At 42.3% G+C, this 576716-nt stretch overlaps 6 protein-coding genes, 1 long non-coding RNA gene and 1 other non-coding gene across 20 annotated transcripts in view; 5 read left to right on the top strand and 3 right to left on the bottom strand.

Annotated features, from left to right (window-relative positions):
* Window positions 1-63925: 63925 nt before the first annotated feature.
* C6H14orf132 (chromosome 6 C14orf132 homolog) lies at window positions 63926-99300 on the bottom strand. The gene is made up of 2 exons (XM_075029892.1): window positions 99202-99300; window positions 63926-65859 (listed from the first exon to the last, which is right to left on the bottom strand). The coding sequence occupies exons 1-2, from the start codon at window positions 99226-99228 to the stop codon at window positions 65635-65637; spliced, it is 252 nt and encodes an 83-aa protein (XP_074885993.1). The 5' UTR covers window positions 99229-99300; the 3' UTR covers window positions 63926-65634.
* A 55772-nt stretch (window positions 99301-155072) lies between these two features.
* On the bottom strand, window positions 155073-336665 carry TUNAR (transmembrane neural differentiation associated intracellular calcium regulator). Of its 4 annotated transcripts, XM_075031061.1 has the most exons (5): window positions 336215-336665; window positions 231643-231762; window positions 185935-186229; window positions 177871-177986; window positions 155073-156578 (listed from the first exon to the last, which is right to left on the bottom strand). In XM_075031061.1, exons 4-5 carry the CDS (start codon window positions 177955-177957, stop codon window positions 156393-156395), a joined length of 273 nt encoding a protein of 90 aa, XP_074887162.1. In that variant the 5' UTR covers window positions 177958-177986; window positions 185935-186229; window positions 231643-231762; window positions 336215-336665; the 3' UTR covers window positions 155073-156392. The 4 variants fall into 4 exon arrangements, with proteins under 4 accessions (XP_074887162.1, XP_074887164.1, XP_074887165.1 ...); XM_075031063.1 differs by lacking the exon at window positions 177871-177986; XM_075031064.1 differs by lacking the exons at window positions 177871-177986; window positions 185935-186229.
* A 6091-nt stretch (window positions 336666-342756) lies between these two features.
* GLRX5 (glutaredoxin 5) lies at window positions 342757-350892 on the bottom strand. Its single transcript, XM_075029893.1, has 2 exons — window positions 350519-350892; window positions 342757-344955 (listed from the first exon to the last, which is right to left on the bottom strand). The coding sequence occupies exons 1-2, from the start codon at window positions 350826-350828 to the stop codon at window positions 344777-344779; spliced, it is 489 nt and encodes a 162-aa protein (XP_074885994.1). The 5' UTR covers window positions 350829-350892; the 3' UTR covers window positions 342757-344776.
* Window positions 350893-351249: 357 nt separating this feature from the next.
* LOC142031961 (uncharacterized) lies at window positions 351250-356555 on the top strand. Its single transcript, XR_012650681.1, has 2 exons — window positions 351250-352332; window positions 354036-356555. It is a non-coding gene; the product is annotated as an uncharacterized LOC142031961 (long non-coding RNA).
* On the top strand, window positions 353447-353720 carry LOC142032483 (small Cajal body-specific RNA 13). The gene has a single exon (XR_012650845.1).
* Window positions 356556-365932: 9377 nt separating the features above from the next.
* On the top strand, window positions 365933-440988 carry SYNE3 (spectrin repeat containing nuclear envelope family member 3). 9 transcript variants are annotated; one of them, XR_012650679.1, is made up of 20 exons: window positions 378286-378718; window positions 389781-389938; window positions 392862-393034; window positions 393476-393785; window positions 397606-397767; window positions 398507-398851; window positions 400024-400160; window positions 402109-402256; window positions 403012-403194; window positions 403461-403604; window positions 404589-404723; window positions 405687-405848; window positions 406590-406753; window positions 407709-407832; window positions 408009-408164; window positions 408859-409008; window positions 410328-410366; window positions 425909-426125; window positions 437023-437150; window positions 439371-440988. XR_012650679.1 is itself a non-coding variant. In XM_075029895.1 (19 exons), exons 1-18 carry the CDS (start codon window positions 378637-378639, stop codon window positions 426104-426106), a joined length of 2970 nt encoding a protein of 989 aa, XP_074885996.1. In that variant the 5' UTR covers window positions 378286-378636; the 3' UTR covers window positions 426107-426125; window positions 437023-438063. The 9 variants fall into 9 exon arrangements, 8 of the variants coding, with proteins under 8 accessions (XP_074885999.1, XP_074885998.1, XP_074886000.1 ...); XM_075029895.1 differs by lacking the exon at window positions 439371-440988 and having other exon boundaries at window positions 437023-438063; XM_075029898.1 differs by lacking the exons at window positions 378286-378718; window positions 437023-437150; window positions 439371-440988 and adding an exon at window positions 365933-365978 and having other exon boundaries at window positions 425909-436954.
* A 33182-nt stretch (window positions 440989-474170) lies between these two features.
* Window positions 474171-554487, top strand: CLMN (calmin). Of its 2 annotated transcripts, none has more exons than XM_075029902.1 (13): window positions 474171-474323; window positions 527665-527726; window positions 530324-530419; window positions 531958-532041; window positions 534642-534734; window positions 536029-536219; window positions 538033-538226; window positions 539230-539312; window positions 540204-541517; window positions 542534-542715; window positions 544251-544311; window positions 545367-545428; window positions 547017-554487. In XM_075029902.1, the coding sequence occupies exons 1-13, from the start codon at window positions 474242-474244 to the stop codon at window positions 547168-547170; spliced, it is 2658 nt and encodes an 885-aa protein (XP_074886003.1). In that variant the 5' UTR covers window positions 474171-474241; the 3' UTR covers window positions 547171-554487. The 2 variants fall into 2 exon arrangements, with proteins under 2 accessions (XP_074886003.1, XP_074886005.1); XM_075029904.1 differs by lacking the exon at window positions 474171-474323 and adding an exon at window positions 476580-476729 and having other exon boundaries at window positions 547017-554486.
* A 7082-nt stretch (window positions 554488-561569) lies between these two features.
* The window catches only part of DICER1 (dicer 1, ribonuclease III), a 66737-nt gene continuing 51590 nt past the window's right edge, over window positions 561570-576716 (top strand). The window contains 1 exon segment of the mRNA XM_075029905.1: window positions 561570-561721. The gene's annotated coding sequence lies outside the window, so the exon portion shown is untranslated.

Consider the following 576716-nt stretch of genomic DNA (forward strand, 5'->3'; position numbering starts at 1 on the left):
TTAAATTCACAGACAAGTGCCAAGTCCTGCATCTGGGCTGGAACAACCCCATGCCTCAGTACAGGCTGTAGGTGGGCTGAGCAGGTAACAGCCCTGCAGGAAAAGACCTGGAGGGTCCTAGTGAGTAGCAGGTTGAACATGAGTCAGCAGTGTGTCCTTTCAACAATGAAGTCTTGCAGCATACTGGTCAGTTACCAGAACAATTTTTGGAGGGCTGTGGCAAGAATTCTGATATTTGCAGGAAATTCAGTATTCAGCAGAAAAGTCAGTGTTCAGCAGCATTCATTCAGTTTAAACTGAATAATACATACTTTCTGCCAAATTAGATTTTTAAGTGGAAATGCATTTGAAGAAGAAATACAGACCCATCTTTGGAAGACATGTGCTTGTGTTAAAAATAAAACTCTTTTCTTCATTATTTAATCTGTATGAGTAGCTAAGTGAAAAATCAGGCATTTTTAAAGATCAAGCTCACTATTTTTTCACTTTTAAAAAACTGATTATTAGCTTTTCAGCACTTCCACCAGTTTCTTTCTGATCACTCCTCCCTTATTTAATGAAATAAGAGAGATTTATTACCCTGGTAATCAGTTGTAATGAAAAAATATGAGCAAACTTAAACATGTTCAAGAAAATTATGACCGAACTGTAGAAAGTCCAGATGACTGCAAAACTAATTTTGCTAATAGTTTAAAGGATAAGGATGGGAAGATGAGTTTATCTCTTTATATTTTCCCTTTATAAATCTCACTGGAACAAAAGCTGCTCGAGTTGTTGTCACTTGTTCTTGGATTTTTATGGAGTTCAAAAGTTGAGGCCTTTTGATCGTGGTATGAGATGTACCCTTAGAAGGAATAAGTATGCTGGCTGCAGTCTCTCTCTGGTTGGTGCTGCTGCACGCTAATGTGTATACACCTTCCCTGCTTTGCCTTATGTCTGTATGGGGGCAGGGTAGGCAACTGCTCCTTTTTCTTTCCTCTGATAGGGGACTTCAGCTCTGAAGGGTTGTGTTGGCAAGTGGATACGGGAACACTACATGTAACTGCTACTATAGCAATGAGCGCAATGCTATATGGTATCTCTGGGGAGGATGGGATTTTCCTTAAAAAACCCAAACCAAAACAAAAATGAAAAGAAAAGCATTTCCGCCCTTTAGATTTCATGGCCTTCACAGTTAAAGGCAGCAGTATCATCCTAATTCTATGATATTTGGGAGTTTTAATGACCTGCTCAACAAATCTGCAGAACATCAAGGGAAATTACTCGCATCTTCTCTGTCCAAGTGTAGACTTTCAAAATCTTTTATCTAGGGGAGAGTGTCTGTGAAGTTTCACTTGTGCTTTTTGCTTTTTACAAGTAACTTGAGTGCCTCATGCAGAACCCTAGAATATCTAGTGTGCCTCTATCTGTGCATGTGTAAAGAAACTTAAGCTGATTCTTCACAAGTGTAAAGATGTTATAAAATGCTGGCATACAGTATCTCCCTCAACTTTTCATGACTTTAAATACTGCAGTTTCTCTACCTATTTCTCTGGCATTACTCTGATTTTACCAGAGTTGCAGTTCTTCTCCAAGTTCCTTTCTGAAGTTTGATTTGTCTTCAGCCCTGCTTGATGGCATCTCCGGTTCAGCCTTTGCTCTGAGTACTTAGTTTCCCTAATGATTTCCATGCAGTTCTTGAATACCTCTGGCTCCTATCTGTTTATTGTGTCCTTGTTTCAGCATTCAGATAATTCTATCAAATAAGAGTAGAAACTGAGTATTTCCTAATGATTTTCACAGTAGCCATCTCTGACCCAGTAAACTTTTACTGAATAGAGTGGGAATACGGGGTCTGCTGATAACTGTGCAATACTGAGATAATTTTTTTTTCTCTTGTGGGTGAATGGTGTGTGGACGTGCTAGTTAACTAAGGGGGGGAAAACCAAAACCTTTTATACTGGATCAGGGAAGTATTGCCTGAGCCATACCTTTTTCTCTATGAGTCTAAATCAGGATAATTCCACCATCATCCATTTCCACTGAGTTCTCCAAGAGTAGTGTCAGCTGAGTGCAGTCCACACAGAAATGCCATTTTACTAGGTGGCACTCTGTTTCTCAGCTTGCTTTTTTTTTTTTTTTTTTTTTAAGTGTAATTTTAAAGGTTAGACTTATTCCTGGTTGAGAGACAGTATTCTTTGTTGGAGCAAGGAGGACAGGTTCAGGAAGTAAAGACCCTCTGGAAGACAGAGATATCCCCTTTGCCTATGAATTGGTGTGTGGTTTGCTTAACAGGACCCCTTTTTAGTAATCCATTGAAGAGAATGGTCCATGTGAATTTATCAAGAACAAAGTGTCTTGAACTGATTTTATTTTCTTTGGCACAACTTACAGATAGAAGCAACAGTGTAGTCCTATATTTTGACTATGGAGTGTCAGGCAAAATCTTGCATCATGCTTGCTCATAAACAAGCAACAGAAATGTGATCTGGATGAGTAAAACTCCTGTAATGTACTTTGAAGAGTTATCAACAGAACGCATTCGAAATGGTAGGAAGAGCTGAGTGGTGTTCTCCAGGGCTCTGCTCTACACTCAGTTCTGGTCAGTGCTTTGTAATAACACTGGTGCTGGAAGGCACATATGCACACACACATGCACACAAAAAAAAAAAAAGGCAGAACAGGGAAAGACCCCTCAGTATGTTGGAAGAAAGACACTTTATTAAAGCTGAGTTGCAGTATGCCTTTTCATTTCAGCAAGGACAAGAATAGGGAGCTACAGCTGGTCAGCCAATTATTCCCATCTAGCCAGCAGCTCCATGTGAAAAAATAGAAGGCAGGGAGTATAGTGGTTTAAGAGAGAAACATAAGGCAACCACGTTGTATGAAAACATGTGAATATCCTGGGGTATATTAAGGAAAACATATCTAGCAAGACGTCCACAAAAGAATTATTTATCATTCAGGCAGTGGTAAAGCTCGAAGCAGAGTAGTGTCAAGTTTTGGGTGCTCTATTTCAAAAAAAATGTGGATCGAATAAATAACCAGCAAGAGGAAAGCAGTGACAACAATCAGAGTTCTAAAAAAAAACAAAACAAAACAAACTATACAGGAAACTGAAGGAATTTGAGTTCTTCATTTTTAGGAAGAGAAAGGAAGAGAAGCCTGAGCTTTCGAGTAAGTAAAGGGTGTTGCAAAAAGACATGGGAGATTCTCCCAATTTTAGGCTATCAATAAATCATGGATGTAAATTGCTGCAAGGAACATCCAGGCTGAATGTTAGAAAAATCTTTCTAATACTAAAGGAAGTGAAATACTGATGTGTTTTTCATAGGAAGACATCGTCATTTTAGGAACAGCTATGTCTGATTGGTTGGGAGGAAAGAGGATTGTCTTAGATGGTCTCTGGAGGTCCCCTGCAGTCTTGTGGACATGACTGTTCAAAGACATTTGGTTTGTTTTCAGCTTTATAACAACAAAGAGGATGTAGGCGACTTGACCTAAAATCAGAACCATCCTCTAAATGCTTTGAGCTGATCCTAGAGTGCTATGCCTCCATTAGCTTTTAATGCTGGAATTAAGGGCCATAGTAATAAAGCATGTGTTTCATTGTTTGAGATGCCAGAAGGAACGTGTGGAGAATTCACTAGTTGAATTTCAATCTTTGCTTAAAGCAAAAAAAATAAATCAGTATTTCTGTTACAATATACAGATTAAAACCTGTTGTAATTGAATTCTTCAGCATCCTCTTTCAAGTAGAAAATAAGTTTATTCTGAGATACTGCATTTCCCACTTTAGCTCCTGTCTGTTCTAGCAGGGTTGGAGCTATGACTGAGAGATGTGGTCTGACAATTGCTAGGGTTGCAATACACTCTTTTTCAAGCATCTTTCAGTATCGTTAAAATATGAGCATCTCTTCCAACTAGTCAAATTTTGTCATCTTGCACAATGACTTCTCTGCAAGCCAAAAATAAAATATAGCCTGTTGTACCAGCTGTTGAGGGAAACACAAGCATTTAGATGAAAGCATACATGGGGACCATCTGGAAGCCTTTTTGTAAGCCAAGGAAAAAACCTGAATATGAGTGGCAGATGTTAACCAGGTTGTGAGCATTGCAGTAGAGTTAAGGAAAGCCTTTAGAAGTAATGTTTTAAAGTGTTGCCATTCTTTCCTATAACACTGATGTCATTTGTCTGGATGTATTTTTGTCACTCATTTAAGAAATAAGGAATCCTTTCTACTAACATTGGAGATCTGACTGTTTTCCAGCAATCATTCCTATTCCCTGAGGATGTGGGAATCCCTGCAGAGGAATAAACTACCATATCAAGTAAAAGTCAGCTTTGGGAGGTGGACTTGTTGCTGGAAGAGCAGTGCTGCAGGCCTGATCCCACACTGTTAAAGGAAACTAATTTTAGTGCTCAGGATAGTAGGGTTCTCTTAGGTTGCACCCTCCAGTGTGGTATCTGTGATCTGTGGTATCTGTGATCTTCTGGTTTTTCCCCACATTGGTTATTGTCAAACACCTATTTTTTAATACAGAATTTCATGATATGTCGCTGGTAGCCTCTGTAGTTTCTGCCGTGCAAGATAGGTGAAACCGAACAGCAGGGGAGATTGCTCTGAAAATAGAGTGCACAGTAGTTTGCTTCCTAGATGAATGTATTTGTTTAAACACCATTATGACCCTCTCTTTGCATTCACTTGAACTCTAGGATACCCAGGCCACTTTGGCAACCATGACAAACTCTAAAAATCTTCTCTGAGACCACGTCTCTTCCTGCCAGGCATGAAAGAACTGCATCACTCATGATCTCTTGGTGAGACTGAGCTGAGGATGTCCAGCAGGGGTTACTCACATCTCAGCATGTTCTCAAGTGCATGGACCTCTCACATGGGGGAAATGGCCTTGCTCCTCCTTTGTTTCCTGTGACCACAGCACTCTTATTCAAGAAAAGGGGACAATACCACACAGAAGGCGGCCTTCTTGTGGCTAAAGCACTGCATTGATAATCTGGGCCCTTGTCTGAATCTACTGTAGATCTTATGAGACGTTCATTAAATCTCTTACTGTCTGGTATTTTCTCTTGGCGTTTTCCCTGTTGTAACATTCTGAATGTTGCTGGAGTTCATAAAAAGACTGTGGATTTAACACTGGTAAAAAGTTGTGAATTAGTTTAGAGATGCCCCCTAAACAAGTAAAGAGCAGTGACAGAGAAGATGCAGGCTTGGCCTTGCTGACAAAATGAACAGCTTTTGGTAACGGCAAAGAAAAATCTACTGAATATCTGAATATGCAGTAACAGTCAGTTTCCTGCCCAGTTATCCTTGGGGGAATGATTAATAAGGGACAGAAATCTAGTTTACAAGTATGCATTGGCTGTAGGCTACAGCCAACTGGTTTGAAACACATTTCAGATAGACATCTGCTATGATGGAGATGTTAAAAGGTAGCTGCATTTCAAATGAAGATATTTGTAGCAATAACTTCACTTCTGGCACAGTTAACTTACCCTCCTACTTTTGGATGCTAATTAGTGGGAGACAAATAATGCCTGAAAAATAACGTCTGTTTAATGACAAAATGCAGATCAATATATGGGTGCTTCAGAAGGATGCCTCCTTCCTCCCTCCCTGCCCCAGCAATCTGATGTATGAAAGAAAGCACTGCTATAACATATTTTTAACTGAACACATACAGGGCTGAGCAGACTTGTATGTCTCCATCCAGCACATGGTGCTCATGCTGTCTGCACTGCCTGTACCATTCCCATGAGACTGAAAATTGTGCCTTTCTCACTGTTGCACAGATGTATTTTGAATCTTGGGGCAAAAAGATCTTTTGGGATGGACATAGTAGTTCAGCAGCACAACATTGTAATGGCTGATGCATATATATGTATGTGAAATAATTTCATTGTATGCTTTGGAAAGCTGTTTGAAAGGAAGCAGGTCTGGAGAAGTAGCAGCTTAGCTGAACTTAATTTGAACTCAATGAACAGAAATATTCAGAGAGGCCATCAAAGACGTTTCTTGAGCTACTGAAGAATATTTACTAGGTCAACTTTAAAAATTTCTGGTAATAACAATTCAGTCTCTCTGAGGGGTTCACTTCAGTGACCCTGTATATGTGTGTGTGTGTATGAGATGATTGTGTCTTCTTTCTTAGCAAGAGAAAGGTGAGATTGAATGAATTCACCCAATTAACCCTCTTTGCTTACTCTCTCCCCTAGATAGTTTGCATTAAATCATTTGTTCTTCTAGGTCTTCACAACCATTTATAGATTCTCCTTTTGGTGAGGCCATGGTGAATTTGAAAATGATAGGCAGTCAGGTTTTGTTACAACTAATAGCAGTTGTATTACCTGGATGTGGGCCACCAAACCACTCTTAGACACATTGCAGAGTATGTTCAGGATACCTGAAGCCTACCATGTCCTTCCAAAAAAAAAGAAAAAGAAGTTCCCTCGGCTTCTGTTGGTGTCAATATCTTAAACTGGCTCACACTTCTGAGGCTGAGTGATTTATAATGATCACAGTCTAGTGCTGAAGGCAGAGATATAACAATATAGCAATCCCAATCTAAGCTGAAGGTAGAACCTCTTCTGAGATGTTGTCCTCTAATAAAACAAAGTTTAGAAAAAATAGTACAAAATAAGATGTTAATGTAAACCAAGATCAACCTTATTTATTTTTCTTGTAGCTGAGTATGCAAATCTGTCCTCCTCACTTCATTCACTAGTGCTCAGGTAGAGGCTATTAGGTGAAAGAAGGACAGAGAAATAACAGTGTCAGGTAAAGTGAATGGTGTTTGGTGATGGATTTAATTATCCTGTGTACAACAACTTACTTTAACTGCTCTCCTTTTTGTTGGTTTATTAAGGAATGTGTGAGACCTAAAGCATCCTGTTCTATATTATCCTAATTTTACCCATGTGTTAAGGAAGATAATGAAATTTTGGATCTTTCAGGTTAGTGTTTTATGCCTGAGGCCCCATATGTTTTGGGAACAAAAAGCACAATATGTTCATGACTGCCATTTTAAAGCAAAATCCCATACTTGGGAAGGAAGTGGGGTGGGTAGGGGGAGGGGATTAGGAGGGGGCTTTGGACTAGATGACCTTTAAAGGTCCCTTCCAACCCAAACTATTCTATGAAATTGAATCCTAATCCAAGCCTCGTGATAACCAGACCCTGGATCTGGCTGGCTGGGACACGTCTGCCCCAAGGCTGAAATTTGACATCCTGCTACTTACAGCATTGCCTATCAGCATGTCCAAACCTCCTCCTGCTCATTCCTGTCCCTACAACAGACAGTGCTGCCTTTAGTTGCTCAGGCACAACTGTTTGCAGCAAGTCTGGCTGAATTTCTTTTGCAGAACTGGTCTGGTTGGACAGCCCCACAAAACTTACATAGATTTCCCTCTCTGCATCACGCTATGAGCCATCCAAACAGTGTTTGCCATCCCCTTGGCTGCCTCAATGCTACAGTGTAGGGCAACAGGAATGGGGAAGGAGGTTGGATTTTGAGTTAGTAATGCCACCATGCTCTCAGCAAAGACTGCAAGACCGAGCTTTACTTTGCATCTGTTGTTGCAGCAGTTGGGTGGAAAAGCAAAAGTTTTCTTTGTGAAGTGAACAAACTGGTGTAGTTTCAAGCTGAACCAACCTGAATAGAAAATCTTTGACTAGAGCCCTGCAGGCAGTTTCTGAGGGACTCTGACAGGCTTAGGAAGGGAAGGACTTTCGTGGGACTGTTGAGCCATGAAGACCCTGCCCTTTTCTCCAGTCAGCAAGGACTGTTTAGCTAATTGCAAATGTCTTAGAGGGATGTAAGAGACAGATTATTACAAGTGTAGATCAGGCCTGTAAAAGCTATATGAATGCTGCCTAGAAGACCTTGAAACAAACCAGTTGGCTTACTGGTACCTGGTGCCAAATGTGCTGCTACTGTCTCTACTGTTGCAAAGACCTGTCAGGAAGCCCGTGAATTTGCCTTAACAATTTTCTGATGTTTGAGCCAACAGTGATTTGAACAGTGATACAATGACAACCTGTAAATGCTACTTTGGAGCAAACCCAGGTTGAATTTATTCACCTCACAAAAGTACTCACTCTCAAATTACAAGAACTACTTTTTAACACAGCAAGTATTTGAAAATTTCATAGTCTAAATCTCTGTATTGCTACTGTGTATGAATTGTTGAAATATCTAATTCAGAATTTAGTGGAGTTTGTGCTTCTGAATGTGCTTAAAAACAAGCATCTGTTTGTTCATATACGCAGACGTGTGCATGTACATACATATATGTGTTTGTATATATATATCTTTATAAGCAGAGATATCTCTGCAGTATTCTGTGGAGATTAGATATAAGGTTGTGTCTTTGTGATTATACAACCAGAAACGTATGTGCACCCTGATTCTTTTCCTCCTAACACTGTATGGCTTTGACCATTAGTCTGATCTTATTCCTGTCCTCTCCAATTTGGACTTGATGCACAAAATCTAGAAGATGATCCTTAACACCTTTAAGAACCAGATCAGACTTCAGCTTCTGAGTTTGCATAGAAAGTAATATTTCTGCTCTCAATTTGGAGACCTCCTTTGATCTGGTGGCAAGTCTAGAGTATAGCTTCAGAGACCTAAGCTGAATCTGTACTTGCTAACTCAAATCTCAGCCCAACAGAGATGCTTAAACTGGTTCAAGAAGTGCTACCTCCAAACTGCTGAGTCTTGCTAAGATGGCAACTGCATCTGAACTACTGTTTTGCCTGCATGAGTCTTCATCATGCTGTGTGGTTTCATTAGGTCAGGGCTACTAGGTGGGGAGCATTTGCCTCAGCTTTCTCTGAGTAGTGACATCCATTGGCTTCCTTGTAATTTTCTTGAGAAGGGGGTCAGAGGTGGGTAAAGATGAACATTTGAGTGAGAAGGACTGAAAGGGATTTCTTTTGTTTTCATTTATATTGCTCATGTTTATACAGATGATGTAACCTTCTCTTGAAATCCAAAGAGAGCATTAGTGTGACTTGTGTATGTGTATAAAAGTTTTCAGGTCTCTCCAAACATTAATCCAGTACCAATGTTCTGGAATAATAGGAATATGAGTCTTGCAGGCAATAGGAGCTGGTATCCTTGCTCTATAGAGCACTAGTTGATCACCAGATGTTCAAGTCCAAGTCTTGAATGCAAGGGAATGGCTTTCTAACCAGCCTCAGCATGAGCAAAGAACCACAACTGGTTTTGTCTCTTGCAGAGAGTGAATTGCGGCTAGAGCTTCCCTTGCCCTTTGGCAGAGGCAGTTAGTCAAACTTTCCTTGGAGTGAGTTTGCAAGTTTCAAAGTGAAAGCATGTGTTAATTAAAATGCTATCACTATTTCTTTTTTTTTTAATTCATGAGGTTTGTTCCTGCTGGGAATATATTTTTGTTTTGTGTATAGACAACTAGATAATTGTTCTTTCTGGCTTCTATTTGAAAATTATACAATGCGCAAAGAGAACAAATTCAACAGTGAATCAAAATACCTCTTTACCAAGAGATGGTGTTAAGGAAGAGAAAAATCTGGTATTTTTCATCCTAAGTGTCTGATTGAGAAGTGGATTAGTTTGAGTTAGGAACATGCTGTTGTGCATCTGCTCTGTCCTGCCCATTCTGCAGGGATATCCGAGCTGCTTGTCAATCGCGGTTGGAAGTGCTACAGCTCACAGCTCCAGAGGTAAAGCAAAACACAATTAGTGATGGAGTTGTCTGGCAACATGGGGCTCTAAAGGCCGAGTGGCTCGTGACCAAGCAGCTCATATGTCTGTGCAGTATGGGCAGACAGCTGATGTGGTAACCTTGTTAATTTTCCCAAAATGTTGCCTTCCCTGTTGGTTATAGCCTGAAGCATACAAAGCAGTTGTGTGCATATTCTACCTAAGGAAAAGTTTAGTGATGTGAATTGCAAAACATTTTGGGGAAAAGATAATAATGAGTACGAATCGGCAAAGCACTAATATCAGAGAACAGTTAGGGTGGGCATAATCGAAGTAACTTGAATTTGTCTTTAAAACAAGCTTTTGAGACAGCTCTAATTTTCTTTGAATCAAAATTACTGTGGAAAATATTGAGTAGAACATTTCACCTCAACTGTTATTATTGAGTTCAATTTTAGTTTAGTATTTTGAGTGTATTTCTCTGTGGCAAAATAATGGCATGTTCTGCTTCAGAATAAGTGATCATGGATCCTTTGAATTTAGGATAACAAAATGCTAAGATAATAATCTTTTGATATTCTGGCCATTTTAAGCCTAGGTCACGTCATGTCAGTATTTCAGAATGTCTTTTCATCCTTTATTTCAGCAATGCAACTTGGGTTTTTTAGTCCTGATTTGCAGGAGTGGAAATGGATTTATATGGTGTCCTAAATTAACATTTAAATAAAAATTGAATTTCAGTGGATCTAAGATTCATCCTTAGCTACTTTGAGAAGTGTAGATAGGGTGGCTAGATAGTGGTCGTTGGAAGGTCCAGTTACAGTGGAGTAGCTGCTTTATTTTTCTGTTACTTCTCTAATTTATATTATTAATAGTAAATATTCACTGTGCAACTAGGTGGAAAAGAGCAATTTATTAAAAAAATAAATAAAGCAGTTGCAAGAGAAAAGAGTTCTGAAATTATTACATGTGTATTACAGGATAAACACAACTAATTACTCCTAAGTAAGGATTCTTACAGCTGAGTGAATTCTAATATCAAAGCTAGAAGACAGCTCCAGCTCATGGCTGAGCTATTGTCATCTGTGTTGAAGAAAGGAGGACAGAGGTCTGCTTAGGGATATGAAAATTAACCTGTAAAAAAAAAAAAAAAAAAAAAAGCATAGTCAATTATTGAAAGGAATTAAATATGTCATTAAGAGCTCTTCTGTTAATTAAAGTTATTTTGTTATACATCAGTCTCCTGTGTAGAAAGACAAACTTATGGCCTGGAGGATATATTGTAGAAATGTGGGGTGGGTCAGATGATGCTATTCATATCTGCTCTCTGACTTTCTGCTTGAAATTTTGCCAGATAGGTTAATGTGCTAGTGCCATAAGTTATCTCTGCAGGTATTATCTCAAGGATGCACTGCTTATAATACTCAGATGACTCAATTTTCTGTAGTTCTCTCTCTTTTTAAACCCTTTGCATCAGTAGCTAGAAAGAGAAGAGTTCTGTTAGCTCTTGGTAACCACCCTTAAAGCTGACAGTAAAAGTTGGATTAATAATATACTGACTACTGGATAATTCACTGTGGTCAGATGTTAATGTAAATTTTGCTCCTCCAGTCTTTTAGAGAAGACAGAGGCAGACAACAGTAATCCATCACCCATTGATGAGCACACCAAAAGGAAAACAAGTGATGACTTCTTACACAATTCTACTGCTGGTGCAGTCTCAAATGCTAGATGTGCCAGTTATAATAACATTAATACTAATAGGACCATTTTCCATGTGTTGAATGGAATAAGCAGCCTCCATGTGATAGATGGACATTTTGGACAATTTTAGCCCAGTTTCTCTTGTATGTTCTTGGCAGAAGTACCATGTTTTTTCTCAGTTCCAGTTGAGGAACTGGATGTTAGTAAACCAATGATGACTGTTGAGAGAGATCTGCTAAAGTAATTATGCTTACCAAGGGTTTGAACAATGCCAGTAGGAAATGGGCCTTTTATCAATTCTTTTGCATCTCTCCCATCACAAAAGGCAGCTTAGGGTCTCAAAGAATGAAACATGATTATCAGAAGTCTGTCATCTCCTTTTGTTTTGGAGAATAATTTTTTTAGATATTCGTGTTTAACACTTGGGACTCACTTAAAATTTGCACGATACACTCCTTCAGCTAAGGAGCTAGGTATACCTGACAGTTTCTCATGTGGGGAAAAACTGGGGTGGTGTGAAGATGTTGCACCGAAGAAAATGCAAGGGATTAAGAGAAGTCAAACAGTAGTCATCTCCCTGTAGAATGAGATATGTTCAACACAGGCATATGTAATGCAGGCTGGAATGTAATCCAGTGATGTGTTCTTAATTCAAATCTAATCTCAAATGAAATCTGCAATAGTGCCCATGTTAATTGCCTGTGTTCTCCACTCTTCAAACATGTCAAGGACTTGGCTTTCATCATTTGGCCTTTTCCTTCCGACCTCCATGTGAGTAGTTACAAACCGTAACAAGCCAAAGTAATAAATGCTGTCCCACAGCTGGTGTTTCTCAGGCTAAAACCCTGAGGCACTCAATTGTACCAAAACATTTACACCAGAAATTATTCCTTGTGTATTATAGGATAAACACAAGGTAGATTTTATGAGGGAACATAACTAGCTCCTTCAAGACTGAAAGAATGTTTGCGTGCTTGACACTAAGTCACAGATGGAAGTACATGTTTGGTCACACACCTGGATATTGTTAAAAATACTGATGTATACGTTCCTGTTGTCAGAGATGTGTTGGCAATGTATGGCGATGAAATGTACTAGCCCATGGGCAGGCACTAATGCTTGTCTCGGATTTCCAATGCATAGAATAGTGGTTGCTGAAGAAAAACCATGAGTTTAAGACACCGTTTCACTTACACTAATGTTCACTTACCAGAAATGAGACTTGTAGTAATATTCCTATTTCACGCTGGTAGCATTTAGGGACAGTAGAATTTAAAGGACTTTTATTATAAGTACATGCATTTTTTTATGATCCATGTTCAGAGGATTTATAATCCACATAAACAGGGTAGCCAAGAGTTAGTAGAAAAATCTTACTGTTTGCATTTTACAGGTAAGGGAAACAAAACTCCAATTAGGAAATTTGCCCAAGTCTTTAAAAGACATCTGTTACATGGCTTAGAATTGAATGTGATAATCTGACATGTCAGTTAGATAACTGATAGAGGTAAAAGTAGAAATTATGTAACTTAAATAAAAATCATGTGAAGATTTAGAGCTAAAGTGATGCAGCAGTAGCTATGTTCTCATTCAATAAATCAAAATTGCAGCAGTTAGATGGGATGGCCTTCTTGGGGCAGTTGTGACTGTGCTGAGGCAGTGCAAAGGCAATGCCAATGCCAGCTCAGGGTGATGTATGGGGCTGTGTATGGCTGCCTTGCTTTTATGGCTTTGTCCCCTAATTGGCAGATGCCTCTCCTAAGGCAAGGCCTTGAGGAAACTGCTTAGTAAGCCAAGAAGGGGAGAGGTGAGAACTGCATTTAAATTCATGAGTGCTCTGTTGCCACGGTTTTAGCCGCTTCAGTTTTCTTCCTGTTTACAGTTAATTTTTAGTACTTTGAAAGGCAGGCAATTTTTAACTCTCATATGTGGTTGTACAGAAAAGTCCAGGAATCTCAGTACCACCTCCTTTTAAACTAATACACTACTGTTTCTTTTGTTTTGCCTTTCCCCATAGGGCTCTCCTCGCTGTACTCGTCTTGAGTACTGCTCCCGCTGTCAAAGTATGTATCTTTACTGTAGCTGCTGTCACTAGAAGAGGTGGAATTGCATGGCTGGCAAATGCAAGCCAGGTGCTGAGGTCCTTGTCTTTTCTGGTTTAGTTGCTGAGGGAAGGGAGGGGAAAATAGCTAAGAGGCATCTGTATCAAAAAGTAATAGTCAAACATGGAAAAATAATTACTTTGTATAAATATGTATTTGTATTTTGTTGTCTGTTCTTGTGGCAGACACACACTGCCTTCTGCAAGTTCTGTTTCAGCTAGAGGAGAGGAAAACAAACCTGCTTTAAAATTCCCCCAAAATATAAAGGGACCAAAGCAACATTTTTAGTGATACTTCCAGATTAATTCCATTTTCTAATTGCGTCTGGAGGCAAGTGTCTTACACAAGCTAAAAATGTATCAATTTTTTAAAAAATTATCAATTTTTAAATCTACCTTATGGTAGATTTATAAAGAAGACTTTTTTGTAAAGTTGGTGTATAACCTAGGTTTTGTTATTTTCAGTCCTGGGTCACTCTGTCATCCCAGTCATCAAGGTTTTCTTGACAAGATTTTGTCATCACTTTAGAAATAAGACATGCATTCTGAAGTCTCTTTCCAGCTGAGAGCAGACTTTGTGTCCTGTTTGGCAGCTGGCAGTACTGTCTGCCTACTAGCAAATTCTTTCCACTGACTCTCTTGGGATGGAGATCAACAAACTTCAGTCACTTCACAGTTATCCTTGTAATTTATCTGTGGCAATGTCTTGTTCCTGAGGGCCAGATAAGTGCCACAGCACCTGGTGCACTTGGTGTCTCCAGCCCAAAGAACCTAAGGCATTTCTTCATCCTTTCGCTTTCACAAAACACCTATTGCTTGTGCACTTAGTACAAACACATGTGTATAAAAGCAGATTTGTACACAAAGAACAGCAAATAACAAAACAGTTTAGCATAAGGTGAATTACCTTTCTCTACTCTCCTGCAAATGTAGAGTGGAAGGATGTAGAGCAGTTGTTCAAGGTGGCATATGGATGGAATTAAGCTGGGAGAGAGGGAGAAATGTGAAACTGTTGTAACTGTTGTGGTGCTGACAACTCTTTTCCTAGTTTTGTGATTACTAGTGCTTTCCTGAAAGCCTCAGATCCTGGAAATAGGAAGAAAATATATGCAAACCTTAAATTTCATATGGAAAAAAAGATTTCTATCTCCCATGGAGACATATATCTAGACCATATTTTATGATTTTAATGTCAAAAGTGAAAAACCTGGAGACAAACAAAAAAAGATGTAGCTGTTTATTTTAAGCCAGGTGTATGACACTTGGATTTGGTTGCACCATCTTTGTGTGAGGATATTCCATCACAAACACATGGCCTCTGTGCCACAGGGAGCAGGATAGATCCATCAGCATGAGCATTTTACATAGGGATTGACTCTGCCTCCATTTTGGATGACTTCCCTCTTCTCACTGCCTTAAGCAGCAGTCAGAACATCCTACCATAAGTAGATCATGCTGATAAGTTCTAAGTCAAATGAATTAGTTCATCAGTATAAGGGATTTAGTGCAATAGCTCTTTCAAATAAGTCTTGGTAAACTAAGTACGTACCACAGCTGCTTTGAGGATCAGGATACCAAGGCAGAAAGAGCTCAGCATGCCAAGTTACCCTTATATTCATGCAAACCAACAGAGAAAGCTTTGAACTGGAACAAAAAATAACCTAGAATGATAAAAAATGTCAGCCTACTTCACGGTAAGCTGCTCAGGATGACTCACTTAGAGCCCTTAGGGAGGGGGAAAGTGGAATTCCCTGCTCAGTTTATAGTGTATAAACAGGCTGGCTGATTTTTATTATTTTTTTTTTTTACTCTCATGTTGGATTTGTTTGTGGTCATATTGGTGAACAACACGTGTTTCCTTATTTAGGCTTCTTTTCTTCATTAGTTTGCTGTCTGTTCTTAAAGTTGCCTGGAGCATAAGATGTTTGTAGTTGAGACAACAATCTGCGCAAATTTGAAGAAACCAAAACACCTCACGTCCCTGTCCCGTGTCCCTCCCCCCCCCAAAAAAAAAAAGAAGGGGCAAAAAAGCAAAATGACAATGACAAAAAAAGCTAGTTAAAATGAATAAGAGACAGGCTGGGATTCCTTGAATCTGTGTGTTGCTTCATAGGCAGTGCAATTGCAGTGGTGGGATGGCTAAGAGACAGCATATAAACCAGATCCCTAATGCCATCTTAATATTGCTTAGGTGCATCTGGGAGAAGTAAATCTAAGGAATAAGCAAATTGCTTTCAGAGAGGTCAAAATGACTTCTATCAGCCTAAAGTCATTTAATACTGTAGCCCATAATTTCTCGTTTCAATGGCTGCACAAGCTTCAGGCCAGACACAGCAAGCTGGGAAGGGAGTACCCTAAGTTTCAATGAGAATCTCAAAGATACAGTTTACTAGCAAAAGCAGGAAGGGGAAATCTCCTTTTCCTCTTTTCTATGTCAGTGCTAGAATTTCAGGCTTTGTAGAAATGCTTTTTGGTTTTTTCAAGCAGGGACTTTTCCCACAGAATGAATCCACTGAGCCTCAGGAAAAGAAGTAGATGAAATTCTGAACTCCTAGAGAACAAAAGGAGAGACTCCGTTCTCTTCCAGGGGTACAAGATTTTACTCAAAAAGTCTGAGCTGCCATATGCTGGGCAGGGGCCAGGAGATGTGACCTGAATGCACACTGATTTCAGAAGGCAGGGAGCTGAAAAGTGGCACATTTTACTTGCATTTCAATTCTGATCAGGTAATTTAGATATTTCTCTTCCTCTCTAAAACTCTTTCAAAGACATTTGCTGGTTTTCAAGCCAAACTGTCTCTGATTACAGATTGGAAAAGTAGGATCTCAGCTCCTGGAAACTTGTGGAAGGTAATGAATGAAATGAGGGTACAGAATTGCTCATGAAAAAATGTGGAGTTAGAACTGCAATTCTTATTACCTTTACTTGTCTCACACTGTGCTACTGACTTACCTTTTGAGACTGCACAGGAATGAGGGCAGTCAAAGGAGGTGTGGGGCAAAGATGCAAGCCTTAGAATTTGGGTTGTCTATGCCAGCCATAGCAACTAGTAATAAAACAGAAATGAAAAGGGAAAGCTGATGATCTTTTGTTATAGTTAATTGGCTGCACATACAACTACATCTACTATGCATCTCCTTCATATCAGTTTTCATTTGATTTCTCCCCCCTCTATCTGCCATATGTTGTTGTGAGTCTGGACTAGTGTGCTTGGGTCTGTGAATAAAGCTATAGGGAGTCCTGGAAAAGAGATGTGGGGTCTGGAAGGACTTTCTAGTCTGGAAGAAAAACTAACTGTGGATAGTTTAGCTATACAGCAGCCAAATATAACACAATTCTAGGCACTTTATTCAAAAGGCATAAACACTGAGAAGAAAGAGCAATTTAAGATGATCTAAAACAATTATGAAGTAATAGAATCACACAGGCATTTTGGATACACACTGTAGAAGTATCAAACCTGAGATTTATTGTGTTGGTAAACAGTCTTCCCATGACAGGAGAATGAAGATTCACATACTTGGTTTTAATTGGCAAATATTTGATCTGGAACTGTTCCGAAGTAGGGGAAGCGAATATTACTGAAATGTGCTCAGGGGAAGAGACAGCATAGAGACTGAGATCACGACATGAGCAAAACTTACGCACTGAATCCAAATGTGCTGCTCCTTGTCAGACATAGTCTTTCGCAGGAGACATCCGAGAGCTTGCAGAGGTTGTCACTGGTTGACCCCAAACACCCGTTAGCTGTTTGCAGAAGCAGATGTGGCCCAGCCTGAACAACTGAATGCCTTTCTTCCGTCAAAGCCCAACTAAAATTTAGAAATGAGAAGTGGTAACCCCCCTCGGGGGGCGTGGTGGGGTCATTGCAGAGCCTGACCTGGTAGGCTTCCTCAGGGCGTTTTCACATCCCCCCAGCCTAGAGGCTCCTGACAAAATACAACTGAGGCACTTTTGCTCTTAAAATGATACTACCAGAAGGATACAAGGGAACTTTTAAGAAGGACTTGCTTCTAAAGCACTGCCCTAGGAAATGAGCAGGCTTCCAAAGTGTAGTTCTCCCACTCAGAAATTAAAAGCCTTATCTGACCCTTCCTGTGAGTGTTTCCCAAACATCAGTGTTTGGATGCACTTGGAAAACTTCTTTCACAGGAAGGATTACTAAATACAAGATTCATGAAACCAGGAAGAGAGAACATGACCATGCATTCTAGTTGGTGTCTATGGCACTCACTTTGATAATGGGAAAATGTTTCCATAATCACTGCTACTGTTTTTAACTTAATCATAGCTTCAATGTAAAATATAGAAAATGTTCTAGTGCTGCAAGCAAGAAATCTTTGCCCAGGTACAGTAAAAAGAAAAGAATAAACTGAGCTTAATTTTCTCACAAACATAGGTGCTTTCTCTTAGATCTGGCTGCTGGCAGGTGAGAGGTAGAAGGTGCCTGCCTGGAACTCCAGCTGCACCCTCAGCATCAGTGGGTGTAGTGACCATTTTGGTGTTCACAGGCTAGCTGTGAAAACGAAGGTCTGGATTAGCATGAGATCACAGCAGAAGTCACTGGGAAAGCCTAAGTGTAATATCCTGGCTTCCAAAACTCTGCTCAGATCAAGCACAATGGCTCATATGTGTATGTATGTTGAAAATAGACAACTGTGTAAATATCCTTCACACCTCAAATGCTTCTCTTGCCTCAGAGCTCCTATGGTGCCAACAGGAAAATAGTTTAAATGCATCCTTTTTCCTTTGAACATCTAATGGGAAGTTAACAACCCTGAACTGGCTAAGGCAATAAATTTACACATCCAAATAAAGTGCTTTATCTTGCCATCATAATATTTGTTCTTTCTGTAGTCTTACACATCTGCTAGTCCCTGTAGGAAAGAAGGGAGGCTATTTAGGGAGTTAGTATTAATATCTTATTTGCCAGGTGAAAAGTTAAGTGAGAAATTAAGAAATGAGGAAGAATGCGAATAGGAATGGAATGAAGAATTTGTGTTAAATCTTCTTTCTGCCATAGAGATTTCAGATGTCTCCATAAATCTTGGAGCTTTAAAGAATGCTATGGCTATAAACAGCAGACACAACGTTAATTAACTAGACATGCCCACCCAAAGCAAGAAACTAATCACAAAACCCTCTGTTGATATGATGCTGGATCTGAAAGATGTCTGAGACTTGCTAGCAAGTTCTTTGGGATCATATCTATCTAAATTAAAGAACTGGCAAATTTCTCCATGCTGGAGGACCATTTCCCTGCTAGTTAAGAGCCAAATCCCTAATACAGTCAACAGACTTTATAGAGCTAGTTTTCTGTAGTTGGCCTGACTTCTCCTCTACTCCCTTCTTCCATCTATGCAGGGCAGACTAAGCAGCAAGCCTTCTGTTTTATGCTCCTGGAGGCTAGCTGAGCTGCCTTTTGTGCCAGCTGTAGCCCATGGGACTTGTGCTGACCATCCACAGCTGATCTAGAGTCCCTTTTGCAGCCTGTAATTGAATTACTTTCAGATGGGTTTGCTGGTTTTCCAGTGGACAAAGGGACTGAGTTATTTCCATTTAAGTTGACAGCATCTCTATGATGGTAAAAATGCAATTCTGGTTTTGTGTCAACTGACTACAGTGGTTTTGTGCATGAGTTTATGAATTTATTGAGGCTAGGGTGACTGAGATCAAAAATAGGGGTCAAGTCAAATACTCAATATTAACCTTTTAAGATCTTGTAACTATGGCTATTAATACTCATTAATACATAACTGCATTGCTGCATTAAGATAGAGTAGCTACTTAATTATTCTTAACACCAGCTGCCAAAATCACAAAGTCTTTAACAGGGCTCCTGGATGGATGCTTACCAGTCACAAATCGTAATGTCATAAGGTTATTTTAACCAGAAAGGCTGTTAGTGTGGCTGTGAGCTCTACTGTGCTGATTCTTGTGCTCGATTCCCTCTGAAAAGAGAAGTCACTGAGCAGCTTCTGTGCCCAGGGAGAGCCAGCTGAAGTGTGAGAGTAATCTCCTGGCTCTCTTCATTTGAATGTTTTCCTCCTTGTGTGATAACTCCTTGTTAAATAAGGGAAGCTTCAGGTGTCCTATCACATTACAAGTCCTGCAGTTGAATATGCTGCAATGGGCAAACTTGACAAGGTGAGAGGTTAATATTACTTAGGGATAAGCAAGAAAGATGATTGTGGTTGAACTAGTCAAATTTGAGAGGGCAATGAATAGTATTAAGCCCAGAGGGTAAAAGAGAGCTACTCCTAATGGAAGTCAGTGGAGTGAAATTCTCATTACATTGAGCAGAGATACAGAACTGAAAACGGAGGTTAACAGAGAGCACAAAGCAACTGTGAAATATAATTGCAGTTAATCAGTCCAAAGTGAGTTTAATTAGACTAGCTAACTACTCAGTTTTCCTTCACATTCATTTGAACATAAGACCTAGTATTGGAAATTAGTGACTAAAATTTTACATAATGTCTTGGACTTTTGTTGTTTTGTTAAGGGGAAGAGGGAGAGGAAAGTTGAATGTGTCTATGAAAACAGAATGAAGGCACAATCATTAAGTCAGCAGTCATTGAGAATAAATGAGTGGAGGAAGGCAAGTGAATAGATCCTTACAGACTAAACAGAGTTTTGTAAGGCAATAATGTTCTGATGTCTGATTAAGGGGTGGAGGGGAGATGTTTTAAATTATAGAGCAAGAAGTGGAGGAAGTAGCATCATGGCAGTAAAAAAAATTAATAGCTGTCTTTGGACGTGACAAGTCCAAAGTGACTTGAAAGTCACTTGTACAGTGAATACTTTTTGTTGTATTTGCTTCACTGGTAAAGTGGGATACAATCACACCTATGACTTGTATGTCTGCTTCAAACCCAGTGTGGTGGTTGGAAGTTCAGAAAGGCTTTCCGAGTCCTGCATCTAATGTCTTGATGGAAACATAACAACAACTTTAAGGCCTCCCAAGCTTGACCTGTAATGATAGTCCCTTGTGGGTTGCTAGAAGAAGCAGTTCTGAATGGCTGGAGTGAGTGCTGCTGTGCTAGGATAGTTGAGGTTCCTACTGATTTTCCTAATTGCAAATGGAAGTGAGGACTGCCTAAAATTTTTTTTCTTTTTTAAATCTAAATATCTTTCTCCAGTGTTTTCAAACAGGGTGTGTTAAAACTGCTAATTTTTGTGGAGTTGCATCCATAGACAGTGTAATGTCATGGAGGATCAAGATGGACAATTAGTTGCAAATATGTAACTAATTGTAGAATGAACTGAAAGACAGATGACTAGGGAAAGTCCCAAGCATGGATCTGTGTGATGCTCACTAAATAAATATCTCATCGGTTGCCTCTACGTGCTTGAACTTCATCCAAATTGCCACTGTTTCCGAGCTATAGCTTTAAGTAGGGTTTGCTGAGAAACTGTTTTATCCGGTGCTCACAAACATGAGCGTCTTTAAAGAAACAAATAAATGAAGGAAGGAAACTATACTCAATATCCATAGCATGAAACTGCTTTTGTGGTCATGCCACAATTTGACAGGGTCAATTGGCAAATGGATAAAAGGAGTGGAAGTTGGAGCCTTTGCCAGCACTATTTAACATATTTTCTTCTGTCAAGGGAAATTGTCGTGATCTCTCATCCACAGGAAAACTGTTACTGCTTGCAGTATGGAGTAGCCATCACCTTTTCCTGTGTTATATTTAAGGGGAAGTAATACTGGAAAAAATATTTATCCACAGAAAGGTGGGAGTTTAAAAGAAATAGCTGTTGCTTTGAGGCAGATTTCTGGTCAAAGAAAGAAACGAGCTGAGTGATACTTCTGTCAGGGTTCCTCTGGGGCTCCAGCTCTTAAAAATTCAGCTATTGAGAACAACAGGCACGTTACTTTGCTCAGTTTGGGCAACGTTGAAATTATAAGAACAGTTGGTAGATTGTAAAAAAAAATGCTGATAACCTTGATCAGAAGATTATCTGAGATGGTAGGTCGAAGCGGATAAAATTCTGAGGGCAGTTAGTCAGAGTTAAAATGAAAACTGCAGCGAGTGTTAGAGATGGTCAGTACAAATGGCAAAGGTGGATGTGGGGAGGAAATGAAGTAGTCTGTTAGAGCTGGCCAGGAATTTCCTTTGGGAAATAACAAGTTGCAGTGATGGTGTTGGTTCCAAGTATCGGATAGGGTCAACTTATGAATAGTACTGCAGAAGGCAAAAACAAATTACTTGGACTGAATGAAGCAAATATTTGTTGTCAAGTGGCAGATTAGACAGCTGCTTAAATTATGTTGACCTCCACACTTTATTTCTTCAGATACAGTCCCTTCAGCACTGAGCAGATTTGATATTATAGGCAGCTGTGAGGAGCCTTTGTCCTTAAATCTGAAAGGACTGCACGTCTAGTATGTGTACCACACTACTTTGTGGGAAAACCACCTCATTAATCACGGGACTTCCAAAGACAGGGTCATGAGCAAGGCACCTGGGTGATTGATCCAATATGACTGGGGACTAGCACAATTCCCACCCCACAGAGCTCAAGGACTAGAGATGAGTGAAGTGTTGTACAAGAAGAGGTAGGAAGTGCAGGCTGAAGTAGCAGTAAATTCCACTTTTGTTCTATGTACCCTTGAGATGGGGAGTGGAGCGAGACTATACCCCACTTAACTAATTTGGGAGGTTATGAGTGCAAGGTAGGGAGCCGGGTAAGAGGACTATCTTTCTTGATACTGGTTTTAGAAGGCAGGCCATGAGAGGAAAGACTATGAGACTGGGAATTGCGTGTGTTGGGGGGCTCCATGGGGTTTTCCTTGTTTGGTTGGTTTTATTTTTATTTGTTCTGGATTTTATTATTTTTTTCTTTTTTGGATCTGCATACCAGATCACTTGTTTGAAGTACGAGGGCGAACCAGTTCATAACAGACTTATCAAATGAATCCAAAACTTCCTCCTACCCAGGATTGCTCAAGGGTGCTTGTTACTTAATATTTGTATCTACAGTTTAAAAGTCTGCATGTGGGAGTTCTAAGATGTATGCTTTCTTGACTCAGTCTTTTCTTGCAGTGAGTAATTTAAAAACTGCTTTTGTGGGTGTCTCTCTTTTTCTGGACTTGTGTTTAAAGTTCCAGTAAGTAACAGTTGAAATCACATGGTTATATACTAGGAAAAACACATTTGTTTACATACAGAGCTAGACTCTGTGTGTGTGTGTTAAGATTTACTAAAAGGGTATCTCTCTGCTCTCTTGTGAAGAGTGGGAGGAAAGAGAAACACATCAGGGAAACTGATTTCAGACTTTGAACAAAGCATGTTCTGAAGTTCTTGGTTAAAAAGCACAAGTCCAGTGTTAATTCTCTGCTCAGACACAAAACATATTACAGCATTTCCTTCCAGAAAGATGGAATTGACTTAATTTATTGATGCTGAATTTCTTTGGGAAAGAGGGAAACTTAATTACAACTGTATTTTACCTGAGAGAAAGGTACTTGTCTGGCTTTGCAGGCATTGTAAATATTGATAAACTGATGCATTTGAAAGTCTTGATTCTTTTATTCCCCTCCTCCCTTATGCAACACTTGCATTCCCTCAGCCTATAGGCTTTTTGAAGGAGAGTTCACTAGTTGGCAAAACCTGTTCACATGACAGTGTGTTGTCATGATAGACTGTTGTTTCTCCCTTTAGCAGCTAAACAGAGTGTGACCATAATGCAAATAAGTGAACAATTGGTAGTTTGATTTGGAGACAGGTCAGATAAATATTGTTTGCTAATACTTAGTTTAGTGTTTCTGTTTAGCTATTCTCTAATACATTGTGCAAAAGGCATAATTTTCTGCTAAAAACATAAGGTAAGACCTATCTGTGTCCTGTTTGTTATGGCACAGTTTGCTCATCAGTGGGGCCACTAAGTAACATGCACCTTGAGTTGCTCACTGAAGAGTGTACTTGCTCCTACGGTAACAGCCAAAGCATTTTCATGCGCTGTCGCAACAGTTGCTCCCATTCAAAGGCAGGGCTTGCTTTCTTCTGATGTGCCACACGGGATGCAAGAGCACGCATGTAACACTGGTGCTGGAGAGAAGAGGGAAATGCTGACACTGGTCATGGGCTACCTGCACTGACTGGATTTTCCCAAGCTTGCGTGAGCTCAGGTTCCCAGGGACACCGTCTCAATCTCCCTCCTTCATGCTGTTCATGTAACTTTTAGGGGGCAAAGGAAACTGCAATGAGGAGACAGAACTTCTCTAAAACAATCCGCTGGACTCTGACATTACTATTGGGAGCATTAACGTGTGGCATCTCCACCTCTTAAAACGTTAAATCTGTCTCTTATCTGCTTTTCTACACAAATTTCCTCCTGTTAGGAACAGGAGGCACCGTTTGCTGCATTGATCCATTCAGATTAGTTGTGCTAATAAACTCAGTCATTTGACATTCATTCAAGGAAAGTAGAAATATGGACTAAGCAGGATGAAACTCCACAGCCACTAGTACATAGGAAGCTGAACTAGAGCTACTGGTCACTTTGGTCACACAATCCAGGAAGATGCTGCTGAAGTGGTGGTCTATCGGTGATTGTAGACCAAGGCCATGTTGTGGAAAATTATTTGCGGCGGCAGTCACTTGACTTAATTAAGTCTCTCACTGTTTGCATCTAAATTATCAGGAATTGTTTTTATCAGATATGAACATCTATTGCAACACTTCACTTTTGTCATTGAGCACAGGGCTTTGAGGAATGTGAACATTCAGCTCATTGAGGTCAACTGGAAAGGTTTTCAGACCACCTGCCTTAAGCTCTGAAACATGAAACCTGCTACAGATTGAAACAGCAAATGGATTTTACTTGCATTAACCTTCCTCTAAAAACATGTATATAATGAACTCTTTTCAAATGTATTCAAAATCTAAACAAATGTTTGCTTATTTCTATTAGGGAAACAACTTTTTTGCTGAAAGCAAAATGGAAGTCCATTTGCCATATAAATAAGAGAAAACATCACAAGCTTTTCACTTTGCCAACAAGAAAGAGAACACATTGTCCCAGTGCTTTTGCACACAGGCCTTGGCCAAGGGGGTAATACAGCAAAAAGACAAACTGGTTTGAAAATGTTCAGAGAATAGGAAACAAGATACTGTTATTAATGGATCTCCTTGGGTTTTTTACAGTTAAGTAGTTGTCTTATTTATACAAACCATTGTAATGGAAACGTCAGTATATTAGCAGAGGGCATTGGATTTGAGATGTATCCCAGGATTAATGGCAAATGGATGCCTAAGGTATAATGCAAAAGTTGCTGGGCTGGTAGAAGGCGTGTCAGCTGTGACCATTCATTATCGGGAGAAGTGTAGGTTTATAGGATGCAGCCTTTTTTTTCTTGACTTCTTACATAGAACAACAAATAAGGAAACTGCCCTTCGTGGGATGGTGGTGGTGGAATATAGTCTTTAATGTGCAGTAAGGAAGTGAATGAGGTGGAATCTTACCTTCACATTTGAACCCTGCACAGGGAACACAGTGCTTACAGAAAATTTTGACCTTGTTGGAAGTTCTGTTTAGAAAAGGTCCACTGTGCAGCAATGGACATAACTTCAGAAAAGCCTGGATCTTACAAATAAAGATCTCTTGGGCAAATAGTTACATGCTTACCCACGGAAAGCATTTGGCTAAGGAATTGTCTTCCCTGTTAAGGGTACATCCTATTCGGGGTAAAGCAACTGGTGGGTTATGTTAATTTTTAGCAGCCTCTTAATCATTGCTTTTAAAAGATTGATCTTATTTTAGTGAGAGTGGGTTAACAGGCAGCTTTGCCTCACAGTTCTGTAAGTTCCTAGAAGCTTCTCACTTCTGTTTGGGCAACCATGAGACATAGAAACACTCGCTTCTTATTGACCAGGATAAATAAAGGCCCTGACTAAAACAAATGAGATTTCAGAATAAGTGATAAATTAATGTACTAATTTCTAAACTATTTTAGTACTAAGGAAGGTGAATAAATAGTAGCTGAATATACTTTATTTTAACAAATTAGAAAAAGATCACAAACACTTTTAAGTGCTACTTAATACAACTTAGGAAATTAATAGCAATAGTAAAAATAAACCTCGCCTCTTGGGAAGCATCTGGAGGTTCACCTATTCTTTGTTCCTGAGACCTGTCTTCCCTGCTTTTCTTACACAAGCAGTGTCAAGAGGTTACTTGTGCACCTAAGTGACACAATCATTTCCAAACCAGTGCACACATCTCCTTTTCCTCTGCTGTGCAAGTCTGAAGTTGCCTGACACCATCATTAGATCTCTGTTCCCTTACTACATGCAAATATTAAAATATGGGTAAGTTATCCAATTTTTCTAGAGGTTATAGGGTGGCTATATGTTGCTAGATGGAAATAAGCCTTCTCTGACAGCTTGGTTTCTATTTTTCCTTACTCTCCTCCCTTTATTTATATCTTTGCCTTGGGCTGAGTAAGGTGATCCAAAATCCCATAAGAGAAAAAAAAGCAGCATGCACAAGAGTAAAGGAATTTTTGTCTCTGGTACCAAACCACTGTAGCATGATAGATAGGCAAAGGCTGAAGCCTTCAAAGCACAGATCAAGAAGACAGGGTTCAGATCCTTGTGAAAACAAAAGGCCCAAATAGATTCGGGCTTTAGATCACATAATAAATGTTACCGGTAACTTCAGTAACATACTAAGCGTTACTGATGGTCAGGCTATCCTAAATTCTTCTCATATTAGCTTTCTTATCTGGGGCCCATATCTGTCTTCCTATTGTGTCTGTTTTAGGAAAATTATTATATGATGGATCTACTAGTGACAGCAGGAGACTGAATAAAAGGTCTCAGGAGTTATTTAGGTTCCTGTCTTCACTTTGCTTTTTCTACTCCTTCCCTCAGTGTGTTTATTTATGGAACAATCAAGTCTGCATGGCACTCGGAGTGCCATGGAAAGGCTGGAGGTACTTTGCAGTTCTGAAGGAAAATTTAATTTCTTTAGGCACAGGATCCCTCTTGAGAGGCCTGAAAGTATACTGAATGGATTTAAAGCCTTATTCTGCTTTATATTTTGTTGTTGTTGCCAGTTTTCTCCAAGTAGAATGTAATAAATAATAGTAATCCCTACCCTGTTAATAGAAGGGTGATCTCTAGTTCACAGTCTAAATGGAAATATATCTGCACTTCTGCATTAATTTGATCTGCTTTCATTAACTTCAGGGTCAGTTAGCTTATTTTTTCTAATTTATGATATTTTTATTTTTAGCATCCATCTCTTCCTGTCTTTGGGGCCCAGATCAGATAGGGTTCTTATTTATACATCTCTTATTGTATGATTATGTATTTTTTTTTTTAAATAAGCTTTTCCTGTAAAACATAAACGTTAAGTGATTGTACCAAACAATTGGGAGAGACCAGAAACAGAGGATGTGACAAAGCAGGATAAGGGTGCATGCAGCACAGTCACCACATGAAAGGACATGACTATTCTCTTTATCCAGCACTTGCAAAGCTGCATCTGGAGCATTGTTTCCAGTTTGGGGCCCCACAGTATGAGGAACACACTGACAAACTTGAGAGGTTCAATGGAGGGCCAATAAGTTGGTTAGGGGGCTGGAGTACATGAGGATGGTTAAATTCAAAACCGAAGCTGGACAAGGCCCTGAGCAATGTAATAGAGTTAGATGATCTCTAGAGGTGACTTTGAACCTGATTTCCATAATTCTATGATTTATGCAATCCAGATTAACAGGATAACTTCTAGCAGGCTCTGTGTTGTCCAAAATGTTTACAGTAAATGGTGAGGTAGAAGAAATAGTTTTAAGGTTTAATGGTTTTAAGGAAACTGGGAGAGAGTAGGTAAAAAGTCCTCAGTGGTGAAAACCAGGGGCTCTGGCTTGGTGCAGTATAAAGACAGAAGACAAAAGCTCTTGGAGAAGAATATCTGTGCTTAGAGCACAATTTTTGAGTGTTTCAGAGGGATTCAGTGGGTGGAGATGAGTGAGTGTCTTGGCCTGTAGTCCAGGAGTCAAAGTAAGTCATTGAAATCCTAGAATTTCTGGACATCATATTATTTCTTCTGATGCCCAAATGTAAACATATTATCCTATCATTTGACTAATGACTCTGTTAACTGTGTAAAATATATATGTACATGTATACATCACATATACATATATCACTAGTATTGCTGATCATACTGTTATTAATTTAATGTGATGCAGTGTTGAACATGCCTTTCCTAGGTGTGTCTTTGTTCCTATTTTTGGTTTGCATTTAAATACATTAGGCCACAAAGAAATTCCTGCGATGAACCACAAGGCTACATTGAATTATCAGCAGACACTTTTTACTGGCAAGATAACTAAATGAAGAAAGTAATGTCTAGCAGTGATGGTAATACTGCTTATAATACTGCGTAACTCTCACCACAAATCCGGGAATGCTAAATATTCCATTAGTCTGTTTCAACAAATTATTGATTAGAAGCCACCTGAAGTTTGGATTCTGACTTCTGATTTACAGCAAGACATGTCTGGTGAGATGAGGCAACCACCAGAGCAGTGTGTTCCCTCATGTTCTGGAAATGGTCCAGTTCATATCCAAATTCCAGTGCCCAGTTCTGAGGTAAACAAAGATCTTCATTACTCTTCTTAAGGAAAGCCTGATATATGTCTTGCTAATCTTCTTGTCAGGATTTTCTTGTCAAATAATGGATCTTGGCAAAGTTAAGGCTTATTACATATGCTAGACATTTTGTTCTATCATTTTTGTCCTTGTTTTGGCAAAAGAATTCGGATATTTCTAAACATTGGAAATCCCTTCATGTCTCAATTTTATTACGCGGTCTAAAAATTAATGAGTAAGGCTGCTCCTGAGGCAGAATCAGCATATGTTTCATCCACAAGCTATCTGCAAGTTCAGAGGGGATTTTTTTATTTGTTTCTTTTTCACCAGACCTTAATCATTCTGAAGACCCTGTACCTTTCTCTCTAAGGCATCAAAACCCATTAAACCCCAAACCAAACCCTAAACCAAAGAGCCACAATTGGATTTCCAAAATTTCATGTCATACCCAGGTAGTAGCTCAACTACAAGTTAAAAGTCTGTGAGGTCGTCATGACCTGTGTCATCACCTTCTCTTGCCTCTTAGCAGGCTGGAGAATGGGCACGAGGGATGGCAGCGCGGATGCTCTGCCTTGTATCACTAGCACACACCCCAGAAGCCTGTGCCGTCCTCCAGCTCAGCAGCCCCTGCCCCAATATGTGTGCACACACACGCAGACCACCAGACCTTCAAGGGTGTATGTGCACATATGTACACACACACACACACGCACGCTTAATCAAGATTTATAAGATCAACTTGATAGCATTCATAGCACAGAGAAGAACTTCCATGCAATTGTCTGACCTGTGGAGATGGTCCATTGTGAGTACCAGGGGTGAGAGTCCCAGTATCTACAAAGCTCCACTGAATGGCTCTACAAACAATACAAATTTGTGGTTCAGAATAAAATCTTGATGTGGGATTTCTTCAGGCTTTTTAACAGGGCTTGATGAAATGTTTACATCTGGTTTTGGAGAGGTGTTCCCAAGGGAACAAAAAACGGGAAGATAAAAAATGCTCTTCAGCCATACAGATCTTAGTAGAATTCTGGGAGGTGCTGTGTTAAGTGTTTAGTGTTGGGACAAGGCAGTTTTGTTCAAAACAATTTAAACTGATGAATGTGCTGCTCCCAAGTGGAGCAAAGTTGATGAAACTGGAGAATTAGAAGACTTGAAGGACTAGGACAGGAAAGCTGTGATAAAGTGAAGGTTGTGAACAGAAAGCAGTCTGTTCCCACTTGTCAAAGCTTTTCTTAATCATATATGTCTTGTTGCTTGCATATAGGAACGGCAGCTGCCTAACCTGGAGTTTTTTGTTGCCATCAAGATAATGTTTTAGCCACATGCTCCTTAGGACTGAAACAGCAATGTCTGACAATTTTTAACTCCTAAGTTGCACATGGCTGGGTGCTGGAAAAGAACTGCTTCAGGATCTGTGTGCATCTCACCTTGGGGCAGGAGCTACTTCTGCTGCTTGTGGTTGTGTAAGGTTTGGATTAGTGAGTGCTCTGCTCCGTGCCAGGTTCCCAGATGATAACCAGGTCAGCAGTGGACAGCATCAGATCATCTAACCTAAGATATCTCCTCCTGAGAGAAGAATGGGTGTTTCATTGATATAAAGCAGACCCGTCTTCCACCCATGACAATCAATTTCTGTCTTTGGTGGCTGTCCAGCTTACTGTGATAATTAGAGCTTGAAACCAGACAAATTTACACATCAGGTTTTGATGCATGTGGAACTGGTTATCAGTCAGGCCAGAAAGTCCTGAACAGGGTGAACTGTGAGTTACAGGGCAATCTGCTTCAGTCACTACTGGAGGTGTGTCGGAGTAGCTCTTACACTGGGTGTGCTTTGCAGGTACCTGTTGAATACAGGGCAATTGACTCCGAGGGCTCAGCTTCCCAGGCAATGGGATGCAGTTGCTGCAAAGCAAATCAGAGTCCCTGTGGACTGTGATATCCCTTTTATAAATGCTTCTTTTCTCTCTGCACGGAAAAATGAGCAATGGTTTGTAAATATGCTGATGATCTGGGGCTGGGGAAAGAATTTGTGCCTGCTGGTGACTACATGGTAAGATCCTAGATGCAGGCACTGAAAACACTCGAGTGCCTGATGTGTGAGAGCGAAAAGGGGCTGAGGACTGCTGCTCAGTGTTTAATTCAATGAATTTTCAGCCTGTTGGCTATGCCCTGTCTGCATCTGTCATTCCTGATGAGTGGTATCTTTCCTGTAGAGAGCTTGTCTGCCTTTGCTTGTTTTTCACTGCTCCCACTGTCCTTGTATTAAAATGTGACTGGTTCCTGTACCACCAGGGAAAAAGGAGGATTGCAGCAAGTGAAGAATAAGCAGCAGTCGTGGCCGAATGCTTCATCTTGACTTAATGCAAATATCCAAACACAAAAATTATCAGTAACAAAGAAGGAAAAAAGCTCATAGCAACAAAGAGCAGAATCTAGAAACTGTGAGACAGGACGAGGTAGCATTTCTTTTATTATCTCAGTGTGCTTCGAGGGACCGTTTTTGCAATATGCATAAAAGGAATTAATACAGTGTAGAAATAATAACAAATGTTATGTAATATTTTAATTTGTATGCAGTCTCTCACCTTCCACTCCAGGGAGCTATGTAAACACATTTCATTTAACCTCCTCACTTATGTGTGAGGTGGTTAAGTACTGTCTCTATCTCATGCATGAAGAAATTATGATACAGGGGCAGATTTGAAGGAAGCAGCTTTTGCAAACCTTCTGGGTCCTGTTTCTCTGCAAACTCTGGCACCCTCGGATGCTAACAGCCTAGCTGGCTGCTGCTCTAAGGCTGGGCAGGGAGGGCTGCTTCTCCGAATTGCAGAGAAGCCAGAAAGAAGGTGGTAACTGAGGCAAGTCAAAAGAGATTCAACAGTAACTTTACTGCTGGTTTTTGGTTTGGTTTGTTTCCCCTGCCCTGCCCCCCCCCCCCCCCCCCCCCCCCGGCCCCAGGTTTTATCGTTTTGTTCTCTTAAAGCAGACTTTTTCAGAACTGAAGCTGCATTCCCTCCCTTCTTACTGGGTTGTTTTTGCAGCAAGACTAGAAGTCATGCCCCAGTGCTGGAAGTTTCAGGGATTTGTTACGCTTCTTATCTAGTAATACTGTTCTTCAGCTCCACAGCAAACACTGCTGTTTATAGCAGGCATTGCTGCTCAGGTCCTGCCATTGGGTGCTTGGGCATAATCCTCCTCGGGTTAGTATCTGTCTCAGAACAGCAGACCCCAGAACTGTCTCAGCAGTGTATGCAGAACTGAATTTCACTATGCTAAAGACTAGGCCGGGGCAGGAGAGCGTGGCAGCTGGTGATTTTGCAGGAGGAGCTGGGTCTGCTAGCAGTATCCTTCTCCCTACACTCCTGGAGCTTTCAGTTGCTAAAAGCAACATCTAGCCTTTTCGCAGTTCAGCTGGAGGCAAATGCACATCAGAGGCATCGCTGCTATGCTGCCTTAGGTAACTGCCTACTCTGCCTGTGTCTAGAGCTGGTCTTGGTCTGACCAGTGGTGAATAAGAAGGAATGCTGCAGACCAGTTTCTCCTTCAGTAATGTATGCTTTGAGGGTCTTTCTTCTGAGCGACAGAAATAAGGCCACAAACTTCACTTGGTGTCCAGTTGTATATTTGTGAGTACAGATGAGGGCTGTGTGCGTCCTTGTGAGAGATGGACAAACCTTCCACTTGCTTTGAAATGTATGTCAGGCTTGAGTTTTTTCATAGCAGAAGTGATGCTAAAAAGGAGGTGAGGACTGACCTAGCAGTACAGTGGGCTTACGTGGCAATAAAGATGGTATGACTCTAGTCCTAGGAGAAACATCACAAACATCAGGAGCACCCGAGAAAAATGTAAAGCAGCTGGTAAACTCAATTTCTACAATATGTCAGATTCTGCAGTCCCCTCCATACGGGATGGAGATCCTTCATTGCATTGAAGAACAGCTGGTAAGGAGCAAATTGACCAGTCTTTGAAGTGTTATTGTTTAATTATTATTCCCAAAGACTGTGTGTCTTGGCACACCATAGTTCTAAGAGATGAAGGAGCAGACCACATTACAATTAATTTGGCTTCAGTTCACTGTATACCATAAAGAATATGTCTGTCTTGTTTCTCTTCTTTTGCATGTTTCTATTGCACAGAACTGATGACATTTTTCCATCTTACTGTTGTTAAGACTGTTGGCAAAGACTGATAGTCCTTTTGTCTGGTTTCCTATTTTTCTCATTCCTTTATTTATCTTTGTTTCAAATGGTGGTTTCACATTAAGAGGTCTTTGGCAATTATAGTGGCGTACAAAGCTCATACCTGACTGCTCATTTGCCACTGTACATCATGGTGCTATGGTTTCCAGAGGTCAGTGAAGCCCATTAACCCTGAAGAGGTACAGTCCAGTGAAATCAAATGTGTTGCATGCCACCTTTTTACCCTAATCTCCTGATTTTCCAGTGCTTCTCCATCTTTGGAAAAATCTGGAATGGAGTTGGAAAAAATATCTGCAGCTTTGCCATACAGTAACTTGCAGAAAGATGGGAAAGACTTTAAATGGGAGTAAGAAATAGGGGGTATGTGTATGTGGGATGGACCAGTTGCTGACTATTTTCTTCAAATCATTTTGTCACTCAAAAATTTTGGCAAAATTTTCTTGGAAAGTCCCACTGCAGTGATGCTCTTGCATAACAGTTAGTCAACCACTTCTAGCAAAAGAGAAAGGGAAGGGGCCATGTGGAAAGACACATGGAGGATTCACTGATGATTCCTCCAAGTTAGTGTTTTTTTGTAAAAGGTTTGTCCACAGTGTTCCATCTAGCTTGGAAAATGATTCATTAGCACTAAAGGCAGTTGAAGATAATCATCAGATAAGGAAAGGGAGAGAGATGATGTTTAGTGAGGAAAAACTGTGATGGCATATGCCAGTAACAAACTGTTCCACGCTGATAAAATTTAAAGGTTAAACACAAGTTATTGTTATAACAGTTGACCACAGCAAATCATCAGTGAAAGTGTACCTAGAATGCTCTGGAAAAAAGCTTAACACTATCTAGTATCTCTTCCATATTTGCAAGTACATTTTAAAAGCAGTACATAAAAAATTATCTCTGTCTTAATGGGGAAATCAATTCAGGAAATTAAATTGAAATTCTGAATTTTGCTATGAAGCTGCTCTCTGCTTTTCCTCAAAAGATTGAAATCAGTAATACTCCTTTTTATGACGCACATCTCAAAATCCCCATTGGCCACAGGTTAAAATTTTGTTGCTAGGGCTTTTTGCTGTTGTTTCAGGAGGGGAATGATGACCTTGATTAAAATTTTAAGTTTCCATACATACATCTGCACCTCCAGCACAGCTGCATAGACATGTCAACCTGAAGATTTTCAATAGTGTATTATAAGAGTCACAAAATAAATTAAAAGATTTTTCAGCTAAGAAGGTTGAGGGCCAAACTTAATCCACATTTATTATAAAACTTTCATTAATATCTGTGATGCATTGGTGGAAGTGTTCTGAGGTCTGAACATTGAACCTATGTAGGATCAATGTTAAAAAAAAAAAAAAGAAATATTATTAGTCCACTGTTGCAAGACAGCATGGCAGAGACAAAGAAGCCTTGTCAAGGGGAAGTAACAGGTTGGTTTGAAAGCCAGTGTCACAGCTAATGTTGGACACTATACTGCTGTCCCTGTGGGACTGCTTGTCAAATCACAACGAACAGAATCAGGTAGATGCTACAGCTCTATCTATGATATTGTTCATACTAACCTCGTACTCTGTCGTGTGACACCTGGCCCAGTGTGATGTTCCCTTCCCTGGGGACAGCATGGATAAAGCAGAACATTTCTGCGATGGTCTCAGCTGCCAGTGAGGAATGGGTACGGGAGAGTGGTGCTCTTCAGGCTGAGGACCTGGGTCTGAGGAGAGTGCTGAGGGCAGGAGGACCTTGATAATAAATTCTGTCATGCTTGGACCTTGCAGTGAAATTTTTCAGGATAAATCTCCCTTTTCTATCCGTACTCCTGAAAAACAGCTGCAGGGAGGCACACAGTGCTAATAGACGTGAAGGAGGAAACTACCTCTCTCAGTCTTTGAAAGCCCTGGATTCTTTTTCACCCAGCGAAGTATCCTCGTTTGTAGTACTGTTATATGAAGTAGTGTTACTGTAACAGTGCACTGATCTCAATATCCCTATGTTTCAGGCAGTAGCACTGGTTACAAAAAAAAGTCCCAAGCTTAGAAACTTCATTCTATTCATCTGCTAGAATCTTGCTTTGTCTTTTATTTCCCTTCTCAGCACCATCCAAAAACCAAAGAGAAAATAACATTATGTATGTTCATTTCTAAAGGAAAAACAAACCCAGCCTGTTTTCTGTGTACTTTAAAATGCCTGAAGCCTGTAAAACATTGCAAGTGTTAAGCAGCTGCAACAACCATCAGTCACTGCAGCAAAGAAACCTCTATTCCTGTGGTAGGATTTTTAATCTAATATCTTGCCAAATAAGCATCAACTGTAACAACTCGATGGGTTTTGACTGAATGTCAGCTGAGCAAAGGAAAGATGACATCTCTGGAACTTCAGTCTTCAAGAGCTGGTGAGTTGATACTTCTGGAGGGATAAGAAGGCTAAAAGGCAATGAAGCAGAAGGCTGATGTAAAAATGAAGTTGGCCTTGGCAGGATTGTTTGTCAGCATTTAACTGCATAGCCCACTGGGGGAGGAAAGGGAAGAAAACAGAGAACAATAGCAGAGAGACTCAGTCAAAACCAGAACTACTAACCAGCTTATTTGTGTGTTCTGCTTGATGCTCAGTGCAAAAATCAAGGGGAAAAACTCGCGCAAAAAAGTTTGTAATACAAAGAGGCTGCTTCCCTTTCTTTTCCTGCCAGCCTTGATTTTCTTGCCTGTGCGCCACTTTTTCTAATCTGTTCACAACCCACGTCCTCTAGTTCTGTGCTCCCTTCTTCATCCTATCTCCTGTGATACCTCTGCTGCTGTAACTCCATCCCTCCTAGCTCCCACTCTTCTTGCCTTTTGTCTCTTTTTCCATACCCCCTATTTTGACAATTTAAATCGCTTAAAGGGGTCTGTAGCTGAGGGACAAGGAGGGGATGTCTTCCAGCAAGGGCATAAACAAGGACAATTAGAAGCATTTAAAATCTGGCATTTCAAACAATGATGCATGTTTCCCCTTACAGGGCCCCCCTGATTCCCTGCCTTCTTCTGCCAGTATGCGATTGTGGGAGCTGGCTGTAAAAGCTGTAGTAATAAATATGTTTAGAAGCCATCTAAGCACATGAAGGCTGCTTCTGTCTTTCTGAACTTAGGGACAAGTATAAATGCCTTCCACAACCTTGAATACAAGAGCCTCTGGAGCGATCCCTGGTTCTGCTCATGGGCGCTCTGTGCAGGCGAGAGTCTCGCCCTGCACTGGTCAGGATCTCACCCTCTGCATGCAGGGGCATCGCTGCTCGAGTGGCCAGTGTGGAAGGGAGAATGTAACAGTCCGAGTACTCAAATATCCTGCCCATGAGTGTCTTGCTTATACCTTTGCTGGGGTGTATGGTGTCCTGAGACATTTTAGGAGGAGGGAAACCAGTCCAGTTGTCAGGGTAGTAATCTTGGACTCCCAGTTCCCTGCTCTGCTGCAGGCTGAGGCAAGTCTTTGTAATTGTGATAAGGAAAGTGCTGAAGCCTTCAAACCCACTGGCATACTAGGACTTGGGGGTATTTTCCATTAAGGTTTTGTGTGTTTGCTTTTAAGTCACTGTTGCTTTTTCAGTGAATAATGGAAAGTCTATACCTATCCCTGTTCTTGAATACTATATAGAAAATATAATTTGTGCAGAGAATAACTTTTAATAACTAGGTCTTTTTGGTGGTGAAAGCTTGTTAAAGACAGTTGTTGAGAAAATGCACAGCTCTAAATAATTTTTTTTTTTTTTTAAATGAGCTTCAATGGTATTTAAGTGATGGGTTACAACCTCAAGGAAAGACTTTTCTATAGCACCCTGTGAATATTAAATATTTATGGTTAATACTCATGAAAGGTGTGTGCAGAGGAAAAAGCAAGAGTGTGTGTGTTGGTGTGGGGGAGAAAAATAAGGTTTTGTTTGTTGTTCATCCCTCAAATAATTTTAACCTCCTAATATACGTGAAGTACAAACACTTGTGAAGCAGAGCACTGGGTATGGTCGCAGGGGAAGAAGAGCTGTTCATGGCTTATGTGCTGCCTGCCCAGTGACATGGAGCAGGTAAATGATGACTGTAAGGAGGTGGGGGTTGTCCTGCCTGCTCAGGATCCAAAGGTCAGTGAGATTTTGTGTATCTCCTCTGTGCTCCAATAACCCTAATATGTCATTTAGTTCCAATTTAAGGAGGGAAACAAAAATTAAAGAGAAAAGATTTTATTTCTAAAACTTTAAAATTCCAAAGGGTTTTCCTTTATAATTGATCTGTTTCTATATTCTCACAGAACCTGGAGAACAGAAAAATATTGGCAGTTTTAGTCATGTGTAAAAGTTCTGATTTCTAACAAACCTGGGGATAACAAGTGTCTACCTCTTTATGAAATGTGACCTGGATTTCAGGATTCTGCCTTTGGGATGCTGAGGAGAGGAGAACTGCACTTCCATGTGCAAATTCAACCCTGGAAAATCAGCTTCGAGCTGTTTTGATGCAGTGGTGCTTCTTGCTGTGCTCAGTAGCGTTTGTTGGCTTTTTTGCTTTAAGTGAGATGAGAGTGAGAGACAATTCTGAGTGACTTGTGAAGAAGCTAAGGATTACTGGTGCTCCTTTTCTTTTTTTCTTTTCTTTAAATAGAGGTCAGACTGCATTTGCTTTATGACTTCACGTGCCTTATTCTTTTTGTTTTCATGTTAAATGAAAGAGTCTTCATGTTGTAGCTTTTGTTCCAAAAAGTGAATGGTTAAAGGAAAAAGTTACAGCTGAAGTACATGAGAAATCTGCCCAGTCCTCCATCTGTAAATATGTGTTCAAAGTATTTCTGAAGTTAAAAGCTAAACCAAATGATCAGCTGATATTAATGGCATGGATTTTTTTTCTTACTGAGATGATACAAAAGCCTTCCTTGCTCTCTACTCCCCTCTCTCTCCTTCCAAATAACTTTTCTAAGCCAAAACCAGTGTATGTTATTAAATTATAAATTTTGAAAAAGTGAAAGCCCGTGTAGGCATGTTGATGGTCTGCCATTTTAGCAGGTGTATCAATCCTTGAAATCATCCTAGATGAGCTTCTTTGGACAAGCAGTTTCTCCTGTATTCAACTGGAACAGACAGGCCCTTGTTTAATTAAAACTCTAGTAATTATCTGCTCGAGAAACTCCAGTAGCAGCAGAACTCCTGCTGGAGACCACAGCAAGGTGCGGCAGAGACTGCCTGCTTCCACTTACTGGAAGCTTGTAGCCAGATGAACCACCTTCTGCCTCACAGGTTGGCAGATCTTGGATGCTTCAGTGTCACTGTGTGGAGAAATCCCCCAAACCAGATGCGTGTGCCACACGTGACACCTATGCAACGTTGCTTGCTAAGAACAGGCCAGAGCCATGATTTCGGTTTCAAACTTGAATTCTCTCCGAGCGGGAAGAGCTGCACACTTTGGTTTGGATTCACCTTTGTTGTGACTGTCTTAATTTGGGTTGGTGGACTGCAAGGACAAGGAATTAATCACTTGTTCTTGAAATCTTGTCTTATAGTCATACTATGGTTGTCCGGGCTGAAAATGGCCCAGGGGATGAAGCTGGGCAGTTGGTTCCAAGACATGATGTGAAGATCCTCCATGGGATACCCCAAAGAGTGCTTGCACAGCTGAAACAGTGAGCATGGAAGGAAGGGTGCAGTTTTATTACTGGTGGTCTTAAAGGTATCCTCAAGTTCCTTGAGTTTTGAAAACAACATATGGAAAAAAAATTTACATTTATTTTTACTTAAGAGGTTAATTCTCTGTGTGGAGCTTGAGGATGCAGGAAATGAAACTGTGCAGGGAAATGTCCTTCTTTTATTTTCTACAAGTGACGTACTGACAGTTGTGTCCATCCCCTTCACTTCTGTAACTGCATTGAAGTGTAGCTCAACTCCGCTACACCCAGATTTCTGGGCCATCACCCGCTTGGCCATGACCTGTTGCGGGGGTATCTACGTGCTTCGGGAGGGGTGGGCAGCGTTAGTAACGTTCAAACACTGCAGTTCAACAAGGTTATCCTAAGAAAATGTAAAAAGGTTGGGGTTTTTTTCCAGATTTGGGTATTGAGATAGAAGTAAATAAAAAGAAGTTAAATGACTTCTTGTTCCTCTCTCCCTCCCCCCCCCCCCCCCGACACTTTCCTCAAGTAAGTTGTGTTGGAAAACATTCTTAAGGATCCTTATGACACTTGAGAAGATCTCCCAGTTTGAGAATAATGGCTTTGAATTACAGCAACTTGCATCTTTACTGGTCTGTGAAGAGTAGTTTATATTTAAGATTAAAATGGTCACTTGCTGTTATCTGATGGGCTCCTGTTTTTTCCAAGAGAAGGCTTATAGTGCTTCACTCCAGCTGTTGTGTTCCCCATGAAATTTTTAAAGGCAAACCAAAATTACAAGAAATAAAACCAAATCAGAATCTGATATTTGAGGAATTTCTTGCTTTGAAAAAAGAGGAAAAAATATAAAAGAAATGTTACAAAATGCTAAAATGTCCTGTTTCAAACTACTACTTACATTAGAAATTGTTTTGATTTTTTTAAAATTTCAAACAAAAATTTGTTGAACTAATTATCTACAAATATGTTGCCTCAGGGTAGCTGTAATTTGAGAATTTTATTTTGTCATTAAGGTAGTCTTTAACAATCTGAATGTGTGATAACCCCAATATATAAATTGAAACTTGCTGTCTACATGTTCTATCTGATCTGGATCAGTCACTTCAATGTCAAAGAATTCACATCTATTTGTGTGTAATTCATGATCTCAGAAAATAGTTGAAATAGTTACAGCTGAGAAGTCAAAGTTATAAACAGTTAAAACTTGTGTCTTGTTAGCGCTTTCCACTACTCCCAGGGGCAAAGCTCTTTTTCCCCCCTTTTCTCCAAATATTTTGTTTCCTTGTTTGTTTAAATTAAAATGGATCCTGTCTTCAACCTGACTTTGGATAGGGTTTTTGTTTGCTTTGGTTTTTTGGTGTTGCCAAAGAATTTTGCTCAGAAACTGTCCCAGTGCTGCTGGTGAGAAAAAATTATCTCAATCCATAAATGTTAATGAGTATGAAATGGATTTTTTATTTTTTCTTCTGTGCACTTAGTGTCAGGTTTTTGTATAGCATAAAGAGGTGATGAAGACAAGATGAAGTGTAGATAAGAACAGTCTCATCCAGACTGGTGCAGCCCTTGTTACATATGCTAACTGCAAAACTAACTGTGGCTCTCTTCTTCCAATACTTTCTATTAAAATAAAACCTATAGATAAGCTATGCAGTGACTCATTATTTCCACAGGTTCAGTATTAACTTGCAGACATGCAGTCTGCATGACAGAGATTTTTCAGGCAACAATCTCCCATGAGAACAAGAAAAATGTTTATGAAATGATTTATTGTCAGATTGAGTGCTAAAGATTATTTTGTGCCTTGCACTGGGGAGTTTTTCTGCAGGGCATGGTTACTCATATCAGCAAAAGTTAAAACAGAAACATTCTTTACCCATTACGTGTATTTCCAGTGCTTGTAGCTCCATTAGCTTCCAAACTCATTCATTGTATATGTTGCTTCATTGTGTTTTCCATAAATTCAGCACTGTAATAACAGAATTTCCCTATTCCAAGGACTGGATTTGTGATACTTGGTTTCATCTATGGTAATGTAGGCCAAATCTTGGCACCAGCCATGAAGAATCGGTCATACTATCTTGTTTAAATACACCCTCAGAGTTTGGTGAGATTTTCAGTCTTACTTGTGACTTCCTCTATAAGCATTAATCCTAAGTATGTACTTTGGGGGACTATTTCCAAGTAAATATAATATATCTATAGGGAAAAATTAGATTACCTGGAGGGTTGGCATGTTCTAGAAAGAATATGCAAGAATTGCCAATGTCTTTCAGTTTTCTGACATTTGAACCTGACAATGTACATCATCTGTAATTGGTAGCAACTTGTGTGTACAGCTTTCCTCAGTGCATATTCCTTGTGCATCTTACATATGGTAAAATATTAGATAATTTAACATTTCAAAAACATCTCTATGATTGAAATAGCGCTATGTCACGCATTGCTGACAGTGCTCAGCCATCATGGTTTAGTTGATAGAATTTAAAGTGTAGTACGAGTGCCCACAGTGCAACAGGCAAATGTAAGTTCCCGTCTCCCTTGAAGGGCTACCCCTTCCACAGCACATGCTCAGCATCCATCACCACTGAAATGCTGGGGCAGGTTTACAGCTGCAGCTGAATTTGCATTTACCTGTCAGCAAGGTCAGGATCTAAAAGCAGAGTGATTTCATGCAGTCCAAGTGTGCAAGCAAACCCAGGTAGCAAAGGTGACAAGGAAAAAGGTAGGCATGCAAAAGTGAAAAGCAAAAATGGAAGATTATCCTGGAAGAGAATACTTCCTGGTACAAAAGCAGATTAAAGTTTTATAAGTTGATTTGATCATTTTGGCTTGCTGCACAGTGTTAGTTTATTTTTTTGTTGTAGATTATCAGTAAAGAACTTTGTAGTGGGTATGATAGTTTATTATATCCTGGGTATTTAGTCGCATCTGTGACTGTTAGTCTTTTCAGTTGTTTTTCTATTAAAAGTAATTTCTCCTTCTGAGGTTACTTTTGCTTGGGCTGTGTCACTGAGGGCCGACCAATAGTGTGCTGCACCTGAGCTGTCCTCTTTGGTGTAGATCTGTATCCATTTTGCTCATGAAGGGTCCCAGTAAATATTTTTAATTGAGAGCAACTGCAGAGCCTACAGGGCAGAGAAGTGTCTTGCATTTCCATTCAAGCAGAATACTTTTCCCCAGGGCTGTTGGAATGAAATAAAAATTTATTTACAGTTTAATCTTGTTTTATGTCAGATAAGGCTGGTCATAAGGGCAGGTTTGATATTCTGCAATTGAAAGTTGCTCACTCCTCCCTCATGCTGTAAAAAACTGGAGACAGTTCTTGGCCATCTCCTGTACGCTTGAGGTTTTTTTTTAAAATACTTTGATACCTTCCCATGCAAGTTGCTCTGTGCCTGCGAGAAAGGGTTAGGTGGTTCAGCTACCCTGGTGGATTTGGCAAAAATCCCCAGAAAACCTATGGCATCTGCTCAGCATGGTGTGCCCTTTTAGGCTGGACCCAGGGAACTTATGTGCAGTAAAGAAAACTTGAGGCAGGGCACCTTCAGGCTGACTGTCTCTGGCTACCAGAACGCTCCAGTGAGGCAATCAGTGATCAGCTCAGTATAAATTAAAGGAAAGCTGAGATTACTCTGAGTACGAAGAACCTACGGTTGGAGTTTAACAGTAGTGCCCTGTTAGAAAAAAATAAACAGGGCTCTACCTTGAGACATAAGCCCATCTTCATTAGGACAGTCTCTAATAAAACCATCTGACTGAGCTGCTAGACTGTACCCACGTACAGCTAGGGTTTTCCACACCACTGTGAAAGTCAGTCTTGCCAACACCCAGAAGCAGTATGTGCACCTGACTGCATTGCTGAATTCAGCTGAGAAGCAGGGGCTGGTGCTGTGTGCCCGCAGAGCTGGCATAGCTTGTGAGTGCCAAGCAGCACCCAGAGCAGGGCATGCATGCAGGAGCATGAGAAGTGGTGTGCAGCTTCAAATCAAAAGTCAGTCTAGACACTCAACACCATCAGCCACTGCTGTGGCCAAACTTAGAGGAAAAAAATAAGAACAGTAAAAGTGTGGATAATTCTTCCCAACTTCAGCAGTTTTAGGATTTCCTAAACCGGTCTCTGTAGCTATATAATCTTACTAAATAGCTCTAAATAAATCTGTCCCCATAAATGTACCTAGTATACACACTGGGGGAGAGTAATCATACCCAAGGCATGTAAATGTTTTTGACTTGAATTTATTTCTAAGAATTGTTTAGAGGGCTTGGGGTTGTTTTTTTCTTTTTATTTACAATTCCCGCAATCAGTATTTACAGCAGAAATATTTTTTTATTTTGCTAATTATTTTATTTTCTGTGTGGACAAATCTAAAGCAATTCCACTTAATGTTTACCCTTTTTATTTTGTTGTCAAACAATGTGCATATTTTGTGCTGAGCATTATGATGTTGAGAGGTGTCTGCCTGGGCTGGAAAGCACCCTGAAATCACACTTCAGGGGCTTAGTTTGAGATTCCTGGTCAATTTGTTTGTCCTGTACTGCACTATGGTGCATTTTGGAAAGCAAAAGACTATTTCCGCAACGCATATAGTCAGACTGGGAAGAAAAGCCTGTAATGGAGAGCATGAGGGATAAGAACCACAGCCCATGTAGGGTTACTGGGAACATTCAGAGAGACAGAGCTTGAGGACAGCTGTAATGGAAAGCATTTCTGAGTAATCAGAAGCCTCAAGCATGTTTTAAATTATAAAAGGCTCTTGTGAAAGCGAGTAGCAGGCAAGAAGCTCCTAGAGGAGAGTATATCTAAACATCCATGCTTAAATTTTCCATTTCAAATGAGAACAAGAAGCCATGTGTATATCTAGGTGCAAGGCTTTTTTTCCTCCCCTGTTGTTTGCAGAACAGTTAACACATAATTGGTGCTAGAGAAATAAGGGACTTGCGGTGAAGTCAGACATTGCTGACCCCAGCACAGACTGCTAACCAGATCGTGTCCCAGCGGGCCACTGAATCACCGTCTGAAGCTTCCCCTTTTGCCCTCATGCTACAGAACAAGGAGGGTCAAACTGTGCAATTGGAGATGACTTTGGCACGACGTGGGCAGGTGTGCTCCCACTGGATGGTGATGGTCTAGTAGAGCCTAGCCTAGGAAGCGGGGTGGTTTCCAACCAGTCTCTCCAGGAAGCGGGGTGGTTTCCATCTGGTCTCTCCAGGAAACAGGATGGTTTCCATCCAGTCTCTCCAGGAATTGGCGTGGTTTCCATCTGGTCTTTCCAGGAAGCGGGGTGGTTTCCATCTGGTCTCTCCAGGAAGCGGGGTGGTTTCCATCCAGTCTCTCCAATGGACACTGGGTGGGAAAGCACATACCTCCATACAGCGTATGGTCTTGCAGGTTCCTGTGACAACAATAATCAGATTTGATAAATGCTGTGCTGTTGTACTAGATTGAGGGTTATTGTAGATAAGTTTTCAATGGGTGTTTCTGGAAGTAGTAGTGGCTTCTGCCTGCCGTCATCCCTGTAATGTGCAGCAGAGGTGTGACTGGATGGTCAGGGGGTATCATGGTAGCCTCTTTTAGAGAGACTGCTGGGATGAATTAGCCTGCAGTACTCTTTGTGACAGTCCTTGAGTATGTATAAGCTGTGCTAGGATTAGTTTCTGACACACAAAATTACCCAGAAAACTGGCCATTCTCACTAACACTGGACAGAGAGCTCTTTGCTTAGGAATTTCTCCTAGGATATTAGGATAGTAACCAGCCCAGCCTCCTGCTTTCTCTTGCTTAGACAACTACAGTTATTTCCTCATAGCCTCTCGCCAACAAAAATAGTTCACAGGACAGCTTCACTATAAAAATAAGTAGAGGCAGGCGTGCCTTGTAGCAACCACTGGCGTGTGAGACCAGGCTTTTAGCCTAATATAGTGATTCGTACTCTGACTTCTGTTTCTATTTACAAAGATCAAAATAAAGCTCAGAAGTATCATAATTTGTGTGTTTGCAGCAACTCCTGGCACATGCATTTGTGTATATGCAGGTATTCATACAGGCTTCCTATTAGAAAAGGCCCTTGTGTGCTTCTGCCAAGTGCTCCAAGACAAGTGGCCAGGTTTTTACAACAGCTCAGCTTGCTCGATGCAAAGACCTTTCAAATATTTAGATGAAAATATTTCTGTTAGAATTGCTGAAAGCTTTGAACACCTGGTCTGAAGTGCCCAGACATGATCTGAGCTATCTTCAGTTTCCTACGTAATGTTAAATGCCATGGGGGCATTTTCCTGCTCTATTGGCCTTGCTGATTCACAGAGAAATGGTGCTGACTCCCCTTGGTAGTCACTGCCATTTTATACCTCTTTAGAAAGTACTGGCATGCAGGTAATTTCACCCCCCCATCCCTGAATTCAAACCAACCGATGTGAACCACCACACTCACTGTTTCTGAGGGTGCGTAGTAGTACCAGTAAACAGGACAGAGTATATTAATTAGCCTGGAAAGCATCAGGGGAAGAAATCCAGGTGGACTAGTTAGCCTCCTCTACAGCCAAATGAGTATAAACAACATTCAGAGATGAGAGAGACAAATGCAATGCAGTTGTTTATGGTCAGATTAAAAGCATAGGATAAATTCCAACTATTGCTGCAAACAGCTTGGCAGGAAGGGTGTTTCATTGCATGGTAAACCAAGGAATGTACATTTGTAAGAAAGCTATGCGCTTCCCTTCACCTTGTCCAGGACCTGAAGAGCCTTGAGGTATTTATGGCAACTATAAGGAAGTGTACAAAACCTGTTTCCCCCAAAGTGGTCTTGTATTTTAATGAGTTTTAATATTTCACCAGCTCATATTTTCAAGTATTCTGAATGTTATTTATCACTGAAGTGAACACTCAAGGTTTCTTTTAGCACAATGCAGTCCAGAGCTCTCCGTGCTGACAGGAAATATTGGCACTTGGTTATAAGTTGCACCACACGGGGAACAGAGGAAACGACTGACCCCACCTCCCATCTCCTCAAATTCTGACCTGGCCTCAGGGCAATTCCTTTGGAAAAAGAGGTACTGTAGCGGGAGAGGAGTGTTTGTCACTCTCTCTGGCAAGCATAGGGATGAGACCTAACGCAGGTGGGGTGATAATGCTGGTCAGTGTGACCATGTGGCAGTGATGCTATGCAGTAGCAGTTTGGACATGGCAGCAAAACACCAGGGAGAGGATGGTCTCCTCACCCTCATACGGAGGCAAGTTGTAGGTTGTCCTTTGCCTGTGAGAAAAAGGCAGCGCTAACCTCATAACTTCCTGTTTATAGTATTTGGAGTAAGTTATGTTTAGCTGTGAATAGCACTGCAAGTGACGTTCTTTTTCATAAATTCCTTTAAGTATAATTTCTAATGGAGAAACCAAGCAGCTAGTAATTTATCTTTCATTTTCATTATGTGCTTATGCCATTGAGGGTCAGAGGTGACTGAAACTTGCACAAAGCAGACACAATGGGTACTGTCAGTGGCCGTCCTCATGTGCATTTTAGCTTACACACAAGAAGGGCTGACCCACATCTTTTCTCAGTGTAGTTCAGTACGTCTGCTCCTGGTTGTGTGATACGGTGGCTGGGCAGCTCTGTCCCACTTACCCCTTCTCTGATCCAGGCTGTTTCTCCATCTTGTCAGCAATGGATCTTGGGGCTGAAGTTGGCTGTGATGCATGTGCTGTGGCTGTACCATGCTGGTGTAATTAGTAGCGTTGATGGGACAAAACTCTTTTTCTTATTGCTAAAATAATGTGATTGTGAATGTGGCTGTGGCATATGGTCCCATTGCCGTGTATTTTCTCATCCCTGTGTTATCTGTGAAGGATGATGCTGGGGAATAGTTGGATTTGCTCAGGTGAGAATTTCCCTGCTAGAGGAGACTTTTTGGATGATATGCAGTTGAGGTATCCACCTCCTTTGCTTCCTCCTTGCCCAGGTTTAACACAGAGCATAAGACCAGGTTATGCTGTGGCATGTGGCTGTTTGTGAGCTATTTAGAGCCTGCAGATTTTGTCCCCAGATGTGAGGCAGTACTTGGCCAATTTAATCAACTGGTAGTCTGCCCAAATCCCTTCTTTTGGCAAGCAATTTATTAAGGAGCTAAATGATTACTCAGCAAAGCTAAATGGATTTTATTAACATCAGAATTTGCATTGGAAACAATGGAGAAGTACCAGCATGCATTTGAATTTTGTAGCAAGCTTTTTAGCTCTGGGATCAGAATATTGGGGATCTGCAGCTGTCCAAACTGTGGTCCTAAGAAAACGTGTTTTCATCTCAACTTTCATAGATGAACTTGTTTCTACATGGGAAGGCCTAGAAACTTCTCCAAATTAGGTGGGGACCTAACTAATCATTTGGGCAGTTCCATCTAAATAATTAGGCAAGCTCAAAATTGCTTGGGCTGGAGACTTTCCCAGAACAGTCATCTCATCTATGCTAACAAAATGTTCTCTTAATTTGGGCAGACCCTTACTTAACCTGGTCAAATGTCAACTGTACAAGCATGGGGAACTTAAGCAGAGACTTTCTGGGGAATTTGGTGAAAAAAAAAAATGGCAGCCTTCTAATGAGATTATAGAATTCATTAAGCGTTATGCATTTAAAATGAAACCAGCAGGTGTCCCATGTTCTTTGATAGCCGTGATCTGTACAGTCACCATAGAGTGGTGTCTTGGAGCTATTTATTACATCGCTATGTCGACTTCTTGTGATGGTGTTTGAAAAACTGTTTGCCACTTGTCTTCTGGTTTAGAGTGTGATGAAAACCTTGATCATCTCTCCCTCCCAGACAGAGGCATCGCTTGGGAAGCGCTGTATAAACAAGGGGATTCAATGTCTGGTTCCAAGATCAGAAGTAAACAGGAGAGCCAGCAGAGGCCAAGGTCTCCCAGCACCCAGACTGTTGCCTCTCTGGCAGACCAAACTTCCTCTCAGTCTGCTTTAAGCACTGACTGAAAGAACAACAATTGTCATTGTTGGTCCCTTCCCTCATATGGCTAGGCTTTTAAATACTGCATTGCCATTGTATGATACTCCAGGGTTTCCTCCATGCTATTGAATTCTATTTTCCGTTACAAAGTCAGGACTAGATTGAGTGTTTACTTTCAGAAATTCAACCCCAGAGGAAACAATTATGGCTTTCCTCTTGGCCATCTGTCTTGCTGATAATTTGTTGTGCTGTGGACACAATTTATTTTTAGTTAATTCTGAGCTGTAGCATGTGTCTTTGTTGCTGTAACACTGTTTTGCCTGTTTCATGATCATTTACCAAGATGTTTCCACTTAGTCATGTTCCTTACAGTCAACATCTATCTGAGGAAGCTTGCCTCCCATTCCACTTTTGTCACACTCGGGAATATACAGAAAGTCTCAGGTTTCTCACTGAGGGTGGAAATTGCAGTCTTCCACTGAGTCTGAAATTTTTTTTATTTTTTTTTTTTATGTCCAACATTCAATCTCAGACTGCTTGAAATTCGTAAGGTACCATTTACATAAAGTACAAGATGAAAAAAACCCACCAAACCAATAAACAATAGATCTCAAAGTATACTGTTGTCTTGCCCTTTTCAGAATACTGGAATAGAATATTTCAGCTGGAAGGGACCTACAACAATCATCTAGTCCAACTGCCTGACCACTTCAGGGTTGACCAAAAGTCAGAGCATGTTATTAGGGGCATTGTCAAAAAGCCTCTTAAACACTGACAGGCTTGGGGCATCGACCACCTCTCTAGGAAGCCTGTTCCAGTGTTTGACCACCCTCTTGGTAAAGAAACGCTTTCTAACGTGCAGTCTAAACCGCTCCTGGCACAGCTTTGAACCATTCCCAGGTGTCCTATCACTGGATCCCAGGGCAAAGAGCTCAGCACCTCCCTCTCCGCTTCCCCTCCTCAGGAAGCTGCGGAGAGCAATGAGGTCGCCCCTCAGCCTCCTTTTCTCCAAACGAGACAAACCCAGAGTCCTCAGCCACTCCTCATGGGACATGCTTTCCAGTCCTTCCACCAGCTTTGTTGCCCTCCTCTGGACACATCCAAGTACCTTGAAAACTGTTAGGTAACTACTCTGTTCCTGACTTAAATACTTGGGAGAGGGCAAATTCTGTGGCTCAAGTAAAACAATCACAAGCTTCCACTCATATTGGATTGCTTAAAAACTTACTTGGCATTACTAAGTAATCTCACTCACTTTTAGCAAGATCAGCATTGTGGCTCTATGAAACTTCAAATTAGTGCTGTTTTGCCACTACACCACTATAAAAGTTGATGAATAACAGCTTCAGAGTGGCGTTCCCAACTAGCCAGTGGTGGCCAAGCAAGATCATGCCTACCTGTACAATTAAGCCTCAGACCACAGATATTCTTGTAATATAACTCTACTGGTTTTCTAGATCTGAGTGAGCTGGTCCTGGGATAAGATGTGCCTGTGTCTGGCAGCTATAGGCACTGTAGACTCTGCAGAGGTTCAGCTTGGTCTCTCCGTTCCTCAGAGTGCTCCAAATAGTAGGCCGTAACGGAAAAAAGGGTCAAGGATGTCAGCTTTTCCACCTGCAGGCACATGAAGGGATAGAGTGGTGTTCACAGCTGCCTCTGGGGGCAGGGAGTAGATCGCTTAGGTGTGATGCAAGAAATTAAGCCCCACAAGGGGTCTGCACGTTCTGGATACACGTCAGGTTGGGGTCAGTTCTGGCTGTGCACAGCAACGCTACTTGCCAGTGCCTGACAACACGAGGATGTGTTTTGGGTACAGTGGTGCCTTGCAACAAGATGACTGATGTATGCATGGGCAAGTTATCTTTGGTACAGCCAAGTGAGACAGACTCCCTTCCTGGGCAAGGGAGCTTCCTGAGAAACAGATATGCTGACCCCAGGAGAACACTATGCTAACGTGAATTTACTGCTGGGTATAGATAGGAAAGTGTCTTCAGGTGTCTTGGCCTAATGCTGCATTGCATCATATAGACATATTCCTGAGATCAGAGAAATACTATTGGGGTTTTGTGCAAGTTTGGCTGAATCCTGTGTATGTCGTGATTTTAAAGGGGTTGTTGTTGTTGTTGTAGGTTTTTATTAAAAAACAAACAAACACACACACCCCCCCCCCCAAAACCAAAACAACAGAAGTGGCTCTCAACATCTACAGTGTTCAGTATATGATTCAGCAAGTGAAGATTTAAGATAAGAACTCTCGCTCATTAAGTTGAGGTTCTGAGATTTCCTGAATGGTGACTACCAAGCTGTAGAATGAAACCCCACAGATTGAAAGGGACCAAAATTAAAAACAAGCATCATGTAAGAAGCCAATGAAAGAAAAAAAAAAAATCAAATGTAGTAGCAACACAGGAGATGCACTACATATTTAGTTTAGAAAGAAAAATTTAAAGAGAAAGGAAAAAAATTGATCAGAGATTGGATGTCCACTAAGGCGCTACTTCTTTTTATGTGAAACACCGGAAAGAGGAAACATTTTATTGTTAATACATGCCTTAGTGAGACAGGATATCACTCATTGAAAACCGGGGAAGCAGTGTCAAAGACTGGCAACAGGAAATATAACATTACCAAATTTCTTTCAAGGTCCACTGGTCTTGGGGTGGGTTGCTTTTAAAAATCTGGAGCTATTGAAGGACAATAGGCATTTATATGTCAGCCAAGCAGCAGTTCTCATATCCTTATGCAGAGAACTTTCCCCCCGTTGCCTTCAGGGATGCAGGTTCCCATAGCAAAGGAGGAAAAGTACTAGTAGGACCTGACGAACAGATTCACTCTTTTAATACACTGATTCAAAAAGGGAAAGCTGAGTCGTCATTCTGAAAATAGAAATATTGACAGGTATCGTGGCAACGCTATAAAGGAGAATTTTAAATTCCCCTGGCTTTTGAGCTTGCTAAAGTATGGTAACTTGGGTGACTAGAAACCCTTGCTTTCTTTTCCTCCCAGTCTCACACTCAGTGATCACCCTACTGGGCATTTTCTGTGCCATGTGTGAAATAAAGGGTCTGACCCTGAGCTTACTGTTAGTGGTCTAAATCAAGAAGGACCCTACTGAAGCCAGTATTGCACTAGGCAGAGTCATTTAAAATGTGTGTGGAAAAGATGAGTAAGATTATCTTTCGGGGATCTGCTGAAAATATTGCTCAATTTGTTCCAATCAATAAATTATGGTGCTATTTTAAGTAATGGAAATGAAATTCTAATGTCTTTGCTTCCAAGGATTCTCAGCAAAATACACAGGAAGTCATGGAAAATAACTTTTCTACATGCTTCTAAATGGTACAAGATAGAAAAGTTTCAAAATTTTGTTATAGACCTTCAACTATATTTAATTAGAGGGCTTCTTAAAAGGATTCCAAAGCCAAAAGACACTTTATTTAACTTGATCTTGTATATAAATAGACCACAAATTTCCAAACAGTGCTTTCTCAATACTTACATTTTATGAATCCTTTCCGTAACTGAGTTCCATTTATTGAGGAAGAGTAATTTTTCAAAGCTACATGTCATTGGAAAGCATATCTAGGAGAAGAAATGGGCTATATTTTTGTTTCAATATCTATTTTAAGTTTGTGATTCATCTCTACGTAACTAACATGACTTTATTCTATGTGACTTAGGATAAAGCAAGCAGTGAGGGGGAGCGGGGAGTGCCTTCTGTGAATTCCTCATATACAACAGATGGGATATAAATTATTTTGTTTTCATAACCTACAAAGAAAAAGACTCATGATTCACTTAACTATGATATAACAATTAGTTCATGGTCGATAAAGTACCATTCCACTAGAGAGCTCTAATGCTGTCTCAAGGCTATAACATTACATTAACCAGTATTTGTTATTGATGGAAAAGAGGGAAATACTTTGATTATGTTTATAGCAAAGCTACTGGTTTCCCAACCATGATGGGAAAAATATCAGTTTAGATTTTAAATTGTACAATCTTAGATGGTTTTCATCAGGAATAATACTTCAGTCTCATGTATCAACTTTGCAGCCGTCCAGGGAAACCTATGTAGTTTTCCAATGTCAAATAATCTGAAGAATGGAAGGCACTGGTAGTGTGTACGTTGACATAATTTAAGGCAGATAGGAGAGGAAAGGAAGGGAAGCAAATCACTACAGAATAAAAATAATTCTTAGGTGTTGTAATGTGTTGAAGTAACTTTGTAAATCAAGGAAAAAAAAGGAACATGATGATCCTCACATCTGGACAACAGCCTTATAGGCTGTTTTTCCATGCAAACAGGTAAGACTTTTGCCTCTGATTTCCTAGCGAGGAAGAACAGTTCTTGATATGTATCAGTGCCTCAAGTCCAAGCTAAATGCTGTTTCTAAGACTTAAAGGAGCTGAAGTGATGAAGACACTGCAAGGTTTACATGGAATGGCATTTTGTAAATGGCAATCTAACAAGTCAGAAGAATTACTTCAGTTCAAAAAATCTTGTAATGAGAACAGCTTCCTTTCAGAAATCTCCTTCACTTCCTTGAAATTCCACTCAAAGAAACCATGATGCCATCCTGTGACAGCCTCACAGATTGCTCTAAACCAATTAAATCAAACAAACCCTATGTTTTGTGGAACAGACAGTAAAATCTGTTACTCCAAAACCATATTGTCTTGAATCTGATTATTAGAAAGGTTTCCAACCTGAAAAGGTAACACATGTCAACAATTATAAACAATATAGCTTGCTGGAAAAAAACTATAAGGCTATATATCCTAACAGTAACAGCAATCAGACAAATTCTGTAGTTGTACTGACTGTTAATGAATTTCAAGTGTATAAATCAATCAATAGATAAGACTTAGGCTTCCAAATGACTTAGGAATAGTTCCATAAAAAGGTTAAGCTTCTGAATTCTGTCATCAGGGTTTCCCTCTTAAAAACAAACAAACAAAAAAAACCAACCCAACCCCAAACCCTCTTAAACCTCTCTTGGAAGCTAACCTGGGAACTACCCAAGCATCTGTGGCTTCTTAAGGTCTGCTTTGGGACATTACCCACAGGATAGCTCTTCTGATGGTAACAAGCAGGCAGCCTATGCTCTATGAACCACAAATTTAATCTAAGAGGTTCAGTGCACTACTAGAACTAATTAATGATGAAATACTAAGATACTATATTCTTTCTCCTTCTTTCTCCTCCCCCACAACGTCCAGTGTGCATTGGTCAGAGCACTTACCTAAATGTGGAGGAAGGCAGCTCAGGTTCCTCTTCTGCATGTGGGAACATGAAGGCTGCATTCACTGAGCTGTAGCATACTATTTGCCATACTCCCATTTTAGTGTTCAGGCACTAAATAAAAGGTTAACTGGATGAGAGACAGTGAATACAAGTGTCTTAGCAGTTAGGACACTCAAGTTGTCTTACATTGCTCCTCCAATCACCAATTACATATTTTAAGAAGGGTAAGACAAAAAGCACCAATATGTAGCTTTGCAGCCATAGTTTATTAACGCTGCAATTTTTTCAAGTTTCCCAGTAAATGCTATGCAGATTTCCAACTGAAGAATATGCATCTGAAGTAATTCAAAGGTTTTCGTGGCTTCTCCTAGCTAATTTTTCCTATAGTACTAAGTGGAGTGGACATTAACTTTTAAATACCTTCCCTGAGTTGAAGTGAGATTCAAAGGCAGAAGTATGCAGAAAGATACTTCTTTTTGCACAAAAAAAATTATTAACTTCCAATATCTAGAGCCAAGTGATTATGCTTTTTCAAGTTGATCAGGAGAGGAGGAACTTCAAAAAGACACTGCAGTAATCAGTAAGACCAGGTATGGTATGTAGAACTCTTTAGCTGACTCATCTTGGCACCAAGTTTCAAGACCTGATGCAGAAATTACTACATTTTTTTGTTTAACCTGAGCTGTTAACTACACGGGTCCTATCATTAGCTGAATCTCAGGATTTGTGCTACCAAAACTCTCACCTGCAAAAAGTTCAAGGTGATAAAGTAATAATCAGTCCTTAGGTTACATCACTGGTCAGCCTTGAGTGCTTCTGCTGTTTTGGGTGAAGGTGGAGGGGATGAATTCCTTACCAAGTAGTTGAGCAAGACTAGGGCATATACCAGACTCTTCCTACACGAGCAATGCCCTGGCAGGCAAGCTAAAAAGTAACTTGATGTGCTCTAGTGAGGTCCCCAGTCTGGACAGGTGAGGACCGGGACTCTTCTGGTGTAACACGTTTCTCAGCCCAGCACTCTTTACACATCTCTGCCAGGCAATGGAAACAAGGCTCAGCCAGAAAAGCTTTCAGATGGGACTTGGACAGGGATCCTTATACAGAGAAATGGTAGGCTGAAGTTTATGAATTCCTGTGCTTGAACTGAAAATAAAGGCAAACACAAGGGAGGTAGAAGGGGTTTGAATACAGTTTGTGCGCTCTTCGTAGCAAAGTGGAGACTTGAGATATCAATTCTGGCAGCTTTTCAGTGGAATCTTAACACTGGTGTAAGCCAAATGCATTAGGAGTAAATTAATGTGATTATAGGTATGCTAAATAAAGTGGTAGAAGACAAATGCCTGCACTGACAAGATACTAAGCTGGTTATGAAAATAAAAGTCCTATCTTTCAGTGTTTGATGTTGTGAAAAACTTGCAACATTACATGGGAGGTGCATGAGGAATGCAAAGTGAAGTCCATTGACTGTGTCCACAGTGTAAGTAATGGGTCGTGCCCAAGTCACTGTTGCCATTGAAGTGCCAGTCACAGAATTGCTCCTAGAGACTCAGCAGAGCTGCTCTTTCAGCAGGCTACAAAAAAGCACAATCTATCCTTCAAGAGGTCAGTCAGTATAAAGCCTCCAGGCAAAATTTGCCTTTCTGCACTCTGGAACTGTTTGGGGTGAGGTTTTTTGTTTTATTTTGTTTTTTTAAACCTCACTATTGTGCTACAATTTTGTCTGTGGGATGTGCATGGAATAGGCAAGTGACATCTGCAGCGCAGGAAAAAACCCGTGATGTTGGGGGGGGGGGGTTATTTCCAATTGTGGAAAGGTCCTGCGCTCTGGTTCTGCTAATCTGATGTGGTGGCGTTTTCCCAGGCTTGTATTACACCATAAGAGGAAATAGTCAAGTGATTTGAGACATGTCCTCACTTCTATGCCAAATTTGTTATGTTGGTTTTGTTTTTTTTAAATATAAACCAGCGCTTCACCACTTGATTTAACATTTATTCTTTTCCCGTGGTTCTTCCCTGTTAAAATGGATGTGTTACAATGGAAGTCTCTTACTGTGCAGGTTTGAAGGAGGCGCTTCCTATTTCCATGTAGCGAGTGATAGGCTTTATCTGCACAGAGACGATGGGGTAACCTACAACCAGTAGTTAGTCTGCAGCAATTTCCAAGGTCAGCTGTGTGTGCCTCACTTCGAAGGGACGCAGCCTGCTCTCTGTCCTGGCAAGCCCTTGAGCAGCCCCGTGCAGAAGCCGGCGCAGTGCCCTCATTCCCAGCCCCGTGGTGCACACAAACCCATGGAAAGCGCAGGAGTTTCTCATCAGAGTAGCCCTGCTGTGGTTTTCTTTAGCACTCGTGATGGTTTCCTATGCTGTTCAAGTAGTCAGGTGGTTTGAAGAAGAGCTTTTTAGAACCCTAAGTCATTTGTTCTTGACATGGCTGGTTTCTGAGTCAGCTCTTCCCTGCTTAGCGTGAATTAATGCATAGTAAGTACATAAGTACTGAACGAAGCAGGGCATTGTTGTCGAGCTATGAAGTAAGGGTGGTTCTCATCTAACTTAAATCAGCATCACTCAGGAAAGCATTCTTAACGCCAGCACTTGAACACGTTAAAACATATGTGATGAACTGGTTTTATCACAAAAGAGATACTGGATTATAAAAAAAATCGGTTTGACAATTTTGACACAGTATGCTCTTCACTTGTTGATATATTTAAAAGTTGCTTCAGTGACAAAATTATATTGCAAGTTTTAGAATATGATAGTCCAAAGCTGTTTATAATTACACTGTTGGATTGTACTGTACTAAAACCACTCTGATTCTTGTCATATCATAGGTCTCAACATCTTATAGGTAAAATTGAAGCTAACCAAAACTATTTTGGAACACGACAAAATATTGTGGGTTTTATATTTGCTTGTTTGTTTTTTCACATATAGAGTAGATTTTTTTTTTTCCCAAAATTGCCTGAAGAACAGGAATTCCTGATTGCAACTGGAAGATGGAAGAATTAAGGTTTCATCTAGAGTATCCTACAATCAAAAGTGAGGCAACTAGGACAATGACTTTAAGAATTCAGTCCTACATATCCTTGAACTACAAAGGAAATGGGAAGGTAAGGAAAATTCTTACAAGGTCAAAGTTTGAGTTTGACTGTAGGAGATTCCAGTCAATATGTACTTCAGAAGATAGGACCCACCTGAAACAAAATCAAGTCAGTAAACAGCAGAAATTACTAGGGAAGGTTGCATAGGGGATAGAAACTAGTTCGGCTAAGAGAAACTGGTGTGGTCATATAAACTATTAAAAAAACCAAAAGCATGAGGCTTTCAAAGGAATTAATAGGTATTTTGATTTACCAGAAGGTGAAAGAAATAAGTACTTTATAAGTACTTTCTTTGCATCAGCTGTTATCACAGAGGACTTTGAGGAATATTTACTCAAAGTCTTTTCAAGTAATAAATATTGCCAGAGATCAAAAGAATTTGGGTATTAGCACAGAGTAAGAAATGAAAGTATAGAAAGATTAAAAAAAAAAAGGGGGGGGCCCAGGTGCTTGGAAGAAAAGCTGAGCTGCTGAGAAAATAAAATTCTCTGTTTAAAATTGTTTGCTACGCTGGAGGCCCAGGGAGTAATAAATCACTTTACCTACCCTTTAAAGACTCAGTAAAGAAATCCACAGACCAGTAAACTTTGTTTCTGTACCCAACTAACATCTGCAGGCATAAAACCTTTGTAATTCAAAACAGAGATGACAAGAAAAAAAATCTTCATAAAAGGAGCACACAGGGGTCAGTTGATCTCATGTACTCAGAATTATAAGGTACATCTTTATAAACTGTAATACAAACTTTGTGGGTGATTTGCTTAGCTCAAAATAAAGCCTTTACAAGAAACAGCATTAATTAGCTCAAAATAAAACCTTTACAGGTAACAGCATTAATTGATTCCCACTGGCAGATGCGAGAGGAGGACAGGCGACCTGGATTGTCTCGCGTTGGTGTGATCCCCATGGTTGGGGCTGAGTGGCAGTCCCAGTACCTGCACCACCCCACGTGAGCTGGCAGTTTCATAGTGTGGTGTTCTTAGCCTGCTGCCTTTCAGAAACACTGCCGCATCTCATAAGAATTCAAAGCAAAAGGCAAGTTCCTGTTTGATTCCAATGTTTCTGTTATCACAGCAGGCAATGAAATGGATAGGAGGCTGTTTATAGAGGTACTTCATCAACCCCCATATAAGATGTGTGCATGCTGCAGTTAATGCAGTGAAGTCACTCAGTCATTCCAAAATATTTGAATTAATTATTCTTTATCCTAAAGAAAACTGTAATGTAGCATTAGACAAAGCGAAATATGTCAGTTGAAATGCTATAGTGGACAGGCCCTCTTGGGCTAAAAGGCTGATGTTCTTTGTTAGTCTCACTACAAAACAATTTACATTAGCAGACATAAGCAACCAGTTTGTTTATGTAGATAATGCTGTGCAAGAAAATAGTGTCAACAATTTGAACTGGTTTTATTACTCTGAACACACATAGCTAAATCTTTAAATGACTGCTATTCTTCCTCCTTGACTGTTCAACAGAATATTCTCTTCCATTTCTAAATTATTCTCATTTCTAATTATTGTGCAGAATTTAGAAATGAACAGAATTGAAATCTGTATGATTCCATAGCTGCAATGGAAAAGTGAATTATAATTAGATATTGCTGTAGTGTAGCCATTGTACTGCCTTACATTCTGATGGGTAACCTCTGGAATATGTTATGTTGCTAGATTGATAAAGATTGGGACTAGAAGAAAACATGTCTTTGATTTTGAATTTTATTTTTAATGAATTTTTTGTCAGACTTGCTATCAGGATTGGCCTATGCATCTTTGTGATGTTCTGAGTTTGCTTCATTCAAAGGTAAGTCAAAGTTTTATTTAAAATTGTGCATGAGAGCTCACTTAGCACATCCTTTTGTTATTCCTTCAGTAGATCTGAATGCGCTTGCCTCATTGGATCCCTTTTGGAGAATCACAAGGCATGTGATAATCTACATGCTGTATTGCATTGGTAGGGCCAAATGTCTCCCTTTCTTCCTCTTGCCACTATTTGCCTTTATGAAGCTTTCTGAAGGTTCTACAGTGAGGTTTGATGCCCCCTGTCAAGTCCCCAAAAGCCCTTGGAATGGGTGCCCTCGGACAGGAGTTTGGGGCCACAGTCACAAAACCATCCACACTGCACTGTGGGACATGATGGTCGTTCTAAACTGAGGAGAGAACTGGGAGACAGCAATGACACAAGGGCTCATAGAGTACGGCTTCTGAGCTTACGTTTGAAGAAGTTGAGACCTCTTTTTTGGCTCCAAGATTTGTTTAGGCACTTCTTGGGCTTTGAGAACAGGTGAATCCATTTCTGTAGAAACAGCCACAGTGTTTTGTTTGTGACATATATGCAATAGAGATGGTTTCCCAAGGCTGATAAATCATGCGGATTTGTAAATTGCAACAAATTATTAGTGACAGTGTATCACTGGAGGTAATAATTAAATAACAGCTTTTACAAACTTCTATGTACTCTCAGGTAAACTGAGAATAAAATAAAAAAAATCACATGCTGCCATCAGTTTGAAGAACTTTATCCAAAAACACAACTTCCATCGGATATTAACAAAACTTGTCATTTTCACCATAGTAAAAGAATGAACCAGTACCAAGTACGCACATAGTGAAAGCAGTCAATAACTGGAAAAGAATAACAGGAGCTTAAAAGAATACATTTCTGTTAACCAAACTTGCTAATTACAGTAAACTTAGAGAAAACAGAGGGGATTTTTAAAGTAGTTTTTCTCTTTACAGATAGAGATCCACATTTCAAAAACAATCATTACAAGAGTAAGGTTTTTTCTTTAAACCAACCCATATATTACAAAAACAATACAGAGAAGCCCTGCAAATCTGTTAGTGTACAAAACAGGGCAGCAGAGAGAAAGCACAAGAGAATTAAATTGTCAAGGATTATTAAGCAAAATAACAGTGCATACTAAAAGGCTCTTTTAAAGCTGTTTTACATGAGCTGAAGGATGTCATTTCCATATGACTGTGATTTTGCGTGAAGTACAGATGCTTTCAGAAGTGTCACTATTTAGCTTATTTTGGAAAAATACCCAACAATTAGGCAATATTTGAGATGAGATAACTGACAACCAAATGTTATAGCCTACCTCACAAAGCTAGCTACTGGATTTATTTACATTAGTTTAAAATTTCACTGAGGCTTTGCGCTTGACTCCTTCCAAATTTTGTAACTTCAGAACTGAAAGAGGTCTTAGTTAGAGAAAGAATAAGTACTTCCCAGGGTAGGTGCTCAGACAATAGAAAAAATAGTGCAACTGTTTGCTACATTATACACCCTTCCAGCATACCTATCAAAATATTCAGACTTGATTTTTATTACCTTCTCATTTAAAAAAATACAGCATTCTGCTTTCTTTCTTTCGATTAGGAAATTACAGATGTCTTTAGATATATTTAAAATAAAACCCCAGCAACCCAGAGCTAGTCCTGCAAGCTGATCCACTGAAGCGGATGTCAGAAGTGTAGAAGTGTTATTAATCCAGCTGACTCCAGGTGGAGGCAAAGGTCCCTCTGGATAAAGCAGCTTGCAGGCTTGGGAACGTGGATCCTCCTTATGAAGGCAGTAACTGAAAAGAGTTTTAGGCCTAGACCTGTAAACAGTTTAATCTTATTCACTCATTAGTGGGACTGAACTCCACAGGAAATGCGACGTCACCTTAGTAACTGCAGCTCAAGAAGCTCCCGAAACACTATCAGCACAAGCAGGGGTTTGTGAGGGAGGCTGTTCGCCAATCTTGGTTCTGGCCAAGGAATACACCTCCTTTTGGTCACAACAAGATTTAGAAATAAGCAATCTGGCTGTAGCAGCTTGGCCATGCATCTGAGAACTACAGGTGTGACTAGATTTGAAATACCCATGGCATGGCACATTGTGGTTGTTTTTTTTTTTTGCTGAATTAGGCTAGCGGTTAATGGCCTTGACCCCATAATAAATCACATGGAGCTTTTCAAGGGACTTTCATATGGCACTTCTACTCCCCTTGCCCTACCCCAAGTGCATTACCACCAGTTCTGATTTGCTAAGAATAACAAAGGACTTTGAGTTGAGGAAAGCTCAGTAAATGCTGACTGCAGAACAGTGTAGTGTATTTATAAAATCTGTATTTCTAAAAGGAGCTTTGGGTTGTATGGATACTGACAATACAGTTACCAAGTTTCATGGCCACATCTTACTCTTCTGCTTGGGGGAAACACTTTGCGGTTTGCTAAGGCAGATAATGATTAAGATCTTCCTACAGGAAGAGACCTTGTATCACTGATCTTTGCACTTACTGTGCTAAGTCCTTACATATTACTGACCATACTGTCAGTGAAGGTCAGTCAAGGAGGTGGTTAAGAAGGGTTGAAGAACATTGCTGACTTCCAAACACTCGCATGCTCTGATACCAGGGAATGAAAAGAATACAGAGAAGACAAGGGGAGAAATAAAATGAAGGCATAGAGACACGTGGTAGTGACAAGGGGTTTAAAGGGATGGACACGAGTTCACTTTGGGGTACTTTGAGGAGGGATGAGGAATGATGCAGTCTGAAGGATCAGGTAGTGACTTTTGAGACATTCTTGAGAAGTGACTTGTGTCTGTTCTCAGTCTTTTTAAAGTCTAGGTAATAGTAAGATCCCCTTTGAGACCTACTGGCATAAAGCTGTAGATTACAATGAGGTGATGCTACTGTACAGATGATATTTGACTCATTAACATTCCATCCTTAAGAAACCTAGGTGGTTTTTGCTTTACAGGGAGACTAAGCAGAGCTTTGGAAGGTAAGTCTTGCATGTATTCTAACAACATGGGAAACTTTTCGAGTATTTTCTACAACTGAAAAATATCTTCACTAGCAGCCTGCATAGGAAAGATAAAATGGTGGCACAAAGCTCCCAAGACTTCCCGAAAAGATGGAGACACCATTTGCGCTCATGCGAAAGGGCATTTGCCTTTGTACCAACAGATCAACTCTGCCTATGACACTCAGGCAAACCTGCCTTCAGAGGCATGTCATTGAGGTCATAAGACATGTGACAGGTTTGTGTTATCACGGTTGTTTTCTTTTCCAGTTTCTGGCTGTGTTGCTGTAATTCCCAAAACAGGTTACTGCAAAGGTAGGACTGGTCATGTTATCTCAGTGTAAATACTCTGGTACAGGCCAGAATGAGATAAAATTGCCATGCATTTTGTTCTGCAAAGGTACGTATTCCCCTGGCATCTCCTGGGTAGACAATTGCACACGTTCCTCCTCCTTTGTGCCTGAAGGGCCAAAAACTAAAATGGCACATGGTTGGTCCCTAGCTGTTAGGATTTCCCTGTATGTCCAGAGAATAGCACAGTGATGACTTCATTTTCACTGTTTTGAGTTGGAAAGACAAGTAAAAAGGCGAAGAGGTGTTATATGAGAAAACACAAAAAGTTAGTGTCAGATCAAGGGCAGTAGGAGACTTTAAGGCCTCAGGATGCTTTGATTTGTTTAGGATGGTCCCAGGCCAGGGGCGAAGAGCTAACTACATGTTAAATCTTTACCTTATGGATGGTGGACCAATGTACTGATAACAATATACCTAGCAGAATATTGATCTCTGGCTCTTCTTCTGCAAATGGAACAAATGCACTTCTTTCCCTGAGGGTTAGCAAGCTGTAAGATGAGGAGGGACATGCTGTACCTGATGGTTAGTTCACTAAAACTCAGCTCAGGCTGTGTGTCCAGGAAGCCAGCAGGGCTCAGAAGGGCAGAGCAGGAGTTAATGAAGCGCTCAGCTCTGCCTGTCAGAACCCTGATGTCTGACATTATCACCAGGGACCTGACTGCCCTTTTCCTTTCTGCGCATTAACCAGATGAAATCCGATTCTCCAGAGCTCTGAATGCTCTAAAAGCAGAGAAGCATTTTCATCTGGGATTCTGATTTTTGGCCTATTTCTCTCAATAATGGAAATCATCCTTAAAAAGAATAATTTTCCAGATTCTGCTCCGTGATTAGCCACAGAAAACCCAGTAAAATTACATCAGATAGACAGACCTAAGTGAAATTAATAACTCAGCAGCCTGCAGAGAAATGTGAAGAAGATATTAACGACTGGAATTGTTTCAAGTCTAGCAAAACAGAAGTTTCTAATAATAGACAAAATACATAACAACCTATAGACTAAGGACTCCTGTTTTCTTTTGGTCCCAGACACAAAGGCACATTGTCCCTTTATCTTCAAATAAATGTACAGGTAAAAACTATAATGGCTGGCTGCTTCTGTTCACTCTTGATTTGGGACTTGTTATTACAGGCTGCTCAGCAGTTTGGTGGGATGCTGACCACCCTCAAGTCCTATTGCAAACAAAGATTTTGGAGGGGGGAAATCTCATTACTTGTGAGGTATTTATCAGCTCACTTGCCTACTCAAAGGGCTAAATGCATTATTTGTAGCAGGTGAGTCTCTCTGCTACTGTTGTTGCATCAGTTTCAAAATCTGTTGTTGTGTCGACACAGAAATACAGCTTCCTCCCTCATTTTATTTTAGGAGGATATTAATGCTGTGGTCAAGCACAGACTCCTAGCCCTGCAGATAAAAATGTAACAGGAGTAGCTGTGTGGGTTTCCCTACCCCACTCTCCTATCTAATGCACCCACCTCCATAACTGTTCAGCCTTTAGTCTCTGCTGTGGTGGCTGCACAGCTGCTGTGTCAAGCTGCTGGCTGCTTAAGATTTGTTTTGCTCTAAGAGACAATTCAATTATTTGATATGTTGCTATCGATCCCTAGAGGCCATGGCTAGCAGAGACATGTTAGGGCATCCAGTTTATCTACCTGCTTCCCCTGGCTAATCAATAACTTTGCAAAGTACACACAGTATCACTTCTTGTGTTTGTACAATGATGTTTACAAGATAGCTAGGGGTCTAACACTGCATATGGAAAGTGTTTTGCTTTGTCTACTACAGAGCAAACTCCAGTCAGGACCTTGTAACTTATCTGTGCTAGATGCTTTTATTTAAAGCACAGATCTACAAGTGGAATCCTGCTCTCATGCTGATACAAAAAGCGCTCAGCAAAGCACAGAGCCCTCTTCTGCTTTCACAGAGGAGCTTCAGAGAATGGCTCTGGGGAATGTGTTTGGACTTTCTCGTCACCCCTCAGTGAGTGACAGCAGTTATCCAACTGCATGGCTCCAAGGAAAGGAGAAGCTACAGTGCTCCAAGTCAAACTGCATTGACAGTTCAGGTTGTAACTTATACCCACATAAAGCAGCAGTAACACATTTCACAGGACCATACCTAAGAAATATCCACCATTCATCCATTTCTTCACCCCCCTCCATGGTGTCTCCAAACTTTATGATGGATGAGTGCCCTTTTTCAATGGTTGGATTTAAACCTTTCCTAACCTCGCAGAGGATGGAAGTGGTTGTAGCGGATGAAGCCAGAACACAACCTCCAGAAACATACTGTGCATGTTATCACTATCAAAGTAGATCAGAGCTTGAACCAGCTCTGCCCACTGTTATTTAGGGATTTTAATATACCTGACAACATTCTGTACAGACTCTTGCATGCGGTATCCTTGCACCTGCATCTTAAAACTATCTTTTCTCAACAGAGAAGCTGCGCAGTTAGTGTGCAGCTTAACTGTGAGACAGGAAATGCCTGCACTTGCAGCCTGTACCCAGTTTGCCATGTCACCCTGTCAAGCCAATTACTTTAATTAAAGTTTTTGCCTGGCCCTTCTTGACAACTCAGCCTCTAATGATGAAAATATGTACGACGACGATCTGGAGGCAGAACTCATTCTCCAACACTTCTGTTAGTACTATCAACTTGACATGAAAGTAGGAAACTTTCTTTGGGAAAAGCAACAGAAAGGTGTCACTCAGTTTCATTAGTAGAGTGGTGGTTCTTCGCTGTTCCCGCTCCAACGCTCTTCTTCATGGGTGAAGAATTTCGTCCAGTGCTTTGGGAGAGAGATGCAAACATTGCTAATTGCACTAAGATTAATATTCTAGGAAATTTAAACAAAGCACTCTGCTGGCAAATTCATTAAGCAGTAGAATAATCCCATTGGTGTAATAATCCCATTAATGATGGTGGAAACATTTTGCTCTTCATGCAAAAACAGGCCTTGCAAGATCTGGCCTAACTAGAAAGCCTACACAGACACTGAAGAAAAGTCCATGAATACTTGATACAATTATAAAGGCAATGGAATATCAGAAAATGGCTGGGGACAGTACATTTCACTAAGCAGTATTTCCACAGGTCCTACATGTTCGTACACCAGACTTTGTCCTGCTCAATTCTGCACTGGAAACTTCTCTGCAGCCTTCCAACCTCACTTAACAGCTTGCTTTGTGCTCAGCAAGAATAAGGAGGAGTGTAAGAACAGAAAAGGTACACAGTTTGTACAGCTCTCCCGTTTTTTATTATCCTCTGCCTATGAAGGAATGAATAGGTATTTTAGGACAGTGAGAACCATCATTTCTGTATCATTCTTAAGACTACAGAATTTGCTTTCTGTCCAGCTGATGTTCCAGAACTGGGCTTCTTGAACTTTCTCCCAGCACAGATCTCATCTGTCCTCAGCCATCTTCACAAAAATCTTGCCTCTAAACAGGGAAATAACTACATACACAGAAGCTCCGTTCAAGTGAGTTGTCATTTTTTTTCTCATCTTCAAAATAACTTAGTTTCTTTTCTCCCTCCCTCCTAGCTCTGTTTGCATCTTTCTCAGCTTTAAAGGCCAGTTCATGGGGGGGGGGGGGGGGGGGGGGGAAGACACATTGATTACTGAGTGGTTATAAATACTGATTTGGTTTGATTCAAGTAACTGTCCACCAGCCCTGCAGGAAAATGGGTTTAAACAGAAAAGAAGAAAATCCAAACCTCTCTATAAATTCAGCAGCTCTTAGTCCAGCCTCAAGCTCAGTGGCAGGCAAGTGTCAAAAATAGTCTCTGTGCCTGCAGACAAGGCTTTCTGGAATTAGGGTAGTGGCTGTATGAGACAGAAAACCTATACAGTACATGTAGACATAGAGGAAGAATTTGTCTGCTGCTCTCAAAGTGCAGACATTTTATATATTTGTGTTTATTTTTTAAGGGGGAAGAGGAAGATTTCCAACAGAGGTGATTTTTTTTTTTCTTCCCTCAAGATTTTATCATCTCTGAAGCAAGGAAGGCTACAGCTTGTTTTGAAAACATACAGCTCTTGAAAAGGAACTGCTCATGGGAACAATGCAGTGAAAATGTTGTTCCATACGATAAATCAGAGTTGTTACCTAAAGCAGGCTATATAAAAAAATCACTTCCAGGAGCCTCATCAGAACCCAGAGACATATTAACATTGAGATATAAGCACTTGCATCTCTGACACTTACTGCCTTTTTTGTGCTGTTTCTACCCCAGGACATACCTGACTCTTGCACTCCTTCATGAGCACAGTGTCTGATCTTTCTTTCAATTCTATTTATTTCATAGATGTCATTCACTGTTAATTAGGCCTTGCAATTTCCCCACATTCTTTTGATCCACCAATAAGCTTATGAAAGTACATGGCTGCTGCAGGAAATCTGGATTACAGTGAAATGAGCTGAAAAGCATGGTATTTGGCCTTTGTTTCCTGGAAGGGACACATCTACTAACCACTGCAACCCAGTACCTCTAGACAGAAATGGGAGCTTGTGCTGCTGCTCTGTATAACACATCCTTCTCTGGTGTGCAGAGGGTCTGCAGACCAGCCACACCTTGCAATAGCTGTGCCTCCTCCTGCAAACAGCAGACAGGTTTAGCATCAATTCATAGATTATCAATCAGATCCAGTAATTGATACTGGAAGGCAAGTGTTAGACAGCATGCATCTGCCTGTCATAGCTGTAATCATTTTGAACACAGCCTAGTAGCGTATGCACGTGCTGAAGACACACACATGATGAACTTGTACTTCATCAGAACTGAGCCAGTACCAACCATTTAGTCCACCTGGAAAACTAAGATGTTCAGCAAACATGATATAGAACAATTTCATACAACATTAAAGCACAGTAAAAAATGCACAAAAAAGCTGACAAAATGCAGAAGAGCTGCTAGAAAAATCTAAACAGTAGAAAATAAGCACTTTCTATATAAATCTCACTTTCTCTTTGTATTTACTATACCCACGTTGGTCTCTCTTTTATTACATTTCTATACAAAACTGGTATTGGCTCTGTTCTCAATTAAAGCTCTCACCTCCATACAATTTGCAATTGCATCCAAACTTTCTGCCATCAAGATTCTAGATGAGTAACTTGCATTTCACTTCCATGATTGTGGCAGCACTTAATCAACATAGTCCCTACCTATATGTATTTATATAGATATACATGTATATATACACACATACATACATACACATGACAAATACTGTTGCAGTTATCCTCTCTTCCAGTGTTTGGAGCGACAGTCATCCTAGAAGGTGAAGGCATACACCACTCCCACAACCACAATATTTCCAATTGTTGCTATTATTGCAATCCATAACAATATGGCATCATTTGAAGAACGGGATGTCTCTTCTGGTGGATTCTGCATGGAAGAAGCTGCATGGACATTGGCTGATGAGTTAAACAAGGAGTACTCCGTACTAAAGTCCTCGTTGGGTGAGTCCATAAAGGCTCCTCCCATAACAGGGAGCTGTGAAGAAAGATAGGGCAAAATTAGATTGAAGGCCAGTATCTGTATTTGCTTTGTCTCAAAGTCATTACAAAAGACTAACCACTAGCAAACCTGCAAAATTACTTTACAATAGTTCTTCCATTTCTGTTAGAATCACTATTATTGCAGAAAACCTATGTATATCACACGGACTATACATACAAGCTAGCACACAGGCTCCAAGTCAACCTAAGTAATTATATGCATTTAGAAAGAAGAGATATAGCTATCCACAAAGCACTCGCGTACCAAAATGTAAGTTTACAGCAACATGATTGTTTTCTGACTACCAGCAATGGTGTCATACTACCATAAGGCATCGAGCAAGCACAGCAAGGATGTGATGCAGAGAATCTGTTCTCCTTTCATGTATCACTCAGAAGCGAACCCTTAATTATGTAGAGATCATGCAAAAACATATGAATTGTAAAAGTTCTTACTGAAGAACAGGTGGAGTGTACTCTATGCACTAACTTCACTTGCAAAACATACCGTTGCAACGATTCAGGATTTATAAATCTATACAATGGAAAACTTCAAATTGGATTTTAAAAGGCTCCATAGCAATGAAGTAAGTGGCAGATTTCTAACGCTTCTCCCACCCCAGACTTCTCCTACAGGGAAGGACACAGTTTCTTTGGTGTTGTTAGTGGATTTCTCAGTGGTACCAGGAAAAGTTCTCAGTAAGATAGTAGTTATTCAATACAGGAACATGGAAAAGATAAAGAAAAAAGGAATCATTTAACCTTGTCCTTATACAGGTTCCAACTGTCTTCCCAACTTCATCCTAGATCACAACACATATTCTTCATGATTCAACAACTATTTTACCTTCTACATACAGGTGTAAAATTACATCCTTCTGCAAATGTATGGATTCCTCATTCAGGCAAGAGAAGGGTACCTACTGCAGTACAAAGACCACCTACTACTGAGAAAAAAGGTGTGCACAAAAGCTTTTTTTTTTTTTTTTTGCTTCCATCCTTGTCCCTTGTATGTTTGGGAATGCAAGTAGAGGGCGTTGCTTCAGAAAAAGCTGCAGAACATCTGCTTCACATATCTATAAATGCTCAGCAACCTCAGGAACTACAACTGTTACATACTGCAGGAAGAGCACTAGCAGTGTGATTATCATAAAGCCCCAAGTTTCTGCAGTACTCAGTAACTAAAACTCCCGAAGGACTGTAGTAGGTAGGTAGACCAAACCCATGGCTTTACTGGGGGGGGGGGGGGGGGGGGGACGGGACACGGGACGGGACGGGACAAAAACCCAGAGCCATATGTCCAAATCTCTCTGCCAGCCTAACCAGAAGGGAAAAATTCCATCATGGCCTTGATGACTGGTTTGGTCTTGAGCAATGAGTAAAACCTAGACATCAGTGCATCCTACCTACACTCTCCTTTCAGATCTGGTAGAACTCCAGTGCTTCAAGGAAAGCTGAAAAAAGTCTGAGAATGTTCTCCTTAAACACTCTTGCTGCAACACCAGCCAACCTTTCCTTCCCCACAGTGGTCTCCATGCTGCCGCTGCCACCTTCCAATCTCTAGACACAATTACAATATCCTGTTTTACACCCTACTTGTAAGTGCTTTTGGGTTTCTGGCATTACTATTCTTCACCTTTCTCAATAGGACTTTCTTCTACTGCCGAAACCCTCTGGCTCTGTAACAACAAAATAAAAATCCTTCCTGCTGTTATACTAGCAGTAGTGCTATTATAACTTCAGCAGTACTGTTGAAGTCACCACAGCCTATGAATAACAGAGGAACCAGCCTTGTCTTCGTTCAGCCACATCACAGAAGGCTGCTATACTATCAGCCCTAAATTACTGTGCCCACTGGGCTGAAAAATCAACCTCTTTTAACACCCTGACCTTCAACTCCCACATCACATTTTGACTCTCCCAGTAACCTCTCCCTTTAGTACCAAACTACACCCCTCCTGGCTGTGTGCTACTGTGCTAGGGAGGCTGCTAAACAGGACAGGATTTGAGGATAAACCACCTCACCTCTCCACAGTGGTGGCTGTAATCTATAAATTAGAGCAAAGAATTTGAGAAGCTTAAGAATAAAGTAACTTTTTTTGCTTGCTATCCATAACATTTTACAGAGCTATAAAAGAGTCTTTCAAAGCTGACTGCTGAACAAATTTCATCTGTACTAGAAAATATCATTTCACATTCAAAATGAAACAGAGAATGATGAAAGACCACAATGGATATGTCATACTACCTAATCCACATTAAATAAAGTTATCTTTGAGATCAAATATGATTAGACAAAAGCAGTTTGCAAGAAACGAAACAGGAAATTGCAAGAGTCAAGTTTGATACATTCTCCTTGCGTCAAAGATTTTTGCTGCCAGTTTCAACACAGAGTGTGCTTTAAAGAGAGAAGCAGCTTCACAACAAGCCCAGCTTGATGTTTTGAATCTAATTCCACTGGCCTTTATGTCTTGGGATTGGATAAGGAAAACATTGCTTAGTTTAATCAGGATTTCTTTTATGTAGAGATTGCCACAAAAGGCAATTCTGACTTCAAACAAAAGTGTATTTATGCAGTGATGCTGCCATTTAACAGCTATGGAGACATTAGTTAAAGATCTTCGTAACAAGTGACAGGCATACATTTACCATACTGGCAGCAAAATGCTCAATCTGAGGCACTTCCCTCCTTAGCAAACCATTTTAAGGCTATCAGCATTTAGGACGGTCAGTTCTGCAAAATCTTTCAGCTGGAACAATCATCCAAAATAGAGAGGTACACATATACGTGCATGTGCCCAAGAGAGCGGGAGGTCACGAGCACTGTTCTGGTGAGTGACACCTGGGTTTTGGGCCACACATCCTGTGCTTTCAATGACTTATTTGAAGTGACAAGCTTCCACCCTGTTAGTCCACCTGGTGCTGTCACGGAAGCAGGGAGCATTCATGTAGCAGCACAGCTACACACCACACTAGTGGCAAATGATGTCAGATCTGAATCTCCTTGTACCATCTAAGGCTCAGACAAGCTGTTTGCACCATCTGAGGGGAACACATGGTGAAACAGCTCATCTGAATCTCCGAAAGGTTTGCGGTGACCTTATATAAAGCACTGACATTCAGCACCTGGCACAGGCTCTTTCTGTAAAATTGACTTCCAGTTTTTCTGTTTGTAGGTCAGTAGCACTTCACCGCAGATCTGGAAATAAACCTTACTGCCAATTTCCCATTTGCAGAAATCATCCCTTACTAAATGTGTATTCCCCCCTTCTCACTGCTAAAATGGCCTCACATAAGAGCACAGGAATGGCCATATGGTGTCAAACAGAAAGTCCGTCTCCCTCGTGTGTTAGTTCCAACAGTGGCCATAAATAGATGCTTAGGAAAGAGTAAGAGCACAAGAGGACAAGCACATCTGATACTACCCCTTAACCATTCACAGCCTCCAACTGTGTTCAGCTTAGGAAATTCATAAGCCAGATACTACTGCTATGGATTTAATAATTTACAAAGAATTTTGCTACCATGAAGGTGTCCAGCCTCCACCTGAGCTCATCTAAAGCTGAGCATCCTTCTCAGTCTGGCCTCTGACTCCTCCTTAACAGTCAGGGTTGCCCAGTAATTAGAGTCATGTAAATCATCCTTGGGAGATATGCCCATCTCTCCACTGAAGAGAGGGAAGCACAGATGATTAATATCAACTGGCAATCTATCTTTTTGGTAGATTAACTTCAGTGAGATGAATCTCATCCTCAGTCTTGATGTCTTTGTTCTCCCCAAAGGTACAGTATCTTCCCTCTGCAGTCTTATTTGAGGTATCACATTAAAGGCTGTGAGACATCCAGACCTGACACTAATGGGAGTTGCGAAGTGCCTGTGATAAACAGTAGGCTAAGGATAGACAGCCTGCAGTGCTTTCTGTGCTTGCTCTATTTTTCTGTCCGTGCCTCTACAAAGCAAACATACACCAATTCACATCAGCCAAGAACTTCACCCATGTCACTGCCATTACAGTGACCTGCAGTCTGTTTTAGCCTCCGAGGGTTTTTATAGCTCAAAGTTGTGCAGAACCTGTGCCACCCTCGCCAAGAGCGCTGGGCGAGGAGGTCAGAGCAAAGGGTTAACTGGGAGACGTGACAGCGAGGGACATGGCAGGAGCAGATGGCGAGGGGGAATGCTGTAGCACTGTTTGGAAATAAAACTCTTTTCCTAGTGACTCTGTCGATACTGTTAAGTAGCGCTAATAGTACATCTCTTGCTAAATGGCTTCTGGGACTGGCGAAGAAAGAATTCAAATCATTAAATAGCAACAGGCGGAAAAAACAAACAGCATGTCAAGTGGTAATGAGAACACCCACTGCGCTGAATACCTCCTACTGACATCCAAGAGGATGCTTTAGGGTCACGAGCAGAAGGCGGCTCTTGAACAGTTAAGTGATACACTTTCCAGTTAGCAGAAAAATCCTATTTTATAACCAGAATGATTCACATGAAGGAAAAACAACATGTCAGGTACGAGTCACCAATACTCTAAAAATGATACCTTTCTTAAGTACGATCACAGAAAATCCATTACTTCACAATAACATTGCTCCGTTTCTTTGAGAATCGGGTGTCCATCATTTTTTCATAGTCAGCTAGAGAAGCGTAACACTTAATTCCTGCTACCTCACTGGGCACCCAGGCTTGGCATAGAGATTTGAAAGCATAGCTGAATCTTCTAGTAGCCATTTTCCAGAAATTATGAAACCTCAGCAGCAGATTTAACAGCTGTGCTGTTTCTTGACCCTGGCCTTACCACACACCACTCTGGGGATGGGATGCTGACAGGCAAAATGTCACCCCAGCTCAGACGTCATTCTGTAAAATCCCTGTTATTACTTCAGAATATCTAATTTTTCAGTGTTTCTTTTTGGTTAAATTTTAGACAGCATATTTTGACATGATAGCATATTTTGAACACATAAAATGAAATTATTATTTCCTTCTGCCCTGCCAGCGTGTGATTGCTGTACTGCATATTTGTGTCTGAAAACTTTCTAGCTGCAATCACAAATCAATCTAACGCAGTTGCCAAAGATGGTAGCAATATACAGGTTTGCAAAAGCATCATAACCATATTTTATTTCTTAAGCTCTTTTTAAATAAATGTTTGTCACTAAAGAGATACCCCACATGACCAATATTCTCCCCACTAATTCTCTTGTGTCTCACAGAAACGTGCATATATATATATATATTCTCCTCATCTAAAGCAGACACTATTATGTAAATGAAGATGCCCTGGCTACTATTTATTTACTGGTATTATCTAGAGAACCAAGTTCTGTCCACCATTTCCCAGAATATCACCCTACTACTTACAATGTGAAGACTGGGTACACAGTGACAATCAGGACAGTTATTCCATGTTCACTGCAAGTAGATTAGTTTAAATGCATTAAAACCCCACACAACCAAAATTAAATGCACCTAAGGCAATTCTCTTTAAATTCATTAAACACATCTCTAAAGAGGGAGGATCCATGCAAATGCTTTATACAGTTAACTTCAAATTCTCATTTAACTAATTCAGATCCCTGCTTCACCTTGAAATCACAGTCTCAGGTTGACAAGCTTAGGAAAAACAGCTGCTTATTTTCAAAATATAGTTGTCAAAATGCTCACCCTACCAGTGGCAATGGAAAAATTTCACTCTAACTTGGAAGCATCAGGATTTCACCTGTTATTTTTAATCTTGTTAAAACCTCTCTATTCCATCAACCCCTACTTTTCTTCTAATTCATCATATTCCTAGGACCTGTGTATTACTTTTTCTGCTGCTTTCTCAATTCATGCTATGCTAGATGTAATGTCTTTAGATGAGATCACTGTTCACAGTTGTTCCTTATCAGCAGTATCTCAGATGCCAGAGGTTCGGTTTTCAGCCTTGCTGTTGAACCACACTAAGAGTTGCCATGGCCAACAGGTGTCTAGATATTCAGGAAGGAACATTCCAAGATGTTCCAAGATGCTGCAGCAGACACTTCGATTCTGAGTTTGCCCTTGGCTGTAGAAACTGGTTTCCCTGAACTAAGGTATTCCCATGGGGAACCGAGCTCAGCTAGATCTTTGTCCCTAAGCACAGCTACCCCTCAAGAGCCTTATGTGAGCACATGCCTTGTGCAGACTGGAGCACCTCTCTGTGGAAAGTTACTCTCCTGAATCAGCTGCAACAAACAGTGTAAATAACTGGCATGAAGGTAAGTGTTGTCACCTTGATTTTTTCACTCTCATATTTCTGCATAGGTAGCATCCAAGGTACCCTAATGATAAACATGCTGTGATTCCATTCCCACAATTTACATCTGCCTAGCACCCCCTTGAAATAGCTTTTATTATTTCAAAGAAAAAAACCCTACTGCTTTCAAACTATTATTCTCAACCAACTGATGTTGGATTTCATCTTCCAAGTGTGGAAGACTGAGAACAAACAAAAACCTTTTCATTGCTGACAAGCCTCAAACAGAAACAAGAGGAGTTTCTCACCCTATCCCTGGTCCCAAGAATCCCTCCTCTTTCCAGCCAATGCCAGCAATGCTGCACCAAGGAAAAGAGCAAGCTTTACCAGTGTTGAACAGAAATGCAAACAACCTGTATGAAGAAGCTGCAACTCCAAGTCACATATAATCCAAATTGTGAATCTGTATACTCTAAATTCGATGGGGTGGAGAATACCACAGAAGCGTGCAGGGCAATCAAGCAGACATGCTTTAAACTACCTGGATGTGCCAGGAACAACCTTCAAACAGCAGCACTAGCTGACGTTCCACATAACTAATACAACGGAGGTTAGCATCCTATTGTGGACACCATGCTGGGGAAGTAGAAGATGCCTGGGTCCCATTTACACACAGTTATAACTTTCATGCTTCCAGGAGCACATGTACATAGAAGAAAAAACACAAACAGAGGGAGCCAGAAAGGCAAGTATTTATCAATATGGAAAAACTCAGCAGGAGGCTATAAAACTAACCATCAGTGTTATCACAAGTAGGAGCTATTCAAATCTGTTTACAATTTCCAAAACTGGCAAAACAGAGGACCTTTTCACACCATATGTAGTCATGCTGGGAAACTCAGAGAGAACAGGAATTCCTTTAGAGATTAAGAGCAACCTACAGAGCTGTATCAGTTTAATATTGAACATGATTCTGGAAGGGCTTCAAACACCAAGCTTTGAGTTTAAACTCTTTAATCATATGCAAGAAGAAAGAGGTGCTGATTATCCCACCTATTGGACAGTTTCTTGCAGAATCTTCTGATATTTTTGGAACTGGTAACTTCAAAACCAAACTTCTGGATTTAACTGGATTTACATGGTCTGCTGCTCTGATCCACACTGGCAATTTCTTTCTGGTGTCAAGTTCCTCTATTACAAAAAACCAAACAAACCAAAAAACCCAACCAAAAAAAAAACCCCCAAAACCAATCTGGGGGAAAAGAAAGGAACACTGCCTAGGGCATAATGTTTTAATGTCTCAAGGGACAGCTTTGCTCTAAAGACACAAGGCGGTATCACTGACTGAAAACAAGCACACAGCTACACGGTATCAGTGGAAGTTTCAGTTGTTCTTACGCTGAGAGTAAGTGGCACTTTATGTGCTGGAGGATAAAGAAGAAAAGGAAGAGTAACACAAGCTGGTTGTAATGGCATTCCGTATCTGCAAGAGGAAAAGGCATTCCCACCATAAATAGAAAAGTCAAATGATGAGGCGTAAATGGAAAACCACAGAGCAGAGCTCAAGAGTGGACGTATAGGAAAAAACTGAATGAAGCCTAATCCCATTTCACAAAGTGAAAAAGGGCTGCACGAGCCCTTCCTCCACCGTGATCTTTGCAGCCATGTTCATCTCTCACAAAATGTCAATGCCTCATCAATTTACTGTTGTGGCCAAGGTATCTTGGTAGCAGAGAAAGGGGCTGACATTCGTATTCTTTTGATTTTCCTTCTGCTCCCTCTCCCTGAGCCTAACAAGATGCTTAGGTTATTCCTGGGGGGAAGGATGGGAATTGGCAGCCATTCACAGTAATGGAAGCAGTGACACAATTTCAAAACTAGAACTAGTTCCAGATGAAAAATTGTTTAAATCACTAGACTTGAGGCATGGGCAAAAGCAGTGATTTTGTAAATCACTGTATCCTTCAGTATTCTGTAATCGGGATGCTTCTCACAAACACTAAAAGAATTTCAAGGGGCAGGTGTTAGGGACTAGACCTAGAAGGATATAACATTTTGGACATTATCTTATTCCTCTAGAGAAAAAATAATTACATACAAATTCCTCTATGGTGCATATGCTGACCACTGTTCAAACCAACACCCAGTAGCAATAAAAAAAAACTTGCATGCTACCTCCAATCCCTGTTACACAGCCCATGAAAAATTAATTGGCTGAGGTTTAACTAAAGCACACTAACAGGCATAATATACCTTAGCTCTGTTCCATCAGAGTAATTACTTACTATTCCATGCAGACTCAAAAGCTTTCAAACTATACATCTAATGTATTTTACACAGCGATGGTCATACTACAAAGACAAGTTGGGATACATTTGCCTATCGAGGAAAGTAATCGCTACCATTGCAGCTCTGCTGTACCTAATGATACGATATAAATGCCTCATTTTCAGCACATTTGAGATAGCTACCTGGAATCTATCTTCAAATATGATAACGTAAGAGTTAGGTCAGTCCCCCCATCATAATGCAAACCCACTGGGAAAAAATTATTCTGTGATGACTTCCAGAGATTAATTCCCCCATGCAAAATACTTGCAGGCATCCAATAGAAAGCCTCAGAAGGGAAATCAAAACAATTTAATAGTCTCAGCATATATAAACTTAAAAATCATTATGGAATAAGCTATCAGACTCCCTGAAAAAAAGCAGAGGAGAAAGAAAACTGGTAATTATGTATACAATTTTATTTTGGCTATGCATCATTTTCACCCAATGTTTTTTTCCTTTTTTTTTTCTCTTTTCATTTCATTTTCATGTTGCATTACATTTTCAGGAACAAAAAAGGGTAGAGGGCTGAGGTATATTGACAGAATATTTGACATACATCTCTCATCTCTTATTTAAAGCTATTTTTGCAAACATTTTTGCTTGCTTGGCACCTAGTTCAAGACACACAACAAGCCTGAGAGTCAACCAAAATAATGTATTCCAGTGGAAGTGGACAAAATAAAGGAGAAAAAGCTGACACAGTGTTAGCCCTCTTCGCATCTGGAGACCTCAAGGGTAGCGGCTGGCACAAAGGTCAAGTAAAGCATACAGAGCAGCTTCTAGGAAGAAAGGAGGACTGCCAAATGTTATCCCTACTGCATACACTTCACTTGACGGAATACCAACATCTGGCAGGTTGCCATACATCTTGATCCCATCAGGCATATCAGGCTCAACATATGGCTTGAACAACCTATAGAATGCATATCCTCCTTCAACTTATTCTGTAATGCTTCAGTAGTGGTTTACAGCTGAAGAAGAAGAAAACACGCAATTTGCTTAAAAATTAATACTATTCTCTTGCATTTTTGTCTCATGAGTGAGTTAATCACACAATACACAAGAAAACAAAAATTGGAAGGTGAAAAAACGTTGACGATTTCCTAATTTCTAGTATTTGAAGAGTAGTATTCATCATGCTAAGGAAAGTTTCTTCCAACATAACTATTTGTTGAATATCATGAAGAGACTAAAAGCTCGATCATGTGTAAATCTTGAGTGCTTAAGAACTCAGTGCCACCAGGCAACTATTTCAACCATCTTCTAGATTTACTGTTCCCACAGCAGAGTCCAAGGAAGAGAAGTAACGTGTTTCTCATCCACTTCAGTGCAAAGTCAGCAAGCATAACATGAACACATTTCACGAATGGCTTAAAATAAGCCTGGATTTTTTTTTTATTTTATTTTATTTTTTTTACTTTGAAGTAAAAGAGGAGCACCCATACGGGATGTTTCACTGGCTCTTTCAAGGGGACAGAAGCCTTCAAAGTGTGAGAACAGCCATCATCAAAGCCAAATATTCCGTATGTTCTCACAAACCCAGATTCTCACAATGTAGGCTTTTCTCATGTACCAAGACCATCAAAGGATGATTAAGTGTGGCTGAACTAGGCAGCAGCTGATGATATCTTTATCGTGCCAAACAAAAACAGAACAGCCAAGCCATCTGTGTTGTGAGCTTATGCTTAAGATTGTTTAAACAGTTCAGAGCACATTACAAAAAAATATAATAAATTATACATTGATTCTTTCTCCCTAGATAAACATGTCTATATATGTGTAGGCCAAATTGCACTCCTTAGTGGCTGACATACGCAGAGGATGGGCACAAATCAATGTATAATTTGTTATACTTCTATTTGTAATTTGATATTTGTGCTTTGAACTCTTGTAGTTGGTGAGGCTGCACAGGATAATTAAAGACATGAATATGTAACAGCTTTCCTCAGGAATGAATTTTTTTCCTATCCAAAAGTGATTTCTGTGAAAGCTTGTTCAGTTATTCTTGTGTTATGGAAGGCTGAGCAGGGAACAAGAAAATAAAGTCAAAATAGAATCATAGAATCAGTTAGGTTGGAAAAGATCTTCAAGATCATCGAGTCCAACATCAGCCATGCCCACTAAACCAGGTCCTTAAGTGCCACGTCTACACGTTTTTTGAACACCTCCAGGGATGGTGACTCCACCACTTCCCTGGGCAGCCTGTTCCAATGTCTGAAAACCCCTTCCAGTAAAAGTTTTCCCTAATATCCAACCTAAACCTCCCCTGGCACAACTTGAGGCCATTTCCTCTCGTCCTATCTCCAGACACCTGACAGAAGAGACCAGCACCCACCTCACTACAACCTCCTTTCAGGTAGTTGCAGAGAGCGATAAGGTCTCCCCTCAGCCTCCTTTTCTCCAGACTAAACAGCCCCAGCTCCCTCAGCCGCTCCTCATAAGACTTGTGCTCCAGGCCCCTCACCAACTTGGTCGCCCTTCTCTGGACACGCTCCAGCACCTCAATGTCTTTCCTGTAGTGAGGGGCCCAAAACTGAACACAGGACTCGAGGTGCGGCCTCGCCAGTGCCGAATACAGGGGGACGATCACCTCCCTGCTCCTGCTGGCCACACTATTTCTGATACAGGCCAGGATGCCGTTGGCCTTCTTGGCCACCTGGGCACACTGCTGGATCATATTCAGTATTTGTATTGTATTGTATTTGCATTTGCCCCTTCATTTTATTCAGTGGAATCTGAATTATGGCCTGGCCTGCTGGCCTGGAGAGCAAACACAGTTGCAAAAAAAAGTGCCTGTCAGAAGCATAACACTCCTGGCTACGGGAGACCTTAGGATGTGCATGGCAGTGCAGTTTCCAATGCAACCAAAGAGCTGGCTGGGTTCTTCAGTCCGAAGCTTACATACTCAGACAATGAACTCACTGATCTAGATTATAATACTTCTATACACACTGAGGTTTTATTTATGACCCTACTGAAGCCAATTTAAGTTAAATATCATAACCTCATTTTTTCATGGCATCAATGAGTGTACGGTAAAAAGATTAAATGATGAAGGAGATAAAAATTGGACAAGTCAGAGATTTTCACCAAGGAACCACTGGTTCTGATACAGGCACAGTTAAAAGTGGAGGTTTGGGATATCCCTGCACCATTTAGTGCAGCCTTTGAACTCAGATGGGCTGCCTAATAAGGGAGACGTCTTAAAGAAAGGTAACAGGCAAAGGAAGTTTGATCAGAGCTAACCTCAAAACATTCTGGAGGTTGTTGCTTCCTTGCCCCAGCAGCCTAACAGCTATCCATCTACTCACAGAGGGACTTACCCCAGCCATGCTGAAGTCTTCAGAATTGCAGCTCAAGCCTTTTTCAAGCTGAGCATGACTTGTCAAAAATCCAACACAGGAATATTAACAAGCAGCATGGGAGTCTTTCAGTAACAACAGTGCAAATATCTAGTACTTGCAAAAATGCAAGCATCCCTCTCATCTTTAATCACATACATTTCGGAATGCTGGTTTGAAGATCTTCATTTCAAAAATATCTCCACAAGACTTAAGCATCCCACACCACCATTCTGTGTCTTGCATGAATAAATCCATTACACAATAAGGTACTGAGTGCTCAGGAAGAAAAGTCACAATGAAAAATGATTGCAAGAGATGCCCCAAGAAACAAAGCCATCAGCAAAAAAACAGAGAGGTTCACTTCATCTGGTTTGCACCCTCAAAGCAGTCTCCCTAAAAACATTCTCAAACTCACCATCCAGTCAAAAGGAGGTAAATTTAGGAATTTAAACTGGACACCAAGATCTCTCTTGGAAAGACGCCTATTTCTCTCCATTGGCAATATATGGGAATGTAAGTACTTAATCTTGAGGGAGTGCACACAGTGCTCATTTGCAGGTTTATACGAGAAATTTTTACCTTGTTAGGTGCTGGTAGAAACATATTTCCTACTCCCATTATTACATTCAAGGCCTTAGATTTGCAGTAAAAAAGTGACAGACAGACAGACATCTAAAACTATCTACACAGACCTATCTTAAATGTAACTAAATCAATACACTAATAATACAAGGAATAGCAGAGAAAAAGGGAAGGATTTTTCAAAAGAAATTATAATTTCTTTAAAGCAATTCTGCATTTTGTCATTTTGAAAGTGCCCTGCAAATCATGAGTCCTTTTGTAATATGAACGATTGTATGCTGAAAGCATAGTCAAAGGGATAAAAGCAACATCCGATAACAAATAGATGACCATAATAAACAGATGACCATGTTCACTCAAGTTAAAATAGGATCAAGTTAGAAAGTTTAAAACTTTCCAAATAAAACAATGTTTTCTACATATTTGTTGGTAGGTCTGAACTCAAGACAATCTTTTATGCAAAGTTTCTCCAATGCCTAAGATCTTTGCACTCTGTAAAAGCACAGATGCTGCTCTGAGTGCCTTCCTCCTACCTCATTCAATACCTGATCCAATTCTCCATTGAAAATAAACTGGAAATCATGCCTTAATATACTCTCTGACTGGGAAGACTGTACAAAATCGATCTCTGCATTGCATCCTTAAAGGAGAACATAATTCCTTTCATCTGTGGTTTGCCATTACTTGAAGTTCCTCTAAATTAAGGAAAGATGTTATTTGTTTATTGGCAAGTACATAGAATTAGTTACAGAACAAAAATGCATTTAATCCATCCTGTTGCTCAAACAGCATCATGGAAATATAACTGACAAAATGCAGTATATCAGTGCAAGACAACTGCCCAGCTTAGAGATTCACCACATAAAAATAAGCTCCAGCTCAGTTCAGGAACAAGTGACCTACAGAAGTAGGAAATTATAAAATATTAGAAAAATATTCCAGGCTTGGCTTGTATGGGAAACATGCGAATCACTCTTGAACCTTTTATTTCCAGATTGCTGGTATGAAATCAAGTTAAGTCAGTCAAACAAACAAACCAAATTTAAGAGATGAATACGATGTGGTTTCAGGCCAATTCCAAACCACATTCCACTACAGTACAATCTAGAGAGCTTGTAGAAGCCAGTGGAAAAGCTCTACTGGCTTCAAAGCAGAAACACTAGTGATTGTAGACAGCCACCCAACTGGAGAAAAATAGTTTGAGACATACTGGGCACCATGGGCAAGCAGGCTCATCAAGAAACTCTTATTTGCATCCTTGCTATTGCCTGAATACCTTCAGAAACGTACATTTCTCTGTGCTTCTTTCATTATTATATTGTTGTTGTTGTCATCTTACTTCTTCATGAAATTCTTCTGAACAAAAGTTCAGGGGTTTTTTGGCAGAACGGTTGACCTTCCCTGCAGTGTCACTTAGTTTTAGTTTACACAAAGCCTGCCACAGCGAGGTCCCAGTCTTACCTAGGCATTTCAACTACAGTGTAATTAATTTATAACTATAACTAGTAATCAGAATTATCAGTGGCTCTTCATACCAAGAGTCAATACAGCGTAAGCAACCAACTGCTGTCAGATATCCTTTACCTATGCATGGCATATCCATGTCCGCTCTATGCATGAGATAATCAAAGCAGTGGATTCATTGAATCTAGTTCTTCTCTTTGCATTAGTTTTATATTGACATTTACTGCAATAATATACTATAAGTTTCGGGGAATTATAAGCAAAAAAAAAAAAACACACACCTGTCATTTTTTCACCTGACCTATGTTAGGAAACAAGCAGTGTAGTGCCTCCCATTCAGAATAACCTGAAATCAAAAAGGATTCCCCATGGGAAAATCTTGAAGACATTGAGGATGGTGGAGTTTCATTATCCTGAAGTGAATCTCTGAACATACCTGTTTGACCCAGCCTGTGATACAAAACACACTTAGATAAAACACACATACAACAACAAAAAGCAGCAAGTCAAACTCCTCAGACGGACAAGAATTGTGACCGTGATCTCTAAGAAGGAGGACTGGGTCCCAGTAAATAAAAGAGCAAATGCAGCATGGATAAACTTTAATTATATTTGGCTCCCTCAAAACAGATGCTCACAGACAGATTTCTGTTTCACCCACTAATGACTGTCATACACAATCATGTCACTGATTTCAGAGGGCTGCAGGGTTTATATGCTTGCAGGCAAAACTGACAAGACACAACTAAAGAATATTCACAAAATCCAACACCCTGCTTCGTCCAACAGGGATATTCACATACTGTGATGGAGGTAAGAACCAGATTGTGCCACGCTGTTTCAGGAAGAGGAATAATCGTCAGACTGTGCTGGTGCCTGTTACAGCCTCTGCATGTAAAAGCAATGGCCCTCCTGACTGTGGCTTGGGAAGCCACAGTGTGCTGCTCCTCCTCACTATCTGGTCTGGGTTTCTGGATCATCACATACTGCTGAAAGGATAACAGGAGGTAGTGATATGAGAAGACAGACACAGATAGGGAGGGGGGTCAGAAAGAAGAGGTACATCACAAACATGTGCAGGGGAAGGCAGTCTGTTGGGAAGTCATATATGCCTTGTGTACTTCGCATTGGCCCAGAGTAAACCCCCTCCCCAGAAATTTAAGAGAGTCTAATTACTTCAGATATGAGCCCTGTAAGATTTTACAGTGGGCCTTGGTCAACTTCAACATTCTGTTCCAAGATCTACAAAGAATGAGATGGGAAATGAATATACTCATTCCTCAGTCCAAGGCCATGTTTCTCAAGCTTGTTATCTTCCCAGCTAAGATGAGAACACATCAAAATGGAGCTCAAGTCAGGAGTTAAGCAGCACTGCTGTCAGGAACCTTGTTTCATCCAATTTTATCAAGAGCAGCTTCTTGTTCTTACAGTTTAAATAGAGAAGGAAGAGGAAACAGAAGCAAAAACTTTTGTCCCTCTCCTTCAATTCTGTGGGTCTTTCTCAGTGTGAAAAGAGGGACTAACATGCCAATTCCCACATACACATAAGGGTCGCTGATGTTAAACATGTTCTTCAAATACCAAGCAGGGATCCTGTCTGTGTATTGCAGCTCTGCCCACAGCAGCATTTTTCTTCCTAAATTACCCCCAGCACTGATACAACAAAACCAGTGCCACCATCTCCAAGGTGAAAGCAGAGCCTGGATTTTGCATGCCAGCCCCAGAGACAGAAGGGGCAGGCTAGTGAACAACCAAGCCACAGCAGAAGAGTAAGCTCCCACTTCTATACTTCCATTAGGACCCATTTCCCTCTATAATCCCACTACACAGGCACCACTTGCGTTTCCCCAAAGAGAAAGTGCTTGCTCTTTGAGGAGCTGCAGAAAAGCTGAAGTTCTGCTTTGAAAATCCCACCGGTACCCCTTGTCCAAAGACACCCACACTCCCTGTAAATCTGACCAATACCCATCCTTTGTGTTTCAAGCTCCTTACAGTTGTACCATAAGAAAAAAAAAAAAAAAAAGGAACATTACCAATTCATCCCAGTCTTGCTGACCTGATAGAGAAAAAGAAAAAAAAAAAAGAGAAAAAATCTCTAGAAAGCATTAGAGTGTATGACTCATTACTGAGGAAATATCATTGGGTCAATCTGCCTTCAGAATGAACTGGCACCTTTCAATGAAAAGTACAGTACATCTTGTATCAAGAAAATCCTCATCTATTACTTGGAACCAAGCACCAGCTGCCAATTGATCTTGGCCTGCAAAGACTCCAAATGAGATGGGCTTTGAGCAAGAATCTGCTCGCATGCAGAGGACAGCAGCAAAAGCAGACAGTCAGGATTTGTGTGTGTCACAACAAGATCGGTGTTGCAAATCTGATTATTTGCAAAATGAAGCAGGAAAAAAAGGAAAAGTGGAACTAATTTTCTTTAGGGACCTTAATCCTTCCCTCCGATTCATATGTTAAGTTCGTTCTTGCCTTATCTTGTCTGTTTTGATTGTAAGCTCTTCAGGGTTTTCTGTACTTGTTCAGTGTCCACCACAAGACCAGCTGATGACTCTCTGAAGGATTACCAGTGTTCAGCTCACCTCTAACTCCAAATCTGTCTTGATCTGTAATAGACTAGTGATATTCTGATGTTAATTTTTAATCATTCTCGTCTATAGCTTGTTTCACCAGCCCTAATGAACCAGAGGCTTCACAACACTGAACAAACTGAAAATCTAGCAAGCTGTTCTCCTTCGTCTTGTAGGAGAATAACTCTGTATAACTATAGATATTTTTTTTTCAGATCAGCCAAAGGCGGATGTTGAACACTTTTCACCAAGAGGCTAAAATACAAGGGCATGCTTATTCTTCTCTTCAGAAAACACCATGATTGGGCTATGGCAGGGGAAATGCCCTTATTACAAAAGGTAACTGCCTCACGTCAATTCTTTGCACCATCGTCTTCTCTCAGGGTTAAGCTAGAGGAAAAAGAAAACAGCCATTCCCCAAAAGACTTGTGCCAGAGCAAACAGCCTTACAATCAAGCAGTGAAGACCAGCAAACATAGCTAATATCCCCCAAGTTATTCAGGTTGGGCGTCCTGAAACACATCAAACTGAGGAACCAGAGCAAAAACTGTGCGCAGTTTTGAGTGCCTCAATATAAGAAGGACATCAAACCATATATGTATACAAACTCCTCTGGAGTATGTCCAGAGGAGGATGACCAAGATGGTGAAAGGTCTCAAGGGCAAGACTTACGAGGAGTGGCTGAGGTCACTTGGTTTGTTCTGTTTGGAGAAGAGAAGGCTCAGGGGTGACCTCTTGGCAGACTACGACTTCCTCAAGGGGGCCAGCAGAGGGGACGGTGCTGATCTCCTCTGTCTGGTGACCAGCGACAGAACATGAGGAAATGGAATGAAGCTGCATCAGGGAAGGTCAGATTGCACATTAGGAAAAGGTTCTTCACTGAGAGGGTGGTCAGTCACTGGAACAGGCTCCCCAGGGAAGTAGTCACAGCACCATGCCTGTCAGAGTTCAATGAGGATCTGGACAATGCTTTTAGTCATATGGTTTAGGTAGTCCTGCAAGGAGCAGGGTATTGGACTCAATGATCATTATGGGTCCCTTCCAACTTGAGATATTCTATGATTCTATTCTCTGCACTTCAGTCACATTTCATCTTGTATCCTTTCTCTCGTCTCTCCTTCTCTGCTCTCCTTATACTTCTATTTTCCCTCATTTTTTTCATCCAGCTCTCTTTCCCCTCTTATCTCACCAATTCCTCTACTTAATACCTGTTCTCCTGCCTTTGAGCCATCTCAATTACTTAGACTATGAGTGATTTTGGTCAAAGGCTGCCTGGCATTCTGGGGCTGAAAAGTGCACAGCTGACCTGTTGTTCTCTAGTTATGACATTAGAAAAAGCAAGAAAATGCAGCATGGGCATCTGCCAACTGTATTTGGGCATCTAGAGACAGAACAAGAAGAACGAAGTATGAGCTGACAGCCTTAAAATATTATCTGATCCATATTATTTTAATTTTAAGCCTTCATTAAAGCCTGTAATTTAAATGATGACATATTTCTTTCCTTTTCAGAAATGCAAACAAGATTTTATGCATGGAAAGTCTGACATTGGTGGAGTGAATTATAGGGATATTGATGTACTCTACTTTCTCTAAAGGTTACTGTGATCTTTTGTTGATTAAGAGACATGATGCTACTAAGATAAATGTTTCAGTTGCTATTAACAACATCGCAGTGAAAAATCAAACGTTTTTACACAAAGTGCTGAATAAGATAAGGAAAGGATACTTCTCACATCAAAGCAGGTCTATGACCATAATGATGCTGCATTGTTTCATAGTATAAATGTAAATGCTTGACTTACACAGCACCAATGCACTAGTCTTCAGAGCTCAGAAATGAATAAGCATGAAAGGCACATTTAAAGTTTCTTCCAGGTGATAGCCTTTATATCTGCTGGTCATCTTGTTCTGTCAAGTGAAAAAGGTATGAAGAAAAACAAGCTACCAGCAAGATTAAATGTAATTTTAATAAAAAATGAACTGCTATTTTGCATCATGGTTTCAGATTAATTAAATCTGCCTCTTTTTGCCATAAAGATACTGAAAGTGAAAAGAAATTAATCTAAACCAGACCAATGCTACCTGGACCCAAACCACTCCAAGCATATCTGACACACAACATAGAGGTACTGACTTCAGTTCAAGGCAATAACCACGTCTTTTTAGACACCCTCATTTGTATCCCACACGTGAGCTTTTTCTACCCTCTCCAAAGACATGGAGCCAGCACAGACATGCAATTTCTGTCCTTAGGACTTATGCATTTGTTGAAAACATGCCAGACGACCTCAGCTTTCACCTAGGCAACTACAAACTCTTACTGGTTAACTTGAACTTGCTGCTCAGAGGACTTGATTTAAAAGATGGAGTGGGGAGGTGCAGAACAGCTACAAACAATTATCATTTGATCAGAGAAGGCCTGGAAAGGGGAAAAAAAAAAATCTTTAGCCCACCTTGACATACATGTATAAAGACAATTGTAATTTCACTGACAGGGTGAAAAATCTAAACATAGACTAACAACCTGAAATGGACTATGCAAATGGAGTCCTTGTAACCTATCGAAGCATGAAAACTGGATCTAAATGCATGCTTTTGAAATCCAGATGTGAAAGCACATGCATATGCAATAGCATGAGATTTTGTAACTGAGATAAAAACAAAATGCCGCACTGATAGAAGAGGAGGGGAATACCAGCAGACAGTTGAGAACAGTTGCAAGCAGGCTGCCCTTTCCCAATCACAGGGCTGACTTGGGTGCTCATGAGAACTGCCTGACAAGTGAATGAAGAAGCATGTGAACTCGGACTGCTTTGGCAAAAGAAAGCTTGCGCAAAGAAGGATACCCACAAAGCAATTACTCTTTTCTGCCAGCTTCACTGACTTGAGAGCTCCTTTGTGTTGCTGCTGAGGCAAGAGCATCGAAACTGAAGGACTAACAGGATTTACCACCACTGTTAGCAGCTTTCTTCCTTCCACACATGCTCCTCAGTGCTCAGGGGCCACCACTCTGCCTGGGACACATGAATGAGGAGCTGCCTGCTCCTCCACTCCGGCAACACAGCCAGGGCTAACCGTGTCCTTACGTGGCAATAAGGTCAGGCGGCATCCTGGCGCTGCCAGGCTTGCCTGGGCAGGGAGGAAAGCGTGTACAGGCTCCCGCTGGTAGGCATCAGGGTTTACACGATGTGAATGCACATATGCCCCGTTTTGCCTCCTGCCTTTTAACAGCAATTGTTCCCATCAACCTGTCTCTTTGCGAATTTGTCACAATTTTCCAAAGAACAGATTTGGAGGCTATCTAGTGGCTTCTGTGAAATAGATTAATAAAAAAAAATCCCATTCAGGAGGATTCAGGGTTTTACTGATGGTTCCCACAACAGAAATCCAGCGCTGGGTTTGGGCAGCACAGCCCACAGTTGAATTTGGACGTACAAAAATAAATGTAGCCCAGATTGCATATGAAATAAATGCTCCTACAGCAAAAATGGTAGCACACTCAAAAGATGAATGGGAGTTGTGCTGCTTGAAGCACTGGTTCCAGCAATGCCTGGACTCACAAAAGCAAGTCTGCTTTATGATTATTTAGAAAAACAGGAGGAAGAATGTGAGTGGGAGAAGAAAAAGCCCAAACATGCAGACTGCTATGTTTTGGAAGCTACAATCTGGTGCCTCCAGGGAAATGCAGAGCTTGCTATTGATGAACCACTGGGAATGACAACAGAAGGTACCACGTCCATGCACAGGATCCTACATGGGACATGTTACTGAATAAATATGTCCCTTAGCAGTTCTAAGTGACAAGCACCCCACTTATGTGGTACTAGCTGATGAGGCAGGCAGGAAAGGAACAGTACCACCACAGAGAGCCATGATAGTAGAGGGTCAAATGGTGGCAGAGATATTCGAGCACTACCAGGTGCTGCTGTCACTCAGGAATTAGGCGTTAATCAGCATGTTAAAGCAAGGTGGCAGCAGCAGAGATGAAGCCTCCCAAAATGAGAACAAAGAAGCAGGAGACATTTCATGACAGCTCTGAGGTCATGTCCCTTAAAACGCTGTCTGTGCTAAGTTTGTAAGTACACACAATCACGCTGTTTCCTACATACTTCAGAAACAGACCGATAGGTGAGATCCTAAGGGACCAGTAAGTCCCAGTTAGGAACACCGACCACAGCCTTTGCAGCAGCCACTGTACTGGAGTACATCTCCAAGAGCCAGCTGCTGAGGGGCGATTACCAATGATCTGACCGTGTAACCAATCTGCTACACTCAAGGGATGATTGCTCTCATCTCCAAACCATCTACAGCTCCTGCCACGAGATGCTTGTTCTGTGCGGTCCCCTCTGTAGCTTTGAGGAGCAGGAAAGCAGAGATAGAAGGACAACCAGAATGCAACATCCATGTCCCCAAATACTGTGTCTGTGTGGGTTATTAGGGGCTCGTCCTCCTTCTGTTTATCTGAGATTGTCCCACTTCAGCCCCCAAAACAGACCACAGATTTTAATCCTGTCAACTTTCCTGACTGCTTTGTTTACAAATGGTCTACTGCCAGCCATTGTTTGACTTTAATAAAGATTTAGTGACTAAATACAATCACTTTCATGCCCACATTTCTGGGGATGCAATGCTGGAAGATATGAGCTCAAGCATTTGTTTCTTGGCTAGCAAAGAGAAAATGTTTATATTTTCAATTTTTTTCCCCCCTCAGTGTTTTCAAACAAAACAGGAAAGCTATCTCTAATTGTTATTTCTTTAAACATTTGCCCAACTATGAATTCACTCAGCCTTTTTTTACAGTAAATATCACTCACTTACATGCAAGATAATTACTCATCACTGCAGAGCGGGTAATAAAATCAGGGAATAAAATGGCAGCAGCAGATAAGAATCAGTATGTTCCTGCATTTAGAGAGCCACATCCCATCTCAGTACAACTTTACTCAGAGGAGAAACAGATGCTTTCACTGGGTAAGGATGTGACCTTTACCTTAACTCTTATATTAAATTAACAGAAACAGAGGGAATCCCTCAGGTCAAGCACTAGGTTGCAGACCACACAGAAAATGCTGACAGAGCCATTTTACTTGTGCCTTGATATTTTTCAAGTGACTGATTTTAAAAATAAATTGCTAACCATGCAACTGCATGAATACTGTGTTTGTTTATTCTCACCTCAAGTGACTGAGAAGCTGTAAATAGGTGTGACAGCTGCAGCATCTCCTCTGTTGTCACTGCTCTGCTCCTCCTGCGAGACAGGCAGGAACGAGATGGCCACTAGGACTGACAGGAGCATAGTAAGATCCTCAGGCAAAGAGTTATACATGAGCTGTATCACTCTTAAACCAACACTGGGGTTTCTGTCAAAATCAGCACTCAGAGATGCTGCTCATTTTTGGGTGCAATGTCTCAGTCATGTCTCACCCAAATTGACAGTATACGCCTAGCCACTGCTTATATTGTAGGCTTCCAGAGATCTCTAGAATAAGTATGGAGATGCACGCATAGCCTAAATGTTACATATTTCTGTAAAAAAAAAAAAAAGATACTATGGTTGTGGTAGAGTCCAGCTGAATTACCCTCATAGCCTATGTGCTGTACAAGGTACAGAATAATTTTTTTTTTTTTAAATTAGAAAAGCTAACACTAAAAAATTATTGAATCTGTTTGTATCAATGAATTTATACTCTTGCTTAGGCAAGGCTAACCTTATAGCATAAACTATATGGTTAGTTTTCTAATGGCAAAGATCAGGTGGCAAGACAAGACCAACTTTCATTTCAGAAGAGACCCTCCTAATTCCATTTATACTCTTCTAGAACTGAAGTTAAGACTTTTAATAACTGTTGGTTTTGCCATTTCCAAAGCCAACAGTTCTAGAAACAATGAGCTGGCTCCCAGGAGCTGGCCAGCATTCACTACATCAATTCAAATGATACCATGCTGCATACTCAAGGAAGACATCAGAGCTTGGCCAAAACTACCTTTACTAGCTGTCTCCCATTTCGCTTCACTTCCTTAGCATTCCCTGTGGCATAAGCTGGCACCCAAAGGCTTTAAGGAACAGCAAGGGCTTGCTACCATGGCAGCCTAGACAGCAGCTTACATCAGCATGTTGTCTTCTGCCTTCTCCATACCCTCCTTTTCTGCCAGTTATGTACTGCCCAGACCAGAGGTCAGGACACAAATATTTTAGAGGCAGGATTGTTTATTTAGTCATCCAAATGCTCATCTTTAAAGCACCGTTAAGGGTATTAAGTACACTAAAGCGATAAGCAAGAGATGCACCATGAAAACCACCCATGCTGAAAACTACAGCTGGATGGGTAAAGAAGGTTACCTGTGCAAGCATAAAGCACAGTTGTAAGACAAGTCAGGAGGTACATACCTCTTCTCACACTTCATAAGATTACAGGAGAAACAAGGTGCAAAACTACCTTGGAGAACAAGGGAGAGTGAGCACAGCAATTCAATTTCTTCTGCTTCTGTTTCATGTCCGTGAGAAATGCCAGAGAACACACCAGGAGAATAAAACATCTGCCACCCTGACAACAAATTAGTGCAGGATTTCACCGCCTTACCCATCTGCACAGTTTCACAGCATGCTCAATCAGATGGCTCAGAGACCAACACAGAATGAACCATTTCACAGCCTGGATCCTATTACAGGACAACAACCGTTTGCCACACCTTAACGTTAATAACCATGTATTCGATACAGTTTTCCTCCAGATCTCGGGGGGGGGGGGGGGGATATCATGGGACAGACAAAGAGAGAGGAGTGTTTGTGAATGCATTTTCAGTATTTTTCTCCCAAGTGACAGCTGGGCTCCTCATCTAGACAAGAGAATTCAGAACTTTCAGATTGAGGTTGTAAACTGCTCTGCTCCAGCTGGAGAACCAAAACATGAAACAGGGCAGAGAGGGTGACATTTCCAGTCCTGGGGGTTTAGATTCTACATCTAGCACCACTCAATTTTCACTAACCTGCAGCCCAGTAAAGACTATGCAGATATACTAACATGCTTCTGTCTTTAGTAAGACAACTGAGAAAGTTTCTGCTGTGCCGCTTACACCTTCAGTGACTGTAGCATTTTAGTTTGCTGCTCTGTTCCACCTGCATCTCCTGTCCCCAAACAGAAGAAATGTTTGCTCTTTGCCCCAGTTCTTCCAGATCTAAGCTTAAATCTCTGTAGGATTTGCACTTGAGCTGGTGCAATAATAGCTGCTGAAATAGTTTACAAAAGGTAAGGATGAAGGATACAAGAGACATAGAAAGAAGATACCCAAAAAGGACACCATGCCTGAGTTGGAAGGGAAACAGTTTATACATGCATACAAGAGAAAAGTTGGGGGGAGACAACACTGAAAAAAGTCCATAAAAACTTACATGGTGCATCAAGGAGGGTAAGGCCGAAAGACAAAAGCAGTAACCCAACTTGTTTCAAGTGGAGCTCACTTTTAAAGAAAAGGAATTAGGATACCTCAAAATGCTTTGTCACTTATTACAGACTATCAAGGCACTTAATTATATAATTCATTTAAACAGAGGTGTGGTTCAGAGGATTACTCACATACTTTAAGCATACACTTAATTGGGGGCTGAGAGAATTTAAGTATGATCAGCTGCTCCAAGTCCTTGGGTTCAGCTGCACTTTCAGAAGTCCTTTAAAACTTTACATTTAATACTTTTGCTTTCTCATCAGTTTGACTGTTACTTTTTCTCTCTGAACATACACCTCAACATGCATCAGCTGAAGCAACGTGGTTGTCCTTTCTCCTTCCATGTAGTGACTCTGTGGGGCTGGTAGCTTTTATCAGTCGCAGAACCCAGCACACCTTCCCACATCTTGCAAATGCTCATCCAGTTGTTTTGGCAGGAAAAAAAAAGCCACAGTGGAAGTCGATGGAAGTTTGGTTTTGTTTTAGCCATGCATGGCTCACTCCTAGACTGTTCCCCTTTTCCTAACATTTGAAAGGCTTACAAGCAAAATTACAACAAACAGAACCAGCTGAGGTTAAAAGCTTTCTTTTTAATTATTTTTTAAAACATTTCCAAACTGGAGATAATCTCTTTGCAAAACAAAAGATATTGGCCCTGTATGCAACAGCTCACTGCAAAGAGGTGCTGAGCTTTTCTGAAGTGACTGTTAACATTAATGTTTTCTAATTAGCTGCTGCTTGGCAGGTTTTGGTTCTGGCAGCTACAAGGAGTGTGGAATTCAGCTTTCAGAACAGAAAGACTGAAGATTCAGCCTAAGACTACGTGTCACTTCAAACAGCCGGTGCTGTGAGACAGACCTGAAAGCATTGTGTGGGTGTGCGAGCCAGCGAGAGAAAGGGTGGGTAGTGACTACCGCTAACGGCATCAGTTCTGGCTGTCATGTACACACCACATGGTCATATCTGCAGGGAGAGATCTTCCACCCTGTGTTGCCCCTGCTCCCTGTAATCCTTCCAAAGCTGCAGAGCATGCATTCAACAAGCGACCAGCGCTCCTGGTCTTGGCGTCGCAGCTGGCCATGGGTTTGTCTCCTATTCAGTGCTCAACGGAGGGACAGGTATTGTTCACTGCAGCACCAGAGAGGACAGGAGAGCACACCCTGGCCACTCAGCACCTTCAAAATAGATGGCAAGTTGTTCACACACTTAATTTTGACCCTTTTTGTTCCAAAGTGCTAACAACTTGCATATGCAATGGCAGGATCATGTTTGCCAAAAGCGTCCACTGCATTTATCCTGCTGCTACTCCATGGAAATGGAGCAACTCCTAATGTATCCACGAAAAGTAGATCAAGCCACTGATGGGTGACATGACTATCATCAGGTTACAACCAATTTTCAAGGACCTTCCTTTCACACTTGAGCATGTATCCGCTGGAAAAAATTGCTTAAAACCACAACAGAGAGCCATCACTATTTCAAAAGACACCTTTAAAAATCATCCCCCCTGTGAACAGTGGAAGGGGTTAACATTAATCCCATTTAGGATACTACACTCATCAAACCAAGAAGCCTGCCGAAACAACAGACAGGACTCCAAGAGACCTCACTGGCTTAGGCAGACAGTGCAATTCATGACAGAAAATACCTTCAAGGAAAGTAAGTCCCAGCAGACAGACATAGCAAGCAAACAGAGCTGGTCACTGCTGAATTTACTTGGGTTGCTGTTCTAATTTTCTCCTTTCCACATCACTGCACTTCATTTGAATGCTCTAATGTTTTCTTTGATCAAGGATTTAATTTGATGGTGTACCAACAGTCACCAAAGCATCACGCTGCTTTACTAAGTCCCATGCAACCCTTTGAATCATTTGGAGTTTTTTGGCTTTTGCCGGGTATGGGAATAAGGTTAGGAAAGTGGTGAAACTAGCTTCCTACTGGCCAGCATCCATCCCATTTCAAACAAAACTTAAAACAGGACCTCCAACTCCATGTTTACAACTCATCGACGAATTGAGAAAATCAGCCTAGATTAGGCAAAAACAAGCTTTAAAAAAAACCAAAACAACCCAGTACCATTGGGCTACCCAACTGCTACCCAGCAACTCAGCTCTCATCAAGTCTGCCAAGAGCATTACTGCTCAGTATACAACAGTCCTGGGCTCTTACTGCTAAAGAAATACCAGGCACCTGAACAAGCAAGATGTTTGGCATGAATATAGTGCTGCTTCAGTCTTCATTCCTCTCACCTGCCATTTGTAGCTATTTTCTGTGTACGACAGGACCCCAGCTGTTGCTGCCATCAACTGTGTTGTGAAAGGCTCCCACTTTATCTTTGTAAAGCATGTGAATGTGTCCATTTGCAGTCATCTTAAAAACCTCCCACATTCAACAAAGATGGAAATATGTGTGATCTGGTCCCTTTGTGAACTCTTTAGCCTATATCTGCTGAAAATCACGCAATTGAGTAAAAAAAACCAAAACACTTCACAGAATTAGTCTCACAGTTAATCAGCATGAGACACAAAGAAATTATTTCCAGTATCTTCTAACCTTCCCTGTGCAAGGGTGCACATAACTAGACTTCACAAACACATGCATCACGTGAGCCACATCCTACTCTCCCTTCCCTACCACCCCCCTCCTACCACATCCTCCTCCTCTAACATTCAGCAGCTCCTGTGAGAAACTGGTGATCCTATTAATTGATGGAAATAGTGTCACTCCAAAACACATAGTCTCAGCCTTCCCTGGATTAATAATATGACCAATAGTAGGTTTCCTCTTGCTCTTCTAGGACATTTTCCTATGAATTGCAAAGCATTCTTGCCCCATCTGTGCCAGGCTTTGAGATATTTCATTTTAAGCAAGTGGACAGTCCTGCTGATGTTACTGCAACAATATACATGTGCTCCAAGTGCAGTTAAGTGCTTGAAGTGTTTTGCTGGATTGGAATCACTGCTTTTAGCATCTTTGACAGCAATTACAAACACAGTCCTGGAACAACAGCCTCCTCCAAAGTGCAGTAACAACACTTTATAAAACCAGTATGCCCAAATCTCTGCAGAATTTTCAAAAGCTTTGCTGGAACAGAAATTTCTGCCATACAAGACTTGGAAATGCGGCCTGCAGTGTTACTCCAGTGGTAAGAAAAGTGCAGGGATTCCTTGTGTTCCCCTCCCTAATAAAAATCTAATGCAGTCGCACCAAGCAGCTAGCAGAAAGACTTCTCCAGAAAATGATTCTCACCTCAACTGCTGGCAACATCCTGGATGAGGACACCACTGATTTCTGCACACAGAACAGGATTTTGGCAACATCTGGATTACACAGCTGGTCCCTGTGACTGTGCCATACCACAGTGAGGCATCAGGATTTAAGCCTGAACTTTGAGCATCTGAGACATCCTTAGTTAAACTCGGATATGCTCTTTCAGCTTCCTGATGCTTTGATTCTAATTATTATAGGTCAAGACGTTCTGAAGGAATCAAAGGATGCCGGAGAAAATTACTTTCAACCTTTGGAGAAAGCTAAGCTGGTGGAATAATGGTCAGTGCCCTGTTATGCTGTACGTAAGTGAGCACTGAACTGGTCATGTAAGAGAATGCCTACATCCTCCTCGCTAACATTATTAATGTTGGATGTGATGGATCAAAAAGGTTTTGTCTTAGGTCTTAGATTATAATCAAGGCAGCTTTCGAGAAGCAGAGGTTCATGCATCTTTAAATCTTCATTCTCCATGGGGTTTGTTTTAGAGCTTATTTTTTGGCAATCACACTTTTTTAAAGAAAAAAAGTAGAACAAATCAGTTGTAAGCTTACCAGCAATGTCAAAGCTTCCAAACGACCGCCCCATTCAGCACTGTCATGCATAGATTCTCCAAGTACAAACATGACCAAAAGGTCTGTCTCTCTCTGGAGGCAGGCAGTGAATTCAGCTTTCTCGGCACATGTATGGTACACACAGGCACACACACAAGCTCACATTGAGCAAGTAGTCTGGATTCTGTTTTGAGCTGGTGGGAATAACCTACCAAAACCAAAAATCTAAACCCTCTTGTTTCTAATACCTTCAGATTACCTTGCTGCAGAAAGAGCACACAGCTAATAAAGACTTTGAATCCCTCTTGACCCCTGAGATGGAGAATACATAAACAAAAACTGGGAAAACAGAAGCAGGATTATCATGCACTCTGGTTCCTCTATGCTGATACAGCAGAGTACAGCGGATCCTAATTGTGCATCCTCTAGCATACAGAAATCTCATTAGAAAGGAATTAAAGGATACTGCACCTATGTCTGGGACTTCTGGAACTGCAGCATCTCTGTTAAGGTGGCTGGGTGTCTAAAAATGCCAAGCACACCCTTTGTGCCCACACCAGCTTTGCAGCATAGACATGGGCAGTCCGTGTCTTCTCAAAAATATGAGTATTAAGTCAAACATGTCCTAAATGAACTCAGTTTACTCTGTGTATTCCAGTGCTTTCCAGAAGTTACATAGCTCAATAACATATGTTTCATGTGGAGGCGTGGTAGCCTTGGACTTGTTATTCTGACACAGTTACAGGTAGCTATAGGGTTTTTTCAAGGTACACCAAAGACCACCATCGTCCTTTGGGGAAAGTGACCTGAACTACTACTGCCAATGCAATAAAAGGCTCAAAGTGACCTGAATGATCACTGATCAGACCTGAAATCCTGGAAAAGTAATACAGAACACAAAACCAATGAAATTTAAATCATCTTTATTATTTAAATGGTTTTACTTTCTGTACCAATCTTGTTCATTTGTTTCTCTAGCTCCTGAAGCATGTCATGGGGGGGTTTTAACTAAAAAAAAAAATCCTCAGCACTACAATAGAAATTTAAGATTACAAAAATACAACTTTCAATCATTGAAACTAAACACAAAGAATTCAATTTATTGTATTTCAAATCCTCAGAAGTTGTTTACAAAGAGCTTTTGAACATGGAGAATCAACAGATAATTCATACATAAATTATATATGACTGAGACCAAAAAAAATCCACAGAAATGGCCGTGGTCCCAAGGTTCTTACTAGCATTTCCCTGTTCTATATGTAAAAGAAGAAAAGATCATTTATCTGATAATTAAAATAGTATTTTTACTGTATGGAGATATACCCGACCATAAAAATATTGCAAATTAAAGAAATCCATTCCTCATTTTCAATATGAAACAAAAATTAGAGAAATCACTTAAGGAAAAGTTAAATTGCAAACATAAATCTTGAAAAACACATAATTGGCATTATTGACTGCAGGTGCTGTTCAGTTCATATCGATTTGTATCATACTGAAGACCATGCCATCATTTTTTTCTTCTCTAGCTTCCAGTTTTTCCCCACTATGCGCCTCTATTTTTTCAAGTTGAATACACGTTTCAACCCTACTCCCATTAATCCAGATGCAATTTTCCTTGTAACAGTTTTTTCCACCAGAAACGCTTTAGCTGGTTGTTAAACGGATATTAATTTTAGTGTGTCAGAGGCGGGGAGGGGGGCAGCTCACCACTGGCCGTCTGACAGCAAACCCCTGACCCCTGCTGAAAAGCACCACGTGCTCTTAGCTTGGACCCAGTGCTCCACATCCCCCAAACCCAGGCTTTTACGCTGGAAGCAAAAGTCTCTAGCTATAAGAAGAGGCCATTTCTGAGGTTACCTAGACTACAAGAGCACTCTGAAATCACTGAACAACACACACAAATGAGCCAGTCATACAGCTCAGCAGTGGCTGAACACCTTTGGCATAGCATCTTGAGGTGTACAGGATTACTTTAATTAAAATATGGATTTAAAATGAAAAAAAGTACTAGCTAATTGACTTTAACTAGGTGCAAGTCATGCTTATTAGCAAAACTGACCTTAACCAAAATCAATTAGAGCACCCACAGAACAGCAGACACCCAAGCCTGCACGACTGACTACTGACGAACACACAGATGCAAAAAGGTTTACTTTAACAACAGATTTAATTGTTATGGTCAAAAGCTGTTCTTCTTAACATAGCTAATCAATGTACTACAGCTGAGATGTTCAGATGTGGTTGCTTAAGCTGGGCATCTAAATCCTCATGCTGTATCTACACTGCACAGATTTGTTAGCATTACTACCTGACAATCTCCTGTTCTCCTTTCTATAGCATCAAATATATCATTCAAAGGGGCATTTCATTTATCTTTCTGCTGGCACATGAAATGGCTTCAGGGCCTCCAAGGCACAAACCATCTCACAGACATCTTAAAAAGGAGGGGAGGTGGTGAATATGAAAGCTGCAGTTTATTCGTATAGTTTTGTATACCCAATGCTTCTAGAAAGTACGGTTCCTCGTATTCAGGTGTCAATACAGTTATCCAGATGTGCAAACTCTCACCCACTGAACATTTTAGCAAATGCACCAAAACACTACTTCGAAGACACTGTTAACTCTTGCATTACCTGGCCTTACACTTTCACCTTGTGCACTTTAGAGGAGGCCAGATTCTAAGCCACCATAATACACTATAGTATCACTGAGGTGGAAAGTGTTAACGTAACTTGCACACACCTTCTGTCTCTGTGCATGCGTCAGAGGGGCTCTAAGGTACAGATCATCTGTGGTGTCTCACAAGACATCTAGCAAAGCCAACCTGGGTCCACAAAGAGTGGTGCAAAGGTGTGGTAAGAATAATATACAAAAGCAACTTAGAGGAACATAAATATCTACAGTACCCTCTAGAAACTAAATTAACTTGAGAGGTAACCATTGCTTTTATGCCATCAAGCATCTCAGTTTAGGCATTACCTATTTTCATATAGAGTATTAATGTACCTGGTATTCATCAGGTAAAATGCAATCTCCATTGTAGGTCACAAGGATGTTAATGAGAGTGATAGCAGAGCATCTTTAAAAGCAGTTATGAGCAGGGAGTGCAGGTCAATAATTCTCTTCTGTTCTCACATATCCCTTATTGAAAGTCATCTCAATGGACCACACCACTAGAGATGCCACAGAGATGATTCAAAAAAGAGACAAAAAAGATATAGCAGGGAAAAGAAAGCAATACCTAAATTAGAGGAGTGACACTCTGGGGGTTAAATGCCACTGTGGTGACAGGAATGGAAAGGGTTGCCCGGTTCAGGAAGAAAGGTATAAAACGCCTGTGACAGGGGACTAACAGAGCTAAGCATAGCATCTGCTGTACACAGTGACCTAACAACTGGATTCTTTTCCTTCAGTAGAAGAGTAGCCCAAGAAATCCTCTCCTACAGCTCATAAAAGGTTAATTACACCAATACCCCCCGGAGGACTGCCCCATGTTCCCCGTGAACCAGGTGCTGTGCAGACCCAGTGAGCCCCATGCTCCTGCTGGGAGAGCCCCGACTGCCTCCCGCCTTCCCCGCACCACCCAAAGGGCTTCCTGGCAGAGACGGCTCCAAGGTAGTCCATCCTTTCTTCCCGAGGCGTACTGGGCCACAGGAAGGATCGTGTGTAACTGCACCCCAGTCTTCTTGCAGCTTGTCCCTATCCCCATGCTGCTGAATGGTGTCCGGGGGGGGGGGGGGAACGCGGTGAACGCTTCTACCTCTTCTGCCTCAGGGACAGAAGATCTGCACCCATGTCGGTGAGGGCAAACCTCGCTCCACAGGTAGCTTTCCCTGCTGCGGGGTTTTAACATACATACTTGTCTTCCTTAAAAAGATGTTGCCCGAGGAAGTCAGATTCCCCAAATTCACCAAAATAACACTGAAAAAAATTACTCTTTGGCACTTGTTGTGACAAAGGAAAATAATAAACCAACCCCAGAGGATCAGGAAGAAAAGCACGTAATTCACTGTAAATTGTTGCATTAGTAACCTTAGTAAGTATAAGACATATTTGTTCAGGGAACTTTTCTGAAAGGACTAAAGCACCCATCTTTGTGACTCTTCCAATGCACAGAATTAGGGTAGAAGATATGTGGAATATGGGACAGCAAGAATAAGGGAGAGCATAGAAGGGGAAAGGGCAGCACTAGTCCCCACTTCAGCACACACCACCTGCCGCTGTGCTGCACCTCTGCTTCTGGGCAACAGGGGCATCCCACTTCAGCCCAGTGCTTAGGGAACAAAAGATGGTCACAGGGAGCTCACTGATTGTGCTGAGGACCGTAGGAAAATGATTTGACACATACAAAATTTCCTTTGAATACTCCAGTTCCCAGGAAGACCTCAAATGGGTAGAAATGATGCTTTCCTCCTCCCCATTGTGGTTTTCCTTAAAAAAAAAAAAAAATCTTAGAAATACCTCCAAGTGGAAGAGATTCTTGGACAGCCCACTGCCACCTTCAGAAAGGCAGAGCCTGACCCCCCCTCAGAAGCAGACTTTAGGAAGGGAACACGACAAAACAGCCATTGCATTAATGAAACAGAACAATGCAGCAAGGGTCAGACTTGGTTTCCACCAACCACCTCCAGCTGAAGTCGGTGCTCAGGCAGCAACAGTGTGGAAGGGCCTCCCTGGCCCTTACTCCACCTCTAAGCAGTGGGTGACATTTTCTGGCAAAAGCTCAGACACGGATCCAAATCATTCTTGAAAAAACCCAACTACGTACATACAGTTAAGTATCTGCAGGAATAGAAGAAATTATCCTGGAAAATATGAAATGGATGTTCAGTAAGCGTGACTTTTTTCTGAGGCATAGCACTGTTTGACTGTTTAAAATCCTAATTCGCCGGGATTCACCAAGATGATTTTTGGCTTTGGGTGGCTTATAGCCATTCCATACTTCTCAGCATATTAAGCATCAGCACCCTGAACACGGATACCCGCGATCACGCCTCGAGCTGAGATCCAGAACTTGGCTGCAATTTAAACAATTCGCTCATGCAAACAGAAGAGTATTTCTATCTGCGCCAAGCCAGATTCCGTGTGCAAAGACACACTTCCAGAAACACAGCCGCACGCACACCCGCGGCACGGAAGGGAGGAGAAGACCCGAAAAAGCACATCTCCGACTCCTCTTCGCAGCCCGCCCTCGCGGGAAGGGGAGCCGTTGCCTCCCGCGGCCCCCCCCGGCCCGCAGGCGGTGCGGCCGCGGCACGGACCGCCAGCCGGGCAGCCGGGGCGAGCGGGCGGCGGCCGGGCCCGGCGCCAACAGGTGCTGCGCCCCGACCCGCGCCGCCAACTCCTCCCGCCGCCGCGCCGCCCGTTCCGGCGGGCCGCCTTTCCCTCGGCTTTCCTCTTCTTTCCGCCCTCGCCCCCTCCCCACGCCGCGGCGCCGCCCGGGTCTGCCGCCGCAACTTCGGAGCGGGGAGGACACGAGCGGAAAACCAGACGAGGGGACGGGCGCCCCGCCGCCGCCGCCCCGTCCCGTCCCGTCGGCGCGCCCTACCTGCGCGGCCATGAAGGAGAGGTCCATGGTGCTGCCGCTGGAGCTGCCGGCGGAGCTGGCGGAGGTGCTGAGGCTGCCGCTGCCGCCGCTGCTGCTGCTGCCGGGGGCGGGCGGGGCGCGGGGGCGCGGCGCGGGCGCCGCCTCCCCCAGCAGCGGCGGGCGCGGCCGCGGCAGCGGCGCCGATACCGGCACCAGTTCCAGCTCCGGCGGCTGCCGCCGCGGCCCGGCCCGGCCCGGCCCGGCGCGGCGCGGCGGGCGGCTCCGCCAGGGGGCGGCGGCGGCGGCGGCGACCCGGCCCCCGCGCTGGGCTGGGCCTGGGTCCGCCCCCGCGGCGGCGGCGGGGGGCCGAGGGGCCGGGGAGCCGCGGCCGCGGGGAGCGGGCGATCCGCGCCGCCCTGCGGGGCCTGCGGGACGGCCCCTCGCCCGCGCCGCCCCGGCCCCGCTCTGCCTGCCGGCCGGCATCGCCCTCCGGGGCCAGAGCGGCCTGGGATGGCCCCCGGGCCGGGGCTGGCCCCAGCTGAAACAAAGCTTTTCGGCTCCCTGAGGCAAACAGGGGCTGGAGCTGGCGTCGAAGGGCTCCGCGGCCGTCCCGTCCCCCCCCGCCCCGCGTCGCGCTTGGTAGCCCACTGGCAATAGGCAAGCCTGGATGCTCAGGCAGAAGGAGGTCGTGGTCGCGGCGGCGGGAGGGGAGGCCCCAGACCGGGTCGTGCAGGTCGGGAGCCGGCGATGGGCGAGGGCTGAAGAGCAAAGGGATAAATAATTAACATCCTCAGGAGCAGGTGTAGCTCAGCTTCCGCTGCGTGTGCAGGTCCTCTGCATCGTGCAAACCCTCCGAGATACGTACCTGGCGGCCACACGCGTGCTTTTCTTGCCCAGCTTGCAAATCCGTCGGCCTTTTCTTGAGATACTCGACCAGCTCCTTCTCTCACCGCAGCTGAAGAGACCTTCCGACAGCTTATTCTTATGCCTGTTTGTGGCTTAGCTGTTACAACTTTATTTTCAACTTCTCCCTCCTCCTTGTCCCCAGAATTTACTGTTCAACAACTCACCACAAACATATTCGCTCCTTTTCTTATGCTTTCCCCTGTATCTCATAGAGGCTGTTATCACTTCGCATGAAAATTCAGTGAATTTTTTTTATTGGGTGGCTCTGAAAAACCTTTGACACTAACTAAAAAAGTAGGATAATAAAAATCTAAGTTCTTATGTGTCAACTGTTTGCGGTTTTTCTGTGATTTTTATCACCCTTCTGCCATGTACCTGTTCGTTTCCTCTCCAAGGCTGAACTATTTGGCCATGTTTTTACTACTTCAGCCTATTACAGGGGCCTGAACCAGGGATGGTGGAAACACGAGTGTATGCCAGTAGCAGAAGTACCTGGAGAATCAGCTTTGCTCTGGGATTTTAAACTCTGGAAGAAAAAATAGTGTGTACTTCATCCTGTGTGCTGTGAACTGTATGCCTTTTTGTCAGTGTAATGTTGCCCTGTTGCAGCAGGTGGTGGTGAAAAGAAGATCAGCTGGTTTAAATCAGTCCTTTACTTGAGTGTGCCTGCCAAAAATGCTTTTATGTGGAAAGACCCATTAAGTAAAATGAGTAAAATCCAAAAGAGGTGGTGTCATTTTAGGATTTTTAAATTCAGTTGTGTAAATAATGGAATTGTCTCTTCGTGGACTCCCTCCAAAGTTTTGAAAGGGTATTGATGTGTGTGTCAGAAGCCATAAAGTAACTTCAAAGCAGTGTTCGTCTTTTAGTATCCAGATAAATTTTGCGTGCACTGGGTAGACATCTCTACAGGGTGAATGTAGCCTGTTCAGTCGCTGCATCTGCAGCAACAGCTATAGTAAATACCATTTCATGAGAAAAACAAAATAATTAAGGCTTTGAAACCACAGTTACTTCCATACTTGTTTAATTCTATGGAGCATGAGAATTGTAGAGAAACAGCTGGAAAGGACCTCAGGAAATAATCTACTCCGTGCATCTGCTTAAAATACAACCAGTTACTCCTATGATCCTCCAAACAGGGGTTTTGACCTTTACCCAAACTCGTGTTGAAAGTGCCCAACAAGGAAACTTTCATTCCCTACCAGGCAATGCATAGCTTTATTCCACCAGCCATTCCTAAGGCTGTGTCCGCAAGGGACATGGAGAAGAGATTATTTTCCTTGGGGCAACCACTTGCCTTCTGAGAACTGCTCTTGGATACCGTGCTTGTCTTTTTCCACTCTTATGGTATCTTGTCCATCCCCGGAAAGAGCTCAAGGAGGATTGCTAGTGGTAGCAAGATTGTTCAGTCAGGTTTCCAAGTATTTTACTGTGACGTTCAACAAGTTCAGCCAACTCACAGTCTCCAAGTGGTTTCTGGCAGAGATCTTATTTCTCCCAGCTAACAATACAAGACATTTGCTCATAACTGACCTTTTAGCGAGCAATGGCGCATCGTCACTTTGGCTTTTTTGGCATCAAGTTTTATTAATTTTGCCTTTCCACTGAGAAATAGGTTGGCATTTTTATTGGTCTATTCACATACTTCTGGAAATTTTTCTTTTTATCCCTGGTATCTCAAAAATTGATTTCCTCCTATTTGTCCCATGTAGTTGCTCACTTCAGGAATACCCTGCAGACCAGTTATTGGGGAAAAAATAAATGTGAACTGCTCAAGTTTCAAATTCTTTATTTCCACACTGACTTCTGGAACAACTCTTTCTCTGTAAAAAATTGGATTTAGCAGAACCATTGTTCAACACAGGGGACAGTGAACTCAGCTACTTTCAGCTCCTATGACACAAAAATACATAGCTTCATTCCATCTTTGTTTAGGAAGTTCAGGTAATGTGGAAAATTGCTGACTGTTGTCTGTGTATATAAATTCCTACTTGTCTAGAGAAAGAGGTGTTCGTTACATACAGTGCAAAGTAGTACCCATCATTATACTTTGAAGATGCTATACATTTTGCAGTAGCAAATAGAATGTGATTATATTTGTTAAGCACTCTGGAAGTTTGATTTAAAGGGTAGACAGCAGACGAATAATGAATGAAACAACTACTGCATATGCTAGCTGTCCTGCTTGTGTGATCTAACCATGAGCATCCATAGAGTCCAATGCTGGATTCCTTTAGATGCCACTAACCATTATTTCCTATTCTTGACCTCAGCTGGGAATTTGGCTAAGTTATCTTGGGGGATAGTGCCAGTCAAAACTAGTCTTTATAGAAATACTTGTAGAGAAATTGCCCCTTTACCTGGTAGAGCTTTGTAACCTGCTTCCCCACTTGGAGGAGTGTTAGGTCCATTGGAACAGCATTTCTGTTTGCAAAAGCCATCCAAACCATTATCAAATTTTGTTCTGGAAAGACTTTTTTAATCACCAAAATTATTAATCACCCCAAATTATTTGTGTTCCAAGCTTTTATTACAATACTACAAAATACAAAGCTTTGCTTCTGCCTCTTCCCCCAAAATACATTTTGGATGTACATTGCTTTATAATAACTCTGTAAGTTCTTATGTAAAGCAAGTATTTTAGACCTGCTTCTGTCTTCCAGTAATGGTGATGCAGTTTGAGTTGAGATCTACTAGCTGTCTTGCCAGCCTTATGGTACGGCTTTCTCGTCAAAATATCTAGACCACTTAAAAAGACTACGTCATAATTTGCTGATGCTGTGGACAGATATTTTAGCACCCAGTTAAAACTGCAAACCTAGTTGCATAACATTCTTAAAACCAAGCTATGATAGCCTAAGATACTCTTTAATTAGCTTTAAAGCTGTTTGCTAAGAAGAGCACATTTTTCAGTACAGTGGAACATAACTCAATTAGAGAATAGTTTTTGGTTTGTCAGTTTTCCTGGGGCGTAGTAGGAAATCCTTTGTTGCATTGCATATGTGCATAAGCTCTGCCTTTGCTTCACAAAACAGATCTAACAAAACATGACAATTGAGTCTTGCTGCCGAAAAGGATTTTAAATGGGCTTGTATCTGTACAGCCCTATTTACCGTATGTTGTATTTAGATACCTTAGGCAGTACAGTACCAATTTTTAGCTTTGTGTCCCTGATACCATATTTAAGTCTTACATTTATGCAAAGGCGGACTAACTTCCCACTTTGGGGAGAGATGGTAATGTTGGCTTCTTGCTGCATTTTAACGTACTTAAATGCTACACCCTTTGAGCCCCAATTTTAACCTACTGCTGCCTCATTGCAGCAGGTTGCAGTCACACAGGGCAAGTAGTTCCCTTAATGAAGAATCAGCCACAGTGACATGTATGCTGTCTGGAGACAAAGTGCGTATCTCTGATGGACCTCTGCTCTTAAGTGGCTCATAAAGGAGGCCAAGGATGCTGAATTTTTCAGGTGAAGTCTGGCTGGACTGAATTACAAAAAGGGAATTAATTCAGAAGCATTTGGCTTCTTTCTGTTCGTTCATTTGTTCAGGAACTGAATGTTGATTTTGTTTGCACTTTGTCTTTCAACAAAAAATGTTGATATCTGCAACTTAACACAGTGCAGCCCTTAAATTTCAAGCAGCCAATTTCCCTGAGTGGAATCCAAATGCCCCAACTTGCTTCTAAGGTCTCCTGGGCAGTACTGGGACAGTTAGTCAGGGAGTCACTGTCAAACTGGGAATGGAGATGGTTTGAACTGGCTATTAATAAACAGTAGGCACAGATATGTGCTTAAACAAATACTCCTTTCCAAAGCACAGCTGCTTGAGTCCATGTTATGGCCTGATGCTTCCTCTGGCTCCAGATCCAGTACCTCCTCCTGAGAGAGGATAGCCACAACTTTCCTTTCATGAAGATAATGGGCAAGTACTGTTCGTCTTTATAATATGTTGGAAGGGGCCCACTGTTTACAATAATAAGATAAAGGATAAACACAGAAGAGGGAAACTTTGGTTCAGTGACCTGCCAAGCCAGGGGTGGACCAAGGAGGTCCTGGTTCCCTGGAGGCAGAATCATAGAATCATAGAATGGTTTGGATTGGAAAGGACCTTAAAGATCACCTAGTTCCAACCCCCCCTGCCATGGGCAGGGACACCTTCCACTAGACCAGGTTGCTCAAAGCCCCATCCAGCCTGGCCTTGAACACTGCCAGGGATGGGGCATCCACAGCTTCTCTGGGCAACCTGTGCCAGTGTCTCTCCACCCTCACAGTGAAGAACTTCCTGACATCTAATCTAAATCTACCCTCTTTCAGTTTAAAGCCATTACCCCTTGTCCTATCACTACATGCCCTTGCAAGAAGTCCCCCTCCAGCTTTATTGTAGGCCCCTTTTAAGTACTGGAAGGCCACTATAAGGTCTTCCAGGAGCCTTCTCTTCTCCAGGCTGGACAACCCCAACTCTCTCAGCCTGTCCTCATAGGGGAGGTGCTCCAGCCCCCTGATCATCTTCCGTGGCCCTCCTCTGGACTCGCTCCAACATGTCCATGTCTTTCTTCTGTTGGGGTCCCCAGAGCTGAATACAGTACTCTAGGTGGGGTCTCACCAGAGCAGAGGGGCAGAATCACCTCCCTTGACCTGCTGGTTACACTTCTTTTGATGCAGCCCAGAATACGACTGGCGTTCTGGGCTGCAAACACACATTGCCAGGTCATGCTGAGCTTCTTGTCAACAGCTATATATTCTATAAAAGACCAGGATTGGGAAGAAGACCTGCTCCTCAAACTGCATGGAAGGCAGATGTCTCTGCAGAAGGACATGTAAGTCACTATGTAAGGAAGAAAGAACGAGGAGGACTCTGCCTGTAGCCCAGTGTTTCAGGCACTCCTGTGCAAGCAGAGCAGTCTGGAGCCCACAACCCGTTGGCAGGAGAGTTGGCCTTTATGTTAGGTGGTCTTGGGATAAGAAGCACAGAAACGACTGCAGAAGGCTCAGACACTGCAATACTGGCTGTCTAGTCAGATATCCATACCTAATGCACTGTAAATTCATATTTTCTCTTCCTTTACAATAGTAAATGAGATTACAATAACAAACTTTCATTTTTACACTGTAATCTTTGTAAACTGCTGCATCAACATATTTTTGTCATTCAGAACTGGTCAGAATAAGGCTGATTATTTTTTTTCTTTTTTTTTCTCCACAGTGGAATGTGTCTGGCTGTATCAGCAATGGAAGCCTGGAGGTCAGATCTAGACCTACAACTCTCTACTGCTTGACAAACAAAAAACATCTTTGTAAGTCAAGGCTGCAGCATCTCCACTGACCTTTCAATGTATCCCAGTAATCACAAGGGGGAGCAACATAGCCCAACAAATTTGGTGTGGATTACATCCCTTCTTGTCCCTCTAAACTTCCAATATCAGCAACTGTTACATACTGAAGGGCTTACTCATACATAACAAGGTAAAATGAGTTAGTGCCAAGTAATTTAAAGGAAAATTAAGTTTGTAACTTTCTATGTGACTTCTGAATTCCCACAGTTGCTTACACAAGAATAATAATAGTCAGATGTTACCCTCAAATTACCTGTGGGCAAAATATTCCTCCCAAAAGAGTTTTAGATTTAAAACTCTCCTGAAAACAGTATCATTAGCACACAGATGAGCTGTAATAGTGCTCAAATTCTTAATGTTTCAGGCCTTGAGCTTCATGTAGAATTTAATTCTAATGGGCAAGAATGCTTCTGAAGTTCAAGAAGCTTCTCCTTGTACTGCTGGCACTGCAGCTTTACAAGCAAACAATCCAAATTGCTTTGACACAGGGGACAAATGCAGAAGTACCTGACCGTAGAGACAAGAAAAAACATTGCCTTCTACTTCACTCCTAGTCCCCACCAAGGGAAGGAAAGGCACTCAGCTGTGTAGGAGTCAGCGCTTTCCAGGGAGCCCCAGTCAGCTCTTTGGCTGTAAGTCTTAAAGAAATTGACATTTTTTGTCTCATTTATGTGAGCTGAAAATGCAACTGAAGTGGCAGCAAAGGCAGACTGAGAAATCTGGCTCCTCAAACTAGCTTAATGTACCTGTACGCAGCCCCTGAGCCCACCAGTGACTCTTCTCATAGGGAGGATGGGGCTGCTGCCTGTGTTCACAGCCTGGTCTGCACTGGGCGATCCCAGCCTAGAAAGAAGCTGGGAGAGAAGAGCTGACAGCAAGGTGGAAGAAGTAGGAAAGTAATCAGGAGGCAGTTACCTCCCCTCAGTGGAGATATGCATATATCATAGGCATCAAAACATTTCTTGCAGCCCTGGTGCTGACCCCTTATCACTGTAATGGGTAGATTAGAATAAGGGATACATAATGTAGCCTCTCTTCCTAATTACAGTCCTCTAAGTATTTTGCTACAGAACCGTTTGTCTTAGAGATTGCCTGTTCAGGTAATGGCTCAAGATCAGTTTATTTCATGTTAGAGAACAGAGAGGTTCATGGTGGATCTGGCACTTGGCACTAATTTAAAAGGCACTAATTTGAAAGGAAGGCAAAAACAGAAAATGCTGCATACTCGTACATTATTAAAAACTCAAGAGGAGAATTGTCTTGGCTTTTGGAAACATTTATTCCCACCCCAAATTTGCATTAGCTGATACAAAGGAATGAGTAAAAGATCACAGCTGGTAAGGCTAGAATTCCCACTTCATAGGGGATTTTGCTTGCAGTAGCCTCCTTTAGCCCTAAAGGAAAAGCTGTCTCCACCAGTTCTATCACCAAGAGTTAAATGTCTATGAAAAATCTTCTAACAGTCTAAAACATTTCTAATGGAAATAAACACTACTTTCTTATTCCATCCAGACAGACTTTTCACCTGTCCTTAGATCAGCCAATCTGTTCGAGGCGAGCAATGAGCTCTGCAGTGTGTCTCCTGTCACAGCACATTTGATTTATTGACATTGACACACTCTGTACACACTTTGAAACAATATAATCAGCCATCACAATGTGAATTCTTTTCTGAGTGTGGAATGTCAGCATACATTTACGAACCATAATCCATGACATAATTACCAAGATACAAATTAAAAGTATTGGAAAGGGGGCATACGCCCTTGAAAAGGAGAATTTTATGGTCCCAGCCAGAGTTCTCAGAGGAATTAGTTTGCAAAAGAGATGCCCTTGTGAAACTATTAACATGTGTAGACTCTCATTTCACAAGATAATCAAACATCCAGAAGAAAACAGCACTGTACAGGACCTTGAGAAATTATCTACACCAGTCCTCTGCCTTGAATGGGGATCAATCATTATTTACCAGCCCTGGTGGGCCAGTTCTTTCTCCTTGCTAAAGAGGACTTCAGCTTCAAGCATACCTTCCCGAAGAGCTGGGCTGCCACTCAAACCCCTGGTATGCCACCTTCCCTGGAAAATGAAAAACACAAATAGGCAACTTCAATCATAAATGCCACAGCTGCTGTTAATGCTATATTTTCTCCATATATTCTCCATATATACTATGGTATATATCCATATATATACATATTTCTCCATATATACTATGGTATATATGTACTGTCCCTACTACATTGTTCCCAATACCCATGAGTCCTGCCTGTGAAGAGCTGGCTCTGCTGGGGCACATCACAGGCTTTCGAAGAGCAGGAGAGCATATTAAATTCTCATTTTCCTGATACACACTTAAAAGAGCCAGGATTCTTTGATCCAGTTTCATTCTTCATCTTATTTCACATATGCAAGAAAAAGAAACTAGATATGTAATCAGGTGGCCCAGTAGCCCTCTAAATGGGGCAGAAAGGGCAGAGAAGAAAAGGTAGGGGAGTTATCTAAGTGAGGCAGAGGGTTCATAAAATAAGCCCCATTTATAAAAGCACAACACACATGTTAATTGAGCATTCCTTCAACATGCTTTACGAATACTGTTAGGCTACAACAGAAAAACAAACCAGAACACAGAGGTTGCAAGTATATCTGCAACATAGGTGCTGACACTCCCCACAAGCCCAACCAAAACCAAAAGTGTTGGTGCGCACTCAATGGTCAAGGCTCACCAGCTTGAGCATTTCAAGAACAAGTCTGCAGAGGTGCCAGTGCAGAATGGCCATGCCAGCACAGTCCTGTGTTGTGTGTGGTACGGTATGGTTGTATCAGGTTGGTCCTGGCTTGAAGATCTCCATACCACTGTGTAACGCAGACACGTTCGGAAATACCGACCGAAGGCCAAGTTGTAAGCCTACAGCAGAACCCAGATCTCAGGAGTTCTTTGATCTTAGTATCGAGTCCAAATTACTTCCCCACTGTACAAAATAATAGGGAATGGGATTATGTCATTCTGTCTAGAATATTTTAGAGACAAACAACAAACGGTAATATCCCATGGGCAGATGCAAAAATGTTGAGATAGCGCTTGCTTGCAAGAAGAAGAAGAAAAAGCAGGAGCTATGCCATGGTGGGGGTCTGCCACAAATGGGCTACAGAAGGAGGTGATAACTGAAGCGTTTTTGAACAACTAGTAGAAGTAATTAATAGGAGAGTAAATATTGGTAATGGGAGAAGGGAGTGGATTTTCACTATTAAGATATAAACTGGGAAAACATTGCAGGAAGTTATGGACCATGTTAAATAAAACTTTCTATTTCTGAAGCCTTTCTCAGAGCATTCGTTTTAGACTTGGGTCTGGCTGGTGGGAGAGAACTGATAGAATTAAATACAATTTGGGTGAAAGCTGTAGTTGAATGGAACTGCAGAGATTGTGTCATAGTAATTGGTATGTCCTGATATGTAACCAAGTCTTCTAAGGGGTGTAAGCTTTCAAGTGTTGAAGTGCTAGAGTGAACATTGGAGTGCAGATAGGGTATATTGTCATATACTGACCTGCCCTGTCACTGGCTTGAAGGGATAGTGTTCAATTGTCTAAGGAACAAAAGAAGTGAAAATGCTGAATGAAGACGATAAACATCAGAAAAGCAGACTTCACCAAATTCAGGAGTCTGTAGGAGGGCTCTGCAGGGAAGGTAATCGGGAGCATAAGGGAGTGCAATTTCACCATACTAATGCACAATAAAAAGCTACCCTAATGAGAAAAAGAGATAGAAGCTGTAGTAAAGAGTCATCATAATTGCATCAGGAAATGAAATTTAAAAAAATTACCAAATTAAGTGTGAACACAGAAGTATAACAGAAGTACAGAAGGAACAAAATCAGAAATGATAAAACACAAAATGTGATACATGGCAAAAGAAAGTACATTAAATGACAGGACAACACAAGTATAGCAAATGATTCAGAGGTAGTGTGGAAGCCACTGGTGAGCTGGGAGAAATAAGGATGGTGGCAGGAAGGCTTAATTCAGAAGAGCTGTAGCAGTCTTGGAGGTCACAGGAGACCAGTAACAATGAAAATCTTTGTGGAAAATTGAGGGGAATGGATCTGTTTAGTCCAGAAAAGGGAATAAGAAAATAAAACTTGAGAACAATCAAGCAGTATATAAACAATTAAAGAGAGCAATCGATGTAATTTGAAACAAAGAAATATAAGTTCCAGTTAGGATCAACTTTCTAACTGCCAAGGACAAGATACCCAAAGAGGATGTAGGGTTGTTTTCTTGGAAGGGTTTTGTCAGTCGGTTGGACAAGCATTTGTCAGGGGTGGTCTATGTAAATTAAATTCTCATTTCAAAGGGTCAGGTTGTAAGACCCCTTGCAGCCGTGGTTATCCTGTTAGCTGTGGTAGGGTGGAATTCGCCTCTGGCCCTGAAGTAGGAAAAAAACCATTTGATGGATTTGGGGTGGGAAATATTAGCTGGTGATGAGCCCTGCCTGATTTGATGCTTGTTTCTACTGCTTTTAATTGAGGCATACTCTCTCCACCTCCCTTCCTTGGGGAAATCCTGGAGCCAGTACCAAAGCAGACTCATGGCAGGACTGCAAATGACTGTCATGGAGTCAGGACTCAGAAGTGAGCAGCAAAGAGCTTCACACTTGGTGATTGCCTTCTGTCAGCTTTGTTTTGATAAGGCTTGGGGTGAGGGAATAGGAAAAAGCTCCCTATTCATTTTATACAGAGCAATCCTTTTTTCTCCCTTTCCCTGGAAGAGTGAGCTTATGAAATACTCAAATTGAATTTCAGTGTTTCTGTCACCTGGTAGTTTTCTAATACAGTATAAGCTAGTCCATAATATTCAAAACTGAGCTTAATTTGGGTCATCATCAGCCCTTTAATTTTGCTTACCAGTGAGGCAAAGCTAATGAAGACATCTTTCTGAGCAATGTGGTGCGTGTTTACTGTGTCAGCACTTGTGAAATTGAGTTTTCCTCTTTAAAAGATGCAGGGAATTTTTAAATGCAGGGAGTTAACATAATGAATGAAGCATGGAAATTACCATATTGCACTTTTCCTTTGACCCATTGAAATGTTCATATTGCATTTCTGCAATGGTAGAAAACATTCTGGCATGATACCTTACAATCAAAGGGTATCACGAAAAGATTCATCTTGCCTCTGATCTCTGTTTGAATATTGCTGAAGTGAAGCTGATAAAGAAACTTCAAAAGGAGTGTAAATTATTTACAGGTTCTGGGGCTTTCACATTAGAAAATACAATTGGGAAAAAATAATGAGATTTCAGTTCTCCAAACACTGAAAGACAAAAGTGCTACATCAAAGTCTCAGCTCTTTTATCTTTAGATAGTATAATACAAACAAGAATTAAAAATATAGGGAAAAGAAGACACCTAGGGGACCAAATTAATTCCTGATGCCTTCCATAAACTGTCCCAAAATAATTTTCTTTTTAAATATTGTGATGTATTATTTTCATCTCTGCAGCATCTGCATAGGTTTTTTCTTCTACATATCTTGAAACATTTCACAAAGACATTGACACCAGAAACAGGTCTGCCACTGAAGCATCCTATGCAGTTGCTTTTGATACCTTTAGACTAAAGAAGACAGGATCATTTCACTAACCACTTTAGGGCAATACCCATCATTATGTTATGTGTATCACACTCCTTTGAGAGATTATTCCACAAGCTAATAGTTTCCAAGAAGCTTTTCCTGACTTTCAACCTTTCAACATACATAAGGATGGTTTTTTCTACACATTATTTATCTATTTTTTCCACAACTTCTCATAGTCTGCACCTTCCCAGAATGTAAGGCAGCCCCATATGCCTTTGATAAAACAGAAAACTTTGGAGCTCTCTGAGAAGAGTCTAGGGGCCCCAGTCCAGTCCTCACCAGGGAGATTCCCACATCACAGAGAACATCAGTGTATCTGGCACTGCCTGGCAAATGAAGTAGAAAGGTCCAACTCTGACTAACCTGCCTGAAAAACATCTGCAGTGCTGATGTAGAAATGGTCAGCTGGTACAGATAGAGACAGGTCAGTATGTTCTTCCCATCTGGAGGCAAAATCTCCCTGATTTAGGAGCAGTGATTGTTCTGGGTTGCATGGCAGGTCTTTTCAGATACTGTGCCTTTCCTAACTTGTCATGATTAAGGTGCTGATCAGCCTCCCTACCTCAGACATACCTACATAAAGGAAAATAACCACGAGGAACCTCAGTGCAGAGGCTTCCATGGGCCAAACGGAAGGTGCTTGACAGCAGTGAGAGGCAGGAAGAGGAACATTCTCTGTCACTTCCAGTGCTGCATCTGTGGAAAGGGTGTCATGGTCTAAGCATTGTAAGGGTTTACAATAAGAAATGGTTGTAACTTTTTTTTCTGTTTAAAAATGAAAATAAACAGAAAAAGTTACTACCTTGTGCGAATAGAACTGTGGCAAATGCCTCAGTTTATCAGAGAACCAATTATTATTTGTGACACATCAATACCTCCCAATGCTTTTTATGAGTGAGACACTTCAGTGCTATTATGTGTAAATAATAAAAAATAACCTGCTTACAAAAGCAGACACCAATTTTTTCCTTCCTCGCACTTGCCAATGCTTATCACGCCCAACTTCATTCACTTTAATTAAAAGACCATGAATGCATTAAAGGGAAATGATAGAGAAGTGCAGGATCCCATGGCGGAATCTACAATGGGTATAAGCAAAGCAAATAATCTCTTCCTTGTTGAAAAAGAAAGCTACTGATATGATCAGCAAGGATTACACTTGGTTTGCTGCCCCCAGTATTTTAGATCACAAAGCATATTGCTCCCTGAATGGCAAAGCTGACCCTAGGGCTAAAGACAGTGAAAAATGAATGGGAGAAATTGGTTTGTTGGTGGATTCCCTTTCCTCAGTTCTCTCAGATGTGAAGTAATGAATGCTGAACAGCTAGCAAAACAAATAATACATTCCTGGAGTGGAGCAACAAGAATCCTCCTTAACACAGGACAGAATGCACAGGGGTAAATCTGGAAAAGTCACATCTTTCTAAAGTCACTGGCCAGAGAAACTGCGCAAAGTCGCACCTTTCTGGTTGCTGCCAGCTGCAGAATCCCAGAAACATATCTTGTGGGGAACAAAAGTTGTACCTGTGGCTGTACATAAATGGAGTTAATACAGAGACACAGAAAATAAGATTAAGTAGGACCTGAAGAGACCATCCAGTCAATTTTTCCCACACTGGGCCAGAATCCAGACTTTTCCTGAGATGGGTCCTAAAAATACCCAGTGATGATGTCATGTGGTATAGATCTGCAAACTCCCTAGGCAACCTATTTCAGTATTAACTGCTTTTAGGAAAGCTTTTCCTAATATCTAGCTTTAAGTTTTCCTTTTTGCTATTTAAACTTTGCTCTCATCCTCAGGTGGTATGAAGGACACGTTATTGCCTTCTTTTTTATAGCAAACATTCAGAGATGTAAAGACCGCTATCATTTCTCCATCCTTTCTCCTCTTTCCCATAGCTAAACAACCAACAAATGTTTCAGCCTTTCTACACAGCTCACACTCTCTAGACCTCATGAGCTTTTCTTGACCTCTTTTCATTTTCCTCTCTACTTCCTCCAATTAATCTGGATCACTCTTGAAAACAAGTCCTAGAATGGGATATCATACACCAGGTACAGCCTTACAAGTGCTGACCTGAAAGTTTTTGGGTTTAGCTCTATAAATAATAAAAAAAAAATAATGTTTGTATCGAAAAAGAGAATAGATCATCTGAGCCTATACAGCATCGAGTAAATTAAAGTTTCTCCTAAAGACCTTACAAATAACACACATGGCACAGTGACATGGGCAAGAAACACATTAAGAAAATTTGTAATATCCAAAAAGAGCAACACAGTGCATTCATTCTTAATAGATGCTACATATTCTACTTCTGACAATAAACCTAAAACAAAGGTAATGATGAGGAAGACACTTTGAAGCTCTGTAATTCAGTATTTGAGAAAAAGTATGTTTGGTTACATACTGTAAATACACCCTATTTTTATTAAAGCATGGACCCCCTTGGTAAGCTATACTGAATGATACATCACTATCCAAAGTGAACATCTCACAGAAGTATCAATGTTTTTGACTGAGCTCCAAGCCATGTCACCTGTCAAAACTGATCCATCTTTTATGGACCAATACGTACCACCTATCAAGTCAAATAAACCATGATCTAATCAAACCAGATACATTGACTATGTAATAAAAAAAATCACCTATCAAATCTGAATAAGTTTAAAGATACGTCCAAGAGGAACAGAATTTTTTCGCTGTGGCAGGTGTCTTACTCCAAGTATTTTGTTCTAATCTTAAGGAAAGCCTTACCTGTTTTAGTGAGAATTTCTCAAGGTTAGGCTTGAGTTGGTAAAAAAAGTCCTTTTTTCAATCTCTTGTTCAGTGACAAATGCTTTTCACTCAGTTTGAAAAGGTCTTCCATAAAACAAGATGGTGAGGTTTACAATAGAAACACATTCTTTTTCCATGACTAGTTGCAGACAGCACTAAGATGCCTTCACTTTCTCTTCTCCAGGCTGAGTAACCCCAGGTCTCTCAGCCTATTCTCGTACCCCATGTTCCAGCCTCCCAAACATCCTGCAAACCCTCTGCTGATCTTGCTCTGCTCCACTATGTCCACATCTCCCTTGCACTGGGGAGCCCCAGACTGGACACAGTAATCCATAGGTGGTCTCACAAGTGCATAATAGAGGGGATGGACCATTTTCTCCAACTTGTTGGTACACTCTTCAAATACAGCTCAGGATATGGTTTGCCAGAGCACTAGGTCTCCTGCACACAGAGGACTCCTTTTAGCTTTGCCTCCCAAAGAAGGTCCCAGTTTTCTTTTCCACTCTTTACTTAGACACTCTTTCCCCTGGAAGATTTAAGGAATAAGATCCCATCACTGGAAAGCCAGTTTGATTAGCTTTTGTTGAATTCAGTCTTGGGCAGTTCCTCTTACTGAATTTAACAGAAACTGTTAATAAACTCACAATTTCCATAAAGAGAACAATAGGCCACAAATCTCTTCCCTACAAGAAGAGCTGAGACAGAGGCGAAGCGCAGCTGTAACAGTCTTCCCTTGTAAACCACAGTAGAGCTACAGTAAATTTCTCCACGCTGAGTGCTTTTGATGCTTTATGCTTGTTTGGTGATACTAATTCATGAACCACAAAAACTCTATCTTGCTCTCCAGTAAATCAATTCCAGGCCTACTTCTCAACTCAGGAACAGCAGCAGAGAGGGTTTGTGTCATTTCAAACATAAATAATTTATTCAAGAGCATGAGGATATATAGAGAGCATTCTTTTAAAAAAATTGTCAAATAACCCATTCACAGAAAACATCTACTACCATCTAAAAACTGGTTACAAAAAGACACCATAACTCTCGCTTTCTTGGGTCTCAGCTGCACAGACATGAACAGGGCACTAAGCAACAACCTAAATGCACAGCTTTGTCATAGCACTGCTGTAAATACATACCTAAAAGTAAGGACAAAGCATTTCACATTTCACTTTCAGGCAGAGATGGACCAGGGTGGGAGATACTTTCAGACTCAGATTCTATCCAACCTGAAGTTTCAAATGCTTTGGATTGGAAACTACAGGTGAGCCTGCCCTATTATTATAAACCATTTTGCAACATACTTGTTTAGATCTCAGATATTTAGGTATGTTCATCTATATCCAAGATTTTGACACTCAGATCCTGTTCATTCACACTGCCCATGTAATTTACTTTGAACATGAGAAACATTTTTGCAGAGATCAAAGTATGTTTGCAGAGAATTTCTGAAAAAGAAAAGGTGTAGATCAACTCTGCTATTTGCTGCAACATTTGCACACCTGTCCACAATCTGGCAGGTATTTATTGTAAGATTTTAGGGTCTGTGATGCTGAATGGTAAAATATTTAACTATTTACTGATGTAGAAACTGGAAAATAGGTTTCTGCCCTCCTAGTTGGTGCTCTTCTTCACTTGGTCTCTCAAGGGCAGTGAATATGCAGGGACTCCATGAGAAGCAGAAGGAATAGTCCAGTCCACAGTAAACTATTCATGATGATCAGGAAACTCTCTAAGGAGATGCGTAATATGTGCTTACTCTGGCAGCAGAGGATGAGTACTTCAGGTCGCTTTCAGGGAAAAGGAGGCCTTACTGCTGTTTTATATAGTATTTTATCTGGTAGGCATGGGCTGAAACAATTAAGAGATTGAGCCCTGTCACTGAGACAGATGACCACAGAAATGTCTAGCTTATGTGTCCGCACAGCAATTGGACAGACAGGGGTACCCTGTCAAAATGAAGGTGGCTCTTCACCTGTCCAGAGTGAGATATTTAGGGAACTTGCCTACAACAAAGGCAGATATTGAAGTATTATGTAGAAACTAAGCAGGGTTTTAAGGGTCTAAATATTGGACATAGGATAATATCAAATAGTTTTATATCCAATCTTGTATCTCCCCATCTCTGTTAGAGTTTCCTATATATTTAACTACATTATTTTGGATGGTTATTCTCCACTCTTCCTCCTGAAAATGATCTATGTAAAAAGAACTCAATGCAGAGAGATGGAGAGAGCACAAGATGGTGCCTGACCATGGTCAGGTAGTAGGAACACGGCCTTGCAGGCTGTAATTCTGTTATCATACTAAGGACTGCTGCTATATTTTATGGGACAGCCCCTCAGATCTGCTGAGTTTGTCACATGTGAAGTCCTCAGAGCAAGACACCAGTGCCTCAGGGCACGGGATCTCAGGCATTCCTTAAATGGCTGGACCAACTATTACTGAAGATGAATATACAAACCTCTCTCAGGGGGAAATTGGTTCTTAGAGCGTTTTGAAGGAATAGATTATCATAAATACTTTTTTTTTTTTTTTAAGTGACTGGGGTATTGGAATTTGGAAAGGTAGGAGGGGGCAGTCATTCATTCAATGGATATTATATACACATAATTTTCTTACACACTTAACAATGACAGTGTTGAAACACATACCCCAAATCAGCTACACTGGCAAATGCAAATTACAATAAAATTCAGGGGTTTAAAAATGTAAGAACTGGTCACATTTTGGAGCAAAAGGTTAAGGCTAATAAGGGATTTTGTATTTTAAAGTAAATATCAGTATATATTGCTATAAAATGTAATTACATAATTGTATTTTAGTACATGGTTTTATATAATTATTTTAATTCTGTATATAATATATATTGTATATTATAAAATATAACATTATTATGATATGCTACACATTTATATTTTACATTACTCACTTTATATGCTTCTTGGGAAGGTGATAAATGATTCTGTGCATCTACCTTCCAAGAATTCAGGTCTTTTTTTGGGGTGCCTCAGACAGAGGTCTTTAAATCCTTGATTCTGTCTAGAAAATAGGGCATGATAAACAAGTGGACTTCTTTAATGTGCCGGTGCAATTATTAAAGTAGGAGTTCTGCTCAGGAAGACCCAAAGCTGATAGCATTAAAAAAAAAAAAAATGTCCTGGAGATACAGACTTGAGAGACTGTCAGATTTAACAATGCAGCTTTCATCACTTGTCAAATACTGTTGTAGGGAAGCCTATTTAGAAATGTCATGTGGTAGAGCAGCTGTGTAGGTGTACACTGGATGTCAGAGCCTGTTTCATTTACTGTCTTTCCTCAAAGTGCTCATTAAGTGACTACAGTCACTATTCTAATATTGTAATTCTGGGTATTAAAAGGCATTTACACATCCAAATTAAATATTTTTATGCTGTGTCAGATGACAACATATCTTTTACATTTTACAAACTGCAATTTAAAATAGTGTTTACTGCCACTTCATTACTAACTCCTAAGTGGAATTACTATACCTTGAAAAAAACAGTGGACATAAGAAAAAGTAGCATGAGTGTATATTTTTGTCAGACCTGGTGTGTCTAAATAATCATCATGTATTCAGTATGTGATTCCGATTACATTTCTTATTTTTCCCTGAGACTTAGAGAGAAAGTGTTGTTTTCTGCACTGTCAAAAGCGTAGTCTCACGATAGTGTGCACTGTTCTTGCCCTCATTGCTGCTGGTGTTTGCTTTGGGTGTTTCCAATGAAGGGTTTGAATAACAGCCTGGCAACATGTAAACTGAACTGTTCTACTTCCTCCAGTGGTTTTAATTCAATTGGAGAGGCTGCTCAGTATACCATAGCAGGTTGTTAGTAACAGAATTTAAGGCAGCCATCTCCATCTCACTTTCTCAGATGGTTACAAATGCTCACATCTTTGTCAGACAGCCTTTTCAGGAATCATTTCTAAAAAGTAATGCTGGGTACTGCCAATATGCTGAAGGTACTTCTGTGGTTTTAATGCTGATTTTCTTGTATTTCTGCATGCACTGAGTTTAGCAAACTGCGTTTGGGATTGGGAATAGCAGGAGTGCCTAATGAGTAGGAGTACCTCATTCTTTAGTGACCAAGTTCTATCACATTCTGCTTCCTTTAAAAGAAAAAGCAAGTGACAGATGCCTTTAGCTTTTCAAACACCAGAAGTTGGCAAATCAGTATTAAAACTGAGAAGTCAAAATTTTTTCTCAATCATCTGCCTAAAACCAGAAAACCATGAGAGTTTTTGCAGCGTAACTTCTTCCTTCCTTCCTTCCTTCCTTCCTTCCTTCCTATCCCAATAACTTGGTTTCATTCCCTAATATTAACACAAGCACAGATATACAGTGCACTACCTTCTCTTCATGGCTTGAGGGGGGTCATTAGTTTATTGCAGATGTTCCAAATTAACTTTCTACCCCGATAAGGCCAGCTGTGATTTTACACTGCGCAACTTCAGCATGGTACTATTCTATTTCTAAAACCCAGGATGTTTTCTAAAGTAAATAGTCATCTTGATTGCATGATGGTGTATTGGGAAACCTTTATAAGTGTTTATGAAAAGGGCAGGAAATGAGAGGTAAAACGAAATGTGTTTCAGAAAAGTTTATAGTTTATCTAAATTTCCTGGCCTGGAGGAGTTTAGTGTCTCTAATTCAGTACTGCAATAAAGTTAATTGCCTTGGATATTCTTTTTAATGTGAATGTAATGCTCAAACAAATATAGCTATTAAGGGACCTTGTATTACTGAGTTCACATGTATAACCACAATGTCTGCGAGTCCTAGGTATGGGCTAGGGCTCCACTGGACCAACCAAGATTCACACAGGCTGTGCGTAGGCTGCCAGGTTGGTGCTTTCCACATCACATTCAGCACTCCTGGTTCTCTTCTTGTGCAGGTTGGTAACTGTCATGGTTTAACCCCAGCCAGCAACTAAGTACCATGCAGCCGCTCACTCAATTCCCCCCCCACCCAGTGGGATGGGAGAGAGAAGTGGAAAAAAAACCTTAAAACTCATGGCTTGAGATAAGAACAGTTTAACAGAACAGAAAGGAAGAAACCAATAATGATAATAATAACAATTTTAAAAATGACAATAATAATAAAAGGATTGGAATATACAAAACAAGTGATGCACAATGTGATTGCTCACCACTCGCCGACCAATGCTCAGTTAGTTCCCGAGCAGCGATCCCGTCAGGCCAACTCCCCCCAGTTTGTACACTAGGCATGACATCACATGGTATGGAATACTCCTTTGACCAGTTTGGGTCAGCTGCCCTGGCTGTGTCCCCTCCCAGCTTCTCGTGCCCCTCCAGCCTTCTTGCTGGCTGGGCATGAGAAGCTGAAAAATCCTTGATTTAATGTAAACACTGCTTAGCAACAACTGAAAACATCAGTGTGTTATCAACATTCTTCTCATACTGAACTCAAAACAGCGCTATACCAGCTACTAGGAAGACAATTAACTCTATCCCAGCCGAAACCAGGACAGGAACCCTCCCAATCCCTATGCTCAAGATACTTTTTTCCTGTGAACCCAGAGAGGAAAGGGCAGGGAAAGAGGTAATGGCTGATAGTATCTGGTTTGTCCTATCTTGGTGCTGGGTTTTCACACCAGGACATGGGTAGCAGCAGTGTGCTCCCTCCTCTACCATTACAACACAGCTTGAAGAGCAAAATGCCTTCCTCACTTCGCAAAGCTCACAGGCTGAGTATCCTGGGAACAGACTTTAATATTTACTTGCTATTACTCCATCCAGATTACTCTTCTCTGGGGAGCTGTCAACAAGCCTTTAATGCAATATTCAAGCTCATTAACAGGCTGTATAGAGAGCCAAAAGAAAGAGGTCAGCGCTGAATATTTGAATGTATGATGCCTGCACCTGAGGAAAAATGCAATAACCAGAAAATATTCACTCTCAGAAATGGTCTGTTTGTTAACAGGAGACACACTGATGGCACAAACAAAACATAAATGAATATGTTCTACATTTTGAAGGGCAAACCCCAAAGCAGAATTTTTTAGCCAGAAAGCAAAAGGAAGCCAAACACTTTATGAAGTCTGCTAGAGACTACTATTGCTATCGATTACAAGCAGTAAAAACTGAACTGGAATGTTAATGGACATGGACAGCACTATAAAACTTCCAGACAGACAGATAATAGCTTACAGGTAAAGGACTATACAAGCACAAAAACTTAATTTAAGGTAAGAAAGAAGAGGTGAAAAAAAAATATCTAAGAAATGATCACAAAATACTAAATAAGCAAATATAATAAATCAGTCAACTAAAGTCCCAGATCATGGCTTTGTGCCCAGAGCAAAGTTACCTTATGTGACACCAATTAACTAATTCTTTCAACCTGACAAGATCACAGAATTGGAAGGCGTCTCAAGAGGCCGTCTCCCCTACCCCTACTCTGCAATACAACCACTTTTGATGGAAGGTTTTTCAGTCTGTTTTTAAACACATCCTGTAATCAAAATTTCATAGCCTTCCCATGAAATCCTGCTGCTTCACTGGCCTCACCACAAGAATGGCTAACGCCTATCTCCCTTCCTGCAATTTAAGCACATATTCCTCATCCGAACCAACACCATCATGGAGGATAAGCTATCCTCCTGTACTGAGTTTACAGCAGGAGGGTAGGCCGCAGGAGGGTAGGCCTCTGTGAGGACACACCAGGAGCTGCCACCACGTTGGATACAACCAGTTCCAGCTTGCTCCAATGGACCCACTGCTAGCCAAAGCTGAGCCCATCAGCGATGCTGCTGGTGCCTCTAATAACGTATTTAAGAAAGGATGAAAAATGCTGCATAGCAGCTGTGATGAGGTGTAGTGAGAAAATATGAGAGAAGCAGCCCCACAGACATGCAGGTCAGTGAAGAAGGCAGGGAGGAGGTGGTCCAGGTGCCGGAGCAGAGATTCCCCTTCAGCCTGTGGAAAAGACCATGTGTCACGACCCAGACTGGACAGACCAGGGAGTCATGTTTAATTCAAGATTCCCTTGGGCTAAATTAAGGTGAAAGGACACCAAACGATCAGTTAAATAGTCATGACAGAAGCAAACTGAACTGGGGAGGCGTGGTAGTAGGTGGCAGGGTTTCTCACAACAGGAGTTGGCATAAGACTACTGCTGTAAACCACATAACCATATACATCAATTCAGGGAATAAGGAGATCCCTCCCGTTGAGTCATGAGGTTCAGAGCAGACCCCCTCGCTTTCCAGACTCCTCCTCAGAGAAGGGCCCAGGGGTGGCTGGATCTACTCTTAGTCTCAGACTTGGTCAACAGTTTATATCTTGAAATGGATGAGGTGTAGGGATTGTGGAAAAGGAAAGAGAGAAGAAGACAGAGGGAGAAAAAGAAAGAGAGAAAGATTTCACCGGTCCTGGGTCCAGTGTTGGTCCAGTCCCGGTGGGCTTGTGCACCCGGGGCTTCAGTTGGTGTCCTTTTATCATCCTTGCTCCTCCTTCGGGTGGGCACCCGAACTTGTCAGGCTAATGTGAAGTTTGTGAGCCCTTGGGCTTGGGGGTCATTTGCGGAGTAACTTCTCCTTCCCTGCAGAGGTGGCCACGGTTTGATATTTGCATCAGAACAGCTTATCAGAACAGGGAGCTGGGCACCCTCCAGCACGCCCTCCCCCTCCTGTTGCTGATGTCTGAGCTGATGGGCTTTTCAGGTTGGTTCCTTGCCGTGCAGGGTTTGTCGTTAAGCAGAACTTGCCCCACCACAACGTTTGAGACATTAACTCCTTCAGTCTCTCACACCGTGGTGAAGCAGGTTGTCTCCCTGCAGCCCAGGGAGGACCACAGTGGTGCAGAAACCCACACTGCAGCCCATGGAGACCCCACACAGGAGCAGACTCATGGCAGGAACTGCAGCCTGTGGAGAGCAGCCAACGCAGGAGCAGGTTTTCTGGCAGGAGCTGTGGACCATGAGATACCCATGCTGGAGCAGTCTGTTCCTGATGGACTGTACCCTGTGGAAGGACCCATACTGGAGCAATTCTTGAAGGACTGTACCCCTGGGAGGGACCCCACACAGGGGCAGGGGAACAATATGAGGAGAAAGAAGCAGCAGAGATGAAAGGTTATGAACTGACCACAACCCCACTTCTTCATCACCGCGGGCAGCTCAGGGAGGAGGTAAAAGAGCTTGACAGAAGAGCTCAGGACAGAAGCTGAGCCTGGGAAGAACAAGTGGGAGGGAGCAGAAGAAGGTGGTTTTAGTTTTAGCTTTGTTTCTCACTATCTTAATCTATTTTTAATTGGTAATAAACTAAGTTAATCCTCCTCAAGTCAAGACTGTTTTGCCAGTGACAGTAGTTGCTACGTGATCTCTCTGTCTTTATCTCAACTCGCAAGGTTTTCCATCTTATTTTCTCGCCTGTCCCACTGAGAAGGGAGAGTGAGAGAGTGACTTGGTAGGCACCTGGCAAACAGCCAAGGTCAACCCACCACACCTCCTTACAGCTTCTTCTCCTGCTTCCCACCTCATAGCAGGGAGTCAAAACTCTTTTTCATCCTCACTTCTTTAAACTAAGAGACCCCATAGGTCTGTTCCTTCGACGGCAGCACTCAGGAGTGAATAACGTATTTGGGCTGAATCTTTACCAATGAAGGGTACACTGGAAGGAATTATTTCACGTATCTTGCAAGTTTTACTCTTGACTATACATCCTAGGATGACATTCCCATTTTTGTAATGATATGACATGGTTGACTGTGAGGGTGTGCTCTCCTGCCCTCAGCCTGACCTTTATTTCCTGTAACCCTGCTCAAGTGATAACCACCAGTGGCAGTCGTAATGGATGTGTCTGGTCATGATGGCCGCATCTGGCTCAAAGTGGATTCAGGGGAGACAGATAACAGCACAATAGCCAAGGGCTACTTGAGCATGCACCAACTGAAATATGGCTGGTATGCGAATATGACTATAAGTCAATCATCTTACTCCATAAACAGTGGACAGCCCAGGACCCCTTGAGCTCTCCTGCATGCCAGCGGGCTGCACACCAGGATCTCCTCTTGAGTAGGGACACTTCTCAAATCTTGTTAAACCACAGTTGCATTTACTATCAAACTTTGTTAAATTGCTGGTTTATATCAATAAACATACTGCTACTTCTCTCTTAGGAGTGAAGTGTGTCATTCCATCCACGACATTGACCAAAGGCCAGTTTGTGACCATACTAGACCAGGGGTTTTTTCTTCAAAACTGTTGAAGACAGTTGCTCCCCACCCTGTATCAATGGGGATGATTAATCCCACTTACATATCATGCCTTTGGCTAATTTTAATTTAATTCTGGCTTCTTTTTAATTTCATCCTATTTTTAAGTCCATTTTCCAATTTGCCAGGGACATTTTGAACTCTAATCTTGTCAGCAAAAGAATTTCCTGTCCATCTTGGTTTAGTGACATCTGCAATTTTAGGAATTAATTAGTAGAAAGTAGAAACCATCATTATTAGTACATTGTAAGATGAATCACAGTTTGAAATAAGAATCAAGATTTCATTTCATGCCACTTCTAAATTGTAATGAAGGTCACACGGACGAGAGTACAAAGTCACTTTGGACTGGTGCAATAAGAAGCTGTTTACTTATCTCCAAATTGTTTGGTGTCTCAGGCTACCCAAGGATCAAGCATGTGCAAAGGTCTATCTCTTCACCTGAAGGTTACATGCAAATGATATCAAACAAGAAGGTTTGATTCTTGAGTCTGTTCACCACTCATGCTATTGTCTGTGTTTCATTTATTTTATATTATTGTACCATTATATTATTATTTATATTATTCCATTCCCCAGTAAACTAAGTTCCCTATTAATAAATTGATTTGATTCAGTAGGCATGCATTACATTAAGCAGGGGATTCAGCTAAGTTCTCTAGGGGTTCTGTCTGTCCTTTTCATTAAGTGATAAATAGAGTTGTTTCTAAAAATGGTCATTACAACTTTTGTCCATAATGCATATTTCAGTAGCTAAGTTATTCAGCAATATGGAAAAAATGAGTCATTGCTCAGAGCTCTAAATTAAAGGGTTATTGTCTAATACAGAAGTTCTGGATCTGTTCAGAGTGGCTCAGATTCTGTACCCAGTCCAACAGGGGCTTGTGCTTGCCCATACCGGCTCCTCCACGCTGCTGGAAGCTATCAGAGCAGGACCTTGGGAGGCTATTTCTACACCGTGCACGGAGGAGGGGGATGATGCACGCCTGTCAGATCCAGAGCTGTTGGCAGGAAGGAGTAGGCTCAGATTTGGATTTAAGCTTTAAATACAGAAAGGTATATAATTCGATGCGAAGAGCCCAATCTCATGATGCTGCTTTGAAGTAATTTGAAATAATTTTGCAGCTAATTTCTGTGCATAGAGAGATTTCCAGGACTTCCAGCTATATAAGGTCAGGTGTCATTTGTTCATTAAAAAGATTACACCATAGGGCCATGATCCCAAAAAGCCTTATATCTTTGCTCTACTGTTATGGCTTCAGTAGAATTAGCAAGGATACTTATATAATTAAACCTGAATGCATGAAAACAACCTTTTGGTATCAGAACCGAGAGAAGAACATACAAAGAGGGGCAAGGGGAGATAATCAAGTTTTAAGTGCACTGCACCCGAAGAAATTGGTATATTTTCTACATTTTCTCTTTTACCCAGTGGCAGAACTTGTCTTGCAACTGGGTTTTAAGAGAACAGTGAGAAAGTGGTTAAGGATGCTATTAAACCCCTGGCTTCCCTGGAGTCCCTTATTCCCAAGATTCAGCTCCCAAGAAAGCTGATCTCTTCATCAGACTATTAACAAAAATCGTTTCAAACATTTTTCTTCAGGACTGAGCTAATAATCTGGGCCTAACTGTATTAAGTCGTGTGCTTACCTTTTTTGTTCAAAAAGGATTTTATGAGTTTGAATGTAAAAGAAGGAATCCAGAGTAAAGCCACCTTTGAGCAGCAGACCTAATCCTGGGCTGCTTCTGCCCCCTTGCGACCACTGTGGCATGGTTTCTGCGGCTTTTGGTGTAAATACATCAACTTTATCCTCGTTCACATCCTCAACCCCTTTCCGAAACAGGCTCCCAGTGTGCCAGGAGGTGACTGTGGTTACACAAGCTGAGACCTCCCACGCCTGGGCTTCCTCTGCCAGAGGAAGGCAGAACACTTTGGCCCCATAGTTTTACTTATAAGGTGGGGGGGAGCAAACAAACAAACAAACAAAAAAATCACATAAAACAGGTTTCTGATTTAACCTGAAAATTTTCTTTTTCTCCAGCTGCAAAATGGAGGGTTTGTGGTGTAATATAATAATGAAAATAATAATGGATGGTTTGTAATATAATACAATACAATATATTAACTCTTTCCACAGACACCCTGGGAACATGGTGCTGCGCAGGGTCTCCTTGCTAATTTTGTGTTATAGCAACTTTCAAAAACAGTGAGATTTAATGGACATGCCCTTAAATATCACAAAACTTGCATAAAAACTGAGCTGAGCTAACCTACTCTGTTGTGACTCATTCCAATGAGCTTCCATTACCATTTTTGAATATGTGTCTGCTCAACAAACATCAGAGAGCTCCTGCTTACACCATCTTTCTCCCCAGGACTTGTAGGGAAAGGCTGTTTAACTCCTCAGGCTCTGGGCCAAAGCTCTCAGGGTCCATAAGGAGATGCTGAAGGGAGCCAGTCTGTAGGGCTATGCCATAACAGCCTCAGAACACCTCATATGTACATACATATCACATATACCCCCACCCCTTTTCCTCTCTTATACAGCTGCTTTCACATATATAAATACAGATTCATCAAAACACAGACTATTTATAAAATACTGGTGATTCCATATACACAGAAAGCTGGAAAATAAAAAGTGGACTTTTTTTTTTTTCAGGTAGAATTCCATTATTTTTTCTTGAATACTACTGGAGATCACCATCATTTCTCTTGGCCTGATTTATGAAGGCATAGATTTTTGAGAGCAAGACAGGCTTTTTAAATTGCAAGTTAGTAGTCTCAGGGTTCTTAGGTAAGCACCTCCCCTCCCAACCCCCCTCCAAATTTTAAATACATGGTCCAAAAATCAATAGTGATAATATTGCACAATAATTGTTCTATCATCATATAAACTTCTCCAGAGCCACTGTAAACTAGGAACTACTTCGTGATATGCAAGTCACATTACTGAAATCCCTGCTGCATGCTAAAACCATGGAGAATGAGGATGGGGATAGGGAAGGGGAAAGCTCAGCCATCCCAGCACCACAACCAGCCACCTTCAGCAGCATGGAAATCATTCACAGGAACCATTAAAGAAGCTGTGTTTGGCAGGAATAGGTATTGTGATGTTCATTAGATATGCTCTTCACATGTGGCAAACAGCCATCCTTTTGGGACTTCTGCAGGTACTTGAACACTAACCTCATTCTATTTTTCCTCCTACTGTAATAAATTATTACAGATATTAATGCAAAGGATTTTACTTTGAGGTTGAAATACCAGCATTATTATCCTGGCTGTCCATACATGAATTGTGTACTAATTGTATTATTCATATAGCATACTTCACTGCAGCTGGGTAAGTGTATGATTTATATTTTGGTGGTGCCTTAAAACAAGTACGATTCTCAATTTATAGTGAGTTTTCTTAATGATTAAAATTTTAAATTAATCTCCGTAACAAATTGTACTCCAAAGTAGTATTCTAATGCCTCTTTGCAAACAAAGAGAGAGCAGTCAAGAGGCTGGATGTCTGCTCCCTGCCATTCAGGCCCCTTCCCTCCAGCACCGTACCACACGCTCAGCCCCCTTGGCTGCACCCCAGGGTGACTCTGGGATAAACTGGATGCTCTGCAGGATGACTTTAGCACCAGCAGATGTCCCTGCCATGTAAGAAATCACCATCCAGAGTATCACCTTGGAGGGAAAAAAACCACTTTTTTGGATCAGTTTGAGCACTGTTTCCAGAATGGGCACAAATACGAAGAGCATCCTTCCTCCCTCCCCGGGCACAGTCTGTGACAGAACTGAGATGTTTTGCGTGCACGAGAGCACAGGCTATACGCAGCTTTCCAGAATTTGTGTAATACAGCTTACTACCACTGGTTTTGTCACACGTATTTGAACAGAAATGTGTATGGGAAAATATTCTGATCAGATCTTAGAACATGATGGTGACTGTGAGATACATCTGCCCGCCTTCAGTGGCGGCCCTGGGAGTGTGTGTTGCTGGTCCACTGGGAATTCCCATTCCCTTGGTCCTTGTGCCTGGGAACAAGCCTTCGAGCCCAGATGCACAGGGGCAGAGCAGAGGTCCCTCCAGCCCTGTGGCCTGTCTCAGAGTGGCCAGTAGCAAATGTTTGAGGAAGGAATATAGTAACAGAGAAATAAAAAGTAATCTTTTCTCCTTCCTATCCTCCCAGCTTCCAGTTCTCAGGCAAGTCTTTCCCACGCCTTCAGAGATGCCCTTTTATGCTTTTCTATTACAAAAAATAATAATTGGAACTACTATCTTTAACTGACCCGTACAGTGCCACACCAGAGACCAATAGACTTTCTGAAATAACATATATTCAGTACAGATTGGATTTATTAAGTTTCCTATTCTCAGTTCTGCTTCTCTTTTCCATTCCCTGTGAAAGCGTGGTTGTACAGAGAAGTACATCTAGCACAACACAGTTCAGGTGAAAGTTTCCAAAACACAGTGAAAAGAAAATAGTGGGAACGGTCAGGAGTTTCCTACCTGGATCAACTGCTGCATCAAAGAGTGACTCTCTGGCAGAGGCAGATTTTTCCTCCCATCCACCCCTCTCCCTGCGCCCAGCCCAGACCCCACCTGCTCACCCCCTTCTCCCTGCTGGAGGTCTGTGTCTCAGCTGTTAAAATGGCCACACCCTATGTGATGGGGCAGAAACATCAGCCTTTTCTAGGATAAAGACAAGACTTCAGGCAGACTGCTGAAGCACTAAGATGGCTGTTAAGTATGAGATCTTGTGTAGGTTCCTTCAAATGTTTATTTCTCTGTTCCTGATTTCCTTATTAATTTATTTCTAGCTGCCTATCTCAAACTCTTTCTTTCAAAACGGTTGATAAAACTTATTGCTAACACACCCTACAAATCTACTGAGATCCATTTTAAAATTTAGACATAATTTAGCACATCACATTGTGAATCGTACTATTATGAATTCGTTTATTATTTTATTATAAGAGCTTTCTGCAGTGTATGTACCAAAATATTTATAGTTAGAAAAACCCTGGTGCAGAGTTGCTATTAATAGATCCTGTTTCAGCATTTATAGATGTGAAAGATGCATTAGATCGCTGAATCTAGCAGTAAAAAAATGGCTTTACTCATATGAGAGCTTGAAAGGAAAGCTATTTTTTCAGTTTAACAGCACACAAGTGAAACAGAGATATTTAGAAATAAATCATAATAAAAGTTATATTCTCTGAAATGATCATCTGAATTTCTTTATCACTTTCTGTCTAAGAGTTTCATAGTGAAGGATAGCTGTCATTCTGCAGAAACTCTGACCAATGCCAACTGGAGCCATCAGTTCCTTGAGTGAATTAGATGCCTTATGGTAAGTCCATCATTGCTTCCCTCGACTAATCCAGAGTTACTCTGAGAGATGAAACTGGGCCATGGACTCCTCCATGGCACCTCATTTTGTTTGCAGCCCTTTGCGCAGCTCAAGAGAAGAATGAGTCAAGCAGGTTTAAAATTCAATTAGAACTCATGTCCCAGTAGTAAAGGTCTCAAAAAAGAGATAGAAAGGAAAGAGAGAATGTGGAATGCTTTCATTAGTTCCTACTTCTTCAAGATATAACATATTTCTTCTGCCATTAGGCTTTCAGAAGTGGTTCCAGACCACAGTATTCCTTTGGGTGCTGTAATGGCATTTACAGAGCCAGAAGGAAGCTCCAATGTATAAAACTTTCAGCAAGGGTGTTTTAAAACACAAAGCAATTTTGTGCCATTTGAAAAGAGTATCATAGGAAAGATCAAGACATTTTCCTAAAGAGGACTAAACTTGTAAATCGGAAAATGTCATCTTTATTTCTTTACATCTATATATTGCACAAACATTGCCAGAACCAAAGTATCCGTAAAATGGCTTTTCCAATAATTCCAAGATACAGTTGCTGTGTAGTATTAATTTTGACATGTAGCAAATCCCCAGACAGAGAAAGGCTCAGCAGTGAGACACTTTGGAAACGACATCCCTTAAATGTTTTAAAAGTGTCCTCAATACCCACTCTATAAAGGAATCAGGCATGTCTGTGCTCGAATAATGCAGCTAAGCTGGTATTCAGATTTATTTTTTAATTTTTTTTTTTGCGTGTGTGGCTGATTTGATAGGGTGCCACTTAGGCAGCAAAATTAAAAAACAGCACAAAGAGAAAATAGTAAAATCGGGGGGGTTTAGCTGAAATCATTCTAGAGAAAATTTTCACTGCGGCATTCCCCTGGTAGGCACACAGATAGCAAAATGCACACAACTGCATGTTAATCACAGCAGCACCATGAAGGTAAGTCATATAGCAGAAAAAGGCCTCCACTCATGTCAAAGTGAACGGAGATGTTGAGGAGTCCTGCTGAGCAAGCAACAGCCCTTTGGAGTCTTTCAATTTTAGTTAAATTTTTAGTCATGGTGATTTGGACATAGAGGACCAAAACTTTCTCTTAATCACAGGCAGGCACCTCAGTGAAACTTAAAGATCCATTAAACACAAATGCAAAAAAATATTAGGAACTGGATTTACAGTAGATATATATTTTTACATCATGAAGACAAATTTTGTGAGGGTAGTCTGCCAAATGAAGGTCCCCAGCGTAGTAAGAGCTCGGCTATAGCAGAAGTCAAGAGAATCCACATGAGAAAGAGGCATTATTAATGACACAGCTGTAGGAAACATTTCTGTCAGAGCTGGCATCTTATTAGGTACTCCTAATCCCATCATGAAATAGGAAACTATAATGTTCATGCAACTACTTGTTTTGTGTTGCTGTGGCTAAGGGAAAAAGAAAGCGTGGGTGGATTGTCTGGTGGATGCATAGCGCAAGTGAGATAAAAATTCTGATTAAATATTTAGACTTAGGGAAAACAAAGGTGATTTGGGACATAAACTGAGCTGCGTTCACGATTAACAAGAAAGTGTTGATGCTTCCTTCAACGAGTAGATGGCAGCAGTACCATTCTCTGCATAAATATTCTCCTGTAGACTGTGCTTTTGTAATAGGTGGACAAAGAAGAATGGAAGTCCTGTTGTGGAACAGGCAGCTGGAGGCAAAGGAAAGGAGAGAAAATAAGTGTAGTTCCTCTAGCAAATTCAGCTCAAGGAGCTCAGAATATTGCTATTTCGTATATAATCAAACATCCATAAAAAGCGTATTTTTTCTTCCAGATTGGACTTCATTATTTTCTGGGCATGAAAAGAATGAATTTTGCCTCAGGTCTGTCAAAAATATTCTGACCATTAAGAATCTATATGGAGTCAAGAAGAACACATATAATGTTTGCATATAATGTAGAGGCAATAATGAGGCTGCAGTGCACATGCACTTTGATTTCCATTATTGTGTACAGCTTAGCCTAGACCAGGGGTGAGAACATGACTGGCATGCATGAGTCTGTGCATAGCATAGCAACATTTCAAGGTTTCTGTGGCAGAATGCTATTTATTTATTTGATATTCAACCAGATTGGGGAATTTGTCCTGCCATTCTGTCTCCAAAGGTTGGCCCTGCTATCTATATGTGAATGCTTTTTCTGCTTTAACGGTCAGGAAATTGGTAGCCTTCAGGGGCTGGAAGCCTGATCACTGTCTCTCTCTGAATCTGGAGAACCGAAGCCATGACTCCTGTCCCCAGCTGTCAGCCCTGCTACACACAGCAGAGAGGAACAGATGATGGCCAAGTACTCAGAACAGCCAAATAACAACTGGAAGGATCTGCCTGTATTAATCTGGCACAAAGCAGTGAGGTTTTTGGTTGTTTAGCAAGTTTGGGTAAAATGGTTTATAACACAAGTATGGATGTAATAACACAATGGCTCAGTATTGGAGCTAACTATCTTTACTATCACCTACCAAGTTGCAAAGCTTGGGAGCGGTATGCCAAAGAGGGGCTTTCCATTGAAAAACTACTTAGGTGAGTCGCCAACACACAGCAGCTCAGTTTGCCTTCTCCTGCTGCGTGTAACTGTATTGGTGTGCAGGCACATGGAGATGTGACACAACTTCCAAAGTTCATGTGGGGTGTTCCAGATTACAGAGTCCAAGACTAAGTCTGTGGCTTAGATTTCTCTTGTATCATATCTACAGGGCCAAATATAGGTAATCATGTCCTTCCTTTAATTTATATCATGAGCAAGTGCCTGGAACATAGACACACCATCTTTTGGGAAAGCTATTTGGGAGACAAAGACATTTGGAAGAGTAGGAACCAAAAATGCAAGAAGAGACAGTCATACACTGGAAGCCTGAGGAATAAGCAGCTCTTTGACAACCAGCTAACCCAGGACGCAGGACATACGTATGTGCTTTTCACAAGGGAGGGGATGTGTGTTGGATACTATTGAGGGATGAAGAAGGACAGGGCTTTTGAGGAAACCTGCAAGAGGTAACTGGAGGGAAGGCATTATTAAGAGTTGCTACAAGAAGAGCATAGTTGTGTACCAGTCTTAATGCGCTTAAAGGATAAGAATTTTGCTCGAGAAAGCATGCATTTCATTTTAAGATGAATCAGTGTTGTTTGGGGTGACTCAGTTCTGCCTGTGTTGTTCTGGGTTTGACATGAGACATTTTCAGCAGGTTGTGCAAGATGAAGTTTTGTTTTTCATTCTTCCTACAGAAAGAGAAAAAAACCTGCAATTGCAAAAATTGACACTTGCGTATAAAACAGTTTCGTGATCTGGTGAGTGTGAAAGAGCTCAGCCTAAGCCTTCGAATGAGCACACGTACCTGTTTTCTTTACCTAGATCAACTGAAAGCAAACTAAGACTCCTTTGGATAGTGTAAGGCTTAGGAAAAGGCTACTGTGGTTCTTTCACTTGAGGCTTTTATATCCCAGAACTCATTTTGCACCCTTAAGTATGAAATCTGGCAACTGTTAAACTCTATTATCTGGATGTAGACAAGGAAATTTCCATGATACTAATGTTGCTGATATCTTGCATATTTAGCTAAAGAAAGAAGTAATCCAAGAAGTCTCCTTTGAAAAATTAGAATAAATGGAAAGGCATAAATCCAAGATAAAGCATGAAGTCTGGAGAAAGAGGTCAACTTGAACAGACTAAGGTGGAATTGTATATATGAGAGGAAAGTAGGAAGGAGAGATGCAGACGGCCTGGATTCCTTTACATTTTTTTAAAAAGGTATTTACTGTTGGTTCTTTTGACTCAGCCACTCTCATTTATATGCACATCAAAGTCTTTATGTAGATTGATATACTTCCAGAGGTCTATAGGTCATCTAGAGTTATCCAATATGAGTTTATGGATAGCCAGTGGGTTGGCTGGGTGGAGGACAATACCAATACATCTACTGAGAATGGGAAGGACTCACTACATGAACAGAGGCATGAGGGAATTTGAGGCACAAGGCCCTCCAAACATTTCCTTTTATTTTTTGTCTAGCAAAGAAGGACTAAGTGTAGTTAATCAATCAGGATTGTTCTGAGGTTTGCAAATGGCATTTTCATACATTAACACCATGTCATCCCCATGAATTTTTTCTCTACAGGTTTTTTGAGAAATTTCAGCAGAGTGAAACTACATTTACCAAAGATTTCGCACGTGGACAGCCCAGACATGCCAAAGAAGAGAAGTGGATGGTTTGTTCAAAAATATATAGGAGGATTCCCACCCTTTCTTTCTTCATGCTTTGCTTAATTTTTTCTTCCCATGTTTGTAAAGGATATGGGGAGAACCCACCACTGCTTGAATTAAATCTAACAAAAAAGTGCTATCACAACCATTCAGCATCTACTGATGCTGGACTGTTGTGTAGGACTACGTAGCTGACCTTAGTAGTGGGATCACCTGAGGATTAATGAAGGGCTGCATTGTCACACAGGAGGAGGGGAAGTTGGTCAGTATTTTGTGGCAGTCAACACTTTCAGCCATTGCCTTACAACACATCAGCATAATCAATTTTATGAGTCATATATATGCACAACCTGAGTCACACACAAGGTAGGTGGTTGGTCCAGAACTAACACAGGATACCGTGTCTGAGCTGGCCAGAATTCTTTCCTAATACTAGAAGTTTCTGTTGTAGATTTGATGAGGCATAGCAGTGACAACTGCAAGAACTGCAGCTGTCTAAGGCTGACCAATGCCTTCTGGTAATTATTTGGTCATTGACTTCTGGACTGCATGGTGTTAGCTAAGTCACGGAGGTTTTAGTGGATTAAGCAAGATAACCACAGTCAAAAGGGTAATAGACTCATAGCTTCCCTTTTACTCACAACTCTGAAATCAGATCAGAAATCACAAAGACAGAACTTTTCCATCATTACGTCTTTCCCAGAATTTCAATTTCTGTTTAAATAACCTCACTGCGTCATTTGCTTTATTTCACCTCAATAGAAAAGACAGCAGCAATGTATGACATGCTTACAAACTGGAGCCATGCATTTGGTAGGGCATGAAGAGGTGAAACATATGTTAAGTTGAAGTCATGCTGAAAGGATATCCACCATGTTTACAAAGAGCCTGAACACTGCAGGCATCACTATGACCTTCAAGAAAACAGTGAAATATATAGAAAGATGCCCAGTGAGTTTCAGACGAGGGCCACTGAGAACAAATGGGTGCAGCAAAAGAGGTATCTGTTAGGGAGGGGTAGAGAGTTTGGTTTCTGAACGGACCTAGTTCGGTGCGTTACTTGATATTCAGAAATGCAAACTGTTGGAAAATTTGCTACAGTCTTTAAGTTTGTAACAGTCTACTTAACCTCCGCATAACAAAAATAGATCCTGCAGGTCTGCCTGAAGCATTACAGCTCTTTGGTACCAGCCATCTGTAAATTATCACCTCCTATTTAGGTAAGGAAATACTTATGTTCCTTTTAACCTCTGCCCCTAAAGCCCAGGTGTGCTCAGTCCTTCCTCCCCTCTTCCACACACTCTTTACACATCTGTATTTACTCCCCTCTGTGTTAACCCATACTATTTAAGTACTATTTACAGTACTCGGAGACTTGAAACACAATGATGGTAAATTATTTAGCAAACAATTAGAGGAAGGAGTGCAAACAAAACCACTAATTTCCAAAAGTATCTTTAATCACTTGGTGCAGGCTCAGAACCCCAAGCAAATATTAAGATAATTAATTACTGTCAACATGTCAGTCACATGAAAAGCACCTTCAGCCAATTATGCAAACGTGTCCCTCATACTTCAGAAGGTGTGAGCACAGCTACCTGCTGTTTCTGTCAAGGTCACACTTTGAATTCACAACACTCTTCCCATAGTGTAGAAGTTCAAATCTATTCTGATGGTTCCTTTAGGATTTTCAAGCCTTTGTTCAGCAATCATTATCAATGAAAGAAATGCTCACTTTATATCTCAAATGAGTACTTCAAATATAACCTTTGAATAACCTCCAGTAATTGGTTGACAGATGACGTACATGTGAGTTTGGATGTAAAAATTGTTCTAACAAAATCCAGACAAGCACAGAGATGTAGAAATTCATGATCAAAAAGGCAAACCAAGGCACCGTTCCAAAAGCCAGCTGTTCACATGCTTTGTTTTGCAGAAAAGATTTTAGCTTACAGAATTTAAGAGTACCTCATCACATGATAGCAACATATTCATGCCTTCAATAACTACTTAAAGTATTAAATACAACTGCAAATTGCTAGTGTTAGGGGTTATGGGGATTCATAATGTCAAAAAAAGGAAAATATATATGAAAGAACCATAAGGGATGTTGCTGGAGGTATGCTAACCCTCCCACCAAGAGAGCACACTCTGGGAGGAATGCAACTCCAGAGACCCATCTTCATTTTGGTACATCCTCATGAACCTCCCAGGAGGCAGCAAGTACCTAAACTTTCTTGTCCCTTTACTTTCTGTCTTGCTAACTTAAAGCTATAACCCCACTTTAGATCTCTTACTGTTGAGCATTACATATTTGTAGCTATCCATTGTTGCTTCTAAATACATGTGTGTTTTAATGCATTTCTATGAGATTTCATTGCTCTGACTTATTAGTGAAGGAAAGCAGCATTATGAAGATAGATCTGTACAGGTTGTTTCTGGCATAGGACTCTAGACAAATCCTGGCATAGTTATTTGCATGTGGAGTGCTGCATATATTAATGCTAAGTAAAAAGACAGGCACAGAGTGCCTCACTACCTTGCTTAAGGAGGCCGCTGCATTAATCCTGTGACCCACAAAAGGAGAGTGCAAGGTTTAGGTTTCCAAAGGAATTAGGCACCCAAATGCTATATTAGTGTTACTTCGGCTGTATTATTTATCACATGAAATCCTCAACCTCCACTGCTCAGGCACTGCCTAGCATCCGAGTGGCCAACTTTATGTATTCAGACCCCTTGTCTCTGGGCAACTCATTTCTACCTGTGACAGAAAGAATTAAAAAAAAAAAAGAAAGAAAAGAAAAAAGCTTAAAGCATCTAAGCTTAAGTAGCTTAGAGCTGTTTCACAGGCTCTGAAATGACTCTGTCTTTGCTAACCCTGGAGGAGGAGGCACTGGGAAGAGCAGCATGGCCTCCCCTCACCACCTTCCCGTCAGGCTGGGGGAGAGCCAGCAGCACGACTGTGGGCTCCTGTGGCTCAGGCTCGGTTGCACAGTCCTCTGGCAATGTGTTGGCTTAAGTCTCTGTTTGCTCGGGGGCCTCTGCACTACACTGCATGGAAGCCCAGCCCTGGGAGTGCACTTCGGAGACTCACTTGTGATGCATTTGCTTTATTTTTGTGAGTCTCACTAGAATGCTTTGCAGTTGCATCCTCAGAGTCTGGAGGCTGCCCAAAGGAAACCGGCATTTAACCTAAATGCATTTTGGACTCTGGAGCTGACGCTGCGTTTTGGGAGCTAGCTCATGCCATATGCAATGAATGGCGATTTTATGACCCGGAGCAGATTTACTGCAGGATCCCTTTCTCGGGGTGAAAAACAGCCATGGCTTTAAAGAAGGGGACACAGCTTTTCAGCATCTGTATGCTTATAACATCAAGAATGGTAAGGGCTGTCTAGAGACAGGTTTCACCATACATTAACTTTTGCAGTGTGTCAGCTTTCCAGTGTAGTTGGAGAAGTCCTTATCAGAGCTCAGGGTATTAGGACAAAGCACACCAATAAGACTATAAAATTCTCTGGACTAACTAATGTGAGCCAGAAATCTTTCTGGTTGACTCTTCTCTGCTAAAGTCATCCTGCTTCTTTACAGGTCAGAGGTCAGAACAACTTAAAAGGGGTTGGTGACCACTCACGCAGGCACAAAAAGGCGCATTTGGCCCAGAGACAAGTTGGAGCTCCCTGTAGAAGTTCACCACTGGGCAGCAGCAGAGGCAGCAGCTGGGACAGATGGGGAGTCATGCTACGAGGTTAGTACTGATCCATGGGAAACAGTTTTGTACATACTGCGGCATAATCAAGTAGTTTTGAAACTTTGTAAGGGATTAGAGAAGAGATCAAGAGCAAAACTGAGTCTCTAACACAGGAGGGACAGTAGGCTGGCTTAGGATGCTCAACAGAGAGGTCTACTTCACACTCCTACGTGACCATGGCATGCAATTTCAGGAACAGTGATTTTCCACACTGAAACTGGACATCTAGCCTACACATTATTCAAAGCAAAGTAGGTAGCACTCTCATCGCTGGCAGGGAAGGACTGACCAGGAGCCTAGAGAAAGAAAGACACTGAGCAAAGTCCTGCTACTCAGAGAACAGATATCACAGGAAAGGAGTTCAGCTGCCTGGAAACCTGAACTGGAAGTGGCATCTCTCCAATAATCACAGAAAATAGGGGCAAAAAGGGGTTTGAGGCTCCCTGTGACTGGTACAGTGAGGAGGTGACATTTTTCTTTTAGTTCCTTAGCCTTTGAAGAAGCAAGAAGGCTGTTACCAATGTAGGACCAGGCTACAGACCTGGGGCCTAACCATAGCCCTCTAGCAGATAAACTGGAGTATTATAGGCTAAATGTTGTATAATCTGGTCCTCTAATAGAAAGATGACCTCCAGTGAAAAGGAGTTATTGCCAGATTACTGTTCAATAAGACCTCATTCTTCATATGTACTCCTAGAAGTCTTCTCTATTCACTAAGAAAATTGCTGCAGTAGGGTAAACACTCAGAAAAGTGGTTGTCTTTGGTCTTTTTTCATTTTCCAGAAAAGCGGACATTTTTTAAATAAATGGAAGTCAGAGGGTATTTAATATAGACCATTACTCTCCAATACTGCACATGCATCATTATGCAGTATTGAAGTGACTACTTCCCACTCTTGTGCACAGACTTCAACATTCATTTATGTTTAGGTCTTGCACTTAAATTACATTTACACCATCCTTCTGAAGAGAGATTTTTGTAATGGGACTAGACTCTGCTTGTACCAGCTCTTACTACCTTAATGCAGCCAGAATTGTATAAAGAACATCAGTGTACACTAAGTTTAATCTGTGTTAAGATGTCCATCTTTCTCAGAGGGAAAGATAGATTACTCTAATATGCAAGGTTTTGTAATAACAAAATGTCTTGCCTAAAATTGCAGCTTAGCTGGTAGATTGGGTAGAAAGAATTATTCCCATGTAGATTCTAACGTTGTATTTTAATAAATGTTTTAAATAAAGGGAAGGCTACTTCCCATGCAGTTTTGCTTTGTTCTAATGAAATATTTACCGTGTTGTAATTGCAGTCCATCCCTCAGGCAGAAGGATACTGCCAACCATGTAATAAATATTCTACTATGCCTCAGCTGGGCTTTTTGAAAAGGAAACTACTCTTGGTAGGTAACGGTTGTTTGATAATGGCCTGTTCTGAGATGACCACGAGGGTTTTTGTTCACTAAATGGATTTTAGAAACAGCAGGAATGTAAGATGCAGCACACATCATCACATTTTGCTAATCATTTATACATTCAAAGAACTTTACTAATTATGCCTTACAGAGGAGAAACAAGCCACATGAGTCAAATCACTGAGTTACTTCTCAACTGCAAAAACTCTTTGTAAAACCACTTCCAAAGAAATACAAGAAACTCTCTTGAAAAAAAACAAACCAGGAACTCTAGAGAGGACAATGTGTGGAACTAGATCCTCCCCCCACAGCTGTAGCTCTGCTACTTGACTTAAATCAACTGAGAACCTAGATCTTCCTTCAGTCAACATCAGAGTCCTTTTTTTTTTCCTTTCAAATGGCACAAAATCTAACTTAATCATAACAAAGGACACCAAAACAGGTCTGGATTTATTTCCACACTTGAAAGTCTGTAGTCAATGTCCAAGGACACCTACAGTGCACTTATCTTTCAATCACTTCCACAGGTTGTTCTCATACCTTCTGTTACTGCTGCCCTCTTCCACTAGTGTCAATATGGACCCAACATCTTCAGGCTCTTGTCAATTGTCAATCTCAGTTTACATAAACCAGCTGTAAGTATTCCTTTAAAACCAAATTACTTGGAATAGTGGAAGTTCATGTGATGCTGCAGAGAAGACAGAAGACCTCACAGGAACTCCCATACTGCTTCCTATCTCCATTACTGATCGCAGCTTCTCTGCCGTGGGAAAGAACATGGTGGGGACAGGCAGGGAGAGAACAAGCAGCAGCAGAAAGAGTGAAGGTATTAAATTTTCTTAGTTCCCTCTCTCAGTCTCTGCCTTTCCTTACTGGGCTTTGATCTAATACTTCGATCTCACAAATGGAAAAGAACAGAGAATAGCCAGGAGGTAGAGTCCTGGGTATGGCTAGGAAAGAGTTAATTTTCACAAGAAGCTGGGAGGGGGCACAGCCAGGAGAGCTGACCTGAACTAGCCAGGGGGATATTCGATGCCATATGTTATCATGCTCAGTATATAACTGGGGGAGCTGGCCAGGGGGAGGGGGGACCATGGCTCCAGAACAGGCTGAGCATTGGGTTCCAGGTGGTAAGCAATAGCATTGTGCATCATTTACTTTAGACATTTTTTAATTAATATTATTGTTATTACTACTTCTTCTCTCCCTGTGTTGTCCTATTAAACTGTCCTTATCTCAACCCATGAGGTTTTACCTTTTTCTTTCGCTCTCCTCCCCATCCCACCGAGGCGGGGGGACTGAGCAAGCAGTCATGTGGTGCTTAGCTGCCGTCTGGGCTTAAACCGCAACCGATAGCAATAAATATGCAGCAGTACTTTTCTGCCTTTAGTTTCCACCTTCATTCATAGCAACAAAATTGCCTCAACATATTCCTCCTTACAGAATGGGGAGGAGGACACTTTATGCCAAACAGAGATGTATTTGTTTCCTCTTAAAACAAAAGATCAGCCTCTCACTTCTGTATTCAGAACTGCATATTTACAGAGTTGTTACATTGCCTACAACCAGACTTTAAATATTTATTGCTCATGCGGTTGAAAAATAATGCAATCAGTTGACAAGCAATCCTCCACAGATTCTCCCTCTGACAATATTTTAAGCCGTGGGGGAAAGCACGCTACAGCTGGCTGGCACCTTACCTGGCAAGCAGCTCTGCAGGTATGGATCCTGCTTGGATGCTAGGTTCCTCCATGACTGGCAGGGGTACACAAGCTTAAGGAGCCCAGTGTTTCACATCTCACAGAAAAGATCCACAGGATCCCAAACCAAAGCAGAGAGAAAGAAGCAATACAGTAGTCATTTCCAGTTCTGAATACTCTTGATGGGCCCCACAGAGGATTACGTTGGCTGGCTCTGGTAGGGCTTTTTGACTGCAGAGTCTGTACCAGCCAGCTGACAGCCTCCATGTCTCCTCACATCTCTATGAAGAAGACACCCTGACCAGCAACGAAGACAGAAATCACAAAGAATGGGAAACATTTAGCTGGCCTGACTCATCCCACAACTTGACAAATATTTTTCTGTCCAGGAGCAGCCACCAGTGTCACTGGAATAGGAAGCAGCAGCAGGTCTCAAAAGAGCCATACAACCTCTTCAAACAGCTTGTGTGTCACCAGTGCTCAACGTACCACCTCTGGGAAACCACTGGCATATTCATCTGAATTAGAAGAACCACTGCTAAAACAGGCTAAGTCTTAAGGACAGATCAAACCTTTCCTCATCAAACATACACTGGCCATACAGTGTGGGATACTCCATGGTCAAGTACATTCTGGGAACTGTGGAACACTTTCTGCACATTTTGTTAACTATATGGAAGATGGAGTCAAATGCAAAATACTTCAAAAGTTTCAATTAAAAATAGTAACCAGCTTTCAGATCAAGGTTTCTGGCTTTTAGTCATCTTCATGGGAAATGGCAACATCTTAACTTTCCCCCATTTGTGGTGATTCAGATACACATCAAGCTTAGCTCTATAAGGGTGTCCAGTCTCTATTGAATTGTCTACAGTGCATGATGCATTGTACAAGCATGCTTCAGAAACGAAAGCTCTGAACAAAAGACTGTTAAAAATGGGAAATTTTTCTTTTTTCTAAAAAGATAAGAGGTACCTACAGAAAAGTGCAGATGCATAAGTAGCATCCTAATATATATGACAAGTCAGGAAGCTTTCCTAATACTAATTTGATCATTTCTCTTGTGGCTACAGGCAAGAGAAGATGTTTTTTGTTTTTTTGTCTTATATCTTGGCAAGTTCAACACTGTTTCCAATTTTTCTTGTCTGGGTCCTGTAGTTATGAAACTCCTGATTTACTTTCATACAGAGTGAGAGCAAGGATCTTTTTGTGCAGAGCATGGGTTGCCAGAGGCTTGTTGGCTTCTTCCAAGAAAGATTAAGTCATTACCTGTGATACTCCGTAAATATAAAGAAATGAGATCCAAGCACACCATTCCTCTCACAAATGGGTGGAGATGGACCAGCTGAAGTTACTATGAAAAGATTATAAATAGCTCTGTTAGCAGTGATGCAGCACGCAGGACTGAAGTCCCTGGCTGTAAGTACAGGGATACTGAAATAAGTGATGGAATTGCTTCATGCTTCTCCTGCCCTATCATAGGACAGGAAAAATGATTTTTTCCAATGCATTTTCACTAGAAAATTTTCATTAGAAATGAAATTTCATTAGAAATGAAAATTCATTTTCATTAGAAAAATATGTAAGAATGCAGAAGTGTTACTTATGGCTTTTAAAAAGCTAGAACAAGCAAAATGTTGGCAAGGACTTTAAACATAAAGGGTCAAACCCATGTTATGAGATAGCCATAGAGAATGGAGATAAAAGCATCATGGGTAAAGAAAGGCACAGTATCAAAACTTCTTAATTTCCCAAATATTGAAAAAGAGGAAACCATACAAGAAAAAGTTACATGCCCCAAAGCACATAGGCTAAACACACATCAAATGCAAAAACACACAAGAGAAAGGCAAATTTTCACATATTTTGTAAACAAAAGGTTATACCAGCCAGCAAACAAGGGTTGAAAACAGCAAAGGAAACCTTGCAGTGATGCCAATGAGATGGCAGAGAGAGGACAAGGGGACGCGGCCAGCGGTGAGCATGCTGTGCTCAGAAAGCATGCTGGGAAAATGCCAGAAACAAGTGGCAGACAGGATTTTCCTTCCGCTTAGAACAGTTTCATTCCCTGAGACTCTACTGTGCTGCACTGGGTTATTTCAGTTTTACTCCTTAGAGTAGAGGCATTCTCAAAGAGGTTTTGTACATCTGACACAAAGCTGGTATTGCTTAATTAGCCCAATTTTGTCAGATTTTGTACCGGTTTAATGCCACTGGATTGTACTATATTATCTAGGTGAGGTAAGGGGTTTCACAGACTTGGCCAGAGGTGCCCTCATGCCCTTCGCTTTGGCGGTATCCCAACCTGGGCAGAGCGGACCCCCTCCCATTTGCCACCTACCACATGCCCACAGGGCAGCAGCTACAGGAGACTCCAATGGCACATGCTCATTTAAATGAGGAAAAGACACAGATCTTCATGAGTTAAACTCACATGCAACAGCAGTAAGTATATTAATAGCTGAAAGTAATGCTGTGGTCTACTGCAGGAAGGTTTCCTCTCTCCCTCATGTCCCAGGCTCTACCACACAGGAGAGCCATGGGCTGCTGTCACCTTGCATGAGCAAACCATATCTTCAGGGAACAGCTTTAACAACTTACCTTTCCAGAAGGGTCAGAGCCCACTTCTCACAGGTAAAGGGGGAAAAAACAAAGAATCCAATGCCCTGTCTAAGATACAACTTTTCTCCTGATGACAAAAGTAAATTCTATCCATTTTTTCTTCCCTTTGGACAAAATACTTTGCTTTCTTCCTAACCAAAACAGCTCAATAGTCCTTTGTCTCAAGTTTATCCCTGTGGAGATGAAGGAACAGGGAAGAACAGGGAAATTGCCCTTGCCCCCTCCTCAGCTGCCTCCATAGACCTCCAGCCACAAACCCCACATCACACTCCCACCCCTCCTGCTCTGAGACCACTTCTCTGTGTTTGCACTTCATAGAAGCTGGCTTTATAGGTCGTCTTCTCCCCAGAACTCCTTGCTACCTCGGCATACAGGCTTCAACAGCATCTCAGCTCTGCCCCAAATTTCACTGCCCTTCCCCAGGGTGCCCTTTCCAGGCAGGGTGTTTACAGGGCAGGTTCCCATCTCAGCAGTTGTGTCTCTTGCAGCCAAGAGAGGGCCAGGGCCAGCACAGCACATTCCAAAGCTGAAGCCTCTCTGCCTGTGCCCCAACCAGGAGCTTTGGCCTTGGGCACAGGTGCAGGAGGGAGTTGTGCAACGGAACGTATCATTTTCATCACAGAATACCTTCAGACTGTTGTCTCCAACGCAGACCACTTTCCAGGGCAGCCACATTTGCTGCAGTGTTCTTCAAAGGCTTCCCACTGCCAAAACAGTCATTGACGTTGTAACAGTGTGACGCTATACCCAGCAAGGAGAATGACAAACAAATGTAATCCCAGATGAAATACAAAGAAAAATTAATTAAACATGTGCATAAAAATAATTACATGCTGCATAAAGACACATGCAAACTGACATTCTACAGATGACTCATACTTCCCCTGCTTTTTTCCAGTGTTTCTTTGAAGCCTGCTCTTAGTCATGTTGAGGAGAGTGTATTCGCTCACAGAGCCACACTGCCTTCATTAAGAGCACTCGCTCTGATCCCAAATCCCCTTCACCACCAGCATGGCCACATCTGCTGTGACAGAGCACGTAAGATCTCAAGACGTAAGATCACTAGGTCTGCCTGTGTCTTCTTGAGCTTTTCCAATCCCCTGAAACAAAAAACAGCTCAAAAAACATACAGAATTGCAAATAGGCAGATATCTTGGACAGCAGTTTCTTTACAGACTGATTAGAATAGCTGTGACCTTGTAAGCATGAAATCAGCTTCATCACCACCACTAGTTCTGTAAGTAAAGACTAATACTGTGGGAAGAATGGGATTCTACCAGACAATGAACCAAAGTGATTTCTTTTTTCTAAGAAGCTTTATCAAAAATCCTCAGAGGCCTCATTATAAGAGACACTGACAGCCTCACCCCTCAGCATTTTCTCTATTTACCAAAGCATGTAAGGAAGGAATATTAGACAGTCCTTGCAATGCAGCGCTTATTGCATCATTGCGGTCACAGTTCCCTGTATATTGCTCTTCCCTTAGGGGTCACGGCATTTCACCCAGGGGCTCTGATGGTTGCACTTCAGTCCAAGAAGTCCTGGTAGTTTATACCACCCTGCCAAGAGCCCTCTCTATAGCTGCACTGGTACTAGGTCTCCCTCACCAGCCTTTTTTTTTCTCCCAGCCAGAAAAAGCTCTGCCAAGGAGCAACTACATTGTCACTACATGGTGCAGATGTATTTCTGCGAAGCTTTAAATAAGGGAAGGAGCTGGGCTGGTAGAAAGGGCAAGGCATGCCAGGTATGCAATAGAAAACACCCCACAGCTGCTTTGGCTGTGGGAAATGCTGATGCTCAACAGCTGGTGCCATTGGGGGTTGAAATGGGATCAAAAGAGAAAATAGGGCCCTGGGCAAGGAAGAGGTTTTCCATTTAAATCTGAGACAGATAAAGCAGAAAGAGCTAGCAATGTTAAGCAAGACTCTTTAGCAGTGATGTTTTGTAGAGAATTGACAGGGCTGATATTATGAGCCAGGAAACCAGGACAAGGGAGTTGCAGAAAGGAAGGGACTAAGAGGAAAATGAATGAGTGCTCTGGGACATTTGTTCCCTTCTTCTATTTGAGAGAAATACTTCTTTCAAACAGTAATAACCTCCCTGAAAAGCAAATTGGACTCAATGCTTTAGTGCGGCTGCAGGATGCTGCCCTGCGCCAGTGAAGCACTTAAGCACATACTTATTTCAAGCTTATGGGCAGCCCAGAAAGCCAACAGGACCACACACTTGGAGAGAAACACAAATATAAATGCTCTGCTGGATTCAGACCTGGGAGCTAGATTCTGCCTTCAGCTCCAGTCATGCAACTTCAGTAGGGGCTAGACTGACAGCTGGGATACACCACCCTGCATATATGTGAATGTAATGAAAAAAAATCTTACCAAAGGAAAGCCACTGAAATGAACTAATATGTTTAACTTTTACATAATAAACTTATATTTTCCAAGGTAGTTTTCAAAGAGCCCCTGGATATATGCTGTACATCCTTTTGCTTCTGCTACTCCTGAGGAAATCACGGTTTCTAAAAAGTGCTTATTGCTTACAAGGATCTATAAATTTTGTTCTGTGTAGCTTGAAATGATTGGCACAAACTGACATATATTTTATTTTTACAACTGGACTATTTAATTTCTTTTCTTAAAACTACTTCTCAGCAATGACATACCAGCAACAATATTATCACGTAGGATTTGTTGAATAAGAAGACACACAGAAGGAAGAAACCATCTGGTTGAAAGGAAGAATATCCATCCTCTGTACAGAGGACAAGGATTATAAATAAAAATTTACTGATCTGAAAGGATATTGGAAAGTACTAGTCAGACTCTGTTTTACTGTTAGCCACACTTCAGTACATCCTCCTGCACACCCAGCATGGGCTGATGGAGAAACACTCTGCATGCTTATTGATTTCTTTATTTAGTTTCCAGGCAGTGGAATTACAGCACAAGGATCATTGTTTTCGGACCTTTTGCTATAATCTGCAACGTGACAAAAAGGAATATGAAAATTTTGAGCCTATTTGGTAATTGCAGAGATGTCTCAGAACCAAAATGATTAGCTGGATCCCCTCTTTTCAAAGTAAGGAAAATCATGGTATTTTAATAATACAGGATTTTGATCCTTTTCAGGTTTTGCAGCATCAAAGCAACCCTACTTTTGCCACTGATTTTGTTAGGACTCTTTGTTTTCAGTACAAGCAACAACATTTGAATCAATTTAGATGACTAACGTCTCCTATTCTGATTATTATTTTTGTATTCCATTATGTGTCTGAGATGATGGGAGTATTCCAGCAATTACATGAAGAATCTGTGAGCACTCCAGGCACTGTGGATGAAATATGCTACTATTGTAATTCTTAAAATACCATGTCATGGAAGCGCTCACAAGTCAAATAAAACTCATATAAGTGACTCTTAAAAGCTGAGCTGGACTTACAAATTATCCCTAAATGATCTGAGAACTCAAAACCAAACAGAAACAAATTTTAGAGAAGGAAAGTCTCAGCTGGATTCCCAGGCCTTCATCCCATGGTCCTCCCACCCACTCTGTCACATGGAAGTGGCAGGAATCTGGGGAATACAAGGATGCAGAAACTTGGTCCCTTTTCAAACTCTACCAAGGGGTGAGAAAGCTCCTATGAGGAGCAGCTGAGGACTCTGGGTTTGTCTCGTTTGGAGAAAAGGAGGCTGAGGGGTGACCTCATTGCTGTCCGCAGCTTCCTGAGGAGGGGAAGTGGAGAGGGAGGTGCTGAACTCTTCGCCCTGGGATCCAGTGATAGGACGCCTGGGAATGGTCCAAAGCTGTGCCAGGGGAGGTTTAGGCTGGACGTTAGGATGCATTTCTTTACTGAGAGGGTGGTCAAACACTGGAACAGGCTTTCTGGAGAGGTGGTCGATGCCCCAGGCCTGTCAGAGGCTTTTGGACAATGTCCCTAATAACATGCTCTGACTTTTGGTCAGCCCTGAAGTGGTCAGGCAGTTGGACTAGATGATTGTTGTAGGTCCCTTCCAACTGAAATATTCTATTCTATTCTATTCTATTCTATTCTATTCTATTCCATTCTAGTCTACTTCTAGGAAAATACACATACAGGAAAACATGGAGAGCAGGGGTTGCAGCATCACACAACATTCTCAGAGGAGATGGCGTGGTCCCATTCAGGAAGACACCTCTTCAGACACCTTGGATCAGAGCAGTGGTGACTGCTGGGAATGAGGATGACACCAGATGCTGCCAAGGGCCCTTCAAAGCTCCTGAGAGCCACTTCTCTAGATGTGTTTTTGAGAGGGACATTCAGAGGCACCTTAAATCACTAGCTGCTTTTCTGTTTTATATTAGGCATTGCTTTATTTTTGCTTCTTCAGTACAGCATTTAAAAAAAACACTGACAAACAAAGATGTGACAAGTTTTCCCTCTGAAATCATAACCTGGACAGCATGAAACGGGGAGCTCTGGTACCAGTGTGTGATAGATAAACATCATGGAAACATGAGGTGGCCACCGACTGCAGCAGGACTTTGATGCTGAACAGAAGCCTTTCAAAGCCCAGAGACACCCCAGCCATGGTCCCCTGACACCCTGGCCTTTGCCATAGTCTCTCTCACCACAGCAAAGCCAGCTGAGCATGTAACTCAATTAGGATGTGAAAAATGTGCATGCTCCCCTCACTCCCCCCGAGAGCATGGGGGACAACATGGCCAACAGCCCGGCACAGGGCTCACAGGCTGAATTTGGTACCTCTGAAGATTTGCTACAGCATTGTCGATGACAAGCAGACATCTCACAGCCTCTCGCTTTCCATCTCACTTTAGTGCTCCCAAATTCATGGGAGAAGCAGTCTGATGCACAAGAGTTATGCGGTGAGGGGTCATCTAGGTTTACAAAAGATATATGAATGGCCAAAAAATCCAAAAAAACCAAAATAAATTAAATAAAAGGCATTCATTGCTGAATACTCTTGAATACTCTGCTGATTCACATAGCATAGTTTTATGAGCCAGGTCTCAGCCTCCTGCAGCTGGCGCTCCCTCTTGCTGAGCAGTTTTGATTGTCCATGGGAAGGCATCCCCAGGGTGGATCAGCACCGGCGGGGAGGCAGGGCTGAGGGCTCCGGCTGCCCGGACACAGATTCGGGGCTGGACTCCATACGTAGGGGATGGCCACCTCAGGGAGGAAACCATGAAGCTGGGGTTAAAGCACAAGAGTTGTGGGGGGTTTTGCTGGCCCTGAGAGGTACCGTCTATCTTTGGGAAAGTAAGTGGAGAAATAGGAAAACATAACTGAAGAAATCAAAGAGCAGTAAGAATCTTTATTTGATACCTTCTACCACATACACAAGGACTACTGATGATTGAGAGAGTTGGTCTGAACATTGTAATTCAGGTAGTTTTCAGTGAGACAGTGATAATTCAACAAAAAGGTTGGGTTTTTTTCTCCACAGAATTTCTTTGATATCGATGAAAATTCATTCGGGAAAAAGGTGGGCAAAGTATTATAGCTTTTTGGAACTGAGTTTTGATTTTAATCTGAAACAACTTTTCAGTCTGAAATTAATCTTCTATTAAGAAAAGGAAAACAGCCGAAACAAAACATGTTTAAAATACATAAAACCAAATTGCAACAAACAGTTGTTTCTAAATGCCATTCTGTGACAATCTCTGAACTGCTGAGGGTTTGTCCTGGTTTCGGCTGGGACAGAGCTAATTTTCTTTCTAGAAACTGGTATAGTGTTATGTCTTGGATTCAGTATGAGAAGAATGTTGATAAGAGACTGATGTTTTCAGTTGTTGCTAAGTAATGTTTAGTCTAAAGTCAAGGATTTTTCAGCTTCTCATGCCCAGCCAGCAAGAAGGCTGGAGGGGCACAAGAAGTTGGCACAGGACACAGCCAGGGCAGCTGACCCAAACTGGCCAAAGGGGTATTCCATACCGTGTGATGACATCCCCAGTATGTAAACTGGGGGGAGTTGGCCGGGGGGGATTGGTGCTCAGGAACAAACTGGGCATCGGTTGGCGAGTGGTGAGCAATCGCATTGTGCATCACTTGTTTTGTATATTCCAATCCTTTTATTATTATTCGCATTTTTTAATTGTTATTATTCTCATTATTAGTTTCTTCCTTTCTGTTCTGTTAAACTGTTCTTATCTCAACCCATGAGGGTTTTTTTGGGTTTGTTTTTTTTTTGTGATTCTCTCTCCCATCCCACTGGGCGGGTGGGAAGTGAGTGAGTGGCTGTGTGGTGCTTAGTTGCTGGCTGGGGTTAAACCATGACAGGGTTTTGCTTTAGCTCAGGTCAAAAATAATTTCAAAGAATAACAAATATTCAGTGGGTAGAAAAAGCATTTTTTTCAGCATCTCTGATGACGGAAAGTCACAGGAGTGGTAGGAAAGCCCCATGTTTGGGTGTTTTAACACCCAAACACAACAGCAAGGGGTCTGTGTTGAGTCGTGCTAGCGTTTGGCTACTGCCTTGCTAATAGCTCTGGTGTTATTTTACATCTTTGCACCAATGGAACCAGGCACATTAGCAATGGTGATATTTCAAATTTTGGAAAATTAATTGCCTGAGTATTAGTGCCTTTCATCAAGTATAAAGGACACCGGGCACTTGGTCTGTCAGGGTGCACCGAGGGCTGTTGCCCCACAGGGGAAGGTCAGCCAGGAGCTGAGAACCGTCTATGGTCATCAGATTTTTCGTCTTGCTCTGTAAATTGCAAAGACGGTGCAATGCACCGCTTCAAGGAGTTTGACAGCTGAACTCTTTTTTCTAAAATCAAAAGAATCTAATCTTGTAGGACTGTCATACTCAGCACAGTATTGAGGTCACTTGGGACTGGCCATACAAACAGGCTCGAGAAGTAAGACCCTCTGTTTTCTGTAAATGGCCATATACTTTCTACCTAAACTTGTAGTGAGGTTTACGTAATCGTATATTGCTCTAAGGATGTGGTTATGTTTCTTTTCTTGATCTTTAAAACAGGAGATCAGTATGTACTAGGAAGAGGCTTATAAAACCTAAAAAGCGACAAAGGATGCAAAATCCATTTGCTAGTGTTTGCACAGCTTAGTGAAACTGTACATAAATATTATTATACAATCAAATAGAAATATGATAAAGCCACTAATGATTTAGTGTGTTGGCTGAAGGTGAATCATATAAAGGAAAATGTAAAACATTCAGCACAGATTTTTTTGAAGCAGTTTAGGGAAATGCCTAGTTTCTCATGGAAGATATAGTTTGAATATTCCCCCATTGTCTTGATTCTTTCATTGTTATATTAGGCAGGCTTTAGCATCATTCTCATCAATCATAGTCTCAAACAGATCAGCTGAAAATAAGGTCAATGGGGCAGAGCGAAATATCTCATTGTACAGGAAATTTTCTATTTTTCCCTGTTTGATTAGTTGCATTGTTGCTATAGCTGAATTGTCAGCTAACTGTCAGCTAATGCCCCAAACCTGCAAATACATATTCATACGCATATTAATGGTAAAGGAGCTTAGACGCTTAGTCTGAATTATGTACATACATAGTCTTAGCAGTGCGCTAAATTATGGCCTGGTGTGTATTATGCAATGTCAGCAGGCGTGTAAGAAAGATAGTTGTGTGGTCGCACTTTTGAGTTTCAATCTGCTAAAAATGTATATGTCTGACACTGTTTTCTTTTAGCTAATGCAAACATTTCATATGCTTCTCTGCTGACATTTCTTTGAAAATGCACAGCTCTAAATGATGAACCTTTGTCCCACAGAATTCCTTTAGGCTCCAAAAATAATGGTTTCAAATTATTATAAAAATACTGCTAACAATGTGCACTGGATGCAAAGAAAACCACTGACTGACTTTTCCTGCCCACAATAACAAATGAATAAAACATTGACAATGTCATCTTCATTCTTTCCTTATGCATCCATTACCAACATTTTTGCATTAGCCATCATTATTACAAAAATAAGAATAATATCTGCAAAACGAAAATTGGATTGATTGGTAAGGGAAAAAAAAGAAGCACATTAAAATTTGAAAACATATATAGTAAATTTTAATCCATATCTTAAATTCACAAAGCCAGAATTATTTATAAAGCCTTTCCCATTGAGTTTGCAGGAACTAAAGGTGTGATATCATGCCCCTGCTACAGCAACATTTTATTACATTTACCCCCCACCAATATCAATCCACCATAATACCGTTCCCCCTCAAGAAGGTAGGTGAGTAAGTACCGTCTCCAAAGCAGCCAGCCTCCTCTGCACCAACTCTGGCTCACTGGCTCCCATCTGGTGTCCCTTGCTAATGCTAGTCCGTTAACACCTTGCTGCCAGAGAGACTGACAATGGCTGAGACTTGTTAGGGTGAGACCTTCGTGATATCAAGGCCAGATTAAGATATCAGGGCCTTTAATCTATTCCTGAAGACCTGGCTCCAGCAGGCATGTGAGTATAACAAAGGTTCAGCATCAGGAAACAAGTCTGCCTGAGTCTAACTGGTGACTGGAGAACCCAGAGACCAGGTGATAAACTTGCATTTCCCAGACTATGTACGATGATGGGAGGGAAAAAGGTCCCCATCAGCACTCCAGGCAAGTGACCTGGTTGTTGTCAGCAAGAAATGGATGCTCCTGCTGCTACCTCTGCCTTGCAGGAGGGACTTTGCTCCCTATTCTAGGAGCTTAGGGAAGCCCAAAGCTGTTTTCTTCACCCAGATGGAAGGAAGCTCTGCAGCTGCTAAGAGGGTCAGGAGTGGTGCATGGATCACCTTAAGCTGAATTTATACTGGTTGCAGAAGAAGGGATCCCGGTGCTGTGAACACAGCTAAGTACCTTCTATGAACAAAGCAGGATGTCCTTTCACTCTACAGAGCTTGACTTGGGATCCAGACCTTGGTGCAAAACCCTGCTGTAGGGGCCAGTTACAGCCCAAACCCACCCCCCTCACAGTCACAGATACTCTGTCAGTGAGAGACTACACGTGGAGGACTGCGTGCCATGGGCATGGCACGGGGCAGGCACATTTCTGGACAAACAAGCGCCTTTCTAGGTAACGGCTACGTTATGTGAAGTTGTATCATTGGAAACAGTTGGGTGCTTTCAACCCTACAAATTGCCTTTCACCATCTGAGTCCCCAGGTGAAATGCAAATAAGCAAACCTAACGCTTAAGACAAGGAGAGTCTTATTAGATACCAGATGGTTCATATGTAGATAAATTCAGATGGATGCATGTGGGATTTCAGCCTGGCGTGGAGGTTTCCACGCTGAACAGGTTTTGTTTCTCTTGGATCAGTGGTGGGGGAAGGAAAGCTACACTGAGTGTATAAGACTCTTTGGGAAGACCCTCCAAAAAGCACAGCCAGGCACAGAAGCAGTGTACGTTCTGCAGGGTGTCTGCAGGGTATCTGCTGGAAAGAAAGTTGAACAGCATTTTTTGTTGTGACTGCATAATGTACTATTCCTTACATTTTTAAGTCTTTGTAAATCTGTGCATTCTGCTCCAAAGAAGACAAAGCCTCTCAGTAAACAAGAGGGGCTTACATATATGTGCAGTGTGTTCCTGGGCTGCCAAAACATGCTCTTGGGAAGCAAGCCAGAGTCACTCGGAGGCCTGGCCGGTGTTTTCTTTGGAAGGTTGCTGCTGGAAATTGCTGCTGAAACATTTTCAATGAGGTTCTTTCTTTCAATTACACATATTTCTTCCAGAAACTTTCCAAGGAACAATAATATTTTTTCTCCAAAATACTGGCTAGCCAGAAACAAAGTACTCCAGCCAAGCCTCAAACTATTTAATTAGTAAATTCTGCAGTGCTGCCTTCCTGGAGTTTTAATTCAGTCACTTTTTATCCCAGTTCCCCTCTCTGGACGCAGTTCTCTGCTTATGCCACTATGCACTCTGAAACGTCAATTCTCACTCAGAAAAATGAGACCTCCTGACACAGATGAGACCCTGGGGCATGTGGGATGAGCTCCAGGATATAAATTAAATGGAAATATAAGACACTTGGACTTAAGCAATGCTTCATGCTAAAGTTTTATCATGATGTAACTGAGGATTTTTTGTGTTTGGAGGTCTACTGAATCAAAATTTTACTTGTGGGCCAGGGGAGGGATGGGTCTGGGAATTCAACCAGCAAAGTATCCCCTGGATTATCAGACAATAACGTAAAGATGATTACTGATTGTCCTTAAAATAATAAAACTCTGTCCCATAGTAGACCTTTACACCACTATTAACCAAAACAGCAACTTCCAGAGGCTCCCAGGCTGGATACGTGTAAAAAACTCTCCTAAGGTGTGATGAGCCACACACTGCTGTGGAGGTGCAAGTAGAAGGAGGAAAAGGTACATAATTGAAAAAAAATGCCCTGTCAGCCAGCACACAAGAAGATATATTCCTGTAAAAAGACGTGATTCCTGAGATGATGAGTTTTCAGTGGCAGTTACAGGAACCAGGGATGAGAGCGGCTACCTGTCTTTCTTCTTTCTCCTTACTTTGTTGTATGCATAACGTGATTTAGATAGTTTTATCTTCTTCTTTCATGAAAGCCTTCTGTACCCACCACACAACACACCAGACACTAGCAGGGAGCATGTCACCTTCCTGTCACCTGAGGAAAATATTTTTCACTCCCATAACACAAACCATTAAACTACATAAGATAATTTAAAAATACAATGGTATTTCTAGTTGACAGAAGCAGAAGGTGATGTTTTCATATCTTATTAAGACATTGGATATTAAATTCCTTCTACTCAAATGCAAACATGAAAGTTCCTGTCACTAATGGAGTAATATTTTATTTTTAAAAATTTACTTTGGAAACTATTTACATTACCTACAAGTCAAGCCAAAAATGAGACTATCAGCTTTTTCCTTGCCAAAGCAGATTTACCATTCAGCACCTGTAATGAGAAGTTTTATTCAACTATTTATACTGCAGTTACTGACTGTAAGTTATCCATGATATATATATGTTACCTATTTGAATATTTCTTATAGATGCATGCTGAAAACTGCTCACATAAAAAAGCATGAGGGTAATTTGGCTCCAGCTGGCATTCAGCCGAAAGCAGGCCTGTGTGCGGCTGCCTGGGTAGGCATACTTTCAGATCGTTGTATAAAACATTCCCTTCCACAGTCATTCTTGAAGACATACTTTTCCCATATCAGTGTTCGTGAATACCAAATAAAAGGTAAAGAAATTTCCCTTGAAGGAAACACTTCATCTTTATTTAAATGAATACTTAATGAATCTACTTAAGAAGTACTTGCCCTAGGATATTTCTAGAACTATTTGTGAACAGAAACCTCTAAAATTAAAATACTGTTAAACTTTTTATGGAATGGGATAAACTATTCTTCCTGTTTCAGGGTGCAATGAAAGTCCCGTGGCAAAGCACACAGTACTCGGCTGCTGATGGCGCAGAGAGGTAGGCACCTGGGTACACTGCCTACGCTGAGACTAACAGGCAAAGTACAGCACGCCTACAGTTGGAAATTCTTCCCCTACTGGGTCTTCTCTTGGGAAAGGCAGAGTAAACACAGAGCCCTTAGGCTTTTTGATCCACCAGTTCAGCTTAAGCACGTTTGGGCTATTTGCAGTGCCTGTCAGTGAAGACGCTGGCCCATGTCTGAAGGAGTGCAACTGTGATAAGCAGCAAAAGTTGCTACTTTACTTTAGGGGATTGGGGGGGTTATATGCTGTTTTACAATGCAGAGCTTTAATTTGTAATATTAATAGAAGTACTTAATGAAATTTCATTCATTAAGCATCTTCATGCCCACAAGATGATGACAGGTATTACCCTTTGACACAGAGAGAGGCAAAGAAAAATCAGGCATCAGGGCTCATCTCTTGACTCGGACACTGCCCCTTCCCAGGCTTCCCCTCTAGAAGATGGGTAGAAGCCTCAGGCAGATTGCTTTGGTGTTTGCTGGAGGAGTAGGAGACGTTCAAGAGAACATCTGCAGAGAGGACCCTGCCAACAGGAGGGACAGGCTGGAGCTAGCCAGGTGGCTGCTGTGCCCTGGGACATGAGTGCCAATGCTATTGGCCCATGCTGTGATCAGCTGTAGTTCAACCAGAAGAGAAAATGCAGAGTGAAGGTAACTATATTTTAGCCATGGGGTTTTTTTTTTTCCATTCAAGATGATCAAAAAGCAGAGTTTGCTAATTCCTTAGAACTACCAGTAAATAACTATAAATTAAAACCCAAGATCAGCCTCACTCAGCTCCACTGAACAGTGCCACTAACATTTCTCACCCTCTGTAAGACCTGCAGCACTACTAGCACCATCCAAACACAAATGTTTCTTCAACCGCACCGGCATGCTGGACACCCTCCTTCTGTGCCGTCCTTTGCTTGTTCAAACCTGTGCTCATTTTCACCTCTCTCACTCTGTCATGTTTTCATTAACATGAGATTATTTTTGCTCTTTTTTCCTTCAGTCTTCATATTGGATTTCATTTTAACTTATTTACTGACCTTTTCCTTTCACCTAATGGTTTTGTTACTGAATGTGCAATACCACAAGAGACTAAATACCTCTGTTTATGAGACGTGCCCCTCAGGGTTTTCCAGGCTTGCTTTTATATCCTGCAATGAAATTCTGTATTTTTGAGACCAGTCCTAGCACCTGGGAACCAGCGAAAAGCTCATTACTGGTTCCAGAGGGACAGGACTGATCACCAAAAATCAATGAGACTGTAGGGTCAAACTTTTTACAGCTCCAGCTGACTTCAATAGCAATGCCCCCTGTGTATCTGAGGACGCAATCCAAACCGCAAGTCAGTAAAGAATTAATTGACCTATTTTTTAAGAGGATATGTCAGAGCTAATGGGCAACATACTTAGACAGCTTGAGGCAGAATTGAGGTCTCATATTTTTAATGCTTCATATATTTATAGGTACTGAACTCTGAAGAAAAATGGTGATCATCATCATCATTGTACATTCCTGTCAAAAACACAAGTCAGAGAATTTCACTGCACTGACCTCAGTTAAAGCACGTCAGAGAAGCATAAAGGGTTAATGATCCTCACATTTAAAATATACTCTGTATTTACAGTCTGGATTTCACTTAAGCCCCTCACCACAGGCTCTCTAAATTTTTCTTTTCAACTGCATAAACCTCTGCTCAATTCTTTCACTATAAGTACTTAGACAGTGTGACCAGATTTTGAAAGCCATAAATTCTGTGAATTTTATATTTTGTGAGATGCTTCAATATTCCTTTCATTTGCTTTTTTTTAAAAAACTATAAATAGAGCCTTCTTTCTGCAACCAGTCTCCAAAGGTCACCTTACAATGTTTTGCTATTTCCCGTATTAAGCAGCAATGCTTTTCAGCTGACATTCCAACTTCAAGTCATGCATATGAGCATGATGTGAGCTTGCTTCAGACCACAGTGAGAGGGCTGCAAACAAGACTGCTATATAATTGCAGAGAAAAATAACATCCATTGTCAAAAAGGGCACTTCATCAAACAAAATTTAGCTGCATGAATACAAGTGTCTCCAAATATTTGGTTCATGCTAAAAATATAGCACATTTATTAAAAATATATATTTATAAACATTAGTATGAACAGACACAGATGTTAAGCAAATGAGAGAGGAAAAATAACTATGTAATGTATTTCTCCCAACATTTTATCAGGTTTAGGCAGACCTTGCTCAATGGAATTGTTTTTTTCATGATTGCACCATATGTTCATTCTAAATAAAAAGCTTGTCAAATTCAATGTAAGTAAAAGCAAAACCAAGAGAAAAAAATCATTTGACCTAACAGACACATGATCTGTGCTATGAAGCTATCTTTGAGTTCAATCTTTGCAGGTATAGAGTATACATTTCTATTTGTATATAGTGTACAGTTTCTTTCTTCTCTCTTTTTCTTTTTTTTTTTAATTGTGTCAAAACAACATATCCCTGGTGGTTTTCTTCAAAGCTACAACTTACATCATTGCAGTAATTTTCCCCAAAACTGAAAACCAAACTGAAAGGAAGAGGGCAGGACAGAAGAGTTAAGCTTGTTACTGTGTGAAAAAGTCTTGTTAAATTAATTGTGCTTCAGCCTTTGCTGCCTGCAGGCAGTGCTTTTATGATGTGTTAATATAATACAGAGTCAGTTCTGATTAAACAACTTGTCAATAGTCAGCAATGTTTGTCGTCACTCTTAATGGTCGTTTTATCTGGTCTATTTTCATGCCTCCTAGTTTACAACGTTGTGTAAATATACACAAAAATGATCACAATGAGGTTCAGAATTGTCCCAATAATTCCAAGCATTGCCAAGATGGTTTCTTCTTTGCTTTCCTTTTCTTGACTGCCTTTATCTTCTTCATTTCCACTAGTGATTACCATCTTGGTGGCCAGTTTCTTTATCCTCCCCTTCAGGATAACCTAGATTTAGGAAGGAAAACATCAAAATGGATTGTTAGTTTGAGTTTCCAAACTCATATTAATAGTGGAGCCAATTGCAGAATTTTTGCCCCATAACGTGTTATATTAAGAATTCACTTTAAAAGGATTAATATTTTTACTAGCAATTTAGTAAATGCTTGATTAAAATGATAGTTCAGCTAGCCTGTAGATTACTTATAACCCTCCATAACACGCTCTGTTTATGTGCCAGCAGTCATTCATAACACACATAACTCATCCGCAATGTCATTATAAAACTGGTTAGAAATGTACCAATGAGGTGTGCCTCCACCCCCGCCAGTGGGAACTTTGTCTGCATTAGGACTGCAGGAGACCATCTTGTCAAGTTGCAGACACCCTAGATTTACACTTCAGTACCAAGAAGCAAGTGGGTGAAGGAAATAACACTGGGAAGACCTCGTTTATTTTAATAGGAAAAATCACCAAAGACAAAGGCATTTTGTCTCCTGGCGAGAAGGAAGACAGCAGTGACTTCCTAATAAATAATTCAAAATAAAAGCAAAACCAAAATAACATCCATCTTGGCTTTTATTTTCCTCATTCTTAATGTACAATGAAAAGTTACTTGCAGTGCAGTGAGCTGAAGTGTATTGATCTGCCTGCAGGGAGAATACAACCATTTCCCAAGCAGCAGCCCCAGCCTCTGAACCGCTTAAAAAAAAGAAGATTCTTCAAATGTGGGACCAGCCCTGACTCCTGGCTCTGCTGGAGCCACAAACAAAGAAGCTGCCTTTGATTTGAAAATCTTTATGGTTATAATTTTTTTATAAACTTTGGGAATAAAAGATAAGTAATTGATGTAAATCACTTGAGTAAGTAACTCTTGACAAGACAATGGAATAGAAGGAACAAATCGACCTAAAACTAGGAACCAGAAACTTTAGTGGGCTGGTTGCCCAAGAAGCTTGGCTATACTGCATGAAAACAAGCCCTCTAGGTGAACTTAACTAATTATAATATGAAGACCACACCTCTAGAAGTTAGGATACCAGCCTCCACCTGAAGACCCTCACCCACTGAGCTTGCACAGTAAAATTAAAAGATGCTGCACCTTTAAATGAAGACGAGGCACTATACACCGATCAGCTTTAAGGTATGGAATTATGGGCACCAGTAAAAGGTTGATAAACAATGTATATGGTAATTATGCTAATTTAAAATGTATAAATGAATGACTGTTTTAGTGCTGGGTGTGCCAGCTTTGTGGAGATACCCCCTAGCACCCCTTCCTGAGCAGAACTAGCAATAAACAGCTAATACCTCAACTTTGTGTGCTATGGGCTTGCACACTGGGTGAACGATCCCACAAGTTTTGGGACAACACTTTGGTCTTCCAGCCAGGCGCTGAGACCTGGGTAAACATGGGATTGTTCAAATTAGAAATGGATAAATTCTATTTATCCGTGCTTATCTAATGCTGCAAATTCTAATCTCACAGGCAAACCAGAGTGCCCCAGAAAACTGAAAAAGTTTGGCTGGTTTCCCAAAGCCAACTGATCTGCCAGCAGCTGGGTTCATGAGATGCCCTGCTCTTGTCTACCAAGCTGTAAACCATATCCCATGGTGTTTCTGCTGCAGCAAGCAGTGGTAGGATGTAGTAAAAAATGCTCCCCAACAGCTCCTACTTATAAGAGGGGTTTGGCTGGAGGAGAAAGGGGGCACAGGCACTTCCCTCCCTCCTCCCTCCGCTAACCTGCACAGCAAAACCACTAGATCCCATGTAGCGTGGATGTTCAGGGTGGGGAGGGTCCCCTGAGAACAGGCCACCACCTGCGTGGGCACACGTCCCCCCCAGCAGGTATCACCAGAGGGGAGCCCTGACCTGCAGCTCTACCGAGCTCCTGGGCTGTGCAGCCACGGAGCAGTGACCAGAGTACCGAAAAAAAAGATGGAAAGGAGTGGGAGAGGTGAGGAAATCCTGTGACGGAGAGACTGAGAGGGAAAACAGAGAATCCTGACAAAACAACCTGTATTTTGTCACATCTGCAAGTTGTTCATATATAGGACAGTGAGCAACTGCTGGCAACTTCCTAGAACGGGTGTTGCGTTGAATCCCAGCAGGTACAAGGGATTAGCGGTGAGCAAGGCAGAAGCGGGGGTCTGCGGAGGTGCCACTGGCCTTCATACTTACACTTGCATTAGCATTTACGTGTTTTGCCTTAGCATCATCAAGTGATTCAGAGGAGAACAAGAACAAGGGAGTCAGTAACCTGAGGGTACCCATGGCAGACGCAAGTCAACAGGAGCAGGGGGCACCAGGCAGAGGGCTACAGCATCAGATATCAGAGCATGCTCATCCAGCAGGTCTTCAGTTAACTTGCCCCAGGAGAGCAAAGCTTCAGAGGCACCAGGTACCTCCCAAGGATGCTAGCTCCTGCTGCCCTCCCCCTTCCAGCCCTCAGAAACTCCCCGATCCACACAGTTCCTCCAGCCACGGCCACCTGTACTCCTCCTGCAGGTCCTACCTCTTCTAGCAGCAGAAGGGTTTTGTCATATTTGCCCCCAGCTAGTGTCCAGAGGAAGGCTTGGTTGCATCTGGCAGGTGCCCTCCCTATCTTACTAATTGCCATCAGGCAGTCAGTGATACCTTAACAAGCAAATTGGCTCTAGGAATTCACAGGACAATTCCCACCAAAGTCATTTACATTAACCTCACAACCCAAGCACATCCACTCTACGTGGCATCAGATCACAAACTCACATCCCAAGCTATGACACACAGCCATTACTTCACCCGCAAAGCCATGAGTCATTCAGGTATTGTATTCTTTTCCCCTTCAGTAACTGGGAGGTTTTCCCTCTGGCCAAATACTTGCATTTCACTGTTTATTTGAAAAATCAAGTGGGATCACAAATACAATCTGATAAAATCCCAGGCCTGGAATGCAAGGATTTGAGGGGAGGGTGAAGTCCTTGCTGGCTGGTTCCCACAAGAGCCAAATGGTCTTGATTCACCACTGGCTCCCACAGAAATATGGTCATACCCAAGCATCTCGTGGGTCAAGTGCTTCTGGCTCTGAAAAAAGCCAGAGAAGGTACAGTGGGCCTGTCTGCATCCTATGGTTTGGGCAGAGTTTCCCATTCACATCAACATAAACCCACACAGAGTAGTGCAGAGCCCCAGCTGTGGTCGGTTTGCACATGCACTGCATCCACTGACACTCTTAACTTTGGCATGGTGACTCTGCACCACATGAGCTAGACAATCCTGTTTCTAGGATTAATGTGAACAGAGGCAGCATGGGGGTACCTGAAACCCTCTTATTAACATTCTCAGTCTTTTCTTAATAAATCCAAACTGTGCAGCATTAAGTTAGTGTCAGACTCCTTCCTGCAGGATGCTAGATCCTAAAATTAACATAAATCTAAAAAGTAACGAAATAAATCACAAAAGAAAAAAAACATATCAACAGCTATTAGATATAAAGACAAAGCCTCTGGCTTAGGAAATCCTTGAGTTGTGAGTTTTTTGGAAGCTAAGAAAGTATTCTGGGGATGTACCACCACATCGTTGCCTTGTTATTAAAGTCTTTCCCAGGCACCCTTTACTGGTTACTGAAAGAGAGGGGGTCCATGGGCTGCACTATCTTTGATCCAGGGCGGTACAGTCACTCTTCTCCTCTTTGCAAGTTCTAATTATTAGCAAGGAGACACTGAGTGCTTTCAAATCCAAACACCGCCAACACAAGTCAGACTGCCAGATTATTTCTATCCCACTAAGGGGTCTTAACTGAAGGAGAAGGTCCTCAGTGTGTTGCAGTGAAATATGCAAGGAGAAGCTGGTGACCAGGACATGAAGAACATGAAAGAACAACAAGGAGGCAACAGCAGCTGAGAGTTTTTACATGGGCTGATGCACAGTGTGATTTGTTGGAGGTCATCTCTGTTGCTCCAGTCACGCCTATGCGCTGTATTTGGCTCACGCTATGATGATGCAGCCTGGGACTGCATGAAATACATCCTTTTTGGATGAAACTACGCCCAAAGATGTGCTCTAGGAACTCTTCATGTGCTATAAAAACGATAAAAGAAATTTCAGTCCATGGCAGCAGGGTTCCAGAAAAAAGCTAGTCTGAAGTAAAATCCCCAAAGCATGCTTAGTGTGGGCACTGGCACCATTAGTTTCGCTGGAGGGACGGCTCCAGCGGGTCCACTCTGCTCACTATTTTATACATCACCTAAACTAGGAGGGATCAAAAACACAATGGGCTTGGTATTAAGAGGCGTTTAACATTCAAACAGGACAAGACTGGGACCAAATACAATTATATTAGTACTTTGCCAAATATAGCACTGTTGAAATCAAGGTAAGTGTTGACTTTGAACTGTGAGGAGACCAGAATCAAAATTACTTCTCCACATTTAAGGACTGACCTTGGGAGAAGAGGAGCACTCTCCTAATGGGAAACTCAAGCCTTTAACCTTCACAGATCTCACACTCAGAGCAGTATTTTGGCTGGCTGGGGTTTGTGGGTGTTTTTTGCCACAGGGAAAATATTTGCTGTCAGTTTTAGTATAATTACCCCAATTAAGAAAATAGAAAAGTCTTCTGGCTTTCCGGGTACCTTTTTTCAGCCTTTATTATTCTCTTCTGGAAATTGATTTCATTTATTTGACACTGTTTCATATCTTTAAGATTCTTATGACACATTGCTCCTTTTATATTTTTCTGGTGGGGCTTTGTGCTTGTCACAAACACTCCTTTTCCTTATCCAGAACTGCTGCTAGAACTGCTGAGATAGGAGGGATAGAGAGCGCTAGATTTACCAGTTCTTTAATAACTATCCTTCTTATTTAATTACTACTTCATTAGGAAAGTGCTTCCCTGCCAGATCAAAATTAATGTTTCCCACTTCTTTTTGTAAAAGTTTCATTATTAACCTAATATCAGCCTTTTGAAAAGATATGTATTCTGAAAAGCTATCCATTAAAACATATGTATTCCATGTATTCTTCATTGCACAGGGGAGAAAAGCACGGTTCAGTGGTTAGGACACTCCTTGCACTATTCTTGTCCTTGTACTACTGCTGACTTCTTCAATATCTATGGGTAATCCACTTAGTCTCTCTCCGCCTCAGTTTCTCATCTGTGGGAATCTTTGAAGAACTGCCCAGCCTATGTGAGAAAATGATCCATAACAAAAGTGAGACCACACAAATACTTCCAAAAGAGGGAGATGCTAACATGAAAAATTTCAAATCCAACAGTGCTATAAAATACACCCACTACCATCTCCCCAAATCTGTGGGACCTGTTGCACATCACCATCATTGCAAAGAGTCCAGTGAACTAGACAAAGCATTTCTAGCAAAAGGAGATAACCCTTACTTGTCCCCTCACTCTCAGTGTGAGCAGTGACTGAGCTAAAGGTGATGGCTTGGTGATGGCAGGGCTTTGGAAAAGGCAGCAGCAAGAGCACGTTTGTGAATTTACTGCAGTATGTTTGTCACATCGAAGATACAAAGCACATCCCTCACAAAGTACCTGCCCCGACATATCTGTCAGCTTTTAAATATGCTGGCACCTTGACTTGCTCTTGAAAAAGTTTTGTAATCTTAAATAATTTCCCTTCTAAGTCATTACTGATGAGCTCCCCAAAGAGGCTGCGAGTGGAGGGTGCAGGCAGCAGAAGCAGAGCTCCCAGGACGTCCGAGGAGGGGAGGACAGTCTGGGCTCTGCTGGGGGCCCTCAGCGCTCCTCCTGACCAGCCCCATGCTGTCAGGTATTATCTGGCACTTCGACAAACAAGAATGAAAACTTCTGAAAAGCTCCCAGGGTCAGATGCTGAGCTGGTACAAAGCAGCATCCCTCCCCTGAGTTCAGCAGAGCCACCTCCATTTACACCAGCTGAGGATCTGGCTCCTTTTATTTCATCTAGCTTGAATATCAGCGAGCACAAAGTTTGTATTCTTAATCCATAATCACAGACAATCACCAGCCAAATTGTTTTGATATTTAAACTTGTTTACAGTCCCCAGGCTATTAGTTGTGATGACACATTAAGAGATAAGAGAGCTTTAATTTTCTGAGGATAGTTCCACCCTCTGGGGATAAGAAACACACAGCGGAAACTTGTTTTGATTAGCAAACTGAAGAGGGCATAGAAATCATACAAAGCGGAGTGTGAGTTCAGATGCTGCTGGAGCTGACACCTTCCCTTATCTCACAAAGAAGTGCTCCAATTACCAAGCAGGGAGGAGAGGCTCCTCGAGGATTTAACCCCACTTGACCAAGACAGCCAAATGGAGCTTTGTTCCTTTCCTCCTCACAAGTTTGTAACCTCATTTTCCTCCAAGGGCAGACTTGGGGAAGCTGGGTGCTCAGCAAAAGTCCTGGACAGCCCCCGGGCAGGACGCTGAGCAGGGCAGTGAAGTGGACACTGCACTGCTGCTAGTGGCCTGTGGGAGGAAGGCAAAGTTAGCACACATATTTGTGCTTGTCAGCAGTCCTTTTCCTAAGGATTCCATTGGCATATTCTCACTTGTGTGATGACTTTGTATCAACTCCCGATCCTTGTGCCATTTTGCCTGGCTAAGTCCTCTCCCAACCTCCACTGACTCGCCATGTTGCCAGCTATCAGTCAAGATCCTGCTCAGAGAAACACTGGGGGGTGCAGCGACACACATTTGCATTTATTTTTAGAGTTGGATTTCAGGGAACAGAAAGGCACAATGTAAATGCAAGATGAGGCCAAGAGAAGCTCTGGGGCCATAAGAAGCTTCACTAAAAGCTCATTCAGACGCAGCAGCTTGCACAGGCAAGTGTGCAGGATTTATGAATAGCAGGTGAATTGAAATGGAATGAGCAGAAACTAATATAGGGTAGAAATCCGAAAACCTGAGAAAAGTGAAGACCTGCCATAAGAGAAGAGAGAGCAGGGACAAGGAAAGGTGCCCAGGGAGAGGTCTTTCATTAGACGACAAAGATCAGAAAGAGCAGGAATGTGAGCCGGGTTCAATAACACTCCCCAGCAGTGAGCAGAGAGACCGGTGCCTAAAGCGAAGAGATGTCTCAGCGGACAGAGGACACAAGCACTTATGTAGTCCTCAAGCAGGAAAATAAACCCACGTCAGGCTGCTGCTACGCTGACAGGTTTAAGTCAGTGGGAAATACATGCTATTTATAGCACTACAGCCAGGATATTTCCAAAGGTCTCGGCAATGTGAGACCTCCTCTAGAATAAAGGGAAGCACTCAGCAGCAAAGAGGTTATTCTGAGAGGGCAGAATTCAAATAAGAAACGTGTTACAGGGCTCATCCTGCTCCCCACCATGGGTCTGATCCAGTTTGTTCTGGCAGCTGTTTTTGTCTCCCAGGCAACTCAGGACTCAGAGGAGGCAAAGGACTTGCAGCCAGTTTTATAGTTTTACCTTCCTTCTCCTTATTTATGTCACTGGGACCACGCACTACCCTGAAATGCTCAGGCTACCCAAGCTCTATTATAAAGAGACCAAATGTTTTGAATGCAAGTACCCTTATCTTAGAAACAAAGCTATGATCCGTAGCAGAATAATGATCCTTAAATACCAGGCTATTACTACAGGGTCTCCTTTACCTGCCTCCGTGCAGGCAGTGCTATCCACAGACTCACAACAGCCTTTGGCTCCTCCACCTACAGCAAAGTCTCCCATGTCAGGATTCATAAGGCTTCACAAGTCCTAGGTTGTGAAAGAAACAAAACTGACTGAAAGGTAAGTCACCCTTTAACACATAGCTGTCTCCCCTTTGATACGAGATGCACTATGAAGAATGAATTGTTATTGATCAAAATTAATGGTCCATTTAAAACACAGCTGGAAGCATTTACGATTAGAAGTCCAAATTTCTCAAATCCAGAGATGATTAATTTTCTGGCTGGGTCCAAAGAGTGGTGAAATTTCAGTATAATTCTGGTTGGTTTAGACTGGCCTATTTTGTGTTCACAATCCATTTTCCTGATACACAGCACTCTGCTTGGTTGCTTGGTGCTAATGCTCAGAAGCAGAAGTGTTTGACTCTCAGGTGGTACTGCAGCACACATTTGCCATTTTCCTCCTTTTAAATACTCAGTATTTCTTTTCAGACCTTTTGAGTCAAAAGAGTATTTCCTCCCTCCCACTCTTCCGGAGGTTGACTCTTGATACCATCTATCAGCAAGAATAGAGGAAGAATAACAGGGTCTATGTTTATTTTGTTCGCACAAGTCCCTCTGCAATGTGTGCAAATGCACTGGTTCTAAAAAAAATACTGACTGCTTGTGCTCCATTTTCAGGCAATTTACTGCTCTGCTGCAACAAACGGTTAGTGCTGAAAGGTGAAAGTTGCATATTGTGGACACAGTGACAGGGAACAGATCTCTTAGGCTCCCTCTTCATATAGAGTCTGCTGAGCCCCATCCTGCAGAGCCTGAGGGGCTCCTGTCCCCGAAGGAGCAGCTGCAATGGAGAAGGAGAAGAGGGAACAATCAGCCCTGCACACATCTTTTCATGACTCACCTCTGCTCCTTTCCCATCAGTGGGGAAGGCACAGAAAGAGCTAGCCATAGTGGAGATTTCCCAGAACTGCCTTATTAGATGTCCAGTAAAGGCCAAAGGCACTGCGGTATTAGTAGGCATAAAAGCAGCCAAAGGGAGCCAGACCACAGTCCAGCTGACCAGGTGTCCCTTGCCATTAGCTGATGCCAAAGGTGCACAGCGTGACTGTAGTAATGCTTACCCCACCGAACCTAACCAGAGTCCAGAAATCTGCAGCTTAGGGACTCCTTCTGCCAGAGGAAGCATCTTTGGGTTTAATGACCCTTCATAGGTTTGCTTTCTCTAAATTTGTCTAATTGCTGCTTGAACTCATGTTATTCTTTTTTTCTATACAGTGTCCTCTAGCAATGAGCTCAAAAGGTAATTAAGGGGCATCTGAAAAAGTATCCACCTGTTATTTGAACCTGTTACTTCATTCCTCATTATGTAATTTGGGAAAGAGTGACTAATCGGCTTTTATTGTGCAAGCCACCTAGAATGCTGTAAGTCTCTCTCTCACCATATCCCTGTAGTCATCTTTTTTCAAGACTGAAAAATCCCAGTCTGTCTAGTTGTTTCCTTGTACAGAAGCCATTCAATGCTCTTGGTTATTTTTCTTGCCTTTCTCTCTGCCTTTTGTAGTTATGCGAGGGGGTTTTGAAGCAACAAAGGACAAAACCTTTCTGGGCTTCTGGTATTAATGTGGAGCCTGTGCACCAAAGATCTGTTGCCTTTACTCCAAAGATTTTATAATTTATACATACCAAGGTTGGTAGAAGGGACACTTTTCATTCAAAGAAAAAAAAAAAGGCTAACATCTCTCCCTCCCACCCCCCAGAAATTATGACAGAATAAAGATTTGAAGTTTGAAGTCAGAGTTCTCTTAGTCCTTTGCCCATCTTTCCTGAGCTTAGAAAAGCAGAACAACAAAAAAACTCTACAGTGAGCACACCTGAGTGTTGCCATATTCAGATTAAAAAAAGAACCACAACTGTTAAAAGCCTTAAAAATTGCATTTTTGCCCAGATAAAAGTAGCATTAGCTGAAATAGCTATGTGAAAGGATAAGATGTTAAAGTATCTCTTTCCACCATTTCAGATCTCAGCACCCCATTTTCTATTTCAAGGGCATCTCCAGGGTTCTCTTTTAGGAACAAAAATACATTGAAGCCCTGTAACAGGAAAAAATACAATACCCAAGTCTTAGAGAAAGACAGGTCTCCATTATCTGCCAGAAGGCACATAACCTCTGTCATAAGCAATTTGAAGATCTGTCCTCACCACTGCATGTTGGAATGGAAACTGAGCTGTTTCAGAAGACATTGAAGAAATATTAAGAGATGGAAAAGTGACACAAATTTGTGTTAATTTTTTGCTATATAATATCTCTAAATTCAGCCAAGGCCAGAAGATAATTGGGCCTGTAATGGATCAAACTACCTTTACCTCAGATGTGACCTCTCCTCACAAAACAAATGTGCACCAGAAGAGCATCCAGAAGCCTGAGGGATATAACACTAGAGCTTCTGTAGAAATGAACTATTAGTTTGTGGGTACAACAACAATCTAGAAAGTCTAAAATTTTCACTTTTCCTTCCAACTATATCTTTACCCCCCATATTAATTACAGCTACATTAAGGGACACTGCAAATAATTCTAGCCAACTGACACTTTCTGATTTAGGAAAGTTGTGTTCAGGGTTTTTTATAATTTGTTAAAATTATATCTACTTTGTCTGAAATGATACATGCCAGCCATTTGTCTCAGGGAAAATATTTTCTGGGGAAAAAAATCATTCAGTTTTGCTGTTTATAGGAATGATGCTTGGAAACCAATTATTGTTTTACCCATATAAAAGCCTGGCAACCTTTTCTGTGACATACTCAAGTATCTTCACTTCTGAAGCAAGAACTGCATTCTCAATTTTATTGTAGCTGAGATGGCTTGATGTAAGTGCTGAAGAAGGTCTTGTGCATCTGAAAATATGTTTAAATGATCAGTTTTGCAAAAGAAATTACCTCTCTTGTAGGTTTTTTTCCTGTTTAATTACTCTCTTAGCTCAAAGCATCTTTGCAGCACTTCAACAGGTTGAAATGATATTGATGATTGCCAATATGAAAATTTGAATAGCAAAAGGTTTTCAGTTTGCTTTTAAAAAATAAATACTTTGTTTGGGTGGGTTTTTTGTAATTCATTTGCAAAGACCAGTCAAAAATGCCACAATTAAAGGTGATCCAGGATGAATTCAACCTCCTTGTGTTCATATGTTATCAGATAGGCTTTAGCTAAGCACTATTTTGTCCACCAAATTCCAGCTTCAGTCAGAGCACAGTGCATTTGCCATAGAACAGGAAAGAAAAGAGCTTTTGCTTATAGGATTCTTCAATTTTTTTCTGCAGAATTTAAAAGGTGGCAGGAGAGTCTGAGAAGAGGAGCAGCAGTCTTTTGTCTGCAGGCATGAGATTTTGCCCTGGAGAATGGGATAACTCATTCACACTGCACTTTTCAAAGCTGCTCCCCTGTTCTGTATTTCTGGGAGCCTGCCTTAGGCCTGGAGCCTTGAATATCTGAAGGTGGTGAGTACTGGCCATTGTAGTGGAAGCCAATGGGAGCTGCAGTATGTGCTGCCAGGTCCTCTGAAAAAATTACATCGGGCACCCACAGTTATGGATACTTGTAATGTTACTCTTTTTTGCCTGAGGTTACCAGCTGTACTAGGGAGCAATGATACCCAGAATTGCTATTAAAGTTCTGTAAATGGAAATAAGTCAGTGTTTGCACATTGCAAGGACCTGCATGGTGGAACACCCTGGAATGCCCCAGCGGGAAATAATTTTACCTTCACAGCAGAGTCTGAGCTATGCATTGAACAGTGAAAAGCAAATCAAGTACTGAACTCACAAACTGTGTCATCTATTATGTGCACCAAGCGAGACTCAGATCCTGGGCAAAAATAGTCTGTGACTGATGCACCTGTGCAAGGTGGCAAATTAATGGAGTAGAGGCAATTTTAGTTGCAGCATTTCTTAGCTTCAAGTGCTGAGCTGTGCAACCTTGATAATGTTCTTTTCACATGCTGTTTTGTGTGTAATTATTACCTATATCAGCCCAAATTTAAAAATAGAGCACTTCCCTATTGAATGCCTCTTTCAGGACGTAGTTGCAGCTGACTCTTAAAGGTGCCAATAACCTGCAACTCACGCTGAAGGCTACTGGCACTGTCACAGCAACACCATCCAAGCTCTGAAACTGTCAAAGCCTCTTTCAAAGTCCTGGGATGAACACTTCAAAATGGAGGCAGCTGAAAAACCCTTGCTGCTTTTAAAATATTAGACCAAATAAGATAAAATAACAGACAATTTGAGGAAGAAGCTAGTTTCTAAAACAAAGTTATCAAAGTAGGATAACACTCCAGGCAACCAACTCCCACACCTTTTATCATCATCATTAGTCATTTATATTGCAGCAGCATGCGGCAACCCCTGCTGACGTCTGGGCTAGAAACCAGACACAGATAGCGAGAACGATACCTAGCCCAAGCAGCTTACAAAATTACAACAGTACGAAGTATGGGAAGGGGAGGGGAGAAGAACAGAAGGTTGAAGTGAGTTGCTGAAGGTCGATTTGCACGAACCCGGCACAGCCAGGAGAGCCAGGCCCTCGATCCACAGGAGCAGCTGCCCCTCTGGCTTGTGCTCAGAGCAAGCACGGCATGGGGGAGAGGCAGCAGCTCCACTTCTGCAGGTCCCACGCTCCTGGGGAAACAAGCTGCTTGTATGGGGAGTAGAACATTCGGGAAAACATGAGCGTGAGGTGACACATCTCCTCTTCAGGGCTCAGGGTAGAGCTCTGTGGCACAGCAGAGAAGTGGGATTTGGGAGTGAAAAAGTCATGATTAACTCACCAAATGCTCTGGCAAGGCCATCAGGATGGGCAGTGAGGAAAGAAGTATGGGAAGAGCTGGATTTCCTAACCCCTGTGCACTGGCACATTGCTATAACAAGTGCTCGCTGTTGGGAGTTGTGGATATCACGGAGTCACGGGGACCTCTGGGGATCACCTGGTCCAGCCCCTCTGCTCAAACAACGCCGCCTACATCCAGTTGCCCAGGACCACATCCAGAAAGCTTTTCAATATCTCCAAGGATGGAGACTCCACAACCTCTCTGTGCAACCTGTTCCAGTGCTCACTCACCCTCCCAGTTACGTGCTTCCTGATGTTCAGAGATTTCCATTGTTCAGCAAAGGATGTCACCTTGCATAGGGAGGAGAGCCGCCATTTAGATTCATTTTTTGTCCTATAGCTTATTCCTATTCTCTTTAAAAAGATACAAATGATGTGGCTACAGATCTGGAGAGATTATTTGTTTATGTCTTCCAACTCTGTACAGGATGCCTAACAACCCACGTTCTTTCTCTGTCTGCAGTGATTACTGTACTATATAAGGAACTGTGCTGGTTTCAGCTGGGATAGAGTTAGTTTTCTTCATAGTAGCTAGCATGGGGCTATGTTTTGGATTTGTGCTGAAAACAGTGTTGATAATACAGAGATGTTTTTGTTACTGCTGAGCAGTTCTTGCACAGAGTCAGGGCCTTTTCTGCTCCTCACCCCACCCCACCAGCGAGTAGGCTGGGGGTCCACAAGAAGTTGGGAGGCGACACAGCTGGGACAGCTGACCCCAACTGACCACAGGGGTATTCCAGACCATATGACGTCATGCTTAGCATATAAAGCTGGGGGAAGAAGAAGGAAGGGGGGGACGTTTGGAGTGATGGCGTTTTTCTTCCCAAGTAAGCGTTACCCATGTTGGAGCCCTGCTTTCCTGGAGAAAAACAGGGAACAGAACACCTGCCTGCCCATGGGAGGTAGCAAATGAATTCCATGTTTTGCTGTGCTCATGTGTGGGCTTTTGCTTTCTCTATTAAACTGTCTTTATCTCAACCCATGAGTTTTCTCACTTTTACTCTTCTGATTCTCTCCCCCATCCCACCAGGGGGGAGCGAGTGAGTGGCTGTGTGGTACCTAATTGCCAGCTGGGGTTAAACCACAACAAGAACATACTTTGATAGCTAATGTAATGCAACATACACATCATGTTGCCTCAAGGTCATGGTAAATTGTATCTGTTTATATGATGCGTCTTGACATACTCTAATGTAGTGCCAGTAATTTAAAACAATGCCCATATAAAATGTGAATAAGACCAAAAACATAGCCACAAACCTGAAAATATTTCACTGCTTTCTTATATTAAGGGTATTCAGTAGCATATTGGTAATTCTTCTTAAGGATTTAGGGAGAGGAATATATATTTTGCTACATTTTTCTTCAGTGGACACCAAGCCAAATTCCACTCACAAAACCTTGAGTAAAATTACTGTTAAAAGGAAAGCTAATCTGGATTTATGCCCCCAGAACAGAGAGCTAAATTTAACCCTGATTTTCTTTTAACATAAAATGGATTCTTTAAAAATATTGCTTGCAATAAAAAGGGTGCTAATAATAAATAAAATATCCATAGTATCTGAATTATGCAAAATTGGTCATTGGAAATGATTGTGTGTAAGTCCCAGAGTCCTTATGACACAGAGGGAGAGCACCAAGTCTCACTGAACTGATGTGATAAGTAAATGAATAGCAACATGCCTAGAAACAGTAGGTTGGTAATGTTTCTTTCAACTTAATTTTCAAAACAAAGTGATTATCTGTTATGAATTGTTGCCCAACATATTCTGCATGTTCACACAAACATGTTTTCTATTCTAGCAGCTGCTACACCATCCCTATAGGACTGAGGCTTTCTCAGTTAAGATACTCTCAAAGTTAAGATACTTTGCTCACATTTGTGAAGTATCCATTTGGCTCTACGTGTATTTTTAAAGCCAAATGGTCCTCTAGGGAGATGTTTATCTATTTCTTCCCCTTCCATACTGTAAGGCACCATCAAGGAGTGCTGGGGGAGGTGACTGGGAGAAACAAGCATACCAGTAAAAAAAAATGGCTTGTGGTCATGGACCATCTAAAACCCAAGGAAGACGGCAGCCCTGCAGTGGAACAATGTTCTTCAGGCTCTAGTGAGAGAAAGGACTTCTCTCACGAAGCAAAATTGGGAAATGAACACTAGTCATAGAAGAGATATTCAGGTATTGCCAGTTCATGACACGTAAGGAAATTCTAGTAGATAGAAAAAAATTGAAGATCCTGCATGAGTTTCATACCTGGGATTTATTAAAAAAAAAATAAAAAATGGCACTTTGGCCAAACTTCTCCAAAGGCCATTTGAGGGTTAACTAATACTAAGTATTAGTTCTGGTTAACCCGAAAATTCTGACTGAAATCAGTCATACTCTAAGAAAACTTCTGGATTTGCTTTACTATGTAGGAAAGAACTGGAAGGCTGCTCGATGGGCAAAACTCAGTGCTGGTTCAATTCTGGACTGAGAAATTACACCTTCTAATGAATACTCACAGACTCTGGTAAACATAATCAACCTATTCAATGATACCATAGCATTCCTAGATATTATGATTTCAGAACCTATCTGTAATGTAAATTAAACAGGCAGTTGTACTGATTAATGTTAGACGTGAAAGGAATAAGACTACGCGATTGAAAAATTGAATGTGCAAAATGCTTTAAAATATAGTGTCACTCTACCACCCATCCAAAAAACCTGAGGCAGAGCAAGATGAAAAACTTTATCTAAATTCATGAAGCTGCTCACTGAAGCTCTAGAGAACTGAACTCTTTTTCTTGTTTTCCAGATCAGCACTCTATCCTTTGGACAACATTGTCTCTCTGCACCATCCGGTTTAAACTGATGAAGCTCAGCTTCAGTTTATACTGGTTGAAGTCTTGCAGCATAAGCTTTTTAACAAGTCACTTTGCAGCACCAACAATTTAATTCAGCTTAACAGAAATATAGAAATAGAAACAGTAAAAGGTCTTTTGACCTTTTCTGTTGGCTACAGTCAAAACCATGCAACAAAAAGTGCAGAGAGGAAATGTAGGACATACGCTCAAGTTGATGAAAAAAATGTTTGGGCATGTAACACAGTACACTGAAGAAAACATTCAAGAACAATTCATCCTGCTGAAAATATTATTCCCATAAGGCTACAAGGGTCAGTGTCAGATTATGCACTGTACAAGTGCCAGCCATAGAAGACGACCCACCCACAGGCCCTACAATCTTGGGCAGGAGGTCACTAAACACTAGCAATTGATCTATGGCTCTAGAGACTCCAAGGAGGAGCACAGAAAACCCAAATAAAATGTGCAGATTTCCCTTTTTTTGTGCTATTATACATACTAAGGAAGATTAATAAAGCATTAATAACGACACCATCCTGTCAATTCAGTGTTAATCAATGCGAATGATGAATAAACATAAATTAACACAACTCAGAAAAACACCCTTAAACTAAATTCCTCTCCATTTCCCCCTGATAGAGAAGCAACCTTCCAAAGATTTCTCTTTCTTTGAAGAAATTTTTCTCCAAAGACTTCCCAGCTGCTTAACTGCATTCACACAAGCCTGCCTAACTTCAGAACTCAAGCTAAGCCCTATTTCGCTTATCCTATCAGTCCTTAACTTCTCTCAAACATCACTGACCCAGGTAACATATCCGACCCTTGTTCTCCTCACAGGGTTGGGACTTTGTGTCACCCTCTGAACCACTCTTTTTTACGCTGAAGCTGGAAGTCATGTTGTGCATGCCACAGGCCCAACAAGGGACATCCCTTTGTTCCTCAGTGACTTTTCTGTTGAGTTTGGCATGGACATTGCCTCAGTCAGACCACAGACCTGGCTCTGCATCTCCGGAAGCCTTTCAAGTTGCAGTCTGACATTTGAACCATACTTTTCAATTCCTTAGATCTCCAGATGCCAAGCACACTCCAATAATTCATGTTGAAACTTTGCACAGTGACTGGTGACTGAAATGCAGCCAGCTCTCAAGTGAAGCACAGGCATTTACAAACCAGAGAGCCATGCCAAATGGTCCAGAGGAGAGGAAGGGACGAAGAGTTTTTTCTGAAGAGGAAGCGTACGGCAAATTTATATAGGGAAATGTCTTATTCCATGAATCAAAAGACGTAACCTTTCTTTGCCAAAAACCGGGGAGCCTGAAAGCTCATAACTCTACATTAGTACAGCAATTATATTAGCTTTCCCGTATTTTAAAAACCCAAGACAAAAGTTTAATGCTTCTGACTTTGCTTTTTAAATAGAAAGTGAGAGTTACACTAGACAAACTCCAATTTAAAATCTCAGCGGGGCTGACAGCTGTGTTGAAGAAGAAAGCTTTTTCACAGTACAAGCTTGTGGGTTGATTTTAATAATGGACATTTTCTTTCCATAGATCCAATATTTATATTCTTTTTGTTATTTGAAAACTTGTCTGGGGACACATAAAACTGCCTGCATCATAATTACACTTGCCTACATTTCACGCCTATAATCAGACCAGGACCTATGGCAGCAGCCATAGGAAAACTGGAAAAATCTATTCTGCATGGGTTAGTAAGAGAGACTCCAGTTATTTTTCCAAAAGGATAATCTATTTCATGGTGAAGAAATTAATTCTGTCCAGTTTTCAGGAAGCTAAGGTTTGGCCAGGAGCATTTTTTGGCTTATTTCTGAAAGGAAACACTCAGAGGACTCCTGAGTATGTCATCCCAAGCTCATGACTCTCTCTCTTCCAGTTCCTCCCAATTCCTTCTTCCTTTTTCCAGTTCTTTCTCCAGTGGAGCTTGCTTGGAGAGTGCAAGCCAAAGCAGGAGCTGCTCGCAAGCAGGGAGTGGTTGCAGGTAGCTTGCAGAGCAAAACAGCGTTGCTGCGGCTCACTGTGCTCAGGGGGGAATGGAGCATGGATGTAGGCTGGTGGAGTCCTTCTGAGTGAAAGCTTAGGGTTGTACAACTCATAGCTACATTTAAACCTCCACAAATAATCCAAGAATCAGGCTTTTTATAGAAACCCACTGGCGGTGTTTTACTTTGAACACTGCTGCTTCTTGGACTACAAATGTCAAAAGCGTATCTATAGTGATGCGCTGCTGCAGGCTGGCCTTGGGAAACCCTTCATAAAAATCTGTCAGTGAGGCTGGGTAACTTCCCTCCTCTGACGAAGTCATCCATTCTGGTCACAGCTACACTCTCTGCACTCTCCCTGGGGCTAAGGTAAACATTACTGAGGAGAAAATGTGCATGACTTACAAATGCACAGCACTTCACCACATGCAGGTATTTGCAAATTAAGGACAGAATAGATTTCTCATAGATACCTGCATGTACACCATGCTCTACCAGCATGACGACTGCGCCACGCTCTGCACACTTCACAACCAGTTAAGAACAAACTCTTCCACGCCGCTCTTGCAATAACATTTTTGCTGTAGGCTGTTGCCTATCACAGGAAGGACGGCTTAGCAGCCAGAGCACCAGGTGGGGACTGGGGTGTTAGGGCCTCTGGGGTCCCGGGGGCACCTCCGCGAGCATGGGGACACCCTTTGCAGTTGGGAAGTTGTTCAGCATGAACAATCCTGGCTCTGAGAAACTGCGTCTCCATCCTCCCCGCTCATTATCACTTTCTTCCCAGGTATGTGTTGCTGGGAAAATGCTGTGCAGAGCTACCAAACATTTCATTAAAACACATGATTCCCACCTTGTCAAAGCACTGCATGGGCTGCTTCTCCTTCATTGTTGCCAGGTGGTAGTTGCTAACCAGGAAAACAAGGACTTGCAAAAATGACTGCTTTCATAGATGGAATATTGCCCTCTCTCAAGAGCCGTAATCCCCCTGTTAGCACAAGTCTCTATTGCCTTCCTTCTGTTTTCTCATTCCTGACTTCTTGTAAATGCTAAGGGGGGGGGGGGGGGGGGTGTGTGTGGGGGGGGGTGTCTGTGTCATTTTGCTGTCAAAACTGTAAACACTAGAATATTACTAGGCATCTCAGCACAGGAAGATTTACAGATGTTTGGTCTTCATTATTTTGTTATAATCTTACACCTTTTTTTTTTTTTTTAACAGCACAGTAAACAAGGAATTTAAAAGCTCCCAAACATGGCTCATAAATTCCTCCTGTTCCAACTTGCAGCCATTTATAACTGACATCAGCTATGTTTCTGCTGCAGTTACAGGACTGCTGCACACACAACCGTGCCCAAGGTAGCTCCAACATAGCCAAGTGGGAGCAGAAGTCTCCTAGAAAGTGCAAGGTCCTGCACCCCCCATGAGGAGCAGCTACCTGAAAGCACAGCCACGGTCCTGCTACATCCATCAGATGCACCCTGAAGCCCACACCCTACCAGATTTCCTCTGCCCATTACTTAATCCAGCTAGACCAATGCCAGCTGGGTACATTTATACAGGTTGTTTAGTACGAGTGAAAATAAACACCCCAAATGGACATATGCAGTCATTTTATGAGGAGTAAGAAGAAATCTGTTCCTATAAACCATTTTCATGGAGTTTTGTGGTTGACAAACAGGCTGGCTGAGTGAAACTAACCAAGACGTGTGCTAAATCTCAGAGGTACCCAGCTGCAGAGCAGCTCTGCTCGTACCAGTGGAGATCTGTGTGCAAAGCCGTTGTGCAGAGACACAGAGATATGCCCTGAACATTTGCTGAAGTACCCTGAGTATGTAGCAGATAAATGTTTGAAGCAGAAAAAGAATGGAAAGAAAGTTTCAGGTAAAGAAACAAAGTGCAAAGCCACAGTCTGTTCTTATTTTCTACCACAGCAATTGTACCGGTGGTGGTGATGAAACCAGCCAGCGGTGTGATCCAGCTGTGGAAGAAATCAGTGGCACAATTCTCACTGACTCCACCAGGTACTGGATTAGGCTTTGAAAGCAAAAGTTGCCCAGAAAGCACTAGTAGCAGGAACAAAAAATACTTTTTCATAACTTAGTCACCCAAATTGCTAGCATATGTATTGACCCCAGATCCCTGTTAGTCCCTGAAAATGACCCACATAGTAAGTTATCAGCTCCAGTAGCCTCAAAAGAAGAGGACCATGTGACAATGAAGATTCACAGAAAGTCCCTTTCTTTTGGCTGTCCTATTCTTATTTAGTAATAGCTTGTACTGAGAGCGGCCCTTGCCTCATGCAGCAGTATACTTTCTAGCTTAGGTGTTTAAGGAAAAGTATAGCTACACCGCCAGACACATCAGCAAACACAGTGGCAAATGATCTTCACTACAAAAAGCATTAAAGATAATGAAAGTATTAATCATTCATATAAAAAAATCAACATAAAAATCTATATGTAATGCTGATAACTGGGACCAGATATGTGGTAAAGCAGCCAGTGAAACTAGTTATTCACCTTTTGTTGTTCTGTGTGCTTGCAGAGTTAGTTATGGAAGTTGCATTCGCTTGGAATTTAATTCCCTACAAGAGCCTGTTTGTCCTACTGTTTGTACAGTATCTACCACTCTCAGGCCCTGATCTCAATAACTGATAATAGCTGCAATCTATGTGATAAGCACAGGACAAAAATGCACCCAGATTTCAAGCACACCCTTGTCTTAGGGAGGAGTCACATTCTTAGAGGGGCTTGTGCCGAGCCTCGCAGCCATTCCGAGCACCTGCAGCTCCCGTGGGTGCAGCAGGGCCAAATCCTGCCAATGGTTCGCAAAATCAGCTTCTGCTGCTGCCTCTTGCCCACAGCCAAGCAGAGCATCGAGCTCTGATTGGCGTCCTTGCTTTCCATGTGTCCTTCAGGACCTGAATTGCACATGTGCTATAATAGATCCAAGAGGTTTCCTTTGAGCTTATGGTCCTGCACAAGCATAAATCGATGCATTTATTGCATTCTGGGTGATGTGAAAAAGCATCAGCCTTCCGTTTTTGTGCTGTATCACCCAGTTAGTAAGCTAGAAGAAGTAGGGCCAAATCCCGAGAGGGTTAAGCCAGTCAAGCTACATCAGTGAACACCATTTGAAAGCATAGATGTTGTTTGGCGTATATCTTAAACTGTCAGGAGGAGCAGCCAGTGAGCAATGAAGTACTTGACCTGTCAGCATGATACAGATCATTTACATAGCTTTTTACAAACATTAACAGATTAATCCTCACCTTGGGACACACAAGCAAGGTTCAGTAGCCCTGACAAACAGACCTGGAAGCTGATTCACACAGTGGTTGTAACCTGATTTCCAGGAGAAACCAGCATCTTTATGTTTTATAAAAGCAGAGAAGGGAATAGGACTTCATACCTCCAGACCAGGAGAAAAAGAAGTGTGAAGCGGTTAGCAGCTTTGGCCCAGCCACTTGTTTCTGTGGGGAACTGGGGCTATTGGGACTTTCTTAAGTGCTGATTTCCTGGCTCCTCTTTGATTCACACCAGCTGTGACAATCCCAAGTAGGAAGGTAGTTCTCAACCCAGCACAGAGGACACAGGCACGTTTGCATGCAAAGCACTGTATTTCACACCCAAAGTGTAAAGCAAACCAAGCAGCCGAAGTGGAAAAGTCCTACCTGGTTGCAATTTCCTTACCCAAACAGCTATCCAGAGCATCTCAGCTCATTGCATTTCCGTGGGATCTGTTTCTAAAAGCAGTAGCAGTCACATACTAACACATGGGTGAAAGTTGAATCCTGTGCACAAGGCTTGGGCTTTGCATTGAGGAACAGGGAGCATCTGTGATGGATACGGCCCACAAGGTCATGCTGACAGAGCTCACAGACTGAGAGAGAGAGAGACATGGCTGTGGCCTGTAAAGCCATGCTGGCTGTTTTGTTTAATTACCTGGGAGACATCCTTTGTGCACACATCATTTACGCAGCTGAGGGGTCTGTCCTTAGCAGTATCATCGAGGACTGAGGAGTTGTCCATAAGCCACAGGGGACTGGGAGCTGAGGTCCCTGGAGAGGCAGGACAGGGAGTGAACTCACAGCTGAGTCTCTCTGCAGGAGGGGTATGCATGTATGCACCGAAGGGGTGAGAGGCTCAGTTCATACATGCATGCAATGGACGGGTGTACCCAGATACACTGTCATGGGAGTTAGCAATGTGTGTCCACATGGACTGGGATAGACACAAAAAGGGTCAAGGGAAGATGCATCTGTACAGGCATCTGCTAGAGATGTGTGGCCAAGGAGGACATGCCACCGGATTCTTAAGGTACATAGTAATTAATGTGTTGTAACTTGGTAAAAACTTTCGGGATTTGTCCCTAAAGAACTGATGTCATGAAGGTCTCCTCTGTTTTATGAAGGAAATTGCTAATTGATCCTGCCTCTCTGCATCATATTCACACTGCACTACTCCTGTGCTTAACCTGCAGGGATCCATGCGTGACCTGACTTCTGCAGGGAGGTACTGCACCTCCATGTGAGGCTCCAGAGAAGGGCTGTGGGTAGGAACAGGTTGTGAGATAGGGAACACTAGTGTTTCTGACGTTAAAATCCCTGTGATGCCCGTTTAGTGTGCCTTCTTCACGTACTCATAAATCTACTGAAAGCCAGGTGAGAGATTACAAATGAATCTGGAGACAGATTCAGCAAAACTGTTGCAGGATTCTCCCTGTAACATTAGGCATGGTCTACTTTTTTTTTTTTTTTTTTCCAAAGGAATATAAGGCTTTAGTGATGCTTTTGATCTACCTCCTCTTGTGAGACATTGCAGATGTGACTAGTGGTCTTTTCCTAGCTTACTAAAATTTGGTGAGGAGGACTGGAATTATTTTGTGGTGAGCATGAATGGATGGAGCAGATGCTCTGTGGGGCTTTCTGCATTAAACACCCATTGCATGGTTTTCAGGGTGGGGACAACAACTAGACCCAAACGTACCAGTGATCCCTTACAATTCCATTACAAAGCACAGAAACAGATGCAGAATTTGAGGGATAACAATTAGGAGCAGAAGTAACAGACCAACCCTTCCTCAGTCAGCTCTGATGTGATATTAAAGTCATATTAAAACCATATTACAAGGTACACCACATTGCACACTCGAGATGTTCCCAGTGACATGACACATTGAAGCACTCTGAGCATTGCATGAAGTCATGTCAAAGATGATGTTCCCTTCGTACTGAGTTAACAATATCTGAGAGTGGCTCCAAAGGAGCAGGTACAATGTAGATTGTGACACATTTCCACAGCAGTGTTTTGAGAAAGCATCCAGCTGTGCCAAGCTCCAGAGCATTTTGATGCAAAGTAAAGCATTTGCTATGGAACGAAAACACAGGAACCCAAAGCAAATGGATATGACATCAGTGAAACAGATGATTCTTCCTAAGGAAAGCTTTGTTTTCTAGCTTTTTTTAATACAGATAGAGAACAAGTACTATGTTCAGCAGCACAGAAACAATACTATCCTTAGGGCCATTGTGGTCATCCATTAAGATCCACTTTCAAGAATGGTTTAAAAGTCCTTCCAAAATCCTACCGTCTCCTGCTAAATATTTTGTACTGCTTTTATATTCAATGAAAAGTTACATTTGCTGTGAATACCTGAACAAAAACCTTTCAACCAGTTTTTGGCTTGGGCACAAAATGAAAAAGAAATTCCAACAACACAGAAGTCACAGGTCTTAATAAACAGTCTTGCCATGTTGCTTTCTCATCCAAAAAGTTAAATGGTTTTGTTTTCAAGCACCAGACTTGCCTTCCTTAAAGGAAAGTTTCTGGTACTCTTAACATAGTAACATCTCACTTTACAGACGGTATTGCTAGGTTTTGGGATGTGTCAGATTAAAGTCCTAATTTTTCTCATCAAATATATCACAGTTTCACATGGAGGAGAAAGTGATGCTTTTCAATATCTAAAGACATATGCATAAAATGGCAAGTCCTAAATTTTCAGAAGTCAGAAGTTAAGAATATGCACTGCATTAATATCCTCATTAAATGGGTAACAAACCATTAAGGCATGATTTATATTCACAAGCACCACATTGTTTCCTACTCACACCACTCTATTCTGTCTAGCTTGGTTAAAAACTGGAACAGGCATTCCTCCACTCTGTTTTATCATAAAGAGATGTACCAGACATCCTTTACCCTTTTTGCAATCTCTTATTTCGTCAAAGCTTATTGACCTCCTTGGCTCATCAACTTTTCTCCAGGCCTTTTGTTTCTGAGGCTCTTACCATGAATGAAATTCTTTATTTATGTTCGTGGACTTCAGTGGTTCTCCAATGTTTCTTACCCAACTAAAAACCACCTTACCTGTCAAAGTTCAATAATTACCATACTATATCATTAGATTTACTTTTCTGATCTATTAATGTTGTAGAAAATATACAAATATTATAAACCCCATGCTCAGATCCTCAAAGGTATTTGAATCCTTCAGCCCCCTGATTTAAAAAAAACTAGGGGCCGTATGACAAATTAAGGTCTTAAACACCAGCATGTGTTTGAACTTAAACACTTTTATGTATTCTAATATTGAAGCGTCCACGGAAAAATTGCTAGCTTGCTGGAAAAGCCTTTCAGAACCTCTTTTACGATATTTACAGATACCATTAGGTCTAGTTTAGGACAGAGGGCTGAGGTAGGCTGGGGACAACCCTGTGCACCATCACTGCTGATGAAAATAGAGTGCAGGTGATCCTCCTGGCTGCCCTGAGCTCTGTGCATTGGAAAACAGTATTTTGAAGCAAGTTATGCAATTGCTCACTCTGGTGGAGTATGTGTTGACTAAGGCATTCCTTTCTAACCCTTTTCAATTGTACACCAGTAAGAAGTTCATGTCAGATAAAATAAGAGTACTTGATGCAGTAGGGTGCATTTTAAGTTCTCTTCTTAACATTTCTCAAGAATAAAACACAAGTGAAATAAGGTTTCCAGTGGAAGTACTGCTTTTAATCAGACTTTCATACTCTTCTACATTAATAAGTCATTGGGTAATTGGGTAAGTTCGGTACCTGTCAGCATCCAGAAGTATGTCACAGCTGGAGCTGTATCAGTAGACCAGAGTGAGGCAGATACTCCTTAAGCTTCTGGGATATTCTGCTGCAGAACTCATTCCAAAACTCTGGCACACTTGCAAAAAGCTTTTTTTCCTTCTCGACATGTACAAAATTTTCCTGGGTTTGTATTAAGATGCCAAGGCAGATTTTTTTCCCCAACTTCAGATGTAATTTTAGCAGCTAAGTACTTTTTGTACAAACCGTCTTTTTCTTTTTCATAAAGAGGATAAAAAGCTGAAAGAATTACCTTGGACAGAGTAGGCATACCAGGGTTAATAAGAATCACTGTTAGGTACCATATTCTCTGTGTCATCTTTTTACCCACAGGTGCTGGATTCATAATGACCTGTGTGAACTCTAGATAGCAAATCATCAGTCTTTTTATGTTGTAACTGGATTTTTTTCTGTGTTGAAATTTGATTCATTTACATACCTCCACAGCTGTCCTTAAACCCTGACAGCATTAAGAGATACACATGTACATCCCCCAGAACCTGTATGGAATGCTTAGGATATTTCTATTTAGTAATTTTCTGTTTAATCTAGGAAACACTTCCCCTGTGTAGTAAAGCAATTACATAATTAATGGTTACATTCACAGAGAATGGCTTGGGAGCGAAAAAAAAATTTTTAGGACAACTGTGTCAGACCAGAAAGGAAGTACGCCTCAATAATTCCCTTTCACATATGATACTTCAACTAGTATTAACTTAAAAGTCCAAATGCAAGTCATTAAACAAAAAAAATGAACAAAATGAAGAGCAACCTTGCAGGGACAGTGATGAACTGAGAATAAGGACATTTGGGTTCAATTCCGAACTCTTCCCTTGCCAGTATAGCTTTGGGCAGTTTCTTTGTTCCTCAGTTCCTTATCTATTTAATAAGGATATTAATACTCGATTAATTCTACTTCTTGCCTGCATGCCTTTTGAAGGCCTCTTGAAGGTTTTTGTAGTAGAAACTACTTCTTCTGGTATCCGTAAAACTCTCAGCAAAATGGAGGCCCGCTTTTTGTTGAAGGCATAAGAAGAATTAAAGGAGGGAATCGCAATGAAAACTTATGTCTACCATGGACCTGGTAAGAACTGCTGTTCAGTATCAGTAATATAGGGCTCTATAACATCTAATGCTAAAGATGGCCCTTCAGAGAGTTTCTAATTAAAGAACTGACCTGTAAGAGCCAATAAATATTGGGACATCTATAATGGATCTAGTTAAAAAATATACAACAAAACATTTCCCTGTCAAAAAAAAAAAAAAAAAAAAAAAGTGTTGCAAATTTTCACTGAGAAAAACAGATAAACAGGTATCAGTACAATTATTTGTAATAAATGAAAGTCTGATTAAAAATGTTAAAAAGACGTGTCATTTTGAAATCAGTATTTCCATACATACAGATTTTTAGAGCTTTACATTTTTAAAAATATTACACCCTTTCAATTTTTTATCCTGGTTTATGAAAAACATAGATGCTGATCTACCAAAATTTCTTGTCAGATAAATATTCTTTCTGTGGCTATTTATGTTTAAACAACAAAAGTTTAAGACTCGTTTGGTTTTGCTTTAGGGGTTTTTGTGGGCCTTTGAAAAATCAGGTTTTTGCTAGATCTTGAATCAAGACAGCTCAAGGCATTCCAAGTACAGGAACTGCTTATGTGTTGTATTATTAAAGCACATTTTTCTTGACTAGAGATAGTTGCTGCAAGTGTGGAAAGTATTTCCACTGTTCAGTATAACTTTCCTTATAATGCAGATGGTTCGAGCTCTAATTCACATAGTTTATCTAAAGAAACAGTTCAATGGACTGAAATGAAATACATGTTTTTTCAGCATCAGACCTTCATTGAATAATATCTTAAAAGAAAAGGAAATTACTAATTTTACTTGCTTTAGAATTGAGAGAGAGAACCAAATACAGCTGTTGTGCAAATGTTTAAAATAAATGATTAAAAATGTCACTAAAGAAGGAGTTCTAAGTCACAGTAAATCATTGACAGAAATATCTGCTTAAGACGACAAACATCCTGTATCATGCAAAACCTTCTCTCTCAAAATCACACACTCTAGAAAATAATCTACTATTCTTGCTATGTATATGTTGCTATTATAGCGATAAAAGAAACAAATGAACCTATTGCTGCATTACTGTACTGGATACATTTTAAATGTTGCTATGCTTTCTTTTTTCTAATATTTTTCTTTCTTCCATAATGCGCAAAAAAATTCCAATGCACTGTATTCTGAAAAGGAACTGTTCTTTACAAATTACAATGAAGGAAATATTTCTTGTTATGTGATATATAACCTGATAATACAGACATTTATAAGCATGCAAAATTGCACAGGGAAAGAAAATCTGGATTATTTTATGCTTCCTATTTCAATATATATCTGTATTCTGTAGAAAGTTTACTGTAACTATGACTTCATATTGTGTTTCTATACCCTAAAGATAAATATGTTCCTGAATCAAAGAGCTAAACATCATGTATTAACTAAAATATGAAAATATTTAATGTAGCAGAAAGTTTGGTAAGTAACCTTGAACCTAATAATAATGAGTACTTTTATAAGATCAGTGAGAGCTTAAAGGATTTTTTTTTTTTTTATGAGTTACCAGAAGAACTGGCAATACCTAGTAGCAATGTTAATACTGTCACAAAAATAAATAAGGCAATGAATGATTCCAATAAGAATACACTTCTCGGATGTGGAGACCACTAATAAAAGTAAACTTTTGCATACTCTGATAATTCTTCCCTAACAATGTATCTGTACAGTTGCCTGATCTTTAAGAATGTAATTAACCTATTTTTCTTGTCCTAATTACAAGGCAAAAGGATTCACGTGGGTAAAAGGAAAAATGATTTTGTTTAGAAGGGAAATACAAATTATGCCTGAAGCCTAATAAATCTGTTGCCATGACAATCAAAGAGCCTGGTCTTATAAAACCTTCAATAATTTATTCACATGAGTAGCTCTTACTCATACAGTTGTCCCATTGATTGAAATAGAACTGCTGATGTGAGGAGAGATTTGCAATGGGAAACCTGAGTTGAGGATGCAGTCCTTGTTCACATAAAGAGCTGAGGGGACTACTTCCACAAATAAGAGCTTCTTTCAACAGTGAAGACTGGAAAATGACATTTATGGGTTGTGTTGTCCTTCCTCAGTTTTCCTTATTGGTTGTTCTAGTAGTCACACTTCTTTGATGGTAAAATACACAAAAAAATCTACTTCAATGCACATGTATACATATTTTGAACCTTTACTCATAAAACCAAGGCTGGTTCCTCTGAACCCTACTGAAAAATTGTCACACCACAGGAATGTTTGTATCGTCTCTGTTTCCTCCTACTGCAGTGATTTGAAAAAGCTGCATTGCCAATCTCTCTCTAAAAACTGTCTTATGGAGTCCTTCATCATACAAGGAGGAGGTGTATTGGAAACTACCACAAAATTCCATCTTTTGAATAGTATTCAAGCTCTGGTTCTTGTTCATGAGTCCTGGTGTGGCCTGGCCTGGCCTTTTTGCTTTGGCTCTTTGCATCCCTATCACCCTCACCACCTGCTGCCAGGAAACCGTCACCTCCATATCCAGCTGGACAGCCCCGGACAACCGTCACAAACGCTCTCCTGGTCCATTTCTAACCCCATCAAAAGGAGTGGGATTTGCAAGGGATTACCCTTAGAGCAGGGGCAGGCCCTTACCACAGTTTGCTCCTCAGGAGGCACTCAACTTTCCCTCTTCCAAACTCAGTGATCAACCAGAATGCATTAAAAAATATATATATTTCACATCCCCACTCTTTCATCTTTTAGTTCTACCCTAATTTCTGAAACAGAGGTCCAAGTAAACCAGGCTTTCTGGAAAACTAACCTTCCATCTCAGTATACTCACTATGTAATTACCGATCTGCTTGGCAATTTCCTGATAATGACCCTAAATTTTGTTAAGTCAGGTAGTTAGTTAATAACATCATCTTGCACTTCCCTAGCACCTTTCATCCAGGAAGATGAAAGCACATTACAGCTATTAATGAAAAATACCTCACAACATCCACTGAAGCCATTTATAATAATTCTCAATATCCCACTAATACATGACAAGAATTACATGAAATGAGAATATCTCGTACTGGGTTTGCTTATTTTATGACTTAGGTCATCAAAAGTAACATTGTCGTAATTCACAGTGGTCATTTTTTGGCTTTCTGGCATATATAAAGGATCTGCCTCCCACTCTAAAACACAGCATCCAAGCCTGCATCTGATATTTATTCACCATGTGAAACAAAATAAAGTGAATCTTTCATACCTGCAGATCTTGCAGACATTCAAAACCCTTCTGTATCTTTTATTTACTCAGATAATACTTATTCAGGACCATTCTTACATTGATACAGGATTTCTTTTACTTTCTATTTTTGCCTTCTATTGGTCAGTGCACGACTGAGGTGCGGGGAAGATATAGCGCCATGACCCCAGAGAGACAGACAGAGTGAGAGAAAGAGGAGGCAGGAGGAGGGGAATGGAGGGAGGGGAAAAAGAGAGAGAAATGTCAAAACAAATTGTTAAGCATCCTCTTTAGTGTGGAAATATGCACAACACAGCTACTGATGTTCCAGTCCAAGTGCAAATGACAGCACAGGTGTGCACAAACCCACACACGCACATACACACTGTCACAAAGCAAGGGAGAAAGACAGAGATGATCTTACAAAGCTGCTGCAGTAATCAGGACACTTGCTCCTGGAAACAACCACACAAACAAACGTTCTTTTGTTAGCTTTCTACATTTTTTCAATTTTCATTTGATGATTGCTATTATTTTTACCTCTCACCATAACAGAAATATGGTTATTATTAAAAGGAAGGAAAAAGGCCTTACCATGCAGTGCATCAGGAAGAGATGAGAAGCACAGAGCATGCTGCAGAGATTAAGCTCAGCATGGCATTCAGATATCCTTTGGAATTGAAGAAAATTGTCCAACCCATTCTTCCTAACAAAGCGGACAAGTTTTCTCTAGGCTTGAATTTTTCACCAGAAGTCAGATCCTTACAGTGCATTATATGTTCTTCTTCAGGAGATATATTTCCTCCAGTTAAGTTTCAGCTCCGCAATGCCATTTCCAATCAGCTCTAAGAAGTTCTTCATTCCCAAATTCGTGGTGTCATCAGAGGGACTCCAAAGAAAATCAAAGAAAGAAAGAAAGAAAGAAAATAATACCTTACCGAAGCCCTGAAATTACTATGCCGAAAAGAAAAAGAAAAAAACCCAACCACCCCTCATTTACTCTATTATCTGTGTGTTTCACAGCAATCAGTATCAGCTCTTTGGTCTCATATATGCAGTGTTGATTACTTGTAACAAAGGAAGAGGCAAAAACTTTCCCAATTCACACATGATGCATTTTCATTACTGCTGCTCAACGGTGCGCTACCAGACAACCCTTCTCACCCTGAGGAATCTCTAAAACCATCTGACAGAAACATCAGCTGTCCCTTTCCCTTCCCAAAGAACGTGAATTTCTAGAAAAGCGTTGGAGAAAGCTTGACTAATAACCCCAAAATACGAATTAGATCTAAAAGCAAAACCCTCGAAGCAGGAGAGTTCTCGAGCAAGGAGATACCTTGCCCGAAGGATTTGTGGACACACGCGCTAAGTCATCATAGGGAAGGAGAAGGGGATAAAGAACAGTAGCCAACGGTGGGTTCGGGGAGGGTGGGGTGGCCCCGAATGGGTGCCAGGCGGGAGTGGGATCCCGAGGCACCCTCAGCCTCCTGCCTTCTCGCTGACAGCAGCTCGGGCTTCCCCTGCACTTTCTGCAAAGCATATTAATTGATTCTGGTTGCTGAGCAACTAACTCTGGGGAGCCACATCCACAGCTCCGGCACAGCCTCGGCGGCAGCAGCGGGGAGAAGAGACGGTCTCCCCCACCTCCCTCCTCCTCCCGGGGCTCGCTCGCCCTCCCTCCCCAGGGTCGCCCCGGCTGGCCCGCAGGGAAGCTTTGCAAGGAAAAGGAAAAAGCCCCCACTCATGCAGCAGGGCGAGGAGGTGGGTCGCTCCCTCCAGCCTGCGCGGCACTGGCAGGACTCGGGCGAGCAGCCCTCCTTCGTGCGGAGAGCACCGCTGAAGCCCCACGGGGCATCCTCCGCTCCGCGTGGGGTGCCTGGGCCAGGGGGGCTGGTGCAGCCGTGGGAAACCCACCGAGGCGTGGAGAGAGGTACGTGAACCGGGGCGGTGCAGCTTCCTTCTGAAAAGCGAAGCTGGGTTAACCCTCTGGTTCTCCAGGCGTACTGCAAAGAGGTCATTGAAACGACAAGCAACTCCCATGGTTATGCCAATACATGGGTTCAAGAGTGAGCGGCCAGTTGAAGCTGTGGCCACTTAAGCTCGGTCCCTGCAATAACTGGGCAAATGTATTACTTATTTCTGACCTCTTTATCATGTTGCACTTCAGACAGAGTAGACGCTTCTCTGGCTGAAGGGGCACACAGTAAGCCAGAGCCACCATCCAGAGGAATCGCCTGGATGTCTTTGTCAGAGACTGCAAAATGGAGTTCTTTGATAAAGCCTTGTCATTGTTTTAACTGATGTTCTTTTTAAGTTCCTCACAGAAGAGAAACAGCAATGAGGCCATTTAGTTTTGGCCCATAAAAGAGATGGGATAACTGGATAACTGGAGCCGGCTCCAAGGGGTTCCTCCTAGAGCGCCTCAACTGATGGCCCCATCGGAGCGACACCGAGGATTTCTGCAAGGTTGATGCCAAGTGGATGGACCCTGAACAGGGCCTGACCACTGCAATTTGTGGCAGGGCTTCCACTCACTGCTGTGGCTCTAGAGCCTGAAAAAAATCTCCAAAACACCACACTGTCCAAAACAAGACATTTCCTTTGTGCTCATATTTTGGATAAGCCCTTAGTCAGATCATGGCATTTGTTCAGCACTGACTAAGCTGTCTTTCTGTTGCACAGGTAAGATGTAAGAAACGAAAAGACCTCAAGATTTCTCTCCCTGTGACCTGGCAGTAAGTGCAATATCAGATCTTGGCCAAACTCCTCACACATGATTACTGTCAAAGACCTGAGCTAGATCAGCTCTTTATTCTCTTATAGCGATAGGACAAGTTAAAGGGCAAGGCCCTGAGAACTGCCTTAGCTTGCAGTCACATGGACAGAATTATCTAATCCTCCCCTTGAAAAACTCCAACCTATAACTTGTGTGCGCTATCTAAATGGCAAACACCGGGTCTTTGTGAGAAGGGGACAGGTTATCTTATGCAAAAGAGTAACTTTTCTGGCAGTAGCTTAGCCCCACCACACTCTGCTTTCATGCTTTATAAAGAAAGATTTACAGTTTAGCCTCATTTTCTTAGCAAAGCCAGATGCTTCACATATATTCAAAGCTCAGGAAGGACCCTTAGATCAGGTTAGCAGAGCTCCTATATGAAACAGATTGCAGAACATATTCAGTTAATCCAGTATGTCTACTGATAGGAGCATATACTGGGTATTCCTAATTTCTCAATTATAGCATACAGGGAAATATGGGAACTTCAGTATTGATTTAGTAAATGGAAGTAATTTTGCCTCCTACCAACAACAGAATACAGCAGGATATTTCTAAGGAAGAGATCCTGTAGTTCACCTATTCCATGAAAATATCTTCTGATGTCTTCTAACATACTAAACATAGGTTAAACACACTAAAACCACACACAATAAACAGACTGTTCTTGATTTATATGGCCACCAATTTATGTAATTAATGTGGTATAACTGATTCTCCCTTTATCTCTTCTTCTGACGCTTCGGACATTCCTTTTGACTGTCTCTCACAGTACCTCATCTTTGTTCCCGGATAGGAATAAATCCAACAAAGTTTCCTCTAGCAGTGGTTGATGCAAATAATGTGTTTTGTTGTGCGTCACTGCTCATACATGACATTGCTTCCTTTAACCCACAAGTTTACTTGCTTGCAATAATGTGCTGAAGAATGACAACAAGCAGAGTTGAAAGGAAGCTAAGCCACCTCTGTCACAGCAGGATCAATCACACACATGCTAGTCCTTGGAAATGGCTTTCTAACCAGAGCTTACAAGTCCCCTTTCGGGAGATCCCATGCTTTTAAAAGACAATTTATTCCAGTCCCTCACCACTGTAACCACAAAAAGGGTATTTCTAAGCTCCATTGCTGCAAAGTTAAACACACTATTTCTTGTCTTGTTCACAATGATCAAGGAAAAGAGCTCCTCCATTCCTCATTGCAACTACATAAACTATGAAATTCACATCTCCTCTCAGTCTCTTCCCTTTCTAGATTAAAAACTTATCCGAGCCTTTACTGTTCTGTCACTTTTTAGAGAATGGTTTATCACACAATGACCTCTGGATCATGAGTACAGAAAACTGAGTGTAAAACTACATGTGTATAGAGATGCACATGAATGCATGCAAAAGTAAAAGGTACCAAAGAGACAGTGACTGGCTTAGGAAGTGGGAAACAAGGGGGACTGCTTCATCTAGCTGTGATAATAGGGTTAAATAGTGTTTCAATATTCCTTTTTTCTTTTCTGAATGAAGTGGGCTGACATAAAGGAGGAGATTAATACAGCTAGGTTGTGTGTGTCTGTCAGTAAGTCCTTCCAACTTGTGGAAGCAGGTAGTTCAATTTAAGGGCATAAGGGAAAAAAGACTACTCTTTCCTTTGAATTTGTATAATGATTTATGAAATATTAAACAGAAGAGGGAAGCTAGCACAAGATCTCAGGTAGATAGTACATGAAAAATATAGAAATAGATAGAGAAAAGACTGGGGGGGCGGGGCGGGGGAGTAAGTGCTTGGGAGTGATGAAAGCAAGGAAAACAGATGAACTTTTATACTAAGGGAACAAAGAGACATGGAGAGATTTCCCAAATTCTTACAGAGAAATTATTAAGTCTACATGAACATACTTCACCATACACATAATAAAGAAAGACTGGTCTCAACATAAGCTGTAGTTGTTTTATCTTTTCCACTTTTACCCCTTCACACTGATGTTGGTGCCTGTTTTTATCCTCAACAGTACAATCTTTTAAAAGTGTGACAACAAATTACTAATAATTTAATGTAAAAATAAGGTACAAAACAAGGCACAAGGAAGAATACCAAACAGTGTTGAAGATTTCTGTACTGGAGCAAATATCATAAAAAGTGCGAGGGAAGGGCAGCTGAGGGGCAAAGCAATAAAACAAAACAACCTTAGAAAGGAAGCAAGCCAACAACTGGTGATTTCAAAATGAAAACAAACTGCAGTGTAAGAAGGAGCCATCAAATTATTAAAAGAAATTTTAGGAGAGGTAGGTTTGGAGATGTCAACATTTGTGCAATTTTTTTTTATTTTTTTTTTTTTTTTAGAAAATGTAAAGCTGCTTAGATAAAATTCAGTCTCTTACAGAAAGCAAGTACAATATCTGTCTTTCACTTCACAAGGCTTGGATTTAATCTCATATAAATGCTTTTTATTATGCATTGAAAAGGCTGACTAATGCACGTGTTCTGTTCCTATTTCATTTTCTATTTACTTTTTCTCTTCCCACCTCTCTATCCTTTCAATAGTAGCATTATCCTCTTTGAGAAAATGAGTGTCCTGTGAGCCTATGGACTAGAACAAACTAGGACCCAGTCAGCCCTCATCCCCCAGGGGAAGGGTACAACTGGTGTCCCACCAAAACCGTGTCGGTTACTGCAGCCGAATCAGACCGGCACCATCCCTCCATGTTCAAGCGCTGTAGCCAGATAGGACCCATACTGCAAGACTTTAGGCGTCAAAAAAACGGGGAGGTGCAGTGAGCCATGGCAACTGGTTGGGCAGAAGCCCACTTCAGATCTTAGACTGGCTCCTCTGTGTGGCTGAGACCTGATAACAAGAGAAAGTCCCCAGGGAGAAAAATCGGAGGAAAAAAGACCCTTCTGTCAATATGTTCTAGTCCAGGGTGTAGGAGAGGACCAAGTGGAAGGATGACATTTGAAGAAGACAAGTGAGGGCTGCGGCAAGTGCAAAGAGGTGGCCCAGGCCAGGGAGACGGTGCCTTTCTCCGGCTGGTGTGGATGCCTGTGCTGCGGGGAGGGCAGTGAGCGCGGACAGGCTCCTTACTGTGCTGGGCAATTACTGTCCCCTAGCCTGAAGTAGAGCAGAGGCCCCTGGGGACTTGGAAGACGTGGGCACGGGCTGTCAGGCTTTAAGAAGCTGAAGCAGAAAAATCTCCCAGGAGTCTCCCTGCAAGGCTCAGGAGCAGGGAAGACAAGGGAGGTGGAAGCAGAGGTGTGCCAGCATTGCTCCTTGGGTGCTCAGACCACCTCAGCAGCCACTGTCATCAGGAGATGCCTTCCCACGGGGCAGGGCAGCGGGCCACCCATGCGGGCTCTGAATTGAGTGACAGGGGAAACCTCCTCCCCAGTTCACCCAGCTGCCTGCCACAGTATCACGTGGCTACTAGAACCAAATGAAATAACTTGTGTACCAAACCATTGGCCTTCACGGCAGTCGTAGTTTAATACTTAATAGAGACCATCACTTTATTCCTTGCAAGCTGCACCTTTTCTGGTACCTGCCAGATTTTTAAAAGCAGCATTGTATGTAAAGGACACAGTAATTTTAACATAAATACAAAGATTTGCACAGATCATGGAAATTATTTAAAGTATGAAATAAAAGGTATAATTCAATTATGAACCAAATTTTAATTAAAAACCTGTGAAAATAATTTGCAAAGAAGTTTTCTGGATATGTTTCTCGTTTTGACCTTTCAATATCCTGTGTCGCAATTACTATTCAGTCAATTGCAGCACAAACAACTGAATTGATTTCTTGCCTTTTTAGTTTAAAAGCCATAATACATGGATGAGAGTCTGATCTTCAGTGAGTGCATTTCCAGATCATCATCAGCAATTAATTGGAAAATCTAAGAAACAGACATTCATTAAAAAAAAAAAAAATCTATGACAGAGGATGTACCTGTAGTTCCATCTATCTGCAGTATACTTAGGATCCCTAAAAACTATTTGTAACATACTTTAAATATAATATTACTGTAATAATTATTTTCAATATTCTATATGACAACTGGTCTCATTCTTTTCTAGTTTCCATCAGTGCAAATCAGACTAGGATTACACAGTTGTCAAAAACTTGCAACAATGAGAAAATAGTACAACCAATGGTAAGTAAAGCCAGTAAAATGCAAAACATTTTATATTTGTTGCTCTTTCTTTTTAAATAAACGCTGCTTTACTACAACTTAACTGCTAACTCACTAAGGATTGACAAAAGGTTACAGCTTGTGGTTACTAATTGTTGGGCTTGCTCATACTTTCACAAGTTAGTCTGAAACAAATTTTAATGGATCTGATTTGAATTTCATTTGTAGAGAAATAAACCTCCTACATTCACTGATTTCAACGAAATCATCCTTTATTTACATCAGCATAGCTCGTAACAATAGATATGCAGTAACAACTGTCTGTTGCAGAGCTGGCTTTAGTTTAAATTTGCTGTGTACTGGTAATGTAGTACTGCTTCCCTTACATCACCATAACACTAAAAATAGCTTTTCCATATATCCGTATCAAAAATGTGTGCACAAAAATGTGACTACCTGGCTGGTAGCACAGCCATATTCACTGCAGGAAATACATACACTAAGTATCTTTTTTCTTTAGAAAAAGAAAACCTGGTTTGAAATGAACTTCTTAGCACACAAATGGAACATCAATTAATATTCTCAACTTATTTTAAAAAGGGATATCTTGACATAAAATGCCATTTTTTATGAGCAAGATACAGTGGCAGTTGTGTTCAGTATTGATGACCCCCCAAAAAATACAAGTTACATGCCAAAGTGAGTGGTTTGATCCTGCTCCTCTGACCTAGGTAGGAAAACGCTCCCCAATTTCTATGGGAAGAGGACTTGGCTCTGTTCTTTGGAGACTACTACAGTCTCAGACAAAAACTGCTCAGCCTGTTGCACGAATAGAGACAGACTTGCACCTCTAATGCTGCTTAAATAGACTAGTTCCATGTGTACATTAAACCACTCCAGAAAACAGGTACTATTTTCTGAGAGGTGGTGGTATGTTTGCAGTGTCTGTGTTCGAACTGCAATCTCATTAGAAAAACAGTAATCTTGCTGTACAGCCGTGTAGTAAGATAGGACTTGCAACGCATGAATTCATTGAATCCCAAGGGTGATCATCTGCCTGAAATCCTTTTCTAGATAAGCATGTTCACACATGGTAAAAAAAAAAAGCTCTCAAGCAGCAACAGTTATTACTACTGAATAAATATTCACATTATTTCTCAACAGGAAATATACCCACCGGGCAAAAAAATAATAGTATGCTAATGAAGAATTAGACAGGCACTAGCTAAATTAGTTCTACTACAGTTTTGCTAAGCTCTTGGGTGTGTATTACATGACATTACTATTTAATGCCATAGAACAAAAATTTCTTTCTCTCTCCCCTCCTTTTTTTTTCTTTCTTTTTTTCTCTCCTTTTTTTTTTCCTTTTTTTTTTTTTCCCTTCTTTCCCCCCTCCCCCCCCTTTCATAGAAGAGGTGGAAATTTCCTTTCCTGGGTTAACTTCCAAAGCATTAAGTAACATAACCTGAATATTCATATGATTAACACCTAAAGCTCTTAATTACTGCACTACACACAGGATACTAGTAGAACAAATACTGCACAGCAGCCAAAGTAGTCCTAAACATTACTAAATACTCTAAAATGCAGAGTATGAGTGTTGGCATGATACTGCATGGTACTTGAATAAATGCACTTCGAGGAATTTGACAGAAGCCAGATTTAAGTAACTGCTGGCATTTCTATTCTGAATACCATCATTCTCCAGAATCCAAGTATTTTGACTGGTGAAGCCTTTCAAAACATGCCTGTTTATTCTTTGCTTCACAAAAGACTCATCAGCCGGTTTGGTTTGGTTTTCTGTTTGCCACTAGCAGAGGTATCTTTGTAAGCAGCTTTCTGGTGAATGTCACTGAGAACAGCTCAGCAAGTCCCTGAAGTTTGACAGAGAATGCCCCTTAGCTGAGGGGAAAGCAAACTCCATCAGCCATTCTCTGTGAGGCTCTTTTAAATCCTTCCTAAGTAATTACTCACTCCATTGATTAATATTTTGAAAACTTTACAGATGAATAAAGCACAGATATTCAGCAGGATTTCTCAGAGCCAAAAGACAAAAGCAAAATATACAAACATAGATCTGCAAGGTACTCTGAGGTATCCCTTTAAAAAAAAAACAAACCAAAAAAAACCCCCAAAACACAACAAAAAAAACCCCAAAACAAACTAAAAACAGCCTAAACAGGTTAACCTTTTACAATATATCTATTTCTTAAGTATTCCATTTGTTTTTAGGCTTTTCCTTGGTGCTGGTCTCTGTTTAATTAATTAATCACAGTGTTTGCACATCCTGAATACTTTGTTTTATTGTCTCACTCCCTTTTGAGGATTGATCTGCTGTGAGATTTTAATGAGAGCCATTTCTCTTGTTTTTATGCAGAATTATTATACAGAGGAGAAAGTGATAATAACTCAGTCTTCTGTTAATTACACATCTAATTATTCTTAGAAGTTTATTTATAATTATGTCTGACAGCAGGCTTTGTTTCAATTATCATAGCCAGATTGGAAATGGAGCTTAAATTAATTGCTTTCTGTAAACAACCATATTTTAAACAAAAAATAAGTCTTAATTTTTATTTTTTAGCTCAAAATGCTCTCCTCTCTAATAGTCATTCTTGTAAACAAAAATCTTAGAGAACCATGTAAAATCTTTGCCCTTCAATAATAATAATAATACATAAGCTAGCAAATGTTCTCAGAGGACAACAAAAAAACTTCATTAAGACAAAAACTATTTATGGTCAAGTGGTCTTTTTTTTTTTTTTTTCTAAATGGTAATCAGGGCTTTTATGTTAAAAGTCTTCAAATAGGAAGCCTCACCTCTAGAGGCACAGCAGTGCCATTAGTCAAAGAGAATAAGTGTTCTCTCAAGGGTGAAAGGGAAAGAAATATCTATTTTTGAGGCTGTTAGATTCCCACTTGCGAGCTAGGAAACCCCTTGTTTACCACAGTATTTCTACAATGATGCAGAACTCATCTGAAACATAAGCTGCCCAAAGATTTCTGTTCAGGAAATCATGTTTTCAGGGAAAAACTGTTCAACAAAAAGTACAATCCTATATATATTATTACATTTATCATATGGAATAACATTGTTTTAACCAGAGTAATCAATCTAGAAGTAATTATAGGATTACAGAAAGAGATTCAGACACAGATATATCACTATGCACGATGACTGACATACACATCCTCTTCCAATACTATATAAATGTATACAATAGTTGCATATGTTAAGGATTAATTTGGAGTGAGATTCAGATCTGGGCTACGGAAAGCAATAATATTTCTCATAGGTAGTGGATTTGTAACCTGACAGACAGAAAATGACAATGCGCAATACTGCATATTTAGAATTTAAGAAATACAGTTTGCCTTCATATTAAACACATTTCCCTTCGACATGAGTGCCCTGTAAGCCCCTGCTCCCTTACCAAAATGAACGCTGGAAGAGAAGCCCGTGAGACTTACCTGTTTGCCTTACAGCAGACAAAGAACTTTAAAGCATCAAAGTTCTTGTGACAATCAGCCACTAGCATTTAGCTTACGTGGAAATAATTACATTCTTCCATCTTTTAGCTTTCTCAGTAAGTGAAAGCTGGTGATGGATGCTAGCAGCCTTGTTAAAATATCACTGTAATCCGTTCAAGCTCTGGAGATTGCTTAGAAAACCAAGTCATAAACATGCAGTGTCTACAGCTTCACAAGCAGCTCAGCATTTTCCAAACGTGTACATGTCTTCCTTTTCCAATACTGTACTCTACAGAGCACTCCACCTATCTTGATTTGAGCAGAAAGAACACAGTTGTTGAAAGTAAATTCTATGTGAACAAAAGTGTTTTACATGTTTAAGCTTTCTCACATCAAATAGTTATGATTTTAGGAAAGGAGACAGTCTTTAGGTTTTTTGGTTGTTGCTCTTTCCTCTTTAAAAAAAAAAAAGGCAGCTTCAAATAAAGAAGCAAGAAGCAAAGAGGATATAGCAGTTCAAGAAGCAGCAGGCAAGGATGGGTGTTTTGTGATTGCTTTGAGTTAATACTCCTCAGGGGGAGATGAAAAAAAGCACAAATACAGCAAAATCTGTCTTACAGAGTAAAAATCTGTTGTATAAGCCAGTCTCTGGCAAAGTAAAACAGCATGTACATGTACCCAATTAATTTCTAGCATGCCAGAGTGCAAAGGAAATTAGAAGATTTCTGTTTATTAGAGGCAAACAGGTAGGAAGAGGGAAAGAAAATTCAGTATATGTAACTACTGTAATTGTTTCTGCTCCCCTGAGAAATGTACCAGAGAGCTCCAAAATCTATTGGAGATGTATATGTGAAAGCAGCATTTATCAGTACCACAGAACATTTTATTACCACCAGTATCATCTGGAGCATATGTGGAGAATGAACATTTAATAATGCTGCATCCCCTAGATACAAATAAACACATTTGTGACAGCTCTTTCTATAGCCTAAACACACCAGGTCTTTTGGACTCTCTGGAAAATACAACTATGAAAGCTGTTACAAGAATCATAAGTGCTGAACACTTTGGAATAACTGACCCAAATACTGGCACCAAGCAATAGGCACTTCAGTCTAAAAACCCTAATTCAAATCTCACCAAAGCCCATGAAAATAGATTTTGAGAGGTTGTGGATGAAGACCTTTGCCAGCTGGCTCCTATGTCCCTGGGCACCACTACCCAGCTAGACCACAAAGTCACCAAAAACATCTTGGAAGGAGCTGGTTGAAACCTGGCTCTGACCTGAAGCTCTCCTGGACATAATAGTGCGATGCTGGGTCTGAATTTGCTCAGATAATGTATGCAGCACAAACACATGCCTGTTCCCTTCAGGGCCAAAAAGAAAACATTCCATTTATTTGTGTGATGAGTCCAGTCACAGATCAAAATGCCACTGAGCCAAATGCTATTCAAGCATAAAACAAAGAAACTCCCCAGCTGCATGAATTTACAGTCCAGCTGTCACCTTTCATACTTTCCACACACACTACCCACCTGCAGTGCCACCAAATCTTGCAGAACACAGGGCTCTTGAATTTAAAACTTTCTAGTTATTAACACTGCCATACTTTGGGTTGTTTTTTCCTCACAGCAGAGCTTGATCTAGCCCTTTTCAACCAGTAAAAACATCACATTTAAATAAATAAATAAATAAATAAAAATTAACCCCTATTTCCATTACCCCAGTTGTTAGAAAGGCTGGAGTCAATGTGCATCTGGTGATACACTGAAAAATACAAAAAATGGGGGGGTGGGGGGTGGGGGTGGTGGTGGCCATGTTTCACATTTGAGCTCTGGGGAACTGCACACACCAGATACAGCAAATCCCACATCCTTGGCACAGAAGAAATCATTGATAGCTCAGGGCTTTGCCTGGAAATGCTGTAGCACTTAGTTTGCATATTCCTTTCTTTTCCATATTCACAATTCTGTATTTTGGTGCAATCCAAATATCTTAAACTTATATGTGCATGGAAAACTGCTTGCCCCTTGATAATGCTTTGGCTGCTGATCTTCTTGTAGGGGAAGCATTTGCTTATATCTCCCTATGCATTAGATATGCTGGCAACTCCCCCTCTGTATCTGATGCCCAGGTGGAAGGCAAATACTCTTTCTGGATGCTCAGCAACCCCACTGTGCCTGGAAAAGCTGCAGATAGGAAGGTGGGAACACAGCTTTTTGAGCATTGCAGAGGAAATCTCAGCCTGCCTCTCAGTCCACCAACTTTCAGTGACATTTTGAGTTGTATCAACTCCACTCAGACCCTTCTGGGTCCCTAAGAAAATTTCCCTCTTCTTTGTCAACTCTGCAGTTTGGCTGGGTGTTTGCTCCTTTCAGGAATCTTCCCACTAGCACAGGGCTGCTCTCCAGCCAAGCCTTTGACAGAGCATCACATGGAATACCCCTGTGATAAAAAAGCAGTAAAGCGGTTGCACCATCTATCGCAGCATACGTAAGCAAAGAGCAGCACTTCCACCCAAAAAGCGACCGCCACTGCCACTGATGCAGCATGCATTGCTTTCTGCACACTAATGTATATTTCCCACTGTGGTAGATTGATACCACAGGTGAAGGGTTACCCCAGCACTGTCACTGCAACAAAGTCAAAGTGTTATAACACTGCCAAAGTGTTATATGGCAGAAATCTCAATGCCCGTCCTGTTTTCAACTCACATTTGACTTCTACATATGCTTATCATGCATTCTGTCTTCTTAGCATGCCCAGGGTTCCCATTTTGGGTTCCCAGCCTGAGAAATCTTTCAAGAGGTCTGATGTTGAATGGACTTCTGAAAGGCTGGACCATTTTAACATTAGGCAGCAGGAGAAAAAAATTAGAGAGATGCAAGATATCAGTAGCTTCTTTCAGAAACAGGCCAGTGGCCATGAAGTTTTTCACTATCTTGTTAAGCATCAAGAACTTCAATGTTTTGACACTACAAAGTGCACCTGCCTCTAGAAATTATTTTGAATGTCTGAATTACCCCTTTTCCATCAGGTCCAATAATCCTTGTGTAAAAATGGTTGCCTTTTATTTTGTACAAAATACTTCCAGCACTCAAAGACACATTTTAGGAATAGAGGTCAACCTGTGTACGTCCCAAAGCTAGGATATTAATAACACTAGAGGTTCTATAGTTTTCCATGAGACATGGCATTTCAACTACTGACTGTAAAAAATTGAATTTGTTCCAAAGGTTGTTTTTGCATATGAAGGTGACACTACCCTTGCAGAGGGCTTATGGGTATCCCCCTTTCATCCCGGGAGAATCTGAGTGTCCCAGGAAGGACTCTGAGCATCATCAGCTCCTTTTGCAAGTCAGCAGAAACTGAATGAGGGTATACAGCCCCTCAAGGAGGCAGGATCCTAGCAAGCACGATATAATGCTGTATTGTGTCATTTAGATTTTGCCACATACTATCCTAGCATGAAAAAAGCCTTTGACAGATTGGGATCAATTCATTTTAGATAATACATGCATCTCCCTGAGCACCAAAGACCTCCAAATATACTTTTTCTTTGTATCCTGCTCAGAGAATCCTTGCCAAAGCAATTCTCTCTATGCATCTTGGCAAGTTATTTTCACTGAATAATATATCCTGGACAATTTCCTTGGTGAAATGTAATCAAATGGCAAAATAGTCCTGAGACCTAAAAGAAGATGCTAAAAAACCATAACTACTACTAAAAGTTAGCACTGTCCAGGGTACAGAATCTTGTAAGAAGAAACAATAAGCAAGGAACACAGACATAAGCAGAGGTGGAAACTGGTGTCTTCAATGATTGTTACTTTTATTCCTAACTGTCACGACCCAGACTGGACAGACCAGGCAGTCATGTTCAATTCGAAATTCCCTCAGGCTAAATTAAGGTGAAACAACACCAAACGATCAGTTAAAGATTTTAGTCATGACAGAAGCAAATGGAACTGGGGAGGCGTGGTAGCAGGTGGCAGGGTTTCTCACAACAGGAATCGGCATAAGACTACTTCTGTAAACCACATAACCATATACATCAATTCAGGGAATAAGGAGATCCATCCTGTCAAGTCACGAGGTTCAAAGCAGACCCCCTTGCTTTCCAGACTCCTCCTCAGAGAAAGGTCTAGGGGCGGCTAGATCCACTCTTAGTCCCAGACTTGGTCAGCGGTTTTATGTCTTAAAGGGATGAGGTGTAGGGATTGTGGAAAAGGAAAAGGAAAGAAAGACAGAGAGAGAAAGATTTCACCCGTCCTGGGTCCAGTGTTGGTCCAGTCAGCCGAGGAGTCCAGTCCCGGTGGGCTTGTGCACCCGGGGCTTCAGTTGGTGTCCTTTTATCATCCTTGCTCCTCCTTCGGGTGGGCACCCGAACTTGTCAGGCTAATGTGAAGTTTGTGAGCCCTTGGGCTTGGGGGTCATTTGCGGAGTAACTTCTCCTTCCCTGCAGAGGTGGCCACGGTTTGATCTTTGCATCAGAACAGCTTATCAGAACAGGGAGCTGGGCACCCTCCAGCACGCCCTCCCCCTCCTGTTGCTGATGTCTGAGCTGATGGGCTTTTCAGGTTGGTTCCTTGCCGTGCAGGGTTTGTCGTTAAGCAGAACTTGCCCCACCACAACGTTTGAGACATTAACTCCTTCAGTCTCCCACATTAACCAGAAACATAAAACCTGATGCACTCTGTGCATATCCATATTCATATGCAAAATAAATTTATTTGTGCTTAAAGAACAAGACCCTATACATAAGAATGAGGAAGTTGAGTCAGTAAGCTTAAGATTCAGTTTTGGCTTAAGTTCAACCATATTTTAAAATAACAGTTTGTGATCATTTCTACTTGTAGCAACAGCAGCAAGAAATTCAAGAACTGTGCTTAGTTTTGGTTAAGATCAAACACTTCCCTTATGTTAGATACAGAATCAGTTCTAACACTGCACAGCTGGACAGGCTGCCATTGGGCCATCTTGAGATAGTCCCCTAGAGATCAAAGTATATTATGTTCCCTGAGAAAGAGTAGAACATGTATATAAACATATCTAGAGCATGCCAATGCATGTGTCAACACAAATCTAAACTGACAAACAACTTTTTATTTATTGTCCTATGCTCAATGTTCAAGTGTCCAAATATCAAAGCCAAGCTTGATGAAAAGGCAGCATTTTTTCATGGTCCAGAAAGAGACAGAAACTCCTTCACCAAAGAAAATGACTCTGATCTTTCAGCTGCTTTAAGAGAAGGTTACAACACATTTGTTGCAGACATCATGCATGTGATGAATGGGGGGATACTGTAATAAGCTGTCAGGATACATGGATATAATGCCATTTTTTTTTCCTCAGACTTTTATGAACTATGTAGGGTTCAAGAGTGCATCACACTCTGAAGCTAGGTCCATCAGCTCTTGAAAAAAAGCTCTAAAGTGCTCAATCACCCCTCAGCCCCCTAAAGATAAAAGATAAATTACAAAATGGAAGTGGAACAGAAAGAAGAAAGATGATTGAAAGCAAACTCAAGGATAAAAGTAGTGGTGGAAAGGCTTAGGGCAAAGAAGAAATAGAAATATCAAGGGGAAAAAAAAGTGTAGGAAGAGGGATAGAGAGAACAGAGGTATAGGCTGAGGAGGGCAATGTGTGATAGCATTGAAATACATGCAAAAAGACAAAGGTGTGAAGCAAACAGCCTGGAATCCTGGCAGAAACTATCTGGAATCAGGTAAGAAGGAAGAAGATTCCCTGAACTGCAATTTGATCATGTCATGGAATTAACTACCTGGATCAAATTCTCTGCTGATTTACTCACCAGGAACCAATCACTGGCAATAACTGAAAAAAGAAGGTGAACATTATTCTAATTTGGTCATTCATCTTTTTAAACAGTTCTAGGCAATCTTTCAGGACTAAGATTTTACTGAAGAGTTTATCTGAAAGCATTTCTTTCAAGTTCTTCAGTGTTTGCTACATGACATATAGGTGCCTGGGATCTGGACACTTAGAAACAAATTACTTTCTCACTGAGGACCCAAGCGTGTTCTTGCAAACTGAGCTGGAGCAATTTCAGAAATTGCTGCCCCATCCTTTCAATACCATTCATAAATTAAGTCAGCACCAACAAGCTGCCAAAGGAGCTGTTTAAGTTATGCAATGTTGCATTGCATTGATGGGGATTAGGTATGCTCTTACGGATGGTAACCGTGTCTCAGCTGACCAGAATGGCAATTTCCAGCTCGTAGCTGGTAAGAAAAAAGTTGAAAGTAGTAGCTTTTTAACTTCTTTTGACCCACAAAAACATACCACTTCATATTTTTCCTTGCTTCAGTTTTAATATCATACATTGTTTTCCACCAAGTGCTGCTCATTTAAGGCCTAGTGAGTGTCAGTGCTGCTCAACTAACATCCCAAAGGGTTCACAACCCTGGATGTAATGGTGACAAGTGTGGGCCAAAATAAGTGTTTTAAAAATCACAGGCTTATAGGACAATTCAGGTTGGAAAGGACCTCAGGAGGTCATCTAGTCAACCTTTGACTCTGATCCAGTTTTGTCTGCTTGCCAGAAGCACCCACCTTTCTCTCAAGCATAGCTGTAGGAACAGACTTTTATTAGTGTACGTGTCTTGAACAGATGTGACAGATTTTGTTCTTTCTTTTCAATTTTTCTCTAATTTCATACCTTCAAGAAAAGACAGTGCTTAAATATTATGAATGTATTACAACCATTCTCACCATATGCTAGTCTGTAAGCTTGATAAACCACAGATAAATAAACTGCAGATATTTTATATCAGTTGCTGTTTTGATACATGCATTGCATGGGAAAAATTTTGGGGTTTCTGAAGAAAAGATCACATATGAAAGATTCAGCCTAGGCATCCATTCATGACATCACATTACAGGGAGCCTGTGACCACAGTCCTTTGCTGAGCACTTTGAACAGTAACATTTCTTAAATTCCATTTAAACAAAAAAGAAAGTATGTTTGCAACTCATGTGACTCATTAACTCAGCAGAACCATCATATATCAATCAAGCTACATATAGAGGAATAGAATATCACAATGAGTCTGTAGTCCTGTTTCTAATTAACATGGCTTAACCAGACACAATGAGCAGTCTCACTGTGTAAGCACACTCCTGTGACTGTCTTATAAAAAATAACCTGGAAAAGTTAAAAGGATTTCGGTCCAAAAACCTTGTTATTTTTTTCATCATCACAGCTCAATTTCATTTCAACTTGCAGCTTTTGAAGGGAGCAGTTGAGAGCAGTATTTGAAGACCGAGAGCAGTATTTGAAGACCAAGAGCTAGTATCACCATTACCCATATGCAAAACAGACATAATATTTACTTCCCACAAAAAGACATTGTGATGCTTTCATTATAATTAGTAGAATGCTTTGCAATCCACAGATGGCAAACACTGTCTGAAGTCAAACAACTCTTATTCATAAGAAAGTTTTTGCTTTTCAGTCCACTTCCACGCTGCCATTCACATATTTTACTCTTTTGTATTCCTACAGAATCTTCTGCTATTTGGTCTTTAGTTTCTACTTTTGTCCTCATTCTTGGAAGCAGATTACACTGGGTTCTGGCATACTGCTTTGCACATTTGCCTTACTGAATATCAAAGAGCCCGACCATTTTATGAAGTCATTAGGAAGCAAAATTTCAATTTCGTAAATGCTAGTATCATTCACATTACAAATAGCTTTTTACAATCTTAGCTCTGCATTCCTTAACTAACAATCCCCACTGAAGAGTAACACTGCTTGACTTTAGTCTACCAGCTTTCTTGTATAGTTACACTATTTTTTTAAGAATAACTTTTTTGTTTATCCAAGAACAACAAAATACAGAAACTTAAGACAGGCAAGGAATAAATAAATAAACAGTATTGTTACCCATACCTGTACTGTACCAGCACTTTGTCAAGAGAAACCATCTTGAATCCTCTGTCCTGAGGCATTAAAGCAAAGGTCACAATAACTTGTGCTCATGAAAGATCCTGTGGCTTTTCCCATAAGCTTCAGGTAACAACTGCAGAACCTTGGACAAAATCCAACTCAGGAAATTGTCTTCTAACTACATCAAATAATTTCTACCAATTCAACTAATTTATTTTTCTCCACTCTCCACCTTAAGCTCCTGTTGCTGGGCAGCCTTCAGTAACATGAACATTTTACCAGGTTGTTTTGAATTCCAAACACTCCTAAACAGTTAAATTTCACAAAGTATTTTAGCAGCTGGGTTCAAAGGAGCCATAAAAGCTCAAGCTTTTCTATTTGCCATCTTACTTTAAAGAAATAACTTCTTGTGCTAACTCAGTATTTTTCTAAACTCTAACTTCACAATTGGCAATTTCTTATTCTTTTTTATTTATTTTCCTCCTAAAAATGATGAAAAATAATTTCTTTTTTAAGCTTTCTTTTTAGAGCCTCATTGTGACTTTTTAGCATGAGTAAAGAAAAGACCTGTTTCTTTGTTTTTAACACAGCAGATTTAATGGACAATATGTTTTTAGCTGATTGGTGTAAGCCTGAATTATTTAGAGAAGGACAATGGTTAAAGGCTAGATACTTTCATCTGCTCGAAAATGCAAGTAAAGCCCCTGAATTAGCTTGTAATGCCATTATGACCCTGAAATTTATGGGGAACATTAGGACCAAGGTTCTGTGAATATTATGGCTGAATGTTTTGGAAAAACATAACTCAGCAAAGCCACCAGAGAGCACTATCCAGGTCTGCTGTCCCACAGCAATTTCATAGTTGAACATTATCTGCGTCTCGCCATCAGCAGCACCTGGGCAGTGACACCTTCTGAGAAGGCCCCTCATCTCAGCCAGCTCTGTTCCAGTAGCTTGAACAGGGTGAGGTTTAATGTGAATGAAGGGGAGTTTGGTCATCTTGGTGCACAAGGACCAAGTGCACACTAAATCACTTTTAACAGATTTTTTTTTACAGACACATGCCTAGACCTGTTGGAAGTCTCAAACAGTTCCATAAATGTTGAATGACTTTGTACTAGAACATATATGTTTAAAGGCTACACCTTTTTTAAAAAACATCATTTCCACCCTTCACTTGTGAGTTTTCTTCTAATACTTAATACTGAATGAAAAAGATATTTATATTCTGTGAAGAAAACATCATCTCCTGTGAAGACAAAGCCATCAAGCTTCTTTTGGTCTGCACAGGCTTATAGCCTTCAAACTGCATACATTTTTGTCCACAGTTAATTTTAAATAATAATATTGTTTTCCACTAAGTATTTCAAATGATATATCGAGTGCTTATTCTATCAAACAGCTGCCATAGAATTGTCTTAAAATGGAAGATTAAGATCCTAAAAGTCAGTGACAGCATTGTAATTGCATATACAATCTTAATACAGTCATGGGCATACACAGTTTTGTATATCATTTTCATATACTATTTCCTCAACATAGCATCTCCTTATGATCTTAAAAATACATGTGAAACTCAGCATGAAACAAAGACCAGGTAATATTTTCACAGGTAAACTACAAGAAAGAGAACAAAGGTTGTCCATTCATTATGAAATTCCAGGTATTTAATAAATTACAGCTTCTAATATGTGCAAATGAGTTTTGGGTTTGCAGGGAGAAGGAGAACTGGAGAGGCACTTTTTTTGTTTAGATGGGATAATGATTATATTTTAAAGCAGTGATAATCTATGAGGAAGGTCCCATTTACTAGGAAGCATTAGCCCCTAAATGCAACCCTAATATGATACACAGTAAGTTGCACACTAAACAGTCCTCTTTGAGGTTATCAGGAACTGTAGTATACTAGGTGATAATGCATGTTCTTTCATTAATCTTCAATATTCAATTTTTTTTCCTTTGCAAGTTTAATGCACTTCTAACACTTTGTTTTGTTTTTTTTAATGTAATATATTATACACATGCTCATGAAGATGAAGAGAACCAACTAGCAATATTTTTCACAAAAATATATTTTGTTTCATAGACTGTGGAATAATATAACAAGTATGCATACATACCAGGACCAATTACCTAGTTCTGCAATATAGTTCATCTATTACATTGTATTTCTTTTTCTAAACACCTACTGTACAAACTTCTCCCAACTGATTCTCATAAAATACAACACCATTGCATGGGTGATCATTACAAAGAGTTATATTTCTGATTTAAACTGTTTCAGTCGGAATAAAATAAAGTAAATTCTGTTCCCATTTATACTTTAACACAAAATTTACTTAATAAATTATTATTTAGTGTAATTCCACAAAGCTTTTGTAATGAAAGCTAGAACAAGGAGAGAGTCCTCAGTCATATCAAATTTACAGAAAGGTTTTCTCTAATATGCCCATTTCTTAGAATGCTGTTCATCTCACAGTCTTTACACTTTCAAGTACATATATATCATAAATGACAGTGGTATTCATAACTAGACCCAAGAAAACAGATATATTTTTCCCCTTTTTCTTTTGTTACCCGTTTTTTCAGCTTTGTCCTTCAGCAAGTTATTTAAAACTTCAACTTTTTCTGCTCTCAGAACTTATTTATTCTTGTCTCTCCTCAGTGAAGTTATAGGTCTAATTTATATAGAGCAAACACATAAAAATTCCACAAGAATCTGCATAAATATTTCTCTATCCTTTTATACAATATCTCATTGTTACAGTACTTGATTTCTCTACAGTTATAACAAAATACATGTTCTATACCTCTTTATAAATCATGAGAGAATATCAATTAGATAAGAAGAAAGAAAAGGTGTGAAAAGTTAAAAATGCAGATATGGTTTTCCTAAGGAAAAAAAAAAAAAAAGAATAACTTTTCAAAAAAAAGAATCCCTTGTATCAATCTAACAATCTTAGAGCCCATATTATGCATAGTCCAATTCAACACAGATGCTTTGCCCATCAAAAACTTGAAGGCTGTATGGTTTTCCACCAGAAGGGCATGTTATAAAGAATAAGGCAACAAGCAAATTCATTTAGCAGGTTTTTTGGTGTATACTGGGGAAAGTTAAAACCAATACATGATATTTTTTCAAGTCTGATATTTCCCATGCCCTTTGCATAAAAAGAAAAAAAAAAGTGAGAAGAAGAAATATTAATTGCTTAATGTAAGGAAACTTAAAACCTTCTAAATTATTGTAAAGTAGGGCAGGTACACCAAAAGCACTTTTGTGATATTGACTTCTGGTTTTCCAGTTTCAGCACTAAAATATAGGGACAAAATTCTGTTCTATTTCCCTCTAGTGACCACTTCCATTGAAACAGGAATTCATTCAGCTTTATTGTGAATTAGCAGAACAGGAGATGACCCCTTAAGGCAGCCACTCATTCCTCTTGTAGCCAATTATGTAATTCCTGAATTTGATTTCCAGTGCACATGAATCACAAGATGTGCTTTAGATGAAAAGAACAAGGACAAAGATTAAACACAGAGGAGGGCTGTATTCAAGTGTTCTACAATGAAATTGCCAAAGATGTTTTTAGTTTTGGTATCTGCTGCTCTGTGAGCATGGTTTTGGGGATCAACATCTGTGAATGCAAGTGAGACATCTTTTTCGTGCTGTTAGGATGGGTTTTAAACAATATGAACCAGGTACTTCCATAGAAAAAGGCAAATGCCTATTTGAAAGGCACTTCTGTCTGTCTGAGGTGATGCTTTTTCAGGCACTGGAAATTTTGCTCCAGTTGTATGACCTTTGAGAATGTTCCCCTATTTTTTCATTCTTGGGCATTGGGAATTTATATCTGAGTACGAGAATAAAAAAAAACAATTTTAAGCAAAGCATTACCAGAATTTTCTGCCTGTCCCTTTTCCTTCCTATTATAGTCCCAAATGGTATTAAAAAAAAAAGGGGGGGGGGGGGAGGGAGGCTTGGCTTTCACAAGAAAACAAAGTTATTCTTTTTCTTTTGACAGAGGAGGATTCATTTAGCAGTTGCCATTTGGAATAAGGGAATACAAGCGACAGTGTGTTCAGGCCTACCATCATTCCTAAAGTTAATCTCTGGATTCAGTGAAAAATATCTTTGAGATCAGCTCACTGAATTTAAAGAAAAATCTTCCTCTGTAATTGTTTGCACAAACCCATGATATTGTGTTACATACAAACCCAGAAGCCCAGACACCAGCACTGAGTGTGAATACCTTTTTCAAAGCCATGGCAAGTGCTAATTTGTAGGTCATTCTTTCCTGATAAAACAATGATTCCCAAGACTTCAGTTCAACAGGTCACTCTCAGCCCTATAAATTTCTCCTTAGGCACCAGGCCCTCTTTTCAAGAAAATTTATTTGAAACAGTAAAAAGGTAATATGGAACTAAACTCACCTTTGCACAACTTAGTAGACTTTTCCTGATCACATTTGAGATCCAGAAAACACATTCAATTGATCTTTGTAAGTATAATGCCTCTAATCACTGTGGCTGGATAATCTTCACCCTTAGCTAAACAAGTTAACTCAGAACTAAAGTATCAATAATTCATTTATGTAGGGTTTTATTGGTTTGGTTTGGTTTTGTACTAACCAGGAACAGTAACTCTAGATTGGACACAGAATTTTCTATTCTTCCAACCCTCACTGCATTCAGTTTGCCTACAGCCTGAATACATCTTCAGCTGCTAGTGAACAAAAAAGTGATGTATCCATATGCATCTTTTCCTGTCTCTTCTTAGGTGCTCCACTGAAAAAAGAATTATAGGAAATACTTAACAGAAGACCCTTTTGTAGTGAACTCATTACCTTCTGAAATGTCTTTATTTCAGTGCAACTTCCTTTCCATTCACATGATTTGTATTTCCTGTCACAGTCTAAGGAATGTCTATATTATTTCCATTTCATAATTCCATCATATGATATAGGTTTAAGGAAGTCAATAATATTATAAAATTTTTCTTTCCATTCATCTTTAGAAAGAACATTTTCTTTCAAGTTCTACATTAGTGATGAAAAATTTGACTGCAGTTGTGCAGAAGAACTTAGTTATTAAAATCTGAATTCATCAAATAAAAGGGAAATCATCATTGCCTCATTGCAATATTCTCTTTGTTCTGGGTTAAGTCTTTGCTCTTATGATCTTATTGTTTTGTGGGTTTTTTTTCTCTGAAATACTACTATTTACAGCCTATGAACTATCCTGGATATAACATTTAAAGTAATAATTACATGGGTCAGAAAAGATATCACAAATGTTTTGTGTGTTCTTATATTCAAATCAAAACTTAACTTCAGATTTTAAGAAAAGACTTGCATATTTTTTCCTCCTTTTCAGGGGGAAAATATAGGTCATTCTTTGCTGGAGAAATTGTATTGAAGTCATTGGAGTTATACCAATAGATAATTTGACTCAGAAGGTATCAGCATTTGAATGCTGCAATACTACCCAACTTAATTATTTAGCAGACATAAGTCTATATATCTTGTTCAGCCCTATGAAAAGTAAAACAAACAACATGTTTCTCTTTGTATCAAGGGTATACTGATATTCTTCTGAATCCCATGAGATAGAGGAATAAAAACCTGCTGAAATGTTGACAGTAAAAGGATGCTGTCATGTTTTGGGTATGGTCACAAAGATGGAGTGGATGAGGCATTTTCTAGGTAACCAGCAAGAACATGAAGAGCACAGGACAGGTTTGTGATGGAACACTTTCATCATCTAGAAAACCACTGGGAAAGGAAGGTAGCAGAAACATATTGGCAGCAAAGTCTTGAAACGTCCTGGTGACATTTTTGTTTCTATAAAATGTGAGGACAGCAAGTAAAGGAAAAGGTCTTCTGGCTGTCTTTCTGGCCAGCCTGGAAGAACTGGTTGAGAATGTGCAGATGCAAAGTTACTTGTCTGAGAGTGACCGTGAAATAGATGACTGAATTAACTGTCCTCAGATGGTTAGAAAGGAGAACATGAGCATCGTAAATCATGGAACTTAGGACAGCAGAGTGCAATAAACACTGGGAGGTGGAAGTGCCAGATTTTTACATAATGACAGTAAAAAGGGGAAAAGGAATTGGGGAGAGCTGTTAGTACTGTTAAAAACAAACAAACAAACAACGAAAAAAAGGACAACTCATAGGCACAAAGTATCCTGAAGTATAGTATCAACAGTCTAGGGATAAAATCAGAAAGGCAAAACATAATTTGTGAGAAAATAAAATATAGGAGAAAATACTCCGTATTCACGTTATTAGTAGAAGAAGATTAATAAATCAAAAACAAAAACAAAAAACAAAACTATTGGTCTATTCCTCAACAGGAATCTTGAGAAGGTCACAATGTTAATGATATCTTTCCTTCTGTCTTCATTAAAAATGTGAACTGTGATCTTACAGCTAACAAAATTAGCAGCAGAGATAGAGATGAGTGGTAAAAACCAGAGCAGTGACAAAAAGATTGGAAAATAGGTAAAAGATAAGATAGGCTTACTGAAAATTCTCTGTACGTAATTTCCTTCACCCAGCTTTTAACCCAGGGATGATAAAAGATTATCTTTTGAAAACTTGGCAAAAATAAGTAAGACTCCATAAAACTGGGAAAAAGGCACTCCAACATCTGATTTTAAAAAAGGAAAAGAGAGAAGAGACAGGCAAGAGGAGAGAAAACCACTCAGCTTAATTTCAGATCCAGAAAAATACTGGAACAAATGCTCAAAAATACCATATACAAACAGATAAAAGACAGCAAAGACAGAAGTGACCGCAAACATGGACCTTTCAATACTAAATCATATTCAATGAATTTAATTTATTGTATGGGAAAATGATAAGAATTGTTAAGATATAACAGCCGAAAATAAGTACACAAGAATAACCGGTCACAAGTGGTGTTCGCCACAGCTCAGTATCGGGGTCAGTTCTCTTCAATATCTTTACCAATGGTCTGGATGAGGGGATCGAGTGCACGCTCACTCAGTTTGCAGATGACACTAAGCTGGACGGGAGTGTTGATCTGCTTGAGGGCAGAAAGGCTCGACAGAGGGATCTGGACAGGCTGGATCGATGGGCTGAGGCCAACTGCATGAGATTCAGCAAGGCTAAGTGCCGGGTCCTGCGGTCCTGCGGTCCTGTGCTTGGGTTATAACAGTCCCATGCAATGCTACAGGCGTGGGGAAGAGTGGCTGGAAAGCTGCCCGGTGGAAAAGGACCTGGGGGCGTTGGTCACCGGCCGGCAGCATGCCCAGGTGGCCAAGAAGGCCCATAGCATCCCGGCTTGTATCAGAAATAGTGTGGCCAGCAGGACTAGGGAAGCGATGGTCCCCCTGTGCTCGGCACTGGCGAGGCCGCACCTCAAATACCGTGTCCAGTTTTGGGCCCCCTCACTCCAGGAAAGACACTGAGGTGCCCGAGCGCGTCCAGAGAAGAGCAGCGAAGCTGCTGATGGCTTCCGAGCACAACTCTTCTGAGGAGCAGCTGAGGGAGCTCCGGTCGTTTAGTCGGGAGAAGAAGAGGCTGAGCGGGGGAGCCCTTCTCGCTCTCTGCAACTCCCTGAAAGGAGGTTGTGGCGAGGGGGGTGTCGGTCTCTTTTCCCAAGCAACAAGCCATAGGACGAGAGGAAATGGCCTCAAGTTGCACCAGGGGAGGTTCAGATTGACTATTAGGAGAAATTTCTTTATTGAAAGGGTTATCAAGCATTGGAACAAGCTGCTCAGGGAAGTGGTTGAGGCAGCATGCCTGCAGGTATTTAAAACACTTGTGGACGAGGTGCTTAGGGACATGGTTTCCTGGTTGTGAGGTTGGCAGTGTGAGGTTTGCGGTTGGACTTGATGGTCTTAAGGGCCTTTTCCAACCTAAGTGAGTCTATGATTTATCTCTAAGGTTGCCCGGCGTGGAGTCAGGGGTTCGACTCGATGACCCTCGGGGTCCCTTCCAACTCGGGATGTTCTGTGATTATGAGATTGCCACTGGCAGGAAGACGGTAAGAAAACCAACATAAAGCAGCACGCAAGCTCCCGTGAAGAAAACGAACCCTAGGCCAGCCTTCCCCAGTCCGCCAGGGCAGGCGCGAGTCGCTGAGCCGGGCTGGGGCCGAAGGCCGGGGCTGGCCGGCGGGCGTGCCTGTGATGCGCTCCGGCACCTGTGACATCAGAGGGGACGAGTCACAATGGGGGGGGGGGTATAAAAGGCACCCGCCGGCAGCGCTGCCCCAGTACAGCCTGGGCGAGCGGTGAGTGCGCAGGCGGGGGGAGGCTGGGCCGGACGAGGGCCGGGGCAGAAACGCGGGCCCCCGGGGGGTGGGTTCTCGGCCTGCACCGAGGGCCCAGCCGCTGGCGGGAGCACCTCGGGCAGGGCACGGTGCCGCCGCCACCGGGGCTGGGCGCAGGCCTTGCTGCCTCCCAGCTGCCTCGCCCCCTCTCCTACCTGCCCCCAGCTCCCTGCGGCTCCCGGCCCTGCTCCCCCCGGCGCCAGCTCCCTCCCTCCCAGCCCCACTGAACCCCTTCTCTCCCTCCTCCTGCAGGCCATGGCTGCCAGACAATTCTTCGCCGAGCTTGTGCTAAGCATCCTCTGGAATGCTCAGCTGGTCGGTGATGAGCTGGATGAGGCCACACGCAAGCCCATGCAGCAGCGTGAGGAGTACCTCAGCTTGAAGACGCCTCGCCTGCTGCAGGAGACGGAGCAGGGGACCCAGGAGCAGAGCGGCTTTGCTGCCTTGCAGCAGTGGCAGTTCTGGGCTGTTGCTGGAGTCCTGCTCCTGCTCTTTGGGCTCTGCCGGTGGCCCAGGAAAAGGAGCCGTCAGCGGCAAATAGCGCACCCCTATTTGGCAGTGGATATGGGCAGTAAATGGGCCAAGCGCTTCAGGGAACTGGACGAACTCTTCCCAGCGGTGGAGGACTTTATCTCGATCTCCCAAAAATGCCTGGGAAATTGTCGTGCCATGACTGAAGCAGCCATCGGTATACGCAGCACCTTAGAAGGTCAGAGTTCCCGTGAGGATGACGCCGCCTACAGCCTGCCTGCTCGTGCCCCTGAAGCCCCCCTGTGGGCACACCTTCCACCTCGAGCTGGGCACCGCGGAGGAGATGGCGGCGAGGAACTCCAGCTTCCACGCGGAGCTGGAGTGCACCTGCACGAGGAAAGGATCCATGCTGGAGCAGTTCGGGAAGAACTGCAGCCCGTGGGAAGGACCCACGTTGGAGAAGTTAATGGAGGACTGTCTCCCGTGGGAGGGACCCCACACTGGAGCAGGGGAAGAGTGTGATGAGCCTTCCCCCTGAGGAGGTTGAAGCGGCAGAAAATATTGTGCGATGACCGTAAACCCCATCCCCGTCCCCCTGTGCCGCTGAGGGGGTTTGGTAGAGAAATCCAGGAGTGAAGTTGTGCCCGGGAAGAAGGGAGGGGTGGAGGGAAGGTGTTCTGAGACTTGGGTTTATTTCTTATTACCTTACTCTGGTTGATTTGTAATAAATTGAGTTAATTTTCCCCAAACTGAGTCTGTTTTGCCCGTGACAGTAATTGGTGAGTGATCTCTCCTGTCCTTATCTCGACCAACAAGCTCTTTGTTATATTTTCTCTCCCCTGTCCAGCTGAGGAGGGGGAGTGATAGAACGGCTTTGGTGGGCACCTGGTGTCCAGCCAGGGTCAACCCATCACACCAAAATAAAGCAGCACGCAAGCTCCCGTGAAGAAAACGAACCCTAGGCCAGCCTTCCCCAGTCCGCCAGGGCAGGTGCGAGTCGCTGAGCCGGGCTGGGGCCGAAGGCCGGGGCTGGCCGGCGGGCGTGCCTGTGATGCGCTCCGGCACCTGTGACATCAGAGGGGACGAGTCACAATGGGGGGGGGGGTATAAAAGGCACCCGCCGGCAGCGCTGCCCCAGTACAGCCTGGGCGAGCGGTGAGTGCGCAGGCGGGGGGAGGCTGGGCCGGACGAGGGCCGGGGCAGAAACGCGGGCCCCCGGGGGGTGGGTTCTCGGCCTGCACCGAGGGCCCAGCCGCTGGCGGGAGCACCTCGGGCAGGGCACGGTGCCGCCGCCACCGGGGCTGGGCGCAGGCCTTGCTGCCTCCCAGCTGCCTCGCCCCCTCTCCTACCTGCCCCCAGCTCCCTGCGGCTCCCGGCCCTGCTCCCCCCGGCGCCAGCTCCCTCCCTCCCAGCCCCACTGAACCCCTTCTCTCCCTCCTCCTGCAGGCCATGGCTGCCAGACAATTCTTCGCCGAGCTTGTGCTAAGCATCCTCTGGAATGCTCAGCTGGTCGGTGATGAGCTGGATGAGGCCACACGCAAGCCCATGCAGCAGCGTGAGGAGTACCTCAGCTTGAAGACGCCTCGCCTGCTGCAGGAGACGGAGCAGGGGACCCAGGAGCAGAGCGGCTTTGCTGCCTTGCAGCAGTGGCAGTTCTGGGCTGTTGCTGGAGTCCTGCTCCTGCTCTTTGGGCTCTGCCGGTGGCCCAGGAAAAGGAGCCGTCAGCGGCAAATAGCGCACCCCTATTTGGCAGTGGATATGGGCAGTAAATGGGCCAAGCGCTTCAGGGAACTGGACGAACTCTTCCCAGCGGTGGAGGACTTTATCTCGATCTCCCAAAAATGCCTGGGAAATTGTCGTGCCATGACTGAAGCAGCCATCGGTATACGCAGCACCTTAGAAGGTCAGAGTTCCCGTGAGGATGACGCCGCCTACAGCCTGCCTGCTCGTGCCCCTGAAGCCCCCCTGTGGGCACACCTTCCACCTCGAGCTGGGCACCGCGGAGGAGATGGCGGCGAGGAACTCCAGCTTCCACGCGGAGCTGGAGTGCACCTGCACGAGGAAAGGATCCATGCTGGAGCAGTTCGGGAAGAACTGCAGCCCGTGGGAAGGACCCACGTTGGAGAAGTTAATGGAGGACTGTCTCCCGTGGGAGGGACCCCACACTGGAGCAGGGGAAGAGTGTGATGAGCCTTCCCCCTGAGGAGGTTGAAGCGGCAGAAAATATTGTGCGATGACCGTAAACCCCATCCCCGTCCCCCTGTGCCGCTGAGGGGGTTTGGTAGAGAAATCCAGGAGTGAAGTTGTGCCCGGGAAGAAGGGAGGGGTGGAGGGAAGGTGTTCTGAGACTTGGGTTTATTTCTTATTACCTTACTCTGGTTGATTTGTAATAAATTGAGTTAATTTTCCCCAAACTGAGTCTGTTTTGCCCGTGACAGTAATTGGTGAGTGATCTCTCCTGTCCTTATCTCGACCAACAAGCTCTTTGTTATATTTTCTCTCCCCTGTCCAGCTGAGGAGGGGGAGTGATAGAACGGCTTTGGTGGGCACCTGGTGTCCAGCCAGGGTCAACCCATCACACCAAAATAAAGCAGCACGCAAGCTCCCGTGAAGAAAACGAACCCTAGGCCAGCCTTCCCCAGTCCGCCAGGGCAGGCGCGAGTCGCTGAGCCGGGCTGGGGCCGAAGGCCGGGGCTGGCCGGCGGGCGTGCCTGTGATGCGCTCCGGCACCTGTGACATCAGAGGGGACGAGTCACAATGGGGGGGGGGGTATAAAAGGCACCCGCCGGCAGCGCTGCCCCAGTACAGCCTGGGCGAGCGGTGAGTGCGCAGGCGGGGGGAGGCTGGGCCGGACGAGGGCCGGGGCAGAAACGCGGGCCCCCGGGGGGTGGGTTCTCGGCCTGCACCGAGGGCCCAGCCGCTGGCGGGAGCACCTCGGGCAGGGCACGGTGCCGCCGCCACCGGGGCTGGGCGCAGGCCTTGCTGCCTCCCAGCTGCCTCGCCCCCTCTCCTACCTGCCCCCAGCTCCCTGCGGCTCCCGGCCCTGCTCCCCCCGGCGCCAGCTCCCTCCCTCCCAGCCCCACTGAACCCCTTCTCTCCCTCCTCCTGCAGGCCATGGCTGCCAGACAATTCTTCGCCGAGCTTGTGCTAAGCATCCTCTGGAATGCTCAGCTGGTCGGTGATGAGCTGGATGAGGCCACACGCAAGCCCATGCAGCAGCGTGAGGAGTACCTCAGCTTGAAGACGCCTCGCCTGCTGCAGGAGACGGAGCAGGGGACCCAGGAGCAGAGCGGCTTTGCTGCCTTGCAGCAGTGGCAGTTCTGGGCTGTTGCTGGAGTCCTGCTCCTGCTCTTTGGGCTCTGCCGGTGGCCCAGGAAAAGGAGCCGTCAGCGGCAAATAGCGCACCCCTATTTGGCAGTGGATATGGGCAGTAAATGGGCCAAGCGCTTCAGGGAACTGGACGAACTCTTCCCAGCGGTGGAGGACTTTATCTCGATCTCCCAAAAATGCCTGGGAAATTGTCGTGCCATGACTGAAGCGGCCATCGGTATAAGCAGCACCTTAGAAGGTCAGAGTTCCCGTGAGGATGACGCCGCCTACAGCCTGCCTGCTCGTGCCCCTGAAGCCCCCCTGTGGGCACACCTTCCACCTCGAGCTGGGCACCGCGGAGGAGATGGCGGCGAGGAACTCCAGCTTCCACGCGGAGCTGGAGTGCACCTGCACGAGGAAAGGATCCATGCTGGAGCAGTTCGGGAAGAACTGCAGCCCGTGGGAAGGACCCACGTTGGAGAAGTTAATGGAGGACTGTCTCCCGTGGGAGGGACCCCACACTGGAGCAGGGGAAGAGTGTGATGAGCCTTCCCCCTGAGGAGGTTGAAGCGGCAGAAAATATTGTGCGATGACCGTAAACCCCATCCCCGTCCCCCTGTGCCGCTGAGGGGGTTTGGTAGAGAAATCCAGGAGTGAAGTTGTGCCCGGGAAGAAGGGAGGGGTGGAGGGAAGGTGTTCTGAGACTTGGGTTTATTTCTTATTACCTTACTCTGGTTGATTTGTAATAAATTGAGTTAATTTTCCCCAAACTGAGTCTGTTTTGCCCGTGACAGTAATTGGTGAGTGATCTCTCCTGTCCTTATCTCGACCAACAAGCTCTTTGTTATATTTTCTCTCCCCTGTCCAGCTGAGGAGGGGGAGTGATAGAACGGCTTTGGTGGGCACCTGGTGTCCAGCCAGGGTCAACCCATCACACCAAAATAAAGCAGCACGCAAGCTCCCGTGAAGAAAACGAACCCTAGGCCAGCCTTCCCCAGTCCGCCAGGGCAGGCGCGAGTCGCTGAGCCGGGCTGGGGCCGAAGGCCGGGGCTGGCCGGCGGGCGTGCCTGTGATGCGCTCCGGCACCTGTGACATCAGAGGGGACGAGTCACAATGGGGGGGGGGGTATAAAAGGCACCCGCCGGCAGCGCTGCCCCAGTACAGCCTGGGCGAGCGGTGAGTGCGCAGGCGGGGGGAGGCTGGGCCGGACGAGGGCCGGGGCAGAAACGCGGGCCCCCGGGGGGTGGGTTCTCGGCCTGCACCGAGGGCCCAGCCGCTGGCGGGAGCACCTCGGGCAGGGCACGGTGCCGCCGCCACCGGGGCTGGGCGCAGGCCTTGCTGCCTCCCAGCTGCCTCGCCCCCTCTCCTACCTGCCCCCAGCTCCCTGCGGCTCCCGGCCCTGCTCCCCCCGGCGCCAGCTCCCTCCCTCCCAGCCCCACTGAACCCCTTCTCTCCCTCCTCCTGCAGGCCATGGCTGCCAGACAATTCTTCGCCGAGCTTGTGCTAAGCATCCTCTGGAATGCTCAGCTGGTCGGTGATGAGCTGGATGAGGCCACACGCAAGCCCATGCAGCAGCGTGAGGAGTACCTCAGCTTGAAGACGCCTCGCCTGCTGCAGGAGACGGAGCAGGGGACCCAGGAGCAGAGCGGCTTTGCTGCCTTGCAGCAGTGGCAGTTCTGGGCTGTTGCTGGAGTCCTGCTCCTGCTCTTTGGGCTCTGCCGGTGGCCCAGGAAAAGGAGCCGTCAGCGGCAAATAGCGCACCCCTATTTGGCAGTGGATATGGGCAGTAAATGGGCCAAGCGCTTCAGGGAACTGGACGAACTCTTCCCAGCGGTGGAGGACTTTATCTCGATCTCCCAAAAATGCCTGGGAAATTGTCGTGCCATGACTGAAGCAGCCATCGGTATAAGCAGCACCTTAGAAGGTCAGAGTTCCCGTGAGGATGACGCCGCCTACAGCCTGCCTGCTCGTGCCCCTGAAGCCCCCCTGTGGGCACACCTTCCACCTCGAGCTGGGCACCGCGGAGGAGATGGCGGCGAGGAACTCCAGCTTCCACGCGGAGCTGGAGTGCACCTGCACGAGGAAAGGATCCATGCTGGAGCAGTTCGGGAAGAACTGCAGCCCGTGGGAAGGACCCACGTTGGAGAAGTTAATGGAGGACTGTCTCCCGTGGGAGGGACCCCACACTGGAGCAGGGGAAGAGTGTGATGAGCCTTCCCCCTGAGGAGGTTGAAGCGGCAGAAAATATTGTGCGATGACCGTAAACCCCCTCAGCGGCAGGTTTGGTAGAGAAATCCAGGAGTGAAGTTGTGCCCGGGAAGAAGGGAGGGGTGGAGGGAAGGTGTTCTGAGACTTGGGTTTATTTCTTATTACCTTACTCTGGTTGATTTGTAATAAATTGAGTTAATTTTCCCCAAACTGAGTCTGTTTTGCCCGTGACAGTAATTGGTGAGTGATCTCTCCTGTCCTTATCTCGACCAACAAGCTCTTTGTTATATTTTCTCTCCCCTGTCCAGCTGAGGAGGGGGAGTGATAGAACGGCTTTGGTGGGCACCTGGTGTCCAGCCAGGGTCAACCCATCACACCAAAATAAAGCAGCACGCAAGCTCCCGTGAAGAAAACGAACCCTAGGCCAGCCTTCCCCAGTCCGCCAGGGCAGGCGCGAGTCGCTGAGCCGGGCTGGGGCCGAAGGCCGGGGCTGGCCGGCGGGCGTGCCTGTGATGCGCTCCGGCACCTGTGACATCAGAGGGGACGAGTCACAATGGGGGGGGGGGTATAAAAGGCACCCGCCGGCAGCGCTGCCCCAGTACAGCCTGGGCGAGCGGTGAGTGCGCAGGCGGGGGGAGGCTGGGCCGGACGAGGGCCGGGGCAGAAACGCGGGCCCCCGGGGGGTGGGTTCTCGGCCTGCACCGAGGGCCCAGCCGCTGGCGGGAGCACCTCGGGCAGGGCACGGTGCCGCCGCCACCGGGGCTGGGCGCAGGCCTTGCTGCCTCCCAGCTGCCTCGCCCCCTCTCCTACCTGCCCCCAGCTCCCTGCGGCTCCCGGCCCTGCTCCCCCCGGCGCCAGCTCCCTCCCTCCCAGCCCCACTGAACCCCTTCTCTCCCTCCTCCTGCAGGCCATGGCTGCCAGACAATTCTTCGCCGAGCTTGTGCTAAGCATCCTCTGGAATGCTCAGCTGGTCGGTGATGAGCTGGATGAGGCCACACGCAAGCCCATGCAGCAGCGTGAGGAGTACCTCAGCTTGAAGACGCCTCGCCTGCTGCAGGAGACGGAGCAGGGGACCCAGGAGCAGAGCGGCTTTGCTGCCTTGCAGCAGTGGCAGTTCTGGGCTGTTGCTGGAGTCCTGCTCCTGCTCTTTGGGCTCTGCCGGTGGCCCAGGAAAAGGAGCCGTCAGCGGCAAATAGCGCACCCCTATTTGGCAGTGGATATGGGCAGTAAATGGGCCAAGCGCTTCAGGGAACTGGACGAACTCTTCCCAGCGGTGGAGGACTTTATCTCGATCTCCCAAAAATGCCTGGGAAATTGTCGTGCCATGACTGAAGCAGCCATCGGTATACGCAGCACCTTAGAAGGTCAGAGTTCCCGTGAGGATGACGCCGCCTACAGCCTGCCTGCTCGTGCCCCTGAAGCCCCCCTGTGGGCACACCTTCCACCTCGAGCTGGGCACCGCGGAGGAGATGGCAGCGAGGAACTCCAGCTTCCACGCGGAGCTGGAGTGCACCTGCACGAGGAAAGGATCCATGCTGGAGCAGTTCGGGAAGAACTGCAGCCCGTGGGAAGGACCCACGTTGGAGAAGTTAATGGAGGACTGTCTCCCGTGGGAGGGACCCCACACTGGAGCAGGGGAAGAGTGTGATGAGCCTTCCCCCTGAGGAGGTTGAAGCGGCAGAAAATATTGTGCGATGACCGTAAACCCCATCCCCGTCCCCCTGTGCCGCTGAGGGGGTTTGGTAGAGAAATCCAGGAGTGAAGTTGTGCCCGGGAAGAAGGGAGGGGTGGAGGGAAGGTGTTCTGAGACTTGGGTTTATTTCTTATTACCTTACTCTGGTTGATTTGTAATAAATTGAGTTAATTTTCCCCAAACTGAGTCTGTTTTGCCCGTGACAGTAATTGGTGAGTGATCTCTCCTGTCCTTATCTCGACCAACAAGCTCTTTGTTATATTTTCTCTCCCCTGTCCAGCTGAGGAGGGGGAGTGATAGAACGGCTTTGGTGGGCACCTGGTGTCCAGCCAGGGTCAACCCATCACACCAAAATAAAGCAGCACGCAAGCTCCCGTGAAGAAAACGAACCCTAGGCCAGCCTTCCCCAGTCCGCCAGGGCAGGCGCGAGTCGCTGAGCCGGGCTGGGGCCGAAGGCCGGGGCTGGCCGGCGGGCGTGCCTGTGATGCGCTCCGGCACCTGTGACATCAGAGGGGACGAGTCACAATGGGGGGGGGGGTATAAAAGGCACCCGCCGGCAGCGCTGCCCCAGTACAGCCTGGGCGAGCGGTGAGTGCGCAGGCGGGGGGAGGCTGGGCCGGACGAGGGCCGGGGCAGAAACGCGGGCCCCCGGGGGGTGGGTTCTCGGCCTGCACCGAGGGCCCAGCCGCTGGCGGGAGCACCTCGGGCAGGGCACGGTGCCGCCGCCACCGGGGCTGGGCGCAGGCCTTGCTGCCTCCCAGCTGCCTCGCCCCCTCTCCTACCTGCCCCCAGCTCCCTGCGGCTCCCGGCCCTGCTCCCCCCGGCGCCAGCTCCCTCCCTCCCAGCCCCACTGAACCCCTTCTCTCCCTCCTCCTGCAGGCCATGGCTGCCAGACAATTCTTCGCCGAGCTTGTGCTAAGCATCCTCTGGAATGCTCAGCTGGTCGGTGATGAGCTGGATGAGGCCACACGCAAGCCCATGCAGCAGCGTGAGGAGTACCTCAGCTTGAAGACGCCTCGCCTGCTGCAGGAGACGGAGCAGGGGACCCAGGAGCAGAGCGGCTTTGCTGCCTTGCAGCAGTGGCAGTTCTGGGCTGTTGCTGGAGTCCTGCTCCTGCTCTTTGGGCTCTGCCGGTGGCCCAGGAAAAGGAGCCGTCAGCGGCAAATAGCGCACCCCTATTTGGCAGTGGATATGGGCAGTAAATGGGCCAAGCGCTTCAGGGAACTGGACGAACTCTTCCCAGCGGTGGAGGACTTTATCTCGATCTCCCAAAAATGCCTGGGAAATTGTCGTGCCATGACTGAAGCAGCCATCGGTATACGCAGCACCTTAGAAGGTCAGAGTTCCCGTGAGGATGACGCCGCCTACAGCCTGCCTGCTCGTGCCCCTGAAGCCCCCCTGTGGGCACACCTTCCACCTCGAGCTGGGCACCGCGGAGGAGATGGCGGCGAGGAACTCCAGCTTCCACGCGGAGCTGGAGTGCACCTGCACGAGGAAAGGATCCATGCTGGAGCAGTTCGGGAAGAACTGCAGCCCGTGGGAAGGACCCACGTTGGAGAAGTTAATGGAGGACTGTCTCCCGTGGGAGGGACCCCACACTGGAGCAGGGGAAGAGTGTGATGAGCCTTCCCCCTGAGGAGGTTGAAGCGGCAGAAAATATTGTGCGATGACCGTAAACCCCATCCCCGTCCCCCTGTGCCGCTGAGGGGGTTTGGTAGAGAAATCCAGGAGTGAAGTTGTGCCCGGGAAGAAGGGAGGGGTGGAGGGAAGGTGTTCTGAGACTTGGGTTTATTTCTTATTACCTTACTCTGGTTGATTTGTAATAAATTGAGTTAATTTTCCCCAAACTGAGTCTGTTTTGCCCGTGACAGTAATTGGTGAGTGATCTCTCCTGTCCTTATCTCGACCAACAAGCTCTTTGTTATATTTTCTCTCCCCTGTCCAGCTGAGGAGGGGGAGTGATAGAACGGCTTTGGTGGGCACCTGGTGTCCAGCCAGGGTCAACCCATCACACCAAAATAAAGCAGCACGCAAGCTCCCGTGAAGAAAACGAACCCTAGGCCAGCCTTCCCCAGTCCGCCAGGGCAGGCGCGAGTCGCTGAGCCGGGCTGGGGCCGAAGGCCGGGGCTGGCCGGCGGGCGTGCCTGTGATGCGCTCCGGCACCTGTGACATCAGAGGGGACGAGTCACAATGGGGGGGGGGGTATAAAAGGCACCCGCCGGCAGCGCTGCCCCAGTACAGCCTGGGCGAGCGGTGAGTGCGCAGGCGGGGGGAGGCTGGGCCGGACGAGGGCCGGGGCAGAAACGCGGGCCCCCGGGGGGTGGGTTCTCGGCCTGCACCGAGGGCCCAGCCGCTGGCGGGAGCACCTCGGGCAGGGCACGGTGCCGCCGCCACCGGGGCTGGGCGCAGGCCTTGCTGCCTCCCAGCTGCCTCGCCCCCTCTCCTACCTGCCCCCAGCTCCCTGCGGCTCCCGGCCCTGCTCCCCCCGGCGCCAGCTCCCTCCCTCCCAGCCCCACTGAACCCCTTCTCTCCCTCCTCCTGCAGGCCATGGCTGCCAGACAATTCTTCGCCGAGCTTGTGCTAAGCATCCTCTGGAATGCTCAGCTGGTCGGTGATGAGCTGGATGAGGCCACACGCAAGCCCATGCAGCAGCGTGAGGAGTACCTCAGCTTGAAGACGCCTCGCCTGCTGCAGGAGACGGAGCAGGGGACCCAGGAGCAGAGCGGCTTTGCTGCCTTGCAGCAGTGGCAGTTCTGGGCTGTTGCTGGAGTCCTGCTCCTGCTCTTTGGGCTCTGCCGGTGGCCCAGGAAAAGGAGCCGTCAGCGGCAAATAGCGCACCCCTATTTGGCAGTGGATATGGGCAGTAAATGGGCCAAGCGCTTCAGGGAACTGGACGAACTCTTCCCAGCGGTGGAGGACTTTATCTCGATCTCCCAAAAATGCCTGGGAAATTGTCGTGCCATGACTGAAGCGGCCATCGGTATAAGCAGCACCTTAGAAGGTCAGAGTTCCCGTGAGGATGACGCCGCCTACAGCCTGCCTGCTCGTGCCCCTGAAGCCCCCCTGTGGGCACACCTTCCACCTCGAGCTGGGCACCGCGGAGGAGATGGCGGCGAGGAACTCCAGCTTCCACGCGGAGCTGGAGTGCACCTGCACGAGGAAAGGATCCATGCTGGAGCAGTTCGGGAAGAACTGCAGCCCGTGGGAAGGACCCACGTTGGAGAAGTTAATGGAGGACTGTCTCCCGTGGGAGGGACCCCACACTGGAGCAGGGGAAGAGTGTGATGAGCCTTCCCCCTGAGGAGGTTGAAGCGGCAGAAAATATTGTGCGATGACCGTAAACCCCATCCCCGTCCCCCTGTGCCGCTGAGGGGGTTTGGTAGAGAAATCCAGGAGTGAAGTTGTGCCCGGGAAGAAGGGAGGGGTGGAGGGAAGGTGTTCTGAGACTTGGGTTTATTTCTTATTACCTTACTCTGGTTGATTTGTAATAAATTGAGTTAATTTTCCCCAAACTGAGTCTGTTTTGCCCGTGACAGTAATTGGTGAGTGATCTCTCCTGTCCTTATCTCGACCAACAAGCTCTTTGTTATATTTTCTCTCCCCTGTCCAGCTGAGGAGGGGGAGTGATAGAACGGCTTTGGTGGGCACCTGGTGTCCAGCCAGGGTCAACCCATCACACCAAAATAAAGCAGCACGCAAGCTCCCGTGAAGAAAACGAACCCTAGGCCAGCCTTCCCCAGTCCGCCAGGGCAGGCGCGAGTCGCTGAGCCGGGCTGGGGCCGAAGGCCGGGGCTGGCCGGCGGGCGTGCCTGTGATGCGCTCCGGCACCTGTGACATCAGAGGGGACGAGTCACAATGGGGGGGGGGGTATAAAAGGCACCCGCCGGCAGCGCTGCCCCAGTACAGCCTGGGCGAGCGGTGAGTGCGCAGGCGGGGGGAGGCTGGGCCGGACGAGGGCCGGGGCAGAAACGCGGGCCCCCGGGGGGTGGGTTCTCGGCCTGCACCGAGGGCCCAGCCGCTGGCGGGAGCACCTCGGGCAGGGCACGGTGCCGCCGCCACCGGGGCTGGGCGCAGGCCTTGCTGCCTCCCAGCTGCCTCGCCCCCTCTCCTACCTGCCCCCAGCTCCCTGCGGCTCCCGGCCCTGCTCCCCCCGGCGCCAGCTCCCTCCCTCCCAGCCCCACTGAACCCCTTCTCTCCCTCCTCCTGCAGGCCATGGCTGCCAGACAATTCTTCGCCGAGCTTGTGCTAAGCATCCTCTGGAATGCTCAGCTGGTCGGTGATGAGCTGGATGAGGCCACACGCAAGCCCATGCAGCAGCGTGAGGAGTACCTCAGCTTGAAGACGCCTCGCCTGCTGCAGGAGACGGAGCAGGGGACCCAGGAGCAGAGCGGCTTTGCTGCCTTGCAGCAGTGGCAGTTCTGGGCTGTTGCTGGAGTCCTGCTCCTGCTCTTTGGGCTCTGCCGGTGGCCCAGGAAAAGGAGCCGTCAGCGGCAAATAGCGCACCCCTATTTGGCAGTGGATATGGGCAGTAAATGGGCCAAGCGCTTCAGGGAACTGGACGAACTCTTCCCAGCGGTGGAGGACTTTATCTCGATCTCCCAAAAATGCCTGGGAAATTGTCGTGCCATGACTGAAGCAGCCATCGGTATACGCAGCACCTTAGAAGGTCAGAGTTCCCGTGAGGATGACGCCGCCTACAGCCTGCCTGCTCGTGCCCCTGAAGCCCCCCTGTGGGCACACCTTCCACCTCGAGCTGGGCACCGCGGGGGAGATGGCGGCGAGGAACTCCAGCTTTCACGTGTAGCTGGAGTGCACCTGGATGAGGGAGTGGTCGGTGGAGGACACACTGTGCTGCAGAACTGAGCGCGCTGGGCACGGAAAACACGCTCCTCAGTTGGCTGTGGAAATTGCTGCTGCAGCTTTCCTCCACAGCAAGAGCATACGCTGCGGAGTGGGACCCGATGCAGCTGAAGGGGCCATTGAAAGGAGCCTTGCAACAGAGATGCCTGCTACCACGGGGCCAGCGACCGCCCTCCCTTTTTGAGAGAGTCCATTCCCTCCGGGAGATCTACCGTGTGCAAAGGGGTCAATAAATCTCTTGTTTGGACAAAGGCTGCATCCGTGCGTCTCTTTGTCGGGGAATGTGGGGATAGGGTGCTGACAGCTCAGCTGCCACAGAGTCAGGGAGCATTTTGCAGAAGAGCCGGTGCAGTGGGCTCTGGTCTCAATGATTCACTGGGCTTCGGCTTCCCAGGTGCTGTGGGCTCATCCCAGCAGGCTGCTTGGCATCACACAGCTAGCTACTCAGTCCCTTGCCCCCAGTGGCATGGTGGAGACGATCCGAAGGGTAAAAGTGGGAAAGCTTGGGGGTTGAGAGGTTTCTAGTTTAGTAGGTAAAGCACGAGCTACACGCCCAGGCAAAGCCACGTAAAGAATTCGTGCACTCCTCCCCTGGCCTGCCTTTCTGGGAAGCGTTCTGCCTCCCTGGGGCTCGGGTTGAAGGCATTACCAGGAAACTTCCTAGCCTTATACGGCCCTCACATTATTAGCCGCTCTTGCTTCTTCGTGTGGGTACCAACAAAGTCGTGATGAGAAGCCCAAGGGCGATCAAAAGAGACTTCAGGGCCTCGGGCAGATTGGTAAAGGGATCAGAAACACAGGTAGCATTCTCCTCTGTCCTCCCACTTGTAGGGAATAACATCGAAAGAAACAAGCAGACGCTGCCTATCAATACCTGGCTCTGAGGCTAGCGTCACTGGCAGAATTGGGGCTTTCTCAATCATGGGATGGTCCGCGCAACACCAGGCCTGCTGGGGCCCGACAAGATTCACTGTGCTCCATGAGGGAAAAGTGGTTTTGCTCACGACTTAGCGGGGCTGACTGAAAGAACTTTAAACTAGGTTGGAAGTGGGGAAGGAATAAAATCAGGCCTACGACCAGCATGGCTTAACATTACTAGCTAAAAGGAAGGTTTGGGATGGGAATCACTTTCCTGCAGAAGCTCTGTCATCATTCAATAAAGTATTCACGGTTCTCATGTACTAATAAATTTACTACTCAAACTTACTAACAAACTGAGAATGTAGTTTCATTTGAAAATGAAAAATAAAGGCAAAGTCACTGTTAAAGAGAATTCATCTGTGAATGGCAAATTGCCTCCTGGAGCAAATGCACTCATTACACTCAAAGAAAGGATGAGATCTCCCACAGTTAAATAAAACTAGTAGGAAAAATAATTGCTTGATAAATCAGAGTAATTACATTTTGCACATGTGAACGCTACTGCACCTCTGTCTTCCGTGCAACAAGGCCAGCCCTGTAGCACAGAAACGGCACATAAAGCTCAGCCCTTTACTCCCTGAAAAATCTACTACTGAAGGAAATGGTGCACCTTTTTCCTGTTAGCTCTTCATTAATAAGGAATGGGAAATCATGTCCCTCAAAGCTACTTGAAACAGAGCAGTCAAAAACAGTGGTGATGCTATCTACTCCCTGTCCAGCTTCTGCTGATATTTCACCCATCATTATGTGTCTTCTAGCATTTTAAAAACAACTTATTTTAAAGCAATAGACTCTGTTTTCCTTTGGGAACCTGCCTGACAGGTCATCTGTTAGTTGGTCTGCCTTATATGTTAATTTTTTTATACAATGTAAATACCTCTGTTTCCTGTTATAAGTTACCATGAGATCTTTAAACTTTATGGGTACTCTGATTGCTCTGTATTAGTTCTGAAAGAAAGCTTCTGCGATTATCCTTTCAAATTCTAAAAATTAATTCTTGACCATTCAAAATACTTTGAATCTAAACACAGTTAAGATTAAGTGGTTAGCTATTCTATTAGATTAGATACTGCTAGACGACTGAGTAGGGTCTTTGAGCTTCTTCCCAACATGCCTCTTCTGGGTATGTGTCATGTCTGGCAAAAACTGCAGTGTCCACTGAGAAAAAGAAGACATACAGCAGATGCTTGACTGCATTTCTTTTCCTGCTTGACTGCAGTGACTGCTCTAAGAAGTAAACAATCCACTCAGTAAAATAAACTGCTGCAAATGCTTACTGTGGGTTGTATCATTCGATTATTACCTTGCTCATTCTCTTTCCCTAAACAGCTTTGTTCAAATTCCCCTACCATTCTATATACTCTTGAATTTTTATCAGCTATATCTCTTCTCCCCAGGCAGAGCCCACACTTCCTTTTTGCTCCAAGACTGTACTCCCTCTTTTCTAAAACACTTATCAACATCTGTATGTAGGATTGTTTTATTGTTTTGGTAAGGCACTTATTCTTGGAATTAATTCCCGCTTTTTGACTAAGGGATGACAATGTTCTATAAAGTATTCAGTCTCTAAATCAAACAGTGAGAGAAAACCTATGATGTCTCCCATTTTCAGAATCAGAAGAGCAGCTGATGTCAGAAAGCAAAATAACAAAAGATGACCTTAAAATAATATGGTTCACAAGGGCACTGCCTTTTAGGCTCAATGACCAATTCATCTCAATGCACATGCAGGGTGAGAATTGTAAAGTAAGACTAATGAACATGGCAGAAACATACACAGTAATTCATCATCATAACAAAGCATAGCACAATTATCAGGAATTTCCTGTAGGCTTATCAAAATTACATGGAAACAAATTGTTTGGTCTGTTCAGTTAGAAGCTCAAGAATCCTGGACCAAAAAATAGACAGGGATTGTTACCACCTATATACACAAATTATCCTTTTATGATATGACAAATGTACAATTTGGCTTTCTTTTTTTTGTTTGTACACTGAAATTGTATTCAGTGCTTGCCCAAATAGGTCTCCATGTTCTGCAACAGGACATGTCACAGAAAACATAGGAAGAAAAAGCAGTTGGCTGCAGGGGTAAAGGAGTTAATGGATATAACCACAACACTTTTCTCATGCTTGCCAAAGACTTTAATACGGTAATAGTTCTCAGGTAAGACTGGAAGGAAGGGAAACCTTTAATTAGTTGGAATTTACTTACTTTAAAAAAATTGTCTCTGCTTGGTGTTTCTTCCTGAGAAAAGACCAATGTCAGCATCATCTGGTGAACAATTGGGTTTGGTCCTGATCCTGGTTTTCAGCTATCTGGAGTACAGTTTAGGCTGATGTTTATTTGACTTTCCTCCCAGAGGACTACTCTTCTGTAGGAGAATTAAAGCTATGCAATGCTTACACTGACATTTCTTGCACCTCTGATAGCAGAGAACAAGACCCATTCTGAGTAAGCACTAATAATAGACAACACTGCAAGTAGCTGCTGGGGGCTCACATGCCTGAGAGACATAATACTAAAGGCAAAGTCACTGCTGAAAGGAGCAGATAGATTGCATTTGCTATCACAGATCTCTACTGTGTTTCAGTGATCATGCCACTTAGGCAAAGTAGGACTTTGAGAACAAAAGTCTAATTAAAATAAGTGGGTGTTATATAACCATGTTTGGAAGGCAAATTTTCTGCAATATTCCTTAGTGACTAGGAGATGCCTTTCTTTAAAGCATTTATACAGCTCAGCTCTAGCAATTTAGTGGTTGGGAGATGATAAGAAAATAAATTAGATTTTGGTACACTGTAGTCAAATTAATTTCAGGGGTATATGTAACTCTTACTACTTAAGATCTGTAACCATGTCATGACCCATATCAACATTAAAGTCCCAATTTTTCAGGCTGGATAGCACACATCACACAGCTGCTTTTTAGAAGACATCATGCTGCAGAAATGCCCTGTATACAAATGCCATGTTTCAGGGAATGCCTTAGCTCCACCAGGTTATCCATTGTGGTTAGGATTGCACTGGTGAAGCTCCAGGGATGCATCTGACACAGGGACCAGACTTACCCCTCGGTCCTTTTTTTTTTTTTTTTTTTCTCTGAAGTGGTTTGTCTCTGTCACTTTCATGTTTTTCTTCCTCACTTTACATTCTTGATTTGTGTTTCCTCCTGTTTCTCTCTTTCCTGGTTACTTCTGGATTAGCACCAGTATGGCAACTCCTATGGGGAGCCCCACTTGCCCCCTTTCTACTGAGTAAAACAGCCAAACTTGGCAATGGGAAGATACTCGTCAGAAGCAATTGGGAAAATTGCTGGGAGGGTTGATCTTTGGTGTCACAGGTTTGGTGATAATCTGTCATGCTGCTGCAGAGTCCAGGTAAGAGTGCAGCCACTATGCACTACCAGCACTTCTCTAAATTACGCCCATGAAGGAACCATGTAAGGTGCAAAGACACTGAAGTTCACTCATCATGTCTGAGCCTGGTTTGCCAGCACTGCTTTCTTAAGGGGTGCTGCACAGAATTCAGGTAGTCTCCAGCAAGGAGGAGCCTGCTGCAATCAATAAACACTTTACAGGGGAAAATAGATCAACTGTTAAAAAATAGCGTCAAATTCATTTCACTGAATGGGCGAATTCTGCCAAGTTCTTTGAATTCTCATGAATCAGTTTCATCTACACTTAATTTACAGATCTACTTTTTAAAATGTAAACAACTTTCAGATAAGATTTTATTGCATTTGAATATCATTCTTGTCATGTTCTCTACTTTCTTATTTCACTTCCAAAGAATTTTGTGATGATTAACTCATGCACTATGTGGTGCCATGTGTAATGCTCCCTTGTGACAATAACTCAAATTGCTATTTTCATACCATCTTCCATCTCTCTCACTCTTGCTTTTATTCCAATGTAACTAGAAGATCTATACTCTCACTCATATAAACAGCCACATTTTCAAGAAAATATTTCTGGCTCCTTTTGCCAGCTGACTGCAAGCTCACACAGACTAGGGCAATGGCTAAGTGAAAGTATCCATCTACTACAGCTTTGCTTCCAGTTGCTACAGAGCTCTCTTTCCCAGGAATTCTGCTGGACCTTCATCTGCAGAGCTCAGGCACTCATCAAAACAGCAACTCATCAAAAGCTGTTCATGAAAATACTCTAAAAAGTTTTGGCGGGTATTTTTTTGTTCTTGTATTTCTGATGGGCATCAATGAGTTGTATGTGAACTCTTCAGACGACCGGTTAGTCAGTAAGACATAGAGCAAGCATTCCGTTCAAACAAGCAAGGAGCAAGCTCATCTCTTTTCAATTTTTTTTTAAACAGCACAGTTTGATGGGTTGACTAATCACTGAGTTTCACCAATAGCACTCAGAATAAGATGCAGCACTATTAAAACTTCATTCTGGATATCAACAAAGAGAGCTCCTAGAAGTAGCTGATCATGGATGGAAGGGAAATAACTTGTTAGAACATTAATTATTCTTAACCCGAATAAAGACGCAGACAGATCCATTTCATTTTATCACTTTAGTAGAAGAAATAGGGCTAAAGCTGTAAAGTCCCATCATTCTGACAGTGATGTAAGAACACATATAACATGCATAGAAGACCTACAACAAGGGAAAATGCTGAAAAATCTAGGAGGAAAGAAACTGACAGCAAAAGACATGCAGTCAAGGGAGATTTGAGGTTCGTCTTGCATTTTAGTTGTCCTTGATCACATCAGTAGTACCCTGTTGCTGTTCACCAACTCCATATCCCAAACCTATCTAGATAATGGTAAGAAAATTCAGGAGAGGAAAATTCAACTACCAGGAGCTGGCACAGATTGAGCACTTATTTTCCACAAAGCGTTCTAAGCACAAGTGTCCCTACAAAGCAAAACCCAGAATGAAGACAGCAAGGTTTACAGAAACGGATGTATGAGGTGAGTAATGTTTTTGAGCCTAGTCAGCCAGGGCTGGCACTAGGAAACTATCATCCAGTAACAAGAAAAACAGTCTAAAAGGATTTAGTAAGAGTATTAAGTCCACCTCCTTGTGAGAGCAGGACTGTTCTCAAAATGCTCCGAGCAGCAGTTTCTAGCTTAGCTTTAAATGCATGAAACAATGGCTTTTCTATTCCTTGCCTTGAAATATATCCAAGCATGGGATTCAGTATTCAGTGCTTTTGCTGTTCTCCACTTACAGATGCTATATATACACAATAGAAAGCCACAACTTACATTAGCTCATCATCTACCAGAGTGTGCTCAAACAGCAAAAACTTTTTCTTATCTGCATTTAGGGGCTGTATGGATGCACCCTCAATAGCTGCCAGACATTAGCATGGAAAAGGCCTTACTCTTTTATATTACAACCTGATCACCTGTTCTTTTATGCTACAGACACAGCACCCAAAGGAACATCTCCAGACTATTCCTCCTTGCTGTCAAGGTCGCTTATGGACATTTGTAGATATTCACCTATCCTTAGTCAGTAGACTGAAAGACATTTCACTTTCTTTTGTACTTTCTCATCTAATAATGTTTCCCTCTGAATTCATTCCAGTTCGCCACACTGTTAATTAGCTTTTATGCATTACCAGAGATGGATGCATCTCAACAGTGACTTAAGCGATTTGTCTGTAGCTTGTGTTTCAGTTTCCATTCATAAGACACTTCAACCTATATTAGTCAAATTGTTTTCCCCTTGTAATACTTTAGCATTTACATAATATCTCTCATTCTAAAGTAAAAAAGGGCAGAGCAGCTGAGGAAGTAAAAGTCCAAATACTAATATTTGTCTTTGCCTGAAATACTCAAGTTGGCCAGGACAATATAACATTTTCTGAGTGTTTGTCAACACAGTATTTTCTACATGTCATTTGGATTATTAAACAAGAATAGCTGAGCCTTGTCTTAAATACCAATATAATGGGACCTTAGTCGTTTAGCAATATTGTTTTAAGCCAAAGTTTCATACAAAAAAAAAAAAAAATCCCAAACCTTATAACCACTAAAATACCTATACAAGACAGTCATGTGTCACTGTGGCAAGGATTCCTTTAACAGACTGTAAACAGCACACAGCTTTTCATGCACATTTTAAGGACATATTTATAGCTCACATACACTTTCTGCTTTTATCACCTAAATATTAGAGGCACAATTTGCATTAGTAAACAGTTCATACAGTGTCTGAACCTCTTAGCATTATAATGAATATGGCTATAAAATTATTTAGCTACATAATACAAGAATGTGTCTGACTTACACAAATGTTGAATCATCTAGAGGCTTAAAGCAGAGGTTTCCCAAACTGGTGGTCTATAGACTCCCATCGGTGGTTTGCAGCTGAAGGTTTACAGCTGTCTGGTTACATGGTGCTCCTTCCCTACACATAGTGGGGAGAGAAGAGATCAATGAAGAACAGACATTGACCAAGAAAAAATATTTCAGTATATCAATAGCAGTAAACCATTTTTTGCTAAAGACTGTAGCCCTAGATTTTCTCCTAATAACTTTTGCATTTGATTATGATTCTGTCAAACAGATTGCTTATACTGAAGTTTTTTCTTTCAGACTGTTTTCTCTTTTCCAATCCATCCATCCACCTCTGGGAAAAAGACTAGAGAAGATGTTATCTTTAAGATATTTTTAACAGGTGAAACAGTTCACAGTCTCAGAAACTAGTAAAAAGAGAAGCGTCAGCTGGCTTAGGAAGAAGCTTGCTGATGACTAAAATGCAAAAAGTGAGTGTACAAGGAATGGAAGCAAGAAGAGGCAATGAAATATGAGTACAACTGCACGGTTTGGGACAAAATCAGGAAAGCCAAAGCCATCTGAAGGTCAAAGGCTTCACAAGGAGGGATTCTACAGGGCCCAGAGCCTGCACAAGGAAGCTCACCAAAAATGTGGGTGTGGTGATAGTCAGAGAAGAACTAGTAGTGAACAGCACTGGAAAGGCTGAATGCCTTTTTTTGCCTTTGTCTTCACAGGTAAAGCCTGCTCCTGGACCTCTGTGTATAGTATAGTCTACAAAGAAGAGGGGCAACCAGCGGCAGGGGAGTAATAGGCCAGGAACTGCTTACAGGCTAGACATACTCAAATCTAAGGGGCTGGTTTGGATGCCCACAGAGGCAGCCAACGTGACTGTGAGGCTACTGCCTATCACCTGTGAAAAACTGCAGCAACTCAGAAGAGGTCCCTGATTACTAAAGGCTAACATAATGTCCACTTTAGGGGAACGATGGCTACAACAGATACCAAGCCACGATTCAATACACAGGGCCTTAAACTCAAGGACTAGGACAGCAGAAACCTCATGAAGTTCATCAAGGAACAGTGCAAAGTTCTGCCCCCGGGGAGGAATAACCCCATGTCATGGCACAGCATGGCAACCTACTGGGCAAGCAGCAGCCCTGCAGAAAGAGACCCAGGAATGACTTATCACAATTAGTTGTAAAGAATTGTATTTGTACTTCCATTTCACATGTCATCCTCCTATCTCTAAATCATTCTGTTTCCTTCATTCTGCAGTTGCACATGACTAACACCTTCTACTAGGATCCAGCTCTCCATACCCTCATACCTCCCACCACATGTGTTTCACCATCTCCAGCTCTTGCCTCCTGCATCCCAGGTCCATGTTACGAACCTGAAAACACAAGCCTAAGTACAGTCTTGGGTACTGCTCAAAGGTCCTTGGTGCAAACTAAGGAGTCACACAGGAAAAAGTTTCTGTTCCTCATCTGATGTACCTCCTACCCTGCTGCCTTAGGGCAACCTTTTAGCTCCATGGCATGTTTAAGATAAAAAGCCAACCTCTGTTAACTGAGGAGAGAAACACATCAGACTACCTCATTGTCCCCAGAAGTTAAGAGCCTAAACACAAGCAGTGAGGCACAAAGTTACTGTAGTGCAACTATTCTTTGGTTACTGCACATGTATGGACTATTACCCCCAACATCTTCAGAATAATACAGAATAATTTGATATAAGATGATTTCCCTTATTCTTAAAGGTGATTTACTTCATTGTTAAAAGTGATTTACCTTGTTGAATCTAGGTTACCTTCCTTGTGCATTAGAGTACTAAAACAACTGCTATAGTACAGCTAGTGCATATAACTTAGTAAACATGACAAAAATGAAAAAGCATTTGGCAGGACAGGTTTGGACTGCAGGTCCCTGAGGCCTGTCCTGCATAGTGGACAGCCACTGGGAGGTCCTCAGTGTCTACTGTTGGGCAGCCTGGAATTACATCAACATAGGAAACTGCATCCTCCAGCACATCCTGGCAGTGGGGCTGCACAGATGGTAGGGGCTTGAAGCTGTTTTGGGCAGAAGACCACTTAACTTGGGCCCCAAGACATCTCAGAGGCCAACCCAACCACAGAGCCATCAATCAGAAAAGACAGTGGTACCAATCTAGAGTTCTAAGCAAAATAAACATGTTTTTTCAGCCCATTTTGGCCTAAAAATGTGATTAGTTTCAGGATAGCCCCAAGTATGTTTTTTAAATTAATAAAATGTTCAACAATTTTGTTCTGTCTTACTCCAGTTAAACATGCCATAATTTCAGTATACATAATTTCCACAAACAGTTGATGAATTTGGCACATGATTATATGTATAGAAGAGTTTTGGCTTTGGTTTTGTTATAACTGCATCTGTGACTTTTGCAACACCCCTTTATTTCTCTGTCATTGTCTCCTCATCTTATTTGATGTCATTAGTTCTAATTCCCATCCTAATAAACTCACGTTAAGAGCCACAGATAAAAAGGGTGCAGAAATAATGTATACTATGAACACAGAAAATAGACCTGCAAATTGCTGGTCTCAAAAACACATTTCAAAATTTTTTTTTTTTTTTTTTTTTTTTTTTTAACCAGTAATGGCTAAAATCAGGTTCAGGAATACATTCAAGAATACTTGTTTATTAAAACATAAAAACTTTTCAATACCACAAAATGGAGACTCAATTGCTCAAAGGTCATGAGCAATTCCAAACTTTCTCAGCCTTTTTCATTAGAAACTGCTCTAAGTGTATTAGTTATCCAAGTCTTACAAGTTGCACTGCAGGATATAAAAGATTCATGTCAGTAGAGATTTAAGCTCACGAAAGTAGAACGATACTTAATGGTTAGTGAACTGCATTGGAATATTCCTTAAAGCAATTTCTCTTCTTCTGTGTCTACATTACAATGCATTTTATTTCACGCAAACCATGTGAAAACTGCAAATTCTTAAACAGGTTAGGGGTTTACTGCTACCCCAAAATTCAAGCAAAACTTGTGGGCATCCACATCTAGGCCTGTGCTTCATAGAGCCAACTGGTTTCAGAAAAGCAAGAAATTGAGAATTACTGGTTATCCCTAATCTTATAAGCAATAATGAAAAAGAATAACTCTAATGAAAACAGCAAATTCAGCAGGAAGAACCTTTCCAGAAATGTAATTCTGGATACTGAAATACACTGTATTGAGAAGCAGCTTGCGTGAAAGATACACTGCAGTTCTTTCTAGTGCCTGTTTTGGTTTTCACCTAGTGAGACACCAATGAACATGGAAACAATAACTATATTGGCTTCCTATATTTCTGGTATCTCAGTAGTTTTTCCTCTCAAACATGTAATGCCACAGCTGCATTCTCTGAATATTTTCAGCTTGATTATAGAGCTCCTGCAGCCTGCTTTTATACTGTTTGTGCCAGGCAATAACCCAAAAGAACAAAAACAGGCTAACGCTTGGAGAGATGCTGTGAGCATAGCTTCCTAGCCACATGCACGTAATCAGAATTCACAACGCTATCTATGAAATCTCCCACTAATCTAATGCTTGGGAAAGTAGAAAAAGCTTGATTTAGTCATCAGTCTTTTGTCTGAGTTTACCACAAACTTTCTATTTCTTCGTTACCTTGATGTGTACAGGAACAAAGCTTGTATTCAATTGCGCCCTACCCATTTTTCAGGCTGTTCAGACTGTGCTGCAGTTCTTACCTAATATACTATAGGGCCAGGTAGGTCAAACCTTGCAAAATTGGGTTTTCCTGCCAGGTTTGATGGACAACATCATTCTTTTCAGAGCAAACAATTTTGTCTTCCCTAGCCTGGGGATTTCCTTTCTGTTGTCTATCACTATGCTTTTCACATATATCACACTTATCCATGTACTTTTTCACTTAAGCATACTTGCCTAGGCAAGTACATGTCCTGCTTCAACCCCACTCTACCTTTATTGCTATTCCATGTTGCCAGCACCTACCTGTTGGGACTACTGCTCCCACTGTAACTCCAAACGTGGTTTGGTACACATAGCTCCTCCCTTCTGTCACCTCCAAAACACCAGCATGTTCCTATGCTACTTTATGTTGCCACAAGGATTTGTGCAGGCCCCCACCAAACCACATCAGGGAACCAGTGCAGATTAAAGCTTAGCAAGCAAAAAAGCAGCAAGCCTCTTTCTTCAGCAGTGCTGCATTATGCCATCTTCAAGTACTTGTATTACTGTGGGATCAGTATTAAGAACTCTAGCTTCAGAAAGTCTGAGCAGCCCTTAAGTATGAACAATTAATATTCTAAATAACACTTAACATACTGATCTTGTCAGAGATCATAGTCTCTGAAGCAGGAACGCTTAATCATTCCCAGCTTCAGTTTCTCTGCCTGCAGTCCAATTTTTGACTCCCAGGACATGCCTGGGAACCATCACAGCTTGTTAGCTCAGAGCTAGCAACCTCTTCTCTGACAGCTCCTTCTCCAAAGGGGAGGGTGAGCTGCCCAAGACCTGGGGTCCCTTGTTCAGCTTAACTTGAAACACCTCAGGAGCTTCTCCCATGAGTTCTGAAACTGATCAACAGGTTTTACTTTCTAATGTATCCCTTATGCTGTCTGTTAGTTTTCTGTGAGCTGCAATTTTTAAACATTGTCAAGACAGGCAAGCATAACAGGCCATTTTGTGTTTGGAGACCAGTGTGGATGGACAGAAGAGAGACAAATATTATGGTCTTTCTATGGACTTCATTTTTGTCCTTCAACTTTTTCAACTCCTAGTTTAAATACGTAGATAGCTAATTCAAACTTGGAGTGTCTGTTGTCTCACAGAAAAAACATAATCATCATCACTAAATATTCTGCTCACATGTAGTGACCCATACCATGCCTTACACTTCCAAAGGTTTGCATATCAAAAAGTTAATTAACAGATATAGTCCATTTCCATATGTCTTCCTCTAAAGGTTACTGCAACAACATTTCCTGAATATCCTTTAACAATTTAATGGCAGCCTGGCAGTGGTATCATGACAAATAAATTTAAGTGACATGCAGGTTGCAGTAGCAGAATACAAAGTATAATGAAGCAATGTACTTCTTATGGAGATGTGACATGAAAAACATTGACCTGTGGTCCCAAGTCATTTTCATAAGAAAAAAGCTTTCTTCGTAATAAAAACAAATCCGTCAATGTTCTGAAAGACTAATATAATAAACCATCAGGGAAGCTATTCAGCTGTGTTAACTCTATTTAGTTAAACAGGAGTCATTATTATTCCACCCTTGTACTTCAAGTTTGGTGATAACATTAGCTGCACTATGACAAAGTAGCCTTCTTGATTAATGGGAAGTATCTCCAGAAGCAGCAGTGGGACCCAACCTAGAAACATATGCTACCTTGCTGGTCATATTAAACAAAGCCAGCCTGACATTAGGAACACAGGGCTGAACTTAAATGACAAGACAGAATATTAATTGCAGAGAAGCTGAAGATAGTGCAGTGGCCCCACATGAAATATTGCCAACTCTCAGATTGTTTATATTGACAAGCGACTAGAACATGAAACAGATGAAAGAGGGGTCAGGAGTGCAAATATTTTGCACAGGAAGGGAAAAAAAAGGGGAAAGAAAAAAAAAACAAACACTTTCAGTCCATGAATCCCAAACTGATTCTTGACAAATGGATACTATACTGCTTTGCAAGAGAAACTAAGTTGTGCTTCAATTTCCTTTGCAAGGTAAAGAAGTTCTATTGCTCTAGGCACTGAGACTGGGAGAAATTAAGTGATTTACAAGAAATTTGTGGTGCAGGTAGAAAAGGATCACAGGCTATGATTACAAACTGTGCTTTTTAACTGTAAGCTCATTCTTACACACACACAGCAGCCATCATTACCTGAGGAGCTGAAATGTCATATTGATTCTTTTCTTTATCAGCCCCACTCTCATTTGCAAGTGTCTTTGCCATTCTAGTTTCTAAACAAGACAGTATTTGGAAATATCAAGGTACCAGGGGAGATGTCATTGAAGTATTTTTGATCTGAACTGGAAATAACCTGCTGGAAGTTTTTCAAGAGACCCAGGAGACCTCCTTTTTAACCACTCCTTTCCTTATACTGCAGTGATTTTTGGAGACTTTACACACTTAGCAAACCAGTTCTGTCCTAATCTATATCACAAGCAACTCCACTAAACCCAGTCAGGATTTTGTCCAATTGTACAAGGTCCAGTCAAATAAGCACAAAAGCCAAACAAAGGCTGTCAGCTGGGACTTTGTGGAATATACCACAAAAAGTTGTGAATCATTTACTTGAGAAGGGGATAAACAGACATGCAGAGCAGAACAGAAGGGTAGAGAAAAGTAGGTAAATGAAAGGAGCAGATAGTACAGGCAGAGCTGAAAAGGGCATCACAGATAAAAATATGCAACATCTCTGCATGATTAGCAAAATATAAGGTAGCCAGTCTATAACTGAAAGGGCTGCATAAAATGAGCGTTTGAAAATTCTGCACAAATTCAGAAGAGTTGCTCCAGCTGATGCAACATAAACAGCTAATTGTGATGGACATAATACTGAGAGATCCCACTTGAATTCAGGTCTACCAGGCACTGCACAAGCAAATTGGTAGACAACTTCATGCCTTATCAGTTTAAGATATGAAATTATAGGGGTAAACAATGAAACAGAACTGAGAAAAAAAAAAAATCAGCCAACACCCCTGTTATTAGATCTGTGTGTAAAACTACACAATGAATAAGTCTACCAAGAACAGCAGCAGGTTCCACACCAAAATATGTATCATGATAAGAAAATCAAGGACTTTGCCCCCATAGAAGACACTGCACTCAAGTATCCTGGACTGTGGGAAAAAATCCTATCTTGGCAAAGATGAAAAAATTACTATCCATCTTTAACTGACAGTAATATTTAATTGTGACTCGTCTTTAAAATCTGAATGGCTTTTCAAGGGGAAATTTTAAATACCCTAGTATTTTTTTCATATCGCACATCTTAAAAAATAAAATTAAATTTCCAGTGCAAAACTCAATTTACATAATCTAGATAACAACCGCTGTTTCAGTTCCCCAGCAAGAATGAATATCAAAAAACACTGTATGATTGTAAAAGCAGTTTGCTTGAAGAATTTGCCACTCATGCTAGTTATTATAGTATTTTACATACTTAGATCAGTTACTACCAGTAAACTACTTGGATAGGTTTAAGAGATCTTGTGCTTGTTTATAGTCATTAATCAACCTTTCAGGAAACATGCATGTTATTCATAAACTTATGATCAATTAACTTTCAAAGGACTTTCAAAGGGACTCAGGATTTACAAAAAATGACATATCAGCCTTATTTTTTAAGCCCCAACTTGTGCAGTTGATACACAATTGAAAAAAAAATAATTACATTTTGTCTAACCTTTGTAAGAGCCTAGCTGAATGTTTGTGTCTCTTACCATGACCCTTAGATCAGCTCCTTCTCTTACAGACTTGGACATGAATGCCACAGTGAAATGGTAGAGAAGAGCACAGGAATGTCTGCCATTTCTCAGCCTACATCCCATGCTGTGCCCTTCATATAAGTTCAGCACAGAAGCTCTCGTTAAGAAAGAGGGAATGCAATGATATTGTATTTCTTAGAGGCCAGTTGGCTGGGTTGCTTAAAATTATAGTAGCCTGTATCAACTCCCTGTGGGCTGGCTGTCATGACTTCTCTTGCTAAGGAAATAAGGTGGTGTGACTCCTTCCCAAAGGTCAGCCCTGCATCCTGTTCCTCCTGCAGAAGCTAAACCAGCAAGCCTGGTTCCCCAGGGCTCATTCTCTCACTGTGCAACATCATCTCATATATCCTTTCTGCTTATCCCTTTCTTCTCCATGGCAGGAGTGGCTCCAAGCTCCAGCAAAATTCAGTTTTGCTTACAGTGCTGAGAAACCTTGAATCAGCTTTACTTAGAAAGATGACACTGTACCTTTCTTCCAAGGGAGCAAAGAAAGCATGTGATCAGACATGCTCTTTCTCTACTCTCCAAATGAAAAAAATAAATATAAATGTTAAGTAGATCTCCTATTTCGGCACTGTCATAATAACTTAGGGAAACTGTATAGACAAACTGAGTGTAGACTCACAGTGAATCACTTTGCTCTGGAAGGATTTATTCTCTCTTGATACCAGCTGAATTTGTCTTGAATGGAAAGAGAGGCAAAAAGATCTCATTAAGTCAGATAATCAGAAATAAACTTACTAAGATAAAGCAGATGAATTCTCGTCTTGCCCTTTTATTGATTTAGCTTTAACATCTGCACAAAGACCCATGCAAAACCTCAGAAACTTCAGCCAAGGGTGGTATAGCACTTGACCCCATTAAGGGAGTACAAGGATTGTAATGTATTGGAGAGTCAATTCCCCAGTCTCCTAGATGATTTGCAGATAGGGAGAGGAGCAGTGGGACATCCTCTCTCCAGGCATTAGCTCCTCCTAGAAGGGAAGGTGAATCACAGCACCATGGCCCCAGTCACGGTCAGGCTGCAGAGATTGACTTCCACTGCTTCTCCAAACCCATTTCTCCAGAAACATTCCTCTTTGTCATAACATAACCTTTTGTAAGAATACACAAGTGAGTTAGTCAAAACTACCCATAGATACAGCGTAGGCCCTCTGGACCTTTGTGAAGTGCAACAGAAAAGAAGTGGCCACTATCATAATTAATAGATGTATCTAATGTACATTCCAACAGCAGGAGGGCTCTGAGCTCTGTACCACAATATTCTCCATGCCCAGGACAAAGCAAACAGTCTCCTTGTGCCCTAGACAGGAACCATATGACTCCTTCAACCCAGCCTACTTTATGCCTGAATCCAAAAGATACTATTTTATTTTGCTCTGGTTCAAACACTACAAAAAGCTTAAAAAAAATGTAAAAAAATCGATCCTACGTATTCTACTGAATAATTTGACCTAATACCAGCCTGACTGACTCCCTTTCCAGAGGTGTCTGGGACACTGAGATGTTTTGAATTGCCCATATTTTAGAGGAGATGACTGTTTACAGGATATTATGTATATAAGCAGTTTTGCTCTTTTAGTCTTAGTTCCGTGAACAGGGCTAGCCCTAAGGCAAAGCCTAAGGCAGACTGAAATACATTTTTTAAAGGCTGTTTGTTAATTGAGCCCTAAACTGCTTCCCTGTTCCTTGCCAGTTTTATCCTAATATAAGAACAATTCAATGTTAAGGCACACTGCCAGATGCTGGGCAACTCAAACTACTCTGAGCCTCCTCTCACTTCCTTGGCAGCTGAGATCCCTCAGCACTCAGCATCTAACAGGATTCAGCCCTAAATGGGCTGCATCTGCATATGAATGTTTTAATTACATGCTGCTATGCAGATGAAAACAACCAGCAAAGCACAAACAGCTCAACTAAGAACTTCTAAACTGTGTGACAGCAATGGTTTCATAATTTCAGCCTGTTTATTATGCTTTGGGCATCTCTTTCTAAAAGGTTGTGATTGAGGTCACTGCCAGCTAGTTGCCGCCTTTGCAAAAGAAAGGTGGCAGGGGTTTTGCCATAACTTTGCTGCCCTCCTGCACTCAGTGCATAAAATGATGAGAAAATGAAGAGGTTTCTCAGACCACAAGCCTGAAATTTACCCTTTTCCTGAAGGCCATTGGACTGAAGGGGAATGATCAATAGCTTTTGTGAAAGAAAAAGGCTCCATCTGGCAGCAAGAGGAGGAGGGCGGAGAAATGGTTGAGTGCCAGCCAGGGTCTGCTCTCAGACCTTCATCAAATGTACTGGAGTGACATGAGGCATCCAACTCTTGTCCTCTTTCCATGGTCACATTTCACAGAGGAAAAAAACAGGCTCTGCTGAGGATTGAGCCAGCTCCCAAAAGCAGAAACTCTCCAGGCACCAACTTTTAGCATTTTACTTCCCCTTTAGGACACTGGGATTCACTATCTAGATCAACAGACAGCTTTCAGATTTTCTTTTGACCAGTGAGGCAATGGCTTTTAACAACTGGCATCTCTTTTGTCACTCCTATTGTCTTCTTGCCCATTGGTGTCCATGCTGCTCCAGTGCTCCACTGATTGACATCTTAAACATTAAAAAAAAAAATTTTCAATCTTCCATTTTATTACATGGGGGGCTTTCAATACACTCCCAAGATTTTGGGGTGCGATTACAGCTTCTAATGCAGCTTGATGGCGGGTTTTTCCCAGTTGCATACTCCTGTCCTGTAGTTCTTCAGCATCCTAGAGTTACTAGTTCAGCAGCTCTGTTTCAGCAGTGTCTGGTTGTCATCTGAGCTGTCATCTGTCTCTGATGATGACAGGAGCCTGGGACAACATCTCCAACCAATGCCAACTAACATTTGTGCCTGTTATTTCAGTGCCAGTGTTGCCAAGGTTCCAGCATTCAGTAGCTATTCATTTATTGTAATGGGTAGAGTGTAAATATTTAATAGGTAGATTCAGTGCCAGCCTACCTTCTGCTCTTGTCCATGACAGTAAAGGTGAATATATCATCCAGTAAGCATCCAATACATGAGAGGGCTTAGTAACTTCTCCTATTTCTGCACTGGTAGAATTTGGCCTCTGTCATAGAGTTGGACTTGAAACTTATTTTCATGGTCATGAAGATGAATTACATGTAAGCAGTTTTAACGGTGTCTTTCTAAATCACCAGGAGGCTGGAGTGTTATCTCTAGAAACAGATCAAAGTTTACAAATGGGTGAAATCTAAAATCCAATGTCAGCTGTTGGTGCCAGCATAGAAAGACAGTGTTGAGGGCCCAGTTGTTAACATCAGGACACACCAGACAGCCAAGTGGTAGGGGTGCAGGCAGAGGCAGGGCAGGCCAGAAAGGAGCCAATGAGATGTGGACAACCAGAAGAAAAAAGAGGAAGAGCCAGCAATAAAATAATATGGAGGAGCTTTGTTGAACAGGCACAGCCTAAGGCATAAAGGTGAGAGAGAGGTAATTAAGGGCAGTTTACAGGGAGATTTGAGCTGCAGTGAGATACAAGGGGATGGTGAGGCTGCTACGATGAACACAAAAGTGGAGTGAGGTGACCCTGGCAGAGAGTTCCCTATAGTGTGGGTAAATGGCCTCTGAGAAAGAGCTTGATTGAACAGCTGTCCAAGTACCTTGACTAAACAGAGCGAAGTTCAGTAATCCAAGAGGAAATGGCCTAAAAGACATTTCCAGTGTTTTCTCCTGGAGTCCCACTCTGCAGAAATAATTTTTTTAAGCATCCTTCATCTCTTTACAGCCTACCAAACAGCCAGGCAAAGCTGGGAAATAAGCCTGTTTGGAACAACAAACAACAAGGTGATTTAGGGGGAGAGAGAGAACTGTTTGACTAGTTTTCCTTGTCTTTATTTTTAACTTAGCAATGAAAGGGAGGGAAAGTTTCTTGGTAACAAAAATAAAAACATTCATGCCTTTCAGAGCTGTTTTCACCACATGAAAAGGGCTAAGCCAGAGTGTAGGTAAAAGATCCCTCAAAAGAGAAGGAATCTAACACTGGCATGACATTTCCAGTTTAACATTGACCTCCTACTTCCCCGCTACTGAAAGGTTCATCAGTTTCCAGAAGCTGTTAAGATCTTGGGAGAATGAAATGAAATATTATTTTTCCTCTCTAGATGCTCTACCTTAAACCATCTACAATCACATTTTTTTTTCTCTTAAAAGCCACTGTACTTTGCTTTAAAAAAGTTCTAGGTTGCAAAACAAACAAGATCAAAATTCAGTATCATCCTGCAGACCTGGCCTGCTTTTCATCAAAACGATGCTGTGTTTCCTAAAAGCTTTGATGAACCTGATGAGAGGCAAAGGCTGAGACAGAGACCAGGCAAACCTCAAACAGCAAAATTTTGTTCTTGCACTGAATAAACTGTGAGGGAATTTGGTTGAATTTTGCTATAAGTTTGATGCTCGTTCATGTTCCTAATTAAAAGTAAATTTCAGAATGTGTGAAGTCACAGACTTTTATGGTCCATTAGTTTTACTAGACTTTATTGCATGCACACTGCCTCTATACAGAGACATAACAAGATCTAAAGAACTTCCAAATCTAACATAAATGTGATCAAGTATAGGAAGATGAGAGACTTGAATACTAGGATGTCAAAACCAGTGAACTATTTATGAGCCTGGACTGTGTCCCCACAGTCTTGGTAAACCTATGCCAGATAATATTTATCATTATGAAGACTCATTATCATCATCAATTCAACTATTCCCATCTTTGGATAATCCATTTTCCCTGGCAAGATCTTGGATGTCATGACAATGTTTACATAAGTCCTCTGTGCTGTTCAAGGCAAAACCTATTAAAACATTTAAGGAGGTGGGGTTTTGAAATTATAATAAATAGCAAGATGGCCCTGACATTGGTGCATGGCTGAATTCATTCTAAGGACTCGCTCTTCAAGATGTTAGTGTTAAGGCCCTTGAGCAAATTACCTCCTTTGTTCTCAGTAGGGCCATCAGTTAAGCCCTTGTATTCAACAGCACTAGTAGTCAAAAATCATCTAGTACAGTCTTAGACAAGCAGACTTCATCTCTGGATTCAGAAGTGTTTGCAGTCCTCACCAAGAGAGGCCTCTCCCTCCTGATCTACCATCAAGTTGCAAAATAAACAGTCAGGCAAAAATTGCATTTCTCAGCTTGGGCACTGCAAACAAAACCCAAACAAATGGGTGTTTATTGGAATGAGCTTGGCAAACAGTGACTTCTCACCAATGGGCTATCCATGCATTACCTATGCATCATTATCTGTTAAATCTCCTTAATAATGTACTACGTTACATAGAGATTGTTGACAGGTTCCCTAATGGCAATAGGTGATAACGTAAGTGTTCATTGGAAAGGACTTGAAAATGAAAATTTTGACATACATATACATCTTCAAAAAAGTCCAAATGATAACAGCACATGCTGGGTTTTGGTTCACATTATACTCATTAGAACTACATTGTAAAGATTGGATTGGGCACATGAGTTTTTTGGGTTTGTTTGAATTTTTTTGGAAGAACTATCTGAATAAAGAACAGTTTCAGTCCTGAAGAGTTGCCTAAACCTGAAGAAAAACAAGCTAAAGCTACGTAGTAATACGCATTCAGGACTGAAATCTCTCTATCAGCACATATATTCATAACTTTTTGATGATACAGTCAGCATGTTCCAGTATTTGAAGCAAAGCTTGATCAGGTCTCCTCTTTGCCACAACTTTTCAGCAACTAGTTTATTTCCTTCCATTTGGGGTTTATTTTGTAAATGTTATGAGTTTCCAAGACACCCAGCATCTTGCAACATATCATTGTATTTCTCCATTAAGAATGCTGAAAATTTAAACTGTCAGTTAAAATATGGTTTAGAGTCAAGTTAACTGGTAATTATATTTGTAACAGGTCACATCTCACTGATCAATGTCATGGTCAATGAACCGTCACTTCACTAGGTCCACAAGGAACAAGTCCCTAAAACCAGAACATTCTGAACACAGATTGAAAGCAGATGCGGAAAAGAAGAAAAGGACAGAACCACGTGAATACCAGTTTCTCCGTGATTATACTATGCTCAGTGTCTTCAAGAGGGAAATTGTTCCAAACACAAACAATATGACAATGAACCTCAAAAAAGAGGAATAACTAAAACATACAAAAAGCTTCCCAGAAAAGCTGCTCTAATCCAAAGTGAGTTACAATGATCCATGTTCTTCGTTGAAGCCTTTTAGAAAAGCAAAACATCAGAAGACATGCAAGCTTCCAGACTGATCCTTGCAAAAAGGCCAGTAACAGAACACAACTGATTTTCTGATTATAACAACAGGACAACTGATTACAACTATGTATAATTCCTGTAATCCATTGACTTTTGGTTGTGGGAGACCTTGAATTCTACAGAGAGATTTCTCTTATAGGGACATCACTGATATGTACGCCTCGCTCTAGAAGTGTATCTTGAGCTAGTTGCCTTAAGCTCCCTAGAGGAAAGAAATAAGTATATTTAGGCAGGATTCACCCAACCTACTTTGCACATCCACTTTACGATACAATAAGACTTCACTCAAGAGAGCCCTGTTCCTCCACATTGACTATAAAGGGAATCTCAATGATTCACTCAGAAGCTGAAGTTTATACTACGTATCTCTAAGATTAGATATGCAAAAGCTTACCCCTAGGGTCTTGTGGTGGGTTGACCCTGGCTGGATGCCAGGTGCCCACCAAAGCCGTTCTATCACTCCCCCCTCCTCAGCTGGACAGGGGAGAGAAAATCTAACAAAGGGCTTGTCAGTCGAGATAAGAACAGGAGAGATGACTCACCAATTACTGTCACGGGCAAAACAGACTCAGTTTGGGGAAAATTAACTCAATTTATTACAAATCAACCAGAGTAGGGTAATAAGAAATAAAACCAAATCTCAGAACACCTTCCCTCCACCCCTCCCTTCTTCCTGGGCAGAACTTCACTCCCGAATTCTCTACCAACCCCCCCCCAGCGGCACAGGGGGACGGGGAATGGGGTTTACGGTCAGTTCATCATACGTTATTTTCTGCCGCTTCATCCTCCTCAGGGGCAGGACTCATCACTCTTCCCCTGCTCCAGTGTGGGGTCCCTCCCACGGGAGACAGTCCTCCACGAACTTCTTCAACGTGGGTCCTTCCCACGGGCTGCAGTTCTTCACAAACTGCTCCAGCATGGGTCCTTTCCACGTCGTGCAGTCCTTCAGAAGTACATTGCTCCAGTGCGGGCTTCCCACGGGGTCACAAGTCCTGCCAGAAAACCTTCTCCGTGGGCTCCTCTCTCCACAGATCCGCAGGTCCTGCCAGGAGCCTGCTCCAGCACGGGGTTCCCACGGGTTCACAGCCTCCTTCGGGAACCCACCTGCTCCGGCGTGGGGTCCTCCAGGGGCTGCAGGTGGAGATCTGCTCCACCATGAACCTCCCTGGGCTGCAGGGGGACAGCCTGCCTCACCATGGTCTTCCCCACGGGCTGCAGGGGAATCTCTGCTCCGGCGCCTGGAGCACCTCCTCCCCCTCCTTCTTCACTGACCTTGGTGTCTGCAGGGTTGTTGCTCACTCTCTCTCCGGCTGCCGTTTCCGTCTGTCCCGGCAACATTTTTTCCTTCTTAAAAATGTTATCACAGAGGCGTTACCACTATCACTGATTGGCTCGGCCTTGGCTGGCGGCGGGTCTGTCTTAGAGCCGGCTGGTATTGGCTCTGTTGGACAAAAGGGAAGCTTCCAGCAGCTTCTTACAGAAGCCACCCCTGTAACCCCACCCCCACCCCCCCCCACTACCAAAACCTTGCCACGCAAAGCCAATACAGGTCTATAGAAAAAGCATATAAACTTTTCTGGCATGGAGAAAAGAAAGCTTTGCCTGAGGACACTGCAGGAGTGTGTCAGAAAAAGAACTATATAGTTTTCTGCCTGATTCCTGTGATCAAGGTGATATATGGCTCACACTGTGCAATTTACCTGTTTGACCTGAAGAACTCATATACACTTCTTGCAAAGCCCAGGCATTTAGTCCTTAAGATTTAAGTCTGAAATAGAAGTGTTTGGAATGCTGAGAAGGGCAAATCTGAGTCTCCCACTTTCCAGGCAAATACCGTAACCTCTAGGTAATCCTTTAAGGTCGTGGTGGCAGGGACACACTGTTGATCATGTAAATGGAAAGAGCCAATACTGATCAGTTTTTTGAAAGAACAAACCATTTCTGTATTTCATTTTGGTTTGCCGTGTCTCCCCAGGAAAACCACTCTGAATCCCACTCTGCAAGCCAGTTACCTCACCAGGTATGTTCTCTGAGACTCAAGTCCTTTACTGGATGTAGCCCAAACCCCATTTGGGGCTTGGACTGTCCCTCACTGACTTTTTGGAAATAAGATGTCTGCAGACTTTTGAAAATTCTGTCTTTATACCACATTATGAAGTCAGGAATTTCTGTCAGTAGGTAAACAAACATAATACAATCAAATTTTTATTCCTGTCCTCTTTAGTCCCCCACAGTATATTTAAGTATTCCCTTGAGTACATTATCAAATACACAATAAAACCATAACCGATGATAATGATGAGTGATGAGAGAAGAGTGTCCTGGCAGGTGTCTAATAGAACATAATCACTCAACAGGAAGCGTCCAGTACCATTTAGTAACAATACCTCTCAAGCTCAGTACTTTTTCCAGATTTCAATATGCAGAAGTCATCCATCCCATTTTTTTTCCAGTTAATAAAATTTTTCTTCCTTTTGTCCACAATTATTGACAAGACTATTATCTAAATGAGTATTAGCTCTTTCTTAATTAGCAGGCAATTCAGCTGTGAATCACACACAAAACCTTGTCTATTTTAATAAATGGCTACATTGCTTTACCAGTGCTGAGCAATTAATTACTCAGAAACTGTGTTCGGTTTTTCATATGGTATTTTCCTTGCTTTTGCATTGTGTACTAACCCATACCACTGTCACATAGACTAAGAGTTTTATTCCCAATCTAGGTTGCTTATGAAGTATCAAAAACCGGAGCCAATTAATGGCTTGGAACAGGAATTCTTCTGTGCCTCCAATTTTCCATCATCTCCAACAGCAGCCGGTTGACATCTATCTGCTTCAGTGAAGTCCAGTTACCTGTATATGTGTCTAGAAACCTGTACATCTCAAAAAAATATTTGAAGACCTTTACTTTCAGGTCATTCCCCCCTGCTCTCCTATGGCTATTTAGTATACATAAACAAAGCCTGGGACCTCAGACCTGATTCTTCCTTACAGCCATTCACAACAGTAAATATAAAGCAGGTCTAACCCTTCACAGAAGCTGCCCAGGACATTTATCAACTTCAATGGGGCTGTACTAATTTATACCAGCTCCAAACCTCGCTTATGGTATTTTACATTCACTTTGCCATGGCACGCGTGATTACACATGCTGCAGGGCAGGAGAGTGAATAATTCAGCCCTGTTCCCTTCTCCACCCACATCTTTTATTTGTATGTAAAACACCTACTCCATTCCCAGAGATACATAGATATGCAACATAAGTAAACTAATGAGGTATAGCCTTGAGGCATGTCAACTCTATGTGCCTCAAAAGCACCTACCTTTGGAAACATGGGATTGCTGTTCAAATGTTGTTCTTGTTCTCGTTAATTAATAACAAAAACACATGAAAATATAACACTCTGTCCCTCACTGCTTATAAGCTGAAACATCTCCATACAAGATGACAGTAGGTAGCCTGGGTAGGCAGTCTGAACAGTCTGTCGTGAGTACTAAGGCTTTTAAGACTGGCTTTTTATCATGCATCTCTGGAACTGTTTGGCTGATCAACGAACACTGTACATGGGCTGTCAGAGCATATTGCAGTCCCATTTCACGTAGGGCTGGGGTTTTTGCCAACTCAAGTAGAGGAATGCAAGTAAATGGTGAGTAGTTTGCATTTCAGTACTGGATGCATTCTGGTTTTAATTAGGAAGAACAAGTATTGGTTTGCGAAAAGATCTGAGTGGAGCATTGCAACGGATTCCAATTCACGGCTCGCCACTCTTCCCTGGACCCTTCAGATATCTCAGCAGTGAGCTCTCCTTTTATCACTGTGGCCCATCTTTCTCCTCTGTCCTCTTTCATATGGCTGCCCAAAACTGGTAGCTTGCTCTCTGCTTCCACATACATTCTGTTGGGCTTGAAGCTTGTTCTGAATACTTCTGCTTTCTCAGTATAGGGAATTTCACCCAGTCACACACTTTTTCAAAAGACTCACGTGCAGTCAAGTGCTTAGCTCCATCCCTAACTCCAGGCAGAGTTTTACCTAAGGTGAAAGATTTAACATGGGATGCAAGCATCATCCCACCAGTAAGGGCTGCTTGTCTTGTAATGGCAACTGCTGTATCTTTATCAATGCCACACAGCAAACCAGTAACAAACCTTCAGACAGTGTCTTTCCACTAGGCATTTAAGGGTGCTTCATAAACCACTGTTTACATACAGATACAAAAACATGCCTTGTGAGACTTTGTAATTTTCAGATAACAAGTCTATTAGTTAAGAGGTTTAGCAAAATCTTTAAAGTTACATAGCAACCCCATAGCAGAGCTGGAAATAGAGTGCATATATTCAGCTCCTAACATTGTGTTTTCTACTTAACAGTCTTGTCTTCTTACCCCTGGAAGCTGCCTGGAACAGCAGCAGGGTGCAACTTCAGTGCTCAGACCTAGTTTTGCTCTAATTCATGCTCCCTTTTACTCATCAGTAAATTGCTAAGAAATCTAGCTCAGAAAAAGGATGGGGCTAGATCCTCAGCAGGTATAAACCACCTGAGCTCCATTACAGTCAATAGCTAGCTTGGTCTTCAGCATAAATAAAAAGTTGATTATTATTACCTTTTTCTGTCACGCACATAAATATCATTTAAATCCTTTGTAGAGTGCTTTCTTTTATTAGGATGACAAGGACTTTATGTAGATGAAGCCTCCTTCACTAAATTGTCAATGTACTAGTTACCACAGGCATTCTTATCTGACTGATAAAAGACTGATCAAATGGTCTTTTTACTTAACCGGCCTATTTCTATTCATATGTTAAATACTGTCTCAATGATCATGTATCTTACACAGAAAAACCACTATTTACTATCAGAATATGCTTTTCTAGTGGAAGATTGACATACTGTAGTTCCTGACCTGGTAGGTTTGATTGCTGATAAACTGAATAAGCTTAGAAATTTTATGGAGGTCTCCAACAAGCCTTACTAAAGTACTGGCATCAGAATGCATGCACATGGATGCCTCAACCCCACAGCTGCCACTCAAATGCAAACCTGTTGAAATAACAATAGGTTGCAGTGTTTCATCAAAATGTAAATTACATGACAAAAGACTGCTGTGATAAATGACACGAGCCAAACAGGAAAGTCCATAATAAGACCAGGGTAATGAACTCTGACTCTTTCATTTGTAGCCGTTATTACTGAAGAAACAGTACAGAGGTTCATTAGTCCTACTGTTGGGATAGATTAAGAGAGACCAAGAAGTTAGTTGTCTCACCAAAACTAGAGAGGCACTGTGGGTTTGGATTAGGATCTTCAGCTCCTGGTCCCGCATGTAAATAAACATTTCTCTTAATTTGGTCACAAGTCTTGAAGCCTCTCTCCATTACTGAAGCAGTCACGTTGCTTCAAATTCCCAAACGCTATTTTGTCTTGGTTTTGGCTGCTATTGTGAAGATGGCCAAGAGAGGGCACCCGGCTCTTTTCTACATAGATCCCCCTGTGCAAGCTCTAACCAACTGTACGGGCCCAATCAGCTTCGCTTTTCGGCAAAGCTTTTGAACTTGCAGAAGAGAACATGTCCACTAATCCGCATGAATCAACCAGCCACCGTGCAGCAAATGCCCCAAATGCTCTAAGAGAAGGGAATTTCTGGCCTGGTTGCACAGGTGTCCCTCACGAACCGGGTCTCGTGCAGAACTCCCATATACAGATGAACATGTACGTGAATTATTTTCTCCATAAATACCTGTTTTTATTTAAAAGTGAGATGAATCAGAAATAGTCCTGATGATTTTCATGCCTCAGGTGTTCCAGGAAGCAAGCATGTGTCCTGGTGCTAAGGCTGACAGGACAGGACAGGTTTATTTGCTTGCCTTTCTTGATATAGTAAGTGGCATTTGTTGTCAGATCACTGAAATCTAATAATATGGATCACTACAAGATGATTACAGCCCCTGAACACTACTGGCACTATATGGGTGAATAATAACTGTCCATCTTTCACAAAGGGATATATAATCCTCAGGGTATTCAGGGACAAGGTGTGATTTCCAAAACTTGGTCAGGAAAGGAGTTCAAAATTACAACACATTAGCCAAAAAGCCCTCCCTGTGGATTTTAAAAATTTATGGCAGTGATAAATAAAATTATTTTCTAAACCAACCCTTTTCAAAATCATTTATGAATGCTGTGTTCAAAACTGCATACCATTACAATATGGAGGAATATTGGTGTAGAGATAGATCTACTTTGATGCATACATACATATTAAAATACAGATATTGTCAGTCAGGATGAGATAAAAAAAATCAACATTAATAACATCTGCTAAACGGCACTTTAAAAATACACTTTCTTAACACAATGTACCTGCCAAAGTGTTCCAACTGATTTTACATCATGTCAGGGAATAGTTGGCAATGCTTTCAGTTGCACAGGAAAGCTCGTAATCAATGAGAAGAAATGTAATTCACCATGCTTGATAGGTGAGCTAGTGAGGCAGCAATACTTCTGAGAAAATGTCAAGAGCGACACGTGGGCATCCTCTCTCTGTCTGGAGTGCTGAAGCCAGACCTGCTTTCACAGGCAAACTGACACTATAATTACAAGACTTTTCTATTGATATCAGGCAGAAGTTATCAATCACAGTCCAGCAGAAGGCAGGTAAGATTGCCCAATAAAAATACATTTCCTCATATTTTGAGCTGCAAAAAAGGATATTAAATTTAGACTGGTTTTCACACCTCAAGAACCTTTTCATCATTTGCAAATAGAAGACGACATACACATATGAAGATACCCCCTTCAAAAGAAGCATACTGGAAGTAGCTACTAGATCCAATTTTAAATCCTGTTATTTTTAAATACTGTTCATAGCAGAATTAATGTAACCACAACACATTTAGGTAAGAACTGGAATAATCACTAATCTGTACAAGTTCAAGTGCAAAAATCATTTATGTAAAACCTCAACTGTGAGGGTTAGATTTTGCCTGAAGCAATACCTGCCAGTTGTCCCACTGAAAATAGAGAGTACTCTCAGAGAAATGCTATTTAGGGGAATGACTAGGGAAAAAGAAAAGCTTGAACTTTAAAGCATCAAGTTTAAAATTCTCATAATGGCTTTCACAGATAGCTCTGACTGCTGCTGCAAGTTCCCACCACATGTCCCAGCACCTCTTGCCCTTTTTGGCAACACTGTCCCTCATCTCAACCACTTCTCCTCCCTGAGACCCAAGACCTGCCCAAGCTACTGCTCCCATACCTACCCCCTCTCCTCACATCACCCCCCTTGAAACAAGCCTCGGTAGCAGCTGCACAAACCAAGGACTAACTGTGCTCAGAGAAACAGCCACATCAGGTCCCATTAGTGCTCCATTTAGGGCACTACTTTGTTCTCCTATTGCACTCACGCAGACTTTCCAGGTCAGGAGCTCTACTTTTGTTCCAGTCGCACTGTTAACACTAAACAAAGAAATGATTGCAACAAGGGATGTGTCATTTTGACTAATTCTTGTTTGTCTCAGTAGTACCCCTGCAGAGCAGCTCAATGTCTGATGACTAAATTGTGACTCTAGGGATAAGCCTGACCAAAATGCAAAGCCCATGACATGCTGACCCTGAGAAACCCCTCAAGACACAAAGTCCTCCCCAACGCCTGAGAAAGAGGAGACAAAAAGGCATTTGCCAGCAGCAAATTATGAGGATGCAACTGTACTGTCCTCCAAACCTTATCCCGTCCCTATACAGGCCTATCAAGCAAAATGTCTCCGTAACAAAACTTGGCCACTAGACACCTGCAGACTGCCAGTACATCACGGCAGCCTTTCACACAAAGGGAAGGCGCATGGCAGAAAGGAGGGAAGTGGGAGCAGGTAGAGGCATGGCCTTGCTGAGGGAGGGCAGAACGGGAGGGAAGCCTGAAGGCCTGGCAGGCCCAGCACAGCGAGGGGGCAGGGACCAGACGGTGGCCTCCCCCACAGGTACGATCCCAGCCAGTGCCGACACCTCTCCTGAGGAGAAAGACCCAGGGTGAAGGTGCTCATGAGGCTTCTGTCCAGACTTAAGCAAGACCTGAGGAGATAGGCTCTAGGGCCTGGCAGAGAGGCCTGCAGCAGGCAGATGCTCCCTGGCAATGTTTTGAGGCCCTTGGAGGAGGCTGACGCAGCCCTGGGCATCCTCTGCCCCTCTGAAGGTGCTTCCTGTCAGGGAGGATGCCCTGATGGTTTGTTGGCCGTCGGCCCACTCACTGAGGTAGATAAAAGGTCCTTGGCTGCTCAAATCAGGTGCCCCCATATTTCTGTAACTCTGCTACGGATGCATCTGAACCCCTTTATTTAAAAATACCTTGGGTGTTGAAAAAGAAAAAAAGCCTCAGAACACCTCTATTTTCAGACAAGAGAACAAACAGAGGGATAGTCAGCTGCCCAGAGACACAGACCTTCGTGGCAGGAGGGCAGAAAGACACTCTTATAGTAACCAAGTTGAAACTTGTTTAGAGAGAAAAATACTGAATTTCTGCAAAGTGGTATCTGAAACACACCCAACTTCTCTATAAGTATCAACAGGGGGCAAATATCACTAAACAGTTTCTCCAGAGCTGCCAAGACCGTGTTTAAAATCAGTTATAAAGACTGTCCAGGCAAGGAAATGGTGACAGCCCCAAGGACAGCAGTATAGATGCTTAGGAATATCATGGAAAGAGGTCAAAAGCTAAAATTGGAAGGGCAGGATAAACACAGCTATCTACCTTTTGCTTTATGTTTTCCTAGAGAAACATATCTGTAGGTATGTATCAAAAATTCCATCTGCAAGCTCAGAGCAGGTACCATCCTTGTCATAAACATGCTTCCTTTGTAGAGCTTGCCTTTCCTTTTTACTGAAGTTGAGGCAAAAGCTGCAACCTCCTTTATGATGGAGTTAATCATACTTAGGCCTAAAGACACATCTTCTGCATCACCACTAACTGACAGGTATCCAGTACATCAGGAAAGAGTAGGACTCCCTCCCCCCCCACCCCCCCCCACCCCCAATTATCTTTGTTTTATTCCTCACTGGAGCTCAGAAACAACTATGAGTAGAGCACATTCCTCATCACCATACCTCTCCCCACCACGTTTTCCTGCCATTTTATACCAGTCTAATGCTGAGTCTCATTTCTTTAGAAAAAAAGATTAGCTTTGGTGTAGCTAGGGGTTTTAGATTTCACAAGCGAAGATTGCCGCTGTATTGGCTACATCCACCTAGTGATTCACAACAGTGTCTGATTTTGAGGACTGGAAAGGAGAGAGAAAAGGAGAAAAAAAAAAAGGCAGTCCTTACAGACTTCCAGAAATTCTGCTTGCCTGCAGCAGCAGAACAGATTGTTTGAGTCAGTTGAGTGGAAGCAATAAAGGAGCAGAGTCATTAATGGGAAAGAAGAAATGTGCACAGCTATCTCAGACCCCTATCTCTGGTCTTCCAAACTGCTGCCCCACAAGCAGCTGTTTCCTTCCAGCACCTGTATGAGAAATGTGATGTGGCTAAATCTGCTCTTCAAAACTGCACTGCTGCTGAATGCCTAAAGAAAGCAGTGTAAAATTCCCAGAGCTGAACAGCTGCCTGCAGACCACAGAGGATGGGGGTCTATCCACTGAAGCTGTTCTGGCTGAGAGTTACTGAGGAATTTTTAGATTTGTTGCAACTGCTGCTGTTCTAGAGACAGCAGAATAGCATCCTCAAGAAATATCTATTCAGTTCTTCTTTCAGAGGATTTTACCTTAAAGAGGTGCTGTTGCATAGGCTAGGTGTGAAATGAAAGAACCCACCAATGTTCTATGAAGTTTAATTTGAAGAGTATAAGGGGAAAGGAGAACAGCTTTACGTCTGGCTTGAAAAACACTCCCCTGCGGTGTTTTTAGCCCAGCTCAGCACTGGAACATTTTCTTCAGGGACTAAACTGAAAAAGCTGAGAACAAAAGGAGAACAAAACCAGAAGAGTTCCTGGAGATAAGCAACGAACCACAACAACAAAAAAGTAATTTTTAAAGTCCTTTTGGTTTAAGTAATACATGAGGTATTTCTGATAAAGATAAAAGATGTGTAGTATAGAAGGTGTGGTGTGTGTGTCCTAATCCCTTATCACAACCCAGTCTTGGCTGGTCCCAGGGTGGGATCTCCCACACAGAGATAGTTATGCCACGGCAAGCCAGAGACTGTACGGACCGGAGCAGGATAAAGCCCTGCTTCAATAGCTCTGAATCTCCAAGAAAAATCTCTCCTCCATTCAACAGAGACTGGGAAATAGCAGGGCAAGCATGTGTCTCATGGTTTTAGTCTGGCTACATCCTCTTTGAAGGCTCTGAAAAAAGGCAAGGAGCTGATCTGTGAACAGACTACCTAGTTTCCCTCACATAACAACCACTGCATTTTTGTTTAACCCAGACAGTTACTTCAGCTTAAAAGGAGAGACAGAGAGAGTTCTCATGGATATTAAATTTTATATCCATGCCAAGCAAGCTGTAGCTTCTGTTTTGCATATTATCTTTTACCAGTTCTTGAAAGCACTGCAAAGAAAAAGTCATACATGTGGAAGGAAGCAATTTGCCACAAACAGGCTTGAGTAGCGCTTATGCACAGTAGTGTTGTTTACAGTATTTTTTATTTTCATTAAACAATGCATAAGCACGTCCTGTATCTCAGCAACTCAGAGCCCAGGAGTGTTCCCTGCCCATTCCATCACTTCACTTTTCCTTCGTTTCTCTGTAAGCCTTATGCTCCTGGAGGTGAAGCCATGGCACAGGAACCCAAACAATCCCAAGCCCAATCCAGCAATGCAGCTGGGGTTGCACAAGTCCTCAGCTGCTGTCTCTGGGTCCACACTGGACCCACATTCTTCACATTTGCCCAGAAAAAGATATATTTCCCTTGAAGTGTATTAAAGCATACAGGACCAATTATTATTTCTCTAAGCTTCTGTAGTTTAAGCATCAGTGTTCAGGCTGTGTGAAGTATAAAGTTTGTCTCCTCAGAGATGGGGGTCCATACATTAGACCGATCTCAACTCCAGTTTTAAGACCCCTTCAATCAGCTTTCTGCATCCTTTTGCACAATTGCATAAGCAGGCTTGAGACACGCCATAAAAGCTAAATGAGAAGGTTTCCCTTTTTAATTCAGTGTCAGCTTCACAAATCTGACTTTGGCACAGAAGTGCTGATGTGTTCAGACAAGCTTTTCCCAGAGATGCAGCCTGTTCAATTTGTCCAGCTTACCTGCAAGATTTGCAGCGTTATATTTTCACAGCCTTTTTCAGATGCTTTTGCATCTGAATTGCAGCATAATTCATTAAATGTGATGCTAAGCAACAAACAGAAAAAACCCAAACTAATAAGGTTAAAACATGATGGACATAGCAGTTCTCAATGCAATGCTTTAGCTCCTGCTACGAAATCTAAATTCTACCATGGAGATGTTGTTGTGGTATCAGCTACAGGCAACGGAAGCTTTATAGCCCTCTCAGTACATTAAAACATGATGAAAGCTAGCCATATATAAATAAACTTTTCACACACTAGCTACTAAACATTGCTAGCAACACTTATAAAATACTAATTGCTTTATAGCTAATTTTGTTCTGATTCATATATTGCTTAATTAGGATTTTACTCAGGAGCAGATGGCTGTCTTCATTAAATCATGATATATTCTACCCAAATGGAAGCAGCTGGTTTTTTGAATACACTATAATTTATTTCCTACATGCCAGAAATCACTCTGAAGGGAATCCAGACTAGAATCATTCAGTTTGTTTTCATTGGAGCTTATTTACAATAAACTTTGAAAGTTTTTAGCAAAGAGAAGTCAAATATAGGTGACATTTGCTAACAACAAGGGCAAATTTCCATTATTGAACTTGGTATAAATCTATATTCATGGAATAACCTCCAGATATACATATATGATGGTCCTAGCATGCTACATGCTGTATACAGACATCGGTAAAGTAATGCAACATGCAAAGAGCTTGCAAAATACATAACAAAACAGAAAAAGGACAAGAAAAAATGTTGGGGTGTTTTCTCCCATTTCACAATGAAAAACAGAAATGAAACTTGGATGATAAAGAACATTGTCAGAGTCCCAAAGACTCTCTGGTAGACAAGAGAATGAACCTGCCTCTAAAATGACCTCTCCTTTTCCTCTTGCACCTTCACTGAACTGAGCTGGTAGCACAATTGGCAAATGCTACATACACTGACATATTTTGTCATTCTTTTCAGTGCATTTAAGAAAAAGATAGCTTTTCTTAAGAAGGCTTTCTCTTAAATTACTGGGCTCCAGTCTTCTCTCTACAAAAGAGAGCAGAGTTGAAGCTCCCAGATTATGTTCTTATTGCTTCATTTACCATGCACTGATATGCAAAGTCAGAGAGCCTGATTGTACAGGCAATGATCAAAAGCTCTTACTCTTCTATGCAGAGAGACTTCTGTGGTAGAACCTAAGATCTCTCTATGCATCTAAGATTCCAGATGCTCTTCAAAGCCTCTGGAAGAACTGAGGGAGAACAGGACTCATAGATGTTAAGTTCTAAAAATACAGTGTTTAAATATGGCTTGGTAACCTGGCACTTACCTTACATTCTTTGTACAGTATTACTCCTCCTTCTGGATCCTTGTTCCTCTTTCTCTGTTTCCCTAACCTCTACAGGTCAGCTGTTCTGCATCCTACTTCACGTCTCGTGAATCTTTTTTCCTTCTTTTTTGACTGTGTTTTTAAGTTCAAAGAAGTTCTCCTGCATTCCTTTTTGTATTAAGCTATACATTATAAAGACAGCAGCTACTCAGTAAATATCTAAGCAGGAATTGTGCATGTATGTGTGTGTGTGCTAAATTTAAAAGTTAGACAATCACAGCATTTGTAATTACCCTGTACAACACTTGTTAGGAGAGCACTAGGTGGTCTGTTTTTACCAATGACAAATTCCATTTAGAGTCCAGTTCCTTTTTTAGATTTGAAAAGGAAATAACACCAATATATTTTATATAACCTCATGTCTTTGAGAAGCCATATCATGATTTGGCTAATTTTCCAGAAATAAACCCACCTCATTACAAAAAACCAATTTAATTTTGATGAAGCCAAGGCATCTATATACAAAAGTATGTCAGAAAAGTATATACTGTGATTCAATGCAAACAGTGACAAGAAAGCCTCTGGAACTAGGAGAGACATATCAAGGTGTATTTACCCATTAAAAGTTTTCCCCAAAAAAACCACTACTGAGTTGCCTTAGTGTACTAGCATTTTCCATCTTCCATTCGAATTCAATTTAGACAGAAAATGTTGTTTCAGCCTAAGTCAACATTCAGGAAAGGTTTTTGAAAAAGATTAGATTTTCTTTTGGAAGCCAATTTGATTTGGAAAAAGTTATGGGACAGGAGAGCCTATTAATCTAAAATATAGGACACTAATTATTTGGGAAAAAAAAGCATAGTTCTCAAAACACTATATGACCATGCTAGCAATTTGCTGAGCCTGTTGATGTGTACATTTTATGGTTCCTTTCCTCTCAAAATCTGAGAACAAAATTATTCAGACTTACATACCTAGCATGTCTCTATACCATCCCTTGGATTGAAGGCAACAGCGTAGATAGACCATGGCACCTCATTTTGGTATGAATGGGAATGGTAGTAAGCAAGAGTGAGGCCAGAGGATTTTGAATGGGTAATACCCCTGGGAAAAGGAGGTACACTGAGTATTCAACAAACAACCAAATGTCCTATCACACCCTCCTGTTTGTCTGCACTAGGTCTTGTTTATGACACATACGCCTTCTCAGCCAGTAAGAAAAACATACTATCCTCCATTCCTGTCAAAACAGCAGAATTGTTTCTCTCAAGCTTGCTTTCAAAACAGTTCTTAAAGGAAAGGTATTACCTCAGGGAAGGTACCAAGCTCAGGAAATTTCTGTTCCCAAGATGACAGTTTCATACGCTTACAAACACCTTAAAAGCAGAGGGCTGTGCTTTGCAACTATAACCACAGAAACAGATACCAGCACCTGTATTAATAGAAACCTGGGATTCCACCCCACATAAATTACCTCATCCAAAAAATGCTTACCTACTGAGGCCATGCAATTAAATAAACATTATTCCATCCAGCATCTCTTACATCAGTGACATGGAGCAGTCTCTTGCTGCCAGGGACAGAACTAGAGCCTCACAAACTTGTGGCTTTCAGAGCCCCCAGATCTGCCTAACTCAACAGAGAAGCCATCTCCCAACTACTCTTCCACCACTCTGCTGCTTTTACTCCTCTATTCTGTTTTCCCTTGTCTTTCTCTTTTCTACTCTTCCCTTTCATCCTTTTCAGCTGTATTCTTCACACTACCCTTTCCTGCTTCTCTGCAAGTAATGCTGAGGAGTAACCAACTCTTAAGGTCAAAATCGATTGCGGAGAGGGGGCTTGTAAGGTGGCTTCCTTACCCAGAAGTGCCACTGACTTCATTCTGTATCATCTATGCTATCCTCTGTCAGAAAGCAAAGGATGATACAGCATGCCACATCCTGGCATGCGTCTCCCCCCACTTTAAGTTTTCCCCATCCCCACTATCGGCTGAGGCACAAGACTGCCAGTTTTCATGCGTAACAGTGGAATGGCACCACATGCCCTAAAGCTAAGGGTTTCATTAATGACCAATATGCATTATGTGGTACCTGTAGCACATAGAACGTCATTTTGCTCAGTAGAAAAAGTGGTTATTTTGGATTACTCTAATGGAGGACGGATGTGAAAATAAATAAGCCCCACCAACTTCTTTCAGAGATGAATTTTCTTGTACTTCATAGTAATAAAAATGTAACTGCATTTTTGAATGCATCTGGCAAACCCAGCTAGAGTGATAGTAAAACTGACATGCTGAAGTAGCAGTGATATGCTAAGTTTGACATCTTACTCTCCCTAACACATCAGGACACCGGAACCAATCATTCATAAAGTCTCCTTTGAGATTTACAGAGATCAGGTTGAAGTGACAGTCCATGGTTCCTGGTTTACATCTATTGGAATGTAAAGCAAAAAAATATAAGTGTGCAAGTACAGGGAATCTACTAGGCAAACTGTGTTGCAGTGTTAGGTCAACAAAAGCTAAAAATAATTTAAAATATTGTTCATACAATCCTATTTCCAAAGAATCTGAACATTCACAAAACATTCATCTTTTGAGTTGCTTTTTCATGTAGCCTAATATAACCTCCAGATATTTGTCAGGAAATAATTAGCTGATATAACTGCTTGTATTTTACATTTCATCTTAGTTCTTACTGCTGGAAAGAGACTCAAAGAGGGATGGAGAGAAAGGCTAATAAACAGCATCTACTCTCTCAAGTAAAATAGCTTCACTGTTCATTCCCAAGTCTCTGCCTGATCATTTTGCTGCATTATATTAATCTATTCCAGGACTTACTTTTGAAGTGAACCAACTACTTCCCTCCGAGACAAAACTAGAGTGCAGTTCTGAGACTATTTCACTCCAGGGACTGGTTGCTTCAGGCAGGATGAGCAGTACTGTGCCCAGCTGGGATCTCTCTACCCTAAAGAGTCATTCAGTCATTTCCCACCAGGCTTTGAACCTCCATGTACTTTCATGCCACCTCCAAGGGCAGGCAGCATACACTCTGGGCTTCAAAGTATAGGAACATGCCTCTGGCAGACTGTGACACTCCTCAAAGAATTTCAGAAACTCCAGAAAAATTACCTCCAACATAGCTCTTTACCTCTCCCCTCAAAAAGGACATTTTGTAACAAAAGCAGCATGAAGAAAACTGCTGTGAAAGGAACTACAGCTATTCATACAGTGTCAGGTACCATTCAGCCCCAACACCTCCTCTCATATTGTCAAATACAGTACTATGCATGTGAAAAAATGTTTTTAAGTGTGTGTGTACATTATTACTGGAAAGAGCAGAGGGATACAGACTGCATTCATTATGTTTGTACAGTGCTCAGCACAAGAGGCCCGGTTCTCCCATGAGTTCTGAAAGCTGTCTTGATTAATTCATTCTTTAAGCTTTACAACAGCAGCAACAGACCCACTGCACAGGAGACACCCGTTCTCCTCTGCACCATGGATAAACAGCATCTTCTCCTCTGTATTTTATACATATGGCACATTAATAAAAACTGTACTTCTGCACAGAAACTTCAGTCATTTTGCTTTCATAGTGGCTGCTAAGAGGTCTTTATGAGAAAATATTTTTAAGACATTTTCTCTTTTCTGAGAGATAGGAATATACTAATTACCACTAGTTACCTGATATTCTTGTGGAATGACAATTCTTTGAAAGGGTTGTTTGTGATTACCCCCAGCATCTCCCACAAGCTCTTGGTCCAGATTTAACATGCACATGAAAGACCATATGCAGGGGCAAACACAGCAAAAAGTAAAAATAAAAAAGGAAAAAAAGTCAACTTTGCCTTTACATTCAAATGCATGCAAAGCTGAAGCAAATTTACCCAGAAAAAGAACAGACCAGAAAGATCACTAAAGCCCATCCAAAGCTGACACCATTCTGTTGTTTGGACATGTGCTGATCTAACTCATATTAAGCAAGGCAGAGAAAATAGGAACAAACTTAGTGGGACAGTGGGATCAGATCAGTAGCAAGAATTTTGGAATTTTTTTTTCATTACTATATTTATTAAGTTGGCTGCCTGAGCTCCCTCCAAGTTAATCATGCAAATGCAGTCAAAATTTTTGCAGTTCAGTGCAACAGAAGGACTATCCCAATTGGAAGGCCCTTATTTAAAATACGCTGGCTAAGATCTTTTAGCCCTTGGTTGCAGTGGGAATGCAAAGCTTCAAATTAGCTCCAAAAATGCTGTACAAGACAGCCAGAGTAATCATGTTTACTACTTCACTTTGATGAGGCTTCAAGTGACTTTGTGCTTGCTGTTGCATTTCAAAGCATACCTTGTGGTTTTAAGTCCTGTTTCCTGTACAGACTCTCAGGCATTTTCCACACTGCTGGTAAGTTCAAGGATCTGAGAATTAAGGGATATTTATTACCTTGGGGAACACCAAACTTCAGGCTTTTACAGAAAGAGGCTGAGACCTGAGTTTCTACTGAACATTTCCAAAGGCTGCTGGCAATTTGTTTCATATTTCTGATGCAACTTTTAAAAGGCAGCACTTGAAAGTAATATTCTATTTTCCTTGAGATCTTAGTAAAAATTAATAACAGCAGCAATAACAAAAGAAGACAGACATGACCAAGCATGATACTGCCTGAGATGTCTTCGTTTCCTGCATCACAAACAAATTTTTAATAAGTGCAAGTTTGGTTTGGTATAGAAAGAAGGTGCTGCCCTTGCTGATCAGGGTTGCAGCCTGAGGGTCAGTGGTGATATACTCTACTGTTTGAAATTAAGAACAGTGATCACAAATAATCATGTTACCACTTCCTAACAGGTACTTAATGCATCAGCTAAACCTTGGTAACTGTCCATCTGAGTGTGTCTCATTCACCCCAGCTGCAAATAAAATGTATTGTGAAGGTTTAATTGCTTACCACTTGTCACTTGAGCTGGTACCTGCCCCTACCTGTGATTATGTGCACACTAATTGTGAATCAAAGTGCATCACCTTAACCCACCTCATATCTTATGACTGCATCAGGTCAGGAAGAGGACCTTGGTAGGTTCTGTAGCTCAGCTGATGTAGGGTAATTAATCAAGTCATGGTAATACCAAGTAGGTTTTGGTTTTGTCTATACTTTTAAGGTATATGAAGGCCCTGTAAGACTAATTAATTTCATGGGATATTATATGTAATACTTAAGCTATGTTTCAGCTCAACTTCTGCAAATGAAAATAGCTGTGTGAGAGGCACTGCTAATCCAATCCACTCAAAATTCATGGACCAGACTCAAAATAAATCAGAAGGTTGCCAAAAAGTGCTGAGATTTCTTACTTGCCTTCTGGGTTTGTTTGGTTTTTTTTCTAAATCCCCCTAGAATCTTTTCACATTTTTTCCCCAAACGCTACGTACTAAAGTCCTGCTTCTTTAATGTATGAACACTGAGATGCTTGAATTTTCATTCAAGAACAGGGATTTGCAAAAAGCTATTCATTATCATATCTACTGTAGTTAGAAGTATAGAAGCTAGAAACTCAACAAACAAGGCAGCCTTTTAGTAGCATGTACTTCACCAAAATCATATGTGAATGGGTATTAGAAAGACTAGCACTTTAGTACAACAGCAGAGGACTAAAATCCACAACTAAGCATTAAATTTTCTTGCCTGGATTTAAGGGACTACAAAAATAAAAGCAAGGCTGATTTTAAAAGGTTAGGGTTCTAATTCACAGAAAACTTGTGAAAACATCTTGGGTGAACACTGTCAATTTGTATTTCCACAGAAATAGACAGCAAATCAGTGATAAAAAACAAAGTGCAGTTAGCCAAAGGAGAGAAGCCGGTTTCTGACTCTGAGCCACAGTCTGAATTTACATCCATGGACATTCACAAAGGCCAGGCTTAGCATCATGAAGTTAACCTCCCTAGGCAAGAAGAGACACAGGCTCCTCCAGCAGCATCTAGCTTAGCAACTCTTTTCAGACCCTTGGCAATCCTTTTCTGTCAGGAAGGAAGTCTTAAATTACACTTACGAGACAATTAATGATCATCAGCTTCTGAGTGGCATGATGAGATAACTTTGTTAAAAAAGGCCACCTATTTAATATTGTTACTTTAATGGTGCAACTGGTTATACGTCAGCATAATTGATGCTCTGCCACTTTAACAGTTGCTGTTACTGGAATAAGTAGTGTAATTGATGCATTATTACTTTAATTCTTCTTCATTATGAAGGCTAAGGTGCACTGTAAGTTAGAGAAGTTGTACACTTCAATTAAATGGTTAAGGAGTTTGGAAGTAACTCACTCTAGGAACTAGCACTGATGCTTGCCTTTGAAATTACATCAAATTTATATACATAAAAATGGGTTGGGTTTGGCAGGAGTAGAGAGGTGAAAAGATATGAAGACAAGTGGGTGTTTAACTTTTTTTTATTCTGTTTCATGTAAGTTCACAATCCAGCTTGTTTGTTCTTTCATACACCTCCACAAGTTTCTTAGCACTTCAGAGACGTTGCATTGCTGAAAGAGTGTGAGATAGAGATGTACTTTTCCATTTTTCACAGAGGAGCTCAGCACTGTGAGAACTAAGCGTTGCAGTGATTAAGGATCTGCCTCCCTTTGCACTGTGAGTAAAGATAACCTTATTCTGTCCATACTCTGACCAAAAGCAGCGTGACCATGTATGCCTTACCCAAGGCACCTCACTAATGCAAAGCTAGTTGTTTCCAGACTTGATCACTGTAACTTCACAGCTACCTACACAGCATTATGTTGTCAAATATTTACGATCCTGTGCCCCAGAGTGGAGCCACCAGACCTTAATCAGCTACAGAGTTTTCCTTTGAAACGTGTGGAAGACCCTATCAGACATGCATTTTAAATGGCATCCTCAAGAAGGCAGCAAGCTGAGGTGTGAGCAGACCAAGTGAGTGCTGCAGAAACCTGACTGAGCACCACAGATAAGTCCAGTCATAAGGACACCAGCTGCATATTGAAGGCACCAAGTTTCTAAGATTAAGTGTAACAACTTTTATGGCAAACCAGAATGAATGAGCAGCCATAGTATGAGGCACTGTCAGTAAGGGTATCCTTCCTGAAAAGTCTATGTTTAATCCCATTACATTTGGAAAAGGAGACTTTACAGGATGATTCTTACTTGAAGAGACAACCTTGTCACAGGGGATTTCAGTGGTAGCATTGAAGAAGTGGAAGACAGGAAACAATGAGAGAAGCTTCTTGATTGAAAGATGAAAGACTTTCAAACTAATCATCTTCTGTTGCTGACTTTGAACTGGCCAGACTTTCCTGGCTTCTGTGTGGTGGGAAAGGGGGGAGAGGATGCCTTTTCACTGCCCCCTGATTTTTCCATTCCCCACTAGTCTTCCTAGACTGTAAGAAAGAGCACAGAAGACATCTTATACAGCTAAAGGACACTGGTCATTGTTCTGAGAGAAGGCTGTCTCTCTCGAAAAGATGATCACACCTTCGCACAAAATGGCTTGTAACAAATACATAATGGGTTTTGATCCCACAAGTAAGACTTTATGTAAGTTAGCTGACAATACTAAATGTTGTATCTCCATCTGCTGCTCCAGCAGGAGGAGGAAGAGGCACAACCATAGTGTCTGAGGATGCAGTGAGACTGGATGGGATAAATTAGTCCATATCATAATGCTACTGAAGTCCACGATGAATCAGGGATTAAGCTGACCAAATGACTATTTTTTATTTTTCATTCCAAAATAATTGGCATGTTAAATCACACATGCAGAGAAAACATTGCAGACAATGTTCACAGTCATAAATGTGGATCTTGGTAACTAAACTGTCATAAATGTTGCTTTTGCACTCAAAGACTGGACTTACACCCTTGCACATAGGCAGGCCATCCAACAATCTTCGAATCAGCATATAGTAAATAAGAACAGTATCTATTGTACAGTATTTTTGTACACTGCAAAAACAGATCAATAAGACCACCAGTCTACTGGTGAAGTGATAAGGCATACGAAGGTACAACATGATGGGGACAGTAGGCCACACAACTGCAAGAGAGAGAGTAAACAGATACTTAATGGGATAAATTTAGTATAACCAAGTCCTTTCCTTGGAGCTTGCACATCATCACTACAAAAGGTTTATTCTCACACATGTTTTTAACATAAGATTGTTAATCATCTTCACACTATAAATGTAACCTTTCATCTACATAGTTTAAAGGAACAAACCTACCTCTTTAAAATAAACTCTTTGCAAGGTCTTTCATCAACACATACTTCATCTTTTGCAATTATGAATTTGCATTAACACACACTAGCAAATATATTTTAGCACCGATTAACACTAATTCTTTGGCCATTTTTTGAGGTTTTATCACTCATACCTATTTTCCTGATAGTTCACATAGATGGGAGGGTGGGGATAGGGAAAGCTTTCTCAGAAGCTAATTCCCAAACATCCCTTTGTGCAAGTGGTGAGGTTGAGGTGAACTCCAGTTCAGTTGCAACTTGAATCACGTCCTTGTATCACAGGTTTCTGACCTTCCCAGAATAACATTTAGACTAAGTGATAAATTGCTGAGACAACTAGTTCTCTATGGCAATGGCTTAGTTGCATAGACAAATTTATTTGAACTGCCTGAAACAACCCAACTCAATCTGTGTTAGATGGCCAAGCAGATTGCAACAGCTTTCAATTACTTCCCAATCATTCATGGCTGAATCAGAAATCTGCCACAACAGAGAAGATCCTTTTTCAAATTTCTTGGCTTAATATTCAGCTCACATGGTCTGCGTCTTTGCAGTTATCATATTTGGGGCTACAAAGGAACATTCCTCTTGCCAAGGTGAACAGACCCCCTTTTCCACCTTAGTTCTCTTGCCAAGATTATCTCAGCACATCTCATTTTGTGACACTATCTGGGCAATAGACATTGGTGACAGATTGTTTTTTCCAGTGATTACTCTGCATAAGACTGAAATGGTTCAGGCCAACTGTGGTGGTTTTGGCTTAACAGGGATATTTGTACTACTATCTTCAGATGACTTTTAGATGATCAAACAGTCCTGAAAGTATTTGTATTTGTCTGAAAATTTTGGTGCTTAATTTCTGAAAAAGTAGAAAGTAAATGTTGGCCACTCCCTGTCAATCTTCGAAGGAATTCACATAGGATGCAATACATCTTCTACCAATGCACGGAGCAATCACAAGTTATAATCGTACCAGTAGCAGACTGCATAAAAACAAAAATATGTTAACATTGTGACAGTCTAAGTCAGCTCAAAAACATATTCGTTCTATGCTAGTCAAACTTGATCCAAGGGCTTTTGAAAACAAGGAGGTCACTCTACTTTTTCTTCCCCTCCAAGCCAAAACACACCAAGTGGCTTTCATTTCATTGTAGAATATTTCATTTCATTCCAGAATTAACATCTCCCACCTAAGCATTTCTCTACCTTAAAGAGGCAAATGTGACTGGTCACAAGAGAATATATTTCTGTCCCACCCTTCATACACAGGCATGCAGGGACCAGATACAGGAAAAAAAGAAATATCAGTGAAACCATTCAGCACATAGTTGGGTTCTCCAGTTGTTTGTTATGCATGTGGTAGATTTCTGTGGCTAAATCTGAGCACATGAAATCACTTCAATCTCCCCTTTTCCATGGCTAGGCATACATTCTCTTTCCCTAAGGGCTGCTGATACTTACATGATGGATTTACAAAAGAATAACCAGATAACAGATCCGTTTAGCCTGCTTCCCTTTCTTCTTTCTACAGTGAGCAATAGCAGATGTTTAGTTTAAGAGTTTAAGAATTAGAGCAGCCATAGACCAAATCATCCCATAATGCAGCTTAGCTATTTAACTAACTTCATATTTAAATGTTAGGGATGGGATTCAAGTAACCCAACTTCAGTCCTGGAAGATCTACATATGTGCTCCACGTTGGTCGTTGAACCACATACTCTCTGGTCAGATGGTGACCTGCAGATAACAATTCACATCCTCCAAAAGAAGTATTAAAGAATGGGCTTAACAACCCTCTGGAGGTGCTGGTCTCTCCATGCTGACTGTGGAAAAAGCTTAGATACTGAGTTGGACTAAACTACTGATTGGAATAGCTAAGAGTTAGGCAAGAAGAATCCCACCCCAAAAACTAGCACAAAACCAGCAATAAGAACTGGTAGTTGACTTCAGCTTTTTGTAGTCCCATTGCTCTACTTACTGGGTCAGCTTACAGCTTATGTATGCCGCAGGAATATTCAGCAAGTAAAAAAAAAATTCAACTCCCCAGGAAGAGTAATTAACTATATACACACATTATAGGATCCAAACCACTGGATTTACACAACAGGAAAATATTAATCCTAGATTTACATAAAGGTGGGGTTAGGCAGCTGCCCACTTGCAAAGAAAAGAATGTGACTGGAGGTAGCCTTCCCAATAAAGGCCTCTCAATTTGTTTGGATCATCCAAGAATAGTTCTTTAAAACGCTATTTCTAAAGTTACTCTGCAGGTAGTTATACAAGAAAAGACAAAAAGAGAGGCATAAAAGCTATATTAACTGCTTATGTCTAATACAGACTAATACATCATAATTATCGGAGGAAAAAAAGAATCAGATGGTGACCAATAGAGTATATAACAAGACAGCAAAAATATTTCCATCCATGAAATCATAGACCTACAAGAGCTTTAACTTTTTGTTAGTTTGCTGGCATTTTCCCCCCAACGTTTCTATAGCAAATTTCAGATTTTCCTTGAAAATTACAGTTGTAAGTTAAACCTAGTTTTGGTTTGTAGTTAATTTGCCCTGAATGTGTCTTGCTTCATGCCTCAGTGCAGTGGAATCTAAGCACAGAGCCAAGTCCTCTGCCAGGACTGGACCAGTGTAGGAGGGAGGGGGAACACTGGGAGAAGCAACCTCAGAAACACGCTCTGCTTTACTTTTATGGGTTTTTCATTTTCTGTGGGTGAGGATTTGAAACCACTCTGGCTTTCCAGCATGCACATATAAGCATAACCTTGTGGTTCAAGATAAAATGCTTCAAACAGGACTTCATGTCATTTCCTGCTGAAGGGTAAAGGACCAGCAAAACCTTCCAGCATGACTCAAGACTGGTTTTATAAATGCAGCTAACAAAGGAGTGAATCCCCTCTTGACAAGTGCATGAGGTGTTTGTACTAGACAAATTAAAGGTACAAAGCTGTGTGTTTAATTCTGACTGAAAGCAATTGAGAGTTACAAATTGTACCAGAGGAACTTTATAAATTGAAGGGAACATAGGAAGGGGGGGGGGACACAACAAAAAAAAAACCAACAAAACAAAAACAAAACCACAACACTAAAATGACCTCCGCACAATGACAGTTGAGAGATGATAAAAACTTAGCAATTTGGAAGGGGAGAACAGAACAAGGCAGGCAGGGGGACAGACAGAGAAGTAGTCTGGAAGTTTTTCATGGATAATTTGGTTTTTAAGAATAGAAGAGCTCTGCTGCCATGCATTCTTGGATTATTTCCAGTATTACACATGAATCTGTAGTTCAGTTAATACAAAAGCCAGGACTTTCTTTTCTTTTACACACACCCCCCCCCCGCTTTTTTTTGTATTAGCACAAAGGAAGACAGCAACCATGTCAGGAAAGATTTGGTGGGTTTAATTGAGCTGCAGTTGTATCCTTTCCTGTGTTTTCTATCATGTCAATTTTCCAAGTGACCATCAAGTTTTTGTCAGCTGAAGCAACTCAAGTATACAAGGCTGACATTTAGAATAGCTCCAGGATTTGCCTTCCTCCTGGCAGCACTATCAAGAGGGGCTTTAAGCATGCTTAAGTTGACTTTAAATCAAGATGTCAGTCTTGAAATCAGCCTGTCTTTGGTGTTCTTGTCAATAATGCTGAATCTGGCTTAAGCCCTATACAGCTTCATGCATTAACCGACCACTATTTGAAGCTATGTTTCTCTAACACATATCACAATCTTTTGTCCTTGACTCAGAATTTGGGACCTTTACAGGTTTGATTGGGTGATTCCCTCCTCCCCCTCCTTTAACGGGAAAGCACAAATGTTTTCAGCCTGAGGTTTGGGGGGTGGGGGGCAGGTGTTGCAGTGGAGCAAAGGCATAACAAAAAGTGAAGAGATGAAATCTTTGCATGTGTGTGTTTATCTATCTTTGTGTCTATTCTGTAGAGAGTTGAATGCAAAGTGGCTTCCCATCACTAAACACCCTTGGAGACTGAGGTGCTGATGACAAAGGCAAAACTCTTGCAAATGCACACCAGAGGCCAAAAGGAAAGAGAGTCAGGGAGCTCTGTGTAACAAGTACCTGCTAGATAGCCAGACAAGACAAAGGAACAGGATTATGCCCAAATTTTGCTCTTTCATCGGTTCAGGGCTATAGCATTACAGAGTCCCCAAAGTGGTTTGTCATCACAGGAGGTTTGGGAGGAAGTCTAACACACAACATCAAGATGTAGCTTTCTATGTCATAGCTCATTTGAAGAGCCAAAGCCCTGACCATATCCATTTGGGGAGTTCTGGTTCAACCCATAAGGAATATAGGAGCACTTTTGAAATGTGGTTGCTGAGTTACATTTGCATTTCAGAAATCAGACATCTGAAGACCTCAACCATCCAAACTGAGGATTGTGGTTTGTTTCTATACCATTTGCATTTAACACTATGAAAAAATATTTCAAAGTTTCTCAGATGGCATAAACTGGCATTGAAGTCAATGAAACCGAGACAATTCAGCCTAAATACACAAGCTGCACTTTTGACTCATGTATGAGAGAGAATTAATCCAGATTAAAGAACAATAAGGGGGCACAGCACAGTAGTTATTATAGAATGTCTCCCACTTGGATACAGTAAGAGCGTTTACAGAGGAGCTATTCTAGAACAGTCATCCCTGAATACATTTAAACTATAATACTTTTCCAGTTAATTGCATGGTGCAGACAAGTTCCTAAAGCAAGAAATTAGTAGTAATTGTGAACAGAACTAGAATATTATTCCTGTTCTGGATTGAAAACAGTGAACTAAGAATATTTGCTTTTCTATACAGTCATCTCATTCCAGAATACCCAGGAGTATTTCAGAACATATAAAACCTTATGTATGGACATGCACCCTGAGAAAACTTTTAGAAGGCAAAGAACACCCTAAGAAGTGGCAAGAGGTGAATTTCATAGAATTAAAAACTGACCATGGACAGGATTTAGTCAAAACCATAAAAACTCATTTTACCCAATCCTATAAGGCAGAGAAACATTAGGCTTTCCCCAGCATAAAGCAGGATATGAATAAGAAGAATCTGTAGCCAAATGGAAGTGTCTGGGTTATAGTGTACCGGGTAAAACTTAAACAGTAAGCTTCACATAGCTCTGACATAAAAAGTTCATCACAGTTTCATGAAGGTATTAGATGACTTCTCCAGTCACTTTATTTAGTGAATTCCCATTAATGTCAGTTTTTTCATCACAACTATTTATGACAGCTTCTTCCAAAATGACCACTCGGTATTCTGCAGGAGTTATTATTTAACTATTATGCCAGATCAGCCCTGAAATAAGTCGTGAGACCCCAAATGCCATTATTTTTAGGAAAACACATTTGAAAGAAATGTTATTTTTCCAACATCTTAACAGGACAAAAACCCACTAAAGCAAAGGAATGAAAAATTAAGCCATCGACTGATACCTTGCAGCATAAGTCAGCACATCAGCCCAAACTGAGCCCTCCCATACGCTCATGTGTATAATAAGGAGAGGGTTAAAATATCCCAGTTCTACTGGTTGCTGCAGTGGGCAGTATCCAAAGAGAGTAGTACCACAAAAAAAAAAAAAAAGGATTTATCAAGCAACTGTCAAAATTGGCATTGGGAGACAGGCAAATTCGGAGTAATGACTGTAATGTGGCTATGTAATGTTCTATGTACAGAACTAGTCTTGGGATGGACATTTGTACCCAAGACAGAGTCGAATAAGAGGACTTATTTTTCTTGTTGCCTTGCTTTACTGGCAAAGTTCACGTCATTTACTTAAGAACTTCAGCTTCTCTATAATGAAGTTAAATGGGGATGGGAACTGGTGTGAAGGGGTGAACGGTTGAATCTCTGGGGAGGCAGGAGCACAGCTGCTGCAAGCAATGTTTTTACTTGCCAACAGCTCTAAAGGAAATTCCTATGTGTCAGCTGCTGCACAGGAAACCCTCCTTTGTAATACAATAAAATTTGACAGTGAAGAGTAGCTTGTGCCAGGGAAGAGTTTGTGTTCTCCTTACACCTATTGCTCACATGACATACAGCATCACCTGCAAAGATATATTTTTTTGTGCTATGAAAAAGGTGAAACTTCACTAAAGCAGCCCTACATTCTACATTTAAAGCCAAATATCCCTCATTTTACTGAAGTGAGTTTTTTGGTGGCCAGAGTGTTTAACACTCCACTGAGCAATGAAAAATACCAAACTGAAATTTTAGAAAGTACCCAAATCTGCAAGTTGTCTCTAGCAGTGCAAGGAGAAACAGCACAAAAACTTCATAGAATCAGAGAAAATTAAAGCCAGAAAAAGCATGCATGAAGCAGGCATTCACACTTCATAAGATCATAAAAAACACTGGCAGGCAAAGACCTCAAGAGGTTGCCAAGTACACACAAGGACAGGATATAAACCACCTATTATATTAAAACAAACAAAAGTTTGTCTACCTCGTACCTAAAGCTCTCCAGAGATGGAGACTTTGCTGTACTCAGCCACCTACTTCACTACCCTTGCATTAGAAGGAGGTGAAACTTAGAAGAACTCAAATCTTCCTTTGTACAATCAAAACCTATTCCATCATTTCTTATTCCTCATACATAACCCCTTTTCCTGAACTCTTTAAAGCTCATTTCTGTGGAGGCAGCCCTCTGCCCACCTTCCTAACAGAAATCATCTCTCCTCAGTATGAACTACATCCCACCTTACATTCTCTCAAGGGCAGGAGTTTGGCTTTTTTTCACTAACTGCAAGGCATCATGTGAGCTGATGGCTCTTCTCCAAGTAATAATAATGCCTTCTCTTGCCATTCCCTTTAGCCATTTAACTTTTAACAGACTTTCAAAGTGTCTGTTGTCCTTCTGAGCCATATCATGTACAGCAGAGTGAAAGCTTTCCTGCCATAAGAATATAAAGCTGTGTACTTTTCCATTATAAATTACTGATCCTGCAAACACCTCTGCATTCTACCACACTACTGGGAAAAGTAGATACATTGCTAATGCGTTTCATTTGGACCATGTGAGCAGTCCTTTTGTAATCTCTTGCGTGCATATGAGTCCTTTTAAGTGCATTAACTTGATTTACAACAAGCAATAACATAATAGGGATTTGAGATTCTGAAGTTAAGTTAAGGTTTCTTACTGAAGTAAATAATAGCACTGATCATAGATGGGGGAAACTGAAGCACAAGATACCTCATCCAAAACGACACAACGAATGCAAGCACTAGAGAAATGTGAATTCTCTAGACTCCTGTTTGCACACCTCCCCTGTGTGGTATCTCCCCTTTTAAATTAAGAAAATAGGTCTTTTTAAAAATGCCAAATTAAGGATTCTAAGCAGCGCACTTTCATGAGATAAGAGAAAAAGGTTGGACTTTACATTTCAAATGTACTTAAAAAAATAGGTGAAGTGCTTTCATAGTTTTGCCAACAAACAAACAAACAAAAATATTTAAAAGCATCCATTTTCATTAGTTGACATCCATTTTTACTGGCAAACAAATGTAGCACCACTACTGGTTTCTTAAGGATGTTTATATGACCCTTCAAAATGCAGAAAGCTCCAAGATCAAGCTGTCATTTAATCTCATGATTGTATAAGTGGGACAAAATTATCAATGTTCTCCCACACAGATACAATAAGGTAGAGGCATAGCACAGAAGATAACTGTACGGCTGGGTAAATATAAATTATATTAGCTCTCAAAAGCAGTCAACATTTCCCAGGAACAAACACAAAAGCAAAGCATTGCAGTCCTATCAGCCACAGCTATTCACTAGGGCATAATTATATTTGCTGGTTCCCACTGGAAGGGACTACATCCCCTCCATAACCCCTTCCTTCAGGGTTTTTAAGGCTGACCCATGCAAAAGGACGCAGAGCATGGCTCTCCACACCTCAAGGTGAATGATCTCCCTGGCACACTTGGCAGAAAGCAATCAGCAGTCCTGCTAAATTAGTCCCAGAAGGGGCTGACTTCACATCATACAGCGCAAATCAACCACTTCTTAGTCCTCCCCTATACCCTGTTTATCATAAGCCAGAAGTATCTGAATAGAAATCTTGGTTGGTATGAAATGAAGTGACCAATGCAGAACTGGATTGTTAGGAGACAAACACGCTTATGTTTCAGAGGAGAGACAGCTCAAATAAGTCAAACCAGCGTGGCAAACTAATTCATTCAGAACTAGAACACAAAGCAGCAACCATTGCCGGAGGAGGGAGGAATAGTTAAAGAATACTTACAAAAAAAAGCCTGGCTATAATACCATGTTTTGGAAGCCATCACTGCCCCAGGAGAGAGCTATTGTGAAGCTGGACTGTGGCAGGACCTGTTGGTGCTCAAGTCAGAGAAAGCTAGAAAGAAATTAAGGGAGGCCTTGGTCTGAAGCAGCGGTAGACAGCCTGATAGAGAGGCACTCAGCTTAAAGGATGAAATAATTAAGACTGATCATTTACCTCAATTTAAAAACAAAACCAAACCCAAAAATTTTCACTATGCAAAACATAAACTTCATTTGAACTGTGATCACCTAGAAGACCAGACTGCTTCTGACCTGTATCCATCCTGCAAAGTGCCAAACTGCAAAACAACTTTGTGACCTTTTCCAAGAAGCAGACAAAGTCCTGTCCAGGAACAGCTCAGCTGGCAATACCACAAGGCATACAACAGAGCTGCTACAAGAAACAGAAAATCTGCCAAATGCCACCTGCCCATAAGAAGTGCCAGGACTGGAGCAGAAGCATGCACTTCAATGCGACTATAATGCTGTAAAGCAACACAAGGCTCCAGGACTTGGGGAAGGAGCAGATATCAGTGTTGGCCACCCCTATAGCATGTGCTGTGGTCTAAAATGGACTGTGAATAAAAGCTGCTCTTGCTTTCTCCAAGATAGATTCTCTAAATCTCAAAGCAATGCTAATGAGGATCTAGTTTATACAATTAATAAAAACAAATTCCTTTATCAAATCCCAACCCAAAATCCTTGTTGAAGGTGGAACTGCCATAGAGGTTCTTTGGGCTATTGTCTGTCTACAAACAATAATGTGAAAGCTGGTTTAAGCAAGCACCTTGGGTTGTATCCAAAGCAGCTCCCATCGTGAATTCAAAGGCTAGAAACACTTTGCACCTTACACAGCATGGTCTGGGAAGGAACTTCCCAAATTCTCTGTGCTAATGAACATTAAAAGCAGGATATGGTTATCTGTATGTGCAGATTTGCAGCAGCAAGTTTCTACTGATGTATGAAATGAGAATCCCTGCCTCATGCACAAGAAGAATTACACAGACATTGCTATTCAGTCAGTGGTGTGTCACACTCAGGCTTGCTTCACACATACTGTTCAGCTCATAGAAATGCAGAGACACACAAATACATTGTGCCCAGAAGTCTCTGAACATAAATAAAAGTATATTTGGAAGACTTTAAAAATAAATAAAATTTTTAAAGCAAGTTCCTTCCCATCTAAAGTGATTGTGCTGGTTTTGGCTAGGATAGAGTTAATAATAGCTGGTATGGGGCTATGTTTTTGATTTGTGCTGAAAACAGTGTTGATAATACAGAGATGTTTTTATTACTGCTGAGCAGTTCTTGCACAGAGTCAGGGCCTTTTCTGCTCACCCCAACCCACCAGCGAGTAGGCTGGGGGTGCACAAGAAGTTGGGAGGGGACACAGCTGGGACAGCTGATCCCAACTGACCAAAGGGATACTTCAGACCATGTGAACATCATGCTTAGCATATAAAGCTGGGGGAAGAAGAAGGAAGGGGGGGAAGTTTGGAGCAATGGTGTTTGTCTTCCCAAGTAACTGTTATGTGTGATGGAGCCCTGCTTTCCTGGAGATGGCTGAACACCTGCCGATGGGAAGCAGCAAATGAACTCCTTGTTTTGCTTTGCTTGTGGGCTTGCCTTTTGCTTTACTTGTTAAACTGTCTTCATCTCAGCCCAGGAGTTTTCTCACTTTTGCTCTTCTGATTCTCTCCCCATCCCACCAGAGGGAGCGAGCAAGCAGCTGTGTGGTGCCTAGTTGCCAGCTGGGGTTAAACTACAACAGTGACCCTGCCAAACCATTCTCTTTCTGTTCCTTTAGGATACCCATACTGCCTTTAAAAGCTCTAGAAAGATGCTGGCCCAGTGTAGTCTTCGGGGGCAGGGAGGGAACAAAAATCAAAATGAAAACCAGTAACTTAAAAAAGAAAATCAATGTTAGAATGAAGCAACATCCCGTTGGAAAGAAATTATCACTTGATGCTATCATATTCTCCCCAGACCCACATGCTCGTTATTAGGTAGACAAAAATGTCAAAGATTGAATTCTTATGCTAGCACAATTCTTATGTTGCACTGGAACCCACAAGCCACATGTTGTGAGGGCACAGCAAACCTTCCTCCACAGGCTGGCTCCAAGCAGGCAGGAATTACTTTGTCAAGGTTGCTGCTTACCAGGGACAGCAGTTTAACAGAGCCTAGGTATAGTAGCACATGGGTCCAAAGTACTGGATTACTTAAACAGGTTTCCTTGGGAACTACTGGCTAATTCCCAGCCAAGGTTTTCATTCAGTTTTAATTATTTTTGATGAAACCTTGAAACACAGAAGCCTGCCTGTTCAGTGTGGGCATTAGAAGACCTTTTCTAGGATAAAGGGTTTACCCCCCCAATTCCTTGTACCTTACTCATATGTCCCCTGCAAACAAATACAGTTGCATGTTGGCTCTACCACCCTTGAAGGATCCAATTCTCAATTTTCTGTTAATCATAGTCCTTTACACCAGTACAAAGTGGGTAAAAAGAAAAGTTAAAATAACCGTTTCCCTTGGTTTGCATTTGTTACCATTAACAGTTAGCCCACACCTGACACTACCATTTTTACTCAGGCTGCCTGGTCTTAATTTTTCCTCTCTTCCTACATCTTTATTGTGTACAAGACAGAAATTTGTTGTTCCAGTTTCCCCTCTAATGCCTGTATTTTCCTTTCTTCTTACAATTCCACATCAGAACTGGCTGATACTTTTCACTCCCATATTTTCCCCACCAAAAGCATAAATTCAGTAACATCCCCAGAACCTTTAATTTCAACTTTTGTCCTTAAATTCCTTAAAAATAAACAACAGCCATTTTAAGAGTCAACACATTTCATTTTGACATTTTCAAACTTCTCTGCTACAGCTACTGCTCATTTCAGCATGGCCTTCCATTTTGAATGCAATAAAACCTCTTTTTCAAAGTTCCCGTCCAAATTCAAATGTTCCATCTCCCTCACACACACACACTTTTTCACAACTCCCAAGTGAACTGAGAAATTACTTACTCACTCTACGTCCTAGCCCTGCACAGGGCTTGGCACCATCCCACTAACACCTGAGGGGACTAAGGGCACATCTGCACTAGCGAGAGCAGGCAGGGTGACTGCAGGGCCAGGGAAGCTGGAGCAGAGGTGCCTGAGCCAGCAGAGACCTGGATCACCGCGGCCGCAGCCCCATGGTGCTGTGCTGAGCTACCAAGCCCTGATTTTGAGCAAGGCTTATCAGCACATGCAGGCCATTCCGCGGATGCAGCTATGCCATTTCCTATTCCCAGATGGCAAGTGCTCTGTGCTGACTTTTAAATGATTAGCAAGTCCTTGCCGAAAAGCACGGCTTGTTAGCGTAAACCATCCACGCATGATGCGGAGGTCTGGTTACTCTGATGAAGCGAGTGTTCACTGAGCTTTGCTCGCCAGGCAGGGCTTACCCTTCTGCATGTACAACCGTTATCTGCTTCAAGACTCTTTCAGACAGAGTCTTTTTGCAGGTGGAAATCCCAGAAGGCCAGACATCAATGTTTTGAATTATACAACTAGTTTCTGCTTTCCACAGTGAGGGGTCAGCTCCCTGCCAGCAAACTCATTTGTAACGCTGCACTTGTAAACTCCCAATAAAAGTCTCTGATGGAACCATGCTTCACTGGGTAGTGGCAATAAAACTGCATGGCCTCTTTTTCATTATAAAAAGCTTCCAAAACTCTACCACTTCAGACTGAAGCCTCAGTGTGTGGATGGATATAAACCCATACAGGTAAGACTTACTATAAAACCTGAGCTATTTTTAGGGTGTTATCAGCCTAAAGGAAAACAACTTTAAAAGTCAGTCTACAGAAAAATCTCAGTGATAGCATGAAAAGTTAAGTACATGTTTCTTTACACATTTTTCTTGGTATTTCAGTGCATTGATTCTGACCACAGTGGTCAAGAATATCAAAAGAACAGTATGAGGGGAAAGAAGAAGAAGAAAAAAAAGTTGTCTTATTCCAAGGGCTTGCCTTAAACACATGACAGAAGTTATTACAAATAATTAGGCTGATATTTGCTTCGAGTTACAATTGCCTTTTGAAAATTTCTAGTCTTGTTGTAGACTGTTTAATAGGGTGACATATACCACAAAACTGCATCCAGGACATGTGAGATTGTTTACATTCAGGTGCCAATGCCACCCTGGAAGCAACCAAACGGTAGATAAAGACTGATTTGGTTGGGGGTAAAAAACAAACAAACAAACAAACAAGAAAGAGAAACAAGAAAAGAAAATACAAGAAAACAAAACCAAACCAATAAAATAATTCTGGCAAAATTTAAAATGAATCAGTGAGATGTTGAATAATCAATGGGTAAATGATTTTGGAGTACTTCTCTTGAAGTTAGCGGACAGTGGCCATGTTGAGATTCTGTCTGTGCTGAATGCAATGGAGGCCCTTGAGACATCCTTTGAGACTGGATGCCACACATCTGTAATCACAGCCTTGGGTCCCACTGGACCACGGCTCCTGATCACACAGCATCACCAGAAATGCCTGGAGTTTCTATGCCAGTGCACAACAGGGGGCTGCCAGCAGGGCCAGCCCATGCCCAAGACTGTGCACAGTGCTTGGACTTGCACTTAGTGATCAAGAAGGCAGATCTTGGCTTAAGCTGTTACTCACTGCTAAAAGCTGCTAAAAGCTAGATTTGGTAATTATATAGGTAGAAAAACATACCCCTTCCTTCTAGACATCAACATCATTGTCATTTCCCCACCAGACAGTCTAACTGACTCTCCTGAGCAGCCAAGTAATTTTCAGGCAGATCATTGTCCCCTCATTGCAGGAAATCGGTACAATTGTACACAAAAAAGAAAAAAAAAAAGGCTAAGCAATACAGCCAGAAGACATTTGTAATACATACTGTGCTTCAAGATATGTGTTTTATGGCAGAGAAGGGATAAGAGACATGCCCTAGAGACAAGGGCTCCCTATTCCTTATTTGTAAGCACATTCCCTTAAAGAGACACTGAGAAATCTCAGGTTTTGACTATGTTGAATCCTGCACTGCAAGTTCAGACCAAGTGTTTTTCTTGTCCTTGAAGCAATATCCCAAAGGGAAGGCTCCCACTCCAGCCTAAAAGAGTTTCATCATGTCTCCAAAACTTCATTAGCATCGCTGGCACTCACAAATCCTCTTACACTGGGCCAACTGTCTGCAGGGTCTATGTAATCACAGATCCACTAGCCACGTTATCACACACACACACCCCAAACATCACCGCAGCCAAGAGAAAGCAGCTGAGCAGACACACTATCAAGCTTCTCCTTTGGCTGTCCAGATCCCATTGCAAGCCCAGGGAAGCTTCTCTGTGCTAGGCCCTGCACACCCATGGGTGCAATCCACACTATAATCACGGCATGGCAACGCCCACCTGTCTAACTCAGGATGGCAATGCAACACATCACAAAACTAGCTTTCACATCCAGCTCCATGTGGCACATGAAGGTCTAGGCAGTGTCAGTGCACTAAGATACATAAAACATTTATAAACACCAGCTGCCTCAAGATCTGCTAAAGATCATTCTTTTAGGGGTGTTCCTGTGTGTCTGCATTTACAGCTTGACATTTTTAAAAGATCAAGATTGGTTTGGAAGATTCCCCAGTAGGTGAGACCAGCATTTACACAGGGCACACAGGTACCCAGTGGTGACTGTACGTATAGGAAAAAGTCCTAAAAGCCTGATTTCCTGGGTATAATTCTGCAAGATGCAGGTTCAAACTCGAGCATGACTCTCATTTAATCTACAAAAACTTGGTAATAGGTGATCCATGCATCTCCAGAGGCAGTATCACCATAGTATAAGCAGTGCTTGGATCTCAAACATCCCTTTGTAGAAACTGCTTTGTTAGTCTATTTGAGCCACGGAAATTACCCAATGGGTGTCTGCCTCAGGCTGAATTTTGGAAAATTCCCAGCAAGATCATAACTGTTCTGTTGTCCATGTAAAAAAAAAAAAAAACCAAACCAAACCAAAACCAAAAACAACCCCCCCCCCCAAAAAAAACCCTCCTTCAAGGTGACACATTCAGAAGGGGGGGGGGTTGTTGGTTTTGTTTGTTTGGTTTTGAGAAAGGAGAAGCTGATCACTTTTAAGAAGGAGCGTGGTTTTGGAAGGGTATTGAGTTTTCCTGTTTCCAGGAAAAACTGCCAAAGTCTTCACAATTTCCAAACTGACAAAAGTCCCACTTTACACATGACCACTAAAGGCTTATTGGAGTTTGGCAGCTGAATGGTTTGCAGATTCCATCTGGACTGAGCATCCCAGCCCAGAGCCACAAAGGTTGAGCAAAGCTTCTGCTGAAATCTCTCCCACCAGCTGCTCAAGGTCACTTGTAACATTGGCAGAGTTCCTGTAGGCATTCAATATGCAGCCTTTTGCCTAAAAAGGAAAAGTATTTGATCTAAAAAAGTGGCAATATGACACACCACTGCATATTGCCATGCCTCCAACAGTGACTTTAAAGCTGTGTGGAAAAAGCAACTTTGTGCCTAGTAAGAATTAGAGCTATTTATTAACATGCCACAGGGCCTTCATGATCCTCAGATAGTAAAAATAGGAACCTACAGCCTAGATTAGACATGGAAATGAAGAGAAGTTAAAGGAAAGGTTGAAAACATTAGCCTATGATATTGTTTTAACATAGATATACACCTACTTAAAAGGACTACTTTAACTGGGCCAAATAAGTAAGCTATCCAAATAAAGGCTGAAAGTCTTCTGAATGGGACATGGATGGTGGACATATGGGCTTCCACAACAGTCAAGGGTGGGAAACAGGTAGTGCTAGGACACAGGTCATCTCACCTTGAGGCAGACATGCGAAGCAGAGCAGATAAGTGCCTGTTTCCATGGACTCTGCAGAAAGCTTTGGGTGATCAGCTAAGACGGGGCTTGCAATACACACATGTGAAGCAAGGGAGAAGAATTTCACCAAAGCAGCCAAAATAAAAATTTCTGTTAACTTTCCCCATTTAGGATAACTGAGGTAGGAACATTTGTTCACCTTCAATCAAAAGAACAAGTATCAGAACAAGTCTCTCAAGCAATCAAGATTTTCTCCACTCCCACCCTCCATCCCTTTAGCCTCCTCAATTCAAGTCCCTGTGGAAAATTCTCCATCTGTGCTGCTTAGCAAGCAATGAGAAGCTTTGGCTCAGGGAAAATAGCTGTGTTGATTTTTTTTTTGTTGGGTTTTTTGGTTTTGTTTTTTTTTTAGTACACAAGCACCTAGCTGAGAAAGAGCTTGCTCAGGGCTCTGTAAACATTTACTTCCCACAGGGTATGCTTGGAAGCTCAGCAAGGTATTAACATAATCATTCCTTGTACTGGTAATTTGATATTTTTCCCCCTTCCAAGCTTCTTTAATTCCCTTCAAAAGCATTTGCAGCTTTACAACTTAAGCTGTAATCAGTTAAATGATTATTTTACAACTTTTCAATTACTTGGGTTTTTCACCTTTGTGTACATGTCTGACTTTCACCATTATTTACTCCACCATGCCTGACCATCACCAGGTTTCAGCCACGTGATTAACTGATGCATCATTGTACTGCCTGGCAGGGAGCACCCTGGCCATCAGGTATGATGGAATGGAGGGGCCACACAAAGCACCACTACTCCCCACCATCCACTCTAACCATGCCCTTTGACCCACAGTGCTGCAGGGAATGCAAGTCTTCTCCTTGGAATAAATCTCTCCCATCCTTCAGTATAAGAGTACCTCATATAGAAGGCCAGGCTTGAGTTTGACTAACAACTGAAATTAGGGGCAGAATACATTCCACATGGTTTAGAGGCTAATCACACAGTCTTCCCTAAAACTAAACTCTGAATGATAAACTCCTTGGGGAGCATTTTACAGCCTTTATCAGGATAAGTCAAATATCTCTCTCCCCCAACTCTAGCAGTCTAGCTGACTATCTTAACACAAGAATATAAAATTTGAATGAAATTATTCTTAGTTTTGGTGACTTCAGAAGTCAAGATACTAATTTTCATTTGATGTTGTTCATAGCAATGGTGCAGATTCCAGTCCACTGACAGCCCACAGTCAGCACTCCTTTGCATCTTTTACCATTCAAACTTTCTATGACTTTTCTGTCCAATGAGTCCTGAAATTTTCTATTCCTTGGGAAGAAACACTATGTAAGTATTAAATCCTAAGGAAAGTATCTCAGAAATTTCTGTTCCAACTTCAGCATTTTCCAGGCTACCTAGAGCCACCACCACCACTCACGTCAGGGTTCAGTTTGCTGGCACACCATATAAGTAAAGCAGACTTCTGCTAATACCCTGGGAAAATTCAGAGTAAGCCTCACATTAAGGCATTTGGGAAACTGGCTGCCATTCCAACTTCATTAGCTGACCTCCTTGCCTTAGAAAACACCTTTAGTGATCCAGCTAAGAGTAGAATAAGAGTTTCTTTTTTTTTTTTTAAAAAAAAAAAAAGGGCACATCAATGTGAGCACAAGTCATTATGCCTCTGTAGTTTATCCTAGCTTATAACAGCAAATCTACTGGAATACACTGTCAATATAGCTCCTAAAAATTCCCAACACATCTCAGAATTTGTAAATTGGTCACTGAATTTTTCCTTTTTAATATTCTTTCCCCTACAAATAAGTGTTCTCATTCTGGGAGAATGTTTCATAGCTCATCACACAAATATTTGAGATATTTTTTAGAGCTTGCAATAAGGATATATTAAAAAGAACAGTATTACTGAAGCCAGATAAATATTTCAGAGATGTCCTAGATTCATAGGTCAAGAAGAGTACAGATAAATCTGGAGACTGAACCCAATTGCTAATGACCTCTGCATCAAAATCTGATCAGAGTGACAACTGGGCAAGAGCTGGAAGTCTTACTTAACTGACATGCATTCTAGGTTGCCAGTGTGGAAGAGAGTGTCAAGCATGAAAGCAGGGCAATATCAGAGACAATATCTTACCAATATCTTATCAGCAGGCGAGACAGGTACACTGAGAACAGATCCCCTCATCTACCAAAAAAACCACAAACAAAAAATCCAACAAATTAACAGGAGATAAGAAAGAGGGGATTGGATAAGGTTCTGAAAGAAAAAGAAACTGAATGCAAAGCTTATTTGATGTTGATACCTTCCTACTGTAAACACAGAAATGAGAGATAGGAACTTCCAAGTTCTAATATTTGCGCCATCTATGAACCTGAGCAAGATTTACAATCTCTGTGCCTTCCTTTCACAATCTATAAAATGTAATAGTAATAAAAAAAAAAGTTCCTTCCTGGACAGGGATAGCATGAAAATTTTACATTTTCAAGAAAGGATTTTAGAAGCTTGGATTGGTCCGTATTATTATTTCCATTTTTACCTAAATCACTTGATTGTATGTCCATGTTTTTTAAATCATACACATTACACAATAGGACTAAATATGAATCACTATCTGATCCCTAAACCCTTCAGGATTCATGCATTGTTATTTATTAATATGCTTGAAAACAAACTATTAATCTATGACATTTCTGGGTTAATGAGAGTTTATAGCATTTATTTTTTTCCTAACAATTTTATTGTTGTAATGGCATTGAAATACAGATTTAAAGTTGGAACCGTCCCCCAGGGGAAATATTCAAACTTGACACTGCTCTTACTTCTACTACTTCTAGAAATCAACGAATAGCGTCATAAGTGGCATAATAGCTGAGATATTTACATATCCCCTAGACCTGATGAGATCAGACATGCATAAAAGCCCTAGAGCAATATTCTTTAGAAGAAAAGCTATTTCAGACTTACTATACCAATTCACCCACTTATATTTGTACTATGACAAGTCTAGCACCAGCAAAATAGTCATATTGAGAACTGGGTGTATTCAACAGGTGACTCAATTTATTTGACTCACTGGGTCTCTTCATGCCTTACAGTAAGGCTCTGAATGTTAACTTTGCACTTCATGAATAATTCAGGAGTGTAAGACTAGCTAAAACAGCATGTGTACTAACAACAGACCTCCGCGTAACAACACACCTTATATAAAGTGCAGTTTCAGGCAGTATAAAACAAATACGGTTGATCCAGAGCATTTCCACATTTCCTCTACAAAGGCTCTCAGAGAGCATCAACAAATAAAAAGAATTGTGAAAAGATCTGGAGAAGATGAGATTTGATTGCTCAGCAAATCTCAGAGGGATGCGAAGACGAAAGTTAGAAGCGGAGATCTGCTGGAGATGAGAGAACTGTTACGCAAGAGCTGTCATAAGAATAAAGGGCCACCTTGTTTTTGTCAAAGATCAGATACTGGGATCACAGACCAAGTTCAGTGCACTGAATATCACCCATGTAGCTATCATAACAAAGCAAATCAATGAGGATTTAGTAGTTGTCAGGATCTTGATTATTCGCCATAGATATGAATAGTTTATGCGATAGGGAATAAGCTGGTAAGTATATATAACACATGGGTAGGGCATCCTGGGCAATCTACATCCACTGATATATCATGAACCAGTGAATGTGGCCCTCAATCTGACAGAAACAAGTTATAATCAAAAGTGATCTTTGCAATTCACAGTTAAGTCACAAATTTATTTCTAAATAAAAATAAAAGTTTTTGCTATGAATTTGGCTACCTGCTTAGCTGTTGCATCTTCAATAAGAAGGTGTAGATGGTACTTACTACAGAAGATAACAGCTGAGGAAGAACAGGGCCAACACATACCTTAGAACTTAGTAGTAGTAAGAACAGGGAAAAGATAAAAATGCTCTCAAGCCTGTATTTGCAAGTCCATGTTTCCACTTTGCAGGTGAAAGTTTCAGAGCTAATAACTGGCAGCTTCTGTTCTTCCTTACTTGCCTAGGCAAGTTCATTCAGCTGGATACTGGCTGTTTGGTTTTACCTAGAAAGTTTCTACAAGAACATACGATGGATCGGATAAAGTATATTGCAGTCCAGGAAGTGCAAGCATAGGATTCAAGGGTTTTGGTAGTGGGAGATTCTGTGGACGCATCAGCCAATTTTCTGCAAGTATATTCCACCATACCTCAGAGCCTAGCCAGAATGTCATTTAACGATTCTATTCTACACTAGAAGATGATCTTTTCTTAGATGATATTTTCCCAGAATTTCCTGGACTTCAAATGCCACATAGTTCACTGGACCACACAAGTCAACTCAGTAGGGTCTAATGGGCACCAAAAGGATTCTGCCCACGCCTGAGCAAGAAACATATAGCTTACCAATATAGCTCAGTTATTATAAACACACATCCCCTCAGAACAGATCCATCAAACTCTCTTCTATACTGACTGTATTTGCACTTATTTAAAAGTGAGCCCAATTAATATATACCTTTCCTACTACTGGGTCCTTCAGATGATTCTTTTATAGATCTATAAACTTATCTTTGCATTGAGATTGTAAACATACAGATCTCTTCAGCCACTGAAATGCAGTCAGACTCACCATTTTCTTTGCAGATGCAGCATCTATATTAAAGTAGATAAAAATTAATAGAGCAACTGGATTCTGCCTTGCCAGATTAATTCCACTAGTGTCCACATGTGCTGCAGGCATACTGCAGTAAGTTAAATCAAGAATTGGTTTTGTAATCCACTTGTCCCAATTTATTAGTCCATTTGGGCCATTCCCCTTTCTACTGAAGTCAGTGCTGTGTCCTTCTTCAAAGAGCAAATTCACTGGAACTCAGGACTTCTGAACAACACTTGTTGAGCACAGATACTCCAGGATATTATTTTTAAAAGAAGTCCAAACAGTCTCTAGTTAATATTTCTAAATGGGAATGCACAACAGCATTCGACTACATTTAACGTACGTTTAAACAATGAGTTTTAGGCATGGAAAGAGATCCCTGCAATTTTTACTTGAGTTGTATCTAGAAGAAAATCCCTGGCTGTTGCACCTATGAAGGCTATTGCCTTAGCGGTTGCTGAAGAAGGAAATAAATACTTCAGAGGAATACTTTATTCTTTTCCTGGCACAGGCTGCAATTCAAATATAAATTCATTTGTACCATTTTTCTATTTGTTGCCTATTTTTATTATCTGCCTTGGCTTTTCAGACAGTAAGCTCAGTAGAGATCATTGTCTATTCTATATTGCTACAGTGCCTAATATAACATCAGCATTGAGTGAAGTCCTTAGCTATCTAATAACTTTAAATCATTAACTGCCATGACAAACATTTCAGGAGAAAAATATTTACTGAGAACAGAAAAGGTGACAAAAAAAATTCAAAACATTATCTGGCACTTACATTTATGGGCATTTGGTTTTTTTGTGGTTTTTTTTTTTTAAAGGATTGCATCTGTCAACAGCACATAGTTGCAAGTACAGGAGCTGGAGACTTTAACAAAGTACCTCATCTTCATAAAAGCTATTTTAACAACTTTATCTCTAGCTTTACCTGCCTCCCCCCATCCTTGAAGTTAATGCTTCAGTTTTCTTCTGCTTGGGTTGGCAAGATGGGTTCGTCCAGAGTTTAAGAATCTAAATGAATTCTGTTCTCCTTCTTTACTGTTTTTAACCACTCCTTGGTCTCTTGTGAACAAAGCCTGGAAACTTGTTTGTGTTCTGAGTTGTACATAATAGATGAAGAAGCCATTTGAATTTCTATTGTACTTGGGTTTTGTAATTCCAAGCAGTAATAAGGCATTAACCATTCTATTCAAAGCTAGCATCAAAACAAAGGCCCTATACATCTTACAAGTTTAGGGACACAAAAGAAACTTTGCATTTAGCCTAGTGTTAGTATGATCTCCTTTTGAACAAAACATTTATGATATTCACTCAGCAGCCCAGATCAGTATTCATTCTCCCCTAATTAAAAATGGCAAAGGACTCAAGGACCTCACAGGGAGCACAGTCCCAACATTACTGGTCATGAGGACAAGAACTGGCACATTTTATAAACCTGGAGCAGGCATTATTAACCAGAGGACCAGCCACCATCCTCCAGCAGGCTGGCCTTCTGTTCAAATATAAATCATAACACCCAGATTACCATCCAAATCCCAACACCCAACCACCAGCCCCAAGGGGAAGTTCCAGACACAGGACAAATGTACTCAGAGATGAAAAGCAGGGAAGATTAAAGATCCTTCATCTAAATTCAGTGTGAGAACTATAACAAACAAAAAAACCCCCACACCTAACAAAAACAAAAAAACCCCACCCTAACAAAAACAAACAAACAAACAAAACACCAAAAAACCAAACCAAAACCACAAAAAAAAGCCTAAGAAAATAAGTAGGCTGGACATGTTTTGACTGAGAGGGGGGCAGGTGAGACTGAAGTCAAGACCCACACAGCACAATGATGAATAACCAGAAAATATATTCTGATAAGTTTGACCCCATATCACTGTAACACAAGATAGTTTCCATATCAAAATTGAACTCTTAGGTAGAAAACAGGGGAAAAAATTAATTGGCTTTTGTGAAAGTGGCCAATTTTAGCAGACCGCAATTGTTTCTGGGATGTAAATCTATTTCTCTCTCTCCAGATAACACAGAAAACAATTACTCAGAGAGAACACTTTTAAACACCTATCTTTGGCAGTATAGGTCTCAAGAATAGCTTATTGCATTGATTCTCAGTGGTGAGAGAAGCTAATTATTTCCATCAGGAATCTGTAGGATAATAAACCAACTCCTCATTTAGTAACAAGCTTTAGAAATTCAAGTGAGTATTGAAAAAAAGAAACTAATTTATGTTTCATTCAATTGCATGCAAGAATCTTGATAGAAAGATTACTCTGACTTCAGAGTTATTTTGAATATAGCTTGTCTGGTTGCAACAGTTGTGCAAAGATACTCGGAGACTGACTTCCACCAGGGACAAGCTTGGCATGAACAGAACAGGTTGGAGCAGAGGCAGACTCCCCTTCAGTTCATCTCATTACTTACAAAGTACATAAACTCTTATCTCAGCTATTCTAATATTCAAGATATACATGGGCAAAGGAAAGTCTACTGGGCACTTAGTTCAGCTGCTCTGGGAGGCTATTAAGCTCAAAGACAACTGTGGAAGAATTGCACACAAATTCCAGAGTACAGCTCTCAAACAAGCGTTGTGAGCAATAAATTTCATTGCACAGCTGCAATGTGGACTGTGGTTTAACAAAGAGAAAACCTTTAGTTTCACCACTTACTTTAAGGACGCTGACCACATTTGCTGCAGTGAGGTGTGGTATATGTCCTTAACACTCACTGCATGATCATGTAAGGAAGGTTTTTTTTTTTCCTCCTTGCTTTCTTTTTTAAGCTTTATTAATAAAGGAAGGAGGAAAAAACCCCCACACCCAAAGACTACATAGGCAAACTACCATGAAGACACAGACAGTCAGGCTTGACATCTCAGAGCATCACTGAAACACAGGTTTGTTGAGTCCCTGCAGCAGTTGCTGCTGCTGTTGTCACTATGTGACCAAAGCACATTATATTTCTTGTCTTGTGGTTTTCCATCCCACTTTCCATAATGCATTTCTTTGAGGATCAGAACTTTTGACTATCTCAGCAGCTCTGTAAAATAGCTGCTACGTATCAGTGTCCTCTAGTTCCTTTGTTTACTTTTCCTGACTATGGAGGTGTTTTTCCTGTAGGAAACTATGTATTGAAGAGTCTCTGACAACATAGACACACCATTTGGGTTTAAGTTAACTCCTTCCCTATATTCATCCACAGTTCTTCAGCATTCACAAAGGGGTTATTGAGCCATTTCACTGCAATAAAGAATGGTTCATGCTGCAGCCAGACAATGTTAAACGTGGGCAAATGTAGCATAAGGAACAGCTTGCTCTTTGCCACAAAACCCCCTGTGCTGTGAAGCTCCTAATCTTAGGTTTTCAGTAAAAGGGAATCCCTCATGAGTGTCATGGAAGAACAAATCTATGAACTCACCAGAAAAAGTTCACATGGGGCTTTTTGTGTTGGTTGGTTTGTTTATTTTAAAAGGTGCAAAAGTTGTTTCATTAGGGTTTGTTTTAAATGATGTTTTACTAGACAGTTAATGATGCAAAAACATCGCATCAGCTGCAGATGCATCTTATTTTCTTCCCAGTACCAACTTCTTGCGTTATTAAGGGCAAGTGGTGGTGGAGTTAAGAACATATGAAAACTTGGAGACACCTTAAGACACTTCAGACATCTCCTGCCCGTGGATTCAGTCAAAGGTGAGAAGAGAAGTTCAAGGGGAACTAGTTTCTCCTCACCTTTCTATTAAGTACTTCTGCTGCTCTGGATGTCCCATTACAAGGCAATTAATAAAAATAAGCCTTGGATAATTTTACAAAACTCAGTCAAATTACTCTAGAAAGTATTACTTAACACCAGGAGGTTATTAAAGCCATGCTTAATTTCAGATTCCAGGCTTCAATGTGGTTATATATTTAAAATGCAAACACTAAGTATTCCAAAATCCCACAGCATCCACTTAGCTTATTTATCCCCTCCCCCCTTCATGCTTATCCATCAGCAATGAGACACAAGATACCACAGTGACTAAAAGAAGTTTTGAAGGTTTTATAAACAACTGCAGTTTCTTCCAGTACTTCTATGGTTTATCATGTATTTCCATTTCAAGCGAGGGAAATTTGAGACCAAAAATGTTTCTAGTCCATTTTGTATTGTAGCACTTGGTTCTGCTCCTCAAGCAGTATTGGAGGGCCTGTAGTTATCTTAATTCCTGGCTATCAACCAAATAGTTGCAGAAGTCCAGAATTTGTTGTACGTGCTTGGGATTGCAGCCCATACTAGATCCATTTGTTTCTGATGAGGAGCACGCTTTCAGTTCTAGAAGAAAAATGTTCTGTGATGGAAAGAGCAACATTTGCTTTCATTACTTAGTCTGACTGCCTTTCTGTACTGCAAATAGAAATAAATCCTTGCAGCTGGAGGAGAATAAATTGAGAGGAGAATAAAATTGGATGCAAAGAACATCCCTTAAAGTAACCAGAAAGAAAATAACACTCCATGCAGCAGACCCAAATGGGGATGCAAGATATGCAAGACTAGAGGCAGGGTGACATAACACAAGATAAAGTTTAATAAAGGATCATGTTTTAGCAAAGCTGGAAAGATTAAGAGTAAAGAAAAAAGAAAGACTTTCCTAAAAAACTATCCCCTGATATGCATCCAATCATGCATATAAACATGCTTTTAATTTGTAGCACTATAGCATTTCAAATGTTTCATGAGTTGTGAAATTTAACAAGTGCTGTTTTGCTTTAGGCTGAATCTGTTTTGTTTTCGCCTAAATTACTAAGCCAAACACAACGTGTGGAGTTTCAACTCAACGCAGCATTCACATGCTAACATTTTCCCTGGTTAATGTCTTCTTATGTATGGACTCATTATCAGTGGGAAGTGATTAAACAAACCAATTATTTGTCTGCTATATTAGACTATTCCTCCTCACCCTTCAGGAGCTACTTGAAGTCTGATGCAACTTCTCCCCTGTAAAATATCTGAGTCACTTCCACATCCACACTTCTCCTGCATGGCTCAACCAAAGGAGAGTGAATACTATCAAACTTCTGTCTTGTATGGACTTGCCAAAGGGTGTCTCAAAACCATTTAAGACTTTGGAAGAGGTATCATGGTACGTTTGGTTTTTCTTCAATGGGAGTAACAAGCTTTGCAACAGGAAATCACACCATGTCAAAGTTTCAGGCATATATGGTACAGTAACTTCACAGATCTATCAAAATATTTGAGCCACCACAGGTAAATCACACTGTTAATGCTTCTTTCAACACAGTTTCAGAAATATATCATTTTAATCTATAAGAAAAGTGAAGACAAAACAACTAAAAGTTGCTAGTGAAAAATAAACTTAAGTCCCTTTCTGTATATTTTGTCACACGCTAGAACATGAAACATACAAGAGGGAGTCCTGATAAGTCCAGATTTACAGCTGATGATTTAGACTAATGACTATTAACAGGTAATTAATATGACCTTCAACTCTTCTACAAGATACAGCTAAAAGGAACTATTCTTCGTTAGGCACTCAGAGGAGAAACCTGCCTGGAAACCAAAACAGTTCTAGAAATAAATGCTGGTAAAGCAGTATTCTTAACTGATAAGTATAAATATAGTAACCCAGCACTCTTCCAGAGAGCACAAAGCAAGCTGGAGACCATAAAATTGCAGCCCAGTGTTACTGCCAGAAAGCCCAGGGAATTGCTCCCACGTTGTCTTGTTGGTTCCTCTGACTCCATAGCCTATTTTAAAACATTGCCTGAATATTATTCTAACAGTAGCCTTGCTGTTAAGGCAAGGGACATGGCATTTACTGGCAGGGAAAAGAGAAAAAAAAAAAGCCAAAATTATTAAGACAACATAAGGCCAGATTCTGATCGGAGCTATGCTGTACACACGCATTAACCCCAGTGACTTCAGAGTAATTACACAAGGTTGCTAAAATTAGCATCTTGCCCATAGCACCAAGCAAATTAGAAATGCATAGACACAGATGAAAGGAGAGACAGGAACCGAGAGCAGCAGGACACAGCACCCACGAAGTCTTTGCTGTGCTGCTGACAAGCACAAGGAATTTGTGAGAAAAAGCCATTCTATCCCAACCACTTCCTGGGAACCTGAGCAGGAGGGTGCTAGGGTGGAAGGTACCTTTTAACAAAAGAAGGGAGCGTAGTGGAGAGCTCAGGAAGGTTTCAAAAGAGAGACAGTGAGCTTGCCTGCCAGGCAGGTTTTTGCAAAATCTCATCATTCTATTTATAACACCACATGCCATGTTACATTACATCACACCAGGGGAGATGCACACCACATGCAACAAAATGCATTAGAAACACTGTGGGTTCTCTCCAGAATAAATGCCCACAGCTCACAGTAGCAGCTTAGAGGTAAGTTTTCCGAGAAGGATATGAAATTCCTTGGCAAAAATTTGTAACCTACGGAGTTCACTTTCACATTCTGCCAGCTCAGCACTTGAAAACTCACAGTACCTATCAACACTCCCGTTTTCCATCCCCACTTTTTTCATTTGTTCAGGGTTTATTCTTGTCTTTTCCTCTGAGAACAAACTGGAATGTAGTCTCTCCTATATTTAACTGTGTTTTATCCCTCTATCTATGCAGGAGCTCATTCAGGCATCTTGTTTCACACCATTAAAGCAAACAGTCACAGGTAACCCTCCAGCAGGTGTGGGGTGTCCCAGATGTTCTGGAGCAATCCATGGGCTTCACTGCACTCAGGACGGTGACCAGACATAGCTTTGGACAGCCTGATCTAGTTAGACCTGTTTTGAGGAGACAGTTAAGAGTGGATGACCTCTGGAGGTCCCTTCCAACTTGAATTATGATTCTACGTTTCTCAATATATTCCCTAATGGTGTGGGTACCATCTGCCTACTAAAACCACTAATATAACAGCCAAGTGTATCACCCAAATTATTTACAGTATTTGCTTTACTTTGATTTATTGGGGTTGGAGTTATCTTAAAGTAGAGTAGGCAACAGTAGTTAAGATTGAGTTCTACAAGTGTTTGCTCTTCACAGGAGGATGACATTGCTAGAAGTGAGAATAAGTCCAAGGGCTCACTTTAACTTCTGAAACCCACAAATATAAATTGTATAACAACAAGACCAGGAATTGCATGGAGGCAGGGGAACAGTTGCATAAAATGCATCCCAAAAGAACCTTTAGGAGCTCTGGATTGGTATAGAAGCAAGATAAGATCAGAGTCAACAACTGAAGGAGAGATGTGCCATCTCTTTCTAAGGCTTGTCCACAGACAGACAACTTTGCACTAGTATCAGGTATGTCCTTAGCCAAAATAGAAGGTAATCATACAGTTAGAAAAAAATGTCATTTTTAAATCTTTAGGAGATTATGCATGAAAATCCTTATTAAATACATATTACCAAGTTTTGAAAAAAAGTACTGAGTACACAGTTAACTGAAGACTGCATCACAGCAAATGTGCACAGTGGCACTGAAGAAAGATTGCATGGGACACTCTCAGTTGTTATTCCTTAAGTTCTGTACGCTTGACACAGTAAATTTGTTGGTATTTCTTTACTAGAGTATTTTTGAAAGGAATATTATTTTCTGCAGCATGTCAGGGCTCGTCCTGGAGCAGCATCTCCATTTCACTTAAGAGGTAGAAAACATAGAAGAAGTAGTTTTTGCATTAATTTAGGAAATAGGATAAGATTGCTAATACTGCAACATAAAAGAAAATTTTAATGAGAAGAGAAAAACAGCAAGCAAGCCCACTGTTATGCAAGGAAAAATAAACAAACAGATTTTAAAGATACTCCGGAAAAAGCAGCATCAGTATTTCACTCTGGCGTTTTCCGAACATGTGGTTCTATCTGTATTTACTTTGGTGAGCCAAGTAGCCAACCATCAGACTCAGTTCTCAGTGCCTATTTAGTTAGCTGTCTGAGATAAGCAGGGTTTAGTGTGCAGTGTTTGTTGATTCTAAGCATAAAAGGATCTCATCTCTCCACTTCAGTTAATAGGATTATATATGCTGGGCAATTTGCGGTGTGTCAAATGCCACATTGAAATCTTTACTGTAATAATTGTTTCGTCTCCAGATTTTGAGTCACAATCATAGATAGTTTTTGCCCAGAGCTTGTATTATGGAAAAATAAATAATGCCTTAGGCTGCTGAGCAGAGCAAGTGAAAGTAGCTTTGTAATCAGTTTGTTTTAAATTTAAACCATCTAAAGCTATACATGCTTACATTTTGGGGCAACATGCAATGTATCCAAAGCAATTAAGTGGTGTCCTCATGACAACAGACAGGATCATGACAGCTTTCTTGAGGAAATGCCCTGGCTCAGTGCCAATTGCCTGGACCTTTCCATCACATCAGGCCTCATACTATGAGTTCACTGGAGTGGAAGAGCCCCAAGGAAACGATGATCCATTCCTAGGTAAAGCATTAGACAATAGCAGAAATTCAGAAAAGTGTATCAAGTCAAGATTGATGCTTTCTCTTTCTCCTGTTCTCTATACCTTATGAGTATTTTGGAAGAAGACAAGAAAGATGCAGGGGTGCTCTGGACTAAAGGCTGGTATTTGAACCTAAGGCTGTACATCCCCTACTGTTTGTGCAGCAAGTGTTGCAGCAAGTTGGTGCCATTTAAAGACAATATTCAGGACTCCAAACTACTGCTTGTGTTTGCATCCACACCAGTACCTGAACCTGACAAAGACCCTTTCAAAAAAATAAATCTATAATCTCTGAACAGACCCGAAGGAGATTGCATAAGTGCCTGCTGCGTTTTCAGATCTGCATTCTGTTATTTCACTAACAGGTGGATGAATGCAGACGCATAGACCGACACAATACCTCCTCCTGTCTCTCCCAATACCAATTTCACCCAAAGCACACACTTTATACCACTAGACCAGATGGAGAGCACGGACCAGTAAAAGAGCTGTTCCCAGCCAGACTTCTCATCCCTCTAGCTCTCTGTGCACGTCTGGCTAAAACAGGGTCTTGCAGACAGAGTACTGAGCATCCCTGACCTGCTTCCTACAGGCTGACCCACTGTCACACTAACTCACTGCTAAAATTTGTAACCAGCTAATCGGACTGCTAGCAACAGGAGAGAGCTACTTCTCAGCCCACAAAGCTACATTTCCTAGAGGACAGCAAAATGCATGGTTCAGCTGCAAATGGTTAGGGGTTTTCTTGGTTTCAAGAGTCAGCAAAAGGGGAAGTGTCCAGCAAAACACACCACAGTTCTCTGCCAGCTACACTTTTTCTTTGTTTTTAAAAAAAAAAAAAAAAAATTAAGTAGGATTGTTTCTCTTCAATCTCTTCATGATGAAGAAAAATTTACTTGCAGCAGGATGCCCTACAAATTCATACATATTTCTCTGTTTAAATCCCTCTTATTTGGTCACATCTAATCCTTCCACTGGGACTTGTCTGGGGGTGTATCAGAAGTTGGGTTGCTTCTAAAACACTGGCTGAAGCCCCTACCTAGAAACCCTACTTTGAAAACACAAGAAGAAAAAAAAGTACCACCAACAGCATAAACAGAATAACATACAATACTTGCTCCCCAAACTATAATATTAATTTTACAACCCTTTCATCTAGATAATTAATTTTACTAGGTCCACCAGTTTCATTTTACCCGTCTTAGAGTAACACTGAACTCACAGGTTTAGGTTGTCAAGTCTTGCAGGTGGCAATGCCCAAAGCAAATTGCCACCAGTCTGGTGTCAGGAGCCTCTTTGTCCCCACAAGTCATTCCTGCTTCACAAGCAGCCTCTGCTCTGGCTCACAGCGAGAGGCCGGCAGCACCAGGAGCAGTACAGCCCTCCTGCGTGGAGGCAATTCCTGAAGGGCCTCCACAACACAAGATTTCTGCAGAAAGCAGCCTATCTCCATTTTTTTTTTTTAGGTTGTAACTTTTTCATCCCGATAAAGGCCACTACTGCTGTACATTAAAATAACTTACCTAGCTGAGCTCACAACTCCTCGCTCTGTAGCTCACTCCTTTTAGCCAGGTGTTATGGGCTTGTGTGGCATGGGGGGGGGGGGGTAGCAGGGGAGGGGGCTGCAGGGGTGGCTCCTGTGAGAAGCTGCTAGAAGCTTCCCCGGCTCCAAGTCAGACCCGCCTCTGGCCAAAGCCGACCGAATTGGTGGCGGCGGTAGCGCCTCTGGGAGAACGTATTTAAGAGGGGAAACCTGCAGTGAGCAGTAGGATTGGAATGTGAGAGGAACCCCTCTGCAGACACCGAGGTCAGTGCAGAAGGAGGGGAGGAGGTGCGCCGGAGGAGGGGATGCCCCTGCAGCCCGTGGTGAGGCGGCAGGCTGTGTCCCCCCAGCCCGTGGAGGGGAGCGGAGGCCCACCTGCAGTCTGGGGAGAGGACCCCATGCCGGAGCAGGGGGATGCCCCCCAAGATGGCCGTGACTCCATGGGAAAGGCTGCACTGGAGCAGTCTGTGCCTGAAGGCCTGCAGCCCCCAGAGGGGACCCACGCTGGAGCAGTTCGTGAAGAACTGCAGCCCCTGGGACAGGCTCGCGTTGGAGAGGTTCATGAAGGACTGTCTCCCGTGGGAGGGACCCCACGGTGGAGCAGGGCACGAGTGAGGAGTCCTCCTCCCCCTGAGGAGGAAGGAGCGGCAGAGACCCGCTGTGGGGAGTGGACCCCAACCCCCACCCCCTGTTCCCCTGCGCCGCTGTGGGGAGGAGGGAGAGAGAACTGGGAGTGGGGCTGAGGCGGGAAGGAGGGAGGGGTGGGGGAAAGGTGTTCTGAGGTTTGGTTTTACTTCTCAGTATCCTTGGTTTGATTTGATTTGTAGTACATTAAATTGATTTTGTTTCTTCCCCAAGTTGAGCCTCTCTTTTGCCCCACGACCATAAGCGGTGAGCGATCCCTCCCAGTCCTTATCTCGACCCACGAGCCTGCCTTTATATTTCCTCCTCATCCCATCCTGGCTGGGGGGGGGCAAGCAGCTGCTTTGTTACCTGCTGGGCTGAAATCACGACACCAGGCAGAATTGGTTCTCAATCCCATTAAAACAACATACCTAAAATAAGCGTTTCCAGCCTGCCAGCCCCTCCTGTCTCTTCCCTTGCCCTTTCTCCACCACATCCCTTGGGCCCTCTCCCACACAGGCTCGGCTCCCCTCCCCTGGGGGGACCCGACAGTGGGAATTTTGCATTTGCTTTTAGCCTGAATCATCAGGTTTGAACATGGCTCTGAGACCTTGTACTGGTTCCTTTCATACCCTTCCTCCACATACACAGACTGCAAAGTAAGATTGTGTACAGCATGTCTTTCCAAATACAGGAAAGAAGTAACAAACCCAGCCTGCCTTTGCAGTGAAGCTCACCAGCCCAATTCACACATCAAAGTATGGAGCCAAAAGGTGTCTCACATAAGGGCTCTTGATAAGCATCCTCCTACTGAGCAAGCCTAGAGCAACCTCCTACTTCACTCTCGCTTCCACATACGACAAGAGATTAAGAAAACTGTCATTGCCAAGGTCAGCAGTTTTGCCTGAGCTCTGTCGCTGAGGATGAGGGACGATATCAAAGTCTGCCAACCTAAGGGGGAACAAAAGTTCACACAGTGCTTGAACAACTGGTGGAAGCCTTCTTACCATTGCCATATCTGTCTTGGCAGAGGTTATCAGCAAAAATCATTGTGTTATTTTTTTATTTTGATGGAAGTCTGGTTACTACTGCTTATGTTTAACAGGGGCCAAGAGTCGCATTTCTATCAGACAGCTTTAAGTGACATGAGTGGGGAATATACAAAAAAAGTGAAAGGATCAACACAGCCTTAACCTATATCCACAGGGTCCTAAAACAGAGATTAAAAACTTGCTTTTGTCCACATTGTTCTTGTGCAACAGAATCTGCTTAGCTGCTGTCACAGACCACAAATTAAATTATAAAATATGTAAGTGAACTTCTATGGTATTTTTAATTATTACAATTGCCATGAAAATTTTAATGCAATAACTGTTTGGGAAAAATGTTGAGGCAAATAGGATGTTAATTTTTTCTAGCTATCATCCGTGGTTGGAGAAAGAATACACTAAATGGTTTAATACATCTTTGCCAGTCAGTGAACAAGCCATGACAAGGTAAGAGAACAGGTTATTTGAGTTGTTGGAAGGTCTTTCCTCTGATCAAACCCAGCTACACCTCTGTCAGAGGCAATATTTTTTCCCCAGGAGCTCCTACACCTACACACATAATATAATCCCAAGTCTCCCTTTCAAGGCAGTTCCTCTTCAATAACCTCCTAACAACTGTGGCTTCATCTCCTGTGTGGTACAACCAGCAGAGAGCAAGCCCTGGACGTTCAGTAGGAACACCACCCTGCAAAGACCCAAACTGATGGAGAGCTTCCCTAGCCACCGCAGCGGTGTGTTTTGCTTCTGGTCAGGGAGATGTGGCCACAGGCATAAAGCCAGTGAACTGCGCAGAGCAGTGACTAATAGCAAGCTGAACTCAAGCTAGAAAAATATTTCGCATGACTAAGTACTACTTCAATAGGAAAATAAACCTTTATCCGGAACCACCCAAAACCACTTGTCTCTGATATAATATGGCTCCCATCACAGAACATGAGTGCTCTGCAGTACGAAGTGGGAAAGGAACATTGTCCCCATTTTGGGACCCAGTCAAGTTACCATTGCTTGATGAGGTCCCATTTGCCAGTGAAGCTTCATGCGCTGTCATCACCTGTCACACATGCAAAATAAAAAATACATCTTTTTAATTGAAGCCGATACTTTAAACCTCTTGCAAGTGTGAAGTAAAAAGCATGCACACACTTGGTTGACAGATGGTAACCTCGGGAAGCAGCAGTTCAGCTGGACATCTGAGCTAGCGTTCAGGGAGCCGAGTTACACAGAGGCAGATCACAGGTCACGTAGAAAATCCACAGGCAAGGAGAGAACCCAGCATAAATTTTCACATCTACAGTCATTATTCTAACTACATGGTCTCGGCTTCAGGTTTGAAGGCACCTTTTAAACAATTACAACACTGACAGTTTTTATCATGTTGTTTATTACTCTGAGGGGTTTATGTTGCACATTTTACTGAATCAGTTTTTCCAGTATTGTTCTTCTGGACAGCAACTGATGTTTTCATAGCCAACAATAGCTCTCAAGGTCTCTTAAAAGCCTAAGTGTTTATTGATACATAAAGTTGTAGTTGCCTAGTACTTTTTAAGTATTCTTTCATGATCCAAATATTTCATAAGCTTTTTCTTATTTGTCAAAATACAGCATCACAATATAAACATCAGATATAGTCAGAGAATTTTGGGAACAAAGACCTTTTCATTATTTTTACATTATTTAATTTCAGTGAATTTGTTTTAGATTTAATCCTACTGTAAGTGTGAGCAGTATGTGTTTGTTCCCTGCTATAGATTATGTTTAGGACTTGGAACAGTCTAGCTGTGCAACCTCTGACAAAACATTTGCCGCTTTATCACAAGTGCCACTCGAACCTTTTTTAAATTATACAACACTTTGAGGCAAAGAAGTTCATAGACAAGGGAAAAAAATATTCTGGATGATTTCCTGCCCTGAAACAGTGAAGTGAATGTAGAGAACACAGGAAGTATTCAGTGTTGCACAATAAACCACACAGAGTAGGGTCAGGAACACAGATCACACATACTAAAACCATGGGCACTTATATACATGGACAGAAAGGAGATATTGATAAGCAATTTGAGATGGACCAACTATTACTGGCTATGTAAAACTTTACAACCCATATATGTATAAGTAACAGCTTTCCACCCAGCAAACCTGCTTGGGCATTTTCACTGTTGTACCACTTTCCCCTTTAAGCTTTAACCCAGGCCCCTGGAAATTCAGCCCAGTGATCTACCATAGGAGAAATCCCAACTGGCACAGGGACAGGCATTTAAGACAGTACACATCAGGCATTTTCACCAATGCTTACAAGCACCCTGGGTATATTTTTATTACTAAAGTCACTATGTAATCCCACACTGACAGTCTCCTCTCTGCTGTTTTTAGACCTGAAGCTCTTCAGGGTAAGGTCCGGGAAAAGGGGATTCCTGGCTCAATTTAAATTGCAACATAGATTTCTTTGCAAATGCCAGGATTACACCTGACCCATCACACTCTGCAGTTTCCCTGCTGTCATAATCCAGGCTGCAATTTCTGCAGGTGACAACACATCAGAGGAACAGTCAAAAGCCACATGCTGCTCTGTTCCAGACATACACATTGTCCCAAGTCTATGGATCATTGCACCAAAGAGCACAAGTTAGGTGAAAAGATGGCTAAAGGCAAGAAAGGGAGATTTATGAATATTTCAGCCCTCTTAAATACCCTTGAAGTATGTAACTTCCAGAATTAGGCACTAGAGAAGTCCAAATACTAATGCATCTTCACGCTCTATTCTAACAAAAGACATTAAGCACACAGAGAAAATGGATGATTGGACTTAAGCCATAGCTTCAGCATGAGACAGGTTTATCCTACTGGCCTGGCCTCCAGATGCATGTCTTTGCTACACCCTACCCATAAGTCAGGAGGAGAGATGGTGTGATCACCTCTTCTTGCGATCACTGCAATTCCTTCCCAGAGGAGACTCAGGTACCTGGGAAGGGAAGGAACTGCCTCGTGGTCCAGCCTGGCCCTGGGGCTCAGGGAGGAGAGAATTCCCACCCACATACCAATCCATCACGATTGCAAACCCCACGTTGGCTTTATGTGGGCTGATCAAACACAGGACAACCTGATCCACTGTGGCACTGAAACAAGTCCTGTTCAGAGTGACACTCCAGTTGTTTTGCTATGAGATTACACAGGGGTGTTCAACCCAAACAGGCTCCAGTTAGAGCTTGCTTTTAATTAGGCTACAAAGACTTTAGTAGCACAATGGTTATGACTGCTAATGTCTTGTTCCAGAATCAGATCTTAACAAATTTGTGAAACAAAGTTCCCTGATAAAGAAAGAAAAATAAGATTAGAAAAAACTTTGAAGAATTCCATAAGGAAGGCTCAAAAAAGTTTTATACCCTGAAAAAAATCCTCTGTCAGAGAATTAACTGCAAGGTGAATAATAATTATACTGTGTTCAGAACTTAAAGGTTGGATATGACTCCAGGGCTGTATTTAGAAGTTCAGACAGAAAGCAAGTGCTGACAGTAAGAAGGTATAACTCAGATGAGATGGTTTCAAATGGGCTATCTGGCCAGCAGAGGAACAAACATGGCAATTGGAAAACCTGAAGACACCTCATTATAGCACATCACAACTGAGACTACGACTTTTGTTTCCAGCTCTCCTTGAGAAAGCTTGCCCATACACACAGAGCCCAGGCAACAGCTACTCTGATTCAATGCTGACTCAAGAAGGCTCAGTTTTTGGCTGCCTACACCATCTCAGCAGAGTGGGAAGTTGCAAAATAAAGGCAGCAGCTCTTTTTGTGGGGGGAGACCTATCAGGGGCTCTGCATGCTGTCACCACAGTGCTCTCATGCAGATTTGACCTGAAGCAAGGCTCCAAGCACCAGCACTGCACTACCGGAGAAAGCATCTGCCACAGGTGCTAGGAGGACAATAGGCATTTCTATAGGCAGAGGCTGTTTAATCCTTCCTAGCTGAACTCGGTGCTTACAGATAGCCACCAATGCTTTGGTCCATAACTAACTTTTTTATTCTCTCACTTGTTTCCACTCTACATCCCCTTTCATGCTACACAGAGGCCAACAAGGAGGTTGGAAGGAAAACATTCAGTGACCTCAAGGCCATGATTCATACAGAATTCAGTCTATTATTTACACAGTGAAGGCATTAAAACTAGTTACCTAAAGTCTTACAGCACACATGCTACACTGAAAGATTCCTTAACATCAGGCACATTCACAGTCTTCAATAATATAATATGGATTTATTTCCCCTCCCCCTCTGCCATTTCTTGCCAGGCATCAGAGATGGAAATCAAACTTAAACTTCTATTATAAACACTGCAAATAGGTTAAACAAACTTTCGCAAGGCAAAAGTTTCCTCTAAAACCTATGAAACACTGTGTATAGCACGTACTTAGGTTTTATCTGTTTCTTGGGTTGCTTTGGGGATGCTGTTTTGTTTAACTGGAAAAGGTTGTCTTGTTCCTTTTCTTGGCAGGTTGGGGAGTGAGGAAGAGGGATGGAAAAGGGAAGGAATGAAGAAATTGGAGCCCAAGGCTTGCTGTTGTGGAGTCACACAATAAACCATAAAGCACTACACACACTCAAACAGTGTTCAAAGGAGCCTAGAGAAGCAAAATCATACCATTCTCCGATACCAAATCTTAAAGATGGAGATAAACTCCTTTTTGTTCAGCACTAAGAACCAGTTTATACCAACAGCAAAAGGTTGTTTTTAACACTATTTGTTTCCCATGTTTAATGAATACAGCAGATCTCTGCTCAAGCCCTCATTGTAGTATAAATAAGCTTTTTAAGGCAGGTCAGCATGCATCTTAATAACTGCCTATGTCCTCTCACATCAGGAAAGAGGGAAGATGGGAAAGCTGTTTCTGCTGGGATGTGGGGCAGACTGTAGCTCATACCTCCAGAAGGCTATTCTCTTCCACGGCAGGCAATCCTGTGCAGAGGATATCAGCATACACGCTCCATTTCAGGAGCCACGATATATACCTTGCTGTTTATCGATAAAAACATGGACTGGAATTACCAAGCCAACTGACTCTGTTTGTGGCTTCCTGCAAGTTGATGATTTACATTTTACCTTGTGGATTAACTTTAACCGGTGGGAAAAACACATCCTAAATATCCTTGACTAATCTTGTGATGAAATTCCCACTTGCTCTTATTTGTAAAGTTTCCTTTGTCTTCACTGTTCTTTCTTTACATGATTTAATCTCCTTGAATGCTCTTCATATTTTATTTTTAAACTCCAAGCATTTCTACTTCTCCATCAGTTTTTATTATATGTAGGATTTATACTTTTTTCTGTCCAATTCAGATGCATAATGCATTAGCTTGGTCAAAGACTTCTGCAAGTTCTCCAAGACTGCACAATGTTTAAAATAAACTGATTTCCCACACTATTCAGCCCAGCAAATTTAATGCCTCAAGCACTGTAATAACATGGTTTTAAATAGACTACTTAAATATTAATCTTAGCATTCATTACTCTTTCACTCTGCCTCTAGTGTTTGACGTTTCTTCTCAGGCCATCCGATGTCCTCTGTCTATGTTTCAATATCCTCTGGACATCATCGCATCCATAGGATGACACACACATGTTGGGAGACCTGTGTGTGTTAAGCCTCATTGTGTTCCAAAGGAACATATTCCTTATTCTTCACATGGAGACAGTTTTCTTTGAAACATCTGACCTGTCTTTCAAAAATATCTTCTTCAAGTTTAAAGATCCATTTATATTAAAGTTTGTAATACTGTAGGTACCTTAGGTGACCAAACTGTAGCGTCATCTCTTTTCCTTGGGCTTGGTATTCCTCTAGTTGTTCTGCCAAGTCACAAAAAAGTAAATGAACCCCTCAGCAATTCCCTTGCTGCAGGCAAGGCATGAAACTGAAGTGAAGGACATTGTGAAATGGCATAGCAAGAATAAGCAGTAATAGTAAACCAGTGGCATTAGAAATTGAGAAATATACTGTTTAGAGAGATGCTCTGTTCAGGCAATCCTTCACAAAAAGTTTTGTATTATATCCCAAGATGGACCGGCATTCAGACTGAGCTTAAACTGATTATTTTTTTTTATGTTATGTAATTATTCAATGCATAGAATTTTGTTACATTTGTAGTACAAAAACATTTTTCTAATTATGTTTTTGTGTCATCTACCTGATTTAGTCAAAGGGTTATAAACTGCCCATGAATACATTAAGGCTAGAAATGAGAAGTCTTCAAATCACTCAAGGAGACAAGTTCTGGAACAAATTCACTATCGGGGAAGTGGGAGGAAAAATCTTCAGTAGCTAACTTTAAGGCAAAGACACTTTTGGAAAAGGAATGGCAGTTGCTGCCAGCAGCAGGACCCCGGGTTTGGTGAGCAGAAAAGCCCTCCTGCGCTGGTGGCCCTGGTCCTACTTTTAGCAAGAATATACTTAGTACAGCAGAGACAGAAGATGCAACACTGTGTCTCTTCGGATACTGCATACCTATCACCTTACTCACCTATTACAGACTTAAGGAGTTTCCAGTATCTTCCTCAAAAAGAATGTTCCAGAGCTTAGAAATTCTTTCAGGAAACTCATCTTTTGCTCCTTAAATCTTCAACTAGGACACACACACAAAAAAAAAAAGCCCTACCAACCACAAACAACCCAAACTGTGCTTTCAAGAAAGCAGCTTGGCCTAGGAGCGTTTTAAGCTTCACACTGCTATTAACAAAAGATAAAGACTTAACTCCTGTGTGCTGCTGGCAAGTGTCCTTTGGCTCGGGAGTTGAGCCTCCTGCAATCCATCCAGCACAAGCCCTACTCCTTGCTGCAGGCATCGTTTCCTGGGTATAAGCACACAGTGGTCATCCTAGTCTTCTCTGAAGGACTGAACTTCACCCAAGCTTAGTGTGCGAGATGTGACCTTGACCTGCAAATTTGATCCCCAGAGCAAGAGATTCAGTGCTCACTGCTTGGCTGTCTCACCAGATGTTTCTCCCCTGAAAGAACAGGCTGTTTGATGATTGCCAGTTGAAAAAACCCACTATTTTTAGCTACTGTGATCCTTAAGATTCCTTAAGTGATCCTCAAGATTCCACCATGCCTTTGTGAGATGCATGAAAATATTTCCTCCTTTCCTTAGGGTTTTATGCCCTACACAGGAGGGAGGAGATGAACACAGATATTAATGCAGTAGAATATCACTTTTTCCTCAATAACTTGCACTCCGCCCTGCAGTCAGATGCCTGGGAACAGAAAATAAAGACACCAACCTAGAGCAAAAGTGTCATCTTCTAAATTCAGCCACCCACCTTCTGGCATGGCCAGACCATGCAGGGACAATGAAGGAATCCACCAGAGATATTTTCTTTGACTTTTTCCTAAAGAAAATGGAATAAAGTGACTGCATGGGATTATTTTGGTCAAAGTGATTGACATTCATATTTTCCTCAAAGCGATTTTATTACCTCTGCATACAGGTTTCATAATAACCAGCAGAGGAGATGCAAAAGGCACCAGGAAAGTTCCAGCTCTAAAAAATTCAATTCACAACTGGTAGCCTGATGGAAAACATAAGGGCTCTTTATACCATTTATAGAGTAGGCTAATGGGTGGAAGGAAAAAAGTATACAGACTTAAAAAAAAAAATTGAAGATAGAAAGGTACGCTTAAAATTTCCAGCCACAAGCAGTCCAGTTCAGTTTTACTTTCAGTCTGCAATTATCTAAGACCTTATCTCATTTATATGATAATAACTTGTCTCACATCAACTCAACAAGCAGAGATAGCAGCTACGGAGCGCCGGCTCCTCGAACGCTCTAGCTGGCTGAAGCCTCCCAGCGTGGGTGGATGGACCTGCTGGGCTCAGAGCCCCAATTAGACTTGCCAATAAGCCAGGCCTAGCAGTGCTGCGAGGAGCATAACAAAGGCAGGGAATTTCTCGTCGTTATGAATTTAACTTAACTCCTTGTAGTTTCGCGCACACTCAGCATGACAACATTTTGAGAGCTAGTTATTTGCCCAGGGAAGAGGAGACTTACTGCAGCAGTTTGGAAAGAACTGTTCCTCAATAAGGAACAGCAAAATTTCATGGCAAGGTTCAGAAGTTATTCTAGGATGATTACTACAGCTGCAAAGCTGTATTTTCTCCAAAATTTTAATTAAATAGAGATAAAGTGAGAAAAAGAAGCCAAAACAGATCTGGACAATAATGAGAGATAAAAGCTTTGGTCTTTTGCAATTTTAAAGGTAATTACTAAGCAATGGCTTATCCCCTTGCCAAAGCAGAGGAAATGCACAGAGGCCTCTGGGTTCCAACAAACCCTATGGCTCTCAGTTGTATTTAAAAACAAACAAACAAACAAAAAAAAGTTAGCCAGGTAGCAAACATCAAGCCAGGACAAGGAAACAAGGTTCTGGAATACAAATACCCCATACAGATAACAAACCTTACATCACTCTCCTTATTGAAAGTTCAGCTACTCTAACAAGCTCTTCCTCAAAGAAATTAACTGTGGGTTTGCCCATAACCCATTATCCATTTTGAAGCATGAGACATTTCATTTCAACAAGTAATTTCCCACCATGAGCTAGATAGCGAGGTACGGTGGTTGCATGTACCAGAACTCCAATAGCTGGACAGTGGGTTGTGTTTTAACAACTGTAGTCATCAAATACATACTTCTAGCCCACTCAGAACAGAAAAAGTTTGGTTTAAGGTGGTGGGGTTCAAAGTATATCTTTAATGAAAACCAGCCAGGGTATGGTTTGCAGTCTATGCTTTCTAAAGGGGCTCTGTGCCTCCCGCTAGAGGGAAGCGTATTTTGTAGGTAATTTAGGAACAATAAGACAACTGATGTTATTTGTGGAAAAAAAAGTAGAAGGGAAGAGCAGGGTTTGGCTTATGCCCCTGTAATATTATTACATATTGTGCTGCTTTTTTCTCTTCCAGAGCAGACAGGTGGACTTCAGGAGGATCAGGTCTGTGCTCACTCCCTCATTCCTTCGCAGAGTATAGGAAGGGACAGCCTGCTCAGATCATGCTGCTGACAGAGCACTGGAGTCAGGTGGCTTAGGAACACTGATTTAAAATGCCTGAACATTGAGTTTTATATGGGATTTACTTGTTGTATTTAAATACAACACAGCAATTTGTATTGAAATACTGTCATATACATAGGACAGCTGATTGCAAAATAAAGGTTTTAACATCAATATGTTTGAGGACTGCATTATTCTTTTACACAGAGGATGTTACACGAGTGCCTTAATCCCTACCACACCACAGTAAGCCCTGAGCCCCACAGTCCAGAGAAAGAGTTTTTAAGATGCCACCTGAAGTTTCTGACCATCAGCAAGGGTTGGGTTTGTATCATTTCATCTCTAAAACCATCCCTTTAGCCACATGTGCTTCAGGTGCATGTTAAGAATGTGAAATTAAGGTTAACAGTTCAGAAAAGCTCTGAAAGGCATCTAGTTCTGTAAGTGCAGCTCTGCCCACCATCCCAGCAATAACAAAAACCATCCAGTTACACCCCAGCAAAATCATAATACCCCCAATCTCAGTCATATCACAGACTCTTGGAAGTGCTGGATCATGGACTGCTGTACTGGGACAGAGGGGCATCTGTGTCAGGGCATAGGGGATGGAAATACTTCTGCGAAGCATTGATAGAAAGGTGCTAGCCATCAAAAGAAAAGTCAGTTTTGGACAATCATAAGTAGCCATGGGAGAAACATGTGAAGAGCACACAACATGAACAAGAAATTTTTTTGCCTTAGTTGATACAAGCAGAGCTGAGTTTATAGGCACAGTTCAGGAAGTTCAACTTTTAAGCTTGAACACAGAGGATTCAGTCTCCTGCCAGCTCAGGAGCCAGGGAAAGATTTTTGATAGATTGCAGCTGCTCACTATGCCATCTTTTAAAAAAGTAAAACCAAAACATAAGCAGGCATAAAACTGCTTATCAGTTGAGAACAACAGCATCAATAATGAATTTTCACTATTAATAAATCCTGCCTCCAGAGTTTCCCAGAAAGCTTAATAAATATTTCATTGTGTTTCATTCTGAGAAGTAATCCAAAAGAAGACTCTGAAAGTCTTGAGGAAAGGTGAAGGAATTGTTTAAAGTTTAAGTTTTTGAAATGCTAATAGCTATGAGGAAGCATTAGTGCAGCTTAGCTCTGACTGCATCAGGAGTGGAACAGCTACAAGAGAGATTTAATGAGGAAGACGTCCAGCATAGTGCTATTAAATGCTTCTCAAGCATAATAGAGTAATATTCCAAGAAACACTGCAACCACCACGCCATATTCTTCAGCAGAAAGAGCGCTCCCTCAGTGGGATTTCCCACCCTCACCCACCATGGATATATTAGAACCCAAAACATCACACACACACCGTGTCCACGTAAGGGAATCTTGCATCATGGAAAATATCTCAATTCTGATTCCTTGAGCACAAAGCAAAAGGCCACAGGCTCAGGGCAGAACAAAAAGCCAAGACAAGCATCTTACAGTCTGGAAAGTTAGAAAACAGCGAGAATAAACCTCATTTGAAGTTGTAATGAAAAGCTCAGTCTCTAAAGGCTTTAAATGAATATGCTCACACACAGTAGTAAACATTTTAAATATGTATTCAAAGTCCTGTTGGATTCTAATGCTCCTCTGATGATTAAAGCTGATTCTCCTCCTCAGTAAATAATTCAGTAGCAAAGAATTGCTTGGCCTGGAAAAGAGATGAACAATAGGCCAAGACTTTAGATAGTTGCTCTTTTCTGAGAGATTTTGGCCTCAATTTTGACTTTGTCAGGAGAGGTTTCTGCAAAAGTGGAAGTCACGCAAATAAAGTTGAAGCGTTTGTATTCACAACTGCAATTTAGAATCAGCATTTTCTGACCTTTATTCTGTTAGTGGAAGAAGAAACAGCTGATGGCATGAAAAGAGAACCCAGCAACATACTTTATATAAGCTACTGCCACAGGAGAGTAATTTTCTTATTCAAGGGCAAAGTACTGTTTTGTTCTAGCTGTTGTCAGAGAGGTTCATCCTGTGATACAGTATGCTAGTGTTAGATACTTGGGAGCACAGATACCCAGGAACCTCATCTACAGTAGGCTCCAGAAAGCAAAATGCTGTTCTGCGTTTCCAGGTGGGTTTTGTTTGTTTAATGTTAGCACAAAGAGGCATCTAAGTACTGAAGAGCAATCTGATTAGGAGTGAGACTAACAGTAATAAAGTACTTTTAAAAAGCCAGCCAACTCAAGTTTCCTCAGCCCTAGAAGCAAACATTTTTAAACCAGAGACTTTAAAGCAGGGTAAAACCTTTCCCAGGTTAATTCCATTAACTCAGATGAGTCAGAACATGGTTTGTCCTAACGCACCACTAGGCCTGATGCAAACCGCATGGGAACCTTTTGGATCAGACCCTAAGAAGGGACATACTGGACAAACACACATACACACAAAAGATATTTGTTACTTATATTAAAAAAATGCAGGAACTTGAGCCTCTCATGTTCTCAAGATTGCTTTTGTCAGATGATTATATAGATCGAGGAAAGACACCACTGAGAAACAACCATCACAAAGCAGAAACCTCTTAGAGTGCCCCTGAGCCTTTCTTTCCAGGCAGCAAAATATCAACCCAACAAGCTTCTCTGAAAAATAGAGCTATTCATAGGCATTTGCAAACTATTAGCACATGACACTGCAAAGCACTAAAGCCACTCCTGAGAGATGCACTACTTAGGTATATACACACAGACCTAAAGAGAACTGCTCTAACAGAAATGAGATGCACAGAGGCATGTTAAAAGACAGATAACTTCTAGAAGCCAGTTTGGAACTATGCTTTAAATCATCCCCAAAAGAGGAAGCTTTGTGTACCTCTAAAGCTAGGAAGAAACCAAGGACAAGATACCCCAGAGCCTCACCTCACTTATTTTATATTTTTTTCAAGCTTAAGAGTGTGTGGATCCAGCTTTCTTCTTGCCAACTTTAGGAAAAACATTATTTCTAGACAGCATTTTCCACAAATAACTCTTTAAAAAAGCAAACAAAAAAAATTAACTTTGCATTATGTCACAAAGAATTTGCCTCCTAAGTTGGAGGAACAAAACTACATATATATATAACTGACCTGTTTCGTTTACAGCTTTCTCCATGAGCAGTTTGCTTAGCTGCACAGACAAGTCTTCCTTGGTAACTCCCTTTTGCCTGTGATCTTAGCTCTAGAAGCAAGGAGTGACACAACAAAACACTTCAATCTATCGCATAATACTTAAAGTGTAAAACAGATTATTTCACGAACTGTACGCGCAAAAAAAACTTTAGGAAAAAAGTAAATAAAAAGCAGCAGTCACTACAGAGTATCTTCTAATGAAACAACTTTGCACAAGGGAAGACTGCATGCAGTTACACACAGCTGTTGCATTTTGTAAATAGAGGCCATCATCAGTTAAATCCCAGAAATATCAGCCATCTCTAAACCCTCATTTGACAACTTCTGTCCCTATCAGTTCCCCTTTATCCCAGCTCCACATCACATCAAAAGCAAGGTAGACCATACCTATCTCTCAGGGACTAAAGAAAACGTTGTTTGTTCCAGACCAGAACTACTATAAGCTGCCCCATTCATTGCATTTGAATGCATCACCTGTGGTTTCCCGTGATGACACAGCAGGGTCACACAGCCGAGGTAACTCAAAACAGCTGCCCTGAGCCCTGCAGAAGGGCAGCACTTCACACCCGCTGAACCTCTACCTTGGCTCCTCTTTGGCAGCGGCAACCTCCTTTCATGTCCCTACCCTTGTGACAGCCAGGATGCCATGAAGGGTTGCTCCTGCCAGCCACAGGACCACGGGTTGGGCTAGTTTTGCCTCTACCACGTGCTCTTGCAGCCAGCAGCTGCGAGAGGGCAGAACGCGGACAGGCGGGCTGGAGATCCAGGGGCGAGTAACACAGTCAGGGTGCCCCATGTCCAACCCACAAAGTGGTCTCGAGCATTTTCTTGCTTAACATTCTTATTAAAATGTAGCTATGCAGCAACTTCCCCCCCCCCTTTTTTTTTTTTGCATTGCCATACTGTTTGATTTTGTATTTTACTCAGACAGGCTTTGCCCCAGGAAATGCTGACTTTTCAGCTGGACCTTCCTTATGTGTTGGGATGTGGAGGACAGTGTGACAGACATGATCTTGGCATACCACAAGTACATGTCTCTTTGTCTGATGTATTTTTATGAATGAACAGGCTCAGGAAGATTCCTGTATTTTTGAGGGATGAGCATTTCTGCAAAATTTCTTGCTGAAACGTCAGATATAAAACACTAGAGAAATCCCATCTATATATTGCATGCAAGACCTCACCTTGAAACAGAGGCACGGAGGGGCTTATGGAGGTGATCAGAGGAGCAGTTTTTCATGACAGAAGGCTAGAAAATTTGTCTTGCACAGTAAAACACAGACTGAAAGAGGAGAGAATTGCAGTCTGTAAGGTATCCAAGAACTAAGCACCAGGAGAGGAAAAGCACTATTTAATTTAATAGAGATATTGACATAGAGATATTGGATGCAAACTTACCACAAACGCATCCATCCTGCAAACTAGAAGAAGGATTCCAGTTATTAGAAGGATGAAGTTCAGGAACTCTCTTCCCAAAAGTCATCTTTTACAAAGAGACAAAAAAATTAAGCCTCCTATTCAAGATCATGCATAAAGTTTGTGTCAGAGATGGAAATCAGATACTAGTGACTTAAATGCCAGGCCAGGTCCTTTAAAACAAAATCAATATTCTTATCAGTGAGGGTCAAATGTGTTGAAAAGATGGTTCGCTGAGCCAAGTTTTGCAATCCAATCTAAGTGAAGTGAGAAAAGGAGACTAACACGAGAAAACAGATTAGATTTTTATAATATGAAAAAACTGTTAATAAATAATAAATAAATTGTTAGTGGTAAATCGGTACCACTAATCTTTGGAATGATTAAAAAAAGATTTTCATTTAAAGAAAAGATTTGCATTTCTGAAACAGGGCATTACCTCAGGATGCTGCAGAATTAATCAAGATGCTTATGGGCAGTCTTTTCCTTCTTTTGCGTGGCAGAGCACTGATACATCAGTGTAATCTGTTCTTCTGGGTTAGGGGTTTTTTTTCCTTTTAAATACTATTGTTGGAATTATCAATACAGTCATGTCCTCAGGGAACAACATCCGTGCTTGTAAAGTTCAGTTACAAACAAACAAGCATAGACACTTCTCTTTCTTTGGAACTCTTTTTGATTTGGGATTATCACCTGACTGTAACTTACTTTTTTCCCCTCACACAGTGCTTGTCAATCTGTTGACCTGGCTTTTTCTTTCTCAGTGTCAGAAGAAATCAATGAGGGTTTCCATTCAGGGATTCCCAAGGGTATTTCCCTTCTTATCAATTTCATTGCCATGCCTATTTTATCTCAAGTCCTATACGCTATTTGCTTCATTAGATTTCTCTAAATCCTAATTCCAGTACCAAAATCCCACATCTGTTATTTCTTAGTTAATCCTCAGATGCTCACTTTATGCAAAGAGAGAGAAGTATTTGCTATTCAGGAGCAAAGATTTTTAAAAGTGGTGTTTGGTTCCTCAGGTCCCTGTTGCCTCTCCCCACCCCAGGAACAGGGACCGTGTTCCTGCTATAAACATGTTGTCACCATCTCCAGGAGGGAGATGGTGACACAGGGTCATGCACTCTCCCCACTGCTCCCTCCTGCTTACAAGGATGTGCATCACCTGTCTTGGGGCCCTGGATTCCCAAACAATATTAAAAATGCAGTCCCAGCCTTCTTTTCCCCTTGGCCTTGAGGCAGAATCTTTCACATTTTCGGGTAGCCCTAACTTTGTAAAATGTCACCGTTCCTCTTAGTTTCTGATTCACACTCGAGTTAGAGAGTTACCTTTGGCAAAGGCAAGCAACTCTGTGCTCTAATCTTGAGTTCCCAAAACTGGAACCAGAGGGCGCACCTGATTTATCCAGTCATCAACGTGCTGGACAATATCTGAAAGAGAAGCAGGAGGACATGCAGGCAGCCTTTACAGGAAAGGTTGGTCCTCGATGGCCACAACCACACTATTTACATTCCTAACTTTGCTGCAGCCGTTTCTGTCCTCTGGCAGCTCCTACCAGCAATGTTTCCAGCCTCCCACAGGAATTTGGTCTGAATGATGCCATCTTACCACTTTTTCTCTGTTTTTTCACACAACACCAAGACCTTTCATTTTGCCCTTTTCCAGCAAAATTGAAAGACCAGCTTCTCACATTCAGTTAGTGGGATTGGAATGGCAGTTCCTCAACATAATGTAGTCTTAAGGCAAGTTGCGCAACGATGCAGATGTGAGGGTTATTCCTTTCTTCAGGCAGTTGCAGAGTTGGCGAGTTCTCCTGTCTCCCTAGAAACAGGTTTACCGCTTCGCTCTCTCCCTGCTTGTCTATCCAAGTGCTACCATTGGCACCTAAATGCCCTGCCTCAGCACCTCGTGAACTCCAATGAATTAATAACCACAGCAGCTTTGCAGAGAAAAACACTTGAGAAGAAATACATCAGTAAAACTTAAAGGCTCAGACTTCCAAGAGGAATTTAAGTGGCATGAGCCGTGGAAAGATTCCAGTGTGACTTTCAGAGCATCCACCTGCATCACTATAAACCTACATAGTTTGCATACCATTCTGCCTAAATATCTTTAAAAAGCTGGAGCAGAAAGGATTTAAGTATGTCTTGCATTAAGTTCTTAAGAGATTTGGAGCATTTCTCCAATACAGCGATGCTGAACTTGGACTTTCCAAGTCAACGCCTGGAACTGTCAGAGACCATCCTTGCACGCTGCGCACCGTTTGTCCCAGCGCAAGACAGAAGCTACCGGGAACTGCTTAGGGTCTCCTGTGCAGGAGCTGGAGCATCTTGCAGAGAGGCAGACTGCACTGGGAGGCACAGGGCTGGTGTGTGTACATGATGACAGGAGGGACAACAGGAGCAGCTTGCCCTAGGCACCAAGGGGAGGGAGGGCCCCCCGTCCTCTGCTGGTCCCTGGGCCCTGCAAGCTGTGAAGGCACCAGCGTGTTGTCCTCACAACTGTGCTGTGCAAGCGTGGAGGCAAATTTCGCATCGCCGCCTACAAAACCTGGCGTTGTGCTGGTGCAGTACCACAGAGGTAGAGCTCCACTGCTCGGCTTGAACTGAGAATTAAACGCCGTGCGGGGAGCTGCCACCCGGCACGCTGAGCTGTCGCTCTTCAAAGGGCTTGCGTTGTGTAAGCGGACCAAGGGAATCGCTAAACCACAGACAATGAAAACAACTTTAAATGAGAGATTAAATGAAAGGAAAAAAGTTGTCAAAATGTCAAGGTTAATGTTTTCATAAGACTAACCAGGGAATGGCTAGACAGTATGAGTGTAAACTTTAAACTTAATTAAAAATTTTGAAGTGTGAATACAAAACTAACTTCAGTCTAGACAGTCAATAAATCTATCCTCCTTGAGGAAACACTGGTCCTTTTGGTATTTCTGGTCAATTTTCTTCCTCATCTTTGCAGCTATGTGTAACTTTGAAACTCGGATTCCAGTCTGTCAAAACCAGAGGAGCCGTGCGGAGCAGGACCACAGCCTCCAGCAGCTCCTGCTCTGCGTCCTCCTGCACCCCGGCTGGGCCAGCAGCTCTGCCCCCAGCCCGGCTACAGCTCTGGGATGGGCAGCAGCCTCCAAACACACACGCTGAGCCAGGGAGTGACAAATCTCTGCCCCCATCCCTGAGCTGGACCGTGATGGTTTCTGCAGAAGGACTCAGAGGCAGTTTCCCCCATCTGCAAAGCACCACAGCTCTGCCCGGGCTCTAGAGGCAGCCCAGAGAAAAGGTACCTCCTTATCTTACAGCCTGGCAGTGGCTCTGCTATTTGGAAAGCCAGAGACTGCAGAAATGGAGACTGCAGTGCCTCTGAGAAAGCCTGGCCCTGGCAGGTTTCTGGCAGATTGTAAGAGATCAGTTTAAAGAGCTCTGGAATCTTGTTTTCTTGCATTTTGTTGTTAGTGCGCATCATCACCCAGAGTTAGAATTATCTGTAAATTATCTACTTAGCCATTTTCCTGATACTTCAGGCAGTTTTGTTCTTGAAATAAATTGCTTTTTAATTGATTTTAAGAAAGGAAAGGAAAGGTAAATGGTAAGAACTCCCCATGATCTCAAATTATTTGGCTATTGCTGGCTCTGTGCATACCATACTTTAGCATACTACCCCTCCTGGTGAATGCTAGAAGGAATGTATATGTGCTCTGAAAACACACAGGGCAGTTGTTCTTCCTTCCTTCCTTCCTTCTTTCCTTCCAAATGTTGCTCATACTTGTATGCACAAGCAGAGTTTGGTTAAATTGTCAAGAATTTAGTGGAATCCCCACGCTTTTTGCTCAGATGTTCAAACCTCCCTAGACAGCCCCTTTGTCTTCACCTTTCTAACCTCTGTCAAGTCTACCATTATTTTCCTTAAACAAAAATCCTAATTTTGTGACCAATGGGCACCTTTTTTTCCCCTCTTTTTTAAAATATGCCTTGTTCAAACACACAGTTTGCAGCCTGTGCTACCAGTGCACTGCAGCTTTCCCCGGTGCAGGATCTGGCTTTGCACTGTGCTAAAAAACAATGGAGTTGGGAAAAAGGTGTGGGGACAATCAGCATGTTGATAACCAAGACTGAAATCACTGGCTCTGCCATCTGCTCCACCTTACAGTCTCAAACTTGGATTGAAATTTGCCTTCACATGTCTGACTCTACCTCAGCATGAACTCCACAGCTGTACTCCTAATAAGTCCATCAATATCATCTCAGCACTGTGAATAACAGAACGTTAAACTAGTATTATGGCTCTGTAACAAAATAAGGATATTGGAATCTTACATCAAAGCCATTTTGTTCGGGAGCCATAATATTATTTAGCGTTCTGTTATTCATGGTGCTGAAACAATGCTATTTCACATGGTTCGATCCACAGAGAGCAGACACAACCAGTACTTCCGCTGCACATGAGCAAATATGATTCCGGATATTCAGTGACAATAATTAAAACCACAAAGACTACAGCACTGGAAGTTTTCTTCAGGAAGGTCAATAACCAAACAGATTAGATTGGAAGCTCATGTTTTTTCTATGCAGAAGAGACAATCTGAAGTTTAATTTCATTTTCATAGGACAAAACAAAAAAGTTAACACAGCATATAAAGCCAGGAGCATACTGCAAATACTCCAGCTGAAGAAAAGCATAAGCTAAGAGCCAGGATACTTCAGATGAATGTCAAGATGTTTCAACTTATGTATAGATTTTAAGTTACCAAAGCTACCCCCATTAAAACAATGTAAAGATCTTACTTTCTTCCCAAAGAGACTTCAACACAAGCCATTAATTTTTTTCCTCCAGCAGATAAAATAATGGACTTAATGGAAGTAAATCCTCTCTGCTTTTTCTCAGTTACTGGTGAGGAATATCAGACATGCAACAATCTGTGACAGAGCAGTAAAGAAAAATAATCATCTAACTCTACAGGAGGTATGTCCTGGCATAGTAAATCAGCACTGGATGTTCGCAGGGCTACCGCCTGCATTCGTGGCTTTCTTTTATTTTACAGTGGTTTGTTAAATTGAAACATGATGATGTTTTTTAATGAAGACCTTTGCTCAAAAAGATTTTTTTTTCCTCACTTCTTTAAAGATAAAGTTATGCTTTTACTAGCTCTGATGGCAATTCTGTATCATAAAATCTGCCTGGATCTGTAGAGTTTAAAAATTTACCCCTACCACTGAGACGTATTTCTGAAGAAAGGGGTGCAGAGATTCAGAGGTGTCTGTGAAGATGACCTGCTCCAGCCCAAGCACATTGGTTAAAAGCAGATAGCAGTCTCAGAAGTACAGAAATAGCAGTAGCTCCTAGAAATTTTGGCCAGAAGGAAACAGGACAGGCAACCTGTACTCCAGGGAGGGACACCCAGCAAAACTCTTAGGCACAAGCACCCTGAGGGGACATGGTCACTGTTTTGGTGCCTTTGGCATGGGGTCGGAGCTCATCCTAGAGAGGAGATTAGAGCATTGATACAGATGATCACACCCCAAGCCTCCACACTGCAGGAGATCCCCAGTGCCCGACAGTGCTATTGCAGTGGATGTTCTACCACCATGTGCAGCAGGACAGGTTTCAGAGCTCTGCCCTCCGACCCCAGCATCCCCAAGGCTGACTGTCAATTTAAAAATGGGGTTGAACCATTAAAAGCAACTGCAGCTTCCTCAGGAACTGCTGCTGCAGTAAGAAAATATCAGAAAGCAGCACTTTGGACCCAGCTTAGCGTGAGCTTGGCTTCTTTACCAGAAGAGCAAGCAGCAGAGCAGTAAAAGACCACATCTGAGAGACTGGAAGCTCCTGACTCCACATCGTTGACCCCAGCAGAACCTGGCCACAGACGTGGCTGTTGGCTTGGCTTCTGGGACTCACACATACATAAAGCCATCTCCAGACTGGCCTGGGGTGTAGGCAAGACTTGGTGTTACCCTCCTGATGGAAAAGGAGCAGGCAGAGAAAGGGAGGTGGTGGCAAGCCAGCAAGTGAGAGAGACCCCTGGGGAGCTGCTCCTGGTGCAGCCTGAGGCTGGGGAGAAAATGCCTGCAAGAGATAGAATCATAGATTCATAGAATGGTTTGGGTTGGAAGGGACCTTAAAGATCATCTAGTTCCAACCCCCCTGCCATGGGCAGGGACACCTTCCACTAGGCCAGGTTGCTCAAAGCCCCATCCAGCCTGGCCTTGAACACTTCCAGGGATGGGGCATCCACAGCTTCTCTGGGCAACCTGTTCCAGTGCCTCACCACCCTCACAGGGAAGAACTTCCTCCTGACATCTAATCTAAATCTACCCTCTTTCAGTTTAAAGCATTTACCCCTTGTGTTATCACTACAGTCCCTGTTGAAGAGCCCCTCCCCGTCTTTCCTGTAGGACCCCTGGAAGGCTGCTATAAAGTCTCCTGAGAGCCTTCCCTTTTCGAGGCTAAACAACTCCATCTCTCTCAGTCTGTCCTCATAGGGGGAGGTGCTCCAGCCCCTTGATCATCTTCGTGGCCCTCCTCTGGACCTGCTCAAGCAGGTCCATGTCATTCTTCTGCTGGGGTCCCCAGAGCTGAACACAGCACTCCAGGTGGGGTCTCACCAGAGTGGAGGGGCAGAATCACCTCCCTTGACCTGCTGATGCAGCCCAGGATACGGTTGGCTTTCTGGGCTGCTAGCACATGTTGCTGGCTCATATTCAGTTTTTCATCCACTAATACCCCCAAGTCCTTCTCCACAGGGCTGCTCTCAATGCACTCATCGCCCAGCCTGTATTTGTGCTTGGGATTGCCCTGACCCATGTGTGGGACCTTGCACTTGGCCTTGTTGAACTCCATGAGGTTCACACAGGCCCACCTCTCAAGCCTGCCAAGGTCCCTCTGGACGGCATCCCTTCCCTCCAGCATGTCAACTGCACCACACAGCTCGGTGTCGTCGGCAAACTCACTGAGGGTGCACTCGATCCCACTGTCTGTGTCGCCAACAAAGATGTTAAACAGCGCTGGTCCCAATACCGACCCCTGAGGAACGCCACTCGGACATCAAGCCATTGACCGCAACTCAGAGTGTGACCAGCCCCTCTCTGCTTCCTGGCAGAGATGAGGCAATCAGGGCTGTTTCACAACCTTCAGCATCCTGCCATGCAAAAATTGCCTGTGCTAAGAGCTGGCCTGTGATACATGATCACTTGTTGGACTGAGTTTTGCATTTTGTTTCACTAGGAATTGCTTGACTTGGGAGAATTTATACTTGGATATTAGAGAGACGTAAACAGCCATAAAAATTCCAGCTCTGCTTGTACGAATGATCCACTGATGTGTGTTAAATGCACTCTATTGCTGCACTGAAGTCAATTTGCAATTGATCATATTGCATTTCTAGTGTCAGCAGATATGAAAACATGTCATTTACCAATGCTTAATGAACCTCTATGCTGACAAGACATAAATATCAATAAGCAGCTCTCCAGTTAAGGAGGTTAAACAGCAAAGTACTCAGTGAAAACATTAAAGAGGTAATCATCTGGCAATTGCTGTATAGATGGAGCAGCTGCCCTCAAGGATGACTAAACCTATGCAAAGTACCATTACAGGAAAAAAGGAGGAAAAAAAAAAGAGGCAATTAACTACATGTTATAAGCTGAAAAATTCTATCTGAATGAAAAAAGTAATTGCCTTTCTGGATTGCACTTGTACTCTTTTCAACAAGTACTTGAGGTAATCTACTAGTAGGGCTCTTTGACCATGCTGGATATTTGGAAAGGAAAAGGCAAAGCAGCAAGTTGCTCCTCTTAATTATTCCTGGCAATGCTGATCCTTCCTTCTCTCTGTTTTTGAATCTTTGCATTGCTTTCATGGGTATTTTAATCCTAAAATCTTCCTTTTTTTTTTTTTTAGGACAAAGCTTTCAGTTTGCTGTAAAGTTAAAGGAATGCAATAAAGGGAACATTACCCGTGCTTAGAAGCACTTCATGAAAGTAAAACACAGCAGATTAAACTTTGCTTTATAGTTAATGGAGCAATTTAACAGCAGCTACATTCACCACTGGACTGAACATAAATTTCAAGTTCAATTCAGATTTTAAGCAGACGTAAATGGTGTTTATATTTAATCTATGAAGCCCAAGGCAGCGAGAGTTTTCTGAGCAACGACGGGAGTCCAACAGAGTTTAACCTCTCACAGCTCATATACACCCAGCTCTCACGGGACACGGTATGCACGATACCCCTTTTGCAGTCAGCTCTGCCCATGAAACAGGCCCGTTCTGCACAGTCAAGGAAAAGGACAGGGCAATTGAGGGTGATGTTACAGAGTGCTGCCAGCAGAAATCAAGGCTCCTGTGTGAGATGCCCTGACCTGGGCATCCTTTCCCCATTTTACAAGCATTTCCCACCCCAGGCAGGTCCCAACTATCCTCTGCCTGCAGCAACCACCGACCCGTAGCCCAGCCGCTCGAGGGGCAGGGGTCCCCCTCCTTGCAAGCCATTTTCCCTTGCCCAGAAGACCCCGGCAGCCGCCTTGCCACAGCCCTGCGTGCTCTGCCCCCCCCTCCACTCTGCCCAAGTAGCACCTCGCCTCCCAGATCAGGCTCTGAGCTGACATCCCAGCCACGAAGCCTCTTTCTGTAAAAGTCAGAGGGCCACATCCAGCCCGCAGATGGCCAGGTTCACCCTGCTTATGTAGGGAGGAAAGGCTGATGCCTCTCGGAGGGCAAAGGCTCCTGGTTTTGCAAGTGCCCAATGCCTGAAGCATGTGAATTAAGCATCTTAAAAAAAAGAAAGAAAACACACAAACAAACAAAGGCAGTTATATATTGCCATTAAATAGTAGCAGGGCAGCAGGTTTCAGCAATGTGTCATTCTGAACCAGCACCTCTCAACTTGCAGCTGCTTTGGAAACCACTGAGTGGTCACCTTATAAATAGTTACCCGAGTCAAAAGAAAAACTGCAGTAAAGCTGGAGGGAGAAAGGGAATTTTCCCCTTCTGCAGAAGAAACATCGGAATGTTCAGAGATATCAGGCATTTAAGGAAGTTGCTGCCTTTTGTATATTCAGTAACAACTGACTATTCTGGTGACAAACACTGCCTGATATTTTAATGTATTGTAATGCTAGCTGTGTGAAATCACCACATGTATGAGACAGGAAAAGGGGTTTGTACATCAGAAAAAATGCAATTAGCAGGAAATTGTCTGTGCTCTGGTATAGCTTTGCCATACACACTGACAGGGTACCACATAAATCCTTCTCATTTCAGGCATGCTTTCCAGCAAAAAACTCATCACGCAGACCCAGCCCTCCTCTCTCCTGTATACATCCTATCCTATTTCAATGGAAATATGTTGCCCTTTGATAATAACAATCACCCACAGCTCTTATATCACATTTTTCATCAGTAGATATAAAAGCAAACATCAGACCAGCTGAAGTCAGTTCATTGACCCCATTTTGCAGCTTCAGAAAGGGAGGAACGGGAGAAGTCCCTCCCAGCAGGTTGAAACAGAAGCAGGGCCTCAGTGCCCAGGGGTACTCCCCTGGGATCCTTAACCTCTGTGTTTGCAGCCCGGGCTGGACACAACGTCAAATTCAAATGGCACAGCTGTATTGCGCATGTTCCGGGGGACGTGTCTCAAGCACTCAGCATGGCTTCCCTGTTTAGGCACTAGTATTCCCAAGCGTCCTCAGAGGAGCTTGTCTGGTTTTCCCTCTAGTTACTGCCAGTGTACACACAAAGTTGCACTGATTTGCCTCTACTTGCACCGCTCAACAGGCAAATGCCAGTTTCCCATACACAATTAAAGTGAAAATCTTCAAAAATGGAGTAAAACCTGCATGGATACTTTAAAACTATGATTTGTATTTTTTTAAGCATTCCGATAACTTCATGATGGCCAAGCTCCAAACCTCAAGCACCAAACATAAGATGTAAGAGAGATGAGACAGAAGTTTCCAACATCCCTATTACTGTACACATTAACTGTTGGTAATGAAATTCAGTAGGTGTAATTGTAGAAACGCTTCTCAAAGGTTTTCAGAATGTGCTGGAGAATGCAGTATACAATAAAACAAGGTGTCACAGAAGCCTTGATTTCCATTGGTAACAGTTAATTGGGTCCCAGCTACTGTTTGGCCATCTACAATTTGAACCAAACATGAAGAATAACAGAATTGCAAACGGTAGCACAATCTTAATACTGAATTAAATATATCCTCCACGTCAACTGCGGTTATGCACAAATAACTCGCAAGCATTCCATGTCGCACAGCAGTACTCTAAAAATACATTTGCTTTCAGATAGGATTATGGATGGCCGAGCAGTTTCTTCATAACTCACACCTGAACTTCAGAGTCTTTGCCCACTACAGTAAGCTTTAATCAAATTAAAAATTTGCTCCCAGGTATGACTGTAACTCAACCTTATAGAGATATCTTATTATTATTGCTGCTTTGTGTAGGGGAAAAAAAAGCCTTTATGTAACTCTGTGCTTGATTTTTCAGAAATGAAATAAAAGAGGAGGTTTCATTTGCACTGAAGGATGAGATTTCCCTCTGGATTTGCTGCCCTCTAGATATCTTTCAGTATAAAACTGCTGTGCTTTTTAAATGGATTTTGCAATAATCTGCTTTAACTGAGGATGCAATGGGGAGAGGATAAATGAGTACAAAAGCAGGGAAGAGGCAGTGTTTGAATAGCTTATCAAGATGCTTTTTACAAAGATAAGGTGTCTTCAGATGATGCCAGTAGTCCAAAGGAAAGGGGGCAGTTATATGTGTCTATGGGGGAGACAAATCAGTGCTAAAGATGTGCTGGGTGGTTGCTGTTATAGGACAACATGCTCCATTTGCTCTAAAGAAGGAGCAGTGAGATTATCAGCGCATCATTCCCACATACTGCTCCGCCAAAGGGCATTAGTGCCGTTGTGAGAAAACTGATGTGAAGAGGCGTATTTCTTCCCCACATCTCCCTTGCTATTTGGCTCTTGGATAATACAGCTCTGCAAAGCTTTTCTCAGTGATGCCAAGCTCTGGGTTGGTAGTGCCACATCAGACATTCCAGACTTGTTTGGTTTTCTCTGCAGTAGAGAATAAAAATGTTTCAGAAACTTTGACAGAAGCCTATTTGCTAAATTTTCTGTTTCCAGCCCTGAAGTAGTTCTGATGCTTCTAGTAGGGATTTCAACAGAAAATTTTTTATTAGAGGGATGTGCACATGGGTACAGGTACATAGTGCAATAGGAGTTTAAGAGAAAAATGTCATGCAAAACAAAAGCAGTACTGGTGATTCATTATAAGATAATACTAATAAGAAGACGATTAGGTAAGCAAGGCAGCCTATAAATAAAAGGTAACCATAACTGAATTCTTCAGTTTGTTCAAGGCCAATTGGGAAAAAGATGTTGTTCAGACTACCTAAAGCAAAAAGACCTCTAAAAGTCCCTTCAAATGAGATGAGACAAATAAATTGTTTCAATTATCTCTCTATTTTGTGTCTTAACCAGGGTGTTTATTTCAGGAAAGGCTTGGGGGAAAAAAAGAACCACTTTATTGTTTGATAGAGAAAATAAGGCCTGGCTTTTGGAGCCCCAAATCTTTCCACAAGTATCCTACCCAGCTTTCAAGTAATTTGACTCATACACAAACATTTGTGAAGACTTCCTCCCAGGCCAAATCCCATAAAAAAGTACTTTTTTTTTTTTTCTCAGCCTATATGTAAATAGTCCTATTAATCCCAAAGAAACAGCCATTTCAGCAAGTGCTGCTTGTATTTCAGTGTCTGCAGGATCAGACCTTGTGATCTGACAGCTTGACAAAATTATAAGTTGGCATGTAGAAAGCACCATTCATCAAGGCAAACTAAGGGAAAAAAAACAGTTATTAACTCTCAAGGTCAATATTTAGAGTGATCAATATTATTAATTGCATGTGGATAAGTCGAGACAGTGGTTCAGCACTTTAGCAATTATTTGAGATTCAATACAAGTATGAAATACTAACAGTATTCAATCATGGCTGGTTAAGAAAAGAAGATCCTAATTCTGCTCACCTTTTGCAGGTGAAAGAAGAGTTCCTTCAGACTAAAGTATTGCTGGATACCCGCAGCCCTGCGCTCAGACCAAGTGTGTATGGCAGTCAGAAAGGTAACGTTTTGTCTGTCTTGGCTTTCTTGAAACTGGAAACAGAAATCCCCAACCAGCACAAAATGCCCTGCCTTGGTGACATTTCCAGCATTACCATAAGGTGAAAATTCCCAAGTCCACCCAGACAGCCTGTTGCCAAGAAATTACAGCATGACTTATCTGTGTTGGAAAAGGAATCGGCAAATACATATGAAAACATGCATGCGGGGAAGATCAGACTGTAAGGACATACTTGCTTACATAGCACGTGGTACCACAGACACTTCTCCATAGGGTCCTACCAATCAGTCAGAAAAAATCCCTTCTGAGTTTCCTAACTTTATCACATATCCAATCCCAAATCCAGGTTTCACTTATGTGTTCAATGTCAGTTCTAAATCCTATAATGCTTTTCTACTCAGACAGCAAGAACACATAAATTCCTAATTTTTAAATGCATGAACATTTAAAATCCTACAATTTTATCATAACTAAAGTGTAATTCCTGTCCTATGGTCATCCCTTCAGCTGTTTTCAGACTCCAATTTATCCGATTTGATCACTTCTTTCCTGGGCACTGGCTTCTGTGGCTAAACACTTTGTTATGGACACTTGCTTATTCCGCAGCTTTGGGGAACGGAAAGGATGCTGAACCCATGCCCCGTATTTGATTAACCTGGGCCAGCCAAGAGCAGACAAATTCCCAAAGACAATTTGTATTAAATTTTGCAAGTGTTCTCAAAAATATCAAATGCTTTTTTAAGTCCTTGGCCGGAATGGCCAGACCTTGGCCATTCTCATCAAAACTGCTGGGAAGAAAGAATAAGCGCTACATGGTTGTTAGTCATGCCATTTGTTGCTTGCCTGAAAAGTGCTAATTTGCTATAAAATATAAAATAAAATAAAGCAGAGATGAGGAAACTGAACAGAATAAAAGTCTTGCTCTTGCTTTGGACCAGAATCTCAGGTGGATATTAGTATTTATAAATTCAAAGACCGCCACTGGTTCAGAGCTAAATTTCAGGCATTCATCCAAATTGAACCCAAAGCTTAAACCTTTTGACATGAGCCTTCCTCTCCGCCAAGCATTTGTGTAATTAATACATCTTTTTTTCAAACCCTTAAAAAAAAACCAAAAAACCCCAAACACAAAACTGTATCAAATGAGCTGGAAAAGTACAGAGAAAAGGAGCCTTTCAGTAAGAGCCCAGAAGCCATAGCTCTGACTTACATAAGTGAAGGACAAGCAGTGTCTTCTATATAGAAGAGTCTATTTTCCTGTCATGATCCAAACTAATCATGAAGGTGGGTTCACTTGTCAGATGTATTATTCCAAAAGAAAGATGATGTTTTCTAGTGACAGAGTTAGCCACCCCCAACATCCACAGGACCATGATTTTCCTCCAATTCCACTGCCAACACCAAATATTTTTCCCACCAACCTAACCTGAGTGAAATCTCTCCTTCCAGCAAATAATGCCTGTTAAGGCACCTGCTGCCCTGAGGCAGGATGACTGATTGATGAGGTTGCCTAAGCTTTGTGCTGATGTATGAAAGCTGTGACAGCATCTGGAGGAGAGAACGGATGGTAAAAATCAACTCAAAGAATTACAAGAAGCAGTAAAAGTGGATGTGAAGGCAGAGGTGCTTTATTTCTCATCTATTTTAGTCCAATTCTGCCTATGGAAATTTGAAAGCAAGAGATTTTGGTGCCGGTTCAAAGAAAGATGTATAGAGGGCTGAGCTGAGGGAGGCACAGACAGGGAGGGGAAGAAGGGAAACAATTGGTGCGGACTCATTAGAAGTACCGCATTTTCAGCTACACTGCACAACCCGGTTATGTTATCGCCCACTTCAGGATGCCAAAAGTATCCCTGTCGCCTTCCCTCTGAGCACTTACCTTCGGCAGCTTCTCCAGGATGGGACGCCCTCTCGGGTGTTCCCCCGGGGAACACTGGGAGCTATTCATCCAGCACAGTAACCTCTGCTCTGTTCCAAGCCCCAGGTCATGACAATAAGTTGGGCCCAGCTGTGTTCCCTGGCTCTGTCACCACATGTGGCTGACCACTGGGTGCCAGGGTACCTCCCAACAGCACGTGGCATCCAACAGGAGAGGATTCCTCAACTGGACACGAGCTCAGTGGCTCAGTGGACCCAGGTCACTTACAGGCTCACGCTGCAATCGTAACATATCAACCTAGCAGATCTCCAGATTATCAAGTAGTAATGGCATTACAGTTTATTTGCACAGAGCAAACCTTGGTAATAGCTTTAGTAGACAGCACTCTTGACTGCAACAACCGGCATGTGTAGAGGGAAACGTGGACTGCCCAGGTGACTGCTACGGAGAGCCTTGTCTTGTGGTGTAGAGCTGAGACCCAGGAATCTCAACCCTGTTCTTGCTTTTGCCAGAGAGCTCCTGTGCAAATCCCCTGCCAATGCTGGCCTTCAGCAGCCTGGCACTGCTCCTAGTGTCATATTTGTTGTGACCCTCCTTTCATTACACCTTGTAAGATCATTTAGGATCTTTATAAACAAGGCACCACAGGAATATAGACCGCAAATTGTCAGTGTCATGTTGTTCCTTGGTCTCCTTAGAAGTCCATACAAACACATACACCCCTCTGCCTGGATCTAAGCACAGAATAGTGACCATGAGGAAACTGCTAGCTGCCAAGATCTGCTTGGCTCTTTCATCCCAACAGCTCTATGCACTCTACTTGATAAATAAATGTGTATTTTTCTATGTATATGTAAATCAAGAATAAATAAGTGGGTTCCATTTAAAGTTCCAGTTATTCTTACCATCTATACACAGATAAAAAGCTAAACTAATCAAAGCAACTGCAGAATGTTACACTCTGGGCAATTATGGAGGTAAAATAATATTGTTTAATGATATATCAAATTGACACTATCACCTTCTCATCACAGCCACCAGCCCACACTGGTGAGAGTTGGATTCTCATTGGTGTAAGTAAAAATTAATCCCACTGCAGTTAACTCAGCCTCCACCCATTGAAGATTTACCTTTTACTTTTGTACAATGACTTCCACTTCCCCATGTCCCCAGGGTGATCAGTGAATTGCGGATTTATACAGTCCCTATGTCACTTTTCAGACATTCATTTTTGCTGCACTTTTTCAGTTGTCCCAGTTTTTTCCCCTCCTGCCTCCTTTTAAAACTTTGACCATATAATTCACTTAAGTTTCTAAATGAGATACGACTATAAAGAGCATCTGGGTCAGCCAGCCTTAATTTGAAAATGTCATTACTCCCACACTAAACTTCCCCCAGCAGCTATCATGGTTTGTATGTCTCCCATACCAACCTTAGTGAAATTGTGGTCTTTTCATCTTTCAAAAAGGAGGAAAATAGAGGGAGGAGATAAGAAACCACCACCCAAGTGGTAAAGATTGAAATTGTCCAGAGAAATAGAGCAAGAAAGTATTCTCATTTCCACAGATTTTTGGGGCTGCAAAGGTGTAAAGTTTTATCTGGAGAAAGGAAAACAGTAAGCTTTTAGCTTATGCTTAGCTCAATTCCAACTATCTTTCATTTTGCAAAGTTCAGAAACATTCAAGATGCTCCTGAGGCTCAGAATATCATTATTGGTTCTCCCTTACAGCCTTTCCTGCAAGTAACTGAAGAAAGCTGTTTCTGGGTCAGCGGAGTTAAAAGGATTACATCTGAACTAAAAGGTGGGATGCTTTTCACTTTCTTAACCTGAAAGTTAAACAGCTAATAGGCCTAGTGTCTCTCTGTAGTCAGTTTTATGAAAGGCACTTTCAGAGGGCAGTTCATTTTATCCTATAATAGGTATTAAAAATAGGCTGCATGTATTGCCCTCTGGAGCTGCTTACCTAGATATTTAACTCTAAATGCCTCCAGGAGCCAGACCTGTATCTTTAGCCATAAGGGACCAGATTCAGTTGGAGGTGAAGATGCGTCCATCCAGCTGTCTACATGTGAGTGATGTGTCCAGGTTGCAATCGCTGGGACACTTTGCCAATACAGTAAGCAGACCCTTGAGAGCAATTCAGCCTACCCTCAAGCAGACAGCGAGGGCTGATTGTGTAAATTGACGGCTGGAGGTGTCTGGTGTGGCCTGCAGCTGCTGGTCCAGAACAGCAAAAGTCCCGTGCCAAATCTTCGAGTCTCTGTGGATGTCCCACTTACTCTGGGGCATCTCAAATGGCACCAGACACCTAAGTTTAAGCGACTGAACCAAGCCCCTGGTACTTGCACGCCTCTCTGGACCCCTCTGGCAGTACTGACTGACCATCATTGACTACGATCAGAGTACAGCCAGCCTTTTCACACGTAGATACCTCCATGCAGATGCCAATATTTGCCTAACGCTCATGTTAAAACCTACCCAGGTTTTACACACCGTTTGTGACACAGCAGCACCACAGCAAAGTGCTTTTTAGCCTGTATATCTCTTGCAGTTTAACCCCAGCCATGCAGCTGCTCATGTACTTCCCCCCCACCCAGTGGGATGGGGCAAAGAATCAGAAGGAAAAAGGTGAAACATGTGGGCTGAGATAAGAATGGTTTAATAGAACAGAAAGGAAAAAAATAATGATAATAATAACAATAATAAAATTACACTAATAATAAAAAGAATTGGAATATACAAGACAAATGATGCACAATGCAATTGCTCACTACCTGCCAATCAATGCCCAGTTAGTTCCCGAGCAGCGATCCCCCCCAGGCCAACTACCCCCAGTTTATGCACTGGGTGTCACACGGTATGGAATACACTGTTGGCCAGTTTGGGTCAGCTGCCCTGGCTGTGTCCCCTCCCAGCTTCGTGTGCCCCTCCAGCCTTCTTGCTGGCTGGGCATGAGAAGCTGAAAAATCCTTGATTTAATGTAAACACTACTTAGCAACAACTGAAAACATCAGTGTGTTATCAACATTATTCTCATCCTAAATCCAAGACATCACACTATACCAGCTTCTAGAAAGAAAATTAACTCTATCCCAGCTGAAACCAGGACAGTATGCCGCAACATACAGCCCATTTTCCTGAGGAGCACACAGAAACCGCACAAACAAACCTAGCATCACTGGTCACTTGTCACTGCTGCTGCAGAAACAGGCTCAAGGACAAACCCTACTCAGTGGGTTTATCAGTGTTAGTTCATTGGTTAAAAAAATTAGGTTAAGTCACTGATGTAACAGGAAGCAGAACCTGAGTCCTGGAGAAAGCATCTCCAGCAGAGTCAGTAACAGAACCGAGAGTCTCACAGTTCCTGCTCTGGCATCCTGACCACGGCCCCTGTACAAACTGCAGTAAGAGGCCAGGGTCTCCTCCTGAACTGTTTGCGCTGCCTAATTACAAGCAGCAGAGAACACAAACGCCTCTTTGAATTTCATCAGAAAGTGTACAGGCTTGTATTATCATGGTAATAAAAGTAATATACATTTGTTGAGCTCCAGTGGGGCATATCAACAAAAGCAGCAGTATGTTTTGAAAAACAGCATATCACTTTCTTAACAGCTACACCAAACTTTGAATGCTTTCAGCTACACTTCAATGTGGTAAAGAAAATAGGTACTTTGGGTTCAAACTTATTATCATTCAACTGCCTATTTATAAAGGAATGGTAGGAGACGTTTAAAATATGAGTGCAAGTAAGGGCTTTTCAATCTCATGAGCCAATCTAAAGTTAAGTGAGTGAATCACTCATCTGCGGTCAACTAATAGGAGGAAAAAATTAACTCTGAGAAACCAATTATAGCTCTATACCTCCATCCTCCAGGATGTCATCTCAAAGTCAAGTAAGTCCCCAGAAACCTGTCTCCAGGACTTGCTGGGAATGTTCTGCATGCCAGAATAGTGTAAACTTGTTTTCAAAAGATCTAAATGGAGACATCTAGACTGAAAAAGCAAGGTGGCAACATAGCGTGGTCAACTGGAAGCAGAAGTATAAAACCCAATGATCAGATTGGCTTCAGCATTTGAAATTCCAATCAAAGCAGGACAGTGAACAGAATGAAGTATTAACCCAGCTACTGATACAGTGAAACAAGGATTTGTCTACCTAATAAAATTCAGGCTGATAGAATCCTGTTGTCCTCTCAGATTACCAGTTTCCAGTACTCTTTAGAGGAGATGTTGTAGAGCTCCATCATGCACTTTTTATGATCTCCACAAGAAAAATGGAGTGTCAAATAATAATCTAGAGAGGGCTCAGATGCAGTGTCCCATCTGGGACTGCATCATTTTGTGCTGAACTTGGGGACTCCATTTCCTGGTGGAATTCAGCTTAACTCAAAGTGGAAAGGACTTTAAACAGTGAGGTTTCAGTACTTATAATCCCTGAAGTCCTTGAAGTAAGAGGGTCCCTCTGAAAGGGGGAGCCTCTATTTCATCCTCAGGGCCAGAATGAATACCTAAACCATCCTGGCCCTTTGCCTGGATTTGGAAACCCTGGGCATGATTTTCAAAGTCATCAAGCACCTGAAGTTCCAGCTGAACTCAGCAGTTCTGGAAAACAAACTCACAGTAGCTGACCAGACAAAATAATACACCTCTTCTGAGAAGAATTAGCTTTAATTTTCTTCTAACTTCAGCTTCTCCAGGTAGAAAACTATATAGCAATTTCTTCTAGACACAAGAGCTGAAGTTTCACTCTCCCACTCCAGTTTTTGGGGAGGTAAAAAATGAAAAACAACTTGTCCACCAACTCAGAGACCCTACCTTAAGCCATGCGGGGGGCGGGGGGGGGGATAAATTAAAAAAAAAAAAAAAAAATCACAAACTGCGTAGTTACAATTTGCCTTATTCTGGCAGGATGATCAGAAAACATAGCTATATTCTTCTGCTAGCTGGAGCCCAGCCAAACATTCACAACTTGGACATCTTAGAAGAGTTCACAAGATGTTATTGATAATTAACATAAAGCTTTTCCCCAAGACTGTGCATATAATCTCTATTTCCTACTCCATAGTCCTGCTACCAAGGAGGAAAATTTTCTTTGTCTTAATGATGAATGAAGTGGTTTTGAGAATTGCTCTAGGCAATCATCACCAACATCTTATTGTGTTATCCAGCCCAAAGTAGTTTTGGGCATGGGAAGAGGTGTCAGAACTGTCTGCTATTCTGCCAGTGTAGAAGTAACAAGATCCCTGCATGTTGGTCTGAGACTCAGGCATGGCAATCAGTTCTAAAGAAACATTTGATTATGGCATTGATGTACAAGTGGTTCAAGTTTTTTGTAGGGTCTTAGTTCTCTTGAGCTTTGACAGTTATGGGTGTTTTCCTAAATGGAAAGGAAGGACCCAAACCTACTGACCCTGAACTGTTAGCAATTCAACTCTACTGTGGATCTTGCAGCTGGAAAAGCCCACAAGCCTGCATATCATCTAACTGTCACGTCAAGCAGCTGGATTACTGCGTGATGACAGGAGCCACAGCGTACCATGGCATAAAAGAGGGGAGACTTTTCTTGTAGAAAAGAGCACTGAAAGAGCTGAGCAGTGGGACCCTCAGGACTGCTGGGGAGCTGAGTGAATCAGCCATGCTGCTCTGCTCCATGCTGCCATGGCTAAACTGATTTTGCATCTAAATTAGCTAATTTAAAAGTGTCCTGGGCACCTCTGCACCATCCTTTCCTCCCTTCTGTGACTGCATAGGAAATTTGAAGGAAAAGGTGAAACACAGTCTTTCTAAAATCTACAGTCTAGTTTATCACCCATAAATATAGCACTTCTCCAGGCATCTTGTGGCTGATGCTGTTCCCTAACAAATACCCAGTGAAACACTAGAAGTGCTGCATACTGGAGCTTACTGATATGAAAAGAATTCCACAGAACAGAGCAGAGAGAAAACCAGCAGGGTTATTCCAGAAGCCTTTAGATATTTTCTTTTTTTTTTTTCTTTAGTTTGTATCATTTAATGTTACTAAAAATCAGTATTTCCTAATCAGCAGAGCACACTGGGATGTTGAGATGTACAGATCTCAAGAGCAAGGCACAGCATCCTATGCCTTCTAATTAACTTTGCTGGCATAATTGACTCTGGCTGGGCACCAGACTCAGTACAGCTGTGAGCTGACAATGCTATGAGGAGGCAGGAGCCGGTATAGAGGAAGATGACCAAGAGCAGAATCACACACCTGGGAGAGGGGGGCAAGGAAGGGGAGATCTTAGGAATGAGGGAAGAATACATGGAAGCAGAGATCAGAAGAAATGGAGGAGGACTGACAGGCAAAAACAAAGGATAAAGGAGAAATGGAAACAAGAAAGTAGTACTTCTGTTGTCTGTCTAAAAGAACAAAGAACCACTGGTTGAAATTGATGAAAATTGCTAATTTCTACTAACAAAGGGTCTGGGCATGAAATATTTGTTAAAGTTTTTTTTGCTTTTTGGCCTTTTTTTTTCCAGAAAAAACCTGTTCAACAGAATCCTACTAAGATTTTTTTTCCAGGTAACATGGGCAGTTTGTCAGCCTTCGCTGGCAGCATGGAAGCAGGTGGGTACCTTTGTGGCAGCACATGGGAACAAAGAACGCAATGAGGAGGCCACAAATAATCCCAATTTGCATAAAATTAAGATAGAAAAAGCCACATTGTTAAGGGTAAATATCTGGATTCTGATGACATTTTCTTCTCACCTCATCCAGAGTATTCAATAGAAACATACAGGGATGCTGTTAAACGATGTTGATATTGAAACTGTGTCTAATTAATTTATGCATGGCATTGGGGGGTGGGAATTAATACATTCCCTCTTCTTTCTTCTTCTGAAGTTAGATTCTTTGCTGTGTTCACTTTCTATTTCCCTAGTACCAAATACCTCCTGTTACATAGCTAATTCAAGATATCTTTTTTTAAAAAATAGTACTATAAGTACCTCTAGTGAGTGACACTGACAGTGGTAAAGAGGATTCAGCTAGTCCCTGGCATTACCTAACAAGTTGGAGGGTCTTAACTTTTTGTTAATGTTTTTCTTTCCCCACGTATGCATCCACCACAAAGCCGCTACCTCAGAGCTCCCCACCACAGCTGCCACTGATGCTCCTCAACTCCTAGTTTCTGCCCTCCTGCAGCTCCCCAGAATGGCCTTTACATCCTCTGTAGGACTTAAAATTTAAAAGCCATGTGTCAGCTTTCTCAACAATATTCACCTTTTCAGACTAGTAAACCTAACAAACACACAAACAACCCGAGGCTGACCTTTCTCAGAGGCTGGAAACAGATCACTCGTCCCCTTTCTTGGTTTCTCACCTCCAAGGGCAGCTGAAAGCAGCATCACATAGGTGGGATAACACCATCACAGAGCAGGAACAAGTCATGGGACTGATGCAACATGGAAATGCCAAGGATGGTCAGGGCTTTTCCGACATGCAGCCTGGCATGGTCACGTCAGCCAAGAGACACACAGCAAGCTCCCCTCTTTTTGATTCACAGTATCATACATAGGCCAAAGGTCCTTTGAGGTTTATCTAAATTACAGTGGTTGCTTCTTCTTTGTCCATGACAAGACTGACCTAGCTGGGTTTACGACAGATTAATGATGAGACACGATTTTTCTTTGCAGAAATCTTGCTCTTTAGATCCTATCATGACACCATCTTCCACCACCCCCCCCTTCTTTTTTTTCCCTCCTACTTTATATTCTGTTTTCAACCAGTTTATAAACCAGAAATGTATGTCTGGGTAAAAAGAGTGTGTGCTTCCTCAAATTATCTCAATCCTGTTATTAACTTTGGGTATAATTTTTACCCTCCACTTCTCCAACGAAATAGCTGTTTTTAATTAGGGAAGGCATATTTTTGCTGCAGATCAGCTATTTTGTACTAAGCTACTTCAGAACTTTTCAATGTACCATCTGGAGCTGATGATTTGCTGCTTTTTAAATTATCGATTTGTTCCAGCTCTTCTTCTGACACATCTTGATTACCAGAAAAGAGCAAGTCCCAGTAGGTATTGCTCTGATATTCTCTGTGCTGAAGGGTGATGCAAAGAAATAATTTAGATTCTCAGCAATGGCTTTATCTTCTCTAATTTCTGCCTTTAATCTTCAGTGATCCAGTTTCTGAACTGCCAATTAATTATTCCAACTCTTCTGAGTGACAAACCTGACGGACTCTTATTTTATACCTTTAGCTGTTTGCAGTCCACCATATTTCTTTTCAATTTCCCTTTCATCTAGCCTTTACGCTAATTAATAAACCAATATATTGGAAAGCTAAGCTTAGATTTTTAAATTTGAAAGGATTCCCATTTGACTCAAAAAAGCTCCCCAGCCTTGCCATTCAGCTGTACTGGTTTCCTCTTTACTTGCCTAGTATTGTTTTTGTTAGCAACATACATGCCCTCTGGACTCTATTATTGTTCTTAAGTGGAATTCATGGCATCTTTAAGGGGTTTTCTTCCTGTAGTCTTCCCTCAGGAACTTTCTTGACTAACTGTGTCAACATGACCAAAACCCAGAGGTTCTGAAGTTCAAATTTCAGTCACTTTTCTGTACTTTATTTCCCACTAAGCTACTGGACCATATTAGATTAACAAGTCTGTTAGCAGTTTCAGATGCAATCTTATCTTGAATTCCTTCCTGCATATTGCTTAAGATTAAGAACAAAATATCAGGATTTAAGCACCTAAAAAGGGGGGAATTTTGATCTGAAATTCCATACCTACTTATGGCTCTGGCCCAGGCTGAAAAAAAAAAACCAAAGGCACCTACTCCCTGTTTTAGACCTGCCAAAGGCAGAAACTAGGCAGTAGCTGGCAAACCTGGAGTGTGTAATCCATGTCATTAAAAACCTGGTGGTAGCAGCTGCTTTTCTGCAGCAGCATAGTCATTATAGTACTTGCTTCTGGACATCAAAAGGCTGCATGCAAGGGAGGTCAAGCCAGCATTGCCCATCTCAAATGAAGCACCCAGCTACCAGGCAGGGCACCAGGCGCCAGGAGAGACGAGAGCACGCGCTTTCCCACTTGTTGGCACAGGGTTCCTGGCTCAGAAAGAACCACAGAGCTTCTGGGGTGAAAGGAAGGCTGACACTATAGCTCAGTGATTTGGGGTCTCAGAGGAGAGAGGTCTCCTAGGTTTGAGTCATCGTGCCGATCCTTAGCACTTTATTTTATCCAAGAGTTCAGTGCGAAATGGTCCCTAAAAGAAAATAGTCACTTACTGTCTGGTGCCTGCTGAGACTCCCCTTTAATACATAGGAAGAGCTTATCTTTCTGGGACAGAGAGGTGCAGGACCACGCTGATTGAGTCAAAGTCGTGGCCTGAGCCCTAAACCATCTCCTGCTCACAGCACTCACTCCTGAGGCCTGGGCTTGAGCAACATCCAGCCCCAGCCCTTAAACTTGGCAGTTCTTCAGCAGAGCGAGCTGAACTGTACCTCAGGTTCACATGAAAAGCAAGGGTATTTGAACAGGCTTGCTCCAGGCTACTTTATTTCTGTTATGCTCCTTCCTAAATTGTTAGAATACTACTTCAGTATTTTCTTCTGGTTTCCTGCTGCTGCCACACCTAATTACCACCGGACAACAGAGTTCCTCAACCCCCTCCCTACCCAGCTCCCTCCTCATGCACTGCCAAATGATTACTCATGCATTAAAAGCCCCCACAAAGTGTCAGCTGAGCTTTAAATCATTTATTGTTTGCAAGTAGTTGGAGTGTGGGGGGGGGAAATCAGCCTGCCTCTGGCCATTGAATTGCTGTTAATGATTTAGGAAGAGAGGAAATGAAATGCAGCACAACAGACATAATCCTCAAATCCTTGTAACACTGGCCTCCCTGGTAGATCCACACCACGTGTGGTTTGGCCATCGTCCCCACGGATGGCTCACTCCTCACTGACCACTTTGCCGCTGGTGGCCACAGTCACTTCAACCACAGAGAGCTGGTGCAACAAACTCAAAATGGCTCCGTAGCAGAAAGGCGGCTGCACTTAGTGGGGCCTTGTAAACCACTCAAATACCTGCAGTAGGCTTGCTTTCTGCCTCGGTGCCTGAATGTAGAAAGACCTAATTTTGGTAATACCCCTTCAGATGTTAGAAAACAGCTCAAGTAGAAGACTTGGGGAATTAGAGCTCCTGATTTTTATCACATATAAAACCCCAGTCACTGTCCAGTCACGCATGCAGAAACGTTCGGAGACATAAGCCCTCCTGCAACTGGGGAAAAGTCCTTTACTGAACTCTTCCATTGAATATTCTGCAAATACCCAGCCTGGTGACTTCGTGCTGCTACAGCCACTGCCAGGGCGTCCGCCGGCCTGTTCCAGCTCCTGCTGTTCTTTTCTGGCCAGATTTGAAACCTCTGAACCCAGCCAGAAGATGCTAATAAACCACCAAATCAACAGAAAACGTCACCACAACCATCCGACCCCTCGCTCTGCTGAGACACCCCAGACCGACAGAAACCCAAACTCCCCTTCGCCGCCCCCAATTTTCCCAGCCCGAGCCGGCTGCAGACCCACGTGCTCGCTGCGGCCCACCGGCGCGGGAGGGAGGTGGGTGCCTCGTGCCCGGAGACACGGGGCGAGGGTGCCCGGAGCCGCGCACCGCTCCGTCGGGTGCTTGCGGCACCTCCGCTCCGCGCGTCCCGCGCCCGCTGGACGCCAGCGGCGAAACGGCGTCGCGCCCCGCGCTCGGCCCCGCTCGAGTCCTCGCCGTGGAGCGAGGGAGCCGCCCTCGCGCTTACCTTGCCCAGACACGTGTACGCGGGGACGGGCCGCCGCGGCGGGTGGCGGAGGGGAGGTTGGCGGGCGGCGGGTCCCCGAGGAGCCCCCGCGAGCGGGCCCGCCGCTGCCCAGCCCTCGCGGCGACGCAGCGGGCACCCGGCAAACGGTTGGCTTTGGCACGGCGCTTCTCAGGCGGTTGCTCCGATGAGGGCAGCGAGCTGTGAAGCTGCTCCCCGCCTCGGCGTTACCATCTCGCCAGCCACGCAGTCCGGGGGAAAAACATCGCCTTCAAGCGCTAGCGTCATCTCCATCGAGGGCGTCGGGCTGGCTGGCTGGGAATGGCATTACGCACCAGACCGGCGTACGCTCCGGGTTCAACACTGACACCTTCTTCAACCGAGAGGAAGCGAGGACCCCAAAGAATAACATGCAACACAGATGGAAAACAGGGAGGACCGCATTGAAAGAGGCTTCTGGGTCAGGGCTGCGCCGCTTCCCCGGTTCAACAGCACCATCTCCTGGGTGGCCTCGGCCACTCCGCCCGGCTGCCGGCGGCTCAACCCCCCCCACCCGAGAGCATTTCCCCGAGGAGACCCTCTGCAACCTTCCTCTGGGGCCACCGAGAATTTTTAGTTTATTTGCCTTCCTTTCAGGCAGTATCAGTCATCTTCTCGCACCTGTTTCCTTTCAGATATTATTGCTTGTCTCTCGTGGAGTATCACAGACAGAGGAGCAAGCACGTGAAATACCGAAGAATCCCCGATTCTGTGTATTTTTAAGGTCAGCAGGACAAGACATTCTTGAATACCAGCCCTAAAACTGATCTCTTCCAAGCTGTGAAGCTTTGAATATGTACCCAGTCTTCATGCAGCACTGCATCTTTGAAGTAATCAAAAAGCACAGCTTCTCAGCAAACACCTAAATTTTCCTTAAGCAAAAAAACCCTAAACCAAAACTAAAAAAAAATCCAAACCCTAACTCTACTTGAAGAGCTGCTTAGATTTTAGACAAGTGAAATGGTGGGTAAGAACAGAAACATTAGGTTTCATAGTATTACCATTCAACGGGGAAGTCTTGTCTGACAAGGAGTATTTCAAAGATAGTCATTGTAGTGTGTATTTGAAAGCTCTGAAAGCCTTGTTGAGATACTCCTGTAAAAGCATGTATTTTTCACTCACTAGATCATAGGTTTAAGAGTAAAGGCTCCAAAACTATATACAGCTGTTATAGTACAAGTAGCAAATCACTTCCCTCTATTTCAGTTTATATTAGTCTGCAAAATGAAGATTCGAGCGCCCCACCTCACTGTTTCGAGGCTAAATTGCACATAAAATCCTTCAGGCTTTGAAGAATGTGCTTATATAACAAGCAAAAAAAGTGTAATTCAATTAATTTTTTTCTAATTCAACACTCCTGCAAAGCCCCTCTTGACTCTATTCACTGTTAAATGCCAAGTAAAATTTTACAGAAACTCATCTTTAAAAGATGCTAAGTAAGCCCCCTGTGCAAGCTTTACGTTAAAAGGGACAAAATATAACTACAAAAACACAGACACACATGCCAGCATCTCAGTGTATGTGTAGGAGCAGTCTCATGGCTTTTTATGTAGAACAGCTGCAACAATTTAAAAAAAAAAAATCATTGTCTCTCTGTTGTTTGTTAGAATTAACTTCTTTAATTGGCAAAGCTGTTTCAAAATTAATATTGAACTTGGCCCTTGGATTCTTCTTAGGTCCTTACAAACCATCACCACTTGCACATATTTAAGGTAAACAAGGTACTTTGGAAATTACAGTATGTATTTCAACAGCTAGCAAAAAGTTTCTAGTGACTCCCTCCATCTTTAAGGAAGCCTAGTACATTTATTTACTCTGATTCAAAAGATCTTAAAATGTTAAAATCATTTGAGAATAAAAGTCATGCTTAAAAGATTTTCTTTCTTCTAGAGAAGGGAGCACAAGCCAGCAGCCTGCTGTCTTGCAAGCACTTCTGCTGTCTGATTAAGAAGTGGTCTTCGAAACTGAAGATACAAATGCTTGTTGATTATGTACAGCACTGTACCTTCCTCTCAGCCACACCCTATGACTACCACGAATTTTATATGGTACTATGGTCTTTCTAAATAAAACCACCATTGCTCCTGATCTACTCCCTCACTTCCAGTGAAACGTCCCCACCAGGACCAGTTCAAGAGCAAAGAAACCCTACCTCCTCTTTGGTGAAGGTTTAGGACAGCAGATTGGTTTTGGAAATTGAACATTCGTCTGTTTAGTCTAAAAGTCAAGGATTTTTCAGTTTCTCATGCCTGGCCAGCAAGAAGGCTGGAGCGGCACAAGAAGTTGGGAGGGGACACAGCCAGGGCAGCTGACCCAAACTGGCCAAAAGGGTATTCCATACCATGGGACGTCATGCCTAGCGTATAAACTGGGGGGACTTGGCCAGGGGGATCACTGCTCGGGAGGTAACTGAGCATCAGTCGGCGGGTGGTGAGCAATTGCATTGTGCATCACTTGTTTTGTATATGCCAATCCTTTTATTAGTATTGTCATTTTAGTACTGTTGTTATCACTATTAGTTTCTTCCTTTCTGTTCTATTAAACTGTTCTTAGCCCACAAGTTTCACCTTTTTCCTTCTGATTCTCTCCCCCATTCCACTGGGTGGGGGGGAAGTGAGAGAGCAGCTGCCTGCGTGGTGCGTAGTTGCTGGCTGCAGTTAAACCACGACACCTTCCTTACTGTCTTTCCACCACTGCTCACAGAGACTCTTTAACAGGTAATGCATATCTTATAACTAATGAGTGGGGTTTTTTTCTTACACAATCCTGTAATACAGATGTTGAAAAACCCTGTGTAGGAAGATCGGCTTTCTGCAGAAGGGGCATGCAAACCAGATTAGACAGGGATTTATTGCTCAGGCTGCCAGCTCTGCTTTTTAATATTGCCCTTCTTAGATGCAGGAACTAACAGGGCCTTGATGGGATTCTTGGTGCCAGCTCAGGAGACATTTTCCTTGGTACAATTCTTCGATTTCACATTCCCACACTTGACTGTTTTCTACGCACTTTGTTAGCATTGACAGACTCCTGGAAAAATCCTGCCAAAGATTTCTGGCCCACTTTTTAAAGAGAATCACAGAATTCAGTCAGAACATGAAAATAAGCCTCCATGTCATCAGACCCAAATAAAGGCACTTCAAATAGAGCATTTCAACTGTATAAACTTCTTTTTTTCAGAGTGGACAAGCAATGGAGAATATAAACCCCATCTGAACATTTGCTAGCAAAATTAAGGCAAGGAAAAGGTCATTAGGGCTGAGAAACACACTGACCATGTAACCCATTAAGATGTTAACAGCTTGTTTTCTCAGAAAAACAACTTTTGGTTTAACTGATTTGAATTCTCCCAAATCAAAACTAGCAGCACAGTAACAAGTGTTTGTAACCTGCTTCCCTCTGCTCCCCACCCGGACCAGTTCAAGAAGAGCAAAGAAACTCTACCTCCCCTTCAGTGAAGGTTTAGGACAGCAGATTGTTCATATTCCAAAACCAATCTCATTTGCTTAAATCAAACCACTTTGCTTTATGTGTAAGAGGCAAGAAGTGTTAGAAGATGCAAAGGATTAGCTTAATTTATGATCTGGTGAACAGGTTGGTCTACTCAGCTCAGCCTTTTACCACAGCAGCAGCACCAAGGGCATCCCCAGAATAAAATGTAAATAATGATGAAAATGGCTTCCAGTTTGGCAAACATTCATACTACAATCCTATAATAATAGGGTAACAATCATAGATAATAGTTTACATGCATTCATCTCATTGTAAGCCCTCAGCAGTGCAATACAGCCAAAATGAGTCCAGCAGCATCTCGCCAGAGGAGCAGCCAGCCAGAACGCCTGCCTGGTACAACACACTAAAACACAAATAGTGGGGACAGGACTATGTGGTATTTTGGAGCTGGCAGCTCTGTAAAACCAGCCTTGATCTGTAGAAGCCCTGCAGGTGGCAATGTTCATACACAGCCCTGACACCTGCCTTATTCTTAGCCCGGCAGACCAAACTCAAGACCAGGCAGCTTTGCTTCTTTCTTCACCAAAGATGGCAAGGGCAGCTGCCCATCTTTGCTCTTGGCTGTCCTTCTCAGCAACTTCAGCCAGCCTTCCCGAGCTGTGTTCCAGAGCACTATTACCTCTTTGGTCTCCATTTTATTGCAGAGTAATCGGGGATGAACAAGCAGCAGTGCCAGTGTTTTGTCCCCATGGTTCCCCTCACCTCCTGTAACAAGCTGCTCCTCCTTGAGGGAAAAAAGTCACCCTTTCCCCCACAGAACCCTGCTCATCCTCCCGACCAAGGACTACTCATAGACCTTTCCAGCTGTCATGGATGGAGTCACGCACTTCACTCCTAAGCGAGAAGTAGCAGTAAGTTTATCGATACAAAACAGCAATTTAACAAAGTTTGATAGTAAATGCAACCGTGGTTTAACAAGATTCGATGGCAAGGTACACTTGATTATTTACTGCTTGGAGGACAGGGTCAGACAAAACTGTCAGGGAGACCCTCCCATTGAGTCATGAGGTTCAGAAAGGATGCCCTTGTGTTCTAAACCCCTTCTCAGAGAGGAGTTTAGGTGTGGCTGGATCCAGACTTATTCCCAGACTTGGTCAACCGTTTATGCCTAAAGGATTGTATGTGCACAATCAATCCTTTGTATCACTTAGTCAGGATTTCAAGGTTTAGCGTGCCATTAATCACTTACCCAGTACCTGACGCGGTAAGGATTCTCTCAACCTTGAGCAGTAACCTTGAGAGGTGTCCCTGCTCAAGGGGAGATCCTGGTGTGCAGCCTGCTGCTGTGCAGGAGAGCTCAAGGGGCCCTGGGCTGTCCACTATTTATGGAGTAAGATAATGGACTTAAAGTCATATTTACATACGGACTACAGATGTCAGTTTCTTCCAAATTTGGCTTGAGTCGGACATTGACCAGCACTGAGGTTAGGTGGGTACATTGTTCAAATTAGCCCTTGGCTATTGTGTTGTGAGCTGTCTCCCCAGAATCCCCTTTGAGCCAGATGCGGCCATCACAACCAGACACATCCACCATGACCAGACACATCCATTACGACCGCCACTGGTGGTTATCACTTGAATAAAGGTCAGACTGGGGGGAGGGGAACACACCGCCACACCAGCTAGCACCAGCCCCCCAGTATTAGCTCAGCACATCCACCGATGTCACCCCAGGCTCCAGTTGCCTTCTCTCATTGCCAAAGAGCACGAGAAAAGCAGGTGCAAACCTCTCATCAATGAGAGGCATGATTTTTTCTCAAAAAAATCAGCTCATTTGCAGTGGCATCCCTTTTGGATTGGAAGCACATGCTCCCTTTTGCCTCTCATTTGAGGGACAGCAAAAGCCGACAAGCAGAGTGCAGAATACTGTCCATCTTCTAACATGATCAACCTAACTCAGAACTAGCTTCTTGGGGAAAATACTCTCAGTCAACTCCCAAAATAAGCCTCTTTGTAAGCATCTGAAGTCTAACAATTTGACAGTGATTTTTTATTGCAGTTGGATTAACATGAGCATTTATATAGATGTAATATGTAAAACAACCGCTCATGCACACAGAGCCTGGAAAGTTATGGCTTATACAGGAATGCAGGCAGAAATCACATTTTAAATTCTCACTCTTGTGGCTTTGTCACACACAACTTTATGGTATCACTGTTGCTTTTACTAGGTCAACCACAACACATTCCAATCACGCAAAGGATAGATATAAACGCTACTATATAGTGTTATGTAAAATTTTAACCAGATAATTAAAAACTAAAAAGTCTAAGGGGAAGGAAGTAGAGAAAGTAGAAAAAAAATTATAGATTTGGTAAAAGTAGGTGTAGGGGTCAATTATATGGAACTTAGTGACTGGGCCTGAAAGTAGCTCATGGTCACAAGAGCATTCCAGACGCCTTTAGAAGGCCTTGAACAGAATAAACAAGAAGACAGAAAAAGAAAGATCCCAATTAGAAAAACACAGGTGCGCATTCCACCATAAAGGGAACTTGGCACACACAACTTCAATTCGGCAGTTTATCTTGACCAATTAGACTGAGACGAGTTTCGCATGTTTTAGTTAATATAGCCAATTATGTCCCATGTTTATGCGCGTGTACAGAGTTAGTATAACCAACTATATCTTATGTTTATACGCGTGTACAGTGTCAATATAACCGATCACATTTTATGCTTGTGCACGTGGACACTAAATGCTTGCATGCAGCAGCCAATCAAAGCTTCTTAGGAACTTAGAGAATTGTATAAGAATGATCAGCTAGGCTCAATAAACTGCCGACTTTGATCATCATATTGGTGTCCTGTCGTCCGTCCCTGCATGGAATTTTGCAACAAGCAGGAACTCATGCTGGGAGAACAATGTTGCTGCTTAGTGGAGAAAGAAGACCTGACAATGCTAAAGTTACCTTTATGTTAGACTACCAGCAGATGGTACCAAAAAATATTCAACGTTTGCAGAAGAATAAAGAATAGAGCTCTATGAAACAGCAGATTCAGGGTTTTGGGTTTTTTAATAGATTTATTTAGTAGCCAGACCAAGAGTTAACCATTGAAGCAGAAAATAATTTAATTTTCATTACCTTATTCTTTGTTTACTGTGTACCTCCATTTCAATAGGTCTTTTGACACAAATAACCAAAGACTTTTGAAATTCACTTATTTTTCTAAACATCTTTTTACATTCAGAATGGCAAAAACTACTGATGAAAGATTAGCTATAAGAAAGCTTATTTAATTTGAATTCAAAAAGAGGTAACCCTGAAATGGTCAGAACTAACCTTCATCTATACCTAAAGCTTTTCATTCCATGAATGTGATGTGGTATATGAGCAAAAAATCCTGCACTCATATCTCCATGCCTAACAGCCACAAGTGAATGCCTCTGAGTGTAACTTATTCATACTCAGTGGTCATTCAGTCACCTCTACTGGCACTGGGCAGCTGTCATGAACAAGTGAATACATAGAGAACATACACACTGTATTTAATCCTGGTGATACTGACTGCATTAAAACTATACAGTAAGCTTACTGTAACAAGTTTGACAAATTCTGTGAAGAATGTACCAGTATAGTTTCTCCACTGGACAGCTTGCTCAAGTGGACAGGAGAGATTTAGAACTGGAACTTGCATCAAACCTCTCTCGTCTGCAAGATCCAGTCCTTACTTCCTCTTCTACTGACCATTCATATTTTTTCCTTTCTCTAACACATTTTCTATCCTATGCAGTGGAAAACATTTTAGGTTTCACATCAAAAGTAGCATCAGTTTCCTTAGTCATTTAAAATAAAGAACTACTACTGTAGAAAATCAACATAAAATACAGTTTATTTCCAATCATTTGCCTAACTCACATGCAAATTGTTTATATTAATAAAAGTAAACTGCACTTAGAAACAGCTTGGTTAGCTTTTAACCTTAGCAGTATTGTTGTACAGCTGAAGCTACACTGGTTAATATAATTTGCTTTCACTTAGGGAAACATGGTTAGATAGGTATTGAAGACTTTAGAGACTTTCCACAAAGAAGTATTTATCTATTCAGTAGCCTCTCTGCTGCACTCATCTTATCTACATGAAACATTTCATCTGTTAATCCCACGTTTGAAGACCATACTCTTTGCAGCACAGCAGTCAGGAGAAAATACTCGGAGATACAACAAACATAAAAAGATAACTTAGCAACTAGCAAATAATACAAGATTACAGTAGGAACTGAAGTATTGTCCTGTACTATTTCAAGCTAGAATACTGAAGCCTTAAACAATTCGCACATTTTAGCACTGACACAGAACTGCAATACACAAAGTATATAAGCAGAGGGGAAAGCTACTTTGCAAGAGGTAGAAAAGGTTTTATAAAATCTTTAGGCACAATTCTTAGCAATCTTTTAAAAGCCATCAGAAAGTTACAAAGTAATAATGACCATTATACATGTATTTGTACAAGTCTGTTTATTTTTACCCTTTGGAATAAAAGTATATTTCATGCACTCTCATATAATCTTTTTTTCTCCTATATCATATGTGATTAGAAGTTTTATAGGCTCTCTGGAAGTCTTATCACCAGGAGTTATACAGCAAAACTGATGCACAATTACTTAATGCTTTTTCAAGAGGAACAAGGGAATGCAAACGCTCTTTGCGTAGGTTCATGTATCAAAGACCAGATAAACACGTACTCAAAATCCATAAAAATATTATTAGTTATTTTGGTTTACTCCCACCACAATCAAGAAGAGAATGCTTTTAGAAGTGAACTTTTTTAAAACACAGATTTCCACAAATGTACGCTTTACAGTGCAGTGGTTATACTCAAATTTTCACAATATCCATAAATCAAAATACCAAGATCACTACATTTACCATGAGCTAATAGACATTCACAGAGAAATCTTAGTGTCAGTTCAAAAAGATGCCTGCTTTGAGCTAAAGTACGTAAGGCTTTACTGGTAACAAGTTCTTATCGAAGATTTGCTTTATTCCCGTCACAGCATCTTTTTTTTGCTTATCTTTACTTTTTGTCTTGGTCTTTTTCTGCATCCAGAAGTGCTGAACGGATTCCTAGCTTCTTCAGCTCTTCTACAAGATCTCCATTCTGATGCATCTGGAGGAGTATATCACAGCCACCAACGAATTCACCATTGAGGTATACTTGTGGGATGGTAGGCCAGTTAGAGTAGTTTTTTATTCCTGCATAAGAAAAAAAAAAAATTAAAGGTTTTCCCCCCATCTCCAAATAGAATGGTATTTTAAACAGAATACATTGCTTCTATCTGACAGTATTACTGGTATTTTCATTTTTCGCCCATTGAGGCAAAATTTATCTATGTAACAGGAGCACTATCATAATAAAGTTAGGTTTGGTTCTCACTCCAGCTCAAAGATGTGGGTTGAAAGATATGGAGTCAGCTCCTATACTGACTTCAAACAGGAGCTAGGAAAAGGTAGCATCTCTTTTCCCTCCCAGGAAACGAGCAAATAGGATTTTTCAATCAATTAAAGAAATAAGAAGTATTGAAAAATACTGAGAACTGTTTACATTCAGTTATCCTTTATATTTCCCAAAGGTACTTTAAAATATTTTATGTTCTTACTGAATTCATACAGTTATACTTACTACTGCAATTTCAATTGCAAGATATATTCGCCCCTCTAGAAGCCTTATGAATTTCAAATTGCTTTATCTTTCATTGCCAGACCTTATAGCCCATGGGAGGGGCACAAAGGCTGAAGTCTCTTTAAAAGTACTCATTAAACAAAACAGAGCTCAAGTCACAATTACGAAGTACAGAATTAAAGTTTAAAACTATACTTCATAGAAGACAAATGTAGACCATCCAAAAATATTAACTGATCAGCTGGTATAAATTGAATCCCAACTTGCACTTAAAGACATCACGCAAGAAATTACACACAAGAATCATATCTAATTTGCCACTTTTTAAATGACCCTTCACACAAAGCCATTATTTCTATGGCAGAGGAAGTAGTTAAATTCTACATCTGCATGCTCTTATACCAAGTCCACCAGCACTTGCTTAGATGCCAAGTTTTGAATTCAACATTTTTATACGTTTTTCAATATGTAATGCCTGTAATTTTTCTACTAAAGGCACGAAAGCCTGTATAGCAAATTTAAGCCTACAGACAACAGAAGTGCCTTTTCAGATCAGAGCCCATTCACCTTGGAAGTCAACCCTCTAAACAAGCATGTGTGAGCTTTAGCGTAGGCTGTCAAAGTACTAACAGCAAGTATTAGACCTGTATAGCAGAAAACACAAGGGAATTTGCTTTCCCCTTGGAAAACATTTTAGCCTCTATAAAGACTGTAAAGGTAAAAACCAAAATATCTGAGGTAAAAAATAGCCATATAAGCAAATTATGTTTACTTGATTGGAACTTAATACACTTCCTTTTTTAATGCATAAGTGCATAAATATGCAATAGGACTATGATTTTAATGCATAAAAGATGAAATAGACCTAATAATTCCCCTTAGTCAAATACCAGTGTGTTTAAAAAAAAAACAAAAACACTAAAATAAGAGTAATCTAGAAAAAAAGTTTGTTGTGACAAAGCGTTCCTAACCATGAAGTACAACATCAGCTAGGAGATTTTATTTTTACTTCAGATTTTGTGCATGGAAAATTAATGCTTCAAAAGTCCAAACCAGCAAGTTTAGCATATAAATCAAGACCAAAGGGAACCCGTAACCATCTAACCTAATCTCCAGCATCACCTCCTGTAACTTCTTCCTTAGTATTTCATTAAAACCTCTCTCAGTTGTTTAAATACAGTTTGCAGAAAGTATAAGCTTTGATGTCACTTTGTGTTTATCGGTACTTTTCTTTAACACTCCTTGGCTTTTGAGCACTCAGAACTGCTCAAACTGTCCTAAAAATCTTTTAACCCATAATAGTCGCAATGAAAAAGTGAGTCCCAACATTAAGGCATGCTTAAAGATAACCCCACTCAAAGGGGCCACTGCAGATATGAAATAGGGTTTGTTTTTGTTAAGATATTGTAATGCTAAACGTGAACTGAGAACCAAGGGCTCTGCATAATAAACCTACTGCTAATAAGCGTTCCAGGGTAATATTTACACCAATCATTCTTTCACAGAACTATTTTCTGCAAGGACCCAGCTGCACATACATGCAAGTGCTGGTAGTACTTTCAAGGATCTATCCAACTTCAGATAAAAATACGAATACTATCAGGCTTAGTTTCTCTGTATGCTGCATTTCATGTATTAGACAAGCTGCTTTAAAAGCCTTCGTGCTGGGGCTCAACTAGATTACAAATTGAATACCTCCTGAACTGGCTAACCAACTCCTAGCTTAGCAGAGCAGTTACTGATCCTATTTCAGTAGTGTTAAAGCATGTTAGCCTGGTCTATGCTTGCTGCCCTCGGATGCACTTTTGTGACGGATCCTTCAGCAGCACAGACACCCCAAGGGATTTCCTTCCCACTCCCTGCAGGTTAACAAAGCTTCTGCTTTGAAGTGCTGTTTGCTTTGTAAAACCACACTCCACAGATCAAGTTTAGAGTTTGACAGCTGAGCTAGTACACTTTGGCTGTGAAACCAGAATCAGTGCAAACTGCTACTGAAAGGGGTACCTAGCGCACTCCCACCCCATTTCCCCAACTCCAGTTACCAATTCTCAGCCTCCCTCTTGCCAGCATTAGCACTAATCAATGACGGGCCACATCAGAGAACTGACTCAAGCAACAACTCTCACTCCTACCACACTTTCTCTAGAAAAGCAACACATTTTCATGGAGATCGTTAGTACTGGTGCAAGTATGATTGAGGGAAAGCTAGCCCAAGGGCCAGAGGAAGGATCAAGACCACCCTCTCAGCAGCATCCCATACTTAGGTAATGTAAAGCAACAATTAAAATAATCTGAGGGTGAACTACCACAACAGTTTAAACCACCACTTTTCCAGTATGTAATGCCAAGCTTCTCTGCCACTTTAGTGACCTGAACCAGCCTAATGCTGTCCATCAGCTGAGAGCAGATCACTTCTGGAAGAGCAAACTTAGAGAAACTTGAATTGCCATGGAGTCCAAGAGAGGGCCGAGGTCTCTTAAACCAGCTTTAATAAGGAAGAATTTGTGTCAGGGAAGCATATCCTCAGCTCAAGTTCAGAAAAATCACATGAAGTGCCGTTTAGTTGGCACTAGTTAGTACTGTTTAGCTTCACAGATCTGAGTGTGCTTTTAGGTGAAGAGGCAAGTAGGGGAATTGTTCTGGTTTTACAGCTTGCCATATTTTAGAGCAGGGCAAGTTTCAGCAATCAAACTATAACAACCTGAAAATAAGGTGTTTCAATGGATACAGGAAAGAAACCAATCAGCACTTCAAACATGCCTGAATCACCATCTCTCCAACAGCCTGCTCTTACTACAAATGTATAAGCATACATATATGCAAAGATTTAAGTTATGTTCAGGTGAATACAAAGCTGGTGACCAGCTCACATACAGTAATCTCCTTGCAGATCAATCTGTAGTTGATGTATTTGATATTTTCACAGCTAAAGGTTCAGCATCCCCTCGCTAAACCCACACGCATGCATGCAGATTATGTTCACAGAGAGGACTTCGGAAAGCGTCACAAGCTGCATATCTTAACTTTTCAGCACCTGAGGCCAGATCCTGGGGGAGACTAAAAGGGCCTTCAGGCAGCCACTGCTGAATCATACTTGGCAACTTAAAGAGCTACAGCTTCCAGCAGCCCTCTCCTCTGTTAGAGATTGCCATCTGCAGAAGCGGGCACATACTGGCTTTTTAGGGTGCAGTAGGTAATACAGCTGAAGCAGTACAACAGCCCACTGGCCTTGAAGGTAGTGATGTCGTTCCCCAACTCTTCAAGGCTCCACCCCTGGTGCTGGCTCTGGCACTCACCTCACAGTACAACAAGCTAGTTCAACTCGCACGCCCAGTGATCCAGTTAATAAATCGAGCTGGCTCTCCGTGCAGTTGGACCAGTGCCAAAGCTGATGCATGGAAGGGAACAGAACAACTTCTTTAAGCACCTGAGAACCAGCAGGATATTGTGCAAGTGTACGCTCTGTTACTGGCTTAGCCAAACAGTCTGGATCAAACCACTGATTTTAATTTAAAGCTCAGGTAGCCAGGAGGGCAATAACCTCTCGGATCACCTAGCACAAGCCAGAGTTCATTTGGAGGAAAAAATTAACGTGCTCAGAAGGGAGATGTTCCTGTTACATAGGAAGAAAATATTACATATTCACATGGTCAGCTCCCCAGAGGCTATAACTTACAAATTCCTTGCCCGTTCCAAGGGCTCACAAAAGCCCTCTCAACCAAAAGTGAAATGCTGATAGTTTGATTTCAAGGTTTTATTTCCTCCTTTTTAGTTTATGAGTTTGTTCTAGTAAACTGTACGATTAATAAATTCAGATATGTAAATAAAATTTAGAAAACTACCATGATTTGCTCACCTGCCAAAGGCAGTAGAAGATTTACTTGAACAAAACCAACATTCATTAACAAAAAACGTCATCACATCCAAATTCCAGTATTTAAGCTTTTACACCATACCAACTATTATACCTGTGAACTGAAAAGCAAGCAAGGATTGGAAGAATCAGCCTTTCAGCTAAAAGCTAACAAAACCCTGTATTAGTCGGATGATTCCAAAAACACAGAAGGAATTCACCTGATACATGCCAGTATGTGGCTTTAAAGCACATTTTAGTGGATTCTGGACAAGAACTGTTAATGCCATGCACCTGCAAGACTAATTACTACATACTATTATTTTTTGTTTGTTTGTTTTAAAACTTTCTCAAACATGTAAAACCTCAACAGTCAGCTATGCACATCAAAGACAGAAAGAAGAAAAGCATTATGAGAATAGCATACTAGCTTTCTACAACTGGCAAAACCCCTTATATAGAATAGCTCCTGCCACTTGAGCAGTAATGGTGAAACTATTACTAAATACTTCTTGTGCAAATTATTAGCATAATCTTGCACGTTATCAGAAGATCCCCAGCAGGCAGCGCCAGCAGGGAATCAAGCGGTACAAGTCCAAGCCATTCATGAAATTTCACCATACTGTTCACAGGGAGGATGAAATCTGATAATGAAGTATTTTAGGGGTCTTTTAAGGCAGCTTTGTATCTATTAGCTAGGCAAGGCAGCGTAGCACGAAAAGCCCGATCTCCAAGAGCTACCCCATAAGCGTAACTGCCTTCTGCTGATAACTAAGACACTCTCGGACACAGCATGGGTTACAGAAACCAGACGGAGACGTCCAGGCAGGCACACCTCTGTAATACGCTTCAAGTTCCGCAAACCCCCCAGCCCCGGGACGTGGGCCCGCTTATAAAACCGACCCAACCCCCCCCCCCCCAAAAAAAACCCAAAACAAAACAAAACCAAAAAAACCAAGAAAGGGAGCAAAAGCAAGTTAACTCTGTGAAAAGCGGCGGGGGGCTGCCACCCGGAGCCCGGCAGGAGGTCCGAGGCGTCCGGGCAGCCCCGACCGCCGGCAGGGTTACACCCGCCGGAGCCTCCGGGGGCCCTTCCGAGAGGGAAGCCGGGACTTCGTGGTCCTGGCTCTGCCCCGTCACAGCGGCGTTTCACAAAGAGAAGCCCGGGGCCGGCTCGGGCTATACGCAATCCCCCGCAGCGGGGGAGGCGGCGCCCAAAGGCGACCCCCGGCAGCCGCCGCGCCCGGCCCCAGCCCCGGGCCCGGCCCGGGGCCGCCGCTGACCTTGGCGGAGGTCGGGGTCCTGTAGGACGTCGTGGGCGCGGTAGTCCTCCACGCCGTGCAGGCGCAGGATCTGCACGACGGCGTTGCTGAAGCCGCAGAGGGGCTGCGCCGGGCTGCCCTTCATGAACACCACCACCGGGTGCGCCCGCACCAGCCGCTCCACCGCCTCCCGCGACCCCGAGCCACCGCTGCCGCTGCCCTCGGCCTCGGCCCCGCCGCCCCCGCCGGCCGCCTGGCTCAGCGGCCGCCCGGCCCGGCCCCCCGCGGCGGCGGCGCCGAACCGCCAGGCCGCGCGCACCACCCCGCTCATGCTGCCCCGACCGCCCACTGCCGGCTCCCGCCGCGCTCCGCCGGCCCCGAGCCAGCGGCGGCCGTCTGTTGGCGGAGAGCGGGCGAGGTCGCGGGGGAGAGTCCCCTCCGCGTTGGCGCAGCCAGCCGCCAATCAGCGCCGACGGCCAGTAGCGTGAAGACAACAGCGAGCCTTGTCCCGCCCGGCAACCCCGAGGCTACAGGTAGCCTCCCTATTTGTGGAGGGAACCGCGCCGCTGCAGTTGTGTTGGGAGGAGCGCCTGTCAATCTAACGCCGCTTGGTTAACCCCGCCCTCTCCGCGGACGCGATTGGCCAGGCTTCCCCGGCGCGCTGTTTTGCTGGGGAGGCCCAGGGGGCGCGTGGTTAGCGGTAACTCCTTCCGCTTCCGGGTAGCGGCCGCGGCGGCGGGGTCCGGCGCGCCCCGGCCGCTTTCCGTCTGACCGGCGGCGGGGGGTGGACGATGTGCCGCGGGGCGTGGAGCCGCCCCGCGGGACGGTGGGGAAGGGAAAGGGAAAGGGGAGGGGGCGGCACGGCGCGGCACGGCAGGGCACAGCAGGGAGGCCCGCGGGGCGGCCGCCGCCGTGTTCGGCCGCTCCCTTCGGGCCCGGCGGCTTCGCGCGGAGCCGTGAGGGTGGCGCGCGGCTGCGGTGGAGCCGGAGGATGGGCCGGCGCTGCCTGCCCGCGGGGTCGGGTCGGGTTTTATCCCGCCGGCCCTTTGGCGTCGCAGGCTGCGGGGGGAGCTCGCTGGGGCTGGGGCTGGGGCTGGGGCTGGGGGGCGAGCCGGCAGTCAGAACCGTGTGGGCGGCTGAAGGAAGTGCGGGGGAAGGGGGCTGCGGAGGGGCAGGCTGCCGTGGGGTATCGGCGGCCCGCGCCGGGTGGAAGGAGCTCTTCGGTGGCGAGGCGCGTTCAGATGCGCGGGCTGCAGCGGTGGGAGCGCGTCCGCGGAGGAGCAGCGCCCTGCAGCCGGCAGCTGCTGTTGCCGCGGCAGGCGGAGGAGGCGGCCGAGGCGTTCTGGGGGCGGCTGGCGACGCGCTGGCTGGGCCTGCCTGCCTCCTCGGCAGCTGTGGGTGTCTCCGGCCTGACCGCAGTCGCTTGCTGGGTTTTGGCTGACTTAATGGGACGAAGCAGGCGGTCGGTGTCCCTGAGGACTAGCGGGTCTTTGCGCGCTTGGCTTTAGTGCGAGGGGAGGAGAGCCGAGGAACCCACCGGCAGCTTCGCGCGGCTTGGCCTGAGCCTGGCGCAGCCGGCGGCGGGGGCGGCAGCGAGACCTCCGGAGAGGGGCAGCGCGGTGGGGCGGCCGGCGGGCTGCGCGGGGGGGTTGGTGCGGTTGGCGCTGGCGGACGCGCGGAAGGGCCCGGCGTCAGGCGGGGAAGCGCGGAATGTGGAAGGCGTCCCGCAAATGGCGGCGTGCGCGGGCAACTTCGAGCTCCCGGGCAGACGCCGGATTGTTTGCAAGAACTTGGAGCAGAGCGCGGAGGTCTCCTACAGCAGCCGCGTCCATCCCGTAAGTAGAAGAAAGCGTTGGAACGTTTTCCTCTGTGCTAAACCAGAGTCTCTCACAAATAACAAGGTGTATTTCTGAGTATTAATTTACACTGCAGCTCTAGCATCTGGACTTGTGGTATATTGGTGGCAATTTGTATTGCTTGTGTTTGTAAGGAAAATGATTTTTTTTCCACCCAGTTCCACTCACGTGACAGCTTTACAAACAGGACCAGTTTGTCTTCGGCATTCAGAAGACTGTTTGCTAGTTCTTGATTTTTGTCAAATCCAGCTGATACTTGAATGACAACTCATTTTTCATTTTCTATGAAACCACCTTCAGGCATCACTTCTGTTGCCTTTTATTTAAGTTTAATTAGAACACATTCCAAAGGAAGTTGTGGCAAACTTGCAGCTTGTCATCCCATGTGAATAGCTTATGAATAAAAAAAGTGTTGCTGCGGTATTTGAAAACATATGTATTTATGAAGAAATAATTTCTATTATGAATCTAAAGGAAAAGTTCACATATTGTTGATGAACACTGTGCATTGTGTGTGTCAGTATGTTTTGTATTCAGCAGAACATCAGAAGCCAGATCGAGGCTGATCAAGACACAGAGAAGTTACTGTTTTCTGTGGCTTATTTGTTGTGACTAACATGGTGCAAGGTTGTGCAATATGGTAACAAAAAATAGTACCCAGTTCGTGCTAGATAAAACTTCAGTAAATTCTGCAAAGCAAAAATGTGGGGTTTTTTATTTGTTGAACTGCTACGGCATACAGAGGCTTGACAAGCGTCATAGCCCAAGTGGTCTAGTTTGTTGTTTTAATCTAGCAGAAAGACTCCTGACACTTTAAGATCCTGGGGAGTCAGAGGGGAATTAAAATAAAATTGAGTAAAAAGAAAGAGATCTTTCTATTCTTAAAGGCAACTAAATGTTTTCTTTCAAAAAAAAGTCGGGCTATGAACAGAACTTCGCAGTATTTGCCTTCCTGAATTTCATTCTAGCTATTTCTACAAGGATGTGGTTCATTAGAAATTATAAGTGAAATAAGGACATCAAACTGAAGTGTAATAAACCCTTGTGAGAATATGTTCCTTCTGGAATAACATAACCACATTTGTAGTTTAATCCTCTGTAGTCCAAGAGATGCCCTTGGTTGTTAGTACTCTGGGCATACCAGGCTTGCAGAGAGAGCACCTGCGTGAGGAAGCCGAGGCATGCCTGTAAGAGTCGCAGCAGCAACATGCGCAATATTCCTCTAACAGTTAATGATTCTGTTGCCACGGAGATAATGACTTATCCCATGTCATTATTGATCCATCAACAGTAAGAGCAATTTTGCAGTCTGATATTGTTTAGCAAATAGAGTAACATCTGCTGAACACTGAAAAACTGCTATAAATTTTAGAAAGCTTCTCTGAAGTCTGTGTACTGGGTTAAATAAAAGTACCTGAATTTATAGTTACTCACTGTGGTTTTGTGAGATTGGCCTGTGAGATAATATTAAGCTTTACAGAATGCTTTTTAATAAAATATTTAGTGTGGTCAAATGCTTTTGGATTGTGCAACATGCAGCACTCTCTTAGTCGATAAACACCTTTCCCTACTGATAAGGCTTAGAACAATTAGCCCATGTACACTTTAGAAACAAAGAGATAATTATTTGTTACCTGGTCCAGTCTTCTATCAGTCTAAGTGAAACTTCTTGTATTTTCCAGATAATGATTTAAATCATCTGTTCAGAAGAAGTATTAATGGGACTCCCATAAGACTCCTGACATTTTGCTGATGTTCCTGTTAGAAGACCTGTCACCTCATTTTGAAAACAGTAATAAAAGCACCAGTATTCAAACTGCAGGGCTTAAATGCTCATAGTAACAAATTAGGTTACTTCCAGGCATTTTGCTGCTGAACAGAATTACTAGTTACAAATTGGTGGTTTGAGCTTCTTACACAGTGCACAAGAAGGTAGACATTTAAGAATGATACTGTCAGCAGAAAGTTGTTTTGTTTGTTTTTTAAAAAGGTGAGGGTTAAGTTAGCTGGTGAGAAAGATCAGAAGAAAAGTCTCAGTTCAGCTTATCAGAACGGGACACCTCTTCCTGTCCAAGTCAGATATCTGTGTGTCTTTCTGACTTGTGATAGTGCCTGGAAGTGAAGTCCCTTATTGCCCCTTAACGATTGAGCTCTACTTAGATGGTTTTATTGTCTCTTGAAGCTTTTTAGTGGGATGGCTTGAGCTCCAGCTGTTCTACATGCCAGGTAAATAATTTCAGCATACCATCAAGGCAGCATCTGGCAGCACCAACATATCCTTAGTTTTGAGAGTATTAAGAATGCTTAAAATGTACCTACAGTTCTGGACTGCACAGTTAAAACTTGTGTGGGATGCCTAAATTTTGAACACTGAAGAAATGTCTGTGAAAAGTTCTTGCTTATTTTGAAGGTGTGCTAGTTTGAAAAAGTGCAACAAGCAGCAGAACCGTAGAAGTGCTATGGGGGTTTTACTGGTGTAGAAACTCAGGTCCTGTGGGAAATTGACATTTTGGAGTCTGAACTGTATCTAACTTCCTGTTTTGGACCTAATCTAGAGACCTCTATGCAAGTTTGGTTTTGAACTAGATGGGTAATTAAATAATATTTATGGATTTATAGCATATTCCCATGAGGGTGTTTGTGTTAGCTTTAAAATAAATGGTCCATTTCATAAATGACAGAGGCGAAGACTATGTATGAAATTACCTAAGTCAGTTTAACTGGTGGGTGATCTACATGATCTAAGGCAGCTTTTTGACTTAGATGGTGTAAGGATGCCTTTGGCAGAGAGAGGTCATGCTAATAAAGGAAAAAATGTCTGAGCCCCACATTTAACAAATAGAATGGAAGATCATGTTCAAGCTTGAGTGTGGACCTTTAAATGAGACAGTCTTGAGACTTCAAGCTTGCTTCTTAATGACACTGATCTCAACATATGCCTCTTTGTAGTAACACTCTGCTTTGTGAATTGTGAAGCTGTCCTGGAGCAAGGACATGCAGTGTGACCTTTGTAATAGAGGATTAGAATTATTCTTTGGGATAAGCGAGCTTCTTGCAACTATTCTGCCTGACCAGAGTCTTAGACACTTGTCGCTTATTTGCAGATGGTAATGGTGCTGGAGTCTTCCAGTATTACAGAGGAAGCATAATTTTATATACATCTAACTTATATACAGAGCTGAGAAATATTACCTCTAATGAGAAAACCTCTTGCCTCTTTTCACCCAGGAGTTATGAATGACAAAAGCTTTCACAGGCTTGAGAAAGGACTGGGCAAACTCTAGAAAGTAAAATCAATCTGCTAAATACAAAGATACTGTTATTGAATGAAGTCTTGAGCCATAGAAAGCTAGGGACTGGGATTATAACTATATGCATGTCCTGTTCTTCGCTTCCTGTGCATTCGCTCTTGACCAGTGTTGCAGAAACAGGGTCCTGGGCTCTGAGTTTCTGATTTAACTTGGTATGGTAATTTGTAGAAATTGTAATTTACTTAAAAAGCTGGAAATGTCTTCTGGTCTTCCATAACCGTGGGAAAACCCCAGGGCACACTGCCTGTAAGAAGGATTCTTGTGCCCCAGTTAAGTTCTACTGGCATACTCTGGCTATAGTTGTGATAACAGGAGTGCTTTTGTTGGCTTAGCTTGTTTTAAGATCGTGCAGTTGCTGTCAGGCAAGAAAAGTTCCGATTAGCATGTATTTTGTGTCCACGAGAGGGCTCTGGCAGCTCTTGTCTGGCGGCTGGTGATCCCCGAGTTATGCACTTCGCTAAAATGGCAGGCTGTAGTAACTGAATGTTTGTTGCCTCTGAGAGCGATTACATCTGTTCTTGTTTAGCATTTTTGAATTCCTTTATCTCTTTATATGTAAAAGTTTAAAAAAAATTACAGTAAGTTATTTTTCTATGTCATTTTGAGAAATGCATCTCATGTTACAAAAACTTGCCTCAACTTTAATAAACAGTACTGGCCATTTGTTCTCCTCTGTGGCAGAAGACGGATAGTACTAAGCATGTGTCATCACACGTGAGTTTCAACTGTATGAGATATTTCTCCAAGTAAAAATTAAGCGTTTTGCCCACATCAATATATTTGTAAAGTAGATGGAATTGTTATGGAGAATCTTAGTTATATTTTTTTTTAATATTAGTATTTTTAAACTTGGTACTACAATATTTCAATAAAGTTTTTATTTTTTCATCACGCACCCTTTAGTCTTTCAGTTTTTTCTAGGAATGTGTGTATACATTTTAACACATTTTTAAGTTCTTATAATGTTTACATGGGTAAGGCTGTAGCAACTAGGTCTGATGGCACTGACAGTGGAAACTGCTAAAGCAGTGTTGGATAAAATTAGGAATAGAGTTTTGGGTAAAAAAAAAAAAGTCTCTGCCATGAAAAAGATAGTGGGGATAGGACTGAAAGGGCTAAAGTTGAGTGGTGCATGCAAAATGGGCTTTCCCACGAGCGTGGAAATGAAACCTCAAAGCTTTTAGGTGAGAATCTAGTGGCAGCATGTCTCAGCCTTCTGTGCCACTGGTTACCTTAGTGACCACTCTATGGTGATGAGCAACCAGCCTGTGCTCTTTCAGTCACTCCCTGCACAAGTTACCAGAGTCATATTCTGATCCAAGGTGGTTCATGCAAGGATCAATGTGAATTGGCATTGTGAAGTTTTTTGGTTGACGGACTTCTAAAGAAACAGGCGTGGATACAGGTTGTTAAAGGAATGCTCTTAGAGTTGCAAAGTAGGACACTCAAGGAATGTTAGATACAGGCTGAACAACTTTCAGAATCATGTATAAGAGGTCAAACCAAAGTTTTCATTGTGACATGACATCTTTTTTGCCAGAAATGCTACATGTTCAGTGCATAGGCACTGATTTTCTTGGTGTGCCCTGAGGTTCAAAGGAAGGCTGCTTGCACAAGGACAGTACCAAAGCCTTTAATATGTCCTCCTTAGATGGACATTATTTTGATCTCTATTATGGAAGGAAACCTGGAAGTACAGTCCTCAGCAGTGCTCACTGCTGGTGTTCCTCTTTGAGTGTTTGTGCTGATATAGTTTGAAGGCTGACTTGGAAAAGTTTTCAGCCCTTGCAGTTGTAATTAGAATCAATGAAGCAAAGAGTATGTGAAGTTGGAAAATAAGAAGTACTGCAAAACCTATTGGTAAAAGTTAGGTGTCTTAAACCAGGTTTCTAAAATCAGTGGGTGCTTTGAACTTGCTGTGTTTTAAATCTCTGCCTGCTAACCACAGATACTGATGTTGCAGGTAAATTGTGAGCTCCACTATGTTAAGCTTTCTGACAAAGTGTCCATGAGTATGGTAGGAATATTTTGGATCACTTGGTTTTCAGAGGAGTTTTTATCTGATGTGAAGAAAATTAGACCCAAAGACCTAACAAACTTAAAATGGGAGAGAAGAGTGGGTGTGTTGGCATACTTGCATTTGTAATGTATGGACTAAAAGATCAAGAAGAGTCAAAGTACGTCTTGTAAAAATACACATTCTTAAAGGGGAGGCCAGAAGCTTGAATTTTTAGATCGCTACACTTACTTAAAAACAAAAACTTGTAAAACCAGAAATATTAATATAAAGATGAGGCAGTTTGGGGGGTTTGATATTCTAAAATTTTTTTTTTCTCCTTTTTTGAAGTATAAAAACCTGTATCTCTTGAAAATCTGACTGTTCTAAGAACAGGCAAACTAACTGAGAGAGCACTACCAAATGCCCCATATAGGTACTGTGGTTTTCTTGATTCTGACTGTGCACATGCAGCATTTTTAATGCTTATAACTGCATGACACAAACATACAGGTTTCTTTGGTTACTAACTATGCACTTCCAGAGGACAAGCAGTTCTTTCACAGAATAGGCAGCTTCTCCATAAATATGAGCATATGCACCTTTCCTAAATGTGCATGAAAATAATTGCATATAAGTTCTAATTGTAATGCTTACCTTTAAGTTAATTTCTTGCAATTCAGTGATTGAAGTCTCAGTGCTCTGAACTCTTCCTCTGAAGTTCATAGTGGCCTTCCTCCCTTGCTGATGTCCATGGCAGCCAAGATTGCTCAGCAGCCCCCTTGGTCAGAGCTAGTAACTCGCAGGATAAAGAACTTGTACTGGAAAGTTGTGTGCTATTTAACTGTATCACTTGTTGGGCTTGTACAAATGCCTGTTTTATAATCAGCTTGACTTCATTTAAAAAAAGAAAAAAGCATTTGCGTACTGTGAACAAAAGCCTGGGGAAAAGCTCTGAGTTTTAGAACAAGCACTTTTCTTGTGACAGTGGGGCACACATCACTGAATCGTCCTTGGACTCCCTTCCCCATTAATAGCCCTTTTGCTCTTTGTCCAGAGATTTGTTTAGATACTAGTTTGCAATTGTTGCTAGTCCTGGGAAACATGAGGAGACAAAGGTACATCCTAGCAGCTGCTTTCTGTCACTGTACTTTAGTTTGAGACACTTGGTCAGAGGAAGTTGATCTGTGCTCTGTTGTAGTTTCATGCTAGACTACTGTGGCGAATGATTTAAGGTCCTTGTGCCATGGACGGAGGAAAGTAAAACTAAAGGCTTCTCCTAGAACTATAGTCTTTTAAACACTGGCATACAAGTGTTGTTTTGTGTAGCATGTGTTTCCCATCCCTCAAAAGACTAGATGCAAACAAATAAATTGTTTCACAAAGCTGGCATATCTAGAAACAGAGAGACTAGTACAGATGAAAGTGTAGCTCCAGACTGCTGAGTCTCAGGGAAATCAAAATACCAAAACTGCACTTGCGGTGTGAAGGGAAGCAAAGAGAGCCACATGTAGTTGCATGTGATTAATTTTAATAGTAGAAACCTTATGGAATGTTAAATTTCAACAGTTGTCTTTGCTACTTATCCAGAGGACTCCAAAGAGTATTTTTTTTTAAACTACCTTCTGGCATCTCCTTCTGTAACTTAAAAAAAAAATAATTGTGGAGAGGAGCAAGGAAAAAAAAAAAAAAACAATCCACTGGAGTTGGACACGGATTTGGCTTCACATCCTGATTTTCAGTGAGCCTTGGCTTCCCTTGGCTTGGCTTCTGCTGATGTCAATGGGGGCATTGCTATTAGTTACAACAGTTAGCATTGCATACTCCTAAACCTACAACCTTCCATTTTGTTGCTGCTTCCTTCAAACTTTAAAGGCAGAGGTCAACATAACCCTTCCCTCATCTGCTTTCTGGCATGGCTAGATTGCTGGTCCAGAACATCTAGTCTTTTTTTCTAGGCACATTCATACTCTAGCAAACCGTGTGTCTGCCTGTGGTTTGAGGTTTATGAGTGCTACTGTAATAGTCAGTAAACCTTTTTTGGTCCACAGAGAGTTCACACCGTAAATCAATAATGGCATAAAATCTGACTTGTCTTCAGCTGCTGTCTCAAAGATTAAAAATGCTGATTATATGTAGGATTATTCATAAACCTAATTAATTTTCATACTTTTTTTAAAGTGGGTTAATATTGGGGTTTTTTTCCTGTTTAAATAGAGTATAAAACACACACAAAACAGAGTATCTTTCTTTTCAAAATGTGGGGAGACACTTGGACTTGTCTTTATTCCTATACCAGTTTACCATGGATGTCAAGTCTGTGTTCTTTAATTCACTTATTAATTAATCAAATTCTCATAGGTGAAAAACATGAAGATTTACAGGTAAGGAATAGTTTCTGGTTTTAATATACCAGCTATAATTCATGTGATTTTTAGACTATCTTTCTCATTGTTTGTAGGCTTGCACGGGATTCACAAGTGGTATGTGCTCTGTAAGTGCAGTGCTCCAAACCATATAAGCCTCAGCAATCCTACTGTCCTATCTCATCTGGAGGGAGACATGTCATATGAGCAAGCTTCTCTATTTCTATTTACTAGTGGAGAAACTTTTTTTTTTTTCCCCCCCTTCTTTTCTCAAAGATACTTCTACACTCTTCTCCAGTTTGCAGCCTCCTTCTATTTCCATGTTAATTTATCTTCCTAACTGTCCTGGTTTCAGCTGGGATAGAGTTAACTGTCTTCCTAGTAGCTGGTACAGTGCTATGTTGTGAGTTCAGTATGTGAAGAATGTTGATAACACTGATGTTTTCAGTTGTTGCTCAGTAGTGTTTAGACTATAGTCAAGGCTTTTTCAGCTTCTCATGCCCAGCCCGTGAGAAAGCTGGAGAGGCACAAGAAGTTGGCACAGGACACAGCCAGGGCACCTGACCCAAACTGGCCAACAGTGTATTCCATACCATGGGACGTCCCATCTAGTTTAGGAACTGGGAAGGGGGGGGGCAGGGATTCGCCGCTCGGGGACTGGCGGGGTGTCGGTTGGCGGGTGGTGAGCAATTGCACTGCACATCATTTGTACATTTCAATCCTTTTATTACTACTGTTGTCATTTTATTAGTGTTATCATTATCATTATTAGTTTCTTCTTTTCTGTTCTATTAAACTGTTCTTATCTCAACCCAGGAGTTTTACTTCTTTTCCTGATTTTCTCCCCCATCCCACTGGATGGGGGGGAGTGAGTGAGCGGCTGCGTGGTGCTTAGTTGCTGGCTGGGGTTAAACCACGACACTAACTTAAACAGGTCACTGAGGGCTGAAAAGACACTTGGGAAAAGAGAGCTATGCAGAACAGTGCTTCAAAAATACATTGTGAAGGAGGTAGCTGAAATCAGGGAAGATTCTTCAAAGAAACAATGTAAATTCAATCTTTTGTTCTCATTGCAAAATGTAGACATAAACTGTATATCCTGCATAGCTGCTAAGCTTGCTGATGCCTAAATGTTAGAGACAACCTGGCAGTAAAAAAAAAACCAAAACCCTCAAGTAACCCCAGGGTATGGGGCACAGAGAGCAAACAGTGTGGGACTTCATAATCTGCTAGTGAAGATGCTCCTCAGGGCAAGGAGAGTCGCAGCTTGGGGTTCTGCTCCTACCTGTCTGTGCCTCTGATTTGGTCTATGCTCAGTTGTTCTCTGGTTGACACTTTTGCTTGAAGAATATTTTTTAGAACAAAATCATTATATTGGTACTCAGATACACAGTCTTAATTTTTTTCCATATAGAAGCAGTATTAAAAAAGCTTCCTTTTAATAAAGCCAACATGAGGACTTTCACTACTGCAGATGCATCAGGAAAACTGCACCAGTGTAGTTAAGTGTACAATGACCTTTTTCTATTGTTTTTCTGTTTGCTAGCTGTGAAGTGATAGTGCTTCCAAAGTTCAAGTTTGATCCCTTTATCAGCTTTTAACACCCCTAGTGTACTCTTTTGGGCACTGAGTGTTTCTTATATTTAGGGAGAAAAGAAAAGCTTTCCAAGTGCTTTCACACTGTTAAAGATGTGTAGGCCCCAGACTGAAAACAAACAAGAGCAGAGCCTGTGAGAACCTGCAAAGAAAATAGGTAGAAGAAATAATGATGCTTAGGAAAGGGAGTTGCTGCTTTACTCGGGAGACAAAAATTGTTTGATATAAGTATGGAGGGTGAATGTTATTTATGAATGTTTTGATAGTGCTGGAGGACTCCAGTATCGTCAGTGACAAGTGTTCCTTTAGAGCATATGTTCCAAATAATATGGTGTGATTCAGGCAAGTGGTGTTCACATGAATCCTGATATGTCTACTGCGTGTGATGCAAACAGTCTGTTTTGCCCATAAATAAATGGAGCAGTGCCTCAGCCGGTTCATACTGGCTTAACTCTTTTTGAATTCAGTGGACTTATGTCAGTTTTTGTCTGCTAACCTTGCTCCTGCATTATTTTTACTGTTAGGCTTGCTTCCATCAATTGCAGAAGCTGCAGAGATCTGAGGCTTCTTCAGCAGTATCTTGCACCTAACAGAAAACTTGAAACAAATTTCCTCTGTTTCTAATTGAATACACTTACTGCAGTTCTGGGAGTGATACTGGGAGTACTAAGTCCAGATTTAAATATCCTATGTGCTGAAGGCTCCTATTCTCAGAAGGGTATATGGGTGTAAAGGACTTGATTTACAACAGTTGATTTAATGGACGTTAACACTCTGTGTATTTAACATTGCGCAAACTCCATGTGACTGCAGTCTTCTGTGATACTTGCTAACTTCCAGTTTGAGATGAAATTCCAAATTTGAAAACTAATGAATAAGGGGCACCAACTATCACTTTTCTTCTCTTCACATGGAAGCATACGGGCACAAAAAATCAAAAAATAAGTTAACTTGGAATCTGTCTTGTAGAATCTGTGCTTAAATTTCAGGTGTCCTTGGAGTGTTAAAATATCCAAATGTGTCCATGAGTTAGAACTCAGGTGAATAGAAAATGCTTAACTATGGGGGAGTATTTGGGCCAGGGGCATCAGAACTGATCCTGTACATAGCACAAAGTCCCACTTCCCTGTCAGTCCATGCCCAGGATGTGGAGCAGAATTAGACAGAACGTAAATTCCAAAATATGTCACAGGGAGAATGTGAAATGCCAGGTTAAGTCCGGATGATCTCTGCATGAATACAGGGCAGGAAGTTAGCCTGGTTCACTGATGTGGTCCTTGCCCTAGTGCTCCTGAAGATACACTGTTTTGACATTAGCATTTAGAGTTTATGGCTCTTCATTCCACACTGACTGAGGAGAGAGTGCTTCTGTAGCAACTCCTACCACCACCCACAGAAGCTTTCTGTCAAGCAATGTGCAACTTCTAGTAGCTATAAAACAACACACACACACACAAAAAAAAACCAAACAAACAAAAAAAACAACTGAGAAGCCCCAATGTTGAAACCTGTCATGCCAAAGACATATGTCACTGGTATGCTGCACACAAATGTTACTCTGCCAACAAATGTTGTTCTTCCCACCCCAAGACTGCCATGTGACTCATTATTTGAATAACCATTTTACATTGCTGTACCCAAGCAAACATAAAGGGAAACATCTTAATATCTTGTAATACTTGTTTGTCATCAGTTATGAGTGTGAATAAATGGGCATATTATGCTAATAAGAGAGAGCAGCTACCCTGCAGCATTATAAGTGCTTCTCTGTTGTCCTAAAGATGTTGTGCAGGTCCTCCTGTGGAATAAACCATGCCAACACCATTGTTACTTTTGCAGTATTTGGTGCTTTCCACCCAGTCTCTTGGGTATTCTGCTTATCACAGGAAATGTCTGAAAATGCTGTATATTCACTGACAAATACTTGTGGTTTGGTTGAGAGGCTTGGCCAACTGCTTCTAAAAATACATTCCTTTCTTCCAAGGAAAGAGAGCTAGGGCTGCTGCTCTTTCCTTTTCAGAAACTCCTCCACCCTTCTACACTGCTTGCAGTCATTCTAACCTCTCCTTTGTTGTTTAGGTGTGGTGTGTGGGCAGCTTTATATTGTTTGGGTAATGCACTGAATGCTCGTTTACTTAATGCCTGCTGTTTGCCTGTGTATATTTGTTTTTCTAACTCAGCATGTACAAAGCTGTTTGAGGTAGTAAAATCAGAGCCATGAAAGCCTCTACATTGGGAAATGCAGAAAAGGAGCTTAATGCAAGCAATTTTTAGATACATTGATACATTGTCTAACAGCAAGCTTTCTGAATACAAGGGGCTGTTTTTATTTTGGACTTGAGAAGGTCTAGGTATATAAAGTAATTTCTGAGGGCTGGCTTCATAAGGTATTAATTGCTGCCAGTGAGGGTTTCTCATGTACTCGCTGTGATGACAGCCAGTTTTCCCAATGCAAATTCACAGATAAGATTTTCAATTCCCTATCATCTACCTATTCTAGACACATTCCTTTGGAGTCCAACCATTTTGGGTTGTAACCAGTTCCTCACACTATTCCAAAAGTCATTATGAGATAATCAGCTCTGAATTACTATGGGGCAAGAGCAGGTGCATAGGCATAGATGCAGTTTTTACACTGGTGATATAAACTTTGTTCCACGTAAATAGTCTGTCAAAACTACTCTAGTAAATAAATTTGATTTCCCAAGTTAGGTGATAGGCTTGTCCACAAACAGCGGGAGATTACAGCATTCAGTTTCCCTCTCAGTGACAACTTAAAAGATCATAGTCACTTCAAAATGTGCCACTACGGGACCCACCATGGGCATTCAGAGATTCAAAGTCAGAACCAGCTATAAAACTACACTCCTCACCATTAAGTTCTCACAAAATTTCCATTTACCTTTTCCACTGCTGGTGAGGGATGGCGATTCCTGATGGTTTCGGAACAATTTCAGTGTAGAGCTATTCCAATTAAGGCTGTGTTGATACAGGGATGGCAGATCACCTTGAATACCTGGCTGTGGGCAGAAGTGAGCCCGTGAAGGCTCCCCTGGCTGATGCAGCCATATAACACTACTGATGTGGGCCAGCCTATCCCACCTGGCATTAGAGGGTAGAGAGCCGTTGTCCCCTGCTTCTCACCCACTCTGGGAGCTCACCCTCTCTTCACTTCTGAACCACATATCTCGAGGCTCTTGGCTGCAGTACTGTTATCCCTGGTCAGAGACTTTTATCACAAATAGCTGTTTTTTCTGCTCATTAGGCAGATGAACTGCTCAAGTTCCCAGCAGCAGAGGGCAGCAATATAATCTTTGCCAAAGAGTATGTTTTTGTGCCTTATGAAATACAAACTTATTCACAGGCTCATTCAGTTTGTTTATGTTATATTATTGTTCAAATACAAATAAGCTGTTCGTTCTTTCCTCCTTCCCTCCCTGTGGCTCGAAGCACTGGCTTTCATGTGATGATAACTTTCTGATGCCGCAGATTGAGCACAAGATGTTGACGACCCTCTGGCTTCCCTCGCTGGGCTACAGAACTGATGCTGTGGCTGGCAACACACCACCACTGCTGCTCCTTTTGTTGCTAACTGATTTTTCCATAATAACCTGAGCATACGCTGTAGTCTTTTTGCTGGGATAGGTTACAGAGGAAACAGGTTTTGTTTCCTAAGTGTTTGGTTGGTGGTTGGTTTTTTTGGTTTTTTTTCCAAAATGTCAGTTACACCACTCTGTGCATCCAAATGAATTCCTGTTTGTACTAACCGCGATGAGCTGGGGTTGTTTCATTTACATGTAACTGCTGAAATGCAGGGCTGCCTTCTTGCTCTCTGGGCATTCAAAAGAAACGTTAAGAACCTTGCCCAGGTGTTGGCACGGATCGCTGGGGCTACCGGCGCCTGTCAAGATCGTCCGTGGTTTGTCACCCATCTCCTGCCGTTTGGCGACTCTCACAGCTCCAACGCTCCCAGAAGATGGTACTGTGAGAAACTCGGCTGCTTCCTTTCGACTGCGTTTTACTCCGCTAAAAACAGCGGAGTGCCGGCGCTCACCTGCTGCCTGTGGCCACGGCCGCCCGCCTGCCGCCGCCCGCCGGGACAGCCTGCAGCGCGCCGGGCCGGCCTGCTCCCGGCCCCGGGGCAGGGACGGGGCCTGCCGGGCCGCCCGCCCGCGCCCCCGCCGCCCTCCGAGGGGCTCCTCTCACGGCGGCTCCCGGCCGGCAGGGCGGGCCGGCGGGGCCGGCCGCGGCCCGCGTTACATAACGCCGCCCGCCGGGCCGGGCCGCGGCGGCGAGGGCGGGCCCTCCGCGCAGCCCCCGGAGCGGCGGGGCCCGTGCCGGGCGGCCCCGGCGAGGGTGAGCGAGCGGCCGCAGCGCGGGGCGGGGGGGAGGGAAGAGGCACCGCGGCCCCTGGGGCTGCCGGCGGGGGAAGCGGCGGCGGCGGCGGGTGCCGCGGCGGTGAGTGGGGCGCCGGCCCGCGGGAAGGGGCCTGCGGCGCTGCCGGGGGCGGTGCTCGGGGCCTGGTGCCGGTGCCGGGGGAGTTGGGCCGGGGGAGGGTAGGGTGGGGTATAACGGTGAGGCGGCGGCGCTCCGGGACTGCGGCGTCCCGTCCTGTCCCGCCGGGGAGGGGGCCGGCGCAGCGCGGGGGAGGCTCGGCTCGGCTCGGCTCGGCTCGGCTCAGCTCACCTCACTGACAGCCCGCCCGGCGCCCAGACCCGCCTCCCGCTGCTCGGCGCTGCCCCCCCCCGGCCCCGTCCCGCGCCCCTCCGCCTCCGGAGTCGGCGAGGCGGGGTGAAACGCCGCCAAGGCAGCGGGCGCCCGGACCCCGCTCGGCCCCGCCGCCGCCCGCCTGGCAGCCGCCGCGCCTTGGCTTGTCCCCCCAGCCGACCGCCCCGGTGCCGTCCGCCGCCGCGCAGGTTTGTGGTGCCGCCGCACGACGGTGTAACGGTTGCTGCGGGTACAGCCGGGAAGGAGGCAGGAGCGGAGGCAGGGCTTCTCCTTGCCAAGGCAGCTCCCCGAGCGGTACGAGGGCTCCCTGTCTACTACTGATACGTATACAGTAACGTAGCTGCAGGAACTGCAACGTACCTCCCTAAATAGTACAAGCTAAACGGGTAAAACCTTCTCTTTAACTTCTTTTTTTGAAAAAAAAAAAAAAAATCGCATCTGTGAATGAGTACCTGCCTGCTGGAAGCGCTCAACTGCATTCTGCAACTTTTCCTTCCCAGATGTCAGGCTCTTGCCAAAGCCGGGTTGCTCAGCATTGTCAAATGTCTTCGTCTCTCGGTCCCCGCTGCCGGGGCTCTACTGCAGTTTCCAAGCTCCTTGTTCCTGTTCTCCTTCCCCAGCCTCTCTCCCTTCAAATCTATTAAATATACCCTAACTCGGCTCTGATTTCCCTTAAGCAGATCTGACTTTGTCTCCCTTTTTCTTCCCAAACAGTTGGGTTTCCCAGTTTTTCTGTGATAAGAGCTGCTACCCTCGTTTTTAGATTCTGTACGACTTCTGTATGTAAACCCCCCCACCCCAATGTGTAGTAAGGCTTCAGTTTCTCGTATGCTTGTTTCTGATATCTCTTTTATTCCCAAATCGTTATTTGTTTGACCTGCGTGAATTTAGGTCTTTGTCCAGGAAACCTGTATTCCTAGAAATGTCTCTACTCAAATAGGTTAACAGACTGAAATCTGCAGGAATTATGGATGTATATGATGATTAATTATGAAAATGATGGTTGCGAGACACTGCTTTCTTTTGCAAGTTCATCAGAGCGGGATGCCTGCCTTCTCTTTTGCCTCAAATCTAAGCCTGGCTATCTTAAATCATTAATGAAAAAGACTATCGCTACGCTACTTTTACCAGCTCCTTGCCACTACTTTTCTACGTTCATTTTAAGCCCTAGGCATGCTGCATGCCATTTGAAAATCTTTGTACACAGTGGTGGTTTTCTGGGGAAAGAATTTAAAAAACGCAACAAAATTTTAAAAGCTGATTGGTTGCTTCAAGTGTTTTCCTTCTTTTTCTAAAAGCGTCTCAAATCTGTGGGTTGTTGAAATGCACATCAGCTTGGCACAGCGTCCGTGGTTGCCAAGTGTGTGAGCCAGTTGGATCTCAAGGAAATGTAACTTGCTGCAGTCAGTCCTGTGGCGACTTTTATTTCAACAAGATACAAACATCTTTTGGTGAGTCACGGGGCATTGTTCCCTACAAACGAGCTGCCAGGAAGTGGAGTCTGACAAAGCTGATGGGCTCTCTTTAAAAACAGTTTTCCCCTACACCCAGTGCTGTTTTCAGATTCTCTGTGAATCATCAGATCCGGAGTCCTCTCAAATCCCAAATGAAGGCAGAATTAGCTACCATTCAGGGTGCGGTACTGTGGTGCTTGACTCTCTTCTTGTAGTCATTCTTCTGATAGTTCCAGTTCTTTCCTTCAGCCATGTATTTCACTGCTTCTCCTTTCCCTCCCATCCTAGTCAAGACTTCGGCTGTGCTTCCAAGTCTGTTCCTGGTGTGTATTGTCCTCTGTGTGGCCTTCGTGCACTGACCTTACTGAAAGGAGTGTCTAGCTTTTCCTCTTGTATAAGCCATTTTTCTGTGCCCCTCCAGTTATCTGTGGCTCTCAAATCATCCTGAAAACCTCTGTGTACACTTGTGGATGCTCAGCCTCGGGATGTGGCTGTACCTGCATCCACATGACTGTGAAGAGCAATGCCACTGCCTGAGGGGATGCTCCAGACCTAGCACCTGCATCACAGCTTCAAAAAGATAACTAGCCTTCATCTTTTAGCATAGCTTCTATTGGAAGTTTCATCTTCTATTCCCAGTTTCAACTGAGTGTGACATAAGGAGAACAGCTCCAAGGTAATTAAGTTCTTGCAAATGTTGTAGAAACAGGCCAACAGGGAAAAGCAAGTCTAGAGTCAGACAGTTGCCAGTTTTCTCCAGTTTTTAGCTTAGTGACTGAGTGATACGTTCATATGTGACTGCCTCCATTTGGCAATAAGATATTTGGTGTAAATGAAGTTGCAAAGAGAAAAGGAGAAGGATTTTCTGGGTGAATGCCCCTGAACTGGCATCTCCCTCAAAACTTCAAAGAAATAAATAACTCTGATTTGACACATCACATTTTGAACAGGGAAACAGAAAATCTTAGTACAGTTCAGTGTAAACATTTAATCAACCAAGGAACACAGTTCTGTAGGAGATGTGATTTCCTGAGTTGTGCTGGTCACAAAGTGCTTTGTTTTTACATCTCTGCATCTCCAGGGCACAGCTCCTGTCTTTGTTCTGCCAGGCACACATTTGCGCCAGTACATCAAGTAAAGAAGGGCTATGATCTCATCTAGTGTCTTTAGGTCTATTATATTTTGACAGAATTGGCCAACAGTTTCATGACTTACCAAATGTCATCATATAAGCATAATTCCCTTGAAACCAAGCAAAAGTGATGATCACTCATCCTGACTCAGAATAATGTATTTCTTGATGTGGCTGGTAGGGCAAATCCCAGATCATCTCTAGCAATGACAAGATACTGGATTTTTGTTTTGGTTTTGTTTTTTTTAACTGTTGGTTCTTGTCAGTTGTAGATGGGGTTTTGTGGCACAGCTATGACCTGTCCTGGCAAACTTGTTCTACCATATATACAGGTGCGATGATGTCCTTAGAAAGGATCCCTTTACAACTGCATTGTACATGTCCACATAAGGACTGTGGGCTAAGTGTGAATCCTGGCGACTCAAGCATGCGAAAGGGAAAAGCCACGTGGTAACAGCAAAATTCTTAAGCTCATGGGATGGTAACAGAGGGTGTAACTGGCAAGGGAGTTTTTTACTTGGCACAGTTAGCTGGAGACAAAGGTATTCAGGCACCTGAGATGAACAGGAATAAATACGAGGTTCCTAAATACCTCTCTGAGTCTGGCTAAAAACCTCCTCGCTGCCTTTGGAGTGTAGGCAGTGGAATACTTTTATTCTTCAAGGAAAATATCTCTTAAGGTAGTACTTACTGATGGTCAGTAACGTCTCAGCTTTCTCAGGCTTCGTTTGACTGCAATTCTGTGAAATTAAAAAATGCAGAGCAGGTGTTCAGGTCTTTTTTGATCACGTGGGTCTGCTCTGCAAAAAAATGAATGGTAGGATTTGTGCCTTTAGTTAATATTGATTAAATAAACGTACTCTGAAATGACACAAGAAAAACTGAAAAGGTTAAAACTCAGTGTTTAAACTTCAAAACTCAGCCTGATATTGATTAGTGGTAGGCCCCAAACTACACATTTTTTAATTTTGCTAAAGTTTTTGTCTAAAATGTAATTCAATTGCCTGTAGCTGATATTGACATATGTATTTAGGAAGGTAGAATTTTCTTATAACAATTCTTCTGTGACTAGCTGTAGTGTTGTCAGCATCAACTTAAGTACATTTTCAAACAAAAGAACAAAATTGTATTTTTCTTGTTTGTTCTCTAGTGTTTGACTGTTTAGGGCATAACAGACAGAATTTTAAAGAAGTAGAGTCTTTTTAAATGAAAGTGGAGATCCTTACATAAAGAGCTCTCCTTACACACTCTTCTCCAGAGCTGGAGCTTCAAGTTGGTCCTTCTCTTCCATGAGAATCCATGACTCTGCAACATCCTGACTTGCCACTGGATGAAGGCAGGGCAAGTAGTAAACATGCTGTCTGTTAGACACTGCTGTTGAATTCACTGCTTCACAGAATCAGCTGCGAACTGTTGCTTATCATTATATGACCCTGTGTTGCTAATAAATTGAATCACAGGGTAGTACTGCCTGTATTGCAAAAAAAATGACTTGTGGAGTTGTGAGCCTTGCGGTATTTAACTTCAGCTATCTGAAGTGGCCCCACCTCAGTGTTGTAATAAACATGGTAGATCTGACAGGGAGGGGCATTCTCATTGACACCATGTGTCAGGTTAATAAGCAATCTTTCATGTCTCTGTCTGTCTGTGCACACACCTTAATTGTATTCCAAGGAAAAATGCATTGATTTTAAAGATGATGTGGACTCATTTGTTTCCCTTTAGCAGAACTGACTTCATGTCCCTGTTGGTACAAGCATCTTTTCTATGTTACACTTAAACAGAAGACATGGGCTTGATATGAAGTCCTTCATATCAAGGGATTTCAAAGGAATTTCTGCTTTTGCTGTAATAGGCTGAGGATTAAGCGGCAATCTCAGCCTCAGGATCTCACTGAACAGATGCATGAAATAATGTACTGGAAGGAATCGAAGGAGACAGCATGAAACAAGGAGAACCATGAGATTATAATTTGCTTGGAATTCAGATATCAAGCTGTGGCTTGCTTGTTTTGTTCTTGATTACTGTTTGTTTAGTGGTATTAAAAGGTGAAATAACTGTTGTTACAGTTGTACTATGCAGAAAGCCTTTTCAGAAATGTGACAGTAATATTTGGGAGCACAAGATGAATGAGAGGCCCATGTGGGATAGCTTGTGCTGGGGGACTTACTGTTATACTTAGTAGATATAGTGCCTGTCACTAGGGAATCCTAGAAACACTTTACATAAGGCTACATGCTGCTCCCCTTGCACCAGTTGATGATGATGATGATAATAATAATATTAGAATAGAATAGTATATTTCAGTTGGAATGGACCTACAATGATCATCTAGTCCAACTGCCTGACCACTTCAGGGTTGACCAAAAGTCAGAGCATGTTATTAGGGGCATTGTCAAAAAGCCTCTTAAACACCAACAGGCTTGGGGCATCGACCACCTCTCTAGGAAGCCTGTTTCAGTGTTTGACCACCCTCTTGGTAAAGAAACGCTTTCTAATGTGCGGTCTAAACCGCTCCTGGCACAGCTTTGAACCATTCCCAGGTGTCCTATCACTGGATCCCAGGGCAAAGAGCTCAGCACCTCCCTCTCCGCTTCCCCTCCTCAGGAAGCTGCGGAGAGCAATGAGGTCGCCCCTCAGCCTCCTTTTCTCCAAACTAGACAAACCCAGAGTCCTCAGCCACTCCTCATGGGACATTCCTTCCAGCTGTTTCACTGTGTTTTTTGCCCTCCTCTGGACACATTTGAGTACCTTAACATCATTCTTAAATTGTGGGGCCCAGAACTGCACACAGTACTCAAGGTGAGGCTGCACCAATGCTAAATACAACCGGATGATAAAAAAAAGCTCAATACAGCAAGTTGATAAAAAACTCCTATTGGCTTTAGTAGGAGAGCAGTCAGACCTGCAAAAACCTTTGGGTTCCTTTGAGGCAGGTAGATATTACTGTATCTGTGGGACAGCTGAGCAAAGTGAAGCACGTGATACTGTGGTGTTTGCCCAGGTGATGCAGGAATTCACTGGCAGAGTGAGAACAGCGACAAAAATCTGACTGGTAGCCCAGTTGGCAGGCTTCCTCTCCCAGGCACGTTCCTCCCACTGCTGGAGAGTAACAGCACTTTGTAACCTCTTTCAGTGTCACTAAATAACAGAATATTCAGGAAGTTGTTTGATGCAGTGAGAGATGTTCTTCAAGGCTCCTTGAAAATATGTGATTTTCAATAACGAGTGTACCCTTAAGTACTGTTTTGATCCAGGCTGGCATATACAACCAGAGTTCTCATGAACTCTCCTGAAACTGTTTTCATAGTTCTGCTCAGTAAACAGCACAGTCATCAAGGCCTTAATCCAGACAACATACAAGTTGAGCATGTATTTTTGAGCACATGGTCATCTTTCTCTTCATGTGTTGGACTGATTCAGAAGAGCTGTGTTCTCTACCACAGGTTTGCTCTGTGATGTTGAAGGAGGATGTATGATCAGAGATTTAAAATGGGACCAGTGATGTTGGGTGCTTCATGTTTTGATGAGTTTGGCACTGTCTGTCAGAGGCTACATCTGAAAGACAGATGCTGCTGAGAGCATTAGTGTCTCCATCTGTGAAATGGGGACACTAACACGTCATCTCATAGGGTACACTTGATGTGTGTGGCAGCTGTGTTGTAGGTAGTAGGTTGGAGGGTGTCATGGGTGAGACAGAGTAAACCACCCATAGTGGATCTGGATACTTGGGTTTATTTAAAAAAGAACAAGATTGGAGCTTTTACCCTATGAGTTTCTCTCATACACTGACTCACCTACTCACTCAGCTGGACTGACACAACAGCATTAAAAAAATTAAGCTGTGAAAAAAGTGTAGGGTTACTTTTGGCTGTATTTTCTCTCCACCTTACATAGAAGTGATATGTGATTTAAAGTATTGCATGCTTGTCTTTTGTTTTCCTGACATTATGATGAGTCAATCCTAGCAGAAAAACACGTGTTGCCTCTGACTGAGGAGTAGTGTAAGAGTTGTAACAGCTGGTCTTTATCCAGGCTTTGTACCCTGTTGTCCATCCAGCCTGTAGAAGTTCAGGGAAGCAGAAGGTGGAAAGCGTACAGACACTGATGTACCTGCTGTGTTTTCAAGTCAGTTAGATGGAAAGTTAGGGTCATGTGAGGAAATATGCCCCTGCCTTAAAGATTCTGTGAGTAAATAAAAGAAACCAATCTTTGCAGCTGTCAGTTCTTCCCCAGGCTGTGCATTTCCTTTAACTTAGATGACTGAATTTTCTTAATGCAAGAGTCTCTTTGCATGAGCACTCTTGAGTCTCTGTGGGAACATGGTAGTGGTTATATGAATGGCAGATGACAGCAGTTGACAAATGTAGGTAATGTTTCTTATATAAGTCAGCAGAAATGGTCTAGGCTTAGTACATAGCTAATAACACTAGCTCAGTAAACACCAGAGAAGCGCCTGGGTTAATTTAGATCTCCAGATAAAGACAGCACCCAAGGAAAAATTTTCTTGTTACCTTGTCTTTTAAGGCCACAGGAGTTGAGGTAGAAATCTTGGCTTCGTGACAATATTGCCCTTGGCTTCACTAGAGCCTGGGATTTTCCCTTGTATTCTCAGATTATAGACCTGCTGACTCCATTAGTTGTTCTGTCAGTGGGTGCACACTGGTGGTATGAGATACCTATGTACAGAAAATGTCTTCAGTCTAAAAGAAAGAAAAAAATTTCAAGTTTCTCTGTTTTGGGGTATTTTTTAATATACAAGCTTCGAATTCCTGTATTGTAGGACTTTCCCCCTCTCCTCACGTCCTTGTTCCCTAGTTACTACTTAATTTTTTGAAGACCCTTTCAGTGTAGAATTAATTTCTTTACCCAGATTTTCTCAGATCCAACCCCAGGTATAACTGCTTCTCCTCTGAAGCACTTCAGTTGGAAGGCAGTGCCCTTGCCACCAAGCTCTTAGTCCAGAGCTAAAGGTCCTTGTCAGAAAAATGGCCCTGTTATGGAGATCCCCAAAACGATTGTTCCCTGCCCTGAGAGAAGCTCATGAGTAAGTGTAGAATCAATAAATTAATAATTAGGGAGACAAAGAAGAAGGAAGAAAGAGAATGATGGTGAAGCAGTAAGAGGAAGTTACTACTGCACGGAGGTGAGGGAACAGGAGCGTGTCCTTGGCATTGCCTGGCAGCTGCCTGCACCCTGGGTTGTGTGAGGCAGTCATAGCTGTGCCACCTCCAGCTGTCCACGGTATGGCTTCATCACTGCCCATCAGACTAGATCTCGCTGCCCACATCCCTGTTTTGCCTGCAATACCATATACTTTCTCCAGTGCTGTGGAAGATGGGTAGGAACATCTTCTGTCCATTTGCAAAATAGCCTTTCTTCAAACACTCCCTTAGAGGCATCCCTTGTCATGATGCTTGTCCACCGTAACCAGCTGATGGCAGTTACCTCGGGGGTGCTTGGGACGGGGCTACCGGCAACTCTAAAGATATTCTTGCCTTCAGCATTACTTTATTTGTCCCCTCAGCTGTTTGGTTGTCCAGCTATTGTGTATAGTGAGAATATGTAATGATGGAGGAGGGCTGGTACTGTCATTCTGGTCTGCAGAGCGAAGTAGCATTTGCTGTCTGATGAAAGAGCGGAAGGTGTTTATAAGAAACATTTTTGTAAGTAATTACATGAACACATTTAATCCCAATGTGTCACAGCTTTTCTTCTTTTTTTTTTTAAAAAAGCCCTGCTAGTGTTGAATAGTTGTAGCTAGTCAGTGCTGAGGAATTTAGCTGGATGTTAACAGGCTGCTTCAGCACTCCACGTGTAATTGTTTTCTATAGTGTGCCCTTCCCATGTCGTCTATCACTCTGGTATTTGTGAAGTGCTTTTAGGTTATTGCTACTAGTAGGTTACACCTCCAGTTTGGGGATTTGCAGATAGATTTTTTTTTTTTTTTTAGTTAAGCAACTATACCAGCAGCTAACCCACATCTTGGTTCTTTTAGTTTTGCTCAGATCAGTTCTGACATGTGTTTTGGGTTTTTTTTTTTAATGCTAACTGGTAAAGTCAAAATACTTTTTTTCTTGTTGAATGGGACAGAGCATAATGACTACCTCAGCCTGATCTTCCAGATGCTAAGCTTGCAGGTGGGACACCTGAATCATTAAGCTATGCCTAATGATTAGGTTCTGCATGATGATTCATTATTTACACAGAGTGAAATTGTAGCAGAAAGAGAGACCAAGAACTTAATGGCTTTTCTGTGCCACCCCTGCCAGTACCTCCAAGCCCAGTACTTAGGACAATCTGAATGCTTGGTGTGGGTGTTCCTTTTCTGAAAAGTCCTTTCACAGCAACTCCAAACCAGATTCTTTGGGGAGTAGCAATTTCATGGACAGTCCCTTTATACCAGTGTTATTCTAATTCAGAATTAAAATATAGTTAGAAATACAATCTTTCCCAGAAGATGGAAATTTTGATTCCCACACATCCCCAAGCTGCATTTAATTTGTTACTGAAAAAGCAGCTTCCACCTCTGGCCAGCCTACAATACCAACCTCTGCTAACTCTTGGTAGACTTTCACCTGGACACTTTCACGCTTTTGCTCCCAGTCGTGTCCTCACATGTAATCCTTCCCAAATCCACGTCATGACCATCTCTCAGATTCCTCCTTAAAACTCTTTTGCTGCAATGTCTGTGGAGATTTAACCATGGTTAGGCAGCTGCTGCTCTGCCTGTGGCTTTTCACACTGGCTAATACTGCCTCATTGCTCCTATGTGTGTCCCCTCTGTATCCGTATTCTGCCTCTTCTCTTCTGCCTCAGCGGTAACCTTGGTGAATTGGGGATGCCACTGCTGCTCTACACATGCTACCTGCAGCATGGTGGAGTGCTGGTTCACAGCTGTGACCTGAGCCTCTGCAGAGTAGTAAGAATATATAACACAGTTGTAATGGTCATCTTGGAAGAAAATTTTTTATACTGCTGCTCTGTTTCCTACCTGCAGGGTTTCATAGCTCTTCATCAGAGCTCAGGCAACGCTTTATAATTTATGGCCCTTGTAACCCTACTGGGGTGACAACTTCTGTCTCCTCAACAGTTAGTGGTCTGGTACATCGCTGGCTGTTCAAAGATACAGATGATTAGTGGGCAATGAGGCCAGTCTGTCTGGAGCATCACTTAAGTACAGTAGGTTAATCGGTGGGGCAGTGTAGTCATTTAACTCCATGGCCTGCACTGGGTTTGCAGAAATATATTTCCTTTGCAGTGCCTGCAGACTGTAAGGTAATCTAAGATCATCCAGCTGGTTTTCTTACAGATGTAGTTGAATCCATCTTTGAACATAGAGATGTCAGGCTAAAGAAGGGACCATTTAAATGCTTTCCACTACCACAACAGAAATGATAGTTGGCTTGAGAAGTGGGAAAAACACTGTTCCATCCCTTGCTGGAACTGAAAATAGTGTTGTTTGTATGGGAAAGAAGGGAATGGCAGGTCAGATGATGTGGGAACATTTGGAATATTTTGCTGAAACTGCAGTTTCCTTTTAAAATATGGAAAAATGTAAAATCAAATTTGGTCTAAAAGGAATTATGCTCAAGTGGTAGTCTAGGATTTATATATTTAAAATATGTTGTGATACTAACTTACTGAAGGTTTTATGGGGAATGCTGTGTTTCTGACTGTTAGTTTGATCCTTTCATTGCTGCCTCCAGGTTGTGACTGACTGTACTCACCAGGGTAGCTGCTGGGTTCCTTTGCTTTCTAGGTTAGTCATTGAAAGAGACGCCTTCTTACTGTGTTTTAGAAGCTGCTGTGTATAGCTGATGTTAGCCATATATGCTCTCCTTCCTCAGTACTAGTAGTTTCAGTCCTTTTATTATTTTTTTTAAACAGGACTATGGCAAATTTACAGTGACTATGGGATTTACCACATAAGAGAGAGAACAGGGGAAAAGCGTGTGAAGGGGTTCATTTATAGGCATTTTAAACTCCACCATTCAAACAGCAACAGAATCCTAAAACAACTCTGATTTGACTTTCAGATAAATAGACTGCTTTCCAGTTTGCATTCCCCCAGGCATTGTATATTTTAATCTGCAGGCTGATGTGCTTTGAGATGTTCTTATCATTTCTAAGGGTTATTCACGTTAGCAAAAGGATGACAAGACAGTTGGAAAATAGCTGGTGTATCAGTTCCCTCTCTAGAGGTATTGACAGGCGTTGCTAACTCCTAAGATGTTCCTCCTCTTCTGTCCCTTGTTTTTTTCACCATTGCTGACAAAATTGTGCGTTCAGTTGGCTTCATTGGGGTCACCATTGCACATGGTGGTCACAGCATAGCTAAGGCTACTAGTCTTCAGTGAATCCTCTGTATTGGCAGCTTCACAGGGTTAGCTTGATCAAGAGCTTCTACTCCATTGCTGTTCTTCCACCTAGATTTTCATCCCGTCTTTGTTCCTCTCTTCAGTTTTTCCTCATGCTGTTCACTTGTGCTGCCTGATTCTGAAATGGGTGGAGAGATTCATACTTTTATCCCTGTTTGCACCTGTAACTTCTAATGTGGAAGTAGAATTTGAAGCAACTTTTTTCCCCATGTTTTATTTTCACTGATTTCTCCACCTTTCCTCCTTACTTTTATTATAATCCTAGAAATGCTGCTCAGTCTAGTACAAATTATGATGCACAGCAGCTGTAAAACTAGAGAGATTGCTGGCCATATGGACTTGCTTTGGATTTACACCAGCTTGAGTGTAAGTGGGATCTGGTTTGGTCCTGGAGTATATTAACTAGATTTACACCATTAGGATGATGCAAATGGCAGTGGGTGGGTAGACCAAACCAGTGGGTTTCACTGAATGTCTAACAGCAGACGTAACCAGTGGGATCGTAATTAATTGAAGGAGAATACTGCTTTATATTTTCCAATAGTTTTCGGGAACAGGGAATGGAGAATTCATCATGTGCTCCATCATGAGAGACAGCTAACGCCTACAAAGTGTATTCCATTCAGTCAAATTGTGCAGCAGTGGTATTGCCCGAAAATATTGGCTAACCTCTTTTTCGCATTGCACGGTTGTAACTGAAAGCAGAATCTAGATTAGTGTGTCAGTCTGTGAAGGGAATCTCCTGCTAGAGAGCTGAGAGTAAAAAAAGAAGTGGAAGATAAGGTGGGTAGAAAGGAAAATTATAATTATGTTAGAGGTTGGGCTAATGATTTCTAAAAATCTCGGCTCTGACATGTACCTGTCTCCACTTTTACTTCTTGCTGGTTTTCATGCTGCGTATTCTGGACTAACTCCTGTTCAGCAAACATCTGCCAGGCATAATAATTTCAAGCATTAATCCTTACAGGAATTAACCAGCTTGTTAGTTGATGACCTGAACTAGATAGTTTCTGGGGATTATTGCTATTTAAATCTTACCTAGCTTGCAAACAGTGGCAGCATGCTGTGCGGGTTTTCTTTTATTTTCTTCTTTTTTTTCTTTTTTTTCTTTTTTTTCCTGGGCTGATATGTCTTTATATTGTCACCCCCTCTTTCACTCCTGCCACACAGTAGGAGGCAGAGAGGAAATCCTGTGCTACCTCCGACATGAGTAAGGAGGAAGCCGCTGGTTTCTCTTCGCGCCAGACTTGCTCGTGCTGCTGGCCGTGCCGAACCACTGTCGTAACGCCACGCGGAGGCCAGGCTGGATTGCACTTGCCATGCTGGAAACTCATGGGGGAACTTTGATGAAATCGCCACAGGCTTTTACCTGCCCTTTTTTCCAGAATTCCCACGATTTTGGTAAGGTTTTTGCAAGGTTTGTTACTTTTGTTTTGTAATGAAGCGAGATGGTTGTAATCGTGCAGCCTGTCTGTACCTTTTGGCTCCTAATAATTTTTGAACTCATTTTTCGCTTTCCCTTAAATTTGCCAGAGAGATGGAAGCGTCAAAGATACTAAGTTCCCTGAAATTTCAAGGATTTGCCTTATGATGAAAAGGAGATAGAAGTGAGTGGCCTGCTGGGGGAGGGCAATGACCAAGGGCTCCGGCAGCAGGCGGCTGGTGGCACACACCAAGACCAGCCCGTTCGCCCGCTCGTCTCCAGAGAAAGCCCGCGCCTGGCCGTCTGCTCGGTGCCAGTGCTGCAGGGCGCTGGCAGAGAGGGTAGGAGGATTGGAGGGCCCTGCGCGACAAAATGAGGCCTGATAAACTGCTTTGTGAGCAGCAGGCCAGGATGCGGAACTCCTTCATGTAAGGCAGGAAAAGAGAAGCGAAAATATCCCTACCGTGGCGCTCACCACAAGGGTCAGAGATAAGGGGCGGACAGTGGAGTTAATAGAGTGTCTGTTGGGAGTTGGAGTGTTGCTGGCGCTCAATACACGGTATCAGCTTTTACAGCCCCCAAGTGTTCACCGAATCGGGACTGATGAGATCCCTTCCCTGAAGTTTGTTCAATAGTGTGGCTTTAAGGTCCCATATGTGACTGTTGAAACCTGGGTCTACGGAATAAGCTAAAAAGAGATTAAAGAAATTCAGTATTATTTTTTTAAGTAGGGAGTATAGTTTGCACAAGTGTTGTCGCATGTGTTGTGCTCATTGAGCCCAAATGTGGCCATTGGAGGCTCTGTTGTGCTGTGGTTTAGCAGTGGTTCCCTGTCACAGAGTCGTAGAATCACAGAATGGTTTGGGTTGGAAGGGACCTTAACGATCATCTAGTTCCAACCCCCCTGCCATGGGCAGAATCAGATGCATTTTCCTCCAGGAAGGCGATCACCTGCTTCTCCTGTTTTCTGAATCAACCTTTAGCAAGGTACTGCTGAGCCCTGATCTATGAATTCAAAGGAGAAATAGCAGGGGAAAATTCCAATGACGCCTTTAAAATATAACAAGTGTTTGTTGTACCTTTAAAAGATGGCTTTGGAGACTACTGAAGAAAGATTATTATTCTTTTAGATCAAAGTTAAGGCTGTGCCATGATGTGTATTACTCCCTATAGAATAATTCTATATTACTGGGGTTATAAGAATCTATATCTTTACACTTTTTCCTTCTTTCAAATGTTTGAGAATCGTTAGTGCTATGACACATCTGTCAGGAGATGTTTCTCAAATATGCCAGCATCTGTGTGGAAATCCTCAGCTGATATAAACCTCTGTTGCTCTAAATGTATCTCCATGTTAGCTCTCTGGCAGCCGGTGGCCCCAGAGTTATGCACCATAATATTTAGGGTGGGATTTTCAAAGTTGCTGAGGAGAAGTAGGCTCTGAGGTCTAAATAGAGCTGAGCTGCCTTATCTTTTCAGATGTTCGCAGGAAAAAAAAGAGCTCTGTTTTCTTATAGTTCTCAATTTTTAAAAGGTAATTAAAAGTGGATGATGTAAGAGTGGGAAGAATAAGCATCAGCTTTACTCTCGCTGCTCAGCACAGTAATCAATCTGTGATCACAGCTTTAAATAACTCTCTGGTCCTCCTCACTGGAGGTGGACTGCTGACAAACACGGCTTACTGCTGGGTCCTGCTGCCACTTTACTCTTTCTTTTAGTTTTGATTAGTCTCAGTAGGAGGAGGTTCAAATCCTATTTAGGTTTATGAATTATAGGACTTCAGTCCTCAATCAGGCTAAAAAGACTACTAAAAAGGCAGTGCTGCTTCATCTCAGATGCGTTCTTCATCCCTGTTGTGAAATCCTGGGCTATCAGAGCACTGGAGTTGTGGCGATGGTGTTTTCTTTACAGAACTGAAAGTGTGCTTGCACTCCAGCTGCTAGGACTGGTCTTTGCAATTGAAAGCAGAGATGCGGTCTTGCTCTTTAACCCACAGTGCCTGGTGAGCACGCACAGTGGGAGGGTGACGAAGACATGGAAACTGCAATAGTTCAGGCAAAAATGAGTCACGAGAAAGCAGCCTGTTTTATTCAATTCCAGAAGTGTTCTCAGCCACTCAAAATTAATTTATATCCACCATTTTGCAGTGGTCTTCTTTGTTTCTGAGCTTAGGGATGAGGTTGCTGGCAGTTCCAATAGCGTTATTTTGTTTGGGACACAGGCTGGCCTTGTTTGTCGGTGGGTTTGTCTAAACAGAAACCAGTGCCGTTTTGCAACATAAAGCCTGGCATTATCAGCTTAATGCAAATATGACTCTAAATTATGTCCAGAGTGCTGGCTGTTCAGGTCTAGCTTTACTTACCCTGCTATATGGTTTTGACAGCGTTTCAAGTGTTTAGCTCTTGCAGTGGTCATTTTTCTCTTTCTTTATATAAACACATCTTCCTGTTGTGTACAAATTAAAATCTGCTAATTTTTCCATGATCATGTGCTTTGATCCCATGAAGATAACACTTATTTTAATCAACTTCGGTATTTAAAATTAGTATTGTCCTACTTGCTAACTATTTTTTTAATTCCAGTGAGTCTCTCTTTTACCATATAAATATCTCATTAGCATCATCCTAGTGATAATGTTTTGAAAGATATATCTGAGAAATCTTATGTTTTGGGGAGTTAGTCCTTCAGCTGTTCCTCTAAAGGGGACAAAAGATATTGGGCCCTTAGAGTATACTTGTTAAGTATTTGCAAGTGACTTTATTTCTAACATATTTCTAGTAAATACTTGACTTAAAAGCTTTATTAGTTTAAAAGCTGTGTGCTTTAGTGCTCCCAGGTTGTACACAATTGCTCACTCAGAGGCAGAGGCATTTGACTAATGGTCAAATGAGATTTTAACACTGGTTTTGTAAGGGGGGGGGGGAGGAAATTGTGTGTGCAAAAAACCCTAGATCCAAATGTGGAAACAGCGATGTGGAAGAGGAAAGGATGTGGAAGAGGGAAGGATGCAGACTTTGAGACAGATTGACATCCCATAGCCCTGAGCACCCACATTACAATTGTAGGCCTCTTCAGGACATGGGATTCCTGCAGAAGGCACATTGTCCCACCTCTGGCATGGATCCTTGCTTGGAAGTGCCCCTCTCTCGCACTGACTCCCCAGGGAATCGCAGGGCTCCTAGCTCAAGGTGTCCCACCGACAGCCTGAGGTCCATTGCCATGAATCCTCTCTCCTGGTGAGAGACACACTTCTGAGTCCCAGCGTGTTTGCAGACACCAAGCTGACGCCACGTGCTTTAGCAGGGCTTGAGGATCTCTTAGTATCTCTGGCTTCAGGGGGTGGGCGGAGGACATGGGTGGTGGAACCACCACAGCTTGCACAGAGCACTGGAAGTGCAGCTGCAGTCTCTAACGGCCCTTTCTGCATTCCACCTCTCCGTGTCCCTAAGCGCACACTGACGCCTTGCTTTCATTGCTGAACCCTTCTGACATGCCGTCTGTAATCTCTTTGGGACAGAGGTATTATCCTTTTAACTGTAGGGCACTTCTGCTCACCGCAAGGTGCTCTGAAAGTGCACTCTTTGTACGCAGATTAACACATTGGGGTCCTGATTATGAAAATGGCCCTTGGGAGTCACCATGTGACAAACTGCACACAAACGAGAAGAGCTGCTGCCAGCCAGCCGGGGAGGATGGACCATTTCTTACTAGGGTTGTGATGCCAAACCAAAATTAAGCAGCGCAGCTGCGGTATTAAGAATCGCAAGGAAGAATTACTTGGGGATAGTCTACAGAGCAAAACTAATTTGCAGAATATATTTGGCAAATAGTTAGGAATAACCACACCTTTGAGAAAATGAGATTGTCTGTACACAATTTATGACCAGCAAAAGAGGAACGATTTATCAGATATATTATTCACTCTGAATTATTCACTGATCTCTAGCCAAGAGGCAGATACCTCAGAGGTTTATTAGTCAGTGTATCAGTGCTGTGACTGGCACCCAGTACTGAGGCATCATCCAGTCTGCGGAGGACAAGTGGGAGATAATTAAATACATAAATTCTAGCCTCCAGAGACTGTGAGACTAATGCGCCATTGGCTTGCAGTGCTTTTTCATTGGCTGACTGATGGTAAAACTCTAGGGAGCTGAGCAAAGCTGAAACCTAGCCTACTTCAGCAGCTGGGGACAAGTTCACAAGCTGTAGATTGCTGGTAAGCCCACAGGTACCTTTCTGGGCTAATTTCCGAAGCAGATTCCCTGGATCTGAAGAATCTCTGCTGAAGTTGTAGAGCAGAGGTGTTTAACCTGTGATTTCCCAGACGAAAGAGTCTGTGAATGGTAATTAGGAAAAGGAAGTCTCTTGTCATTAAGTTTAAAGTCCCTAAACAGAGATCTGCATCTCTGTAGAGATACTTGAAAGGGTACATACTAGAAAAGGTTGAAAATCACTCTCTGCAGTGTTTATTAACTGAATTATCAATTTTGTTCTTGTCCTTTCAAGTATTTCCTTCTTGCCTAGAGGCAAGAAACAAAGTGCCTTTGAAGATGAGGTGTTAATCTGTAAAGGGGTTAGAGATAGCCTTACTCCCCAGGGGGGCTGAGTGAATAAATGCTCTAAAGATTGTTTAATACCTCCATAATGTGGGGATAGAAGATCAAAATCTAAATCAGACAGATATCTAATATAGATACACTGTCTCCTTGGTGGTAAAAAGGAATTCTGGATCAGTACTAAAACCTGCATTTTACTTACCTAATTGAATCATGATAGACCAGCTGTGTGTGTGGAGTGTATGGAGTGGGGAGACATTTGTAATAGAGTCCTCACCTATACTTTTTACTTCCAAATGACTTGAAGATTGAAATATAAAAGTGCTGTGGTCAGATCTACTGATTGTCATTCCTGATACTAAAAGGGAAGATAGCCCCAGGACCCAACTCTGCGTTACTTGCACATGATGATTCCATTCAGGTATAGAACTATTTTAAAATTTCAATCCCTTTTTTTAGGAAATGGCTTTTTAGACCTGGGAATTACATATTTTCCACAGCAGTTTTAGAAAACAAAAAGATAGGCCATTTGCACTGGCTGTCACCAAAGTCTGAAATTAATCTTGAAATAAATGATTGAAAAAAAATCAGGCTTCTTTGAGAGTTAGCTTGCGCAGAACACGTCTCTGCTTTTCAGTTTTTTGTATCAAATAGAAAATTGTCAGGTGTGATCATGTGGCAGAACGTCTTGCATTAGCCATAGGCTTCCTGTGAATGGTTGTGTAAGGGAAAGGAAATGGTTATGATATGCACGAGTGCTGTATGTACTCATGATGTTCGCATTCCTTGGTTGAAGGGAATGCTTGTAACTAGGATATGGATGTGTTTATTCCAAAAAACTATTTATTCTCTAGCTCATTAATTAGGGCAAACAATCGCTGACTGTCATAAACATTCACTGCAAATAGCACAGGAAAAGGCTCTGTTGGAAGATGGCCAAGGTGATAGGATTAATGTGTTGAGCCTCTAAAAGACTATGCTGGAAGTAAGAACACCTTTTATTTGAAACCTGGAGGGCTTCTGCACCTACTCAGGCAGTTTAACTCAGCTCTACGTGGGTGTGGCTACCCCGCAGGCTTTCAGTCCCTCGCCTGGTAAAGCATCAGCTAATAACGCGATGCAAAATAGCTCCTCCTGGAGTAGACCAAGAATATTCAGCTTTGGAAAGACAACGGTCAGTGCTTCGCCTCTCTGTCTGTGCCAACGACTGACCCTCCGCTCCAGCCTGAAGCAGACAGGTCAGAGCTCTCTTTACCGTATCAGGGGAAGGTGATAAGTTATTAAATTATCCCAGATACAATTCCCAGAACCAAAATTGCTTCCACACTCATGCATTTGTATAAAATTTGACACAGTCCAGTGGGTTTTTTAGGTTTTTTTTTTCACATTCAATCCCAGAACCAAATGGAAAGGGTTATGAAAAGTTTAAAGTATTTCCATAATCGGAAAACGGTTTCCCTAATGGTGAGTGATTTGAATTTCCTGGAGCAGTTTTTGTACTTTTATTTTTGTAAGAACTGGGTTCTGGAAACTATTCAAGTAGTACATGGATATAGGATTCCAAGACATATTGAAGCCATTTAAAAGCCTGTGTTCTGTAAATGTGGGGTTTAAAAGAATGTGTAAAATGGGAGTGGTTGTGAGAAATGTTTTAAGAAGTTTGTTGTTTTTTTTTAAAAAAAAAAGCAGCATGACTTGGCAGAGATAAAATAGTATGTTAGGAAACATTGCAAAATAATAGGATAATCCTAACAAAAAGACACTGCACTTGCAGAATACCTTTAAAAGCTCTCAGTAGTGCATTAAAAATATTAAATAAGTAAAACTCGCAATACCCTTGTGAGAGTTATTAGATGCACTAGAAAGATTGCTGAAGTAGCTGCACTTGAGGAAGAAGTGCTTGCAGAAATTTGGCCCTGTGAGTGCTAGTGGATCACGCAGAGGATGACCTGTGCTTTTCACTGTGTCAGGGTCTGCCGTGGAGACCCAGGCACCTCCGTGTCCCTCAGTGGTGCTGCTACCATGTAGTGGCTCCAAGAGCTATAATGCAGAGCAGTCAGCTAATTAATTTATCCGTTCTTTCAGTGGGATGGCTCCAAGACCGCAGCTGATACAAGGCTGCCTCTGTACCTCTTCTCTTCAGCCCAGCCCAACACAGATGAGGCACAGCTCAGGAGCTGAGCAGATTTTATAAGCAAAACCCAGCTGCTGTTGCTTTGGATCTCATTAATTCCTGTTGGGGTATTCAGCCTGCGGCTCGTGGGCAAGCTAGGGGGGCAGTGCCTGTGTCCCCAGCGCCCTGCCAGCTGCCCCTTCTCCTCAGGGAGCTTGGGAACCGGTGGTGGGTTACAGTCCTCCGACTTCCCTCCTTGCTAAATGGCTTTGTGCCCGGGTGAGAGAGGGGGAGAGGAGTGATGCTGACTTGAGATGGGGGTGTGTTGCCACAGGAGTTCACCTTTCCCTCTACCAAAGGTACAGATGTCCCGTGTGTGGTAGCCAAGCCGCAGGCGGCCCAGTGCAGGCCCTGCTTGTGCTGTGGGTGTGCGGTGGGTCTGGCAGAGCAACGGGGCAAGGGCTGAGGCATCGTGCCCTCTGTGGCACTGAAACACGTGTGCCTACTCAGACACTGCCAACCACTGTGTTGGGGGCCATGGAGGTTTGATTCAGAGAAGGTAGGAAGACCAGTGTTGTGGGAGAGGTTCAGCTAAAGGATTCTGGAGCTTATCTGTGTTTCACATTTCCCTGTTCCTGAAACGTGCTTTCTATAACCTCTGGACATGCTGCAGGAGCTGTCCTGAGTCAGTTATGTTCAGCACCCTGAAATATGCTTCTTTCTTACTTCTAATAAGTAACTGTGTTATTGCATTTGGGCAAATAAAACTTGGTTTTGCTCAGCATCTCATTATCTATGCCAGCATTTCTTATGTATAGTTATTACCCTCATTTAGTAACATATGTATAGAGATGCTAAACGCTTTCTGCAGTATAAATATGCCTTCCATGGTATGAATTAATATACTGATTCAAGTGGCATTAAAATGAAAAGCTGTTTGGAACAGCTACATGCATGTGAAAATGACTATGATAAAAATAATTTTGTATAAGTTGCTCAGAGGATCGCACCTGTGATTAAGGGGAGGCTTTCTGTGGCACAGTGGGTCCTAGCGACTGAGCCTGTGGCCTGGGACAGGGGCTGTCGCACCACGGTACAAGTGGCCCTAGTGGTCTGCTGCTGTTGCAGGTTGGTCTGTGAATGCTGGCTTTGCACAGCTGAACAGCTCAGGTCTGTTCCAGGAGCTGCTATGTCTCCTTTGTATTTCTTGTACTGATCACAGCCCTGTATTTCATGTCCAGTATTACTCAATCATTTAGTCCCAGTGATGCAGCAGAAACGGGTTAGATACTGTTGATTCATTAACACTTATCCAATAATAATTTATCCCAGCTTTAGGAGCCTTTGCAGAGAAATTACAGATATTGCTAAATTTCAGATAGTCAACAGCTGTTCTTCCTCCCAAGCAGACAATAAGTCAGAAAACATACTTTTTCCTTGCAGATATTAACCCATGCCTTTAGTGCCTGGGAAGGGGGAGCAGGTTCCAGAACAAAAGACTCCAGGACACTGCAGCTGATTGCTTCAGTCAGGGTCTGGCTGCCTGGCGTGGAGGAAGGAGGGAGGACAGGACACAGTCAGTCTCAAGAGTCAGCCCAGATCCATGCCAGGTATTGCAGGTCATAACTACCATGAAATCTGCCTGGGCATTGGGTCAGAGTCCATGCTAAATTTAATCATCTTTATGGTGCTAGGTGTAGGAATTACTTGGTCAAAATCAGTCAACAATGTTATGCAGGCAGTTGGAGTAGCAAAGTATTTATCTTCCATTGCAATCTGGTGATCTTAACATTGAAATAACATTTTTCATGGCTTCCTGCGTTGGCTGCTTACGTGGAACACCTGTATGTGGGATGGGGGTCTCTGTATCTGTGGGTTTGGACAGAAAATGCTTGTGCTTAGAGGAAAGCGGCATGAGGGCGAGTGTGAGTGGGGTTTTCTTCATGTTAGATGACAGTAGGTTTTCCGCTGCTTCTTAACCACGTTTCATTGCCCTCTACTTCTTGTAAGAAATAGGACTAGGATAACGTAATGTTCCGTATTGGCTACTCCATGGCTGGAGTCCTGAAGCCAATTTTAAATTTGATATGGATGTTGCCAGGAATAGACACCTCTCCTAGGAAATGAATGCCGTTCCTCATCAGAGTCTATCCAGCAAATGTACTATGAGTTTTTGTTTCACAATAGCATAACTGGAATCACCACAGCTTACACTCCTGCATTCAGAAACTATTTGCCTAGAAATGTATGTATGTAACAAGGGAGGTTTTAGGGGACAGTCCCTCTACAACTGCCAGATACAATGAGAAATGTTAATGTGAAAATGAGTTGATCAGTCAGCTACAGAAAAATGTGTACTCTTTTCTGAGAGTTGGGTTATTATAGTTCAGAAACGTCAGTTCTGGACCAGTCATAGTTGGAGAAGGACAGAGCTATCTAGCAATCCACTGAGAATAACATTACCCCTTTAGATAGCTTCATCCTTAAGACTCTTGTGATGCAAGTCAATGATTTTAGCTTTAATTATATATCCTGTCATATTTTTTATATTTGAGAGAGGGAGTAGCTGCCCTGTGCCACACCACCCTCACTAAATCCAGTACATCCTGTTCTATTCTTTAATCTTTTCAAGGTGAGGTCACACTTTTTTAAACTGCCTTCTAGCTCTGAGGGTTACAGTTTTGGATTCTGCCCTGTCTGACATCTCTCACTTATGGAGGAATTCCATCTTCCATGCAAATGCAGCTCCGCTTGTCTGCACAGGGGGGTCTGACCCATCCTCTGCTCCAGTAATCCCTGTGGGTAGTACAGTAGCTGCTCTGTAGGTGCAGTTCTCTCACTCTCTTCTGGGACCTGTTGGGCATAAAGCCTGCTGAAGGCTGGGAAGCAACAATTTAGACTGTTTCTGTTGCCAGACATCAGTGTTGTGAACACTAATGTCTTGTTTCCTCTGGTCTAATGTGGAAGAAAATGCAGCGGGAGCTACAGGGGAGGACATCTAATATTGCATAAATCCTTTTACCTCATGAACAGGAACATGGGCAGGATGGTGGGGAGCTTTCTGCCAGTGAGCAGAAGGACAGCTCTCCCTTTGTAAACACTAAGCTGCCAAGAGTTAAAGTGGTTACAAAACACCACTGGTCCAGCTTCCCCAAGAGCCGTGCTCTGCCTCTCGCACCAAGCACTTTCTTCCACATGACTTGTTTCATGGAAGCTGAGGGTGCTGCTGTGGAACTGAATTCTGTGCAACAAACTTGGGTTCAGTAATTAAGCCTCAAACTTTGTGCTGCAAAAATATTTCAGTGATGAATAACAAAGAGGAGGAATATTTTAATTCACAAGAGACACTGACTGCTTGGCTGGCAGTAGTTGCAGGATGTGATCCAAACCCATTTAATGTCAATAGCTATCTTTCTGTTCACTTCAGCAGCAGAGCTGACCTACAGGGGGCTTTGTTATGGTTCATCCTTATTAGTCAAGTTAGTACAGCAGTGCCTAAGGGTGAGCATAGGATGGCTTTCCTCTATTGTACAGGCACAAAGGAGGCCATCTGAGCAGCAGAGAGCTTATGCTCTGAACAGAGAAGACACAAGGGCACATCAAAAGAGCAACCAACCATCATACCCTCCTGCTGATTGGGAGGGGGCAACAAGAGAGGGAGGAGAAATTAAAAACTTGAAGCCTGGTATGGAATAAAAGAGGTGGCAAAAGAAGAAATCCATCAGTGTTGATATTCCCGTGTGATGGCTTATGAGTAGTTTGTCTTGACAGTTGCTGGCCAATTCCTGTTGTCTCTGTATCCCAGACTCACTGCATGTGCATTTGGATAACCTCTCCATGGTCTCAGCAGAAGAAGTTAACTGAGGGCCTAAGCGTCTGATCCTGATCTCACCAGCTTTAAAGGGTTTATATACCTCTAAATGAAGTATGTGCTGAAGTGCTCTGCTAGTCTGGTGCTTGGTGCTCAGTACATGAGCCTGGAAGGGCATAGGGAGAGTTTTGTACTAACTAGGCTCTGGGAAGAAACAGAAAGTGTTTGTGATTGGTGTAGCCAGTCTGGAATACACCACAAACACCAGATTAATCTAATTTGAAAGCTTTGAGTTAAATCTGTTTACTGTAATGGACCCTCCCACAGTTCCCCACCTTCTTTTTGTTTCCTGGTATATTTTCATTTGGGAAAGCTGCACTGTGAATATGTTTTCTGTGCTCAACTGACTCATGATACTGCTATATTTTTCGGTATTATCGTTAAAAAGGAAAGCCACAACATCATTAGCTTTTCTCCCTTGCTCCTTTAGATTGCCTTGAATGCATTCCTGTTTAGGTCTTAACTAAACCTACCTACTTCCCTGTTTCTTATGCTTTCAGCTTCTTCGAATGCAATGACTCAGCAGCTACAGGATGAATTTGACAGTAGTGTGGAGAATGCAGAAGCTTGGATGAAGGCCATCCAAGAGAGACTGAGGATCAATGACAACACCAAGGGACCTCGATCTGCCCTAGAAGCCAGACTGAGAGAGACTGAGGTAAGGGAAGAGTGATGTAGCAGTTCAGAGGTAGCTGTCACTGCTGCCATTGTTACAGCAGTTATTGCTGTGAGCTCTGGAGTTTTCCATTAGGAAACTGTCAGCTGCCCCTGCTTGCTGGAATATTGGTCCTGTGTGGATGGGTTTACATCAGTATTCTTCCTAGTTTTTCCACCTGCAGAATGTTTACAGACATAGAAGGAGAGGATGGCAATTTGATATCAAAGGCTTCCAAGCTTTTCAGATTGATTTGGAAGACTAGCAGCAGGTTTGGCAGGCTAAAGTGTTTAAACTCTCCTATGAGCATGCTCAAACCTGAAACAATTGAGTCCCTGCTTGCAGTTACCGGATAGTAATTTGCAGAAGCGCAGCATGTAGTACGAGAGAGTCAGATCACGTTAGTGTTCCATCTCCTGCAGAACTCCGGCACTGACAAAGATTGCAGTGTCCTAGTAATGGGCTGTTTCAGAGTAATCCCCTTGTCCTTTTCCATAAACCCTGATGCTAAGAGAGTTTACAGCTCCCCTTTGTAATCTAGCTAATGAAAAGGTAAATGTTTTCATTTTTTTCTGGTCTTACTTAATCTCTTGTATAACTCTTCTCACAGAGATCCTGTTGCAGATTGTAACTGCTCTCTTACTGTGATTTCACATTAATTAACTTCAGTTTCACTAGATGTTATCTTGTTCTTGTAATCTTAGAGAATGAAACACAGCTGTTTGTCCCATCTCTACCATTCATGATTAGAGGGATTGGTGGTATTTCTATGATTAACATTGAAACTATTTTTATAATTGTATTATCTTTAATTCCAACTAGTCTGTTCTTTAAATAGCCAAATCTTTCTCATCATTATTTACCCAAATGTCTTTCTTTTTGTGTGTCTACTCATGTTTGGACTGCCTTTTCTAAAGTTTAACAACTCAAAAAAAACCAAAAAAACATTGCAGGCTTACATGGAGGACAAGGTAGTTTACATGATGGTACAGCAATGTCTTCAGCCTTTTTCCTTAACTGTGGCCCATTGGAGGCTGGATCTTGGCTCTGGCATAATATAGAGACTGTTCATGGCATGATGGATGATGGCTGGAGTTGCATGTCAGTCATGAAAATCTGAAGTATTTCCTCTTGGCCTATAGATTTATTTCTGCCCTTAAATTTTTTTCACCCTTTCCTTTTGTCTGGAAAACTATGATATGTACAGTCTCAAAAAACATGCAAGAAACACAGAAACTTCAGTAGGGGGAGTGGTAGTTTGGTAAAGGAAGTGCATTCATGGCAGAGAGAACAAGATGTAAGGTTTAGAGGTTTGTGGCCTGAACTGAAGCCTGTTGACTTCTGTGGGCTTTGGAGGGGGTCTATAACATGCAAAAAATGATGTTAGAAGATTTTTTCAATTCAGACTTTGGAAATTCATCATTCTAAAGAATAAGAAGTGTCTGTTCTCTCCTCCTGTGTGTACCTTATTCACCTCCTGCTCCCTCATCCTGCCTCCTTTCTGGGCCTGTCTTCCATGTCCAGCTCACATGTCCTTGTGATATGCTTGCTGCTTCACCTGTTGGCTGTTTTCAAATCCAGTGATCATTTTTCAGCTCCCCTTTTGCATCTGGCTTGCCTTTTTTTCGTGCGTCCTTCCTGTGGTTTATTTTCTGTTAATTTGTTAATCAAAATGCCAGCCAAAGATACCAATCATTTAAAAAACAGATTTGAAGAAGAAAAATGCCTGTACAGCCACTGCTTTCTCTCCAGCTGTTGTTTGCTTTCACTTGCTGGAAAAATGTCAGGCTTAGAATACAGCTTTACTCTTAAATTTTTCCTGTCAGGTGATAGCTATGGCTTTTATTTTTTCTCTCTGCCCTACCCTTTGCCCTGCTTTCCTAGATCCTTTTAATCACACTTTTTATAGCAGATAGTTCGCCCCAACACCTGTTTTTACATCACATGCAGATGTGCTGTGTACATGCCAAAAGAACAGTCTTTTCCCAGAATGTGAGACTGGAAATCCAAAGGCCTGTGATTTGGTTTCACCTTTGCAATAACTGCTGTGATTTTTTTTGAACAAATCCCCCAGGCCTAATCTGTCCAAAAGTAGTTGCTGATTCTGAACCTCTCAGTGTTTTCATTATAGAAGCCTTTTCCTTGAAACTTGAAAGCCTGCAGTTTGCCAGGAGTTTGTGGAATAACAGCAAGAAAAGCTAATCGGGTGGTATCAGAAGTTTGGATAAAGTGATGCTGAAAGCTGACATCCAAATTGGGACGTAATTATTCTGTTACATTATATAGAACTTGTGCTGATTTTCCATCTCTGGGTAGAGGAAGAGAGCCTACTTAAAATCAGATGGCTTAACTTTCAGTTCCTGGCATTCTGATTTGTGCAAGATACACGTTTTCACCAATTCATAACTTACCAATTTAGGGTCAAAGCAAAATTTGGTAGCAAGCAGAAAATTCCACTAGTTAATTTCTCTTGGCTTGTTTTCTGAGTCAACTTCTATTTGCAGTAGGAAGCCTTTTTAATATGCTTCATAATTTCTTATAGTAGAGCTTAAAATTGAGATGGTGCAGTGTACCCTGTGGAGATTGCCTCTACGCTCTTTGGCAGGTGGGGAGAGCAACTGGCATGTGGCAATGTAGTGCTATAACTTTATAACAGCAGTGGAAACACAGCCTCAGATATTTGATAGAAGATGATCTGGTTTTTGTAGCTAACTTAAATGTTTTTCAACTGCTATGTGGTTTTCAGTTAAATTCAGTCCTTTAGGATGTTTAAGAATAAACAAGTCTGAAGAAGAGTTCATATTTTCCTACCAGGAGAAGCTTTGCAGCAGGGACTTCATGATTCATGGGTAAAAACAAAGTTTAAATTTTATCAATTATACTTGCTTTCTTTTCATGCTTTCAGTCTCATTTGTTTTTCTCATAGAAAATACGTGCGCTGGAACCAGAAGGCAGCTTGAAAATGGACTTGATTCTTGTGAAGGCAGATGCTGCTCTTCGCAGCATCAGTGAGGATAAGAAGCATGAGGTACTATCTAAACTGAAAGACATTAAAGCCTTGTGGGAAGAGACAGCCATATACATTACTCACTGTCACAGGTAAGACAAATGTACTTTTTGCACAAGACTGCTATTTTGTGTGTTGAGGCAGTTGTCTCATCCAGTGCTTTCATGAAGTGTTTCCTGCCTCTCTCTGCTGCCTGGATTGTAGATAGCAATCATTGCTAATCCCAGTCTCATAAGCATGTCAGGGACTGTGTGGGGAGAGAGGGTCAGTGGGACCTCAGTGCTCTCTGCCTTCACAGCCCAGCCCACCTCATGGTCTGGAATGATGGGTTTGGCCAGGCACAAGGACACTGTACAGAATATTTCCTCCCCAGAGCAGGGAGGACCTGGGAAGTGAATCCGCACCCTCTGAAGTCAGAGCAGCTTAAAATTGCTGAGAACCTTGTCCTTTGCTTTGAAGGCTTTTGAGCTTGCCAGTCTCCACTGCTCCCACCATAATTTCATCTAACTCATCTCTCTTGCTCTCCCCAACAGCCGTATTGAGTGGGTCTGGCTGCACTGGAGTGAGTACCTGAAAGCCCAAGATGAGTTTTATGCGTGGATTCACAACATGAGAGTGACCTTGGAGCCTGACATTGAGTTGCAGCTTGGTTTAAAGGAGAAGCAGTGGCAGCTGAGCCATGCTCAGGTTCTGCTGAATGATGTCTTAAATCAGTCAGTCCTGCTGGAAAGACTGCTAGAGGAAGCTGCTTCCTTGTTCAGCAGGATAGGTGACCCCAGCGTTGATGAGGATGTTCAGAAGAAAATGAGGGTGGAATATGAAGGAATCAGGGAAGAAGCTCAGGTACACCTATAAAGAGTGGGAAGTGTTCAGATTTCACCAATATACAGTATTGTTTGCTATCTTCTTCTTGAGTGATGGGTCTTACCTGGTAGGACTGCAAAAAGAAACAGAGCTGAGGACCCGTTCTTTCAGTCAGTGGACTGTTTGCAACAGTCATCATGTCCCAAGATAAGCTTTTAATTGGGATGCTCTTACACTGGGCTTTATAGTATGTTGTTGTAAAGTAACTGCAAACTGCTTGCTGTGACCTAGTGAATATTGGCTTAGGTCATCTCTGTATAAAGTTTGAATTGTTCCTTGTCTTTCAGCACATTAGTGATCCTTGTATAACCAGATGCAAAGTACCTATTCCCAGAGCCAGGGAATATTACATGCATGCACCCTTGTTGCAGGAAGTAGCATTTGTCCAGATCCAGAGCTGCACTCCCTGCCTGCAGAACTGGGAAACACGGGGGTGGGAGTCAGCTGTGGCCCAGCACTGAGCTCAACTAGCCAGTTCCAGTATCTGAAAGATTTTCACGGCACACAGATACTAATTCTTGCCTGATGCTGATCTTCCAGCTTGAACAGTTGTTAGATAGGCTCGTGTAGGATATCTTAGTTCATCTTTCAATGCCAGTGATTTCCTTTGACCCTATTCCCAGGTAAAGATTTCAGATAAGGTTCATACTTTTTGCTTCTAAAACTCAGGTAAAGACAGGATTGGGCCCTGTGGCATGGCTGAAGGGGAAAAGAATGCAGTTTCTTACTAGCCTATATCAATAGAAGTACTCAAAGGGGTATTTGAAATATATATAGACACATCTATCCCAAGCATATAGAGATTAAAATCTAGTCTTTGTCTCACAGTGGCTTCCAGGAGTTCCATAGGCTGGAATTACCTGGTGCAAATACAAATAATTTTCATTACATTGGTTCTGCTATCAGCCTCTGTCATAATGTTGCCTTCTATTTGTTCCCACACCTACACCGCAGTCCAGAACTGGAGCCTGACAGTGATGTGTGCTCTGCCTCCCTGGGTGATGTTGTACAAAGCTAACTTAATATCACACTGGAACAGCAACACTGGGATGCTCATGCCATTGTTCTGCTTGCTCTACAGATACTTTTTCCATTTAAAAAAAAATGCCCCGAACCCCAAAACAACAAAAAAACCCCAAGGTGGTACCTTTCGTGAGCATGAAATTCAGATATTTTTTAGCCATAAAGATAAAACTACTGCTAATAAGTGACTCCAAAAACCAGAGTATGTTTGGAAATTCTGTAACTGCAGCTGCCATAGAGAGGCTGTAAAGCCACCAGCAGACATTTGACATTCTCATTCACTCCCTTCTAACCAAGATTTTTCTTTGGTTTTGAAGCAGGAGGCAGTCATTAGCTATTTTAAAAAGGCAGTTCTTTGAAACAAGTAATTTGAATACTCAAAGCCAGAATGGGACCTCTCTCAAACTGGTTTTACGTACTCTAATTTCTCTAACTGTCTTGGATACATGCTGGTGTAAATGAGATCAGGAAGTGGCTCATAGTACTTAGGCAAAATATGTCTTTATGTCTCCAGCCAACTGAAATGCTAGAAAGATCTTTTCTTTGGCATTGGTTACAAATACCACATTTCATAGAAGGACGGAGTGAGAGAATGCAGCTAAGAAATCCCTCTTTCAGGAGGTGTGGAACAAAGAAGGGAGTTGGGAAGCCTTGGATTTTGCAACTAAAGTAAACGCAGAGTTCATTAGCTAATGCCAAGGTTACGTGCACCTTGGGAATTGTGATGGAAAGTATAATACTAGTTAGAGAAACCCTGCCACCTCTTCCAACAGGAGGGAGGAATGAATGAAAGAGACGCAGGAGTTGTAAGGGGATTGCTCTGGCCCCTCACATGATGAGAGGCCAGGCTGAATGTGACTTGCAGATGCCAGCTGCATGCCTGAGCTGCCTCCCAGAGGAGGCTTGCTGGTGTTTGTAGATTACACTTGTGTTTGAAGAGCATTTTTAGATCCCGTGCAGTTGTCCAGCTCTGTCAGAAGGCAAACTCTTTGACAGTGTATCTTAAATGGTTTGCCTGTGACATTGCTTCTCTGGTATGAGCAAATGGTGGGGTTTTTTTCTTTCTTAGTGCTAACGTGTCCCACATTTTAAAAGTACATGATTTTCTTTTAATTACATTGACAGGAATATTTTTAGATGTGGCAGCCATTTCCTACATGCTTTCCCTTGCCTAGGAAAATACCAATATACAGAGGTAGATGGTTGTGGGTTTTAGCATAAATGATGACTGAAGATGGTAAGAAAAGTTATGACACATGGTATGTTGATAGTCAAATACATGAAATATGTCGGAGCACATCAGATGAATTTCAGTCCATGTTGTCTCTGTTAACTGAAACCTAAATATTTATAATGCCAACCCTCACATACCCTAGAGCTAAGACTAAAAGTGCCAGGAAAGGCTACAGGAACTTTCTGTACTCTACTCGAGATGCCACAGAGGGACTTAAAGCAGGAACTTCCTTCATGTGCTCTAGATTGCCTTCCAGAGGAGGCTCATTTGCCTTTGCTGGCTCTAAGGGGAGCTTAGGGGAGAGGGTTTCCTATGCCTCTTTGAGTACCCAGGGCTCGGCATATCCTGCCCAGACCCATCTCTTCCTCTGCAGCCCATGGCAAACCTATTCTTTTCCTGTCAGTGCTCTCACTCTTTCCAGGACCATGTTCTTGCTTAATGTCTCCTCACTTTAACCAAGTGCATGTGGAGATTGAGTTTAACGCTGTCCTGCTCCCTGAACAGCTAACCTAACAGAAGCAAGTGATACCATATTTTCCATCATTAGAAAGTTTCCTTGCCTAACCCCTTGGGGGAGCGCTCAGCCAGCTCTTTGTAAGCCTTTTGTTTGACAGCTAGCACAGCCTGTCCAGACCCATGGCATCTCTTCCTTGACCTCACAGAGCAGCAGGAGTATCCAAACTGTGCGTTCCTTTGTTTTGGCTGAATAGCTTGGCTGGGGGTGGGTCATTTCAACTTCCTTTTTAACCTTCTGTATATTAGCATAAGACTTTCTAGTTTAATAATAGCTCTGCTTTGTTATTCTGACTTGCTCCCTTTGGAGCTTCTGTCAGTGCGACAAATTAGCCTAATTCCCTGGAATCAATAAGCTTGGGCCGACTTGTATCATTTCGATGTTTAGCCCACTTACACTGCTATAAGATTGCATTCTTCAAGTCCCTAAGGTCAAGGTGAGAATCGTTTAACCTGTATGCACCTCTGCAGATTTGAGAATCAAGGCAAGGGGTTTTAGCAAACAAGTGAGGTGTTCTCCTGGATACATCTTGGCCACAGAAGTCCGCAGTCATAATTCTGCTTTTTGGTCTCATCCAAACCCATGTTTGCATAGGCTGTGCTATTAAAGGTCCTGCCCTAATAAGTGGGCAGCATTTCATCATCCATGGGAAGCAGTTGTCCCTTAGCTGTCCCTGTTTTGTCCCAAAGCAAGTCAACTAACTTGAAATGGACTTCTATCTCGTTCCTTTTTCTAATGCAAGAATAGGAAATTTTGGAAAGGAGAGGCTAGAAATTCACCTGAGAGGACCTTGCAGTTTTTCTCCTCGGAGGCTAGCCACTGAGAGCCTGCAACACAACCCAGATGGGGACAAGCCTTGATGTACTTTTGTGTTCTGTTTCTTGAGGTGAACGGTGAATTCCTGTGGAGGCCAAGTGCTATCAGGGCTCACAGAAAGGGACTCTTGTTTATAAATTCTGGGTTACAGTGTAAAGGAAAAAGAGCCAGATAAGCACTGTCCTTATGGCTTCTGATGTCTCTTGTTACAGAGCAGAGTGAAACTGCTTGAAAAGATAACCAAGGAACATGAGCGGTACAGCGCTAACGTCAACCAGTTTCAATCGTGGCTGAATGGTGTGACAGAAAGATTAAACTGCTGCATTGGAGAAGCAACCAAGTCTTCAGCAGAGGACAAGTTAAAGGCACTGAAGGTCCTTAAACAACATAATTCTAACAAGGAGCTAGGATTGTGTGTTCTTCATGCCTGTATATGTTTCTCAAACCACACAAGGGTGTACTTGAGAAAAGAATTCCACAAACAAAGCAAGGTGGTGATCGAAACATGGGCTAGGGGACAAGAGTTGTATCAGGTCCTAAAACTATTAGTACATAATGGTTCTTCCAACTGTAGAATGAGTCACAGGCTCGTCTGTTTTGTTTTTCTTGAAGCCTGATCTATGGTTATGTGATTCTTTGAGAATCTTGCCCTTTAAACTTGTTTAAATGAATGGTAAACATGATCCAAATAGAGCCTGAAGGCTCACAGGTTTTGAGAGATTAAAACTGGTGATAAAAATACCAGTTCTGAGAACAGTATCCAATATTTTGGTGCTACTGCTTAAACTGTTTAGCTTTAAATCTCTCAGAGATCTGACTATTAGTATTTCTTAGTGCCTGCAGCTCCTGTTTTCTTTGTCAGGGACCTCAGGTGACAAATATTGATGAAAACCAAGCCAGTATTTTCAGAAACACAGCAGTTAGTATTACTCAAAAGGCAGTCAAATGACCAACCCTGGCTTCTGGTCACTTGAAAAGAGACATACTTTGAAATAAGAAGTGAAGAACAAAATATGTACAACCAGGGGAGGTGGTCTTTTTTTCCTACTGCTTGCAGCTTTTTCCTCAACTTCCAATTCCTGCAGCTAATCTTTATTTCATTTCTTTCTGCAGGAAATTGCCAAAAACATTAGGAGTGGTGGAAAGAAGTGGAAGCACCTTGAAAATCAGTGTGCAGAGGTGATTCAGAATACCTCCCCACTTGGAGCTGAGAGAATGAAGGATGAACTTGAAGAGCTAAAAAAAGCCTTGGAGAAGTTGAAACTGCTGAGTAGTGAGGAGGAGGAGAGATTGCTCAAGATCCAACAGTCAGAAAGTGCCTATAAGTCCCAAGCCAGACAATTAGAAGCAGATGTCCAGGAGTTGAGAAAAGATCTACAGAGACTAGAAAATGACCTGGACCCTGGGGAAGGGGAAAAGACTGAAGATGAGTTTGTAACTCTGTGGAGAAAATGCAATGTAAGTTGTTAACCTTTGTATGCCTAAAACCAGCAGGATTGAGCGCAGTCATATATTGAACACGCATAGTCACATCCAACAGGTGCCTGTCCCATTGGTTAAAGGTGATAAGGAAAGAGTATGAGTGTGTATGAAACAGACTGAGGAAAATGTGAATAGCAACAATGGAATCAACTATTCTAACCTTTATCTCACTTTACACAGAGGAAGTGGGGTTGGAGGATATGTTGGAGTTTGTGTCTTGAGTTCAAAGGGACCATATGCAAAAAGAGCGCAATACAGAGTGAACAACACCATTTGCTCTACTTAAAAAGACGCAGGAAAATAATGCCTCACTGTATACACAAATACATACATACATACCCACACACAAATACATATATTTCTGGGGTATCTGGTAAGACCATTTCTATATTATATCCTTCATCTGTGTAACGTGGGTACCTGTATTCCTTTACCAGCAGAGACATCTTCATTCCTAAGAAGTCCCAAGTTTGTAGCAATCCAGCATTTACACCAAAATCAATCTGTTGCAAAAATGAGTGCAAAAAGTTTGTCACACATAAAGTGGATAAGAATCTTTATCACTCATTTCCTTTTGAGGGCTGGTTTTACATTTATTATCTCTTCTCAAAATGCCTTTCATTGCTATTTGTGTGTCTAGAACTCAGCAGGACTAGCTGGGAAAAGTATATGCAAAAAGAATCCGCAAAATACAGACTGGTTCAATCCAGCTACATTAGCATGGTTTTTTGTTGGTTTTGTTTCCCTACATCACCCTAGAATTAACATTCTGTATATGTGAGTCTTTGAGAAAGATCTGTTCATGCAAACAGATGCAGTTAAGACCACTCCAGAAATGCATCTCATGTTATATACTGCAATCAGTGAACTGAAACTGGACCTGTTTGTGATTCACTCTGTTCAAACAGTGAACACTGCAGATGAGGTGCAGAGGCTACGCAGTGTGAAGAGAGGAGAGCAAGCCTGATGGAACAAAACTGTTCCTGAGAATGTTTTCTTCTGCCTTAGCGAAGTCCATATTCCTTACAACCAGGGGAAAAGGCAGCAGAAAGGGGACTTGTGAATACCCTGAGAGACAGCCTTATATCTTCATTTCATGTGCCAGACACTACATAAGGTGTGATCTGTTCATTATTTTTATGATTAAGGCAACAAGAGCAGCTCTGGCCGCAGAAGAGTCCAAGGTTGAGAGGCTGAAGGCTCAGCTTAAAGAACTACTACGGTTTTCCCAAGATGTGCAGCCACACGCTGAGAGTGTTGTCTCTGCAATACAGCAGTATCAAAGGTAGTGTGAAGTCTGATTATGCTGGGGAGGTAGGGGGCATCTTCTCTCTGGCATTGAAGGGATCAACAAGGGCCTAAGAAAAAGCTGATATGCCATCTGATTGCAGGTGACGGGTAGAAAAGAAAGGCTTCTACTAATTACATCCGCCTCCACATTTCAATAAACCTGTGATTTTAGCCATTTGCTAGGAGCTGTAGGCTGCTGGCAGTTTTCAAGCAGTGATCTCGCATCATTAATGTTGTGTATGGTTTGAAGAAAATTAGATTGTTGGCAGCTAATTTGATCTTCTTAGCATTTTATAATAATAATTTATGTATTTTGCTTGCCTTTCATGACAGCAACTAGAAAATCAGGACAGAAGCTGTAGTAGTAAACGGTGGTTCAGAAGAATTATGGCCCTCCCTTACTGAGTTTGTTGTGGTGACTCATCAGCCTTAGCAATTATTTGGCAGAGTTTATTCCCCTTCTCCTGGCGGCATACATGCATGATTCCTGTTTTCAACTTGCCTTGGGTTGGAAACTCTGAAAGTTTAGCCTCTCCCCAGACCTCAGTGTTTCCGTTTCCAGGCTGCCTGGAATCAGGAAGTGAAGAAGCTGCAGCAAATTTTGCAAACTAGAAGAAGGGATCTTTTTTTTTTAAGGAAAAAGGTCAGTTTTTTTACTGTATCCAAGCTTATTTTCCTCTGTCCAGTGCACAGTATGCTGTCCTGCTGAAAGGGTTATAGGTCATTATGGGAAAGGATTTAAGTTTAAAAACTAACAAGTAAACAATGTTGAAAGAGAAGCAGAGAAGGCAGGGGACTTGCCTCTGAGTAGAAAATGGCAGCTGCTCTTTTGCCAGCTTCTTTCCAAATCTTCTTTCCGAAGTCTGGCAGCTTCATGCTGAGCCTGGCAGGGGCAGCAGAGCAAATGGCAAAGGACATGTAATGTCAGAACTTTCTATTTGTGGAGCTTTTGGCCTCTGCAAGCTTGCCTTTGTTTAGCTCCATAACGTCCCAGTGACACAGGTAAGATTATTGTTTCTGGTTTTATAGAAAGGCGGTATTAATCTTGATTGGCATTGCTCTTGCCTGCCTGTCTTGTGAATTTGCAGGATACTGTTCCCATGTGAAAATACAGTTTGAGCTTCATTCTGCCATATCAAATAGGATTCTGCAAACTGGGAGATCAGGAAAGCTGAGAAAAACAGGAGGCAGCTGCATGGGGTGTGTCACTGCTAGGCCTTGTTACTCAGCTGTATTTTGGATAAGCCTTTGTAAGAGAAGCCTGGATATTTAATAAATGTGTGCTGATTTTTTTTTTTTTAAATATGTATATACACACATGTGTAGCTATGCATGTATGTGTATACATATATATAAAAATAGAAAGCTTTTATCAGAATCACCTATGTATGTTAATATAATACAAGCAGTTCTGCAAAATTAAATAAATTTATATCTGAAAAAAAATATGTATTTTCCTCTTTTTGTAGGTAACATGGTGTGATCAAAGACTTCTTAATGTAATTTTTTAAAGGAACAAAGACTCAGTAATATGTAAAACAATACAGGCAACTGCAGTTAAATTCTAGACACTCTTGGCTTGTTCCTCCAATCAGTCAGGGTGACTGCTGTGATAATATGATTTGTTAAATCATGCTGGTGATAGAAGCCAAGAAAGATCACATGCAAGGGGAGACTGCTGGCTGCTAGAAAGGCAAAGTAATTCCTGATACACAGTTGCACAGGAGACAAATGTGTCTATGGCATCTAAATAAAGTTTTGTCAGATGTCTCTGAGCAGCTGTCACTATGCAACACCAGGCTCAGACAGTAAAAAAGACTGAGGCTTTTGTGTTGGATACAGTTTGCACACGAGTATTGTGTTAATTCATGCCTTGATGAATAGGATGTTTGGACTTGGATTTCTTTGTAATCCTTCTCTCGGCTGTCACTTTATCCTTGCAGTGTTAGAGGCAAGACATCTAAAATGAGCGCTGATGCAGAAACCCAACTGAGGCGACTCTTCCAAAATCCCCTGCAAGAATTTCAACAGTGGAAGCCATCAGTCCAGATGATCCTGGAGACTCCAGAGCCAGCGCTGGCTCACATAGAGGTAGCAAACCTGTTACTGAGTTCAGAACCTCATACTTGGTTTGTGTTTGTCCAAGCTATGCCAGCAGCTGCCTGCAGCAGCTGGAAGGGCCTTTCCAGTATGGCAGGAAACCCCCCAGTATGGAGGTCAATACTTAGATCTAGCTGTAGCAGAATGTCTTATTTTCTGCCCTCCATTGGGTTAATTGGAGTTGTCAACTGAATAGGCTGAATTAAAGTGCTAGATATCTTTAACAATGATGATAATATTGTTTAGCATTAGCCAAGATCTCCCTAGATGGGAAATCTGTGGACTCTTGTTAAGAAGTGTGTATTAATATAGTAATGGGATTATAATGCATGATTTCTGCATGTGCCCAGCAAGGTGTGTTTGTTACTTTGTCATCCCTGTGATCTCCAGAATAAATGTGTCTGTGAACAGGGATGTAGACTATCCTGAGGATGAGCATTCAAGCTGTCCTTTCTGTTGGTTGTTTAGGCCTCTCCTCTGCACAGACAACTCTTTCCATAGTACAGCTTTCCTCTATTTCTGTTCACAAAATGGATGCAGTCCTGGTGCTTCTAACATTATCAGGAAGACTTTTCCTTTAACTGGGCACTGTCCAGGTACCTTCTGTTACCCCTTGTTGGCCCAGCATGCTGTTTTTACCTGAATTTGTCATACTGCTTTCGTTGTGTGACTTGTGTGAGAACAATATGGTTAAAAGATTTTTATTTTTTTGGTATGATTTCACTGGAAGAATTTTTCTCCTTTAGGCTGCTCTAGCTGAAAGCTCCCAGTTCAAAGAGAAGTTGGTGACATTACAGCTGAAGAAGGATTTGCTAAATAACGTCCTTGGTGAGGAAAAAGCAAAGTCTTTCCTGCAGGAAGTAGCTGAAGCTTCAAAGGAGAGAGAAATTCTACATAAAAGTCTGCTGCAAAGCAAGAGCAAACTCCAGGTAAGCTTTCAAGCCCATATACAGTCTTTGCCTGTGACAAAGGCAATGATCAATCTTTTACTAAGCCAGTTTTATAGATAAAAATTTAGTACTACCCAGCTATGCCCAATCCCTTTTCCTAGGTTGATCAAATATTCAAATAAATTTGTGGTTTGTTGCATAGTGTAGCTTGGTGTTTGTTCTGAGTATGAAATGGACATTGACAAAAGATGATGCCAAGGGATATTTGTTGAATGCTGGATCTTTTTTCTTCTTTCTCCATCTAGAATTTGATATCACAACATAAGGACTTTGACGCTGGTTTCACACCTTTACAGAAGAAATTAACTGCCATCAAAGCCAAATTAGATCTAGAGAAGGAACCACGGCCTGACCTCTTGGGTAAAAAAACACAACTCCAGAGACTGCAGGTACATTACAGTAATGTTTGACCATGATATCCTCAGTTAATTGTGGTCCTGTTTGTTCATATTTTATTAGCATTAGGAATTCAGTACCTTGTCCCCTCAATTGATTGTGTGTTAGATAATTTAATTTGGTCCAGTTTATAGCATGGAGTAGATGAAATTGAAGCAATGCAGCTGAAGAACTGGGCTTGAGGGAAGGAACAAGCAGCTGGAAGCTGTTGGTGCCACACCTTCTTGGGCTAGTTTTATTGCTAAAGAAAATGTATCCTGATACTTCCCACTAGGAGTGAAACGTCACAAGACAACCTGAACCAATTGAACTCCCTCCAAAAGCAGGGAGTTTCCATTGTCCCACCTCCTCCTGCATCCCCCCTTCCTGCTCTTTATCTTGTCACAGCTTTGACACGTGCTGGATTTACTCCCCAGGCTAATTCAGCTGGCTGAGATAAGAAAAAAATAATAACAGAAAAAGATGATCACTTTCCACTTGGTTAGTGTTTGGAACTGGTTTGGCAAAGGGTCCAACATGCAGTAGAGCCTGCTCAAGGCATGCAGTGGGACTACATAGCTGGGAGAGGGGAGAGAAGAGCAGGAGGGGAAGAGAGAGGGGATGTGACTCTTTCTTTTCACCATGGTGAGCTACGGTGATTCAGCCACTTCACCCTTGGTGACCACAGAGGTGTTATCATCATAGACCTTTGCAGTACTTGGCTAACTATAGTACGTCTCCTCTGGCAGCTTTTCAGCAGCTTGTCTTCTTTGTTATCAACTGGTAGCATGTAAGAACATCCAACCATTTCTTTCAGAAACATTTACTTCTAGACATCAAAAAATTAATTTTCTTAATGATAGTGATTGTTTGGTTTGTGGTTTTTTCTCCCTCACGCTGTCAAATATGTTTTAGTATATACTTTTGGTGTATGTTTTGTGGGGGTCCATGCCACATCTAGCACATTACCCATATGGAATCTGTCTTTTCCTCTGCAGATGATTCAAGATGACTTGGCAGAGCTTGCGATTCAAATGGAGGAGGTAGAGAAGCTTGTTCAGTCAAATACCACACACAGGCATGAAATGAATCAACTTTCATCTGACTCTCAGGCCCTGAAGAGATCATTGGAGGTAACATAAGGGAAAGATTTTAGTTACCTGAGGAGTTGTGAGTTGCCACTATTTAAAAATATAAAAAAAATCTTTGAGCATATGAGATTATATGCTTTGAGTGACAGATATTTTGAGGGGAAAAAAGCACTGAATTCTTAAGACTTTGATAACACTTCCGGGATTCTCTGATTAACTGTAATGTGATTTCCCTTTGGGATAGGATACCATCCACACAGATTTTTATATCTATATAAGTTATTTCTGGAGTGGGCCTGAGATTTCTGACCAAAAGACCTCATAGTTACATTATCATGGAGGTGTTTGGACTTCTTCACAGATTCCTGGATAGTGTTTTTGTATCAATGTTTGGGTTTTTTATAGCTTTGTGACCTAAAAGTAAATGAGAGAAAAGTGTTGCAATTGCATAATTACTTGTTTTAAAGTGAGGCATTTTGTAGCTTGTAAACATAGCTATAAAAGGACCTCCAAAGCAGTCTTAGAAGATATTATTATGAAATTACTTTAGTTATGCAGGTCACCATAAAAATACGTCTGATAAAATGTTACCCTAATATGCACTGTGGAATTCTAGTTTCAATCTCAATAACCCCATTTATCGCTGAACTGGACTTCTGCCAAAAAAGTCTGTACAGTCATTTCTGATTCAGGGATTATAAGATGTATTTAATATTGACTGGTGTAGGAAAAAACCAACCATATTCTTTATTCTGTTCCAGCTGAAAAGGGAGGGAGCTACTCTAGTGCTTAATGCCCCCCCATGTGGTTGAATTCAGGCCTGCAGGAGCTTGTAGGTGTTTTCTGTGCCACTGATGCTAAAGGATACAGGTTTTTTGTGTCTCATTAACACGTTTTCTTCCTTTTTGTCCATGAGATTCTGTGCCAGTAGTCACAGTGTTAGATCCAGTAATGAAACTGCTTTTTGTCTGTGTTTAGTTGCTGACATATTTTTATCATTTGTAGATGATGATACAGCAGAGTGAAGAGCATGTTCAGAAGCATTGGGCATATAATGACAAACTCTCTGACCTCCAGCAATGGATCACAGTAACCGCGGAGAGGATTGACTCCTACCAGGGTGCTGATGGAGAGCAGAACACCGAGGGCAGGGTGGCAGACCTTGAGGTGAGAAAAGCATCTTAATGTAAGATGTTAATTATTCACTTTGCAGCATTCAGACAATAAGGGCGGAGGTTTTCTAGCGAGGTTTTTCTGGTTGGGGAGAGTAATGATGGTTTGTTCCTCATGCAATAACTGTTGGTTGCTGTTGCCTCCCTGCTTTGCCCTGTGCTGTAGGATGTGGAGCTAGGTAAAAGACAAGAACAGTGAGAAATGGCTAAGAACTGTTGAGATGGATAAAGTATTGTCAAAGGATAAGTGGTTTTAAAAAGAGCTCTTCCCACCAGGGTGATCTCTCTGGACAATACCTACCTTTGCCAGTATGTACTCATTGATACATTGAACATTATTACCCTGTTAGCTAACCTTATACTGTGTTGAACTGAGCTGTTCCACAGCTGTGAGCTGCTAGCTTTTCCCTGTGTAGCAGTATTTTGCATGCGAGGTTCACTCTGGCAGGTTACTTAGCTGGCAGTTTTTGCCTTTGTATGGGAAACCAAGATATTTCATGGGAAGGCTACAGAAGGGGTGCGTTGACAGCTTGTGCCCTTTAAGTTTTTCCATCAGCTCTTTGACGCATGTTGGCTCTTTGCAAGAATCCACAGCGTATTTTTTTTCCTGCTAGGTATGTTCTAGCTAGTGCCAACAGAACCAGCATAGTCCTGGACTGAACATGGCCTTCAGTCTGACATAGCCTCTGCTTTACCCAGGATACGTAGAAGTAACTGTAAGGACTGTACGTTTCAGAGATGGCTAGCTGAGTTTCCAGATAAGGAGATCCAGCTGCACCTTGTGGAAGCTCATGGCCAGCTGGTCATGGAGAATTCTTCTCCAGAGGAGACTGCTCATGTCCAAGCAGAGCTGGATCAGCTGAAGGAGTCCTGGAGATCACTAAAGGAGATGGCAACTGGGTAAGTGTTCGTGTACATCTTCCTCATGTCCCTTCAAGGGGATGCTCTTTACTTCTATATGACCAGACACACTTGATGCTTTAAGCTATGTGCTGTGAAAGTGAACAGCTGTATTACAATGCTAGGAGCAAATGAGATTTTAATAATTTGTAAACTGGGAATCTTTACTTTCAAGAAAACCATTATAGAGAATCCGAGGACCAGAGCAGTCTATGAAGCTGCCTTTACCTCACGCTTGGAGTAGGCAGTGTCTCCTTAGGACCTGGCTCACCATTGTACTGCCAGTCCATATCAGAGGAAACAGGACATAGACTGGGTGATTTCTGCTGTTCTGCCTCACCTTCCTGTTCTCCTCGCTGTCTGATCTGGAGATATCTCCAAAGAGTCTATATCTGCACTGGGATTTGTGCCTTTTGCAAACCTGCAAGAGTATAAACAGAGCTAAAATCCTCTCTTAGCTGGCACATGTGGACTTAATTTATTTTGCCCTCACTGTGCAGTGTCAAACTGCTGCTCATATTTGCTAGTCTGTATTAAAATTTAATACTGTGCTACGTGTGTGAGTATATTCATACATGGTGTCAGAATAGGCATAAAAATGGAATGACTAAATTGAGGAAGACTTGATTGTACTGCCTGCTGTTACCAGACTAGAAGGTATATTGTCAAGGTAGTATTTTTTTTGGTCCCTCACTCCCCTGAATAAAAGAAAACAAAACACTTGGAAATGTTAGAACTAGAGGACTGGTGCTACTTTGAGATACTCCTGTCTTGAACTTATTTTGTTAAAAAGATGTTGGAAATAACTTTAATATTAATAGTGCTATTAATAGTAATAATAGTATAATAATAATAGTATTTCACCAGAGGTGTCCCCCATAACCCTGGTCAAAATGTGGATGTCTCATCATTATATGTTTCACTGCACTGATGTCTCTGGTTTTGTGTTTTCAAGTCTTCTCAAAAAGTGGCAGTTAAATAGACCAGTGACTGATAAGAAGAAAATAGCATTTGTGGACAGCAGATGGATGTCTGGACCTGCCTTCCGTCTTTTAGATGTAGATCCCGACCGCAAGCAGGTGAGAGGGAGACTCCATATCTGCCTTCATACTGAGCTTCACAAGAACAATTTTACTGGCTTCATCTGCTATTATGGGTTACAAAGTTGGAGGTTAAGATCTTGCAATCAGGCCTTCAGAGGAATCAACTGACATAACAGCAAGGGATTTTTTGTTCTTGTTGTTTTGTAACCTAGGAGAGGATAGGAGAAGGGCAAAATACAAGCAGCCACTTGAAGCTCCTACACGACTTTGAAGAATGGTTACAAGGAGAAAACACCAAACTGACCAAAATTCTTGCTGCGACTTCAGCTTCCCCAGAGGAAATTAAGGCACGCCAGAGCAAACTGGAGGTTAGTTTTCAGGAGATGAAGATGGAGACAAAGTTGCAATAAGTGCAAATTCTTTCAGAATTAAAAAACAAACAAACAAACAAACCACAGACACCCCCATAACCAACCAACAACCCACCCCTCTCAAACCAAACACCCCCCCCCCCCAAAACAAACCAAAAAAACCCTAAAAATGAAAAAAAAACCCCAAACAACCCAACCTCAAACACTAGACTTTCTGCTTTAGGACACTCTAGAGTAGATGAAGCTCTGGAATTTAGGACAAGTATTTCACCCCTTCTACTAAGAAAGGTCTGCCATAGCCAGAGTGGTAGAATGGAAGGGAGCACCCTGGCATTTAGCTGTCAGACTGGACATTTCCAGTGTGGTATGGCAAAGGTGTTCATTAAAAGAAGCTGATTAAAATCAGTGTCTGGTATTTGGCCTCATTCTTTTTCTTTCTGTTGAATATGGCCAGATGCAATGACAATGGATGCTGTAAGAAAGAAACAGAAATACCCAAGGCTACAGGGGTCCTGCAGATGAGTGGACCCTTTAATATAATTTCAGACCAAAATAGTGATAACAAAAATAAGTGCACTATTCCAGAGTACCCAGTAGTTTGCTTTCATACCACTGTTCTTCTGAATTCTAGATTTAAAAAGTGGGGTCTTCTTGAATTCTGAACTGCTGCTGACCTTGTCTTTCCCTGCAGGAGCTGCAGTCTTGTGTGCCTGATGGTCAGCGTCTCTTTGAGGACCTTCTTCATCTTCATTCTGTTATTGGAAACTCTGAAGATCTGGAGGACCTGCGTTACCGATGGATGCTCTACAAATCTATGCTGAAAGAGTCCATGAGTTCACCGGTAGGTGACAACACTCAATTCACAGTCGCTGATCTCTGCCATTGCTCTTCTAGATTGCTTCACATTGCTAGTCATAATTCAACAGTATGTGTGAGTGTCTGCTTAACCGAAACCTCCCTTAGTAAGTGCCATCCAAGACAGAACAAACATAGCCACGTATTCATAAATATAAGCAGAAATGTTCTTGTATTAAAATAAGAGTTGTACGCTATCTTTTTTCCTTTGTAAGCAGTGCTCAGAATATTTCTTAAAATGCAAGGTTCAAAACAGAATGACAATTGGCTGTTGTCAAAGATGCACCCAGTTGGGGACTGTAAGATGTTTGTGTGTGTGAGTATTTTGGATATACACCTACTTCTGGGCACATGGATTTCTAGTTTTTTGCCCTTTTTCCACACAAAGTTCTCCACTGAATTATTTTTTTAAGAGGTCCTGCAGTAAGAATATATTTACTGTTCATTATTTGTGTCTCCTGCTGTGCAACAGAGTGATCAGAATAGCCACTGACTGAATGGACTCAGAAAGTAACTGTGCACAGAAGGACCTAGTCCTTTTTGGAATTGTCTTTACAGGCCAAGGATTTGGAATGAAATAAAGAGGAGGTATTTTAATGCAAGAACCAAATGATTAAAGAAGTTACCGAGTTCTTATGTATAAAAGACATGCTAAGGATGTCAGAATTCATCTCCATGTATAACATATTCCAGAGCATGCTAAAGATATTCCCATGTTCTTAGTGTCAACATACATAATTAAGATTTTTCTGACTTAACTATTTATATTATGTGTTCAACATACCTGAATCGGAGGATTAGACTTTACAGTACTTTCTATATGCAAGTGCTTCGAAAGGTATCTGAACTCGGACACCTAAAATTTGAGGCACCTGAAAAATTTCTGCTTTGGGAAACTTTGTCTTCAAATCCAAAGCTTACTTTGAATACAAATACTTTAAAGTGCATGGAAGGTAAGCATGACCTTTATTAATAAAGAACATATTTCTAAGAATTGTTTGCCATTGATTGTAATGATATGCTTTGTTGACCAAAACCTTGTGTAAGCATAAATATAGTCAATAGGTGTCAGTAAAGTCAAAGCTATTGCTGGGAGAATGGCTCATCTGATTCAAATGGTCAAACATTTCAGCTTTCTGCCTAATGTGTGTTAAAAAGCTCATTAAAAAAGAATCTCCTTCTGGTTCACTCTATCCAGATGACCATTTGAAAGAAACATCTGCCGACAGGTGAATACTCATTTGTAGGCTCCACTCTCCACTAGGATCTTAAGTTCATGCTGCTTTTTTTTTTTCTTTTAAACAGAGTCCTGGATCTTCAGAAGAACCAGACAGATTCAGAAAGGTATGACAGTTTCCTATCATTAAGCTAAAACATGTTTGATCAGACATTTTGCAGATAATTATTTTAAATTTAACTTTTCTAAAGATTCTTGAGATTAATTAGCTTATTAAGAGCCTCTCTTCTTTAAGAGGTTTATTTTTCTCCAGATTTTAAGAGGGAAAATATTACAGAGTTTTTACTCTTGAGCTATGCTTAGTGCATCTCTAGAAGCTAAATGTCTGTCTCCTAGGAGAGTAGGTGAACTCAGTTTTTGTACATCTACATGAACTTAATTCATTTTTCAAAATAGCTTAAGGAAAAGCCCAAATCTCTCTCTAAAGGATTTAGGCGCCAAGTGCATTAAATAATTTTGAAAACGAGACTTCGAATTCTTTAGACACTTCTGAAAAAATTGCTTTGGATCATTCAGCCCACCTTCTTTCTAATGCAGAAAAACAGAGAAAGTAAAGAGATTTATCTAATGTTATTAGACTAATCCTTATTCTAAGCAGCAGAATTCCTCCTGTGAAGGATTTTCTTTTGGAAGTGATGACATAAACAGAAGCAGTACAGGAGACAATAATGAGAAGCTTAAAAAAAACCAAATGCTGCAAGTGTCTTATTAAACCAAAGCAGCATTTCTGATCCCGTTTTCATAAAGTCAGCGAGTTTTTCTGTTGACCTGAGCAGTGTTGAACTGAGTCTTTTCTCTCTGTCACAATTTACTTTGTTTATAGACACTGTTAGCTTCTACTTTGTACTGTCACCTCACTTTCCGTTTGTTTTCAGAAGGAATAGAATAAGGCTTTCTTTGCCCAATACAGAGTAGATTGGATGAATAACATGTTGCAGGAACATAATCATATCATCATCTTGAGCTAAATCAAACCCTTGATTTCTCCTGTTGCAACATCTCTTTAGAAGAGACCAATGTTTAAAGGGTGCAGTATAGTGCACTTCTAGTATGGCCAGAAATCAAGACTTTGCTCATTCCAATGGGATATTCCGCTGGTACTCAAATGTGGAGTAGCACCTCCAATATTTTTTCCCAGCAAAATACTGACCAATTTAAGGTAGTTTTTACATATCCCTTGAATAGTTTTGGCCACAGTTCAGCCTTCCTGAAAACCCCCAAAGAGTTTCTGTTCTTGCCTGTCTGGTTTAGCATTTATTGTTCGATACTGTTGGTCATCCAGTAAGGTCACCAGAATTTTTCAGGCTGGAAAAACAATATGACATTTTAATACTTGGTGTAGAGGCAGCCAAACATTAGTAGTGCTGCTTTTCCATAGAAGAGGATTAAAGGGATATTCCAGAAGACCAACAAAAGAATTTTCTGCTTTTGGGTCGTTTGTAGAGGGAAAAAAACAAAACAAAACAAAAGCTTTAGGCATAAGCACATCTCCACTGCACAATTAGATACCATTTTTAATTCATCTGTCCCACCTGCCTTGGGGTAGGTGGTATTTATTCCTCCTTAACTTCTCCAAAGGAGACTAAAGTCTTCAGTTAATTTTCAAGGATACTGGAATAACATAATGGCAGGCAGCAAACATTTGTCAATTAGGCCTACAGCAAGAGCACCAAAAAAGCATTTGATGAGTTTTAAATAGCTACTAAACACAAACAAAGAGAAACAGCTCAGGGTGGGAAGGAACGAAGAACTGAAATACCTCATAAGCATGAAGGAAATGGCTCCCATTGCACCAAGTAATTTGCAGTTTCCCTTCAGCCAGTATGAATGTTGCAGTAACTTAACACCTTGCTCACTTCAGTGTGATTTTGCTGACTTCAGAGCCTTCATTCTGTATTTAAACAGTGTCACTACAATGAGAATCCAAGTACTGTAGGCAGAGGTGTCTTTTTTTCATTCAGGCTAAGGCTTTTATCGGGATGTGAGCCTGTGTTCCCATAAGATTGTTGGGCACCACTTAAGAGAACGAGAAAATAATGTTGATCCCCTTTGGGTGCATCACTGTTCAGGTTGAGAGAAGGCGAAAAGCAAATCAGCTGCAGAATTTGTGGCTTTGGAGTTTATTTTAAATTCAGATTTAACACCTAAAGTATGGCTAGAAATGAAAGAAAGATTAGGCAAAATATTTTTGTATGTTTTGAATATCCTTTTGAAACCATGGTGAAGGAAACCAACTACTCTGAGAGAATGGCTGATCTTGGGAGTTAATACCTGCAGAAAGTACACATGGTTGGGGGGTGCATCACTGTACTTGCAACATCCAGTGAGTCTGCAAGCAATGGGATCAGGTTGTCTCTAATTTGTCAGCTCCCTTATGCTTTTGGGTCACACAAAATCAGCAGTGGTGGCAGAGTTTCAGCTATTTTTGGACTGATCTCTGCTTTCTGCAACATGAGGTCCCCAGTGACTCTGCTTGTCTCTCCTGTTTGAGCTGTTTGCAGCAGCAGCAGATCAGCTTGGAGAAGGGGAAGACCCAGCTGCGGCCAGTCTCATTCCAGTGCCTTCTGTTTTCATTACATTTCTAGCCTGCATGGCCAAATGCTGGGCAGAGTAGAGCCTGCTACATGTATATTAATGTGCTTTTTTTCTGATCATTCATCCTTTGCTGAGGACATGCCCCAGCCACTGGTGCCCTTAGGAACAGCAGTGATCGCAATGTGAGCGACTTCTTGTTGATTAACAAAAAACAGTTGCAGGAAATTGCACTGGCTGCAGTGAATTTTTAGCAGGTGCCAATGACAGAGCAATGTAGATGGATATTTCTGCAGGGCACCTAGCACACCCAAGGACATAAGCAGATGCTTAGTAATAACTATGATAAATGTTACTTTCAAAGGTTGGCTCCCAGCTACCTGAAAATATTCCACGAGCATTCTTAGCATGAATAGGAAGTCAAAGGCCCCTTATTTACAGGTCTAGGTAGCACTGTTCAATTTATTTTCTCGAGTGCTCAGAGTCATTACACTTCTTTGCTAAACAAATGATTCTGGCTTTATTGTTTGTACAAACAAAATAATTAGGATTCATTACATCAGTGGTCAGCTAATTGCTTCCTTTGAGATTCTGCTAAGAGTAATCTCCTATAGCACACAGGCAGAAGGAACGTGTAATTTAATCTTATTTAGAGACATCATTGATCTGGAGTCAATCAAATTAATGCAGTCATTCAGGAAACTGTGCAAAGCAGGAGCTGCCACAGCTTGCCAGGAAGAAAACAGTAATGCGCTCTGCTCTGCTCGAGTGCAGATATGACAGGAATTCTTCATGGCAGAACGTCACATTACAGAAATGCACAGCATCGTGTGGTGCCTCTCTATTGAAAGTACGCGGCCCATTTGTTTTCCTGAAGTCCGGCTGTGTGTTAGCCACTTGAAATCTTCTGTACAATTATTCTTAGTAAAATTGAAACGAATCATTAAAAGGTATCTTTCCCTCAGTTTTCAGTATCTCTTTTATAGATATAGAAAATATCTCTCCATATTTTTTTCATCACTGTGCCTATAAGCCTGTGCCTGCCTGCTTTAGGAATTATACCATGGCCCAGACACAGAAGAAGGGCATCTTACCATTCAAAATTAGGAGATAGACTTATTTTCCCTCAGCAGTGATGTTTGCTCAGAAAGGAAACTTAGGCAAAAAAAAAAAATTCAGAAAAATTCTGGCTCCCTCTTCCTAACTCTGACCCACTGTTAAGTATGCTGTGCCACACAGCATCATCCCCTTCCTTGTCCAGCAGGCCCACCAGCTTCCCTTCATGTTACTGCACCTGTGAGACTGCCTGCCTGTCTGCGCTTATTTCTGTAGGTTTTGTGTTGTTTACCGATCTACATTACGGCTTTCCCAAATGCTAGAAAACAGGGACTCTTTATTTCTCTTTTATGTGGTTCTGCCACTGCTGTGCCTTGCCAATACTCTCCCTCTACAGTAGTACTGGTGCACGATGGAGAAGACATCTTGCTTCCCAGGACACCTGGTTCTTACTTTCTGTTAATGTTAACATGATATTAGCTAGGTATGTGGTTGGTGGCCCCTGCTTCCTTTGTTGAAAAGATGTGTCCTTTAGTAGCTTACCATGTTGTGAAGTATTTGCAGATTTTCAGTAAGGAGATAATTTAGAATTATTTTCTCAGCAGATATAATTTTACCCCCTAACTGAAAGGTAATGAGAGAGATATTTATTGACGAATAGCAGAATGAAACCAATTTCCAGTATACACTGGAAAAATGTTTTTAACACTACTGCAGAAAGCATGGTAGGATAAAAATCTTGTAATCAATACCTCAAATTGTATATATATTAGTTTTTTAAAAGTAAGCAATCACATTTTTAAATTACTTAAATAAAATGCTAATAATATTCAAATTATATATGATGACTGCTAAAGTTTAAGAAAAGTTAATCTTGGCTTGAGAGAAGTCACTAGTAAAGCAGTTGGAAACATACATTGTTGATGTGATAAACCAGCTGTTGATGTCAGTACCTTCTTCTACAGGTTCCAGAACATGTTGTCTTTATTTCAGTTTTCATTCTTTCTATTGACCAATTTAATTAGTTTATTTCAAATTGCAAGGCTGAGTGGAAGTTGGAAATTGGGAGAAGTTTGGTTCACTTCTTTGCCTTCCTGAATAAATATAGAACACTGATGTCTCCTACTAAATTTCAGATACACTGACTGAAAAGTCATCCAGTTACTAGCTGTCGATAACTCCCCTTCTAAAAGTAGTACAGCATTGCTCTTAAGTACAAAATGTATTTATTGGGATAAAATGTATTGCTTATGAGTGTATTTAAAACTGGTGGAGTATTCCTGTGCTTTTAACTGAATTCAGTTAAATTCAATGAGCAGCTCAGCCCCTCAGAGGTGCTCACTCACTCCCCTCACAGTGGCACAGGGGGGAGAATCGGAAGGGTGAAAGTGAGAAAACTCATGGGTTGAAGTAGAGACAGTTTAATAAGTAAAAGAAGGAAACGAAGAAAAACAAAACCAAGGAAAGCAAGTGATACAAAAAACCAACAGTGGCTCACCACGAGCAAACCGATGCCCAACCAGTCCCCAAGCAACACCATCCCTGGTAAAACTGTGCCCTCCCCTCCCCCCCTAGTTTTTATTGCTGAGTATGTTGTCATATGGTAGGAGATATCCCTTTGGTCAGTTGGGGTCAGCTGTCCTGGCTGTGTGCCCCCCAGCCTACTCACTGGCAGCAGTGTGAGAAGCAGAAAAGGCCTTGACTCTGTGTAAGCACTGCTTAACAACAACTATAACATGGGTGTGTTGTCAACACTGTTCTCATCACAAATCTAAAACACAGCCCCATACGAGCTACTCTGAAGAAAGCTAACTCTATCCCAGCCAAAACTTGTACAATTTCCACCCCTTATTCCATACCATGTACATCATGCTCAGGTCCCACACTATCCAATACATGCTCATTAACCTGCCACACCCACCTTCCTGTCCTTTGATATATATACAGATATCATTCACTCAGGGTTACCCCTCTAAAATGTCCACAGAATGTCCTCTGAGTTCATTTAGTGTATGACTTTGGGCTCCATCTGTTGTAATGCTCATTCAGGACGGGAGAGAGTGTGTTGCGTTGGATTTTTGCACAGTGAAGCCAGCTCACATTGTGTCACTGCTGCACTTGCACGATGCGAGATATCATCCTTACAAAATTCATTCTTCATTAGTTCAAGTAACTCCTGCTGTAATAACTTTGACATATTGCAGCCAGAGCAGTGGCAACATACAGCATCACGTAACGAGGGCATTATACAGCAGTAACATCATCCAACTCAAATTGTGGGTTATTTTTACCCAGGAGTAAATCTCCTTGTTGTATACGTTGGACTTCCTCATCCTTTTGTATTACCCACCACGTACACCCAGGTCCTTGAGCAAAAGCAGTGTCACAAATGGGTTTGCCTTTTCCTGAGGAAAGATTAACCCAGACTGTCTTTCCCAGCCAGTTCCTTATGTGTACTATGGGAACTTTATATCCCTCACAGTCCACAGGGGTTTCAACTGAGCAGAGCCAAGTCAGTTGGTAGATCCTGTAGCGTTAACTGGCCAAGTGGCTTCTGCTAAATTTGTATCCCAATGCCTGAAGGTCCCAGCACCCAAGATGCTGTTTGGTATGGGCAAGGAAGAAGACGTATTCTTTTTGGGTTGCTGTCACTGTTGGGGCAGCTGACACAGGTGTGTAGGGAGGGAGTGAGATTCTCTTCAAATTCCTGGAGTTGGCTGGGCAGTTCATCCACAGTTGGTGCCTCCATGTCTGTCCAGCTCATTATTGCCAGAGTGCTGGTGTATGATGTTGGTGCACTCGCACAAACTTCTGCCACATGGTCCATGCGCACTGGACTTCATCTGGGTCTTTAGATGCCTGGTTGTTGTCCAGGTTGCTGTCCTGTTGTCCAGATCATCTCCACCACAGCTAATTCTCTCAGATACTGGGTACCCCTCTCAGTGGTGGTCCGCTTGCCTTGGTTACTTGCAAGGTCTTCCTTGAAGGAATTTCCTTCACGCTCAGCAGGAGCCACCTCCAGAGGCCAAGGACAGCTGCCCCTTCCCTTTGTCAATGGCCTTGTCCCTAGCAAGTGACAACAGCTGCTGGGCTTCCTTACTCTCTAATTCCTGACTGTTGGCTCCAGTATCCAACATTGGAGCAACCAGCTAATAATTTGCTCACCTGTGTGACTGCTGAAATCTTTTTGCATGTTTTGCAACTCACTTAGGGACAGGGCTTGGGTGGTTTCTGGCTCGTTTATGATTTCAGTCTCTTCCCCCTCCTTTTCTTGTGACTGCTCTGCTGCAGAACAGGCTGTCTCTTCTAAGTCTTCCTCCTGCTCCCTCCTATGAGAAGCTTCTTCCTCCCTTACTGAATGAGTTGACTTCTGCTTCCATTGTTTCTTCTTGACTATACGGGTGACTGATATAGATGAAGGTTGGGTCTGTGGTTTATCCCTAGTGTTTGTCCGTATGTCTTCAGATCCTTCTTCCCCTTGAGGGTGCTGAGCAATGTTCAGTAGTGCTCAGTAGGCAGAGGCCAGGTCCCAGCGCAGTGCTGTAAGTTGTATCTCTTTGGCACTGCCAGGGGCAGAGTATCCTTTTTTCAAATTGTGTCAGTTTATCAGGATCCTGCGCTTGTTCAGGGGTGAAGACCCAGACCACTGGAGGTGACAACCGTTCTACATACCTACCCATATTCTCACACACACCTTGCCACCTATAACCACACTGCCTCAGGGCATATCTCTGTGTGGTATTCCTAAATAGTTGTTTAACCTTAGGAAAAGCCAGAAACAGATCCCTGAGACATACTAATAGGAGCATTTTAATTATCCAAGGATGTTCAAGATACTGAAGAGTTATTTTAACAAGGCAGAAAACATCTACTGCACAGGAGAAGAAGGGGAAGGTGTCATTCTTTGTTTCCTCCACAAATTGGCTCTTGGAGAAGGGAAAATACGTAATTGTTAATTGTCTCCATGAGACGGTTCCTCAAGTACAGGGATGGCATCAAGGCAAGGCCCAAACACCAGATTAGGCTCAAGGCCAGTGCTTTTATCATGGTTCTCCCAGGCAAAACACAATCAAGTGCTGTACAGCACAGCACATGGCAAAAGCCAAAACCAGCCTTTAACAAGCTCTCAAATTTGATGTATGCATAAAAAAGGGAGCGTGGCATAGATCAGATACAAGAGAACAAATAAGGCAACATTGCAACCAGCAACTGTTAAACAGATGTAATAATTATAAGTTCCCTCTAACACGCTATGGTCAAATTTGTTGTTATCTCAAACTTTTTGAGCACGATGTTGGGCGCCAAAAAGGACTGTTGTGTCACTTTCCCCGCAGTGGGATGGGGGAGAGAATGGGAAGGGTAAAGGTGAGAAAACTCGTGGGCTGAGATAAAGACAGTTAAATAAGTAAAAGAAGGAAACAGAAAAACAAACCCAAGAAAAACAAGTCATGCAAAAAGCCTCAAGGGCTCACTGCCAGCTGACTGATACCCAGCCAGTACCTGAACAACAGCAACCCTGTCAAAACTCTGCTCCCTGCTCTAGTTTTTATTGCTGAGCACAATGTCATACGGTAAGAAATATCCCTTTGGTCATTTGGGGTCAGCTGTCCCAGCTGTGCCCCCTCCCAACTTCTTGTGCCCCCCCAGCCTACTCGCTGGTGAGGCATTGTGAGAAGCAGAAAAGGCCTTGGCTCTGTGTAAGCACTGCTCAGCAAGAACTGAAACACAGGTGTGTTATCAACACTGTTTTCATCACAAATACAGAACACAGCCCCGTACAAGCTACTCTGAAGAAAATTATCCTAGCCAAAACTAGTACAACTGGCTTAAAAACCTTTCACCCTGGTCTGAACCTTTTGCAAATACTTCGCTTGTCATATTTAAGAAACTAAGTGTAACTCGCTGCTTGCCGCTGGATATGAAAATGTGCTTCAGAATTACCTCACTGAAAGGTTGACCTTCCGTATGCTCATAACATGGAACGAAGATATTTTTAGTGACCCATCTGACCTACCACTTTACTAATCTTCCACAGTGCTTCCTAACTTTTATCACATGTCAAACACTTTGCAGATAAAAAGAAAGTAGTTTCCACTGTTTATGTGCTGAAGATGGGACAAAACCAGAGACTTTTTCTGCTTGCTTAGGCCTGGAGAATTATAGAAATCAGTGCTACTTTAACAGATCAGGCTATAGCCCTTGTCCTGTGGCATGCTTCTCCTAAAAGCATGTCATGTTGTATATGCACACAGAAGCTAACCTTTATAAATCCGTTTCTGTCATAATAGCATATGGCACAGTACTTAGTTCTAAGTGACTTTGCAGCAGAAATTCTGAAATATCTGCCATATGGGACTGCTGAAATCTCAGATACAAACTGCTGGCTTTTCCTTGTTTTCTGTTTCTTTTAAATGAAGCCTTCATCAAAGATTCTAGCTTATCATCCAGCCGTGTTCAGGCACTCCAGAATCTCCCCTAAGGGAGAAAAAATAGCCTGTAATTTGCCTGTATACTTACTTATTTACGTACACACGCTTAGGCTTTTCAGAATTGAAAAGAACGTTAAGGTTGCAAAGTTAAGCAATCTGAAGATAGAAAATGTCAGAGCTAAAATTGCCTGTGTGACCTCAGTTAACCTTCCTTCAGCACATTCATTCTGGTGGCTCTTTATGAGATGGAGAATGATAAGCACAGGACACAAAGGGGTCCCAGCCATCCTTACTCATTCCTCACTGCCAGTTGCCTAACCTGGGCAGTGTTTGCATTTAGGAAAGTACAGTTCTGAACCCTCACTGTCATTTTGCAGAGGCCACATAACCTCTGATCGACAGTATCCAACTTTTAGTTCCTGCTGTGGTGTATGGGAATGAGCCACAGCTTTGCCCAAGAGAATGTTGGATGCTCAGTTCTATGGCTACAGTAGTGTCTGACTCCCCCAAATTATTTCCCTCTTGAAAAGACCAGCTGTGATTTGCAATATGTTGCATATCTTACAAAGGGATACTCATGGCTCCGAGTTGAGAACTGATGAGGAGCCCAGCTCCAAACTATCTCACGTTGAGGTAAAAGTCCAATTTGCTTTGGTCTGAGAGAGCAGCCCGCACTCCCCCTGGAGCTGATCTCTTCTTGTTCACAATAACCTGCCTCTGTGAGTGGTGACTGATTTAGTACCCAGTGGGATCTCAAGTGGCAGAAACCCAGGGTCCCTCGGAGGCAAAATATCACGGATAAGGCAACTGCTTTATCAAAAAAAGCGATGGTGCACGATGATAGCATGCTCCTATTCAGAATGAAAGGAACAGACGGTAAGCTGCTGTTAACAGCCTTCCAGGTGGCTTTGTTTATTCTTAGAGGAATAACGAAGTGGTAGAATTCACACCTACGTAGGTGATCCTTTCGAAGGCCTATCCTTCTTATTAAGATGTACTTCCTCTGTATCTGTTGCTGTAGTTTAAGCCCCTGTAGTTATGTTGTGATCTGCCCACTGTGGAGGTAGGCCTGGATTCATCCTGTCTGAGCATTTAACTCAGGGGTTTACAAAATCACACATGGTGCAGAGAGTGTAGATGGGGGTTGACTCTCCATCTCTTCTCCAAGAAAGAACTGGGAGCCAGGTTCAAAGCTAACATAAGGGGTTTGTTCTTCATGCCAGGTAGCTGACCTGTGGAACTCCTTGCTAAAGGATATTGAGGACTTTTAAACTTTGTATAGGTTGAAGGGGAAACTGGAAGTGTCTGGAAGAAAGATTCACTGAGTGTTAGCTGGATAGACAAGCTATATCAGGCTCAGGAAAATGCCTGAGCTGAAAGCAGTTGGAGGCTGAGAATATTAAGGAGAAATTATTTATCTTTGCCTTTAGTATCTACACATCTGCACCGATTGCTGTAGAATATAGGATACTAGAGCTGGGTACAGCACTGGGATGAAGCAGCATGGATGTTAGTGTCTTTGTCTGTATAGTGTCTGTAGGACGCTTGGCCATTGGTCCCTTTATCCATGGGGAGAGCAGGAGTTTTCAGAGACCAGTGCATTTCCCAGGATAGTCTCTCAGAGAAATGTTCTAAAGTAAGAGGAATGGATCCAGACTAAATCTTTTTTCTCTGCTGGATCACTGATTCAGTGGTGCAGGTTTGATTTTTGTCAGGCATGCTGGTGACATACAAGCAGCAGCAAAAACCCACTAATGAGCATGGTATACTCCTTTGCTCCCTCAAATAGCTAGATTAACTGTGTGTTTTCATATATCCTGGAATGTGGTCAATAGCAAACCAGGGAGCGCGCTGATTTTTAGCAAAACACTTCAGCAACTTACACAGGAATATTATGTAGCAAGTTCTGAAGTGCTTTTCTGCTGTTTCCCATCCAAGTGATTTTTCACGGTGCATTTGGTAAGGAGTTATTAACTGCAAACAGATTTAAGTGCTGAGGACTCCCTAGATCTAAACCGATGCTTGTCATTCAAACGCCCCAACATGAATCAAGCACAAATGTGAATGTTCACAGCCAGTGCAGTTCATTTGGTAACAAGCATGCATTTAGCATTACACAAAACACAGCCGTCTACTCCTTGACAGTCGTTGCTTGTCCTGGTATTTTGAGGGAGAAGGGGGAGGACATTTATCCTTGATGGTGAACTTTAAAAGTATATTTTCTTTTAAAATGTCAACCTATTCCTTTTCCATGTGTGTTTCAAAAATGTCTCCGACACTTTGGCTCGATACCCAGGTATTCCAGCTGTTATTCTAAGATGGTGGAAATTAAAGTTCTGTTGACTTCACTGGAGCTTTGCCAGTTTTCCTCCGAGGAAGATTTGGTTTCAGAATATTTTGTGGAACCTAGACCTGACACATGCACTGCTGGCACTGTGGGTGCTGGGTAGTAGCTGTATTGATGCCAGTAGCTGGAGTGATTAGGGAAGGGGAATTCGACTGCGTAGCAAGGGTCGTGGTTCCCACCTTTGATCTCATAGGGAAATGAAATGTTCGAACTGTCTTCTGCAAAGGTGGAACTGTGTCAGACTGTCCTTTTCTAACCAAGAATTATGTGCTAAAGGGGTGGGAGTGCCGTCCCGACTCCAAGTAGACTCGTACAGCCCTGATCACTCTGAGCCCAGCAGGGAAGAGGTTTGAACCTTGACCTCCTGAATTACCTGTTGGTGCCATAGTCTCAGGTCACCACAGCCTGAAAGCATCTCTCTCTCTCACAGCACAGGCCTAAAAAAATACTTTGACTTAGTCTTAGGAAAATTGAAGTGCTGCTTTTTTCACACTCAGAGAGGGAGTCAGTGCCCAAAACCTTCCCTGCTTTTTCCATCTGTATCATCTCTCATATTACAAGTTACTGTGTCTCCTTCAAAATTTTCTATCCTTTAACACCTCTAGTAGTACTACCACCAAAAAAAACCCCAACCTATTCCCAATTGTTCCAGCAAGCACAAAGCAACAGAACTAATGCAGGTTTCATGTGCACAACAACCTGGGCATGTAAGTAATGAATCCATTTGTAAGGGTACCTGCTGAACTTTGTGAATAAGTAGTTCTCAATCCTGACTTTATTTAGTTTTCTCTGTGCATAAACCTGCTGCAGACACTGAAGTTAATGGTAGGTCTCCCATGCATTTCAGTCTGTGCAGGTTGGGGACCTCATATATTAAGGGCTTATCATTGCAAATTTGCTGAAAGCACCAAACCCTCACAGCTCATGTGTGCCCCATCTGCAGTCCTGCAGAGACATCATAATACCATGTCTGTGATAGCAGAGTCATTCCCATGGCAACAAATGGAGTCAGAAATACAAGACTCTAACCTTGCTGTGTGATCAAACAAAACAGAGAAACTGGGCAGCAAAGACAGAAGTTCATGAAACACAAATGCCTATAAACTCAGCAAGCAGGTAGGAGAGAAGCAGCAGATACAGACAAAATATTTCTCTTTCTCTGAAGTTCTGCCCCCAGGCAAATGTTCCTCCACAGATTTTTCTAATGCTAGGATCTGCTATGGTTAGCCTGAGTATCTTACCCTGCAGAAAGCTCCATGGAGAGCAAAAAATATCTTGTTAATAAAGCCATTTCACATTAATTCTTTCTGGAGAATGAGCTTTCAAAAGCAATACTATTTACAGCTCCTTCCAGTAGATCTAAACCCAAGGCACTTAATAAATAATGCTTCAATCTCATCCCATTCCTTAGAGTTGCATAAATAGTCTTTGTTTTAGAGATCAGGGCAGAGTTAGTGACCTGCTCTGAATCAAATGCTGGATTGGTAAAAGAATTGGGGTAGGAACAACATGAGTAACTAATTGGCAGCGTGGTCATCATAGGAAACCAGTGACAAACCTGAGCAACCATAAGACCCCTGCTCCCTGGGCTGTGACAGGAACAGAGATGAGGCACAGCTGGAAAAGCCCACTATTTCCCACCAGTTCATAGGCAGAAGGAGATAACTGGGAAGACAGGTGTTGCAGCTGGTCTGGTAATGAAAGAATAGTTTCAGATTGAAGTAGCTTTTAAAACCAATGCTAAAGGATTGACAGCTGTAGAGCAAACATTTTAGGTGCTGCTAGGAAGACTGGTAGTCCTTCTCACAATTGTCAGTGAGAGGTGGACTTCTAATTCTCAGTTTGAGTTTGTGAGAACATTTTTGAGACTTCCAGCCATAATGAACTATTGAACAGTCAGTCACAGGATCCTACCCTTTAACAACATCAGCATTAAGTCTTCTTATGTCTTAGTGGTAGCTGAAGGAGCATGGTTTGAACTGTCCCAAGGCAGAGGTGAGACTGATCTGAACTTCCATCAACAGAACTACACCTATTAATGCATACAAACAAACTTGTCCGTGGCTTCTGGAACCTGGAAAGGGCCTTCTTCCTTATAGATGGGACACTATAATAAATGTATTTGTCATATTGCTGCATATTATGGATGCAATGGATAATTAAGAATGAGAAATGGTCAATGAAAACAAGCTGTCAGTGACAGCCCATTGGTTTATACTGATTACACCAAGGAGTGGCTGTTTCATGGCATTACAGAGACAAGCCCAGAAAGCTCTGACCAACAGCTGTGTCTGTTGCCCTTACACATAACAGTTTTAGCATTGACTATGAACTCAGAAGCCCTGCAGGTTTTGTTCAGCCTATAGGCTGATGAAATCCAGGGGAGATGAAGGATTTCAGGTCTGGACTCCAGGACTAAAGAAAGGAAAGTCCCGTTAGTACAGCTACTTACGCATGGTACTTTGACTAGTGTTTGAGAACAGATCACAGTAGGAGCAGATGACTCCTGTGATGCAGCCAGGTTGGTGAAGCTTTGATTTTGTGGATAAATGCTAGCTGTACCCACAGAAGTTACCCAACAGTGCTTAAAGTCTGTCCCACTTACACCCTGACTACACATTGCCCACTAACTACTGACAGTTCCAGTGTCCAGGGACCTGAGTTTTCATTGGCCTCAGTGAGCAAGTTACAACTCAGATACTGTGGGCCAGAAATGACAGAGCAAGCAGCTGTTGCTCTGCTGCCTCTACATCTGCCTGACACAATAATTAAATCTCATCAGCGATTCGATATAATGGTAGCAAACCAACTACAACAGAAGAAGGATTTCACAGCACAACTGTCTCATGATCTCTTAACTGCAGCTATATATCTGCCTTCATAATTAACTCTGTAAGCATATAGAGCTACAAAAGACTGAGAAATTTAGAAAGCAGCGGAAGAGATCCTTAAAAAGTAGCAAAAGGTGTAAGTAATTTCCTCTACCATCACTCTGCTCCTTATCTTCTCTGCTGGTGTTTCCCATGGACTATTCATGGCAGTGCTATAGTGGGACAAAGGCATTGCCTGTTAAGTCAAGCATCCAGTAGAGGTCAGAAGCCCTGATTTTGCTGCAGCACTGAGATCACCTGTGGCTCGAACACAACAAATTAACTTCCTCTTGTGTAAAATGTGGGTCTCACTTCAGTGGGTGTTCTGCATTGATGTTTGTGATGTAGGTTGGTACCTAATGTTGTAGCCACATTAAGTCTTATTTCTAAGTATAAATCCATGTTAGATGAAATTAATGGGTTATTGACCCCTCTTTTTCAGGACTCCCTTACAGATAGTCGACTTGGTCTTTTTTTTTGTGTGTGTGAAACATGCATAGTTCAGCTCATTGGCAGGAGATATCCAGGAATCTTGCCAGTGGAAATCTTACTTCTTAATTGATCTTTTCTGAATTCTTTAGCCCCAAATATGTTCTCTCCTGGTCATACTAATCCATATTAAATTCATGAGGTTAACTGAGCAACTCTAGATTTGCACCAGCATAAAGAAAAGTGTGATGGGACTTACTGTGTGTCCCTCCCATGGCTGCTCAGCAATAGATGTGACTTTAATGTCTTCTTCACTGTCAGTGTTGTGTTTTCTCTCATTCTCTTGCATCACATGAAAGTCTAAGATGGGCCTGGTAAAGTGTAAGAGGTATTGAGGCAGGCTGCACTGCAGGGCCTTTTTTCTGACCTCCAGCCTCATGGACCCCAGAGTCAGGATCCAAAGAGTACATTGCAGCTGGCAAGATGGCTGTGAGCTGGATGAGCTGCAAACGAAGCTCCTTTCTGCTGATGGAGAGCAGAAGGCTGGGTCCTCTCTTGCAGGCATCAGCACTCTCATTTTACTGAGAGGAGAGTTACGAACACAGACCTTCTGTGCTGAATGCTGTCTGTGAGGAGACCAGTTGGCAGCTTTGGCGTGAGCATTTGTAACCACCACTTTGAAATTGGAAAATGGACTCGGAGGCGATTGTTTTCATTTGCTACAAAGTCAGCAGTGTTTTCCTGCTAGAAGACAACAGTTTGCGGCAGGAAATTCTTTAAGAGAGTGAAATATTCTCCTAAAGGAAACGATTTAAGCACCAGCTTCAGTCAGCTGCAGCATACCAAGCACCCAGGCTGGATCCCAGGGCATGTTGTGCTCTGGACAAGTTGGGTTGTTCTGCCCAAACCTGGCAGTTTGATGTATTTGAAATGCACCTCCCCAGGTCTTTATTTTTCTGAGTTGCTCTCTGGTTTGTGTCTTTCAGAAGCGCTCTGGAGGCATTTGCTCATTCCTGCATCGGGTGTGCTGGGCAGCACTACCGCTGCAACTGCTCCTCTTGCTCCTCCTGCTCCTGGCCTTCCTCCTGCCCCTGGCAGAGGAGACCCACAGCTGCACGCTGGCCAACAACTTTGCTCGGTCCTTCAACCTGATGCTGAGATACGACGGCCCACCTCCCACCTAACTTCTTGGCGTGGCATGAGGTGACTCTCAGAAATATAGACTCTTTTGGTTTTTAACAATTTCAAGTATTGTAAATTTTAGGGCTTCTAACAAGGCCATCATATCAACTGGATACGTCACATAAATGCAACATAAGATTAATCCACTTTAATCAGGTTTTTGAGCAAATTTAATATTTTTACAGTATTTTATTATAATATTTATAATGTATATATAGAGATTGTGTATGTGTATGTATGTACAGAGATATATATATATCTATATATAAAAAAATGCATACCTGTGGTCAAACTAACATCTGCCATCCACTCATCCACTGTTTGGAGATAATCCTGCAATATTTCTGTTTCTGCCATCTTTCAGCAAGAAATACTGAATGTTGGTTTCGTTGTGGGGCTTTTGGGTGATTTTTAAATTAAATTTTTGTTGTCTACAACCAAAGCCAGACCAAGTATGAGAAGATGTGGGCATGCAGCAGAGTGCAAATTGGAGAGCAGGTAGAGTAGAGTCATGTTTGAATACAGTGGTTGACATTCAGCTCAAGGAAAATTGGGACTATTCTATTTGGAATCTTGAGCTCTTTTTTTCAGTATCTGGATGCAGGGATTGCAGAAGGTAATGGAAATGTTTCCACTGACTTCAGTATGAGTGGGGGTGGACCTCTTCTTGTTCTCATTTTTTACCAGATTTCTTTTCCAGTTACTGTGTTCTCCAGCCCACCTGAATCAGGAGAGGTAGAATACAGTAGGAAGAAAGCTGGGAAGAGAATATATATTTTTTTAACATCTCTATAACAGGAGAACTTTTAAAATCAGGTCATAATTTTCTGAACAAGTTTGTGAGCACTGAACAAAACCTTATATCAGTGGTCTTGTCTTTAAAAAGCAGTGGGGTTTTTTGTTTGTGGGTTTTTTGGTGGGTTTGGGTTTTTTTTTTTTACTTTATAAAAAGGCATTTGGTAATGGATCATAAAGCCTGAACAGTGGGATGCAGCCTGGCTCAGTGTCAGCAAAGCAAAAGTTGAAGTATTTTAATAATACCACCCTGGAAACAAGATTCCTTCCTAGGATGTTTTTATATTAATGGTTTGTTGAACTGATGTAAACTGATTGTATCAAAGACAGTCAAGCATAGATTTCTATCTAGTCTAAACTCTTAAGATGATGACAACTTGTCATTTATTTACCTAACCTTATGCCTGAATGTACATTTTAACATTGCCTTTTAATGTAAAAGCAATTCTCACTTTACTGTGATGAAACCATTCTTAGTGGTGTTTTACCTAACTGACTCCTGAGAGAAAAGGTAATTTCTAAAATTTTGTACCATTTCTGAGAGCTATTCCTTATTGGCTCGTGTTTTTAGCCACAGTAGTAATCATGCAAAAAAAAAATTAACAGAAGAAACAGTTACTTTTCCCATCCTGGCTATGTTGCAGGAGGAACTTGTCTTCTGGGTATCAGTATGGTGTATTCAGTGTTGTTTTCCAAATAAGTTGCAAAATAATATTAAATCTGTTGTACATTATGTAAATTATGTAGTAGCTGAGGGACTGAAGAAGGAAGTCATACTTCTTTAACAAAACCATGAAAGTTTTGCTAAAGAAGCAAACTTGGGTAGAATAGGGAGGTATAGCAGCAAGGAGCTCATTATAGGCACAAAATGAGGGAGAACAGGCAGATGTGAAAGAGGACTAGCTAAAAATAGAGAAGAGAGGTGTCCCAACAATTCATAAGGCCTAAGAAAATGAGTCACGATGAACACAGAGGACAATAATACAGGCTTTATGCAGGAAAAATCTCTGAATCTTTTTAGTTCCCTCTCCCTGCTACAGTATTGGTACTATTGCATATTAAACAGCTTATCTTCAGTAAGGTTTAAAATGGGGCAAGTAACATGGACTCTTACTAGTGTTCTGAGGAGACTCTTCTACCACCAGGCCTCTGTCACTGTGTTCCTAATAATGCTTCCGACTACACTGGGTTTGGTAGAGTTGGACAAAAATGCCAAAATTCTGCTAAAAGTAAAAAGGAGACTGGAAATTAGAGGAGAGAGAGCAGGGATGGTGAAGGTATTCAGGTAGAATGCAAGGGGAGCATGAGGAGGAGCTGAACGGATGCAGATGAAAACCTGACTGTCAGGAGGTAGCAGAAGAGCTCTAGAGAGCAGGCAGAGGGGGGCTGGAAGCAGAAAGGTGAGGAGAGAGGATGGATGTACACTGAGTGATAAGACATACACATCTAAACAGGAAGCAAAGGAAGGCCTGTGATTTCTTTCATGAAGGAGCCAGATGGAGAGGAGCTATAATTTGTCAGAGAATGGGGCAAATTAATTCCTTCTTTGCAATTAATTCCTTCTTTCTGGTGGCAGAGGACATACCTCCTTCTCACCTCTGATTAGCTGTGCAAGAGCCATGCATGTTCCCACAGTGTTCCTCTAAAATTTGCTGCCATCCTTGAGGGAAGAAACCCCTGTGGCTGTGCAAGGAGCTACTCATCACACACATCTCCATTTCAAATTAAATGCTCCAGTAGAAAAGAAGTGTGGGGGAGGAGGGGCAGTAACAAAACCTGCTGTATGTGGTTGTGGATATGTGTACTTCTGCACACACTTTTCTTTGATATAGCTACGTTGCAGTTCTCTGGGTTTTGCTGAGCTGTTCCAGGTGACGAAAATAAAATGCCAGTGAGAAAGTAAAAATAATGATGAATAATATGGCCACAAGTGAAAATCAGTAGGGAGATAGACAAGTTTTTTCTATGAAAGCACAAAATCTTACATCAGATTTCTTTCTGCCCAGCCTTTCTGATCTGGATGATTTTTATGGGTTCACAAATACATTTGACACCACAGGAGTATGCAACTGGGGGAAAAAATTTCTACACAGAGGACCATAACAGAACAACTGCATCGTCACCTTGATGGCAGGTTTAAAAAAAAAAAAACAAACCAAAACTAAATTAGAAACACACTTTTGCTGCTGGGCTTGCATTCAATTTATTCTATAAGTCCCCGGTCTGTAATCTTGGAATTTTTTGCTTTAAATCTCAGCAAATACATTCTCATTAATTTAAGTAATTTAAATATCTCACTTAAGTGATGAATCTTTCTACTTCTTTGCAATGGAAACTATCCAAATCACAGGACTTTGATGATCATCTCACTCAGAACAATTTCACTCTTCTATAATGTCACTGACCTCACCTGTCCAACTCAGATGTGAGATTTTTTCAAAGAAAGAAAGAATTTTTAAAAAATGACAGAAGTAAGCTTGAAATGTAGATCCAAAATTTACTTTCTATTTTATTCTCTTGGTTTTCTTCTGAGAAGTTTGTGATACTGATTTCTGGAAGTGTGTGTAAATATTAAGTCAGTAATTGGAATAATGAGAAGAAACTGGCCAGTTCAACTTCCAGGAAACTGAACAAAGCTCAGATTCCTCAAAACACAAACTAAATCATACTGTTTCCAAGTCAGTCCTTAAAATTTGAGCACTGTTCTTCATGCTTGAATCTTTGCTCTCACATGATTTGGGGGTTACACCCTCACTTTTGTGCCTATAAAATCCCCAGCTCATGGATCTCTGACATCCATACATAACCGAGATGTGTTACAGCTCAGCTTTGGATTGGGGCTGCTGCCTTAAGACATCCCTTGCCAAAAACCTAGGATGCACAAAGCAGATAAGCATCCACAACTGAGGGCTTGCAGTACTTTAATCCAGATCCAACCACTGTCAGAGGGTGCTAAAACCCTCTAAAATAGATTGAATATGTTTGAGCTTGTAAATTGTGCATCTGGCTCAGGCCACGTAGTCTCTACTGCATGCAGATAGCCACCCTGTTCACAGAACAGAGCTCTTGTGCATCTCTCCAAGCTCTTTTGCCTGCACTATTGGACCCAGTATTTGATTGACCACATTAATGACCGACCCTTCAGTGTTGAAGGCAAAATCCTGCACTCCAGTGCCCATGCATTAAAGTAAGAAGTCTGCACAGCCCCAAAGGCACACTTCAAACCCAGCCTTTGGAGTGAAAGCAAGCCTAATTTATAAATTGTAATTGATTTTGTAGCCAGATGCTTTCAACAGAATTCTCCATGACTGCAATACAGTGAGGTAGAAAATTGCTATTGTACCACATGTCTATTAATAGCCCTTTCTCTGATTCCAGCTAGCAATTCAGATTGTATTAAATGTTATTTATATATGCTCTCTCCAGAAATCTCTGTATGAAAAACATGTTCAGTTCTATGCACACACATTAAAAATACTGTATTCCCCTGTTAGCACAGAATCCCCAGAGCAATCATGATTTCTACCAAATACTAGCTTATTTGCCCTGAGATGCTTATTAAATTCAAACATTTGGGGCTGAAAAGAAAGCTACTAGCTTAACTAATAGAAACACCTGATGTTCACTGAATAATTTGGAGAGCTTTTAGAATGGCTTTCTGCTTCTCCTTAATCCTATTCACTGGGGTAGTCAAAGACCTCAGAGAGAAGAAATGTCTCCAAGAAATGGCCATCACTAGATAGGCAGATGGTAATCTTTGCACGTCAGAAAAAATAGTATGTTCTCTTTAGTTGCTCTAGGACCTCAGGAGTTTCCTCCATCTGATCTCTTCTTCAGTATTAAATAGGAAATGTTTTCCTTTGATATGTGTGCATACACATCTCATTAGCACTGAAGAGATTTGAAGAGTGAGTTCGTGTACAGGAATTCTTCTAAATTGTGTTGACAAGAGAGTACATTGTCTTCTTTTCTCAATAAAAAAACCAAACGCTGTATGGCAGAGATTCTCGGAACAAACAAAACCTTTTGGACTAACTGAAGATTACAGACTGAAATTAATCTGGAGAAACGGTTTTGCCTTTCAAGAAATGCTAGTGTAAATACCCCAACAAACCTATCTTTGCCAGGCATTGTAGGTGTCTTTCAGGTCATAGGTTATGTACCCAGCTGGCTGTAAGAACTGCTTTTGGAGACTTTACTGTCCGTTGGACAGTATCAGTTGCTAGTCTGCAGCTGAAAACACATTTGCCCAATGAACTATATCAGCTGCTTCTAGAGTCGCTGGAGGCTGTCAAGGATATTCTTAGTAGTTCTCAGATCATTGACCTGCTCTGAGCCATTACAAGTTTATTGTATTAATTTATCTGTCAGCAGTTGGCCACTCTCAGAAAACAGTTGATTAAAATACTGAAGATAACATTGTTGGTATGGACGTCACGATTCATTCAGAAACGACTCTTATTATTTTTGCCATATTTAAACATAATTATCTGTTGGTTATACTGGGTTATAAACAGATCAGTTGTAGGTGTTGGGTAACTGTGTGGAATGTTTTAGGCACAAGGATTTTTGACTTACACGTGTATGTTTAAGAATTGTGGGCTTATTTCATGCTTGCTTAATGGTAAAACAAAACAAAACAAAAGATTCTTGAATGTAGCATTTTCCCCCCAAAAATACAAAGCAGGATGGAATAATCTGTCATACAGTTGATTTTTTTATTATCTCTTGTCTATCCAATTTAAAATACGGATATGTGTCTACCAGAGAGATATCAGTAGAGCTGGAAAGAAAAGGAATATATATTAGGAATATACCAATTCAAGCAGTAGCCTAAATGGCACCTTTGTAACCTAACCTACTTCAGCAACTGCCAGATTTAGCTCACTGTATCTGTGAGCTAACCACCCTCCTCCTAGTAAACCGTGGGTGAGATGAAAGTGCACAGGTGAGGGTACAACATCCCAGTGGAAGCAGCAGGAGATATTAGGTCTTCAAAAGGCAGCCTGGTATCTCGACCCAAGAGATGAACATGTAGGTTTGGCATAATGAGAGCAACCCAGGACTAATAACACAGGAACAAGGATTTGCTGACCTGCTCTGCCAGTCAAAATTTTGACAGTGGCTGTCAGCACTGTCCAGTTTCACATCCCTGACTGTGGAAGGAGGCTCCCCTCAGGGTAGTTCACTCTAGCTGAGATCTGAGTCTTGGGAGTGCTTTTTTCTTTTCATTAAATCCAGAAGAAACTGCTAAATCAACCCCCTCAGTGACAGTTTAATGGTAGGTGGTAGGCGCTGATGCTCCAGGAAAAGATGCGGGAAATGCCGTTGTAGATAGAAAGATTGTCATGAAGGTCTCTGTTCAATCCTTAGGAATTAGAGATTCATTACGGAACTGAAGTAGGAGGCTTTCTGTTCCTTTGCAAGTAAATGCCAGCTGTTGCCTTTAGTCTTCCGGATTTGGGGGGCGAGCCTGTTCAGTGCCTTACTGAATGCTAGTGGCTTTCTGGCTTCAGAGCCATTCATGACGGTGAGTTCCACATCCTTCCTGCAAGTTATGTGAAAAAGGTATTCCCCAGAATTGGTTTTGAAGCAGAAACCTTTTGTTTGGGGGGTGGGGGTTGTTTGATTTTCCTTCTTTGGCCCCTGTGTGTGGATTCCAAGAAAGCAGAAAGACTAGCGCTACCCTCTCCAGACCATACTTTGTCTTTCCTTCTTTTCTCAGAGCAGAGGAGATTTGGCTTTGTCTCCTTCCTAAAGTAAATTATCCCAGTCTTTTCTGCTTCTTTTCATGTTACAGTTCTTCCATGCCCTTGATCATTCCTGTCACCTTTCAACTTTTTTCAGTGCCAGTTCTTCCTCCATATGTAGAGCAAAAAATCTTCTCCTGTTTCAATAAATTGAAATTCAATAAATTTTTGCCCTGTTGCAGCTCCTCCTGCAGATGCTCTGCCTGTTTCTGCTGCCCCCTGTGTCAAAACAGCCTTCATCACCGTCTGAGGGGACTCTGGTCCTTGCCAGCTGTCTCTTCCAAGTCTCCTGGCCATGTCCTACCCTCATCCGCCTTGTGTTGGCTCAGGGACTGCCCTTAATATTCACATCTGCAGATGGGAGTGCGAGGGTGTCGCTTAACAGACAATTAATAATAAAGCCTTGCCGTTAGCATTGTTCATAGCCTGCCCAGACCCTTTTCTCTTCTTCTCTCTAAGCAGGTTTTGCTGTGTAATCCAATTACTGCGTGCAGAAAATTGCCCCTTAATCAGGGAGGAGGGCCGGTGTTTCAGTTTCAGCTCTATTATCCTGGTGTTGTCACTGCCTGTGTAAGCACTCCCATGTGCTGCTGGGCCTGGGGCTGGACGCTCCGGGGTGCGTGCCCTTGAGCTGCCAGGAGTGTTTGAATGTCGCTGTTATACACCCTAATAAGCCAGGGCCCTTTTTTTTGAGCTGGAAAAAAAAAAGAAAGAAAAAGAAAATGGTCGCTTTTAACAAACTGATTTCACAACTCATTTATCAAGCCCTATAGCAAACCATTTATTTTAGCTCCTTTTTGCTCCATCAAAAGCTGTATGTTAAAAGGGAGAGGTGAATTTCGAGAGGCTGGGGACTGAAGGCAGGCTGCAGTGCCACCCGCCCTCACCAGCACTTTGCCGGGAGGCCTCCAGCTAGAATTCAGGGGTCGGACCTGTTATTTTTCCTAAATGACTCCCGCCTTCAAAATCAAATTATTTCTTTTGTCAAGTCAAATAAGCACTGAACACCACAGACTTGGTTTCACTACAGATATGAATGAACGCCTCTGTACGGTACTTTCCATTGCCATGAAATATATATATATGTTCAAATATATGTACATATATATATATATGTAATGGGGAGTGTAATTATTGTTCTACTTAAAGAAAAGTGACATTCCACTTCAATGTAACTTTCACATGCAGCTTTTAAGAGAAACTGTGTCTTAAAGGGAGGCTGGAAGGGTTTAGAGGTATGTGTTTTAATAAGCTTTAATGAGCTTTAATAAGCTTTGAGTTAGGACTTCAGTCTCCAAGGCAAAAAGCACCCAAGATGATTTTCCCGTCACCTTCCCAGATCAGAGCCTGTAAGAGTTTAACCCAGGAGTCACTGCTTGAGCACTGACTATTCCCAAAGGTACTTGGATGCTGCATGTACTAGCTGTGTGTCTGTCCTCAAACACCAACCTCCATTTTGTACATGTGCTTGACTGGAAGGCAAAAGACACACTTTTGTCTTGCTCCAAGACCCTGATGATCATTTTTGTCTCAGCGGATGTATTCCTTTTGATCAGCGTCACTCTTTCCATTTTTTTCCCCTTTTAATTTGCACTAATTGAGTTTATCAGGCGATTCCAGGAGGGCACCCTCCACCTGCCTAGCCTCAGAGCTTCCCTTCCAGCAACATACCTTCTTCTCATTTGTTTATTTGGGTGTACTGGACCACTGTGAAGCAATTACATAAGCAATAACAACGGGTGTTGCATTTTGCTGTCATTGCCTTTTGTAAGACATAACACTCCATTGACATTGAAAAGTGGTAGGAGACCCAGAAGCTGCATTGTTGTTTACTAGCAATATAACCGATGTACAGTGCTTCTACAGGGGACCTGTCCTCACTCCTCAAAGCAGCTGGCTGTCTCGGGCCCAATTTAATTCACAAGGCTGGATTATAAACAGTCTTGGATCCCTTCACCAACACTCCATCAATCTTGCTTCCATCAGTTTTTGTGCTTTTGTTTAGTTTCAAGCTAGAAGAAAGTTTAAAGAAATGTGCTAAGGCTCCTGTATAGGGTGAGTAAATATCCCAAATAGTTCACAAAGATTACAACAAAATGAAGGGATTTACTCTCACATTGAACAGAATTAATAAGAAGTTCTAATTGATGTATTAAAAAGTTATTAAGAGCAGCCTGGAGTGAAGTTTCTGCAATCAAACCATTCTCTGCTTTTAATTTAAAAATCAGCAAATATTGAAGTACATTTTGCTGCCTTCTTTTAGAAGTGACCTGGAACTAAAATGTGAATCCTCCTGAATGGGAGGTTTATTGATGCGGATCTAAATTTCACCAGAGTGTCCCATGTTAGATCACCCGCCTCTGGGCAGAGAGGAAACCTAAGGCTGTTCACAAGAGAAACTCATATTGTGAACGGTTTTAAAATTCTTCAGAGCTCCTATCCACTTCCAAATGTCAGTAATAGGGAGGATCAGAAACTTTCCCATGAACCCTATGCATTTTGCATGTTGAAATCCTGGCTTGAATTCAGGTCTCCACCTCAGCTTCTTGTAAATGTTAATATTCAAGTAGAACAAAAATGTTAGAGGCAATTACAGCATGAACATCTCTTCTTGTTTATGTATAGTAGCTGATAGCAGAGTCTGTAATAATAATCTGTGTTTATACATGTGCCGTTCAATGTAACAGTTGGGTACCAAATACCTTTTAACTGTCACAAGAAAATAACTGGATTGGTGTCACTTTTTGCTTGTATGAATATGATTATTTGCCTTGCAGGGACCAGTCCCACTTTTGTCATGTTATTTATGACTTTTAAATACATTTGTGATAAATTAGGCTCGTTTCTAAAGTAAACAATACTGGAGCCAAGCAGCTGTCTCTGTACATGTGCATGTTATCACAGCTGATATCAAGTCCAAGTCAGACTCCTTGTCTTGCTTGGACCTTTCCTTAACCTTTCTGGCTTATTCAGGGAAATGCGGACCAGTCTATTTTCTTATTAAAAATACAGCTTTTTGAAAAGCTGAACTTATTTTTTAAATCCTTTCTTTTTACAATTATTGATTCAGAAAGACTGTAACAATCGTATTTTTCTAAACTGCCAATTGCTTGTGTTAGGAAATGATACATAGATATATATTTTATTCTACAGATTTCCATGTAGTTTTGAAACTCTTTGTTTTCATATATATCCTCCTCTTTGCTAGAGTTATCTCAAAAAAGCTGTAAGCTTCTGTATACTGACTCTATGAAATTGTATAAAAATGCAGCTGCATAAAAAGACTGACTTTATTTTTTATTTAAATTGTTAGAGATAAGTCATCCTTACTGTTATGCCATGCAAGATGTACGGAAAGAAATCAGGTCATTGTTTCGAAAGGCTGGACTGTGTTATGTGACACTTCCTAAAAAGTCTCGACTGAAAGTCAGGAGAATTTACCCTAGAAATGATGCCATTTTGGTGCCTGATTCTATAGTTTTTTCACACTGTTTAGGACCTTATTTCACAAATACTCCCATGAAATTTCATGGGTAATATTAAAAACAAGAGCCTATGATGTGTGAATAGCAGTGATAGAACAAGACCCTTTTCTAATGAAGAACAAGGCCTTTTAACTAGTTAAGAGGCTATATTTTTAGTGTTTCAGGACAATTTTTTGTGTTCTTTTCTGCGCTGTGATGTCCTCCCATGTATTCTGGATTTATTCCATAGCTAAAATGCCAGATTAAATCGATTGAAGCCCCATGCGCAGATGAACATAATAGAAAGCTGCAGTGAAATATTGCAGAAAATGGCCTGATTTCATTCTTCAGAACAATAAAGTAACTCACAGCCTTGGCTTCTGTGCACCTGTGAAGCAGAGGCCCTTGCTTTGTACCTTGGCATAACATGGAAGGATTTCTGCTCTCTGCCTGGAAAATACTGTCTATTCCTCAACCTTGTCAGAAGCATAATATTTTCTCAAGTAAAAAAAATCTGATTCTGCAAGACTCATTGGGGAGTTAAGGGGCAGCTGGGACCTTCTGTGATCAAGCCACATTATTCCGAAAGTTTATCCCTCGATGACAAATAAAATATGATGTGGCTTTGCTGTTTGCAAGTGGGATAAAGAGACTGGAAATTCATCACCCCAAGCCCTAGCCTTGTGACTGTTCTGTGATGCTCCACTGTTACCAATGGACTATGTTGAATCAGATTATAAAATCAGAGTATTTTGTTGCATGTGTCCTTTTTTGTAACGAAAATATAGTTATATTTGATGTTGCAGTTATAATGCAGTAAATAAACACATAAGTATTTCTTTTTAAGGACTTTTAAATTATTCTGGGGGGTGGTTTCACATTTTTGCTGTGCTTATTTCTTACCATCAGAGTATTTGGACTGACCTAGAAACACCCAGAACAAGTGAAGCAAGGATAAAATTTTCTGCTGCCTGCCTCTCTGCTCATGTACCACTGAAAGAAGGTTGTGCTGAATGTACCTACTTCACTCTAGCCCTGTAAGATTTAATAGAAAATGTCAGCTTTTCTGTAAGACTGTGCAGTTGTTTGAATAGAATTCTACCAGACCCAAAGAAAATGTGAATTTGCTAAATCATATTACTATTCAGTACGATTTCTTACAGTGTTGGCCTCTGACACTCTCTGTAGGGTTACCCTCAATCCCAACCAAGCTAAGACAAAGGGGAATTTTTTGAGAACCTCAGATTTGAAGTTAACTCCAATCACATGTAGTGAGCGAGCAGTGTATTAGTTCAACCACTGCTGATTTCTTTGAAGAGTAATCACTGCAGCATGTATGTGCACAACTCTCATTAGCATCCACATAATTGCTGGTTTCTTTCCTGAATCTTTATGAGATAGAGTCTGCCAGGATCTCTGACATCAAAGGACTCCACAGGAAGTTTACTTCTGTAGGAGTGGAAAACCACTACGATTTTTTGGTGAACCTGTGGGCTAGGTTCCCTGTTGCTTTTATGAACACACTGAGCTATATCCAGGTCTTTGACCTCTCTCAGGTATTTGGACTATGTGGTCCTGTGCTTTCCTATGACCTGTCTCCTGCTAAGCCCCCAAAAGCAGAAAAGCAAACACTTCAGCTGATCATAGCTGTGTCAAGATCAGAGCAGCATCTCAAATCCAGGAAAGAACAGGGTAAAACAAGTCCAGGGCTGTAGGAAGAGCAGACTGTCATAGTGGGACAGTTACATTCCCATAAGGGCTACAATCAGTGCACAAAAGAAATTTCTGTCTTACTCTCTTTTTTTACTTTGCAATGCATTTTTTCATCTTGCGGTTTATTTATTTGTGGAGCCAGGAAGTAGGCTTCTTTGTGTATATCAGGCATTTTCTTCTGGAACCAGCAAAGAAACTTGGGACTTGATTTTGTCCCAGACACTGTACATAGACCAGGAAAGACTGCCGTCCAGCAGGGAGGAGAGAAAAATTCCTAAGAACAGATAAAACAGCTCACACTTTTATGATGAATGAGTATTTTGTTGACCAGGTTCATGCTGCAAACAACTCTGCAGCTGATTGGTGGGAGTTACGACAGTCAACAAGAATTATTATAAACACTTTTAGAGGACAATCAAATACTCCAGGTAGTTATAAATCTCTTAAGTCATACATTAGTAGAGAAACACCTGTTTTAGATAGCAACCCTGCTGCTAGAGGATGGAAGTATCTGTTTAGGTTGCAGCAGCAAAAGGTGGCAAGTTCAATAAATAAAAATAATAGGGTAAGACCCTCAAGTGGAGTAAACCAGTGTAGCTTCATTGAAGCTGTTGGAACTAAGTCAATTTACAGCAGTAAGAATCTGGCTTATAGTCAACAGGGATTTTACAGAATGCTTAAAACCTCTCCATTTGGAGAGTTCTCCTCCGCCTTACGCCTGTGCACTAAATTGTATCCACACAAAAGTCCTCGATGGTATAATGAGGTCATTTTGGATGCGAGCGTTCATTATATGCTTAGATAAATTAAGGGAAAAAGACCATGTCATTAGCAAAGTCTTAAATAAAAAAGGATGGAGCAAGGTTACCGAGTGAGAACTATTTAAATAAAATCAATCTCAGCCCTGGAGAGTTAATGGGGAGTGGCTTTCTACGGAAAAGGGCTGATGGTGTGTTGATGCTGCATGTAGAAGCTGAGCGCTATGGCCATGAAAGATTAAAAGCAGGGACTGAGGTTTTTTCTAGGTTAATATTTCAAGCTTTCTAAATTTCATTCTGTGACATACCATGAATGCAGCCTTGGTTTCCAACTGCAGAAAAGCACTCTGATAAACACATATTGCTGGAGCAAATGAAACTGAAGGCTCATCCGGTTTTACTGTAGCACTCGTGGTATTAAGAGGGATTGTAATATAATCCTCTTCAATGAATAACCCTAACAGATGTTATCAGGGTTGCTCTGTACGAGCCGTGGACCTCTTGCTAGAACTCCCTCTGTGGAAGTCCAGTTCATAAATTGTCCTAATGGGCTGCCTGCCTCGTCCCGCTGCTGCAGCAGCATGAAAGGGAGGTGGTTACCAGCGGCCTTGAAAGCCAGCATTATTCCCATCTGGTTTGCATTACAATACTGCTAAATATTTCATGCTTTTTGTTTTACAAACAAATAAGAGCAGAACTAATCTTTTTGTTTAATGTTCCTTGATTGACGTTTGAGTGGGGAAAAAAAGTTTGGGGTTTGTTTTGATTTCTTTTTCTTCACTTCAGATCTTAACGTGGCTCTGCAAAAGCTTTTAATGGAAGATAGAGCAGATCACCGTCGACTTTTCTGGTGGGCTTTTTATGGCACCATTGATACAGGAAAAGATACAGGGGAAATCCAGATGATGAATGTGCTGTTCAATCAGCTGGGATTTCTTTGCTTGCGAGGAGATAACTCGATGAAGTGCAAACAGAGACAGGGAGCAGACGTTGACTGCTTGTCAGCTATATACGGAGCTATCTCTGGCTGGGGCTGCTGGAAAACACAGCAGCTATTAGTACCCCTTTGCCCTTTCACAGCGCCCTGTCAGAGGGTCCCCAAGCACTGCAGCGAGAGCCATCCATTAAACCGCCGAGCAGCGAGTCTGTTTAATCACCCCCGCTTTACAGGGAGAGGAGTGGCAGCCCTGGGAGGATTCAGCCGGCATTTTAACCTCCCGGTTCCCTAAAGTCCTGCTGAGGTGGATGAGCGAAGGCAGCTTCGGCAGCGGGTGCCGCCTCTGCCCCAGCGGGACGGCGGTGACGCACCTCCACGCAGGGACCTTCACCCACAGGGCAGAGGTCGCGGGGGTCCGGAGCCCCCCTGGGATGCACAGTCTCCCCTCAGGCACCCGCCCGGGGAAACACCAAAGGTTTCCTTCCAACCCAAAGCAAGTCCCGGCACAGAGCAGGGCCTCTCGGCTGGTACTTCTCCGCTCAAACGGCCACATCGACTGGTTTATCTGGTGTTTGGACAATTATCTTCATTAGGGCGCCCATTGGGCTGCGTTAGCTGTGAGGCCTAATCATGGGGTGAGATGAAAGGTACGAAATGTCACTCAGGAAGGGCTAAATATTGAGAAAAGATAAATATCTACTCTTCCAGCCTGTTGCAGCTTGGCCCTGCAATGGGGTGGCAGTGTATCAGTGCAGTTAGTTAAATCACCATACTACATTTGACTGCATAGTAATATTTTTTATATCATGGCACAAACAGAAACAGGTTTGACCGATTCACTCTTGAGATGTATTCTCTACAGTTACTGTGGGATGAATTCTTCACTGATGGCTGATGCATCAATCATCCCATCCCTTCCTCCTGTAACCCGCTGGCCTGAATTCAGAGGCAAAACTGAGTCTTGGGGACTGACCCTAACGCTTGCCTGCAAATAGGCTTTATGACTTATGCTGAACAAGACAGCCAAGCAGTAAAATTATATGCTGCTTTCTATATTATGTTTCTTATTTTTCTAGCATTTTCCTCCTAAGGATTTCAAGGCTCACTGCAAGGTTTAACTAATTCTCAACAGTCATCTGTGAATTAAGTTCTTTTTGCTAATTACAACTGAAATACTACTGCCAGAGTGGAAGATTGCCGTTCTTGAGCATCTCTCTACAATAGCACACAATAGTTTCACTCAGGATTGTAAAAATAAATTGTAACTGCCGCAGTTCCTTGCATTGAATCATTTTCATTGTGGATTTTGACATTCCACTTAAAAAATTTCAAATCCAGGAATAGTAAATGCCAAGTCATAAAAGCTTAGGAAATGGGTTGAATCCAGAGTGCAAGGCAGCATTACAGTGTCTGATCTGCTGTCTCTGATAATACCCTCACAAGACAAGGGTCTCTTTTTTTTTTCATTCCTGAACAAATAAATTGCAGTGTGTATGAAATCTCCAGAGCCCATCTGTGACTGTAATTCATTTACCCACCGTATTATGGAACAGATTTTCCAGTGAGTTCAAAACCCGGGAAAGGGGGGAAGGGAATAGTATGATGAGAAGGATCTGTGATCCATATCTGAAAATAAAAATATTATTCAATTGTCATATTTGATGGATAAAGTGTCTGACACACCAGGCGAAGCCATAGCAACTAGATAAATATGTTTAAAACATTTAATTTTGATACATTAAGAATGAGTTGGAGCAGGGGCTTATCGACACTGAAATTAAGCAGACGTTTCTAAGTTCCTAAAAGCCTCTGATTTTGTTTAGCTTGGAAGAAATTTTGCTGTAGATAACTTGGAAGTGTAAGGGGAAGTTGGACTTGGTGCACAAAGGCGCAGCTCTGACAGGTCAGGACTAGCAATTACCTTTCTTCTTCATCTGTTATTTTCCAAGTGCCAGCAGCCCCTACCTGATTTGCGTTAGACCACACGAGGCCCCTCGGCAAACTTACAGACCCTTGGTTTCTGCTTTTAAATTGAAATTAGTATGTTCATTTATGACCTTAGCTGCTACAAAAATATTTTTATATATAGGGCGCTCTCAATATTTCTGTAGTGCTGTTAACATTCAGTAATTGTAATTAGGAACACATCCTCATGCACAGCCAATGGGTTATGTGGCTGTAAGCATCAGATTTCCTCCCTGAGTAATTCCAAGGATGTCACTGAAGTTACAGCAGAAATGAATTCAGTCCTCAGTGGCTGACAGGGTTAGTGTTTACACTGTGTGTGAATCATGTTGGTACCCACAGAAGGGTCTTATGTTCTGCATCAGGTCCTGTGTTTCTTCATAAAGTGATAACATGCAGAAGAGGGAAACAGCACAAACTTCTAAAAATTGTTTTCTGTAGACATCTGCCCAAGAGTTACAGCTGAAGGAGGAAAATGTTCACTTCCATGCAGTAATTAGGGGGCTGTATCTGAGCAGAGAGGGGTGGAAAGGAAGGCAAGAGAAGGAGCGACACCCAGGAGGAGCAATTTAGCTTGCAGCCAGTCTGAAATCAATGAAAGGTGCCACACCGAGCCTTTCACCCGCAGCCCCTGGCACTTGTAAGCACCAGCATCAACTTTTTCCTCCTGACGCATCAGGCCCTGAAATATCTTTCTTCTGAGCCAGTGCAGAAGTGAAGAAGGCACTCACTCTCTTTTCCCTCCTCTTCAAAGGATTGCAAAGGCACTCCTGTCACCTAACTCACGTGGGTGCTGTGGGGCATAAACTGAGAAGGGGCTGGGGAATAGCAGGCACAGCTGAGCGTTAACAGCCCAGTTTCCAGCCTCTGGAAAAGGATTCGCAGCTCTTCAGTTGTGCAAAGCAAGCCAAGTGTGCTTGCTTGGGGGCTGACTGTAGCCTAATACCGCTAATACTGCTACATTACTGCTTTCAACATGACCATCACAGCCCATTAAGGATGAAGTAGCTGCAGATTGTATTTCCTTTTTGCTCATGCCTTCACATCTATAGCAGATAAAATACTTCGCAGAGTGCCCGTAATGCTAAGTGTAGCTTTTTGACTGGAATTATAAAATACTGGCAAAACATTCAGTGACAGGACATGGTTTCCATCAGCAAAACTGCTTCTTTTTAACAACATTATTTATTTTTCCAGTCAAGAATTAAGGATTGGCATATTGGCAGAAATATGCTTTTACCGGCACAACTATATCTATGCAACAGGCTTTTTTTCACATGCCTATATATATATATTTATACACACACACCATGATACTCATGATCAGCAACATTTGTAGTTTGGGGCTTGTCTTTAGTGACTGCAGACACAAGGCAAGAGGTTAGTAAGTACGAGCAGTTTAGGCTCCTCGCTGTCTCAACTCTGCTCATTATTCTTCAGAAAACTGGGGAAGATGATAAGTAATGTGACCGCTTTGGCATTATCGCTTAATTTCCACGGGGTGGCAATTTGGTCCCAGAAAACTAAAATCAAATGTAAAGAAAAACAAAAATCATTCAAAACCCAAACTGTCCAAGGCGAAACCGAGGAAATGGAAATAAAAGAAGGATGCAGCAGCAAGGTTAAAAAAAAAGAATACTATTTACAGATGGAAAATAAAAGGGGTAAATGACAAATGAAGTGACAGCTTTCTAACAAAGGGAAGAGGAAAGCGGGGCGAGCTGCAGATGGAAATGCTGTGCCGGGGGAAGAGGAGGGAGCCAGCAGGGGACGGAGCAGGAAGGAGGGGACTGCTCACCATGCCCAGCACAGGGCTGGCCCAGCGGGAGGGTGACACAGAGGCAGCACCTTAATGCTACAACAGGCCTTTTGTGGAGGCACCGGATGGGGCTGAGATCTCTGTCACGGGTGTCCTCAGGTCACTGGAGGAACTAGGGTGAAATCCTGCTGTGCCCAGGAGATCCCTGCCAAAACTCCCCTTTTTCATTGATTTCACAGCCGCAATGGTGATTTCACACTGTGGGAATCTGGGTCACAAAACTGGAGAAGAGCTGGGGGAGGCTCGATGTTTTCCATGACCAGCTGTGGGTACCTGACTTGCAGGAGACCCACGAGAGACAGGACTCGGGGTGGGAGTGAAGGCGCAGTCTCAGGCACAACCAGGTGCCCCACTGGGCACGGGGGCCACATCCTGCTGCTGCCACGGGATGCCGGTGCCACCTCCCATCCACCCCCGACAGCTGAGGTGTGGTGAGACCTCCAGGAGCCGATCTGGAAAAAGGGAATTAACAGGGCTCTGCAGTGCTTCCTATGGGCCTGACGAAATTCGGGCCCCAGCTACACGCCCTGAAGCAGTGCTGGGTTCCCAAGGGGAGAGGAGGCAGCAGGGCAGCATCCCGGGCAGTCAGCTCCAGCCTGGGCACAGCCGTCAGCCTGGAGGGGCACGGCCACACCAGGGATCGGCTGCCCGCCCTTCAGCCTGTTTCCTTGGAGCCGAGCAGAAAAGCAAAATGCCTTCTGCTAAAAATCATGTCTAGAGATACTTTTTAATAACATTTCCGATCAGGAGTCACACTGCTCCTGGTAAGAAATTCCAAACTGATCTTCTTCCACGTTGTCACTGTCTTGCTGCGTTTGGCTCTCCAGCTCTCTTTCGGCAGCTAGCCGGGGGAAGAGTGCCCCCGGTGCAGGGGGTTGCCCGATCACCCGCAGAGGAGCCGGAGGCTGCACCGCAGCCAGCCCTGGCCCCGCTCACCGCTGGCAGGCAGGCTGGCAGGGAACCAGCGAGGCTGGCGTCCATCAGATGTTTGGCAGAACTAACCCATGCCCACGGGATCCTTATAACCAGCGGTTTTCTAACGGCTCCACTTTCCCTCCAAAACCATCTCGACAGTGTTGTACTGCAAGGCTGAGGCCAACAGAAGTTGGCTTCTGACCATGCCCCCTGCTAGATGGCACCCACATGCCGTGTCTTTGCCTCCTGGGCTGTCTCCAGCCTCCTCGGATGGGTCCAGCCCTTCCTTCAGCCCCTGCCATGGGGTGCTGGTGAGGGGCAACACGGCTGTCTGCCAGCAGCACAGTCCTCTCCAGAGGGCACCTGGCAAAGCTTGAGAAAAGCTAGAGGGAAAGGGTTTTTTGAGAGCAATGTTAAATTTCTGCATGGATTCAAGCAACCGCTTCTAGTGCCTGCCTGCCATGCTGGAGGGGCACCCAGTGAGTCTGGGTATCTCCTTTCACTTCAGAGCAGTCTTGAAACTTGGGGATTCATCCCACGATGAGCAAGCTTGACCACTCTTGTCTTCCTGGGGCCAAATTTTGAGAAGAGCTGTTCCTTCTCTCATATGCAGTGTCCTTTCTAATGGAGATGAGCGGTTTGTATTTGTGCTTGATAGAAGCCTTGCCTTGCCTGAGTTCTTTTTATGGTATTTTAACCACCACTAGTCATCCACCTTGGTTTTGCTGTGGGAAGAGCTAAATGCAGCAATTAGAAAGAACCGGCACAATGCCACAATATTTTGCAGTGTGTTTGGCAGCTCTGTCCCCTACCCACCTGATGGGGCAGAGTGTGTTACCCTGTGGGATGGGAGGGGTAATGCAGATGGGAATGGCCAATACATGCATCGCTGGGCAATTCCTCCAGGACAGCAAAAAGGTGTTTAATTTCTTATGACAGAAAACAGGGTCATGAGAAGAAGACTCATGTTAAGCAGGAGGAGGAGAAATGTAAACATTTCCTTTGATGCCACTTTCTTCCCAGCCTCTGAAAATGGAAGTCAATGTCTTGGAGAGCTGTGTTGGATCAGGTCGGTAATCCAAGGTAGCACCACACTACTGTGAACACAGGTTTCCTTCTTCTTCACTGACCTGGTGGTCTGCAGGGATGATTCTCTTACATGTTCTCACTCCTCTCTCCGGCTGCCATTTCTGTGTGCCCTGCAACTTTTTTTTCCCTTCTTAAATATGTTATCACAGAGGTGCTACCACTGTCGCTGATGGGCTCGGCCTTGGCTGGCGGCGGGTCTGTCTTGGAGCCGGCTGACATTGGCTCTGTCGGACACAGGGGAAGCTTCTAGCAGCTTCTCACAGAAGCCACCCCTGTAGTCCCCCACTACCAAAACCTTGCCACAGAAACCCAATACAAACATGTAATGAAAATCCCACTCAGGCCTGTGTGCTGTGCTGCTCGCTCTCTGCTCAGATGAGCGCAGGCAGAAGTGCCAGCAGCTGTCAGGAAAAGGACCACTTCTATTTTTAAACGCATTCGTGGTAGCATCTTACCGGCGAGGAGCCTGGGTGCCCAGGCGGCAGTGAGAAAAGCTGGGCAGTGCCACAAGCGGAGAAGTCCATGAGGCCCGTGGGCAGCCCAGGACCCTCACAGAGAAGCGTGTTCCTGTAGTGCTGGGCACTCGCTCAGCGGAAAGGTGCCAGATGAGAGTGGCTGGCACTGGACTACGACCTGCAGAATGACAGATTATCTGATTATTTTTATTTTATTTTATTTTTTGGAGGACTTGGCTAGTAAGACCCTCCTTGGAGATCCCATGTGCTGACTTTGGTGTGCAATCAAGTTTATATCTCAAATTTGCACTGCTGCTATAGGAAGCTCTTTTGGGGGCACGTGTATGTGCCCGCACACATGAGGCTGTGCGTGCTTCTGAAGGAAAGGGGGCAGGCTCCATTTCCTCTGCCCCTTTCATACCATGGCCTGAAACATTTGTTTAAATTCCATCACATCGTGCAAAACCTCTTCTGTTTCAACCGGCCCAAACCAGCTGCTATTTCTTCTTTTGTTTGAAATAGCGAACCAAAACAGTGTTTACTTTAATTCTTAAGAGTGTCACAGATAATCTGTGGGATGGAGTCCTCATTCTCCATGCACTCCAAAACCACCAAGTGTCATGCACAGCTGTCAATAGCACAAAAAATGAAATCAAGTTGCTCAGCTCAGACAAAGGCAGATAAAAGTTCTGTGTGCATTTTCCTGTAAGGAAAAGAGGAGGAAGGGATGAGAAGAAGAATCTTAATATAAAAGAAATGTGAGGATTTTAGAGACTCACAGGAGGATAAAAGAATCTGAAATCTGCCAGTAAAGAGGGATCTGTTGCTTCCCGAAGCATGGGGATCTAATTACTCTTTTTTTCTCCCTTCATTATAAAGCAACTATTGCAGAAATGACCTTGTAGACTCACTAGATATTCCTGCCAAAAAGCATATCCATTACCAAGTAATACATTTTCTGCTTGTGCAGTTCCAGTGTGCTCTTTTGAAAAGCAGTAAGTTCTCTTCTGACTCCCTTATCACATTTCAGGATGCCTTTAGTCATGGGACTCTGCTTATTCAGTAGTTCATGTCAAATTTACTTCAGCAAGCAAAACTTAGAGTTCTTTGAGAGTTGCTTTCCTGTTCCCCAGTGAGGGAGGTGTTGGGCTTGCTCCTTCTCTCACTAAAATACGTTTGAGGTTTGCTATTGATTTCATGGAGGCCATGAAGGCACAAAACAATACTTCTCGAGACCAAGTCTCTCTGGAGCTATGCTAATTCACACCATCTGAAGTGACTTTTTGCAAGAAATCAGCACCAAAAAGAAAATCAGCATTTGGGACAAGCACTTCAAAATGTTAGAAATTCATTTTAAAACACATCATAGTTCAATTCGTCCTGGCTGGCTGTATTGCTACATGAAATCTGGGTCTCTGGTAGGGAATAACTTTAGATTGAAGTCAGACAACAATAATTCTTGATAAACAAAAAAAAACCCAAATACTAGAAGCAATCTGAAATGGGGCAGCTGTACCCCATTGCCTTCAGGGGACAGTCGTGGTCAGTCCTCCCTCCTGAGCTGTTCCCAGCAGCAGCTCAGGATCATGCCAGCTGGCATCAGCTGCAACCAGGACATGGACCATCCCAACAGGTTAACCACGTAGATGACTACACAGTGGGAACGGTCACTGCAAAAAGTAGTATTATAAATGCATTTTAGAGTCCTGAGTTCAGGTAAGTACACTGGCCTCTGATGGCAAAACCTGGATTTGAGTCCTTTGCTTCATGATACATTAAGTGCTACAATAATAAAAGATTATGGTTTTGTTAAGAGTGAAAAAATATCCACTATTTTTGGCATAGAGAGTGAGCCTTTTGTTTGCTCAAAATAACTCATAAATGGGAGTTGTGCCCTTAAGAATATAGCTACTTGCTTTCATTTAAGAAAAATGTAAATTGCTATTGTTATTGTGTCCCACATTTTATTAAATCATAATGGTACTTGGGTTTTTATTGTTACTGTAAAGTATTTGGGCATTTCAGTCCCATGGGGGATGAAACACCAACCGTCTGCATGTGATGCACCTTCTATCTGCAGGTTTACAACAAAAGAAAAGAAAAAAGAAAAAGAGTTTGCAATAGAAGTGTCCCAGAAATGCAGAAAAATGTTCTGGGTTTTTTTAAAGGTGTTTTTTGTTAGTTATCAGTTATGATAGCCTCCCCAGTGTGCTGAATTACTGAGTGTCCCACACTCACACCAGGATCATGCGCTCCCATACACTCCATGCACCCAGAGCAAGGCATGCTATCTATGGCATTTTGTGGTTTCCCCAAATTCTGACACAAAGCAAGATGGACTTGCTCTGTTCTGCATGTACTCACATTAGATATTTCAGGCTTTTATTGGCCTAAGGAGTTCAGTGTCATCACCAGGCTGAGGTTCATGGCTCTTCCCAACTCCAGTCTCGCCTCCCACCCAACTTCTTGACACATGGAAAGAGGGCAACATCTGAGCATGTTTTAGTACAAGTCCAAGTGGTTGCTCAACAGCCTAGACAAATGAAGCTTGATGTGGAGGAATAGTCCATTTCAGCAGCAAATACTTTGGCTTTGGCATGATGAAGGCTGCTCTTAACTTCTCATTGCAGATGGAGCTAGAAAGCTATTCTGCAGGATCTGGAGCGACCCATACCTAGCTCATTATGTTTCTGGAAGTAATAATGAGAGAAGATCCCTTTCAAGGTTTGTGTCATTGTCCCCACTTACAGAGGGACAAGGAGGGGCCATGGGCTGCCTTGCAGAGGGTTACCCAGCAGCATGAGTGCCTCAGGATGACAAGGCCAGTGTGATGGGTCCTTCACAAGAAATCCAGTTTTGGGGGTGGGAGAGCTTTTCCTGAGCCCAGCATCCCTCCTGAGCCAATGTCACCCCAGGGAGCCATGCAGTTCATGCTCTAGGGAGAGAGATGCCTGGAATGGCGCCTGGATGCCAAATCCTCCTGTCCCCTGTGCTGCACCGCAGTCCGCATCTCCCCCAGCCATGGGCAAAAGGAACCTGGTTTCTGGCTTGGTTGAAGGAATCAAGGGGCAACCCCATCGCTTCTGCAGGAATGGGGCTTCTGGTGAAATGTTCAAGAGCCACTGATTTATTGGGCCAAGCATCTCTAACAGCTCATCACAAACTCCTCTGTGTTGATCTGAATAGAGTGGATAAAAAATAAGTATTTACAGCTTCTGTTTTCGTTTCTGTTGATCGGTTCAAACTTTTTTTCTTGTTTGCAAAATAGGCAAATAATTTTTTTTTTTTAAATGAGCTTTTTCCCTACTGGTAGTGTCCCAGTAGCTTCACCTGGGTTTGGTGTGACTCCTGGGATCCTTCCAGTCTCACTGCTGACCTGGGAATGGTTCAGTCAGATCACCTGTAAACTCCAGGCAAGTCAAGGCTATCAGTCTCACTGTGCTCTAGTTTTTCCTTTCTCAGGTAAATTATAGTGTTGCATTAGATAGTTTCACCTTTCTCTATCTCTGGAAAACAGCTTCATGCTGAAGGAGAAATGGTCTTCCAGGTAAGGCAGTGGATTCGCTTGATATGGACTGCCTTCATTGCTCTGCCATCAATTTTGTATGTGATCTGGACAAATACCCTGGTCCCAAAATACAAGTAAATAAGGATATTAATATGTGTGGCACATTAAATGGAAAAAAATCTATTGATATTTCTGAGACTACTAATAAAATAAATGCCATAGAACAGCTTTATAACTAGCTCTAACCAAATATCCACATCTATCAGCATCAGAAGCAGCAGATCCTGGTTTCAAGTGAATTTACATCTTGTAGTTGTTTTTTTTTTTAACTGGGTTAGACTAAAGCTGCAGCATGTGTTTGTGAGAGGAGAGAGGACTTTGTGAATGCCCTTAGCACCGGAAAAAGCTCAATCAGAATTACCTTTTATTACACACAGGATATGTTCTTCATCTGGGAGAGACAACTTGAATGATGGGTGGATTTTTATGTCTAATAAAGCATTAACTGTGATCTAAACTTTTCCTGCAGTTAAAGTATTTAGAATGGCTCTTTCCTGTGTGGATTCTCTGATGTATCTCCTCTACCTGGCTGCTTATTTAATATAGAAATTGCAGGAGCATCCTATCTTTGTGATTTCTCCTCCTTGGTCAAATCTGGTTGAAACTGGTCCATGAGTTCAAAAGTTATTACAGGAAGGGCAGATAGAGAGACACACGCACACAGAGTGTGATCACATAAGCCTTTTTTATCCAAGCTAAAAATAGAAAACCAATTAAATATACCCAAAAATTACTTTAAAAGATGAAGCTTAGGCTGGAGACAGACTTTTTTTCATCTCCAGTATTAACCATCAGTATTGTGCTGTCTGCCCTCAGCATGCCTATGGAGTGCAGGGTAATCCACTGGCCCCGGCAGTGTTTTCTGCGATGTGCACACTGGGCAGTTGTACCACAACCTCATTACCTGAAGGACTAGTACATGGGTGCAACTGTCGCCTTTGGGGAGGAAGAGCTGCTGGTCCTGCCCTGTGTAGCTAGGCTGCCACCTCAGCCCTTCTACACGAGCCTCCCCAGGGAATGCCACTGCCCCCTAACTTAGGTATTTTGGTATCACAAGTAACCATGGAAATGGGATTAAGCCAAGACTCAGATGGGAATTTCTGTCAAAATTTGGATCAAAATCCTCATGGCAGGGCCCAGGGGTGGGGTGGGGGGCAAAGGAGGGGGTGCTGGAAACCTCCAGCATCAGTACCTTGCTGATGTTCCTGCAAAAGTATGCCACTTCTTCCCCACAGGACTTTCCCCAGGGCAACACATCCACCAAACTGTAAGTCACCAAATCCATCTCTTTTAATGAAGGTGATGTACCCTGATGTACCCCAGTGGAGCATGGCTTACCCATGCAAAAACCATTGGGTCCGTTTTTCAAAGAGTAACTTTTTGCAGGCACGTGACCTGCTTTTCTTTGTCTGCCCAAAGCCTAGGATTTCTCGGTTTTGTGGAGAACCATTTCGATTCCACCTGCCGCCTGCCACAAAGGTGTAGTTGTGCTGCCACACAAAACGGAGACGGCTGCAGAAAAGCACCCAGACTGCCTCAACAAAAGGCCCTAAACATGAGGGAAATATAAAAAAAAAAAAAAAGAAAAAAAAAGCAGGAGATGTAGCTCAGCCAATGCAAACATGTAAGAAACTGTGCAAGGGCTCAGAAGAGAAACCAGATTGCTGTTGAAATAGCTGGTTAACATTTTGTCTGGAAGCACAGCTTCAATAAAATAGGTAAGGAAACCAGCTAAGGACCCCCAATGGCAAACATATTTATTGAGAATCCAATAAAAGTCTCAGAACAAATAGCCTGAAGGACCTGTAGACACAGCCTCTGCTGTAATAAAAATGCAATACAAGGCATCAGGGAAATGGTAAGGGAAAAGGGCTGCTCCATGAGAAAACCAAACAAGAATCCCAGAGCACAAGGCCTGGAGACACAGGCTGGGATGTAATAAAATAACTGCCATTGGGGAAAAAGAAAGAAAACAAAACATCTAACAAAGGCACAAAGAAGCCCCAGATACCCCAGCTAGTCTAGAAAATCACCACGAGTTGCTGTAAAAACACATGGGAAAAGAGGAAAAGAATAATGGCTGCAAAGTGATCGACTCCTGCAGGTACCTAAAGGCAGTGCGTAGGCGAAAGTCCACAGGAAGCCATGTCAGCTGCAGTAAACTCTGAGGGTGCCTAGGAGAAAAAGCTGTAAAAGGTGACAAAACAGCGGCCTCGGAGGGACTAAATCTCTGCATTGGAGAGAGATTTACCTTAAATGCAAATCCCCACATCGCACAGAGCTGCAGTTTTTGTTTTATTTATCTTGGTCAGCAAAACTTTGCAGTAGGTACAAAAAAGATGCTAGAGAATTTCTATTATAAGTGCACAGGAAAAAATGGTTTCGGAGACATCTGTTGGCTCAAAGGGTTCAGTCTGTACCAATTTATTGTGAATTTTCATGTACCGTAAAAGCAGCCAGAAAAATGGGCAATTATTGTCAAAGTCATTGTCATGTTAAGTACTGTTAATAAAAATGACATAAAATAAGGGTTCACAGGAATAAGCAAGATTTTTTATTAAGGCAAATGAGTAAATTGAGAAAGAAGGTGATTTTCATTTCCTGGCTTCAGTCACACGCTGCAGGTCATGGCCATAAAAGAGCGGTTGCCTGTCACAAGGCAAGGACCCGCATTCCCGGGCCACGCTGCTGCCTGGACCCTTTCCCTGCTAACAGAAAGCCGCATCTCAGCAGCACATCCTCCTGGCTGATGGCAATTTAGCATGCCTTGCTGCAGAGAGATGTTTCAATATAGGTAGGTCTGCCACGGACGTTTCTTCTTGCTGCCCCTGGTTTTACTATCAGTGAGCCAGGGCAGCATGTGAGAGTCCTGCCTGGGTTTGGGCAAGGATGCCCTCAGGACAACCCAAGGTGCAGATGTCACCTGATTTCGTCCTGATAAATGCCAGCCTTGGAGGAGCTGTGGCACACGCTCGTGCTACGAATTACATAGCTCTGCAGTTGGGATTTTTGAGTCTCTTCAAAAATTAATTCAGCCCATGCCCAGAGGTTTTGCTTTTTTCTTTTTTTTAAATCTATATACTTCTCCTGGAACAACCACAGAGTTAATTTGCTTAGAAATGTGCTAGAAGTTGGCAGTAACAAGTTACTTTTTTGTTTACAAGCCTCTGAACTAGGAAACCTAACACTGACAGTGCTAAGCTAGACCCATGAATCCACTTGTCAAGTTTTACTTTACATTGCTGGCGAAGTATGCGTTTTCCAACAACTGTCCTTTCACCTGTTTCTCACCTCTATTCCTTGCACCAATTCTTCTAAACCACCTACACTCCTGAAATTGTCCTTCCTGAACTGGGCTTCCTGGGCTGCAACGGTCCTAGGGGTTGCTGGGCACATGGTTTAATGGTAGAGAATGGTATTTTTAAGATTTCTGAATGCTCAGCTGAGCAGCTAGCAGGCTATTCCTCACAGCCTAGATCTCTTCAGCTCCCATTGATACCTCAGGGTAGATTTTGCCCTCCTTGGGTTACCTACAGTGTCACTCCCTGCCAAAGAGACTTCAAGTTATAGCCACTTCTTCCAGTTGTCAGGCCACCTGATGTAGATTTATCCATCGCTACCCAAGTAGCTTCCATCCACTGCTACGCCATGAAGTGCTCCGAGGACATGGCTGCGTCTGCAGTTTGCAAAGCCGTACGTGCAGGGGTGCTCTCATCACGCGCAGGTCTGGAAGGAAGAAAACCCGAAAAGACCAGTTACAGCAAAAAGGTTAAGCTGTTATGTCTGTGGTCCAAAAGAGTGGCGAGCTGAGCTCATTCCACCAAGTCTCTTGCTAATCTGGTGCTCTCATGGGTGTGAAATATTATCAGCTGTTAGAGTTATTAACCAGTGTTAACCAGGTAGTGCGTGCACTGAGCTATGTTTAAGGTTAACTGTGCCATTAAGGGCTTACAAACTCAATTAAAGATTTTAGTGCTCAACAGTTAATGGTTAATTTCTGCAGATGTCCTGTTTCCAATTACTATTCATATATAATGTAAGCAGCATGGCATCACACTTCAACTCAGACAGACCGATTCTTTTTTTAATATATTTTATACCAGCAGAAGGTTTCACTTAATTGCATAATACCCAATATTTAGTATTCCTGGAGTGTCTTTGAAATCCCTCTTAAGTCCCAAGTATTTTCACTTTTCTTTTTCTGTTATTATCACCGCTCCTCCCCCCACTTGAGCTCATCGTACCTGCAAGGGTATGGAGGTGTTCTCCACGTTGTGCCGCAACCCTGCTGCCCGATGGGGAGGAAGGCACACTGAGAAATGGCCCTCCTGGTCCTCACAGCCACAGGGAGGGACTCAGAGATTTTCTTTTTTTCTCTCTCATTGGAAATGACGTGGGAAGCTCACAACCCCCAAAGTGTATTGAGGAGCCCAAATGCAGATTTAAAAGCCTACATTTGAGCCCGCTGAGTCTGGAAATTTTTAAGCAACAAAACCCCTCTTGTAAGACCAACTCTGATAAGGGAGCATTTGAGTAAATCTGGAGATGGACTTAACTGAAATGTTCTGAGTCCTGGAGTTACACCCAGGTAGAAGGAAGCATGCTACCGTCAGTAAGGAGAAAGAGTGAATAAATCAGCTGTCAACTAATGAGACAACTAAATTCATAACTGGAAGCTGCATTCTTACCAACTCACCCACTAGGAAAAATCAATTCCTTTCTAAACACACATTTGTGATATTCCTCCCAAGAAATACTCCCAGTTCAGTGAAGAACATGAACACATATCTAACTCTGCATGTGCAAGTAAATCTATGCTTATCTTTAAATTTCAAGTTAAGAGTATAATTAAATTGAAATTAAATATTAAATGCTTTGGGAATTACTCATGAGCTTGAAATTCAGTCATTTAAATGCAGTGTTGAACCGGAGCCTCTGGGAGAAAAGGACACAGGGAGATGCACACCACACTAGGCTTGCAAAACCCTCTGAGAGGTTTCACAAGCACTTTCAGCCATCTGATGATTGCACTGTTATTAAAAAGGCATGTCCCACCTCTTGCCCCTGCCACGCTTCCTCAGTACGGCAATCATCCAGGTTGTTTGGTCAACTGAAGCAGCAAACTGATCTGGACAAAAAAACAATCCTACAGAAATACTAACAATTTTCAGATGGGTGCATTCTCCGATTGATCTAATTGCTCGGCCACGTAACTGCAGGCACAGTGTGAGACATGGGGTGAGGGGATGGGGTGACCCCACCTCTTCTGGTAGCTGCACAGTCTTCAGCCAGTCAAGCTGATAAGGAAACCTCATGTGCTCTGAGGGCATTACAAAGTTTGCGTCATTTGGAAAGTCTTTGCAGTCACTTCTGATCTATTCTATTGCATGTGGAATCATGGCTCTTTGAGTCACTCTTTCAGGTAAAGGAGCTTTTTGGAGGATATCTAAGGAGATGTTCTTTGAGACTCCCAGAGATGCAGCATCAGTGCCTCCTCCTATGGCTATACAGGCTATAGTTAGTCTCTGCAGAAAAGGTGTGAGCCACTCAATGGTAAAGATCTACCTTTTTCTAAAAGGAACAGCAGCAGGAGTCATTAACCCCAGTGGTGTAAGCGTGCTCAGCTGTCGTGAACTGGGAAAGATCTGAACAAGAGGTTAACAGAAGAGAGATACAACTTCAGCTATTAAATACAAAAGAGGCAATGCTAGGTTCGTATGATGGCATATCTAAAAATTATCATGGATGGAGATAACAGATGGTTGGGGCTCAGAATTTGTCTAGATGTCTCTGAAGTTTTGGGGTGAGGTCTGTCCTTCTCAGGTGTACAGAGGTTTTACAGTGTGGATAGAGGTGCTCTGGGCAGAAGTCACCACTCTGATGGTTGTTCAGAAGCTGTGGGAGAAACTCCAGCAAGATCTATGAGCCATCATAACGCTCAGTGCTTCTTGCTCCAAATGTTAGGGGTACTTTTTAACCTTGTCATCTCCCACAGAAATACAGACTATTGGGCACCTCTGAATGCCCCCCACCAAGTCCCCAAAGGAGAGAGACCAGCCCATACAAGCCTGTAAATGGAGATCAGGTGAGAGAAGGAACGAAGCATGTATAACAGATATCCATCACGTCCTTCAAGGCATCACTGGATGAGGTTCACATGGGCCGTGCGAGTATGAGCAGTGTAGAACAGATCCAAAACCATAGGATTTATCTATTAAAAGACAATGTGTGGCTGACTTTTTCCTTCATTTAAACTAGTGAAAATGAAGGAACAGACAATCCTGCTTAAGGACCTGTTTCCACTTAGTGCTGAGCACCTCACTGAAGACATCTATTTTTATCAGGCATTTATTTTACAATAGTGGTGGCACCTTTAACCAAGACCAGGCCACCAGAGTAGAGAATAAACCCAGCTCCCTACAAAGAGATGAAATCAACAGACGAGTTGAAAGGTTTCTCAGACCTCATAGGGTTTTTCTTTGCTTTTTTTTTTTTCTCAGTGGAAATTCAGAAAAGCACTCAAGTGGATGGCAAAGTGTCTCACAAATATCTTGTATAATTTGGCAACCACCACGTTCCACATCTAATTTCATTACAGCACATTGAATGTTTTGGGTTTTTTACAATCGTTTTTGCACCTTTAACAACATGTTGATTATTGCGTTTTGAAATAACTCACTTACTTCTTTAAGAATAACTTAAGTGAAAATTTCATTTAGAATTGCAACACCTGGAGAAAATCAACATCATGTGACTTGTAGGCACTTCTAAACAGGAAATACTCCATTTATTTTTTTAGCTGTGTTTGTGTAATAAAGTCTAGCATCCAAGTGTGAGCAACACATTTTCTTGTTTTATTAAACAGCATGAAAGGATTTATTACTTCTCCACTGAATGCACTTCTGGCACCAAATGGAGCTGGACAATAATTGTCAGGCACTGAGTTTAACATTACGAGAAAACACCTTTGGTGGAGTTCAGAGTTTATTGTATAATGAAAAATACACCTAGATGGTGAGGCTTCCTTTGAGAATTTGCTTGGTGAGTGTAATCTCAGATACTGCTGCTTAATAAATTGGATTCTTTGAAATAGAAATTAAAGTTCTGAAATAATGTCTAAGAAAGTTGTTTTTCTTTTCCTCCTCCAGCAATGCAAAGTTCCTTAAGAAGGAAAATAAAAATAGAGGGAACGGAGAACATTTCTTTTACCACTCAACAGGTTAGGGCTGTGAGATGCTCTCAAGAGCTGTGTACCACGCTCAGGACTTTTCTCATCCTCTCCTCTGATCTTTCTCAACTGCACTGGCTGCTCCTGTTCCTGTGGTTCCCACCCCTGGACGGGGCCAGGCATGAAGGACTTTCCTCTCTGTCTTTGTTTTATTCCCTGTATTGCAAGGGAAAGGTGCCCCGAGGCAGGGCAGGAGCCTTGAAGATGGGCTTGGCTGGAGAGAACAAGTCACCAGGTGTTTTGCAGGTGTGCAGCGTTCTCGTACTCTCAGGAGTTCCCCAGAAATGGAGACCGATGAGAAAAGGGAGAGATGTGGTTAAGATTGAAGTCCTGCTCTTCAGAGGATGAGCAGAGAGGCCCGACCCGCAGTGCTCTACTCACGAGTTCCCTGCACCTTGTACAAGCAAAGGCGCCCGTGCAAAGCAGCTGGAAAACACGGGCGGCAGAGCTTTATGCTCTCTTGGCACAGTCACGAATGACCGCTCGAGGTTGAAATAAGAAAAATGCCCTGTGTATCTCTACATGGTCCTGGGCCGACAAATTCTCCCCAAGGTCTCAGTGGAGCATTGCGACACTCAGCAAATGATTTGTTTTCCACCGAGACCGGCAGTGCACGTGTTAGACGTCTCAGGTTAACTACAGGCATGGGAAAGCGCTTTACCCAATCCCCAAATTAAGGGCTCTGACTAATGAAGAATCTCTCCCATTACCTGCCTTCCTCGGTGCGGACAGCGGCACATCCCGCCCCGGCGGGGAAGGCGGGAGGACGGGGAGGGGAGCGCGGCCGGGCCCGGTCCCCCTGACGCAGGTGGAAGAGTGAAAAGCTGCTTTCTGAGAATTCCCGCCGTCTTTGCCTTCGAGACCCCCCGCCCCCCTTTAGCGACCTGTGAAGGAGTGAGCTGGGTTATAACCGGGAAACCTGCCTTTCTCCCGCCTCGGGTACCCCTGCGGCGGGGGTTTCCCGCTCCCACACCCAAAATTTTGCCCGGGCCGCCCGAAGCGAGCCGAGATGCGGGTAGGCGCCAGGAGAGGGCAGCGGTGCCCAGGGCTGAGCGGCCGCCCGGGGGGGAGCGCCCGGCCCGGCGGCGGGGGGCTGCGGGGGCTGCGGCCCCTCCTGCCAACCTCCACCCCCCCAAAAAAACCAACCCAGGCCAACCGGGGAGGGTGCACACCCCCCCGCAGGCGTTAAGGGCGATTTTCTGCATCAGATGGGGGGGGAAGCGGCAGAGAGGCAGACGTTCCGCTCGCAGTCACCCCGCTGCAGTACGAGCAGTTTCTTAAGGCCAGAAGGGTCCTCTCCAGTGGCCGTCCGGTCTCCTCTCTGAAATGGGCCTTGCAACCTCACGCTTGCCGACGGCACGGATCCCTGCGGAGAGCTCTCCCCTGCGTTTGTGGTGGGAACCGTGGTAGGTGTCTGGTGGGAAAGAGGGCTTCTCCTCTGACGGCCTCTCTGGTCCCCGTGGGGCTCCCACCGGCTTGGCCTGGCCCTTCCTACCCTGGGGATGCACGGGCACGCGTAGAGCAGGGAAAGGAGCGCCAAGGGAGGGAAGGAGAAGAAAAGTGGCCTTCAGCCAGCATGGAGACCACCCTCCCAGAAAAGCTACCAGGCTGACAGCCAAAGGGTTGTGGGGCGGACATAGCAAAGACATCTACAGCTCGGGACTGTTGCCGGAGCGCTGGTTTTCCCCATCTTCTAACATCAGAAAAGAGGGCCTTACCTGAAAAGTGAAGGTGGTGAAATCAAAACAGTCATTCCTCTTCACACAACGAGGCAGCACAAAAGCCGCTCCTAGGACAAATTCAAAAGTTCTCCATTGCCCAGTTTAACCTGTTGTCAGATCTGTGCATAGGTAACACTAATACCCAGAATTACAGTAGTTAGCATTGACCCAAAAAAATCAGAAGCGACGTTAAACATAATGTGTCAGCTTTTATGCCAACCTCTGTTTAAGGAACCAGGAAGGCTTCCAGCATGGGACAGACTAATTCATGTCTGCTTAGCAAGTCGTTCTTGCATCTTGTGATTCTCCCAGTGCTAGTCATGGTTCCAAGAGAGGACGTCAGATAAGGTGCTCCTCCTGGCTGACCCCATCTGACCAACCCTATGCTCCCATTTTCCACAGTGAAGAAGAGTTTTCTTGCACTGGCAAACTGGTAACAATGGACGAGGAGAAGGCTGAGGTACTCAGCAACATTTTTGCCTCAGTCTTCACTAGCAATCTCTCTTCCCACACCTCTCAGGTGGATGGACCTCAAGGCAGGGGCTGGAGGAGCAAAGTCCCTCCCACTGTAAGAGAAGATCGGGTTCATGACCACCTGAGCAACCTGAACATACATAAGTCTATGGGACGTGACAAGGTGTATTCCAGAGTCCTGGGGGAATCGGCTGATGTAGTTGCCAAGCCACTCTCCATGATATTTGAAAACTCATGCCAGTCAGGTGAAGTCCCTGGTGACTGGAAAAAGGGAAACATTGCACCCATTTTTAAAAAGGGTAGAAAGGAGGATCCTGGGACCCTGGGAACTACCAACCTGTCAGCCTCACCTCTGTGCCCAGGACAATCATGGAACAGATCCTCCTAGAAGCTATACTCAGGCACATGGAGGACAAGGAGATGATTCGAAACAGCCAGCATGGCTTCACCAAGGGCAAGTCCTGCCTGACCGACCTAGTAGCCTTCTACGATGGAGTGACTACATCAGTGGACAAGGGAAGAGCTACGGATGTCGTCTATCTGGACTTCCGTAAGGCCTTTGACATGGTTCCCCACAACATCCTTCTCTCTAAATTGGAGAGATATGGATTTGGTGGGTGGACTGTTCAGTGGATGAGGAATTGGTTGGATGGTCACATCCAGAGGGTAGTGGTCAACGGCTCAATGTCCAGATGGAGATCGGTGATGAGTGGTGTCCCTCAGGGGTCCGTACTGGGACCAGTACTGTTTAATATCTTCATCAATGACACAGAGGAATCAAGTGCACCCTCAGCAAGTTTGCAGATGACACCAAGTTGAGTGGTGCAGTTGACGGACCTGAGGGTTGGGATGCCATCCAGAGGGACCTGGACAAACTCGAGAAGTGGGCCCATGTGAACATCATGAGGTTCAACAAGGCCAAGTGCAAGGTCCTGCACATGGGTCAGGGCAGCCACTGGTATCAATACAGGCTGGGGGATGAAGGGATTGAGAGCAGCCCTGCCGAGAACGACTTGGTGGTACTAGTGGATGAAAAGCTGGACATGAGCCAACAATGTGTGCTCACAGCCCAGAAGGCCAACTGTATCCTGGGCTGCATCAAAAGAAGCACGGCCAGCAGGTCGAGGGAGGTGATTCTGCCCCCCTGCTCCGCTCTGGTGAGACCCCACCTGGAGTTCTGCATTCAGCTCTGGAGTCCTCAGCACAGGAAAGACATGGACCTGCTGGAGCGGGTCCAGAGGAGGGACACAAAAATGGTGAGAAGGATGGAACACCTCTCCTGTGAGGAAAGGCTGGGAGAGCTGGGGTTGTTCAGCCTGGAAAAGAGAAGGCTCCGGGGAGACCTTATAGTGGCCTTCCAGTACTTAAGGAGGGCTTATAAGAGAGATGGGGACAAACTTTTTAGCAAGGCCTGTTGCGATAGGACAAGGGGTAATGGGTTTAAACGAAAAGAGGGTAGATTTAGACTAGATATAAGGAAGAAATTTTTTGTCCAGAGAGGTGGTAAATGCTCCATCCCTGGGAACATTCAAAGTCAGGCTGGACAGGGCTCTGAGCAGCCTGATCTAGTTGAAGACGTCCCTGCTCATTGGAGGGGGGGTTGGCCTAGATGACCTTTAAAGGTCCCTTCCAACCCAAATCATTCTATGATTCTAAATAATGTTTATTGGTTACTTTCAGTTGCTTCTTGTGAGTTTAAATGATCCTTTTCATTTGGGTGTATTGCAGATCTCATTGGCAATGCATGAGAACCACAGGTGAAGCAAACTGGAAACAAAAGAAAAACCTGTCTATTAGTCTATACTTCTTGCACTCACTGAAGGAAATACAGAAAACCACAGCTGGTAAATAAAGTAAGATAAATCTCCAAAATTGTTTATGCTTTTACACACTAATGTCTTGATGCAGAAAGCAGTTACGCATATAATTAATGTTACCACCATGATAATCCCATCATGGCACATTTGCTTTAGGTACTTGCATTTTTATAGAACTAGAAGCCATGATAAGATCTTTCAGTTCTACCTCAGTTATGCAAGTTGCAGGATATTACTTTCTTATGAACATGTGAATAACTGACAGTTTGAGGAAAACTATTATAATGAATAGATATTATAGGATCAAGACCTGATTATAAATAACAAGGTCATTGCTAAAATGGAGATACTTTCCAAACAGTTTTAAAATTTGTCTGGCAAAAAAATAGGTCAGGCCACCCTAAACGGCGTTTGCAGTATGGTTCCAGGCAATTCTGAAATCAGTTTGAAGGTACTGATTTGAAACTTATATGAGATGTATCATATAAATTACAACCTCAGGGAACTCAGATCGTATTTATGTGATTCTGCTCTGAGCATGAAACTTTGGTTTCAAAAAGCAGAATAATAATTGAACCTAAGAAATCAAAAGTGAGATAAAGGTAGTCAGAAAATGTCCTGAAAACAGTCTTACTCTTATACTATAGGTATGTATGGGAAATGAATGGTGAACTTTCGATGCAGTTCTTAGGGCTATCCTCATTACTTTCATAATTCTGACTCCTCACAGATCATAGATGTCTCCTTGCAGTCAGACCCTGGAGTCACTGATCCAGGGCATCAAGCCTTCATTTGGCTGGGAAATGACTCCTGAGTACTGCAGTTACACACACAAAGGTACACACTGTATGAAGGCCTGTTCCTATGGAAAAATGCAGCTGGGATTCGAGCCATTGCTTATATTTATACTTGGTCTGTTTTTTCATAAGAGGTCTATCCTGTGTGATACTGATGATAATTCTTGGGTGGCTAGACAGCTACATGCCTGGAGTCTGTTTACACGGACAGAAAAACCTAGCCTGATAACTCATATTGGTAAAACTGAAGTCTGGTAGGAGTAAAAATAATTACAAGTATTTTTAAAAATGTGTCTGCTTCCAAGTTTCTACACAAAAAATCTAGAGCTGGCACTCTTATCACATTTTAACAGACTGGACATTGTTCCTGTCTGATGATTCAGCAAAGCAGCTAAGCATGTGCTTAGATATGAACGATGGCAGGGATGGAGGAAAGGAGGAAAACATGATCAAATGTAGCAGTTCTTCCTAGGTGGACCTGGACACTGGAGGTATCTTGGGATGAGGAGGTGGTCATTAGAAGTCAGGTAATTACATCAGGTTTAGCCAGAAAATGTTACCTCTCAGGAGGAGAAGGAATCGGAAAGACCCACACGGCATTGGTAAAATGTATGACCATCTAAACCCGAACCAATAAATACATACCTAACCTCCAAGTCAAGTCCTCTCCAGCATCATCCTTGTGAAATGCATGCATGTGGCAATACTTCCACCATCCCGGTGTCTAGGACCTGTGCAGGAAGAGGTTAATTCCCTTTCAGCCTTTATGGCACAAAGTAAAAGCTCTTGGGGTTTTTTTGTTTTGTTTTTTTAAAAATTGTGTGGTGAAAGAGGCAGGCTTTAAATATTTGCGTAGGCTGCTTGGCAACAAATTGCATGTGATCTTTATAAAAGCAATGAGTTCTCATAGAATTTACATTGTGTTTGAACTGGGTGCTAATGGCTTCTGAACAGTGCTCAATGGCTGGTTTGTGGGAAGAAACAGCAAGAGAGAGACTGTTATATTGTGCATTGTGTGCTGCTACTCCAGCGCTCTGAGAAAGATGGAGCTGTCAGAAGTTGAGGACCACGGCGGGAATAAAGCTGTGGCTTTTACAGTACCTGAAAGGCATTAGGTGAGACCTGAGACTGGTTGTGGTTGTGCACTTAAGGCCACTGCTGTGGGGTGTAATCTGCACACACGACATGGTGCTCCCGAATATAACTGATGGCTGCAGGCCTCTCTCCTTTGGTCTCAGGAAATGAGCTGCGTACCCAATATTCTTCTTTCAGAAACGATGTCTATTTGTCTGCGGTAAAGACGCTATTAAACAGATTGTAATCCTTTCCCTATGAACTAAGAACCTGATTTAGAATTGATATCGTCTGTTCAGCCATGCAGGAAAGGCAGAGCATACCTGTGCTTGCACCTGCTCAAAGATCGTTGAAATCAGCTCAGAAATCATGACATTTCTCAAAACAATAAGCACTACTTACTTTTTTCTTTTTCTTCTTTTTTTAAAATTTTTTTCCGCCTCCATTTTGGCCCTTTGACCTTTAGGATACAACCGAAGCACATTTTCTTAGGTTTCTTCCACTACTGCTGAGGCCAAGAACATGCTTCATCCTCCCCTAAATTATCTTCCTGGCAGGAAAATGGACTTTTACACTAATTTTTCAACACCACTGAGAAGAAAACAGTGAGGATTTCTGGTACTGGGTTTGCAACCCCTTCCATAATCTGGGGAGGTTACACTGTTTCCCTGCACGGATGGCCTTATGTTAGGACCTTTTGAACCATTTCTGGTGAGGCTAGAGGGCTTAAGCACGTGCAGTACCAACCGGGTTGCTTTAAAAGAGGATATAAAAAAGTGTTGAACATGGGTGTATCTGATACTCTACCTTAAAATGTGCATGAATAAAAACTCACTGTTGCTTCACTTTTACCAGTCAAAATACAGCCACTGCTTTCTGTTTACACAGGTAATGATGAAACCACACGGCTTGCCTGAAATTTCCTCCATGTGAAGACATGTGAGTGTAGCAGCTCACAAGAGCTGGGAGAAGTAGGGCATGGGAAGCAAACAGCATCCAGTCCTGTAAATAAGGTAATATGAATCCAGAGAAGTTAAGCGACTTACATATGATCATGTATGCCCTAAGCAGAGCCAAAGCCAAACTAATGTCCAAATTTTCCAAATTCAGGTGCTCTGAATTCGTTGAATGATGATGATAACTTCCTGTAGGTGTATAGCTATTTGTGTTTTAACTCTCAGAACATACTTAAACGGGGAAAAGGAGCTCTTGAAAAGTGCCACCCAGTAGCAGGGCAGCCACTGACTACCTGAGCCTCTCTCTGCAGAATATCATGTGAATGTTATGAGTCTTCGTGAAGTTGCATGAGAGGAGCATGAGGCAGTGGCTCCTTGTGCACGAATGTGTACAACTGGTAGAGATGGTGCTGAATGAACACAGACATGTTCACATATTCATGTTCCACCAACAACACTCTTCTGTTTACTCCCATATTGATTAATTCCATATATATGTGTATGTATATGTACATACATAGATGATAATTTTATACTCATCTGTGGCAGAGAGGCCATACAGGCTACATACATACACGGGTATGAACTGTACTATAACAAATATCTAGCACTATGTGTTTTTAAATGTTGTGGCAATGGTTTTGTCTATAAATGCAGGATAACCTTGCAAAAAATGGACTCTGTGTTTTAGTGACTGTCTTGCTGAATTGATACCAGAGGATTAAATTATAACTATCAAAACATTCACCTTTGTCAATGGATCTAATTGCAATCTGTTTGATAGTGACAAAAAAAATGCCATCTGACGGCAGCTTTGTAGCTTTGTGAATGAGTGAATTAGTTCCCACTGGCTGAGCACTAACTGCAAACTGTTACCACTACGCAGTTGCTGTTACTACTTTTGCTTTACTCAATGGCTTCATTTTCTAAGGTAGAAATCTGTAAGGAATGGAATTAAAACTCTTTGAACTATCTGTGTAAGAGCTGGAAAAATGAGAAGAAAAACAATACCCTTTTAAGATAAACCTCACAAAACTAAAGGCACAGGACCATGAGACAGATCCTCTGATATGGCTTTTATATTACAGGCCATTACACTTCGCACAATTAACCCACTTTTGAATAAAATGTACTGTGTTTGAGTATGGCACATCTTCTAGAAAGGCATGCTCTCTCTCTGAAGACAGTAAGGGTTGGCAAATCGTCATTTCTCTGGATGACTAACTCACTATTAAAATCTCCTCATTTGGATTCATCTTGGCTTCAGCTTCTGGCCATTGGTTTTTGTTTTTCTTGTCCCCAGTGCATTTAAAAACCCCTTGATGCCTGGCATTTTCTTCTTTAGAAGAAAATTAACTATATGCGTGAAGAGCCCTCAACACTTGCCTCTTCATGAAAGACTTCAATGGTATTTCACCAATCATCGTAAGTAAGAGCTCCTGGACAGATAAATATCTTTTTAATCATTTGTGCAATAAAATGCAACAAGATGTGCAAAAGCAGGTAAAAATCACTGAATACAAAAGGCAGAACTCTCCAGCGCAATGACATGTAGTCACACTTCCACCTCATCCTGGAATCTCAAAGAGGTCCCATAAAAGTTTGTTTGAATCAAATGGGATAAGCCATTGACTTGTATAAAAATACATGAGATATAACAAAGAAAATCCATGATTGATTGGGCAGCCTTACCAGATCTTACCAAAGCTAGGAGATTTGGCAGATTTTTGCATCGGCAGTTTTACAATCTTGGAAACAGTTAACTACTATTCAGACTTCAATTCAAACCCATCACTCGCTACTGTGCTGGTTTTGGCAGGTAGGAGATTGCACCAAATGTCTTTTCTTTTTTTTTACCAGTTCTTCTAAGGGGAGAGTTACAGAGTGTTTTCCATCCCCAAACTTTCTTTTCAAATTACACTAGTTGAATTTTGTACTATGATATTGTCTGCCAATTCAAGTCAAGGGAGTTATAATGTAAATGGATGTATTCCTGAGCCTTTCACAGAAGCAAAGTACAAACATTTCCATCAAAGCTGACTTAAGAATATTGGCCAAGTGATGATGCCTCATACTCTTATCTTCCTCCTTAACTGCTGTCGATTTTTACAAAGAAGTTATTAAACTAGGGAAAACAATGCATAAATACATACAAATCCATCAGTTTCTTAGCCCCTCAACACTCACCTCTGCGATCCAGGAGTGACTGGATGATGCAGGAGGAGGTTGGACATGGGGAGAGGCAACTTTAGTGAAATCCCCATGCTGAACCATTGGCAAGTTATTACCTCAGCCTGCATTTCTCTGCTCATGCACACACAAATACCTACAAGCCGAGCGCAGGAAGTTCTTTCTGGTGCCCCACGCCCCACAGATACCACTGTTTGTTTTCTCTCTGGATTTTTCTGTTTAGAGGATGTATTTGAAAGCCAGAGCTGGACTCTCATCTGTTCTCGTCCCCTTTTGCCAAATGCATGGCGATAGGAAGCAGGCAGCCACCTCTCACTAGAAACACATCCTTACTGGGGTGCTGCTCTCCGACCTGACGCCGAGGGCCCTGCTGACCCCAGCAATGCAGGGACATCAAAATCTGCTTAAGCAAAGGCTCCACTCTGTGTTCTCTAACATAACTTTGAAAGTGGTTAGTCTTTAATGACATATTGTTTAGAGGTGGATAAACCCTGATAGATGCTTGCAGTTAATTGTGATCAGGTGAAGTACCACCAACCACGACTTCTAAACCGCCATCTACAGCAACCACGTGTCTGACATTGGTAGCGCTCCTCAAGGTCACGCTTTGAAATGTGGTAAAAAGAAACTTTCGAAATCATCAACGTCCTTCTGCTAAGGAATGATCGCTGAGTTTTAATTCTCCCTATTTTCAGAGGCTTCTGGCAGAATTGTGACATTAAATATTCAGTGAAATACAAGTGAGGTTTGAAAATGCCTGCTCTGAAAGAGCTTGGAACCATTAGTGCATCTCATACTGCAAAAGCCTCCGCCTAGCAGGTTATGCATCAGAGTCATCCACTATTTACCTCAAAAAATGATCAGCTTATTTATCAGCTACAGGGAACTGCCCCTCCATTTGAAACATTTATATATTTCTGCTATTTGCAAAGCTAATGTTGTTTGCGAAGACCAGGAAAGGAATCTCTTCCCACACCTCTTTCACAATCAAGCTGACTTGACATTGGATGTAAAATTGAAACCACTTCTTCAGATACAAACAAATGGGAGAAAGGTTGAATTACTTCAAGGGAGCTGCATCGACAGGCGGTTTAGCTGAATGTTGCGTTTGGAGAATATTCGACATCTCCAGTGCTGTGAAAAAGGTCAGGCAGTTCAAAAGGAGACTTCTTGCTTCCTTGCTTCTAAGAAGCTAATTCATTTTGTTATTATGATGAAGTATGCAGAATAGATCACACATAATTCATTCTCCCACAAACATTTTATTGCAAAAATATGAAGGTTGTTTTCTATAATATAAAATATTATTTCAGGGCTTGTAGATTTGTTTCAGGCAGGTTAAGCCAGGAAATGACAGAAAATTGCAATATACAAGAGATTTGAGATCTGCAGATGGAAAGCTGTGTATAAAAGTCAGCAATGTTATCATTATTTTTATAGGATCTGCAACTGCAGTGCTTAAACACTGTAATAACTACCTGCTGCCCTGCTTCCAATCCTAGTATTCACAGGGTAAAAACCAGACCATGCAATCTCCATTTTCTACTTGAAGTATTCACTTCTGGTTGGTGTTGGAGACAGCTGATTTATAATTTACACTGTGTTAAATATTTGTAGTTATGTCCAGAAATAGTCTTTGCTAGTGAATATTATTGCAGAGGCCTTGACTTGTATTTATTGTGTATACAGCGAAAGTACCCCAAGTTTCTCTAATCAAGATAATTCAGGCGGAAGAAGATAACCCGGCTAGATAGGGTCACCTGAAGCTGAACATTGTGCAGCAGAGTGAGTTAGCCTGCCCTGAGCAACGTTCAGCTGTGGCTGGATTGCTTCTTCCTGCACAACTTTACCAGCTTGTATAGCTCTACAGGATCTTATCATCAGGCATCATCATCTACAGAAATACCCACCACACCTAATCACTGCTCTATTGTCCCTCTCTCCTTCCATGAAGGAGCCCCTACATGGCTCTCTTGGGTTGTAATTTAAGCCGCTGCTTGCACCAGGGTGGCATCTCTACCTTTGCATGGAGATCAGATAGGATGAAACAATGAAACGCATGTTACGAATGCAGGTTGTGAAGAGTTGTGAACTCCTAGGAGACACTCAGATGCTCTCAGGATGAAAGCCTTACTTCATGGGTCTTTTTCCTGGCCCTTAGGGTGCTACACAACATCTGTAGCTGGAAAAATTATCCCCTTACTGCTACACATTGCAATCTTTGTTCAGGGTCTACTGGGGCAACAAATCTTCATAGCGTGCTGGAGCATACAGAAGAGAATCTGAAGGTCCTGAATTCAGTTGGTCACAGACGACTGAGAGCAAGTCAAGCTCAACGGGGCAGAATTACACAAGTACATAATATTCAAATGAGTTTTACATAACTACTCTCCTTTTCTTCCAACCTTCAGACTGCATGAAAGCACGGCAGAAAACCAAACTGAATGTAAGAAAACCAGCCTGCAGGCCAGGAAAGGACCTTTCCCATCAAATAAAGCATGCATGTTCTCAATAAATCACACCTTAAAATAAACCTTGTTCACAAAAGCAAATGAAAAAACAACAACAGAGGAAGAACTGGGAGTGACCCACACAGCCCTGCTCCCACCACACCAGCTGCCCCAGTAAAGAAGCAGAAGGACCTTGCCTGCACAGCTCTTGCACATGGAAGCTGTCCCTGATGCGACGCCATCATCCCAAAAGACCCAGTCTTGAAAACACCACTGCTCGCTGGAAAGTGCATTTTGCTACTAAGTTGGTAGAAACAAACTTCACCATGGTAGCAAGCACATAAAACAAATTCAGCTGAACTTGTCCAAGTTAGAAACCACTGTAACTCCTGGTGTTATTTGGAGACTGTGTGATGAAACTTATTTACAGCACATAGAGACCTTCTAGCAAGTCCCACAGGCTATGTGGCAACAGTTGTCATGAATCAGTGTGATTCATCAGTGTGGCCTACATGGTGGACTTCTGGGAGTCAAGGAAGGAGGAGATGCAACAGAGTAAAAGAAGGGAGGCTGGTCAACATCCAGAGTTTGTACCTATGCTCAGCAGTACATTGAGGCAGGGCCAAGAGTCACCACACCTCTTCCTCTTTTAGCATCTGAAAGGGACCAAGAGGAGGACTGGTTTAGTGGGGCACAGCACTCCTGTTTCTAAGCTGGTAATCATTTTATTGATTATATAAATTTTATAATGAATTCCTTGCTTGTTATTGAACTTTGGCTGGAGAAGTAGAACACACATTTTAGTGTACTCTCCCTTGCCTTTAAAGAAAAAGTCATAAAGCACTTAGATTTCATAGCTTACTTGTTTTTTTGCATGACCTCACTTCCTCCAGTTGCTTAATCCTCTTATTACAATATCTCTCATTCCTTTTGCACCTTTTCCGGAGTGTCTCCTGTTTACTTGGTTGAATTAGACTGTCTTTTTTCTCCTGACTTTTCTGGTGTTTTGCTTTGAAAGTCTATTTTACATGGTACCCCTCCCATTGTTAACATGTGTGTGGGCAGGGGAGCCAGACTAAGGGGTGGCTGCTGTCGGACATGGTAATAGAAATAAAATCTTCGCTTAGCTATTCATCCGGCACAGCTAATGAGTCTTTTCTCATGGTTGGCACTCCTTGGTGTTTCAGATACAGGCTAAACAAGGAAAATGAAGTGTTGATGAGACCTACGGTGGCATGATTATTGCCTTGAAATGGAGTCACCATTCAGGTCAAGTTGTACTGTATCTGTAAAATATGAGAGTTAAATAAGAATTTGGATTACTTTCCTGTGTTACAGACTTCAACTTTCCTCCCTTTTCCTCATTCAGCTATAGGGTAAGAAAGCCTCCGTTTTTCAGTCCTCTTCCAGAAAGACTTCAGAAAAACTAAACAGACTAAAAATTGAGTAGCCCCTTGAATGAGCCAGAAGAGCATGCAAAGACTTGAGGGCTACGCAGATAGTGTAGGGGCAGGACCCAAATGCCCACCACCTTTCCAGAAACACGATTTGTTGTGGGCAGAGGAGCACCTTGCAGGCCTGTGGTGTTCAACAAGGATGTGTTGGGAATGTGGGCAGAGGGAGGTCTCGCAGGGATCAGCATGGAGTTATTTTTGTAGCTCTTTGATCAGAGCAGCCAGGGATGGCTAAGGCATGCCTGGATAGGAATTTATACTTCTCTCAGGTTTGGGTTGAATATACATGCTGTCTTCACATGGACGTACCTATTGCAAGATAGACAACATCTTTTTCTGGTTACCATTGGCCTGGAAATAATCCATTCCTGGAATGATTGTTCATATGGGGAATGCTGCTTATAAAGCCAAAGCAATTTAGCTACAATGCCATAAATATCTTCCTTAATTCCATAAATAGCTTCCTTTGTGTCAGACACCTTCCCTTGCCATTTTAGCAGGAGCCACAAGGCACCCTCCATCTGGACAGGCACAAAGCCTAGCTGTAGGATTTGAGGGTTTTGTTGCTACCATTACACAATCTTCAAGTATAAATTTTCATCTCAAACTGAGAATTCAACTCATTAAATCACTCACAGGTAAGATATGCAAAGGATGGTAAACTAAAAGGTTTTTAACATCTTTATTCTGTATACACTAAAAAGAAAACAGATGAAGGTGATGTAGAACAGTGGTAAGTTCCCCATGAACTTCCAATTAGACTCCCTGCCTTCTCATATGTGACCAAAATCTTTTTTTAATAAACCTGTTATTATAGTTCAGAATCTCTGCCAAGTGTTTACAGTGTTGCCCTAAGTAACAAGTCTGAGCCAAGGGACTTAATTAAACGTAACCGGCTTTTTCGGTTATAGAATTGTCCTTAAACATCAAAAGGCAAGTGAACTTTAATAATAAAACCTGAAATCACTTTTTGGTTAAGATAAGTTCTTTACTCAGTTACTTCTTAGAAGGCATATAGTATTTTCACAGATAATTTCCCACAAGCATTTACAGATTTTATGACAAGTAACATAACGTTTGGAGTTCTGGCTTTATGTGAGAATCTCAGATTTCATACTTTCTTCTTGAGCTGATTCATAGACCACATGGTTGCAGGGAAGAATGTAAAAACTTTAAAAAAAATGTTTATAAAGGATGCCCCTTTTGATCTCACATTTTTTTAGCACACTTACAATTTTAGAGGCTTAGCTTTTCATTTTGGAGCACTTAGTTCTGCATATATTGCAGGTTTTTTTACAACGATCTCAGAGGAGGTTCTACCTATGAGGGCTTCTGCTAACTGCCAAGTTGGTTTGGGGAAGGTGCTGAAGAGCCATCTGAAAGTCTCTGATGGACAAACGTGGGCAACACAGCTGCTGCGTCCCTGGACAGGGCTGCACACCTGCTAAGTGAAACTGGAGCAGAGTTTTCATTCACAGTAGCTCATGGCTGAGCACATTAACGCACGATGAGGTCCATGCAGCTTATACTGATGTGCTGGGTTAGCAACTGGAGTGGCCAAACCTGCCAGATGGGTCTGGACCCCCGGCCAAGCTGAGGTCCCGCCTGACTCACAGGCAGAAGGGCAGGCTGAGATGCTGATGCTCTTGGCTCCCATTGGCACAGGAACAGCGGGCAGTCCCAGCCTGTACTGCCTGCTGGACCACAGTAGCCAGTGCCATTCTGCTGGGCCGTTCTCCTTCAGGGGATGGGGTTGCACAGAGCAGATGCTTTCCCAGGTAAGAAACGCTTAATGCCTTTCTCCTCTCCCTAAGCGGAAGTTTTAACTTCCCTGTGCCCACAATGTTAATCATTTACAACACCTTAAACCCAATCTGACCCTGAGATCCAGACTGTGCAGGTCAAAGGCAGCTACCTGGCAGGCCTGGAGATGTCAGAGGCACTGGGGCTGCACCCTCAGCCACCCTCACAGCGGAGCTGGGCAGCTCTCGCACAGGGACAGGGAGCAGGGTGAAGGCAGTCATTAGCCCCAGAAAAACGTGCAGAGAGCAATGAATCACAGCTGTAACATCACACGTCAGGTGGGGCTGGCAGCGAGGAGTTGCTGAATTGCTTCCTCTGACCTTTGCTCCTTCTGCTGCACCTCAGTGTTCACCTTCAGTATCAGAAAGGCCAGCAGGAACAGGGAAGCGATGGTCCCCCTGTACTGGGCACTGGTGAGGCCACACCTGGAGTCCTGTGTTCAGTTTTGGGCCCCTCACTACAGGAAAGACATTGAGGTGCTGGAGCGTGTCCAGAGAAGGGCAACCAAGCTGGTGAGGGGCCTGGAGCACAAGTCTTGTGAAGAGCAGCTGAGGGAGCTGGGGCTGTTTAGTCTGGAGAAGAGGATGCTGAGGGGAGACCTTCTCGCTCTCTACAACCACCTGAAAGGAGGTGGTAGTGAGGTGGGTGTTGGTCTCTTCTCCCGAATAACAAGTGATCGGACAAGAGGAAATGGCCTCAAGTTGTACCAGGAGAGATTTAGATTGAATATCAGGAAAAATTTCTTCACCGAAAGGGTTGTCAAGCATTGGAACAGGCTGCCCAGGGAAGTGGTTGAGTCACCATCCCTGGAGGTATTTAAAAGATGCGTAGATGTGGCACTTAGGGACATGGTTTAGTGGTGGACTTGGCAGGGTGAGGTTTACAGTTGGACTTGATGATCTTAAAGGTCTTTTCCAACCTAAATGATTCTATAATTCTGCTGCTGTAGGCTGCAGATTGGTTCACTTTTCCTCGTTCATTTACGTGCACCTCATAGCCAACTCCCCTTCTCCAGCTGGCATACGGACTATAGCAAGCGGCCACTGGGAGGTCTCACGAGCAGGCCAGTGCAGAGTGGGACAGGCTATCTAGAGAGCTCAGAAAACCCCAGTCCCTGGAGGCTGTCCACACATGATGAGACAAAGCCTCAGCTGTCCCCATCTGGCGTTGGCAGTGGTCCTGCTTCGAGCAGCAGCACAGGCTAGGGACCTCCAGCCACCCCTGGCGGACAGTATTCCAGTGACGCCGTGAAGTCAGTCACCTCCTTTTCCCACAGCCACACCGGCTCAGTCTCCAGCTCCACCTCTAAATGCAGTATGTATTCAGCCCTCTTGGATACCTCCTGGAAAAAACAGGTCCTCCCAGGGCAAATGGAGTCAAAACCTGGCACTGCGATTTGTGTGAATCTGGCTGAATTCAGAGGCGTCTTCCTTCTCACAAGATGTTTCTTCTGCTCCTTGCATTCAGGTTTATAAACCCTTCGGCCTGGCATCCAGCTGTCCTTACGTTTGTGCAAAACTTTTGAACCTTGGTATGTAAACACTAATAAAGCCAAAGACCATCCCAGACTCTTGGAGACCAGATTTTGGGATAGTTGACTGGTGCGTGTTACAGCTGTGACGAGTTCACCTATTAGATCCTTTATGGATGACTTTGCCTTCTCACCGTCTCCACCTGATTTTGAGTTGTAAGAGAGAAATCACCAGAGTGGGCTGTGGGAAGAGCACCGCATTCCTGAGCTGAGTGAAACAACTGGTTGTGTGGAGTAAGCGCTTACTTGGGATCACATAAACACTTCCAACTTGAAAGAACCACAGTCTCTAGATCCCAGTTTGTTTATATTTAACTTTGTAGATCTCGGCCTGTGTGTTTTGCTAGTCTAACTAATGATGCTATACTAGTCTGACTGGATTGTGTCAAAAATTGCTGTTTACATTATACAGGCTTCATGTTTTGAACAGAAAACAGGCACAAAATTACAAATAGTGGCATATTGTGATGAGATGCCTTGGTCGTAAAGGAAATGCTCACGCTGTTCACCGAGTTTGTAGAGGGCTGATCTCAGTGATAATGAAGAGCCTCGATTAACAATGACCGTCCAATTTTGACGCAGAATGCTGTAAAAGAAGATACTCGATGTGAAAATTCACCACAAAGGAAATCTAACAGCCTAAACAGACTAGCAGGAGCAGGCTAAACGAGCGTGCGAACGGCGTATTAGTGCTTTTAATTTATAGCAGCACTTGTTTCAGCTCCGCGAGGAAAACCCCTCTGCCGTTCCTGCTTCCATTCCTGCCTCGGACGCGTGACATTTATTCCGGGGGACGACCCTTCTCTCGTCCCCAGGCACAGCAAGAGAAAGCGGGCGAGAGCTCGGTATTGTTCGCAGCCCCCCTGCTGCCTCAGCAAGAAAACCCGTATCTGTTTAGAGTGCCAACAGGCCGCTCTCGAGCGGGATGGGGCCGGGGGCGGCGGGGCAGGCGCCCCGTCCGGGGGCAGCGCGACGCCGGGCCGCGGGTGGCGGGGGGCTCCGCCGCGCCGGGGCCGGGGCCGCCTGCGCCCGAGGGGGCGGCCGGGGCTGGGGGCGCGCTGCCGCCCACGCCGCTCGGCGGGGAGGCGATGCGGGAGCCCCGCCGCCGCTGGCGAGGGGAGGAAGGGGGCGGCAGGGGGGAGCCGACCGCGGCGGGGGGGGGGGGGGGTGGGGGCACGGCCGGACCCCGGCCCCGCTCCGCCCCGCTGTGCGCCAGCGCTCCGCCGCCCCGGGCCGGGCGGAGGGAGGCGGGCGGGCGGGCGGGAGGGGAGGGCCGCGGGGCGGGGCGCAGCGCGGCGCGGAGAGGGGCCGCCCCCCCCGCCCGCTCCGCTCCGCGCCCGCCGTCGGTGCCGGTGAAGGCGGCGGTGGCGGTGCCGCCGGCTCCCGCCGCCCCCCGCCCCGGCCCCGCGTCCCCATGGCCGGGCAGGAGTGGGACTGGTTCCAGCGCGAGGAGCTCATCGGGCACATCAGCGACATCCGAGTGCAGAACCTCCAAGGTAAACCAACAGCCCCGGAGAAACCCCTCCCTCCGCCCCCGCGCCGCCCCGCTCCCCTTCCTCTCCTTCTCCCGGTGCCGGTCCTGCCTCCCCGCCTCGGGGCTGCCGCGGGCTCCCCGGCCCGCCCCCCCTCCCGGGCCGCCCGCCGCGGGCTCCCCCGGCTCCCCGAAGCGGGGGCGGTGCGGGTGCGGGGCCGGAGGAGGACGGCGGCGGGGCCAAAGTTTCCCCCGAGCGCGGCGCCGGGCCCGCCGAGAGCCCCGGCGCTGTGGCGAGCGGCGCCGGGCCCCGCGGCAGGGACGGGGCGCGGGGGCTCCGCGGGCGCCGGGGATGCTGCGGCGGCGGCACAGCCCCGCACCCGCCCCGGGGACACCCACTGCCACCCGCAGCCTCCTCCTGAGGGCGTCGGGGAGGGGGGCCGCAGGCTCCGGCTCACCTCGCTCCCTCCCGGGGGGGACCTCGCTGGCTGGCCGGGCGGCGCGGAGCGAGCGGTGCCGGGGCTCGCCCTGCCGCGGCGGGTAGCGGGAGCTCCGCCTTTCGTTCCCCCCGCAGCCTGGCCAAGGCGCCCCGCGAGCCGGCGGGCAGAGCCCGCCCGGCCGCTCCGACGCGGGGCGCTCGGAGGGAGGGCTCGGCCGCAGGCGGGGCCGGCTCTGGGTCCCTGTCGGCGCGGTCTGGAGGGAAGCCGGTGGCTCTCGGCGTGCTCAGCTGAACGAGCCTTCTCGTGAGCCGCTGTGGAATAAACACGGGCAGAGCTTTTGGGTAAATCGACTACGAGGTGGTCTCCTGTTCCGGCACAGGCTGTGCTGGCGGAAGGGGTGCGGGTATCTAGGTTGGGATGTAGTTGGGTGTCAGTGTAGTAGTTCCTCCAAAGTTAGGTTTGCCCCTCACCGGCTAACTCCTCGTGATTGGCAAGGACAGCGAGAATCGATGAAAGAAGAAGAAGCAGCGGTGGTTTATGGGAGAACAATTTGTTTAATGTAACATACCAGTCTTAATCAACAGCTGACATTATGCTGCCATGTATCTTCATGTTCCATAGAAATAATAGACTGAATTATAGGTCATTATCTCTTCCTGTTTATGCATAATGATATTAAGACACTGTCTACTGGCAGAGGCAGTGCAGTTGCTGGAAATTAGTTTTGGTTTGGCTGGATTATAGAAGATGTATAATTTATCAGAAAAGAGACTCAAATCAGCCATTCTTTCAGCTCTGATGTTGCATTAGTTATCACTTAACTGCTGATGGGGTCACGCCACAACATTTTGGCCCGCATCGTCATAACCTCTGAAATTCAGATTTTGAGTGCAGCCAGGGCTGTCGATTCCAGGCTGAACTCCCCTTGGGTTTTGACAGTCTCTCGTTACAGTCTAATTCTACATTTCTGACTCCTATCTCCGTCTCTTTTGATTCTGTGTGTTAGCTCGGATGGCCTGCCTCTGATCTCTTGGTGCTCAAAACTGTAGCAATTAAACCAGGCTTAATCCTTAATTTATGGGCATTTTTTGAGAAGGAATAGAAAAGAAATCTGTTCTTAAAAAGAGTAATATATTTTTGGCTTTGCCTCTCAGTCATTTGTGTAAGAAGGAGTTAAACTCATTTCCCTTTCTGGCACTTAAAATGCATTTATACAGATGCACGCAGCCTTCTCTAAAATTCTTATAGTCCTGTAGGAGAATGTCATCCTACAGGGCAAATTCCTTTGAATAACATTATGTTCATGAAAAAAACCTCCTGTTCCCTTCTTACCATACAAGAGGAATTTTGAGAGGTATATTAGTTGTCACCTCGCTTGCACAACTAAATAGGGGTTTAAGAAGTTTTATGCCCCGTGTGGGCTCTTACAGGGGAGAAGAGGCATTTGTTCTAAGGTGCTGCTCCAAAGCAAGTGATAATATCTATCACTTACAGTATATATGATTTGTAACACTTAGTTCTCACATTATCTTCTAGAGTTGAAAAACATTTTACAGATGGTGAGTCTGATACTCGGGAGGGTGTGATTTTTGTCACTCAGGAGCTCAGTGGCAAAGCATGGTGCTTCTCTTCAGGGTGGTTTCTTGTAAAATGGCAGCATACGCGCTGCGTTCATATGTAGTAATTAAACTTGCTCCTGCTTTATAATTCAAAATTCATTCTCTCCTCTTAAAACAATGCGATCTGAATCACCGCCAGTATCATTGTCTGTTAGCTGCAGAATCAATAACAGTTTTGATGTGCTAGAAAGTCACGAGTCTAGGACGAGAAACTAGCGGAGGATGATGCGGAGTTTCCAGCAGCACCAGCAGAGCTCCTGCAGGGCCCCGCTGCTCAGGGCCACGCGAAGGACCTCGGGCGCCGAGGGTCCCCGTCTGCTGCTGCATCTCCTGCTCCCCCAGCGCTCTCTTGCAAGACCAGCTGTGTGTAGGGTAGGTGTTACGAAGTTGATGGTTTGTCTTACTCCAGAATGCTGCTTTTCAACGGGATGTTTTACAAGTGTGAAAGTGCTTCCTGATGTCTGGGGGTCCAATAATATGAATATAGACCCAAGAGGGAGTATGTTGTGAGGAGAGGGCGGGAGGCAGCAGCTAAATATTTGCAGATATGAACTACACATGAAAACACTGGCATGTCTGCGTGCAGAGATGGAGACTTCTGCTGATGGAGCCAGCCAAATAATGAGGTCTTTCAGGTCTGGAAGGCAGATAGAGGCGTTACTGTCGTGCTGTCTCCGAGCCATCCTGCCCAGCAGCCGATGGAAGAGCCCAAGTGGTGATGACCATGAGAAACGGTACCACTAGCACCTGAGCAGCCTAGCTGGTATTAAAGTTTCTGCAGCCATCATAGAGCCATCTGCTGTGGCAGTTTTCCATACCCTTTCTGTCTCCCTTTTTAAAAGCTAAAATTATTCATTTCTCTTGAAAAGTTCTTCATTATGTCTTAGCTAAGCTATAGAGCACTGCTGACGTAAAGTACTATTTGAAGATGGCATATGCTGTTTCAGTCTGTTGCACCTTCCCTCTCTAGTGTGGTAGTTCCACATCCAGGAAGGATCCAGGATGCCGGTTACTGGGAAGTGTCTGCTGTCGTGGGGATGCTTTTGCAGTGGTATGATCCCACTGAATTCAGGAGTTGTTCTAGGTGCATGTTCTGGGTGCAGAAGTAGCCTCAGGAACTATATATTCTGTCATGAAACTGATGGGTGAAATTATGGGCATGCGTGGGGTTTTCAGCTTTTTCACAGGGAGACTAAAACTGACAGCTAGGGGTGAAATCTGCTAAATGGACACAGGGGAAAAAAAGGATGGTTTTAAAAATGGAATTACATCTGGATATTTAGACACAGGCATATGATGATGAGCTTTTATTTTCCCTTTCTGTCAAGATCTGAGATTTTCCATTTTATTTTTTCAATGAAGAAAGGGATAGTTCAAAGCTGTCGCAGGTAAGTGATGCTAAAAGCCAGGCATGCTGCTTCCATTCTCAACAGAGGTAATTTCAGAGAACAGAAGCAAAAGTGACAGTCTGATGGAGAAGGTGTGGTGATGCACAAACCAACTTCCTCACTCCAGGTCTGTTCAGTTTCTAAATGCATTTAATAAACTGATATTCGTGTTCTCTTTGTTCTGTTTGTATATTCTCCATAGTGAATTTCTCCACATACTGAAAGAGAAAAATGGAAAGCCTGCGCAGAATGTAGGAGCGCATCATCAAGCAGTGGAATGCTCAATAATTAATTTCCTGCCAGAAGATGTTTTTTTTTTTTTCTCTCTTTCTTTCTTTCATTATAACACCAGCGGGAACATTTTGTTACAACACAAGAATATTTTAAAATCTTCCCTACTGGAAGCTTGATTTAGGATCATCAAAAATATACTCCCTTGTGTGGTGAATTGCACTCAATAGAAAGAGGCAACATCCTCAGCAGGAATTATTCTCTTTTAGACCATATTTTGGTCCTGTGCTTTGCAACAGTCCGAATGTGTATTTAGTAGTACGTATCTTTCCTCACATTCCTTGGAATGAAATATGTGGAGATGAATACTTGTGGAGTCATGTGTTTTGTCCATCTCTGGCAAACAAGTGCTGTTACCACCATTTTAAAATGGTTTGAATGTTCATTTCCTATATTTATAATAGAGTACGTGGGCTGGGATGGTAGAACTCTACCATTCTTCTATCAGAGGACTAGACAAGGAGCCTGAAGTCCAGCTACTTGTCATTTTGCTACTCACTCAGGGTTTGATCCAGAATCCACAGAAATCCATAGATGTTTATTCCTTGATTTCAGTAGATTTAAATACTTTCCTGAGTCTCAGGCTTGCTCTGCTGAGGGTTGCATGGCCTTTGAACATATTTGGAGGGCTACGCAGGAATATATTGTAGTGTTGTCGGAAACAACGAAAAAAATAGAAGTGGTGATGGGCTGGAAGAAATAAACTGAACAATACCAGCCCCATTGGTTCCCTGTCCTTGCCCTAGCTTGTACCTTTGCGTGAATCACTTGGTCGTAAACTCCCAGTGCTCTCTGATTTTGCATGTCTTCCCATTTGGATCCTTAAGATCTGGATTTTATAAGCTTTGGACAGCAGTAACTCTAGTTGTCACTGACATGAACCTCAGCTTCCTTTGAGGTAGCGGGTCCTGAAGCCTATGTGGTAAGAGGTAATACAGATGCTTAACTCATAAAAGTTAACTCTGGCAGTGAGAGTATTTACATGTCTTTACTTTGTGGGGCTTAGGCATCTCTGATAGACAACCAAAGGCAGGTGCTATAGTCAGTCTTGAAATGTTTCTCTGTATTTTTGTTTATCCATTTATGTATGAAGCATAATTCTTACGACTTTTGCACTTAACTACCGAGAGTAATAATTTTTTTTTTTTAATGACAAGATACAGCAGCATTCAACCTGTTTGCTGTAGTTTGACATGCCTTTCGAACACATGGAAATTTTACAAATAGAAGGAAACCTTTTTTAATGTATCCATTCATTCTGACAGCAGTAAGGTGCTATAACTGTTCATTACTTTAACTCTTCCATAGCTTGTCGCCATATGCAGCAGGATTTCATTCTGCCTGTAGACGTGTTCATTTCAGTGGAGCTCTTTGTAGATTTGGAAAGATGAAATTGCCTGGAGAACCTTAGACAAAGCCCTGTGGAACCACAAAGTGATCCTATTATATATAAAAGTAAAGTTGAATAGGCCTGAGTGTTACAAATGTGAACCCCCAAAATAAAGATTCAGATCCAGGTATAAGAAACCAAAGATCATGCTGGAAACATGAAGTCTTCTGGTGGGGATGGTCTTTGTAAGGGAGCTCTCATACCTGACAGTATTTGTTAGCAATGGAAGGAAGACTTACCTGCTCCAGACATAGGAAACCCTGGCAGTGAAATAAAGGAGCAGTGAGAGGTAAGGCAAGGTACAGATTGCATGTTTCAGCATGCAGTTTTAACAAGGTCAGTGCCTAATTTCTCTAACAAATTAGAAGTCTGGGCTCTTGGTCCCTTTGCATGGATGAAATTACACCAGATTCAAATCATGCCCAGTAGCTCCGCAGTCAAATGAACTCTTACACCTGCGTATTAACACTTGGTTGTGAGAGAGACTGTTTGTGTTTGGCGTCCAGACATGGACCTGACTCGAGGCATGGGGTTGATCTGCTGTCACTGGCCAACATCACCTTCTCCGTCTTTCCTTGGTGAGCTGTTTTTCAAGCACTGACCAGCCTCAGTGTCAGTAGAGCTGGTGCCATCTCAGACCGCATCACTTGCCTGAAGTTGAATGGCATTAGTTTAAAAATGACAGTCTTCAAAACATTGTGTTAAAACTAGTGCCAGTTGAAAAATATAATGTACCTCTCATAGTTTCTCCTGCTTGTTTTTTGTTTTGTCCACTCAGCTTGGACAGAAATTCAAACAATTTTCTTTCTCCCAAAGACAATTTCAAGGTTATGGCACTTGCATCCTGAAGTATGCATAGCATTTACTTTGAAAATATTACAAAGGGATGACTTGTTTTCCTTTTTCTGTTTTAATGCCAGCTTTCTATTGGACTAGAAGAAGCAACCTTGGGCATTTTGGCTTGTCCATGTCCATTTAAACTTTATTTGTTTATGTCCTAAGCTGTTTGAACTTACTGTTGTTGCAGAGTGATTGTTAAGGGCATATGTCTAAAGGGGAAGAGCCGAATGTTATCTGTCTTGTCACGTAGAAGTCAAAAATGTTGTCAAAATTATGTATTCAGGAGAAGAAATTACCAGATAAGCAGTCACATCTGTGTCCGTGCTGGGGTGGTGAAGGGCATCACAGCACGTTTTAAGAAATAAGTGTCTTTTTCTACATGTCTCTACCTGCTATTCTATTTTTATCTCTCCCCAACCAGTTAAATACAGGGACTGTAGGTGGAGGATTGCAGGATGGATTTTACTTCATTATAGTTGCTGCATATTTCTGTGCAAACAGCTGAGCTATATTTTAGCTGTAGTTTGAGGCTCTATAGCCACAAACACAAGTTTAAATTGGCGTCTTCTAAAGAGGCTTGTAATAGCAACAACCTGGATGTCTACAGAGTGAATGCCTGTGGACATGTAACCTGCAAACAGAGAGGATTTCTTTTTAAAACCAGAAACCCAACTGAATCTGAAAAGATGCTATCAAAACCACATAAAAGATAACTCTTATCTCTCTGTCCATTACTTAATTTGATGGCGTGATTCAAAACACAATCGTTGAAATAGTGTAATACTTTGAAGGATTCTGTTAATTATTTTGCACTAATTCAGACATATGTAAAAATATATTTTATGCTGTAGTATCTTTAAAGTTACTCCTGATATTACTGGTGTAATTCAGATCCAGTGAATCTATGAACAGCAAGTTACCCTGTTTTTTATACTTTTTATGTTAGCATCTTTTACTGCTGGTAGTTAGAAATGAGACCTTTCCCGACCAGTGTTGTTGATCTGCTTCATTATGGTGATTTTTACGTCTTTCTCTTTCAGTAGTGTAATTTTAGTTGTTTACAAAATAAATGTGAACTAGATAGGTGCCAGAGGATTAATTTCGAATAGGAATATTTATATTGCGGTCCTTGCTGTCTTTAATGCATGTATCCCTTTGGATCTTCATCCTATCCTAATTAAGACTGTGGATGAGTGCGTTTCGTGAAGTCCCAAGCTGGACAAAGAAGCCTCCGCTCTGGCGCAGTGTCCATTACCAGGAAACATGTCTGTTCGGTGGTGTGTTTAGATTTACGTGCCAGCCAGACCCCAGCCCTGCAATGCAGGTCCCGCAGGCTGCGGTGGTCCCTTACTCACTCCGGTGATGCTCCATACGTCTGAGTCCATCCAGAGCCCCGCTAAAGTCGAGGATGCTCTACCCATACCCATGAAATGGCCCAGCCAGATCAGATTATGTCACCAGGGCCTTCATGTGACAGAGATCTTAAGTAGAAGACCAAATCTTGTCTGAAGGCAGTAAATCATATTCTGCTTGTCTGTACTGGTGGGTTTGTGGCTTTCTAGGCAGCTGGACTTCTTAGTCTTCTGTTTTGCGTTTGGGTCAGGTTGAAGACTCTTGCAGTTAACCAGTTGTGAAACGAGTCTTGAGTGTGTAATTAACCTCCATCACGGTGCATGCCATGGTGCTCCTGTTCTTATACTGGGACCCCCAGGGTGGGTGCTCCACGTTTTAGCCAGACTTAATGGAAGCTCAGATTTAGGTTTTGCACCTAGGATTGTCCCTGAGAGGGACTGAAGCTCTCTGAAGCAGCTGTTGTTCACACTGGCTCAGCAGTTGCAGTCTCCAAGTTAACAAAGAGCCCTTAAAAGAAAGCATTTTGTACGTTGTAACAGGAAGAAGGTATTTACAGGGGAGAAAATGAACTTCAAATAAACTGCGTACATGCATTTTCTCCCTCCCCCCCCCAGCTTACCATCACCGTCAGTGGTAACATGGGGGTCTTACTGTTTTGGACCTGTCCCTCAGAATAATTCACTTGTTAGCACTTCTGAAACCTGTGAAACGTCTCTCATGCACTAATCTTGGTATTGCCTTCTAACTCTCAAGTGCTTATGGTAACCTACATTTTTATTCTTCCAGCCTGTTTTTCCTACATTTTCTTCAAGAAACTCAAGTAACAGTACAATAAACCCCTCGATGATCAGGTGGCCATGCATTATTCGTATGTTGTGAAAGCCATCTTGCAGCCTGAACTGTCCATTTCACGGGACTCCAGCTGAAGCTCTGAATTGCTGCCAAAGCACAAGGGCTGGTTACGTGCACGGGCTGTCTTTCTGTTGTGCATTAATGGTCAGATAGAAGTACTTTGCCATTTTGTTTCAGTCTTTGCAAAGAACCCCCTAATGTATATCAATAGGTGTTTTGTATATGCAGTCAGTGTAGTTCGCAATTAAGGGCTGATTATGCTTCTCTTGGCTCAGTGAAAAATGGGAAGGGCGAGAGAGTCCTGGCACTGCGACAAATTAAAGCAATGCCAACGAAGATAACTGTAAAAAACTGATCCTTCATATGACTGTGTCTGGACATGTGGTTAAAGCTCTCTGGCTCTTACTGATGTTCATGATGAACACAAACTGCAGTTATAACTTAGTATAGTATTTATAAATAACATAGTATGAAATGTCCGCTTCAGAAGTGCTGTCTGGGATATATAAGGAAAGAAACACAAATCGATCTGGGGCAAACAGGAGTGGGCAAATGGGGAAGAGCGTGGTCCTCAGAAACCTAATGATAGCGCAGGAGGGACTGTGGCCAGCACCTTCATGTGATACTTTAAATTGGTGAATCATAAAAATCCTGCCCAAATGAGAAGACGAGCTTTCAGAGACAAAATTCCCCCTGCGTTTCCCTTCTTGACAAGGTACTCAGGCCTGTTTCTGGTACAAATCCTGAGCGATTCCAGGACTTACTGTTCAGAGTGGCTGGGAAGCATTCAGCCCCTGTCCTTGTTCTCAGGTTCCATGCCGGGTAGGGGACTTCCCAGCCCTGATGATTAATGCCACTGAAAAACAATTAGTTCCTGTTACTCTCAGGATTTCTTTGTCTTTTTTTTTGTTTTTTTTTAAAGATCTCCCTGGATACAGGACAAGGTGTGATTTGAAGTTATAGGGACTCTTGCCTGAGTTTTTCGATTTCTGCCCATTATAAAGAAAAAAGTTGTTATGGGACCTAATGTTGGTTAAAAAGTACTTGTGGTTAGCCTTCTTCCAGAAGTTAGTATGATTATTGACCTTGACTGAAAGTAGTCAGAGTATGAATTTTTGCTGGCTAAGCTGCATTTCTTCTTTTGAAGGTAGATGTTCTTTTTGATGTGTTCAGTGTTGGCCTTTCAAAACTTTAAAAAGTTGTGTGTTTATCAGAAGGATCAAAGAAGATAGGAGATTTAATTGTCTTCAAAAACTGTGCGTATCAAGAGGAAGCACCATGTTTTGGTTGCTAGTGGAGCTAAGGGACACTATAAAATCCTTTGTCTGTAATGCTGCCGTTGACAGTATCACTCATCATGAGTTTATTTTAATTAAAGAACTCGGAGGTCGCACCAGTGTCACTACTGTGAAGTCAGGAAGCGGTTGTGACCCTGGTGATGGTAGCTGTGTCTGCAGGAGAAGGGCAGCGCATGCTTCCCGTCCAGTCCCGGACGGATGTCACGAAGAGGGACCGTCCTCGGGTACCGAGGGATCCAGATGGAGCTGGGGAGGTCTAGAAAGCTGATATCCATCTGTCTCTCAAGACTGTTTGTAAACTAATTAATGCAGCAAGTCATATTCGGATTTTGTTTCAACCGGTCAGATCCTGGGTACCTTTCAAGTCCTCCACTTCCTTTGGGGGGAGGTCTAAACACTGTTTCATTGCCTATCCCACAGATGGCTCTAGAGCAATTTTTTTTCATGCAGGATCCCATTTTTTTTCCGTGCATATTGAGTCCTTTGCTTTTATGCTGAGACCGATTACAAAAGCCAGTTGCAGAGGTGGTCTGGATGCCTACGGCAAGCTCAGATGAGACCCCTATGTTGTGTCACTCAAGCCAGTAGACAGCTTCGTCATTCAGGCACTTAATTATGAACTGAATGTTCACTTGACCTCTTATATTCTCATTTCACTAATGAACCAAAAATCAGGAAGAGTGACTGACTGCAGAGCTGCTGCAGTTTGGGCTCTTTGAGCCAAAGTTTCCACTCATTTCATTTATCACACTAATGATCAGTTTTGGAGCCTAAACACAGGAGCTGCATGGAAAAACACAGCTTAATGTGCTAACATGATGTCCACATGACAAAAAGATTGGCATGGGCTGCCCACTTCATTTTGGCTTGCTGGTCCTGCTACGTGTGTGCATTCTTGCACACTGCATCCTTACAGAGGGATGGGGCTGTCAGGGACGTTGAAGTAGCATTTAATAACTGTGGTTTTGCAGAATAATTTTGATGCCCATAGGCTTTCTTTCCCACTGCTTTGCATTTGTCTTGACTAAAATTGAAATATATTCTTAATACATTCTAGCAGGGATTTATTTCTATTTTTTAGTATTTGAGTGTTTCATGGTTTTGATGTATTTCTCTAGATGACACCCTTATGTTAGGGTTGGGGATCAAAAGCACATGAAAGCTGGAGGATTTATTTCAAAGTTATCCAGACAGCCTAATGATGTATTTCTCTCTGTGTGAACATGGAAAGTTTTGGTGGACCAGGCCTTGAACCTTGGTATTCTCTGTTCAAGGTGACCATTGTAACTACCTGACCAAATTCCTCTCCTCGCACCTTCTTTTTCTCTCCTTCGCCATCCGACAGCAAAAGCTAACAGTGTCATCTAACAATTCACATGAACTGTGATACAGATGTGCTGCCTTCTCTATCATAAACTTTTACAACTTCGTGACTTACATGAAGGTACAAACGCCTCTTTCATCCTAGCATATGGTGTTCCCATGTTTGGTGGCTGGTGGTTTCCTTGTGCTTGGTGGTGTTCTCTCCAGTGCACACCAGTTAGTGTGCAGGTTAACTGAATGCAATCAGATTTCATTTTGGCTTGGCTGAGGGTTTTTTTAATGCAAGAAGAACAAAATGCTTGTGGAATGGAATCAACCTGCTTTCTTCTACTTCTCCCTATTTGTGAAGGTGTATTTTTTGAAGTCTCACGTTGATCATCTTTATGAGTTACTATTCATCATCTGCAGGTAAAACCTTTTTTTCTCCAAGTGCTTTGGTATTACCTCAGTCAAGATCCAAATCAGCTGTGCTCCCTCGGCCTCTTCTTACTGTGTTTTCAGTTCACTGAGTTTGTTCCAGGAGTTTTGTTTGCTTTGGTTTGAGTATGTGTTGCTAGAAAGGAGATAAAGCGGAGCTGGGGAAAGAAGAAAACTTGCTACTGGAAGCTGGAAGAGGGTAATTCACAACGAACATCTCCAGGAACTGTAATTTGTTTTCTTTGAGGAATGTATGCTAATAAAAGCTTCCCGTTTGCATGCATAAATGAATCAGATTAAATTTTATCCCAGCCTGAACTTGCTGTCAAATCATGCTCTTCAGTTCAGTGCTCAGAATCATCTAGATGTTATTTTAACAGAGAGCAGTGCTATATCCACTGTCCTGAAACCCTGTCTCCTTTGTGCGTGGGTCTGAAAGAGCTCGGTGGGGTAGAGCAGAAGACCAAGGGAGAGGTTGCTTAGGGCACGGATCAGACATATTTATCTTGAATGAATGTAGATGTCTACCTAAAGCTGTCTGTCTGCCCTGGATGATTATAAGGATATGTTCTGCAAGCGAACGAAGTCAGAGAGTTAACAGAAACAAAATCAGAAACAGGAGAGCAATCAGATTCTGTTTTTTCCTTACTGCAAAGGTCAGAGAGGGATGAGGCAATTAATTGCCTCACCTTGAATTGTGGTTTATAATGGAGGCTCTGCGATACCTTAGAGCGTAAACTGCCTTGACTTAAAGCCAGCTGAAGCCGGTGTCTTGCAGAGTTACAGCTTGATAAATAAGCCATTCTGACCTGCTCCTGGAAGACTCCTTTTCTTCTTTGTTTTCTTTTCCCAGTTTCTCAAGCTCTTTGGTTTGTCTGGTGATCTCCATCTAGGCTTGCCTTCATGGCATGAGCAGAGGAAAGCATTGCTATTTAGTCTCATGATTCTTAGAGATGAGTTATTAATACATAAAGGAATAAATAGATGACAGGTGCTTTGCTGAGCCCTTTCCTCCCTGTTTCTCAGTCTTCCTCCCACTAGAGCATGAGAAGTGCTGAGACCTGGTAACTGCTGAATTAGCCTCGAGCCTTCCCTGGGCAGGACCTCCCCACTGCACACGGGCGCCGACTTGCAATCAGCATGTGCGTAGGAGCTGATCCATTGCTTAAGGCTTCTTTGGGAACCCCAAAGAACAATAATATCCTGTTGACTAGGATTTTACTATTTATATCCATCAGCTGAACAGCCGCCGCCTCTGCCTGCTCCCTAGTTACCAGCCTGTAAATCTCTCTTTGGACCACATTGTCTGTTGCATGGTTGACGATACGATTTTTAATTTCAAGACAAATTTGCTTGAGATACTTAGAAGGGCAAATGCGCTGATGAAGAAAAGCATGAGCTTTTCTCGCTTTGTTAACCTGTTAGCTTTTTGGACATCAGGCAAAGAGACAGGCAGGAAGCTAACCTGAAAACACGGAGTATCATTAGAAAACAGTACAAACCTATAGCAATGCAAAAAGGAAAACAATTAGATCCCTTATAGGTATGTTTGTGGAGAAGTGCTGACATACACCTGTCAGACTAAAGACTGAATCCTGCCACCCACATACTCTCCCAGCAGTTTATTCTTTTCTCCCCCCCCCCCCCCATTTTTTCTGCAGCAGATTTTCAATCTACTTGAGTAGAAAAGGTGTCATCTTTTTCAAGAAGAACCCTTCCCTGGCTTTGAAACATAGGGAAAAACATGTCAAATTTAGCCTGGTATTTTCTAGGCTGCCTTTTTAAAGGTGAGCCTTTTAAGAGAGGCTGTACAATTTACTTGGAAGAGAAAAAATACAGTCAAACCTGTGGGAGTCTGCTAGGGTGAAGTGAAGAGAAAGCAATTATTTCACTGCGAGCTTTTATGAAGATTTTTGAGGCTCCTATCAGAAACAAAAGTGTGTTAATAATGGGACTTATTTATAAAGTCCAATTGCTTTGTCTCTGATATGGATAAACCCCATCATGGGGGAGGGGGTTAAACCTGATCTGAATCAGAAGAAGCCACTGCTCCTAGTTGGAGCTATTTTTAACTGTATGAACATGGGTCACGTAGTTCCCTAGTTTTGCTTTGGTGCCATCCTGCATGACCAGAGACCTGTTCTTTTTGGAAGACCTTGCTAGTATATCCACCAGGGAAGCACCTTATAGCTCTTGGCTTCCCGGTTCCTTCTTCTCCACACTTTGGGAATGTGATGGTTCTGCCCAGCTCCCCTCTCCTGTGCGATATATCACTTCCCAGCTCTGCCTTTTGAGGTTTTCTAGTGCATATGCATTCTCCTTGTTAAAGCACTGCAAGCAAAATACAGGGCATGTTCAGCAGTTAAAATGAACTGGGAATACTCAGAGAAACCAGTATATTCTCTGAAACCATTTTTTAATTATAGTGAAAGCTTTGTGCTTATAGAAAGTTTGGAGTATTTTTGGTACCATCTGGGTACCTAAGCTTGGACAACAAATCACTTCTGACATAATAATACAGTGTTCTTCTAACCCGTGTCTCATTAATGTGGAAGCACATGGATTTTCCTGCAAAATGTTGATTCGCCATCTGTGCTAGTATTCTTTGTACGAAGTGAAAGGCTGCCCTTTGTGTTGCGATTGCAATGGACCCATTCTGCTTTTACTGACTTCTCTCTCTTGGACCAAATGGGTAGGTCACAGAACAAAATAAAAGTACACCAAACAGTACTTACTGCTAATGCTTATTTACCTTACTTCCAGCGTGGGAGCTATCAAAATTTATTAACAGTGGAACTCACAACATTAAGTGACATTTTTCTGTTGTTCTTTTTCCCATGCTTTGCCTTTAATTTGCTTATTTGGGCTGTAAAGCCCTGGTCTTGGGGAAACTGTGAATTCCTTGTATGCCCCTTGTAGATGTTAAAAGCTAGATCGCGGAGTGTGTAAAGGACAGTAACATTGCTAGAGTTAAAATGGTATGGGTAGATTAAAAATGGTACAGGTGAGAGTTGCCCATTGAATGGGTTGCAGCTTGGTTTGTGTTGCACCTCAATTATAAAGTAGCTTAGAGGTTATTTACCTTCAGAACGAGGCATTGGCATTTTGAGTCTGGTCTAAGTCTGGGGATCCTCAGCTTCATTGTACTTCTCCACTGACTTTTGAATTGCTCTTTAAATTCTGCCTTCATTGTGGGGCCTTTTATATTTACAGATTAATAGTTCGGATTCTTATATAGAAGGTGTTGCAAAGCAGTCTGTGTCTTTACCATCATGTGATTTGAAGTATCACAAAAAAGCTGTTTTACTTGCTCTGAAACTTTATTCCACTATCATATAATTGGTAGCCTTATTCATACTCAAAAGCCAGTACTGATGGTTTCCAGATGAAACCCATCAAACCCAGGGATCTTTAACCATCTTATTTTTTCTTCCTCTCTCTTGAGTCCTTCTGCTTTTTCATATTCTTGACCCTGAGAAATAGATGGAGCATCTTTAAGTAAGTAAATAATTAAATTAGCAGTAAAAATTTCATCTGCTTCAGTAAATTAATCAACGTAGTATGACTTAGCACAGTACAATTAAGGGACTGATTCTGTTTTGTTGCACTTTCAGTATTTTCACTTCTGCAACTTGGTGGAGATAAGCTGCTTTATGAAAGATATTGATCTGCATTTTATTAATGAATTTTTAAGGTAATTTTGACACATGAGTAAATAATACCAAAGGGGAAGGAAAGGGCTTACAAAGAGATTCTTTCTGGTGTGTTGTGACGAGGGATGCAGAGTAGCAGTCGCGGGGTTAGACTTCTCTACGGACGCTGCAGGGAAAGATGGTTACAGGACAGCAAGGAGACGATGCTCCGGTGGGGCTGGAGCCGGGCAAGCTGGCGGAGCGGGAAGGCAACTGATCCCTGTGCTTCAGAGGCAAGTCCGTCTCTCTTCAGACACAGGGAATGACTGACTGGATTCAGTAACAAATTGGAAACAGCAATAGCGAAGCCTTTCTTAGCTCCCTGAGGCTAACTTCTGGTGGGGTCTAACAAAGTAGAAGCAGCAGTGGCTGGCAGCAGTTGGCAGGATATTATCAGAGAATTGGCTGGAATAGTGTTTTCTGAAACGAGAGAATGTGAATAGGAGAGATTTGAACACGTAGGTAGATAAAAGCCTATGATTTTGCCTGCTGGGATGAGAAAATCCAAGGGTGTTCACTGGGGACATGGAGGAGGAGGTGGTTATGGCACAGGAAGCTAAAAGATATTTTGGTGCTTTGTTCATGACTTAGATCCACCAAATTCTGCACATGCGCAAACCTCTGTAGCTGTAAGCTGTTATGCTTGCCTTCCTCCTCCCTACTTGTCATATTAATATCTTTGCCTGCAACTGGGATCTGATCTTGCACCCACTGAATTTTTTGCCATTGAGCTCGATGGGGCTAAATCTGGCTGCTGCAGTGGAGGAGCCGCTCACCTCTGCCCATCTCACGTGCGCAGGGTAGTGTGCTAAGGCTCTGCGCACACAGTGAGAGTCCTCCAAGGAATGAGGTATGGCTGCAGGCAGTTTATATAAATATGCCTGCAGTCCAAAAACCGGAATATTTGGAAATACGTACCAGAATTAGATCCAGATCCTCGGATCAGCCTGATATCCCGTGATCTTGTCCTTGGTTGGCATGTTGTCAGATGGGCCAGCAGCACATCTGTGCAAGGGGGTGATGTGGAAGCCCCTAGGTGGATGTTACAACAGCTTTATGGGTGTATTTGCCTAGGTGTAGGAGTCATTATTATGGCTTCTGGCCTATTTCTCAGCAAAGCAATTAGCAAGTCCGAAAGGTCTTGCCTCAAGGCTCTCACAAGCCATGAATTATGCATTTAATTCTGTATCCTGCCTTCCATTTCTCTAACACACTCTTTCAGAAGATTGTGTAATGCCTTATTTTCCCCTCACATAAAAATTCGACAGCCTGGTGCCCAGAGCAGGGGAACAAGAAAGCCTTTTCGTCATCTCTTCACAACATACTTTTTTTTTTTTTCAGGTGCTGTTTATGAAAGAAAATGCTTGTTGCCAGACAATAATAATCTTTAGGCTGTTCGGTACTTTCCCTGATGAGAGTCCTGAGAGCGATAGCAATCTGCTGGGCATTCAGCAGCAACAGCTGCTGCCTCCCTGATACCATTAAAACACAGATTTAGCATTTATTTACAGTACCATGGAGCAATGAACCTGGCCACTGCCACTCTGATGTGGTGTAGCTAAGAAATAATGTAGAGTGCGTCTACATGAGTACACTCAAAAGTTAATCCACATTAACTTTTCTGAAATTAGATTAACTAAACCACTCTGGATGCTGGTGTGATGGTTCCTCTGCAGAACGAAGGTGGCTCTACCTCAGCTGTTCATAGCTAAATGTAAACTGAATTAAGGATCCTTTTTCCCTCTGCTCGTGTTGCTGCCTGTTTGAAGTCGACCAAAGTCCTGGCAGCGGCGGTGGATGCAGAGCAAGAAGTGAGGGTGGCAGAGGAGAGGATCCCGACCTCTGAGTTTGGACTGTCCGGCCAAGCGTGTGCTTTGTGCCAGGATCAATACCTGCGGAGCGGGGCTCAGTCACAGCCGCCGGCGCCGGAGGCTGTGCCGGGAGAGGCAGGCAGGGGAGCGGTTTGGCTGGAAAGGCTGAACGCGGAGCCCTGTCCTGCCGGAGCGGTGGGGCTGAGGCTAATTTGTGTGTAATTCTGGTCTTTGCTTTTGTTGTCGCCTTGAGGCAGTGAGGAGGAGTTGTGTGGCTACTCTAAACAAAAATAGGCTAGGAAAGAAATTCGTGAGTCTTTCCCTGCGTTTCTGTCTCAACAAGAAGCTCACTGGAGATGCCCAAGCTCTTCTTAATAACAAGGATGCTGAAAAAGGGCCCCATGTCTGGGGGGGTGGTGGTTATGTTTACCGCGCAGCTGACGAGGCAGGGTTATATACCTTAATGTGCTTGGTTCCTGGAAGCAGTTTATTAGTCCTCTCCAGACTTTGTGATGCTCCAGGGAAAATTCTGCTTCCCTAAACTCTCCTGGGTATCCCTACACTGCCCCACGGCTATACGTTACCTGTTCATCTGCTGATCCATGGGATACAATTATTCCTCCAGCCTCACAGAAAATGGTCTCCTAATTCAGTGCCGTGGCAGTGAATGTGGAATGAAAATGGCTTTCAGCCACTTCAGGAGCTTGCTGCTGCCGCCTCTCAGGGGTCCCCGAGGAATCCCGCACGCCTGCGAGGGAGTCAGCTCGTCTCTCAGATCGGTTCTTTGGGATACAGACCCACTCACACTAGCAATGGTAATTCCGGGCAGTGTCAGCTGGGAGGCAATTTGGTCCCAAGGCCCATCCATCGTTTTGCTGCTGGGGTTTCTCCGTGGATGCCGGGATTGCAGCATGTGGGCGTGGAGGAACTTGCAGCTCCAATGCCCACGCTGGCAAAATTCTACAAGCTTTGTTTCCAGTCCCAGTGTTCCTGTGCTTTCTTTGCCCTCCTGCACTGAAAATCCTGTTTAGTTACAAAAGTCAATTATAAACTGAGGCTGGAAGGCTCCCACTTCCAGCAAATGTAAAATTTCATTGTTAGGATGAGAAATACTTGGGTAGTGAAGTTACTGCCATGAAATAAGCAAGGCAGGGTTTGTAGGGAGAGGTAATGTCTTTTATTAGGCTGGCTGATAAATTGCTTTGTTGTTTTTCCAGCTCCTGTTTGTTGGCCTAATAAAAGCTACTACCTCACCTCAGACTTTTTTTTGTGGCATGCTTATCTGAGTAATAGAAATCAGTGAAGTTAGCATAGTGCAAGTGGTCGTGTTTTCAGACTGCAAACTACGAAACAAACAAATTCAAGGTTAATTTGTATAAATCCAGATTATTTATTGCCTTGCTTATATTGCTTTTGTTCTCTAATTTGAGGCCATTGAGAAAAAGATACGTTCTTTAATTTTTACAGAGTAATCTCTTGAAAATACATCATTGCTTCAATAGTATGACTACAAATAAATAAGATTACAGCAGTGACTGACTGAGAATGACAAGTAACCAAAAAGCACAGCCAGGGCCTAGCCTGACTGCAGTTGCAAAATGTGAAATTTCAGCCTTGATAGGTAGCAAATGGATGGATTAAACTCAAATGGTATGCAGGAGAGCGTTGTTTAGCTATGCTGCCATAACCTGAATTTTCTGGGGTCTGCCTGGTCCCTCAACAAAGTCCCCTGGCACTGTTTCCTGATAAAAAAGCAATGCATAAAATGCCCCTATCCAGTCTGCAGTCTCGTTGGTAATTCCAGCCTGTATAATGTATCAAAACAAGAAGTTCATTGCTTGAAATGTAAATATTACACATCATACATACATTTTCCCTAGCTTATTTGACTGTGTAGGGCGAGGTCTGTTTGAAGTTCATCCTACCTTAGTTTATTTATGCATGGAAAGTACTTGAGGAGTACTCCAGGGAGGGGGCACGAGCGAAGGCTGGGAGATGCCTGAGTGTTTCCCAAGCCCTTGCCAGCTGTCGACGTAGTTCCAGGATCAGACGTTCCCAGGAGCAGCATTAGCATTGAGTTCACCTTTTCTGTTTTTGCGATGGCTAGCGGAGCAAAGTGGAAACATACTTAAATTTACTAAAGCAAGATTCGATTTACTAATGAAAGACCCGCATTTGGGAGAGCTTCAGTGTAAACAGTAGGGAGGTTGTTAGGACTGCTCTCTTCGAAACTATTTTGGCAAATGTTTCCTTGATGAAAACACAGTCTACACCTGTCTGCAGTCACCGTAACTGCTGGTATTACACGCCTGGAAGGTCCCTCATGTTGACTTAGCCCTCATTAAAGCTGTGCATTTCTTATAGCTGTGACTCTTAATGACAAACATCTTGAGCTGTGGCACTTTGCAGTGGCTCGATGCGATTCCTGAACCTAGCTGTCCTGTCTCATAAACCCCCCAGGACTCTCTTTGCAATTTTGGCTTAATGGGTGGCTGTCCTCGTTTCAGCTGAGATAGAGTTAATTTTCTTCTTAGTAGGTGGTACAGTGTGTTTTGGATTTAGGGTGAGAATAATGTTGATAACACACTGATGTTTTAGTTGTTGCTAAGTAGCGCTTATCCTAAGTTAAGAACTGTTCAGTTTTCCCATGCTCTGCCAGCAAGCAGGTGCACAAGAAGCTGGGAGGGAGCATAGCCAGGGCAGCCGACCTGAACCAGCCAAAGGGATATTCCATACCATAGAATGTCATGCCCAGTATAGAAACTGGGGGCAGTTGGCTGGGAGGGGTAGATTGCTGCTCGGGCATCAGTCAGTGGGTGGTGAGCAATTGTGTTGTGCATTACTTGTCTTTTCTTGTTTTGTTTTTTTTTTAATTATTTTTATTTTATTATATTCCTTTTCATTACTATTATTTTTATATTTTTTATTATTATTGTTACTATTATATTTTATTTTACTTATTAAATTGTTCTTATCTCAGCCCATGAGTTTTACTTTTTTCTCTCAATTCTCTCCCCCATCCCACTGGGTGGGGGCAAGTGCGTGAGTGGCTGCGTGGTGCCTAGTTGCTGGCTGGGGTTAAACCACGGCAGTGGCATTTCTCTCTCCTAAGTCCTAGCTGTCTGGAAGTTGGACCTCCTCAGCTAGTAGTGTAGGCTTCCTCTGGAGCCGTGATTTTTCCCCTGTTTTTGATGGTTGTTTGCAGCATGTGAGAATGTGAAATGCTAAATACTGGGCTGGGAAAGGACTCTTATTTGCTGTGAGAGAATTAGGCTCAATTTCGGCCTCTGCTATAACTCTGCAGACACGGAAAGAAGTTTGGGGCCAGCAATGTAAACACTGCAAACTGCAGTGTGAGCCCTGCTGCTACGGGGATGGCAGGAGCGGCAGGGGGGAGGCAGAGGTTGCCCCCGTTTCCTTTTGGCAGAGCCAGCAAACACTAATCCTTCTCTGCCAAAGGCAAGTTGCCCCGCTCGCTCGCGGGGAGCCTTTGGTCACGTCGGCCTGTGTTTATGTGCCACACGTGGTACGAGAGCAAATAAAGGAGCAGAGTGTTCTCAGCTGAGCCCCCCCAGCCCCATCCTACATAAACGCTGCCTTGTTTAGGCAGCTTGGCTAGTCATTTTTATTTTGTTTCGCTGGCGTAAAGGCCTTTCCTTTTTCTCCCGTGGTGTTTACAGAAGAGTGTGATCCACCTATTGATCGCATGTGGTCCTTGCACGCCGTGTCTGCCTTAGAACCCTCCAGGTCTGCACATCTGCAGCGCCCCAGGTGAAGACTGTAACGCTACCACCCAGAGTCAGTTCCCCCCTGCCACTGCCTATTCTGAATTCAGCCCGATCTGCTTACCCACATCCCTTGTTTTCTTTCCTAATTGCAGATTGAATATCAAGTGCTGACCCACAGGTAAAACTGTGTTTGTTAGAATTGAGTCAGTCAGGTTAATGCTGAATTAATGGGACAACTAAGTGAAAAAACTCCTGGGTATGGTTGGGATGTTCATCTCGGGTGCTCTGACTTACTTGGCAGAGATCCATCATGTTTCATGTAGGCCCAAAGAGCACTTTGCTGTGGAAAAGAACAAACAACTCTACCAAATCTGAATTTCTGTTAATCTAAAAAAAAACTTGTCAGGTGATTTTACTTTTTGGTCTTTTTTCCATGTTGCTACTTTGTTCCCTTGGCCTCTTCTTCCCCATCCCACCAGCCTGAAATCATAAAATATCATTAAATAATTTCTAACAAAACTGGAGCTCTGATAGTTGCAAGCCTGTCCTTGCAGAGCTCATCGCTCATCATAGCAAAGCATGCAAGTGTGGAGCAGAAGGCAATACAAGTCCTTCCTCCCTGAAAAAAAATCCTTCCCAGGTCAAAGAGAGAATTTTCTGTGCAGAACTTAATACTCAAAATGTAACTTTGTTCTAGTGATGTTAACTGTTTTTAAACAACCATTGAAGTGGTATTGCAAAAAAACCCAGTGGAAGCCTCCACAACACGCACTCATGTAGGTGCTAACTCTTTTCAAGAGCCGCGTGGCTACGGTCTCCCTGTCACTTCCACCTTCGCATGGTGTGCTACCTTCTGCATGTCTGAACTATGTTGAGCTTGTCTGGAAGGAGACTGGAAGTGCTTCAGGGTAGTAGCTTTGTGTGTGTGTATGCAGTCTGGATCAAACTGTCTTTGATTTTAAGCTCTGCTAATAATTAACCCTCAGTTTGTAATAACTATCCAGCATAATGATAACCACACCGCTGGCTCTTGTCCACAAGGTTATTAGGTACGTACTACACAGCATATCCTTTCCACTCCGTGTCTGAGAGCTGATTACTGTGAATGTGAATGGATGTGAAATCATCTAAATTAGGGACACTTCCCAGTATCTTTTTCCAAATTCTGTTACTTTATCGGCAGATGTCAGTTCATCTGTATTTTGACCTGTTACGTCAGGCTTGGAGAGCTTGCTTCTAGCAGAGACTGCATTAAAGCTCTTGAGCCCACATTGTGGGCTATGCTCTCATGTTTGCATTAGTGATGGTGCTTTTTCATGTTAAACTGGTTCGACCGTAAACTGTGCGAGATTAAGTCCACATCTGTTTTATCTAGATCATTTTTTTCCTACTTCCATGTTATGTGAACGTGGGTAAGCAAGGCACTAGTGGGGTCTCTGTGTTTCTTACCAGTCTTTCTCTCCGATTCCTCGAGGTGTGGGAGATGCAAACAGGCAGCAAGCGTGTTTACTGCTGCTGATCGCCGATGCTTTGGCAGCTCACGTAGAAAACGTTACTAAGAGGTGCAGAGATTAATGTAATTTTTGCTTAAAATACCAGCTGCTTTAAATACCAGCTGCTCTTTCTTGTCGGAGGCTTCTTTCCTTTGCCCTAGCTGCGTTCCTTCAACAGATTGTCATCAGAGCCGAGATCCTGGCACGGGCTTTCGGCTGCGGAGCTGCATGATCGACTCGTTCTGGCGGCTGAAGCTCAGCGAGGAGAAACTTCTCACTGCAAACCAAAGGGAGCTCGCGCAGCCGGGGACGGAGCGCAGAAAACTCGGTCTTTCCCCAGTGCCTGCTGCCTGACCCGGCACGGTGACCCCGCGTCTGGCTCCACAGACGGACTCTCCTCAGTCTCCCAAGTAGCCGATTTACGGCCTCTCCTTAAGTGCATGTGTGAAGGAGGGGGAAAACTGAGCTGGAGTTAATCTCATGTTTCTAAGCAACCAGGTAATTCTCTGCGGCCGATCCCTCGTGGGGAATTCCTGTGTTCCCGCACCCCTGCTCAGCTGTGGCGGAGGACACCTTCCTCTCTGCCTTCTCCAGCTCCCCGGACATGGGGACCTGGACTCCGAGGGTGGTGACAGCTTTTCAGCATTTCCCCAGATGTCGTGGGGGAGGGCGAGGGAGCACAAAAAGGGAGCTTTGTTAATGGTCTGTAACAGGTAAGGAGTGTTCACTGCAAAATCAGTAGAATAGAGGGGGTGCGAAAGGTTTAAATGTTTTACCCAGGGCTAAACTGAAAATCACAGTCACAAGTGGGGGCTTCCTCTGCTCCAAAAAGCATCAAAATGTCTGAATAATGTATTGCAAATCCTGTTTACAGAGCCCTCTGTTTGCTGTGAAGTTTGCGTGATTAAAATGACTGAATTCTGTTTTGAGTCTGAGCCCCTCTGAGTGACTATAAGGGACTAGCCTTTTATTAATAAAAGATTCCTGAACTTGAGACTGTAGAAATAGAAGTTGGAGGAAATGGAGATCAAATGAGATCTCTGAGCTTCTCCACTGTCTGAAGAATGTGGATGCCTTATTGAGGCTCCAGAATGATAATTATTAGACCTTTTTTTAAGGAAACCACATGAACCATACACAAGCAGTTATACTGCAGGGACCTAAATCTGCTCAGCTCCACTAGTGAAGGTGATGAGTGGTGAACCCAGAGGTATGCCGGAATGGTGTGGGAAACTGGGCAATTAATCCTAGTCCCAGCTCCAGCCTCGGCGGGGAACCTCAGTGCCTGCTCAGGGAAGCAGGGCTGGAGAACTTGAGAAATACTCGTATGGGTCCAGGGACAGGTTTCTCTCTTGCTGAAGGCTGCCCATTTGAGCAAGTATAAGTGCTGGTTAGACTGGGGGAAAAAAACCCAAGGAATACGATAGTCGTCAACAGGAGGGAATATAGTTAAGAGAAATGGGCATGCCTCGGCCCTGAGGACAGATGCCTCACTGTCTTGGGGTTTGAGCTTTTTGACTGGCCTGGTGTTTGATAATCTGAAGCTCAACTGAGGACTAGTCCCTGTTGTCCTTTGTCCTGTGTGTCCATGTGGTGTGGGCTACTGTTGCAGATGAGATTCTGGGTCAGATGCACATTTAGGTCTGATCCAGCCTTATCACTGTGCAGAAAAATGCATACTAAACCACTCTGCATTAGGGTTTTGCAGCTTGGTTAACCAGGTGCTGGGAGCATATTTCTTCAGAGTAAGTCTAAAAGCCTGATGCATTTAAGCCTGTAACAGGCACGCGCTTTTACAGGGTGGAGTACTGGAGTAGGTAAACTTCTGACAATATCGCTTCAAAGTGCATTGTCTTCCGAGTTGTAACTTGTGGGAAGGGTACTCCTGAGATGGACTTGCCTTTGGCTGAAGTGCCGACCAGGCACGGCACCTCGTCCCGTGCACCTCCTCACCGGGAGAGCCACAGAGCCACGCTTCTGTAACGGCCAGGTAGCTTCTTCCCCCAACGTGCCCCTGGCACGTCCCTGGTTTGCCTACGTGTGACGCGGCTGGGGGTTCACCTCGACAGAGCCCACCGACTGGCGGCCCTGCCCATCGCGCAGCCTGGGCCGCCCGGCGCCGGGTGGTTCTTGTTTCGAGGCAGGAAATGTTGTCAGGGCGGATGACGTGAAACGGCCAGGAAATCTTCCAGCGAACTCGCTTTCATCTGGGGTCTGGATGCGCTTCTCTCTCTTCGCGTGGCCAGAGAAGGGCACGTCTCGCAGAGCGGCGTGGTTCGCAGCCTTCCGCTCCAGTTCAGGCGCGCGGCTCACGCCAGCGCGGCAGGTCCCGAGCCGCCCCGCGGGCTGCGGGTCGATACCGGCAGCGGCGTCTGGGTGATACCCGGCCGCACGTGCTGCGTGGTAGGAAGCGCGATGAGTTTCTTCCTCTCGTGAGCCTTTGTTGAGGATCTGACCGTGGGCAGAGGGGAAGGTTAATGGGCAGGAAGTGCCTGAGAAGACAGAGAGATTAAAGCTGTTGTAATTTTGGTTTGGGAACACGGCAGAAATATTCTAGCTGACACCACCAGAGGTTGTGCGTTTGAGGTAGCTGTTTTCTGTCAGGCGTGTCTCCTCTCAGCACCAACATGGGCTTTCATCTGTCCTTAAATTAGTGTTAATTACAAGCTACTAATTTTTTTTTTAAGCAGTGAAATGCAGCTGAAAGCAATTACCCCTAATTGCTAATTTGTGTACGTACACCCGAAATGGTAATCTCTTCATCTGAACACCCCGTTCTCACTGGAGTCAGTCAATGTGTTTTTGCTACCATTTTTTTACTTCAATTTTGGATCACATGATAGTTACTCTTTTTAGTGGCTTCTCTGAAAGCTACAAAATCTCTCCTGCAAGTGCCGTGATCTTGAAAGCGTGATCTCGTTAGCTGTTAATGAGGCCTCAGTAAAGAGAAGATGTTCTTTGGGTTTGGAAGTAAAGCTGAAATGGCAGTCGTAGACATTGGGAATTACTCAACTTAATTCTTGCAAGTTATGCCTAAAATGCACCTGAATTTCTGTTGGATCTCAATTTCATCTGTGAACGGCATCATCCTTTTTCAGTGAGCTGAAGGCCACACAGACTGCTGTTCTTGTGCTGATAAATTCATTGTACAGTTCAACGCTGACCTCTGCAATCCTAGGTCTCAGATTGTTTTGGACTTGTAAGAATTTAATTCAGAGGTATCATGGCTCCTATCTGCATATTTTCCTCCTTGCCGGTGTAGGGAAGATTCAAAGCTGCCAAATTCTGCCAGTGGGATATGGTCTTTGTGATACTGCAGACACAGTCTGGTGGAGCAGATTGTTAGGTGGGTTGAAAACTGAGGGGACCACCTGCGGCTGGACTCCAGGAGATCAAAGGGCTGACATCCAGCTGGCACCAAGTAGTGAGCAGGGTACTCGGGACTCGAGGCTGGGCTCCACGTTGCTTGACATTTTCAGAAGGCACAGTGTGCCTTCCCCTATGTGCTGATGGCACTAAATTAGGGGGAGCAACTGACATAGCAAATGGGAGAACCTAAATCCAGAGGGATAAACCTGGGGACTAGGTCAACATAAAGCTTGTGGAGTTCAGCAAGAAAAAGCAAAACAGTCTGCACCTTGGCCAGAGCAATCCCTTACATTGGGAGAGGCTGGAAAGTGACTGTATGACTTGTAGCCCAGTTGATACGGATGTGGGTATTACCGTGGATGCCAAAAGATGCCAGTAGATATGAAAGTTGCAAACAACCCAACAGTGCACCCTGATTGCAAATAAGGCAAACCCTCTACTAGGCTACATTGACAAGGTCACAGACACCGGATTGTAGGAAGTTATAATGCCCCTCTACTTGGTTACTGGGGAGCCCACAGTTGGAATGCTGTTTCCAGTTTTCCCCCCACCCCAGGTCAAGAGGGATGTGAAGAGGGTCCAGTGGGAGACTACAAAGATGTGAAGATGACTAGAGCACATCCTAGGAAAAGATATTGTGGGATACAGGCTTCCAGAGGTCCCTTCCATCCAGCATGACTGTGACTGCATGAGGAGTGACCCGATGTGCACTTGTGTGGTCTGTGTTTTCACAATCTTCTTCTTGAACTCTGCCTGTTTGCAGTTCCAAAGGAGACCTGAAAAAATACTAATGTGCTAAGGCAGCAAAAATGTTAGTGGGTAATTACCAATCGTTAAAACAATGGCTTTTCTTTCTCTATAATAGCCCAGCTTTTAAAAACAACTAAAGGAGGAAATAAAAGTGATTTTTATGCCACGTAATCTTAGTGAAGTTACAGAACCGCCTGCCTTGTTTAGAAGAAATGCAGTGTTGTAAGTGTTCAGGAATTTCTTTCCAGAGGCCAAGACCTGCACCTGAGCCCAATGCCCGCTCTGCACGCTGCCCTTCGGGCTGCTGCTCCTACGGCTGGCAAATGCCAACTGCTGTGTGCTTGCTCCTCGGAGAATACTGGTTGTGACCGACGCTGGAATGCTGCATCCTATGGTAGCAAGGACTCACTTGTAAGTGGAGGCGGACGGAGGACTGTCCATGATCTGTCTTCAGGTGTTTTAGTTCAGTTTAGTAAGCTGAGTATTCAAAGGGACATTGTCTTCAAAAGCTGTTCTCTTTTTTTTCACGTCCTTACCTCAAATGACAGATCCACCTCTTAGCCTGAGGTATATCCATAGTACTTTCCCTCCCACTAATAAGGATAAGAGGACTTCTGACTGTGCCACTGGCACTTCAAAGCCGTCAGGCTGCTAAGGAGGAAAGTGCAGCTGCCAGCTGTACTACAGACCTTGCACGTGTCTGTGGGCAGCAGAGCCAGCCTCCATCCCTGGGCTGTGACACCGAGATTGCTGCAGAGGAGAAGCATTTGTTCCACCTCTCGTCCTGCCTAGGTGGGTGTGGATCATGCCGTGTATGCCCAGCCGATCTCAGCGAGCCCCGGCAGAGCTGGCAGCACTGAGCCCCCTTGGAGGGGCTGGGGGGACGGCAGCTAGCAGCAAGCTGTGCAGCTTCAGTGAGAGCAGGGATTTTAGTAGGCTTTGCCTATGGAAAGTGATTTGGCAGGTATGGTCTATATTTAGCCAGCTTCTGATTGAGCAGCGTTAAGTCATCGGAACAAGATAAGTTTATTGTTTTCATTTCCACTGATGTGGCATCTTGCAGCTAATGAAAGTCAAATCCCACAGCCTGAGCACAGCTCGTGTTCAACCACGTGGCACATTTCATCCTGGAGCAGCTTGTAAAATTAAACTGAAAAAGAGGGAATCTTCACCTGCCTGTAACATGCCACCAGCGTGGGGAAAACAGGACAGCTGTGCGAGTTGTGTGCAAGGCAGGGCCGTGCCTGGGCGATGAGCGCGTTACCCAGCTGAGAGCCAGAGTGACTCAGGAGCAGTGGGTGTGCGCTTTGCACGTCAGACCTCCGCTGCCAGCCTGCTCTGCATACGTCCGAGTGATGGATCTTTGACTCTTCTAAGCCTTTTCTTAAAAACGAAAGTCTTGACCTGTTTGATGTTGGTTTACCCCTAACTAAAGATTTAGTTCTTGTACAGAATACCTACTGCCTTTTAATTATTCATTACTTCAGATATGAAATAACAAATATAGAGGCTCCTTTTATGGTTAGCTGGATTTAAAAGGAAGCAGCCCCTTGTGATTCTGATATTTAATGCATGAGCAGGGACTGAATCCTGCGATCAGGCCCCCTGAGATGGTGCATCAGCTGCTGCCTTTGGGCAGCGTAATGCGTAGATGCCTGAGGGGCATTTTGTTCATTTTGTCCTGACCCGAAATGTTATAGCTGGAGTGACTAGGTATGTGTAACACTCCTCTAACCACAGCTATCTCAAAGCAGCATCAGAAATGGGTTATGCATTGTTCTGGTTTTCTAACTCGTCTGGTAAGGAGGGGAACTAACTCTGTAGGTCTGTGCCACTTTATCTGCTGTGGGACAGAAAGAACGAACAGAGAAGGGAAGAGGAACAGATAACAGTGTACCGAGGTTACAGACAAGATCAAAGACTGAATGGGGAAATCGGCACCAGCGAAACAGGGGGACAGGAAGGATAAATGGAAAGAAGGCAAGGAGGAAGGTGGTTCTTGATCCTTATGTCTTCAGCTGCTTGTGCAAAACAAGTTCCTCTATTTACATCATTGGGAGTAGGACTGGCATGAGCAGCTAACAAAATGTGTAATTTAACTGTTTAAAATCAACAGTAAGTATACTTTGTTCTGTGGCTTATCACAGGATAGGTAGAGGTAAGGATTAGGGACAGAAAGGAGAGAAAAGAATGAACGGACTCTGAAGGTGAGGACTTCTCTTGCAGTGCAGGCATGCTGTCTCGGAGCAGCCCTGCAAATACACAGGAGAGAATGGACAGCCACCCTATTAGCGTACATTACACTTATTTGGTTTGTATCACAGCTCTGTGTTACATTTTTAAATGCTTTTAAGAATCTCAAGAATCTTACGTTTTTGTCAGTTATTTTTTCACAGACATGCAATCAAAAGATTAGCTTTTATCCTGAGACCTTACAAAGTGCTTACGCAAGGTGATGACACTGGGGCACAGAGAGGAATTCATTTGTTTGCTTCTCTCGTGTTGGTGGTGTATCTCAGCAATCCTCTGCTCTAACTACTGGACTACAATTATTTCTGAAAATACAACCATTATATACAGCCATTGGATCACTGAATATGTGATTAGACATATCATAATTTTCCATCCTGTGTAAGGACTCATGCTTTGTTTATGAAGTGTCGCCAGTCTGGACAGCAGCAAAAATCTGCGTGATGTATGTGTGACTCAGGAGACTAAATAAAATGGCTCAAGGGGTATTAAGACATACTTTTACATAGAGTTTAAATAGAAATAAGCCAATGCTGCTGCCAAGACAGGCAGAGCTATAATACACCCTTTTCCCTCTTGGCTCATACAGGCACAAGTGTTTGTGTGACTGTGCAGTGAATTGGATTGAGTGACCAAGTTAAAATAAACCGTTTTGTCCACCAGGTTAATTTTAGCTGGCATCAAATCTGCATCTGGTTTCCCACAGAATCACAGAAGGATTTAGACTGCTCTTCCCTGTCTCCCACTTTGTGCAGGCCATTTGAGTTTGTGAACTGCTGGAGAACGTTAAGCAAATCTGTGCACAAGGGCTCTCTGCATGCCCTCGTTGGGCATGTAAACTGTGAATCCGTGATAAAGATAGGGAAAAACAGATGTGGCTCTATGCGTTGAGTTTAGTCATGTAGCACTAAAGGACGAAAAAGAAAGCAAGTCGTCATTCTGTTGGGTCTTTTCTTCCTGATGAGATACCTGATTGTTATTGCAGACTTGCAGTTGCGAAATGAGATTATGTATTATGTGGCTGATGAAGCCTGTTGTAAGCAGTTATTTCTCTGTTTCTGCATTTCTGCTTTTGATTGCTTCCCGGGATGAAGTTTGTAATCCATCTACATTACCATTTCTAAGTCAGAGAGATAGTTGAATGTTTTAGTTATAGGAGCTGTTTCCAAGACCAAGTAATAATGAATGACATGTGATTGAGTTCCAAACTTACTCAAATATGATATTCATATTACAAGTAGTAGATAAAACTACTTTGCTTTTAAAGACTGTCTCTCACTACCTTCCATGAGAGTATCCCTTCCCTTGAGAATAAGCTCTGACCCAGGCTCTCCCCAGCCACTATATTTACAGGTATAAGGGCTTTAGTTTGCTTCCAGACCTTCATTGGCAAGGAATGAGGGCAAAGTGGGACAGGCAGAATCTGCTCTCCTTGATCTGCATGCGGATACCCTCAGTGGGTATAAAAGGAAGTCTGAGGCTGTTCTGGGTTGGTTCGCAACTGGCTGTGCTAAAATACAAGATGAACCAAGAGCAGACTTGACATTAAATTTCCCCCACCTTCTGTTTGATGCCAGGACATGGTGCACAGGCTAATGGGTGACAGCCTAACTCGTGAAGGAAGTGTTTCCTCATGGCCCAGCTCATTAAAACCAGGTGTTATTTTAATACTGCCTAGCCCATAGCTGTTAAAATTGAATATATGTTGTTACTGTACGATAAAGCAACACAGAGGTGATCCAGATCACACGTGGGCTCCATTCTGTGCTGAAGTTACCAGAACGTGCAATGAAGAGTTTGGCAGCTCCACACACTTACGTGCTGGCTGCAGGAGACCAGATAAGAACTGATGTCTTCTAAATCTTGGTGGTACAAAGTTAACTTGCAACTTGTTTTAAATAATAAAGCTGCTAGGTTAAGTTTATATTAGTTCAGTATTTTGTATGGTGTGGGTTTTAAAAAAAATCTGGTTCTACAAGCCTTAGGATGGATTTACTGTACTGTTGCACTACAGTGTTGTTCTTTGCTGCTTATGCTATTAAGTTACTATGTTTATCTCTGAAGATAATGAAAATGAACTCAAAATTGACTTTGCTTTGCAAAGCTTTTAGGAGGAAAACTCTTGGCTAGGGAAACCGGCCTCAACCCAGTGTTAAGAGTATCTTTTTGAATGACTTTCTGGAAAAATTATAAAACCTACATTTGGGACCCAAATTACTGTGGGAAATAGAGAAATTGAATGCACATGGGAAGAAAATTCACACTGTCTCTAATTGCTTTTCTTGTCTTGTGTCTTGGAACATCACTAAATGTTAAAATAAATAAATGACATTTTTTGTAAGGGTAGGGGTGCCTTTTTCTGAAAGCAGTAAGCAAATGCTTCAGCTGTTTCAGAATGTAGCATAAAAACTAAGCTGGCAAAGGAATAAAAGATGATGGAAATAATCCTATTAAAAAAGCATGTCCAGAAAACACTGGCACATTACTAAAGAAATATCCAGTGAGTCATTTCAACAGTTTGTTAAACAACAGGTATATTGTTTGGGCTCCTAACGTGTAGGTTACCTGAAATCTCCAAATAATGCTTCAGGCTGCAGAGGTGCACCAGGATATCTGTCCTTTCCCACGAGCACCACCAGTCTCCCTGTGGCACCTTCTTATCTCGTTCTTTTCCTGCTTCTGTGCCAGGAGAGGAGTCTAAGGTGTCTGTCTGCAAACATGGCTGCAGGGCTTATATCCTATTCACAATTTAAAGATATTTTGCAACTAGCTGGATTAGATTTGGGGTTCTGTAATAAAGAAGTTCCTTCTGATAGGTAGAGAGAATAACCTAATTAAAAATTCAGCAGATTTCTTCATCCCTTATGATTCAATAAAACTCAGTACACTTTACATTTTTGAAAAAAACCCAATCCAAAACCAAAACCTGAAAGTTAGTATAACTTTAACCAAAAGTTACAGAAACTTCATGTTTCAGTAAATTGCAGCTGGATTGGATAGTCCTTCTTCAGAGCTATAAAAATATATGAAATGCTGACACCTATATGAAGAGAAAATCTAGAGATGGATACATACTTAATAATGTACATAAATCCTTCCTTTTCTCTCTTCCTTCCACCCAGAATCCTCTTGGCATGGAAAGTATTCTTTTCTGTCACTTTGCAAGTGCATGGCCCTTTTTGATGCATCACGCTTCCACACGTTCCACAAACTCTGAGCTGCTGATTAATCTTATTAAGGAGTCATACCCAAATTATACAACAGGAGTCAGTGGTCGTTTTGGAAATCTTAATAAATAGCATTTAGTCAGCTGAGGAATAACGTACCTACTGATGAGAGTGATGCTTTTTAAAGGAAGTGGCAGACATAGCAGTTTCCTAATTGTTAAAAACATTTAAACTGAAAGCAGTTTAAAACACAATGCTGCTTCTGTAGAGGCTTCTGTAGAGGAACCTTTCATGTCTCTGAATTATTTACAGTACTGGTGTGCTGTGCTTGCTTTCCTAGCTGCTTTTCACACGTATGCAGAAAAAATGAAATATAAAATGCTTGTGATTTGCATCCACATTTTTTCCTTGCCCTTGAATAAAAGGAGATGATTTTTTTGGTCACAAGGGTGTAAAGGGACATTCCTACTGGAGGTCAAATTATCAAAGCTGGAGAAAGATCCAGGGAAGTTGTATGTCTATGAGGAACCACAAGAACTGCTTAAAGCAAGATGGAGCATTTGCATTCTACTTCAGGGAAGAAACATAGGTTACAGAAAGGAGGAATTTGGAGAGCGTCAGCAAGAGTCTTTGTGCACCTAGTGAGATACAAGCCATCCTTGCACAAGCTGGTCTTGGGATTAGCCTGGGTCTTTCTGAAACCACATTTTCCTGATCTTTTCTGAAACGTGGTATTTTCTGGTACTTGGCATGTGTGGCAGAGTTGAAGTTGTCAGTTTAGCAAATAAAGAATAGAAAGGGAAAGCAAAGTAACCATAACTAGAAAGACTATACATCCAGCAGAAATTACCTGGAAAAAGGGGCTTCTTGGCAAAAAATGCTTGTATGCACGTGGAAGCAGGAACAGAGCCTGAGTGCAGAGAGAACCATAGGAGAAAAAAAATAAAAAGCCTTGCTTAATTTTATTGTCTAGTGGTAGAATGGTGGAGGAGGAGACAAGCTGGTGAATCTGCATTATTTCTTTCTGCTATTTGAAGTATATGCTGTATCCATTTTTAATGGGATGGAATGTACTTTCTGGGGGAGAGAGAGGTATGCATGTTGTTTTTTTCTTTTCTGACTTGATTCGAGAAGCAGAAGAGAGATGGATGGTGGGATAATCTGTGGAACATGTGACTCTATATCCCAGGAAAAAATGATATTCAACCCTAGAGAAATGCCTGTAAATAGCAAAGGCAGCTGAACTCTTCAGGGAAAGGATAAAATAATACCAGCCACTAGTGTGGAAGAAGCTTCCAGGCTGCAATTAAAGAGCTCGAAGAGATTAACAAAGACAGAAAAAGTAGCATCTTAGCCACTGTGTGTATTTTAGACAGTGGCACGCAAAGTATGAAGTAAAGCTCCTCGTTGTGGGTTGGGGTGAGGGAGGGAGAGAAGTTGGCACCACGCTTGTCCCAGGCTGGCAGAAATCCCCGCAGGACAGCCCCGGTTGTCGGCAGGGTCCAGGGAACCCAGCGGTGGGCAGGCGTGGTGTTCGGGGAACCCAGCGGTGCGCAGATGTGGTGTTCTGGAGAACCCAGCGGTGGGCAGGCGTGGTGTTTGGGGAACCCAGCGGTGGGCAGACGTGGTGCTCTGGAGAACCCAGCGGTGGGCAGACGTGGTGTTTGGGGAACCCAGCAGTGGGCAGACGTGGTGTTCGGGGAACCCAGCGGTGCGCAGATGTGGTGTTCTGGAGAACCCAGCGGTGGGCAGGCGTGGTGTTTGGGGAACCCAGCGGTGGGCAGACGTGGTGCTCTGGAGAACCCAGCGGTGGGCAGACGTGGTGTTTGGGGAACCCAGCAGTGGGCAGACGTGGTGTTCCGGCCACAGCACCGCTGCTGCTGCCGGGGGTCTGCCCTGCCGCCCTCCTCTGTGCCTGGGACCTCGTCTCATGGCCCGGCCGATCTCGTCGCACAGGTGGTTTAGCAAAGGGAGGTTGTTTTGACAGAACTAGGTTAGCGGTGAGTTTCTCTGCCGTTTTGAGAAGAATTGGCAGGAGGGTACAAATCTGGGGCGGTGATCTGGGACGCTGACAGTAGTGATGTGGACCACAAGGGCACGCATCTACGGGCAGGCACCCAGAGGACATATTAATAGTTGAATTAGGCCTTGCTGGGTCTGTAACTTCATAACGAGGAAGAAACTTCTTTTTCTGTCTAAAGTGACAGAGTAGAGGACAGAAGTTACACATTTCCAAGTACAGATATGCCTGATGCTACTCATACCACCAACTCTATTCAGGGCAGAGGGTTTCACAGTTTTAAACCGGGAATGAGTATACTGGTTTGCAGAGCTCGCTGAAACACCTGGTACCACTTATGAACCTCTTCAGTACAGGCCACTGCAGACATTAACTTGGTTTCATGGATGTTTTGGTACAATTTGAAGCAAGAACTAGAAGGGCATCTGAAGGAGAAGCATGAGCTGGTGCGTCCAAACTGAAGGTGAAAATTCAGGTGTGCCATACTGGCCATTGACCTCTCATTGATCCATGTTACAACCTGAGACACTATAAGCTGTTAAGGAAACGTCTTCTCCAAAATATGTGGATTACTGACAGCATTCCTCGGTGCGAAACAATTCTACCTTCTCACCTCCATGTCTGACGCAGATACGGAGTCTCAAAGCCATAAGAAGCTGCTGATGAGTGTGTCCAGAGCGATGTAGATCATTTGAGGTTTAAGGACTATAGCGTGAGAAGTTCCTGCCCAGAAACTGCAAGTGGGAGCAGATACACTGGAAGGGACATGTCCTTGGGACTGCAGCACCAGTGGCTTTGTGGAAGAAGTGCTTGGATGTGCACCTTAGGGGTAGGTTGCGAGATGGGTAGTTGCAGCGCTTGGGGACTGAATTGCTTCCTCAGTAAGAACACAGAGTATTTTTGGTAACTGTGGGGTTCTTCTCTTTTGCTCCAGGTGCAATTCCTGAAAAAATACCAGTTAAGAAATACTTTTTTTTTTCCTCTCAGAAAAGAACAGAGGCAGCAATGAGATGCTTTGAACTGAAAGAGCATTCTCATATAGCACTACACCATCAGAATTTATCAGAGTGTAATTCTTAGCATGGTATTTGACTGACAACTTCTCTGCCCAGAGTTTACTCCAAAGTCCCAGATGCTGTTATGGGCCAAAGGCAAGTATATTGGATGGTAGGTGCTGACACTCCTGGAAGCTGTGGGTTTCTTTAAAAACACTCAGTTGATATTGTAATGTTTCCTTTTTAAAGTAAGTGAATACAAGGGTGGCCTTGTCTGTCAAACAATTACATTGTTAGGAACACCTTTAATAGCAGCATTTTCCATATCTCTAGCTGTTCAGCAAACCTACACTTTAGTACAAGAAGCTCTTCTGATGAAGGAAGGGGAAGAAGAGGGTCTTCATACAGCCTAGTCAGCAAGGCAAAGCAGGGACAGCCCGAGGTAAAGTAGGCAAAAGTGGCATTTTTGGCAAAAGTGGCATTTTCTGATCCTCAAGATGCAATTAGGGGTCAGGCTGAACTAAACAGATCTGCAAGGGGATGGACAAATAAGTCTCCAGGGCATGTTGGCATCAGTGAAACAGTGCTCGCTACAAGGGTAAGAGAAAGTAACCGCTCTTTGCATTCTAGTCCACATCAAGCAGACTGTTTCTGGTCTAAAAATACTCTCTGTGGTGACCTGTCTGAGAATAATTTTGTATCGCTTTCCTGACTTTATTTCTGGCTTTTGATTTCCCATAGAGATCTGGAGTCTGATGGATTAGACCTGTTTCTGGGAGTAATTGTGGCAGTCCTGTCTTGGCAAGGAAGGGCCCCGTATCTGGAATGTGCTTTTCTTGGCAAGTGCTGGGTGGTGGCAACCTTCAGGGTGTGACAGGAGACCTATTTATTTACTTTGGTTCTTATGCTTACTGTAGGGGTTTTTCTGTGTGTGTCCAACTTCGGATGCCAATACTTCTCTCCCACCCATGGGCTCAGTGATAGCTACACCCTGTAAGACATACACTGCAGAAATTTTTCATGGCTGTTTTAACAGATGGCTGATTTAACAAGGCCAGATGTTTTATAAATAGGGTAATACATTTTAAATTAATAAAGTCATTTGTTAAAGCAGTTGACTTTTACAAGGCGTGTTACTTTTTACCAATAAAAGTGAGTGAAAAGCTCTTGGAGCAGGTAGCCAAAAGGGTTGTCTTATCCAGGTCCTTCCCCCCCTTGCTTTTTTTTTTAATGTTTCTGTCCATCTAAGGATGGGACCATCCAAGATCACTCAAAGAAGGCTATAAATTGCTGTCAAATATGGTAGCAGTCATCTACTTATCTGTAGTGGTGGAAGTCCTACTTTAGATTGGACAGAGTGGGCAATAGCAAAAAGAAAACCAAACCTAAACCTCTCGCCTTCCCATGAGCCCATGGATTGCTATATGAGCATAAAACTACAACAGTTTCTCACTTCTTCACTGCCTCCCAGGACCTTTTCTCCAAAGTGATCTTTTGCTTCAGCCTAGGGATATGACAGAGGGCCTTCAGCCCAGGGTCTCTCTGGCTTGTCCCGCAGCTGAGACTCATCCATTGTAATACCTGATAGAAGGGTGTGCTGGAGGCCATGTAATCACAGCAAGGGTTTGTCTAGCCAAGTATCTCTTTCTGACGGTGGCCAAAAGGGGGTACCTAGTATAAGAACAGGGCAAGCAGTTTTCACAATTTCCTCATCTAGTCTGCAACCATTTGCAAACCACGGACTTCCAGAGCCAGAAGGGAGTTCATAGTAGTTAATAAACATGGGTGGATTTCCCTTCTGTGAATGTGCCTTGCCTTAAGCCCTCACCAGTGTGTTGAATCCACAATGTCTGGCTGTGAGGACTTCTACAACGCAACTGTGTTGTGTGTGAAGAGGCAATTCCCTTAATTTTGTTTTTAAACCTACTTCCTGATGTTTTCATTTGATGTTCCCTAGTTCTTTTGCTGAGAGAGATAACAACAAATTAGTCTCTCCAGTGCCACTCATGAGAGACCTTGCACAAAGAGAAAAAAATACTCTGTCAAATCTTAAGTTTTCCTTTCTTCAGATCAAATAATCTTTCTCTTGCCACCTCTCTTGTATCAAAAGATAAAAGAATTGTTTGTCACTGAAAAAATCCATTTGCCAGGTAGATAGTCACAAGAGATTAGTGTGATGTCTTCCAGCACCTCTGTTCTGGGAGAGCATAAAGAAGACAGGGCAAAGGCTGGTATCACCCACCCACTTTTTTTCAGAGCTGGCTCTTCCTAGGCAGAGACACAAAACAGCAAACACTCTGCCAAACCCACTGCAGCTTGGAGATCTTGTTAGGAAACATGCCAGGACCAGCGCTGCCTCCTACTCGTAGGTGGATATTGGCAAGAAGTTCAGTGCAGGGTAACCAGAAGGGATGCTGGAAATATGCAACTCCTCCTTCTTCTAGCACTCTCACAGTGAAGTATTCACCAGCATTTATGCTTTATCCTTGAAGAAACCAAGACTAATGCTTACATTAGTGCCTGGGCAAGGAGAGAAACCATCTCCTGAAACCAAGTACCATGGTGACTTCACAGATTTCCTCCGCTGGTTCCCAGTAGCTCAGAAATGTGCATTTCATCCTAGCTTAGCTGGGGCAGCTCTGGATCCTTCTTTTATAAGTGATTGGTGCTCCAGCGTGCCAGGCATGGTACGAAGTCAAGAGTACAATCCCTTTCCTGGAGTGCCCGCGGTGCCTGCTCAAGCACCAGCTGTCTCAGATTTGCAGAGTGTTTAGCAGTAGTGAGTCTCTGTTTTTATGCCAGAGGTCAAAAATGCATTAGTGCTCCTAATGCATGAGGACTTGCATCCACTGACTTTTGGAAATAAGTTGGACCACAGGTTACTGTTGTTGTTCTCTCAGTTATTAAAAATAGATAGATCCTGAGAAATTATGAGATTTGACTACAGCAGGCAAGTTTCAGGGATACTAGCTCAGCACTGATTAGCCTGTCTGTGTACTTGAGGAATAAACCGTAAGTACAAGATACGAGTGGAGCAACTGTATTTAGAAACATGTTTCCAGGGAAACATTAGTTTCTCTGGAAGACAACCCTGAGACATGAAATTTTATGTGACTCTTGGGACAAATGTAAGTTTGAAGGCTTTTTTTTCCCCCCCTACTTTTTATAGCGAGTACATTCTGCTCCAGATTTATCCGTTTCAGACCTGTATGGTAAAACCTATTTTAACTGTGGAGTCCAGTATCTCAGTGGATTTCATTAAGAAAAGGGCCCACACAAGCTGCAGTTTAAAGATCTGTCGCTTGCACAGCAACTGAAATCAAATCAGCACTTTCTAAGCATATCCTCACACACCATGCAAAGTGTGACTTCAAGAGCAAGGCTCAAGATGTAATTTGGCTTCTTGTGTGACACTAGACAAGTCAATTAACTGTAACTTGTTCATAAAATCAGTATAGTTATAATTTCTTACCTTTGTTCCCAGAATTGTGAGGATCAATTTATTAAGCTTCTAGAAATCCAGGGGAAAAGGGCCGGTTTATACCAGCTGAAAGTTTTTCCTTTGACTAGCTCTTCCTCCTGAAACCAGACAGAGTTTCATCTCTTAACCCCTTGGCAGCTTCCTTTCCAGGCAAGTTCTCTAGAAGACCGTTGGCTCTCACTTAGTGAGCAGAGTTTATATTCTTTATACCAGGGAGGTTTCTGTTGAAATCACAAATGCTGTGAACTTGTATAAACATTTTTTTGTCATTGTTTTGTAAATGATAATTTACTTATTCTGAAACTCAAAGTGTATTCTTGCCTGTATCTTGTCTGTGACAAAAATATGTCCTTTACTATATAATTGTACTTCTATACTAGATTGTATAATTATTATTTTTATTTTTTTTTTTAATGGAGAGAGTGGTCTGGAAATGTGTAAGTGGAAGGAATTATATAATTAAGCTTTAAAATCCTATGTTCAGTGGACACAGAAGTAAATCAATTGGTTGTATGTCTCTGATGGAAAAATAATGAGCCATTACTGGCATTTGTAAAAGTCAGCATTTATCTCCATTTTTTGTTTTCCGGCCAAAGCAGGAAAGGGCAGATGAAGTTTGTCTTGTGAGTTTGAAAGGCCCATGGTCCTTGCTTCTCATCTGTTAATGTCAAAGAGTCTTTGTTTGCTTACATGTATGAAGTTTAATGTGAACATCCGTAAAACAGCTAAAATATTAAACCTTTTCAGTGTCAAAAGAACAGAGTAACTATTATTTATGTCATAATAAAATGGACTACGGATTAAATCTGTTTGTTTTAGAAGACAAGTAAAAGCTAAATCCCGATGCTTTCCTTAGCTGTGTCGGGGAAGAGTCTCTGTGGGACTCAGTGGTGCCCCGAGCGCTGCAGGGTGTGAGATGAGTGGGGGATGAAGGCTCTCCAGACCTTAGAAGAGGTGTGCAGCATGTTGTGGTGTCATAGCATCAAGTCCTGGTTAAATTATGTGCTTAGGGATTTCTGTCAAGCTTTTCCTACTTAATTGCCACCCACATGTTTCATCTGGTGTAGAACTGTAAGTAATTACATTGCTGTCTTTGGTCCATACTTGCTTTCTTTGCTTTTATCACCTGCTGATCTCCAGCAAAGCAGGAAAAGCCCTCCTCTGACGACTGTCTCAGTCAGATGGTGCCCACCTACTCTGCACACGCCACAGAATGTGAAAATGAAGAGTGTGCATGCTATTGGTATTGCTATTGCTGACCGTTTGAAAACAAACAAAAAGTGAAATAACTGGTCTGGCGGCCAGACCCAGCTGTAGTCAATAGTGTGAGCTGACTAGCAGTAAAGCAGCATGGAGTGAAGTTATTTTTCAATCAAGTTAGGCTTTACCATACTAATCCACTGAAACTGCAAAGGCTGTTTTCAGTAAACTCGTCACTTTATTAAATGGGAGCCAAAGCCAAAGGAAATCCACTTAAGAAAGAAAAGTTAAACAATGTAATTCTGCAGCTGTAGAAATAAATTGAAATAGAGAAGGTATATTTTCAAAGCCATTCTTACAGCTAAATTGCAGTCATTATTAATGGAGAAATAAACTCAAAGGTAATCATGAAAAGTTTCACTCTCTTCTGCCAAGTGAAGTTACACCAAACAAAGTTCCCATCCTGGCTTTTCCGGTGACTTGCTTATGAATGTAATGTTGGTGAGCAAGGGAAGAGTGGTCTGCTGATGAAGTTCAGTTGTAACTTTTCCTCCTTGGTTACTTCCAGTGTCATAGGGTTTAGTAGGTGAAAGGTGTTGCTGTCTTTACAACTTTACTGCACTGGGGTTGAACTTTATATAGGTGCAAATAGAACTAGCACAAGAGTGGCACACTGTTGTGTGAAGTCCTGTTGGCATTCCTTTCTTGGCTTGTAAATGATGTTACTGATCAGCAGTTGTGATATGGTTAAATAGATGCATCACAAAAATCATCTTATGAATTACTTATTTTCCAGACATTAGGGCCTGACTGTGTAGTTGTCACCGAAGTATCTGACTGCTTTTGCAGTCAGTGTTTGTGGGTTCAATTTCAAGATCCTTTCAAAGCATGAATGAGTCCACTGTTAAAAGATGAGAAGCACGGAGATCATGGAAATTTGCCCACGGTCTGAAAGGGATTCCTTCAGACATTTAAGACTTTAAGCCTTCTCGTCACCATCTTCTACACAGTGTTTTTTAATAGAGGTCATACTCTGGTATCCATGACCTTCCTAGCAGTAGGTTGTAGCAGAGTCTAAATGCTGTTTGGCATTGAGAGTCCTTTTATTTTTTTAATGATACCTCAGTTTCAAAGTAGCATCTTCTGCTTAAAGACTTACTGTTTCCTTGTTGCCGTGCAAGAGGCTGCAATCAGGTAGTTGCGTTCCTGATTATTTTTTTTTTTCCTTATGAAGATTTCATTGTGTTTCTAATCCTGAGGGGAATTGACTGTATGATCATGTTTTAGTCATGATTACTCAATTCTCTGGTCTGACTTTGCTTGTACCCTGTGTGCCGTGAATGCTTTGATGAAGCTCATTGCCATGCACACTTCAAGCCTGCCAGAGTCCTTGGAATACTTAATATATGTCTTTCCATGACCCCAAAATGACAGACATTGGGGATATATGGACTCAGGCTCTCAAAATCCATGAGTCAGGTCTCATATTCCTGAAATGTGTGGTTTGCCTTAGGTCATTTCATACAGCTGTAAAGAGTAGAAACTGTTCACAAGAGTTAAGCTTCTCACCTTAAAACCAGGCTCTCAAAACTAAGCAGCTGCTGAATGATGTGAGGAAGGCAGGCACTGATTGCTGCACAGGACCTTTACCATCTGCAAAAGCTTCTCAGCTTAAAGCACCATGTGAAGACAGAATGGTTCTGACGTGGCTCTAATATGACTCTGTGAGATCCGTGGGGGTTTTTGTAAGGATCTTATACAAGTCTTATACAAATAGTACTAAACCAGCTTTGAAGTCTCTCGGTCTAAGCATAGACATGGCCTTAGTGAGGAGAACATCTCGTCATCCTCTGTCACCCACAATTTAATGTCCATGCTTGTACTAGCTCAGCTGATCTCAGTGTTGTTGATAAGGTGTTGCTGACATCAGAGGCTGCGTGCAACCCAGCCTTCCTGGTGCTTTTGGTGTCTTTTCCTATTTTACTGGATTGTCCAGCTGACCTCCTGCAAGGAACTGGAGTGCGTAGTCCCGAAAGGAGCCGTGTCCTCACTGTCCTCTTCCATTGCTCATCCATCCATCTCACATCCTACAGATGAAGAAAAATGGAGGCCCAGTAGTGATTTGTCTGTTGGAGAGCTTGCACATTCCAGCTCTGTAAGTGCTTGCAGGCCTAAAGAAGGTGAACGCATCACCTATTAACCATATGCAGCACATACCAGCGGTCCTCTGTGCTGAAATTGGCAGGTGTGCCCGTCAGAGTGAGAAAAGGAGGCAGAACAGGAGCTGGCTGATTAGAGCTCTCCTGACTCCTACGGCAGTAGGAATGCTGTCAGTCCTCATGCTCTGAGTAATTCCCATTGCACAACATTGATGATTTGATGTGGCAAATGGATAAAAAAATGCGAGGAACACACATTAACCAGAATCCTGTTGCGCAGGCTTGGGGTGAGAGATGCGAGGCAGTGCAAGAGCAACGTTGGTGGGAAGAGTGAGCTAACGCGGTGGTGTTTAGACATATAAGCACTCTCAGGCCAAGGGCTGGTGTACACAGTAGGCCAGCTCTGCTGCCAAAACGCTGTTTGATGCCCTCCCTTGTGCTGGCCGAAGTGTTGGCTAAGCCTCTTAGTGTCAGTGCGGATCTGTACGGGGTTAAAGGCTATGTGAAACTACGCTTCTGTGTGGTGCAACTTTGAAGTCCCACCAAGCAGGCCTCAGTGACGGAACGGTTCCTTCACCTTCATCTCTAATAGTCTTGGGGAGTGGCCAAGAGCACCAGGAAGCTTGGAAAAAATCATTTTAATTGGCATTAAAAGAAAAATAAAAGTAGAGAGCTGATTCAAAGGGCTGTAGAAACCAGATCCTCTGACAGAAGCTCCCTCTTTTTCCAAGGTGCCTTTATTCCTCTTGTGCTATGGACTATGGCATATATTTGAAGGTCCGCCTTCAAACCATAGCAAACAAAATGGCTTATGTCCCGTTTTGAAATATATCTCTTAAATATATCTCTTAAATCCATCTCAGGAGGGATCATTATGCATGTTGAGCACGGTTCAAAGCAACAAAATACGTGTTCTTTCCATGAGCCTTTTTTTTTTTTTTAAACTTGCCTTTTGGAAATACGTGATGCCGTATGAGCACAATTGAGTGTATTAAAGGAAGGGCTTGCTGCTCGCATGATAATTAGTCCCTGAAGTTCTTGGTGCTCCCATTTTCTTCTTTGTAACAGAAGACAATGTCTTGTCCCCAAGGATGTGAAAGTCTGATAAGGAGGATCACAGAGCCCATTGGGTTAAAGGTACTGTGCAAATGCAGAGTATAGCTATTGTGTAGTAACGGGTTTTTTGCTTGAAAGAAGATTGTCTTGCTATGAGTAATACTGTACATGAGGAATCCTTCTCTGCTAAATTTTGTTTCTGGAAAAGTCCATAAATAACACAAACATTTGCTTGGCACTTCAGTCCAAATTCTTTTGTGTTTGCTTTTTCTTCCGGGTGGATGTTCCGTGGGGGCCATGAAAGAGAAAGAGTGAGTTTTCATGGTTCCTGCCATGTTCTCGTTTGAATTTTGGAAAAGACTTGCGAAAAATAGAGAAGTAGAAAGGTGGTTGTTGTCCTGGAGGTTACAGGTGAACTACTTAATGGCAGAGTCAGGAGGCACGACAGTGTCAGTGTTGAAGATGCCTGCAGTGTCTACAGCTCTTTGTGCTCTGGTCTTTTGATGGCATTGGTTTAATGCCGTGAAATGGTACTATTTTAGTGTTGGATCCTCAGAACAAGAGAACCTGTATACACATTTCTTTTCCTTGGGTTTTCATCCTGGCAGATTTGCTGAAACCTGCCTTCAGGCATACAGCTAAAAATGTGGAGCTCCATCAAGAACTTCAGTCAGTCACTTGAGGGCTGCATTGCCACATTCTGGGAGGCAGGAAGAACTGGGATCCCCAGTGTTGCAGCAGGCCTCAATCCAAGCCCAGTCCAAGATTTTGTCTGACACCTTCTAGTTTTGATTAATTGGTAGGCTGTGCCAGTGCTATTTCCGAATGATCTTCACACGTTATAGCCTGGTTTCAAAGTCTGCTGGAGCAGAAGAAAGACTGCTACTGACTTCACAAAAATAACTTCTCTGCTAACTTTTGGCAGTTGGATAGCATCACTCAGAATAATGCCCAGGACTTCCAACTCATGGTTCCCTGTGCTACCTAGAGCAATGCTTATCCGCGTGCAAAGGGGACCAGGCTCTCTGCTGTGCTGCCCAGGAAGCCTGTGTTAGGGCTAGAGGGGGGCAGAATTAGTCAGAGTCTCCTGGGGGAGGCTGCATGATAGACTTAGCTGAACACTCAGAATTTTGCCGTCCTTGATCTGCCTGTAACTTCTTCTGTGGCAGCTACCCTTTTCTTAGAAAAACAGGCATAGCTCTCTTGAAGCATACCTCCTAGAAGGTCAGTTGAGACAAATGGCAACTCCTTGGGGGTGTCCACTGGTCACTCCTAGGCTCTTGCATTTTATAATGCATCTTAAAAGGGACCTCTGCTGTAGTTCTGCTTTTTCGTCATTTTAATCTAACTTTGGCAGCTTACACTCTGCCTTCATCCATTTTTAAATGGCAGTTGCCTTGCTCTGCGACACAGCACCTTACAGTGTAGCTCACGTCTCTCACGTTGTGTTTTTCGTTTTGTTTTCCTCTCCATCCCTCCAAGCCCGGTCTTGTACCCTCTACTTCAGATCACGTGCCTGGCCCACAATGGACAAAGCATCTGCTTATTCCTCCAAAGCCACAGGATTTTGTGCTAGTTAATATTAATCTCCGTAAATCTCCTCAATCTTTTGCTCTTAGAGTTGCATGTATTTCTGCATGTTTCTAATATTCACCTGACTACCATGTTCTTCACTCTATTTCTTCTGTGCTGCTTAGTGGCTTTGGTAAGGGACATTAAATGGATGGACAAGTGGGAGAGAGGCGGAACGCAGTGTGATTCTGTGTATTTTTCACTGGGGAGACCCATCTGAGGCTGCTCTCTTTCTTGAGCATACCAGTAGGTTTTGGTGGTCCAGACAGCGGGTTACTCTTTCTGGCTTTTGATACTGGTTTTGCAGTACTGCACATGTATAATTAAGTTTTACTTCTGAACCTCTTCTAGTGCTGAGGTGTCCTGTTCAGAAGGCTTTGTAGCCTTCTTGGTTTGGGTAATGTACTGGCTGGGTAATGTCCCCGAGTGGTTTAGGGACAATGGGGAAAGCAGAAAAGAGAAATCCAGAAGCCACAGGCACCCCAACAGGCAATTCTTTGTGATTTCAAGGCTTCTGCGAGGTAGTTCTGTGTCATACCACGTTTGTGGTTGCCTCTCCTTACCTGATTTTAGAAAATGGAACTACTGCCTTCTAAGTACAAGTTTCCCACAGGTAAAGGCAAATTCCAAAGAAGATTACATGTCTCTGGCAGTTGTCTCCTCAGCCCTTCTGTACCATCCCATAGTTCTTTGAAGGTCCTGGTTACTAATTGTGAGAGTTCAAATTTTGTGTTAAAGACTGACTCCTGTAAAGGAGCTCAGGAAGCTGCCCAGGACTTCTGTTGGAAGTGGATGCGTTGCCATCTCCTGTGCCTGAGTTTTCCTCCTTCTACTCACAAATTCAGTTACAGTGGTTTCAAATGCACAAAAGTACAGTTAACCACCAACCTACTAACATTAACTGACGAATATAGGAAACAATGGGACTCTGGGCACACGCTAGTTCTCATCTGACTCTGAATGTCAAGAAATAACCCTGACACATAGTGTGGGTTTTGTTGGGCTTCTTTGCTCATCTCAAATTATTCAGGCTTTAACACTGTTGTCAGAACTGATGTAAAGCAGAATATCTTATTGCATTTCAGCTTTTGATGTCTCAACAAAATTAGCCAGCCAAAAGGATTTTTTTTCCTCTCTGGAAGGAAAAAACATCAACAATAAGGAGTGTTTCACAGTCTAGGCTTTCTAGGTTTGCCACAACAAATAAGGGTAAATGCAGAGCAGTGGAGATGAAACAGACTGGACGTTGTGACAAGCCCTTACTTGGTTGAGGTAGGATGGCTTCTGGAAGATGTTGTTCTTTTCTTCTTAGATGCTACAGGATGAGCACCAAGATCTTCAGTTAGGAGTCACATACAGATACTGCTGCAGGTATGGGTATAGGTACAGGGCATTCTTCTCCGTGTGGGAGGGAAAGGGCTGTGCTTGTGCTAGCAGAACCATGTTGACGTGAACTTGATTCAAGAGCCATTCCTCTAACTAACAAGAAGATAGAGCTAACTGGTACCTGACTGAATGCAGTGACTATAATTTTGTTAGTTTCAGAAGGGGACTCCTGATTTTATTTTTGAGCAAGTGAAGAGAATCAGACCTGATATACTCAAGTGGGTAGAAAAGGTGCAAGAAGAGGTTGAAATTGCAGTTAAGCATTGCCATTTGAAGCAGAGTTCAGCACTCTGGCAACGGCAAGGGTTGGACATTTTGCCCACTGCAGAGCTGGGGACCTAAATACCCCCAAGAAACATCAGCAGGAGGTGAACGTTTGTAGAAGCCAGTACTAGTGCAGCAAACAGCACTGGAACACAGTGAACCCTGGGCTAGGAGCAACTCTTGAACCAAGACGTTGTAAATGTGCATTGCTTCTAATGGCCATTGCTGGTAGCAGCAAATCCTGTTTATTTTCATGTACAGAAGGAGGTATTATGCTCCTTGTGCAGCACGTAATATACAACAAGAGGTGGTGCGCACAGTCTGAAAACCCCTTGCTGAATCAACGGTTAAATCACTTGTTAGATCAATTCCAAACCCATTGAATTTAACCTAATTACTACTTTGTTGGGTCCAGTAACCTTCCCAGTAATCACTGATGTTTGTTTCATTTGAAGTTTTCAGACCAGAATTGTATTTCTCTTTTTTAAAATGGTAAAATTTTGTTTCGTAAGAACATTCCTGGTATGTAAATGAGAAATTTTGTTAATCTGTTCAATAACATTTTCCATGTGTATAAAAAGTCATGAGAACAAAGATGTTTGCTGTGTGATTGAAGGGTACAGGGAGGGGAATCTTTACCATCTGCTACTACTAAATTAGTTTTCAAGAGGGAAAAATAAATCCCTCTCATTGGAAGCTATTTTGATCCGCTCTAATAGTAATATTTTATGTAGGATTTCTCTTCCAGAGCCCAGTAGAATTTACAAGTAAATTCATCTTTCTGATGCTTTGGTAAGAGCAACATCTGTCTCAGACATTGTGAGGATTGAAGCACTAAGAGTTTTTTAGAAATCTCATATTCATCCTGCAATATTTGTCTGCTGTATGTAATCCTAATATACCAATTGCAGCAGTAAATATTTTGCTATAACCAGACATTGAACTCAAAAAGAAACCTGTTTAGCTGCAGCTAATGAAAATGTAATGCCTGTGATCCTGCGATGTTTGTGTTCTGCAGCACCAACCTGAGTTTTAAAGAATTTTGAACCAGTAAGACTCAGACTCTGCAACTTTGATGGAATGAAAAAGCCTCAAGCTTTCAACACCTGCCATAGAAATTTAATAAGGACTCTAATAAATGGGTCAGTTTCAACAAACAATTAACTTAACAACTTCATCTGGAAGGCTTAGAGGCCCTATTTCATAGGAGGTAACTTGAGAGCAGTCTCATGTTATATAGTGTAGTTAATGTTTCCTTTAGAAAACGAGAGTTTTTAAGATTTAATATTTCATGTGCTCCAAATTACATCAGATTGGCATATGGTACACAACAAAGCCTTCAACCCCTGTATAGATCAAAGAAAATTTATATTAATCTTCTAAGCTGTTCGCGAGTTTCTTAAACACAAGGAAAATATACAATTCCCAGGAATTCAGAAGCTTATAAAATGAATTTTGTGGGCAATTTGGATAAAATTATTCCTTATACTTTGATTATGCCATTAAAATTCACACTCCTTCAAATACGGAGATTTTCTTGTAAGTACCGAGTACTCACTGAGCAGCGTAGCTGGACTGCACCATTTAGACTTGAATGTGTTTTGCTACATCTTGTCTTACATTGTGAGCTATTTTTCAGCCTTTTATGAAAATATATAAGAGAGATTAAGTCTCTGAGCATTAATAGTTCAATGTGTTTAATGTAACTCTGTGTGGAGATGAAGCAAAAAGTAGAAAATTGAATTGCACTTTCCCCTGCCCTGCTTTACACATTTCATCTTAAACTCTCCATTTATTTTGCTGTCAGTTGTTGTCCCCCATCCAGTCTCCCTTTCTCACACCCCCCCTTTTTTTTTGTTACAGTTCACCTCTAATCACCCTACCCATATCTGATGTGTTGCTTGCATGTTCCCTGTCTTTTGTCTTTGCATCTGAACTTTGTCCCACACGTTGTGTTTGAACAGTGAAAGGTCTCCTGGAGAAGGATCTGTGCTTCCTTACAGCTGTCGATATCCTGTACCTAATGTTAACATCCTGTAACTAATGCCTGACCGCTTATTGTACCTCACGACATGGCCTTTATTTGCCTGTACGGCATATGCAATTACTTGCATCTATATAGGCAAAAAAAGGTTGAACAGCGTGCTAGCATTCATGTGTCCCACGTGTACTGCATACAGAAGCTTATTGAGGCAGATCTTAGTCGGATGTCACCCTCTTTTGCTGGTTTGACACCAAAATTCAACCTGGCTTCTCAGTGCCATTGGTCTGAGCCCATGCAAAGATGCAACCACCTAATTAAAAAAACAACCAACCAAACAAAAAACTAAGAAGTTCTCTTTAGCTAATGGTATTGCTGGCAGCCTTGTCATGATCTGTAAAAGCCACATGGGTTTTCATGTCTGGAAACACACTCTTCGGTGTTTGAGACATAGTACAAGCTTGGAACGTTGTAGGCAGCAAATGAGCAATTTTAGGTAAAATCTGTTTTCTAAGATGTCAGTCTGGCTTCCTTCATGAACACGAAGTCTGCAGAGAAAACAGTATTCAGACTTGATAGTATGATGACTAGTAATCAGAAATACCTAGGCTGAGTCACGGTATAGGAACACTGTGGAGTCCAGTTTAAAATGAAGTTCTCATTTTATTTAGTGGCCTAGAGTTTGGGTAGTTCCAAAGCAGATTGTTCAATGTGCATTCATTAGAGACTGATTGATTGCTTGGCTCTATGAACAGGGGTTTTGGGGTGAGGAAGGTGGAAGGAGAAGAATTTGCATTTCCCAAGACTTAGGGTGTCTGAACGACATGTTTCATTTTGGAGTTAGGCTGTAGTATTTAAATATCATACATTTGCCCATGTAGTTTGTTGGGTAATAAGAAGTGCTGTTTTCTTCTATCTAATCTAAGACTTTGGCAGTTGCTCAGATACCTCCAGAGTCACAGACTTCATGAGCTGGTTCTGTGGTGGCCGTTGGTTACCGATGAAGTGGATATGGGATGATTCTCCTGGCAAGTTACTGCCTCTGAAGCCAAGGGCAGTCAAAGCATCCTCTTTCACAGTTAGGTGGCCAACACCACCATTTCTGTCCTGAAAACTTGCTTAATGTTAATAACAGGTATATCTTGTATCTATAGAGGTTGTAACTTGCGGTAGAAACAAGGAAGCTGGTTTTTGTGCATGTTATAAAACTAGTAGTTAGCAAGATGTCTTGAAGGTGACTTGCAAGTGGATCTAAAAGCCAGCTTGGCCTGTTGTGAAGGTTTTAATGTCATGTGATGATGATATCCTGGATGAAATGCTAATAGGTTTGGAAACAAATTTAAGTGACCTTCTGCTTTGCTTCGAGAGTAATATCCATACATGCAAATCAAGTAGTTTTCTGAAGCTATGTAATTACACACTGACAAGTGTTCCACTCAAATCAGCTTCCACATTTCATAGTTCCTTCATATGCCCAGCCCTGGGGTGGTGTTCCTCAGAGGATTATTCATAACTGGTTCTACAACAACAGAATAAATAATATTTAAAAGCAAATCAGTATTTGCTGTCTCAATTTGCTGTTGAACATAGAGGCTGTTAGGGGATTGGCTTCTTGTAGGTATTGCAACAGTAGTGACCTTTGAGGAGATTTGAAGGAGGAAGAAATGGCATTAGCAGTAAATGCCTGAGGAATTTCTAGGCTGGTGGGGAAGGAAATGGTGCCACAAAGGGAGGCGGCCAAACTCTCTTGTCCACTAACAGCTTTACCTTGAATTTGCCCAAGTGGTTTTTTAACTAGCTTAGTTTTACTCCATGACAAATAAGTTGCCTTTGCCGTAAGATTTGACAAACCAGAATATCTATCTTTGTGAATATTTATTTGCGAACTGGCTAGGTTGCAGATACTGTGGCTGAGCCAAATTCTGCCAAATTCTGCTGTCCTCTAGGACACAGTTGTGGGGCAGAGAGCTGTGTGGGTTATACAATAGGCTCATCATCCTACCAGTATACCTTTTCCTGCTCTAAGGGTTTCTTCCCCTCTAAATTATTGCAGCTAATGCCTCTCAGTGCCTTACTGGAGTACTTAGATACAAATACTGTGCTTCTGCACCATCTTAGACCCTACTGTGAAAGCATGTTGCAATTGCACTTATTGAAAGAATATGGAAGCCCCAGCTTCTGTGTGGTGGTCAAAATTTCTCGTTATAATTTTTCTCTTATGCCAAGGCCTGAGCTGAGCTGAACCAAACCAAAATGGCAATTCCTAACTTTTTACTACCTTCCAGCATTACATCTTTGAATCCAGCCCTCACAGCAGGCATCCTTCTTTTCCAGCATAGGATTTGTGTGCAGGCCAGCCATATGGTGTGTGTAATTATTATTTTATAATGGTGTTATTGCTCTCTAGCCGCCCAGTAAACCCAGTGCAGTTTCAGTAAACTATATACATAAGCATAGGAACTTTAGACTTGAATTATTTTCTTCACTTCTATACAATAGTAGGTGCGAAGGAGAAAAAAAGATTCCATTTAATTTATAGAAACTGTATAAAGTTTATAGAGTCTCTACAATCGTCTCAAATGAAAAGGTTGTGGAGAAGAGAAGCTGTACTGAAACTGGGAGGTCCACAAAGCTGGAGGAGAATAACAGTTAAAGGCACACATCAGTAAATACCTGTGCTGAACTTTTCCCATTAACTCTACCGTAGAGCATATGGACTGCATTAAGGGTTTGTCTGCCTTAGGGATTTTATAAACACATTTCCTCCCCTTTCCTCTTCCCCATCCAGTTACTATTGCTTTAGACTACTACAGAATCAAATAGTGTCCATTCTGGGGTCATTGTTCTTACTGGAAAGAGGCTGTTTGCTGTAGAAATGTTCACTGATTAGTATCAGAAACCTGTGTATATATGTGTCGTGGTTTAACCCCAGACAGCAGCTAAGCACCATGCAGCTGCTCACTCCCTTCCCTCCCTACCCAGTGGGATGGGGGAAAGAATCAGGGGAAAAAAGTAAAACTCATGGGTTGAGATAGACAGTTTAATAGAACAGAAAGGAAGAAAATAATAATAATGATAATAATAATAAAAATGACAATAATAATAATAATAAAAATGACAATAAGAATAAGAATTGGAATATACAAAACAAGTGATGCACAATGCAATTGCTCACCACTCGCCAACTGATGCCCAGTTCATTCCTGAGCAGTGACCCCCCCAGCCCCACTCCCCACAGTTTATATACTGGACATGACATCACATGGTATGGAATACCCCTTTGGCCAGTTTGGGTCAGCTGTCCTGGCTGTGTCCTGTGCCAACTTCTTGTGCCCCTCCAGCCTTCTTGCTGGCTGGGCATGAGAAGCTGAAAAATCCTTGACTTAGTCTAAACACTACTTAGCAACAACTGAAAATATGAGTGTGTTATCAACATTCTTCTCATACTAAATCCAAAACATAGCACTATACCAGCTACTAGAAAGAAGATTAACTCTATCCCAGCCGAAAGCGGGACAATATGCAAGTACTTTCCTGAAAGTGCTTTTTTTTTTTGCTTTTTTTTTTTTTTTTTGGTGTGTTAGCTCTGTGGAGCAGTAATACCATCTTGGCTCACCCATCCTTTCAGGCATATGTGCAACTCTAATTTGCATCGATGGCAGAATTTCTGCAGCAAAATCAGGAGCCAATGTGTGCTCAGTTTTATGGATGATCTGTAAATAAACACAGCTCTCTTTTGCATCCTTATTGACCGTGAAAATGAAGGTTGCCGAAGCGACTGGTGAAAAACAGTATCCAAAACCAAGAAACCAAGCCTCTGATGAAATCAGAAAACATTAATTTTGCTTCTGTGTACCCTTCTGTGCTTCCTGTTTGATTTTGGTTGACACTGGAAGTCTGTATATCCAGCCCATTTGGTAAGGTCTCCTGCCCTCCCCGAAACCTGGCACTGCCCATTCGAGCATTCCTGAGCATTTCGGACAAGCTTAAGAAAGAGGTGGCCCCATTGCCTGCCGCTAGCTCCTGCGCCTGTTCTGCCTTCCCCTTTGCACCAACACACGTATTTTAACATAAAGAAGTGTATCTGGGAACGGATCTGGCTTAACGTTAACCTCCACCCACCCTGAAAAGTTAATTTTAACTGATCGATTGTGGAAGTTACACCCTAGGTGACACATAGCACTTCTGCTGCTCAGCCGTGGATGTGTGAGTGCATGGAAAGCCAGTTCTGGGGTCAAGGTGCTGAAGGAAGGGTAGACCAAGAAAGATGTGTCACGTCTCTTAGTTTATTGTACTTTGAGATTTGTAGGTGGTAAATGCTGTGGGTTTTTTACAGATATTCTGGAACCCTAATATAATTTACAGTTTCATTTGTAGAGAGCTGTTTCAAATCTGTGCACATTCTTCTAAGATATTTTAAAAGAAAAGCCAACAGCAATAATTAGTTTGGCATTTTCCATGTTTTCTAAAGCACTTAAGGGGTAATGACTTTTTTTAACCAATCTTACATAAAATCAGGTTTTACAGGAATAAGAGGACTTAAAAGGCCTGAAGGGCCATCAGTGACAAATGTAATTCATGCTGAAAGCTCTATTCCAATGCATCAAAATGAGGAAAACAATTATACATCTGATTAGAGGCTGCTGACCCTTCAGTTAAAATGATCAAAAAGAACAATATTAAAATTTGATTTACGGAAGCTACTACTTAGCCTATAATTAGTCTGACCAATAAAAACAAACCAGACTTCTACAGAATGTGATTTCCCAGCAGATAGGTTAGCTATTTTTGTAGGGCTGAAGAAACACAAAATGATTTAAAAATATATTTGATATGCTCTATGAGTAAATTGAAATACAGCATACAACTAGTTTTAATAGATTTTGTTCATAAATTGCCAGATTTCCTTAATTCAAGTGAAATTTGAGAACCACATGAGAATAATTGTCTCTAAAATGAAATATTACTGTGTCAGTCTACTTCATTTATATTAAATATATGGTCTACTTTTTTATATTAGAAGGTAAAAGAAAGTTGGTCAGTAATATGATTCCCCTTACACTTTTGCTGTAGTTTGCTATGGAAATGGATTCAGGAAATGGCAGATGTGATTAAAAACTCTTCAGCTGTCGCAAGAGCTGTTTGTACAGCACCTAGCATACAGCACTTCTGGCAAGGAACAGGCACTCCTCGTCTTCCTGCAATAGAAATGAAATGATTCTTCAATGTAGGGACTTGGAGTTTTGATTTTAAATGCACTAGTTAGGAGATTGGTAAGATGAGATTTGATGAGGCTTTTCCATTCATAAGAATGAAGACAAAATTGTTGTGTTGGCTAATGCGGTCCTGCTTCCTTGTGTATGCAAGTAAGTACATTGGAATCCAGGCCAGCCCAATTTGCATGAGGGTGTCGGAGCAATAATCCTATAAATTGACATAGAAGGGTCAAGCTGCCTGCTGAGAGGCTAACATCACTGGAGAGCTGTGGACGACACATAAATGTTCACCTCTGAAAAGCTACATTGAAGACAGCAAAACTAAGAGAGATTTCTTCCTACGTCCTTTAGAATGCATCTACAAGCGTATAGATCATGTCTGGGCAAAGAAGTTGAATAAAAAACACTGTCGCTCAACCTTATATCTCCCAATTTGGAATATATTTGTTTTATTCACAGGGCTGTCATGAATTCTGACTTTTTTGTGCATCGGTTTTTGAAATTTCCTACCAGCTTTCCCTCTTGTGGAAACTTAAGTGCTGTTTTTTGTTTCTGGTATTTCTAGTGGAACGGGAAAATGTACAGAAGAGGACCTTTACCAGATGGATAAACCTACATTTGGGAAAGGTAAGACTGACAAACAGTCTTGATGTTGAGATACAAGGACACAACCATAGATAGATTTGCAGTTAATTCCTTTTAAAGTAGTTAAAATTTAGAAACAAAATTGACTTCTATGCGTATGGGGACATTTGGAGGAGAATGAGGGAAAGCTGAAAGCATATTTCTGAGTAAATTAAAATTGCTTTTCAGGCACAACGAATGCTTGGCTGGCTTTAGTTCATCTCAGGTGCATTTAAGTCTTTAATGCTACTGACTATTATCATGAGACTAGAATTTTCCCACAGAACGTACCCACATAAAATCAAATGTGGTCGAGGCTGCTCTGAGGTCATGATGACTGTGTTCTTCCCTGGACTGGAAGTTCAAATATCTGAGGCATCATGGCCAAAGACAGATGTTCTTCAGAACCTGGCTTCATCCCAGATCTGCAGATGGGAAACATTAATTCCTTGTCAGTCGTGTTTTGTGGGGGCTGTATGATGGGATCTTTACATATCCACTTACACTGGAGAACTAATTTTTGGACATCACTTGATATTTTTAAGATGTAATTGTTTCTTAATCATACCATAATATGGCTATTAAACCTAATTTACTGTTCTTATTGATAGTAGATAAGTACTAACTCTCCTGAGTAGTCTGCCATCCAGAGAACAATTTTCCTGCTGATGAGGATGAAAAGAAAAAAAAATTCTTAATATTACCGAGACAGCAGCAATGCTTAGTGCAGGATCAAGGAATGAGACCAGCTTCCTGATCTAGACGAAGACCCAGCTTGGACTGTGATTTGAGATTCACCACGCTTTTAGTATCTGTGGCTAAATTTCATGAAGTACAGACTGGAACTAAGTTTGGGCTACAAGCTGACTCAGTTTAGCTCCTGTAGTTCTTGGGAAGTGATTGCATTTCAGACATAGTAAAGTAAAGGGGTTTTAGAAGAAAGGCATCACATATATAGCTGCTTAAGTCCACTACTCTGCAGTGAGTGTTGCTGAAGGAGTAAAGGGATCCTCTTAAATCTCACTGGAAAATCAGAATAAGGCTAGTTGGAAATGTTTTGACTAGCAATTGCTCCCAAAGGTCTCTCAGAACAAAGACAGTGTTACATGATGCCTTCGTGAATCAGGCTCTAGGGCTTTAAAATAACTGCAATTTTGGAAGTTGTCAAAAAGGGTTGTCAGATATGTGACTGTGGAGAAGGTCTTTGATTTACAGAAGGAATTAGATCATGAAAAGGCTGTAGGGTGCTGTTAATTCTGCCATGCCAAGCATATGAAGTCTTAGAAACTTTGTGGGCAGGTGAACTGTTTTCTCTGGAGTGCATACAAGTTTTTTTCCTCTCTGCTTCAACAAAGAAAAATGCTTTTCTGAAGAAAGGACAAAAGTCTGCTGCTATACTGGTGTTTTTCCTGGAAGTGGCATAATAAACATACCCGTGTAAATAATGAGAGCTTCACTAAAGCTCTCTCTAATTACAGGTGATTCCCTAAGGACACCCACTGAGGAAGGTGGCTTCTGCCTTTATCCTCAAAGAAGCACTTCTTGCAGAATGGCTTGTTTCTTTTAAAGGCAGCAATGAAATAGTCTTCTTGTACTTCTTCAGGAAACTTACGGTGTGGTGCGTCCCCTTTTAGAGGAGACCATCCCATTTGGGTCATCTTTTGAGAGGAGCTGGCTCTGCTGGTCATGGGATAATTGGGAGTGGTCTGCATCTTCCGAGTTCTGGTTGTTCTTGTCTTAAGTACTGAAAGAATAGAAAAGGTTTGGGTTTGAGGCTTTCAGATAGGTTATTTAATTTTGAAATGAATGATACTTTGCTTTCTTTCAGTATGGAGCATCGTTGAGTACTCTTGGCTAGATTAAAGACTAGTAACAAAAATGTATGGTCCCCATTTGCCTGAAGCAGTGTTTAATCCAACAGTAGTGCATTGCCCAACCACAGATAAAAAGATTGGGCTCTTTAGGGACATGTGAGTGAGTGACACCTGAACAGAGCATAATTGCTGCAGCTGAGACTACCCCTAAGGCCTGAGCTGACTTGGCTGTGTGCCTCAGTGCACACAGCATCAGACACCTCAGTAAAGTGAGGAGATGGTTCCCTTTGGAGGTTTGCTGAGGAGAGAGAGACACAATACAAGAAGTTGCTATTTAAAGTACTTAGAAAATACTGGGAAGCAGAATGGCACCAGCAGAAACCTTACAGAGGAGACAGGACATTGTGGCCAGCTGGACCACAGTCTTATTTCAGCATAAAATGGGATTTGCTTCTGCTGGACTTGTCTTAGTCTGAGGGATCAGCACCCAATCCTTAGGTGGTCACTTCCTAGGCAGAGTATTTAGGGTGAGGTTCTGTTATGGAAAATCTGAAATAAGTCCTTGTCTGATCTCAATTACATGAGTACTATATCTCAGTTTTAGCTCCGACATTCCTAGGACAGAATTGCCACTGATGTGAAGAATAGTCAGCCCTTTCTTCCTGCAGGCTATGATTTACTTCTAGGACCTCTGTCTTGTAAAATTCTCCTTCTTACTCTCTGGAAATCATGGTGACTTACCAAGCAGTACTGCTTTAAAAGCTACCTGTTTTTTTTTCTTCACAGTGCAAGCCTCCTCTGAAAGTAAAAGACTTGTTTATTGATATACAAGATGGCAAAATCTTGATGGCGCTACTGGAAGTCCTGTCAGGACAAAAGCTGGTATGTATACAAGAGCAAGAAACCTCCATAGGTATGGAGCTCTGTGTGTTAGGAGCAACAGTGTAAGGACATCCAAGGAATAAGGGTGAATTTGGTCCCGTGTCTTCTGTATAGTAATAAGAATTTCAGCAACTTTGTTGTGATTTCCTTATGTTACAGTCTGGTGTCCTGAGTTGTAACTTAGATTTCAAGGAAATATATAACAATGAGGTGTAAATGGTGTGTGATCAGTGTAAATGTTCCTACCCCTCAGTTTTTTTTAAGGCTTTAATACATTAATGCTCACATACTCCATTTGGAGATCACCCAAGTCACATTAGCAGGAACAGACATATTTGCTATATTATTTTTTTAATCCATAAATTCTGTTTCTATTTTGTCTAAGATCATTATGACACTTAATAGGTGTGCTGATGCTTGGTGTAGTTGTGAGTTTAGTTCTGGTATCCTGGCTCAGGTTCCATTAGTCTTACTGATATGGTCTAAATCAGAAGGGCAAAGCTTCACTTATGAGAATCTTTTTCTCTCCTCCTTTCTTTGTAAGAGCTGTATAAAGTTCCACATACCAGAAATGGAGACACCTAGTGCAAATACAAATGACCAATTACAGTTGACTTTAATGCTTTCTTTCTACATCAGTCTTGTCAGCAAGTGCGCTCTCCTGTGTGGGTATTACACTTGGGTAAGAGGAGACTCCTGTTCTGCAGCTGCCTCACCACTGCAGATGCACTTGCAATCGCCTGGTGATGCTCTACAGTGACCGAACCATCTGCATACTGCAGCATGAACGGCCACTGTGGTCGTACACTCAGAACCGCCTCTTTTTTAATATTCTTGCAGTTTTGGGGAGCTGTAGCAGAAGTGGCAGTGTCTCTGTGTGCATTCACACAGATTGCATTGTGAGCCAGGCTGGAAAGGAATTGAAGGGGGAGACACATCATCGTAAACCCTAGGCTGTGCCCCAGGAGGTCAGGGAGGAGGGCAGGGAAGGAAGTAAGGTCAGCTGGCCAAACTTATGCTGACAGTTAGGTGTTCCAGCACGCATGTGATAAAAACAGTGTGCCAAAGTAGAATTACAGGCAGACAGGCATGCAATGAATTTGTTTCATTTCTGCCAAAGTGGAGGCTTCTGCCTTCCACCTGCCTGTGCCTGCTATGGAAACTGCTCACTCTTCCTAATTAGCATCATCTAATTTAATGCAAGACAAAAAAATTCTATTACTACGAATTTTCAGCTAAATTTGACCCTGTGACTGAACGTCGTTGGGGAGTGATTATATAAATAATCAACGTGGCAGGTCCAAGAGAGTAATAACTTCTGGAGAGCAGGAAAGCTGTTTGCTAACCCTGCTTTGCTACAGCAAGGGCAGATCACGTAGTTGAAGCACTTTACTGGTCCGAGAAGATGGCCTTAATTTTACATAGGTAGATTTCCTTAGCTTTATTTTGCCTCTGTGTTTGTAGGTTTTTAAGCTTCGTATGACGTGGTGAATAATTCCACCATTTTTAAAAACAGTGTGGCTCTTATTTTTTTCTAGATGCACGAATACAAATCTTCAACCCATCGCATTTTTCGTTTGAACAACATAGCCAAAGCACTTAAGTTCTTGGAGGACAGTAATGTGAGTATTTCCAAAGGCTGGTCTTCTCTGGATGTATTTTGCAAATTGTAATTGTCATAATTGTAATTAGTCTGATGCATTGCATGTACATAAGAGGAATGTACCACTTAAAGGCACTGTGACTTACCCTAGCAGCAAGACTGAAAAGCCACATAAAAATGCACAATGAGAACACCGACAGAGTCTAAAACAAGGATTATTTGTTCATTTTATAATGTAAAAGTTCAACAGGATTAAAGGATCAGTAACCCAATATTAAAAGAAAATAAAAAGAAATGCAAGTAATTTTTATGAACTGGGACTTAGTCGCATTACTTCAGTTACATTGAAGGTAGATGACTCTCTTCCATCAGAAATACTTTCAGTATTACATATCATGTATTTATCTGGTAAACTGCTGCAGCAGCTAATCATGAGTCAAAGGTAAGAGAAAATTAAATCTGGGAACATGATAAATAACATAAATGCATAATTCCAGGAATCAAACCCTTATAAGGATATAACTTCCCTCATAGTCACTGTGGCACTACGGCAACATCACTTCCTAAAGTTGTAAGTGATCAAGCAAGAACAGACCCTGTAGCTTGAAATGATTCATCCTATTTTTATTTCTCCCATTAGGACTTTATTCCAAAGCCCTATGGATGTGGCCTGTGTCTTGAAAACTCTCTGCTCTTGAAAAATGTTGAAAAGTAATGGGGTCGAGAGAAGTCCTAGCCATATAACAGCTCATATACATGGTATACCTAGATCTTTCAGAAACAGAAAACAAATATTGGACTATGTCCTATAAAGGACTAAAGCAGGGTTTAAACTTTATGGGTGAGGAGGGATCCGGTGTGTGCGCAGGGGCAAAACCCTGCCTTGCATGGAATGCCACAACAGCAGTTGATGTCACTTTGCTGCTTCCCTGCAATGAGCTTAGCTCTTGTTCCAGAGATCCTGCAGCAGTGCTAGTCATGCAGGAGAGTCACTGCAAAGCTCAGTGCAGGAATGAGTGTGATGTGGGGTCTCAGTAGATCTCTTACGACCTTGTAGATGTGGGAGGTTTAACCTCCTTTGCCTTTTTCCTCAGGAGAGGATGTGAAAGGTCAAGAAGTTGCCCAGTAACTTCCAGGTATTCCAGTTGCCTTTTGGAAACTCCACCAGTAGGGGCTGATCTGGCCCTCAACGTCTATGTCTACATGTCCTGCTAGAGAACTGCTAAGAAGTATTTTACGTGTTCACAGATTTCTTAGCAGTTTCCCAGTTGATGCTTTCTACCCAAATCCGGCTAAGGCCCACTGGCAGATGAGATTTTTTCTCTCTGTTGACATCAACACATTGCAGAGCTGCAGCTGAAGCGTGTCTGGTTGCCAGGACCTCGCTAGGGGACAATCTAGAACCTCAATGAGCAGGGCCAGGGAGGAGGAGCCTTGGACACAGGCAGCCTTTTAATTAGTAGTGCTAAAACACCTATTTTTCTGTGGATTTCTTGTTTCCTTAGAGTAAGCAGTCAGTATCTTCTAGCCAAGTATCTCTACTGGGCTGGGTGACAAACATAAGCAGCAGTAAGAGGACAGAGCTGACACTGAGAACAGTCTTAATGATAAATGCCACTTGCTCCCCATTTTGGAGAAACTGCTATTCAGATGTACTAGGTCTTAAAGGTTTTCCCATGCCAAATACCTTGGAGCTAGCAAGAAATCTGAGCCTTGAAATACGACAGCTAGAGGTATCTTCTTGCTAAGATTGAAAACTGTTGTGCAAACCACTAGATAAAAAGTTATTTTGCTTTCCTTTTTTCAGTCTAACCAAACTAGTTAGTGAAGGGTGGTGATGAAAGTGTTGGCAAAATGCCTTGGCTGCCAAGATCTTCAGGGTTAGATATTAAACCACAGTGGGTGGAACCCATCAGTGTACGCTTCTGTGGAACTGGGGCAGCAGGGTAAAGCACTGCTAACTGATTCATCATGTACAGGATTTCCAAGTGATAAATGGGCTGTATGCTGGGCTTTAACTCGGTCTGGGTGCCATGTGCAGTACTGACAGCTTCCTTGCTTCGTCCCTCCTCCATGACCTTTGCCAAAACCAACTCTGTGTTGTCTAAGAGAATAACATCCTGGTGTTATCAGGTGGAAGAAACCTCACTGTGGGAAAGTCTAGTTTGCTTGGAGTAGGCAACCCTATCCTTTTGCTAACTGATTTAATCAGAACTCTGTTACAAGCTGTGTATGCATAGCAAAACAGAAGTAAGCAGCCTTTATTAGGATTTTCATTTTTGTACAAGAAGTGACTCTCTACTTTTTAAGAATAGGATCCACTGGAGGGGGCACCATCTTGTTCCATTTTTGCATGGAGGAAACACATTTGTGGTCTTGAGGCTGCAGAACTGGGCTCACTTCTGTTTTGCAGACTGTGATGGGAGCTTGAGATAAGAGTTCCATGAGCAGGGTGGTTGAGATCAGGGAAAACTATCATTAACACAAGATTTCAGTATTGCTTTTTGGCTGGCCAGTCAGTGGCAGAAGTGTTCTGGACATACCCAGTAGTCTCGGTGCATTTTTTGCATTTAGCTTGCTTCTTTGAATTTGGCTCTGAATTTATGGTCTCTTCTACAGGTAAAGCTTGTTAGCATCGATGCAGCAGAAATAGCAGATGGAAATTCTTCCCTGGTACTTGGGCTAATATGGAATATAATCTTGTTTTTTCAGGTAATAAAATTTTAATACTTTGATCATAAGTGAACAGTCTTCATGGTATCAATCTATTCCAGCTGAATATTGATTTTTAAATTGATTTTTAATCTTAAAGAACATAATTAAGCATGCTAAACCTGGGCTTTTCCCTCCTAATACATACTAATTTTACACCTGCAGCTGCTTTCATTTTACTTCATTGGACCTGTTTTGGTGTAAATAGGAGACAGTTCAAGCCCTCATTTGACTTGGACCAGAATTAGAACTTTGGATTACTACTTTACCTTCTCTCCTGTGCCTTCCCAGGGTTCTGTTCCAGATTCCCTGGATCTGAACCAACATCTCGGGTTTGATTCCAGGTCACAGTTTATTTTCAATAACCTTTTCTTGATTTGGTCCAATTTAGTGGGAAATTCCATGCAGAATCACTGATCTCCAGAGACTTACTCATCATGGAAAAAATTCACAACTGATGTAGATGGCCAAATGAAAGATCTTGAAGGGCTTGGAACTGATAAAACTGATTTGAGCCTGAAAATTGGTTTAGCCCCAGGCTTAGATTAAAACTGCTCCCTAACCTACATGTATTTTGAAAATGACCTTCTAGACAATACCAAATTCTAATGAACAGAGAGAGATGGAGGGAGGGTTCTGCAACTCTTGTAAGACTGTGAGGCTCCTTCATTCTCTTGGGGTCATTTCAGAAATGGCTATAGGTTTAAAAAATCATCTGGAAGTTGCACTGGGGTTTCTCTCCCTGGCTGAGCTCCTCAAGCTGAACAGTGCTGCACAGCACCAGTTTGGCCAGACGGACTCGCAGGCAGAGATGGTGCGACCAGAATCTGTCACCCCGGCAGCAGAGGGCATGGGGGACCTAAGAGCAGCAGAGTGGATAATTTGGGCTCAAATGTCAATCCTGACCAAGGACAGGAGTGCTGCTGCAGGTCACCATTTCTTGACTAAAAATATTCACTCAAGCAAGTCCTGTGAAGAGAACAATTCTAGTGAAACTAATTTTTCATTCAAGGACACGTTTTTTGCTTTTTGTTTAATCCGAATTTGCTCAGTTCAGCCTGAACTGATACCTTGCCCTGTCTGTTTCCTGGGGTTGCCAGCTGGGCTGCTGCTGGCTGGCACGCCTGCGCAATACAAGTCAAGAGTTACGATGGCCAGGTCTATAATTACCTCTTAAAATTCAGTTACGGCGCTGTTACCTTTAAAGTTTGCATGAAAACAAGCACCGAGTTCTCCGTGCAGCTGGTGTTAAACCAGAGCATTGCATTACATTACATTACACCTTTCATTACAGATTAAGGAGCTGACAGGCAACCTCAACAGGAACTCCTCCTCCTCCAGCCTGTCCTCCGGGCCCAGCGGTCCGGAGTCAGACACATCCCACCCCAGCACTCCCAGCGTGGAGAGAAACATGTCCATTACGGTGAAGGATCAGCGGAAAGCCATCAGAGCCCTTTTAATCTGGGTTCAGAGGAAAACCAGAAAGTAAGCTAACAAACCCTTGTATAAAATGGTGTTTTGCCACCTGCCCTTTTGAAGCCGAGTCTCTTTTCTCTCTTCTGCCCCGTGTGTGCGTTACTGTGTGCTGTGGCTTCTTCTGCTTTTGAAGTTCGCAAGCGTACGGTCTCTGCAGGGGGGTATATCACAACGGCCATGTGTCTACAGCGGCCGTCTGACCTTGAAGCCGTATGCATTGCTGGTTTCATGATTTGAGCGTTAAATGTTAACTTGAACTAATCTGCTTGGCACTGTTTAAAACAGGATTGTTCCCTCCTTCCCCTGCCCCCCGGCTTTCGTGCAGTCTACTTGATATCTTTTGCTAATTAAAGCGTCGGCATAAACAAGGGTCGAACTGAAAAAAATAAATATATTGAATAAATATATTCAGCAACAGCCTTTTAAAGTAAGCAGCAGCCCTGAGGGAATTTCTCTGGGTGCTGCAGAGTGCCTTGAAGGACAGAGCACCTGTTAAGAGTCCCTCTTTCCTCAGAATTAAAGAGGGGAAGGGGGTGAACCTTGAGTTGCTTCTCATGAATGTGTAACATTTGGGTCCAGTTCCCTTGCTCCACAAGACTCTCTCCTCTTCAATAAAAAAGTAGTTATTTCACCAAAGCATTTTGTCTAGTAATGCTTTAACCTGGTAGAGTTACTGTTGGGTTAAAAAACTTTAGCGTGAGATGTATAGTGCACGTGTAAATGCTTGGAGTATATTTTACATATATTATTATCTGAAGTGATGGCTGCCAGAGAGTTTTAAAGAAGGCAAGGGTCAAACTTACTTATACAAGTTGGATAGCTGAATATTTGGCATTTTTGTCTCTTGATGGATTTATATGTCCAAATCTGCCTGTGAACACAAATGTTCTGTGTCTAGTGTTGAAGATACACATTTACATCTTAAATACTTGGTCCTGTGGGCCACATCATCCCTTGGTTATCTCCAGTGAAGCTAAGGGTGCTTGTGCAGATAAACTTGTCCCATTGAGATCCGTAGTTCACTGCTGCCAGTGCGGACCTTAGAGGAAGCACGGTTTTAGTCCCAAAATAATTCTGATATTGTCACTAACAGGGAGGTGGTACAAGGAAAGTGAGGACCAGAGAAGTAAAGGCCATAGACTTTTCAGTCCAGTCAAAGAGTACAAACTGAGAACATCTAATAGGAGAAAATTGTTCTTGCAACTGGTCTATTAAAAACATAATAGCGTCGTTATAATCCTGTTATCCAATGACCTGTGCAGAACTTTCTCTTCTGGGGCTGTGTTTCATCATTGCAAGTTTGATGGTTGTTTTTTCCTCCAAAACTTTGGGCATCTAACACACTTGCGGTTTATACATATACTGACACCATTTGCATTTGGCAAAGCACAGTTTTCGGCTATAGAAGGCCAAGTACACAGGAATGTGAATCATTTATGCTTATGTGTTTAAATATTTAAGTGTTGGCAGTCTTCCCAAACTCTGGCATTAAAATGCTGGAGAGCAACAGAAACAGGAATCACAGAGACATTTGGTTTTGTGAATGTTAAATGTGGTTGCTGAGTTCTTGAGGACTTTGTTTTTACTAACTACTTCCTACTAGCAGGTTGATGTCAGCTGTTAGCCATACTGATCCAGTTTGTGAATCCTTGTGTTTTATGGATGTATTCTGTGTGTTTTGAAATCCAAAAAGATCTCAGATGTGACTAGTGCAACTCAGAAACCTTACTTTTAACTTTCAGGAGTCTTTGAAAATTATGATGCCTTTATTTTGGATTTTGTAACAGTACCACCCATGTAAACTGTATGTAATTCTGTTCAGGTACGGTGTTGCAGTTCAGGACTTTGCCAGCAGTTGGAGGAGTGGTCTTGCTTTCTTAGCTATCATAAAAGCAATAGACTGTACGTTGGTAGACATGAAGCAAGCACTGGAGAAATCATCTCAAGAAAACCTGGAGGATGCTTTCAGCATAGCACAAAATAAGTTGGGTGTTCCTCGACTCCTAGAACCAGAAGGTAAAATGCCTACATCAATTTTGTTGGGTAACATTCAAACTGTAATGAATTCATGAATGTTGCATTGTGATACCTACAAAAAACCTCCCAGTGATTACGCTGTTAATGTGATCAGTGTGTTGGGCTGATTGGTAAGAATAATAAAAATGAATTGGTTACTGGCTTATAGTCGTGTGCTTCCAGTCATATTTGTAAGCTCCTTGGGGGCAGAGATCTTACCATAGTTTTAGCTATGTACACTGGTCCTGGTTAATGTTTAGATGCTATGTAACAACTGCATTACTAGTGAGTATTAATCACCACCCTGTCGGCCTAAGAAGTGTCTCAATGCATTAGCACCGTTTCGTAATGCCTACAGTCTGCAGAGACTAAATGTGACTCCATGATGAAGTGTGAGAGTCTGCCATACCAGGAAAATGGGTAGATACGTTTCAAATGTATTTGCATCTCCCAGTTTTTCCTTTACAATGGATCTGTGCACAGATATATATTTATATATCTAAATATCAGCATATATGTTTGTATATAAATACATGTATATAAATGGAGCTGCTTCTTGCAGTGTTTTTCACTGAACTCTACTAGACAGGTGTTAGGCCTTGATTTTATAATTGAAAGCACAGATTGGTTGGTTGTGCTTTCATGGGTCACCTGTTAGAAGACTGGGCCATCCTGCTAAAAATAAACCTCTGTGCTGTCACTCAACAAGATCACTGTCTAGTGCAAACGACATAAATGACAGTATGAAGCTGGATGAAAAGGGACCCTGAGCAGCGTTTGGTATGTGTTTGGAAACAGGAAAAAACTAATGTGAATAAGATGTTGAGAACTCTTTTGAGTACCATCAACAGTGAAAAGTATGTCTCTTATCTGTCAGAAAAAGAAAAGCATTTGTAGCTGTTATTTCTCTCATCATAAAGGCATAAATGTCTGACGATCTGTTCCTCTGCAAGGTTGTTTTAAATCCATGTGTGCTCAAGCCCCTTGTGTCTTGTCTCCACAGATATCATGGTGGAATCACCCGATGAACAGTCAATTGTGACATATGTGGCACAATTTCTGGAACACTTCCCAGAGCTGGAAGGGGTATGTGTTTACTGCTACATCACATCATTTTCTTAATTTGCTTTGGTGTACTTAATAAAGTCAGATATTGCTGTATTTATCTTCTAGGTTTCTTTCTAAGCTATTTAAAATAAACCACAAACTCAGATTTTATTTTTCACATTTTTGTTAAATCCAGTCAAATAGGCTTTCATTGGCGATTGCTAAAATGCTTTAGATAGATGGAATTATGCTTGTAAACATTTACATCCAATTATAACTTTCAGAGGTTAGAACTGGTTACATAGGGCACTACTACTTTGCTATATTAGTCTTAAATAAGGCTGAAATTTATCCCTTCATTTATGATGATTCATTGGACTTTGAATTTCGTTTTGACTTCTGTCTTCTCAAGTTTGAGGGCCACAGTCAATCTGAATTTAGCAGATACCAGACACAAGATACCAGAGGCTGAATCTTGTCAATGCAGCAGTCAAAAGCACTCATTGTAAGCATGAAATAAACTGCAGCTTAAAGGACCAGGACTTTAATGCAGGCTATCAAAAATAAAGAATTGAGGAGCAAGCAGGGACTGACAGTGTGAGGGATTGACAAAGGTCTTCTGGAGAAACAGAGGATAAACTTAGAGAGGAATAAATGATAGGAGACAGAGATGAATACATAACAACTGAGGAGTAGGCTTGTCTGCATTCTAATCTTCCTGTACAAGTGGCTTCTTGACGTTGAGCTTTGTTCAAGTCACTTGACTTGCCAAATTGGTTTCCCTACTTTCAAAATAAGTGAGTCATTAATTGGCCATTCACAACGTAGTGGGATGATGGGCTGGGTAGTTATTCTTTCTGGAGTGTTTGGGAAAAGTAAAGTGGTATCTGAGGTATGATTTGTCTTTTAATGGTGTATCATCACTTATAGGAAGACTTTACAGATCCTGACAAGGAGCTTCCAATTGAGTCCACGTATGTCCACATCAAAGACACACCTTCAGAAAAGGAAGGCAAAATCTTGATTTTAAGTGAAAGTGAAGAAAACATGTATACCGTTAATCACGAAAGGAGTCATCCAGCTCCTCCAAAGGTTCATATTCATGACACCCCTGAGAGAATTCTGTCAGAAACCATTGCTGAAAAATGTAATGGGAAATTGAGTCAAGTGTTAGGTGATTCACAGGAAACATCTGAAGAGGAGCCTCAGAGGCCTACCTCACTGAAAATCACAGGATCTGTCAGTTTTGAATCCAATTCCTCTTGGGAGGTTCTAAGTGATAAATTCATGCCAGGTGAAGGGGGCATATGTGATGATCCACTGAAACAGAACGATGACCTTTCTCCAGCTGTTCTGACAGATCAGAAAAATTCTGCTGACTCTTTTGAAGACTACTCTGAAGAATTAACTAAAGAAACCTCTACTGAATATGACAACGAAACTAAGAGCCTTTCAGCCAACACTTCTTCTTTGAGTCCATTATCCTGGACTTCAGGTATACTTACAGATGAATCTATAAATAAAGTAGAAGAGAGCAAACCCCGGAATTCAATTCTTTTGCCAGAAGGTACCTCAAAACAAGAAGATACGCATAAGTATGTTCTTCATCTAAATGAGGAAATACTGAAGCTTCCACAAAATGAACATACAAAGCAATCACCTGTCTTTGAGACAATAGAAACTAACCATTCTTCACTGAATGGTTCTAATCTCAAAAGCCAAGAACTATCTACAGAGCCTGAAGCATCTGATGACTCTCTCTCAGATGTACCCAAAAATCCAGAAGACCTGGACAGCTGTGATGAAGTTGAGTCTTCAGCTGAAGTGCTACCCAGTTCTTCGAAAGTATCTGTAATACCCCACGATCTCTTTTATTATCCACATTATAATGTTCCCATTTCAGCAGTTTTGAATGCTTACCTTGAGCCTTGTATTGAAGGTTATGGTACTGGAAATGACAAATCTTCTTCTGAAACAGTAACAAGTGTTTTACATGAGAAGGGCTTACCAGAACAGAACTACAAGGAAGATGTTCCAGACCCAGACTTAGGGAATAAGCTAGGTGTCCCTCCGTCAGAAGTGGATACTGAGAATGGCGAGGAGGACACAACAGATACTAACAGTCACATGAATTCTTTCGATGAAAAAGAAGTGCCATTACTAGTAGGAGAAGAGTTAGAAATTGAAAAAGATGGCAAAAAGGCTGCCAACCATCAAGATTCCACCATTCCACAACACCCTGAGGTATTTTATTTATTACCAGCATTTCTTTGTGTATATATGGAGGATTAGCATCTGACCTCAATGGTTTTCATTTGCTTTCATTTTGCAGTGCTTTGGAGAAATATGTAAAATGTACTTGGTTTCCTGTCCAGTAATGCTGTTTGCCACAGCCCTCTACTGGAATGAATAGAATTGCAGATCCCTAAGAAGATCTGACATTAAAAGAGAGTATAAGCCCTAATACTAATAGTACTGCAAAAATGTGAATTTTAATTATGTTTTAAAGTAGTTTGAGGCTCCTGTGTAATCCCTGGGCATAAAAGATTATCACAGACGGTATTTTTAATAATTTGTAATGAGATGAACAGAAAGTAGTATTGTTGATTTAGAAAGGGTACAGGCAAAGGTAACTTTTGTCTGAATCCAAATAAGTTTGCCTACAAAAACTTAAGCCAATTTGAGTAGGATAAGTTACGTGGGTAAAATGAAGGATTGTCTACACTGGAGGAGGAGAAATAGGGATTTTTGGTAATTATTCTGTGTATTGGATTTAGGCAATTTGCTACTCATCTCTTCTTGCAGACACTGATCTTGGATTGTCTTACACATTTTCCAGCGCAGTAATTTTAAACAGTGCTTTTCAGGAATAAGTGTCCATTTAATGTTACTCCACATGTTGCTTAGACAAGTTGCTTGACTAAAGCAATGAAGTCAATTTGCTGTTAGCTTCAAAGACTAATAGAGGATAAATTAAAAAAAATCTTAGTGGATTACTTCAAAGACCCATGTCCTGTCATGTCTTCCTACATAAAAAGAACTGACAACTAATTGTATGTATGTTGAACTGATGATACTTTATAGCTTAATGTATCCAAAATTATTTTCAAGAAATGAATTGCTTTTTACTCTCTTTAGTGAGACTTTCAGTCTTGTACTACATGCAATTTAACTTCTGAGTAGGCTACACCACTAAGATATTTAGAAGGGTAGGGAAGAAATCTTGTTGTCTAATGCAAAATATTTCTTAATTTCAACAGGCCATAGTAGAATATCTAGAGGATTTATCAGTAGCCATAAAGAGACCAGAAAAAAGTAGTAATAGGGAGGAAGAAGGGAACAATACGATCAAAGCAGAAGACTTGCAAATCTCAGAAGTTGCTACTACTACTCTGTCACAAGATAAACTGGAAGAAATTGCTGATTGTCAGGAATTTACCAGGTATTTCACATTAACTTTGTCTTAAATACACCTAACTGCTATGAATGCCTGGTCTTTTGAAGTGTGCCCTGTCCACTGGATGTTTCTTGTAGACTTCTTTTAGGAGCAGTGTATTGGGACTCAATGGTTTCTTCCTGTGTTTATCTTAAACATGTTGAGTGATTCAGTGCCAGTAGGACTTGATTTGACTTTGCTACGCCAACTTTGCTATGCAAAACCCAACAGGAACCCCAGTGCATTTTGAACATGGCAGTGTTACAACTGTTTTTCCAACAGAAGGAGCATTTTGTAACATAGATTAAATAATTCATGTGCATTGTGACACCATGTGGAAGTGTGACATTGCTTCATTCCAACAGATATTTGTTGGCCTTTTTCTCTGTCTTGGAACAAGCGAACAAGGTTGTGGTAGGTTGACCTTGGCTGGCCACCAGGTGCCCACCAAGCCATTCTCTAACTCCCCATCCTCAGCAGGATGGGGGGAGAAAATAAGATGAAGAACTAATGGGTCAAGGTAAAGGCAGTTTAATGCAAAAAAGCAAAGGCCATGTGTGGAAGCAAAGCAAAAGAGGACAAAAAAAAAAAAAATATTCTCTACTTCCCATTAGCAGCCAATGTCCAGCCACTTCCTGGGAAGTAGGGTCTCAGTAGGCGTAGTGGTTGCTTCAGAAGACAAATGTCTTAATAGTGAGTGTGTATGTGTCCCTTTGCCAGCTTCTTCTTTTCTCTTAGGTTTTATTGCTGAGCACAACATCATATGGTATGGAATATCCTTTTGGTCAGTTTGGGTCAGCTGTCCCGGCTATGTCCCCTCTCAATCTCTTGCCCAGCCCCAGCCTACTGGCCTTTGCAGGAGGGTTGGAGAGACAGCCTTGGTGCTGTGCGAGCACTGCTTAGCAATAGCTGAAACACTGGTGTGTTATCAGCACTGTTTTAGCTACAAATAGAAAGCACAGCACTATAGGGGCTGCTGTAGGGAAAGTTAACTGCACCCGAGCCAGACTCAGTACAGAGACACTCAGCTAATTTTACTCCATTCACTTCTGTTCCCTCTTATGTTCTAATTTAGTTCTTAGGTAATGTTTTTGAGTGGGATATGAACTGTGATTTGTTGATGCTTATCACTATAGCAGTCTAATGAACTTGAAAGAGTTTGTTTAGAAAAACCCATTGTCTCCTTCAAGCTCCCTGCAAGGTCTGTCAATTTTTTATTTATATAGATAGCCATAAAACCTGGGGTATACTCTCACTTAAATGTGAATGATGTCAAAGGTGCAAAAACCCTATCAGATACCATTTTTCAGAAAAGATTCCAATTTGAGCATATGGCTTTTTATCATGGGTCAGATTTTCGCAAAGCTATTTTTTATAAACTTACTGATAAATTCAAGTCCATATTCTAATACATGCAACAATGCATATTTGTGGTTTTGCATAGCTTAAAACTAGCATGTGCAGTTGCAGTGGCTCTCTTTGAAGTCAAAACAAAACTTAGCTTTATGAATTTAAAAACTTTGCTTTTACATACGTTTCAGAACCAGTGACAGTGATTCCAACATTTATCTCCGAAAAAGATCTCCTAATACTTCTGAGGAGGTAAGTATGTGGAAATTTACCTATTGCTGTTTTTCTACATCTCTTAAACTCCAAAAGTTCACATACTGTAAAAGGGTCTGAATAGACCCTTTATATATAAAGCTCGGTGACAATACAAAAACCCTGTGACCTCTAATAATTTTAGTGCCAAAACCAGGTATAGCTTAAAAGCTTTACTGAACTCTCCTAAATATATGGAACTGAACCTTATTGAACCTTGAACAAACCCACAAAGGAGCACCTAATCCTACAATTAAATCTGTTATAACTTTGAGGCTTAATTCATCATAACTGTATAGCTGCAACATTTCGCTTCGTTGAAGCTGCCTTTATTTGATGCTCCAGTTTCTTTTAGTTTGTGCATTCTCTGTATGTATGTTGGTGTCCTGGTCACAGCCCTGCAAAAATGCTGGGTGTCTCCTGATGTGCACTTTTTATGAAAGATTGGGCTCTTTCCCTGTCCTTCATAGCAGCGGTGTATTATATTATCTCAATGGCAGCAGCTAACCCTATAATGTGAAACTGCATCCTTCAAGGCAGATGTAATTCACACTGGTTTCTTGAGAGTACACTATACAACTGAGCTCTGGATTTTTATTTTTTAAGTCAGAAGGAAGGGACAGCATCAACAAGCTGGGCACACTGAGCAAGGATAGGAATATGGCTCTTTTCAGCACAAAATAAAATTCTGACTGTCTTGGAGCTTTAAAGAAATGCTGCCACCAATGTTGAATGAAACGGAGATTTCACACAGATGCTTTAGTTTTGCAACACTGTCAGAGCTACTAGAAATATATATGAATGAGGAAAGCTTTATTCAACTGAATGAAAGTAGTTGAAAGCAAAAATATCTTATTTCACAACTTTTTCCCTTTTCTGTGTGTGTACCAGACTGCAGTTGTGGATGTGCTGGCAGGGAATAAATTTATAAGCACACTTTCATTTTATTTGAGCAAACGTTAGACATACTCTGCATAAAATACACACACAATTACCATCTTTGTGAGATGCTGAATTTTATTCTTTTTACATAATCTATTCCTGGTTTGTTTAAGGAAACCTATGGTGTAAACGAGCAGAAGATGACGGATATGGATGAAAATCCATTAATCATCAGGTGAGTCATTCTTATTCAGACAAAGCCTTTTGCAAAGAATCCATAACTCCTAGGTACTTCAAACAATGTTACAAAGGGAAATGAAAATTAACTATAATGGTAGAGACTGACTGGATGTCTTGTGTAACGGCTTGGAGTCCATATTTCCCATAGGTGTAAGATACAAAACTTCTTTATTGCTCAATCTCCCCCTTGACTAAAATGCTTTTTCCTGTCTTGAGAGGAAAGATTCAGCTGTCTAAGCAAGACTGTGAGCACTTTCCCCACATGGTGGATATTTCAGACCAAGAAAAGAGTGGGAGGACTTCAAATATGAGGCCCTCTGGCAGTGATGACTCTTTCCAGGTTTGGAAGACTGTCAAGACAATGTTTAGTGTGGTCAGTGCTAGGGAAAGACGATACTTCAGTGGAGTTCTGGTCTCTGTTAGAGCACCCATGAGTTTTTATAATTTGTATGTGTCTTTAGTTTAGACATAGGGTGATGGATCCTGAACACAGAGTATGTATCCCTTTGGTATTAAGGTCTACATATCTATTAGAAACAAGGATTGCTTTAGGTTTTCCCTCTCAGTTGATACCGAATAGTACCTCCCAGAACTTCTAGTTAAAACGATGGTTGCATTTAAATGCACAACACACACAAAATATTATCAGGATCCAGTATCCTGGTCTCACTTATGCTTCTGTAAAAAAAATACATGAATACCTGTCACAGTTAGGCCTGTTTGCAGACTGCTGATATTCAGTAAGTTTTGTGTAATACTCAGGTATATATCCAGTATAATATCTGAGCAAGTACGATGCCCTAAGCCAGAAAAAGGACTTATTAAAACAGGCCAAAACCCAGTTTTCTCCAGAAGTGGATTAAAGAAAGGTCTACCAGAGGGTGATTCATGTAGTATTATAAAATTATAAAATAAGTGTACCATCTCGTACCTTTTTAAATAAGACCTTTTCTTGTTGTCGTCAGAGCTGAGTGGTGCTGGCAAAGTCCATCAGGCTTTGCCCTTATGAACCTTATGAGCTGGAATTTTGGAAAGTTGGAATTTTGGAGTTGTCCTAGAAAACCCCAACTGCTAGTTGGTTTCTGGAAGTCTTGGGCTTTTTCTGTTTAATCTGTTTCTATGTAATTCTGTTTAATCTTCTGGTGTCTGACATGAGCAGCTCTGAAAGTTGATGATTTGGTGAAAGTATATCAAGTCAGATACAAGTTAAGTAAAATTGTGGAAGTGTGATATGTGTTGCCCAGAGCTATGTTTACTGTTCTGAATAAAAAAGGGCATCTTTTTGACTGATGGAAATCACCTTACATCAAAGGACTGTACTGTAATGGCATGTATTTAAACTACCTGAGAATTTGTCCAGAGTTTTCGGAGGATTAATTGCTATGTACATTTGCTCCTGGGGGAACACACTGTTACAGCCCATTATGCACCTCCTAGTCTAACTTGCACTCCAACTGACTAGATTGAAATGGTTCATTAAACTGCTGTCTTTTAGTCTACCTTCTGATCTTTACAGTAAATATTAACAGTGAGGGTTTCTTCTTCTTTTTCCTGCCTCTTATCAAATTCTCTCCTGTTTTCAGGAAGAAAAAGGACTTGGAAGCAAGTGAGACTCCAGCAGCAACTCATGAGATTACGATTGTTGAGCAGCCAGAGCTATTCTACTTCATCATTTTCTTCTGGGTGCTGGTCTACTGCCTTTTACTCCTTCCACAGCTTCTTAGCAACAAAGTTTGATCTCTGTGAGGTGTGGAAAAATTAAGGACGGCGGTTGGATTGCTTTGTGTATCTGCATATGAATACGTTCCTTCAGGTGAAGCACAAACAGAAATGTAGGACCTGGTATTTGTGTTTATTATCAGGTTGTCCTCAATTCCTCTACTGTTGTGCTATGACAGTGTCTAAGCACATTTTATATTACGATAACTGTGTATATATATATAAAAAGGACCTGATTTAGTAGACGCGATTTTGTACATTTGTGCCTTGCTTTATAAGATGCTAAATAAAACCAGATAATTATCAGTAGAAATATGAACAATTCAGAGCTCTAGTCTTCAAAAATTATTCTTCTGGCTTCATTTACTTACGTAGGGCCTGACAGCTGTGGAAGAGGGGTGGTGGTGACTTGCCCATGAATCTGGCCCACCTGCAAGGGCAAGGCTAGAAATGCTTTTTCATGTTTTCCATGCAGTTTGAGAGAGCTGGAGACAGAGCAGAGCTGCAGGTGCTAGAACACACTGACCCCAGGAATTGATTACAATTCCAATGGCAATCCAGTGGAGCAACAAAATCAGGTTGAGGGTTTATTTGGGTAGGGGAGTTTGGTTTTTTAGGATTTAAATTAATTTTTATCCTGCACCTTTTGTTATGTTTAATTCACAGGAATAAATTGGGTGTGGAGAAGGGTGAAGAACATACATGCTAGCTCTTTCTTAGGAGGGATGATATAGGAAATCTTAGCCCAGGAACTTCTGTAGGGAATACCTGAAGAAATACACTTTTTGTACATTACTGATGGTGGCCATCTTTGAAAAGATGTTCAAGAGGCTTAATAATTTTATCAGGAACAGATACCATGGTTTTGGGTTTGTTTTTTTTTTTAAAAGTACCTCTCTGCTTCTGAGGCTGCTTCTGCTTCCTTTTCTCTACTGCTTTTAATTACCAGATCATGTGAAGATTTCTCTTTTTGAAGATACAAAAAATAATAGGTAACCTAATTTGCTGAGGCTACTGTTAAGACATAAGTGCCCGGTAAAAGGACTAGAAATATCCTTCAAGTGCCCAAATCAACAGACAAAGAAATGACAGATGTAAAACTAAGTACAGAGAAATGTTGAGAGCTGGTATTGACTTTCTAGTGCAACTGAAGAGACTCTTCTGACTTGTCCATAGACACAGTTGAGCCACTTCTGCATCTTGTAATTTTTGTCCACCTCAGTGATCACTTTAGGATATTTGATTTAGGACTTTTGCCAGAGAAGGTGTACCTGTGCATTACAGGACAAAAGAGAAGTCTTCAATTTAATAGCAGTAAGTTTTCTCTGTGTGACTTTTAGTCACTATTTTTCATCAGCACATTTTTAGTTTCATAGTATGCTTTATGTGATTATGTCGTGTTGTTGCTTCCACCTGAAAATTCATAAGGTTGACTGCAATGTGCTTCATAAAATCAGGGTTTCATAATTTACATTGAGTGAAAGTTACAACGTGTGGCTATAAGTTTTACATATTTTGTTTTAGCATAAGGTGTATCTCTGCCCTGGGTTAGTTTTCAGCTGAACTAATACTACCTGGGATCAGGACACATCAGAATATACAGCAGTTTAATTGCAGGTATTTAAAACCAGTTTGTAGTCATGTTATCTGCTGGGGTAATCCTAACCGTCCATCACACTTCATTCTTTTTGATAAGCATTTTGTTTCCCTGGGATTTTTCTTCCGAGCTGCAGTTAGAATTTAATAGCAGCAGTGCACAGCAGGAGATCTTAAACACTGAAGATAAAATTCTGAACCTCTTTCAGTTAACAGAAAGCTGAAATCTTTCCTATTCTGTCCTGTCACTGTTGACTAGAGCTGGATTCACCCCATGAACCTAAAAATAAGATCCTTTGTGCTTGTTGACGAACAGATCCAAACTGCCCAACTTAATTCAGTGTAAATCAACCTAAGTAAAAAAAATACGTCTTTCATCTTGCTGATGAAAATGTTCAACATGTTCAGTCATCTGATTTTGTGATGCATGAACCTGTTTGTGCTTTTTGGTGAAGACAGGGATACTTTCTTCCAAAAGAAAACCTGTATTAGAGTTTTTGAAGATGCTTCCTTGAAGTAGGCTAAAATATATCATTGGAGGGCTAGTGCTTTTTCTCTGAAAGCATAAAACTTAATACAAGAAACTTTATATCCTTATCCTGAAAACCAGTGAATACCAGGCTGGGGTATGGCAGCTATTTAATAGCAGCAAGTAGCAATGTACATCAGTTTGGAATGAAAGTGTTGACAGTTCTTCATTATGTGCCGCTCTTCATAGGCTCCTTTGGTTTATGACAACTTTTTCTGAGCCTTTCTATCTTACTCTCTGGTTCTTCCATGTTTCTTAGTCTTCAGCAGAGATTATCTGGAGTTGGATTACAGTCTCTTCATAGAACTTTACAGCTATCAAAGTTCAACCAAGTAAAGTAAGCTCCCTTTTGTCTTCTCTCCTTCTTCCTAAGAAAATTAATCAGAATGAGGAGGTCTTTGGATATCTCATCTAAACAACTGACACCCATAAAGAATGGAAAAGTGAATAGGAATGCACTGATGCTGGCAACGTCATTACACAGTATTTTTTTTCAAGACGGAGAAAACCCAGGGGTTTCTTTCTTGCCTCCCACTGATGAACAGTGACTGAAACAGTGAAATGAGCAATTTAAATGACAGCAGCCAGCGCTTGTCTTGATCATCTCACCCAATGTTTAAACTGATGTACGCTTTCCAGCCTATCCCATTAGGAGATGGAGATTGTTTCTTCTATGCAAAATAGAACAAAAAAATACTAAATTAGTCCATGATACTTGGTAGTAAGTTGCTTTCCATAGTTGGGTTGGTTTGGTTGTGGTTTTGCTATAACAGAAGCAGTCTACCTTACTCAGCCATTCCATGGGTAAGAAGATCCAGGGTAAAGAGTTAAGAGTGATTATACTGGTATGGTCAACTTTGCATGAAAAGAGACTGAACTCTTCAGGAGTTTTGCCATTACTTGGAAGTGCAAAAAATGACATCTGCATAAGCAGCAGCTTCCCCCACTTAAATTGACTTGTAAGCCTGCATCTCTTCTTCCACAGTGCAAGATCCAATCCCTCAATGCAAGTGCCCTATTCTGAAAACATTGCTTGTTGTTAGACTTTGTGTCCTATTCTGAGCTTACAGTCTAAAAGCCTGATTGTGAAGCATTTACTATGGCAAAGCCTGTTTCAATTTGCTGGCCAGAGGACTGGCTTGAGGTAGCAGAGGTTTTTAAGGCTGGTGGGCAATCTATCATCTATCCATTTTCCAACAGATATGTGTACTGTCTGAATCAGGAAGCTTTCCCTGATTTTTTGCCTGAGTTATTGAAAAGTATTTTGATTTAGTAGCAGAATTCAGATACACAAGGGTACCAGTCTGTTAAGACTGTTTCTAAAACCCATTGTTGTTGAGCAGATGTGTGGGTAGCAGACTATGGTGAAGTGTAAGTGTCAGGAAGTGCTTGAGGATCACTGGGTAAAGGGTGTTTGGTGTTCACAGAAGCACCATTAAAGACTGAGAGACAACTATAATAGGATGGTTCAATGTTATTGTAGTCATGTAACCTAACTGCAAAGTGTTTCATTGTGATTTTACAGAAAGTGTAAAGAAAGATATGCTATTAGAGGCAGGACCCCCCCCAAACATTTATGGGGCAGATGTCTTAGAGTTGAAGAAATTAGTTAAACAGTCACGTAATCTGCAAAATGAATTGAATAAAGCCTTTGCCAAATTGTAGGAAATGATCAGTGCACAGATAGGGCAAGCACAGATTACAGTAAAAAAAACGACAATCACTTTTCAATGCCATGAATATTTTTGATGGATTGAGCTCTAAAATGTTTTTTATTGAGTTTCTAGATTGTAATGAATGTGTCTACAGAATTTTATGCAGAGCTTCAGAGTTCAGCTGTTTTAAAATGATTTTTTTATATAGCAGTGATTATTTTATCTATATATTTAATAGAACTGTAAACCCATTTTAAGAGTACCTGTAAAAGTCTATGTATGTGAGATGATTATTTATTAATTATGACTCATGAGAATGAACATTAAGCTATACATCGGTTGTGTCATCCATTTGAAAACTGGAAACTGCAAACAGGCAAAAAGTTTTTAATGAACAGTAGACTTGAAAAACATGGGAAATGATTGAATACAGCTGTGTGATTCTTAAAGCTGCATAGCAGTATGTTGTTTTGCGACGTTAAACTTTCAACTAAAGTTGCAAATTATACTGAGTGATTAAGCTACTTTCTTCCATTAAAACTTCTGAGGCTGAAATTTCTACATGTTGATACTTGGTGTCTAAACACGCTTAAATCCTCTACATCTTCTGGAGACTGTCAGTTTACTCCAGCTCAGTAGGACTGTAACTGCTTTATCCATGTAGTGCTCCATTGAGTTCACGGGGGTACCATGCAATACCCAGCGGGTTTTTTTAGGGTTTTCTGCACCAATCCCCACAGAATCAGACCTTTAGAAGATTAATTTGCCAGTGTATGCGGTATCGTATTCAGCCATCCAACAAGATAATAGTTATAATAGTGCATTATCACTTACGCTAGCTTTAAGTACTTGGAGTCCCTTCTTGCCAAGCGCAAACTTGAATGCATCCAGTGATGTGTTCAGTTCCTCTACTTCTGTGGAAGTCAATGCAACACATCTGTGTGCTAAGCACACACTACAGGATCTGGCCCTGAGGGGACTTAAATCAACATTAATCACATAGGCCAGAAAGTAGCTGAAGCCTATGCATTGCCCTTAGCGCTGGATCCCCTCAAATCCAATGTACACAAACAATGCCACTGACTTCAGTTAACCCCACTGTATGTGTAACTTTTGTTTGCCTAAATTCTGTAGGATCAATCCTCTCTCTTTTAGAAAGTTAACATCCACTTCCGTTTTTGATTAAGAGAACAGCAGAGGGGAATGAATGGTTGGAAGATGAGGGTGAGGTTACAGGCTGGAATGTGGCCGTGAAAGTTCCCAAACTGCTACAGCAGAAAGCTCTTACCCTGACAATAGGTTGCCTGCTGTTCTCCATTGAGCTAATAGGTAGTGGATCTGAATGGAGGTAAAAAAACCCTAAGTTTTTGTCTTTCCACATCATGCAGTTTTTTGTCAGGTAAGTAACATCAAATTCTTCCCCTCGGCATATCACTGCTAACACTAATTTACAGCTGCCCAACTTATAATTGTTCACGTTCCAGGTTTGTATCTAAACAGGACTTGCAGTATGGCTTATTCCCACCCACAGCACCCTAAGATCATGAAGCTATTCATGCAGGAAGATGGGAGGTGTATGCACATTAAATAATATGGCAAAGTCATATTCTGAGTGGGATAGCTTGCTTAATCTGTCCATCACTTGACACAACTCTAGAGCTCACAAAGGGTGAAAAATTAACTGTTTTATTCTTAAGTGCCACGTCCATTTCTGCAGAACATCAAAGTATTTATTTCCTCCTCTAAATGAGATGTGGAAAAATTCCCTCCACCTCAGTGACACTTTTGATGAATCCTTTCCAGGCAAATGCTACTGCTAGTTTATGTCTCCGAAACATAAAATTGGCCCCTGGGTGATAAATATAGTTCTTTCTTCATGAAAAGGTTAGAAGGGTCAATAAATATAATTAATTTTACCTCAGCGAGATATACTAAAACCTACCATTCCAAGAAAGGCTAGATCCTGGCCTTCACTGCTGTGTTCAGGTCAGGTAATACTTTATTGCCAAAGTAGTTTCATCACTTTCACTGGGCCTTCCTGGAATTGCTTTGATTCATGGAATAGATTTGCTCTGTGTCCAAGGACCAATTCGTACACAGAGGTCCTGGTCTATGGCCATTATTAGACTGTAACAGAAAATCACCATCGTTTAGTTAGAAATGGCTGGTCTGATTTAAATCACATAACTTTCAAATTATATGCTGCTCATTTTTTGAGAGAAATAATGCAGTCATTTTTTAATGCCAAATAACTTACACAATTCAAATAAGTTTATTTTTATTGTAATAAAAAAATTCAACTTCTGCTTTTGTCTTGAACAAAAACATATTTTAGTAGGCATACCACTTTGTGCTATTGTATTCTGCTGTGTAAAAAGCTGAAGGAAGTGTTCTACCCTTCTTGTTAAAGTTCTCCAGTTTAAAATCTAATCTGTAAAGTGCTAGTTTGCTAAAGAGTTAATAAGGGACTTTTATCCTGAAGAAATAATTTGTAAGTAAGGAATGTAATATTTAAAATACAGGTTTCTCTTTGGCAAGTGGTGAGGAATTATAGTTATTTAAATGACAACAAATGCTGGGAAGATTTGAGTGGTATCAAAAGATATTCTGAAGGAGATGCATTTTTGTGTACTTTCAAATACATTTCTTCTGAATGCTTTCAATCTGGTATGTATTGAATGTTTGCACTTGTTGCTCAAAGCTAATTTTTGTGAGAGAAATATATTCTTCTGTATAGTTGGTACAGTAGAAAAGAAAATGTTTTTAGAAACTGTTAAGCTGTAATAAGAATAGTATTTACTAGTGAACAGTTCCACTTTATTTTATAAAATCTCCAATTTTGAAATAAATGCACAGGCTTCCTGTATGTAATCTGCTATCTGTGGGTTTTTCCTTGTCCTCCCAAGAAAATATCTTCAAACATCTCATTTCAGGAGAGATCACCATTTTGTTTTATTCTATTTATTTATTTGTTATTTTATATATATATATATATAAAATATTGTATATATTATATTTATTTATTTATTCATTTTCATGCCCAGAAACAATATTCACTTTTTAGCAGAGAAGATCTAGGTAAATGCAGCAAATTCATAAAGTGCATTGTTTCCCCACCTACCCAAAAAGAGACTTTTAATTTTGGAGGAAGAATCTGAACTTTTATTCCAGTCAACAAAGAGAATGAATTTTAAATTTTTATAAAGGTGAAGATTTATTAATTTATTAATGCATAGGAATTGGCATTATAAATGCAAGCCATGGGAAAGCTTACAAAAACAGTTGTGCTGAATTACAGATGGTTCTCACAATTCAGTTTATTTGGCCTGTTTCTATGTAAACATTTAGACTTGTGGATTAGTAAATTACCAGGTGCAGTACTGATTTGTATGTACTATGTTCCTCCCCCCTACACCTTAATTCCCTTTGTAGTATATGAGAAAAGGAAAATAAAGTATGACAGAGATGCAATACAATTCAGAACCAGCCCCATGATCTGTCTCCTGAAAAAGATACCTAAACTGGACATTCTGGTTTAACCCCAGCCATCAACTAAGCACCACCCAGCCGCTCACTCCCTCCCTCCCCACCCAGTGGGATGGGGGAGAAAATTGGGAAAGAAGTAAAACTTGTGGGTTGAGATAAGAACAATTTAATAGAACAGAAAAGAAGAAACTAATAATGATAATAGTAACACTAATAAAATGACAATAGTAATAATAAAAGGATTGGAATATGCAAGTGATGCACAATGCAATTGCTCATCACCCGCTGACTGACGCCCAGTTAGTCCCCAAGCAGCAATCCAGCTTTCTCACTGGCTGGGCTTAAGAAGCTGAAAAATCCTTGACTTTAGACTAAACACTACTTAGCAACAACTGAAAACATCAGTGTTATCAACATTCTTCACATGCTGAACTCAAAACATAGCACTGTACAAGCTACTAGGAAGACAATTAACTCTATCCTGGCTGAAACCAGGACACTGGATAAACACAGAGAAAGAAAATAGTCTTTGGGAATGGAGTAGGAGTGCTTCTTCTCCAATTAAATGTAAAGTTTGGTGGGTATCATGCTTTAGGAATTGTAAATGTTCCTCTATTCCTTCTACAAAATCAAATCTTCTCACATGATTTCAATGGGTTTCTCATCACCCCTGGAGTAGCTGGTACCTGCCTACTGGACCCCCCCAATTCTTGCAGGTAGTAAAAGAGTATTTGTAATGCTGTTGAGAATTTGGGATATTTGGGTCCGATCCTGTTAGCAGTGCTGACTTACAGAATCATAGAATGGTTTGGGTTGGAAGGGACCTTTAAAGTTCCAGTCCAACCCACCCTGCAATGAGCAGGGACATCTTCAACTGGATCAGGTTGCTCAGAGCCCCATCCAACCTGACCTTGACTGTTTTCAGGGATGGGACATCTACTACCTGTTCATTACAGCAACTTTAAAATGTCTAAGTACAATTTGAGACTGGTAGCTTTTATTGGTGTTATGAATGATACTTAAGTGGAGAATAAAAAGTTTGTGATTTTTTTTTTAATTCGGGTTTTTTTTGCAGCTGACACTGTGATTAGGAATTTGCAAGTGGACTGTGGGGGAGGGGGCAAAGTGGGTCAGCTCTGAACATGGGAGTAGAGTAAGCTTTTACAAGAGTATGGGATCCAAACTTCAGTTCAAATTCAAACATGGTAAAAATAGGAATTGTTGGACTTGATTTCTTTTCACTGCTCTGGAATAAAAGTAATTCTGATAGAAACTGCAGAAATAATCTCCCTTATCCTTGCTGTGTAAATACACTTTTTTGTAGCTTAAAGAAGATGCAAATGCAGCATAGGAAACATACCCATCTGGATCATGGCAGCAATAAAGAAAAGCACAGGGTTCATTTCAGGTAAGGAACCGTACACAGGTACGCATACTGAGTATGCACACTTTGGCTGTGTAGGAGCCCAGACCTCCTAAGGGTAACCTGTGGATATCATGCATATATTGTGGTTGGCAGCATATCCCGAAAGCTTCCTTCTCTCCTCAGTGCTTGTTTTACCCAGTTGGTAGACAAAAGCTAGCAGGGGCAGGAGTACCTTCAAATTGCTGTGCAGATACAACAAAGCCTTAGACTTGAGCTGTGATTTCTATTAAGACACCAGTATACAGCAATAATCTTTTCTTGAGGTGCTATTTCTCTCAATGTTACAAGGATTATTTCCAGGAGAGTTAACTGCAGTAATTTATGAAATGCCTTCTAGTGACTAACTGCATTCCTTGGTTAGACGGTACCATTGGCAGTTCTGTCTTTGCCAAACTGTACACTTTACCTTGGAATATCATGTAACATATGATCAAAGCAAAATGTATAGCTCCATCTACTGTAAGTACTTTGAATTGATTATTTTTGCTTTTTTTATGACTGATCTGTACCCTGGGGAACTGATTTATCACTTTGCTGACGTATTTTCTGCATGTTAGCAAGAATCAGCATAAATAAAGCAGCTAAGTACATTTATACATTGCAAAGTGGTATTTCTCAGTTCTCAGGCAAATAGGAGTATAAAAAAGTGTGTATTTCAAGGACATTAGGAACTTTTGTTAATTACTGAATCACAGCTCTTTCGTACTGTGTCATTGCAGCTGCTTGTGGAATGCAGAAATTACATGACTTGTCAGTGATGTGGATTGGAAGAGATTCCCAGCTATGCTTCTGCTAAGTGATAGCCTTCCACAATCAGGAACGGCAACATTTCTGTTAGGCAGTAGTCATCAATGCTGAGTCCCTGCATAGTAAGAGTGAATGAGTTGATATCCCATTTTTTTATACTGATTTAAAAAGGTAGACCAGCAGTTTAGAGAGGTGAAAACCCCCACTAAACCAGTTAAAAACACTGAAGTTTTGTTTGCACTAGGTAAAACATCCTTATTTGGAGTTACGAAGTTTGGGTCACTGAAGTGTGAAAGCACGCCAAAAATTTTTTTTTAAATAGCATCTTTGGGGGGAACAAAAAGTTTATGCAACCTAACACCCTTCTAAAATCTCAGCTCCAGTTTTAGGAATGGAATCTGTTCTAAGTAGGTTGTTTCTTTCTTTCTTCCAACTTCCTCCTCCATAGTCATACCTGCAGCTTTTTCTCATAATACGTTGCAGGTGTTATTATTAGCACTGTGGTTTAAAATGTTTGCAACTGCTCTTTTCTGCAGTGATTCACAGCTATGAACTGAAAAACCTGGTAGCCAGACTAGGGGCTGTTTGAGAGGAAAGTCTCAAGTTAAATTTTCTCAAGTGGAGTGCAGAACAGGCACATCCTTTCCTGGCCAGAAACTTGAATGCAACATGCTGGCCCATATTTTCTTGATAACTACCAGGTTGTTTCAAAGTGCATTATTGAAACAGCGTGTGACACAATGACAAAACAGCACCATAGCTGGTATCAACAGAAGGGAACAACAGGTCACCATCATCTCATGGGAAGGAATCTCTTCAGAGTCCATTTTAGAACCTGATGAGACACATAGAGCTAAAAAGCACAAAGCCTGGTTACCACTGGGGTGATTACACAGTTCTATAGCATGAACAAAGACAAATACTTGTGATGCAGTTTGGTTTTTTTTAGTTGCAATTTTCTCTTTTCTAACCCAAACACAATTTTTTTTTTACTCTTACCCAACAGGAAAAAACAGAAACAATCCCCCCATCCCTTACTGGTATGATATTTTAAAAAGGGAAATGGAGATAAATGTCTCTGTTTTCTTGTTGTCTTACAACAGTTATCCCATAAAATAAAACATAAGTATTTCCTGTACAAAGATATGGGGAAAGCCGTAATTTGGTACATTATTACTTACTCTGTTCTGGATTTTAATTAGCTGGATATTCTATTTTTTTCATCCAACAGCCTGTTTCCTTTGTTTGCATGGTTTTTACCAAACACTGAATACCAAGCAGTTTGAAATAGGTGGAATTTTTTGGAGTTGTGTATCACACTGATGACTTCATCTTACTTTAAAAATCTTTGTAAGAAATTCGTGAAATCAACATAAAAAAGTCAACTTTTTATTTGGTCTTGAACTCTGAAGGTTAGCTGTCATTATACAAGCATATGACATATCCATCTTAAAATGGAGAGAGGATAGTGGTGATAGAATAATAAGGAATAGCACAAATTTTATCCTAACTGTGCTTTTAAATCAAAAACTCCTGTCAGCAGGCAGGCTCAAGGAGGAAGTAGCTGTGGAGAAAGACACCCTTTTTTAACGTGAAAATAACTTCCAGAATTCTCCTGGCATTTGTGTGCTTTGTTTTCTGTGTTTTAAGTATTCTGCTTGCCTTCTCTTTGAACTTACTTGAATTGGATAAAATTCATTATTTAATCATGGCCTGCAGAGAATTAAGGAGGGTTTCTTTCTGCTCTATTTTATGTTAGAAATAACCAAGAATGCCAATTTCCTTCAGTACTCCAGCTAAAATTGGAAAAATAGACCCATATGTTCTCACAGCTCCCACTGGATAAGACCGAACAGCTGCTCCTCTTCCTAAGCTTTTGTCACGGGATATAATTATTCCTCCATCCATAAAAAACCAGAAGGATGCCCCTTCAATGCTATAAAAATACCTAATACTGTAATATTTAACAACATGGGCATTACAGAAGATGTGCTCTAAATAGCAACAGAGGTTTGAGCCAAGAAAACACTTCATTTGATAATACCCTAGGCCTCTATATCACTTTAATCTGAAATAATTTTACTGAGGTTGGTTTAAATGAACCTTAGAGTGCTCCAGTTAGCTTTTTCTTCTCATACTGATTTTGTAGGCAGAGTTACTAAGTCCCTGATAGAGTATAGATGGAATGAGGGAGGCCGGACCTTCAGTGACAGATCTTCCATTGCATACACACCACCTTCAGCACAACTTAAAAGGGGAGTGGCTGGCCAGAAGTGGCTTTGAGTTGCACTTATGGTCATTGTTGTCTTTATTAGGCAGCAAGGACAATCTCCAGTCCTTGTGCAAGTATATGTGATCTTAGGAGACTCTAAATTGGTTACCTGGCCTAACACAAGTGTAACTGGTTCTGTACCTGCACACCTTGCAGGGTTTTGCAACAGGGCAAAATACAGCACACAACGAAATCCATCCACGGTGGAAAGCAGGTGCCAGGAGGAGGCAGAATGGGGCCACCGATGTATATTTACATTACTTAAAAGATTTCCTTCCACAAGAGTGACCACATTGCCCACATGTGGCTATACATTTACATTTTTGGTGCGGTAATTTGTATGAGCAGTCAGTCCATAAATCTGACCACTCATTAGCACTATAGGTAGGCCTGTTCTTTTGAGCTTTAAGTGTGTGTATCCCATCACAATGGTCAATTATGGTAAAATACAGGATTTTTTTTTTCTTGCACAAAAAGTAAGAAAACTACTGGAAAGTAATAAAGCTTTTGGACATGAGTGGAGGACAGGGGGGGAAGAGTTCAGTTTGAAAACTGAATTGTGCATTTAGCAGTTAAATGACACCAAAGCAAACTGGGGCCCCTAACACTAAAGATTTTCACTAATTATGTCCATCTTTTGGTACCATTCTTTTTTCCATGCTCAGAAAAAAACCTGACAAAACCAACCCACAACCAAACACTTCCTTGTTGGTCAGCAATTTCATTTCTCCATAATGTAAATGAAACCCTTAGAAGAAGGGCATCAAAGTAGAAAGGATGAGCTATTAACTCCATGGAGAGTAACAGGATAATCTTAACAGCTGGACATTGATACCGACAAACATTCACTGACGTTGCAAAAGATGAGCACAATGTGTTGAAGAACAGGTAGGGTGATTTGAGTCAGATGCAGTTTTTTCATGGTCACTTCCAGACACAGCTCTTTAGGAGTGAAGCAGTGATTCTGTGCTCCAGTGCTATTGTAATTGATGACTAGATATTCAGCACGATACTGCCATTTATCTGGGGATGCGACCAGATGCAAGTGGGATGTGATTATTGCCTTCAGCTCTCTGACGATCCACCAGGACTTACGCTAGGCCAAGCGACTTTCAAACTCCAAATTTGAATTTTCAACAGTTATCATTTCGTTACTTTCCCTAAGCATCTATCTGGTCCAGGCTGTGGATCTAAGTCATGCAGTAATCAAGCCTGGAGGTTTGGTTATTAGCTACATCTCTGTGAGGAGGCTTCAGTCTTTTTACCAGTTGCAAAAAGAATGGTGTTGGCAGCTGATGCCATGGGAGGTGGGAACAAGGGAATTGAGACTGGCATTAAAATTAACTGTAAGGTAGCTCCAAATGTGCTAGTTCTCATAAGCTGATTCACTCCAGTCCTATGTTCTCCCTTAGTGACCAGTTATTCACACTTACAACTGAACCTTCTCCTACATCGGGCATTGCATGGTTGTCATGTGACAGCCCAGTTTAGGTAAGTAATTTGTTCAGAGCTTTCTCATCGTTTTCTGTTTCCCCAGTTTTCCAAGGACACACCTTCCAGATTTTTATGTCAATTATAATGAAAACAAAAGCTGAAAAACAGCAGTATGTGAGGCAGAAGAGAAATTGTGTTCCTGTGTTTCAGCACCACACATTTCCCTCGGTTTCTTCCATCCCTGGCTTAAGGGTTTTGATAGTGGAAGAGAGTTAACCCTGTATCAGCTGTTTAATCCAAGAAATTTCAGGGCACTTTTAAAAAAATTTAGTAGTAGCTAGTAACGCCACTCAAGCGACTGTTGACAAGAAAATGGAGTGAGACCAGCGGTCCAGCTAACCAACGATCTGCCTGAAACAATGGCAAAAGGAGATGCTGCTTAGGGAGTACACGTAGACCCAACCACCTCCAGCGGTCCTTTCTTCTCCCACCTGCTGGGCCTAGCACCAGCAAGGGTTTGAGGGCGCCAGCTCCCTGGTGGAAAAGCAGCACTTTGCCTTTGGCAGGAAGGACACTCCTGATGGAAACGACCGCCTGTGTGTACGGAAAGGTGGGATTTCGTTACACAGCGATGAGAGAGCTCAGCGCTGCTCTGCCCAGACACTGCCGAAAGGATCGCCTTTCTCCCAGGGCTTGCCTGGAGCCGTACGACACGACAACCCCATTCCCTCAGAACCATCTCTCCGTCACCGGCCTTGCCTCAGCGGGAAGAGCGGTGCCCTGGAGGCGGCCCCGGCAGCTCCACAACCCCCCACCTCTCGCCTGCCTACCCCCCCCCCAAGATGGCGGCTGCCGCCCTCGCCTCAGCGCTGCCGACCGCCGCCTCCCGCGCGCGCGAGAGCCGCCCAAGCGCGTGCGCTGGGGGGGGGTGGGGGGAGCCGAAAGCCTCTCAGTCCTCCGGCGGGGGGGGGAGGGGAGCGCGCACACACACGTGAGCCCCTGGACCACCCGGCGACTCCCCGGCAGTTGCTGTATCCCGCTATCGCATTGGCTGTCTTGTGAACCTTTCACCTTTTACCCGGCTTTCGCCGCCAATCGCCTGGCTCCTTTCATAGCGTGGGGATGTGGAGCGTGTGAGCTGCGCAGGGTGGAATTCTCGGAGCGGGCTTGCGTTGCGGGCGTTGGGCGGCCCCCGTTGGTATGGGTGGGAGGGGTGGGGGAGGTGCTCCGTTTGCGTAGGGCCGGCAGCGCAGGGGGAAGGGAGGGGGAGGAGGCTGTCCCGGGCCCAGGTGAATGGAGGAACCTGACAGTTGGGGGGAGTGAGGCGGCGGCGGCGGCGGGGAAATGGCGGCGGCGGCGGCGGCAGCACAATGAGACGCGGCCTGTAGTGGGGGGAAGCGCCGGGCTGGGTCCCGTCCGAGCAGGTAGGAGATGGCGGCCCGGGCGCGCCTGCCCCTCGCCCCGGGAGCTGCATGGCGGCCGAGCACGGGTGTCGGAGCCCGCCGCCCGCGCCAGCCTGAGCTCCCGCAGCGCCGGCGCCGCCGCCGCCGAGCGGGGTGGGATGGCGGCGGTAGCTCCTTCCCCGCCCTCCCGCCGCTGGGGCCCGGTTGGGTCTGCCCCGCCTCCGTCCCTGCGGCCGTCCCTGTCCCCGCGGGTCCTGGGGCCGCCAGCGCCGACCTCCGGGCCCCGGGATCGGCCTCGGCAACTTCCCGCGGGCCCCGACGCCGGCAGGGGCCGGGGCCCGGCGTGTGGGGCGGCGGCAGGGCCCGCACGGCGGGGGCCGCGCTCCGGCCCCTCTCGGCTTTGTCTCCTCTGGCTCCGCGCCCCCCGGGCAGCCGTGCTGGGGGCCTGCCGAGGTGGGTGCTCGGAGGGCCGGCGCTCGGCCTCCCAGGGCCGGGCGTCTCTGGAGCCCTTCTGCCGTGTCGCGAGGGGCTGGAGGAAGGCAGCGTAGGGTAGTAAAAGAGCTTCCACGCTGAAGTGCTGATGGTAAAGGTGGTATCAGAAACTCTTCGCTCTTCCCTTTGCTTCCTTTCCATCCTCTTACAGTTTAAATGAAGGCAGCGCATGGAGTGAAAAAACGTAGTGGCAGCGTGATTAAGGCAGACCTTGTGCTGCGCGATCTTGCGTTGAAAACCAAAAGGTTAAAAAGACGAATATTTTTGCACCGGAGTTTGTTGCTGTGTTAGGTAATCTAAAAAAACCCGAGTGAGTAGGAAAAGGATTGCGATACTGACATCTGAAAAAAAAAAAAAAAGGGATATTTTTTGTGTTTTATCATTGACCAGAAATTACTGTTTCAAAGAAGTGAATCTCTTGGCGGTTCAGTGAACTTCAGCTGCTAAAAGTCTGGAGGATGTTTGGCACTTCAGATGATCAATATTTTTCATGTTAAGATTTTGAACTTCCAGTTATATGGTGGGCTTGAGTGGTGGAAGTGTGTAGGTTGGGATATGATTACCACATTTAGAGAAACAGAACAAAATGGAAAATCAAAGCAATTAACTTTGCAGACACTCAGTTTACGCTATGTTTTCATATGATTTAGGCTTCTTTAAAAAGAAGCCAGTTTGGATGCTCTGTTGAAGTGCAGAGTGCATGTGTATGTTCAGTAGGTTGTGTGGTGCTTGTTTTAACAAGTAGATATAGACACAAACTGAAATTGATTTCCATTATGCCATAATTATTCTCCTAAATCCTTAAGAGGGTCTTTCCCATTGTCTGTCTCCACAAGATACGTTGTGGTCTATCTAAAAGCTTTGATGATGCCACTAGAAGTTTTCAGGTGGAAAGTGCTTTTGCATGTATAAACATTGGAATAGTACTTTATTATTTATTAATCCATAGGATTAAAAAACATTAAGTATTTATTCAGAAGTGCTGAACTCTGAACTAGCTACTGCTTTTCATGAAAGCGTCTTGGTGATAGAGTTCTGTGAAAGTGGCAGCTTAGTACTTGGCAGTCAAAAAGTGAATAATACTAGAATTAACAATTAATTGAGAAGAAAACGGCATCAATATGCCACTGTATAAATCCGTTGTGGGGCCATATGCTTACTAAACTACTAAATGCAGTTTGGGTAGTTGCCTTTATCTCTCTCCTACCTCAAAAAGATTGTATTAGGCTAAGAGAAAGGTAGAACGAAAATTGTCTAGGGCTTTTCATCCAGGGAAAGAGATACCAGTGGAGGGATAAGAGACATTATGAAACTTAGGAGTCATGAAGAAAGTAGACAGGGAGCTGTTGGGTTTGGGGTTTTTTTTGTTTCCCCTTTTTTTGAAAGATTACTGTATCCTACAGATTAATAACAAGTAAGATGCTCCGTTACACCATGTGTAACTAAAACACCTGGTGCAGCAGCATATTGGGAATGCCAAAAGTTTACAAGGAAGTTGAAACAATTAATTTGTAGGGAAAATCATCAGAGACTGTCAAACACAGGAGTATCTCCTCAGACTCGGCAAATATCAAGGTGACCAGTCAGTGGAAGGTATTCCTGCTTGCCCTGGTATTATACTCCCATGTCCTCCATTGGTTACTGGTAGAGGGAAGCCAACAACCTAGAAAGGTATTTTGCCTGACATAATATTACACTAACGTTTTTATAGAAAGTACACTTTTTTTTTGAGAAATACCTTGATCTTCTGTAGCCTACGAGAAGAAAAAAAAGTAGAACCTGCAGTTCAGAAAAACTGTTCTCATGGGTTTTGTGTACTCCGTAGAGGTTTCTTATTTCCCACATCAAAAATTTGTAAAGTACTTTTCCTGTTTTTCAGGAAAGTTAATGGATAGCACAAAAGTGCTTTAGCACCACTGATTGGAGTCTCACTACTTCACCCATGTTCACTTTCCGTGTGAACTGACTAAGTGTGCATTGATCTGTAATGGAATGCAAATTACCAGCAAAACCAAATACAAAAACATGTGTAACCTTCTTAGAAGAGCAAGGAGCCATTTAGTAAAATGGATGTGGTGAACTTGGAGTTGAAATACTCTGATTTCTCTTTGGATAAGCTCTAGAATATAAGTGAGAGCAAGAGTTCAGGAAGATTTTGAAAAGGATTGTATGCTTTAGGGATGATAAGCATTATAATAAGTGCTAAGACTACAGACGGGAGTTTTATTTCGGGGCATAATCTAGTCTACCAGTCTGCAGGTAGAACATCAAAACATTCTTTGAGATGGGTTGTTCCATTATTCTGTAATTCTCTGTGAGGAAATCCTGGGTTTTTTTCCTCTCATGTAGGTGGTACAAACTAGGGAGTATACTGAGCTTAATAGATTGTTGGCAGAACAGTGAGATAGTTCCTATGTCCTAATGCCCATCTGTGTAACCACTGACCATCTGTATCCCATCACCTTCATATGTTCAACAGTAATTTCTTCAGACTGATAGCACAGAAGTTTGATGGTTTTTTTTATTTTTTTTTTTTTTCAGGAAGTGGCTCCCTTTAAAGAAAGTAAAAGTATAATTATGGTATTGTATAGAACAGGAGCATCTATATAATTGTGTGCAATATGCTTTTAGAACCCTGAAGGCTAAGAGTGATTGGAGTAGAGGAGAGAGCATGATTTTTATTTACACCATCCAGACATCTGTCTTCATCCTTTAGCCTTTCATGACTTCCATATGTATTGTGATAAACCAGAAGAGAAGAAACTTGATATATAGTAAAAACTAAAAGTTCATTTTTTAGCTGAAGTTACTGCAGTCTTTGATTGGGATTTCAACGTTCAGTGTTCAAACTGTGTTGATCATTTGGGGTGGTGGCAGATGTAGGAATGTAACTAAAATAATCATTCTGAAGTACTTAATCTACAGGACAAAGCAGTGCCCACTTTAATGTATACCATGATACTATATTAGGTGAAATCTTGGTTTTGGTAGTTCTTGCATGCCTTACCTAGTAATGTCATAGTTTTTCAAGTTTGAATGTGGAGTGGTGTATCTCCAATTCCCTTGTTATTTCTGCTCTATATTGCAGACTGCATTAGTTAAGTAAATTTTCCCTGACATTTGTCACCCTCAAATTCATGCACCTTTTGGAGTTATGAAGCAGAGAACTGGAACTAGTATCAAGGAAATTTACTTGCATTGTTGCACAGCCAGAGGTGTTGAAATGCCCTTCCCTGATGGGAAAAGAAGGAAGAGCAGTATTCTCCAACTTCTCCTTGCATAAATACTCCTGAATCCAAGAGACTTTAGTACCACTTGCCCTGAAGTAAAAGCCATGACAACACACTTGTGAATCTGTGATCCTCGTTTTGGTTGGCATAGTTCTTTCTTGACCCTTGCTAATATACGATAGTATTGTAGAAAAGCTTGTTTTGCTCTGCTTTTTTTCTCTTTATGCCTGTGTCTCAGTACTTATGCTATGTAAGCTGGCATGATCGGCTTCTGCCCATGTTTTGCATTTTCTGTTACACTTCATAAAGGATTAGTTCCTTTGGGTTTGCTGAGTAAGTGTGCATTTATATCTGAGATGCAGCAGGGTGGCTGCTGACTTAAGGGGTTGGTTGCTGAAAACAGAGGTGGTCAGGTTGGGACTATTGTAGCTGGCATAGGGATTTTTTGTTTGTTTTAAATTGCTCATAAATATCCTCGTGTTTTTTCATTTGTACACCACCCCCCCCCCCCCCCCAACCCCTTTACTGTTAATTATTAAAACCTGGTTTCCAGTGCCTGTCTCCTCCTTTGGAATCTGATTCCTGATAAATTGTCAAGCCATGTAGCAGCCTTTTCCTCAGCAGAGATGAGAGTAAGTAGCTGGCTAGCAGTAAAAAAAAAAAAAATCAGTCTCCTTGAAAACTTAAGAATTTAGGATGTTTTTAAAAAAAAAAATATTTTTTTTGAAAACTAGTTTGAAGTTTTAGACATGCCCACTTACTGATAGCATAGATTTCCTTTCCTTAGGAGGTGAGGCAAATACAGCTTGCTTTTTAAAGTTAATTTGTTTGACTCCATTGAGATGATTTGGCTATGCAAGCATGTCTGGGCTGGCTAACTTTGTAATTCATGTTTCTCTTTTGTTTGCAAAGTCTGCTTTGTTTCTGATCTAGATCAAGTTTCTTACAGCTTTCTTGCAACTGTTACTGGCTTTTTGTGATGACTGGCTCTATATTTTCTTGTTCAAGAAGAAATGAACAAGGCTTACCTACCTAAAGGTGAAGTTGCTTAGTAGTTGATAGTAAAAACTTGTAGAGGTGATCTAGTGGTTAGGACGTTGTCTAGGATTCAGAAGACCTAACTTCTCTCACTGACTCTGAGGTTTGGCAAGTTAACTTGCAGGTATCTCTCTTTTCACCCCGTCCTTTGAGTTTAACTTTCAAGTGCTTAAATCAAAAATGGTTTTTAGATGTTTATATTCTGCCTTTGTACATTAAGACATTTAATGTATTTAAGCTGACATTAATTGTGACCTTATGAATTCATAGTGTTCATTGATTATATTTGATCATCTTTAATCAGGATATTAGTGCCTGGGATCAATCTCAAGTAAGACTTTCAGTTCCTCACTTAAGTTTTGTTATTTCTGAGCACACAAACCTGTCTGCCTTGCTACCTCCATGGTCAATGGCTAGTAGGTTTTTGTATTTGGAAGTGGACATAAAATGAAAGAAAGTGCTTACAGTACAATTAAAAGCTTTGACCTCTCATTTTTTTCAGCGACCCACAACCTTTTGCTATCTTTCCACTAAAGTTAAATGCCTACGTTGTCAATTTGCTATGTAAAGTTATTAAGAACTGTTATGAGGTCTGTGAAAAATTTTTTAGGAAAAAAAGACTATGCCCTTTTCATCCTTCCCCTCCAGTTGCTTAAAATCATTTTTCATTACTCTTGCTGTCTAACATAGTGCTGTCTCAATAATCTCCAAGGTTTTAGAAACCAAATTACTATTGGAGGTGGATAATGTGCGAGGCAAAATAAGAGGAAAATTGACCCTAGGAAACGAATATTTTCTACCAATGTAGTGTATTTTCTACAATGTAGAATCAGCATGAACGGCAGAGACTGTAAGAGGAAAGTGACAGAAGCTTGTTACTAAGAGCCATGGGAATATCCTTCTCTCTTTCTCATTATTTCTACAGTCACTGTAAGCAAGGTCTGCATTTTCTGTTCACTTATGAAAATTAAACAAAATCCCATGGACAGTCTTATAATTTTTTACTACTTGTAAAAACAAAAAAAAAAAAAAAAGGAGGGGGGTGTGGGTCGTTTCTTCATTGTTTCCAAAGAATATTGAACTCTGTCAGCATCAGCCTCCTGAGTTGACTTATTTTGACACTAAAAAAACATAGCAAGCTGTGACTGATAGGGCAAGAAGCAGCTGTCTGTTTATACTTTCAAAAATCGTAAATAAAAAATCAAGAAATGTATACCCAGGTATTCAAGTCCATAGGTTTATATGCTGAATAGATCAGTTCATTGTTTATTGTGTAATCAGAAAGGTTATGATTTAGTGAAATCTTCCTCTGAAGAAGTGTGGCTATACCATCTACTGAGGGATTTGAGAGGAAAGAGTTTGAGCTGTGACAGGTGACAAAGCTCTAGAGGAGGAGGTGTAGGTTTTGTGAAGGTAATGGGCAATGTAGGCCTGCATTCCTACCTTGAAGTAGTTCATTGAAAAAGGACTGGAAGAATGCCAAAAACATGAGCTCCCTGGGTCTTTGAAAGACATATGATCAACTTCCAGGAGATGAGTAATTTTCCTTATGGTAATCTTTGCATAGTTAATGCTCTGCTATGTAGAAGTTGAGAAGTGAAACTTGCCTTGATTAATACTGAATTGTCTGGAAAATGGTCTTCTCAAGACCACTTCTCAAGTGTTGCCTCAACTGAATAGAAAGCGAGTTTTCAGTGACAAAATTCATGATTTGTTAAAACTGTCAACTGACTGGTTATATCATTGGATGAGGGTCTACAAAGAATTACTGGGTGATTTTAGGGCATGTAGTGACTGGCATAATGATGAAGCAGGTGCTGATTTCTGGCAGGCATTTTGAGTAGCATGCCAATAATGTTACTAATATATACATTGACTGCCATCTATTAACAGTTGTTAAAATCTTTTATTGGTTCACCTTGTTATTGCTGTCTGTTGCTACTAGGTGTTTCCTTTTGCTGCATTCAAATAGTTTTGGACTAGACAGCAAGAAGTTTTGTTTCTGGAATTGTTAGGTTTATTGTCATTAGTGTAACACCGTTCAGCAACAGTGGCGATAGAGAAGCTGGTGTCTGGTTTTGAGTGACAGTCAAAAACCTGTTGAATCCAATTTGCTTGTTTTCTGTAACGTAGGCAGTCAAGTGGCTGTCAAAATGAATGACAACTGTCTCCTCATGCCAGCTCTAATACTCATCTGATCCCCATCAACTACTTAATTCAGCTTGCTGAACCAGGAGAAAACTTGCCTATGTCAAGAAAAAAATAAAATCACTTGGTTAGTGTGCTGAACCATTTCCTCCCAAAGAGTCGGACAAGTGTCAAAGGTGTTTAGAGAAGGGAAGGAGCAGTGAGAATGGGGTTACTTCATCTAGCACCAGGTTGCCATGGGATTGGATCTGCACTCTTGTGAAATCTAATTCCAAAATACTACTTTCCACTTGATTATGTTCCTGTATGCATATTGATTTCTTTTCTCACCTATTAATTAAAATAATTGTTTCATATTTTTCTCAACCTTCTACTTTCTCACTTACTGTTAATAGCTGCTCTTATAAACAGGTGTATTATAGTAATCTTGTGGGTTTTGTGTATGAAAATCAGCTGTGGTAAATCCAGGATGTGAACCAACGTGTGGGGGGGAAGCTTATGGTGTGTTATGAAAATGGAATACAAATACAATTAGATTTAACTACATTTCTTTAGTGAGTACTATTCTGAGGTTTTAACAGCTTTTTAACAAAGGTAACAACCATCAGAAAGTGCAGAAATCAAGGTGGAACACAGACTCTAGCTATTAGCTTGGGAAGTTCAGATCCGAAGTTCTGCCTAGTTTAAAACCTCTCATTTTTATCTAGAGGTAATTTGTAGTCATGACTCCATAATTAGGGAGCTGTGCAAGAAACTGCTTAAAATTTCAGGACATCTTTTGCAGTTTTCCTCAAATGTAGTGATTATGTATTCCAAGATAGTAATATAATCAAATACAAATCAAAGCCTAATAACCTAAAAAATGAATGTTTTCCTTTATCCAGTTTTCTATTCTTCTGAAAGTGATGGGTTTTTTTGGTAATTGTGTGTTCAAGTTCTCAGGCATACTCTGGTTAGCTTTAAAAGGTCTTGAAAGCAAAGCGGTTAGGCTTCAGTGAAGGAAAGGCAAATCACTGTCCTGATTTTAAAAAAACCCAACACAATCCACTGAACAAAAAAAACCCCAAACCAACCAAAAAACCCACATACATGGAAACAAAACCCAAAACAAAACCAAACAAACAACTCCCTGGTTTGTTTACCACTAATATTGTAGAGATTTGTAATTCTTAATTTGAAATCAGAGCTTTAGGACCCCACACTATCCACCACAGAAGTCTTTAAATAATTATGTGGGAAGTTCAAAAGTAACAAGTTTGACTAGTTGAGAGAGGCAAGTCACCTTTGTGAATCAGGAAAAAATTCTGATTTTTCTTTTTCCCCCAACTTGATTAAGGTTCTCTTTCTTGCCACCCCATAAATTTGCCTTCAGACTAGAACTGGGGGTGGGGTTAGGCTATACAGATTTTCCAGACCATGGTTCTTTCAATAGACTAAGCTCAGTTTTATGGTGAAAATTGACTGCAGTTTTTGTTAAAATATGTAATTGAATGGTGATAGTACAGTTAAGATACATGAAATCTTTGAGCAAGAATATCCAAAATGTAAACAATGTGCCTTTCAGTGATAGGAGTTCAGCACTTAAAAGTGTGGGCTAAACTTTTGTACCCTGTTGGATTTATGGGATAAACAATATTTACAATTTTCAATTTACAGGCATACTTCTAAGCATATTAGTTGACTGTATGTATAATTTTCATATGAAATAGTAGCCAATACTTAATGCAGGATTATTTGCAATTGATACTATCATTCTCTCTAGAGGGTTAATTAAAACAACAAAAGCAGAAAAGTTTAGTATAAAATATTCATATTCTTTGAAAGTTTGCGTTCTAATTAGGGGATATATGGTCATGGAGGTACTACTCAAAACAGTAAATCCTTTTCCTGTTAGGCATCCAAAGTGCACAGGCTGTATCTTGAGCTGTAGTTTGATGTGCATTTTAGATGGCATTTCTGCGTAGAAAGAAAATACGTATGTGTCCCCAGGTAGTGGTATTTGTTAAGCTTTATTGGTGCAAGCATTTCTGAAGGTGTATGCTAAAGTGGATTAAAGAGACTTAATTAAATCTAAGAAAAAATTTTATTCTATGTGATTTCTTTATTCTGTTATGGTCTGTCTCTAGATATGACCACAAATTACCTGGAAACAGCTATGCCAGCCAGTGTAAGAGAGGGTTGGAGGCAGCATGTAGGTTAAAGAGTGAATAAGAGTGGCACTCTTGTACGTATAGCGGTGCCATATTAAGTGCATGTTAAGCTGTGATCTGGGAGCCTTTATCATACAGCATTTTGTCTTGCTGCTGAGTGAAAATGAAAGAAAAGTGATAAAATACAAAGTGATTTCCTGTATTTTGTCTACACCAGAGAGATCATATTTCTTTGGTGATTATTTTAGAAAAGTTTGACTGTACAACCAGACACAGATTTTTATGAGCATATTGGAGAAGCTAAAATTAAATACCAATCTGGTGAAATTATGGTATGTTAAACCCCTGCATATGCTCTGTGTTTAGTCCTACTAGAAGAGGAGTAATAAGGTCACTCTTCTCGGTGACAGCTTGCCTATAAGGGTTTAACACACTTTTACTTTTTGAATGAACTTCTTTGCCTTAGTTGATTAGTCTCAGTTTCTCTAAGCTCTTGTCTGTGCAGCAGAGTCAAACTTTTAAAAACGATATAACTTTAAAATTTAATTCCAAAACTATTTTTATATTGCAAGTCTTAAAGACCTAGACTTATAGCCTGGATTTTTTTGTTGTTGTTTGGTTTGGATTTTTTTCACCAGTTAGTTTTAGTATGTGTTTGAAAGGTGCTGGAGTAGCTTGAATTGGAAATTATGAAAACAGCCATTTTTGAATGAATTATATGTAGTTCCAGAGAAAAGGAAAGTTTTTGAGTTTTGGAATTGTATCCTACCTTCAGTAAATATCTGTGTATTCAGTCTTTAAAATGGTAAAAGCTAATTATCTATTTTTCCAAATAATAGTACTTTTGATTTTTGTTGTGCAAGAAAGGTGGTGTAATTCATCTGTTAACTAAAGAGAAGTGAGAGATTCCCTGTTGTTCAGGGTTGAAAAAGCAATCCTGAGGAAGAACTGGGAAACCTTTCAAATCTCCATTGAAAGTTAGACATGTAATCTGCTTAAATCGTTCTGAAAGTCATACCAATCAATTATCTGCCTCTTTAGGCATCTTAGTGCATCTGTTTATGCCTACTCACATAAGTCAGGTCATTAGTCAATAAAAGCAAATGATTAATCAATGAAATTGAAAGCCAGTTGTATTTAAATATTTATTTTGCATAATTTAAAGTTTTATTTATTATTATAATTTTAATATACATTTGCATTGAGTTGTAAATTCTTTCCAAATACATGGTAACCGGCGGGGGGGGGAAATTGTTATACATAATAGAATATACCAATTAGTAAGGTAGATGGTGTAATTACTTGAATGTTAATAATGGCTGTGACACTACTCTCCTAATTAATCAGATGCCTGTATTTGATAGTTGCAAATCAAGGCAAACAATATCAATATGGAAGCAGTTGTTTCTAAAGAAGACTACAAAACCAAAATAAGTTTCTGACTGATAGAAAGGTTAGTTATATAAGAAACCTTATATGTAAGGTTTCCCAATATAAATCAAGATTAAAATAAGGGGTATTAATGGCTTCGATTTAATCAGACTTGCTGTAGTGGGATGTTAATGGTGGAGTAATTTACCTTAAAATGCTTGATATTGCCCTACTTTTAAACCAAATTATTTGGTATCTTAAGACTTTTAGTAAGGTGGTGGTGTTTTTTTTAAAAGCAGAAGTATCTCTACTTTTCCAAGAATTTGATTGCATTCATGTTTTTCTGGTCTGCTTCTAGAAACTTGCTCCTTTCCTTTGATTCCCTCATAACTAGATTGAGTTCATTGTCATTTAAACCCCGCCTAAAAGGTTATGTATTCATTACAGCTGCTCTGCCCTCTATCCCCTTCTGTGCTGCTTTGTGGATGTCTTCAGAGAGTCTGGATTTGTTTGACCATAGGAGAACTACATAGTCTGACCTGCTGGAATTGGTCATCTGCAGGGTACTGTGAGGATAAATGAGGGCAAGAAGGTACTCCTAATCTAGTACTCATTGCTAAATCAAAGTGTTGACGTGTTTGCAGAGCTGCCCGGGTTGGAAGAATGATATGGTGATAACCACAAAAGATCATGTGTGAATCTGTATTTTCTTTTCCCAAATTCAAAATGGTAGAGATGTGTTCTACTGCTTATCTGATTCTCCTGTCATCTCCCTGTCTTGTCTTGTTAATCAACAGGATTTCTGCGGTGAATATACCTGCCAGGCTGTCACATTTGTGGTTTTGGTTTTGGTTTTGGTTTGGGTTTTTTTGTTTGTTTGTTTTTTGTAAGTGTTAATGTATCCAGAGGAGAAGTTTAGGAGACCAGCAGAAAGGGGAGATGCTGCAGGCTCTGCTGTTGTAGCTGTTGGGTAGACCTCGCAGAACTGACTGGATTTTCTCTGAAAACTCAGAACTGATGACATAGTAAAACACCTCAAGTTTTTGCTGATGGTTGCTTGATGTTGGCTGCTTAATATTGCTGCAGTCAAGCAACCTGTAAAATGTCTGCTATTATACTTCTGGTAATTAGATGATATTAGGTATAATGAGAGGTGGTTTGACAACTTCTGTGCAAACTACAGCTGATGTGGTAAGAACAGGACAGAATTCCTTCTTTTGCTTCATATTTTCTATTTTTTGATACTACTATTATTTGATAACCAGCTGTGGAGCTGGTAATACCAGGTAAAGCAAAATCTACAGTGATATTTTTAGAAAAGAGGCTCTACTGAAACCAGTATATTTGTTCTGCCCTGAAAATGCAGTTCACAACTGATTGAATTACAGGACTGTATTTTAGTGTTACAGAAGAGAGGAACCTCCTTCAACTGATGGCTGTGGACCAAGATCCTGTAGGAATGTCTGTCTTTCCAGTGCAATATTGTGCCAGTTGTCCAGACATGGTCTGGAATTGAAAGAACCATAGGAATATATTAATTCTGAGTTCTGCTTGGTAGAAGAGTTAGTTGGCACGTGCAGTACTATATTAATTTAATTATATTGCTTCCAGAACCCAAACTAGTGTCAGAAACCTTCAACTGCACCGCTTACAGGGATTTAACTCCTTTGAAACCTTATTTCTCAGCTCTGAGTGGTTTTAGATAATAATATAGAAAAAGTGGAATTATTTAGCAATATTCCATTATCTTTACTTATTTAATGATTATTGAAGCAGGTTAGAAGGAATGCCATGTTCAGTAAACCACAACTGCTTTGATGTCTGGAACCATCCTTTCATTTGCATAGCTGGGAATGCTTTTGCTTATATGCAGGAATAGCTTTCACTCCATTCTGAGAAACAAAGGGTAAAAAGTTATCTTATCCTTTCCCCCTTTTTTTTTTAATGGTGGCTCTAGCAAAACAGCTTATTTCAGTTTTTGAAGCTTTTTTTATCATTCAAAAAGGAGGAGCAACTTTGATTTTTTTTTTTTAGCCACATAGTATGAATATCCATTACTATACATGTAATGTGCAGAGCTAATGTGAAAAATTGGACCAATGCTGCACTGGACTGAAAAGATTTTTAACTGTAATGTAGACTTGGCATTAGGCAAAGATACCTATTAATATATATTCAGGGAAGTCTCTCAAGGATACATATTTTATCTTCAGTTATTCTTTTTCATCTTGCATTTGTTCTGCTACTGTGGAAGATTGACAGGTGGCTGAATCGGGAATGGGTCTGTTTTCTGATTTGTGTCTGTGCACTGAAAGTGTTACTGGGGCTTAGTTGCATCAGTATTGGAGCTAAGGGACCCTTACAAATGGTTACTTCCTAGCTCTAACATGGTAGGCTGTTTATCTGTTTGACCTTGTGCTAGCTTTCATAGTTCATCAGAATGTAAAAAGCTTTCAAAGGAGGAGAAAAAAAACCCTTAAATTTTGAAGCTTCTCAGTCAGTGTTTAGACACACCTATGATCCCACATACTGGGGGAGGAACCTGTTCCAGTTGTATTTTGTGGATCTTGAATATTTTGATTTTTTCAAAGTCAATCATGATTCCATATTTACTCTTAAACCTAAGACTTCCATTTAAGACATCTGTTAAAAATAAAGGTTTTTTTTTCTTAAATGAAGACTTTAAATTATACAGCACAAGATGAAGTCCTCAGATCTTTACAAACTGTGCCAGTTTTTCTTATCTATTGTTCAGGACTGAGAGTACACAACACAAGCATGTCACATCACATAGAGTTATTTTTTGCCACTTTACCTCAGATAAGGACTTCAGCTCTCCCATCACTACCTTTTCACCAAGTAAATTCTTGAATATATCTGAATCAGCTTTGGTATCATGTCAGTTGATCTTGAAGGTCAACAGTGCTACAAATAACCTGTGATATGAAAATACTACATGAAGCTTCTAGCTTCATACAGTTAAAATGTAATATTTATGGCTTCTCACTGGCTTTGAACCCCAGGCAGTATGCAAATATGTGCTTCATTGGACAATATTGAAAAGTGACGATGGATGCATTAAAATAAACAAAAATTGTTAATTGGTTTGACTTGCTGAAGTCTTGTATTTGTTTAGCTGTAGAGAATGTAAAGGAATGACCATGTTCTATTCTAACTGCATGTATTTACATGGAGAGAAGTAACAGTATCTATAAAATGCTGTAGCTTTTTAGCATGATGTTCACTGTATTCAGCTACATATTTGCGATCTAAGTAGCTGCTTCTATGCTGAGGCCTAATGCTTTCAGTGGAAAGATGGCAGTTCTTTTTAGTTTGACTCAAACAGAAAGCATTAATTACTACTGTTAAGGCAAAGGTCATTTATACTTTTATAAATAGAAAATTCAAAATACCTGGAATCTGTGCAAAGTGCTTGATGGTGCACAAAGTTTTTTAGCATTGGTCCATTACTGCTGCAGAATGTACTATGCTTGTTGATTTGAGATTGTCATCACGCAAATAATTAACACTGGCCTGGTTGACTCTCGTCTCTCTTTCTGGCTGTTCTGCACAGTAAGCTGGTTAGCCAGATATGTAGGTTAAAATACTAAGAATTTCGTTTTCTAATGGCCTTTCCCAATTTGGAATTAATTTGGATCATTTTAATCAGGCACATGTTAGGATTGCAAGAAAAGAATACAGGGGAAATTCTATTCCTCATCTTGTGTGAGAGCCTTTGCAACACTGTATTCCACAGAGCATTTTCATCTACACCTTTAGACATTCTTACGTATTCCGAAAAAAATTGGTGGGCCTGTGGAAATGTCTTACCAATTACTCAGTTTTTTCTTCAATAAAATGAAAGAATCAATGAAGTATGTTGGGGTTTTTGTTGTGTGTCATGTCCCGTCCCGTCCCCCGGCTTCTGGTGTTACCCCTCTAGAGGTTGAATTCCGTGGCATCTGAGCAGCTTTGAGTGTCATCTGAATTTGGGAGTTAAAATAGTCTCTTTATACTACATATTTTTATGAACTTAATATTGACTTCATCCTAGCTTCACATAAAAGAAAATTCCAGCAGTGTGCCCACAAGTTCTTTGCAGGGAAAGAATATGTGCAGATGCGTAGTGTAACTGGTGAGAAGCCCTTCTATTTTGGGAAGACAGATCAAAAACTAAAAAGCCCAAAATGTAATTGGAGTAAATAACGTGCTAACCAGTACATAATACTTTCGTATTTTAAGGTTGCATTAGGATGAGTTAGTTTGCACTGTTAATAATAAATACATTATTTTTTTGAAGCTAAGCCTAACATTTGTACACTGATTCTTGGGTGATACATAAACTGATACTATGACCAACTATAGGAGATCTGATTTCTCATTTTAGAGTTGGTGGAAATTCTAGAGGGTGACTTAAGACCTGCAGATATTTGAGATTTGCATCACACAATCACTGAATTCAGAGAAAGCCTTTTGTAATGTAGGACTCAGTAATTTTGGATGTTCTGGCACAGAGATAACAGAAAACTGTCAAACACCCGTATTTTGGGGAGCTTGACTTTTTGCCACATTGGAGAGAAAGGATTT

The sequence above is a fragment of the Buteo buteo genome, chromosome 6 (genome assembly GCF_964188355.1).
Source record: "Buteo buteo chromosome 6, bButBut1.hap1.1, whole genome shotgun sequence".
Lineage (NCBI taxonomy): Eukaryota > Metazoa > Chordata > Aves > Accipitriformes > Accipitridae > Buteo > Buteo buteo.

What these genes read in the sequence shown, in the direction of transcription:
- CLMN (XM_075029902.1), top strand. Translation starts at nt 474,242, where the DNA reads ATGGCCGGGCAGGAGTGGGACTGGTTCCAGCGCGAGGAGCTCATCGGG. An exon ending in ACTTCCCAGAGCTGGAAGGG is followed by an intron (nt 539,313 to 540,203) that starts GTATGTGTTTAC and finishes CATCACTTATAG; the next exon opens with GAAGACTTTACAGATCCTGA. An exon ending in CCATTCCACAACACCCTGAG is followed by an intron (nt 541,518 to 542,533) that starts GTATTTTATTTA and finishes TAATTTCAACAG; the next exon opens with GCCATAGTAGAATATCTAGA.
- GLRX5 (XM_075029893.1), bottom strand. Translation starts at nt 350,828, where the DNA reads ATGAGCGGGGTGGTGCGCGCGGCCTGGCGGTTCGGCGCCGCCGCCGCG. An exon ending in GGACCCCGACCTCCGCCAAG is followed by an intron (nt 344,956 to 350,518) that starts GTCAGCGGCGGC and finishes TTTCTTATGCAG; the next exon opens with GAATAAAAAACTACTCTAAC.
- SYNE3 (XM_075029895.1), top strand. Translation starts at nt 378,637, where the DNA reads ATGCTGGAAACTCATGGGGGAACTTTGATGAAATCGCCACAGGCTTTT. An exon ending in ACAAGTTAAAGGCACTGAAG is followed by an intron (nt 397,768 to 398,506) that starts GTCCTTAAACAA and finishes TTCTTTCTGCAG; the next exon opens with GAAATTGCCAAAAACATTAG. An exon ending in TAGATCCCGACCGCAAGCAG is followed by an intron (nt 407,833 to 408,008) that starts GTGAGAGGGAGA and finishes TTTGTAACCTAG; the next exon opens with GAGAGGATAGGAGAAGGGCA.
- TUNAR (XM_075031061.1), bottom strand. Translation starts at nt 177,957, where the DNA reads ATGGACAACTCCTCAGTCCTCGATGATACTGCTAAGGACAGACCCCTC. An exon ending in GCACAAAGGATGTCTCCCAG is followed by an intron (nt 156,579 to 177,870) that starts GTAATTAAACAA and finishes TCCTAAATCTAG; the next exon opens with GTTATCCTGAAGGGGAGGAT.
- C6H14orf132 (XM_075029892.1), bottom strand. Translation starts at nt 99,228, where the DNA reads ATGGACCTCTCCTTCATGGCCGCGCAG. An exon ending in TCTCCTTCATGGCCGCGCAG is followed by an intron (nt 65,860 to 99,201) that starts GTAGGGCGCGCC and finishes CTTTCTTCACAG; the next exon opens with CTCCCTGTTATGGGAGGAGC.